The 506,609-nt window shown below is 45.3% G+C and overlaps 1 protein-coding gene across 4 annotated transcripts; it reads left to right on the top strand.

Moving 5' to 3' along the window:
- Positions 1–151,074: 151,074 nt before the first annotated feature.
- On the top strand, positions 151,075–453,980 carry LOC137347340 (NHS-like protein 3). 4 transcript variants are annotated; one of them, XM_068011795.1, is made up of 7 exons: positions 151,075–152,356; positions 384,773–384,934; positions 418,093–418,157; positions 422,843–422,993; positions 428,108–428,233; positions 431,455–435,633; positions 450,735–453,980. In XM_068011795.1, the coding sequence occupies exons 1-7, from the start codon at positions 152,185–152,187 to the stop codon at positions 450,782–450,784; spliced, it is 4,905 nt and encodes a 1,634-aa protein (XP_067867896.1). In that variant the 5' UTR covers positions 151,075–152,184; the 3' UTR covers positions 450,785–453,980. The 4 variants fall into 4 exon arrangements, with proteins under 4 accessions (XP_067867896.1, XP_067867898.1, XP_067867897.1 ...); XM_068011797.1 differs by lacking the exon at positions 151,075–152,356 and adding an exon at positions 252,471–252,618; XM_068011796.1 differs by lacking the exon at positions 151,075–152,356 and adding an exon at positions 329,317–329,651.
- The last annotated feature ends 52,629 nt before the right edge of the window (positions 453,981–506,609 follow it).

Genomic DNA, 506,609 nt, shown 5'->3' with positions numbered 1-506,609 from the left:
GTAGAGCTAATCGTCATTCCCTCCAGGACCGGAGGATAACCACATAGTATGGGCTATACCCCCCACTTGTAGAGTTTTTTTTTTGCATGTACTGCCTATGCCAGAGCCGTTTGTAACTTACAGTTCGGTTGATCCGCCAGTATTGTGTAATATGTCATCGATTATCCCATGATTTCTCACACAATCCATTGCTGAATGGACTTTCTGTAGCAGTGTTTATAACTACAATATTTAAAGTTCTCACACATGTCCCTAAACTCGTCAAACTAAATTCCCCTCCATTATGTCAGAAATTTTGCCAGTGTTCCAAGACCTGTACCAACCCACTTTTCCACAACTTTATCCACTATTGTCTGTTTGTCCTTGTTGTTTGTTACTGTAGATATGCTAAACCTAGTTGCCATATTGACAAAATGCAACAGATAAATACCTTGATCTCTGTCCCACACTTTCAGGTCCATAGCCATCACTTCGTTAAATTCCTGAGTTAATGGAACACACATAACCGGGCGCGGCGCTGTCTTCCGCTATTTAATACATATGTCACATTGAGATGTGATTTGTTCAACAAGAGAGTCGAATTCTTTATCCACAACTCCAGCATCCTTTAGTAGTAGCTTTACCTTCTGCGATGGGCAAATTGTTTGTGCAACTTCCAGATAATCCTCCTCGTTAGCCAGACTCTTGTCTCCAGACATCAATAATACTTCTTGAACTTCTCGGTGAAAAACATGGTTTCCTCAACAGAATACAATAAACGTCCTGATCCAGTGAATTGTAAATTTACTGAAGACAAAAGCTTTGTCATTCTCCATGTCCAATCTCATCTTCACTTTTTTCATCGAAGATTTACTCATCAACAGCAGTATGTCACTCTGAACCACAGTGCTGATGAAATGACGCATTCCTGCTATTTCACATGGGAGGACCACTCGCTTTAAAGAGGAGAATGTATTATCATCTCCAAACCTAAAGCAAGTAGCACTTTCATATTGTCTAACTTTACTTGACCTTGTCCTCACCAATCTGCCTGCCGCAGATGCATTGTCCATGACAGTATTGGTAGGAGTGACCACCGCACAGTCCTTGTGGAGACGAAGTCCCACCTTCACATTGAGGATGCCCTCCAATGTGTTGTGTGGCACCACCACCCTGATAAATGGGATAGATTTCAAACAGATCTAGCTATGCAAAACTGGGCATCCATTAGGTGCTGTGGGCCATCAGCAGCAGCAGAATTGTACTCAACCACAATCTGTAACCTCATGGCCCGGCATATCCCCCACTCTACCATTACCATCAAGCCAGGAGACCAACCCTGGTTCAATGAAGAGTGCAGGAGGGCATGCCAGGAGCAGCACCAGGCATACCTCAAAATGAGGTGTCAACTTGGTGAAGCTACAACACAGGACTATCTGCGTATCAAACTGTGTAAGCAGCATGCGATAGACAGAACTAAGCGATCCCATAACCAACGGATCAGATCTAAGCTCTGCAGTCCTGCCACATTCAGTTGTGAATGGTGGTGGACAATGAAACAACTAACTGGAGGAGGTGGCTCCACAAATATCCCCATCCTCAGTGATGGGGGAGCCCAACACATCAGTGCGAAAGATAAGGCAGAAGCATTTGCACCAATCTTCAGCCAGAAGTGCCAAGTTGATGATCCATCTCGGCCTCCTCCTGAAGTCCCCAGCATTACAGATGCCAGACTTCAGCCAATTCGATTCACTCCACGTGATATTAAGAAACGACTGAAGGCACTGGATACTGCAAAAGCTATGGGCCCTGACAATATTCCGGCAATAGTACTGAAGACCTGTGCTCCAGAACTTGCCGCGCCCCTAGTCAAACTGTTCCAGTACAGCTACAACACTGGCATCTACCCTGCAATGTGGAAAATTGCCCAGGTATGTCCTGTACACAAAAAGCAGGACAAGTCCAACCCGGCCAATTACCGCCCCATCAGCCTACCCTCAATCAGTAAAGTGATGGAAGGTGTCATCAAGCAGCACTTGCTTAGCAATAACCTGTTCAGTGACGCTCAGTTTGGGTTCCGCCAAGACCACTCAGCTCCTGACCTCATTACAGCCTTGGTTCAAACAATGACAAAAGAACTGAACTCAAGAGGTGAGGTGAGAGTGATTGCCCTTGACATCAAGTCAGCATTTGACCGAGTATGGTATCAAGGAGCCCAAGCAAAACTGGAGTCAATGGGATTCAGGGGGAAAACTCTCTGCTGGTTGGAGTCATACCTAGCACAAAGGAAGATGGCTGTAGTTGTTGGACGTCAGTCATCTGAGCTCCAGGACATCACTGCAGGAGTTCCTCAGGGTAGTGTTTAGGCCCAACCATCTTCAGCTGCTTCATCAATGACATTCCTTCAATCATAAGGTTAGAGGTGGGGATGTTCGCTGATGATTGCACAATGTTCAGCACCATTCGCGACTCTTCAGATACTGAAGCAGTCCCTGTAGAAATGCAGCAAGACCTGGACAATATCCAGGCTTGGACTGATAAGTGGCAAGTAACATTCGCGCCACACAAGTTACGGGCAATGACCATCTCCAACAAGAAAGAATCTAACCATCTCCCGTTGACATTCAACGGCATTACCATCGCTGAATCCCCCACTATCAACATCCTAGAGGCTACCATTGACCAGAAACTGAACTGGAGTAGCCATATAAATAATGTGGCTACAAGAGCAGGTCAGAGGCCAGGAATCCTGCGGCAAGTAACTCACCTCCTGACTCCCCAAAGCCTGTCCACCATCTACAAGGTACAAGTCAGGAGTGTGATGGAATACTCTCCACTTGCCTGGATGGGTGCAGCTCCAACAACACTCAAGAAGCTCAACACCATCCAGGACAAAGCAGCATGCTTGATTGGCACCCCATGCACAAACATTCACTCCCTCCACCACTGACGCACAGTGGCAGCAGTGTGTACCATCAATAAGATGCACTGCAGCAACGCATCAAGGCTCCTTAGACAGCACCTTCCAAACCCACGACCTCTACCAACTATAAGGACAAGGGCAGCAAATACATGGGAACACCACCACCTGCAAGTTCCCCTCCAAGTCACACACCATCCTGACTTGGAACTATATCGCCGTTCCTTCACTGCCACTGGGTCAAAATCTTGGAATTCCCTTCCTAACAGCACTGTGGGTGTACCTACCCCAAATGGACTGCAGCGGTTCAAGAAGGCAGCTCACCACTGCCTTCTCAAGGGCAATTAGGGATGGGCAATAAATGCTGGCCTGGCCAGCGATGCCCACATCCCATGAATGAATTAAAAAAGAACTTCTATCTGCCTTGTCAAGGGATTCCAAGTAACAGCTTAGCCAATCGACTCCACACACAGTTGAGGTACAGCCATTATCTAATGTCGCACAATTGAATGAATTGGCAACCAAAATGCTCACGGCCCGACTCAATTTTTCAGTCACCAATATGATATTGTCTTGTCATTCATCATTATCATATTCATCAGCAGAACCGTCCATCTCACGAGTCACTTCAAATACTTGATTCCTGGTTCTAGGACAATTCCTTGCATAGTGATAGATTCATACTGAAAACATTTATTAACCACTCCCCGCGCATCTCTGGGATTCATTCGCCTTTGGCTATCATCCCAACCTTGCCTTCTGTTTTGATCCATAGATCTATCATAAGTACGACCCACTTCAAAAGGTCTTTCAGCAACACTCTCTCTGTATAAACACCCACGACTAGGCCCCCATCACTTTTGAGAGCCGGTAATCATGGAGTCCTCCAATCTCTGCATCACTGCAGAATTTCCAATTTGTGATATGAAGGTAGCTGGAAATGATGGTTTTCCCAAAAATTTCTTTAGGGCTGCAGTCATTTGCTCAAAAATAAAAAGAGTATCTTTACCACAGAATCTAACCCCTGTCAAAACCAAAAGTCTATCTATGAGAGATCTGTGCACAATCTAACAATTTGAATGCAAGCATAGACTCAGGAATTTCTAGACTGATTTTTTTTTTTAAAAGTCTGTTATATAACCGATCAAATTCCATGGCATGTTCTTCCATGGACTGATTGTCCGTCTTTTAAATGTTTCAAAAATCGACCATGCCTCATAGGCTTCCAACAAATCATCTCTTGTGTAAATCTTGTCCATAAATGGTGTTAGAATTGACAATCCCTCTTCAGTATCCAAGTCAGTAATGTTCAGTTCCAAAAATACTTTATTTCTAATCTTGCTTTTTCCTGGTAAAGACTAAGCCAAGGCCATATCTTGCTTCCTCTTGGTTAGGGAAGTGACCAGAGTCCACATTTCCACTTTAATCTTCCATTGCTCATATGGTTCCAATTCCAAAAAGACTGGTGGGTCATCATAGCTTGAGAGCCTGCAGCATGATTCAGTTATTTCACCCTGAAAGCCACCAGGAGCGCTGCTTTGGTTAAAGAAACTGTTTTTTCTTTATATTCCCACCTGAAGAGATCGAAGTTAATCCTCTGCTACCATGTTATACAGGCAGATGTCCATTCACTAAAATGAGGAAGCCAATGACAATCTCTGATCCACAACAGCTTTATTGTCAATTCATAGTTCAGTCCAAACACCAGTTCCCACTCTTTCCTCCTGGACTAACTCTCTGTCCAGAGGCAACTCCTCAATTGGGTAAAAACCCAGCCCTTAAATACAAAACTATAATGAGCATCACCTGCTCTCTATTAACACTGAAATGAGACCTGTTTAATTAAAAGTCTTTTCAATAATTTCAATATTGTCAATGAAGACCCCCACCTGCCAAGAATGAGGCATATTAATTTTTTCACATGAACATTAATTTTAAACTGTTGCTGGAGTGAAGAGATTAGATTAGAGATACAGCACTGAAACAGGCCCTTCGGCCCACCGAGTCTGTGCCGAACATCAACCACCCATTTATACTAATCCTACACTAATCCCATATTCCTACCAAACATCCCCACCTGTCCCTATATATCCCTACCACCTACCTATACTAGTGACAATTTATAATGTCCAATTTACCTATCAACCTGCAAGTCTTTTGGCTTGTGGGAGGAAACCGGAGCACCCGGAGAAAACCCACACAGACACAGGGAGAACTTGCAAACTCCACACAGGCAGTACCCGGAATTGAACCCGGGTCCCTGGAGCTGTGAGGCTGCGGTGCTAACCACTGCGCCACTGTGCCGCCCTTTGTTTAAAGAGATCAGCAGTGGCTGGAAAGCATTTGCATACTACAAGACAGTGCTTGAAAAGACAATGGGAATGCTCACCGATTCAATTAACAGATATTGGTCTGGGCAATGGTGATCCACATCTTGTCGGTGTAAGAGACAGCACTACACCCTGCCCCCCGTCCCCCCATTGAGAGCTTTGGAATCACAAACGTTAGAGTTTGTTTTAAAAAATGAGTCACATGACTAACCTGCTGGCCCAGGTCTGGTTTTGAACTGCTCACAGGACAGCTTGGGTAAGATTGCAGATTGCAACTGAACTTGGAACAAGAGCCTCTCTCCTGTCTGGCCCTCTTTCTTACACTAATTTCTGGAACCACTGAAGTCACTTAAACCTCAAGATAGAAAAGACTCCTACGTCGAAACAGGTCTTAAAGCGTGCACTGGGCCCCAACGAAATGGCAAGACTTACAGGCAACCAAAGACCCTACATCGAGCTCTAAGGATCGTAAATAGAAACCCAGTTATTGCCTCAAACTTTTCCCCTTTATTCCTTCTACTTTTTCTGTCTCTATCTGCATGTGTGTTTATCGCGTATTCATGCTAGCGTGGTCACGTGGCGTTTTCGTAGTCGTTAACTGAATTAGAGTTTAAGATTAATAAACTTCCACCTTTCTTGTTTAAATCTAAGAAAACCTGTCTGATTGATTTCTTTGCTTTACAATTGGAAAACAGTGAAAAAGGATTCACTGAGGGGGAGCTAAAAACACAGTGTTTATAAAATTAAACCCAGTTACGGTTAAAGGGGCGGCACAGTGGCGCAGTGGTTAGCACCGCAGCCTCACAGCTCCAGCGACCCAGGTTCAATTCTGGGTACTGCCTGTGCAGAGTTTGCAAGTTCTCCCTGTGACCGCGTGGGTTTTCGCCGGGTGCTCCGGTTTCCTCCCACAGCCAAAGACTTGCAGGTTGATAGGTAAATTGGCCATTGTAAATTGCCCCTAGTGTAGGTAGGTGGTAGGGAATATGGGATTACTGTATAAATGGGTTTAGTATAAATGGGTGGTTGTTGGTCGGCACAGACTCGGTGGGCCGAAGGGCCTGTTTCAGTGCTGTATCTCTAAATAAAAAATAAATAAATAAAATAAACCAGGCAAAGGCTGAGAGGGAACCCCAGACCCCTTTCTCACCTGGTCGTATCAACTGCTTTATTCCTTTGGGAAATTGTTACTGAATTAGCTGGGTTTTTTTGTTGTGGTGAAACTATTTTCTCAAATTCTAACATACCATTAACAAGCTGCAACTAGAAGGAAAGATACTTTTACACACTGCTGCTTAGTTTTGTTGGAACATGCTATGAACAGTCAAATCCATATTTACTTAAGTGCCAATCTAGTTTCTTTATATTTTTGGACTGGATAGTCTAGTCTCAATTAACATGTGAATTATTGACTGTACTGCTAATTTGTGGGAATATCACAGGCCCTTGGTTTCTTCCCTAACTTAGTCAATGCAGCACAAGTATCAAGCAATAGCCATCTCTGAACATATCGATTCATATAAATGTGGAGGGTAAGGAAATTCAATCCAGATGGATGGATGCAAACTAAATGCTAAAAGAGGCAGTAATTCCTGTTGTGTACAAATTGTGCTTTATGCAAATTTTGTCCACCCAGTTGGATTCCTCATCATTAATTGCTTCTCCTGAACAATATCAAAAACTTACATTTATATAATGCCTTTAACATAGGAAAATATCCCAAGGTGTTTCTCAGGAGCATAATCAGACAAAAATGACATTGAGCCAAAGAAAATATCAGGGCAGGTGACCAAAAGCTTGGTCAATGAAGTAGGTTTTCAGGATGGTGTTAAAAAGGGAGAGAAGTAGAGAGGTGGAGAGGTTTAAGGAGGGAATTCCAGAGCTTGGGGCCTAGACAGCTCAAGCCACAGCCACCAGCGGTGGGGTGAAGGGAGTGAGGGATGTGTAAGAGGCCAGAGTTAGGAGAACACAGAGTTCTTGGAAGGTTGTAGGGTTGAAGGAGGTTACAGAGATGGGAAGAGGAAAAGCTATGGAGTGATTTGAAAGAGTTAAGCTAAATGCCATGTATATTAAATGCTTTCATTGGAACTGATTAGTTTTTGATAAATCTACAATTCCCACTGCAGAATGTCTGTTGGCAACTGTTTTTTGTAGTTTAGTCAGCAAATCTTATCCCACTATCAATTGACATACATGGCACAGAATAATTTGCCACTGAGCTCGCATGAAGCCAGTTGTTTGACAATGGTAGTTTTGTTGTCATTCAAAATTGTTTATGAAATAAAAAATTATAGTGCTCAGATCAGTAAATATATGTTTCACTTTCAAAAGACATAGTGAAGAAAATTGTACTTTATTTTTGTAATTTAACTGATCACCAACATTGACATGTTCACGGAATGTGAAATATATTCAGCTGAGTTGATTGTCCAATGTTGCAGATGCGACTAGGCTATTCTGGTTTTGAAGTCTTATACCATGAGTGTCAGTATGTTAGACCTTCGCTGCCTTATAAAATTCAGATAATTTTTCACTCAGTAATTTGAATCTGTTAAATTGAATTGAAGCTGTGCTGTTATTTGTGCTTAATTTGAATTATGGGCTAGTCCAATTTTTTGAGCATAAAATGACTTTGAATTAGCTGGAGTCAGACTGTACTTTAATGATTTGTCATGGATTTGGTTTCAATTTCCACCTCTATGACTCATTAGCTCTGTAATTGCAGAAGAATATATATTGATTTACTACCAGCTAGGACAACACCCCTCATTAGTTCCCCATTCCGCAAGTTGAGACACGGTGCAGAGCAGCGTTTATTCCTTTTTTCCAAAAATATACTTTATTCATAAAAATTTGTAAAAATACATTACAAAACAATTCAAACAATTTCAATACGGAACATGAGGTGCCTCACTGCCCTTCCCATTTCAGGCTATATTTACAATGCACATTTGCATTACATACAAAAAACACTCTCTGGTTCATACAACCCAAGGGTTTTAACACAGTTTCCAACCTCTCGATATTCCATGGTGGGAGGACCTTACACAGTGGTCTTTCCCCATTGAGCCGTTGCAGTGGCTGCCCCAAGCTTTAGTGCGTCCCTCAGCACATAGTCCTGGACCTTGGAATGTGCCAGTCTGCAACACTTGGTTGTGGACAACTCTTTGCACTGGAAGACCAGCATGTTTTGAGCAGACTGAAGAGCGTCCTTCACTGAGTTGATGGTCTTCCAGCAACAGTTGATGTTTATCTCGGTGTGCGATCCTAGGAACAGCCCATAGAGTACAGAGTCCTGCAGTACGGAGCTGCTCGTGATGAACCTTGACAAAAACTACTGCATCCCTTTCCAGACCGGCTTTGCAAGGGCACATTCCTGAAGGAGATGGACAACGGTCTCTTCCTAAATGCAGCCACCTCAAGGGCAGTGTGAAGAGGCAGTGAGACTCGGGCATGCAGGAAGGATCTGACGGGGAGGGCCCTTCTCACCGCCAGCCAAGCTACCGCTTGGTGCTTGTTTAGAAAGTTCTGGCAATGAGGCATTCTGCCAAATGACTCTGGCAGTCTGCTCAGAGAAGCATCTGACAGGATCCACCATCTCCTTTTCCTGCAGGGCCTCGAGAACGTTACGTGCCTGATGGACTTGCGGTCAAAGGTGTTTTTCTGCACAAACCTTTCCACGAGCAACAGGTGGTACAGGATGGTGCAACAGAATGGAGCATTCCGCGGCAACATGGCAGACCCATCCTTCACAACACCGGGGACAGATAGAACCTCAGCACATAGTGACACTTGGTGTTTGTGTACTGGGGGTGTACGCACAGCTTGATGCAGCTGCACACAAAGGTGGCCATCAGGATGAGGGTGACGTTGGGTATGTTTTACCCTCCTTTATCGAGAGATTTGAACATCGCATCTCTGTGAACACGGTCCATTTTCGATCACCAGATGAAGTGGAAGATGGCTCGGGCCACTGCCATGGTGCAGGAGTGGGGTATGGGCTCCTTTCCAGTGTCCCTGGTGACCATGTGTGCAGGAAGTGTGTCCAGCTGCAGCTACTAGCTGACCACATAGCGCAGTTGGAGCTGCGGATGGACTCATTGTGGAGCACCCGTGATGTTGAGGACGTCGTGGATAGCACATTTAGTGAGGTGGTCACACCACAGGTAATGGCTGCAGAGGCAGAAAATGGAGGAGTGACCACCAGGAATAGTAGTAGGCGCAGGCAGGAAGTGCAGGGGTCCCCTATGGCCATCCCTCTTTCAAACAGATATACCACTTTGGATACTGTTGGGGGGGGATGGCCTCCCGGGGAAAGCAGCAACAGCCAAGTTCATGGCACCACAGATGGCTCTGCTGCTCAGGAGGGGGGTGAAAAAGAGTGGGAAAGCTATACTGATAGGGGATTCAATCGTGAAGGGAACAGACAGGCGTTTCTGGGGCCACAAACGAGACTCCAGGATGGTATGTTGCCTCCCTGGTGCTAGGGTCAAGGATGTCTTGGAGCGGCTGCAGGACATTCTGAAGGGAAAAGGTGAACAGTCAGAGGTCATGGTACACATTAGTACCAACGACATATGTAGAAAGAGGGATGAGGTCCTGCAACAAGAATTTAGGGAGCTATGTAGCAGATTAAAAAGCAGGACCTCAAAGGTTGTAAGCTCTGGATTACTCCCAGTGTCACGTGCTAGTGAGTATAGCAATAGGAGGATAGAGCAGATGAATGCGTGGCTGAGGAGATGGTGCAGGAGGGAGGGCTTTAGTTTCCTGGATCACTGTGTCTGTTTCTGGCAAAGGTGGGACCTGCACAAGTTGGACGGGTTGCACCTGAAGCGGAATGAGACCAACATCGTTGCTGGGAGGTTTGCTAGTGCTGTTGGGTGGGGGAGGGGGGGTTAAATTAATATGGCAGAGGGATGTGATACAGAGTGGAGGTACAGTAGGGAGTGATGCACAGCCAAATATAGAAGAGAAACTAAATCAGTCTGGAAGGCAGAGCAAATATAAACCTGTTAAGGCACAAGCGAATAATGCAAGGCTAGTTTGCATCTATTTTAACGCAAGGAGGCTTACAAGTGAGGCAGATGAATTGAGGGCATTGATTAACACATGGGAATATGATATTATTGCTATCACAGAGACATGGTTGAGGGAGGGGCAGGACTGGCAGCTCAATATTCCAGGGTATAGAATCTTCAGGCATGACAGGGGAGGGAGTAAGAGAGGAGGTGGCATTGCACTGTTGATCAAGGAGTCAATTACTGCAGTAAGGAAGGATTTTATCTTAGAAGGTTCCTCAAATGAGGCCATATGGGTAGAACTTAAAAGCAAAAAGGGGGCAATCACTTGGCTGGGAGTGTACCACAGGCTGCCAAACAGTCAGGGAGTGATAGAGGAGCAGATATGTAGGCATATCTCAGAGAGGTGTAAAAATAATAGGGTAATAATAGTAGGGGATTTCAACTTCCCCAATATCAACTGGGATAGTCTTAGTGCAAAAGGTTTAAAGGGGGCAAAGTTCTTAAAATGCATACAGGAGAGCTTTTTGAGCCAGTACGTAGATAGTCCCATAACAGAAGGGGCAGTACTGGACCTAATCCTAAGGAATGAAGCCGGACGAGTGGTAGAAGTGTCAGTGGGGGAAAATGTCGGGGATAGTGACCATAACTCTGTAAGATTTAAGGTAGTTATGGAAAAGGACAAAGATGGACCAGAAATAAAGGTACTGAATTGGGGGAAGGCCGATTTCAATATGATCAAACAGGAGCTGGCCAAAGTGGACTGGGAGCAGCTACTTGTAGGAAAGTTGACATCAGATCAGTGGGAGTCATTCAAAGAGGAAATAGTGAGAATTCAGAGCCAACATGTACCCGTTAAGGTGAAGGGTAGGACCAACAAGTCCAGGGAACCCTGGGTGTCAAGGGATATAGAGGATTGGATCAGGAAAATAAAGGAGGCTTATGGCAGATTCAGAGTGCTGAAAACAGTGGAGGCACTAGAGGAGTATAGAAAGAGTAGGGGGGTACTTAAAAAAGTAATGAGGAGAGCGAAGAGGGGACGTGAGAAAAGACTGGCGGGCAAGATAAAGGAAAATACTAAGGCATTTGATAGTATAAGGGCTGATAAGTGGCAAGTACATTCACGCCACACAAGTGCCAGGCAATGACCATCTCCAACAAGAGAGAATCTATCCATCTCCCATTGACATTCAACGGCATTACCATCGCTGAATCGCCTACTATCAACATCCTGGAGGTTACCATTGACCAGAAACTGAACAGGAGAAGCCATATAAATATCGTGGCTACAAGAGCAGGTCAGAGGCTGGGAATCCTGAGGCAAGTAACTCACCTCCTGACTCCCCAAAGCCTGTCCACCATCTACAAGGCACAAGTCAGGAGTGTGATGGAATACTCTCCACTTGCCTGGATGGGTGCAGCTGCAACACTCAAGAAGCTCGACACCATCCAGGACAAAGCAGCCCGCTTGATTGGCACCCCATCCACAAACATTCACTTCCTCCACCACTGACGCACAGTGACAGCAGTGTGTACCATATACAAGATGCACTGCAGCAATGCACTAAGGCTCCTTAGACAGCACCTTCCAAACCCGCGACCTCTACCAACTAGAAGGACAAGGGCAGCAAATGCATGGGAACACCACCACCTGCAAGTTCCCCTCCAAGTCACACACCATCCTGACTTGGAACGATATCGCCGTTCCTTCACTGTCGCTGGGTCAAAATCCTGGAACTCCCTTCCTAACAGCACTGTGGGTGTACCTACCCCAAATGGACTGCAGCGGTTCAAGAAGGCAGCTCACCACCACCTTCTCAAGGGCAATTAGGGATGGGCAATAAATGCTGGCCTGGCCAGCGACGCCCACATCCCATGAATGAATAAAAAGAAAATTAAGGGCAAGAGGATAACCAGGGAAAGAGTAGGGCCCATTACGGACCAAAGTGGCAATCTGAGTGTGGAGCCAGAGGATGTAGGTGAGGTTTTAAATGATTACTTTTCATCTGTGTTCACTCTGGAGAAGGATGATGTAGGTGTAGAGATCAGGGGGGGGGGATTGTGATATACTTGAACAAATTAGTATTGAAAGGGAGGAAATATTAGCTGTTTTAGCGGGCTTAAAAGCAGATAAATCCCCAGGCCCAGATGAGATGTATCCCAGGCTGTTATGTGAGGCAAGGGAGGAGATAGTAGGGGCTCTGACACAAATTTACAAATCCTCTCTGGCCACAGGAGAGGTACCAGAGGACTGGAAGACAGCGAATGTGGTACCATTATTCAAGAAGGGTAGCAAGGATAAACCAGGTCATTACAGGCCAGTGAGTCGAACATCAGTGGTTGGGAAAATATTGGAAAAAATTCTGAGGGACAGGGTTAATCTCCACTTGGAGAGGCAGGGATTAATCTGGGATAGTCAGCATGGCTTTGTCAGGGGGAGATCGTGTCTAATTAACTTGATTGAATTTTTCGAGGCAGTGACTAGATGTAGCGATGAGGGTAAAGCAGTTGATGTAGTATACATGGATTTCAGTAAGGCTTTGATAAGGTCCCGCATGGGAGATTGATTAAGAAGGTAAGAGCCCATGGGATCCAGTGCAATTTGGCAAATTGGATCCAAAATTGGCTTAGTGGCAGGAGGCAGAAGGTAATGGTCGAGGGTTGTTTTTGCGAGTGGAAGCCTGTGACTAGTGGTGTTTCATAGGGATCGGTGCTGGGACCCTTGCTGTTTGTAGTGTACATTAATGATTTAGACGTGAATATAGGAGGTATAATCAGTAAGTTCGCAATGACACGAAAATTGGTGGTGTCGTAAATAATGAGGAGGAAAGCCTTAGATTACAGGACGATATTGATGGGCTGGTAAGATGGGCAGAGCAGTGGCAAATGGAATTTAATCCTGAGAAGTGTGAGATGATGCATTGTGAGAGGACTAACAAGGCAAGGGAATATACAATGGATGGTAGGATCCTAGGAAGTACAGAGGGTCAGAGGGACCTTGGTATACTTGTCCATAGATCACTGAAGGCAGCAGCACAGGTAGATAAGGTGGTTCGGAAGGCATATGGGATACTTGCCTTTATTAGCTGAGGCATAGAATATATGAACAGGGAGGTTATGATGGAACTGTATAAAACGCTAGTTAGGCCACAGCTGGAGTACTGTGTACAGTTCTGGTCACCACACTATAGGAAGGATGTGATTGCACTGGAGAGGGTGCAGAGGAGATTCACCAGGATGTTGTTTAACATATTAACATATTGTTAATATATGAACATATTGTTTGCCTTTGCTCCACGACCTTCTGGTCAGCTATTCTGTGGCCTGGGCCAGTTTACACCTTCTCCTTTGTTATCTCTTGCCCCACCCCCTCTTTACTTGCTTATAACCTTTGACATTTCTAATATTTGCCAGTTCTGAAGAAGGGTCACTGACCTGAAATGTTAACTCTGCTTCTCTCTCCACAGATGCTGCCAGACCTGTTGAGTATTTCCAGCATTTCTTGTTTTTATTTCAGATTTCCAGCATCTGCGGTATTTTGCTTTTATTCACCAGGATGTTGTCTGGGCTGGAGCATTTCAGCTATGAAGAGAGACTGAAAAGGCTAGCATTGTTTTCCTTAGAGCAGAGAAGGCTGAGGGATGATTGAGGTGTACAAAATTATGAGGGGCATTGATAGGTTGGATAGGAAGAAACTTTTTCCCTTAGCGGAGGGGTCCATAGCCAGGGGGCATAGATTTAAGGTAAGGTGCAGGAGGTTTAGAGGGGATTTGAGGAAAAATTTTTTTCATCCAGAGGGTGGTTGGAATCTGGAACACACTGCCTGAACAGGTGGTAGAGGCAGGAACCCTCACAACATTTAAGAAGTATTTAGATGAGCACTTGAAACCCCATAGCATACAAGGCTCTGGGCCAAGTGCTGGAAAATGGGATTAGAATAGTTAGGTGCTTGATGGCCAGCAAAGACATGATGGGCCAAAGGGCCTGTTTCTGTGCTGTATAACTCTATGAATCTATGACATACAACAACACCGAGAGCGCCTCGTACCTGATGACCAGGTTCTTACCCTCAATAGAGAGTGACTGTTGTTCCCACATGACCAGTTTCTGTTTCAGCATGGCTCTTCACTCCCAGTTTTTGACACACGCCCCAGCCCTTACAAACCATATCCCCAGCACCTTCAGGTAGTCTGAGCTGATGGTGAAAGGGACAAAGGATCCATCGGCCCAGTTCCCAAAGAATATGGCCTCGCTCTTGACACAATTTACTTTGGCTCCCGAGACCAGTTTGAACTGGTCGCAGATGCTCATCAGCCTGTGAACTGACAGCAGATCCGAACAGAAGACGGCGACATTGTCCATGTACAGTGAGGCTTGGACCTGAGTGCCTTCGCTGCCTGGGATTGTCACCCCTCTTATGCCTGCATCCTTCCTGATGGATTCAGCAAAAAGTTTGATGCAGCAACGAACAAGACAGGGGAGAGAAGACAGTCCTGTCTGACTCCAGATTGGATCGGGAAACTTTCCGATTCCCACCCATTGATTGAGACTGCGCTACTGATGTTTGTGTAGAGCAGTTTGATCCATTTGAAGATTCCCTCCCCAAATCCCATTATAGAGAGCACATCCATCATGTAGGTGTGTGATATCCTGTCAAAAGCCTTCTCCTGGTCCAAGCTGATGAGGCAGGTGTCCACCCTCCTGTCCTGTACATAGGCGATTGTATCCCTGAGTAGCGCGAGACTATCAGAGATCTTCCTGCTGGGTACAGTACAGGTCTGGTCAGGGTGAATCACCAACTCCAGAACAGATTTGACCCAATTGGCAAAGACCTTAGACAGAATTTTGTAGTCCACATTACGTAGTGGGATGGGCTGCCAATTTCTGATTTCCTCACTCTCCCCCTTCTGCTGTAGATGAGGGTGATGATGCCTTTCCTCATGGATTCTGACATGCTGCCAGACAGAAGCATACTCTTGTACACTTCCAGCAAGTCTAGGCCAATCCAGTTCCACAGAGTCGAATACAATGCGACCGGTAAGCCATCGCTTCCGGGGGTTTTACTCATCTCGAAGGACCTGATGGCTTTTGTCAGCTCATCCAGAGTTAGCAATTTGTCCAGACTCTCCTGCATACTGTCATCTAAGACCTCTGCGATAGATGATAGGAAGGACTGGGAGGCCGTGCTGTCGGTCTCATGCACCAAACTCCCACTTTATACTTTGTGCCCTCCAGCAGCACTCAGTGCAGACAAGCAGCACTGAGAGTCCCCTGAATTTAAATTCTGAAAACAATGCTGTGTCAGCTCTGCTAAAGCTCAGATACATAGAAACATAACATAGAAAATAGGAGCAGGAGTAGGCCATTCGGCCCTTCGAGCCTGTTCCGCCATTCATTATGATCATGGCTGATCATCCAACTCAGTAGCCTGTTCCCGTTTTCGCCCCATACTCTTTGATCCCTTTACACCCAAGAGCTATATATAATGCCTTCGTGAAAACATACAATGTTTTAGCCTCAACTGCTTTCTGTGGTAGCGAATTCCACAGGTTCACCACTCTCTGGGTGAAGAAATTTCTCCTCATCTCAGTCCTGAATGGTTTACCCCGTATCCTCAGACTTTGACTCCTGGTTTTGGACTCCCCCCTCCCGCCACCCCCCCATCGGGAACATACTTCCTGCATCTACCCTGTCAAGTCCTGTTAGAATTTTATAGGTTTCTATGAGATTCCCCCCTCACTCTCCTGAACTCTAGCAAATATAATCCTAAACGACTCAATCTCTCCTCGTACATCAGTCCCTCCATCCCAGGAATCAGTCTGGTAAACCTTCGCTGCACTCCCTCTATAGCAAGAACATCCTTCCTCAGATAAGGAGACCAAAACTGCACACAATATTCCAGGTGTGGCCTCACCAAGGCCCTGTATAATTTCAGCAAGACATCCCTGCTCCTGTACTCGAATCCTTTCGCTATGAAGGCCAACATACCATTTGCCTTTTTTACCGCCTGTTACACCTGCATGCTTAACTTCAGCGACGAGTATATGAGAGCACCCAAGTATCGCTGCATATTCCCCTCTCTCAGTTTATAGCCGTTCAGATAATAATCTGCCTTCCTGTTTTTGCTACCAAAGTGGATAACCTCACATTTATCCACATTATACTGCATCTGCCATGCATTAGCCCACTCACTCAACTTGTCCAAAACACCCTGAAGTCTCTCTGCATCCTCCTCACAACTCACCCTCCCACCCAGTTTTGTGTCATCTGCAAAGTTGGAGATATTACATTTAGTTCCCTCATCTAAATCATTAATATATATTGTGAATAGCTGGGGTCCTAGCAACGATCCCTGCGGTAACCCCCTAGTCACTGCCTGCCATTCGGAAAAAGACCCATTTATCCCTACTCTTTGTTTCCTGTCCGCCAACCAATTTTCTATCTATCGCAATACACTACCCCCAATCTCATGCGCTTTAATTTTACACGCGAATCTCTTATGTGGGACTTTGTCGAAAGCCTTCTGAAAGTCCAAATAGGCCACATCCACTGGCTCCCCCTCATCAACTCTACTAGTTACATCCTCGAAGAATTCTAGTAGATTTGTCAAGCATGATTTCCCTTTCGTAAATCCATGCTGACTCTGTCCGATTCTACCACTGTTCTCCAAGTGCTCTGCTATAAAATCTATGATAATGGACTCTAGAATTTTCCCACTACCAACGTCAGGCTGACTGGTTTATAATTCCCTGCTTTCTCTCTACCTCCCTTTTTAAATAGTGGGGTTACATTAGCTACCCTCCAATCTGTAGGAACTGTTCCAGAGTCTATAGAATCTTGGAAGATGACCACCAATGCATCCACTATTTCTAGGGCCACTTCCTTAAGTACTCTGGGATGCAGACCATCAGGCCCTGGGAATTTATTGGCCTTCAATCCCATCAATTTCCCCAACACTCCAGGATGAGAGACTCCAGGATGCCTCCCTGGTGCTCGGGTCAAGGATGTCTCAGAGCGGTTACAGGACATTCTGAAGGGGGAGGGTGAGTAGCTAGTGGTTGTGGTACACATTGGTACAAACGACATAGGTGAAAAAAAGGCAGAATATAGGGAGCTAGGAAGTAAGTTGAAAAGTAGGACCTCAAAGGTAGTGATCTCAGGATTACTACCAGTGCCACGTGCGAGTCAGAGTAGAAATAGCAGGATATATCGGATGAATACGTGGCTGAAGAGATGGTGTGAGGGGGAGGGTATTAGATTCCTGGGGCATTGGGACCGGTTCTGGGGGAGGTGGGACCAGTACAAACTGGACGGGTTACACCTGGGCAGGACCAGGACTGATGTCCTAGGGGGAGTATTTGCGAGAGTGGTTGGGGAGGGTTTAAACTAAAATGGCAGGGGTATGGGAACCTTTGCAAGGAGTCAAAGGAGGGGAGATCAAAGACAAGAACAAAAGACAATAAGGGGAATAAGAAAAGTGATAGGCAGAAAAATCAAGGGCCAGAATCAAACAGGGCCACAGTGAAAAATAGTGGGAAGAGGACAAGTAATGTTAAAAAGACAAACCTTAAGGCTTTGTGCCTTAACCCACAGAGCATTTGCAATAAAGTGGATGAATTAATCGTGCAAATAGATGTAAACGGGAATGATATAGTCGGGATTACGGAGACATAGCTGCAAGGTGACCAGGGATGGGAAATGAACATCCAGGGATATTCAGTATTTAGGAAGGACAGACAAAAAGCAAAAGGCGGTGGAGTTGCATTGCTAGTTCAAGAGGAAATTAACGCAATAGTGAGGAAAGATATTAGATCTGACAATGTGGAATCTGTATGGGTAGAGCTGAGAAACACTAAGGGGCAAAAAACATTAGTGGGGGTTGTATATAGACCCCCAAACTGTAGTGGTGATGTTGGGAATGGCATTAAACGGGAAATTAGAGATGCACGTGATAAAGGAACATCTGTAATTATGGGTGACTTTAATTTGTATATAGATTGGGCAAATCAAATTAGTCATAATACCATAGAGGAGGAATTCTTGGCGTGTATACAGGATGGTTTTCTGGACCAATACGTTGAGGAACCAACTAGAGAACAGGCCATCCTAGACTGGGTATTGTGTAATGAGAGAGGAATAATTGACAATCTAGTGGTGCGAGACCCTTTGGGGACGAGCGACCATAATATGATAGAATTCTTCATCAAGATGGAGAGTGACGTAGTTGATTCTGAGACAAGGGTCCTGAATCTTAGTAAAGGAAACTACGAAGGTATGAGGCGCGAGTTGGCCATGAGGGATTGGGAAACGTTACTTAAAGGGATGACAGTGGATAGGCAATGGCAAACATTTAAAGAGCGTGTGGATGAACTGCAACAATTGTTTATCCCTGTCTGGCGCAAAAGTAAAATGGGAAAGGTAGCCAATCTATGGCTTACAAGGGAAGTTAGAATTAGCATTAGATCCAAGGAAGAGGCATATAAATTTGCCAGGAAAAACAACAGACCTGAGGATTGGGAGCAGTTTAGAATTCAGCAAAGGAGGACCAAGGGATTGATTAAGAAGGGGAAAATAGAGCACGAGAGCAAGCTTGCGGGGAACATAAAAACTGATTGTAAAAGTTTCTATAGGTACGTGAAGAGAAAAAGATTAGTGAAGACAAATGTAGGTCCCATACAGTCAGAAACAGGGGAATTTATTATGGGGAATAAAGAAATGACAGACCAACGAAATGCATACTTTGGTTCTGTCTTCACAAAGGAGGACACAAATATCATACCAGAAATGCTGGGGAACACAGGGTTTAGTGAGAGAAAGGAACTGAAAGAAATCAGTATTAGTAGAGAAATGGTGTTGGGGAAATTGATGAGATTGAAGGCCAATAAATCCCCAGGGCCTGATGGTCTGCATCCAAGAGTACTTAAGGAAGTGGCCCTAGAAATAGTGGATGCATTGGTGGTCATCTTCCAAGATTCTATAGACTCTGGAACAGTTCCTACAGATTGGAGGGTAGCTAATGTAACCCCACTATTTAAAAAGGGAGGTAGAGAGAAAGCAGGGAATTATAGACCAGTCAGCCTGACGTCGGTAGTGGGGAAAATTCCAGAGTGAGGGGGGATCTCATAGAAACCTATAAAATTCGAACAGAACTTGACAGGGTAGATGCAGGAAGTATGTTCCTGATGGTGGGGGAGTCCAGAACCAGGGGTCATAGTTTAAGGATATGGTGTTAACCATTCAGGACTGAGATGAGGCGAAATTTCTTCACCCAGAGAGTGGTGAACCACAGAAAGCAGCTGAGGCTAAAACATTGTATGTTTTCAAGAAGGAGTTAGATATAGCTCTTGGGTCTAAAGGGATCAAAGGGTATGGGGCAAAAGCAGGAACAGGCTACTGAGTTGGATGATCAGCCACGATCATGATGAATGGTGGAGCAGGCTCGAAGGGCCGAATGGCCTACTCCTGCTCCTATTTTAAATGTTTCTGTGTTATACCATTTCTCTACTAATACTGATTTCCTTCAGTTCTTCTCTGTCACTCTGTGTTCCCCAACATTTCTGGTATGATATTTGTGTCCTCCTTTCTGAAGACAGAACCAACGTATGCATTTAGTTGGTCAGCCATTTCTTTGTTCCCCATAATAAATTCCCCTGTTTCTGACTGTATGGGACCTACATTTGTCTTCACTAATCTTTTTCTCTTCACGTACCTATAGAAACTTTTACAGTAAGTTTTTATGTTCCCCGCAAGCTTGCTCTCGTACTCTATTTTCCCCTTCTTAATCAATCCCTTGGTACTCCTTTGCTGAAGCCAATTTAAACCAACTACAGCTACACTCAGAGTGTTAGTATACCCCTTTTTAAAACTGCAAGAAACCTAACTTACCTCTTAACTGAAACAGGAATTTCAATTAATTGCTAGATGTAAACAAAGCAAAACCTAGTCTTGAGAGATTCTTTCTTTTTTTCTTTCTTTGGCCTCCTTATCTCGAGAGACAATGGGTAAGCGCCTGGAGGTGGTCAGTGGTTTGTGAAGCAGCGCCTGGAGTGGCTATAAAGGCCAATTCTAGAGTGACAGACTCTTCCACAGGTGCTGCAGATAAAATTGGTTGTCGGGGCTGTTACACAGTTGAAGGTGATTTAGAGCTTTGGATCAGAAATTGGCTAGCTGAAAGAAGACAGAGGGTGGTGGTTGATGGCAAATGTTCATCCTGGAGTTTAGTTACTAGTGGTGTACCGCAAGGTTCTGTTTTGGGGCCACTGCTGTTTGTCATTTTTATAAATGACCTGGAAGAGGGTGTAGAAGGGTGGGTTAGTAAATTTGCGGATGACACGAAGGTCGGTGGAGTTGTGGATAGTGTCGAAGGGTGTTGTAGGGTACAGAGGGACATAGATAGGCTGCAGAGCTGGGCTGAGAGATGGCAAATGGAGTTTAATGCGGAGAAGTGTGAGGTGATTCATTTTGGAAGGAGTAACAGCAATGCAGAGTACTGGGCTAATGGGAAGATTCTTGGTAGTGTAGATGAGCAGAGAGATCTTGGTGTCCAGGTACATAAATCCCTGAAAGTTGCTACCCAGGTTAATAGGGCTGTTAAGAAGGCATATGGTGTGTTAGCTTTTATTAGTAGGGGGATCGAGTTTCGGAGCCACGAGGTCATGCTGCAGCTGTACAGAACTCTGGTGCGGCTGCACCTGGAGTATTGCATGCAGTTCTGGTCACCGCATTATAGGAAGGATGTGGAAGCTTTGGAAAGGGTGCAGAGGAGATTTACTAGGATGTTGCCCGGTATGGAGGGAAGGTCTTACGAGGAAAGGCTGAGGGACTTGGGGTTGTTTTTGTTAGAGAGAAGGAGGAGGAGAGGTGACTTAATAGAAACATATAAGATAATCAGAGGGTTAGATAGGGTGGATAGTGAGAGTCTTTTTCCTCGGATGATGATGGCAAACACGAGGGGACATATCTTTAAGTTGAGGGGTGAAAGATATAGGACAGATGTCAGAGGTAGTTTCTTTATGCAGAGAGTAGTAGGGGCGTGGAACGCCCTGCCTGCAACAGTAGTAGACTCGCCAACTTTAAGGGCACTTAAGTGGTCATTGGATAGACATATGGATGAAAATGGAATAGTGTAGGTCAGATGGTTTCACAGGTCGGCGCAACATCGAGGGCTGAAGGGCCTGTACTGCGCTGTAATGTTCTAATTCTAATTCTAAAAAAAAAATTCCTTGAACTTCCTTCCTAACAGCACTGTGGGTGTACCTACCTCACATGGACTGCAGTGGTTCAAGAAGGCAGCTCACCACCACCTTCCCAAGGGCAATTAGGGATGGGCAATAAATGTTGGCCTTGCCAGTGACACCTGCATCCCCCAAATGAATAAAAAAATTCTTACTCTCTGTTTCCTGTTAGCTAACCAATCCTCTATCCCTGCTAACCTGTTACCCCCTACACCTGTGTTGTCCAACATATGGCCCGCGGGCCAGGATCCAGCCTGCCAAAGATCTCCATCTCACCCGTGGGTGTATTTCATAGATGAGAACTTTTCCATTGCATTCTTCTTCCAGACCAGCTTTTAAAAAAATATTGCAAGTCAGTTTCACAGCTGACAGCTGCTGCATGAGTGCAGGAACAGCGGTTTCCCAACTTCGGGCAGATTCATAGTTTTCCAACTTTTTTTAAAAAGCCTGCCGGAAAACCCCCTTGTCTGTCCGAAGTTGGGAAATCACTGTTCCTGTTGTCAGCACCTGCCAGCTGTGAAACTGACAGTGAATTTTTAAAAAAACGTACCAACCATAAAGCTGCTATGCTGAGCGCTCCCACTCCCTGCAACTGAGAGAGGGGGAGATAGAGAGGCAGGAGAGACAGAGAGGGGTATGAGAGAGAGGGGAGAGAGAGAGAGGGGGAACAGAGAGGGAGAGAGAGAGGGGGGAGAGAGAGAAGGAGGGGGAGAGAGGGGGGGAGAGAGAGAGAAGGAGGGGGGAGAGAGAGAGGGGGAGAAAAAGAGGGAGGAATGTGCCCCCCAGGTGAAAAGCCCCACATCATGGGCTCTTATTTTGTTTAGTAACCTTTGATGTGGCATCTTGTGAAATGCGTTTTGGAAATCCAAGTACACCACATCCACAGATTCCCCTTTATCCACGTTGCTGGTTACTTCCTCAAAGAGCTCTAATAAATTAGTTAAACACAATTTCTTTTTCACAAAACCATGTTGACTCTGCCTGATTGCACTGAGATTTTCTACATGACCTACTATAACCTCTTTAATAATAGATTCCAGCATTTTTCCTATGACAGATGTTAAGCTAATTGGCTGTAGTTTCCTGCTTTCTGTTTTCCTCCTTTCTTGAATAGCGGAGCTACATTTGCTATTTTCCAATCTGATGGGACCTTTCCAGAATCTAGGGAATTTTGGAAAATCAAAACCAATGCTTCCACTATCTCAGCAGCCACTTTTTTTAAGACCCCAGGATGAAGCCCATCAGCACCTGGGGACTTGTCAGCTTTTAGTTCTAATAATTTTCTCAGTACCCTTTCCCTGGTGATGGTAATTGTTTTAAGTTCCTCAACTCTTGATTCACAATTATTTCTGGGATGTTATTTGTATCCTCTACAGTGAAGACAGATTTTCCATTATTAACTCCCCAGACTCACTCTCTAGAGGACCAACACTCACTTTACTTACTATTTTCCTTTTTAAATACCTGTAGAATCTCTACTATCCATTTTTATATTTCTAGCTAGCTTTCTCTCGTACTCTAATTTCTCTCTCATTATTCTTTTAGTCATTCTTAGCTGTTTTTTATATTCTGTCCAATCTTCTGACCTGCCTCTACTCTTCGCTGTATTGTACACTTTTTCTTTCAATTTAATACTATCTTTAACTTCCTTAGTTAGCCACTTATGGTGTGTCCTTCCCCTGGAGTCTTTCTTTCTCACTGGAATGTATCTTTGCTGACTGTTACAAAATAACTCCTTAAATGTCTGCCACTGCGTCTTTATTGACCTATCCCTTAACCTAATTTCCCAGTTTACTTTAGCCGGCTCTGTCCTCAAACCCTCATAATTACCCTTATTTAAGTTTAAAACACTAGTCTTTAATCCTCAGTCTCAAACTGAATACGAAATTCAATCATGTTCTGATCACTGGTACCTAGGGACGCCTTTACTATGAGGTCATTAATTAATCCTGTCTCGTTACACATTACCAGATCTAGAGTGGCCTGCTCTCTGGTTGTCTCTAGAATGTGCTGATCTAAAAAACTGTCCTGAAAACACTCCATGAACTCATCGTCAAGGTTACCTTTGTCAATCTGATTCATCCAATCTATCTGTTTATTAAAATCACCCATGATTATCGCCGTACCTTTCTCCCAAGCCCCCATTATTTCTTCCTATCTGTGGTTACAGTTAGGAGGCCTATAAACTACTCACACAAGTGACTTCCTACCTTTACTATTTCTTATCTCTACCCAAACTGATTCTACATCATGATTTTTAGAACTAAGGTCACCTTTTTCTTTATTGTTCTAATGTCATTTTAATTAACAGAAGTACCCCTCCAACTTTTCCTAGTTTCCTGTCCTTCCAAAATGTCATGTATCCTTGAATATTCAGGTTCCAGCTTTTGTCATCTTGTAGCCATGTCTCTGTAATGCCTATTAGATTAGATTAGATTAGATTAGAGATACAGCACTGAAACAGGCCCTTCGGCCCACCGAGTCTGTGCCGAACATCAACCACCCATTTATACTAATCCTACACTAATCCCATATTCCTACCAAACATCCCCACCTGTCCCTATATTTCCCGACCACCTACCTATACTAGTGACAATTTATAATGGCCAATTTACCTATCAACCTAGATCATAGATATTTATTTCTATTTGAGCTATCAGTTCATTTGTTTTGTTACGAATGCTGTGCACATTCAAATAAGGAGCCTTAGTTCTGTCTTTTTACTATTTATGCAACCTCTAGCCTTAGCAGCTTGCACACTCTTAATTTTGTACATTCTGTCCCTTCCTGCCACGCTCTGATTATTATTTCCTTTAGTGCTACCTTGCTTTCTTGCCTTGTTCTCTCTCTTTAATTTATCATATCTTTTCTCATTTGATCCCTCGCCCCCAATATTTAGTTTAAAGCTCTCTCAACCACCCTAGTTATACGACTCACCAGAACACCGGTCCCAGCATGGCTCAGGTGAAGACTGTCCCAACGGTACAGTTCCCACTTTCCCCTGTACTGGTGCCAGTGCCCCATGAATCAAAACCCATTTCTCCCACACCAATCACAAAGAGTCCGGGTAACTTTCCCCCCTTCCTGATGAATCACAGTGTCCGTAGCTCGGCCTCCAGCTCATCAACTCTGAGAGGAACGTTTTGGTAGATTACCTCTGCTATGAGGAGGCGATCACCCACCACCTCTTTAACTTTAGAGATGGTGAAGTTTCCTCTGTGCAGCAGAGTACCCAGGCCAGAGAAACGGGAATCATTTCTCCCTGACCAGATCGATGGCCTGTGGGATCACCATTGTGACCATTGCCTGTAAGTGCTAAGGTGCGGTATTCCACACTCTTGCAGAAACAGCAGGTCGGCTTTGACCTTGGCAAGATACCTCAAGGTTGAAACACATCGTGTAGTAGACTTAACGCTACACAAATTAATAGAGGCAATTTTTAGACCCATTAGAACTGTGTGTTGCTTACCACACCAGGTGTCTGTACTAGTCCCAGTCCTTGGGTATGTTCCTGCATACTCATAGTGTTCACAAAATGTTGCACCTGTTGGGCTCAGACAACAGTCCTGGTCACTCACGGGTGAGTTGTTTTGCCAGGTGATGTCAGGGGGGTGTTGTAAGCAGCAAAGTTTGGACTGTCCGCTGCTTGTGGTGTCTTTCCCCTCTGTTCCTCCTCGAGGACGTTGCTGCTCCTAGTTTCTCGGAGCTGGGGTGTTCTGGGCATCTTGCTGCATTCGGCGCTTTGGGGTTGTGGTGCACTGGACCCATCACTGCTTCCAGTGTTTTGGAGTTGGGGGGCTTTGTCTTCCAGCTCCTTTGCATTCTGCCGCTTCTTTTGCTGGTGTTGTCTTTCCTGTCCTTCCTCATCCGATGAGGAAAAGCCGCTGTTCTCTGTGTCAGACATTAGCCTCCTCTTGCCGCTGGTTTGGGTAGTGGCCTGTTCCCTTTTTTTGGGCCATTTTCTTTGTGGTTTTCCTCTTGACCACCTGCTGCTCACCTGGTTGTCCCTCTGCTGGCTCCTCTTCCATTGATTCTGTCCGCTGAGGAGGAGGCCCCGGGCACAGGGCTGGTGTTTGGCAGTTTGCTGCATCACTCTCTTGCTTCCCCCTTGTCCTTCTTAGACAGATTTTCCTTGCTAGGGGAGCTTGGCAGGGGTGGGGTTGCTGGAGTTCACAGCACGTTCCACATTCCTTCCTCCAGCCTTTCCTTGGTTCTCACCGCCTGTTCATAACTGAGGCAGCATTTCAGGCAGGTCTTTTAGAGGTAGCCTGCCCCACCACACTTACTCTGCTTACAGTCCTTTGTCTGCTGGCCTTCCTGTTTGCAGTTCTTGCAGACGACTGTGCTGCAGTTGGCTGCCACATGACCAGATTTACCACAGGTACGACAAACTCTGGGCCACCCCGCATAGACCAAGAAGCCTCGACTTCCCCCGATAGCGAAGCTGGAGGGAGGGTGGAGGAGACCTGCACTGGCGTCAACCTTCAACGTCACCTTGACCTGCTGTTTGCTGATCCAAATCCCAAACGGGTCCTTGGCCTGGGTCCTCTTTCTGGCCACCTCGACCTGCCTGGCAAGGAAAGTGAGCACACCCATGACAGGAACATGGGGGTTGTAGAGGTGGATGGTCACTACCTGGTTCCATTGCAACGGCAGCCTAAACTGCAGCTCTGTCATGAGGATCAACAGTGGCACCTGGTTTCCTCTCTCCTTGAAGCCCTTCGGGAACTTCAAGCATCCCACCACGTTCTTGAATGTCATGTCAAAGTATCCACCGCTGGGGAAGTCCTGTAGGCAGAAGATGCTGGCAGCTTCAAATCCACAGCATTCAAACACGATGCGCTTAATGAAGAAGGTCTGGTCCATGGGTGCACCTCCTTCACAATTTTCCACCACCCTAACGGTGTTACGCACCCACTGACCTGAAGCTTTGGTGTTGGTTATAGCCATTATGTTTGAAGTCTTCCCTGGACATGCAACAAGACCCAAACCAGCAGGAAAAGAACAACCATGGGAGAACTCCAGCACTAAAGGGGCAAAGAGCTGAGAATGGCACTGAAGCCTGGCCCAAAAAAATCCAAAACCCAAATAAACACAACAGCTTCCTGCAGGATCAAGGTCTCTCCCTTGCCAGGGAACTCGTATCAGCATCATTCTGTAAAAATAACATGTGCAGACAAAATATTTTCCCCTTTTTTTCCACCAGGTTTCTCCTTCCTCTTGTAGGTGAGATGACTCCTGTGGTACATTTCCATAGGTGCTGGTCAGCCTCTGATACCTTGTACATGTGGCAATATTTGTGAGTCTGGTTGATATCTTTGGCAGACTGTTCACCTATTGCGGCATCACACATGAACTGATTTCTGCCACACTCCCCAACCCAGGAGCACTGAGGTTAATTGTAACCCTGATGATCCAGAGATCTGGAATTGAAACTGGGACTTTTGTGGCTCAACTGCTCACTGCATGCACCAGGTGATTAACTGCAGATTCTACCTTCACCTAATTATCACAATGAAAATCTGATTGTTCAATTTAAAATGAGTTTTTCCTTATCACTTATTTGAGGCTAAATCTTTCACACACCATATTTTATTCAGCAACTCGTCTCCCCAGGAGTCACTGCAACTCCAGCATAGAGATCTGCTGAGGTCCAGGCTAACTGAGTCCAACACTGTCTTCACCAATATTATAAAAGCAAAATACTGCGGATGCTGGAAATCTGAAATAAAAACAAGAAATGCTGGAACCACTCAACAGGTCTGGCAGCATCTGTGGAAAGAGAAGCAGAGTTAATGTTTCGGGTCAGTGACCCTTCTTCGCCAGTACATTTCCAGGCTGAGGTCATTTAATGGAAATCAGGAAGAAGAAATAAAAACAAGAAATGCTGGAAATACTCAGTAGGTCTGGTAGCATCTGTGGAGAGAGAAACAGAGTTAACAAGGTCAGTTCTGATGAAGGGTCACTGACCTGAAACAAAGAACAAAGAACAAAGAACAAAGATAATTACAGCACAGGAACAGGCCCTTCGGCCCTCCAAGCCTGCGCCGATCCAGATCCTCTCTCTAAACATGTCGCCTATTTTCTAAGGTTCTGTATCTCTTTTCTTCCTGCCCATTCATGTATCTGTCTAGATACATCTTAAAAGACTCCATCGTGCCCGCATCTACCACCTCCACTGGCAATGCGTTCCAGGTGCCCACCACCCTCTGCGTAAAGAACTTTCCACGCATATCCCCCATAAACTTTTCCCCTTTCACTTTGAACTCGTGTCCTCTAGTAATTGAAACCCCCACTCTGGGAAAAAGCCTCTTGCTATCCACCCTGTCTATACCTCTCATGATTTTGTACACCTCAATCAGGTCCCCCCTCAACCTCCGTCTTTCTAATGAAAATAATCCTAATCTGCTCAACCTCTCTTCATAGCTAGCGCCCTCCATACCAGGCAACATCCTGGTGAACCTCCTCTGCACCCTCTCCAAAGCATCCACATCCTTTTGATAATGTGGCGACCAGAACTGTACGCAGTATTCCAAATGTGGCCGAACCAAAGTCCTATACAACTGTAACATGACCTGCCAACTCTTGTACTCAATGCCCCGTCCGATGAAGGAAAGCATGCCGTATGCCTTCTTGACCACTCTATTTACCTGCGTTGCCACCTTCAGGGAACAGTGGACCTGAACACCCAAATCTCTCTGGACATCAATTTTCCCCAGGACTTTTCCATTTACTGTATAGTTCACTCTTGAATTGGATCTTCCAAAATGCATCACCTCGCATTTGCCCGGATTGAACTCCATCTGCCATTTCTCTGCCCAACTCTCCAATCTATCTATATTCTGCTGTATTCTCTGACAGTCCCCTTCACTATCTGCTACTCCACCAATCTTAGTGTCATCTGCAAATTTGCTAATCAGTCCACCTATACTTTCCTCCAAATCATTAATGTATATCACAAACAACAGTGGTCCCAGCACGGATCCCTGTGGAACACCACTGGTCACACGTCTCCATTTTGAGAAACTCCCTTCTACTGCTACTCTCTGTCTCCTGTTGCCCAGCCAGTTCTTTATCCATCTAGCTAGTACACCTTGGACCCCAAGCGCCTTCACTTTCTCCATCAGCCTGCCATGGGGAACCTTATCAAACGCCTTACTGAAGTCCATGTATATGACATCGACAGCCCTTCCCTCATCAATCAACTTTGTCACTTCCTCAAAGAATTCTATTAAGTTGGTAAGACATGACCTTCCCTGCACAAAACCATGTTGCCTATCACTGATGAGCCCATTTTCTTCCAAATGGGAATAGATCCTATCCCTCAGTATCTTCTCCAGCAGCTTCCCTACCACTGACGTCAGGCTCACCGGTCTATAATTACCTGGATTATCCCTGCTACCCTTCTTAAACAAGGGGACAACATTAGCAATTCTCCAGTCCTCCGGGACCTCACCCGTGTTTAAGGATGCTGCAAAGATATCTGTTAAGGCCCCAGCTATTTCCTCTCTCGCTTCCCTCAGTAACCTGGGATAGATCCCATCCGGACCTTGGGACTTGTCCACCTTAATGCCCTTTAGAATACCCAACACTTCCTCCCTCCTTATGCCGACTTGACCTAGAGTAATCAAACATCTGTTCCTAACCTCAACATCCGTCATGTCCCTCTCCTCGGTGAATACCGATGCAAAGTACTCCTTTAGAATCTCACCCATTTTCTCTGAGTCCAAGCATAACATTCCTCCTTTGTCCTTTAGTGGGCCAATCCTTTCTCTAGTTACCCTCTTTCTCCTTATATATGAATAAAAGGCTTTGGGATTTTCCTTAACCCTGTTTGCTAAAGATATTTCATGACCCCTTTTAGCCCTCTTAATTCCTCGTTTCAGATTGGTCCTACATTCCCGATATTCTTTCAAAGCTTCGTCTTTCATCAGCCGCCTAGACCTTATGTATGCTTCCTTTTTCCTCTTAGCTAGTCTCACAATTTCACCTGTCATCCATGGTTCCCTAATCTTGCCATTTCTATCCCTCATTTTCACAGGAACATGTCTCTCCTGCACGCTAATCAACCTCTCTTTAAAAGCCTCCCACATATCACATGTGGATTTACCTTCAAACAGCTGCTCCCAATCTACATTTCCCAGCTCCTGCCGAATTTTGGTGTAGTTGGCCTTCCCCCAATTTAGCACTCTCCCTTTTGGACCACTCTCGTCTTTGTCCATGAGTATTTTAAAGCTTACGGAATGTTAACTCTGCTTCTTTCTCCACAGATGCTGCCAGACCTGCTGAGTATTTCCAGCATTTCTTGTTTTTATTTCATATTTCCAGCATCTGCAGTATTTTGCTATTATTTCAGGAAGAAGAACCCTGTCTGATTTTCCTTTTATTAGCCCAGGAGCCAAATCTATCACCACTCATCCTGCCCAAAATCAACTAACAACATAGAACAGGGATTGAACCTGGGAACATCCTAGTCTATATGGCTCATCTGCTTACAACCTTAACAAGCAGAGTTACTGAGGGAGTCTGTGTTTATAGTGAATATTTACAATGTGACTTAGCCACAGTTTTATCAAATTAAACTAGCTCTATGACAGTTGATTAAATAATTCCTGCTTGAAGCTTCCTGTAACATTTCAAGCTTTTTGATTATTTTTTCATATAACAGTCCTGATATGATTCTTATTAAAATATTAACTTACATTTTGTGAGATTGAAATTCCCCATAGCAGTATAAAATGAGGGGGGATGATGTATATTAAAGTTAGATGATCCAGAATGCCTGAGACAAAGGAGATATGCCAAGAAAAATCACAGCTAATATTCTGGGAGCAAAAGTAGGTGTAACATGAGAAGAAAGAGCAGGCAGCAAGTGTCTGTTTGCAGCACAGATGCAAATAGTTCTCAACATTCCAGACTAGAATATAGTACAATCAGGACAAAAATTCAACATGATAATATCATCTCTAAAAATGGGAAATAGCATCTGGGCGTTACTAGGTTGGAGAAGTTTGCGAGTTTCCAAATGCCTAGTTTAGCATTGGTTTAAACCAAGTTGTCTTATTTTGTTCAAGAATATTCACTTAATCCTGGACTCCTGAATGTTCTCGACATAACTGGAATGTTACAAATTTTAGGTTTGCTCTGTTGACATCTGCAGCTTCAGCCCTTTCCCTGATATACTTCAAAGAGGCTGTTGGTAATCAAATAAGATGTAGAAAAGCCTCTGAATAGTAAACCTGCTGCTCCGACACAGGACACAGGACACAGGACAGCGTCAGATTCATTGGGTAGCAATTAGTCTCGGGAGGACGACGTATCTGCTGCCAGTTACACTACCGCCCACTCTGCCCCGCCCCGCCCCAGAGAGTAAAACCAGCTGGTGAATTCACTATCGCCTGTCTGCTGCAACTGCCTGGGATGAATTTAACCCCTTTGGTGCCCAGCTTGCATTTTTTTGACAATCACCCAAAAACCATTGGTAAACCAGATGGGGTTTACAACAAATAAGTAGTTTAATGGTCATCATTACTGAGACTCGTTTTTTATTCCAGATTTATTAATTGAATTTAAATTCCACCAACTGCTGCAGTGAAATTTGAACTCCTGTCACCAGAGCATGGGTGTGGGCCTCTAGATTACTAGTCCAGTGACATTACCACTGTGCTACCACTCGCCTTACCAGTAGCTGAAAATTGACAGAAAAGAACGCATTGTGTGTTGAGGCACTTGCTAGAATTTGTTGTTTTGTCCTTAATCTTAATAATAGACTATTGATTGAGAGCATAGAAAGAAGATTTCTTTTTCAACCTGTCATCAGTTTGGCTTTTTGGCTCACAGTCTGTCAAAGGCTCCAACAGACTTGCTGGGCCATTGTGAGGGCAGACTGGTGAGTGAAAAGGCAAAGCAGGTTAATCCCTCTCAGTCTGGTCTATGGCCTTTTTATATACATATTGTTGGATTTATTTCCCATCTCAGCATATGTCAGAGAGCTGGCATAGATATGACGGGCTGAATGGCCTCCTACTGTGCTGTAAATATTCTATGATTTCTTTATTGTAACGCAACTGTAGAAAATAATTGGCATTGAAAGACACTAGAAACCTTTCTATTTTCTAGAAAATTGCTTCTGAATTCATCACATTTCTGTGTTAAAATCAGAGCTCATTTCTTGTCACATGCTAGCTTGATGAAGTATCATCAAGATTGATAACTAGACAAGACATCTATTATTTGCTTTAGTCAAGACATTATTGAGTTTCTGCCTTTTTCAAAATGAGTTTAAGTTGATGGGTCCAGTTCAAACGAATTTTCATTCCTTGTAGACTTACACTTAATCTCTTTATATTTAAAGACCCAAAGATTCCTTGGGAGTTCCCCTGGCAGCTGAATGCATAAGAAAATAAGAACTAGGAGCAGTAGACCACATGAAATACGTATGAAAATGGCAGAGGCCTCCTTATGCCAGGGTTTTCCTGGAATTTGCTGGTTGTCTTGTAAGATGTCCCCCTCTGTCTGCCCCATAGAAAGCAAATGATGGCAAGGAGACACAGCTAGGGGTGGAGACTCCCTACACCACCCTGGACTAGGACTCCAGTGGAGACTGGGTACCTGAGTGAGTGGAGGTATATCAGCCTCCACAGTGGCTTAGGGGGCTGAAGGGGACCACAGTTTGGTTGGGAAGACTGGGCAATCCCTCCTCCCCCACAAATGGGCTGGCATGAGAGATTGTGGCTGCCATTGAAAGATGTGCCCGATGTGATGTTTGTGCCCACCTGCCCCACAGTAATAAGATTCTTCCACAATTCCAACAGCATCCACAATTGAGGGTACAGTTCTAACACCATTGCTGGGATTGCATGGCCCATAACATTTCTGGTCTGAAAGTGTTAAGACAGATGAAGTATGTAACATTCTGTGATACTGGGAAAGAAGACTGAATACAAAAAGAATATTTGCCATCTTTCTTCTTTCTGAACCACAATGTCTTGCTTTTCATCAGCTCCATTTTTATAGCAAGCATCTGTGCAGATCAGATGGGCTGAATGGCCTGTGATTGGGAGGCGATGATACAGGATCGGTGAGTCTGGGAGCAGTCATGCACACTGTAAGCAGTTATCAGCATGGAGTGATGCACTGTCAGTGTGTCCAGATAAAGTAGTGAACAAATGGTGTGTCTGAGCAGGTGACTGCAATGCAGTTGCCGATTAGTATTACCTCCAGGCAGGATGTTGGAATGTGGCTTTGAGCTAGCAACATATCCGAGCAGGACACTGGGTGCAGTGAGTTGCGAGCAGTGTGTCCGTGAGGGAACTTATGTGTAAAGTGGTCAATGATTCTTTCAACAGTTAATGATCTTGGTTGTCACATATAGATATGACGATGAGAACATGGCATATGTGTAAATACTGCTATAAAAATAAAAATATTGTTGACAGTTGCCATGTAAATACGATAAAAATAGAACTTCTATTTGGAAGAAAAAAAGCAGGCAGCTCGTTGAGATGTCACATCTTTTTAAAGGAAAAGCCCAACTAATTTGGATTGGACAGTCTGGTTTTTGGCTGCTTGTCAAAAACAATTCTAAAATGTAAACTGGACACCAAAGGGATTAAATTCATCCCAGGCAGGTGCAGCAAACAGGCAATAGTGAATTCACCAGCTGAAGACAATCAATAAACAATCAATGATTTCAAGAGGAAATTAGATAGCAACTTGAAGGAAATAAATTTACAGGGTTATGGGGATCGAGCGGGGGAGTGGGACTGACTGGATTGATCGAGCGGGGGAGTGGGACTGACTGGATTGCTTCATGGAGAGCCAGCATGGACTTGTGGGCTAAATGGCCTCCTTCTGTGCTGTAAATGATTCTATGTTTTACCCTCCACTTGGTTTAATCTCTGGGTGAGTGGGGATGTATCAGGGGGGGTGTTGGGTGCGGTGGGTGTATGAGGGGAGCAAGAAGGGGGGTGGGGTAGTAGGAGGGTGTAAGGGGTGGCTGTGTAAGAGGGGGCGTGAGGGGTGTAAGAAGCGGGGTGGGGGTGTTTTTTAAAAATTTGTTCATTGGATGTAGGCATCGCTGGCTAGGACAGCATTTATTGCCCATCCCTAACGTCGGAAGCAGATACGATAGTGACGTTTAAGAGACATCTTGACAAATACATGAATAGGATGGGAATAGAGGGATACGGTCCCCGGAAGTGCAGAAGGTTTTAGTTTCGGCAGGCATCAAGATCGGCGCAGGCTCGGAGGGCTGAATGGCCTGTTCCTGTGCTGTACTGCTCTTTGTTCTTTGTTCTAATTGCCCTTGAGAAGGTGGTGGTGAGCTGCCTTCTTGAACCGCTGCAGTCCATGTGGGGTAGGTATACCCACAGTGCTGTTAGGAAGGGAATTCCAGGATTTTGACCCAGTGACAGTGAAGGAACGGTGATATAGTTCCAGGTCAGGATGGTGTGTGACTTGGAGGGGAACTTGGAGGTGGTGATGTTCCCATGCATCTGCTGCCCTTGTCCTTCTACGTGGTAGGGGTCACGGGTTTGGAAGGTGCTGTCTAAGGAGCCTTGGTGCGTTGCTGCAGTGAATCTTGTAGATGGTACACACTGCTGCCACTGTGCGTCGGTGGTGGAGGGAGTGAATGTTTGTAGATGGGGTGCCAGTCAAGCGGGTTGCTTTGTCTTGGATGGTGTCAAGCTTCTTGAGTGTTGTTGGAGCTGCACCCATCCAGGCAAGTGGAGAGTATTGCATCACACTCCTGACTTGTGCCTTGTAGATGGTGGACAGGTTTGGGGAGTCGGGAGGTGAGTTACTCGCCACAGGATTCCTAGCCTCTGACCTGCTCTTGTAGCCACAGCATTTATGTGGCTGGTCCAGTTCAGTTCCTGGTCAATGGTAGCCCCCAGGATGTTGATAGTGGGGGATTCAGTGATCGTAATGCCATTGAATGTCAAGGGGAGATGTTTAGATTCTCTCTTGTTGGAGATGGTCATTGCGTGGCACTTGTGTGACGTGAATGTTACTTGCCACTTATCAGCCTGGATATTGTCCAGGTCTTGCTGCATTTCTACATGGACTGCTTCAGTATCTGAGGAGTCACAAATGGTGCTGAACATTGTGCAATCATCAGAGAACATCCCCACTTCTGACCTTATGATAGAGGGAAGATCATTGATGAAGCAGCTGAAGATGGTTGGGCCTAGGACACTACCCTGAGGAACTCCTGCAGTGATGTCCTGGAGCTCAGATGATTGACCTCCAACAACCACAACCATCTTCCTTTGTGCTAGGTATGACTCCAACCAGCGGAGGTTTTGCCCCCCGATTCCCATTGACACCAGTTTTGCTAGGGCTCCTTGATGCCATACTCGGTCAAATGCTGCCTTGATGTCAAGGGCAGTCACTCTCACCTCACCTCTGGAGTTCAGCTCTTTTGTCCATGTTTGAATCAAGGCTGTAATGAGGTCAGGAGCTGAGTGGCCCTGGCGGAACCCAAACTGAGTGTCACTGAGCAGGTTATTGCTAAGCAAGTGCCGCTTGATGGCACTGTCGACGACACCTTCCATCACTTTACTGATGATCGAGAGTAGACCGTGGGGCGGTAATTGGCCGGGTTGGATTTGTCCTGCTTTTTGTGTACAGGACATACCTGGACAATTTTCCACATTGCTGGGTAGGTGCCAGTGTTGCAGCTGTACTGGAACAGCTTGGCTAGAGGCGTGGCAACATCTGGAGCACAGGTCTTCAGTACTATTGCCGGAATGTTGTCCGGGTCCAAAACCTTTGCAGTATCCAGTGCCTTCAGTCGTTTATTGATATCTTGCGGAGTGAATCAAATTGGCTGAAGACTGGTATCTGTGATGCTGAGCACTTCAGGAGGAGGCTTCTGGCTGAAGATTGTTGCAAATGCTTCAGCCTTATCTTTTGCACTGATGTGCTGGGCTCCCCCATCATTGAGGATGGGGATATTTGTGGAGCCACCTCCTCCTGTTAGTTGTTTAATTGTCCACCACCATTCACAACTGGATGTGGCAGGACTGCAGAGCTTAGATCTGATCCGTTGGTTATGGGATCGCTTAGCTCTGTCTATCGCATGCTGCTTACACTGTTTGGCATGCAGCTAGTCCTGTGTTGTAGCTTCACCAGGTTGACACCTCATTTTGAGGTATGCCTGGTGCTGCTCCTGGCATGGCCTCCTGCACTCTTCATTGAACCAGGGTTGGTCTCCTGACTTGATGGTAATGGCAGAGTGGGGGATATGCCGGGCCATGAGGTTACAGATTGTGGTTGAGTACAATTCTGCTGCTGCTGATGGCCCACAGCGCCTCATGGATGCCCAGTTTTGCATTGCTAGATCTGTTCGGAATCTATCCCATTTAGCACGGTTGTAGTGCCACACAACACGATGGAGGATATCCTCAATGTGAAGACGGGACTTTGTCTCCACAAGAACTGTGCGGTGGTCACTCCTACCAATACAGTCATGGACAGATGCATCTGCGGCAGGCAGTTTGGTGAGGATGAGGTCAAGTATGTTTTCCCCTCTTGTTGGTTCCCTCACCAACTGCCGCAGAACCTTTAGGACTCGGCCAGCTTGGTCAGTAGTGGTGTTACTGAGCCACTTTTGGTGATGGACATTGAAGTCTCCCACCCAGAGCACATTCTGCACATTTGCCACCCTCAGTGCTTCCTCCAAGTGGTGTTCAACATGGAGGAGTACTGACTCATCAGCTGAGGGGGGACAGTAGGTGATAAGCAGCAGGAGGTTTCCTTGCCCATGTTTGACCAGATGCCATGTGACTTCATGGGGTCCGGAGTCGACGTTGAGGACTCCCAGGGCAACTCCCTCCCGACTGTATACCACTGTGCTGCCACCTCTGCTGGGTGTGTCCTGCTGGTGGGACAGGACATACCCGGAGATGGTGATGGCAGTGTCTGGGACATTGTCTGTAAGGTTTGATTCCGTGAGTATGACTATGTCAGGCTGTTGCTTGACTAGCTTGTGGGACAGCTCTCCCAACTTTGGCACCTGCTCCCAGATGTTAGTAAGGAGGACAGGGTCGACAGGGCTGGGTTTGCCGTTGTCGTTTCCAGTGCCTAGGTCGATGCCGGGTGGTCCGTCCAGTTTCATTCCTTATTGACTTTGTAGCAGTTTGATACAACTGAGTGGCTTGCTCGGCCATTTCAGAGGGCATTAAGAGTCAACCACATTGCTGTGTGGGCCAGACCAGGTTAGGACAGCAGATTTCCTTCCCTAAAGGACATTAGTGAACCAAATGGGTTTTTATGACAATCAACAATGGTTTCTTGGCCATCGTTAGAGTAGGTTTTAATTCCAGATTTATTAATTGAATGCAATTGAATTTAATTAATTGAATTCAAATTCCACCTTCTGCCATGGTGAGAATCGAACCCATGTCCCCAGAGCAATTCCCTGGGTCTCTGGGTTACTAGTCACAAGAAATAGGAGCAGAAGTAGACCATATGGCCCATCGATCCTGCTCCATCATTCAATGCGATCATGGTTGATCTTGGGCTTCAATTTCACTTTCCTGCCCACTCTCCATATCCCTTGATTCCCTGCGAGACCAAAAATCTATCTATCCCAGCCTTAAATATATTCAACGATGGAGCATTCACAACCCTCTGGGGTAGAGAATTCCAAAGATTCACAACCATTTGAGTGAAGTAATTTCTCCTCATCTCAGTCCTGAATGATTGACCCCTTATCCTGAGACTGTGTCCCCGTGTTCTAGATTCCCCAACCAGTGGGAACAATCTCTCAGCTTCTACCCTATCAAACTCTTTCAGAATCTTGTATGTCTCAATTAGATCGCCTCTCATTCTTCTAAACTCCAGAGAATATAGGCCCAATTTACTCAGCCTCTCATCATAGAACAACCCCTCATCCCAGGGACCAATTTAGTAAATCTTCACTGCACTGCCTCCAGTGCAAGTATATCCTTTCTTAAATGTGGAGACCAAAACTGCACACAGTATTCCAGGTGCGGTCTCACCAGAGCCCCCTGTACAATTTTAGTAAAACTTCTTTATTCCTGTACTCCAATCCCCTTGCAATAAAGGCCAACATGCCATTTGTCTTCCTAATGTAGTCCAGTGACAATACCACGATGCCACTGCCTCCCCCAGGGGGAGGGGGGTGTAGGAGGGTGTAAGGGGTGGGAGTGTAAGGGGGGTTGTGAGGGATGTAGGAGGGGTGTAAGGGGGGTGGGTGGTGTAGGAGGGGTAAAAGAAGGGGGTGTGGTGTAAGGGGGTGTGGTGTAAGGGGGTGTGGTGTAAGGGGGGTGTAAGAGGGGGTGGCGTAAGGGGGGATGTAAGGGGGTGTAGTGTAAGGAGGGTGTAAGGGGAGTATGTAAGGGGGGGTGTAAGGGGGTGAGGTGTAAGGGGGGTCTAAGAAGGTGTGGTGTAAGGGGGGGATGTAAGGGGGTGTGGCCTAAGGGGGGATGTAAGGGGGTGTGGCCTAAGGGGGGGATGTAAGGGGGTGTGGTGTAAGGGGGGAATAAGGGGGGGGGTGTAAGGGGATGTTGTGTAAGGGGGGTCTAAGGGGGTGTGGTGTAAGGGGGGGATGTAAGGGAGGTGTAAGGGCGTGTGGTGTAAGGGGGGTGTAAGGGGGTGTGGTGTAAGTGGGGGTGTAAGGGGAGGTATAAGGGGGTGTGGCGTAAGGGGGGTATAAGGGGGTGTGGTGTAATGGGGGTATAAAGGGGTGTGGTGTAAAGTGGGGTATAAGGGGGTGTGGCATTACGAGGTGTGGTGCAAGGGGGTGTGGTGTAAGAGGGGTGCAAGGGGGTGTGATGTAAGGGGGGTATAAGGGGGTGTGATGTAAGGGGGGTGTAAGGGGGTGTGGTGTAAGGGGGGTGGGGTGTAAGGGGGGTGGGGTGCAAGGGGGTGGGGTGCAAGGGGGTGGGGTGCAAGGGGGTATGGTGCAAGGGGGTATGGTGCAAGGGGGGTATGGTGCAAGGGGGGTATGGTGCAAGGGGGTGTGGTGTAAGGGGGGGTGTAAGGGGGGTGTGGTGTAAGGGAGGTATGGTGTAAGGGGGATATGATGTTAGGGGTGTGTGGTGTATAGGGGTGTGTGGTGTATGGGGGAGTGGTGTATGGGGGAGTGGTGTATGGGGGAGTGGTGTAAGGGGGTGTGATGTAAGGGGGGTATAAGGGGGTGTGGTGTAAGGGGGATGTAAGGGGGTGTGGTGTAAGGGGGTGTGGTGTAAAGGGGGTATAAGGGGGTGTGGCGTTACGGGGTGTGGTGTAAGGGGGTGTGATGTAAGGGGGTGTGGTGTAAGGGGGTGTGGTGTAAAGGGGGTATAAGGGGGTGTGGTGTAAAGGGGGTATAAGGGGGTGTGGTGTAAGGGGGTGTGGTGTAAGGGGGTGTGGTGTAAGGGGGTGTGATGTAAGGGGGTGTGGTGTAAGGGGGGTGTAAGGGGGTGTAAGGGGGTGTGGTGTATAGGGGGTATAAGGGGGTGTGGCGTTACGGGGTATGGTGTAAGGGGGTGTGGTGTAAGGGGGTGTAAGGGGGTGTGATGTAAGGGGGTGTGTAAGGGGGGTTTAAGGGGGTGTGGTGTAAGGGGGTGTAAGGGGGTGTGATGTAAGGGGGTGTGTAAGGGGGGGTTTAAGGGGGTGTGTAAGGGGGGTTTAAGGGGGTGTGGTGTAAGGGGGTGTGTAAGGGGGGTGTAAGGGGGTGTGGTGTAACGGGGTATAAGGGGGGTGTGGTGTAAGGGGGGTGTAAGGGGGTGTGGTTAAGGGGGGTGTGGTGTAAGGGGGAATAAGGGGGTGTGGTGTAAGGGGGGAATAAGGGGGGGGGTGTAAGGGGGGTCTAAGGGGGTGTGGTGTAAGGGGGGGATGTAAGGGAGGTGTAAGGGCGTGTGGTGTAAGGGGGGTGTAAGGGGGTGTGGTGTAAGTGGGGGTGTAAGGGGAGGTATATGGGGGTGTGGCGTAAGGGGGGTATAAGGGGGTGTGGTGTAATGGGGGTATAAAGGGATGTGGTGTAAAGTGGGGTATAAGGGGGTGTGGCGTTACGAGGTGTGGTGTAAGGGGGTGTGGTTTAAGAGGGGTGCAAGGGGGTGTGATATAAGGGGGTGTGTTGTAAGGGGGTGTGATGTAAGGGGGGTATAAAGGGGTGTGGTGTAAAGGGGGTGTAAGGGGGTGTGGTGTAAGGGGGTGGGGTGTAAGGGGGTGTGGTAAGGGGGTATGGTGCAAGGGGGTATGGTGCAAGGGGGTGTGATGTAAGGGGGGTATGATGTAACGGGGATATTGTGTCGGGGTGTGGTGTAAGGGGGTGTGGTGTAAGGGGGGGTGTAAGGTGGTGTAAGGGGGGTGGGGTGTAAGGGGGGTGGGGTGTAAGGGGGGTGGGGTGTAAGGGGGGTGCAAGGGGGTATGGTGCAAGGGGGTATGGTGCAAGGGGGTATGGTGCAAGGGGGTATGGTGCAAGGGGTTATGGTGTAAGGGGGTTATGGTGTAAGGGGGTTATGGTGTAAGGGGGATATGATGTAAGGGGGATATGGTATCAGGGTGTGTGGTGTATGGGGGTGTGGTGTATGGGGGTGTGGTGTATGGGGGTGTGGTGTATGGGGGTGTGGTGTATGGGGGTGTGGTGTAAGGGGGTGTGGTGTAAGGGGGTGTGGTGTAAGGGGGTGTGATGTAAGGGGGGTATAAGGGGGTGTGGTGTAAAGGGGGTATAAGGGGGTGTGGCGTTACGGGGTATGGTGTAAGAGGGTGTGATGTAAGGGGGGTGTAAGGGGGTGTGATGTAAGGGGGGTGTAAGGGGGTGTGGTGTAAGGGGGGGTGTAAGGGGGTGTATAAGGGGGTGTGCCATTACGGGGTTTGGTGTAAGGGAGTGTGGTGTAAGGGGGTGTAAGGGGGTGTGGTGTAAGGTGGGTGTGATGTAAAGGGGGTATAAGGGGTGTGGTGTAAAGGGGGTATAAGGGGGTGTGGCGGTACGGGGTGTGGTGTAAGGGGGTGTGATGTAAAGGGGGTATAAGGGGGTGTGGTGTAAAGGGGGTATAACGGGGTGTGATGTAAGGGGGTGTGATGTAAGGGGGTGTGGTGTAAGGGGGTGTAAGGGTGTGTGATGTAAGGGGGGGTGTAAGGGGGTGTGGTGTAAGGGGGTGTGTAAGGGGGTGTGTAAGGGGGGTTTAAGGGGGTGTGGTGTAAGGGGGTGTGTAAGGGGGGTGTAAGGGGGTGTGGTGTAAGGGGGTATAAGGGGGGTGTGGTGTAAGGGGGGTGTAACGGGGTGTGGTGTACGGGGGTGTGGTCTAAAGGGGGTATAAGGGGGTGTGGTGTAAGGGGGTATAAGGGGGTGTGGTGTAAGGGGGGGTGTAAGGGGGTGTATAAGGGGGTGTGCCATTACGGGGTATGGTGTAAGGGGGGTTGTAAGGGGGTGTGGTGTAAGGGGGGCGTGTAAGGGGGTGTGGTGAAAGGGGGGGCGTAAGGGGGAGTGGCGTAAGGGGTTGTGGTGTAAGGGGAGGTGTAAGGGGGGGTGGTGTAAGTGGGGGTGTAAGGGGAGGTGTAAGGGGGTGTGGTGTCAGGGGGGTGTAAGGGGGTGTGGTGTAAGGGGGGGTGTAAGGGGATGTGATGTAAGGGGGGTGTAAGGGGGTTTCGTGTTAGGGGGGTTTAAGGGGGTGTGATGTAAGGGGGGTGTAAGGGGGTGTGGTGTAAGTGGGGGTGTAAGGGGGTGTGATGTAAGGTGGGTGTAAGGGGGTGTCGTGTTAGGGGGGTGTAAGGGGGTGTGGTGTAAGGGAGGGTGTAAGGGGGTGTGGTGTAAGGGAGGGTGTAAGGAGGTGTGGTGTAAGGGAAGGTGTAAAGGGGGTGTGGTGTAAGGGGGTGTGGTGTAAGTGGGGGGTGTCGCGGGGGTGTCGCGGGGGTGTGGTGTTAGGGGGTGTGGTGTAAGGGAGGGTGTAAGGGGTTGTGGTGTAAGGGGGTGTGGTGTAAGAGAGGATGTAAGGGGGTGTGGTGTAAGGGGGTGTGGTGTAAGGGGGTGTGGTGTAAGTGGGGGGTGTAAGGGGGTGTGGTGTAAGAGGGTGTGGTGTAAGGGAGGGTGTAAGGGGTTGTGGTGTAAGGGGGTGTGGTGTAAGAGAGGATGTAAGGGGGGATGTAAGGGGGGTGTGGTGTAAGGGGGTGGGGTGTAAGGGGGTGTGGTGTAAGGGTGTGTGTAAGGGGGTGTGGTGTTAGGGGTGGTGGAAGGGGGTGTGATGTAAGGGGGTGTGATGTAAGGGGGGGGTGTAAGGGGGTGTGGTGTTAGGGGGGTGGAAGGGGGTGTGATGTAAGGGGGGGGTGGAAGGGGGTGTGATGTAAGGGGGGGGTGGAAGGGGGTGTGATGTAAGGGGGGGGTGGAAGGGGGTGTGATGTAAGGGGGGGGTGGAAGGGGGTGTGATGTAAGGGGGGGGTGGAAGGGGGTGTGGTGTAAGGGGGGGTGTTAGGGGGTGTGATGTAAGAGGGGTTGGAAGGGGGTGTGGTGTAAGGGGTTGGAAGGGGGTGTGGTGTAAGGGTGTGTGTAAGGGGGTGTGGTGTTAGGGGGGGTGTAAGGGGGTGTGATGTAAGGGGGAGTGTAGGGGGGTGTAAGGGGGTGTGATGTAAGGGGGGGGTGTAAGGGGGTGTGGTGTTAGGGGGGTGGAAGGGGGTGTGGTGTTAGGGGTTGGAAGGGGGTGTGGTGTAAGGGGGGGTGTAAGGGGGTGTGGTGTAAGGGGGGGGGTGTAAGGGGGTGTGATGTAAGGGGGGGGTGTAAGGGGGTGTGGTGTTAGGGGGGTGGAAGGGGGTGTGGTGTTAGGGGGTTGGAAGGGGGTGTGATGTAAGGGGGGGTGTAAGGGGGTGTGGTGTTAGGGGGGTGGAAGGGGGTGTGATGTAAGGGGGGGGTGGAAGGGGGTGTGGTGTTAGGGGGTTGGAAGGGGGTGTGGTGTTAGGGGTTGGAAGGGGGTGTGGTGTAAGGGGGGGTGTAAGGGGGTTTGGAAGGGGGTGTGATGTAAGGGTTTGGAAGGGGGTGTGATGTAAGGGTTTGGAAGGGGGTGTGGTGTAAGGGGGTGTAAGGGGGTGTGGTGTAAGGGGGTGTAAGGGGGTGTGGTGTAAGGGGGTGTGGTGTAAGGGGGTGTGTAAGGGGGTGTGGTGTAAGGTGGGTGTAAGGGGGTGTGGTGTAAGGGGGTGTAAGGGGGGGTCTGGTGTATGGGGGGTGGGGTGTAAGGGGGGTGTGGTGTAAGGTGGGGTGTAAGGGGGTGTAAGGAGGGGTCTGGTGTAAGGGGGGTGGGGTGTAAGGGGGGTGTGATGTGTAAGGGGGTGTAAGGAGGGGTCTGGTGTAAGGGGGGTGGGGTGTAAGGGGGTGTAAGGGGGGTGGGGGTGTAAGGGGTGGTCTGGTGTAAGGGGGGTGGGGTGTAAGGGGGGGTGTGGTGTAATGGGGGTGTGGTGTAATGGGGGTGTGGTGTAATGGGGGTGTGGTGTAAGGGGGGGTGGGGTGTAAGGGGGGGGTCTGGTGTAAGGGGGGTGGGGTGTAAGGGCGGTGGGGTGTAAGGGGGTGTGATGTAGCGGGGGTGTCAGGGGGTGTAAGGTGGGGTCTGGTGTAAGGGGGGTGGGGTGTAAGGGGGTGTGATGTAGCGGGGGTGTAATGGGGGTGTGGTGTAAGGGGGGTGTGGTGTAGCGGGGGTGTAATGGGGGTGGGGTGTAAGGGGGGTGTGATGTAAGGGGGGGTCTGGTGTAAGGGGGGTGGGGTGTAAGGGGGTGTGATGTAGTGGGGGTGTAAGGGGGGTGTGGTGTAAGGGGGGGGGTGTAAGGGGGGGTCTGGTGTAAGGGGGTGTCAGGGGGGTGTAACCGGTATCCAATGCGATCCTGTCCATTCTGCGTCACGCTCCGGAGACCAATTTCTACCCAATGAATCTGTGTCCTGTGTCCTGTGTCCTGTGTCGGAGCAGCAGGTTTAACTATTCAGAGGCTTTTCTACATCTTATTTGATTACCAACAGCCTCTTTGAAGTATATCAGGGAAAGGGCAGAAGTTGCAGATCCTGACAAAACAAACCTAAAGAGCCAATTATTTTCAATCAGTTCAACCATACAATACAATTAAGTTTCAAAGTGGCTGATTGTCTTCGATGAGATTCAAGAACTCCTTTGAATTGGGTCAGCAGCCGCTTTCTGTAACTGAATAATGATGTTAAACTGAAAGCAGCACCATTGCAAAGACATAGGTTAGAAAGTAGAAATGTTAGTTTCAAAACTTGTAGCTCTTGCATTGGTTTGGAAAACAAGATACTTAGAGGAATGTTGTGTACATTAAATAAACTAATCAGGAATTGTCCATTAACTTCATGTTCTGGGGAAATAGGGAAATTTTCTGGCACAAAACAACACCATGTCTCAGAAGATTCAGACAGCACATAAATGAAGAGTTCATTAATAAACAATTAAATAACAACACAGATTCCTATTATACCATCCTGGGATTCAAGTGTCAACTAAATTCCTAAGTCTCAAGCAGGCTTTATATTCAAGAGGTAAACCAGTTGGATACTAGGGTAGGAGAAACAATAATTTGGCTATTTGTATGGATTTTATTTTTGTTAATGTTGTTTAATTTTCTTAATCCCTGGCTGAAAGATTTCTCCTGCCAAGGGCCACTCAGAAGCAAATGCTATTTAAACAGGACAGATGCAACAAAATACATGCAAAGAAATATGAAATTCCAAATGTGGATTAGTTCTGATTTGGGGGACTGTGATAAAACTATTGCAGTTCTGTAGGTAGGTGAATCTGTTGAGACTCGGCAGGTTTGCATGTGGCACACAAACAGAAATACAAGGAAGGTGCATCTCTTTAAACTCCAGCTGGCTTACTTTGCTGTTCACAGTTCTTAATCACACTAAGCTTTCATCATTAACATATTGAAAAGTAGTTAGCTGCAAATATGAATAGGATGAATTTAAACTTTTTTCTGTAATTTATTCTCATATTATTTAATATATATGCAGCAGGACATAGTAAAGATCTTACCATAGCTTGTAAGAGCCACACTAGTGCTTCATGCAAGATTCCAAAATGCAAAAATAAAGTATTGGCTGTTGTTAAGAATAGACAGAAGGGAATGAGGTTGACCTCAGAGATAGATTAGTTTACATCACCAGCTGCTAACTGATACTTCACTTCGATGGCACTTCGGTTGGATCATAACTCAAAATAATTTGTGGGCAGTAGTTTCAAATTGAATATCAGACTGAATAAATACATGAATGAATATTATCAGAACTTCTTTTTTGATTGGGACATACCCTTTGGAGAATAGTTAATTTTCGCCAGTTACACAGTGGTTACATTTAAAACAAACTGCAGAGAAGTATTTCTAATTTTTTGATATTCATTCTGGGAATGTGGGCGTCACCGCAAGGCCATCATTTATTACCTTTGACAAGTGTCTTCTTGTGAGATGCCTTCTTGAACCATGGTCATGGGGTGTAGGTACATCCATAGTACTGTAAGGGAGGGAGTTCCAGGATTTTGACCCAGAGGCAGCCAATTACGAGGCCTCTGCATTTGCCGTCCAATTAAGGATGATAGGCGGGTTCCCGAGGTGGAAGGCTGAGGCAGAGGGACTGAAGATGTGGATGGCCAGAGCTGAAGCATGTAGGGGACGGTAAAGGCACCCCAAGATAGAGGGAGGTGCTCTCGGAAGCTGTTGTACAGCATTGTCGAGGGGGAATCCCTCTGAAGGATGGCCTGCAGCAGTGGCTCCGGCCCTCTGATCCACGCAGCTCCGTGATGGGGAGATTTAGAGGAGGCATCAATGAACCTTCAGCTTGCTGCTGGGAGGCCACCTACAGGTACCTGCCAGGCTCCAGCCTCATCAGGGGACCCATCCGACATTGGGAAGATGCCGTTCGCGGCACCCTGCCCCCAAGTAGTCCCTCAAGTGGCCCTATTTATATACTTGCTGCTGCTGAGTGGGTAGCCACTGCTGCTGTGCACCCAGCTCTGGCAAGAACGCTCAGAGGCGGGAATGCACTGGGAGGCGGGAATGCACTGGGAGGCGGGAATGCACTAGGAGGCGGGAATGCACTGGGAGGCGGGAATGCACTGGGAGGCGGGAATGCACTGGGAGGCGGGAATGCACTGGGAGGCGGGAATGCACTGGGAGGCGGGAACGTACTGGGGAGGCGGGAACGTACTGGGGAGGCGGGAACGTACTGGGGAGGCGGGAACGTACTGGGGAGGCGGGAACGTACTGGGGAGGCGGGAACGTACTGGGGAGGCGGGAACGTACTGGGAGGCGGGAACGTACTGGGAGGCGGGAAGGTACTGGGGAGGCGGGAAGGTACTGGGGAGGCGGGAAGGTACTGGGGAGGCGGGAAGGTACTGGGGAGGCGGGAAGGTACTGGGGAGGCGGGAACGTACTTGGGAGGCGGGAACGTACTTGGGAGGCGGGAACGTACTGGGGAGGCGGGAACGTACTGGGGAGGCGGGAACGTACTGGGGAGGCGGGAACGTACTGGGGAGGCGGGAACGCACTGGGGAGGCGGGAACGCACTGGGGAGGCGGGAACGCACTGGGAGGCGGGAACGTACTGGGGAGGCGGGAACGTACTGGGGAGGCGGGAACGTACTGGGGAGGCGGGAACGTACTGGGGAGGCGGGAACGTACTGGGGAGGCGGGAACGCACTGGGGAGGCGGGAACGCACTGGGGAGGCGGGAACGCACTGGGGAGGCGGGAACGCACTGGGGAGGCGGGAACGTACTGGGGAGGCGGGAACGTACTGGGAGGCGGGAACGTACTGGGAGGCGGGAAGATACTGGGAGGCGGGAAGATACTGGGAGGCGGGAAGATACTGGGGAGGCGGGAAGATACTGGGGAGGCGGGAAGGTACTGGGGAGGCGGGAAGGTACTGGGGAGGCGGGAAGGTACTGGGGAGGCGGGAAGGTACTGGGGAGGCGGGAACGTACTGGGGAGATGGGAACGCACTGGGGAAGTGGGAACGCACTGGGAGGAGGGAACGCACTGGGAGGAGGGAACGCACTGGGAGGTGGGAACGCACTGGGGGTTGGGAACGCATTGGGAGGTGGGAACGTATTGGGAGGTGGGAACGCACTGGGAGGTGGGAACGCACTGGGCAGGTGGGAACGCACTGGGCAGGTGGGAACGCACTGGGAGGTGGGAACGCACTGGGAGGTTGGAATGCACTGGGAGGTTGGAATGCACTAGGATTTGGGAATGTACTGGGCAGGTTGGAATGCACTGGGAGGTGGGAATGCACTGGGCAGGTGGGAATGCACTGGGCAGGTGGGAATGCACTGGGCAGGTGGGAATGCACTGGGAGGTGGGAATGTACTGGGCAGGTGGGAATGCACTGGGAGATGGGAAAGCACTGGCAGGTGGGAATGTACTGGGGAGTTGGGAATGCACTGGGAGTTGGGAATGCACTGGGAGTTGGGAATACACTGGGACGTGGGAATGCACTGGGAGGTGGGAATGCACTGGGGAGGTGGGAATATACTGAGATGTGGGAATGTACTGGGGAGGTGGGAGTGCACTGGGAGCTGGAAATGTACTGGGGAGGTGGGAATGTACTGGGGAGATGGGAATGTACTGGGGAGATGGGAATGCACTGGGAGGTGGGAACGCACTGGGAGGTGGGAACGCACTGGGACGTGGGAACGCACTGGGACGTGGGAATTTACTGGAGACGTGGGAATATACTGAGATGTGGGAATATACTGAGATGTGGGAATGCACTGGGAGGTGGGAATGCACTGGGAGGTGGGAATGCACTGGGAGGTGGGATTGTACTGGGAGGTGGGATTGTACTGGGAGGTGGGATTGTACTGGGGGGTGGGAATGCACTGGGAGGTTGGAATGCACTGGGAGGTTGGAATTTACTGGGATGGTTGGAATGCACTGGGAGGTGGGAATGTACTGGGAGGTGGGAACGCACTGGGTGGTGGGAACGCACTGGGAGGTGGGAATGCACTGGTAGGTTGGAATTTACTGGGATGGTGGGAATGCACTGGGAGGTGGGAATGCACTGGGAGGTGGGAATGCACTGGGAGGTGGGAATGTACTGGGAGGTGGGAATGCACTGGGAGGTGGGAAGTTACAGGGGAGGTGGGAATGTACTGGGAGGTGGGAATATACTGGAAGATGGAAAGGTACTGGGAGGTGGGAAGGTACTGGGGAGGTGGGAAGGTACTGGGGAGGTGGGAAGATACTGGGGAGGTGGGAAGATACTGGGGAGGTGGGAAGGTACTGGGGAGGTGGGAAGGTACTGGGGAGGTGGGAAAGTACTGGGGAGGTGGGAAAGTACTGGGGAGGTGGGAAAGTACTGGGGAGGTGGGTATGCACTGGGAGATGGGTATGCACTGGGACGTGGGAATGCACTGGGGAGGTGGGAATGCACTGGGAGGTGGGAATGCACTGGGACGTGGGAATGCACTGGTAGGTGGGAATTTACTGGGGAGGTGGGAATATACTGAGATGTGGGAATGTACTGGGGTGGGAATGCACTGGGAGGTGGGAACGTAGTGGGAGGTGGGAATGTACTACGGAGGTGGGAATGCACTGGGAGGTGGGAATGCACTGGGAGGTGGGAATGTACTGGGAGATGGGAAGGTACTGGGAGGTGGGAATGTACTGGGGAGGTGGGAATGTACTGGAAGGTGGGAATGTACTGGAAGGTGGGAAAGTACTGGGGAGGTGGGAATGCACTGGGAGATCGGAATGCACTGGGAGGTGGGATTGTACTGGGAGGTGGGAATGCACTGGGAGATGGGAATGCACTGGGAGATGGGAATGTACTGCGGAGGTGGGAATGCACTGGGAGGTGGGAAGTTACAGGGGAGGTGGGAAGTTACAGGGGAGGTGGGAAGTTACAGGGGAGGTGGGAATGTACTGGGGAGGTGGGAATGCACTGGGAGATGGAAATGTCCAGGGGAGGTGGGAATGCACTGGGAGGTGGAAATGTACTGGGGAGGTGGGAATGTACTGGGGAGGTGGGTATGCACTGGGAGGTGGGAATGCACTGGGAGGTGGGAACGAACGGGGAGGTGGGAATGTACTGGGGAGGTGGGAATGTACTGGGGAGGTGGGAATGTACTGGGGAGGTGGGTATGCACTGGGAGGTGGGAATGCACTGGGAGGTGGGAACGCACTGGGAGGTGGGAACGCACTGGGAGGTGGGAACGTACTGGGAGGTGGGTATGCACTGGGAGGTGGGAATGCACTGGGAGGTGGGAACGAACGGGGAGGTGGGAATGTACTGGGGAGGTGGGAATGTACTGGGGAGGTGGGAATGTACTGGGGAGGTGGGTATGCACTGGGAGGTGGGAATGCACTGGGAGGTGGGAACGCACTGGGAGGTGGGAACGCACTGGGAGGTGGGAACGCACTGGGAGGTGGGAACGTACTGGGAGGTGGGAATGCACTGGGAGGTGGGAAGTTACAGGGGAGGTGGGAATGTACTGCGGAGGTGGGAAGGTACTGGGAGGTGGGAATGCACTGGGAGGTGGGATTGTACTGGGAGGTGGGAATGCACTGGCAAGGTGGCAATGGACTGGGGATGTGGGAATGTACTGGGAGGTGGAAATGCACTGGGAGGTGGGAATGAACGGGGAGGTGGGAATGTACTGGGGAGGTGGGAATGTACTGGGGAGGTGGGAATGTCCTGGGGAGATGGGAATGTCCTGGGGAGGTGGGAATGTCCTGGGGAGTTGGGAATGTCCTGGGGAGGTGGGAATGTCCTGGGGAGGTGGGAATGCACTGGGAGGTGGGAATGCACTGGGAGGTGGGTATGTACTTCGGAGCCCACTTGAGAGGAAGGTGGGAATACACTGGGAGGTGGGAAAGCACTGGGGAGGTGGGAATGTAGTGGGAGGTGGGAATGTATTGGGGAGGCCACTTGAGAGGGTGGTGGGAGTGCACTGGGAGGTGGGAATGTACTGGGGAGGTGGGAATGTACTGGGGAGGTGGGAATGTACTGGGGAGGTGGGAATGTAGTGGGAGGTGGGAATGTACTGGGGAGGTGGGAATGTACTGGGGAGGTGGGAATGTACTGGGGAGGTGGGAATGTACTGGGGAGGTGGGTATGCACTGGGAGGTGGGAATGCACTGGGAGGTGGGAACGCACTGGGAGGTGGGAACGCACTGGGAGGTGGGAACGCACTGGGAGGTGGGAACGTACTGGGAGGTGGGAATGCACTGGGAGGTGGGAAGTTACAGGGGAGGTGGGAATGTACTGCGGAGGTGGGAAGGTACTGGGAGGTGGGAATGCACTGGGAGGTGGGATTGTACTGGGAGGTGGGAATGCACTGGCAAGGTGGCAATGGACTGGGGATGTGGGAATGTACTGGGAGGTGGAAATGCACTGGGAGGTGGGAATGAACGGGGAGGTGGGAATGTACTGGGGAGGTGGGAATGTACTGGGGAGGTGGGAATGTCCTGGGGAGATGGGAATGTCCTGGGGAGGTGGGAATGTCCTGGGGAGTTGGGAATGTCCTGGGGAGGTGGGAATGTCCTGGGGAGGTGGGAATGCACTGGGAGGTGGGAATGCACTGGGAGGTGGGTATGTACTTCGGAGCCCACTTGAGAGGAAGGTGGGAATACACTGGGAGGTGGGAAAGCACTGGGGAGGTGGGAATGTAGTGGGAGGTGGGAATGTATTGGGGAGGCCACTTGAGAGGGTGGTGGGAGTGCACTGGGAGGTGGGAATGTACTGGGGAGGTGGGAATGTACTGGGGAGGTGGGAATGTACTGGGGAGGTGGGAATGTAGTGGGAGGTGGGAATGTACTGGGGAGGTGGGAATGTACTGGGGAGGTGGGAATGTACTGGGGAGGTGGGAACGTACTGGGAGGTGGGATTGCACTGGTTGGTGGGATTGCACTGGGTGGTGGGAATGCACTGGGAGATGGGAATGCACTGGGACTGGGGAATTTACTGGGGAGGTGGGAATTTACTGGGGAGGTGGGAATATACTGAGATGTGGGAATGTTCTGGGGAGGTGGGAATGTTCTGGGGAGGTGGGAATGCACTGGGAGGTGGGAATGCACTGGGGAGGTGGGAATGTACTGGGGAGGTGGGAATGTACTGGGGAGGTGGGAATGTACTGGAAGGTGGGAAAGTACTGGGGAGGTGGGAATGCACTGGGAGGTGGGATTGTACTGGGAGGTGGGAATGCACTGGGAGGTGGGAATGCACTGGGAGATGGGAATGCACTGGGAGATGGGAATGCACTGGGAGGTGGGAATGCACTGGGAGGTGGGATGTTACAGGGGAGGTGGGATGTTACAGGGGAGGTGGGAAGTTACAGGGGAGGTGGGAATGTACTGGGGAGGTGGGAATGTACTGGGGAGGTGGGAATGCATTGGGAGGTGGGAATGTCCTGGGGAGGAGAGAATGTACTGGGAGGTGGCAATGCACTGGGAGGTAGGAATGCACTGGGCGGTGGGATTGTACTGGGGAGGTGGGAATGTACTGAGAGGTGGAAATGTACTGGGGAGGTGGGAATGTACTGGGGGGTGGGTATGCACTGGGAGGTGGGAATGCACTGGGAGGTGGGAATGCACTGGGAGGTGGGAATGCACTGGGAGGTGGGAATTTACTGGGGAGGTGGGAACGTACTGGGAGGTGGGAACGTACTGGGAGGTGGGAACGTACTGGGAGGTGGGAACGCACTGCGGGGTGGGAAGTTACAGGGGAGGTGGGAAGTTACAGGGGACGTGGGAATTTACAGGGGAGGTGGGAATGTACTGCGGAGGTGGGAATGCACTGGGAGGTGGGAAGGTACTGGGAGGTGGGAAGGTACTGGGGAGGTGGGAAGGTACTGGGGAGGTGGGAAGGTACTGGGGAGGTGGGAATGTACTGGAAGGTGGGAAAGTACTGGGGAGGTGGGAATGCACTGGGAGGTGGGAATGCACTGGGAGGTGGGAATGCACTGGGAGGTGGGATTGTACTGGGAGGTGGGATTGTACTGGGAGGTGGGAATGCACTGGGGATGTGGGAATGGACTGGGGATGTGGGAATGGACTGGCAAGGTGGGAATGTACTGGGGAGATGGGAATGTACTGGGGAGATGGGAATGTACTGGGGAGGTGGGAATGAACGGGGAGGTGGGAATGTACTGGGGAGGTGGGAATGTACTGGGGAGGTGGGAATGTACTGGGGAGGTGGGAATGCACTGGGAGATGGGAATGTCCTGGGGAGGTAGGAATGTACTGGGAGGTGGGATTGTACTGGGAGGTGGGAATGCACTGGGAGGTGGGAATGTACTTCGGAGCCCACTTGAGAGGGAATGGGAATGCACTGGGAGGTGGGAATGTACTGGGGAGGTGGGAATGTACTGGGGAGGTGGGAATGTAGTGGGAGGTGGGAATGTATTGGGGAGGCCACTTGAGAGGGTGGTGGGAATGCACTGGGAGATGGGAATACACTGGGAGGTGGGAAAGCACTGGGGAGGTGGGAATGTAGTGGGAGGTGGGAATGTATTGGGGAGGCCACTTGAGAGGGTGGTGGGAATGCACTGGGAGATGGGAATGCACTGGGAGATGGGAATACACTGGGAGATGGGAATACACTGGGAGGTGGGAATGCACTGGGGAGGTGGGAATGTACTGGGGAGGTGGGAATGTACTGGGGAGGTGGGAATGTACTGGGGAGGTGGGATTGCACTGGGAGGTTGGATTGCACTGGGAGGTGGGATTGCACTGGGAGGTGGGATTGCACTGGGAGGTGGGAATGCACTGGGAGATGGGAATGCACTGGGAGATGGGAATGCACTGGGACATGGGAATGCACTGGGAGGTGGGAATGTACTGGGGAGGTGGGAATATACTGAGATGTGGAAATGTTCTGGGGAGGTGGGAATGTTCTGGGGAGGTGGGAATGTTCTGGGGAGGTGGGAATGCACTGGGAGGTGGGAACGCACTGGGAGGTGGGAACGCACTGGGAGGTGGGAACGTACTGGGAGATGGGAACGCACTGGGAGATGGGAACGCACTGGGAGATGGGAACGCACTGGGACGTGGGAATGCACTGGGTGGTGGGAATTTACTGGGGAGGTGGGAATATACTGAGATGCGGGAATGTACTGGGGTGGGAATGCACTGGGAGGTGGGAATGCACTGGGAGGTGGGAACGTACTGGGAGGTGGGAGTGCACTGGGAGGTGGGAAGTTACAGGGGAGGTGGGAATGGACTGCGGAGGTGGGAATGCACTGGGAGGTGGGAATGTACTGGGAGGTGGGAATGTACTGGGAGGTGGGAAGGTACTGGGGAGGTGGGAAGGTACTGGGGAGGTGGGAATGTACTGGAAGGTGGGAAAGTACTGGGCAGGTGGGAATGCACTGGGAGGTGGGAATGTACTGTGGAGATGGGAATGAACTGGGAGGTGGGAGTGTACTGGTGAGGTGGGAATGTACTGGGCAGGTGGGAATGCACTGGGAGGTGGGAATCTACTGGGGAGGTGGGGATGTACTGGGAAGTGGGTATGTGCTGGGGATGTGGGAATGCGCTGGGAGGTAGGAATGCATGGGAGGTAGGAATGCATGGGAGGTAGGAATGCACTGGGATGTGGAAATGTACTGGGGAGGTGGGAATGTACTGGGGAGGTGGGAATGGACTGGCAAGGTGGGAATGCACTAGGAGATGGGAATGCACTGGGAGGTGGGAATGTACTGGGATGTGGGAATGCACTGGGAGGTGGGAATGCACTGGGAGGTGGGAATGCACTGGGAGGTGGGAAGTTACAGGGGTGGTGGGAAGTTACAGGGGTGGTGGGAATGTACTGGGGTGGTGGGAATGTCCTGGGGAGGTGGGAATGTCCTGGGGAGGTGGGAATGTCCTGGGGAGGTGGGAATGCACTGGGAGGTGGGAATGCACTGGGAGGTGGGAATGTACTGGGAGGTGGAAATGCACTGGGAGGTAGGAACGTACTGGGAGGTGGGAACGTACTGGGGAGGTGGGAACGTACTGGGGAGGTGGGAACGTACTGGGGAGGTGGGAACGTACTGGGGAGGTGGGAACGTACTGGGGAGGTGGGAACGTACTGGGGAGGTGGGTATGCACTGGGAGGTGGGTATGCACTGGGAGGTGGGAATGCACTGGGAGGTGGGAATGCACTGGGAGGTGGGAATGCACTGGGACGGTGGGAATTTACTGCGGAGGTGGGAATGCACTGGGAGGTGGGAATGTACTGGGAGGTGGGAATGTACTGGGAGGTGGGAAGGTACTGGGGAGGTGGGAAGGTACTGGGGAGGTGGGAAGGTATGGGGAGGTGGGAATGTACTGGGGAGGTGGGAATGTACTGGAAGGTGGGAATGTACTGTGGAGATGGGAATGAACTGGGAGGTGGGAGTGTACTGGTGAGGTGGGAATGTACTGGGCAGGTGGGAATGTACTGGGAGGTGGGAATGCACTGGGAGGTGGGAATCTACTGGGGAGGTGGGGATGTACTGGGAAGTGGGTATGTGCTGGGGATGTGGGAATGCGCTGGGAGGTAGGAATGCATGGGAGGTAGGAATGCACTGGGATGTGGAAATGTACTGGGGAGGTGGGAATGTACTGGGGAGGTGGGAATGTACTGGGGAGGTGGGAATGGACTGGCAAGGTGGGAATGCACTAGGAGATGGGAATGCACTGGGAGGTGGGAATGTACTGGGATGTGGGAATGCACTGGGAGGTGGGAATGCACTGGGAGGTGGGAATGCACTGGGAGGTGGGAAGTTACAGGGGTGGTGGGAAGTTACAGGGGTGGTGGGAATGTACTGGGGTGGTGGGAATGTCCTGGGGAGGTGGGAATGCACTGGGAGGTAGGAATGCACTGGGCGGTGGGATTGTACTGGGGAGGTGGGAATGTACTGGGAGGTGGAAATGCACTGGGAGGTGGGAATGCACTGGGAGGTGGAAATGCACTGGGAGGTGGGAATGCACTGGGAGGTGGGAATGCACTGGGAGGTGGGAATGTACTGGGAGGTGGAAATGCACTGGGAGGTAGGAACGTACTGGGAGGTGGGAACGTACTGGGGAGGTGGGAACGTACTGGGGAGGTGGGAACGTACTGGGGAGGTGGGAACGTACTGGGGAGGTGGGAATGTACTGGGGAGGTGGGTATGCACTGGGAGGTGGGAATGCACTGGGAGGTGGGAATGCACTGGGACGTGGGAATGCACTGGGACGGTGGGATTGTATTGGGAGGTGGGAATGCACTGGGGATGTGGGAATGGACTGGGAGGTGGAAATGGACTGGCAAGGTGGGAATGGACTGGGAGATGTGGGAATGCACTGGGAGGTGGAAATGCACTGGGAGGTGGAAATGCACGGGGAGGTGGGAATGTACTGGGGAGGTGGGAATGTCCTGGGGAGGTGGGAATGCACTGGGAGGTAGGAATGCACTGGGCGGTGGGATTGTACTGGGGAGGTGGGAATGTACTGGGAGGTGGAAATGCACTGGGAGGTGGGAATGCACTGGGAGGTGGGAATGCACTGGGAGGTGGGAATGTACTGGGAGGTGGAAATGCACTGGGAGGTAGGAACGTACTGGGGAGGTGGGAACGTACTGGGGAGGTGGGAATGTCCTGGGGAGGTGGGAATGCACTGGGAGGTAGGAATGCACTGGGCGGTGGGATTGTACTGGGGAGGTGGGAATGTACTGGGAGGTGGAAATGCACTGGGAGGTGGGAATGCACTGGGAGGTGGGAATGTACTGGGAGGTGGAAATGCACTGGGAGGTAGGAACGTACTGGGAGGTGGGAACGTACTGGGAGGTGGAAATGCACTGGGAGGTAGGAACGTACTGGGAGGTGGGAACGTACTGGGGAGGTGGGAACGTACTGGGGAGGTGGGAATGTACTGGGAGGTGGAAATGCACTGGGAGGTAGGAACGTACTGGGAGGTGGGAACGTACTGGGGAGGTGGGAACGTACTGGGGAGGTGGGAACGTACTGGGGAGGTGGGAACGTACTGGGGAGGTGGGAATGTACTGGGGAGGTGGGTATGCACTGGGAGGTGGGAATGCACTGGGAGGTGGGAATGCACTGGGACGTGGGAATGCACTGGGACGGTGGGATTGTATTGGGAGGTGGGAATGCACTGGGGATGTGGGAATGGACTGGGAGGTGGGAATGTACTGGGGAGGTGGGAATGCACTGGGGAGGTGGGAATGCACTGGGGAGGTGGGAACGTACTGGGAGGTGGGAACGTACTGGGAGGTGGGAAGTTACAGGGGAGGTGGGAAGGTACTGGGGAGGTGGGAATGCACTGGGGAGGTGGGAATGCACTGGGGAGGTGGGAACGTACTGGGAGGTGGGAACGTACTGGGAGGTGGGAACGTACTGGGAGGTGGGAAGTTACAGGGGAGGTGGAAATGCACTGGGAGGTGGGAATGAACGGGGAGGTGGGAATGTACTGGGGAGGTGGGAATGTCCTGGGGAGTTGGGAATGTCCTGGGGAGGTGGGAATGCACTGGGAGGTGGAAATGCACTGGGAGGTGGGAATGTACTGGGGAGGTGGGAATGTCCTGGGGAGGTGGGAATGTCCTGGGGAGTTGGGAATGTCCTGGGGAGGTGGGAATGCACTGGGAGGTAGGAATGTACTGGGAGGTGGGAATGTACTTCGGAGCCCACTTGAGAGGGAGGTGGGAATACACTGGGAGGTGGGAATGTAGTGGGAGGTGGGAATGTATTGGGGAGGCCACTTGAGAGGGTGGTGGGAATGCACTGGGAGATGGGAATGCACTGGGAGGTGGGAATGTACTGGGGAGGTGGGAATGTACTGGGGAGGTGGGAATGTAGTGGGAGGTGGGAATGTAGTGGGAGGTGGGAATGTAGTGGGAGGTGGGAATGTACTGGGGAGGTGGGAACGTACTGGGAGGTGGGATTGCACTGGGAGGTGGGATTGCACTGGGAAGTGGGAATGCACTGGGAGATGGGAATGCACTGGGAGATGGGAATGCACTGGGATGTGGGAATTTACTGGGGAGGTGGGAATTTACTGGGGAGGTGGGAATTTACTGGGGAGGTGGGAATGTTCTGGGGAGGTGGGAATGTGCTGGGGAGGTGGGAATGTACTGGGGAGGTGGGAATGTACTGGGGAGGTGGGAACGCACTGGGAGTTGGGAACGCACTGGGAGTTGGGAATGCACTGGGACGTGGGAGTTTACTGGGGAGGTGGGAATATACTGAGATACGGGAATGTACTGGGGTGGGAATGTACTGGGAGGTGGGAATGTACTGGGAGGTGGGAGTGCACTGGGAGGTGGGAAGTTACAGGGGAGGTGGGAATGTACTGCGGAGGTGGGAATGCACTGGGCGGTGGGAATGTACTGGGGAGATGGGAAGGTACTGGGGAGGTGGGAAGGTACTGGGGAGGTGGGAATGTACTGGAAGGTGGGAATGTACTGGGAGGTGGGAATGGACTGGGAGGTGGGAATGCACTGGGAGATGGGAATGCACTGGGAGATGGGAATGCACTGGGATGTGGGAATTTACTGGGGAGGTGGGAATTTACTGGGGAGGTGGGAATTTACTGGGGAGGTGGGAATTTACTGGGGAGGTGGGAATGTGCTGGGGAGGTGGGAATGTACTGGGGAGGTGGGAATGTACTGGGGAGGTGGGAACGCACTGGGAGTTGGGAACGCACTGGGAGTTGGGAATGCACTGGGACGTGGGAGTTTACTGGGGAGGTGGGAATATACTGAGATACGGGAATGTACTGGGGTGGGAATGTACTGGGAGGTGGGAATGTACTGGGAGGTGGGAGTGCACTGGGAGGTGGGAAGTTACAGGGGAGGTGGGAATGTACTGCGGAGGTGGGAATGCACTGGGCGGTGGGAATGTACTGGGGAGATGGGAAGGTACTGGGGAGGTGGGAAGGTACTGGGGAGGTGGGAATGTACTGGAAGGTGGGAATGTACTGGGAGGTGGGAATGGACTGGGAGGTGGGAATGGACTGGGGAGGTGGGAATGCACTGGGAGGTGGGAATGCACTGGGAGGTGGGAATGTACTGGGGAGATGGGAATGTACTGGGGAGATGGGAATGTACTGGGGAGGTGGGAATGTACTGGTGAGGTGGGAGTGTACTGGTGAGGTGGGAGTGTACTGGTGAGGTGGGAATGTACTGGGAGGTGGGAATGTACTGGGAGGTGGGAATGTACTGGGAGGTGGGAATGCACTGGGAGGTGGGAATCTACTGGGGAGGTGGGGATGTACTGGAAAGTGGGAATGTGCTGGGGATGTGGGAATGCACTGGGAGGTAGGAATGCATGGGAGGTAGGAATGCACTGGGAGTTGGAAACGTACTGTGGAGGTGGGAATGGACTGGCAAGGTGGGAATGGACTGGGAAGGTGGGAATGGACTGGGGAGGTGGGACTGTACTGGGAGGTGGGAATGCACTGGGGAGGTGGCGATGTACTGGGGAGGTGGGAATGGACTGGCAAGGTGGGAATGGACTGGGGAGTTGGGAATGCACTGGGAGGTGGGAATGCACTGGGCGGTGGGATTGTACTGGGGAGGTGGGAATGTACTGGGAGGTGGAAATGCACTGGGAGGTGGGAATGCACTGGGAGGTGGGAATGCACTGGGAGGTGGGAATGTACTGGGAGGTGGAAATGCACTGGGAGGTAGGAACGTACTGGGAGGTGGGAACGTACTGGGGAGGTGGGAATGTCCTGGGGAGGTGGGAATGCACTGGGAGGTAGGAATGCACTGGGCGGTGGGATTGTACTGGGGAGGTGGGAATGTACTGGGAGGTGGAAATGCACTGGGAGGTGGGAATGCACTGGGAGGTGGGAATGTACTGGGAGGTGGAAATGCACTGGGAGGTAGGAACGTACTGGGAGGTGGGAACGTACTGGGAGGTGGAAATGCACTGGGAGGTAGGAACGTACTGGGAGGTGGGAACGTACTGGGGAGGTGGGAACGTACTGGGGAGGTGGGAATGTACTGGGAGGTGAAAATGCACTGGGAGGTAGGAACGTACTGGGAGGTGGGAACGTACTGGGGAGGTGGGAACGTACTGGGGAGGTGGGAACGTACTGGGGAGGTGGGAACGTACTGGGGAGGTGGGAATGTACTGGGGAGGTGGGTATGCACTGGGAGGTGGGAATGCACTGGGAGATGGGAATGCACTGGGACGTGGGAATGCACTGGGACGGTGGGATTGTATTGGGAGGTGGGAATGCACTGGGGATGTGGGAATGGACTGGGAGGTGGGAATGTACTGGGGAGGTGGGAATGCACTGGGGAGGTGGGAATGCACTGGGGAGGTGGGAACGTACTGGGAGGTGGGAACGTACTGGGAGGTGGGAAGTTACAGGGGAGGTGGGAAGGTACTGGGGAGGTGGGAATGCACTGGGGAGGTGGGAATGCACTGGGGAGGTGGGAACGTACTGGGAGGTGGGAACGTACTGGGAGGTGGGAAGTTACAGGGGAGGTGGAAATGCACTGGGAGGTGGGAATGAACGGGGAGGTGGGAATGTACTGGGGAGGTGGGAATGTCCTGGGGAGTTGGGAATGTCCTGGGGAGGTGGGAATGCACTGGGAGGTGGAAATGCACTGGGAGGTGGGAATGTACTGGGGAGGTGGGAATGTCCTGGGGAGGTGGGAATGTCCTGGGGAGTTGGGAATGTCCTGGGGAGGTGGGAATGCACTGGGAGGTAGGAATGTACTGGGAGGTGGGAATGTACTTCGGAGCCCACTTGAGAGGGAGGTGGGAATACACTGGGAGGTGGGAATGTAGTGGGAGGTGGGAATGTATTGGGGAGGCCACTTGAGAGGGTGGTGGGAATGCACTGGGAGATGGGAATGCACTGGGAGGTGGGAATGTACTGGGGAGGTGGGAATGTACTGGGGAGGTGGGAATGTAGTGGGAGGTGGGAATGTAGTGGGAGGTGGGAATGTACTGGGGAGGTGGGAACGTACTGGGAGGTGGGATTGCACTGGGAGGTGGGATTGCACTGGGAAGTGGGAATGCACTGGGAGATGGGAATGCACTGGGAGATGGGAATGCACTGGGATGTGGGAATTTACTGGGGAGGTGGGAATTTACTGGGGAGGTGGGAATTTACTGGGGAGGTGGGAATGTTCTGGGGAGGTGGGAATGTGCTGGGGAGGTGGGAATGTACTGGGGAGGTGGGAATGTACTGGGGAGGTGGGAACGCACTGGGAGTTGGGAACGCACTGGGAGTTGGGAATGCACTGGGACGTGGGAGTTTACTGGGGAGGTGGGAATATACTGAGATACGGGAATGTACTGGGGTGGGAATGTACTGGGAGGTGGGAATGTACTGGGAGGTGGGAGTGCACTGGGAGGTGGGAAGTTACAGGGGAGGTGGGAATGTACTGCGGAGGTGGGAATGCACTGGGCGGTGGGAATGTACTGGGGAGATGGGAAGGTACTGGGGAGGTGGGAAGGTACTGGGGAGGTGGGAATGTACTGGAAGGTGGGAATGTACTGGGAGGTGGGAATGGACTGGGAGGTGGGAATGCACTGGGAGATGGGAATGCACTGGGAGATGGGAATGCACTGGGATGTGGGAATTTACTGGGGAGGTGGGAATTTACTGGGGAGGTGGGAATTTACTGGGGAGGTGGGAATTTACTGGGGAGGTGGGAATGTGCTGGGGAGGTGGGAATGTACTGGGGAGGTGGGAATGTACTGGGGAGGTGGGAACGCACTGGGAGTTGGGAACGCACTGGGAGTTGGGAATGCACTGGGACGTGGGAGTTTACTGGGGAGGTGGGAATATACTGAGATACGGGAATGTACTGGGGTGGGAATGTACTGGGAGGTGGGAATGTACTGGGAGGTGGGAGTGCACTGGGAGGTGGGAAGTTACAGGGGAGGTGGGAATGTACTGCGGAGGTGGGAATGCACTGGGCGGTGGGAATGTACTGGGGAGATGGGAAGGTACTGGGGAGGTGGGAAGGTACTGGGGAGGTGGGAATGTACTGGAAGGTGGGAATGTACTGGGAGGTGGGAATGGACTGGGAGGTGGGAATGGACTGGGGAGGTGGGAATGCACTGGGAGGTGGGAATGTACTGGGGAGATGGGAATGTACTGGGGAGATGGGAATGTACTGGGGAGGTGGGAATGTACTGGTGAGGTGGGAGTGTACTGGTGAGGTGGGAGTGTACTGGTGAGGTGGGAATGTACTGGGAGGTGGGAATGTACTGGGAGGTGGGAATGCACTGGGAGGTGGGAATCTACTGGGGAGGTGGGGATGTACTGGAAAGTGGGAATGTGCTGGGGATGTGGGAATGCACTGGGAGGTAGGAATGCATGGGAGGTAGGAATGCACTGGGAGTTGGAAACGTACTGTGGAGGTGGGAATGGACTGGCAAGGTGGGAATGGACTGGGAAGGTGGGAATGGACTGGGGAGGTGGGACTGTACTGGGAGGTGGGAATGCACTGGGGAGGTGGCGATGTACTGGGGAGGTGGGAATGGACTGGCAAGGTGGGAATGGACTGGGGAGTTGGGAATGTACTGGGGAGGTGGGAATGGACTGGCAAGGTGGGAATGGACTGGGGAGTTGGGAATGTACTGGGGAGGTGGGAATGGACTGGCAAGGTGGGAATGGACTGGGGAGTTGGGAATGTACTGGGGAGGTGGGAATGGACTGGCAAGGTGGGAATGGACTGGGGAGGTGGGAATGTACTGGCGAGGTGGGAATGGACTGGGGAGGTGGGAATGGACTGGGGAGGTGGGAATGGACTGGGGAGGTGGGAATGGACTGGGGAGGTGGGACTGTACTGGGAGGTGGGAATGCACTGGGGAGGTGGCGATGTACTGGGGAGGTGGGAATGGACTGGCAAGGTGGGAATGGACTGGGGAGTTGGGAATGTACTGGGGAGGTGGGAATGGACTGGCAAGGTGGGAATGTACTGGGGACATATGGACATCCGAATTAGGAGCAGGATTCGGCCACTCGGTCCCTCCAGCCTACTCCGCCATTCAATAAAATCATGTCTGATCTGATTGTAACCTCAAATCCACATTTCCACCTACCCCCAATAACCTTCCACCCCCTTGCTTTTCAAGAATCTATCTACCTCTGCCTTAAAAATATTCAAAGACTCTGCTTCCACTGCCTTTTGAGGACGATAATTCCATAGACTCACGACCCTCTGAGAGGAAAAATTTCTCCTCATCTCTGTCTTAAATGGGCAGCCCCTTATTTTTAAACAGTGACCCCTAGTCCTAGAATAAAAGCAAAATACTGCAGCTGCTGGTAATCTAAAATAAAAACTAAAATGCTGGAAATACTCAGCAGGTCTGGCAGAATCTGTGGAGAGAGAAGCAGAGTTAACGTTTCAGGTCAGTGACCTATCATGATAGTTACTGACCTGAAACATTAACTCAGCTTCTCTCTCCACAGATTCTGCCAGACCTGCTGAGTATTTCCAGCATTTTTTGTTTTTATTACCCATGGATTCTCCCTCAAGGGGAAACATCCTTTCCACATCCACCCTGTCAAGACCCCTCGGAATCTTATATGTTTCAATCAAGTCACCTCTTACTCTTCTAAACTCCAGCAGATACAAGCCTAGCCTGTCCAACCTATCCTCATAAGGCAACCTGCCTATTCCTGGTATTAGTCTAGTAAACCTTCTCTGGACTGCCTCCAATGCATTTACATCCTTCCTTAAATAAGGAGACCAGTACTGTACACAGTACTCCAAATGTGGTCTCACCAATGTCCTGTATAACTGAAGCATAACCTCCTTACTTTTGTATTCAATTGCCCTTGCAATATATGATAACATTCTATGAGCTTTCCTAATTACTTGCTGTACCTGCATACTAGCCTTGTGCGATTCATGCACTTGGACACCCAGATCCCTCTGCATCTCAGAGCTCTGCAATCTCTTACCATTTAGATAATATGCTTCTTTTTTATTCTTCCTGCCAAAATGGACCATTTCACATTTTCCCACATTATACTCCATTTGCCAGAATTTTCCCCACTCATTTCACCTATTTATATCCATTAGCAGCCTCCTTATATTCTCTTTACAGCTTACTTTCCTACCTATCTTTGTGTCATCAGCCAATTTAGCAACCATATCTTTGGTCCCTTCATCTAAGTCATTTATATGAATTGTAAAAAGTTGAAGTCCAACACTGATCCTTGTGGCACACCACTCATTATAATTTGCCAACCAGAATGTGACCCATTTATGTCTACTCTCTGTTTCCTGTTAGCTAGCCAATCTTCTATGCATGCCAATATGTTACCCCCTACACTGTGAGCTTTTATTTTCCGCCATAACCTTTGATGTGGTGCCTTATCAAATGCCTTCTGGAAATCTTAGTATAGTACATCCACCAGTTCTCCTTTATCCACAGCACATGTTACTTCTTCAAAGAACTCCAATAAATTGGTTAAACATGATTTCCCTTTCATAAAACCATGTGACTCTGCCTGATTACCTTGAATTTTTCTAAGTGCCTTGCCATAACGACTTTAATACTAGCTTCTAACATTTTCTTATGACAGATGTTAAGCCAACTGACCTGTAGTTTCCTGCTTTCTGTCTCCCTCCCTTTTTGAATAAAGGAGTTACATTGGCCATTTTCCAATCTAATGGAACCTTCCCTGAATCTAGGGAAGATTGGAAAATCAAAACCAAAGCATCAACCACCTCACTAGCCACTTCTTTAAGACCCTAGGATGAAGTCCATCAGTCCACAGCTCCAACAATTTATTCAGTACCACTTCCCTGGTGATTGTAATTTTCTTGTGTTCCTCCCCCCCATTTCCTGATTTACAGCTATTTCTAGGATGTTACTTGTATCCGCTATGGTGAAGACTGATGCAAAATACCAGTTCAATTCCTCTGCCATCTCCTTATTTTCCCTTATTAATTCCCCAGACTCACTTTTTATAGGACCAACGCTCACTTTGTTAACTCTTTTCTTTTAAAAATATTTATAGAAATACTTACTATCTGTGTTTATATTTCTCGCCAGCTTTCTCTTGTACTCTAATTTTTCCTTCCTTATTAATCTTTTAGACATTGACCTGCCTCCCATCTTTGTGCAATTATAGGCTTTTTCTTTAAGTTTGATACTATCTTTAACTTTTTTAGTTGACCACGGATGATGGGTCCCCCCCCCTTGGAATTCTTCTTTCTCGTTGGAATGTATCTATTGTGTGTATTCTGAAATATCCCCTTAAATGTCTGCCACTGCATCTCTGTCAACCTATCCCTTAACCTACTTTGCCAGTTCACTTTTGCTGGCTCTACTTTTATGCCCTCATAATTGTCCTTACTTAAGGTTAAAATACTAGTCTTAGACCCTCTCTTCTCTCCCTCAAACTGAATGTAAAATTCAATCATATTATGATCGCTGCTGTCCAGAGGCACCTTCATTATGAGGTCATTAATTAATCCTATCTCGTTGCACAATACCAGGTCTAGTATAGCCTGCTCTCTGGTTTGCTCTAGAATATGCTGTTCTAAGAAACTATCCTGAAAACATTCGATGAACTCCTCATCTAGGCTACCTTTGCCCATCTGATTTTTTTCAATCTATATGTAGATTAAAATCTCCCATGAATATCGTCGTACCTTTCTGACAAGCACCCATTATTTCTTCCTTTATACCCCGTCCTACCATGTGGTTACTGTTAGGGGGCCTGTACACCACTCCCATAAGTGACTTCTCGCCTTTATCATTTCTCATTTTGACCCAAACCGCTTCTACATCCTTGTTTCTTGAACTTAGGTCATCCCTCTCTATTGTGCTAATACCATCAATAATTAACAGAGCCGCCCCTCCACCTTTTCCTAGCTTCCTGTCCTTCCTAAATGCCATGTACCCTTCAATATTCAGGTCCCAATCTATGTCATCCTGCAGCCATGTCTCTGTAATGGTTATCAGATTGTACTTATTTATTTCTATTTGCGCCTTCAATTCATCTGTTTTGTTTCGAATGCTATGTGCATTCAGATACAGAACCTTTGGTTTTGACCTTTTATTATTTTTGTAACCTCTAGTCTTGTCTGCTGATTTACTCTTAGATTTGTACTCACTGTCCCTTCCTGTCACGGTCTGATTATCATTTCCCATATTAATACCTTTCTCTCTTGCCTTGTCTCTACTCTTTGATTTACCACATCTTCCCAAATTTGATCCCTTGCCACCACTATTTAGTTTAAAGCCCTCTCTACTTCCCTCATTATGCCATTTGCTAGAACAGCACGGTTCAGGTGTCGACCATCCCAATGGTACTGGCCCACACTTTCCCCAGTACTGCTGCCAGTGCCCCATGATCCGGAACCCACTTCTACCACACTAGTCTTTGAGCCACGCATTCATTTCTCTAATCTTGTTTGCCACATGGTAGGATGGGGTATAAAGGAAGAAATAATGGGTGCTCATTATTATTTGCTCCACTCCAATTTGCACGTGGCTCAGGTAATAATTCAGAGATCACCTTTGAGGTTCTGCTTCTTAATTTGGTGCCTAGTTCCTCATACTGACTATGCAGAACCTCTTTCCTTGTCCTGCCTATGTCATTGGTACCTACATGGTTCATGATGACTGGATCCTTCCCCTCCCACTGTAAGTTCCTCTCCAGCCCTGAACAGATGTCTGAACCCTGGCACCGGGCAGGCAACACAGCCATCTGGACTCTCGCCCTTTGCTGCAGAGAACAGTGTCAATCCCCCTCACTATACTGTCCCCTACTACCACCACATTCCTTTTTGTTTCTCGCAGTTGAATGGTGCCATGGTCAGTCTGGTCATCCATTACAGCACTCACTCTTGTCCATACAAGCTGCAAGAATCTTGAATGCGTTGCTCAATTGCAAGGACTGAGGCTCTTCCACACCCACCTTCTCGATACCCTTACCTGCCTGATGCGCAGTCACATCCTCCTGACCCTGACCACTTTCCAAAACAAATGACCAAAACAGATGACCCTATCCTAAGGGGTATGACTGCCTTCTGCAACAAGGCCAGGTAACTTTCCCCCACCCTGATGCATCGCAGCACGGCCTCCAGCTCAATAACTCTGAGCCGAAGCTCCTCAAGCCGCAGACACTTACTACAGATGTGGTTGCACTGGATTGCCATGGTATCCAGGAGCTCCCACATACTGCAGCCATGAGACATCACCTGTCCTGCCATCTATATTGTGTCAATTTAATTACATTTATTTTCTCTTAATTCATTATAGTTCCCCTCCTTACCGAACCCCTCACTTATGAAACTCCCTTCTTTACACTCTGTGCCTTCCAGCAGCACTCAGCACAGACAAGCAGCACTGAGATTCCCCTGAATTTATACTCTGGGAAGGTGGGAATGTACTGGGGAGGTGGGAATGTGCTGGGGAGGTGGGAATGTGCTGGGGAGGTGGGAATGTGCTGGGGAGGTGGGAATGCGCTGGGGAGGTGGGAATGCACTGGTGAGGTGGGAATGCACTGGTGAGGTGGGAATGCACTGGTGAGGTGGGAATGCACTGGGGAGGTGGGAATGCACTGGGGAGGTGGGAATGCACTGGTGAAGTGGGAATGTACTGGGGAGGTGGGAATGCAATGGTGAGGTGGGAATGTACCAGGGAGGTGGGAATGTACCGGGGAGGTGGGAATGTACCGGGGAGGTGGGAATGTACCGGGGAGTTGGGAATGTACCGGGGAGTTGGGAATGTACCGGGGAGTTGGGAACGTACCGGGGAGGTGGGAATGCACTGGGGAGGTGGGAACGTACTGGGGAGGTGGGAACGTACTGGGGAGGTGGGAACGTACTGGGGAGGTGGGAACGTACCGGGGAGGTGGGTATGTACCGGGGAGGTGGGAATGCACTGGGGAGGTGGGAATGCACTGGGGAGGTGGGAATGCACTGGGGAGGTGGGAATGCACTGGGGAGGTGGGAATGCACTGGGGAGGTGGGAACGTACTGGGGAGGTGGGAACGTACTGGGGAGGTGGGAACGTACTGGGGAGGTGGGAACGTACTGGGGAGGTGGGAACGTACTGGGGAGGTGGGAATGCACTGGGGAGGTGGGAACGTAGTGGGGAGGTGGGAACGTAGTGGGGAGGTGGGAACGTAGTGGGGAGGTGGGAACATACTGGGGAGGTGGGAATGCTGTGGTGAGGTGGGAATGCACTGGGGACCCCACTCTACGCGCGGCTCTTTGAATTTGCTCCTGGTTCCAAACCTGCCTCCGCGGGACTGGGAAGATTCAGCCCAAAGAATTCCTAAAAAGATAGAAACATAGAAACATAGAAAAATAGGAGCAGGAGTTGGCCATTCGGCCCTTTGAACCTGCACCGTCATTCAATGCAATCATGGCTGATCATCCAAACTCAGTACCCTGTTCCTGCTTCTCCCCATATCCCTTGATCCCTTTAGCCCTAAGAACTCTATCCAACTTTTTCTTGAATATATTTAATGATTTGGCCTCCACTGTTTTCTGTGGTAGAGAATTCCACAGGTTTACCACTTTCTGGGTGAAGAAATTACTCCTCATCTCAGTCCTAAATGGCTTACCCCTTATCCTTCGACTGTGACCCCTGGTCCTGGACTCTCCCGCCATCGGGAACATCCAGTCTGTCCAGTCCTGTTAGAATTTTGTAGGTTTCTATGAGATTCCCTCTTATTCTTCTAAACTCTAGTGAATACAAGCCTAATTGATCCAATCTCTCTTCATATATCAGTCCTGCCATCCCAGGAATCAGTTTGGTGAAACTTCCCTGCACTCCCTCCATAGCAAGAACATCCTTCCTCAGATAAGGAGACCAAAACTGCACACAATATTCCAGATGTGGTCTCACCAAGGCCTTGTATAATTGCAGCAAGACATCCTTGCTCCTGTACTCGAATCCTCTCGCTATGAAGGCCAACATACCAATTGCCTTCTTAACTGCCTGCTGCACCTGCATGCTTACTTTCAGCGACTGGTGCACAAGGACACCAGGGTCTTGCTGCACCTCCCCCTTTCCCAATCTATCACCGTTCAGATAATAATCTGTCTTCCTGTTTTTGCCACCAAAGTGGATAATCTCACATTTATCCACATTATACTGCATCTGCCATGTATTTTTCCACTCACTCAACCTGTCCACATCACACTGGAGCTTCTCTGCATCCTCCTCACAGCTCACACTCCCACCCAGCTTTGTGTCATCTGCAAACTTGGATATATTACATTTAATTCCCTCTTCTATATCATTAATATATATTGAGAATAGCTGGGGTCCTAGCACTGATCCCTGCGGTACCCCAACTAGTCACTGCCTGGCACTCGGAAAAAGACCCGTTTATTCCTACTCTTTGTTTCCTGTCTGCCAACCAGTTCTGTATCCATGTCCATACCTTACCCCCAATCCCATGTGCTTTAATTTTGCATGCTAATCTCTTATGTGGGATCTTATCGAAAGCCTTCTGAAAGTCCAAATACACCACATCCACTGGTTCTCCCTTATCTATTCTACTAGTTACATCCTCAAAAAATTCCAGTAGTTTTGTCAAGCCTGATTTCCCTTTCGTAAATCCATGTTGACTTTGTCTGATCCTGTCATTGTTTTCCAAGTGCTCTGCTATTACATCTTTTATAACGGACTCTAGCATTTTCCCCACCAGTGATGTCAAGCTAACTGGTCTATAATTCCCTGTTTTCTCTCTACCTCCCTTTTTAAATAGTGGGGTTACATTAGCTACCCTCCAATCCGTTGGAACTGTTTTAGAGTCTATAGAACTTTGAAAAATGACCGGCAATGCATCTACTATTTCTAGGGCCACTTCCTTAAGTGCTCGGTCATGTAGATAATCAGGCCCTGGGGATTTATCAGTCTTCAATCCCATCAATTTCCCTAACACCATTTCCCTACTATTACTGATTTCATACAGTTCCTCCTTCTCACTAGACCCTATGTTCCCCAACATTTCTGGGAGGTAATTTGTGTCCTCCTTTGTGAAGACAGAACCAAAGTATGTATTTAATTGGTCAGCCATTTCTTTGCTCACCATTATAATTTCCCCTGTTTCTGACTGTAAGGGACCCACATTTGTCTTCACTAATCTTTTTCTCTTCACATATCTATAGAAGCTTTTACAGTCAGTTTTCATGTTCTCTGCAAACTCACTCTCATACTCTATTTTCCCCTTCTTAATCAATCCCTTTTTCCTCCTTTGCTGAATTCTAAACTGCTCCCAATCCTCAGGTTTACTGCTTGTTCTGGCCATTTTATATTTCTCCTCCTTGGATCCAATACTATCCCTAATTTCTTTTGTTAGCCACAGTTGAGCCACCCTTCCTATTTTATTTTTGCGCCAGACAGGAATGGATAATTGTTGTAATTCATCCATGCGCTCTTGAAATGCTAGCCATTGCCTATCCACTGTTAACCCATTAAGTAACGTTCCCCAATCTATCATAGCCAACTTGTGCCTCGTGCCTTCATAGTTTCCTTTATTTAGATTCAGGACCCTAGTCTAGGAATCAACTCTCTCACTGTCCAATTTAATGAAGAATTCTATCATGATCTTGGAAGTAGTCAATGGGGAACAGTGTTACATCCACAAGGTAAAAGCCCATTCAAAAGCTGAGGTCAGGTGGGAAGGAAACAGGAGGGCTGATGAACTGGCAAAAGAGGGAGCTGAAAAGGGTGGTCCCTGGGACCCCTCTGAATCCGGATTGGTGGTGGCCATAATGAGCAGGCAAGAGGCCACATCAGTGCCCCTACCCCCTGATCTTAAGGAGGTTCAACATAAGGATCCAGTTTAGAAAGCTATCATCATGCAAAAACAAGATGGGAAAGAATTGGAAGGACCGAAGCAGGCTAGTGACATCATGGTAAGGAAAGACATGCTATTCAGGGAGACAAGTGGGTGGTGCCCGAAGGATTCTGACCGGAAGTGATGCAATTAACCCACAGAGGCCCTGGCTCAGGGCATCCTGGAAGTAAGGGAACTTGGGAACGTATTAAACAAGTAGGATGGTGGCCAGGGATGTGATCAGATGTAGAGGGTTATGTGAAAGGATGTTTAGTATGCCTGGCGAATAACCCAGATCCCCAGAAAAGGAAGGCGGAATTGGGAGTGATCCGAAGGGTGGAGGGACCCTGGCAGTCAATCCAGATTGATTTTATCGGACCCTTACCCACCACCAAAAGGGGGAATAAGCTCTGCCTGGTATTAGTGAACAATTTCACTAAATGGGTGGAGTACCCGGAAACGGCAAAAGCTGCAGCACAGGACTGAATTCTTTATGGATTTCTAACCCTCTGGCAAGGCCTTTGAGTAAAAGAACCTTAGCAATGTGTAAATATTTTGTCTTGCAAGATTAATCACAGCTGACCAGTGACAACTGGAGAGGCCCATTATATCTTGCAGAATCTTACTCATCATACTGATAGCACTGGGATTGGGGACAGGCAGAGGTTCAGTACATATTAAGTCAGCCACAGCTTTGTGCACTGCTAGGACTCTGGTCAAGGAGGTGTTCTCGAGATGGGGATTGCCTGATACAGTGGAATCGGATCAGGGAAGTCACTTCACCAGACAGGTGATGCAGGAAACTCTAAAATTGCTGGGGATAGAGGGCAAATGGCATGTGTTACATAACTCCCAGTCATCAGGGATAGTGGAACACATGAACAGAACCATTAAAACAGCTCTGCGGAATGAGCTGGATGGACGGTCCCAGCGATGGGATGAAGTACTGCCTCTAGTCTTCATGCCTATCAGAGGACAGAAGTCCAAAGGGACAGGGTATTCTCCCCATGAACTGGTGACTGGGAGGCCCATGTGTACCCCCATCCACCTGTTGATACCCACACTGACGGAACAGCAGGCCCAGGAGGTAACTAAACATAAATTCACCCGAGATCTGTGGAACCAATTGCAATTGTTGCATGAAAGTGTGGCTCATAGTATTGGGATGAAGCATCGGCAGAACAAACTACTGCTGATGCTGGGCAAGTCCCAAGAATGGGACATTGGGGACCAGGTCATGGTAAGAAACTATGCAAGGGTGGGAGTATTTGAACCCTTGTACAAAGGCCCATACCACATTGGGGACAAGGCCAGTCCTATGGTTTATGCCATCCAATTGCCGAAACATGTTAAATGGTTTCACACTAACCAAATGAAGAAAGTGCATCTGCCAACACATGAGATGGGAAAGGCTAGTAGCACACCCCGAAAGGAACCCAGCTCCTCGATAAGCCCATTAGTTTGGGATGAGGATGACAATGATAACGACTCAGAAGGGTCAGAAGAGGACGCCCCTCTGATACCCCATTGGGAGCGACGAGGGCGACGGCGAGGTCGGCAACAATCCAATTGTGGGGCGGATACCCCTCTGACTTTTCAGTCCCATCGAAGTACCCGGAAACGGCAAAAGCTGCAGCACAGGACTGAATTCTTCATGGATTTCTAACCCTCTGGCAAGGCCTTTGAGTAAAAGAGCCTTAGCAACGTGTAAATATTTTGTCTTGCAAGATTAATCACAGCTGACCAGTGACAACTGGAGAGGCCCATTATATCTTGCAGAATCTTACTCATGATACTGATAGCACTGGGATTGGGGACAGGCAGAGGTTCAGTACATATTAATCAAAAAAAAAATTGCTATAGTAACGAAGGCTCAGATGGCATAAAGATCGATGGCAACTACCAGGGCAATATGGACACAACCAGTACGATTGTGGTGAACGTCACCATCGGGCAATGGGAATGTGTCGAGTGTCTGGAGGGAAACAAGATCGAGGTCCCCTCCGTGGATGAATACCCGCTCCTGCTCTCCATGAGAGAGCCCTGCAGCGAGAGTGACTGTAAAGTCCGCTTTAAGTGCGTAAGACCAGGGGGCGGGTTGATCAGAACAGGAGGGGTAACACTGACAATAGTGTCGTTTATCGGCAAGAAAAAGTAAAGGCAAAACACCGTGGATGCAATTAACAGATTTCCCTTGCCCAGCATTAAGCCCTGGACCAGAGAATGGACTAGTGTTGACAAAAACCAATAAAGTTTTGTATGATAATGCACACCATGAGTTGGTACCCGTGGTCCTAAACATCTCCGATTTGGGATTACCCCTGTGGTGCACAAATCTGACTAGAACAATATGTGAAAGATTGGTGAAGAGAGTGATCGCATAGGAAACCCAGGCACAGGGATCCCATGCCAGAGCTACAGAGGGAGACTGGGCCTGGAGACATGTGACTGGGCTGAGACAAGGGTCTTGGGGAAATTCAAGAAGGAGTAAAAGGGGATTAGTGAATGATGTAATAACAGGGTTTAATACCGGGACAGGAGTAGTAAACACCCTAGACAGAGCCAATTTGGACCAAAAGGTTAGGACCCTTGGCACTCAGCTGAAAGAAATTCAAAGGGATGGACCAAAGATCCAAACAGATGGGTTCCGGAATGCCCAAAGACTGACCAATTGGGTTAAATTGTTGGTGCCCACCGTGGAGGATCATGCAAAAACAATCAATAAATTGTCTAGGGAAGTGGAGGAGTCAGGAAAGAGAGCAGCTAAGAACGACGCCTGTTCTGCCTGTGGTAGTTGGGTTGTCGAACTGGTCGGGCAACACCTGAGGCAAATTCACCAAGGAGAGGAACCCCTCTGGATCAGTAATGATCAGGTTAAGAATCTGGTTTCAAAACCCACCAATCTGACCAGTTTCCAACTCAGGGGATTAACGTATGTGTGTATGTTACTAATACTAACTGTATTGAAAAGGGGGGAATGTTACTGGGAATAATACTAGCAATTCCTATTATTACTGTGAATCATGCACCTAAGGATGTATACTGGGTAGAGAAATTGGAGTAATGAGGGAAGGACACCATGTGTGTATCATCACATTCACCCCTATGTGGTCCACTCTAGGAAAGTAATTTTGGGAACGTCATTGAAAGGATGTTGTATGGGGGAATTGATGATAGTGTGTTCACATCCTGTCTATGCCACTGAGGAAGTATTCTATGGTTTTAATGTGACAGTTAACTGCAATATGGAGGCAGTAGCAGTGGTTATGAGTCCAACTCGGTTGGCTTACATGAATAAGGGGAAATATTGTGTGACTACCTCTCAGACATGGTAGGACACAGTGCCCTCTAAAGAATAGTACAGTATGTATTACCCCAACACTTCCCTCGAGGGTAGGCCAGGTGGAACTGGTGGACACACACAGGCGAGAGGTAGTGGTCCTCAATGTCACTGAAAGTTTGAGGGACGATCTGGAATTGTGTGTTAGCCAATTATCATACTCCATACCCCCATTGTCAGAGCATATGACGGAGGTTAGACAAGGACTGGACCGAGTGCATATGATTCCAGCAAAGGAATGGGCAAGTGCAACGGGACATTGAGGAAATACAGCTGACCATCTGGTGGAAGGAGCTGTGGGACTAGGGAATGAATGTGCAAGTTCACCCCAGATCAGAATATTCTCACATGTTCTGATTATGACACAGATTATGACAGAGCGTTGCTCTGCCTCCTCATCATCCTCTGTCAGCTAAAGCAACAAACTAAAAAACGGGAAAAACAAGCATTTAAACGAGAGGTTTTCCAAGAAGGGAATCCTCAGGGGAGGTTGGAGGATCACGAGTTGGAAGGTTTTATCTCAACCTAACTGGACCCTGAAGGGGCCAGATAAGGTTTAAAGGGTGGAGCTCTGTAGGCGATCACCATCCAACCTGTGAACTGTATATAATGTGGTATGTGAGGAAAGTAGTGTGTGCGGCTAAAAGTGGTAAACAAGTCCACAGCAGGGATGTAGGATATGTGATGAGACAATGTGGTGTAACTGAACTGCTGAAGGGGAAGTGGATATATTAACACCTGCGAGGTCTGATGAAGGCATGTCTAATTTGCTGCTAAATTTGCAACAGACGCGCCATGTGGGCTGGTTGCTTGGAGACCAGGGGTCGGCGGAGTGACGTAATACCTTGTTATCAGACAAGGGCTGGAGAACAGAGAACTAGCCAATGTGGTCGAAACTTGAGGGATGAGGCTACCAAAAATAAGCATCTGTCAAAACCGGTGAAAGGTTGACCGACTGTGGCTGACGTAGCGCACCTGCGGCATTAGCAACAGCTGACCAACCAATCACTGTACATCGGGTAGTCAGGTCCAGCCCATCCTGAGCTGATTACACAGGCAGCATGCACGAACCAGGATATAAGAAAGCATGGTCTGAAGTGCTGGCTGGCTAGCTCAGGACTAAGTAGTGTGATCAACTACTTGGAGATTCGGAAGGGGAGGAGTGATCATCTGCTCCATTCCAACTCTCGGATGAACCAAAGTGACCTAGCTTACGTAGATGCGTGAGTATAATCTTTGTTGAAGATAAGATTTTGAAACGCAGAATAAATGTGCTGTGTGTGAACAATAATTTGGTAGCCTTGAATTGTTGATACTCAGAGTAAACCTCTGGACCAGTAGTGGGGATAGACTACACTCTGTTCCTTAGTTCTAGTCCTGCCCATAAGTGGAAACATTCTTTCAGCATCCACCCTGTCAAATCCCCTCAGGATCTTGTGTTTCAATAAGATTACCTCTCATTCTTCTAAACTCCAATGGGTATAGGTCCAACCTGCTCAACCTTTCCTCAAAATCACCCCTTCATTCTTCAATCAGTCGAGCGAAGGCTGAGACACAGATTTGTGATCTCTCAGGGAATCGAGGGATATGGGGTTAGAGCAGGAAGATAGAGTTCAGGTAGAAGATTAACTATGATTGTATTGAACGGTGGAGGATTGGGTTCGAGGGGCCACATGGTCTACTCCTGTTCCTATTTCTTATGTTCTATAAAACAACTGGTGCAGAATCAGTGCAAATTAGTGACATGCAAGGAGAAATACAGGAGCTTTCAGTTGAAATTATTTAATTCTAGTACTTCCATGTAAGTTTTCCCCCTAATGTTCTCCATTTTCTCTGCTCTTCACTCCTGAACTCTTACTGGGCTATGGTTGACAGTTGGCAGCCTTAAGGAGTCGGGGGTAATTTTGAGGATTGCCTCGGGTTCATTAACTACCCAGCTTGGATCACAGTCTGACTCTTGGTCCAGAATTGTATCCCAGCAACAGGCTGGAAGGTGGAGAATAACTCCACCTCGACTCTCTGTCGGACCCCCAGTGGAATTCCATGGCAGGCAGCCAATTAACTGCCTGCTGTCGGCAATGCTGTCCCTTTAAAGGATAAACTCCCGCCTTCAGAGCTGCTGGCCAATGGGAGGGCTGGCAGCTCAGCAGTGCCACCGGGAGCAATGGGCATTGCTGAGCTGCAGGTAGCCTGTGGTGGTGAAAATGGAGGAGATCCTGGGATGAAGATAAGTGGGATTGGGGTTGCTGGAGCTAGGCAGGTGCCAGCGAGGGGTTGGTGAAGGCTGGGGTGGGGAGAGGGAGGGGCTCTTGCTGCAGGGCAGCCACTGCCACCAGGGTACTTAAAGGAATTAAAGCTGGAAAACTTTGACCATTATGAATAAAACACATCGGGCAATGTCTGTATGCACAAGGCTATTGGAGAAGCCATCAGATGTGTAATCATAAGAATTAAAGATAAAGTATCTTGCAGCATAGAAAATAGTTTGGAAAGTATTATTTATAGTTTCAATAACAGAATGGCCATCACTTTTGTGAATTACATTACGTGCAGTTGGATGAAGAACACAACATGCTGGATTTTGAAAATCTCTGGATTGAATTTCTAGCTAATATTTCTTGAGCTGTTATTTTCACCAATTCAATGAGCAACACTGAATATTTTCACTATTACAGAATGTATGAAACCCAAGAGAAAAATAGAAATGAGAAGAAATAAAACAAAATGGAATATAGAGGAAAAATATGTAAAATATGAACAATTATCAACCCAAAAACCACGTAACTGGGTGTGAACTCAGACAGAAGAAAAATACTTAAAACTCTGAATTTATTGTAATATCTGACCGCTAGAGTGCACTGTGAGAGTGTTGGAAATACTTTGCACCAATCAGTAGAGTGAAGGGTTAAAAATTTATGGTGAATTAATCAAAATGCAAATTCATAATTAAAAGGAGCAATCGTTTGAATATCAACATTCCTGGAGCTATGGGGACTATACGGTTTCAAATCCTTTATTTCTGTTCTGCGAGTATCAACATTTTACCATTTTGTTTTTTCACTTCTTTCCATCATTCCACCCACAATGTGCTGGATTTTATTATCACACTGCCACCCATGGTGGTGGGTGCGAGAAATGGCGGGGGTCCTGCTTGTGAGGTTTGCTGCAGCAGGACAGACATTTTGCATATTGACAGCAGCTATTTTTCTCTTTCTCTTCCCCTCATCCCTGCCCCCCTCACCATCACCATCACATGGCAGGGGCAGCATTGGCTATGCCGTTCATGACATCACCTGATGTTGGATCTTTTTAAAAGGCTGCTAGCCCTGCATTTACTCTCCTTAGATTGAATAGCAGCTTACTGCAGCTACTCTTCAGTGATGCCTCCCTCCTGATTCTCGTCCAGGCATCAAGGAAAAGGTGGCAGGTCCTCTTCCCCAGTGATGGCAAGAGGTCCTCCCGCCTAACCAAACAATTTGGACAAAGATTGCAGAAGAGGTTAGTAGCCATGGAATCACCCGTCATAACTGGGTGCAGTGCAAGAAGAGGGTCAATAACCTCCTAAGCTCAGCCAAGGTAAGTTGTGCATTTCCACATAGCTTCTTGTGATCTGCTTGCCCACAAGCATAAAGACGCATGGCTGACACAGCCATTCCAATAATATAAAGGTCATAGCGTAATGATAGCAGATGACCACTGCATCAGTGAGACCAATCTCCCTCATTTCTATCTGAGCCCAATTGAGATCCATGACAGAGTCAATGTTTTTTTTATTCATTCATGTGATGTGGGCGTCACTGACCAGGCCAACATCCCTAATTGCCCTTGAGAAGGTGGTGGTGAGCTGCCTTCTTGAACTGCTGCAGTCCATTTGGGGTAGGTACACCCACAGTGCTGTTAGGAAGGGAGTTCCAGGATTTTGACCCAGCGATAGTGAAGGAACGGCGATATAGTTCCAAGTCAGGATGGTGTGTGACTTGGAGGGGAACTTGTAGGTGGTGGTGTTCCCATGTATTTGCTGCCCTTGTCCTTCTAGTTGGTAGAGGTCGTGGTTTTGGACGGTGCTGTCTAAGGAGCCTTGGTGCATTGCTGCAGTGCATCTTGTAGATGGTACACACTGCTGCCACTGTGCGTCGGTGGTAGAGGGAGTGAATGTTTGTAGATGGGGTGCCAGTCAAGCAGGCTGCTTTGTCCTGGATGGTGTCGAGCTTCTTGAGTGTTGTTGGAGCTGCACCCATCCAAGCAAGTGGAGATTGTTCCATCACACTCCTGACTTGTGCCTTGTAGATGGTGGACAGGCTTTGGGGAGTCAGGAGGTGAGTTACTCGCCTCAGGATTCCTAGCCTCTGACCTGCTCTTGTAGCCACTGTATTTATATGGCTACTACAGTTCACTTTCTGGTCAATGGTAGCCCCTAGGATGTTGATAGTGGGGGATTCAGCGATGGTAATGCCGTTGAATGTCAAGGGGAGATGGTTAGATTCTCTCTTGTTGGAGATGGTCATTGCTTGGCACTTGTGTGGCGCGAATGTTACTTGCCACTTATCAGCCCAAGCCTGGATATTGTCCAGGTCTTGCTGCATTTCTACATGGACTGCTTCAGTATCTGAGGAGTCACGAATGGTGCTGAACATTGTGCAATCATCAGCGAACATCCCCACTTCTAACCTTATGATTGATGGAAGGTCATTGATGAAGCAGCTGAAGATGGTTGGGCCTAGGACACTACCCTGAGGAACTCCTGCAGTGATGTCCTGGAGCTCAGATGATTGACCTCCAACAACCACAACCATCTTCCTTTGTGCTAGGTATGACTCCAACTGGTGGCAAGTTTTCACCCTGATTCCCGTTGACCTCAGTTTTGCTAGGGCTCCTTGATGCCATACTCGGTCAAATGCTGCCTTGATGTCAAGGGCAGTCACTCTCACCTCACCTCTTGAGTTCAGCTCTTTTGTCCATGTTTGAATCAAGGCTGTAATGAGGTCAGGAGCTGAGTGGCCCTGGCGGAACCCAAACTGAGCGTCACTGAGCAGGTTAATGCTCAGCAAGTGCTGCTTGATGGCACTGTTAATGACACCTTCCATCACTTTACTGATGATAGAGAGTAGGCTGATGGGGCGGTAATTGGCCGGTTGGACTTGTCCTGCTTTTTGTGTACAGGACATACCTGGGCAATTTTCCACATTGCAGGGTAGATGCCAGTGTTGTAGCTGTACTGGAAGAGCTAGGCTAGGGGTGCGGCAAGTTCTGGAGCACAGGTCTTCAGTACTATTGCCGGAATATTGTCAGGGCCCATAGCTTTTGCAGTATCCAGTGCCTTCAGTCGTTTCTTGATATCACGCAGAGTGAATCGAATTGGCTGAAGTCTGGCATCTGTGATGCTGGGGACTTCAGGAGGAGGCCGAGATGGATCATCAACTTGGCACTTCTGGCTGAAGATTGTTGCAAATGCTTCAGCCTTATCTTTTGTACTGATGTGCTGGGCTCCCCCATCATTGAGGATGGAGATATTTGTGGAGCCACCTCCTCCAGTTAGTTGTTTAATTGTCCACCTCCATTCACGGCTGGATGTGGCAGGACTGTAGAGCTTAGATCTGATCCGTTGGTTATGGGATCGCTTAGCTCTGTCTATCGCATGCTCCTTACACAGTTTGGCATGCAAGTATTCCTGTGTTGTAGCGTCACCAGGTTGACACCACATTTTGAGGTATGCCTGGTGCTGCTCCTGGCATGCCCTCCTGCACTCTTCATTGAACCAGGGTTGGTCTCCTGACTTGATGATAATGGCAGAGTGGGGGATATGCCGGACCATGAGGTTACAGATTGTGGTCGAGTACAATTCTGCTGCTGCTGATGGCCCACAGCGCCTCATGGATGCCCAGTTTTGCATTGCTAGATCTGTTCAAAATCTATCCCAATTAGCACAGTGATAGTGCCACACAACACGATGGACGGTATCCTCAATGTGAAGGCGGGACTTCGTCTCCACAAGGACTGTGCGGTGGTCACTTCTACCAATACAGTCATGGACAGAAGCATCTGTGGCAGGCAGATCGGTGAGGACGAGGTCAAGTATGTTTTTCCCTCGTGTTGGTTCCCCCACCACCTGCCGCAGACCCAGTCCAGCAGCTATGTCCTTTAGGACTCGGCCAGCTCGGTCAGTAGTGGTGCTACCGAGCCACTCTTGGTGATGGACATTGAAGTCCCCCACCCAGAGTACATTTTGTGCCCACGCCACCCTCTGTGCTTCCTCCAAGTGCTGTTCAACATGGAGGAGTACTGAGTCATCAGCTGAGGGAGGGCGGTAGGTGGTAACCAGTAGGAGGTTACCTTGCCCATGTTTGACCTGATGCCATGAGACTTCATGGGGTCCGGAGTCGTTGTTGAGGACTCCCAGGGCAACTCCCTCCCTACTGTATACCACTGTGCCACCACCTTCGGTGGGTCTGTCCTGCTGTTGGGACAGGACATACCCGGGGATGGTGATGGCAGTATCTGGGACATTGTCTGTAAGGTATGATTCCGTGAGTATGACTATGTCAGGCTGTTGCTTGACTAGTCTGTGGTACAGCTCTCCCAACTTTGGCACAAGCCCCCAGATGTTAGTAAGGAGGACTTTGCAGGGTCGACAGGGCTGGGTTTGCCGTTGTCGTTTCCGGTGCCTAGGTCGATGCCGGGTGGTCCGTCTGGTTTCATTCCTTTTTATTGAATGTGAGAGCAATAACAGCCCCAGGTGAAGAAGAGGGGCCTATGTTCCATTGACATGATGTAGAGACGTTTGGAACTTAACAATAATTGCATCTTTCTTCTTTCAGGAGAAGAGGCTCCACAACAGCAGGGAGAAGGCCAGGACTGGTAGTGGGATGCCTGATCAGCGACATCTGTCTCAGGCCAAATAGGAGGTGCTGGAGTTAGTCGAGAGCCAAGGAGCACATGCCATATCGGATGTTGGGCTCGGGGTCCCAGTTGAAGAGAGTGATAATTGACAAACACAATGAATCAAAATTACATTTTATAGAGAAGCACAATGCTGTCATCATTCCAACATGTGTACCATAACACCTAAATTGTTGTCTTTACATTGTATCTTGAAGGGCTTGCCAATGCTTGGAGACACCGAGGGAACAATAACAACCTCTGAGGATGCGCAACACTTAAAGAATACATCCTCGCATGACACTCCTGCACCTTCCATCAGTGCAGATACTCTCACCTCAGTAGGTATCAGAGTGGGGTCACAAGCTGGTGAGAGCACCATATACACACCAAGCAGCTGGCTGAGGCTGAGACAGCCAAGGCCTCTGACAGTCCGAGGACTGTCTGTGTCCAGGCCCATGATGAGCCTCTGATGTCGATGACACAGGGCATTCTCGAGCTGCAGAGAGAGGTAAGGCAATGTCTAACGAAGGTGCCAAAGGCTACGCACAGCCTTGAGTGAACAATGGAGGAGTCCATCCATGTCATGACTGCAGCCATGTTCCAGGCATATGAGCACATGGCTTCATCCATTGAGAGGTTGGTGACCCTGATGGACAGCCAACTCCACAGGTACGCCATGACCTGAAAACCCTTGCTTTGGCCATGACTTCAAATCAGCAGTGGCAGGGCGAGAGAAGGACCAGGAGCCTGGAGAGTGTTCCTGTTCCTGGTCCTTCTTCGGAGAGTAGGGAGGTTCCAAAGAGCCCTGAGAGGGAGGAGGAGAGGCTCTGCTCCACATCTGGGGTCCCCCTCAGGGTGATTTGAGTGTGGACACCGGTTCCTCAGCCCCTCAGCCAGTGAGTCCAGCTCCAGCAGCCGCGATGCCCGAGGACAGTCCTGCACTGGTGCAGGAGGCCTCCAGATCTCAGGCACCCAGAGGACGACCACCGAAGTCATCCCATGCCAAGGGGCATTCCAATCAGCAGCCTGCCTCCAGTCCAGTGGCCAGCACAGAGATAACACCATGAAGGAGCACCTGCAAACGTATTAAAAAGACACCTTGACACATATGGATATTCACGTGTGAGACAGATATATCATGTTTACTTTAAATGTGTTTTTCTGCCAATCAGACTTTATTGTCTGAAAACCACATTCCACCATGGAGTGATTGTGTCTTTCAATTCTATCATAAGCCTCACAGTATTGCCAATGTGACCACTGGCATCATTAGCATGCCAATATGCCTGATGTTTAATTGCACAAATTATGTCACATGGGCAATGGCGCAGTTTGTTGCTGCCATTTATGCTGGAGAGACGGTTCTTATGGAGTCAGAGGACTTGAGACTACATGCATGATGGTGAGTTTTGTTAAACATTTATTGAAATTCATGGATTGTTGAAATGTGCAATTATTAATCTCTGCCTTGCCTCCCTTGTGCGCTGCTAACCATGTCTGGCCTCCATCACTGCTCTTTATTTTCCATGTGTCTTGGCCTTGTGTGCCCTCTGACCTCTTCATGAGAGGATGTCTCATGCTCCTGTACCTGTTAATTTTGCAAGGCCTCCCCCCACCCTCCCTCCCGTACTGTGATGTGTGGAATGCAGCAGGCTACAGCAATGTGCCCAACCCTGCCTGGTGCATACTGCAGGGCTCCACCAGATCTATCGAGGCAGCAGAACCGCATCTTCAGCATATTGTTGGCCTGCTTGTGTGGATCCGTGGCAGGTGTTCTAACACTCTTCAGCTTCATTGCTGGAGTTCATCACTGGCATCAGAAGCCATGTCATCAGGGGATAGCCCTTATCGCCAAGAATCCAACCCTGAAGGTGAGTGGGAGAAATGAAGAGCATTGGCCCCGGGACTGGAAGTATGTATGAATCATGGCAGCTGTCTGGGAAGCGGGCGCACACTTGTAGGAAGTGCTTCCTGTGGTTGAATACTAGTTGGACATTAATTGAATGAAATCCCTTTCTGCTTATGAGGGCACCTGGTTGGTCTGTGGGAGCCTTAATGGCTACATGTGTGCAGTTAATCACACCTTGGAGCTGTGGAAATCCATCAATGGCTCTCTCGGCCTGACTCTCAGTGTTTGTCCTGTATTGAACATAGTCATCAGCCCTCCTGAACAGAGCATTAGTCACTTCCTTGATGCAGCAGTGTGCTGCGGCTTGAGAGACCCCACCCGTCACTGGTGGATCCCTGCTATGATCCTGAGGCATAAAAGTTTAGGGCCACAGTAATTTTGAGGGCAACAGGCATAGGGTGACCACCAAAACCCATTAGTTACAAATCATCATTTAGCAGTGCGCAGAGATACATGACTGCCTCTCTGGGCATCGGAGTCCTATAGACTCACTGGCGTACCTGGACTCGTCACGTTGGTGGCTGCTGCTGCTTGCGTCCAGAAGCTTCCTCTTGAGCTTCAGTTGCCTCTTGGACCTGCCTCCAGTGGTGATGCCTCATCACAGCAAGGGGATCCAGGAACACAGGGTGAATCATACCCATCTCTGTGCTCCTGGTAACTTCAGCTTTCTTCAAAAAATCAAGTCCACCTATTTGGGCAAAGATATGTTAACTTTGGTTCTGCAGGATTCTGGCATGAGCTGTATAATATGGCTTCATGTTGTTCTCGTAATATTTCAATATGTGCAAGCCATCATATGAATTAGGAGCAGGAGTAGACCACTCGGCCCTTTGAGCCTGTACCGCCGTTCAATAAGTTCATGGCTCAACTGATTACTCTACATCTCCACCTATCCCCAAAACCTTTCACCCTTTTGCTCATCAAGAATCTATCTACCTCTGCCTTAACAATATTCAAAGACTCTGCTTCCACTGCCTTTTGTAAAAGAGAATTCCAAAGACACACGACCCTCTGAAGAAATAATTTCTCCTCATCTCTGTTCTAGATTCTCCCACAAGGGGAAACATCTTTTCCACATCCACCCTGTCAAGACCCCTCAGGATCTTGTATGTTTCAATCAAGTTGCCTCTTACTCTTCCAAACTCTAGCAGATACAAGCCTAGCCTGTCCAACCTTTCCTCATAAGACAACCTGCCCATTCAAGGTATTAGTCTAGTAAACCTTCTCTGAACTGCTTCCAATGCATTTATGTCCTTCCTTAAATAAGGAGATCAGTACAGTACACAGTATTCCAGCTGTGGTTTCACCATTGCTCTGTATAACTGAAGCATAACCTCCCTACTTTTGTATTCAATTCCCCTTGCAATAAATTATAATCTCTTTGCTTTCCCAATTACTTGCTGTACCTGCATACTAACCTTTTACGATTCATGCACTAGGACACCCAGATTCCTCTGCATCTCAGAGCTCTGCAATCTCTTGCCATTTAGATAATATGCTTTTTTATTCATCCTGCCAAAATGGACAATTTCCCACTTTCCCACATTATACTCCATTTGCCAGGACTTTGCCCACTCACTTAACCTATCAATATCCCTGTGTAGCCTCCTTATGTCCTCTGCACAACTTACTTTCCTAACTATCTTTGTGCCATCAGTAAATTTAGCAACCATACCTTTGGTCCCTTCATCCAAGTCATTTATATAAATTGTAAAAAGTCCAGGAGATCCCATATTCCACAGTTGCAACACAACACCTGTCCTGCCATTGTTACTTTTGTTGTTTAGTTAATTGAATTACCTTAGAATAATTTTTATGGATATTACTATTTACTGTGCTTATTACTCAAACCAAAGAAGCTACATCACTCCAAGCAGAAGGGCCGCCCACACATCAACACGAACAGAATTTCTTATCCACAGCTGTTACATAAGTTTCTAAATTCACTTGAAAAAGCCCTTCAAAACACTCCTAGAGGGGATGCAGAGACCAAGTGGGCCCACATCAGAGACACCATCTATGATTCAGCAATGACCACCTTTGGCAAATGTGAGAAGCAGAATGCAGACTGGTTTCAATCTCACTTTGAAGAGCTGGAACCTGTCATAGCCACTAAGTGCATTGCACTGTTGAACTACAAGAAAATCCCCCAGCGAGTTAACATCCGTAGCACTGAGAACCGCCAGAAGCGCCGCGCAAAGAACAGCCAGGCGCTGTGCAAATGATTACTGGCAACACCTATGCAGTCGTATTCAGTTGGCCTCTGACACCGGAAACATCAGAGGAATGTATGATGGCATTAAGAGAGCTTTTGGGCCAACCATTAAGAAGATGCCCCCCACTCAAGTCTAAATCAGGGGACATGATCACTAACCAACGCAAGCAAATGGACCGCTGGGTGGAGCACTACCTAGAACTGTACTCCAGGGAAAATGTTGTCACTGAGACTGCCCTCAATGCAGCCCAGTCTCTGCCAGTCATGGATGAGCTGGACGAACAGCCAACAAAATCGGAACTCAGTGATGCCATTGATTCTCTCGCCAGTGGAAAAGCCCCTGGAAAGGACGGCATTACCCCTGAAATAATCAAGTGTGCCAAGCCTGCTATACTCTCAGCACTCCATGAACTGCTTTGCCTGTGCTGGGATGAGGGAGCAGTACCACAGGACATGCGCGATGCCAGTATCATCACCCTCTATAAGAACAAGGGTGACCGCGGTGACTGCAACAACTACCGTGGAGTCTCCCTGCTCAGCATAGCGGGGAAAGTCTTCACTCGAGTCGTTTTAAACTGACTCCAGGAGCTGGCTGAGTGTGTCTACCCTGAGGAACAGTGTGGTTTTCGAGCAGAGAGATCCACCATTGACATGCTGTTCTCCCTTCGCCAGCTACAGGAGAAATGCCGCGAACAACAGATGCCCCTCTACATTGCTTTCATTGATCTCACCAAAGCCTTTGACCTCGTCAGACGTGGTCTCTTCAGACTACTAGAAAAGATCGGATGTCCACCAAAGCTACGAAGTATTATCACCTCATTCCATGACAATATGAAAGGCACAATTCAGCATAACGGTGCCTCATCAGACCCCTTTCCTATCCTGAGTGGCGTGAAACAGGGCTGCGTTCTCACACCCGCACTGTTTGGGATCTTCTTCTCCCTGCTGCTCTCTCACATGTTCAAGTCTTCAGAAGAAGGAATTTTCCTCCACACAAGATCAGATGGCAGGTCGTTCAACTTTGCCCATCTAAGAGCGAAGACCAAAGTACGGAAAGTCCTCATCAGGGAACTCCGCTTTGCTGACGATGCTGCATTAACATCTCACACTGAAGAGTGTCTGCAGAGACTCATTGACAGGATTGCAGCTGCATGCAATGAATTTGGCCTAACCATCAGCCTCAAGAAAATGAACATCTTGGGACAGGACGTCAGAAATGCTCCATCCATCAATATCGGCGACCACGCTCTGGAAGTAGTTCAAGAGTTCACCTACCTAGGCTCAACTATCACCAGTAACCTGTCTCTCGATGCAGAAATCAACAAGTGCATGGGAAAGGCGTCCGCTGCTATGTCCAGACTGGCCAAGAGAGTGTGGGAAAATGGCACACTGACACGGAACACAAAAGTCCAAGTGTATCAAGCCTGTGTCCTCAGTACCTTGCTCTACGGCAGCGAGGCCTGGACAATGTATGCCAGCCAGGAGTGACGTCTCAATGCATTCCATCTGTGTTGTCTCCGGAGAATCCTTGGCATCAGGTGGCAGGACCGTATCTCCAACGCAGAAGTCCTTGAGGCGGCCAACATCCCCAGCATATATGCCTTACTGAGCCAGCAGCGCTTGAGATGGCTTGGCCATGTGAGCCACATGGAAGATGGCAGGATTCCCAAGGACGCATTGTACAGCGAGCTCGCCACTGGTATCAGACCCATCGGCCGTCCATGCCTGCGCTTTAAAGATGTCTGCAAACGCGACATGACGTCCTGCGACATTGACCACAAGTCGTGGGAGTCAGTTGCCAGCGATCGCCAGAGCTGGCGGACAGCCATAAAGGCGGGGCGAAGAGACTTAGCAGTTGGCAGGAGAAAAGACAGAAACGCAAAGAGAGAGCCAACTGTGTAACAGCCCCAACAACCAATTCTATCTGCAGCACCTGTGGAAGAGTCTGTCACTCTAGAATTGTCCTTTATAGCCACTCCAGGCGCTGCTTCACAAACCACTGACCACCTCCAGGTGCTTACCCATTGTCTCGCGAGACAAGGAGGCCAAAGAAGAAGAAGATTAAATGCTCGTACCACCTACAACTAAGCTATACATTTATTCTTTTAATTATACAAGTATGTGTTTTAGGTATTTATTTTACAGTTTTAGTTCTTTGTATAAATCTTCGCCAACTCCTGTGTCCTAAGCTGGCTATTGACACACTGGCTGCATTTTAAGACTCTGCTGCTGAAGTAGGCGGTGGACGTAAAAAACTGTGGCCCTCACGTCACGGAGCCACCACGATTTCAAACGCGGTGGCTCATTTGCATGGCCGCGGCACCCGTCCCCACGATGCCATGGAGGGGGCGGGCGAGCCATCACCAGCAACGGCATCCGGCACCAATGCACAGGCGCCAGCACCATTTTTAAAGGGCTTGCAGCCCGAAAAGAGCTTTGAAATTTTTAAAGGACCAGTAACTTTAAAGTTAAAAAAATGAATGGACAAGTCTTCCCATGCATTCTCCGCCCTCCCCCCCATCACCACCACCCCCCCCCGCCATAATGGGATATCACAACATTCTTACCCTTCCCCCCCCGAAGACCTGTATTGAAAATTTGACCTTCTCCCACCCAACAATGTTTGGCACCTTTGTCCTTTACCCCTTCCCATCATCCCCCCCCCGACCAATCTGAGCCATTCTAATTCCCCTCCCCTGCTCCCGCACAGAGAAAGAAACCTCCTCCCCCATCCCCATTGGTGTCACGCCACGTTTCCCCGCACATGGATTCGAAGGCATGGCATTGTCAGCGGCCAGAATGAAGATTGCAACGTGCTGGAAGAATTGCTGCAGCCTACATGGTAAGTGTTACGCCCGACTGCTCCTGTCAAAGCCCCCAATCAAACTATATGATTCTGATTGTGGTGGGAGAAACGCACTGATAATTCAATCCCGTCGCTCCACAGATCGCCTAACGTATCACTTAAAGCTTTCCAAATTAAAGAAAGACCCAGCCAAATTGTACCCAGCCATATTAACCCCCGAATGAGGCTAACCAAACCAGGTGTCTTTAAACCAACAAATTAACTCTTTAATTAGAAGAACTAAATTCTTAAATACTATGAAGATATAAACAACATTTAAAATAGAAAAAATTAGAGTCCTTGCAAATTTACAGTCAAATGTTGCTTGAAGTCCTCACAGAATGTTGCTTGAAGTCCTCACAGTAGTCCAATGTGGGAAAAAAGATTCTTCCACAGTAGAATAGTCCATAGTCTAGCTTCAGCAGTAGGTGATGCTTTCCTTCCCCAGTGAATTTCAACAATTAATGACTTGCAAACACTTTCAATGGAATCAAGCTGACTTTAGAGTTTTTGAGGCATAAAAGATTGTCACAGCCTAACTTCCCTTTCTTCAATTTAAATTACCAGAGATCTCTGTTTTGGCTTCACTTTTTTTTAGAATTTTGAGAGCTAAAAATTAATCAGACTAAAATCCTATTCCTTCAGTTTAAATGGTTGAAAGCACTTTTTCAGGTATGCTAAACACCACAGCTATCTGTCTGTGTCCTCTGTCTGTGTGTTCTGTTCGAACAAACTGTCTTCAACTAAAAGCCAGTTCAAAATTGAATTGTAACAAATGTATCACTTGCTATTCACTCCCAGTGGCTGTATCTATGGTAATGAGCCTGGACCCTTTGAATCGCAGTCTCCAAATGGTTGTTTCTAGTGGCAACTGAAAATGCACCTTTCTATAAACTCCTGAGGCTTGCTGGTTCTTAAAGCAATACTGATCCTTTGCAAGCTTTAAAGGCAAACCGCATATTCCCGGAAAAAAAACCTACAGGACCATGCTCCCACACAGAGAAAGAAACCTCCACCCCCATCCCCACAGGTGTCGTGCCACGTTTCCCGCACAGGGATTCGAAGGCGCGACATTGTCAGCCACCAGAATGCAGATTGCAACGTGCTGGAAGAATTGCTGTGGCCTACATAGTAAGTAGCAATTAACATATTTTAATGTGGGTCCAGTCGCCAAGTGGCTGGCAAGATCGGTATGGGGCCTGCTGGTGTCGGGGTCGGTGGTGGGCCTCCGAAATACGATCTTCATTGCCCCCCACCACCATTCCCGGCAACGGAGAGCCTTTAAAATCCAGCCCACTGTCCCTTACATTAAACACTTACCGGCCAATCAACTTACTCGTTTCCTGCAATGTCACAGTTGTATTTTTCACTCAGTTTCTTCAAACCGAGTGCGCACTGGCTCACAGCAGCTGAAATAGTGAAATGCTGTGCTCCGCTACTCCCGACTGTCTCCTGCAGGTCTGCTCTGACTCCCAGGTAGGTTAGGCCGCACTCCGATCCCTAGGCTTTATTTATTAGCTGCTCTGCTACTCCCGACTGTCTCCCACATTCCCCTCCAACTCCCGTGCTGGAATGCCGGCTTCTGATTTTCTCAGAAGCGGCAATGTTTCATGGCGGCACCTCCTTGGCTCTGCGATGGGATCGTAGTTTAAATGTTAAATACTGTTTTGCATGTAATAGTATTTACTTCGCCACGATCCTACCAGCAGTTTGCTATCTTCGGCATGACGTGCGGCACTCATGTGCCGTTACATTCCCATGCTTGAAGAGCTGGGACCACCAAGGCTGGAGTCCTTGGTGCCTGCAAAGGTTAGGTAAGTATGCGTTATTACCTTGTGCAATTATTCCTTCATTGGACATTGCCGCTGAGCTCAATCTGTAGATGTGAAGGGAACGGGGCAACTCTGCAAGTTGATAGGTTTCATTTTTTTGGGGGGTGGGGGTGTGGTCCAGTGCAGGCAACTCATGGTATTGGTGTGGTCGTGACGTTATAGCAGAGCACTTAGAAAAATTCAAGGTAATCATGCAGAGTCAACATGGTTTTGTGAAAGGGAAATCATGTTTAACCAATTTATTGGAGTTCTTTGAAGTAGTAACATGTGCTGTGGATAATGATGTACTGTACTTAGATTTCCAGAAGGCATTTGATAAGGTGACACATCAAAGGTTATTGTGGAAAATAAAACTCATGGTGTAAGGGGTAACATATTGGCATGGATAGAAGATTGGCTAGCTAACAGGAAACAGTAGGCATAAATTGATCATTTTCTGGTTGGCAAGATGTAATGAGCGGTGGTCCACAGGGATCAGTGGATTTGCACTGTGTCAGGAGTGCAAATTCATCCAACAAACCATGAAACTCAAGGAGAGGATTGTTATTGTGATTACTGAGGTGAAGCAGTAGGAAAATCAGCAAAAGGAAGATGGACCATTTCTTACACTGCTTTTGTCACAAGACAATTTAACCCGTGATGGTCTCTGTTTGTGCAACTTCTGCACCTGCTTGTAATATGTGTCTCAAGACAGGGCAGCCAACAAAAGGGCAGTGATCTCCAAATCAGGAGAATTTTATAGGATGAAGCAGATAGTACTTCAGAAGAGTGATGTAAAACAGAAAAGCAGAATGGGACAGGAAGGGACAGAGAAATTTATGGTAGGTAGCCAAGACTAGTTTATTCATTTTGACAGGCTGTGAAACTAGATCCTGGATTCTAAAAAACAGCAACAACAGAATCTCTCATGGATAAAATGTAATTTTCTCACCAAAGCTAGTAGCAAAATTAGATAAACACGATTACAAATAAAGAGCACACTTCAGTTCCTCCAATAAAGCGATTCCCTCAAATTCACTTATGTCCACATCTCAGTCTAATAGTGTCAATTCCAATTCAGTTCTGACAAGATTAGAATTAGAACATGACAGCGCAGTACAGGCCCTTCGGCCCTCGATGTTGCGCCGACCTGTGAAACCATCTGACCTACACTATTCCATTTTCATCCATATGTCTATCCAATGACCACTTAAATGCCCTTAAAGTTGGCGAGTCTACTACTGTTGCAGGCAGGGCGTTCCACGCCCCTACTACTCTCTGAGTAAAGAAACTACCTCTGACATCTGTCCTATATCTATCACCCCTCAGCTTAAAGCTATGTCCCCTTGTGTTTGCCATCACCATCAGAGGAAAAAGACTCTCACTATCCACCCTATCTAACCCTCTGATTATCTTATATGTCTCTATTAAGTCACCTCTCCTCCTCCTTCTCTCCAACGAAAACAACCTCAAGTCCCTCAGCCTTTCCTCGTAAGACCTTCCTTCCATACCAGGCAACATCCTAGTAAATCTCCTCTGCACCCTTTCCATAGCTTCCACATCCTTCCTATAATGCGGTGACCAGAACTGCACGCAATACTCCAGGTGCGGTCTCACCAGAGTTTTGTACAGCTGCAGCATGACCTCGTGGCTCCGAAACTCGATCCCCCTACTAATAAAAGCTAACACACCATATGCCTTCTTAACAGCCCTATTAACCTGGGTAGCAACTTTCAGGGATTTATGTACCTGGACACCAACATCTCTCTGTTCATCTACACTACCAAGAATCTTCCCATTAGCCCAGTACTCTGCATTCCTGTTACTCCTTCCGAAGTGAATCACCTCACACTTTTCCGCATTAAACTCCATTTGCCATCTCTCAGCCCAGCTCTGCAGCCTATCTATGTCCCTCTGTACCCTACAACATCCTTCGGCACTATCCACAACTCCACCGACCTTCGTGTCATCCGCAAATTTACTAACCCACCCTTCTACACCCTCTTCCAGGTCATTTATAAAAATGACAAACAGCAGTGGCCCCAAAACAGATCCTTGCGGTACACCACTAGTAACTAAACTCCAGGATGAACATTTGCCATCAACCACCACCCTCTGTCTTCTTTCAGCTAGCCAATTTCTGATCCAAAGCTCTAAATCACCTTCAACCCCATACTTCCGTATTTTCTGCAATAGCCTACCGTGGGGAACCTTATCAAACGCCTTACTGAAATCCATATACACCACATCCACTGCTTTACCCTCATCCACCTGTTTGGTCACCTTCTCGAAAAACTCAATAAGGTTTGTGAGGCACGACCTACCCTTCATAAAACCGTGCTGACTATCGCTAATGAACCTATTCTTTTCAAGATGATTATAAATCCTGTCTCTTATAACCTTTTCCAACATTTTACCCACAACCGAAGTAAGGCTCACAGGTCTATAATTACCAGGGCTGTCTCTACTCCCCTTCTTGAACAAGGGGACAACATTTGCTATCCTCCAGTCTTCCGGCACTATTCCTGTCGACAATGACGACATAAAGATCAAGGACAAAGGCTCTGCAATCTCCTCCCTGGCTTCCCAGAGAATCCTAGGATAAATCCCATCTGGCCCAGGGGACATCTATTTTCACACTTTCCAAAATTGCTAACACCTCCTCCTTGTGAGCCTCAATCCCATCTAGCCTAGTAGTCTGAATCTCAGTATTCTCCTTGACAACATTTTCTTTCTGTACTGTAAATACTGACGAAAAATATTCATTTAACGCTTCCCCTACCTCCTCTGATTCCACACACAACTTCCCACTACTATCCTTGATTGGCCCTAATCTAACTCTAGTCATTCTTTTATTCCTGATATACCTATAGAAAGCCTTAGGGTTTTCCTTGATCTTATCCGCCAATGACTTCTCGTGTCCTCTCCTTGCTCTTCTTAGCTCTCCCTTTAGATCCTTCCTGGCTAGCTTGTAACTCTCAAGTGCCCTAACTGAGCCTTCACGTCTCATCCTAACATAAGCCTTCTTCTTCCTTTTGACAAGCGCTTCAACTTCTTTAGATAATTAACAAAAAGCTTTTCTGCAAAATATTGAGCAGTTGCTACTGCATGTATTATTCAGTGACAAAATGGTTCATCACTATCTGTAAGATTGTACTCCAGACTAACCAATTTATGCCCAAGCCAAATCTATTACCTGTTAGCAAAGGTGCACTTTTAACGCGATGCAGACAACTTTCAAATGACATTGGCCACTCAGGTTATCTGCCCTCAACTTGGATAGTAAATGATGCACATTGCAGTTACTGATCTTCGTCATACTTGTAAAACTTGTCCTTTAATCCAATTCACAGCAAAAAAAAATCAGTTAATGACTGTTTCTAACATCGTCATTGAAACATCATTAATTTTTACTATGTCTTCCCTGACATTTTTTAAGATTGCAATATAGATTTTGTTAAGGAATTGTAGACAGTTCATCATAGATTAAAGTTTATTCAAGCTATCCATTACATTGTATTACCAACTATTGTACATGGGTTGATAGCATCCTGTTTTTGCCAATATCACTCAGCCCCATTACACCATACTATTGTATTCATGAGGAACTTACAGTACTGACTTGTGGAGATTCCTTGGATTTTCTTGCCTGTTTTTCCCACAATACAAGTTCTGGAACAATGTGATTCTAAATGGATAGCAGCGGAATTGTGACATTTATATAGAAGTAAAAGTCCAGCAACGTTCGACATGTCACTGAGCTTGTGTCCCAGGTGAAAGTAATGCATACCAGAGCGCAGAAACTGAGACATTCCCGAAGTGACTTTTGCCATTTTAAAATGAGTTTACATAAACTTGAGCTTTAAAGTAACCTAGCTACTAGGTTACTTTAAAACATAAGGTTAAAGGCTTGAAGCAGGAGTGTCCAAACTTTTCACGCAGTGGTGAGGGAGGGGTGGGGTGGGGGGGCACATTACAATATTTAACATAGAAGGCCGGCGAGACATTTTCGGAAAGATAAAGACATTAAAAATTTATCTTACTATTAATCAAAACATCAATAAAGGTGCATTTTTGTGAAGAAGCTTTAAATGAGAAAACTAATTTATTGACTTACTTTCTGGTCATTATGTTGAACACTGATTTAACGAGATACCTGGCATTTTTTTGCTTGCAAAGGTAGTTGATGTTTGCCTTCACACTTGTAGCGATGCGGAGTATTCCGGATAGATGTTCATCTGTCAGGAGTGATCTTAATCGCTCTCTCTCTCTCTCTCTCTTTCTGTCTCTTTCTGTCTGTCCTCTCTCTCTCTCTCTGTCTCTCTATCTGTCTCCCTTCTCTCTCTCTCTGTCTCCCCCCACCTCTCTGTGTCCCTCTCCCCTTCTCTCTGAAAGTTGCAGAGAGCGGGAACTCTCCCCAGAGCAGCTTTGTGCTTGGTCCATTCTTTTTAAAAATTCACAGCTGTCAGTTTCACAGCTGACAGGTAATTAGAGCAGAGACAGCGTTTCCAAAACTCAGGACAAGTTCTTGGTTTTTGGCGGGATTTTAAAAAAACATCAGAACCCGCCGGAAAACTCAGAACTTGTCCTGTGTTTCGGAAACACTGTCTCTGCTCTAAGCACCTGTCAGCTGTGAAACTGACAGCTGTGGATTTTTTTAGAGGCCGGACTGGTCTGGGAGAAGAAGACAATGGGAAATTTTCCTCCCTGAAATTACCAATCACGGACCTCAAAATCTTATATCACGGACACTAGTGTTTATGTACAGACACATTGCCGACCTCTACTCCAAGGTTTTAAGTTACAAGGAGAAATTAGAGTCACAGAGTTATACAGCACAGAAACAGGCCCTTGGGCCCATCATATCTGTGCCAGCCATCAAGCACCAAACTATTCTAATCCCATTTTCCAGCACTTGGCCCGTAGCTTTGTATGTTATGGCATTTCAAGTGCTCATCTAAATACTTCTGAAATGTTGTGAAGGTTCCTGCCTCTACCATCCCTTCAGGCAGTTCATTCCAGATTCCAAGCACCCTCTGGGTGTAATTTTCTTTCCTCAAATCCCCTCTAAACCTCCTGCCCCTTACCTTAAATCTATGCCCCCTCCGCTAAAGGAAAAAGTTTATTCCTATCTAACCTATCAATGCCCCTCATAATTTTGTATACCTCAATCATGTCCCCCCTCAGCCTTCTCTGCTCTAAGGAAAACAACCTTAGCCTTTTCAGTCTCTCTTCATAGCTGAAATGCTCCAAGCCCAGGCAACATCCTGGTGAATCTCCTCTGCACCCTCTCCAGTGCAATCTCATCCTTTCTATAGTGTGGTGACCAGAACTGTACACAGTACTCCAGCTGTGGCCTAACTAGCGTTTTATATAGCTCCATCATAACCTCCCTGCTCTTACATGCTATGCCTCGGCTAATAAAGTCAAGTATCCCATATGCCTTCCTAACCACCTTATCTACCTGTGCTGCTGCCTTCAGTGATCTATAGACAAGTACACCAAGGTCCCTCTGACTCTTTGTACTTCATAGGGTCCTACTATCCATTGTATATTCCCTTGCTTTGTTAGTCCTACCAAAGTGCATCACCTCACACTTTTCAGGATTAAATTCCATTTGCCACTGCTCTGCCCATCTTACCAGCCCATCTATATCGTCCTGTAATCTAAGGCTTTCCTCCTCACTATTTACGACACCACCAATTTTCGTGTCATTGTGAACTTACTGATCATGCCTCCTATATTCACGTCTAAATCATTAATGTACACTACAAACAGCAAGGGTCCCAGCGCCGATCCCTGTGGTACACCACTGGTCACAGGCGTCCAATCGCAAAAACAACCCTCGACCATTACCCTCTGCCTCCTGCCACTAAGCCAATTTTGGACCCAATTTGCCAAATTGCCCTGGATCCCATGGGCTGTTATCTTCTTAACCAATCTCCCATGCGGGACCTTATCAAAAGTCTTACTGAAGTCCATGTAGACTACATCAACTGCTTTACCCTCATCTACATATCCAGTCACCGCCTCAAAAAATTCAATCAAGTTAGTTAGACACGATCTCCCCTGACAAAGCCATGTTGACTATCCCTGATTAATCCCTGCCTCTCCAAGTGGAGATTAATCCTGTCCCTCAGAATTTTTTCCTATAGTTTCCCAACCACTGATGCTAGATTCACTGGCCTGTAATCACCTGGTTTATCCCTGCTACCCTTCTTGAATAATGGTACCACATTCGCTGTCCTCCAGTCCTCTGGTACCTCTCCTGTGGCCAGAGAGGATTTGAAAATTTGTGTCTGAACCCTTGCTATCTCCTCCCTTGCCTCACATAACAGCCTGGGATACATCTCATCTGGGCCTGGGGATCTATCCACTTTTAAGCCGGCTAAAACAGCTAATACTTCCTCCCTTTCAATGCTAATATGTTCAAGTATATCACAATCCCCCTCCCTGATCTCTACACCTACATCGTCCTTCTCCATAGTGAACACAGATGAAAAGTAATCATTTAATACCTCACCTATGTCCTCCGGCTCCACACACAGATTGCCACTTTGGTCCCTAATGGGCCCTACATTTCCCTGGTTATCCTCTTGCCCTTAATATACTTATAAAATGCCTTATGATTTTCCATTATCTTGTCCGCCAGTGTTTTTTCATGTCCCCTCTTCGCTCTCCTAATTACTTTTTTAAATACCCCCCTATACTTTCTATACTCCTCTAGGGCCTCCATTGTTTTCAACGCTCTGAATCTGCCATAAGCCTCCTTTTGTTTCCTGATCCAATCCTCTATATCCCTTGACATCCAGGATCCCTGGAATTGTTGGTCCTACCCTTCACCTTAACGGGTACATGTTGGCTCTGAACCCTCACTATTTCCTCTTTGAATGACTCCCACTGGTCTGATGTAGACTTTCCTATAAGTAACTGATCCCAGTCCACTCTGGCCAGATCCTGTTTTATCATATTGAAATCAGCCTTCCCCCAATTCAGTACCTTTATTTCTGGTCCATCTTTGTCCTTTTCCATAACTACCTTAAATCTTACAGAGTTGTGGTCACTATCCCCGAAATGCTCCCCCACTGACACTTCTACCACTTGTCCAGCTTCATTCCCTAGGATTAGGTCCAGTACTGACCCTTCTCTTGTAGGACTTTCTACGTACTGGCTCAAAAAGCTCTCCTGTATGCATTTTTAGAATTCCGCCCCCTTTAAGCCTTTTGCACTAAGACTATCCCAGTTGATATCGGGGAAGTTGAAATCCCCTACTATTATTACCCTATTATTTTTACACCTCTCTGAGATTTGCCTACATATCTGCTCCTCTATCTCTCCCTGACTGTTTGGAGGCCTGTAGTACACTCCCAGCCAAGTGATTGCCCCCTTTTTCTTTTTAAGTTCTACCCATATGTCCTCATTTGAGGAACCTTCTAAGATATCATCCCTCCTTACTGCAGTAATTGACTCCTTGATCAACAGTGCAATACCACCTCCTCTTTTACCCCCTCCCCTGTCTCCCCTGAAGATTCTATACCCTGGAATATTGAGCTGCCAGTCCTGCCCCTCCCTCAACCATGTCTCTGTGATAGCAATAATATCATAATTCCTTGTGCTCATCAACACCCTCAGTTCATCTGCCTCACTAGTAAGACTCCTCACATTAAAATAGATGCAATCCAGCCTTGCATTTTTCACTTGTGCTTTAACAGGTCTATATTTGCTCTGCCTTCCAGACTGACTCAATTTCTCTTCTATATTTGACTGTGCATCACCCACTACTGTACCTCCACTCTGTATCCCATCCCCTGCCAAATTAGTTTAAACCCTCTGCAACAGCACTAGCAAACCCCCCAGCAAGGATGCTGGTCTCGTTCCGGTTCAGGTGTAAACCGTCCAACTTGTACAGGTCCCACCTTTGCCAGAAACAGATCCAGTGATCCAGGAAACTAAAGCCCTCCCTCCTGCACCATCTCTTCAGCCACACATTCATCTGCTCTATCCTCCTATTGCTATCCTCACTAGCATGTCGCACAGGGCGTAATCAAGAGATTACAACCTTTGAGATCCTGCTTTTTAATCTGCTACCTAGCTCCCTAAATTCTTGTTGCAGGACCTCATCCCTCTTTCTACCTATGTCGTTGGTACTAATGTGTATCACGACCTCTAACTGTTCACCCTCCCCCTTCAGAATGTCCTGTAGCCGTTCCGTGACATCCTTGACCCTAGCACCAGGGAGGCAACATACCATCCTGGAGTCACGTTTACAGCCACAGAAATGCCTATCTGTACCCGTTACAATAGAAACCCCTATCACTATTGCTCTTCCACTCCTTTTCCTCCCCTCCTGTGCAGCTGAACCACCCGTGGTGCCACAGACTCGGCTCTTGCTGCATTCCCGAGAAGCTATCTCCCCCAACAGTATCCAAAGTGGGAAATTTGTTCGAAAGGGAGATGGACCCAGGGAACTCCTGCACTACCTGCCTAGTTCTTCTACTCTGCCTGGCGGTCACCCATTCCCTTTCTGCCTCAGCAGTCTTTACCTGTGATGTGACCATCTCCCTGTACGTGCTATCCACGATGATCTCAGTCTCGCGGATGTTCCACAGTGTCTCCAGCCGCTGCTCCAGATCCGGAACGTGGATTTTGAGTAGCTGCAGCTGGAGACACTTCCTGCACACGTGTTCACCCTGAACACAGGAAGTGTCCCTGACTTCCCACATTGCAGAGGAGGAGCACTCCACACTGCCGAGCTGCCCTGCCATGACTTCTTTTCTTTCTTTTTCTTTTGGGCCTCCTTATCTCGAGAGATAATGGATACGCGCCAGGAGGTGGTCAGTGGTTTGTGAAGCAGCGCCTGGAGTGGCTATAAAGGCCAATTCTAGAGTGACAGGCTCTTCCACAGGTGCTGCAGGGAAATTTGTTTGTCGGGGCTGTTGCACAGTTGGCTCTCCCCTTGCGCCTCTGTCTTTTTTCCTGCCAACTACTAAGTCTCTTCGACTCGCCACATTTTAGCCCTGTCTTTATGGCTGCCCGCCAACTCTGGCGAACGCTGGCAACTGACTCCCACGACTTGTGATCAATGTCACAGGATTTCATGTCGCGTTTGCAGACGTCTTTAAAGCGGAGACATGGACGGCCGGTGGGTCTGATACCAGTGGCGGGCTCGCTGTACAATGTGTCTTTGGGGATCCTGCCATCTTCCATGCGGCTCACATGGCCAAGCCATCTCAAGCGCCGCTGACTCAGTAGTGTGTACAAGCTGGGGATGTTGGCCGCCTCGAGGACTTCTGTGTTGGAGATACGGTCCTGCCACCTGATGCCAAGTATTCTCCGGAGGCAGCGAAGATGGAATGAATTGAGACGTCGCTCTTGGCTGGCATACATTGTCCAGGCCTCGCTGCCATAGAGCAAGGTACTGAGGACACAGGCTTGATACACTCGGACTTTTGTGTTCCATGTCAGTGCGCCATTTTCCCACACTCTCTTGGCCAGTCTGGACATAGCAGTGGAAGCCTTACCCATGCGCTTGTTGATTTCTGCATCTAGAGACAGGTTACTGGTGATAGTTGAGCCTAGGTAGGTGAACTCTTGAACCACTTCCAGAGCGTGGTCGCCAATATTGATGGATGGAGCATTTCTGACATCCTGCCCCATGATGTTCGTTTTCTTGAGGCTGATGGTTAGGCCAAATTCATTGCAGACAGCCGCAAACCTGTCGATGAGACTCTGCAGGCACTCTTCAGTGTGAGATGTTAATGCAGCATCGTCAGCAAAGAGGAGTTCCCTGATGAGGACTTTCCGTACTTTGGACTTCGCTCTTAGACGGGCAAGGTTGAACAACCTGCCCCCTGATCTTGTGTGGAGGAAAATTCCTTCTTCAGAGGACTTGAACGCATGTGAAAGCAGCAGGGAGAAGAAAATCCCAAAAGGTGTGGGTGCGAGAACACAGCCCTGTTTCACGCCACTCAGGATAGGAAAGGGCTCTGATGAGGAGCCACCATGTTGAATTGTGCCTTTCATATTGTCATGGAATGAGGTGATGATACTTAGTAGCTTTGGTGGGCATCCGATCTTTTCTAGTAGTCTGAAGAGACCACGTCTGCTGACGAGGTCAAAGGCTTTGGTGAGATCAATGAAAGCAATGTAGAGGGGCATCTGTTGTTCACGGCATTTCTCCTGTATCTGACAAAGGGAGAACAGCATGTCAACGGTCGATCTCTCTGCACGAAAACCACACTGTGCCTCAGGGTAGACACGCTCGGCCAGCTTCTGGAGCCTGTTCAGTGTGACTCGAGCAAAGACTTTCCCCACTATGCTGAGCAGGGAGATTCCACAGTAGTTGTTGCAGTCATCGCGGTCACCTTTGTTTTTATAGAGGGTGATGATATTGGCATCGCGCATGTCCTGGGGTACTGCTCCCTCGTCCCAGCACAGGCATAGCAGTTCATGTAGTGCTGAGAGTATAGCAGGCTTGGCACTCTTGATTATTTCAGGGGTAATGCTGTCCTTCCCAGGGGCTTTTCCGCTGGCTGGAGAATCAATGGCATCACTGAAGTTCCGATTTGGTTGGCTGTATGTCCAGCTCATCCATGACTGGTAGAGCCTGGGCTGCATTGAGGGCAGTCTCAGTGACAGCATTCTCCCTGGAGTACAGTTCTAGGTAGTGCTCAACCCAGCGGTCCATTTGTTTATGTTGGTCAGTGATTATGTCCCCTGATTTAGATTTGAGGGGGGCGATCTTCTTGATGGTTGGCCCAAAAGCTCTCTTCATGCCATCATACATTCCTCTGATGTTTCCGGTGTCTGAGGCCAGCTGAATATGACTGCATAGGTGTTGCCAGTAGTCGTTTGCGCAGCGCCTGGCTGTTCTTTGTGCAGTGCTTCTGGCTGCTTTAAGTGCTGCAGATGTTAAATCGCTGGGGGCTTTCTTGTAGTTCAACAGTGCAATGCGCTTAGCGGCTATGACAGGTTCCAGCTCTTCATTATGAGATTGAAACCAGTCTGCATTTCTCTTTGCACTTTTGCCGTAGGTGGTCAAAGCTGACTCATAGATGGCGTCTCTGATGTGGGCCTACTTGGTCTCAGCATCCCCTGTGGGAGTGTTTTGAAGGGCTGTTACAAGTAAATTTAGAAATTTTTGTAACAGCTGTGGGTGAGAAATTCTGCTCGTGTTGATGCGCGGGTGGCCCTTCTGCTTGGAATGATGCAACTTCTTTGGTCTGAGTCTAACCTTGCTGCACACCAGGGAGTGGTCGGTGTCACAGTCCGCACTGTGGAAGCTGCGTGTGATTTGAACACTGTTTAAGGCGGCTCACCTTGTGACAATGAGTTTTAGCTGGTGCCAACGACGCGATCTTGGGTGCCTCCATGAAACCTGGTGACAGGGTTTATTGTGAAAGAACGAGTTGGTGATGCAGAGGTTATGATAGGTACACAACTCAAGCAGTCTCTGCCCGTTCTCATTCATCCTTCCAATGCCATAGCGCCCAAGGCAGGAGGGCCATGAGTCATGGTCGGCCCCAACCCTGGCATTAAAGTCCCCCAGCAGGAATAGGTGTTCAGTGTTGGGGATGCTGCTAATGATGTTATGGAGTTGCTCGTAGAACTGGTCTTTAGCTTCAGGTGGGGAGCAGAGTGTTGGAGCATAGATGCTGAGTAGGTGTACTGTAGGTGTTCTTCTACTCTGCCTGGCGGTCACCCATTCCCTTTCTGCCTCAGCAGTCTTTACCTGCGATGTGACCACCTCCCTGTACGTGCTATCCACGATGATCTCAGCCTCGCGGATGCTCCACAGTGTCTCCAGCCGCTGCTCCAGATCCGAAACGTGGATTTTGAGTAGCTGCAGCTGGAGACACTTCCTGCACACGTGTTCACCCTGAACACTGGAAGTGTCCCTGACTTCCCACATTGCAGAGGAGGAGCACTCCACGCTGCCGAGCTGCCCTGCCATGACTTACCCTTAATTTATCCCCTTAACGTACCCAACAATGAGATTATATACACTAGGGACCGTGATTCTCTCAAAAAAAACACTACCTACCATATTAAAAAAAACTGTAGACCTTTCCCTTTACTTTTAGTTACTTACCCAGCTATTTAGAGTTATTCCCTAACAGCAGTTACTCACCAACCAATCACCTTGCAGATTTCCTGTGACGTCACTGCTCACTTTGTTTTCAAACTCCGGTGCGTCTGGACTGCTCTCTCCACATGTCCGCTCTCCACATGTCCGCTCTCCACATGTCCGCTCTCCACATGTCCGCTCTCCACAGGTCCGCTCTCCACAGGTCCGCTCCTCTCCGCTCCGCTGCCAGACGATTACACAAACTAGGGTTGTAGACCCTGGAATTTAGAAGATTAGGGGTAATTTGATCAAAGTTTTCAAGATATTAAAAGGAACAGATAGAGTAGATAGAGAGAAACCATTCCCACTGATTGGGAAGTCTAGGACTCAGGCACATAGTCTAAAAATTAGAGCCAGACCTTTCAGGAGTGAAATTTAGAACCGCAGAGCCATATAAAAATTTGGAAACACTTCTTCACATAAAGGGTGGCAGCAGTTTTGAACGGGCTTCTGCAATGGGGAGGCAGTGGCGTAGTGGTATTGTCACTGGACTAATAACCCACACCTGGAATATTGGGTGCAGTTTTGGTCTCCTTATCTGAGGAAGGATGTTCTTGCTATAGAGGGTGTGCAGCAAATGTTGACCAGACTGATTCCTGGGATGGCGGGACTGACATATGAAGAGAGATTGAGTCGGTTAGGATTATATTCGCTGGAGTTCAGAAGAGTGAGGGGGGATCTCATAGAAACCTGTAAAAGTCTAACAGGATTTGACAGGGTAGATGCAGGAAGGATGTTCCCGATGGTGGGAGAGTCCAGAACCAGGGGTCATAGTCTAAGGATACGGGGTAAACCTTTCAGGACTGAGATGAGGAGAAATTTCTTCACCCAGAGAGTGGTGAACCTGTGGAATTCGCTACCACAGAAAGCAGTTGAGGCCAAAACATTGTATGTTTTCAAGAAGGAGTTCGATATAGCTCCTGGGTCTAAAGGGATCAAAGGATATGGGGAGAAAGTGGGAACAGGTCACTGAGTTGGATGATCAGCCACGATCATAGTGAATGGCAGAGCAGGCTTGAAGGGCCGAATGGCCTACTCCTGCTCCTATTTTCTATGTTTCTATGTTTCTATATTGCTCTGGCAACATGGGTTCGAATCCCACCACGGCAGAAAATGGAATTTGAATTCAATTAATAAGTCTGGAAATAAAAGCTAGTCTAATGATGGCCATGAAACCATTGTCGATTGTTGTAAAAACCCATCTGGTTCACTAATGCCCTTTAGGGAAGGAAATCTGCTGTCCTAACCTGGTCTGGCCTATATGTGACTCCAGACCCAGAGCAATGTGGTTGACTCTTAAGTGCCCTCTGAAATAGCCTACCATGCCACTCAGTTCTATCTAACTGCTATGAAGTCAATAAGGAATGAAACCGGACGGACCACCCGGCATTGATCTAGGCACCGAAAATGACAACAGCAAACTCAGCCCTGTCGACTCTGCAAAGTCCTCCTTTCTAACATCTAGGGGCTTATGCCAAAGGTGGGAGAGCTGTCCCACAGACTAGTCAAGTAACAGCCTGACATAATCATATTCACGGAATCATACCTTACAATGTCCCAGACACTGCAATCACCATCCCCAGGTATATGCCAGCAGTATGCCAGCAGAGGTGGTGGCACAGTGGTATACAGTAGGGAGGGAGTTGCCCTGGGAGTCCTCAACATCGACTCCAGACCCCATGAAGTCTCAGGGCAAGGAAACCTCCTGCAGATTACCACTTACTGTCCTCCCTCATCTGATGAATCAGTACTCCTCCATGTTGAACAGCACTTGGAGGAAGCACTGAGGGTGGCAAGGGTGCAGAATGTACTCTGGGTGGGAGACTTCAATGTCTATCACTAAGAGTGGCTCGGTAGCACCGCTGCTGCCTGAGTCCTAAAGGACATAGCTGCTAGGCTGGGTCTGCAGCAGGTGGTGAGGGAACCAACAAGAGGGAAAAATATACTTGACCTCATCCTCACCAATCTGCCTGCCGCAGATGCATCTGTCCCTGACAGTATTGGTCACCATCGCACAGTCCTTGTGGAGACAAAGTCCCGTCTTCACATTGACGATACCGTCCATCGTGTTGTGTGGCACTACCACCCTGATAAATGGGATAGATTTTGAACAGATCTAGCAATACAAAACTGGGCATCCATGAGGTGCTGTGGGCCATCAGCAGCAGTAGAATTGTACTCAACCACAATCTGTAACCTCATGGCCTGGCATATCTACCATTATCATCAAGCCAGGGGCTCAACCCTGATTCAATGAAGAGTGAAGGAGGGCATGCCAGAAGCAGCACCAGGCATCCCTCTAAATGAGGTGTCAATCTGGTGAAGCTGCAAACCAGGACTACTGTGTGCCAAACTGCGTAAGCAGCATGTGATAGACAGAGCTAAGCAATTCCATACCAAACGGATCAGATCTAAGCTCTGCAGTCCTGCCATATCCAGTTGTGAATGGTGGTGGACAATTAAACAACTAATTGGAGGAGGTGGCTCCACAAATATCCCCATCCTCAATGATGGGGAAGCCAAGCACATCAGTGCAAAAGATAAGGCTGAAGCATTTGCAACCATCTTCAGCCAGAAGTGCCGAGTGGACGATCCATCTCGGCCTCCTCCTGAAGGCCCCAGCATCACAGATGCCAGACTTCAGCCAATTCGATTCACTCCGCGTGATATCAGGAAACGACTGAAGGCACTGGATAGAGCCATAGAGTCATAGAATTATACAGAATAGAAACGAGCCCTTTGGCCCATCGGGCCTGTGCCGGCCATCAAGCATCTATCTATACCAATCCCATTTTCCAGCACTTGGCCCGTAGCCTTGTATGCTATGGCATTTCAAGTGCTCATCTAAATACTTCTTAAATGTTGTGAGGGTTCCTGCCTCTACCACCTCTTCAGGCAGTGCGTTCCAGATTCCAACCACCCTCTGGGGGAAATATTTTTTCCTCAAATTCCCTCTAAACCTCCTGCCCCTTCCCTTAAATCTATGCCCCCTGGTTATTGACCCCTCCGCTAAGGGAAAAAGTTTCTTCCTATCTACCCTATCAATGCCCCTCATAATCTTGTACACCTCAATCATGTCCCCCCTCAGCCTTCTCTGCTCTAAGGAAAACAATCCTAGCCTTTTCAGTGTCACTTCATAGCTGAAATGCTCCAGCCCAGGCAACATCCTGATGAATCTCCTCTGCAACCTCTCCAGTGCGATCACATCCTTCCTTTAGTGTGGTGACCAGAACTGTACACACTGCAAAGGCTATTGGCCCTGACAATATTCTGGCAATAGTACTGAAGACCTGTGCTCCAGAACTTGCCGTGCCTCTAGCCAAGCTGTTCCAGTACAGCTACAGCACTGGCATCTACCCTGCAATGTGGAAAATTGCCCAGGTATGTCCTTTACACAAAATGCAGGACAAGTCCAACCCGGCCAATTACCGCTCCATCAGTCTACTCTCAATCATCAGTAAAGTGATGGAAGGGGTTGTCAACTGTGCTATCAAGTGGCACTTGCTTCGCAATAACCTGCTCAGTGATGCTCAGTTTGGGTTCCGCCAGGGCCACTCAGCTCCTGACCACATTACAGCCTTGGTTCAAACATGGACAAAAGAGCTGAACTCAAGAGGTGAGGTGAGAGTGACTGCCCTTGACATCAAGGCAGCGTTTGACCGAGTATGGCATCAAGGAGCCCGAGCAAAACTGAGTTCAATGGAAATCAGGGGGAAAACTCTCTGCTGGTTGAAGTCATACCTAGCGCAAAGGAAGATGGTTGTGGTTGTTGGAGGTCAATCATCTCAGCTCCAGGACATCACTGCAGGTGTTCCTCAGGGTAGTGTCCTAGGCCCAACCATCTTCAGCTGCTTCATCAATGACCTTCCTTCAATCATAAGGTCAGGAGTGGGGATGTTCACTGATGATTGCACAATGTTCAACACCATTCGTGATTCCTCAGATACTGAAGCAGTCCATATAGAAATGCATCAAGACCTGGACAATATCTGGGCTTGGGCTGAAAAGTTGCAAGTAACGTTTGCGCCACACAAGTGCCAAGCAATAGCCTTCTCCAACAAGAGAGAATCTAACCATCTCCCCTTGACATTCAATGGCATTACCATCGATGAATCCCGCACTACCAACATCCTGGAGGTTACCATTGACCAGAAAATGAACTGGAGTAGCCATATAAATACCATGGCTACAAGAGCAGGTCAGAAGCTAGGAATCCTGTGGCAAGTAACTCACCTCCTGACTCCCCAAAACCTGTCCACCATCTACAAGGCACAAGTCAGGAGTGTGATGGAATACTCTCCACTTGCCTGGATGGATGCAGCTCCAACAACGCTCAAGAAGATCGACACCATTCAGGACAAAGCAGATCGCTTGATTGGCACCCCATCCACAAACATTCACTCCCTCCACCACTGGCGCATTATGGCAGCAGTGTGTACCATCTACAAGATGCACTGCAGCATGCACCAAGGCTCCTTCGACAGCACCTTCCAAACTCACAACCTCTACCACCTAGAAGAACAAGGGCAGCAGATGCATAGGAACACCACCACCTGCAAGTTATTCTCCAAGCCACACATCATCCTGACTTGGAACTATATCGCCGTTGAGGCCAAAACATTGTATGTTTTCAAGAAGGAGTTAGATATAGCTCTTGGTTCTAAAGGTATCAAAGGGTATGGGGCGAAAGCAGGAACAGGCTACTGAGTTGGATGATCAGCCATGATCATAACTTATGGCGGAGCAGGCTCGAAGGACTGAATGGCCTACTCCTGCTCCTATTTTCTATGTTTCTATGTTCACTGTCGCTGGGTCAAAATTCCTTCAACTTCCTTCCTACCCACATGGACTGCAACGGTTCAAGAAGGCAGCTCTCCACCACCTTCTTAAGGGCAATTAGGGATGGGCAATAAATGCTGGCCTAGCCAGTGATGCCCACATCCCATAAATGAATTTTTAAAATTCTGCTAAATCTATTGTAAGTTTTAAACCTGAGATTGTTTAACAAAAATCTATCAAAGGTATTAAGGGATATGGGCAAAGGCAGGTATATGGAGTTAGTTGCAGATCAGCCATAATCTCATTGAATGGTGGAACAGGTCCGAGGGATTAAATATTCTCCTCCTGATCCTATGTCTTGCAGACATAGATTTGTCACCTAATTCACATGAAAGACTCAGCATGAAATGGAATGTGATTGTTGAAATGAAAGAAGTGCCAAACCTGGTTCTTAAGTTCCAGAAAGGTATGTTCTGTTTCACTGGCTGTCACTGGACACTTGGAACACAAAGAATAAGCCTATACTTCAGTTATGAAAATTTTTCCCAATTGCTTTTTTCAGAAATATATTGCAAAGCCAATTTTTAAGCCACCCATTGTGTTCATTAGAAAGCTCACAGTGTGCTACAACTTTTTGGCTCTTGTGTGGTTATGCTTGAAATTTACAAATTTTTTTGAAGGTAGCTTATGCACTTCCATCAGCTGCTGAACTACAGGAGTCAAATCAATGAAAAATAAATTGATATTGGGCAGCACTTCATTAAAAATGCAGTTCATATGGTCAATAATACTTAACTGTTTATAGACAACTTTAATATTTCGTTCTTTTTTGTTTTTAATTTTGATTTACATTCTCCAGTTTGTATCGCTTTCCTCTTTTATTTTCTGTTTATCAATGTAGTCATTAAATTTAAGATTCTCATCTCACGTTTTGATTCCTTTATGGTCTCAATCCTCCCTATTTCTCTAGCCCCCTCGGTACTCTGCGTTTCTCTAATTCTGACCTTGTTCACCTTTAACTCTTGCCACATTGGTAGCTGTACTTCCAGCCATTTAGGCCCTAAGCTCTGGAATTCCTTCCCTACAAACTCTCTGCCTCTCCGCCTCCCTCCTCCTCCTTTAAGACCCTCCTTAAAATCCATGTCTTTGACCTAGTTTTTAGTCACCCTAATATTTCCTTCTTCAGTTTGGTATTTATTCTGATGAAGCTTTAGTAAAGCACTTTTAGGGCCTTTCTGCTTAAATGCAAGTTGTTCTTGCATGTTCTGAAGATTTTTGATTCGGGTAGTTCTGTTGAGAATATTGGTCGTAACACAAGTGCTGCCTCCCACTACTTTTGCGATTAGGGCTAATAGATCTTTATAATCTACCATGCTAGGGAGATGGAAGCTTTGCTTCTGTATCGAAAACGAAGGGCAGTTGTGATTATAATGCAGTGCCTTATTAACACAAAGGGCTGAATTTTACAAACTGCCCAATGTTGGGGGTTGTGGTGGAGTGGGTTGGAAAATGCCTTTGGGAGAGGCCGACACGCACCCTGATGCCCTTTGAGCCCAGCCCGATATTGACGGTGGCGGCGAGGCCTCGTGGCGGCCTTCCCGCAGCTCAGCGACAGGGCCGCCATTAACATATTAAAATAAATTTAAATTACATCCCCGCCATCTGTCCAGTGCGGTATTCGTGCCGCTGGCCGGCACTCCCGTGCCTTCAGATCCCCAGCTGGGTAACCGGGGCGTAACACTTGTGGGGAGGGGGGAGCAGGTAAGTTTCTCAGTGGAAATGGGGGAAACGGGGTCAAAGTCATATCATTGGTGTAGGGGATGATGGGAAGAGTCATTGTTTAAAGTTTATGTACTTTGGTTGGGGGGGGGAGGTCAGGTGGGCACGGTAAGTGGGGGGGAAGGGCAAGCAATTAATTTAATTGTTATGGGGGGTGGGAGAGAGAATAAATGTATTGTTATTTTTAATTAAATGTTCCTTTAAATATTTAAATTGAATGGTAGGGCTTATAGCCCTTTAAAAATGGCGTCAGAGCCTGCGCACAGGCAGCTGACGCCATTGCCGAGGACAGACAGCCGGCCCCCTCCACATGATTGGGGCGGCGGCCTCCGACCCGGCTATTTAAATGAACCGCCGCACTTAATATCACAGTCGCTCCACACGTGGCCCGGGTAGTATAAATGTCAGCCCAATGTTTTTGGTTCAGGATCTGAGGCTTCAGAAAAGCCTTAAATCCCACAGTGTCCTAATGCAGAGATCTCAATATTACTAATTCAGTAGCAATTTTTTCCTCCTGGATTCAATGCTGATGTAACCTTGTGCTGTGTTTACTCCCTGAGGTGATATGTGCAAAGCAGCCATGCAAATATCACTCTACACTTAGGGTGTACTGTGTTTGCCAAAGCTTGCAGCTAACAGCTGGGTAATGGCAGTAACATCCAAGAGGCAGATTGCTGATGATTTATAATTTTTAATGTACATTTTGTGTCTAATTTTGAGCGAAACAACTACAGCAGAGGAGTAGTTGAAATTATTGGTTTTTACCCATTGACTTTTCTATAATTATAAAATCCCATACTCTACATGACAACATTTCTCTTTAGTCTGGTCCTGCCTGAACTAGCAGACTGGAGAGAAATACAGTATTAGGGGGGGAAAAAAGGCTTGAAACAGTTTCTTGTGTTTTGACAGAATGTAAACAGCAGGGAATTGATGGGAGGAGTAAAGTGGGCTTGGAAGGTTTGCTGACAGCAGTTTTTGAAGTAAACCCATTTTAGCAAAACTGGTATCATAATATTTGAATAACTAATCCTAAACTTTGGCGTTTAAAACCTGAAGAAACTCAGTCAAAGTTAAAAAAGCAAAAACAGTAATGATCAAATGACAAAATGCCAAACATAGAATCTCTAATTCATATTTTAAATTAATCAACATCATTTCTTTTTGAAATTGCTGTATATGTAAGGGTCACGGAAGCTCTCTATCAACTTGTGGAAGGCAAGGAGCATCCTGCTGATTATTACTACACGTTTCAATTCTCACAATTGTCAGCTCCTGTGACACTAGCAAAAGCTTAGAACCGTAGAAAATGGATGAATTGGAGATTAAAATACAATTGGAGTAATTCAAAGAATGTTAGAACTGGATAACAAGAAACAAATACATTTGCAGAAGAGCTGGAATTGAATATTGATCCTAGTTAGATTTTTCTTCAAGATGGCACTGACTGAAATGTATCACGCGATTATGAAGCTGAAATATCTGAAATAAGATGCTTTGTGTTGGACGTTTTTGCACTTATTATAGCCCACTTTAAATCTGGAGCATGCAAGTTCCATCTAGCTGCCAGGTTGCAGAAGTCATTGTACTAATCCCATTTAATTTTAGATTTAATTTGCATGTGTGCTGCTCTACATTCTGTTCTTGCCAGTAACCCACCTGTTTTTCATGAAACTGCATTCACTGTTCAGCAACTCACTATACAGTTTACTGTGTCCATATTTACAGAATTGAAATAGTTTCATTTGTTATCACTTTTTGCTTGCTGTGGTTTGGTCATTTTTGTGTTTGAATTTACTTTAACAATATGGTACAGTAACACTGCAATGGTTTACCAGCCTTTGCAACCTCCAATATGATGTGCAGGAAGGGCAAACTCATTACGATTCGGAATGTGTCATTGATGTAGGTGAAATAATTGCTGTCCAGGGCCGGCACCTGAAACAGGCCTCTTTGTAAATTGAAATAAGCGGCCCTAATGCCTGTTTGACTGTCCCTCTGGGATACTGGGTTGCTAGCAGGCAATCCACAAGCTAATTGCTTTAAACCTGCTCACCTGAATGTGGCTCTGGGAGCAGCAGGAATGTTCAAACTGCATAGGCTGCAGCAGACACACTCACTCCCCCATCTCCATCCTCCCCCCACCCATCCCCATCCTCCCACTCACCCATCTCCATCCTCCCCCCACCCATCTCCATCCTCCCCCCACCCATCTCCATCCTCCCCCCACCCATCTCCATCCTCTCCCCACCCATCTCCATCCTCCCCCCACCCATCTCCATCTCCATCCTCTCCCCACCCATCTCCATCCTCCCCCCACCCATCTCCATCCTCTCCCCACCCATCTCCATCCTCCCCCCACCCATCTCCATCTCCATCCTCCCCCCACCCATCTCCATCCTCCCCCCACCCATCTCCATCCTCCCCCCACCCATCTCCATCTCCATCCTCCCCCCACCCATCTCCATCCTCCCCCCCACCCATCTCCATCTCCATCTCCATCCTCCCCCCACCCATCTCCATCCTCCCCCCACCCATCTCCATCCTCCCCCCGATATCCATTTCCTCTCAGCCACCACGACCCACCAGAGCTGATTGTTCCTCCACCCCCAAAAAAACCTACCTGAGGGCTGAGGTTACTGCTGATGCTCAGCGACCTGAGCTTTGAATCCTATTAGTCAGTGAGCTTCCTTGCGGACACTTATTAGGTATCCACAATCCAATGATAATCAGGCACAGGGAATGATCCCTGAATTGAGTGCACTCTCATTTCTAGGCCAATGTGTTGTGCTGTCCATTCAGAGTCAGAGCAGTCAATTTATGCAATTTGGGATAGATGTAAAATTTGGGCCGAACAGAAATGGTTTGGGTGGCAAAAGTTAATTTAATGGGTGTAAATTGAAAATAACCACTGCGCCACCCAATTCAACACTTCAGATCAGTGATGCTGCCAGACCTGCTGAGTATTTCCAGCGTCTCTTATTTTTATTTTATGTTATATATAGACAACTGTGTTTTGCACGCTGTTCCGAACCCAATTCGAAAGAGATCACAACAACAAATGTCACAATATTGTACCACGATGTGCATTTTCTCCCTTTGTTCAAAGACTGAATTTTAAAGTTACATTTTCTAAAACAGCATTAGTCAAAATATCTTACTATTTTTCCCAAGTGGTTTAATCAACACACACTTCAGGTAAGGGTCACTGGATAGATATAAAGAGCAGGAACCCTGGAGAGTTTTCCACTCCATGGTAAGGGAGCACTGAGGCCAACTCTACCTCCCAGACAGAGACTGGCTAACACAGTGTGGACTGGAAATCAAGTCGTGAATCTTACTGGCCTGTATAATTTGGTGACTCAGTGCATTTCAATGGCACTGCTTTTGAATGAGCAGACAGAATTGTAATAATTAATATTTTGAACGTCTGCAAATGAAATTCTTGCTGGGAGTACAAGCTTGAAAAATGACCCCAGTATTTTCTAAGCAACAACAACAGCTTTCATTTATATAGTGCTTCTACTGTAATGAAACATCTCCAGGCATTTCCCAGGAACGTTATAAAGCAAAATTTGACACAGAGCCGCAAAAGGTGATACTAGGGCAGATTACCAAAAGCTTGGTCAAAGAAGTAGGTTTTAAGGAGCATCTTAAAGGAAGAAAGAGAGGTAGAGAGGCGGAGAGGTTTAGGGAGTGAATTCCAGAGTTTAGGGCCCAGGCAGCTGAAGGCTAAGGAGCAGCAATTAAAATCGGGGATGCTCACGAGGCCAGAATTAGATGAGTGCAAATATCTCAGAGGGTTGTGGGGCTGCAGGAGATTACAGAGATAGGGAGGGGCGAGGCCATGGAGGGATATGAAAATAAGGATAATAATTTTCAAATCGATACATTGCTTAACTAGGAATTAAGTCTAGAGCTAAAGACATGGATGAGGGTTTCATCAGCAGATGAGCTGAGGCTGGGGTGGAGTCGGGCAATGTCACACAGGTGGAAATAGGTGGTCTTAATGATGCACCAATATACGGGTCGGAAGCTCATCTTGGGATCAAATATGACACCAAGATTGCGAACAGACTGGTTGAGCCTCAGACAGTTGCTGGGGAGAGGGATGGAGTTGGTAACTAGGGAACGGAGTTTGGAGCAGGAGCTAAAGACAATGGCTTCAATCTTCCCAATATTTAGTTGGAGGAAATTTCTGCTCATCCATTACTGGATGTTGAACAACCAGTCTGATAATTCAGAGATAGCAGAGTCATCGAAAGAGGTGGCGGTGAGGTATAGCTGGGTGTCGCCAGCGTGAAGGTGAAAACTAACGATGTGCTTTCGGATGATGTCGCTGAGGGGCAGCATGTAGATGAGAAATAGGAGGAGGCTAATATCTTGGGGGACACCAGAGATTATGGTGTGGGAGCAGGACGAGAAGCCATTGCAGGTGATTCTTTGCCTATGGTTAGATAGATAAGAATGGAACCAGGTGAGAGCAGTTCCACCCGGCTGGACAACAGTGGAAAGGCACTGGAGGAGGTTGGTGTGGTCAACAGTGTCAAAGGCCGTAGATGGGTCAAGAGCGATGAGGAGAGAAAGTTTACCTTTGTCAGTCACATAGGATGACGCTTGAGACTTTGCTAGGAGTTGTTTCGATACTGTGGCTGGGCGGAAATCTGATTGGAGGGATTTTAGAATGTTATGATTTAAACATGGAGTTCCAGAAAAGATGGGCACAGATTTGGGAAGCAACAACACTTTCAAGAACTTGGGAGAGGAAAGGGAGGTTGGAGATGGGGCATTTGTTTGCAAGGATGTTGGGGCCAAGGGTTGTTTCTTTGAGGAAAAGGATGATGACGACAGATCTAAAGAGAGAGGGGCAGTATTGAAGAGAGAACCGTTAACAATATCAGCCAACATGGGGACCAGGTGGGGAAGTTGGGTGATCTGCAGTTTAGTGGAGATAGGGTTGAGGGAGCAGGAGGTGGGTCCAATGGACAAGATGAGCTTGGTGAGGCCATAAGGGGAGAATAGAGAAAGATACAATTTCAGAGCTAGGTCATGGAGGAAACTTTAGAGAAGTATGGCCAGGGAGGCTAGTGAAGAGAGGGACGTGACAGGGGTAGCTGATTGAATGGTCTCAATCTTTGAACTCCATGCACTCTTTGCACTTGTTGGAGGTGAGGGTGGAGGGGACAGGGGAGAGGGGTTTAAGAAGATGGTTTGCAGAGAGAAAAGAAGCCGGGGTTATCTTTGCATTCCAGGATCATCCTGGAATTGTAAGCAATTTTAGCAGACAACAGCAGGACTCAATAGTGTTTTATGTGATCCAGTGTTACAAACGCTAGACTTTGTAGTACAATTAGGTTTTAAAAACTATAGTTTTTCATGCAGTGTAAAATGGAGTCAGAGGAGACATGCGACCTCACATTAAGTCTGCCCAGAGACAAGTCAGGGGTCTTGGTTACCAAGAACACAATGTTATGGCCATGTGATGTGACGTGGGTGGTTCTCATTGTTCAACTCCCCACCTGACCGCAATAAGTGTATTTGTATTAGAGTTTGTGCATTTGTATTAGTGTTTAGACTCTTGGTGTTTAATTTTTCCAATGAACAGATAGCAACAGGTTTTCTTGTAGGTTTTAAAAACAGAAAATTAATTGTTTACTGATCATAGAGAGATACAGCACTGAAACAGACCCTTCGGCCCACCGAGTCTGTGCCGACCAACAACCACCCATTTATACTAATCCTACATTAATCCCATATTCCCTACCACATCCCCACCTTCCCTCAATTCTCCTACCACCTACCTACACTAGGGGCAATTTATAATGGCCAATTTACCTGTCAACCTGCAAGTCTTTGGCTGTGGAAGGAAACTGGAGCACCCGGTGGAAACCCACACAGTCACAAGGAGAACTTGCAAACTCCGCACAGGCAGTACCCAGAACTGAACCCGGGTTTCTGGAGCTGTGAGGCTGCCGTGCTAACCACTGCACCACTGTGCCGCCCCTGATCAATACGCTTTGTCCTGAAATTGTTCGCAACCGCATCCACTCATACGCACACACAAACACAAAGAAACAGATAGAGAAGGGAAGGAGGTACATGGTTTATAGTGGGGGCGGGGCGGGGGGGGGTGGGGGGTGGTGGGAGGTTACAATAAATCTGTTGAATTCTCTTGAGACTCAAGTTCTAGATGGATGTAAGCCTGAGATTGTAGATTTCTCTCTTGATTGAAGGTTCTGTTGAAGATGGTGGGTTACTTCTAGCTCTCACTGCTGTACACTGTAGATGTAGGATTTTTCAGCAAGGCACTGTGCTTTGTGGCTTGGCTGGAACTCAAACTGTTACAAGTAGCTTCACCTACTGGGTCAGTCTCTCTCTCTCTCTGGCTGCTTTTTAAGGTAAAACTGTGTCACTCTCACCTTCTGGTAGGAGACATTCTCCTCGCTTCCCTGTGATGATTGCACAATGGCCCAGGACATGGCTACTTCACACCTCCTTTGTTTCTGAAGAAGACATTCAATTCTGGAATGTTTTTAGGACAGGTGTAAGATACTTCTCATTAACACCTTTTGGCTTTGACGATTTGTCTTTTTTTGTTGCCAGACTGTTTGAGTACACATTTTTCTTCGGCCATTTGGGACCATTGTTCACTTTTTGAAATAAATGTTAATTTTTTAAAGACAAAGTCCATTTGTCATAACTCTTCAGAGTTAGTCCATGATTGTTGTATCATCGCACTTCCGGTGTGTGTGACACCTCCCCCAAAAGGGAAAAAATGAAATTCCTTGGATTTCATTTCTATGTTGTGTTATGACCGAGGCAGGAGGAGTGCATTGTTAATTTAGTCCCACTTCTCCACAGGTCACAACATATTTTAAAAATTCTCCCACTTACCAATATGGTCAATCATATACTTTAATTTTCTCAGAATAGAACAAACTAACCAGGTTTCTTTAGTGAACAACAAAATTAACAGTTTATTATAGAACAGGTAACTAGTAATGAAGTAAAACATAAACACACAGATTAAAACTTTTGAAGTCCCAACATTAAATTTTAGAGTCTCTTTTTTTACCTTAGCATCTCACATTCACGCACACACTCATGTATGTATACCGGTTAACCCAAAAAAAATAAAAAGGGATTTTTATAAATTCAGACAATTGTGGAGGCAGTAGTTAAATGGTTAAAGCTTGTACAACAGGGAACCTTGTCACAAGCAGTAACAGAAATTTGCATACTAAAAGTTTCACCAACAATCACATGGTCCTGGAGATCACCATTGCTGAATTCCCCAGCATCAACATCCTGGGGGTTACCATTTGACCAGAAACTGAACTGGACCAGCTATATAAATACTGTGACTACACAGCAAGTAAGAGGCTAGGAATTCTGAGGTGAGTAACTCACCTCCTGACCCCCCCAAAGCCTGTCCACCATCTACAAGGCACTTACCTGGATGGGTGCAGCTCCAACAAAACTCAAGAAGCTCAACAGCATTCAGGACAAAGCAGCCCGCTTGATCGGCATCCCCAACCACCACCTTCAACATTCACTCCCTCCACCACTGGAGCACTGTGGCAGCAGTGTGTATCATCTACAACATTTGCCGCAGCTACTCGCCAAGCCTCCTTTGACAGCACCTTCCAAACCTCTGCCACCTAGAAGGACAAGGGCTGCAGACACATGGTAACACCACCATCTGCAAGTTCCCCTCCAAGTCACACATCATCCTGACTTAGATATGTATTGCGGTTCATTCACTGTTGCTGGGTCAAAACCTGAAATTCCCTCCTTTACAGCACTGTGGGAGTATCTACACCATATGGACTGCAGCAGTTCAAGAAGGTGGCTCACCATGACCATCTTCTCAAGGGCAATTAGGGATGAACAACAAATGCTGGCCTTGCCAGTGATGCTCACATCCCATGAAGGAATAAAAACAAAAGTGAACGGACATTCTGGAGGGAGATGTGTAGACAGGGGGTGAGAGCCGATCTACTGGCAGAGTCCACAGGGTCAGCAGAGGGAGGGCTGAGTTGGACTGGAAGGAGATTGGCAAGATTATCCCCCAGCGACACATTGGGTGGGAGGGTTGGCAGGAGAGTCAGATGTAGCATTTGGGATTGCTGCTCACAGTGAGCCAGAGTTGAGACCTCGATGAGCCTGTTAGAGGATGCTGAGAGAGGCACAGAGGGAAGCTATAGGCTTACCTAATAAGAAGTGAAGTATGGGACGCAGCAAGAGAGAAAGAAGGGTCGAGGAGTACTGAAGGGTTGGAGTAGGGAATTGGGAGGGCAGAGTACCTGAGAGTGGAGAAGTGAAAAGAGGCATTGTGATAGAAGAGAGGGGTCTAAGCGAGGTAAGAAGAAAAGAAGTAAATAAAGAGAAAAAAGGTGGAAATAGAAGTGATGGGCTCAGGTTTGGAGCAGCAGCCGAAATGTGCACACAAATGGAAACGGAAAACTCAAGTTACATAGGCCTGGTTACGTTGCAGTTATTAGGATAATTAAAGCCGAGCATTTTGGCAGAAAGTGCCAGAACTCCTCAGTACAGGGAACATAACCATGGCTGACATCAGCAGTGAAGAACTTAACTTCTTTACTTTGAGAGAAAGTGGGCTGGATTTTCATTATGGAGGCAGAAAACAGAAGGTGGGTCTGGTTATGGGTCAGAAACCCACCTCTGTTGGGAAACTGATTCAGGTTCAGATTTTCAAATGGGTAAGCCCTTAATTGTATAGATACGGGTTTCCTGTCCACTGAGAGCCAGTGGAAGCAGGAATGGAGGTGGGTCAGATGAAATGTGGGACTTGTATAGACACGTCATGGCAGCCATCACTGAGGCTGTTGGTTGTCCAAAGGGAGCGATCAGCGGCTTGTGCGAAAACCTTCCACTGCACCAGAGGGAAGCGAGATGTCACAGGGGAGGTGGAGGCCTGGCAGTAGTGGCAGGGCAGACCCTTGCTTCATCGATGCCGACCTGGATCTAATGCTTAAGGCCATGCAGGAGAGGAGGGAGGTCCTCTTCCCAGAGGGTGGCAGGAGGAGGCCACCTCGTTGTGCAGCAGGGGCACCTCTCATTTCGGCGTTATCCCCTTTATGCTTCTCTTCCTCCTCCTCTCTCACCTCCTGCTGTTCCTCCCCTGATCAGCTGTCTCTTTCCAAGGCCTCATTGTCCTCAAGATCCTCACCTTTCCAGAGGTCCATGTTATGGAGAATGCAGCAGACCATCACAATGACAGAGACCCTTGCATTAGAGAATTGGAGGGAAACACCCGACCGATACAGGCACCGATTCAGGCATCGGAATCACATCTTCAGAAACCCGATGGCCTGCTCAATGGTTGTCCTGCTGAGCAGGTGGCACTGGTTGTATCGCCTCTGTGCCTCTGTCTGAGACTCCCATAGAAGGGGGAGCAGCCATCTCTTCAAGGGATATCCCTTGACACCTAGGATCCATCCACGCACTTTGGGGGATGGAGTGAAGTGCCAAGGCAGCCTGGACTGGCGGAGGATGAAGGAGTCACGGCAGCTGCCAGGAAAGCGAGCGCACAAATGGAGGAAGCTCTTGTTGTGATCGCAGACCAGTTGGACGGTGTGGGAGTGGAAGCTTTTCCTGTACCTGGGTCTCACTGGCCTGTCACTGGGTTCCTGGATGGGCACAACTGATGACACCCTGTACCTAGGGGAATCCAACGATGGAGGCAAAACCCCATGCCCTCTGTGCCTGCGCAGGCCCATCTGTATCAAAATGGATCTAGTCCCCTGCCCTCCAGAATATGACATCCGTGACCTGCCTGATAGCGTGATGAGCTGCCGACTGCGAGATGCCAACTAGGTCTGCAGCTGATCCCTGGAATAACCTGGCTGCATAGAAATTCAGGGTGACAGAGACCTTTACAGCTGCAGGTAAGAGACTGACATGGGGGGCCACGAGGCTTCAGATCATTGTGGATTAGAGCACACAAGACTCCTATGGCACTGATGCTGTCATTTACAGATAGCTGACTCTTGGTGGTAGACCAGGGTAGCGTCTTCTTCACCTTGCAGTCTCTCACTGTGCTCCTCTGGCCTCCTGCTGTCCAGGAGGTTGCAACTGCTGAAGCTCGACCTGGCTGCTCAGTCCAATGTCAGAGTAGCTTGTTCCCATCTGAACTCCCTCAGCTGGGCTTTGTATGTTCACCAGGCCTTCCCCGCCACCCCCAAATGCCCCTGTGATGCCAGTGGGCTCACGTCCCTCTCCAGATTCCTACCACTTACCACTGAGAAAAGCATGTCTTATAGCTCCAGAAATGGATACACTGGTAGTTTTGCAGTAGCTGAGCTTTATTTTGGACTTCTGCATTATGTTAATCAGCCCTTCCCATGGCCCTCCACATTGTTCACATCTTCTACATCTTCTGGAAAAGGACAAAGATAAAACAGGAGTAGAGGTTCTAAATTGGGGGAAGGCAAATTTTAAGAAACCGAGGTGATCTGGTGAAAGTGGACTGGAAACAGCTACTTGAGGGAAAATCAATGGCAAACCAGTGGGAGGCATTCAAAAGCGAGATTCTACAGGCACAGTGTGGACATGTTCCCAATAAGATAAAGGGTGGTAGGCCAAATCTAGAGCTCCCTGGTTATCTAGAAGCTCACAGGGTAAGTTAAAGCAGAAAAAGAAAGCTTATGACGATCAAAAAAATCTTAATACTTTAGAAAGCCTAGAGGAGTATAGAAAGTGCAGGGGTGAAGTAAAAAAGGAAATTGGAAAAGCAAAGAGAGGACATGAAAAATTATTGGCAGGCAAAATCAAAGAAAACCCAAAGATGTTTTATCAGTACATTAAGAGCAAGAGGATAACTAAGGAAAGGGTAGGGCCTATCAGAGATGTACAAAGGAACTTCTGCGTGGATGCAGAAGATGTGGGCAGGGTTCTTAATGAGTGTTTTGTCTTTGTCTTCACAAAGGAGAGGGATGATGTCGACATTGCCGTTAAAAAGGAGGAGTGTGAAATATTAGATATGATAAGCATAATGAGAGAGGAAGTACTAGAGGGTCTGACATCCTTGAAAGTGGATAAATCACCAGGGCCAGATGGATTGCGTCCCAGATTGTTAAAGGAAGCCAGGGAGGAAATAGCAGATGCACTGAGGATCATCTTCAAATCCTCACTAGATACAGGAGAGGTACCAGATGATTGGAGGTCTGTGAACATTGTACCATTGTTTAAAAAGGGTGCGAGGGATAGGCCAAATAATTACAGGTCGGTCAATCTGACCTTGGTGGTGGGTAAATTGTTAAAATCTATTCTGAGAGACAGGATAAACTGCCACTGAGAAAGGCATGGATTAATCAGGGATAGTCAGCATGGATTTGTTAAGGGAAGGCCATGTCTTACTAATTTAATTGAGTTTTTTGAGGAAGTAACAAGAAGGATTGATGAGGGCCGTGCAGTGGATGTGGTCTACATGGATTTTAGTAAGGCATTTGACAAGGTCATACGTGACAGACTGGTCAGTAAAATGAAAGCCAATGGGATACACGGGAATGTGGCATCTTGGATCCAGAATTGGCTCAGGGACAGGGAGCAAAGGGTAGTAGTCGACGGATGTTTTTGTGAATGGAAAGCTGTTTCCAGTGGTGCTCCACAGAGCTCAGTGTTGGGTCCCTTGTTGTTTGTGGTATATATTAATGATTTGGACTTAAATGTGGGAGGCATGATTGGGGCATTTGCTGATGACACAAAAATTGGTCGTGTAGTTGATAGTGAAGAGGATAGCTGTAGACTCCAGAATGATACCAATGGTTTGGTTGGGCAGAAAAGTGGAAAATGGAATTCAATCCGGAGAAGTGTGAGGTAATGCATTTGGGGAGGGCAAATAAAGCGAGGGAATACACAATAAACAGGAAGATCTTAAGAGGGGTAGAAGTAGTGAGAGACCTTGGAGTGCATGTCCACAGTTCCCTGTAGGTGGCAGGACAGGTAGATAGAGTGGTGAAGAAGGCATATGGAATGCTTTCCTTTATTGGCCGAGGTATAGAATACAAAAGCAGGGATGTAATGCTGGAACTGTATAAAACGCTGGTTAGGCCACAGTTGGAGTATTGTGTACAGTTCTGGTCACCACATTACAGAAAGGACATAATTGCTCTGGAGAGAGTACAGAGGAGATTTACAAGAAAGTTGCCAGGGCTTGAAAGTTTCAGCTATGAGGAAAGATTGGATTGGCTCGGGTTGTTTTCCTTAGAACACAGGAGGCTGGAGTTGACTTAATAGGGATGTACAAAATTATGAGGGGCCTAGATAGAGTAGACAGGAAGGACCTGTTTCCCCTAGCGGAGAGGTCAATTACCAGGGGGCACAGATTTAAGGTGATTGGTAGAGGGATTAGAGGGGACATGAGGAAAAACTTTTTCACCCAGAGGGTGGTGGGTGTCTGGAATTCACTGCCCGGATCGGTGGTGGAGGCAGAAACCCTCAATTCTTTTAAAAGTTACCTGGACCTGCACCTGAAGTGCTGTAACCGGCAAGGCTATAGACCAGGTGCTGGAAGGTGGGATTAGTTTGGGCGGTTAGTTTTTTCAGACACGACGGGCTGAATGGCCTCCTTCTGTACTGTAATTTTTCTACGGTTCTACACCCTGCCGTGCTTCAGACATGATGTTCTTCCTGTGCCCTTCCTTTGAAAATCACAAATTGCTCCTGAAAAGCCTATTAATGAGCTCAACAGGCAATTGATTGGAGGCATGTGGCTTGCTGTTCTTTCCCTCCGGTGTCCTTTTAAAGATTAAGGGCTATGGGGCAAGCAGGAAAGTGGAGTTAAGGCCACAATCACATTAGTCATGATCTCATTGACTAGCAAAGCAGACTTGAGGGGGCCGAATGGCCTACTCCTGCTCCTATTTCTTATGATCTTATGGTTCACATTCCCGAGGGAGCAACACCCGATGCCGACCTGTGAGAACGTGATCTTCAAATCACGTGTGTGCCTACTTCCACTTCCTACAGGCTTTGAAAATTTGGCCCAGTATCTCAAAGGAAATGTTGGTGGATTGTGTCACTTGTTTATCTGTAGCAGCTGTATCTTTACAAGGCACTAGATGGCAGCAAAATAGACAGTGGATGATGTGATGGATGGCTGGCAGTGCCTGAGAACCATATGATATCCTCATATCTCAATGAATGTCTGACATATTCCAGCAAGCTTCATGTTTGTCAGATGACTCTCTGGTCACCACCTTTCCTTATGTACAAAATTGTATAGATATAAAGTGGGGCAAGGCATGGAGGTAGACAATTTTATTTTTATTTGTTCATGGGATGTGGGCGTTGCTGACAAGGCCAGCATTTATTGCCCATCCTTAATTGCCCTTGAGAAGGTGGTGGTGAGCTGCCTTCTTGAACCGCTGCAGTCCATGTGAGGTAGGTACACCCACAGTGCTGTTAGGAAGGGAGTTCCAGGAATTTGACCCGGCGACAGTGAAGGAACAGTGATATAGTTCCCTCAGGATGGTGTGTGACTTGAAGGGGAACTTGCAGGTGGTGGTGTTCCCTTGCGCCTCATAGAGTCATTAGGACAATAAAGGAGGCCATTTGGCCCAACGAGTGCATGCTGGCTCTCTGTAGAGCAATCCAATCAACCCCATTCCCAGGCAATATCCCTGTAACCTTGCAAGTTTATTTCCCTCAAGTGCCCATTCAATTTCTTTTTGAAGATATTCATTGTCTCTGCTTCCACCCCCCTCATAGGCAGTGAGTTCCAGGTCATTACCACTCGCTGTGTAAAAAGGTCATAGAGAGATACAGCACTGAAACAGGCCCTTCAGCCCAACGAGTCTGTGCTGACCATCAACCACCCATTTATACTAATCCTACATTAATCCCATTTTCCCTCTCAAATCCCCACCTTCCCTCAATTATCCTACCACCTACAAACAAATTTTTTTTTTTACAATGGCCAATTTACCTATCAACCCACAAGTCTTTGGCTGTGGGAGGAAACCAGAGCACCCGGAGGAAACCCATGTGGTCACAGGGAGAACTTGCAAACTCCACCCAGGCAGTACCCAGAACCGAACCCGGGTCGCTGGAGCTGTGAGGCTGTGGTGCTCGCCACTGTGCCACTGGGCCACCCTCACAGCCCCGCTGCATCTCTTTCCCAAACCTTAAATCTGTGTCCCCTAGTCCTTGTGCCATCAACTAATAGCAACAGCTCTTCTTTGCCTGTTTTCCTTGATCTCCTAGGTTTTCGAGGTCATGAGTTTGGAAGGTGCTGTCAATAGAGGCTTGGTAAGTTGCTGCAGTGCATCACCTAGCTGGTAGACACTACAGTCATCATCTGCTGGTGGTGGAGGGAGTGAATATTTAGGGTGGTGGATGAGGTGCTGCTCAAGTGAGCTGCTTTGTCTTGGATGGTGTCGAGCCTCTTGGGTGTTGTTGCCTTGGCAAATTACTGGGGTGCATCTTGTGTTTCCTTTGCTGTTGATGAAATTTATTTGACAGTCTGCGCATTATAACAAATAGATGCCAAGTGGACGACTCTAACTCTGCTTCAGAAGCAAGAGCTGAATGGTCTTTTTCTGTACTGGAACATTTACAGTTTTATTTTTCTTTTAAAACAGGGTCAATTTTTTATGCTTTCTGGCTTATATTCTAAAACATTTTGGACAACAAACTTAAAATGAGCAATAAAAGCTCCGATGAAGGGTCACTGACCCAAAACGTTAACTCTGCTTCTCTTTCCACAGATGCTGCCAGACCTGCTGAGTGATTCCAGCATTTCTTGTTTTTATTTTATATTAAAATGAGCAATTCCTGGTTAAAAATAGCAGGTGGCATCTTTTTTCAGATTCTGACCTGCTGGTTACTCAGGGAACTTGCTTGTCTGTGTGAGAACAGTCATAAACCTGTCACCTCAGTTGAAAGCTTCTCTCCTGCCCATGGTCTGTTTTTTTCTGTTTAACTCGATAATTGTATATGTTCTGGCAAGTTTGAGGGCCTGTGCTTTTCTCAAGCCATGAACTGTGATGCTAACAGCTTTAAACTTCATAATTAAAGCCTGTCAGTTTATGTGGACATTTCGAGGCATGTTTATTCTGCTCACACCTCATTTTCAGGCAATTTGAAACATTTCGAAAAACTTTCTATGTCAAAACACTTTGCCTACCCTTTTGTCTTTTTTCACATCTGCAGTTAGTTGTAAGTGTGATCGGCTGGCATTTAAGTAGTGCTTCATTCTGTGGATTGCTGTTGGTGCAGCTGTTGTTGTGGGTGACAGTTCAGGCCTGTGAGCTTTGCTGGAATTGGAACAGATAGACTGGTTGTGTTTTTTTGGATGCTGGTGGAATAATTAGATTGAAAAGACAATGACTATAAGTGAATGAACAGCTATACTAACTTTAATGGTCACAAAGCATTGGTGAGTAGCAAATGGGAATCAAGTGCTGGACTATGGTGAGGCTGTACAAGGGAATTGTCTTGTAAAGTGTTAACTACACTTTCTTATATCACAACATGGGGGAGGCAGTGGCATAGTAGTATGTCACTGGACTAGAAATCCAGAGCCCAGGCTAATGCTCTGGGGACATGGGTTTGAATCCCACCATGGCAGTTGGTGAAATTTGAAATCAATTAATAAATCTGGCACTAAACGCTAGTCTAATGGTGACCATGAAGCCATTGTCAATTGTTGTAAAAATCCTTCTGGTTTACTAATATCCTTTAGGGAAGGAAATCTGCCATCCTTACCTGGTCTGGCCTGCATGTGACTCCAGACCCACAGCAATGTGGTTGACTCTGAAATGGCCTCGCAAGCCACTTAGTTCAAGGGAAATTAGGGATGGGCAATAAATGCTGTCCTAGCCAGTGATGCCCACATCCCATGAATGAATAAAAAAAAAGTACAAGTGGAATACTGTGGTTTCTGGAAATCTGAAATAAAAAGAAAAAATGCTGGAAATACTCAGGTCAGGCAGCATCTACTGTTGCATAACAATGACTGCATTTCCTGGGCCACAAGGCCCAGATTCCCAGGACTTAGGGAGTTGTGTGTGGCCCAGGGAGCACAGTCGTGACATTCCTACACTATGATATTGGATTCATCTGATGGTCATATTCAGAGCAGTAGCACTGAAGCTATCCAGCACCAGTGTTCATGCTTCCACTACTGGACCAGTGAGATACTAGTGCGGAGGATGTGGCCTAATATTCAGGATAATAGTGCTGATAGTTCTGGTAATATGTGGATGATGGTGATTATTTGGGTTAACTGCACATCATCTGAATGATGCTTCTTCTGACCATATCGCTATTGAACCTGCTGCTTCTGATATTCAGGATCATGATACTTAATTTGCTTCTTTTTAAATCTTTTATTATTAATTATATTATTTCTTTGCTTTTATAAAAATTAGGAAGCAATCTGCTCTTGGTGCTGGCGTTTTGTGACGTTAACACAAAAATGTTCAGATGAGGCAAGATTAAGAACAGAAATATAATATCCAAAACAGCTTCACCATGGACATGGTGTTAAGGGAATTATTTTTTCGCTTGTTACCCATTGCATCTCTTAGGAATAATATTTACAGTCAACAGATACTGCTTGTGTGAAAAAAATGGACAGTGACTCAAATATTGTTGGTGAACTCTGAGATCATTTACAATAACAAGAATGTCAACCAAGTTTATCCTTTCCTAATGCTTGGGAAATATTTACCAAATATGTTTCTTTAATGTACCAAATACAAAGATGTTGTATTGCCACATGCACCCCTTTTAGTCTGGAAGTGTTTGTGGGCCAATTGGTGTGAAGCAGAATTATTAAGCTTTCTGCAGTTGCATTACAGAAGAACATACCAATGCAGCCTGTTGTGTGATTGCTTTAAGAGTGATGTCCCTTTAAGAACTCAGTATGCTAATGAGCTAAGTACCAGGATGTAGTCATGTGACTAGAAGTCATAGTCACTATGCAACTGTAACGACCTAGACAAAGGTTCTGCATATAGTTTGCTCTGTATAGTAGGTACTAGTTTACCTGTTAATAAACCTTGTAGAGATCTTCAAGGAACTAGAATTCAAGTACCTCATTGTGTTGTTTAAGATAACACAAAGAAACTCCTGATACAGCCTGTGTTAATGCCTTATTGAATGCAATCAATGGGCAGCACAGAGAACTGCAGTGGCAATGGTCTCAGACCAATAATGATGATATTGTAAGTGATCATTTACATACAAGCAAGAGGAGAGGAAACAAAATGCAAACAGGATTATTCCCAATGGATTCTAAAAGAGCATATCACATCATTACATTTCTAGCATACACATTGAAGCTTTCACACAGACGTTAATGCTGCCACAAGATACTCGATTGTGGAGTACTGTTGAAACTTGACACTATCAAATGCAAGTGTAAAGAGAGCTTTCATTTCATTCGACCTTGGAATTATTTTATAAATTCTCTTGATTGTAAATAAATTTTTTAAAGATAGATAAGTATTTTTAAAGAAACATTAATGTAAATTATCCTTTATTAGCCGAGGTATAGAATACAAGAGCAGGGAGGTTATGCTGAAACTGTATAACTCATTGATTAGACCACAACTTCAGTACTGTGTGCAGTTCTGGTCACCTCATTACAGAAAGGATGTAATTGCACTAGAGAGGGTACAGAGGAGATTTACGAGGACTGGAAAAATGCTGCTATGAGGAAAGATTGGATAGGCTGGGGTTGTTGTCCTCAGAACAGAGAAGGCTGAGGGGAGATCTGATTGAAATGTACAAAATTTTGAGGGGCCTGGATAGAGTGAAGGTGAAGGGTCTATTCACCTTAGTGGAGAGGTCAGTGACAAGGGGGCATAGATTTAAAGTGATTGGTAGAAAAATTATAGAGGGAGATGAGGAAAAACTTTTTCACCCAGAGGGTGGTGATGGTCTGGAACTCAATGCCTGAAAGGGTAGTTGAAGCAGAGACCCTCAACTCATTCAAAAGGAGTCTGGATATGCACCTCAAGTGCAGAAATCTGCAGGGCTATGGACCAAATGCTGGAAGATGGGATTAGAATAGGTGGATTGTTTTACAGCCGGCACAGACATGATGGGCCAAGTGGCCTCTTTCTGTGCCTTAAACTTTCTGTGATTCTAAGTACCTTGCTGGTAATCCAGCTTTGGGCTGGATAGAAAGTAGATGTCATAGTTTTACAGTCTAGGGAGGCTGCTTGATTGCTTCAAACAGGATGCAATTACTGCAGCTGAGTCAAAGGTCGAAGTGTTCAGTTAACCTAGCTTCCGTTTTTCACTTTTTAAGCTTGTGCAGATAAGCAACAAAAACTGTAACTGGACTTGAAAGGTTGTTTAAAAAGTACATTAAGATTGGAGCCACATACCGGAGTTGGTGAACTGAAGATTGTTACCATAGAAGTTAGTGACTGTTTGGTCACGAGTTAAACAGAAACCCATGGAGTTGTGCCCAGACAGGTTGTCCCACACTGTACCAGTATCTGTATTGCTTAAAATAAACACAGCATTGCCCAAAGGCTCAGAAAATATCATTATACATTACCTAGACTCCTGCTTTACAGGTTGAAATACCTGCTGCAAGTTTATCCAGTGAGCAGCTGAGATGCAGAGACCAGGAAGGGCCTCATTGATTAATTATTATAAAATATCCATTCCTATGTACACTGAGCTGTAAGGGAGTACCGCAATCAGCAACCGTGTATTTAGATTTAGGCACTACACTGGTTCAGTGTTGTATTGTGTCTTTAAAATTCTGTAACACCCATAAAGAACATCTCAAGGCTTTCAGCATTAGAAAATATCTAAGCCTGCAAAAAGATTGTGTAGTCTGTTTTAAAATGTCAGCTCGGCACAATTAGTTCCACTCTGAATTACAAGTTTGTAGGTTCAAGTCCCACATTAGGAGTTAACGTTGAGGAGCGATATGTAAATTGGGAATGTTATCACTGGAAAGGAGAAAGTTGAAAGGTCATGTGATTGCATATTGTTAGGATTTTAAAGGGACTGGATAAAGTTAGTAAAGTTGGACCCAGTCCAGAAGATCAGAAGCAGAGAACACAGTCTTTGCTCGAAGGAGGGTAAATGCGAAACTAATCTGCAAAAAGAATGGGGGTAATGTTAATGCTGCCCCTCCCCCTGCACCATTGCTGAGCAGGACAGGGTTGGGAAGGGGTTAAATGGGTAAATTTGTGAAATATGACTCTAAGCTGCTGCGAGTGCTGCTTCCTTGTAACCATGCAGGGATAATATCTGGAGAGAGGGCTTTATCATTAGAATAGAGGTTTTGATGGCCAGCTATTGAGAGCCATTTGAATTTAATACCTGAGGCTTGTGTTTTCCAGGCTTGGGAAAGTGGGCAGCTCCAGGCAGTGGGAGCTGCAGCAGATTAATACTTGTGGGTAGGAGTGTTTCCCCCCCTCAAGCAAACCTGTTACCCCGATCTACATAGCCCTGCGAGCTAATGACCCTCCTTTGCCCCAATCGGCCGTTCGGGCTGCTGCTGTCCAACACCCTGACACCATCGCCCCGATTCCAATTGCCAGGGACCCTCTGCACTTCTAGACCCACTGCCCTGCTCTCAATCCGGCTGCCGGGAGGGAAATAGAATAAAAAAGTTAATGAGGGCTTCTGCATTCCTGGCATTCCAGATTCCCTCTCCATCTCCTTGTAAATATCAGGGCCAATAGTTCAGTGAGCGAGTGCTCAGTCTGTGAAAAAGCCTCTGCTCTTCAATCATCTAAGCAGGCGCTAGAGCAGTAAAGAGGGAGAGTTGCTATGCTTGATGCAGGTTATCTTCTGTTAAATTAAGGTCCCATCTCCTTGTTCATCCCAGTATTTGAGGAAAAGTGGTAAATTCTCCCACTGTTAACGCCAACATGCTTCCTTCAGCAACAAAAACAGATTGACTGCTTCCTAATGTTGAAGTGGTTTAGGGTGCTATATAAATGCAAGTATTTTAATATATGTAAAATCTTGTAAACAGTACACACTTCTTTACATATCATATTGGCTCTGTAACAGGCTCAGGAGGTATCAGCCCTCTGATTCAGGGGTTCACAACTTTTTCACTCTTGAGGCCCACCTCCCAAGTCATAAAATTTCCATGGATTCCAGTAACACAAGTATTTTTATGGTATAAAAATTGTTACACAATTAAACTTAGTTTTTTAATGTGCAACCTGTTATAGAGTCATAGCGTCATAGAGTTATATTCTGTCAACACATGGAGGGATCCTTGATAAGGTCACACACCATGTCACAGTCAATGTCCATCCTGGTTTGGTTATACTCATTGATACTTGGTAACCTGTCTCTGGAACTGAACAAGTGCTGATGAGACCAATGTGTTGACGGCTGAGCCAATTCTCACTTTTCCTCTTCTCCATTATGAATGAGCGGAGCGTGTCTGCTGAGACTGGATGCTGTCTCCTTGCTTCCAGGATCAAGCGGCGGTTTTTGGTTCCTCATGTCCTGTGCGGTGGGGGACTAAAATCACGCTGTGCTGTTGTCGTCTGGGGACTTGGGGCTGGAAGGTAAAACTGTGCCCTGGATACAGTAACCTTCAGGATCAGCATTACATTGACATTAAATTGTCAGAACCCCGGTTGAGAACTCCTGCTCTGATACATCGTGGGAGGCAGTGGCATAGTGGTACTGTCACTGGACTAGTAACCCAGAGACCCAGGGTATTGCTCTGGGGACATGGGTTCGAATCCCACCACAGCAGAAGGTGGAATTTGAATTCAATTAATAAAATCTGGAATTAAAAAGCTAGTCTAATGATGGCCATGAAACCATTGTCGATTGTTGTAAAAACCCATCTGGTTCACGAATGTCCTTTAGGGAAGGAAATCTGCTGTCCTTACCTGGTCTGGCCTACATGTGACTCCAGACCCACAGCAATGTGGTTGACTCATACATGCCCTCTAAAATGGCCGAGCAAGCCACTCAGTTGTATCAAACTGCTACAAAGTCAATAAAGAATGAAACCGGACGGACCACCCGGCATCGACCTAGGCACCGGAAATGACAACGGCAAACCCAGCCCTGTCAACCCTGCAATGTCCTCCTTACTAACACCTGGGGACTTGTGCCAGAGTTGGGAGAGCTGTCCCACAGACTAGTCAAGCAGCAGTCTGACATAGTCATACTCACGGAATCATACCTGACAGACAATGCCCCAGACTCCTCCATCGCCATTCCTGGGTACGTCCTGTCCCACCGGCAGGACAGACCCAGCAGAGATGGTGGTACAGTGGTATAATGTAGGGAAGGAGTTGACCTGGGAGTCCTCAACATTGACTCCGGACGCCATGATGTCTCATGGCGTCAGGTCAAACATGGGCAAGGAAACCTCCTGCTGATTACCACCTACCGCCTTCCCTCAGCTGATGAGTCAGTACTCCTCCATGTTGGACACCACTTGGAGGAAGCACTGAGGGTGGCAAGGGCGCAGAATGTACTCTGGGTGGGAGACTTCAATGTCTATCACCAAGCGTAGCTCGGTAGCACCACTACTGACCGAGCTGGCCGAGTCATGAAGGACATAGCTGATAGACTGTGTCTGTGGCATGTGGTGGGGGAACCAACAAGAGGGAAAAACATACTTGACCTCATCCTCACCAATCTGCCTGCCGCAGATGCATCTGTCCATGACAGTACTGTTGGAGTGAGCACCGCACAGTCCTTGTGGAGACGAAGTCCCGCTTCACATTGAGGATACCGTCCATCGTTTTGTGTGGCACTATCACCGTGCTAAATAGGATAGATTTCGAACAGATCTACCAATGCAAAAGTTGGCATCCATGAGGTGCTGTGGGCCATCAGCAGCAGCAGAATTGTACTCAACCACAATCTGTAACCTCATGGCCCGGCATATCCCCCACTCTACCATTACCATCAAGCCAGGAGACCAACCCTGGTTCAATGAAGAGTGCAGGAGGGCATGCCAGGAGCAGCACCAGGCATACCTCAAAATGAGGTGTCAACCTGGTGAAGCTACAACCCAGGACTACTTGAGCGCCAAAGAGCGTAAGCAGTACGTGATAAACAGAGCTAAGCGATCCCACAACCAACGGATCAGATCTAAGCTCTGCAGTTCTGCCATATCCAATCATGAATGGTGGTGGACAATTACACAACTAACTGGAGGAGGTGGCTCCACAAAACTCCCCATCCTCAATGATGGGGGAGCCCAGCACATCAGTGCGAAAGATAAGACTGAAGCATTTGCAACAATCTTCAGCCAGAAGTGCCGGGTAGATGATCCATTTCGGCCTCCTCCTCCTACAGATGCCAGACTTCAGCCAATTTGATTCACTCTGTGTGATATCAAGAAACAAATGAAGGCACTGGATACTGAAAAGACTATGGGCGCTGACAATATTCCAGCAATAGTATTGAAGGCCGGTGCTCCAGAACTTGCCGTGCCCCTAGCCAAACTGTTCCAGTACAGCTACAACACTGGCATCTACCCTGCAATGTGGAAAATTGCCCAGGTATGTCCTGTACAGAAAAAGCAGGACAAGTCCAACCCGGACAATTTCTGCCCCATCAGTCTACTCTCGATCATCAGTAAAGTGATGGAAGGTGTCATCGACAGTGCCATCAAGCGGCACTTGCTTAGCAGTAACCTGCTCAGTGACGCTCAGTTTGGGTTCCGCCAGGGCCACTTAGCTCCTGACCTCATTACAGCCTTGATTCAAACATGGACAAAAGAGCTGAACTCCAGAGGTGAGGTGAGAGTGTCTGCCCTTGACATCAAGGCAGCATTTGACCGAGTATGGCATCAAGGAGCCCTGGCAAAACTGGTGTCAATGGGAATCAGGGAGAAAACTCTCTGCTGGTTGGAGTCATACCTAGCGCAAAGGAAGATGGTTGTAGTTGTTGGAGGTCAATCATCTGAGCTCCAGAGCATCACTGCAGGAGCTCCTCAGGGTAGTGTCCTCGGCCCAACCATCTTCAGCTGATTCATCAATGATCTTTCCTCGAACATAATATCAGAAGTGGGATGTTCGCAGATGATTGCACAATGTTCAGCACCATTTGCGACTCTTCAGATACTGAAGCAGTCCATGTCAAAATGCAGCAAGACTTGGACAATATCCAGGCTTGGGCTGATAAGTGGCAAGTAACATTCGCGCCACACAAGTGCCAAGCAATGACCATCTGTGCGGAGTTTGCAAGTTCTCCCTGTGACCGTGTGGGTTTCCGCCGGGTGCTCCAGTTTCCTCCCACAGCCAAAGACTTGCAGGTTGATAGGTAAATTGGCCATTATAAATTGCCCCTAGTGTAGGTAGGTGGTAGGAGAATTGAGGGAAGGTGGGGATGTGGTAGGGAATATGGGATTAATATAGGATTAGTATAAATGGGTGGTTGTTGGTTGGCACAGACTCGGTGGGCCTAAGGGTCTGTTTCAGTGCTGTATCTCTAAATAAAACATATAAATAAATAAATAAATATCTCCAACAAGAGAGAATCTAAGCAACTCGCCTTGACATTCAATGGCATTACGATCACTGTATTCCCCACTATCAACATGCTGGGGGCTACCATTGACCAGAAATTGAACTGGAGTAGGCATATAAATACCATGGTGACAAGAGCAGGTCAGAGGCTAGGAATCCTGCGGTGAGTAACTCATCTCCTGACTGCCCAAAGCCTGTCCACCATCTACAAGGCACAAGTCAGGAGTGTGATGGAATACTCTCCACTTGCCTGGATGGGTGCAGCTCCAACAACACTCGCGAGTCGGAGGACTACTTGGATAGTACGTTTAGGGAGGTGGTCACACCGCAGGTTAGGAGCATGCAGGCAGAGAGGGAATGGGTGACTGCCAGGCAGTCTAAGAGAACCAAGCAGGTGGTGCAGGAGTCCCCTGATATGATCTCACTTGCTAATCGGTTTGCCATTTGGATATTGGTGAGGGTGATGGTTCCTTGGGGGAGTGCAGCCAGAGCCAAGTTTGTGGCACCACAGGTGGCTCAGCTGCACAGGAAGGGAGGAAGAAGAGTGGAAGAGCAGTAGTCATTATTCATTAGTTTGGGGAACAGACAGGCATTTCTGCGGCAATGAACATGACTCCAGGATGGTGTTTTGCCTCCCTGGTGCCAGGGTCAAGGATGTTACGGAGCGGATGCAAGACATTCTTTGGGGGAGGGTGAACAGTCAGAGGTCGTGGTCCACATTGGTACCAATGACATAGATAAGAAGGGGAATGAGGTCCTGAAAGCAGATTTTAGGGAACTAGGAGGGAGATTAAAAGCAGGACCTCAAAAGCAGTAATCTCAGGATTACTCCCAGTACCACATGCAAATGAACATAGGAATAGGAGAATTAAACGATTGAACACATGGCTGGAGAACTGGTTTAGGAGGGAGGGTATCAGATTTCTGAGACATTGGGACCGGTTCTGGGGCAGGTGGGACCTGTACAAGATGGACAGGTTGCATCTTAGCAGGACTGGGATGAATATCCTGGCAGGGAGATTTGCTAGTGCTGTTGGGGAGAGCTTAAACTAAATTGTCAGGGGGATGGGAACCTGAGAGGGAGCTCAGATTGGAGGGAAGCAAAACTGGTAACTTTCCATGGGTTTGGGAACCAGGAGCAAGTATCAGAGAGGAATACCATGGAGCACAGAATACTGGGGGAGATAGATGGCATGAGAGTAGGGAATAGTAAATTATTAAGTGGCGTCAGCTGGAGCGGTTCCTGCAGATTGGTAGGTCACAAATGTCACCCCACTATTTAAGAAAGGAAGGATGGGTCAAAATGTCGCTGGGTCAAAATCCTGGAACTCCCTTCCTAACAGCACTGTGGGAGTACCTACCCCAAATGGACTGCAGCGGTTCAAGAAGGCAGCTCACCACCACCTTCTCAAGGGCAATTAGGGATGGGCAATAAATGCTGGCCTGGTCAGTGACGCCCACATCCTATGAATGAATAAAAAAAAAGGAGACAGAAAACAGGGAATTACAGACCTGTTAGTGTTGGGAAAATGCCAGAATCTATTCTAAAGGATGTGATAAATGGACACTTGGATAATAATGATCTGATTGGGTGTGGTCAACATGGATTTATGAATAAGAAATCATGTTTGACAAACATGTTGGAGCTTTTTGAGGATGTTACTAACAGAATTGATAAAGGGGAGTCATTGGAAGTGGTATACATAGATTTTCAAAAGGCCTTTGATAAAGTCCCCCATAGGAGGTTGGTTAGCAAAATTAAAGCACATGGGATAGGAGGCAATATACTGGCATGGATTAATTATTGGTGAACAGGCAGAAAACAGATGTAGGAATAAATGGGTCATTCTCACGTTGGCAGGCTGTGAATTGTGGGGTACCACAGGGATCAGTACTTGGGTCCCAGTTGTTCACAATATATATCAATGATTTGGATGTGGGGACCAAATACAGTATTTCCAAGTTTGCAGATGACACAAAACTAGGTGGGAATGTGTGTTGAGGAAGATGCAAAGGGGCTTCAAGGGGATTTGTGAGTGGGCAAGAACGTGGAAGATGGAATATAATGTGGAAAAATGTGAGGTTATCCACTTTGGTAGGAGGAATAGATGTGCAGAGTATTTCTTAAATGGTAAGAGATTAGAAAGTGCAGATAACAAAGAACAAAGAATAGTACAACACAGGAATAGGCCATTCGGCCCTCCAAGCCTGCGCCGATCTTGATGCCTGTCTAAACTAAAACCTTCTGCACTTCCGGGGACCGTATCCCTCTATTCCCATCCTATTCATGTATTTGTCAAGATGCCTCTTAAACGTCGCTATCATACCTGCTTCCACCACCTCCCCCGGCAGCAAGTTCCAGGCACTCACCACCCTCTGTGTAAAGAACTTGCCTTGCACATCCCCTCTAAACTTTGCCCCTTGCACCTTAAACCTATGTCCCCTAGTAACTGACTCTTCCACCCTGGGAAAAAGATTCTGACTATCCACTCTGTCCATGCCACTCATAACTTTGTAAACCTCTATCATGTCGCCCCTCCACCTCCGTCGTTCCAGTGAAAACAATCCGAGTTTATCCAACCTCTCCTCATAGCTAATGCCCTCCAGACCAGGCAACACCCTGGTAAACCTCTTCTGTACCCTCTCCAAAGCCTCCACGTCCTTCTGGTAGTGTGGCGACCAGAATTGTACGCAATATTCTAAGTGTGGCCTAACTAAGGTTCTGTCCAGCTGCAACATGACTTGCCAATTTTTATACTCTATGCCCCGACCGATGAAGGCAAGCATGCCGTATGCCTTCTTGACTACCTTATCCACCTGCGTTGCCACTTTCAGTGACCTGTGGACCTGTACGCCCAGATCTCTCTGCCTGTCAATACTCCTAAGGGTTCTGCCATTGACTGTATACTTCCCACCTGTATTAGATCTTCCAAAATGCATTACCTCACATTTGTCCGGATTAAACTCCATCTGCCATTTCTCTGCCCAAGTCTCCAACCGATCTATATCCTGCTGTATCCTCTGACAATCCTCATCACTATCCGCAACTCCACCAACCTTTGTGTCGTCTGCAAACTTACCATTGTCTCTCGAGACAAGGAAGCCGAAGAAGAAGAAGGAGACACCAGCATGCATAAAACAATCACACTTTCACCAAGAGCCTGGTCACAATTCTCTGATTTGCAGACATCTTCTTTCTTTGGCCTCCTTGTCTCGAGAGACAATAGGTAAGCGCCTGGAGGTGGTCAGTGGTTTGTGAAGCAGCGCCTGGAGTGGCTATAAAGGCCAATTCGAGAGTGACAGACTCTTCCACAGGTGCTGCAGATACAATTGGTTGTCGGGGCTGTTACACAGTTGGCTCTCCCCTTGCGCTTCTGTCTTTTTTCCTGCCAACTGCTAAGTCTCTTCGACTCGCGACACTTTAGCCCCGCCTTTATGGCTGTCCGCCAGCTCTGGCGATCACTGGCAACTGATTCCCACAACTTGTGGTCATTGTCACAGGACCTCATGTCACGTTTGCAGACATCTTTAAAGCGGAGACATGGACAGCCGGTGGATCTGATACCAGTGACAAGCACGCTGTACAATGCTTCCTTGGGGATCCTGCCAACTTCCATGCGGCTCACATGGCCAAGCCATCTCAAGCGCCGCCGGCTCAATAGGGTGTAGATGCTGGGGATGTTGGCCGCCTTGAGGACTTCTGTGTTGGAGATACGGTCCTGCCACCTGATGCCAAGGATTCTCCAGAGACAGCGAAGATGGAATGAATTGAGACGTCGCTCTTGGCTGACATATGTTGTCCAGGCCTCACTGCCGTAGAGCAAGGTACTGAGGACACAGGCTTGATACACTCGGACTTTTGTGTTCCGTGTCAGTGTGCCATTTTCCCACACTCTCTTGGCCAGTCTGGACATAGCAGCGGACGCCTTTCTCATGCGCTTGTTGATTTCTGCATCGAGAGACAGGTTACTGGTGATAGTTGAGCCGAGGTAGGTGAACTCTTGAACCACTTCCAGAGCGTGGTCGCCGATATTGATGAATGGAACATTTCTGGCGTCCTGTTCCATGATGTTCGTTTTCTTGAGGCTGATGGTTAGGCCAAATTCTTTGCAGGCAGCCGCAATCCTGTCGATGAGTCTCTGCAGACACTATTCCGTGTGGGATGTTAATGCAGCATCGTCAGCAAAGAGGAGTTCCCTGATGAGGACTTTCCGTACTTTGGTCTTCGCTCTTAAATGGGCAAGGTTGAACAACCTGCCACCTGATCTTGTGTGGAGGAAAATTCCTTCTTCTGAAGACTTGAACGCATGTGAGAGCAGCAGTGAGAAGAAGATCCCAAACAGTGTAGGTGCGAGAACACAGCCCTGTTTCACGCCACTCAGGATAGGAAAGGGGTCTGATGAGGCGCCACTATACTGAATTGTGCCTTTCATATTGTCATGGAATGAGGTGATGATACTTCGTAGCTTTGGTGGACATCTGATCTTTGCTAGTAGTCTGAAGAGACCACGTCTGCTGACGAGGTCAAAGGCTTTGGTGAAATCTATGAAAGCAACGTAGAGGGGCATCTGTTGTTCGTGGCATTTCTCCTGTCGCTGGCGAAGGGAGAACAGCATGTCAATGGTGGATCTCTCTGCTCGAAATCCACACTGTGCCTCAGGGTAGACACGCTCAGCCAGCTTCTGGAGTCTGATTAAAACGACTCGAGCGAAGACTTTCCCCATTATGCTGAGCAGGGAGATTCCACAGTAATTGTTGCAGTCATCAACAGCAGTAGAATGGTGTAGACTATCCTCAAATTTACCAGTCCGCATCACTGTAGACTGTATAAATTCTAGCAGAGAGATGGGCCTTCTTGCTAAGTAGGATGACAATAGCCTATCACTGGGCAAAAAGACCAATTTTTTTCTTTGATTCCTGGCTTTTCCAGTCATTACTGCCTTGTGGTGGTTGTCCCAGCATAGAGTTGATGTGGTATCAAGCTAAGAAGTGGAATATTTGATACTGCAGAGGGTTCACTACTGTGATAAGATAGAGGTAGGTAACATTGCAGGCAATCTTTACTTTTTTAAAAGAAATTATATACCTCATTACTATGTGACTCTACTACCAACAACACTAAATGTACATACTTCTTAATTACTGATTAGATCTAGGCTTTGTGTGTAACGTTGACCTAAAGCTCTGCATTGAAACTCTATGAACAATGACTTGTGTTTATTGTACGTTCTGAATAATGCAAGAAAAATTATCCAAAAACATAAGCAACATCCCCCAGGGATTATTTCAGTTAGGAGGGGTAAAATGACAAAAGCTTAATTTCTTGTTAAACTACATCTGAAACTGCGTATAGCTTCATCTAGGAAACATTACTTTTAGTGACAGGTATTGCTTTTCTCCCACTCTACCCCACAGTCAACAATGTCACAGCTAAAGAGAAAAAAAACTTGTACTTATACACGTCAAAAACATTTTGAAGCTTTACTATAGCGAAAACATTCAAAGCGCTGCACATACCATTAACTACTTTGAAGCCAGTGACTGTTGATATGTAGACAAATGCAACACTTTTACACATGACTGGTCCTCAGAATCAGCAGTGAGATGGAATTATTAGTTATTCTGCTTTCAGAGGAAAGACAGGAAATCCATGAAACGCCTCTTTAAATAATGGAAGGAATCTTTAATATGAACTTCTCACAGCAGAATCGTCTCATTTTAGTCTCAACCAAAGGATAGGCACATCTGTCACTAGTGCATGGGGGGTGGGGGGAGGAGGGGGGTGGGGGGACAGGATGGGGGGGGTGGGGGAGGAGGGCGGTGTAGTTCAGCCTCTTTTACTCACAAATCCTGTCAAGATCACAACATTCTGACTCAGGTGAGAATTCTACCAACTGAACCATGTTGGCAATGGTTCAGAAAGTTGATATAGCCACACAAGTTACTCTCAATGTTTATAGATTTTAAAACATGTAGGATATTATACAATTGCCAAAGCTATGACCCATGTTATGACCAGGTGAGAAAGGTGTCTTGGGTAAAGGCCTGCTCAGGTCTGCAAATGAGACCCGACCCGAGCCCAACAGAACCCATCCAACCCCAAGCCCGACCCAGCCCGAGTCCTTCCATTTGGGCGGCACAGTGGCGCAGTGGTTAGCACCGCAGCCTCACAGCTCCAGCGACCCGGGTTCAATTCCTGGTACTGCCTGTGTGGAGTTTGCAAGTTCTCCCTGTGTCTGCGTGGGTTTCCTCCGGGTGCTCCGGTTTCCTCCCACATGCCAAAGACTTGCAGGTTGATAGGTAAATTTGCCATTAGAAATTGCCCCTAGTATAGGTAGGTGGTAGGGAAAATATAGGGACAGGTGGGGATGTGGTAGGAATATGGGATTAGTGTAGGATTAGTATAAATGGGTGGTTGATGGTCGGCACAGACTCGGTGGGCCGAAGGGCCTGTTTCAGTGCTGTATCTCTAAAACTAAAAAACTAAAACATAAAAAACTAAAACATTTTTTCCCATGACTGACCCGACCATCATTTAACCTACCTTTTGTTTTTCACTTTGTTCCTTACTTGCACAAGCTTAAAATAACTGTAACAAAACCACCTTTAAAGTCCAAAAAGTAAATTAACATTAGGGTCACTTACCCGAGGTGGTGAGAGAGCATGTCCGATCCAGCCCGACCCAACCTGACCCGATCCCGAATGCCGGACCTGGAAGTCGTCGGGTCCTGTTGGGTTCGGGTTGGGTCAGGTAGCAGGCCTTTAGTCTCGGGGTCTTTTGTTGCCTTCACCTGGTCTTATTGTAATAGGGTTTTATTTTTATACACACTGTGCTTTGAGCTCCTCCTTTGTGAATTCTTGTTCACCGCTTTCCAATTGTAAGGCAAATGAGTATAAGCAGGCTTTCTTTGGTTTAAAGGAGAAAAGTGACATTTATTAAACCTTAAACTTAAACTCTAGTGCGGTTTACGCCTAAGGATATACGACACGCCCATGCTAGCATGTACACGTGATACACACATGCAGGCAGGGACAGAATAGAGAGGAAAATATAAGGTGAAAGGTTTGAGGCAGTCTCTGAAGGGGGTTTCTGGTTACTGTTTCTGTGGTTCCAGCTCGCTGTTTAAAGGCAGCCAACATCCCCAGCATATTTTTTTTTTCTCCAAAATATACTTTATTCATAAAAATCTGCAAAAATTACATTGCCAAACAGTTTCAAACAGTACCAAAAAATACAAACATTGCAAGGGAGATCAGTTTCCTTCAATACTATCATGAGTTTCTTCACAACCCTTCCATTTCACAATTGTCATGCCAATTACAGTTTTACATTTACAGCAAATGAAAATATCAACGATACAGTTCGAGGGGTTTCCCATGGATCCAGCCCCTCAGTTCAGCTTGGTGGGGGGACCTTACACTGTGGTCTTTCTCCATTGAGCCTTTGCTGCGGCTGCCCCAAGCTTTAGTGCGTCGCTCAGCACGTAGTCCTGGACCTTGGAATGTGCCAGTCTGTAACATTCGGTGGTGGACAACTCTTTGCGCTGGAAGACCAGCAAGTTTCGGGCAGACCAAAGGGCGTCTTTCACCGAATTGATAGTCCTCCAGCAGCAGTTGATGTTTGTCTCGGTGTGCGTCCCTGGGAACAGCCCGTAGAGCACAGACTCCTGTGTTACAGAGCTGCTTGGGATGAACCTCGACAAAAACCACTGCATCTCTTTCCACACCTGCTTTGCAAAGACACATTCCAGGAGGAGGTGGACTGGAAACGAGAAAGGAGACATTTCTGGATCTGGTTCTGGTGAATGAGGTGGACCAAGTATCAGCAGGGGAACATTTAGGAGACAGTGACCATAATATCATAAGATTTTGGTTACCTATGGAAAAGGACAAGGAGCAATCCAGAGTAAAGATAACTCATTGTAGAAGAGCCAATTTCAATGGGGTGAGTACAGATCTGGCCCAGGTAAATTGGAATCAAAGATTGGGAGGCAAAACTATCGCAGAATCACAGAACCATTACAGTGCAGAAGGAGGCCATTCAGCCCATCGTGTCCGCACCGGCTCTCTGAAAGAGCAACTCCCTCAGTTCCATTAATTGAACTGTGGGCTGCCTTTAAAGAAGAGATGGATTGGGTACAGTTGAGGTACATTTCCAAGAGATGAATAAGTAAGACAAACAAAGTCAGAGCTCATTAGATGACATATGAGATCGAGAGTAAGATGAAGCAGAAAAAGGATGCACATGACAGACATCAGGTTGGTAATACAAGTGAGAACCAGGCTGAATATACGAAAGTTCAGAGGGGAAGTGAAAATCGACAATAGAGTATGAGAAGAGACTGGCAGCTAATGGAATCCAAAAGTATTGCTGAAAAAAAAGGCATGCTATTGAGTCTTTTTATCTTGCACTCATCAGGACAGACACAAGAATGCCAAAATCAAAGGGAGCAACAATTTATACAAAGATTTGGATCTAGAGGCCATTATCTGAGAACTTGACTGCATGTCTCAAACTATTCTACACCAATGAGATGTGGAAAAGGATGAGCTGGTTGTGAATGATGCCCCTTCTTCCTGTTGCCGCTCCATGCAGCATTCAGTGGGTGAAGGTGATGGACACGTGAGCTGCTCGCTGATCTTTACCAATATCATGCCCCGATCCACATGTACTTTGTAGCTGCAGGAACAGTCCTAACTTGTGGCTTTCTTTATAATCAGTGTAACTCTGTATGGTAGATTTTGTGGCACAGCCATGGAAACATCAACATGTTATAGCACTGTACTGCTGGCAAGCAGATGCTTTTTATCAGATTGAAGGTCTGCATTCCATCTTAAAACACACTGGGAGTCTCATTGTTGCCATTAATGATAAGTAATTTTACAAATTTGCACTTCACTGATGGATTAGCTCCCACCTGCAGAACATTTTGATCACTCTGTTCATGTCATTTATCTAATAATCCTTCAGCCTTTTATGACAAGTGATCTGTTCCTTGTGTTGGTTTTTAGTATTTTTGTAATATCTTTACCTATTAATACATCTGATTTGGGATCGGGTGTGGATTGTAATCTCAGGACTAAATAATGTACAGGGAATACAGTCTAACTACAATTCTAGACCACATTTTACTTATTTTTTACATTAGGGCAATATATGCAGAATCACTGAGAATTGACTCATGCTAACCATCACGCAACCCTGATTCTATCTGGTTTGATCAACCAGATTCCAACTTATCAACAGTATAATTAAGAATGGCAAAATAATTATCAATAGTTATACTGAGCTGTGTGTTAAAATAAGCAGGAATATGAAGGTTAGAAGGTTAAGGGGTGATTTGATTGGAATTTTCAAGATATTAAGGGAACAGGTAGGGTAGATAGAGACAATGCTGGTTGGGGAGTCTATAACTAAGGCTCATAGACTAAAAATTAGAGCCAGATCTTTCAGGAGTGAAATTAGGAAACATTTCTACACAAAAAGGGTGGTAGAAGTTTGGAACTGTCTTCCACAAATGCCAATTGATGCTGGATCAATTGATCAAATCTGAGATTGATTGATTTTTGTTATCCAAAGGTGTTAAGGGATATGGGACAATGGCAGGAATCTGGAGGTAGGTCACAGATCAGCCCTGATCTCATTGAATGGCAGAACAGGCTCGAGGGGCTGAATGGCCTCCTCCTCTTCCTATGTTCTGAATATCATATGCTGTTGAGCTAGTTGCAAGGATAGGCTAACTGAGCATGTACATACTGTTTTCTTTCTGAGAAGCATAGACCTGTGTTTGCTAAGCTTGTTCTAGTCTCACACACTTCCATTTTCTTCCAGTATGAGAATGCTGATGGGTGTGTTTGTTGTGTGATGTAGGATGTTTATCCCGTGGCTGAGTGTGTTTTCCCCAGAAGTAGTAATACACATGCATTATGTAGTATAAGCCACTTTTTGTTGGCCAGTATTGTCTGGATGCTACATGGCCAGTTTGAGAGCCAATAAAACCTGCATTAGTTGGGCATTGCATTGTATGATGGATGTCAGGCAAACCGCCCCCATCCGCCAAGACTGAGGCACACAAGATTTCACCACATGAACATTAAAACTTAAAATTGCAAACCCCTGACTGGAAAGACATTTGCATAGTAACCAACAGTGTTGGAAAAATGAGGAGCCATTCATTGCTTCCCCAATGCACAGAAGGAGTGGTCAGACCAATTTTGGTCACATGACTGACTGACTGTTGGAGGTTTTGAATTTGAACTTCCAACAGAAGATTTGAACTGAGAAAGCTCCTGGCTCCTGGTTTGAGAACTCTCCTGTCTGCTCTCATCTGGCTCACACCAGCTCCGGAAAGCTTTGCAGACATGAGAACCTCAAAGAGAGAAAAGTCTCCTACGTTGAACAAGGTTTAAGAAGAATACTGTGCCCCAACAAAAAGTAAGAGCTGCCTACAATCAAAGACGTTACAGCTCTCTCTCTCTCTCTTCTGTCTCTTTGGCCTCCTTGTCTCGGGAGACAATGGGTAAGCGCCTGGGGGTGGTCAGTGGTTTGTGAAGACGTGCCTGGAGTGGCTATAAAGACCAATTCTAGAGTGACAGACTCTTCCACTGGCGTTGCAGATAAAATTGGTTGTCAGGGCTGTTACACAGTTGGCCCTCCTCTTGCGCTTCTGTCTTTTTTCCTGCCAACTGCTAAGTCTCTTCGACTTGCCACACTTTAGCCCCGCCTTTATGGCGGCCCGCCAGCTCTGGCGATCACTGGCAACTGACTCCCACGACTTGTGATCAATGTCACAGGACTTCATGTCACGTTTGCAGATGTCTTTAAAGCGGAGACATGGACAGCCGGTGGGTCTGATACCAGTGACGAGCTCGCTGTACAATGTGTCTTTGGGGATCCTGCCATCTTCCATGCAGCTCACATGGCCAAGCCATCTCAAGCGCCGCTGTCTCAGTAGGGTGTATATGCTGGGGATGTTGGCCGCCTCGAGGACTTCTGTGTTGGAGATACGGTCCTGCCACCTGATGCCAACGATTCTCCGGAGGCAGCAAAGATGGAGTGAATTGAGACGTCACTCTTGGCTGACATACGTTGTCCAGGCCTTGCTGCCGTAGAGCAAGGTACTGATAACACAGGCTTGATACACTCGGTCTTTTGTGTTCCGTGTCAGTGCACCATTTTCCCACACTCTCTTGGCCAGTCTGGACATAGCAGTGGAAGCCTTTCCCATGCGCTTGTTTAATTCTGCATCGAGAGACAGGTTACTGGTGATAGTTGAGCCTAGGTAGGTGAACTCTTGAACCACTTCCAGAGCGTGGTCGCTGATATTGATGGATGGAGCATTTCTGGCGTCCTGTCCCATGATGCTCATTTTCTTGAGGCTGATGGTTAGGCCAAATTCTTTGCGGGCAGCCACAATCCTGTCGATGAGTCTCTGCAGACACTTTTCAGTGTGAGATGTTAATGCAGCATCGTCAGCAAAGAGGAGTTCCCTGATGAGGACTTTCCATACTTTGGTCTTCGCTCTTCGATGGGCAAGGTTGAACAACCTGCCACCTGATCTTGTGTGGAGGAAAATTCCTTCTTCTGAAGACTTGAACGCATGAGACAGCAGCAGTGAGAAGAAGATCCTAAACAGTGCAGGTGCGAGAACACAGCCCTGTTTCACGCCACTCAGGATAGGAAAGGGGTCTGATGAGGCGCCGCTATGCTGAATTGTGCCTTTCATATTGTCATGGAATGAGGTGATGATACTTAATAGTTTTGGTGGACACCCAATCTTTTCTAGTAATCTGAAGAGACCACATCTGCTGACGAGGTGAAAGGCTTTGGTGAGATCAATGAAAACAACATAGAGGGGCATCAGTTGTTCGTGGCTTTTCTCCTGTAGGTGGCGAAGGGAGAACAGCATGTCAATGGTGGATCTCTCTGCTCGGAAGCCACACTGTGCCTCAGGGTAGACACGCTCAGCCAGCTTCTGGAGCCTGTTTAAAACGACTCGAGCGAAGGCTTTCCCCACTATGCTGAGCAGGGAGATTCCACGGTAGTTGTTGCAGTCACCGCGGTCACCCTTGTTCTTATAGAGGGTGATGATATTGGCATCGCGCATGTCCTGTGGTACTGCTCCCTCATCCCAGCACAGACAATGCAGTTCATGAAGTGCTGAGAGTATAGCAGGCTTAGCACTCTTGATGATTTCAGGGGTAATGCCGTCCTTCCCAGGGGCTTTTCCCCTGGCTAGAGAATCAATGGCATCACTGAGTTCAGATTTTGTTGGCTGTATGTCCAGCTCATCCATGACTGGCAGAGACTGGTGTAAAGTCAGTAAAGTCTGATAATGTAGCCAACTGCCTGAGGCAGTTTCATACAAAAGGATCACAAATTAGCACTGGTAAAGAAGGCAATTTAACCCATCTGGCTCATCTTTCTAAAGCAACCTACAATCCATTGCAGCATTTAACTGCCCCTTGAATGACTCAGAGTTTTTTGCCTGCACTATCCTATTTGGAAGACCGTTCCAGATATTAATCATTCTCTGCATGTAATATAGGTTGGCACTTTAGTGCATTACTGCAAGAGTGCTGCACTGTTGGAGTTTCCATCTTTTGGATAAGATGTTACACTGAGACTATGTTTGCCCTCTCAGGTGGACATGAAAGATCCCATGGAACTGTTGAAAGAAGAGTTGGGGTCTCCAATATTTATTTCTCAACCAACATCACTAAAACAGATTATCTGCTCATCATCACATTGCTGTTTGTGGGATCTTGCTGTGCACAAATTGGCCACCATGTTTCCTACAACAGTGGTTACACACAAAAGTACTTAATCGGCTGTAAAGACCATTCTGAGGTTGTGAAAGGTGCTATAGAAATGCAAGTTTTTCTTTTCTTTCTAATACAAAATCATTTTTCAGGAGCTTAGCACAGATCACACAACGTAAAGAAACAGTACTAGCGTGTAAAAAGCATTCTGATGTGTTTTGCCCAATAAACTGCATTTGAAATGTAGTGGCTTGTAGGCAATAGTGGCAACTAATTTTCAACATCTCACAAATAGCAATGAGGTGACTGCCGAGATTTTTTAGGTGAGGAAGGAATTTGATGTCACATTTTTGTATTTCTAATTATGCCACCACAGGGACCTCGATGTAATATATGATATTACTACTGAGTTAAGGTAGCTCTTAAGGGGTTATATTTTCAGGAAATTAAGTCTAACTGTTACTTCAGACAGGCTGCGTGAACCAGTGTGCTTCAGACAATGATAGACAATTTGGACATTTCAGTGATCATTTACATCTATTCTGAATGAGATAACACAATTGATTTGAATCTAGCAGGATTGAGTGTTGCTAGAATTGTCTGGTTCTGCTTTCTGGGGTCAGAAAAACTCTGTCTCCATTTTCAGTTGGCAGCTATTAGTGATGATTCTGCTATTACCATTTACACCTCCTCTAAACATATCTTCTGCTTCTTTACTTGTCCCATTACCAAGCCCTTTTGCCTTGCACCATCATCCCTTTTCTCATTTAATCTCTCCTGCCTTCCATCCTATCAAAAATTCTCAAAAAGCTACAGACACAAAGAAGGTACATATAGAAAACAATAACATCTGATGAGAGATCATCCACGTGAAATGTTAACTCTCTTTCTCTCTCCACAGATGCAGACCTGTTGAGTATTTCCAGCATTTTCTATTTTTATTACAGATTTCCAGCACCTGCAGTATTTTGTTATTAATAGCTGTGTCTGGAAAAAAAATTCCTGCTTTTTGACTAGTGCAGGATCTTCAAAATCCATCAGGGAACCATTCATGTGGTCGTGTCCTGAAGCCTCAGACACTCCCTATCTCATAGGAACATTGGAAAAGGAAAGGTCTGTGATAGGAGGAGGCTATTTAGTCCCTTGAGCCTGTTCTGCCATTCAGTGAGATCATGGTTGATCTGCTGGAGAGGTGGGGTGGGTGGTTAGAGGGACAAACTTACTATGGTTGGCTGATATGTCCCTTCATCTATTACACATTCCTCAATAACCATTTGCTCGTTGGTGCTGTTATAACAGCACCCTCTCTAATCTTCTCAAACAATTTTCTGCTTCTCAAATGTCTTTGAAACTTGGTGATTGTAGCCCTTACTTTCTGCCTGCTTCCTCCCCCATGTTCTCCAGGCACTAACATGGGTTTTGCTATTCACAGGTGTGAACCGTCATTTGAGATACAGATGATTACTAATGAAAATATAAATGTAAAGGTTCTGAACTTAGGATTTTGCATTGGATGTTTTTTGTAGGCTGTTACCTTTCTTTCAGATTTTATGTATTTAACTTTATGACCATGTTTGCAGAGCTTTTCTGTCAGATTTTCTTTGCTCCTATAGTACTGCCCTTTGAGACTATAGGAAGGGAATAGAGGGATACGGTCCCCGGAAGTGCAGAAGGTTTTAGTTTAGGCAGGCATCAAGATCGGCGCAGGCTTGGAGGGCCGAATGGCCTGTTCCTGTGCTGTCCTGTTCTTTGTTCTTTGTTCTTTGTTCTTTGTTATAGATCAATGGGCACTGGGTTACCCTTCAGTATCTCACCTAAGTATCTATTTCTCAGGCATAAGCTGAGGTCATAAGTATTGATATGGTAATCATGTTGGAGCTGAGTTTGATCCTATACTAACCCAATATACACTCTCCAGCAAGGGTAACTGGATAGTGACTAGAGGACTGGAGCTGATTTCTCGGTTCTTAACTGTGAGATTCTGACGTCGATTATAGCATACCTCTGGGTGAGTTCCTAAATCTGCACAGATATTTATAAGGACTTTAGCCTTGAGAATCCCAAGTGCTGTGCAACAACTTATTTATTCCTAAAGCTATTTTTGCCCAGGCCTTTTGAATCCCAGATGATGTGATCATTTTATTGGAGACTTTGTTCTCCTGATGCTCTGATGAACTTTGACTAACATTTTTGCATTTTCAATTTTTAAAAAAGTGAAAAAACCTTCTGATGCAGTTTTTTTGTGTTATTTTACAAGTTTTACTGATAACAAACTTCTACTGTTTCTTCACTGAATTCATATTAATTACAGTGTGAAATTTTCACAAAGTGTGTTATAAAGCAGCTGAGCTGCGCTATGGTGATGCCACACAGGTGAAGAGATTTATTGTCTGTGTAGCTAGGTTCCAAATCATAAGAATCACTTTGGTTTCCATTTGAGCCTTGGAGAAGTCTGCTATGTGACATATCTCATACGTGTCTGAACATGAGTAGAAACTGGAGCATTTGCTTGGCAAGATAACTTGTCTGCTGGCCCAGCCTTGAATATGCATATTTATTGTAAAGGTGCCTTAAAGACCTCTACATAAGAAGGATCTGCTTACTTGGCTGTAAAGAACCCTGGCCATTTGGAGTAAAGGTGGTCCAGGCACACTTCAGTGTAAATAGAAAGTGAATTACAACTTCATACAAAGATGAGTAATTCTGTTCACAAATATAATTAAAGGGTTGGACTGACAGATATTTACAGGTGTGTCTAATATACTTCTCACAGCCTTAGGACAGAGCAGTGCTTCCTGCTAATGGTGCATTCTTGGGCGATGCTGTGATTTAGTTTCTTACTGTCTAATCTACTATATCACTTCCATCTTAAATGGTTAAGCAAATAATACATTTTAATTGAACACACATCATCACATGGAGAAACCATTACTCTGCAATTTATTTTAAAATATATTAAATATCAATGAAATATCTTACAAGGCTCCTAACAAAATTGCAGCATGATGCGGAGCTAGCAGTGTACACATCGAGGGGCAGAAGTTTGTTTAAATCAGTTTTCAGGCACATAATGTGTGCATGCTCAATCACATGGGAGGGACTAAGGTCTCAATTGGTCCCCTTCTCATAGAAAGTGACATCTCGAACTCCCAGACACTGGTTTGTAAATGGTCCTGATTCAGGAACAGGACACTTATTACCATATTGTAATGATGCCTGCGTTTGTTTCAGGCAGCCGCCAGGGACACCTAAAAGCAATCCAACCAACAGAGTGTCTGTGTGCTCTGGCACCATTCTGGTGCACAATGTTATGTTATGAAATTGGACTTGATGGCAGTCATTTCGGTCTTGAGAAATGGATGAAACACATGTCAATTTCTACCTGATAGATCTTAAATATTAAAAATATTAGGTTGAGAAATGTCAAGTTGAGAAAGTGGTTAAAAGGAATATGGAATCCTGGGCTCTAAAAATAGAGACGGGGCTGAATTTTGTTGGTGCAGTGGGGGTCCTGATGCTGGCCAGAAAGGTGGGGACAACCCCACCTCAGCCATTTGGGGGACACCCGGCTGCATTTTTCAGTGCCCAAGAAATTAACTGCCTGGCACTTGGGCTTCTGTCCCTTTAAAAGATGGGAGCCTGGCAGCAGCTCTTCAGTTTCAGCAGCACTACCAGGAGCAATGGCCATTGCTAGGACTGCACCCAGCCCCAAGAGCAGCAGGGATGCTCCCCTCGGACCAAGGTAAGTAGGGCTGGGGTCGCCCTGGTGGGGGGATGGGAGCTGTTAGTTGGTAAGGGAAGGTGGTGATGTTGCTGCAGGGGTGGCCATTGCTGCCAAGGGGAGACCTCCATGGACCACAAGAGTGCTTGATCAAGAGGGCACCTTACTCCCCCTGAGCCCACAGGGAGGCTGCCAGGCTTTACCAGGCGGTCTCCCCATGTGGCGGAGGGCCCACTCGCTGCTGGTAGAAATGCCAGCGGCAGCAGGAAGAGACTCTTAATTGGCCATGCAAGGGCCTCAATTGGCCTTTGGATGCGAGGGCCATCTGCCACCTTCCCCGCTGCTGGTAAAATGCCATGGTGCTGGCACCAGCCTGCTCCCGATGGCCCCATTAAATTCCACCCATAGAGTTCAAAAGTATGATCAGTAAGTTCGCAGATGACATGGAAATTGGTGGTGTCGTAAATAGTGAGGAGGAAAGCCTTAGATTACAGGACGATATAGATGGGCTGGTAAGATGGATAGAGCAGTGGCAAATGGAATTTAATCCTGAGAAGTGTGAGGTAATGCATTTTGGGAGGACTAACAAGGCAAGGGAATATACAAGGGATGGTGGGATCCTAGGAAGTACAGAGAGTCAGAGGGACCTTTGTGTACTTGTCCATAGATCACTGAAGGCAGCAGCACTGTTAGATAAGCTAGTTTGGAAGGCATATGGGATACTTGCCTTTATTAGCCGAGGCATAGAATATAAGAACAGGGAGGTTATGATGGAGCTGTATAAAATGCTAGTTAGGCCACAGCTGGAGTACTGTGTACAGTTCTGAGCACCACACGATAGGAAGGATGTGATTGCAGTGGAGAGGGTGCAGAGGAGATTCTCCAGGATGTTGCCTGGGCTGGAGCATTTCAGCTATGAAGAGAGACTGGATAGACTAGGGTTGTTTTCCTTAGAGCAGAGAAGGCTGAGGGGGGAACTGATTGAGGTATACAAAATTATGAGGGGCATTGATAGGTTAGATGGGAAGAAACTTTTTCCCTTAGTGGAGGGGTCAATAACCAGTGGGCATAGATTTAAGGTGAGGGGCAAAAGGTTTAGAGGGGATTTGAGAAATAAAATTTTCACCCAGAGGGTGGTTGGAATCTGGAACGCACTGCCTGAAGAGGTGGTAGAGGCTGGAACCCTCACAACATTTAAGAAGTATTTAGATGAGCACTTGAAATGCCATAGCATACAAGGCTACAGGCCAAGTGCTAGAAAATGGGATGAGAATAGATCGGTGCTTGGTGGCCAGCACAGACACGATGGGCTGAAGGGCCTGTTTCTGTGCTGTATTGCTCTATGATTCTAAGGAGGTTTATGAGCAACCTGAATAAAACATCGGTAAGCCTCAAATGGAATATTGCCTCCGGTCTAGGCAATGAACTTTAGGAAGGATATGAAGGCTTTAGCGAGGGTGCAGAAAAGATTTACAAGAATGGTTCCAGGGATGAGGGACTTCTGTTATGTGAGGTCTGGACAGAGTGGATTGGGAAAAACTGTTCCCATTGGGGGAAGAGTTGAGAACCAGAGGACATGGATTTAAGGTGAACGGCAAATGAACCAATGACGACAGAAGGAAGAACATTTTTATGCAGCAAGTCTTTAGGATCTGGAATGCACTGTCTGAGAGTGTGGAGAAGGCAGGTTCAGTGAGTGTTTAGGATCTGGAACGCACTGTCTGAGAGTGTGGTGGAGGTGGGTTCAGTGAGTGTTTCGGATCTGGAATGCACTGCCTGAGAGTGTGGAGAAGGCAGGTTCAGTGAGTGTTTCGGATCTGGAATGCACTGCCTGAGAGTGTGGAGAAGGCAGGTTCAGTGAGTGTTTAGGATCTGGAACGCACTGTCTGAGAGTGTGGTGGAGGCAGGCTCAGTGCGTGTTTAGGATCTGGAATGCACTGCCTGAGAGTGTGGTGGAGGCAGGTTCAGTGAGTGTTTAGGATCTGGAACGCACTGTCTGAAAGTGTGGTGGAGGTGGGTTCAGTGAGTGTTTAGGATCTGGAATGCACTGTCTGAGAGTGTGGTGGAGGCAGGCTCAGTGCGTGTTTAGGATGTGGAATGCACTGTCTGAGAGTGTGATAGAGGCAGGTTCAGTGAGTGTTTAGGATCTGGAATGCACTGTCTGAGAGTGTGGTGGAGGCAGGTTCAGTGAGTGTTTAGGATCTGGAATGCACTGTCTGAGAGTGTGGTGGAGGCAGGTTCAGTGAGTGTTTAGGATCTGGAATGCACTGTCTGAGAGTGTGGTGGAGGCAGGTTCAGTGAGTGTTTAGGATCTGGAATGCACTGTCTGATAGTGTGGTGGAGGCAGGTTCAGTGAGTGTTTAGGATCTGGAATGCACTGTCTGAGAGTGTGGTGGAGGCAGGTTCAGTGAGTGTTTAGGATCTGGAATGCACTATCTGAGAGTGTGGTGGAGGCAGGTTCAGTGAGTGTTTAGGATCTGGAATGCACTGTCTGAGAGTGTGGTGGAAGCAGGTTCAGTGAGTGTTTCGGATCTGGAATGCACTGTCTGAGAGTGTGGTAGAGGCAGGTTCAGTGAGTGTTTAGGATCTGGAATGCACTGTCTGAGAGTGTGGTGGAGGCAGGTTCAGTGAGTGTTTAGGATCTGGAATGCACTGTCTGAGAGTGTGGTGGAGGCAGGTTCAATCATGTGTTTTAAAAGGGAATTGGATAAGCACCTGTAAAGAATGAAATGCAAGGTTATGGGGAAAGGGGAGGGGAGCGGGACTGGCTAAATTTCTCTTGCAGAGAGCAGGCATGGACTTGATGGGCGGAATGGCCTCCTTCTGTGCTGCAACCATTTTACGATTCTGAAGATTAGATCTCGAGTTGGCCCAGTGGATAAAGGCACAGTCATCATGTGTCGTAGTGAGAGGTACAGAAGAAAAGACTTAGGTTCCATTTCTGGATCTGAACCTCCTTAAATGTTCTGAGCTGTGGCAACATCTCAGGGAACCCCTGGGTTGGCATGGGAAAAACTCAAGCAGTATTCAATCTTGTGATCACTGTCTGGTGATTCTTGCTAGAAGGTGCATGCATGTTTGGGTGTGTCACCCCTCATTGTTATGAGAGAAATGGAAGAAAGAAAATAGTGCAAATATATTCACGTAGTAAAACCCAGAATGTTTGACCATGACCAGTTTTAAGGATGATTTATTTCTTTCTGTTAACCAGCCAATGTGGAGTTACACCTTCAAGCATTAGGCAGTGATAACAAGATTGAACCCTGCTTGAGTTTTTCATGTTAACCCAGGGATTTCCTGAAACGTTGCCCCAAGTCAGAGCAGGTAAGGGATGTGCAGACCCAAAAATGGAAATCCAGCCTTTTGCTCCAACTTGTACCTTTTCCATGATGAGAGTGCCTTTAAATGGAGTTTCCCCCCCAAGGTAAACAAGAAAAGGCAACATCTTTGTGAGAGGATGTTTTTAGTCAAGTTTTTTTTGTTGGAAAATTCTTTTATCTGAAATGACTGTTAGATTAATTGATTTTAATAGAAAGCAAAATCAGGCAGACAATAAGAACGATGTCTGGTCCAACGCTGTCAGTTTCATTGTTAATGTATATGGGGAAAAGGCAGGTATAAGGAGTTAGGTTACAGATCATGATCTCATTGAATGGTGGAACAGGCTGGAGGGGCTGAATGGCCTCCTCCTGTTCCTATGTGCCCACCTGGTGGTTATTATTAAAATTACTTCCATAATGTTCCAGTGGGAGAACCAGGCTTTAGTGACATTTATAAATTGCTGTACATCTGATATGAACTCAAAATTACCACCTATAGGGGACTTTGCAAAGCTTGGCATCTAACTAAGACCTGACTCTTTAATTACACTGACATTTTCATGTTAATGTGCACCAAACCACTAATTGGCACTATAACTGAACCCCTACAGTATACGTGAAACATTTCAGAAATGGCAGGTATTTTAGCTGGGGAGGATTTCAAAGAACCAGATGGAACTAACAATCAGGTGTGGCCCACCTTGATGGAAAGGGACAAGGTGGGGGGTGGAAACAGGAAGAAGTAATGTCACACTTGGTAGTGCACTCATTCAAACTGAACAGTGCATAACTAGTGAAGCTGTATGGACCGAACAGAATCATTCAGAGCACCTGCAAGACTCAAGAATATACATAAATTATACCGGGGAGTTCTGTGAACTGAGCAATGCATTTCATAGGGGAGGTCCACAGATTGAACAGGATATGGGAGTCTTATGGGGCTTAACAGTGGTTTACACAAGGTAGTTTTGCGATAACAGTACAAAGAAAGGGGTTTGCATAGGTTAAGGAAATAAGAGCTGTGTCTGCTACTTATTCATTCTGTGTTAATGTGACAACAGCAGTTTTGTTGAACAGGGCAAAGGTTAACAGTGCTGCTATGGGGAAACTATGTAGGTATGTAGCAGGAACCTTGTACACAGAACTAGCTTGATATAACACTTATCTTCAGTACTGAGTGTTACAATATTTCACTGCTAAAGTCTTGTGTGGTTTGGCAACTCCTGTTTTTATTGTCCTTTCTGTTCAAGAGAAAGAGGGTGGGTAGAAATCTTTATAAGCTTGTAGTGGAGTAGTGTCAGATTTCAAGGCAGTGCTTCTTAGTACTTCCCAGTGAGAGGAGTGGCCGACAGTCCGGGGCTTCTTTTAGTGCCTCTGAAAGGTTAGGTGAAGAGCAGAGAAACTTGTTGGACCTCTCATGCTCCTGTGCCTCAATCCTGCAGCATATCAGGAAAAGAAAAAAAAAACAGTGATATGAAGAATCCTACAATCCTGTAAAATATAGCAGACGTGGTTACTAGCTGCAGGGTGGAGTTAAAACCACCATTCCATTTACAGGATGATGTGGGATTAATGAGTCAGCTGAACTGCATTGACATTCCCTGGTTTTGTTTCATCTGAAGAAGAGCAAAGTAAAACGGATGTGGAGCTGACTTTTCCAGGTATTTTGACATTCTCATCTTCAGCAAGGACAGGAGTTTTTGATGAAGGTTGTGTTTGATCATTGGCCACAGGACACTGGATTGTATTGGATCTTGGGCTATGCTGTATGTGTCTTAATTCAAGGAGCACCATGAGCTGTCAAGCAAGCCATAAATTGTTCAGTGACTGTTAAAATACTTTTTTGGTTAGAACATGTTTAGTGGTTTTGCTGTTTTCCAGGACTGAAGTTAATGCTTCCAGAAAACTTTCCGATGTGGAAACTATTTCAAGTTCTTGGGCTTTAGTTCGTGTGGATTGCTCTTTCTGTTTGTGGTACAGCATACCCAGGAGGGGTTTTGTTTCAAAAGTCAGATAAGCCTTCTGGGACCAGGTAAAGCAGCCTTTTGTGTCACTTGACTAACGTGATGGATGACCTATCTGACTTGGAGGCAACTTTTCAGAGTAAGAAAAAGTCAAAATCGGGCTCCTTACGGAGGGCACTCAGCTGGCTGAGGTTGTCAGGACGCAAGAAAAAGAAATCCAAAAGTGAAGGGGACAAACCAACGTCTAAACAGAGAAAGGATTCACAAGGTTCAGGTGAGTAAATTTCAGTGGTAAACTTTGCTATTCCTTTTCAGCCTATAATTTGAAGGGGTGACAATGACTGGAGTTCCAGGCCATATTTTGACTGTCAAACCAGTGTCAGAAATGTCAATCCACAGAATTTTCTTTTTAGTTGAAACAATTCAAGGTCTTGATGACCTTGTTTGTCCCTGTGAAGCAACAGTGAGCTCTGACCTGGGGAATTGTGACAACCTTTGTTTCTGTTCGCCACTCATTTGCACAGGAGGTCGCTAGTTTGTACTGAGAACTTGGATCTCCTGCACTGTGTGAATTGCTGTTTAATCGCTGAACTGGGAGACCTTGCCCATGTAGAGAATGCATTATGGGGAACCAAATCCTGCCATTATTTGGATATGGTACTGTATTTCTGCAGGGAATCGATCTCTGTTCTGCATCTGCTTCTAATTCAGATTTCTACAAACGATTCATTTCCGTTTACATGGTAGCATGAGCTGTCTCTAGGCAGAATTGGATGAGTGTAGCAATTGATTTGAGGTGACATAGTTATAGGTTATGGGGGCCTGAGCAGTTCAAGCCGGAGGGATGGGGACAGAGGGATGGAGGGATAGAGAATAGGACCTTGAGTCTGTACCATGTTTCTGATGGAATGTATTTTAAACTGGCGCCAACATGAAACCCACCTGTCAGGTGGGTCTGACAGGTACATCAATGCCAGTTGACAATGAGTGGATTTGACTGAGGGTATCACATGACTTCTATTTGACACTGTGAGTAAGATAACAACCACAGAAACACTTTTTATATGACTGTTGAAAGTGAGGCAATTTTGATAAGAACTGCAAATTTAGCAAACTGATTTCCACAGAGTTTTCAGCATCACCTATAGTGACTGCCTTTGAACTGATTTCCAGTGATTTTTATGGGGAAATAGGACATTGGCAATGAAATGGGAAATTCAGGCCATGTGGACAAACAGTTAAAGGAAAGTAATTTGATTAAACTGACACTGACTTAAAGAGTATAGGAAAATCATTTTACACACCGTAGAAAATATCCCACATGATCTCTTAATGCAGGCTTAGGCTGAAGTTTGTATTTTATATCCATTCTGGTGGTTTTCATGTACTGATGGCCTTTAACTTTCAGAGCCTGAAAAGTACATTTGACCAACTTGAACTACAAGTGCTTGTTTATCTGTTTGACAATATTTGTCACGACTGTGTGAAATTGTGTCAACAAAATTAGTGGAATTAAAATTACTTTCGCAAAATTGAAAAATAGTCATCGTCCAACAATAGTCAGCGCTAATTTTCCAACTGCAACATGCTGTTATTCTGAGGGTATCTATATGAAGGATAGAAGACAGTTTTACTGTATATAGTCTGGAGTCAAACAGATTAATTACTGCTTAGCAGCAATGATGATGGGATGTTTAATCCACATCGATTTCCCCTCCCTTTGCAACGTCACCATCGTTATTGAGGTGCTATAGGACATTTTAGCACTTTTATAGCAAGATATATTGCTACTTTGTATTTACCTTTTTTTATTCATTCCTGGGATGTGGACCTTAGACATGTTTATATGCAGTTTATAATACAGCAGCACCTCTGAAGGTTGTGGGCGGCACAGTGGTGCAGTGGTTAGCACTGCAGCCTCACAGCTCCAGCGACCCGGGTTCAATTCTAGGTACTGCCTGTGTGGAGTTTGCAAGTTCTCCCTGTGTCTGTGTGGGTTTTCTCCGGGTGCTCCGGTTTCCTCCCACAGCCAAAAGACTTGCAGGTTGATAGGTAAATTGGCCATTATAAATTGCCCCTAGTATAGGTAGGTGGTAGGGAAATATAGGGACAGGTGGGGATGTGGTAGGAATATGGGATTAGTGTAGGATTAGAATAAATGGGTGGTTAATGGTCGGCACAGACTCGGTGGGCTGAAGGGCCTGTTTCAGTGCTGTATCTCTAAACTAAACTAAACTAAAATCTGACGAAGGGTCACTGACCTGAAACATTAACTCTGCTTCTCTCTCTATAGATGCTGCCAGACCTGCTGAGTATTTCCAGCATTTCTTGTTTTTATTTCATAAAATCATGACACATTAGCCAGCTATGTGCATATTGGTTGCTGCTGTTACTGAGGCTTTGCCATTGTATAACACGGCACTCGATTAAAACATCCCATTGCTGAATAAAGTCAATTGGGCAACTGGAGCAAGTTTACTTAAACTTGCTTTGTATTAGTTTCTCCATTTTGAGCTCTTTGATTTCTCTAATCAGTTTGGTTTATGTCAGCAACACATTGTCTGTACTCCATCTTCTATTATTTTCTTGCTAAATTTTCCTACAGTCTTTGTGTTTTCAAAAGGTTTTGACTCCATGGGCAAATGTTCCACTGTGATGACCCTCCTTGTTACATCACCAAAGTGACCATTATTCATCTATGAGCCTTTTCCAATGACTATTGGATTCTGAGGGGCATTATTGCTAAGCTTGATCTTCTCCTAAGTTGACACCACACTTACAGCAGGGTCTCTGCATAGACTGGGAATAGGAACCCTGACTGATTCCTCTTTCCTTAACCCATGGGTGCAGTTGCACCATGGCTGACATTAACTAATTGAGCATATACCAGGGATCAAAGCTGACTTCCTTCTGTATGGCTCGGCTATTCATTAGCTAAACTCATATAACCAATTGGACCTGTTACATAAGATAACTTTGGCCAGATAATTGGCTGATAGAATTTCAGTTTTGTTCTGTGCTGTCCTGAGGGTGCAGTCTCATGCTGGGGTACAATTCTGGCTGCCTCACAGTACCTCACCTTTCTGGCCACTCTTCAAGTCACACACCATCTTGACTTGGAACTATATTGTCGTTCCTTCACTGTCACAAGGCCAAAATCCTGGAACTCCCTCCCTAAAGCTCTGTGGGTGTAGCTATACCACATGGACTGCAGCGGTTCAAGAAGGTGGCTCACCACCACCTTCTCAAGGGAAATTAGGATGGGCAATAAATGCTGGCCTGGCCAGAGATGCCCACATTCTGGGGATGAAGAAAAAGTGAGCCCAGTTGGTTGATATCCACATGTTGTTTATACAGTGGAGATGTCACCAGCTAATTGCAATCCTCCTCTTTTTGTCATCCTCTCATGGATCTGGGGGGATGGGTGTGTTACTTGATGGAACTGCAAACGATTTCCCCTTTTCAACCCCTTAGCCAAGGGGTTCTAGTTGTGATTGCGTTATTCAGCAGAGACCAGTGATCTCTCTGGTATATATGGATCAGTTCAAGTCATGCTTACCAGATTAGCCATCAGTAAAACCTTTGATGTTCTTCATACAAATTATTTGTAGATGGAAACATAACGATTGAAATGTATTTCAGACACAAGCCTCATCAGCTGACTTCATATTTACATGGTCATTGGATTCTCCAGTTTCAACTCATGTTTTACTTGCATCTGACTTGAATCAACTGGTCTCCTGTATTCCACTCTTCACGTTGCCATGGTGATTATCAGACACTTGCTAAACTCAGAATAAAAGAGTTTCTGATCAGTATGGGGACAGTAGCATAGTCCTCACATTACGTTACTGGGCTAGTAGTGGAGAGGTCTGGATTAATGATCTGGAGATATGAAGTCAAATCCCAACATGGTAACTGGGAAATTGAAATTCAGTTAATAAAAAGTTAGTCTTAGTAATGGTGCCCATGAAACTGCTGTTGTTTGTCGAGGTATTCAAAATCATTAGGGGTCTGGACAGAGTGGATAGGGAAAAACTGTTCCCACCCACAAGACGGCACAGATTTAAGTGATTGGCAAAAGAAGCAATAGCAACATGAGGAAAAACGTTTTCACGCAGCGAATGGTTAAGGTCTGGAATGCACTGCCTGAGAGTGTGGTGCAGTCAGGTTCAATCGAGGCATTCAAAAGGGAATTAGACAGTTATCTGAAAAGGGAGAATGTGCAGGGTTAGGAACATAAGAACATAGGAGCAGGAGTAGGCCATTCAGCCCATCGAGCTGCTCCACCATTCATTGTGATCATGGCTGATCATCCACATCAATGCCTTTTTCCACACTATCCTCATATCCCCTTATGTCATTTAGAAATCTGTCAATCTCTGCTTTCAACATACTCAATGACAGCCCTCTGGGTTAGAGAATTCCAAAGATTCACAACCCTCTGAGTAAAGAAATTTCTCCTTGTCTCTGTCCTAAACGGCTTCCTTCTTATTTTGAAATTGTGTCCCCTGGTTCTAGACTCCCCAATCAGGCGAAACATCTTACCTGCATCTGCCCTGTCTATCCCTTTAAGTATTTTGTAGGTTTCAATGAGATCACCTCGCGTTCTTCGAAACTCTAGAGAATACAGGCCCAGTTTCCCCAGTCTCTCGTCATAGGACAGTCCCGCCATCCCGGGAACAGGTCTGGTGAACCTTTGTTGCACTCCTTTGATGGCAATAATATCCTTCCTAAGGTAAGGGGACCAAAACTGCACACAGTACTCCAGGTTTAGTCTAACCAAGGTTCTATACAACTGAAGCAAGACTTCACTACTCCTGTATTCAAATCCTCTTGCGATAAAGGCTACCATAGAATTAGCCTTCTTAATTGTTTGCTGCACCTGCATGCTAGCTTTCAGTGACTTATTGACAAGGACACCAAGGTCCCTTTGTACATCTACACTTTCTAATCTCTTACCATTTAAGAAATACTCTGCACATCTGTTCCTCCTACCAAAGTGGATAACCTCACATTTTTCCACATAATATTTCACCTATTATGTTCTTGCCCACTCACTAAGTCTGTCCAAACCCCTTGAAGCTGCTTTGCATCTTCCTCATAACACACATTCCCAACTAATTTTGTGTCATCTGTGAACTTGGAAAGCTGGTATAGAAATGGTGGGCCAAATGGCCTCCTTCTGCACTGTAACAATTCTGTAATTCTAATAATATGGGCTGAATTTTCTTCAGTGTCATGGTTGCTGTTTCCAGTGCAGCTTGTGATTATAAATAAACATCCCATGAAGCATGGGGACAGAAGCATAGTTGTTACATTTCTGGGCTAGTAATGGAGAGGCCTGGACTAATGATCTGAAGACATGAGTTTAAATCCCACCATGGTAGCTGGGAAATTAAAATTCAGTTAATTAAATAAATTTAAAATAAAAGCTAGTTTCACTAATGATGTGGGTGTCACTGGTTAGGCCAGCATTTATTGCCCATCCCTAATTGCCCTTGAGAAAGTGGTGGTGAGCTGCCTTCTTAAACTGCTGCAGTCCTTGGGATGTAGGTACACCCACAGTGCTGTTAAAAAGGGAGTTCCAGGATTTTGACCCAGCGACAGTGAAGGAACGGTGATATAGTTCCAAGTCAGGATGGTGTGTGGCTTGGAGGGGAATTTGCAGGTGGTGGTGTTCCCATAAATCTGCTGCCCTTGTCCTTCTGGGTGGTAGGGGTTGCAGGTTTGGAAGGTGCTGTCTAAGGAGCTTTGGTGAGTTGCTGCAGGGCATCTTGTATATGGTACACACTGCTGCCACTGTGCGTCAGTGGTTGAGGCAGTGAATGTTGAATGCCAATCAAGCGGGCTGCTTTGTCCTGGATGGTGTCGAACTTCTTGAGTGTTGTTGGAGTTGCACTCATCCAGGCAAGTGGAGAGTATTCCATCACACTCCTGACTTGTGCCTTGTAGATGGTGGACAGGCTTTGGGGAGTTAGGAGTTGAGTTACCCACTGCAGAATTCCCAGCCTCTGACCTGCTCTTATAGCCTAAGTACTTATATGCCTGGTCCAGATCAGTTTCTGGTCAATGATGACCCCCCAGATGTTGATAGTGGGGGATTCAGCGATGGTAATACTGAATGTCAAGGGGAGATGGTTGGATTCTCTGTTGTTTGAGATGGTCATTGCCTGGCACTTGTGTGGCATGAATGTTATTTGCCACTTATCAGCCCAAGCCTGAATTTTATCCAAGTCTTGCTGCATTTCTGCACGGACTGCTTCAGTATCTGAGGAGTCGCGAATGGCGTTGACCATTGTGCAATCATCAGCGAACATCCCCACTTCTGTTGGAGGGAAGGTCATTGATGAAGCAGCTGAAGATGGTTGGGCCTAGAACACTAACCTGAGGAACTCCTGCAGTGATGTCCTGAGACTGAGATGATTGACTTCCAACAACCACAATCATCTTCCTTTGTGCTAGGTATGACTTCAATCAGTGGAAAGTTATCTTCCTGATTCCCATTGACTCCAATATTGCTAGGGCTCCTTGATGCCATACTCAGTCAAATTTTGCCTTGATGTCAAGGGCTGTTGCTCTCATCTGTTAAAACCTATCTGGTTCACTAATGTCCTTTAAGGAAGGAAACCTGCTGTCCTTACTCTGTGTGGTGTAAATGTGACTCCAAACTCACAAAAATGTGGTTGACTCTTAATCGCCTCGGAAACCACTCAGTTGTATTCAAATAATGCCTCGCTACCACCTTCTGAAGGGCAATTAGGGATGGAATTAATGCTGACATTGCCAGGAACAGCTACATCCCAAAAGTGAAATTTAAAAAGATCTGGTACAATCCTTTCTCAGGCCTGCTGTTGCATTGACTGTTTAACCTAACTGTAACCTGCCCCGTAAAGGCCTGCTATCCGACACAAACCTGACTGGACCCGACGACATGTGTCGGGCTCGGGTCGGGTCGGGTCGCACTTCCGGAAGGCATTTGGGCACGGGTCGGGGCGGGCCGGATTGGACACGCTCTATCACAACCTCAGATAAGTGACTTTAAAGTTAATTTACTTTTTGGACTTTAGAGGTGGTTTTGATACAGTTATTTTAAGCTTGTGCAGGTAAGGAACAAAGTGAAAAATGGTAGGTTAACTGATGGTCGGGTTGGGCGCGGGGAATAATGGAAGGATTCGGGCCGGGTCGGGCTCGGGTTTGGTCTCATTTGCGGATCTGAGCAGGCCTTTACCGTCATGGCTCAGTTGGTAGAATATTTGCCTTTGAGTCAGAAGGTTGTGGGTGCAAGCCCCACTCCAGAAATGTGAGCACAAAATCCAGGCTGATTCTCCAAAGCAGTACTGAGGGAGTGCTGCACTGTCAGACGTGCCGCCTTTTGGATGAGACATTAAACCGAGGCCCTGTCTGCTCTCTCATGTGGATGTAAAAAATACCATAGCACTATTTCAAAGAAGAGCAGGGGTGTTCTCTCTACACCTCCAACCCCAACAAGACGGTTTGAGGGCTCTCCAAGTCTTCCTTGAACAGAGGCCCAACCAGTCCCCATCCACCACCACCCTCCTCCACCTGGCTGAACTTGTTCTCACATTGAACAACTTTTCCTTCAACTCCACTCACTTCCTTCAAGTAAAAGGTGTTGTTATGGGTACCCGCATGGGCCCTAGTTATGCCTGTCTTTTTGTGGGATATGTCGAACATTCCTTGTTTCAGTCCTACTCAGGCCCCTCCCCCAACTCTTTTTCCAGTACATTGATGACTGGATCGGTGCCGTTTCCTGCTCCCGCTCTGAACTGGAAAACTTTATCAACTTTGCTGCTAATTTCCACCCTTCTCTCACCTTTACATGGTCCATCTCTGACACTTCCCTTCCCTTCCTCGACTTCTCTATCTCCATCTCTGGGGATAGGCTGTCTACAAATATCCATTATAAGCCCACCGACTCCCAGAGCTACCTCGACTACACTTCTTCACACCCTGCCTCTTGTAAGGACTCCATTCTCCCAGTTTCTCTGTCTCCGACATATCTGCTCTGATGCTACCTTCCATGACAGCGCTTCTGATATGTCTTCCTTTTTCTTCAACCGAGGATTCCACTGTGGTTGACAAGGCCCTCAACCGTGTCCAGCCCATTTCCCGTGTGGGAACAGATTAAAGATAAGCTAACAGTTTATAAAGAAAACTAACAGGTAGAAACTGACAGGACAGCTGCAGCTAACGGATCAAGGAAGGAGGGGGAAATGTGAAACTTGCTGGTATGAGCAGACTAATTAGGCTCTGACACCAGAAAAATTTCAGAAGTCTGCAGACCAATTTGGAACAAATGGGGGTGGGGGGGGGGGGGGGGAAGGTGGGGGGGGGCATGTTACGGACGAGTATAAAGGAGGCTGGTTTTGGCGCGCAAAGAGCACTTCGTTTTCGGCCCGCAAAGTTTGGTCCGTCTTTTCTCCGAGCTGTAACACAAAGTTTGGTCCATTTTTATAACATGGCTGAGCTGTTTGCTGCAGTGAAGAAAACCTACATCAAGGAGAGGAAGTCAAGCTGTAACAATTACTTACCTCAATAAAGTTTTGAAAGTTACCATCGGACTCTGTCTCTGAAATTGATGAGATCTAACACCGCACCTCTACCCTCACCCCTTCCCCTCCCTCCCAGAACTGCGACAGGGTTCCCTTTGTCCTCACTTTCCATCCCACCAGCCTCCACATCCAGAGGATCATCCTCTGCCATTTCTGCCATCTCCAGTGTGATGCCACCACCAAACGCATCTTCCCCTCCCCTCCCCTGTCAGCATTCTGAAGGGATTGTTCTGTCCACGACACTCTCTCCACTCCTCCATTACCCCCGGCACCTCGCCCTCTTCCCACAGTACCTTCCCATGCAATCGCAGGAGGTGTAATACCTGCCCATTTACCTCCTCTCTCCTCACTATCCAAGGCCCCGAACACTCCTTTCAGGTGAAGCAGCGATTTACTTGTACTTCTTTCAATGTAGTATACTGTATTCGCTGCTCACAATGTGGTCTCCTCTACAATGTCTCAATCAACATCAGTAAAACAGATTATCTGGTCATTGTCACATTGCTGTTTGTGGGATCTTGCTGTGCTAAAATTGGCTGCTGGGTTCCCTACATTACTATAGTGACTACACTTCAAAAGTACTTCCTTGGCTGTAAAGTGTTTTGAGATATCCTGAGGTTGTGAAAGGTGCTATCTTAATGCAAGTTTTTTTTGTAACAGCCAACCGTGCCAGTTTGTACATTGCTGTTGTACATGGACTCCCCTCCTTCCAAACATTGGGGAAGATCTTTGGGTAGAAAATAGTGGAACACTAAAGTTGCTGCTGAGGCTGAGGCAGTGACTCTACCCAACTTCATAAAGTGGGCAGGCTCCACAGCCGATAACACTCCAGCAGATCAACTTTATGTAGAAACAGTCCTACAACATAAAGAAACATTGATTCACTGCCCGCTGTCATGGATATTGCAATCAAACAGTTGCTTTAAAGAAGTGACTGCCAGGCATTTCTGTTACTCAGTGAAACCCCTGGTAATATATCTTTTAAATGAGGAATTCACATTTCCATGGTTACCAAGTGTGTTGTGGGTATTGAAAAGATTAGTGGCAACTGCTGGAGAGTGACTCAGCAGGACAGAGGGAGGAGCAACACATTCCAGAATCATTTCATTTGGCTGATTTGCTTTTTAAATCTCATTCTTTGATCTGGATATTAACAACAAAATAGAATCTGGTGTGCTCAGAGTTCTACCTTTTTTAATGTATATTTAGAGGATGTGATTATTAATTTGGTGCACCACATTTCACATGAACTCCAGGTGTGAGAATATCAGACAGTTTTTTGATTTTTTGATTTAGAGATACAGCACTGAAACAGGCCCTTCAGCCCACCGAGTCTGTGCAGACCATTAACCACCCATTTATACTAATCCTACACTAATCCCATATTCCTACCACATCCTCACCTGTTCCTACTCCCGCCGCATCCTGAGATCCACACTCAGTGCTATGCGCCGCCACATGCACACACTGGACCTCTCTCTCCAGCAGCACCGCCTCACCTTATCTCAAAGCTGTTCTACTCCGCAGTTTCATCTCATCTTACGTCTCATCCGACGCATTAACAAAAAACTTTTTTTCTTCCTTTCAGGTGTTAAGGAACGCAAGCTCCAGCAGCTGATGGGGACTAATGCCCCTCCAGATCCTCCTTCCGCTTCACTTCCCTCTGACCCCACCCCTTCTGATCTGACCCCTTGCCGTGTATTCACTATACCCTCTGACCTCCCCCTCTCTGATGCTGTGTTCTGTACTCAGCAAAGGTCTCAGTTTTACCCCCTTACGTCCCCACCTCAATGAATTTCGCTCTCGGCATGACGTTGAGCTCTTCTTCCGTTGCCTCCACCTCCGGGCTCACCTCTTTGACCAGGAGTCCTCCCCCCCGACCAGCAGACCCATTCACCCGCCTCCAGCATTCTCCCTCGACCTGGACCCCTCCCCCTGGCCTCTTACCCGCTCTTGATCTCTTCATTGAAAACTGCCGGCGAGACATTGGTCATCTCAATTTCTCTGCCCCCTTCACTCACTCTAACCTGTCCCCCTCTGAACTTGAGGCACTCTGTTCTCTCAGGTCTAACCCCGACATGGTCATCAAACCTGCAGACAAGGGTGGTGCTGTTGTCGTATGGCGTACCGACCTCTACCTTGCAGAAGCTCAACGCCAACTCACGGACACTTCTTCCTACCTCCCTCTGGACTATGACCCCACCACCGAACATCAAGCCACCGTCCAAAGGACTGTCACTGACCTCATCTCCTCTGGAGATTTTCCCTCTACAGCTTCCAACCTCATAGTCCCGCAACCCCGGACAGCCCGCTTCTACCTTCTTCCCAAAATCCACAAACGGGACTGTCCTGGCAGACCCATTGTGTCAGCCTGCTCCTGCCCCACTGAACTTATTTCTTCCTATCTTGACGCTATCTTTTCTCTGCTGGTCCAGTCTCTTCCCACCTACATCCGTGACTCTTCTGACGCCCTACATCATTTTGACAATTTCAAGTTTCCTGGTCCCAACTGCCTCCTCTTCACTATGGATGTCCAATCGCTCTACACCTCCATCCCCCACCAGGATGGTTTGAGGGCTCTCCGCTTCTTCCTGGAACAGAGGCCCAACCAGTCCCCATCCACCACCACCCTCCTCCGCCTGGCTGAACTTGTTCTCACATTGAACAACTTCTCCTTCAACTCCACTCACTTCCTTCAAGTAAAAGGTGCTGCTTTGGGTACCTACATGGGTCCTAGTTATGCCTGTCTTTTTGTGGGATATGTCGAGCATTCTTTGTTCCAGTCCTACTCAGGCCCCCTCCCCCAACTCTTTTTCCGGTACATTGATGACTGTATCGGTGCCGTTTCCTGCTCCCGCCCCGAACTGGAAAACTTTATCAACTTTGCTTTCAATTTCCACCCTTCTCTCACCTTTACATGGTCCATCTCTGACACTTCCCTTCCCTTCCTCGACTTCTCTGTCTCCATCTCTGGGGATAGGTTGTCTACTAATATCCATTATAAGCCTACTGACTCCCACAGCTACCTCGACGACACTTCTTCACACCCTACCTCCTGTAAGGACTCCATTCCATTCTCCCAGTTTCTCCGTCTCCGACGCATCTGCTCTGATGATGCTACCTTCCATGACGGTGCTTCTGATATGACCTCCTTTTTCCTCAACCGAGGATTTCCCCCCACTGTGGTTGACAGGGCCCTCAACCGTGTCCGGCCCATTCCCCGCACCTCTACCCTCACCCCTTCCCCTCCCTCCCAGAACCGTGACAGGGTTCCCCTTGTCCTCACTTTTCACCCCATCAGCCTCCATATCCAAAGGATCATCCTCCACCATTTCCGCCACCTCCAGCGTGATGCCACTACCAAATGCATCTTCCCCTCCCTTCCCCTGTCAGCATTCCAAAGGGATCGTTCCCTCCGCGACACCTTGGTCCACTCCTCCATTACCCCCACCACCTCGTCCCCATCCCATGGCGCCTTCCCCTGCAATCGCAGGAGGTGTAATACCTGCCCATTTACCTCCTCTCTCCTCACTATCCCAGGCCCCAAACACTCCTTTCAGGTGAAGCAGCAATTTACTTGTACTTCTTTCAATGTAGTATACTGTATTTGCTGCTCACAATGTGGTCTCCTCTACATTGGGGAGACCAAGCGCAGACTGGGTGACCGCTTTGCGGAACACTTCTGCTCAGTCCGCAAGCAGGACCTGAGCTTCTGGTTGCTTGCCATTTCAACACTCCCCCCTGCTCTCATGCTCACATCTCTGTCCTGGGATTGCTGCAGTGTTCCAGTGAACATCAACGCAAGCTCGAGGAACAGCATCTCATCTACCGATTAGGAACACTACAGCCTGCCGGACTGAACATTGAGTTCAATAATTTCAGAGCATGACAGCCCCCCATTTTACTTTCATTTTTAGTTATTTTTTCTTCCTTGTTTTTACATTCTTTTTTACATTTTTTACAATCTTTTTTTGCATTTATTTCATTTCATCTTAGTTTGTTCAGTTTGCTTACCCACTGTTTTTTTCAGGTTTGCACTTGCTGCTGTTCAATATTCAGTGTATTCACACCTAATCTGTACTAATGCTTTGTCTTTCAACACACCATTAACATATTGTTTGCCTTTGTTCCGTGACCTTTTGGTCAGCTATGTGGCCTGGTCCAATCTAGACCTCCTTTGTTATCTCTTGCCCCACCCCCGCCTCACTTGCTTATAATCTGTGACTTTTCTAATATTTGTCAGTTCCGAAGAAGGGTCACTGACCCGAAACGTTAACTCTGCTTCTCTTTTCACAGATGCTGCCAGACCTGCTGAGTGGTTCCAGCATTTCTTGTTTTTATCTCACCTGTTCCTATATTCCCTACCACCTACCTACACTAGGGGCAATTTATAATGGCCAATTTACCTATCAACCTGCAATTCTTTTTTGGTTGTGGGAGGAAACCAGAGCACCCGGAGGAAACCCACGCAGTCACAGGGAGAACTTGCAAACTCCACACAGGCAGTACCCAGAATTGAACCCGGGTCGCTTGTGCTGTGAGGCTGCGGTGCTAACCACTGCGCCACTGTATTGAGACTTAGGGCTGAATTTTAACCTAAAAAAATGGGCGGCTTTGGGTCGGGTGAAGGGAAGGTTAAAGTCTCAAAAGTTTGTTTCCCAACTCAAACCCATCCATTTCCGCTTGAACTGAGGCTGAAAGGTGGGTGGGTGACCAATCTGATCCAAGAAGGCCAGGTGTAGCTTTAAATATAACAATGAGGTTGCAAGCTTAATTATCATTCAGACTTGAAACTTTAATTTTTAACCGAGCGTCAGGAACCGGCAGCTGCATTGAGGACCTGGTGCATTCAGGATGTTTGTACCTTCACACCCACCTCCTGAATGCAGCTATCTGCCTGAGGAGCCTCTGCAATTCCCACCCCCCCAATTATCGTTACCATGAGGCCTCTGACCTCACTCTCCCACCGCCACCAGCCCCCGATGTCCCCACCACCACCAGACCTCCGATCCAACCCCCCTCTCCCCCACGCCTCCAATCTCCTTCCCCATCATGATGTAACAGACCATCTGCACTGAGATCAGCAGCCCACTTGACGCCCCCCTCGTACCCCCCGTAATCAAACACCCCTTCTACTGCTCCAATGCCCTCTACGATCAATCTCCCCTCAACCCCTCTCTGATTGAAAACCCCCCTCCTCCTGCCCCCAAAGTAGACTTACCTGCTGCTGTGGCCGTCACTGGTTGGTTCCCCACCTGACTGCCAATCAGGCTGGGCCCCTGTGTGGAGAACTGATACGTGAGTGAGAATTTCACAGTGACTGGGGGAATCCTACCAACTTACTCCCTTTGGGAGGTGCTCAAAAGCTGAGCATTACTTGTGTTGGCCCATTTGTAACAGATAGAAAACACGCATTCTTAGGCCAGAATCCTGCAGGTGTGACATTATTCTAATATAAAGAAATTAATATTTTAATAATGTGGTTCATGTTTGATGGTTGGCTCAGGATGTTTCTAATGAAATGGATTCAAAACCTAAATGTGATCATTTAATTTTTAAAAATTCCCTTCAATTTTCTCCACATTACTTATGGTTCCACACTGGTGGGTAGCTTTCCATTACCTCAAGCAAGTGACTATTCTTCTGTGAAAGCCTAAACATCAGCAGCCTGTTTGGCCATGGTGCTACACAGCTTGTGTCCATCTATATGTACAATTCAGCAGGAGTCTGTAGGTACCTCACATCCCTATGAAATCATGGTTAAATATCAGTGGCAAGTACCATTCAAGCAACCTATAGGAAACCTTGCAGTTATTCATTTAGGGACTGTAAACACTGTCTGTCAGCCGAGAAGAATGGGGCCATTGTGCTGGGATTTACTATAAACCACCATCTAAACTATCACCTGTAGATCTGGTCCAAATGTCATTGGCTGGAATGTACCAAGTCTCCTGCTTTGAAATTAACATACTTGAACAATTGTGGTTGGAAAAACTAAGGTCAGGATGACATTATTTGCATGAGTGGGGAGAGGCTGGCATCGAAATACAAAGATCATCACACTTATTTCAATCTACATTTATTAGGCTAAATCAAATTGAAGTAAAAGTAAGCAAAGAATAGCTGAGTTAGGTGTGGCATTGTCAATAAAGCTTGTTTTTTCCCCTCTTTAAAGAGCAGCTGGAATTGTTTATGTGAAGATTGGTGTTGTGCAACCCCCCAGCTGACGTCCTGCTTATATTTCAGCCTTTGCTTCTAAATGGGGTGTTTGATGCACTTCAAAGTTTAGCCCTTCAGTTTTATTTAACACAAAACCAAATTAGTCGGCACCATGACAGGATTACATTTACCTTAAGCTAATGGACAACTCCAGTTCCTCAGTCACTATCTCATAACCAGGCTGGCAAGTGATCAAGATAATAAAATCAAAGTACAGTGGATGCTGAAAATCTGAAATAAAAACAGGAAGTGCTGGAAATATTCAGCAGGTCTGGCAGCATCTGTGGAAAGAGAAACAGAGTTAATGTTTCAAGTCAGTTCTGATGAAAGGTTATCGACTTGAAATGGTGGGAGAAGGTGAGAGTGGAGGAGCCTCAGCCCTTGCAATAGAGCAACAAGTCGAGGTTCTTGCAGCTTGCATGGACAAGAGCGAGGGCTGTAGTGTGGCTGAGCAGACTGACCATGGCAACATGATACAGGAAGCCATTGAAGTGGGGGAAGCAAAAAGGAAAGTAGTGTTAGTAGGGGACAGTATAGTGAGGGGGATTGACACTGTTCTCTGCAGCAAAGAGCGCGAGTCCAGACGGCTGTGTTGCCTGACTGGTAAAGGTCGGCTTGGGTCTGCAAATGAGACCCAACCTGAGCCCGACAGAACCCCATCCAACACTGAGCCCGACCCGGCCCGAGTCCTTCCATTTTTTCGCGCGCCTGACCCGACCCGACCATCAGTTAACTTGCCTTTTGTTTTTCACTTTGTTCCTTTCCTGCACAAGCTTAAAATAACTGTAGCAAAACCACCTTTAAAGTCCAAAAAGTAAATTAACATTAGAGTCACTTACTTGAGGTGCTGATAGTGAGTGTCCGACCTGGCCCGACTAGACCTGAGCCCGAATGGCCGGACCCGGAAGTGCAATCCGACCCGACCCGAACCCAACACGTGTCGTTGGGTCCTGTTGGGTTCGGGTCGGGTAGCAGGCCTTTACTGCCCGGTGCCAAGATTCGGGACATCTGCTCAGGGCTGGAGAGGAAATTACAATGGGAAGGGAAGGATCCAGTTGTTGTGGACCATGTAGGTACCAACGACATATGCAGGACAAGGAAAGAGGTTCTGCATAGTCAGTATGAGGAACTAGGCACCAAATTAAGAAGCAGAACCTCAAAGGTAATAATCTCTGGATTATTACCTGAGCCACGTGAAAATTGGAGTGGAGCAAATAAGATTAGAGAAATGAATGTTTGGCTCAAAGACTGGTGTGGTAGAAGTGGGTTCCAGTTTGTGGGGCACTGGCACCAGTACTGGGGAAAGTGGGGGCTGTACCATGCTGGGACCAGTGTTCTAGCGAGTCGCATAACTAGGGAAGTAGAGAGGGGTGTAAACTAAATAGTGGGGGCAAGGGATCAAATTTGGGAAGATGTGGTAAATCAAAGAGTAGAGACAAGGCAAGAGAGAAAGGTAATTAATATGGGAAAAGATAATCAGACCATGACAGGATGGGACAGTGATTACAAATCTAAGAGTAAATCAGCAGACAAGACTAGAGGTTACAAAAATAGTAAAAGGACAAAAGTAAAGGCTCTGTATCTGAATGCAAGTAGCATTCGAAACAAAACAGATGCGCAAATAGACACAAATAAGTACGATCTGATAGCCATTATAGAGACATGGCTACAGGATGACATCGATTGGGACCTGAATATTGAACGGTACATGACATTTAGGAAGGATGGGAAGCAAGGAAAAGGTGGAGGGGCGGCTCTGTTAATTAATGATGGTTTCGGTACAATAGAGAGGGATGACCTAAGTTCAGGAAACCAAGATGTAGAAGCAGTTTGGGTTGAGATGAGAAATGATAAAGGCACGAATTCACTTGTGAGAGTGGTGTACAGGCCCCCACACAGTAACCACATGGTAGGACAGGGTATAAAGGAAGAAATAATGGGTGCTTGTCAGAAAGGTACGACAATAATCATGGGGATTTTAGAGCCATAGAGAGATATAGCAACGAAACAGACCCTTCGGCCCACCGAGTCCACACCGACCATCAACCACCCATTTATACTAATCCTACATTTATCCCATTTTCCCTGTCACATCCCACCTTCCCTCAACTCTCCTGCCACCTACCTACACTAGGGGCAATTTTTTTTTTTTTACAATGGCCAATTTACCTATCAACCCACAAGTCTTTGACATGTGGGAAGAAACTGGAGCACCCGGAGGAAACCCACGCAGTCACAGGGAACACTTGCAAACTCCACACAGGCAGTACCCAGGACCAAACCCGGGTTGCTGGAGCTGTGAGGCTGCAGTGCTAACCACTGTGCCTCTGTGCCGCCCTTAATCTACATATAGACTGGAAAAATCTGATGGGCTAAGGTAGCCTAGATGAAGAGTTCATCGAATGTTTTCGGGATACTTTCTTAGAACAGCACATTCTGGAGGCAACCAGAGAACAGGCTATACTAGACCTGGTATTGTGCAATGAGATAGGATTAATTAATTACATCACAGTGAAAGCGCCCATAGGCAGCAGCGATCATAATGTGATGGAATTTTACATTTGGTTTGAGCGAGAGAAGAGTGGGTCTAAGACTAGTATTTTAAACTTAATTAAGGGCAATTATGAGGGCATGAAAGCAGAGCTAACAAAAGTGAACTGGCAACATAGGTTAAGGGATAGGTCAATAGAGATGCAGCGGCAGACATTTAAGGGGATATTTCAGAATACACAGAATAGATACATTCCAACGAGAAAGAAAAATTCAAAGGGGAGGACCCACCATCTGTGGTCAACTAAAAAAGTTAAAGATAGTATCAAACTTAAATAAAAAGCATATAATTGCACAAAGATGGGAGGCAGGTCAGAAGACTGGACAGAATAGAAAAAACAGCAAAGAATGACTAAAAGATTAATAAGGAGAGAAAAATTAGAGTATGAGAGAAAGCTGGTGAGAAATATAAAGGCAGATAGTAAGAGTTTCTATAGATATTTTTAAAAGAATAGTTAACAAAGTGAGTGTTGGTCTTATAGAAAGTGAGTCTGGGGAATTAATAATGGATAATAAGGAGATGGCAGATGAATTGAACAGATATTTTGCATCAGTCTTCACTATAGAGGATGCAAGTAACATCCCAGAAATAGCTGCAAATCAGGAAATGGAAGGGAGGGAGGAACTCAAGAAAATTACAATCACCAGGGAAGTGGTACTGAGCAAATTGTTGGAGCTGTGGGCTGACAAGTCCCCGGGTCCCGATGGACTTCATCCTAGGGTCTTAAAAGAAGTGGTTAGTGAGATAGTTAATGCGTTGGTTTTGATTTTCCAAAATTCCCTAGATCCGGGGAAGTTTCTATTAGATTGGAAAATAGCCAATGTAACTCCTTTATTTAAAAAGGGAGGGAAACAGCAAGCAGGAAACTACAGGCCAGTTAGCTTAATGTCTGTCTTGGGGCAAATGTTAGAAGTTATTATTAAAGATGTTATAGCAGGGCACTTAGAAAAATTCAAGGTAATCAGGCAGACTCAACATAGTTTGTGAAAGGGAAATCATGTTTAACTAATTTATTAGAGTTCTTTGAAGAAGTAACATGTTCTGTGGATAAAGGGGAACTGGTGGATGTACTGTACTTAGATTTCCAGAAGGCATTTGATCAGTTGCCACATCAAAGGATATTGCGGAAAATAAAAGGTCATGGTGTAGAGGGTAACATATTGGCATGGGTAGAAGATTGGCTAGCCAACAGGAAACAGAGAGTAGACATAAATGGATCATTTTCTGGTTGGCAAGATGTAACGAGTGGTGTGCCACAGGGATCGGTGCTGGGGCCTTTACTTTTTACAATTTATATAAATGACTTAGATGAAGGTATCGAAGGTATGGTTGCTAAATTTGCTGATGACACAAATATAGGTAGGAAAGTAAGTTGTGAAGAGGACATAAGGAGGCTGCAAACGGATATAGATAGATTAAGTGAGTGGGAAAAGACCTGGCAAATGGAGTATAATGTGGGAAAATGTGAAATTGTCCATTTTGGCAGGAAGAATAAAAAAGAAGTATATTATCTAAATGGTGAGAAATTGCAGAGCTCTGAGATACAGAGGGATCTGGATGTCCAGGTGCATGAATCACAAAAGGTTAGTATGCAGGTACAGCAAGTAATTAGGAAAGCTAATAGAATGTTATCATTTATTGCGAGGGGAATTGAATACAAAAGTAGGTAGGTTATGCTTCAGCTATACAGGACATTAGTGAGACCACATCTGGAGTATTGTGTACAGTATTGGTCTCCTTATTTAAGGAAGGATGTAAATATGTTGGAAGCAGTTCAAAGAAGGTTTACTAGACTAATATTTGGAATGGGCGGGTTGTCTTATGAGGAAAGATTGGACAGGCTAGGCTTGTATCCGCTAGAGTTTAGAAGCGTATGAGGCAACTTGATTGAAACGTACAAGGTTCTGAGGAGTCTTGACAGGATGGATGTGGAAAGGACGTTTCCTCTTGTGGGAGAATCTCGAACTAGGGGTCACTGTTTAAAAATAAGGGGTCGCCCATTTAAGACAGAGATGAGGAGAAATATTTTCTCTCAAAGGGTCATGTGTCTTTGGAATTCTCTTCCTCAAAAGGCAGTGGAAGCAGAGTCTTTGAATATTTTTAAGGCAGAGGTAGATAGATTCTTGATAAGCAAGAGGGTGGAAGGTTATTGGGGGTAGGCGGGAATGTGGAGTTGTGGTTACAATCATATCAGCCATGATCTTATTGAATGGTGGAGCAGGCTTGAGGGGCCGAGGGGCCTACTCCTAATTCGTATTTTCGTAAACTAGTGAAAACCACACTTTTCTCATCATCAGTTTGCTTCAGCTTGCTTTGGTGGTAGTATTTCATTTTGTGTTAGCTGAAAATAATATTTCAGCCAGCTCTACTGCTGACCCAGCACAGGTGACTTGGAAAAGCAAACTTGCTTTTAGGGCAAGTATTTGAAAGCTATCACCTTCCCAGTTCAATCCCACCAAATCTACCTGCTATTGGAAGATTTGGGTCGAGAACAATTTCACAACAACCTGTGCTGCTGCTTTTTGAAGGTCATAATTTATCCCATGTTTCACAATAGTTTTGTTGTGTCTCTTTATAGAATGCTCTTAATGCAAAGTAAGGTCATCTACTTCTACAGGTCAGGAAGAGGGAACTAGAATTAGTCAGAAGTATTTATGATATAACTGTGCGTGACCAGGTTGAGGGAGATTGTGATTTAATATGGGCCAAATTTATGATACAGAAATGCTCCAGTTACCAGTGCTCAGGCCATCACGTGTGAAGGAATAGCAGTCTCAGTTTTTCTCGCCACCTGGAAAGAGCCTGTAGCGTAGAAATTCATGTTACCCTCCCAACTGTAAGTAATGCAGTAACGATCAAAAATGGGCAATCTGGGTTAGCAGCTGATGGATAACAAGAATGATCAAACACATCTCTGCTGAAGGCAGCAGCAGGAGGCTTGATGGATCAAGCATGGTAGTGGGGGGTGGGGGGTGGTGCGGGGAGGAGCACAGCAATCGGGAGGCAAATGGTGGGGCATTGTGTGGTTGGGGCATTGGGGCTGGCTGAGTGCAGCAGCAAAGGAAAGCTGTGATTGGCAGAAAATTTGCTTGGGGGCCTAGGGAAGCATTCCTGCTCCTCGTGGCTGACCAGCAGTGCTATAAATAGAATTTACCTGCTTGATCCAGCCACTGCAGTCTCCATTTTGCTGCTCGGATTCGCAAACCATGAGATATTCTGAATTCCCTATTGGATTTCTTGGTGACTATCTTTTATTGATGGCCTCTAGTTATGCTCTTCCCCATACGACCATACGAGTTAGGAGCAGAAGTAGGTCATTCGGCCCCTCAAGCCTGCTCCGCCATTCAATAAGATGATGGCTGATCTGTTTCTGACTCGAATTCCACACTCCCAACTACCCCTGATAATCTTTGATTCCCTTGTCTAACAAGAATCTATTTACATCTGCCTTAAATCTATCTACTTCCCTATAAGTGGAAACGTTCTCTATCCACTCTTATCAAAACCTTTCATAATTTTAAAGATCTCTATTAGGTCACCCCTCAACGTTCTTTTTTGGAAAAGAAAAGAGACCCAGACTGTTCATTGTCATGGAGCACCCCCCACCTGCCAAGACTGAGGCACATATTATTTCGACACATGAACATTAAAACTTAAAATTATGGCTGAGAAGACAAGAGGCCCTATCACAAGGAATTGCCAAGGCCATGACTGAAAAGACATTTACATGATAGCAGACAGTGTTGGAACAAGGAACCCAGTCCTTACTTCCCCAGTACACAGAAGAAGTGGTCTGACCAGTTTTAGTCATATGGCTAACTGACTGTTGGAGTTTTTTGAATTTGAACTTGCTGAGAGAAACTCAGAAAGCTGTTTGCTCCTGGACTGAGAACACCTCTCTCCTGACCGCTCCCATCTCTTTCTCACGGAACAGAAGACCCACTGAAGACACATGAACTCAAAGAGAGAAAAGTCTCCTACGTGAACAAGGTTTAAGAAGAATACTGGGCCCCAATGAAAAGTAAGAGCTGTCTACAATCAAAGACTCCAAAGCGAGCTGGAAACACAGAAACAATAACAAGAAACCCCCTTCAAAGACTGCCTCAAACCTCTCTACTTTACTTTTCTTCTGCCCTTTTCTGTCTCTATTTGCATATGCGTATCGCGTGTGTATGCTAGCGTGAGCACGTCGTGTATCCGTAGGCATTAACCGAATTAGAGTTCAAGTAAGTTTAATAAATTTCCCTTTCCTTCTTTACACCTAAGAAAACCTGGTGTGCTCATTTCTTTGCCTTATAATTGGAAAGCGGTGAACAAGGATTCACCAAGGGGGAGCTAAAAACATGGTGTGTTTAAAATTAAACCCTGTTATAATAAGACAGTAAAAGACCCCTAGACACCTTTCTCACCTGGTTGCAACATCATCCTTTCCTGATTTGTATACCAACGCATTTCTGGTATCATCCTTGTAAATCTTCAGTGCACCCTCTCCAGTGCCTCTATATCTTTTCTATAATGGCTACCAGAACTGCACGCGGTACTCTAAGTGTGGTCTAATCAAGGTTCAATGCAGGTTTAGCATAACTTCCCTATTTTCAATTCTATTCCTCTAGAAATAAAGCCTAGTGCTTGGCTTGTTGCTTTTATGGCCTTGCTAACCTATGGCACAACTTTTAGTAATTGGTGTATTTGTACTCCGAGATCCCTTTGTTCCTCTACTCCACCTAGACTTGCACCTTCCAAGTAATAAGTGACCTCCCTATTCTTCTTACCAAAATGTACCACCTCACATTTATTTGTGTTGAACCTCTTTTGACAATTATTTGCCATTATAATGAAGTATCCAGCCTCTCACTGGTGGGACACAGACACATCACGGAACCCGCTCCAGAAAGCATACATGATGAGTTGATGTGGCATTTCGCAATCTTTAGCTTCCCCCGATCCTCTCCCACCCAGCATGCAACAAAATCACGTAACACAACTTGAAGGCTCAATGACTGGAATCTGATGGTCGATGAATCAACTGAGAGAAGATGAGCAATATTGCTGTGAGTGGGGCAGTATTGTTAGAGATAGGACAGGGTCATATCTTGGGAACTTTTGATTATTTTTCTAAAGAAAGTATTTCAAAAAAGAGTCACTTTAAATCTTGTTTTAAAACATGGTATATCCATGTGAGTTGTTTTTAAAGGTGCCTGAGATGTTAGGTAGTTAAGTTGCTTATGAACGATCTTTGATGTAGTTTCCTCATACATTATAAGTAATAAACAGTTTGTTAATTAGTCTTGATAATCAATAAACATTTCACACTCAATGTGCTGGAAAGTTTTTGAATCTTCTTTTGGCTGTGGAGAAAGGGCAATGAACAGACTGGAATGCCAGCTTTTAGAAATAAGGTGCTGCACAGATAGATGGATTTCAAAGGTTTTCATCAAGAGGTCAGAAATGCTGGAACATCAGTTAGACGTCATCTTGTTTAGGTCAAGTAAGAATACCCATTGAAAAACAGAATAGCTGATTGATTTGGTATTGGGTCTTATCTCAGCAACTGTTCTTTTTGGCCCATCTTTAAATAGATGACAGAATTAAAAGGCACAGCAGGTCATTTGCCTGTAGAACCTGTTTGAAAGAGAATTCCAATTAGACCCAGTATCCATCGCATTTCCTATCACCCTGCAATTGATTAATGAAGTGGTTGTACAAAAGACTTAAATATCCGTTCTTAAAAAAAGGAGAGTAGCTAAAGTAAGAATTTGTCCCTTAGAGAATGAGACTGGGGAATTAGTAATGGGAAAAAAAAGAAATAGAGATTTTGAACAAGTATTTTATATCTAGCTTCACAGTAGAAGATACAAAAAGCACCCCAAGAATAGTAGAAAATCAAGAGGCAAAAGGGAGGGAGGAACTTATCATGATCATTAGAGAAAGAGTTTTAGGAAAACTAATGGAACTAAAGGCTGACAAGTCCCCTGGACCTGATTGCCTGCATCCTAGGGTCTTAGAGTCATAGTCATTTAGGGCACAGAAGGAGGCCATTCGGCCCATTGAGTCTATGGCGGCTTTCACGGAGCAATCCAGTCAGTCCCGCTCGATCCATGTAGCTCTGCAAGTCTATTTCCATCGAGTGCCCATCCAATTTCCTTTTGAAGTCATTGATTGTCTCTGCTTTCACCACTCTTATGGGCAGCGAGTTCCAGGTTATTACCACTCACTGTGTAAAAAAGTTCTTCCTCATATTCCCCCTGTATCTCTTGCCCAAAACTTTCAATCTGTTATCCCTGGTCTTTGTACCATTTGTTAATGAGAACAGTTTTTCCTTGTCTAATTTATCTAAGCCTATCTTGTACACTTCTATTAAATCTCCCCTCAATCTCCTTTGTTCTAAGGAGAACAAGCCCAGCTTTTCCAACCTAACCTTGTAACTAAAATCCCCCATCCCTGAAATCATTCTGGTAAATCTCCTCTGCACCCTCTCAAGGACCCTCACATCCTTCCTAAAGTGTGGTGACCAGAATTGGACACAATACTCCAGTTGGGGCCTAACCAGAGCTTTATAAAGGTTCTAGGCGGCTGAAGAAAGACGAAGCTTTGGAAGAATATCGGGAATGTAGGACCAATCTGAAATGAGGAATTAAGAGGGCTAAAAGGGGTCATGAAATATCTTTAGCAAACAGGGTTAAGGAAAATCCCAAAGCCTTTTATTCATATATAAGGAGCAAGAGGGTAACTAGAGAAAGGATTGGCCCACTCAAGGACAAAGGAGGAAAATTATGCATGGAGTCAGAGAAAATGGGTGAGATTCTAAACGAGTCCTTTGCACCGGTATTCACCGAGGAGAGGTACATGACGGATGTTGAGGTTAGGGATAGATGTTTGATTACTCTAGGTCAAGTCGGCATAAGGAGGGAGGAAGTGTTGGGTATTCTAAAAGGCATTAAGGTGGACAAGTCCCCAGGTCCGGATGGGATCTATCCCAGGTTACTGAGGGAAGTGAGAGAGGAAATAGCTGGGGCCTTAACAGATATCTTTGCAGCATCCTTAAACACGGGTGAGGTCCCGGAGGACTGGAGAATTGCTAATGTTGTCCCCTTGTTTAAGAAGGGTAGCAGGGCTAATCCAGGTAATTATAGACCGGTGAGCCTGACGTCAGTGGTAGGGAAGCTTCTGGAGAAGATACTGAGGGATAGGATCTATTCCCATTTGGAAGAAAATGGGCTTATCAGTGATAGGCAACATGGTTTTGTGCAGGGAAGGTCATGTCTTACCAACTTAATAGAATTCTTTGAGGAAGTGACAAAGTTGATTGATGAGGGAAGGGCTGTAGATGTCATATACATGGACTTCAGTAAGGCGTTTGATAAGGTTCCCCATGGTAGGCTGATGGAGAAAGTGAAGTTGCATGGGGTCCAGGGTGTACTAGCTAGATGGATAAAGAACTGGCTGGGCAACAGGAGACAGAGAGTAGCAGTGGAAGGGAGTTTCTCAAAATGGAGACGTGTGACCAGTGGTGTTCCACAGGGATCCGTGCTGGGACCACTGTTGTTTGTGATATACATAAATGATTTGGAGGAAAGTATAGGTGGTCTGATTAGCAAGTTTGCAGACGACACTAAGATTGGTGGAGTAGCAGATAGTGAAGGGGACTGTCAGAGAATACAGCAGAATATAGATAGATTGGAGAGTTGGGCAGAGAAATGGCAGATGGAGTTCAATCAGGGCAATGGTGGGCCGAAGGTCCTGTTTCAGTGCTGTATCTCTCAATAAATAAAATAAAATAAATAAATGCGAGGTGATGAATTTTGGAAGATCCAATTCAAGAGTGAACTATACAGTAAATGGAAAAGTCCTGGGGAAAATTGATGTACAGAAAGATTTGGGTGTTCAGGTCCATTGTTCTCTGAAGGTGGCAACGCAGGTCAATAGAGTGGTAAAGAAGGCATACGGCATACTTTCCTTCATTGGATGGGGTATTGAGTACAAGAGTTGGCAGGTCATGTTACGGTTGTATAAGACTTTGGTTCGGCCACATTTGGAATACTGCGTGCAGTTCTGGTCGCCACATTACCAAAAGGATGTAGATGCTTTGGAGAGGGTGCAGAGGAGGTTCACCAGGATGTTGCCTGGTATGGAGGGCGCTAGCTATGAAGTGAGGTTGAGTAGATTAGGATTATTTTCATTAGAAAGACGGAGGTTGAGGGGGGACCTGATTGAGGTGTACAAAAGCATGAGAGGTGTAGACAGGGTGGATAGCAAGAAGCTTTTTCCCCAGAGTGGGGGATTCAATTACTAGGGGACACGAGTTCAAAGTGAGAGGGGAAAAGTTTAGGGGGGATATGCGTGGAAAGTTCTTTACGCAAAGGGTGGTTGGTGCCTGGAACGCATTGCCAGCGGAGGTGGTAGACGCGGGCACGATAGCGTCTTTTAAGATGTATCTAGACAGATACATGAATGGGCAGGAAGTAAAGAGATACAGACCCTTAGAAAATAGACGACAGGTTTAGATAGAGGATCTGGATCGGCGCAGGCTTGGAGGGCCGAAGGGCCTGTTCCTGTGCTGTAATTTTCTTTGTTCTTTGTTCAGCATAACTTCCCTGCTTTTGTACTCAATGCCTCTATTTATGAAGCCCTAGATCCCATATGCTTTACTAACCACTCCCTCAATATGTTCTGCCACCTTCAAAGATCATTGCATATGCACCCCCAAGGGCCCTCTGTTCCTGCACACTCTTTAGAACTATGCCATTAGGTATATATTGCCTCTTCCTAGTCCTTCTGCCAAAATGCATCACCTCACACTTGTCAGTATTAAATTTCATCTTCCACCTATCCACCCATTCTGCTAGCCTATCTATGTCCTGTTGCAGGTGGTTCATATCATCGTCACTGTTCGCCACACTTCCAAGTTTGGTGTCATTGGCAAATTTTGAGATTCTACTCTGTATTCCAAGATCCAAGTCATTTATATATAACAGAAAAGCAGTGGTCCCAGCACTGACCCTTGGGGAACACCACTGTCTACCATCCTGCAGTCTGAAAAGCAACCATTTACTACGACTGTCTGTTTTCCGTCCTTAAGCCAACTTTTTTTATCCAATTGGACACTGACCCTTCTATTCCATGAGTCTCAGTTTTGTTAACCAGCCTTTTATGTGGCACCTTATCAAATGTTTTCTTAAAATCCATATAAATAACATCCACCACATTCCCTTCATCAACCTTCTCTGTTACTTCATCAAAAAATTCAATTAGATTAGTCAATCATGATCTGCCTTTTACAAATCCATGCTGACTATTGTTAATTAACTCAAACCTCTCCAGGTGGCTGTTGATTTTTGTCCCCCTGATTATTGTTTCTAAAATCTTATCCACCACTTCTGATAAACTAACTGGCCTATTGTTGCTAGGACTGTCCTTACACCCTTTCTTGAATAAGGGTGTCGCATTTGCCAATCCCAAACCTCTGGGACCTCCCCCATATGCAGGGAAGATTGAAGATTATGGCAAGCTCTTCTGCTATCTCCACTCCCACTTCCTTTAGCAACCTGGGATGCAACCCATCCGGACCATGTGACTTATCAACCCTAAGCATAGCCAGCCTTTTTAGTCCCTCCTCCCTCTCAATTTTTATCCTATCCATTGCCTCTACTCTCTCCGCTTCTACTGATATTTTGTCAGCCTCCATTTCCTCAGTGAACACTGATGCAAAGTACTCATTAAGTATATTAGCCTTGCCCTGCACCTCTAAGCATATATTACCCTCTCTGTCCCTAATAGGCCCCACTCCACCTCTTGCTACCTGCTCACTTTTTACATGCCGGTGGAAGATTTTTGGGTTCCCTTTTATGTTGACTGCCATTCTATTCTTATACTGTCTCTTTGCCAGTTTTATTTTCCTCTTCATCTCTCCTCTCAACTTATTGTATATGGCCTGGTTCTCACTTGAAGAATTCACCAATTAAAAGAAGTGGCTGCAGAGATAGTAGATGCATTGGTTGTAATCTTCCAAAATTCCCTAGATTCTGGAAAGGTCCCAGTGGATTGGAAAGCCACAAATGTAATATCTCTATTCAAGAAAGTTGGGGTGGGGAGGGGGTGTGACAGAGAGCCAGAAACTATAGACCAGTTAGCCCAATATCTGTCATTGGGAAAATGCTAGAATCCATCATTAAGGATGTAGCAGCAGGACATTTAGAAAATCATAATGAAATCAAGCAGAGTCAACATGGTTTTATGAAAAGGAAGTAGTGTTTGACAAATTTATTAGAGATCTTTGAGGATGTGACAAGCAGGGTGGATAAAGGGGAGCTTGTAGATGTATTTGGATTTTCAAAAGGCATTCGATAAGGTGCCTCATAAAAGGTTACTACACAAGGTAAGAGCTCATGGTGTTGGAGGTAATATATTAGCATGGACAGAGGATTGGCTAACTATCAGGAAACAGAGGGTGGAATTTTATGCTGGCAGCGGGGGTCTCGACGCGGGGGAAACTGCCTCTTCTGTGGAGGGACCACCGAATTTCGTGCCAATCAGGCACATAACTGGACAGCAGAGGGCCTTCCATAGGATTTAGGACCCCGTCGCCAGAGGTAAGAGCTTGCAGAGCTGCTGGCCAATCAGAGGCCGGCAGCTGCAGTGCCACTGCGGAGGCTGTAACTGCACCTACCAGAAGCCGAGGAGCGTCGCTGGACCTAGGCCTCAGTAGGTCAGAGCGGGAAGGGTCTCGCGGGGTTGTGGTCGCAGGGGAGTGAGGGAGTGGGGGAGGGGGCGTCGGCAGCAAGGGCGGGGGGGGTGGCCCTCAGCGGGCACTCCCTTCCCGATGCTGGGTCCGTCACACAGGCACTTTGAACAAGGGACCACCCGCCCCACCCCTGGAGCTGGGATGCCGCCTGCATGGTTTTTTGTGTGGTGCTTCCCATGCGGCGACAGGGCAGCCACACGGCTAAATCTGGCTGCAGCGGGAAAAGGTCTAATTGGGGGTTAATTATCCAGTTAAGGGCCTCAAGTGGTGGCAGGACGGGAAGGCCGTTCACAGGCCTTTGTGCCCTGGACTAAATTTTGGCGGAGCCGGGATGGTGGTGAGGTCCACCCCCTCCAACATCCCACCAATTTTACGCTCTCTGCAGCTCCAGACCCGCCTCGGGGGTTTGGGGGTGGTGGGGGGGAATGGTGGTGGGGGAGAGCATAAAATTCCCCCCAGAGAGTCAGGATAAATGGGTATTTTCAGTTGGAAAACTGTAACTAGTGGTATGCCACAGGGATCAGTGCTGGGGCCTCAACTATTTACAATCTGTATTAATGGCTTGGATGAAGGGACCGAGTATATTGTAGCCAAATTTGTGAATGATACAAAGATAGGTAGAAAAGCAATATGAATAGGTTAAGTGAGTGGGAAAAAGTTTGGCAGATGGAGTATAATGTGGGAAAATGTGAGGTTGTCCACTTTGGCAGGAAGAATAGAAAAGCAGAATATTATTTAAATGGAGAGAGACTGCAGAACACGGTGGTACAGAGGGATCTGGGTGTCTTTGTACATGAATCACAAAAAGTTAGCATGCAGGTACAGCAAGTAATTAGGAAGACAAATGGAATGTTGGCATTTATTGCAAGGGGGATGGTGTACAGAAGTAGGGAAGTCTTGCTACAATTGTACAGGGCATTGGTAAGACTGCATCTAGAGTACTGTGCACAGTTTTGGTCTCCTTACTTAAGGAGGGATATACTTGCATTGGAAGCAGTTCAGAGAATGTTCACTAGACTGATTCCTGGGATGAAGGGGTTGCCTTATGAGGAAAGCTTGAGCAAATTGGGTCTATACTCATTGGAGATTGGAAGAATGAGTGGTGATTTTATTGAAACATATAAGATTCTGAGGGGGCTTGACAGGGTGGATGCTGAGAGGATGTTTCCCCTCGTGGGGGAATCTAAAAGTAGGGGGCACAGTTTCAAAATAAGGGGTCTCCCTTTTACGACAGAGATGAGGAGGAATTTCTTCTCTTAGAGGGTCATTAATCTTTGGAATTCTCTTCCCCAGAGAGCAGTGGGGGCTGGGTCATTGAATATATTCAAGGCTGAGTTAGATAGATTTTGGAACTTCAAGGGAGTCAATGTTATGGGTGGGTTGTGGGGGGCGGGGTGCAGGCAGGAAAGTGGAATTAAGGCCACAATGAAAGCAGTCATGATCTTATTGAATGGCGGAGCAGGGCCGAGGGGCCGAGGGGCCTACTCCTTCTCCTTTAACTTATGTTCTTATGTAGAACACAAGTGGCTGCTATTGTTACATTCTTGGATTCCACTATTGCAGTAAATGTAGGCAGCCTGAGACAACTTCCATCAAAGCAAAATATATAGTGTGCTGGAGTGACTGAGCATAAGAACCTAAGAAGTAGAAGCAGGAGTAGGTCAAATAGCCCCTCGAACCTGCTTCACTGTTCAATAAGATCATGACAGACAGCATTGAACCCGAGCAGCGGCTGGGAATAATTGGACAGCTCTTTCAAAGAGCCAAACAGACATGATGGGCCGAATGGTCTCCTTCTGTGCTCTATGATTCTACAGCAGATTCAAATTTGTAATAGGCTATATTGCTGAATGGGACTATGCTGGAAGCATATTAATTTATAACACAGGAAATGGCCATTCAGCCCATTGTGTCTGTGCTGGATCTGTGCAAGTGGAATCAAAAACTATTCCCACTGTTCTGATCTTTTCCTGTATGGGAGACAAGATGTTTTCACCTTGAACCTCTGCCAGTGACCCTGCCAGAATTTGGGAAGATGAAGGGGAGATGCCTCAGTTGAAATATTCCTGGTGAGCTCCCCTACCACTAAGGCTGCATCATAGCAGCTGCCTGTAGCAGTGGAAGAGAAGGAAACTAATGCACTCCTTTCACTGGCTAACCCCCATCTCCCACCCCCTGCCAGTGGGTTGGTGTACTGAGGACAGACCCTTAACTGAGCTATAGATCTGCAGGGAGGAGGTGGGGGTAGGAGTTGGGGGGGTAGGGGGGAATCTGCACTCGTCCCTGTTGGACAGATGAACTAATTTTTGTCTCCAGCATTTCAGCTTTAATTTCTGCAGTTCCCCTTCACTTTTTCGGATTCTATTAATGTATTTGTTTATCTTTAATCTTAAATTCTGAAGAAGGATTCTGCTCCAAACATTAACCCGTCTTTTCTGACTACAGATGCTGATTGACCTGCTGTGCATTTCCATCATTTCCTGTTCTTGTTTAAAACCTCATCAATGATTGGATTACTGCTAGTCTGTGGTCTATGGTTCAGAGTTTAAAGGAGTTCCCTCTATTATTGGTGCTGAAGCCAGCTCTTGTCTGTTGTTCTATGTGGTGTTCTGTAACCAGCTCTGTTAATTCATGTTGATTGTTGTTGGACTCAGAAAATGAGGGTGCTTTTTTTCTTATGTTGCTGGTTAAGTGTTTTGTGCTGTGCTGCTGAATTGTTATCCTTTTGAAAATCTATTGTTTTTCTTTATGCTATTTTATTTCTTCCACCCCTTCTCTCCATTTGGCCTGAACCATTAATGTTTTCCATCCTGAATTTAATTGGAAATGTTTTGCAATTGGTGCATGTGTGTTTCACAATGTATCTCCCTGGGGGAGGCTATGGGTTAGTTTTATAATTGCAGAGAACTGGCAATCTTCAGGGGAATACTGGCAGAGTTGGAACACACACAGATGGCAGCATCCTCAACATTTAATAGAGTTCTCGTTGGTTAGATTTCAGACATTTGACTGTTGCTACAGGCAACAGTTTTAATGCTTGGAAAATGGCCCATGATTGATAGATTAGAGGTGTGCAAAGAAAACCCGTTGCGAGCCCAAATTCCGGACCTGGAAGTCCGACCCGACAAGAATCTGACACATGTCGTCGGGACCCATTGGGGTTGGGTCGGGTGGCAGGCCTTTACATCAGTATGTGGGTAATGGCCTGCTACCCAACCTGACCCCAACGGGATCCGACAGCCTGGGTCGGGGTCGGGTCGGGCTTCCGGGTCCAGCATTTGGACTTGGGTCGGGTTTCCCTCATCTAAATCATTAATATATATTGTGAATAGCTGGGGTCCTAGCACCGATCCCTGCGATACCCCACTAGTCACTGCCTGCCATTTGGAAAAAGACCCATTTATCCCTACTCTTTGTTTTCCTGTTTGCCAACGAATTTTCTATCCATCGCGATACACGACCCCCAATCCCATGCGCTTTAATTTTACACACAAATCTCTTATGTGGGACTTTGTCAAAAGCTTTCTTAATGATGATGAGCAAATTCAAATCTTTTGATGCTGGAACCTGCTAACAGACACAATTATTTAATGGTTAAATACTGATTTATACCAAAGCAGGATATTTGAGGATGAATAAAAGATCTGGAGATAACGCTAGAACGACATAGTAAACGCAGTATGTATATATCTAGAGAAGTGGGCCTCCAAGTAGATGGAAGTGGTGGGATGATTTTTAGAGCAAAATTATTCAAGTTCAGTGAGAAATGCATACTTTTTAATTGGTGTTGTAATAGATTCAACAATTAGTCATGGTTCCTGATTCTTCTCATTTCAGTTGCAAGGTAAAACAAGCAACATTGAAGCCCTAATAAAACACACAGTCAAGAAATGGCGATTTTCATTTAAGATAAACTGTTGAAGCTCTGGCTCAGAAATATTATCCAGTGATGAGCTGAGCCCGACAGACCAAAAAGCTCCCAGGTTCAATTGACAGACTGTGTTGAGTTAGCTGATCCTGCGCTGGGATGAGAGTAGGTGTTGAGTCTGTTGGATTTATATTAGCAGCATTATCGAGCATTCTAAAGAAAGTCTTATATTCTGATAAAGGTTAACTAAAAACTCTTTGTTATTTACAGTTGCTATGTACACTCTTCACAAGCCACCTAAGCAAGCATCCTTCGTACTGGTATACCTTCTTCTGCTCAAGCCTATCCCATGTGACTGTTACATCATCGCTCATATAGTGGGAGGGGGCTCTCTCACTGTCTTCGGTATTAACCCTTCACATCTTTGTACTACAGTAGGGGCACTACAATTAGTCGGAATAGCCAGGGCCAGGGAGGAGAAAATTAACCAGGGTTCTAGATTGATATATATAAATGATTTGGAGGAAAATGTAGCTGGTCTGATTAGTAAGTTAACGGACGACACAAAGGTTGGTGGAGTTGCGGATAGTGATGAGGATTGTCAGAGGATACAGCAGGATATAGATCGGTTGGAGACTTGGGCGGAGAAATGGCAGATGGAGTTTAATCCAGACAAATGTGAGGTAATGCATTTTGGAAGGTCTAATGCAGGTGGGAGGTATACAGTAAATGGCAGAACCCTTAGGAGTATTGACAGGCAGAGAGATCTGGGCGTACAGGTCCACAGGTCACTGAAAGTGGCAACGCAGGTGGATAAGGTAGTCAAGAAGGCATACGGCATGCTTGCCTTCATCGGTCAGGGCATAGAGTATAAAAATTGGCAAGTCATGTTGCAGCTGTACAGAACCTTAGTTAGGCCACACTTAGAATATTGCGTGCAATTCTGGTCGCCACACTACCAGAAGGACGTGGAGGCTTTGGAGAGGGTACAGAAGAGGTTTACCAGGATGTTGCCTGGTCTGGAGGGCATTAGCTATGAGGAGAGGTTGGAAAAACTCGGATTGTTTTCACTGGAACGACGGAGGTGGAGGGGCGACATGATAGAGGTTTACAAAGTTATGAGCGGCATGGACAGAGTGGATAGTCAGAAGCTTTTTCCCAGGGTGGAAGAGTCAGTTACTAGGGGACATAGATTTAAGGTGCGAGGGGAAAAGTTTAGAGGGGATGTGCGAGGCAAGTTTTTTTACACAGAGGGTGGTGAGTGCCTGGAACTTGCTGCCAGGGGAGGTGGTGGAAGCAGATACGATAGCGACGTTTAAGAGACATCTTGACAAATACATGAATAGGAAGGGAATAGAGGGATATGGGCCCCGGAAGTGCAGAAGGTGTTAATTTCATCAGGCATTAAGATCGGCGCAGGCTTGGAGGGCCGAATGGCCTGTTCCTGTGCTGTACTGTTCTTTGTTCTTTGTTCTTATATCCAGTGACCCCAAAGGCCAAGTAGATGATGGGACAAATTTAAAGCTTTTCCCTCCATTCTTCCTCTAAAAATACAAAAGCAAAATACTGCAGATGGTGAAAATATGGAAAATAACCAAGTGCTGGAAATGCTCAACAGGACAGGTCCGAATGGCAGGCAGTGACTAGTGGGGTACCGCAGGGATCTAGGACTCCAGCTATTCACAATATACATTAATGATTTAGATGAGGGAATTAAATGTAATATCTCCAAATTTGTAGATGACACAAAACTAGGTGGGCGGATGAGTTGTGAGGAGGATACAGAGGGGCTTCAGGGTGTTTTGGACAAGTTGAGTGAGTGGGCAAATGCATGGCAGATGCAGTATAATGTGGATAAATGTGAGGTTATCCACTTTGGTAGCAAAAACAGGAAGGCAGATTATCTGAACGGCTATAAACTGAGAGAGGGGAATATGCAGCGAGACCTGGGTGTTCTCATACACCAGTCGCTAAAGGTAAGCTTGCAGATGCAACAAGCGGTAAAAAAGGCAAATAGTATGTTGGCCTTCATAGCGAGAGCATTCGAGTATAGGAGCAGGGATGTCTTGCTGCAATTATTCAGGGCTTTGGTGAGGCCACACCTGGAATATTGTGTGCAGTTTTGGTCTCCTTATCTGAGGAAGGATGTTCTTACTATAGAGGGAGTGCGGCGAAGGTTTACCAGACTGATTCCTGGGATGGTGGGTCTGACGTATGAGGAGAGAGTGGTGAGCCTGTGTAATTCGCTACCACAGAAAGTAGTTGAGGCCAAAACATTGTATGTTTTCAAGAAGGAGTTAGATCTCGCTCTTGGGGCGAAAGGGATCAAAGGATATGGGGGGAAAGCGGGAACAGGTCACTGAGTTGGATGATCAGCCACGATCATAATGAATGGCAGAGCAGGCTTGAAGGGCCGAATAGCCTACTCCTGCTCCTATTTTCTATGTTTCTATATCAGGCAGCCTTTTGTGGAGAAACAGAGTTAACATTTCAGTTCGATGACCTTTCATCAGAATTGGAGAAAAGTTAACAATGTAACAGGTTTTAAGAGGACCGAGACAGGGAAAGTGTGGAAGGGAGGAAACAACAAAAGGAAAGGTCTGTGATAGGATGGAAGACAGGGGAGAATAAATGGCAAAAGGGATGATTGTGAAGACGTTCTGCAACTCCTGCACTTTTACCTTTCCTTTCGCATCATCCAGCACCCCAAATGCTCCTTCCAGGTGAAACAGCGATTTACTCTTCCAAGTTAGTATACTGTATTTGCTGCTCACGATGTGGTCTCCTCTACATTAGGGAGACCAAACACAGATTGGGTGTTTGCTTTGCAGAACACCTCCATTAATTCTTCAAGTGTGCCCCTGAGCTTCTAGTTGCTTGCCATTTTAACTCTCTGCCCCATTCCCACTCTGACCTCTATGGTCTTGGCCTACTACACTGTTCCAATGAACATACAAATTAGGAGCAGAAGGAGGCCATTTGGCCCTTCTAGCCTGCTCCGCCATTCAATAAGATAACAGCTGATCTGCTCGTGTTTTGAATTCCACACTCCCATCTACCCCTGATCACCTTTGATTCCCTTGTCTAACAAGAATCTATCTACCTCCGCCGTAAAAATATTCAATGACCCCACCTCCACCACCTTCTGAGGCAGAGAGTTCCAAAGTCGCACAAGCCTCTGAGAGAAAAAAATTTCTCCTCATCTCTGTCCTAAACGGGCGACCCCTAATTTTAAAACAGTACCCCTAGTTCTGGACTCCCCCACAAGAGGTAACATCCTTTCCACATCCACCTTGTCAAGACCGTTCAGGATCTTATAAACTTCAATCAAGTCTCCCCACACTCTTACAAACTCCAGTGAAAACAAGTCCAGTCTGTCCAACCTTTCCTCATAAGACAACCTGCTCAGTCCAGGTATCAATCTAGTAAACTTCCTCTGAACCGCCTTTAATGCAGTCACATCCTTCTTTAAATAAGGAGACCAAAACTGCACACGGTATTTGAGATGTGGTCTCACCAATGCCCTGTATAACTGAAGCATAACATTCTTACTTTTATTTTCAATTCCTCTCGTAATAAAAGATAGCATTCAATTAGCCTTCTTTATTATTTGCTTTACCTGTATCCTAACTTTTTGTGACTCATGCACTAGAACACCTAGATCCCTCTGTACCTTGGAATCCTGCAGTCATTCTCCGTTTAAGTAATACTCTGCTTTTTTATTCTTCCTGCCAAAGTGAACAACTTCACATTTTCCCACATTATACTCCATCTGTCAGATTTTTGCCCACTCACTTAACCTACTTCTATCGGTCTGCAAGCTCCTTATATCCTCTTCACAACATACTTTCCTACCTATTTTTGTATCATCTGCAAATTTAGCTACCATGCCATCACTCTCCTCATCTAAGTCATTGATATAAATTGTAAAAAGTTGAGGCCCCAGCGGGTCTCCACTTGTCACATCCTGCCGATGAGAAAAGGACCCATTTCTGCATACTGTTTTCTGCCAGCCAGCCAATCTTTAATCCATGCTAATGTGTTACCCCCGATACCATGAGCTCCTACTTTACGCAATAACCTTTTATGGGGCACCTTGTCAAATGCCTTCTGGAAATCCAAGTACAGTACGTCAATGGCTCCTCTTTATCCACAGCGCATGTTACTCCTTCAAAGGATTCCAACAAATTGGTTAAACATGATCTCCCTTTCACAAAACCATGCTGACTATTCCAGATTACCTTGAGTTTTTCTAAGTGCCTCCTTAATGATCAATTCTAACACCTTCATCTAAGCTCAACACAAGCTCGAGGAACAGCAGCTATTCTTTGAGTTAGGCACTTTACAGCCTTCTACACTCAGTGAGTTCAACAATTTCTGACCATAACCTCTGCCCCCATTTCATTTTGGACAACAGCTGTTGGTGATGATTCTACTCTTGCCATTTACATCTCCTCTGGACTCATCTTTTAATTCTTTACTTATCCATTATCATTCCCTTTTGTGTTGCTCCATCATCACTCTCCTGTCTTCCACCTTATCACAGACTTTTCTTTTCGCTCTTTCCCTCCCTCCCCCATTTCCTTGTCTTTTACTGGCTCAAAACCAGTTACATCTTGAACATTTTCCAGTTCTGTTGAAAGGTCATTGACCTGAAATGTTGGGCTGGACTTTCGGCCCCTGCCGGGGCTTGGATTGGAAATGGGTGGAAGCTAGAAATAGCCCTGCTGCCTGGCGTGCCGATTCCCCGGCTCCATCCACCTCCGGAGGTGGTAAATGGGGTGCCAATGAAGTGGGCTGCTTTGTCCTGCATGGTGTCGGGTTTCTTGAGTTTTGTTGGAGCTGCACCCATCCTGGCAAGTGGAGAATATTCCATCACAATAAACCTAATTGAAGAAAATTAAAGGAGGCTGATTGGTTCCTACAGGCAGTGGGATCCAGTTTAGCTGCCTGGAGGCGGGCACCCAATGGCAGACCTGGAGGCCCGTGTTCCAGGCAGGATGAGAAGCGCTCCCTGGCTGCCTGGGTGCTGGAGCAGCCACAGGCTGCCCTGTAAAGGGAACCCCTACCCTCCACAGTGGTGGCCTGGCTGCTGAATCTATTTTTTAATGAAAGATTTAAAAAGGTTGGAGAGAGGGAGCTTCCATTTTGAAGTGCCCCCTCCCTTACTTGCCTTACATTACATCCTTTTTATTTATTTGTTCATTGGATATGGGTATTGCTGGCTAGGCCAGCATTTATTGCCCCTGCGTAATTGCCCTTGAGAAGGTGGTGGTGAGCTGCAGTTCTTGGGGTGTAAGTACACCCACAGTGCTGATAGGAAGGGAGTTCCAGGATCTTGACCCAGCAACAGTGAAGGAACGGCGATATAGTTCCAAGTCAGGATGGTGTGTGGCTTGGAGGGGAACTTGCAGGTGGTGGTGTTCCCAAGCATCTGCTGCCCTTGTCATTCCAGGTGGTAAAAGTTGTGGGTTTGGAAGGTGCTGTCGAAGGATCCTTGGTGCGTTGCGACAGTGCATCTTGTAGATGGTACACACTGCTGCCATTGTGTGTCGGTGATGGAGGGAGTGAATGTTCGTAGATGGGGTGCCCATCAAGCGGGCTGCTTTGTCCTGGATGGTGTCAAGCTTCTTGAGTGTTGTTGGAGCTGCACCCATCCAGGCAAGTGGAGAGTATTCCATCACACTCCTGACTTGTGCCTTGTAGATGGTGGACAGACTTTGGGGAGTCAGGAGGTGAGTTACTCGCAGCAGGTTTCCTAGCCTCTGACCTGCTCTTGTAGCCATAGCATTTATGTGGTTGGTGCAGTTCAGTTTCTGATCAGTGGTAACTCCCAGGATGTTGATAATGAGGGATGGTAATGCCATTGAATGTCAAGGGTAGATGGTTTAGATTCTCTCTTGTTGGAGATGGTCATTGCCTGGCGCCTATGTGGCGCAAATGTAACTTGTCACTTATCAGCCCAAGCCTGGATATTGTACATGTCATTGCTGCAGATGGACATGGGCTGCTTCAGTATCTGAGGAGTTGCGAATGGTGCTGAACATTGTGCAATCATGAGCAAACATTCCCACTTCTCACCTCATGATGAAGGGAAGGTTATTGATGAAGCAGCTGAAGATGGTTGGGTCTAGGACACAACCTTGAGGAACTCCTGCAGTGATGTCCTGGAGCTACGATGATTGACCTCCAACAACCACAACCATCTTCCTTTGTGCTAGGTATGACTCCAACCAGCGGAGAATTTTCCCCTTGATTCCCATTGACTCCAGTCTTGCTAGAGTTCCTTAATGCCATACTCGGTCAAATGCTGCCTTGATGTCAAGGGCATTCACTCTCACCTCACATCTGGAGGTCAGCTCTTTTGCCCATGTTTGGACTAAGGCTGTAATGAGATTAGGAGCTGAGTGGCCCTGGTGGAACCCAAACTGAGCATCAGTGAGCAGGTTATTGCTGAGCAAGTGCCACTTGTTAGCAATGTCGACGACCCATTCCAGCACCTTACTGATGATCGAGAGTAAACTGATGGGGCAGTAATTGGCCGGGTTGGATTTGTGTACAGGACATACCTGGGCAATTTTCCACATTGCCGGGTAGATGCCAGTGTTGTAGCTGTACTGGAACAGCTTGGCTAGGGGCGCGGCTGGTTCTGGAATACAGGTCTTCAGTACTATTGCCGAATGTTGTCAGGGCCCATCGCCTTTGCAGTATCCAATGCCTTCAACCGAATCTCTATCACGCGGAGTGAATCGGATTGGCTGAAGTCTGGCATCTGTGATGCTGGGGACTTCAGGAGGAGGCCAAAATGGATCATCAACTCGGCACTTCCTGCTGAAGATTGTTGCAAATGTTTCTGCCTTGTCTTTCGCACTGATGTGCTGGGCTCCCCCATCATTGAAGATGGGGATATTTGTGGAGCCTCCTCTTCCAGTTAGTTGTTTAATTGTCCACCACCATTCATGACTGGATGTGGCAGGACTGCAGAGCTTAGATTTGATCCGTTGATAATGGGATCGCTTAGCTCTGTCTATTGCATGCTGCTGCCGCTGTTTGGCACACAGATAGTCCTGTGTTGTAGCTTCACCAGGCTGACACCTCATTTTGAGGTATGCCTGGTGCTGCTCCTGGCATGCCCTCCTGCACTCTTCATTGAACCAGGGTTGGTCCCCCAGCTTCATGGTAATGGTAGAGTGGGGGATATGCCAGGCGGTGAGGTTACAGATTGTGGTTGAATACAATACTGCTCTGCTGATGGCCCACAGTGCCTCATGGATGTCCAGTTTTGAGTTGATAATCTGTTCGAAATCTATCCCATTTAGCACGGTGGTAGTGCCACACAACATGATGGGCACCTTCAATGTGAAAACGGGACTTAGTCTCCACAAGGATTGTGTGGTGGTCACTCCTACCAGTACTGTCATGGACAGATGCATCTGCGACAGGCAAGTTGGTGAGTCATAAAGTCATAGAATTATACAGCACAGAAACAGGCCCTTCGGCCCATCGTGTCTGTGCCCGCCATCAAGCACCTATCTATTCTAATCCCATTTTGCAGCACTTGGCCCGTAGCCTTGTATGCTATGGCTTTTCAAGTGCTCATCGAAATACTTCATAAATGTTGTGAGGGTTCCTGCCTCCAGCACCTCTTCAGGCAGTGCGTTCCAGATTCCAACCACCCTCTGGGTGAAAAAGTTTTTCCTCAAATCCCCTCTAAATCTCCTGCCCCTTACCTTAAATCTATGCCCCCTGGTTATTGACACCTCCACGAAGGGAAAAGGTTTTTTCCTATCTACCCTATCCATGCCCCTCATAATTTTGTATACCTCAATCATGTCCCCCCCTCAGCCTTCTCTGCTCTAAGGAAAACAACCCTAGCCTTTTCAGTCTCTCTTCATAGCTGAAATGCTCCAGCCCAGGCAACATCCTGGTGAATCTCCTCTGCACCCTCTCCAGTGCAATCTCATCCTTTCTATAGTGTGGTGACCAGAACTGTACACAGTACTCCAGCTGTGGCCTAACTAGCATTTTATATGGCTCCATCATAACCTCCCTGTTTTTATATTCTATGCCTCGGTTAATAAAGGCAAGTATTCCATATGCCTTCCTAACCACCTTATCTACCTGTGCTGCTGCCTTCAGTGATCTATGGACAAGTATACCAAGGTCCCTCTGACCTTCTGTATTTCCTAGGGTTCTACCATCCATTGTTTCTTCCCTTGCCTTGTTAGTACTCCCAAAATGCATCACCTCATACTTCTCAGGATTAATTTCCATTTGCCACTGCTCCGCCCATCTTACCAGCCCATTTATATCGTCCTGTAATCTAAGGCTTTCCTCCTCATTATTTACGACACCACCAATTTTCATGTTATCTGCGAACTTACTTATCATACCTCCTATATTCATGTCTAAATCATTAATGTACACCTCAAACAGCAAGGGTCCCAGCATCGATCCCTGCGGTACACCACTGGTGAGGACGAGGTTGAGTATGTTTTTCCCTCTGGTTGGTTCCCTCACCACCTGCTGCTGACCCAGTCTAGCAGCTATGTCCTTTAGGAATCAGCCAGCTCAGTCAGTAGTGGTGCTACTGAGCCACTCTTGGTGATGGACGTTGAAGTCCCCCACCCAGAGTACATTCTGTTCCCTTGCTACCCTCAGTGCTTCTTCTAATTGGTGTTCAACATGGAGAAGCACTGATTCATCAGCCAGGATGGGTGGGCGGGGGGGGGGGGGTGGGCGTTAGATGATGATCAGTCGGAGGTTTCCTTGCCCATGTTTGAGTTCATACAATGAGACTTCATGGGGTCTGAAGTCAATGTTGAGAGCTCCCAGGGCAACTCCCTCCCAACAGTATACCACTGTGCTGCCACCTCTGGTGGGTGTGTCTTGCCAGTGGGACAGGACATACCCAGGGATGGTGATGTCAGGGACATTGTCTGTAAGGTATGATTCCATGAGTATGACTATGTTAGGCCGCTGGTTGACTAGTTTGTGGGACAGCTCTCCCAACTTTGGCACAAGCCCCCAGCGGTTCGTAAGGAGGACTTTGCAGGGTCGACAGAGCGGGTTTGCCATTGCCATTTCTGGTGCCTAAGTCGATGCCAGGTGGTCCAATTCGGTTTCATTCCTTTTCTTAGACTTTGTAGCGGTTTGATACAACTGAATGGCATGCTAATCCACTTCAGAGTGCATTTAACAGTCAACCATGTTGCTGTGGGTCTGGAGTCACATGTAGGCCAGACCAGGTAAGGACAGCAGATTTCCTTCCCTAAAGGACATTAGTGAACCAGATGGGTTTTTACAACAATCAACAATGGTTTCATGGCCATCATTAGACTAGCTTTAAATTCCAGATTTATTAATTGAATTCAAATTTCACCATCTGCTATGGTGGGATTTGAATCTATGTCCCCGGAGCACTAGCCTGGGGCTTTGTGTTACTCGTATAGTGACGTTACCACTGTGCCACCACCTTCCCTTGGCTGATGAATCAGTGTTTCCCCTGCTGTTCCTTTTCAGCTGGAAGGCCTTCCAACTTCAAGAGGCCACCCACTGTCCTTAATTGGTTGGTGAACTATCTCTAGTCCATTAATTGGCCGCCCAGGGAAAATCACAGGAGAGTGACTGTTTTCCCCCTGGGCATGGGTTTGGCACCTGGAAACAGCCCTGACTTCAGTTTCCCACCGCTGGAGGGAAAGTCCAACCTGTTAACTGTTTCTCTCTCCACAGATGCTGCCTGACCTGCTGAGTATTTCCAGCATTTTCTGTTTTTATTTTCTCTTCTAAAGACGTTGACTCCTTCCTGGGGGATGATTCCAATGTGCTCTCTACTATCTTACCCAATCATCTACAATGTTTTCCCTAACCTCTACCATGAAAACAACCATTTAATAATGTAGGCTCCACTTATTCTCTGGCATATGGGGACATATTTTATAATACATCCTCCTGGCATAAAGCTTCATCCACTGAAAGCACATGTTGGGAATTCACGTGTGGAGCTTGGGATCTTACATAGGAATCTGCAGCCTGGCTACATTCCACCGATTTTCCCATTGACGACTTTTGTAAACTGAGCCTCCTGATGAATTCCAAATGTGAAACTTTGCCAAGTTGGCATTAGAGACCAGATTTAACTGCTTTGATTTTTATACAGTCTAAACTTTAGATTTAGAATTCAGGAACAAGATAACAAACAAAATAAGTTGAAACTAATACCCTGTTTGAACCGACAAGAGAATGAAGTCAGTAACACACAGTGATGAGGGAGAGCACCAGAAAACACATTATTTTATTTCCCATTCCCTCCTGTTCTGTTTAATGTGTTCATCTGAAATTCCCCTTTGTACTACTTTAATCAAAAGCTCATTACAGACAAGGAAGACCATTTAGTCCATCTTAGCTAATCCTTCCTAAAGTCCCCCATTGCAGCATCTAATTTGATCTTAAATGATCTTGAAGTTTTAGTTGGGACTACTCATGTGTTGATCTTTCTTGTGTAAAGAGAAACCTCTTGATATCAGTGCTAAATTTGAAATAAAAGCAGAAAATGCTGGAACTACACAGTGGGTCTGGTGGCATCTGAGAGTAGAGAAACAGTGAACAGGCAGGATTTTACCATGGACTTCAGTACCTCAACATGGAGGCATCCTTGGCGAGGTAAGTAAAAAACTAACTATCAGAGGGGCCAAGCAGACAGGCTCTTCCGGATGGTCCATTGGGGCCAAGGGGGCAAACTACCCCGCCCACGGTCCCCTCCTTAGGCCATGGAGCCTCCAGCTATGATGGCCCCCCCAGACGGCTGCTGAGAGGCCACCTCCATGAAGCTGGTGGTCTCCCCATGCGATGGAGAACTGCTTTGCTGCCAAAAAAACACTGGCAGGTCTGAAGAATTAACCTTACATAAGTTGTTAATTCTGTCGCTGGGAAACGTCTCCAGCGTGGCACTGCATTAGGGTGACATCCCAACGCGGTTCCCAGCTATTTTTTCACCCCCCCCCCCACCCCCAATCACTTCCCAGCCCACCACCCTAGGACCAGGAAAATCCTGCCCAATGTTTCAGGTCTGTGACCTGTAAATAGAACAGACTGAATTAGTTTGCACTTATGCACCCCTGTCTCACAATGAAAATTAATCCTATTTTGTCCAGGGGAAGCATCACAATGTTCAAAGGGTTTTCAACCAGGTTCCGTGGAGAGATTTCCATTCTTCCAACAGCCAGGAACAGCTTTCTCCAGAGGGTGTGGTGAGCTGTTGCTTGATCACTGCTCCCGCAGATGCTGCATCTGCTGTTGTGCAAACTCTGCCAATGTGCTTTTAATGTTTCATAAGAATGTGGGTAAAACTCTGCAGTGCAAGTGGTTGTTGGGTATTATACAATAATGTTGATCTCACTTTCTATGTAAACATTGAAAAGGTGTGCTGCTCATGCGCTCTAACTGGTCAAAGCTGCCTCTTTTAGGTTGGTAGCATATTTGCCTCTGAGTCAGAGGATTGTGGATCCAAATCCCACTCCAGGACTTGAGCACAGAAATCTAGGCTGACACCCAAGTGCAGTACTGATGGAGCACTGCACTCTTGGAAGTGCTGTCTTTTGAATGAAACATTAAACTGAGGCCCTGTCTGCCCTTGTAAAAGATCCCATGGTAATATTTCAAATAAGAGCCGGTGAGTTCTCCCCAGTATCCTGGCCAATATTTATCCCTCAATCAACATCACAAAAACAGATTATCCAATCATTATCACATTGCCATTTGTGGGAGCTTGCTGTGCGCAAATTAACTGCCACATTTCCTACATTATAACAGTGACTACACTTCAAAAGTACTTAATTGACTGTAAAGCACTTTGAGACATCCGATAGTCGTGAAAGTCATTCATTTCGGTAGGAGTAACAGTAAAAAGGATTATTACTTGAATGGTAAAAAGTTGCAGCATGCTGCTATGCAGAGGGACCTGGGTGCCCTTGTGCATGAATCGCAGAAGGTTGATCTGCAGGTACAGCAAGTAATTAGGAAGGCAAATGGAATTTTGTCCTTCATTGCTAAAGGGATTGAGTTTAAAAGCAGAGAGGTTATGTTGCAGCTGTATAAGGTACTGGTGAGGCCGCACCTGGAGTACTGTGTGCAGTTTTGGTCTCCTTACTTGAGAAAGGATGTACTGGCACTGGAGAGGGTGCAGAGGAGGTTCACTAGGTTGATTCCGGAGTTGAGGGGGTTGGCTTATGAGGAGAGACTGAGTAGATTGGGATTATATTCATTGGAGTTCAGAAGAATGAGGGGAGATCTTATAGAAACATATAAAATCATGAAGGGAATAGATAAGATACAAGTAGAGAGGATGTTTCCACTGGCAGGTGAAGCTAGGACAAGAGGGCATAGCCTCAAGATTAGAGGGAGCAGATTTAGGACTGAATTAAGAAGGAACTTCTTCACCCAGAGGGTTGTTAATCTATGGAATTCCTTGCCCAGTGAAGTAGTTGATGCTTCTTCAGTAAACGTTTTTAAAGCTAAGGTAGATATCTTTTTGAACAATAAAGGAATTAAGGGATACGGTGAGAGCGCGGGTAAGTGGATCTGAGTCCACGAAAAGATCAGCCATGATCTTATTGAATGGCGGAGCAGGCTCGAGGGGCCGGACAGCCTACTCCTGCTCCTAGTTCTTATGATCTTATGATCTTATGAAAGGCACGATATAAATGCAAGTTTTCTTTCTTTAACTTACTTTCATGCAATTAGAATTTCACATAAAATCAGAATGTGTTGCCTCTCCTTGAGCTGTTAATAAATATCATAGAATCGTATGGCACAGAAGAAAGCCCTTCAGTCCATTCTGGATCTTTGAAAGAGGTATCCAATTCATCCCACTGCCTTATCCTTTTCAATATTTAACCGATTCCAAATTGAAAGTTGTTATTGAATCTGCTTCCACCGCCCTTTCAGGCAGCAGATTCCAGATCACAACAACTTGGTGGTGAAAAGGTTAATTAGTTGGCAGAAATACACTTTTATAATGGGGTGGATTTTGAGATTCAAATGACAATGAGACTTACTTAGACACACCCAAAACCTTTGATTCCTGCACAGCTGCAGTGATTATATAATGCTTTGCCACTGTGTTCTGGAGCTGGACTATAACATGAATACAAAGGGCACCTAGCAACTGGAGGGGGCAGGAAGCCTGATCTAAATTGACACTTTAGAACAAAACAAAAATTTAAATCCTCCCAAACATGTTTTGTTTATTTTTAATATTTTATTCAGTTTCGTTTTGCAGAAACATTCTGCTTGGTCCCAGATATAAGCAAGGTAAGTTTAATATTTGAAAAGTCCTGAGGTCCAGAAAACTTTTCTCTTTCACTGCTCCATCTGCTGCTTTTGTATTCAGCGTCAAACTAGTAAAAGATAATTAAGGGCTGATGCCAGTACATTTTTCTTTACACACAGAATGATCAGCAAACTTTCAGGAGGATTAGTGGAATCATTTAAGAAATGATTGGATATTGAAATGGGGGGAACTTAAGGATCTTTCAGGATGGATGATCAAGGATGAACCAAATGGCCTCCTTCACCCAGAACTAATGTGATCTTGTGTTGTTGGGTCAAAACTCCTGGAACTCCCTCCCTAACAGCACTGTGGGTGTACCTACAACACAAGGATGGCAGCAGTTCAAGAAGGTAGCTCACGACCATCTTCCCAAGGGCAATGAGGGATGGGCAATAAATACAGGCCTTGTCAGTGACACCCACATCCCATGAATGAACTATAACAATAATTACATTGTTTTGGAGAGCCCAAGATAATAAATTGCAAACGTGCCCCAAAAATCCACAGCCATTCTGGTAGCTTCCCTGATAAATTGGACAGGAATTGCCAACAATGGCTGCAAACTTGGCCAGGACCAAAATGTACCTGGTCCTGATGGATGGCTTTTTTGCAGCAACAAGGCCATTGGCATCATGGCGGTAGGGACAGGGCCAGGGAATCTGGAAGGCCTTTGGGTATGATGTACTGATTTCCAAGGGCATCCCAACACTCCTTCCCCAGCCAACCACTTATGTCACTATAAGTAGTTAGATATAGGAAGATGTCCCAGACCCATCCTCACACCCCCAGGATCAAATTCCTACTTCTTGAGGTCCCGTCTTCTCACCCCTTGAACTTTGCAAAGTGGTTGTGTTTTTCGATTACCCCAGGAAGTGGCTGATCTCACAGATTTTTGGGGCTGATCTTATTTAATATTTTTGTTCCATCCCCAGTCGGATCTAAAATTGCAGTGAAATTAGAATTTAGAAAAAGATGTTTGTAAAATAGAACTAAAACACCGATTGTTAATAAACCAGTTGTTTAACATTTTGTGACAGTTTAAAGTGGTTTTGCCGTTGCATCAATGCAAAGTCTGCAGTACTGAACTGATGACACTTCGCATTTTAACAAGTGTCATGAGACCACCTGAATCAGACAACACTTTGGCTTCACATCAGCTGTAGTACAACTACAATCAGGGCAAAGTGAAGCTTAAAACATTTTTAAGTGGTTCACTTTATAAACGTCATTTTTAATACAAGAAATGAGCTGGTGTCGAGTAGTGTTTGCTAGCAATGGGGATAAAACTCAACTTTAGTGGGGATGCAAAATAGAGGGGTGTCCAATGGCCAGCCAATCCACTACTGCCTGTTTTACACCCCACTAAATTTGAATTGTACCCCAGTATTTCTGTGTATGTGGACACATTTGTATTGTTGGCCTTTCCTGATGAGAAAATTGATGCAGATCCACCAGTAACACTTGCAGCTATCAGCTCTGCATTGATCTACTCAGGTACTGGACTTGGACTGGTACCTGTAGGATAACTTTGTGCTGATGAAACTGATTATGATCCTTTTGATTGAATGTTACAGAATCTAGGACCATGGTTTCGTTACCGGACTGTTCCAAGCTCTAGCTGCTGGTTCATTACTGGCTGTAAAGGGAGATGTAACCTCACTGGTACTTAAGTATGCATCAAAGTTTCCAATTACTGCAGTTTTGAACTAGGTAGTTGCAAACTACAATAGTTTATAGAATCACAGAATTGTTACAGCGCAGAAGGAGACCATTTGGCCCATGTCTGAAAGAGCAATTCCCTCAGTTCCATTCCCCCACCTTCTCCCTGTAACCCTGAACATTCTTCATTTTCATATAACTGTCTAATTCCCTTTTGAATGCTTCAATTGAACCTGCCTCCACCACGTTCTCAGGCAGCGCATTCCAGACCTTAACCACTCGCTGCGTGAAAAAGGTTTTTCCTCATGTCACTTTTGCTTCTCTTACCAAATACTTTAAATCTCTGTCCTCTCATTCTTGATCTTTTCACGAGTGGGAACAGTTTCTCTCTATCTACTCTGTCCAGACCCCTCATGATTTTGAATACCTCTATCAAATCACCTCTCAGCCTTCTCTTCTCCAAGGAAAACAGTCCTAACTTCTCCAATCTATCTTCACAACTGAAGTTCCTCATCCTTGGAACCATTCTCATGAATCTTTTCTGTACTCTCTCCAATGCCCTCACATCTTTCCTCAAGTGCAGTGCCCAGAACTGGACACAATACTCCAGCTGAGGCCGAACTAGTGTCTTATACAAGTTCAACATAACCTCCTTGCTCTTGTACTCTATGCCCCTATTAATAAAGCCCAGGATACTGTATGCTTTGTAAAATTGCATGAACTTATCAAAATTATATACTAAATGATTTCAGACTGTCAATGAAAACCACTGGTTTGTGGTTCATAGCATTTATAGCCTAGCTTTAAACTGAAAATCAGATCATGGGAAAAGTAACCATCAGGTTGTGATCAATATTAATGGTCAGAATTTTATCCCCCCCCCAATTAATGTTCACTTACGAGCCTCTTTTCACTGCTGCTGGTGTTTTACTATTGGCAGATAACAATTCACCACATGGGTGAAGATGCCTGATAGTTTCCCTTTATGATACCAGTAAAACACTGCAGGATCTGCTTTTAGTTAAACACAACCAATTTTCAACAAAATAGATCTCACAGAGAAATACCACATCCTGGACGCAACTGCTGTCTCTCTAGGTTGTTTCAGATACTTTTCAGAGAGAAGTGTATCACCTTGGGAAATGCAGCTTTTATGTCAATGGATCTACATTCCCATGAATATGTGGACAAAAGAGGCAAAAAGATTTTCAAGATTACTTTTCCAGCTGTGGGAGAATCCACTCTTACATCAGTATCACCCAATCACTCTTCAAAACCCCTCGCAACTAGCCTCCCTTTACCCTTATAAGTCCCACCTCCAAAGACTTATTCAGTACAAATGCATCGACGTGACAAGGTTGGCTGCCCCTTATCTGGTACCTCAGAATAAACTCCAAACTCTCTGCAACTCTCTAATTCCTTATGTTTTGTTTCTCTTATTAGTTTATCCTCAAGTTTATTGGTAGTCACTAAAACTTCCCGGTCATGAGGATTTCTGCTTCTAGTTCTACTCCAAGACTGCCCTCTAGTCTTCGTTTCATTGTGAAATCTGTTCAAACTACAGCCTTGATGAGCACTTTGATGTCTTACAGAATTACTGCTCGAAGATCTCCCTTGCATTTTATCGGAGGCTCTTTCTCCAGCACGTGATCGCTTCCTTACACAAAAGTCACTTCCAGACCCACTATTAGAACTTGCACTATGCTTTCTTACCCTCCACTCTTTCCCCCCACTCTGCCAGTTGATGGCTCTGGCTTCTTGGCCATCATCTTGAACATTTGACCAATATTTAAACTTGCCTGTAGATATTGCTGACCATACAAAAATAGGTGGGAGGGCATGTTGTGATGAGGACATGGGGAATCTGCAAGGGGATATAGATAGGTTGAATGAGTAGGTAAAAACTTGGCAGATGGAGTTTAATGTAGGAAGGTGTGAGGTCATACACTTTGGTAGGAAGAATTAAAAAGGCAGACTATTATTTAAATGGAGGGAGATTTCAAGAAAATGCAACATAGAGGGATCTGGGTGTTCTTGTGTATGAAACACAAAAGGTTAGAATGCAGCAAGTAATTAAGGCAGCCAACATATTAATTGGGAGCATAAGTAGGCCACTCAGTCCCTTGAGCCTGCTCCGCCATTCAATAAGTTCATAGCTGATCTGATTGTAACCACATTCCCGCCTGCCCCCAATAACCTTTTACTCTGTTCTTTATCAAGAATCTATCTATCTCTGCCTTAAAAATATTCAAAAACTCTGCTTCCACTGCCTTTAGAGGAAGAGAGTTCCAAAGACACATGACCCTCTGAAAAAATTTCTCCTCAACTCTGTCTTAAATGAGCGACCCCTTACTTTTATTCAGTATCCCCCTAGTTCAAGATTATCCCACAAGAGGAAACATTCTTTCCACATCCACCCTGTCAAGACCCCTCAGAATCTTTTATGTTTCAATCAAGTCGCCCCTTACTCTTCTAAACTCCAGCAGATACAAGCCTAGCCTATCCAATCTTTCATTATAAGACAACCCACCCATTCCAGATATTAGTCGGGTAAACTGTTTTTGAACTGCTTCCCATGCATTTACATCCTTCCTTAAATAAGGAAACCAATACTGTACTCTGTACTCCACATGTGGTCTCACCAATGCTCTGTATAGCTGAAGTAACCTCTCTACTTTTGTATTCAATTCCCCTCACAATAAATGATAACATTCTATTAGCTTTCCTAATTACTTGCTGTACCTGCATACTAGCCTTTTGTGATTCATGCACCAGGACACCCAGATCCCTCTGTATCTCTGAGCTCTGCAATCTCTTACCATTTAGATAATATGCTTTTTTAAATTCTTCCTGCTAAAATGGACAATTTCACATTTTCCCACATTATACTCCAATGAGATACCTTCAGTGTTGAGTAAGCTTTTCATGAAAAAGGCACAAATGAAACTTGATATGGAGCATGATCAGGCAATTGTTTTTGGGAAGTCAGTGAATTTGCAGTTTACCCAGTCAGGGCATTATTGTATCCCCTTAACAAAACCTGAAGTTTCTAGTCAGTGTTAGAGAAGTATTGATGGCATCAGGTGTTAAGAATCAGAGAGATAAAAGACAAATTGTCTTAAAGTTACACAGACAATTAGCTCACCCTTCTTGTCAGAGATTAAAAATCCTGCTAAAGGATGCAGGTGTGACTGATTAAGAGTATACGAGGATAATGGAAGAGATCAGTTAAAAGTGTGAAATCTGTAAAAAGTATCAGAGGCCACCATCATGTCATATTGTCAGTCTTCCATTGGCACATCACTTTAACGAGGTTGTTGCCATGGATTTAAAGGTATGGGACAAAGATAATATTTTCATTCTATATTTTATAGACCAAGCCACGAGATCCATTCTTTCTGCAATAATAAATAGTAAGGACAAAAGGGTGAATACAGACAGAATTATGGAGAAATTGATAGGGGCTAGACTTGGGGCACCAGCTAAGTTTCTGACTGATAATGGAGGGGAATTTGCCAATGACAGAGATGTGTGTGAAAACATGAACATTATGGTTATGAATACTGCAGCTGAAAGTCCTTTCAGCAATGGGCTCTGTGAAAGGAATCATGCAGTGGCTGATGAAATGTTACATAACCCGGCCAATTATCGCCCCATCAGTCTACTCTCGATCATCAGTAAAATAATGGAAGGTGTCGTTGACAGTGCTATCAAGCAGCACTTGCTTAGCAATAACCTGCTCACTGACCCTCAGTTTGGGTTCCGCCAGGGCCACTCAGCTCCTGACCTCATTACAGCCTTGATTCAAACATGGACAAAAGAGCTGAACTCCAGAGGTGAGGTGAGAGTGACTGCCCTTGACATCAAGGCAGCTTTTGACTGAGTATGGAATCAAGAAACCCTAGCAAAACTGGAGTCAATGGGAATCAGGGGAAACTCTCCACTGGTTGGAGTCAGACCGAGCACAAAGGAAGATGGTTGTGGTTGTTGGAGGTCAATCATTTCAGTTCCAGGGCATCACTGCAGAAGCCAAAAGCTTCTCTCTCCACAGATGCTGCCAGACGTGCTGAGTATTGCTAGCACTTTTTTTTATTTCAGATTTACAGCATCTGCACTATTTTGCTTTTATTTGAGTATCTACCCATCTTCCCTTGACATTCAATGGCATTACAATCGCTAAACTCCCCCACTATCAACATCTTGGAGGTTACCATTAATCAGAAACTGAACTGGAGTAGCCATATAAATACCGTGGCTACAAGAGTAGGTCAGAGGCTAGGAATCCTGCAGTGAGTAACTCACCTCCTGACTCCCCAAGCCCTGTCCACCATCTACAAGGCACAAATCAGGAGTGTGATGGAATACTCTCCACTTGCCTGGATGGGTGCAGCTCAACAGCATCCAGGACAAAGCAGCCCGCTTGATTGGCACCCCATCTACAAACATTCACTCCCTCCACCAGCAACACACAGTGGCAGCAGTGTGTACCATCTACAAGATGCACTGCAGCAATGCACCAAGGTTCCTTCGACAGCACCTTCCAAACCTGCAACCTCTACCACCTAGAAGGACAATGGCAGAAAATGCATAGGAGCACCACCACCTGCAAGTTCCCCTCCAAGTCACACACCATCCTGACTTGGAACTATATCATTTCTTCACTGTCGCTGGGTCAAAATCCTGGTATTCCCTTCTTAATAGCACAGTGGGTGTACCTACCCCACATGGACTGCAGCAGTTCAAGAAGGCAGCTCACCATCACCTTCTCAAGGGCAATTAGGCATGGGCAATAACCAGTGATGCCCATATCCTATAAATGAATTTTAAAAAAGTTGTGTTCTGTGCTGTTAGCTGAGCACACCTGGGTGATAGTAGGGACAATGATAGGGGAGCTGCTGAGATTCATATAGTTCCTGGTTAAAGAGCAGTGTTAATGGTTTCAGAAGAGGTTGCCTGCATCTTCTTGATTGGGGAAATGTGCTAACAAGGCAGCAGAACATCAGTATACAAACTGGGGGGCGGGATGTGCGGGGAAATATCAAACCTTGTATCGAATCCTGCTGAATAAATAGATACTCCACTTGGCATCAAAAACAACAACAACTTGCATTTATATCGCACCTTTGACATAGTAAAATATCTCAAGGCACTTCTCTGGAATGTTATCAGAGAAAGTTTGACACCGAGCTCCATAAGAAGATATTAAGGCAGGTGGCCCAAAGCTAGGTCAAAGCGGTAGGTTTTCAGGAGCATCTTAAAGGAGGAAAGAGAGAGAGCCGGAGCAGTTTAGGGAGGGAATTCCAAAGCTTAGGGCCCAGAAAGCTTACGGCATGGCCACCAATGGTGGAGCAGTTAAGATCAGGGATATGCAAGAGGCTGGAATTAGAGGAGCACAGATATCTCAGAGAGTTGTGGGACTGGAAGAGGTTATAGAGATAGGGAAGGGTGAAGCCACAGAGGGAGCTGAAAACAAGGATGTGAATTTTAAAATCAAGACGTTGCTTAACTGGGAGCCAATGTAGGTCAGGGAGCACAGGAGTGATGGGTGACATGCTTCCTGATGAACTCACTGAGGGGCAGTATGTAAATGAGAAATAAGAGGGGTCCAAGGATAGATCCTTGGGGGATAGCAGAGGTAATGGTGTGGGAGCAGGAAGTGAAGCCATTGCAGGACATACTTAGGCTCCAATTAGATAGATACAAATGGAACCAGGCGAGAGCAGTCCCACCCAGCTGAATGACAGAGGAGAGGCGATGAAGGAAGATGGTATGATTAACCGTGTCAAAGGCTGCAGCTGGGTGGAGAAAGCTGAGGAGGGAAAATTTACCTTTGTCACAGTCACATAGAATGTAATTTGTGACTTTGATAAGAGCCATTTTGGTACTGTGGCAAGGGTGGAAACCTGATTGGAAGGATCCAAGCGTGGAGTTCTGGGAAAGATGGGCACAGATTTGGGAGGCAACAATAGATTCAAGCACTTTGGAGAAGAGAGGGAGGTTGGAGCTGGAGCTGCACTTTGCAAGGATAGAGGGTCAAGGGTTGGTTTGTTGTGGAGAAAGGTGATAATGTCAGTTTTGGAGGAGAGAGGGACAGAACCTGAGGAGAGAGAACTGTTAACAATATCAGCTAACATGGGAGTCAGGAGGGGAAGTTGGGTGGTCAGCAGTTTAGTGGGAATAGGGTCGAGGGAACAGGAGGTGGGTCTCACGGACAAGATGAGCTTGGAGAGGGCATGAGGGGAGATGGGAGAGAAACTAGAGAACAATGCACATTCAGGGCTAGGGCAAGGTGAACTTTAAAGGAAGTTTATACCCCATGGGAAGGGAGGAAAGCAGCAGCGGCACCTGATCGAATGGTCTCAATTTCAATGACAAAGAAGTCCAGGAGTTCCTTGCACTTGGAGGTGAGACTGGAGCTGAATGGCTAAACCAGTTGTCCACCATATCTGTTCAAGGCTGCATCCCGTGGACTTAAGTGAACGGAGATGAAGGCCATACCGGGGGAACAGCCAGTCTGAGAGAGAGAATAATGGCTGTTGGAGTGAATGTCCATAGATTCCTGAAGGTGGCTGGTCAGGTAGATAAGGTGGTGAGGAAGGCATATGGGATACTTGCCTTTATTAGATGAGGCATAGAATATAAAAGCTGGGTGGTTATGCTGGAACTGTATAAAACACTAGTTTGGCCACAGCTGGAGTGCTGTGTACAGTTCTGGTCACTTCACTATAGGAAAGATGTGATTGCACTAGACAGGGTACAGAGGAGATTTACAAGGATGTTGTTTGGACTGGAGAGTTTTAGTTATGAGGAAAGATTGGATGGGCTAGGGTTGTTTCGTTTGGAATGGAGGAGGCTGAGGGGAGACCTAATTAAAGAGTATAAAATGATGAGGGGTCTAGATAGAGTGGTTGAGGGGGCATAACCAGGGGGCATAGACTTAGGGCAAGAGGTAGGACATTAGAGGGGATTTGAGGTGAAATTATTTCACCCAGTGTGTGGTGGGGATCTGGAACTCACTGCCTAAAAGGGTGGTCGAGGCAAAAACCCTCATAATGTTTAAAAATACTTTCATATGCACTTGAAGTGCCGTACCCTACAAGGCTATGGACCAAGAGCCAGAAAGTGAGATTAGGCCGGATGGCTCCTTGTCATCCAATGGGAACATGATGGGACAAATGACCTGCTTCCATGTTGTAAACTTCTATGTTCTATGATTTTATGGTTTTATTGGGGACTAGGGCAACAAAGGTGGAGGTGATGGTGCAATTGAGGAAATCAGTAGTAGGAGAAATGTCATGGTGAATAGAGGGCCAAAAGCTAGACAGTTGGTATGTTGAAAGTGCAGTTGCAAGTGAATTGGAGGACTTTCTCCAGAGATGAACACAGAAGGCAGTAAGGTTTGGAGGGGGAAGTAGGATGTGGGTGGACAGTGATGCAAGGTAGTGATCAGTGATGGCCTTATCTGTGATTGAAACTATAGCACTAGCAGGACCACAGGGTCAAGGGAGTGACCGCGAATATCGGTTTGGGAGTTTACGTGAGGGAGAGACTAAGGGAAGTTAAAAGGGCAGTGAACTCAGAGGAGAGAGAGAATGTTGAGCTGAGATGAAGGTTGAAATCACTGGGGATGAGAAGTCACTCAGTGTTGAGGCTGAGGGAGGAAAGCAGTGAAAATATCTTGGTGAGAAACTTGGCTTGGTCCTTGGGTGGGTGGTAAAGAACGAGGATTTTAAGCGAGAGGTGAGAGGTGTGGACAAGGTGAGATGCTGAAAGGAGGAGAACATGCCACAGGAGTAGGGGGACAGACCAAGGTGTGATTTGGTGATAAGAGCCACCACCACTGTGACTGGGCAAAGCAAGAGGCGGATGGTATAGCCGGGCAAGGAGGCTTCAGTTTGGTGAAAGGTGTCATCATCCCTCAGCCAGGTTTCTGTCAAGTCCATGATGTTGATGCAATCATCCACAATAAGCTACTGAAAGGAAAGGGCTTTGCTCACAAGAGAATGGGCATTCTGGAAGGTAGGTCCCATGTGTAAGAAACTGGAGCCAGCACTTCGACTTCAACACACAGTTTACTTCTTTCAAAAACCAACAGGCAAGTGTCCGTTTATAAATTAATACTGTTCATTACGGAATTAAACTGCTAGAAATCAAACTTGGTACTTTCCTGGTGTGTATTTCAGTTCTATGCTAAGCAATACATTACCCAGCTGAGAAATCTGGGAGCTCAGGCATTGTATTTTCTCAGTTCAGGCTGAGCTACTTGGCAAATCATTATAAGTTAGTAAAATACTTCTCCTGGGGAAGGCAACAGTTGAAATGGTACTTTCTTGCTTTACTGTAACTGTAGCTCATTCCTTTTTGCCTCCTATTCCTCCACTGTCAAATTACAAATTTGTATAAAATACTGAGTGTAAAGTTCACGTCGGGAACCATCCACTCTTCCAGCTGAATGAGGTATTATAGGAGTGGAAAAATGGTAGGGGAGGGGATGAGTTTAATTCTGATGAGGCTTCGAAAATACAAATTTAAATTACTCATCATTCATCAGCTGAACAGTTCCTGTTGTGTACAAGTTAGAATATTGGATCCACCATCTATCATGTACAGTTTTCAATCTGTTTGCTACTGTTGTAATGTTGTTGTTGTTGTTAATTGACATGGTGTCACAGTTCCAGGATCACTTATATAATTTGCATTAGTTCTCAACCAGTAACTTGATATGCATCATTATTTACTTGATGAAAGGAGCCTCAACACTCAGTTAAAAGAGGTTTGGACATTATGGATGTCTTTGTGATATGAGTTTTATTATGGTAAGTGTACAGACACCAGTCATGGAAAATAAGATAAAATATAGAAAATAAAATGTTTTGCAACTGTCTGCAAATACTATTTGACTGACTCCTCTATCGTCTGCTTTCGTATGGTAGTACCAAATAACAAAACAAATAACAATATATAAATCAGATATCCAGGTCAAAGCTCCTGGTATAACAGCATGGGCATCTTGTCGACTGCTGCAGATTCCCTCTGAGGGTAGTTTGGTGATGTGCTCCAGGATCTGATTAGAAGCTCCACGGTCACATGATGGGGATACTTTAATCTTCCACCTATGGAGAAGGTGGCAGCATCTACCATGACAGGTTCTGAGTTGGTTGGTTGTCCACTGTTTGCGAGGAAGGTTTGATTCTTCAGGATGTACTGTGAGGTCCTCGAGAAGGAATCTATTTGATATGTCCCGTTTTGTCCAAGCATCATGCCATTGGTCATCAAACTGATGGAAGATTGCTGAAAGGCTTTGGCAAAGGTCCAAAATGGGCATTTAGATTTGAGGCAGGTTGGTGGTAGGTCGGATTGACATGTTTTTGCTAATGTGGTGGTTGTATTTTCTGGAGACTGCATATTTGCATTGTAGGTGTGGTGGTGCGATGTTTGGAAACACAGGCTGCCAGGGTGTTGCTGTTGATAAAAGTGTACTGGTGATAATTCTCATTGTAAACTTCAGCTGGACAACAATGAATTTGACATGTGGCTTTGATAGCTATTCTGCTGTAGAGGAACCCAGGACAATCACTACAGCATGGAGGGTTTGAGTGTCTGCTGCCCATGTGGATCCAGCAAGTTTCTGGATCTGGTTGATCCTACTCTTTAGTTTATTTCCCAAGGTTCTGTACTTCAGGGTGTGATTGAGTGTGACTCCTACATAGGAGAGGTTTTTGGCATAATTTACCTCTGTACTGCAAAAGGAGACTTTCAAAGCTTCTCTAAAAGGAGATGATTCTAGAACTGGCTGGTAGTCTGTAAATTAAATGGAGTCATACAGTGCAGAGGAAACTTCAGTGATTTGTACTTCAAATAAACATTAGAAACCTCAGCAAATTCAGGAGATGAGTTTCCAGCACTCCATTTTGTCTTGGGTTCAATATTACTGGAACAAGTTCAAACATGAGTTTGCCTGGAGCTTTTTTGTGCGTGCGTGTGATCAATTGCTTCAGCATTCTTTCCAGAGCTAAAAATAATGTGATTTTGATTTACAACAGGGTGTATGATATATCAAAAAAGAAATTCACATAAAGCAGGATTCCCATGTCAATCACTGAAAAATCTTTGATTTATATTTAATTCTGATTTTCTTATTTTGTAAATGGAATTGTGTATCATGTAAGAGACAGGATAATTCTAAAGAGCATCCAACAATGTTCTGATCATCTGAGTTTCATGAAAGTTCAGGTGAATAGCTCTGTCTGTTATCCAACAGTTAGGAGCTGAGTTTCAGCTTTCATTTAAATTCTGAGGTGGAGTTAAAGGTCTGCTCAGGTCAGAAAAAAAAAGCCCGACGCAAACCCGACAGAACCACATCGGACCCGAGCCTGACCCAACTCAACCCGAGTCCGACCCAACCCGAGTCCGACCCGGCCCGAGTCCGACCCGGCCCGAGTCCGACCCGGCCCGAGTCCGACCCGGCCCGAGTCCGACCCGGTCCGAGTCCGACCAGGCCCGAGTCCGACCCAGCCCGAGTCCGACCCAGCCCGAGTCCGACCCAGCCCGAGTCCGACCCAGTCCGAGTCCGACCCAGTCCGAGTCCGAACCAGTCTGAGCCCGAGCCAACCCGAGTCCGACCCGGCCCGAGTCCGACCCGGTCCGAGTCCGACCCGGCCCGAGTCGGACCCGAGCCCGACCCGACCCGAGCCCGACCCAGCCCGTGCCCGACCCAGCCCGAGCCTGACCCAACCCGAGCCGGACCCAGCCCGAGTCTCTTACCAAATACTTTAAATCTGTGCCCTCTCGTTCTCGATCCTTTCACAAGTGGGAACAATTTCTCTCTATCTACTCTGTCCAGACCCCTCAGGATTTTGAATACCTCTATCAAATCACCTCTCAGCCTTCTCTTCTCCAAGGAAAACTGTCCTAACTTCTCCAGTCTATCTTCACAACTGAAGTTCCTCATCCCTGGAACCATTCTCATGAATCTTTTCTGTACTCTCTCCAATACCCTCACATCTTTCCTATAGTGCAGCCCCCAGAACGGGATGCAGTACTCCAGCTGCAGCCGAACTAGTGTCTTAGACAAATTCAACATAACTTCCTTTCATCAACCTTCTCTGTCAATTCAACAAAATAGTCAATTAGATGAGATCTGCCTTTTACAAATCCGTGCTGGCTCTCCTTAATTAACTCAAACCTCTTCAAGTGCCAGCTAATTGTTTTCTGTTAACTGTCATGGCTTCAGGTCAAACATGGGCAAAGAAACCTCCAGCTGATTACCATCAATCACCCTTCTTCAACTGATGAATCAGTGCTTCTCCATGTTGAACACCACTTGAAAGAAGCACTGAGGGCAGCAAGGGAACAGAATGAACTCTAGGTGGAGGACTTCAATGTCCATCACCAAGAATGGCTCGGCAGCACCACTACTGACCGAGTTGGCTGAGTCCTGAAGGACATACTTGCCAGACTGGGCCTGCAGCAGCTGGTGAGAGAACCAACAAGAGGGAGAAACTTACTTGACCTTGTCCTCACCAATCTACCTGTCTCAGGTGCACCTGTCCCTGACAGTATTGGTAGGAGTGACCACCGCATGGTTTTTGTGGAGAGAAAGTCCCATCTTCACACTCAGGACATTCTTCATCGTGTTGTGGAGCACTACCACCGTGCTAAATGGGAACAGATCTAGCAGCTCAAAGCTGGGCATCCATGAGGCACTGTGGGCCATCAGCAGCAGCAGAATTGTAGTCAACCACAATCTGTAACCTCGTGGCCTGGCATATCCCCTACGCTACCATTACCATCAAGCCAGGGATCAACCCTGGTTCAATGAGGTGTGCAGGAGAGCATGCCAGGAGCAGCACCAGGCATACCTAAAAATGAAGTACCAACCTGGTGAAGATACAACAGTGGACTAAATGCATGCTAAACAGCAGAAACAGCATCCTATAGACAAAGCTAAGTGATCCCACAACCAATGGATCAGATCAAAGTTCTGCAATCCTGCCACATCAAGTCGTTAATGGTGGTGGACAATTAAACAACTAACGGGAGGAGGAGGGTCCATGAACATCCCCATCCTCAATGATGGGGGAGCCCAGCACACCAATGCGAAAGACAAGGCTGAAGCATTTGCATCCATCTTTAGCCAGATGTGGCGAGTGGATGATCCATCTTAGCGTTCTCCTGAGGTTTCCACCGTCACAAATGCCAGTCTTCAACCAATTCAATTCACTCTATCTAATATCAAGAAACAGCTAAAGGCACTGGATACTGTAAAGGTTATAGGCCCTGACAACATCCTGGCTGTAGTGCTGAAGATTTCTGCTCCAGAATTAGCTGCACCCTTAGCCATGCTGTTCCAGTACAGCCAAGACACTGGCATCTGCTCAACAATATGGGAAATTGCCCAGGTATGTCCTGTCCACAAAAAGGAGAAATCCAATCCAGCCGATTACCGCCCTGTCAGTTTGCTCTTGATCATCAGCAAAGTGATGAAAGGGGTCGTCGACAGTGCTATCAAGCGGCACTTACTCAGCAATACCCTGCTCACGAGCACTCAGTTTGGGTTCTGCTAGGGCAACTCTGCTCCAGATCTCATTACAGCCTTGGTTCAAACATGGACAAAAGAGCTGAACTCCAGATGTGTGGTGAGGGTGACTGCCCTTGACATCAAGGCAGCAATTGACTGAGTGTGGCATTAAGGAGCCCTAGCAAAATTGAAGTCAATGGGAATCGGGGGGTAAACTCTCCACTGGCTGGAGTCATACCTAGCACAAAGGAAGATGGTTGTGGTTGTTGGAGGCCAATCATCTCAGCTCCCAGGACACAGCAACAGTTAGACCGCAGATAGAGCACTGTGTACTGTTTTGGTCACTGCATTCAGTTGGAGGAATGATGTAAGCGCAGCAGAGTGGCTACAGAGGAGAGTTACAAGTATGTTTCCAAGCATGGACAATTTTAGTAATGAGGAAAGATTGGCTAGACTGTGGTTGTTTTCTTTGGAATTCAGGAGGCTGAGGGGAGATTTAATTGAGGTGTATAATATTATGAGGGGTCTAGATAGAGTGGATAGGAAGCACCTATTTCCATTAGCAAAAGTAATTGATGGAAGGATTAGAGGGGAGTTGAGGAGAAACATTTTCACCCAGAGGGTGGATGGGGGTCTGGAACTCACTGCCTGAATGTGTGCTAGAGGCAAAAACCCTCCTTATATTTAAAAAATACTTGGGTTTGCATTTGATGTGCTGTAACCTACAGGGCTACGGACCAAGAGTTGACAGGTGGGATTAGGCAGGATAGCTCATTTTCAGCTGGCAGAGATACAATGGGTTGAATGGCCTCCTTCTGTGTCATAAATTTTCTATGTTTTCTATGGCTGCAGGAGTTCCTCAGGGTAGTGTTCTAGGCCCAACTGTCTTCAGCTACTTCATCAATGTCTTTTCCTCCATCATAAGGTCAGAAGTGGGGATGTTCGCTGATGATTGCAACTCCTCAGATACTGAAGCAGTCCATGCACACATTCAGCAAGAACTGGACAATATCCAGGCTTGGGCTGATAAGTGGCAAGTTACATTCGTGTCACACAAGTGCCAGGCAATGACCATCTCCAACTAGAGAGAATCTAACCATCTCCCCTTGACATTCAATGGCATTACCATCACTGAATCCCCCACCATCAACATCCTGGGGGCTACCGTTGACCAGAAACTGAACTGGAGTAGCCAAATAAATAGCGTGGCTACAAGAACAGGTCAGAGGCCTGGAATCCTGCAGTGAGTAATTCACCTCCTGACTCCTTAAAGTCTGTCCACCATCTAAAATGCATAAGTCAGGAGTGTGATGGAATACTTTCCACTTGCCCTGATGAGTGCAGCTTGAGAAGCTTGACACCATCCAGGACAAAGCAGCCCACTTGACTGGCACCCCATCCACAAACATTCACTCCTTCCACCACCGACGCACAGCGGCAGCAGTGTGTACCATCTACAAGATGCACTGCAGCAATGCACCAAGGCTCCTTAGACAGCACCTTCTAAACCCGCAACCTCTACCAACTAGAAGGACAAGGGCAGCAGATGCATTGGAACACCACCACCTGCAAGTTCCCCTCCAAGTCACACACCATCCTGACTTGTAACTATATCACCGTTCCTTCACTGTCGCTGGGTCAAAATCCTGGAACTCATTTTTAACAGCACTGTGGGTGTACCTACCCCACATTGACTGCAGCGATTCAAGATGGCAGCTCACCACCACCTTCTCAAGAGCAATTAGGGATGGGCAATTAGTGCTGGCCTTGTCAGTAATGCCTACATCCCGTGAACGAATAAAAAAAACGTGCTCGCCCAGGCTATGAGAAGCGTCCAGGATTTCTCACTTGGCACAGAATGTGCATTCCATGGGGCTGACAGTCCCTGCGATGTCTTAACTGTTTCTAGTTAATAATCTAGAAAGTAACCAGCTACTCACCCATCTGCTCCTTACCTTGTTGTGATGTTATTATAGCTGCATGTTTGCAGATATTGCTTTTGTTGTTGGTGATTTCGCTGGAGACTCTCTCCCCTGCTTTAACTCCTCTGTTGCTGCACTCAGTCTCCATCCTGATCAATTGCTGTCACTGCTGCCAGTGACTCTCTGGGCTGCCTCTTTCATCCCCACTTTAACTCCTCGGTCGCTATGCTCAGTACCCACCCAGGTCCGCTGCAGACGATGAGCCTCCATTTTTTTTAAGACCTCTATATAGGTCACCCCTCAGCCTGTTCATCCTCTCCTGCTAGGTATATCCCACATTTCTGTGATGGGGAATAAATGCTGACCTTTGCAGCAACGCCCACATTCTGTGAGTGAATAAAAAAAATGGTGTCCCAGTTGAAATCAAGTGTCTCAGAATAAAACAAGAATTGAACTGAGAACTTCCTCCTTGATGTGAATATATCAGAGCATGAGATATATTTACTCACCAACCACTGGGGGCACTCTTATTCTGTCAATGCCTAATTCCTTGATTTGCACAGTGTGAGGGTGAAGAGTGGGTTCTGCATCATTTAACTGTCTAGATCTACGGGCCAAGTTCTGGAAAATGGGATTAGAATAGTTAGGTGCTTGATGGCCGGCACAGACACAATGGACCGAAGGGCCTGTTTCTGTGCTGTATAACTCTATGACTCTATGACTCAATCCTGCAATTTTTTTGACCAATTAAAAACATCACATTTACCAAAAGTAGCTTTCCTACACATTCAGCCCACTAGCTGCAAAACGGATCAACGGATGGTGTTTGTGGCAGATAGTAGGGAACTTTACTTATTGGTTTTATCTGTGGGACAGATATTGGTAAATGCTAGGCTGTTCTGTTATTTTGAGACTTGTGGATAGATGTTGAAAAGTCCTCAACACAAAACAAGGCAACTGAACTTTGCTTGTAAATTGGCAATAATTTTGATTTTCAAAAAATCTAATTTATTAATGAGATTTGCTCTATTCACAAGCATCAAGAAAAACAACATATTGGGGTAGCACGCCATCTTGGCTGGTGGCGCAAAACTGGTAGAATCGGATTGACAACAATAAAACTGATTATCAGGTGCTGCGTATAACGGGCACCCGATTCGTCACTGTCTCGATATTTGTAATAGGAAGAATCTATTCCTTCCGGTTAGCTCGAAATCATCAGGAAAACTTCGAGAAAATGCAAATAATCAAACGCAGCTTTGTTCCTGTATCTTCTGTAAATATTTTCACCTGTTTCCACTTGCTCAAACCTGAGAAAACACCTGCTGACTAAAACCAGTCCTACTTACATTTCAGCAGATTATTTGCAAAAAAATGCTTCCTTTAATGTTTGATGTTCCTTTAGTGGAGGCAATATTCTATCTGGTAATAAGGGCCAACAAAAGGGAGAATGTAGGTTTTGCTTTTCTTCAGGTGTTGCAAGGAGGAGCAGGGCTAAATGCTAAAACTGTCACTGAAAGGTGTGAAACTTTTTAAAATGCTGATGTTCAGAGAGACCTGGGTGTACTCATACAAGGAATGCAGGAAATTAGCATGCAGGTACAGCAAGCAATTAGGAAAGCAAATGGCATTTTTGGCCTTTATTGCAAGGAAATTGGAATACAGAAATAAAGTAGTCTTGCTACAATTGTACAGGGCTTTGGTGAGACTATACCTGGAATACTGTGTACAGTTTTGGTCTCCATATTTAAGGAAGGAAGGATAGACTTGCATTGGAGGCAGTACAGTGAAAGTTCACAAGATTGGTTCTTGAGATGAGAGGGCTGTCTTATGATGAGAGGCTGAGTAAATGGGGCCTATATTCTCTGGAGTTTAGATAAATGAGAGGTGATCTCTTTGAAACATACAAGATTCTGAAGGGGTTTGACAAGGTAGATGCTGAGAGGTTGTTTCCCCTGGCTGGGGAATCTAGGACACGGGGGTAATAAAAGCAAAATACTGCAGATGTTAAAAATCTGAAATAAAACAAGAAATGCTGGAAATACTCAGCAGGTCTGGCAGCGTCTGTGGTTCCAGAACACGGGGACAGTCTCAGGATAGGGGGCTGACAATTTAGGACTGAGATGAGGATAAATTACTTCACTCAAAGGGTTGTGAATCTTTGGAATGTTCTACCCCAGAGGATTGTGGATGCTCCATCGTTGAGTATATTTAAGGCTGGGATAGATAGATTTTTGGACTGTCAAAGAATCAGATATTAGGAGCAAGTGAGAAACTGGAGTTGGAGCCCAAGACTAGCCATGATTGTAATGAATGGCAGAGCAGTCTTGACTGGCCATATAGGAACATAGGAACACAGGAGCAGAAGCAGGCCATTCAGCCCATCGAGCCTGCTCCACCATTCAAGACAATCATGGCTAATCGTCCACTTCAATGCCTTGTTCCCACACCATCCTCATATCCCCTTATGTCATTTGTATTTAGAAATCTGTCAATCTCTGCTTTAAACATACTCAATTAAAGACCTGCTACTCAACCCAAACCCGACGGGACCCGATGATATGTGTCGGGTTTGGGTCGGGTCAGGTTGCACTTCCGGGCTCAGGTCGGGCGAGGTCGGACTCTATCACAGGTAAGTGGCTCCACTGTTAACGTAATTTTTGGACAAGAAAGGTGGTTTTATTACAGTTATTTTAAACTTGAGCAGATCAGCAACAAAGTGAAAAACGGAAGGTAAGTTAACTGATGGTCAAGTCAGGTTGGGTTGGGTGCGGAAAAAAATGGAAGGGCTCAGGCCAGGTCGGGCTCGGGTCAGGTTCTTTTTTGCAGACCCAAGCAGGCCTTTATACTCAATGACTGAGCTTTCACAGCCCTTTGGGGTAGAGAATTCCAAAGAATTACAACCCTCTGAGTAAACAAATTTCTCCTCATCTCAGTCCTAAGTGACTTCCCCCTTATTTTGAAATTGTGTCCTCTGGTTCAAGACTCCCCAACATCTTACCTGCATCTACCCTGTCTATCCCTTTAAGTATTTTGTAGATTTCAATGAGATCACCTCTCTTTCTTTGAAACTCTAGAGAATACAGACACAGTTTCCCCAGTCTCTCTTCATAGGACAGTCCCACCATCCCGGGAATAAGTCTGGTGAACCTTCATTGCACTCCCTTTATGGCAATAATATCCTTCCTAAGGGAAGGGGAACAAAACTGCACACATTACTCCAGGTGTGGTCTAACCAAGGTTCTATACAATTGAAGCAAGACATCACTACTCCTGTACTCAAATCCTCTTGTGATAAAGGCTAACATATCATTAGCTTTCTTAATTGCTTGCTGCACCTGCATGTTAGCTTTCTGTGACTTATTGAAGAGGACACCCATCTCCCTTTGTACGTCTACACTTTCTAATCTCTTGCCATTTAAGAAATACTCTGCATATCAGTTCCTCCTACCAAAGTGGATAACCTCACATTTTTCCACATTATATTTCATTTGCCGCATTCTTGGTCACTCACTCAGTCTGTCCAAATCCCCTTGAAGCCACTTTGCAGCTTCCTCACAACACACATTCCCACTTAGTTTTGTGTCATCCGCGAACTTGGAAATATTACATTTGGTCCCCACATCCAAATCATTGACATATATTATGAACAGCTGGGGCCCAAGCACTGATCCCTGCGGTACACCACTAGTCAGAGCCTGCCAACGCAAGAATGACCTGTTTATTCCTATTCTCTGTCTTCTGCCTGTTAACCAATCCTTAATCCATGCCAGTATATTACCTCCTATGCCATGTGCTTTAATTTTGCTAACCGACCTCCCATGGGGGATGTTATCAAAGGCCTTTTGAAAATCCAAGTATACTACGTCCACCGACAACCCCCCCCCTCCCCGCTTTATCAATTCTGTTAGTAACATACTCAAAAAACTCCAACAGGTTCATCAAACATGATTTCCCATTCATAAATCCATGTTGACTATGCCCAATCAGATCATTATTATCCAAGTATCCATTTATCACATCCTTTCGAATAGGTTCTAGCATTTTCCCAAGGACTCATGTAAGACTAACAGGTCTGTAATTCCCTGTTTTCTCTCTCCCTCCCTTCTTAAATAGGGGGGTGATATTTGCAACCTTCCAATCTGCAGGAACCGCTCCAGAATCTATAGTATTTTGGAAGATGATCACCAATGCATTCACTATCTCCGTAGCTACCTCTTTCAACACTCTGGATGTAGAATATCAGGTCCTGGAGACTTATCAACCTTCAGCCCCATTAATTTATCCAAATACAACCTTCTTCCTCATTCCCCCAGTCCCTTGGATCTCTAGTTCTGGGAGATTTCTTGTATCTTCCTCAGTGAAGACAGATACAAAGTAATCAGTTAGTTTCTCTGCCATTTCTCTATTCCCCATTATAAATTCTCCTGACTCTGCCTGTAATGGACCCACACTTGTCTTAGCCAAACGTTTCCTTTTTACGTACCTGTAGAAGCTTTTACAGTTCATTTTTTTAATTTTTTGCTAGCTCACATTCATATTCTATTCTCCCTTTATCAGTTTTTTGGTCCTCCTTTGCTATATTCTAAAATCCTCCTAATCCTCAGGTTTACTACTATTTCTAGCAACTTTATAGGCCTTTTCTTTTAATCTTATACAATCCTTAACTTCCTTTGTTATCCACAGTTGACTGCCTTTACTGTTGGGGTTTTTGTGCCTTGAAGGAATGTATAGTTGCTGTAAACTATGTAATATTTCTTGAAAGACTATCCATTGCCTATGTACTGTTATACCTTTTAATGTATTTTCCCAATCCACCTCAGCCAATTTGCCCCTCATACCTTCATAATTTCCTTTGTTCAAATTTAACACCCTGGCTTCAGACTGAACTACCTCACTTTCAAACATAATGTCAAATTCTATCATTCTAAAGGTTCTTTTACAACAAGATTATTAATTAGCCCTTTCTCATTACATAATATTAGATCTAAAATAACCTGTTCTCTAGTCAGTTCCTCAACATACTGCTCTAGAAAACTATCCCAAACACACTCCAGAAACTCGTCCTCCACAGCATTCTTGCTCATTAGGTTTACCCAGACTATATGCAGATTAAAATCACCCATGATTACTGTATTACCCACGCTACATGCTTCTCTAATCTCCTGATTAATACCATGCCCCACACTACCACTACTGTTTGGTGGCCTATAAACAACTCCTACCAATGTTTGCTGCTCCTTGCTGTTTCTTAGCTCCACCCACCCAGATTCCACATTTTGTTCTTCCAAACTGAGATCCTCCCTTACTAATGTACTGATCCCATCCCTTATTCTCAGCACTACACCACCTCCTTTTCCTTTTTGCCTGTCCTTCCTAAATGTCGAATATCCTTGAATATTCGGTTCCCAGTCTTGGTCATCCTGTAGCCATGTTTCCGTAATGGCGATTAAATCATACCCATTTACCTCTATTTAGGCCTTTAAATCATCTACCTGGTTGCGAATGCAGTGTCCATTCAGGTAGAGTGCCCTTAACCTTGTCTTCTTGACATTATTCTGCATTCTCAGCCTAGTTAATGCTTGCCTTTGTTTTGCCTGCCTTCTAATGTCACTTGCTACTTTTCTACCTCCTGTTACCAACTTTACCTCCTTCCAATTTGAGCTACCCCTCAGGTTCCCTGGTCTACTCCCACTTCTAATTCTTGTGTTCTTGTGCTCTTGAGCCGATTAAACTCTACACCTAAGTGAAAACTGTTTGGATTGTCTGATTTTAGACATGTTAATGTAAGTTGAGATGAGCTGATCTTCCCAATAGTGCAGCTTGTGGGCTGAGCAGGAAGAGGCACTCACAGTCTCCCGGGTTTAATGAATTCCCACATTAGCCTGTTCTTACAGCTGCAGTGAGGAGAGACTTTTTCGGATTGTTAGACTTTGTTAGTGGCAATATGCAGATGAACATGGTATGTGATATATATCCTGGGGCTAATATTTATCCCTCAACCAACACCTAAAAGTAGATTATCTGGTCATTCTCTCATTGCTATTTATGGGATCCTGCTGTGCATAAATTGGCAGTTGCATCTCCTGCATTACAACAGTACAGCACTCCCTCAGTACTGACCCTCCGACGGTGCAGCACTCCCTCAGTACTGGCCCTCCGACAGGGCAGCACTCCCTCAGTACCGATCCTCCGACAGGGCAGCACTCCCTCAGTACTGACCCTCCGACAGGGCAGCACTCCCTCAGTACTGACCCTCCGACAGGGCAGCACTCCCTCAGTACTGACCCTCTGACAGTGCAGCACTCCCTCAGTACTGACCCTCCAACAGGGCAGCACTCCCTCAGTACTGACCCTCTGACAGTGCAGCACTCCCTCAGTACTGACCCTCTGACAGTGCAGCACTCCCTCAGTACTGACCCTCCGACAGGGCAGCACTCCCTCAGTACTGACCCTCCGACAGGGCAGCACTCCCTCAGTACTGACCCTCTGACAGTGCAGCACTCCCTCAGTACTGACCCTCCAACAGGGCAGCACTCCCTCAGTACTTTTCCTTCAGTATATGCTCATCCAGCTGTCTGTCTGTATCTGTCAACTGTATCTCAAAAGCTAGTTTTTCAGCTAGTTTCAAACATTGATCGGCAACCTTGTATCTCGTGTCCTTGGTCCTGAATGGTTGTATCCTATGGCAACAAGAATGCATCCTTTCACTCAGTCCCTGGAGCTTGCTGCCTTAAAGCAGTACTGATCCTGTTACAGCCTTAAAGGCACACTGCATACTTCCCAGAAAAGAAAAAACTACAGGTCATAACACAACCTACTCTGTCCAGACCCCTCATGATTTTGAACACCTTTCTGAAATCTCCTCGTAATCTTTGCTTCTCCAAGGCAAACAGCCCCAACCTCTCCAATCTATCTATGTAACTGAAGTTCCTCATCCCGGCATAGCAGCAATGCTGCCGCCTGTCCTCAGTGACCTTCCCCCTCAACCCCCTCCCAACGCCCCCCGCCAACTCGCCATGGCCTGTCTGACTGGCCTGGTACCTCCAGACCCAACTTATCTGATTTTGAGGGTGCACAGCCATCAACGTGCCCTCATCCTCCCTGTGCAACCCCACCAATGGCCACTGCAAGCCGTGGTGATGAGGCTACTAGCACTCTGATTGGGCCGGCAGCTCTTGGGGGCAGGCCACTGTCCTTATTAGGGATGACAGCCCTAGCGGCAGACACTTAATTGGCTGCCACTAGCAAAATGTGACCTCGGGTCTCACCACCCGCCAAAGTGGGTCGCCTCCTGCTTTCTGCCCTGGCGGCAGTACCTCTGCCACCTCCACAGAATTCCGGCCAACAAGTTTGAATTTAGTCAATTAAACAGAATAAAGATTAACAATTTCCGGATTGATGTACACTCAAAACCAGCAAACTTGACTGGAGTGCTCCACAAGTAAAATCTGCCACGGTTCATTCAACAACACCTTTCAAACCCATGACCTAGGACAAGGGCAGCAGATGTATTGGAACACCACCACCTGCAAGTTCCCCTCCAAGTCACACACCATCCTGACTTGGAACTATATCACCGTTCCTTCACTGTCGCTGGGTCAAAATCCTGGAACTCCCTTCTTAACAGCACTGTGGGTATACCTACCCCACATGGACTGCAGAGGAGAGCAGGACAAGGGAGAATATGGAGAGAAGTAAAAAAAACAATTATGCAAACAAGGAGGAATTATGACACCATGTGATCTGAGGCTTCAACTCTGGAGAATCTGTGGACTGAATTTTCCTGAGATGGCAGAAGTCCTGACGCAGGGGTCAAAAGCAGGAGGTGACCCCGCTTTGCGGTGGGACCTGGAGCAGCATTTTGCTGATGGCAGCCAATTAAGGAAGGTGGCCCACGGCCAAGAGCTGTTGGCCCAATCAGAGGACTGGCTGAAAATCAGCCTCAGTAGGCTAGCAGTGGCCATTGCTGAGGCTGCAGCTGCAGCGAGAGGGCGCCTCAATGGCTGGGTGCCCTCCAAGATGGGTAAGTGGGTTTGGGGGTGGCCAGGGCAGGCCGGCCAGTGGTACTTTTCCACGGGTGGTCACCATTGGGGGACCCTCCATGGGCTTTGGATTGCCCCTAAAGGAAGAGGTCCCACACCTCCACCTGGAGCCTGCTGGGAGGCTGCCACGTTTCACCCGCAGGTCTCCCATGTGGTGGCGGGCCCTCCCGCTAGACTGGGAGGCAGGAAGTGGCCCTTAATTGGCCTCCCATTGGGCAGCTGATCTGCCAACTTTCCCATTGCTGGCAAATGGTATGACGTCAGGAAAACATCAGGCAACCCCATCGCCCTCCATCCCATTTTTCAGCCTTCCTGCCTCCCAGCCTGTTCCCGAAGGGCCAGGAAAATTCCAACCTGTGTGTTTCCTGTTTGCTGTCCTAAGCCCAAAGCTAAATATTGGATTTTGAGAGTTTTTCTCGGTGGATATATAACTCAAACCATCACATCTATTGAGTATTTGGAAACTTTATACGTTTACTAATAACATTAGAAATCTTGTCTGCTTTGCTTTACTTGGTTTCTTAGACAATTTTTCGTATTTTTATTCCCCTTTGTATTATCTAAATTCAATTTAGTTCTAATTGCAGCAACTAAACTCTCACTCTGTGCTGGTTTTGTGCCGATTACCATGCAGAATCACAAAATTGTAACAATGCAGAAGGAGGCCATTCAGTCCATCATGTCTGCATTGGCTCTGTGAAAGAACAATTTACCTAGTGCCACTCCCTGGCCTTGTCCTCGAATCACATCTTGAGATCTGCTCAATGCTGAAAGAAGGTGACTGGGAGTGGTGGGGGTGGGGATCCAGAAGTATAGGATATTGAATGGGTGAATAAGTTCAAGTTGGTGAAGAGAAAACTTTCGACTGATATCAGGAAGAATCTCTTGACAATGAATAAACAACAGCTGGATTAGAACACTAAGGAGAGTTTTTAAATTCTTTCATGGGATGTGGGCATCGCTGGCAAGGCCAGCATTTGTTGTCCATCCTTAATTGCCCATAACTGAGTGGCTTGCTAGGCCATTTCAGAGGGCAGTTAAGAGACAACCATATTGCTGTGGGTCTGGAGTCACATGTAGGCCAGACCAGGTAAGGACAGATTTCCTTCCCGAAAGACATTAGTGAACCAGATGGGTTTTTAAACAACCAGCAATGATTGTTTCAGGCACCATTACTAAGACTGGCTTTCAATTCCAGATTTTTATGGATTGACTTTATTAATTAATTGACTTTAAGTTCCACCAGCTGCCATGGATTTGACCCCATGTCCCCAGGGTATTAGCCTGGACCTCTGGATTATTTGGGCAGTGACATTATTCCTATTTGGGTGAAAACCCATTGAGTGGCTAGATTGGAAGACTGCAGGTTTTATCTTTTGGGTGGATGAGTTAAAGTGGACTGAATAAACTCCTTTGTCTTTATTTAACTTGTGATCTCTACAGAAAGTTATTCTGGTGCTAGTTAATTGTGGGCATCTTGAGTTCATTTCCACGGTTTTTCAGCTATTGCTGGTTTCGGTACAATCTGCAGGCTTTTCTACTTCCTGTCCTCACATTATGATTTGTTTTTGCCAACTCCCAATCTTAGACCCCGGGGGCCTCATTACCCCCTGTAACTCCTTTTCATGAATAATTTCAGATGGTGTTCTAAACACAATTTGTCCAATAAAACAAAAGGTTATGCAAATTAAAAAAAACAGGTTATGACTCATTGTGGCAAGTTGCATGAAATTTATCTTGACTCCACAAATAGCCAGGCCTGTTTCAGCTGGCTCCATTCTGCAGCTGAGTGGGGCAACTTGAATCAAAGAATATTCCTGATTCATGTACAGCAAGATCTCCAATTACTGAAAGGCATCCTATTTGTAACAGCAGCTACACATCACTGAACCTGACAACAATACAGATATGTCTGATTACCTGGTAACAGCTGGGGAGACAGGAGAGAGTTAGCGAGAAAAAGACAGAGAGAGAGAAACAAGTTACATCTAGAATAAGAGAGATTTTCCAACTCGTAGTCCAGTTATACTAGGTAGATCTTTCTGAAAATTTCCAATGAAACTGTCACCGAATTCCTTGACCATTTCCTCATTGCTGTAACAGTTCTGTGATTCTGTATGGAAGAATGTGTAAGGTTACGAGGAGAAGGCGAGGGAATGGCACCGAGCGAATTGTTCATTCAGAGAGCTGGTATAGACACGATAGGCCAAATGGCCTCCTTCTGTGCTGTAACAATTCTATGATTCTGTGATCAGTAAATGGATTATTAGTTTCCTTAGTCAGAGATTAATACTTTACCCAATTGAAAATTTTCCATTCTTTGAATATTTAATACTTCTCAATGCCTTTACACTTAGGCAGTATTTTATTAAATGAAAGTCTGTTAGTGCTGAAGCAGAGTTAAAGTCCCATTTAAACAAGTTTATTCTGGAGAGAATCTGTCATCTGTTCACCTCCAGTGAGGGGTCTTGACAGGGTGGATGTGGAAAGGATGTTTCCCCTTGTGGGAGAATCTAGAACTAGGGATCACTGTTTAAAAATAAGGGGTCGCCCATTTAAGACAGAGATGAGGAGAAATTTTTTCTCTCAGAGGGTCGTGAGTCTTTGGAATTCTCTTCCTCAAAAGATGGTAGAAGCAGAGTCTTTGGGATGGATTTTACGTTGGGCGGACGGGAGCTGGCCACTGACATAAAAGTCGTTGGCGAACCCGCTTCCGCCTAGCCTGGGGATCCGTCCCGCATTTTACAGATCCCAGGTTTTAATTGTTCCGAGGTGGAACTTCCACCCTCTTCAGGGAGGAAGTCCCGCCTCATTGAGCTGCCGGCCAATCAGCGGGCCAGCAGCTCTTAGTCCCAGCAGCGCCACTGGGAGCGGTGGCCACTGCTGGGACTGCAGCCCAGCCAACGGCAGATGAAGACATGGAATCGGGATTTCAGGTGAGCTTTGGTTGCCTCATCGGTGGGGCCCCGGCGAGGCAAGGGTGGTCGTTGGGGGGGAAGTGGGGACCGTGTTGGGTCCTCGGGGTGATTGGAGCAGTGGGGGTGGCCGTCAATTGGTGGCCTTTCCTGGCTCCAGGACGCCTGCTTGCCACGTGCAAAATCCGAATGGAGGCGGGCGAAGGCCCGTAAGTGGCCGTTAATTGGCAAATTAAGGGCCTTGATTGGCCTTGGGTCGGTGGCCCGTTTTTCACCACCCCCACCCTATGTAAAGTGGGGTGGAGGCTGGAGCGGGCCGGGAAGGCTTCCGGAGACTCCCGCTCCATTTTACGCCACTCCCCCCCCCGCCACTATCCGGCTCGTTGGGGTGGCGAGAAATTCCGGCCTTTGAATATGTTTAAGGCAGAGGTAGATAGATTCTTGATAAGCAAGGGGGTGAAAGGTTAGCAGGGGTAGGTGGTAATGTGGAGAAATCAGTTCCACCATGAACTTATTGAATGGCAGAGCAGATTCAAGGGGCCGAGTGGCCTACTCCTGTTCCTAATTCGTATGTTCGTAGTGCAAATTATGTCGCACTATTACAGCTTTGGGTTTGCCTTTGTTATCTCCTTGGGTTCAGTGGTGTCAGTCACTCTTGTAAGTGGATACCATGTTTGGTATGTGCCAGAGTTGACTCACTTGCCCAATATCTATTTATATGATAGCATAACCCAGGAAATTTGCTAAATATCTCCCTGATCTGTAACAACAACAAAACTTGTATTTATATAGCATCTTTAACATAGCAAAATGATCCAAGGTGCTACACAGGTGCCGCATCAAACAAAATTTAACACTGAGCTACATAAGAAGATATTAGCTCAGGTGACCAAAAGACTGCTCAAAGAGGTAGGTTTTAAGGAGCTTCTTAAAGGAGGAGAGAGACGTAGAGAAGGGGAAAGGTTTAGGGAGGGAATTCCAGAGTTTAGGGCCCAGGAAGCTGAAGGCATGGCCACCAATGGAGCAATTAAAATCAGGGATGTTCAAGATGCCAGAATTGGAGAAGCGCAGAAATCTCGGAGGTTTGTAGGACTGGCGGAGATTAAAGAGTTAGGGAGGGGCAAAGCCATGGAGGGATTTGAAAACAAGGATAAGAATTGTAAAACTGAGGCAATGCCAGACTGAAAGCCAGTGTAGATCAAAGAGCACAGGAGTTGATGGGTGAACTGGATAGTGCATCTTTTACAAGTGCCTTCATGTGTGCTTCTCCAATCTTTCAGCAGGTGATAGTTTACGCTTCAGTTTGAGGAGACCAGGAGAAAACAATTTATTTCCTCTATCCCGCCAAAAACTTTATACTCTTGCCACCAATCCTATTCCCCCTCCTCTGGCCATTGCCTTGGGCCGAACCAGGTGGCTTGTAACCTAGATGCCCTCTTCGATACCAACATGAGCCTCTCACTCCACCTATTGTCCAGCAAAATAGGTAACCTACCTTCACCTCCATAATATCACTCAGCTCTGTCTTTTCCTTATTCCCTTTGTTGCTGAAATCTTCAGCAATACCTTTGTCATTTGCAGACTTGACTATTCCAATGCTCTGCTGGCTGGATCCTCCATTCACTGTGAATATGAGCTGACTGGATGCTTTCCTGCATCAAGCCCTGCCCAACCATTGCTCCTTTGCTTGCTGATCTTCACTGGCTTCCTGTCTCCCAATACCTCCAATTTAAAATTCTCATCCTTCTGTTCAAATCCATTCAGGATCACGCCTGTCCTTATCTCAGTAACTTTCTCCAGCCTAAATACCCTTTGAGGACTCTGTTCTTCCAACTCTGGCCTCTTGTGCATCTGCCACTTCCTTCACTCCACCATTGGCAACTGTCTCAGCCCTAAGCTCTGAAAATCCTTCCTGAATTCGCCACCTCATTTAAACTTACCTCTTTTATCCAGCTTTTAAATAACACTCCTAATCTCTCCTCCTTTGGTTAGGTGTCAATTTTTGTCTGATTTTACTCCTGTGAAGTACCTCAGGATGTTTTTCTGTGTTAAAGGCAGCAATTTACATTTATATAGCATCTTTAATGTAATAAAATGTCCCAAGGTGTTTCACAAGAGCATTATAAAACAAAGTATGACACTAAACTACATAAGGAGATATTAGGTCAGATGACTAAAAGCTTGGTCAAAGAAGTAGGTTTTAACGAGTGTCTTAAAGGAAGAAAGTGAGGTAGAGGTGCTATATAAATGTAAGTTGTTGTTGTTGAGCTTACTGTTCTGAGACAGGTGACAGTAGGGAAGTAGCAGCAGAGGCACAGTTGTCCAAAGTTAGGGAGGGGAAAAATTCCCTACTGAACAATTGGCATATATGGACTTTCTGTGAGCACAGGATCAGAATCGACGAAGATTTCCACAGTCAATTGACCTCTGACATTCACTGCTTGGGTCTTTTCCTGAAGGATAGTCATGTAGGTGGATAAAGGATAACAGCCATCACTCATGGAACAGAATCCAGTGTAAGCCAATGGTGAGATTTTGTGTCTAAATGACTGGACATAGGAAGGTCAGTAACCTCCTGCAATCACTGTAGAATCCATCCATATTGTGCTGTTAGGCCTGATTGTTAACTGAAAATAATAAGTAGGATCAGGAGGAGGCCATTCAGCCCATCAAGGCTTCTCCACCATTCAATAAGATCATGGCTGATCTTCTCACTAACTCCACCTTCCTTCCCAATCCCCATATCCCTTGATTCCGTAGAGTTAAAAAATCTATCGATTTCAGCCTTGAATATATTCAGTGACTGAGTATCCACAGCTCTCTGGGGTAGAGAATACCCAAGATTCACAACCCTCTGAGTGAAGAACTTTCTTCTCATCCCAGACCTAAATGGCTGATCCCTTATCCCCAGACTGTGACCACATTTTCCAGGCTCCCCTGCCAGGGGAAACATCCTCTCAGCATCTACATTGTCAAACCCCCTATGAATTGTATGCAATTTAATGAGATCACCTGTAATTCACTTAAATTCCGGCGAATATAGCCCCAGTCTACTTAATCTCTCCTCATAGGACAACCCTCTCATCCCAATAATGTGCTTTCATGAAGTTAAGCCTCTTTAAAATGGATTGCTCCAACAAGCTGCCAAACTGTTCTGTACAAGACCTCTGCAACCATGCTCTGTAGGGAGTCACTTCCATTGATAATGTTGTTACAGTTGTGTGCATCAGCTATGGCTGCTCATCATGATCCTACATTCACGCATGATCTCTCAGCATTAATCAGTGCTTCCTGATTGTGAGAAATAATTGTTAAATTTAGGTTGTGATTTAGCAGATTAAAGCTACATTAAACCTTACAGTGTCTTGCTACAGTCCCATTAAGAGATGTAATATCAAGAAATCCACTGAAATATTTTTGAATATAATAAAATTGAGACAATTATAGATCACAGCCTGTCTGTATTCTAACCCTTGCACACATCTGCAACAAAATAATCCTAGTTACATATGGGCCATGCAAAGAAGCACCTGTGTTTTAATTTAGGGGCAGTTCCTGATCAAAGATGCTTCCATCATTATATCTAGTTCGCTGTTCCAGTCAAAACTGTGTTTCAGCTCTCTGGTTTTCTGACGCTATTTTTTCTCATTGAGTGATACGCTACACCACTGATCGGTAGTTTGGAGAAGGAAAGTTGAATATAGATTTGATCTTTCTTTGAGGGCTTGTGATTTTAACATTTCATTGTGCTGTGTTGTAACTGAAATTCAGTTCTTTCAAAAAAATCTTTTAATAGGTACTTGTTCACTATGTCCTTCAATGAGGTTAAGCCTCTTGAAAATAGATTACTGCCCTTATCCAGCAGGCTGCCACATTGCTGTGTACAAGACCTTGGCAGCCACTCTCTGCAAGGAGTCATTTCTATACTCTCAGTGCTGTCGTTGATCTGCTGTAATGAGGCAATGCACAAAATCACAAAAACAGCTTGCCTATGAATAGTGCTTTTAATGTAATAAAACTTTCCAAGACATAAAGCTTCCAATGCGATCCAGGAATCATTTAGCTAAATTTATTCACTGATCCACCTATTTATAAATTTTCAGCAGATGTTATTTCTTGAGAATTGCTGAAAATAGAGACATGTTGTCAAAGCTTTTTGTCTTGCACTCATCAGGACAATCGCAAGAATAACCAATGTAAGGGAAAACAACAACTTATACTGCATGAGAAGAGAGTGTTGATTGGTTGGCACGTGAACTCTGATTGGGAGAGTGTTGTCATGGTGAATGCACCAGTTTACAGTGACTGACAATTAACTGCCAAGCTTTGTTTAAAATTTAAACCAGGCAGCTTGACTCTGATTGGTCAAGGAATTGCCCTGAGGAATGAACCAGCAAATGACTATCACTTATTTTGCTCAGCTGAAACAGGCACAATGTGTGTACATGATTTTCTGTCTACAAAGAACAGGGCACTGTGTATTAATGTAGGTAGCTTCCAGTACGCGCAAATGCGCCACATTGCAAGCCCAACTGACAATCTTAAATTGGTTGTCAGTGTAATTCTTGGTCACTGTGTGGGGATAGTCACTGTGTGGGGATGGTCACTGTGTGGGGATAGTCACTGTGTGGGGATAGTCACTGTGTGGGGATGGTCACTGTGTGGGGATGGTCACTGTATGGGGATGGTCACTGTGTGGGGATAGTCACTGTATGGGGATGGTCACTGTGTGGGGATGGTCACTGTGTAGGGATGGTCACTGTGTGGGGATGGTCACTGTGTGGGGATGGTCACTGTGTGGGGATAGTCACTGTGTAGGGATGGTCACTGTGTGGGGATAGTCACTGTGTGGGGATGGTCACTGTGTGGGGATGGTCACTGTGTGGGGATAGTCACTGTGTGGGGATGGTCACTGTGTGGGGATAGTCACTGTGTGGGGATGGTCACTGTGTGGGGATAGTCACTGTGTGGGGATAGTCACTGTGTAGGGATGGTCACTGTGTGGGGATGGTCACTGTGTGGGGATGGTCACTGTGTGGGGATGGTCACTGTGTGGGGATAGTCACTGTGTAGGGATGGTCACTGTGTGGGGATGGTCACTGTGTGGGGATAGTCACTGTGTGGGGATAGTCAATGTGTGGGGATAGTCACTGTGTGGGGATGGTCACTGTGTGGGGATGGTCACTGTGTGGGGATGGTCACTGTGTAGGGATGGTCACTGTGTGGGGATGGTCACTGTATGGGGATGGTCACTGTGTGGGGATAGTCACTGTGTGGGGATGGTCACTGTGTGGGGATGGTCACTGTGTGTGGATGGTCACTGTGTAGGGATGGTCACTGTGTGGGGATGGTCACTGTGTGGGGATAGTCACTGTGTGGGGATGGTCACTGTGTGGGGATAGTCACTGTGTAGGGATGGTCACTGTGTGGGGATGGTCACTGTGTGGGGATGGTCACTGTGTGGGGATAGTTACTGTGTAGGGATGGTCACTGTATGGGGATGGTCACTGTGTGGGGATGGTCACTGTGTGGGGATAGTTACTGTGTAGGGATGGTCACTGTATGGGGATGGTCACTGTGTGGGGATGGTCACTGTGTGGGAATGGTCACTGCATTCCATTTATATCACTGTGACTGACAAATATTCTTTCTGTTGTTGAGAATTTTCAGTCCATGCTAAGAAATGCTGCACCAACATTCGAATTGATTCGAGTGTTAACACAGTTCCAGCTTGTAAACCAGGAATTTGTGAAAGTAAATAGCAGTTACTGCCAGTGTTGGTGACAGATGAGTCTCCTCAATTGATACTCTACAATAATATTTTGGACTATTTCAAAAATATGATCTTAAAACTAATATTACACAATAGAAACTGTCCGCAGATGTTGATTAGAATAAAGCAGCATGTGGTCACCTTTCAGCTTTGGAACTGGATGCTGCTGTTTGCACGCAGGAAAATCCAGATGATTTTTCATGCTAAGTGACCTCCCAGACACTTTACCAGACTTGAAACCAAAGATGTGAAGGATGTGATAAGTGACAAGATAACTCCATTAATTGTTAATGGGGGTAATGACACTCAGTGACAGCTCCAGTGCAGGTTTATCTGGTGGGACAATACTGCCGATTTCAAACAGACTTTGTGAAGCAGTGCAAAGACATTTGGCTGCCCAAATGCCCCTAGTTTGGTGATCGTGCTGTTTGGTGATGTATGCCTATGAATGGAAGAAGTTGAACTATATTTGGTGAGTAAGCTGTCAGTATTAATTAAGTTTGTAAGATACAGCATTTGCATTTTAGATTCTGAAATTTATCTTTGAAGGAGAGTGTCATGTGTGAGAGACGGAGGGGGATTATTTTCAAAAGCATTTTCCCCCCGACTGCTTCCTTAAATGTATTTATACCTGAGAGAAGCCGGTCTGAAAACAAGGTTGGGGAACTCACCTATAGGTCTACATACCTGCAAGGACCAGGTCGAATGACCTACCTGGCAAGTTTTCCTCTAGCCACCTGTCACTGAGGTGAGTAGGGATTGGCATCTTCCTTGTTCTTGGATGCCTTTCCTGTCCCTTGAATCCAGGTGAAAGGCTCAATTGGCTAAGATTTGTACAAAACTCTGCCACACTTTTTAACTTGGATCCAATAGGAAGAAGCGTGACTATTCTCACTGATCTTAGTGACAACTACCCTGAAGGGGAACTGCAGACAGGAAATGGTCTTTTCCAGCCCTGTGGAGACGGGATTGGAGGCAGAGGTCGAGGGGTGGTGGGGTGTGCTGGAAAAATGGTGGGGGAGCCACATCAGGTCATTCCCATTGCTAAGGAACTTTCCCAAGGTTGGGCTGGTAACAAGGTTGGCTGCTCACCCCCATGGATGCAGACAGCCAATTAGGGTGGTTAAAGTCCCAATTAGGGGCAATTTTGTGGGGTTGCTGGAACCCACCAGCTCTTTGGAAGTGTCACCCAAGGGAAGGCTGGAGGCCATTGGAGCCAGAGTCTCCACGTCCCAATGACGGGGCAAAACAGCAATCATGGCCATGTCGGATCCTGCAGACAGGTTTCCCCTCTATCCCGATGTTCCTACTGGCTTTGGGAGTCTTCAGTACAGCTCTTCTCTGTTGATCAGCAAGGGTGCCTTCATATTGAGACACCCTCGTGTTCTCCAGACTGCCTCAGCAGCACCCACCTCTCCTGGTGGGGATGCCAGGGCTCCAGAGCTGCTGGCCCTCTGATTTGGCCAGCAGCATCAGATCGGGAACCCACCCAACCTCGTTAATCGGATGGCGAGGGTTAAGTGGCATTTTGGAGGTTGCCTTCCGGAAGTTTGCGACTCTGGTTGGGCTGATGGCAAGTGTGGTCCCAGGGCCCCCGTTTGGTCCCAATATCGGGGTCCTGAAGCTTGCGGGCAGATCCAGCCCGTAGAATCTAAATAGGTTTTACTGTTCGGGAAACTTTAATGCTCTTTTTCAGACCTGCCACAGCTGGTGTACCTGCTTTCTGTACCTTTCTTGTGTGACTTTCCTTCCTTAATGAATTCTGCATCTATGTTTTTTTTGTTACAGCAGAGGATGCTGCCCTACTGTGGATCAGTCAGTTTATCTAGTGAGTAACTGAGCCATACAATCCTGGAAAGTTCCAGTTTCAGTTCCTACTCTTGAATTCACTGATCACGGTTATTGGAATGGTGGAATGTTTCAATTAACTTCAGTGTCCATGGGGAAAATTAGCCGCACATCCTGGTCCTAGCTGCCATGGAATGTGTAGAAGCAGGTGGGAAGAGGGTTAGTCGTGGCTGGAAAGCCCCATGGCGAAGAGTCTAACACACTCACTGTCAAAGATCATATTACAACAACGGCTATTTCAGCAAGGCAGTGGAAGACAACTGATGCCCTAATCTCTTGGCAAAGAATCAATGGCTTCAGAAGGGAAGAGGAAAGAATTGATGTGAAAAAGGAAAAATAGGCTAAAAAGTTCATATCAGTTGAAAATCAGTATTTGACTGAAAGTGGTATTCCCCCTCCATGAGGGAAAATATAAAGTGTTGATAATCCAATGCAGAGCAGGTTCAATTTGTTTTATGGTTTTTAGCACCACCTTAGCTGCCATTTTGCAGTGTTTGTAAGGTCTTAGTGTTTATACCACAAGGCATAACATTAGTTTACAGTATAAAACAATGCTGCGCCCAGTTACCAGCCAGTGAGAATAGTCCTAACCTTATAGTTAAGTACAACAGATGGTATAATGATAGCTTTCTAAATATGTTTGTAAGATATATCTTTCCATGCCTCAGAAAGTATACTTTTGGAGACGAACTATATCTGCGGGAGAGGAGAGTTTTTAAAGTTATTTCCAACAAGTTATTTGGGTGGCGCAGTGGTTAGCACCACAGCCTCACAGCTCCAGTGACCCGGGTTCAGTTCTGGGTACTGCCTGTGTGGAGTTTGCAAGTTCTCCCTGTGACTGCATGGGTTTCTGCCGGGTGCTCTGGTTCCCTCCCACAGCCAAAGACTTGCAGGTTGATAGGTAAATTGGCCATTGTAAATTGCCCCTAGTGTAGGTAGGTGGTGGGGATATGGTATGGAATTAAATGTAGGATTAGTATAAATGGGTGGTTGTGGGTCGGCACAGACTCGGTGGGCCAAAGGGCCTGTTTCAGTGCTGTATCTCTCTATAACAACAACAAGTTGTGTTAATATAGCATCTTTAATGCAATAAAACGTCCCAAGGTACTTCACAGGAGCATTATAAAACAAAACTTGACACCAAGCCACATTAGGAGATATTAGGCAGATGGTCAAAAGTTTGGTCAAAGAGGTAGGTTGTAAGGAGCATCTTAAAGGAGGCAAGAGAGGTGGAAAGGTTTAGGGAGGGAATTCCAGAGCTTAGGGCTTTGGCAACTGAAGGCACAGCCACCAATGGTAGAAAGATTAAAATCGGGGATACTCAAGAGGCCAGTATTAGAGCAGCAGAGATCTTGGAGGGTTGTGGGGCTGGAGGAGATTACAGACGAGGGAGGGACGAGGCCATGGAGGGATTTAAAAACAAGGATGAGAATTTTAAAATCGCTGTATTGCTTAACCAAGAGCCAGTGTAGGTCAGGGAGCACAGAGGTGATAGGTGAACGCGACTTGGTGCGAGTTAAGACACGGACAGCTGAATTTTGGATGACCTCAAGTTTATGGATGGTAGAATGTGTGAGGCCAGCCAGGAGTTCGCTGGAGTAGTCAAATCTAGAGGTAACAAAGGCATTGATGAGGGTTTAGCAGCAGATGAGCTGAGGCAGGGGTGGAGTTAGGCAATGTTACAAAGGTAGAAATAGGTGGTCTTAGTGAATGGTGCAAATATGTGGTCAGAAGCTTATCCAGGGGTCAAGTATAACACCGAGATTGCGAAAACTCTGGTTCACTCTCAGACAGTTGCCAGGGAGAGGGTTGGAATTGGTAGCTAGGGAACATGGTTTACAGTGAGGACCAAAGACAATGGCTTTGGTGTTCCCAATATTTAATTATTCTAACTTGATTTGAGTAGGATAATTCAGGTCAAAATTATCAAGCCATTAAAATATGCTTTGCAGAACTGAAAAAAAAGTTGAAATGTGGATTTATATTTCCCTCAGGTCTGAATCCTAGTCCCACCCAGCAAATCCCTGCTTAACCATATTTAAGTGTGGGATGGTGCATTTTGGTAGGAAGAATAAAAAGGTCCCATACTCTTTGGAAAAAGAGTCTAAATGGGGGAGAGGAGCAGAGGGATCTGGGGATAGAGATACTTTTTCTCTTTTTTCTTTTGGGCCTCCTTATCTCGAGAGACAATGGTTACGCGCCTGGAGGTGGTCAGTGGTTTGTGAAGCAGCGCCTGGAGTGGCTATAAAGGCCAATTCGAGAGTGACCGGCTCTTCCACAGGTGCTGCAGATAAAATTGGTTGTCGGGGCTGTTACACAATTGGCTCTCCCCTTGCGCCTCTGTCTTTTTTCCTGCCAACTACTAAGTCTCTTCGACACGCCACACTTTAGCCCCGTCTTTATGGCTGCCCGCCAGCTCTGGCGAACGCTGGCAACTGACTCCCACGACTTGTGATCAATGTCACAGGATTTCATGTCGCGTTTGCAGACGTCTTTAAAGCGGAGACGTGGACAGCCGGTGGGTCTGATACCAGTGGCGAGCTCGCTGTACAATGTGTCTTTGGGGATCCTGCCATCTTCCATGCGGCTCACATGGCCAAGCCATCTCAAGCGCCGCTGACTCAGTAGTGTGTACAAGCTGGGGATGTTGGCCGCCTCGAGGACTTCTGTGTTGGAGATACGGTCCTGCCACCTGATGCCAAGTATTCTCCGGAGGCAGCGAAGATGGAATGAATTGAGACGTCGCTCTTGGCTGACATATGTTGTCCAGGCGTCGCTGCCATAGAGCAAGGTACTGAGGACACAGGCCTGATACACGCGGACTTTTGTGTTCCGTGCCAGTGCGCCATTTTCCCACACTCTCTTGGCCAGTCTGGACATAGCAGTGGAAGCCTTACCCATGCGCTTGTTGATTTCTGCATCTAGAGACAGGTTACTGGTGATAGTTGAGCCTAGGTAGGTGAACTCTTGAACCACTTCCAGAGCGTGGTCGCCAATATTGATGGATGGAGCATTTCTGACATCCTGCCCCATGATGTTCGTTTTCTTGAGGCTGATGGTTAGGCCAAATTCATTGCAGGCAGCCGCAAACCTGTCGATGAGACTCTGCAGGCACTCTTCAGTGTGAGATGTTAAAGCAGCATCGTCAGCAAAGAGGAGTTCCCTGATGAGGACTTTCCGTACTTTGGACTTCGCTGTTAGACGGGCAAGGTTGAACAACCAGCCCCCTGATCTTGTGTGGAGGAAAATTCCTTCTTCAGAGGACTTGAACGCATGTGAAAGCAGCAAGGAGAAGAAAATCCCAAAGGTGTGGGTGCGAGAACACAGCCCTGTTTCACGCCACTCAGGATAGGAAAGGGGTCTGATGAGGAGCCACCATGTTGAATTGTGCCTTTCATATTGTCATGGAATGAGGTGATGATATTTAGTAGCTTTGGTGGGCATCCGATCTTTTCTAGTAGTCTGAAGAGACCACGTTTGCTGACGAGGTCAAAGGCTTTGGTGAGATCAATAAAAGCAATGTAGAGGGGCATCTGTTGTTCACGGCATTTCTCCTGTATCTGACAAAGGGAGGACAGCATGTCAACGGTCGATCTCTCTGCACGAAAGCCACACTGTGCCTCAGGGTAGACGCGCTCGGCCAGCTTCTGGAGCCTGTTCAGAGTGACTCGAGCAAAGACTTTCCCCACTATGCTGAGCAGGGAGATTCCACGGTAGTTGTTGCAGTCACCGCGGTCACCTTTGTTTTTATAGAGGGTGATGATATTGGCATCGCGCATGTCCTGAGGTACTGCTCCCTCGTCCCAGCACAGGCATAGCAGTTCATGTAGTGCTGAGAGTATAGCAGGCTTGGCACTCTTGATTATTTCAGGGGTAATGCTGTCCTTCCCAGGGGCTTTTCCGCTGGCGAGAGAATCAATGGCATCACTGAGTTCCGATTTGGTTGGCTGTATGTCCAGCTCATCCATGACTGGTAGAGGCTGGGCTGCATTGAGGGCAGTCTCAGTGACATCATTCTCACTGGAGTACAGTTCTAGGTAGTGCTTAACCCAGCGGTCCATTTGTTTGTGTTGGTCAGTGATTATGTCCCCTGATTTAGATTTGAGGGGGGCGATCTTCTTGATGGTTGGCCCAAGAGCTCTCTTCATGCCATCATACATTCCTCTGATGTTTCCGGTGTCTGAGGCCAGCTGAATATGACTGCATAGGTGTTGCCAGTAGTCGTTTGCGCAGTGCCTGGCTGTTCTTTGTGCAGTGCTTCTGGCTGCTTTAAGTGCTACGGATGTTAACTCGCTGGGGGCTTTCTTGTAGTTCAACAGTGCAATGCGCTTAGCGGCTATGACAGGTTCCAGCTCTTCATTATGAGATTGAAACCAGTCTGCATTTCTCTTCGCACTTTTGCCGTAGGTGGTCAAAGCTGACTCATAGATGGCGTCTCTGATGTGGGCCCACTTGGTCTCAGCATCCCCTGTGGGAGTGTTTTGAAGGGCTGTTACAAGTGAATTTAGAAATTTTTGTAACAGCTGTGGGTGAGAAATTCTGTTCGTGTTGATGCGCGGGTGGCCCTTCTGCTTGGAATGATGCAACTTCTTTGGTCTGAGTCTAACCTTGCTGCACACCAGGGAGTGGTCGGTGTCGCAGTCCGCACTGTGGAAGCTGCGTGTGATTTGGACACTGTTTAAGGCGGCTCGCCTTGTGACGATGAGGTCTAGCTGGTGCCAACAACGCGATCTTGGGTGCCTCCATGAAACTTGGTGACAGGGTTTAGTGTGAAAGAACGAGTTGGTGATGCAGAGGTTATGATAGGTACACAACTCAAGCAGTCTCTGCCCGTTCTCATTCATCCTTCCAACGCCATAGTGCCCAGAGATACACAATCATTAAAAGCAGCGATGCAGGTTAATAAGGCCATAAAAAAGCAAACAAAGCACTGGGATTCATTTCGAGAGGGCTGGAATTGAAAAGCAGAGAAGTTATGTCAAACTTACATAGAACCTTGGTTCGACCACATTTAAAGAACTGTGAAATATTCTGGTCTCTATATTATGAAAAGAATATAAATGCTCTGGAGAAGATGCAAAAAAGGCAAGGATGATAAAAAACTGAAAGATTATAATATCAGGAAAAAGGGAACAGTCTGGGGCTCTTTTTCTAGAAAAGGGAAGGGTGAGGGGATGATCTGATTGAGGTCTTTCAGATTATCATAGGGTTTGATTGGGTAGACATAGAGAGATGTTTCCACTTGATGGACAGACCAAAACTAGAGACCATATGCATGAGAGAGTCACAATAAATCCAATTATGAATTCAGAAGAAACGTCTTTACCCAGAGAGTGGTGAGAATGTGGAGCCGCTAGCATAGTTATACTTAATGGAAGCTGGTAAACACATGAGGGAGAAAGAAATCGAAAGATATGACATAGAAACATAGGAGCAGGAGTAGGCCATTCGGCCCTTTGAGCCTGCACCGTCATTCAATATGATCATGGCTGATCGTCCAAACTCAGTACCCTGTTCCCACTTTCTCCCCATATCCCTTGGTTCCTTTAGCCCTAAGAACTATATCCAACTCTTTCTTGAATATATTTAATGATTTGGCCACAACTGCTTTCTGTGGTAGAGATAGGGCTTGATGAAGAGGGGTGGGGGGAGGCTCAGGTGGATCATAAACACCAGCACAGATCAGTTGGGCCGAATGGCCTCTTTCTGTGCCGTAAATGCTCTGTAATCACGGTTCTATTATGATTAAATGAGACAGAGGAACCGTATCTGCCTCATTACCCAAAGATAAAACCCTGAAGTGACTTTATCAACAAGTATTCATGTAAATAATACCTGCTTTCTATGCCTCGTTTATTCTTTAAAAAGTAGATTTTATTCTGAGTTAATTTTTAAAAGACATTTACTATGTGCTGGGTGACGTTCTGCTCATTACTGCAGGATGAAGCCCTATAAGGACTTAAAAACTGAGCCAACATTTACCCACAGCCAAAGGTCACCCATAGGGGAGTTGTCCATTTCTTTTCCATTGGCGTCAAGCAGGTAATGTAAATTTCTGCAGATGGTGGCCAGGACTCCAGCTGACTTCTTAGCAAATTTCATCTGACAGCAGGACAGGCTGGAGTCCACGTAGGGTGTGCCAGTTCTTCACAAGGATTAATCATAAAAGAACTATTTCACCAGTGCCAGGAGTCAAACCAATGATCCACCTGGTAAAAACCAAACACCCAACTACTCGATCACAGGAACACTTAAAACTATTGTAAAAAATATATGCTGTCTGAAAAAAAAGCTTGTCATCAATCTTTTCAAAAAGTTCATGCCTCTTTAATAACCTGAAACTGAATGATCATTTACAGAAGTATAAAAGCTGAGAGCTCTGTATAATTGTTTTATAGAGAGTAAGTGACTGAGAACATTGTAATGTTTAAAAATGAATCACTGAGTTAAACTAAACTGAACAATTGGCTTGTGAGCTATTTAGTCTGGATGAGAGAAAGTGCTTTATTTTTCATTAAAAGCTTTGGTGCTGATATTTGCTTTAGGTTACTGGAGTGTATACATAGCTGCTTGGGAATGTGGCTGTAAGCTATTGGGATAAGTTTAAATGATCAAAAGCTCCATGCGATGTGATGGGATCTGCACTGTTAGAATGGGATGGATATTATCCATCGAGACAACAAGGCATGTTAATTGTTTGATGATGTTTGGGGATCAGAAGAGGGTATATTTTCTGGCCAGCACTCTCCCTGTATGAAGGCACTAATCATTTGGACAGGAACAGCACCAGACCAGAAAATATTCACAAGTTTTCACCATGAGGTGAGGTGGATGAGGTGGGAATCATGATGGAATACATTGTCCACAGAAGGAATGGGCTTGAATCGGAGTAATGGCTTGTTCTCGACTATTTTTATTAGTGAGCAGTTCCAATAGTAATTCATGGGCATGAGCACCGGAAATTACACCCATATTTTTAATGTGGAATAATAATGGCAACTGTATGAAAATCATCCCGCTCTGCCCACTGATTGGGCTCTTCCCAGCTCCCACCAGATACTGGTTCTACACTAGGGTTGGAATTGTACATCATGCTATTGGCTGGAAGGACCAGCTGGAAAAGATGGTTTGATGAATCAGGCAGGACTGACTCCATGATCAGTGCCAGTGCCAACTGTGGTGAGGGGTAGAAGGAGAAGCGAGATGTGGGAGGATTAGCAACGTAGACCAGATGGAGGAGTTGATTGCCTGTATCTGGGAAGAGGGGTGAAGGGAAGGGATGGAAGTTTATCAGGATGGTAGAAAATGCAAGGATTACCATGCTGAAAGGAGGACTAGAGGATCAGTACGAATGTGGGGGAAAGGAAAGGACCATCATGGACTAGCGGAAGAGTGTGTGTGTGCACGGAAAGGGAGTGGATTGTCAGGATGAATTGAGAGGCAGGAGGGGAAGAGGGCCAGATTGAGCTGGCTGGGGTTGGGAAAGCTCCACTGTGAATTGGAGGGGAGGGGATGGGAGAGACGAGGATAAGGAGAAGGGTTAATTAATAATTTTAAAAGAATGTAATATTCAATAAAAGCCCAAGTTAAGAACCAGGTTTTACAACAGAGAAAACCAACACATTTCCGCAGCTGCTCATAAATTTTTCACAAGAAATCAAGGAAAATGCAATTTTCGCCACAATCTTTCATTTTCTAGTGGCCCCAGTAATGAGAGAAATAAGCCATGCTTAGTACTAACACAGGCATAAAGCAATCCAAATCTAAGAATATTTACATCTGACTGTCTGGTGTTTACTTGGAATGATTTGTAACTAGAGTCCCACATGGTATTACCTACAGCCTCTCGTGCCTACCTGTTCGCTTTGTACCTGAGTTCCCCATACCTTCTTGCTAGGTGCCTGTGACCACCTGCAGTCTGGTGCCCTTCTGGTCCATCTGGTTTTTAACTGGAGCCCCTTCAGCCACGCACCTCTTCGTTTCTTAGTAGCTACAAAATATAATTCCATTACACCATGGCTTGAAAAACATGGTTCTCAGAAAATGCAGTGGTTTGGTTTTGAAGGAGTTAATAGATTATCACTTGGAATATACAGCACAAGCATCCATGTGACCACCTGCAGTCTGGTGCCCTTCTGGTCCATCTGGTTTTTAACTGGAGCCCCTTCAGCCACGCACCTCTTCGTTTCTTAGTAGCTACAAAATATAATTCCATTACACCATGGCTTGAAAAACATGGTTCTCAGAAAATGCAGTGGTTTGGTTTTGAAGGAGTTAATAGATTATCACTTGGAATATACAGCACAAGCATCCATGTGGCATGTGATGATTACATCAGAAGGTTCAGATTACTTCAATCACAATGAACATAAAACAATGTTTCCAGACGATGAGAGGTTTCCGGAACAATCTAACATACCTCTATGTGTATGAAGGATTTCACTTTTTAATCACCTGTCTGGACATGCTCTCATCTTGGCAATAATAGTTCAGAAATGAATCTGTTTTTGGAACTGAAACTGCACCTTTTAAGGTCTTGCAGCTTATTAGTTGAAGGCTGCAGAAAGAATTTTGCATTTTATTTCAAAATCTATTCGCAAAATAACAAATGTGGAAAACTGGTTCTTCTCCTTTCTGTAGCTATACGCTGTTCTGTTCAGTATTAACATCAAAATGTTTTATGCAGCTTCTTACCGATATAAAAGTTTGCATATTTCTCTGGTCGCTGTGGAGGGAGAGGTTAAATTCAAAACTGTGGAAGAGAAAAACAAATTTAAAGCATCAACACGGGATAGAGGACCAAAAAAAGCAGGAAAGAAATCCCTTCTCTCACACTGACACGTCACGATTTAATTAGAGCAGAATTATAACTCCAAAGCATTTTTTAAGTAGAGTGTAAGATTGTTGTAAATTCTCACATTTAAGTTCCAAACTCTCAGCATGCATTCAAATGTTACAATCAGTCAGCTGTATGACCTCATCCTTACAGTTTCTTCCCAAGTGCAGGCCTCCGTGTGCAGTACAACAACAACAACTTATACTTATATAGCACCTTTAATGTAGTAAAATGTTCTAGGGTACTTCACAGGAGCAATATGGAATAAAATATGACACCAAGTCACATAAGTTGAGCAATGATATTGATTCAAATAGGTATATAGATTTTTAGTAATTGATCCATCAATATAAAATTGAGACACAAACATTTATCTAAACATCTTGCAGCCTGAGACATTCTGCACAATTGCCCCAGAGCTGTGCCATAAAACAGCAAGACTTCAACTTCAAATTTGCCCCGAGAACACAGTGCACCATCATTGTGTTCTCTGTAAAGTGTTACAGAGTGACCTGTCTGTGTGGTTTTGATTAGTTCAGGAGAGGCTTTGAACTTAAGGTTGGATCATGAAGAGGGGAGGTAGCCTCCGAGCGACCTTGCTGGAGACGGGCTCTGACCAGCATTGGCTACCGCCCTGCAGCGGCAGGAAGCTAATTAGGAAAATTAAATCCCCACGTGGGCAAATTGGTGACATTGCTGGGATCTTCCTGACGGCAGACGGGGCCCCCCGCTGAGGCTGAAGCCCAGCTGTTGCCTGGAGGTGGCCTCCTGGTGCCAGGCCAGGGGCTAGTGAGGCCTCCTTTAAATCACTACCCCCCCACCACTCCCCAGAGCTGTGGGCATCATAGGACCACAGCTGCATCTGCAGGCCAGCTGTGGAGGGGTTCTCTCTATAATGACTGCCTGGCAGCTGTGGCCTCACATTTTTTACATGATTATAATTCTTCAGAGGGAGCCTCCATCTTGAGGTATCCTCATGTTCTCCTACCTACATTGGCAGCACCCACCTCTCATGGTGGGCTGCTGGCCGTATATCACTCCTATTGGACCTGCTAGCACATTGCTCTGCCTGCCACCCTTAACTGAATGGGGGTATCAGAGGTGGCTTCTTAATTGGCCTCCTTTGGGAAGATCACGACCAATGTCCCACCACTGCCACTTCTGGGTTCCAGACCTGGAATTGAGGCCGATATTGGGGTGCCGATGATCTCGGCAAATGCAGCCCTCCATCTAGTGGCTTTACTGATGGTCATAATTAGGGGTATTCAATCATTCATCTCCCTGAATACCAAATTTGTGACTATTTGCTTGTGAACTCAGCACTGTTAATGGGTTACTTGTGCCTGGTAATGTTTTTGCTCTTTGTGAAGCCATTGTAGATCATTCAACAGTTTGAATTCATAATGTCAATGGAGATCATTAAGAATTGTAAATCCAGAATGTCAGTAGAGGTCATTGAAAAGAGTGAGTACTATTGATAATACTTCTTCTTTGGCCTCCTTATCTCGAGAGACAATGGATACGCGCCTGGAGGTGGTCAGTGGTTTGTGAAGCAGCGCCTGGAGTGGCTATAAAGGCCAATTCTAGAGTGACAGACTCTTCCACAGGTGCTGCAGAGAAATTTGTTTGTCGGGGCTGTTACACAGTTGGCTCTCCCCTTGCGCCTCTGTCTTTTTTCCTGCCAACTACTAAGTCTCTTCGACTCGCCACACTTTAGCCCTGTCTTTATGGCTGCCTGCCAGCTCTGGCGAATGCTGGCAACTGACTCCCACGACTTGTGGTCAATGTCACAGGATTTCATGTCGCGTTTGCAGACGTCTTTAAAGCGGAGACATAGACGGCCGGTGGGTCTGATACCAGTGGCGAGCTCGCTGTACAATGTGTCTTTGGGGATCCTGCCATCTTCCATGCGGCTCACATGGCCAAGCCATCTCAAACGCCGCTGACTCAGTAGTGTGTATAAGCTGGGGATGTTGACCGCCTCGAGGACTTCTGTGTTGGAGTTACGGTCCTGCCACCTGATGCCAAGTATTCTCCGGAGGCAGCGAAGATGGAATGAATTGAGATGTCGCTCTTGGCTGACATACGTTGTCCAGGCCTCGCTGCCATAGAGCAAGGTACTGAGGACACAGGCCTGATACACTCGGACTTTTGTGTTCCGTGTCAGTGCGCCATTTTCCCACACTCTATTGGCCAGTCTGGACATAGCAGTGGAAGCCTTACCCATGCGCTTGTTTAATTCTGCATCGAGAGACAGGTTACTGGTGATAGTTGAGCCTAGGTAGGTGAACTCTTGAACGACTTCCAGAGCGTGGTCGCCAATATTGATGGATGGAGCATTTCTGATGTCCTGCCCCATGATGTTCATTTTCTTGAGGCTGATGGTTAGGCCAAATTCATTGCAGGCAGCCGCAAACCTGTCGATGAGACTCTGCAGGCACTCTTCAGTGTGAGATGTTAAAGCAGCATCGTCAGCAAAGAGGAGTTCCCTGATGAGGACTTTCCGTACTTTGGACTTCGCTCTTAGACGGGCAAGGTTGAACAACCTGCCCCCTGATCTTGTGTGGAGGAAAATTCCTTCTTCAGAGGACTTGAACGCATGTGAAAGCAGCAGGGAGAAGAAAATCCCAAAAAGTGTGGGTGCGAGAACACAGCCCTGTTTCACACCATTCTGGATAGGAAAGGGCTCTGATGAGGAGCCACCATGTTGAATTGTGCCTTTCATATTGTCATGGAATGAGGTGATGATACTTAGTAGCTGAATACAATGCTGAAAATCATAAACTCAACATTTATGGGAGGTCTGCTGCTGCCATTTTAACAGAGGGCAGCAGACTGGCTAGGCAATAAGTGACACAAAAATAAAACCTCATTCTTTAAATGCAGCTGATACAGAAAAGTACCTGGGTGGAGATAACAAAGACTGTAATACAAGCAAGAGGCTCAAATAGCATTGTCAAACTGCAAAGTGAGGTTTGAGAGGATCGCAGCCTGAAATTTAAGATTGTGTTGCATCTTTGCAATGTGCAATTCAAGCCAGCTGTTGTTATAAATACAGCTTACGTTTTATGTTGAAATTTCAATTAAAATTCAACTCATTTCCTGTGAGCTTATGGCCTGCAAATGCCTGCTTTTCCTTGGGGTCAGTGACAGGAATAAGTGTGGGCACCCTTAATAATAAACACTTTGATAGACATTGTTACACAACTTTTCTTCCCTCATTGTATGTCAGGAAAATACTCAGAATCACAATTTTATCATCCATCAGCCTCATCTCAATGTAACCATATAAGGATATTGTGGCTATTAATTACATGATAAAATGTTTCCTCTGTTTTGCTAAGGTGCTTGAACTGCCTCTTGCATTAATAATTATTAATATCATACAGAGTGACTGCTATAAATTGAGCAACAATAAAAGAGACAAAGAACTCTATTAGAATCTGCATTTTTATGATTTAAACATCTTTATTATATATTTTTAATATGATTACTCTGTGACCACATCTATTGACATTACATCTATTATGAAGACGCCACTGGTGAAAGTATGAGTATTGTTGGGGGCTAATCCCAATGATCTGACAGGCTGAGAAAATGCAGCTTTCCAGCCTTCCCTTCAGGAGCATTAACTTGCTCCTTCTGGAATGATTTGTAGAATACTGCACTTTTGTACATGGCATTAGTAACACTGCTGTAATCAACATTAATTTTAAATAGTCGCTTCAGTCAATCTACCTGAGCTACTAATACTGAAGACCCCGCTAATGGAAGTAAATTAAAACAGTGGCTGCGTTAACTAGCCACCTGCCTTAAATAATACATTTGGGTTTTTCTGAAGACTGCCTATTTCATAAAGGCTTTAGCTTATGTTATCAATTAGCTCTCTGCATTTGTACAAACTCCCCTTGTTTTATATTTTGCAATTTGTTAAATAACGTTATCGGCATTAATGAATGAACTATCCTGAAATTGAATTGAATTCAAGTATGTTTCAGGTCCCTGCTATTGTTACCAAAAGTGCCCCAAACTATTATACATGAAAGAATCACTGCTTCCAGGTCCAGCAACCCATTTTCTCTCCGTACCTAATATAAACCCCTAGGTGTTAGACAGATGCCCTCCAGTTATTTAGAGTTCTCTTCAACCTGGTTGCCTGATGATGGTGAAATCCTTCAATTAAAGGCTTTGTTGTTCTCTGCACTTTCCCCAACAAATGCTTTGCTTCAGTGCCCTAAGTTTTCCCTGGTAGATGTTCTAGGCTCTAGGATTAATGCTTCATATTATCTTTAACTTCTTATTCAGACTTCTGAAGTCAGCATTTCACACTTCCTCTCCAATGGATACATCAGGCCCCATATGGAAGAGAACTCTTTCTTCGGTAGATACACAGACACCAACTTACCTGAACTATTCATCTGGACAAACTCCTGGTGCATATATATAAATCTATATACACATATATAACATACATATATATGGCAAAACTTTTCTGTTTTAATTTTTGTCAGTAAAAACATGTACAGGCATTTTAAATATCAAAAATCAGACTGAGCAACAAATCATAATTTTAAACAAATTAATAGTAGAACTTTTTTACAAATTAAAAGCTATATTATACAAAATTGCCCATTTCTGAGGTGTTGTGAAAAACCATGGCGTAATCTACATTTTTATTAAGAATAAAGCAAGAAGGTCATTTGGGAGTAATAAAAGAAAAATACTGCAGATGCTGGAAATCTGAAATAAAACCAGAAAGTGCTGGAAAAACTCAGCAGGTCAGGCAGCATCTGTGGAGAGAGAAACAGAGTTAACGTTTCAGATGTGTGACCTTACATCAGCATTCTAATTAAAATGAACTGGAAACTGATTTGGTTCTAACTAAGTTCCAAATCAGGATGATGTGTGACTTGGAGGGGAACTTGCAGGTGGTGATGTTCCCATGCATTTGCTGCCCTTGTCCTTCTAGTTGGTAGAGGTCGCGGGTTTGGAAGGTGCTGTCGAAGGAACCTTGGTGCATTGCTGCAGTGCATCTTGTAGATGGTACACACTGCTGCCACTGTGTGTCAGTGGTGGAGGGAGTGAAAGTTTGTGCATGGCGTGCCAATCAAGCAGGCTGCTTTGTCCTGGATGTTGTCGAGCTTCTTGAGTGTTGTTGGAGCTGCACCCATCCAGGCAAGTGGAGAGTATTCCATCACACTCCTGACTTGTGCCTTGTAGATGGTGCACAGGCTTTGGGGAGTCAGGAGGTGAGTTACTCGCTGCAGAATTCCTAGCCTCTGACCTGCTCTTATAGCCATGGTATTTATATGGCTACTCCAGTTCAGTTTCTGGTCAATGGTAACCCCCAGGATGTTGATAGTGGGGGATTCAGCGATGGTAATGCCATTGAATGTCAAGGGGAGATGGTTAGATTCTCCCTTGTTGAAGATGGTCATTGCCTGGCACTTGTGTGGCGCAAACATTACCTGCCACTTATCAGCCCAAGCCTGGATATTGTTCAGGTCTTGCTGCATTTCTACACGGACTGCTTCAGTACCTGAGGAGTCACAAATGGTGCTGAACATTGTGCAATCATCACGAACATCCCCACTTCTGACCTTATGATTGAAGGAAGGTCATTGATGAAGCAGCTGAAGATGGTTGGGCCCAGGACACTACCCTGAGGAACACCTGTAGTCTCTGCAGTGGGAATATTGGATGGAACATCATTACCAGGTCACTCTATCAGTATCCAAATGCTGCAGCAACAATGGCACTTGTGCTAGACAGGGATCAAATGACATGATCTGCCCCATCAATCTAGTGCCTATAAAATTAGAAAACTAGCGAGGAAGAGAGTACAGTTACCAAGGATCGAACTTTGGGAGTCTCCAGAGGTAGTGGTTCAGTGGTGGCGTTGGGAAGAGAAGCCATGGCAGGTGATAGGAAAGAATGGAACCAGGCAAGGACAGTCCCACTCAGCTGCGTAAAGAAGTAGGGTGTTTGCAGGAGGATGGTGTGGTCAAAATGTTGTAGACAGGTTCCGAAGAATGAGGAGGAATTTTGCACATGGTTACAATCACACAGGATATCATTTGCTTTACTGGGGTCAAGGACACCAGAGGTGGAGGTAAGTGTGTGATTATGCAATTCGTTAGCTGCAGAATTATTGTGGTGAACAGAGGGTCAAAGGTGAGACAGTTAGGAGTTTGAGAGTGCCGTTGTAAAGTGATTTGGGGAAGAGTTGTTCCAAGTGTGGATGCAGAAGGAAGTGGGGTTGGAAGCAACGCGCTTTCTAATTTTTTTGCAGTGCGCAGGCGATTTGTTTAAATGTATGGCTCCATTAATTTTTTTGTGCAGCTGCACACATGCAGTAACTTAAAGGGGTCGACTGCCTGGGTGGGAACTTTCAGGTTGCTGTGCAGCCACGCGGCCACTTAGCTGAGAGGGAAGATTAGTTGGAAGGGAGACATGAGTGAATAGGATACGAGAAAATGATTAGGGGTGGCCTCATCAGTGATTGAGACCATGTGAGATGGCAAGGCTGATGGAACGCAGAAGAGGAGATCTCAATGAGAAATTCAATGTGAGCTTTGGCTGGACAGTGGAGAATGAAGATTTTAAACGAGAGGCAAGAGGGTGGAACAAGATGAGGTGTTCAAAGGAGAAGAAGGTGTCAGAGGGTAAGATTTGTCAGGGTTAATTAGCATGGTTAATACGGTGAAGAATCAGGCTACATTGGAATCACATTGTAGGCAATTACATCTTCACACTTTTATAATTTATAAGATGTGACTGAAATGTTTTTGTTTGTTGCTGTTCCTGTTTCCTAGAGCGGAAGCAGGAGTAGAGAAATAAATAACCGAGAGAAAGCAAGCGAGAGTGAGAAGTGTCGACAGAAATGTAACTTTTAAAAGAAAACTCATTGGAGCAAATCCTGTATCTACTGCAGTAAACAACACTGTAATATTTCTTCTGTTTATCCCATGATACTCCAGTTTTCAGCAATAAAGGGCTTGTGTTACCAGTAATGGCACTTGGTGGACATGAATGTTTGATAGTCTGTTTACTTTATTACGTCAATTTTCCTTTAAAAATTGAACCAGACTTTGGAAGGAATAGCAGCTACAAGCGGGCGAATTACAAATCTATGACCATCTGAATCACTTGATTGGGTTAGTCTTTAAATTCCCAATGTAATGGATAATTTTACACAGTAAAATCTATGGCAGATTAAAGTGACATATTATACATTTTTGGGACCAATCCGTGCATCTCTAGGAAATGCTGAAACTATTTGATGTGGATTGTCTCACGATTAATTTTGAACTATGTTACCAAAGCAACATACCTGCTGATTATTGTTAATCATGGGAATATCCGCATTCGGGGTAGAATTTTTTTTTTTATTCATTCATGGGATGTGGGCGTCACTGGCCAGGCCTGCATTTATTGCCCATCCCTAATTGCCCTTGAGAAGGTGGTGGTGAGCTGCCTTCTTGAACCGCTGCAGTCCATGTGAGGTAGGTACACCCACAGTGCTGTTAGGAAGGGAGTTCCAGGATTTTGACCCAGCGACAGTGAAGGAACAGTGATATAGTTCCAAGTCAGGATGATGTGTGACTTGGAGGGGAACTTGCAGGTGGTGGTGATCCCATGCATCTGCTGCTCTTGTCCTTCTAATTGGTAGAGGTCGCAGGTTTGGAAGGTGCTGACTAAGGAGCCTTGGTGCATTGCTGCAGTGCATCTTGTAGATGGTACACACTGCTGCTACTGTGCGTCGGTGGTGGAGGGAGTGAATGTTTGTGCATGGTGTGCCAATCAAGCAGGCTGCTTTGTCCTGGATGGTGTTGAGCTTCTTGAGTGTTGTTGCAGCTGCACCCATCCAGGCAAGTGGAGAGTATTCCATCACACTCCTGACTTGTGCCTTGTAGATGATGGACAGGCTTTGGGGAGTCAGGAGGTGAGTTACTCGCCTCAGGATTCCTAGCCTCTGACCTGCTCTTGTAGCCACGTTATTTATATGGCTACTCCAGTTCAGTATCTGGGGGATTCAGCGATGGTAATGCCATTGAATGTCAAGGGGAGATGGTTAGATTCTCTCTTGTTGGAGATGGTCATTGCCTGGCACTTGTGTGGCATGAATGTTACTTGCCACTTATCAGCCCAAGGCTGGACATTGTCCAGGTCTTGCTGCATTTCTACACGGACTGCCTCAGTATCTGAGGAGTCACGAATGGTGCTGCACATTGTGCAATCATCAGCGAACATCCCCACTTCTGACCTTATGATTGAAGGAAGGTCATTGATGAAGCAGCTGAAGATGGTTGGGCCTAGGACACTACCCTGAGGAACTCCTGCAGTGATTTCCTGGAGCTCAGATGATTGACCTCCAACAACCACAACCATCTTCCTTTGCGCTAGGTATGACTCCAGCCAGCGGAAGGTTTTCTCCCTGATTCCCATTGACTCCAGTTTTGCTCGGGCTCCTTGATGCCATACTCGGTCAAATGCTGCCTTGATGTCAAGGGCAGTCACTCTTACCTCACCTCCTTGAGTTCAGCTGTTTTGTCCATGTTTGAACCAAGGCTATAATGAGGTCAGGAGCTGAGTGGCCTTGGCGGAACCCAAACTGAGCGTCACTGAGCAGGTTATTGCTAAGCAAGTGTTAATTAATAATTAACATTTTTTATTTGTTCCCCCAATGTTCTCCTTTCCTGAAGAACTTCAGCTGAGGTACAGCTCCAAGGGTAAGGTGACTAGACTTCCTGTTTGAGTGTAAAAAGTGAATAGTGCCAAGCTATTTGACTGTGAAGGGCATTTCAGACAAATATGATCCTTCTTGACCGGATTTGTAAACAGTAATTTTCTGGCACAGAAGTCCTTGAAGCGGCCAACATCCCCAGCTTATACACACTACTGAGTCAGCGGCGCTTGAGATGGCTTGGCCATGTGAGCCGCATGGAAGATGGCAGGATCCCCAAAGACACATTGTACAGCGAGCTCGCCACTGGTATCAGACCCACCGGCCGTCCATGTCTCCGTTATAAAGACGTCTGCAAACGCGACATGAAATCGTGTGACATTGATCACAAGTCGTGGGAGTCAGTTGCCAGCATTCGCCAGAGCTGGCGGGCAGCCATAAAGACAGGGCTAAATTGTGGCGAGTCGAAGAGACTTAGTAGTTGGCAGGAAAAAAGACAGAGGCGCAAGGGGAGAGCCAACTGTGCAACAGCCCCAACAAACAAATTTCTCTGCAGCACCTGTGGAAGAGCCTGTCACTCCAGAATTGGCCTTTATAGCCACTCCAGGCGCTGCTTCACAAACCACTGACCACCTCCAGGCGCGTATCCATTGTCTCTCGAGATAAGGAGGCCCAAAAGAATTTTCTGGCAGGTGTCACTGGAAAGCAATCAGGAGCAGGAGGCCTGACTGATTTTCCCCTGGTCCCTAGCCCAGAAAGGCTAATTCGAACCTACCTTCGCCCAGTGAGAATGGGACGTGAGATAGTGTTAGGATCAGGTCGGGTTCATATACCAGACTGAGGATGTCCTGTTTTTGCCAGCTGCCATCTTATCATCACCAGCTTTGGAGTAGGTCGAGGCTCCCACTGCAGGCCAGCGAAGGCCAAGTTTAAATGTAAAGGTTGTGACCTGACGATGTCATTGATGCCACAGTGTGATTTTTATGAGGCCACAGGGAGGTCCACCCGGTGTCAAACCCACCAGAGAAACCTGGCAGGGAGGCAGCAGAGCAGTCAGAAGCAGCCAAGCTAAGTTAGAGATTTCATCCTCTGCATGAGCAGGAAGAAATCCTCAGGCCTCCCTTGCCCGACCCTCCTTCTCCCCCCCGTTAACTCCTCCCCGATACTCTGCCCTCATCTGTCTCTCCTCGCTCACCACCTCATCCTTCTCTCCCCTTTCTCTCCCACCCTCCCTGCCCTCCACCCTCATCTCCCCATTCCCCCTCTGTCTTCCCTAACTCTTGCACCTCCATTTCCCTTCCTTCTCCACTTCCTCCTCCCTCCCTCCTCCTTCCTCCCCTTCCTTCTCATCCATTTCCCCTCTCTCCTTTCTGTTTATCTCTCTCCTCTCCCCTCCCTTCCCAACCCTCTCCCCTCTCCACCTCGTCTCTCTCCCCTCATCTCCCCCTCCCTTTCCCCCTTGTCTCTTCCCCCCATCTCTCCTCTCTCGTCTCCTTGTCTCTCCCCCCGCCCCCTTGTCTCTCCCTTCCTCAAGCAGCAGTTTGGGATCCCCCCACCCCAGCATGTAGCTTGGGGCTGTTCCTTATGTCCCTGGGTTCCGCCAAAAGGCTAGTAGCTCGGAAAGGGAATTGACATCATTCCTGCTGCTTCAAATGGGATACAGATGACCTTGAATTAAAATCATTCAGTTTGTCACTGTGACACATTAAGGGTTGGATCTAGTCGCACTGGCAAGGCTCGCAGCGCCAGGCTGAAAAGGCGAGGGGAACCCCGCCTTGGCCTTTCAGAAACCCCCCCTCCAACCCCCAGCGAGATATAATGACACTCAGGCACTTAAGTGCCCAGCGCCAAGGTCCCTGTCCCTTTAAAGATGGGGATCCTGCCTCCAAGAGCTGCTGACCAATCACAGGGCCAGCAGCTCAGTAGTATCGGCAGCACCAGCAGTTGCCACTGCTGGTCCTACAGGAGGTCTGGGACCCAGGCCCAGTGCTGGAGGCTGGCTCGTCAGGGCCCTGGTGATGGGGTTGTTACTGGAGGGCCCTCCTTGGGCCATAGATTGCCCACAGAGGAGGCTCCCACCTCCAAAGCTTGCAGGGAAGTCACCTCGTTTTACTGGGTGACCTCTCCACATGGTGGAGGCAACCCCCCACCCACAGCCCGCTGCTGGTGTAATTCCATCGGTGGAGCGAAGAGGCCATTAAAGTGGCCAATAAGGCCCCCAACTGGCCTCTGGGTGGGCAGGCCGTCTTCGCCCTCTCCTGCCCCCAACTTACTTGTGGTGCAATGGGAAAGTGGCACACCCTCTGACCACCCTCTCCTCCGCCCCCCCCCATCTCCAGTGTGGGGTGCAGGAGCCCATTAAATTCCACACTAACTCTGCTTCACCCTCCAGAGGCTGCCAGATGTGCGGAGTGTTTCTAATATTTTCTCTTTTATTTTCAGATTTCCTGCGTCTTTTGTTTTTATTTAAATATCTTTCATTTGTTCTATTTATTTTTCTGCTTCAATATCTGTGCATCATCGAGCAGCTGTAGGTGAGAACAGTTGACAATGAAAAATGTTTTTAAAAGTTTGAGCAAGTTGGAGATTATTAAAATTGAAGATTGATAATTTCAACTGAATCTGAGAAATGAGTGAGGAAGAAAACTGTAAAAAGGAGGAAGAAAAACAATAGAAAGGAAGCTGTAGGGAGATAAAACAAGGCAGAGGCTGGCAGGAAAAAAATGGAGGGGAGAGAAAGAGAAGAATTGAATTGGACGAATAGGAGGCAGACTGTTTAACAAGTTCTAGGTAATCCCCTCCCTTTATGCTTCCTACTGGCCACTTTCAATCTGATTGATGCAAGCTCTGTGCCTGCTGCAGCTGGATCTAGTTTCTGGCCTTTTGCCAGGTGTCACCCATTCTGCAGCAATGAAGGAGAGTGTGTGGAGCTCTAGGTACAAGCACACGCAGGATGGGGAATACTCACCACACGAAGAAGGTACAGGGCACAAAGACCAGACCTTTGTGGCACTTTGCTATTGGGCGGCCTGACAAGAAGAAAAAAGGCAAGTCTCTGATTTTGTGTGTGTGTTAAAGTAAACAACAGGCTTTCAGATGGAAAGACTTCAATGGGACTTTTTCTATGTGTATCTCTGCGCGCACTGTTGCTCGTTTGTTCTGCTGGGAGGTAATGTACTATGTAACATATCTGGTGTTACTGCAGTTAAAATGCACTTCTTGTTGTTACCCCTCTGAGCTAGCTGCCTTCATGAGCAGTTCTGGATTTGGAGGGGGTGGGTATTCTAGAGATAGAAACCTCCCTTTGGCTTGGGCACTGTCCCTTATGAGGCTATTACTTGTACAGTACCTGCCTCTGTTGTAGTAAAATAAATTCTGAATTTTTTTAAAGTGACAAGACAGGTTTCATTTGGTTTTGAAATGCACTATATCCAAGGTCACACTCCCTGTCCTGCTCCCCCAGGGAGGCTCGCAATAGGTTTTTTCCTGATTGCTGGTGTTGTAATTGGTAGTCTCATGATTTGTGTGCTGACAGTGTTCTGCATTCAACAACTAAGTGGATCAGAGACCCATGTTTAAGAGAAAGATGTTAGTGTGTTTAACAAGATGCTTGACTATCCCTTGGGAGTCTGGAGCTAGGTTTTTACTGTGTATGTAGTAAGGTTGGAATGAAAGGTAGCTTTGTTTTTGACAGGATTAGAAAACCTGCCTGCACTTGCACAGGTGAAAGTCGAAATGCTGTCTATATAAAAGCTAACAGTGAATTTCAGCAACTAGTCATTTGAACAAGTGCTTGAACATTATTTTTTTCTAATGACCATCTGTTCCCATGAGGGCATTGAAGGTAAAGACATGGCTTGAGGTCAGTATTTCCTATCTGCTGTTTTAAGGCTCCTCTGTTTGTCTACATGTTGCAGATAGTGAATCTTCCCCACCTCTTAACTGAGCTTTATTCTGAAGTATTACATAAGCAGGAGTAGACCATTCGGCCCCTCATTCAAGTGATGTGGGCGTCATTGGCAAGGCCAGCATTTATTGCCCATCCCTAATTGCCCTTGACAAACTGAGTGGCTTGCTAGGCCATTTCAGAGAGCAGTTAAGAGTCAACCACATTGCTGTGGGTCTGGAGTCACATGTAGGCCAGACCGGGTAAAGACGGCAGATTTCCTTCCCTAAAGGACATTAGTGAAGCAGATGGATTTTTACAACAATCGACAATGGTTTTATGGTCATCATTAGACTAGTTTTTTAATTCTAGATTTTTTTAATTAATTGAATTCAAATTTCAACATCTGCCATGGTGGGATTCGAACCCATGTCGCCAAGGCTTTATCATGGGCTTCTGAATTACTAGTCGAGTGACATTATCACTACACTGCTGCCACTCCCCCACCTCCCACCCCCCCCCCGCCCCACTAAAATTTAATACAATCGTGGCTGATCCTTGGCCTCAACTCCACTTTCCCCCGCCCCACTCCCATATGCCTTGATTCCCTGAGAGACCAAAAATCTGTATCTCAGACCTGAATAAATTCAATAGAACATAGAACATAGAAAAATACAGCACAGAACAGGCCCTTCGGCCCACGATGTTGTGCCGATCCTTTGTCCTCTGTCAAGGACAATTTAATCTATACCCCATCATTCTCCTTTATCCATATACCTATCTAAAAGCCGTTTGAAAGTCCCTAAAGTTTCTGACTCAACAACTTCCCCAGGCAAGGCATTCCATGCCCCGACCACTCTCTGGGTAAAGAACCTTCCCCTGACATCCCCCTTATATCTCCCACCCTTCACCTTAAATTTATGACCCCTTGTAACGCTTTGCTCCACCCGGGGAAAAAGTTTCTGACTGTCTACCCTATCTATTCCCCTGATCATCTTATAAACCTCTATCATGTCACCCCTCATCCTTCTCCGTTCTAATGAGAAGAGGCCTAGAATGTTCAGCCTTTCCTCGTAAGACTTATTCTCCATTCCAGGCAACATCCTGGTAAATCTCCTCTGCACCCTCTCCAAGGCTTCCACATCCTTCCTAAAATGAGGCGACCAGAACTGCACACAGTACTCCAAATGAGGCCTTACCAAGGTCCTGTACAGCTGCATCATCACCTCACGGCTCTTAAATTCAATCCCTCTGCTAATGAACGCTAACACCCCATATGCCTTCTTCACAGCCCTATCCACTTGAGTTGCAACTTTCAACGATCTATGCACATAGACCCCAAGGTCTCTCTGCTCCTCCATATGCCCAAGAACCCTACCGTTAACCCAGTATTTTGCATTCAATTGTAATTGGCTAATTACTTCAATGATGAAGCATCCACAACCCTCTGGGTAAAAAAATTCCAAAGATTCACAATACTGAGTGAAAGTATTTCTCATCTCAGTCCTTGTCTTTCCTTACACTGGATTTTAAAATCAAATGGTTATTTCAGAGCTTATGCACTATTTATAGATAAACTCTGTTGTGAAGAAAGCATAAAAGCTGCTTTTCTGCTTGTAAATGATGATCAGTTGCCCTGAACTGAGATGATTATGCACTTTATGCTTTTGACTTGGCTTCACCAATGAGTCATTTTGTATATAATGAAAGGTCTGAATGTTTTCAGAGGTTGTTTATGAAACATGAAAATAGTCTGCCGTAACCCGCAGCAGCGTAGAGCTACATGCCTACTGGGTTTATGAACATACGAATTAGGAGCAAGAATATATTTTCTATATGTACAGGAATATTTTAAAGAAAAAAGACACACTTTACCTCGTGTATTTACAAGTTTATAGCTGCTATAGATATTGTCACTTTGGCATTAATTATGGGCCCTGGGAAAAGGGATTTCCTAATGAGAAGCTTTTAGGCTGCAAACATTTCTCTTGGTCTCTAAGTACTGATTTAAGGTGCTCTGGTAGTGTAGCATATCAGTGTATTCATCTGCTTCGTTTTGTGGTGTGATAGGTTTCTGGGTTTTGTCTGTCTTTTCACTCGGATGAACTGTGGAAAGTTACCAATCGCACAAGGATGAGGGAAGCTGTCCAGACTCGTCAACTGCAGCGACTTTCTTGCACTTCCTGTTGTCTTGATTAAAGCCTGGGAGCAGACACCTGCCAGAAGAAATTGCAAAGATTAAATTCATGCAAATATAGTCAACTGATAATTTAAATCTCAACTAGTGCCTCAATGTAACATTGAGCCGAATAGTAGAATATCTTTGGGAATTAGAAAAAGTTGGGATTTCACTAGTCAGCCAATAAGAATGGCAAGTCAAGTGTTCTGCTAATAGTCTGGATGGTATTACCACTTCTCAGAATTATGCAGCTTCAAAGGAGGCTATTTGACCCAACGTACCTGTACTGTTTCTTTAAAAGAGAAGTCTCATTCCCTGCCCTTTCTCCATACCCCTGCAAATGTTTTCCTTTCAAGTATTTATGAAATTCCCTATTGAAAGTTTTAATTGAATCTGTTTCCACCACCCTTTCAGGCATTGTATTCCAAATCATAAAAACTCTTGTCTCTTGTCTTTTAGCCAATTACTTTAAATATGTGTTCTTTGGTTACCGACCCTTCTGCCACTGGAAACAAAGAACGTAGAACAAAATACAGCACAGAAGGAGGCCATTCAGCCCATCATGTCTGCACTGGCTGAGTAAGCTATCTACCCAAACTAATCCCACCTTCCAGCACCTGGTCTATAGCCCTGCAGGTTACAACACTTCAGGTGCAAGTCCAGGTACCTTTTCAAAGAGTTGAGGGTTTCTGCCTCCACCACTGTTCCTAGCAGTGAATTCCAGACACCCACCACCCTCTGGGTGAAAATTTTTTTCCTCATGTCCCCTCTAATCCTTCTACCAATCACCTTAAATCTGTGTCCCCTGGTAATTGACCTCTCCGCTAGGGGAAACCGGTCCTCCCTGCCTACTCTATCCAGGCCTCTCATAATTTTGTACACCTCTATTAAGTCACCCCTCAGCCTCCTCAATTCCAGGAAAAACAACCCTAGCCAATCCAATCTTTCCTCATAGCTGCAACTTTCAGGCTCTGGCAACATTCTTGTAAATCTCCTCTGTACTCTCCAGAGCAATTATGTCCTTCCTGTAATGTGACCAGAACTGTACGCAATACTCCAGCTGTGACCTAACCAAAGCTCTATACAGCTCCGGCATCACAACCCTGCTTTTTTGTATTCTATACCTCGGCCAATTAAGGAAAGCATTCCATATGCCTTCTTCACCTCTCTATCTACCTGTCCTGCCACCTTCAGGGACCTGTGGACATGCACTCCAAGGTCTCTCACTTCTTCTACCCCTCTCAATATCCTCCCGTTTATTGTATATTCTCAATTTATTTGCCCTCCCCAAATGCATCACCTCACACCTATCTGGATTGAATTCCATTTGTCACTTTTCTGCCCAACCAAACCATTGATATCATTCTGGAGTCCATGACTCTCCTCTTCACAATCAACTACACGGCCAATTTTTATGTCATCAAATTTCCCAATCATGCCTCCCACATTTAAGTCCAAATCATTAATATATACCACAAACGGCAAGGGACCCAACACTGAGCCCTGTGGAATGCCACTGGAAACCACTTTTCATTCACAAAAACATCCGTCGACTGCTACCCTTTGTTTCCTGTCCCTGAGCCAATTCTGGATCCAACCTGCCACATTCCCGTGTATCCCATTGGCTTTCATTTTACTGACCAGTGTCCATGTGGGACCTTGTCAAATGCCTTACTAGAATCCATGTCAACCACACCAACTGTACTACCCTGATCAATCCTCCTTGTTACTTCCTCAAAAAACTCAATCAAGTTAGTAAGACATAACCTTCCCTTAATAAATCCATGATGACTATTCCTGATTAATCCATGCCTTTCTAAGTGGCAGTTTATCCTGTCCCTCAGATTAGATTCTAACAATTTACCCACCACCGTGGTCAGACTGACTGGCCTATAACTACCTGGCTTATCCCTCGCACCCTTTTTAAACAATGGTACAATGTTCACAGACTTCCAATCATCTGATACCTCGCCTGTATCTAGTGAGGATTTGAAGATGATCCTCAGTGCATCTGTTATTTTCTCCCTGGATTCCTTTTCATAGCCTGGGATGCAAAACATCCGGTCCTGGCAATTTATCCACTTTCAGGATGTCAGACCCTCTAGTACTTCCTCTCTCATTATGCTTATCTTGTCTAATATTTCACACTCCTCTTTAACTACAATGTCTGCATCAACCCTCTCCTTTGTGAAGACAGAGACAAAAAACTCATTAAGAACCCTGCCCAAATCTTCTGCATCCACGCATAAGTTCCCCTGGACATCTCTGATAGACCCTACCCTTTCCTTAGTTATCCTCTTGCTCTTAATGTACTGATAAAAACATCTTTGGGTTTTCTTTGATTTTACCTGCCAATATTTTTTCATGTCCACTCTTTGCTTTCCTAATTTCCTTTTTTACTTCACCCCTGCACTTTCTATACTCCTAGGCTTTCTAAAGTATTAAGATATTTGTGATCATAAGCTTTTTTTTTGCTTTAACTTACCCTTTAAGCTTCTAGATAACCAGGGAGCTCTAGATTTGGCAGTACCACCCTTTATCTTATTGGGGACATGTCTACACTGTGCCTGTAGTAACTTGCTCTTGAAGGAGAAACTAACTCATTAAGCTGATCCAAAACTCTGCTGCCTGTAACCTAATTCACACCAATTCCTGTTCACTCATCACCCTTGTTGTCACTGACCTACATTAGTTCCCAGTTAAGCAATGCCTTGATTTTACAATTCCCATCTTTGTTTTCGAATCCCTCCATGACAGAATCCCTCCCTATCTTTGTAATCTCCTCCTGCCCCATGACCCTCCGAAATATCTGTGGTGTTTAATTTTGGCCTTTTATAATCAGCGATGCTCAATCACTCTAACATTGGCGGCTTTGCCTTCAGCTGCCTGGGCCCTAAGCTCTGGAATTCCCTCCCTAAACCTGTCTGGCTCTTCACCTCTCTTTCCACCTTTAAGATCTTCCTTTAAACCTACTTCCTTGACCAAGCTTTTGGCTAACTGATCTAATATTGCCGTGTCTAGCACCTTGGGATGCTGTATTACATTAAAGGCGCTATATAAATACAAATTGTTCGCTATTTTGGATACCTCTATTAAATTAACCTTCTCTGCTCTGAGAATAATCCCTGTCTCTCCACATAACTGAAGTCCCACATCCCTGGTGCCATTCTAGTAAATCTCCACTGCATACTCTCTGGCTTTGTATTCCTTCCTAAAGTGCTGTGCCCAAAATTCAACATGATATTGCAGCTGGGCCTAACCAGTGTTTTATAAAGGTTTAGCATAACTTCCTTGCTTTTGAACTCTGCGTCTATTTATAAAGCCAAGTATCCCGTATACTTTAACAACCTTCTCAACGTGTCCTATTGCAGTCAAAGATTTGTTTATGAACGCACCCAAGTTTCTCTGTCCACTTTCAAATCATACCATTTTGTTTATATTGCTTCTCATTCTTCCTACCTGAACTCATAGGGTGTGAATTTCATTGCTATAGCGCCACTGGAGGTGGTGCTACAGAGGGCTAGTGGTGGGATGTGCTGCACTACCAGCCACTTCTGGTGTGGTCCGTGTGGCGCGCTTATGAGGATGCTTGTGCTGGAATGCTGTGACAGAAGACCTGCCCTGACAACACACAACCTAAATGGTTGATGCGGTGCCAGGATACCTAAAGTGGTCCATGCGAATCCAGACCATAAATTCATGCATTACTCTGCAAGCATCAAGCACTGTGTTGCAAGAGGGGCCCTGCAGTTGTGTTCTTTCAAGGGCCAGGCACCCAAGTTGCAGGTAAGATAATTTTGAATAGCTTATGCTACTGCAATGGGCCTGGAAGTACACGGAGTGATTTTGTTGTGGTGAGTTGCTGAATTTGTCAGTGTTGCTGCATCTTCACAAGGAGGGTAGAGGAGAGGGTGACCTGCCCACACACAGGCTGCATCAGGTATGGGGGCAGCGGTACCAGTGCCTCTGGGTCTGCAGGATGATGGGGTAATGGAGCAGAGGCTGTGGAGAGGGCAAGCTCTGTGTGACACCCTCTGCCAGGTTGGAGCTGGACTCCTCCATGCTCCTTGATGGTGATGGGAGGCTGTCTGGCAGGCCAACCAATGCACCCAGCATCTCGGTGTGTATGCCCATCAGCGTTCTCGTGTATGCCACTCCATCACAGTCCTCATCTGAGTCCTCGGCAGTAAAACTTGATTTCAACCTTGCCCTTAGAACTGTCCTTTTTCCCCCTGGCCTGGCTGCAGCCCACTTGTGCCTGGTGACTTGTCACATGTTGCTCCCAACTCTGTACTAGCCTTCAAGCTACAGGCAATGCCAGTATCTGAGCTGGTGGTTGCATGTGTCAGATCAAGTGACACGCCTCTTCATCAATGCTGTTCTGTTGCTTTCTGCCTTCCTCTTTGGGTTGCAATGGTGGGACAGGCAGCAGTTCTTTGGTGTCTGAAAGCAGGAACAGAGAAGGGAAAGGGGTGGAAAGCAAGAGGTACATACCATCTGCAACTTGCTCATCATGCCAGATAGCAGGATGAGGTTGAGGTGGAATTTGAGAAGGGGCATAATGCAGATCATCCTCAATGATCTCAGCGATGCTGGATGCCGAGTTCTGTCACAGTGGCCCATGATGCTAAGAGCTACCTCCTCTCGTGTTCAGGTGATGCAGGCGTCCTTGTCAATTCTGCTTTGCTGCCTTCTATTTTGTGCTACCTTGTCCTGCAAGAGAGAGGGCAGAATATCAGTGGTTCTGTAGTGCTGTGTTTGGGTGTTCCTGCATTGCTGAATAGCTGGAGCTATGTGGGTGTAAGGCTGGCATCAGTGGTAGGTGTGTGGGGATGATGTGGAGTAGCTGAATGGTCAGCATGAGTTCTGAGTGCCAGGAGTGCAATTGGTGAGTGATAGGGTTGTGGTGCATCGAGTAGCATGAGAGATTGGTGGTGCATTGGGTAGGAGATGCCTTGGGAAGATGTATTCTCTGACCTTGACCTCCCACATGACACTGCTGCCAGGTCCAGACTCTAAGAGCTGACCTCCCTGGTCACCTCCCATTCCCTTCTCCGTGCTTCTTGATCCCCCATTGGGACTATGAAGTCTGTCTTCCCGGCCACTTGCACTGCTAACACCTCCAGCACCACATCCTTCACACTGGAACCCCTTCTCTACCCTGGTGTTCCATTCTATGTTTTAAATCCAGCAACATTTCGTGGGGACGGTAACATAGTGGTAATGTACTGGATTAGTAATCTAGAAGCCTGGCCTAATGCTCCTGAGACATGAGTGCAAATTCCACCATAGCTGGAGAGATTTAAATTCAATTAATTAATTAAATCTAGAATAAAATGCTAGTCTTGTTAATAATGATCACAAAACTACTGGATTGTTGTAAAAACCCATCTGGTTCACGAAGGAGGAAATCTGCTGTCCTTACCCAGTCTGGCCTACATGTGACTCCAGACCTGCAGCAATATGATTGACTCTGTCCTCTGAAATGGCCTAGCAAACCACTCAGTTGTAGGTGGCTCACCACCACCTGCTCTGGCATCAGTTAGGGGTGGGCAATAAATGCTTGCCTTGCCAGCAAAGCTCACACCCCAAGAATGAATATTTAAAAAATTACTCAGTACAGCTTCCTTTTAAGAGGGACAGACTGCCTTTAAGAGGAGCAGGCTGGCTGTACCATGTGCTATTAGCACAAAGCTCTTCAGCCCCCGGTTGAGCACAAAGGCAGCCAGCCGTGTGAAGAGGAAACCAGCAGCAAGACAGGTGCTCAGCCCCTTGCTACAATCCTGCTGATTGGAACACCAAATCTGTGTGCCGTTTACCTCCAACAGAACTAATGCAGGCAGGTCGAGAATTACAACCGTCTCACCCAGCGCAGAAAATGGGGCAGATGAATTTTTAGGGCCTTAATGTTTTTGTGTTGGGGAGTGGGGATAGAGAATGAGTCTGGGGACCAGCAGTACTTGGAGAAAATGTGAGGACTTGCAAAATGCTTCATTTCTTTCCAGGTCTTTTTTTTTTTGAAATAAGTGCATATAAAGTTTTAAAAAGAAAATCCACTTTTGGTGGGATCTGTTATTGGCCAGAATGGACAATACTCACCCCCCCTACACCACCACCCCCCCCCCCCCCCCACCCCCCAAGCAATCTTCCCTGTAAGCTGTGCAACCTCACAGCACCATGAAATTCCCCACTTAGGCTGTGCACAAGTCAGCCCCTTTAAGTTATGCAAGTGTGTGCGGTCGTGCAAATAAAATTATAGGGCCTGCGCACTCGATAAAATAAATAGAGGGTATGTTGGTCTCAAGTGAATATGGAAGTTGGTGGATAATTGAGCAGCCTGAAATTTAACGGGTATTTAATCTCACACAATCACAGGATTGTTAGTGCAGAAGGGGGCCATTCGGCCCATCGTGTCTACACTGGCTCTCTGAAAGAGCAATTCCCTCAGTCCCATTCCCCCGTCTTCTCCCCGTAACCCTGCACATTCTTCATTTTCATGTAACTGTCTAATTCCCTTTTCAATGCTTCATTTGAACCTGCCTCCACCATGTTCTCAGGCAGCGCATTCCAGACCTTAACCACTCGCTGTGTGAAAACGTTTTTCCTCATGTCACTTTTGCTTCTCTTACCAAATACTTTAAATCTGTGCCCTCTCGTTCTCGATCTTTTCATGAGTGGGAACAGTTTCTCTCTATCTACTCTGTCCAGACCCCTCCATGATTTTGAATACCTCTATCAAATCACCTCTCAGCCTTCTCTTCTCCAAGGAAAACAGTCCTAACTTCTCCAATCTATCCTCATAACTGAAATTCCTCATCCCTGGAACCATTCTCGTGAATCTTTTCTGTAATCTCTCCAATGCCCTCATGTCTTTCCTAAAGTGCGGTGCCCAGAACTGGACGCAATGCTCCAGCTGAGGCCGAACTAGTGTCTTATACAAGTTCAACATAACCTCCTTGCTCTTGTACTCTATGCCCCTATTAATAAAGCCCAGGATACTGTATGCTTTATTAACCGCTCTCTCAACCTGTCCTGCCACCTTCAACGACTTATGCACATATACATCCAGGTCCCTCTGTTCCTGCACCCCCTTTAGAATTGTACCCATTGTTTTATATTTTCTCTCCATGTTCTTCCTACCAAAATGAATCACTTCACATTTCTCTGCATTGAACTTCATCTGCCACCTGTCTGCCCATTCCACCAACTTGTCTATGTCCTTTCGAAGATCTGCATTATCCCCCTCACAGTTCACCATGCTTGCATATTTTGTATCGTCTGCAAACTTTGAAATTGTGCCCTGTACACCAAGGTCTAGGTCATTAATATATATCAGGAAAAGCAAGGGTCCCAACACTGACCCCTGGGGAACTCCACTACAAACCTTCCTCCATCCTGAAAAACATCCATTAACGACAACTCCAATTCCATATCCATGTTGCTACCGTCCTTTTTATTCCATGAGCTACAAGTTTGCTCACAAGTCTGTTGTGTGGCACTGTATCAAACGCCTTTTGAAAGTCCATGTACACCTCATCAACAGCATTGTCCTCATCAACCCTCTCTGTTACCTCCTCAAAAAAAACTCCAGCAAGTCAGTTCAACATTAATTTTCCCTTAAGAAATCCATGCTGACTTTCCTTAATTAACCTACCTTTGGTTTTGTCCTGAATTATTTTTTCTAGAAGTTTTCCCACCATGGAAGTTAAACTGACTGGCCTGTAGTTGCTGGGCTTATCTTTACACCCTTTTTTGAACAAGGGTGTTATGTTTGCAATTCTCCAGTCCTCTGGCACCACCCCTTAGTCTAAGGAAGACTGAAACATTATGGCCAGTGCCTCTGCAATTTCCACCCTCACTTCTCTCAGTATCCTTGGATGCATCTCATCTGGTCCTGGTGCTTTATCCACTTTAAGTACAGACAGCCTATCTAATACTTCTTTATCAATTTTAAACCCCTCTAGTGTTTGAATTACCTCCTCTTTCAACATTACCTGAGTTGCATCTTCTTCCTTGGTAAAGACAGATGCAAAGTATTCATTTAATACCTCAGCTTTGCCCTCTGCCTCCATGTGTAAATCTGCTTTCTGGTCCCTAATCAGCCCCACTCTTCCTTTTACCACCCTTTTACTATTTATATGTCTATAGAAAACTTTTTGTGATTTCCTTTAATGCTAGCTGCCAGTCTCTTTTCATGCTCTCTCTTTGCTTCTCTTATTTACTTTTTCACTTTTTCTCTGGACCTTGTATATTCAGCCTGGTTCGCGTTAGTATTTTCTACCAGGCATCTGTCATAAGCACACTTTTTCTTCTTTATCGTTTATGTCATCCTGGGAGCTCTGGATTTGTTTGCTCTACTTTTCCCCTTCGAGAGAACAAACCTTGACTGTGCCCGAACTATCTCCTCTTTGAAGGTAGCCCATTGTTCAGCTATTGGTTTTTCTGCCAGCTGTTGACTCCAATTTATTTGCCTCAGCTCCATTCTTACCCCATTGAAGTTGGCCTTCCCCAAGGTACTACTTAAACTTTTTATATAAAGCTTTTTAATCAGTTCTGCTGAAAATCAAGATTCTACAATAAAGTACCGGCAACTTCTTTAAACTTTTATCCCATTGAGAGATTTTCTTGAAGCAATGCTCCTGGAGACAAAACACTGCTATTAATAAGATTCTTGCTGCTTTATATAGGCACAACTTCATTAATGGTGAAGATGGCAGTTATGCAGATGCTGCATTTGCTTTGACTTGGCTCATCCTTCAAATATGCACCCATTAAATGGAGCTTTTACGATTCAGTCATCCTGCTATCCAGTCCTAACTAGTTAGTTAAATCCTGGCAAAGGGTAATTAATTTGCCAAGAAATATTTTGCTTGGCTCCTACATCGGTCTTCAATTATAACTTATACAATGGGAATAATGCATTACTTGGGTGTATATTACCCAGGTTCCCCTCTGTTGCTGCTGCAGAAACGGACATGATCTGATTGGGAAGTTATTGTTTGACAGACTTTTCATTGGTTTTTCACCAGTATTATGATCTCTCATCCAGCTTTGAGTAACAGATTTCCAATATTCATAGATACCTTTCAGCCTGTTGAATATATGGCACCAGGTGTAACCTTGTCAAATTGAGAATACAGACTTGGCATCAAATGTGCATGTACTCCTTCGCATCCATGGACTGAACGTCACTCTAAATATGAACAACTCATTTTAATGCTTTTGTGTTAACCAGTCTGACACAGATGTTGGGTTTGTAAACTGGGTGCATACAGTTAAACTGCACTGTGGCTGGATAAGGTGTATGTTACAAATTCACTATGAACATGAATGGTGATTTACTAAATCCCCTTTAATCAGTTTTCTACTAATTGAGAGGGGCTGATGGGACATTATTGTTTAATAAATTCAAATGCAATATTGGAGGATGTCTAAGATTTTTAAAACCATATTATACTGTAATTGTTACACTTTCTTGGAGCTATTCTTTAAGAGTTGGTGAGGAAATGATAGTACACTGTACTTTTGGAGCTGATGTCAAAACAATGCAGGGTGTACTGTAATTTAATACTTTGAGAATCCCTTAGGTTATCATGTTGAACATGTCTCCAAATGTCTCGATTGTCTACTCACCTGTCTTCAGTGGCAGATATGTTGAGACATGTTGGATTTTATGACTTAATAACATGAAGGAGGCCATTTGGCCCATCGTGCCTCTGCTAGCTCTTTGAAAGCAATCCAAAAAGTCCTTCTCCCCTCTTTCTCCATAGCTCTGCAAATAGATATGTGATGTTTACCATTAGCTCAGCTCTCTGCCTCTATAATGCAGGAAGAATTTTCTACAGGTATGGAGATTAAATTATAAACCCAGTTTTATGAAGTGAATTTGATTTAATTGCAGATAGTGTGCAGAACACTAAGCTGAATTTTCACCACGAAGGTGGGAAATGGGACCCTGGTTTGTTTCTCGGTCAGAAACCCATTTCCAACGGGATACTGATTAAAGTAAAGATTTTCATGTGGGGAAGCCCTTATTTGGGGCCAGGTTTCCAGTCCGATTAGTCAGTAGAGGCGGGAACAGAGGTGGGTCAGATGAAATGTGGGACTGATTTAGACTCCATGTGGCAACTATCACTGAGGCTGCTGACTGTCCTGAGGAAGGGGCGGGGGGGAATCTGCTGATTATGTCAAAACCTTCCGCAGCATCAGAGAGAAGTGAGATGTCACAGGATAGCTGGAGGCTGGAACCCACGGCAGGGCAGCTCTTTGCTTCATTGATCCAGGTCGGCATCAAATGCTGGGGAAGTGGGAAGGCCCTCTTTCTGGAGGGTGACAGGAGGAGGCCACCTCGGCGTGCAGTAGGGGAAATTGTCTGTTCAGTATTATCTTCCTCCGCTGCCAACTCTTCCTCCTCCTCTCGCTCTCTCCTGCTCCTTTTCTGTTGAGCTGTCTCCTTCCAGAGCCTCGCTATCCTCAAGCTCTGCACCTCTCTGGAGGGCCATGTAATGAAGAGCACAGCTGGCCACCACAACGAGTGAACCCTTGCAGGAGGGTATTGGAGGGCAACACCTGACCGGTCCATTCACTGGAATCACATCTTCAGCAGCCCAATGGCCTGCTCAGTGGTTGTATTGCCTCTGGGGCTCGTAGAGGGGGAGTAGCCATCTCTTCAAGGGATATCCCTTGTTCCCTCTGATCCATCCACACACTTTGAGGGTTGGAGTGTAGATCTGAGGCAGCCTCGACTGGTGGAGGACAAAGGAGTCATGGCAGCTGCCAGGAAAGCGAGTGAACACATGGAAGAAGCTCTTGTGGTCACTGAGCAGTTGGATGTTGAGGAAATGGAAGCCCTTCTTGACAATGAATTTGACTGGCTGGTCACTGGGTATCTTGATAGCCACATGGATACAATCGATGATGCGCTGCACCTGGGGGAATCCAGTGATGGCAAAACCCAGTGCCCTCTGTCCCTGCGAGGCTGCGTCTGTCATGAAATGAATGTACTGTCCAGCTAGGGAAAAGAGGGCTGCAGTGGTATGCAGCCACTTGCAAGATGTAACCAAGTTCTGCACTTGATCCTTGGAAGGAGCCAGAAATGAAAAGTTTAAGGCCACAGTGACTTTGGCACTGGCGGACGTGGGAGCAGTACTGCGAGGTATGAGGTCTTCAGTGATGATGGCACAGATGTCTGAACATCTGCCTGGAGAGTCGCAGCCTCCTGAGGCACTGGATCTCGGTCAGCTCCAGGTAGCTCTGTTACCGGCAGTAGATTTTTTTTTTTTCACTTGTGGGATGTGGGTGTCGCTGGCTAGGCCAGCATCTGTTGCCCATCACTAATTGCCCTTGAGAAGGTGGTGGTGAGCTGCCTTCTTGAACCGCTGCAGTCCATGTGGGGTAGGTATACCCACAGTGCTGTTAGGAAGGCAGTTCCAGGATTTTGACCCAGTGACAGTGAAGGAACGATGATATCGTTCCAAGTCAGGATGGTGTGTGACTTGGAGGGGAACTTGCAGGTGGTGATGTTCCCATGCATCTGCTGCCCTTGTCCTTCTAGGTGATAGAGGTTGCGGGTTTAGAAGGTGCTGTCTAAGGAGCCTTGGTGCATTGCTGCAGTGCATCTTGTAGATGGTACACACTGCTGCCACTGTGCGTCGGTGGTGGAGGGAGTGAATGTTTGTAGATGGGGTGCCAATCAAGCGGGCTGCGTTGTCCTGGATGGTATCGAGCTTCTTGAGTGTTGTTCGAGCTGCACCCATCCAGGCAAGTGGAGAGTATTCCATCACACTCCTGACTTGTGCCTTTGTAGCTGGACAGGCTTTGGAGAGAGAGGTGGTGAGTTACTCGTCACAGAATTCTTAGCCTCTGACCTGCTCTGGTAGCCACAGTATTTATGTGGCCGGTCCAGTTCAGTTTCTGGTCAATGGTAAACCCCAGGATGTTGATAGTGGGGGATTCAGCGATGGTAATGCCATTGAACGTCAAGGGGAGATAATTAAATTCTCTCCAGTTTGAGATGGTCATTGCCTGGCACTTGTGTGGCATGATGTTACTTGCTACTTTCAGCCCAAGCCTGGATATTATCCAGGTCTTGCTGCATCAGGCCAGAGCTGCTTCAGTATCTGAGAAGTTGCGAATGGTGCTGAACATTGTGCAATCATCAGCGAACATCCCCACTTCTGACCTTTATGGTGGGAAGGTCATTGTTGAAGCAGTTGAAGATGGTTGGGACTAGGACGCTACCCTGAGGAACTCCTGCAGTGATGTCCTCGAGCTGAGATGATTGACCTCCAACAACCACAACCATCTTCCTTTGCACTAGGCATGACTCCAACCAGTGGAGAGTTCCCCCCCCCTGATTCCCATTGACTCCAGTTCTGCTAGGGCTCCTTGATGCCATACTCGGTCAAATGCTGCCTTGATGTCATGGGCAGTCACTCTCACCTCACCTCTGGAGTTCAGCTCTTTTGTCCATGTTTGGACCAAGGCTGTAATGAGGTCAGAAGCTGAGTGGCCCTGGCGAAAACCAAACTGAGTGTCAGTGAGCAGGTTATTGCTAAGCAAATGCCACTTGACAGCACTGTTGTCAACCCCTTCCATCACTTTACTGATCCAGAGTAGACAGGTGGGGTGGTAATTTGACAGGTTGAATTTTCCCTGCTTTATGTGCACTGGATATACCTGGGCAATTTTCCACATTGCCAAGTAGATGCCCGTGTTGTAGCTGTACTGGAGCAGCTTGGCTAGGGGCACGGCAAGTTCTGGAGCACAGGTCTTCAGTACTACTGCTGGAATGTCGGGGCCCATAGCCTTTGCAGTATCCACTGCCTTCGGCCATTGCTCGATATCACCTGGAGTGAATCGGATTGGCTGAAGACTGGCATCTGTGATGCTGGGACTTCAGGAGGAGCTCGAGATGGATTGTCCACTGGGCACTTCTGGCTGAAGAGTGTTGTAAATGCTTCAGCTGTATCTTTTGCACCAATGTGCTGGGCTCTCCCATCATTGAGGATGGGGATATTTGTGGATCCTCCTCTTGTCAGTTGTTTAATTGCCCACCACCATTCACAACTGGATGTGGCAGGACTGCAGAACTTAGATTTGATCTGTTGGTTGTGGGATAGCTTAGCCCTGTCTATTACATGCTGCTTCCACTGTTTGGCACACAGATAGTCCTGTGTTATAGCTTCACCAGGCTGACACCTCATTTTGAGGTATGCCTGGAGCTGCTCCTGGTATGCCCTCCTGCACTCTTCATTGAACCAGCGTTGATCCCCCGGCTTGATGGTAATGGTAGAGTGGGTGTTATTCCGGGTCATGAGGTTACAGATTGTGGTTGAGTACAATTCTGCTGCTGATGGCCCACAGCACCTCGTGGATGCCCAGTTTTGCATTGCTAGATCTGTTCAAAATCTATCCCATTCAGCATGGTGGTAGTACCACATAACACAATGGTGGGTATCCTCACTGTGAAGATGGGTCTAGATCTTGTGTTGACAGTATGGCATCCATTGTCTTCTGCCCCTCTTTCCTCTCCTGTTCCCTCCTAATGCCCGGGGTTCCACCTTTTTCCTGCAGAGGGTGTTGCCCCTCATCGCCACTGAGCCCAAAGTATGACTGTCGTGCCCCATTGCCACCTGCAGCCTTCCTTTTTGGTCAGGTGGCTGCTCTGTTGTCCTTGGCAGCTTTGCCCCCTGCTGTTCCTCCCTGACCTCTGCCTGAGTGCCCATTCTCCCCGCCACCTGTGCTGTATCAAGGTCACCTCTTTTTCCCAAGTGCTGAGTCCCCCTTTGCCCACTGATCCTCTTATGGGGCTGGAGAGATGCCCTGGGGCAGCCATGACTATCTACCCACTCTGTACCCTCCTCCCTTCAGATCTGTAACAGACAGTTCCTGAAATCCATGTACTCCCTTCAAAATTCCACCATCAACAAGCTTTTAAAAATACTTTTAATTGGCCTTAATGGTGAGGAGAGCAGGAATCCTGTCCCCCGCGCCCCCCCCCCCCCACACCACTCCACCACCCGCCCCCCACCCCCCCCCCACCACCCCTCCGAACCGCTGGTTAACATTACCAGTGCCAGAAACGGAGCCTTGAACCTGACTTGATGGTCGTTTCAGGCACCACCACCCCCCTAACCCTGCTTCCCGTGCCGGGGGTTGGGTAAATATTAGCCCCACATCATCTCCCTAGTGCACTTGTGTAATTTCATTTCAAACTGTTTCATTAATGGTAGGTACTAAGGTGATTTTGCAACAATCCTTCAGAAAAGCACATCGGTTCAAGTTGCACAGATGTGTTTTTCTAAAACTGCATGTTGTACTTGCAGTTATTTGTGTTATGTGATTTATTGTGTACACATGCATCATGATAATGTGACACTCGTTGGAAGGCAATATTTGCAACGTTGCCACTGTCACTGCTGAGGTGGCTGCAAGCACGGCCTGTGAACAATATCATTCAAACATTGTAACTTGTCAAAAGGGTTTATTTCAAAAAGCATCTTTACTTCTCTGCACTTCTATAGCAAAGCTGTTACTGAGTAATTGTTGTTTATATAATACTTGTGGGTGAGCTGAGAGTTTCTGGGAAAAAGTATTACTGCTGCTTTATACACACTGGGCTTTCTCTGATATGGTGATCACCCTCCCAATCTGTCCAGTATTTGATGATTTTGAAGTGAGCTTCTGGAACAATTAGAAATCTTACTGGCAGTTAGAGGTTGATAAAAATACTCTTTGTTCCAGTATTCATTCATCTTGGCCCAAGGATGATCAATAAAACAATGAAGTCCCACAAAAGACATGTCTGTCATTGTGTGGCTCTTAAATAATAGTTAATAAATTATTATTGGGGTGTTGTGCTATGATGTTTGTTATTTTGCAGAATATGTTCTGGCTGGGCCCTCTGCCTACAACAATACCAGGGAGGGCTGATGCAGGCTGAGTATTATTGAACTGATCAATTATTAATGCAAATCATAATCTTTGCTTTGTGTGGCCTGTGAATATTTATCAGTAATCAGTGTTTCAAAGTTCTCCAGACTCCTGTACAGCGATGGGGGGTCGGGGAGGGGTTTGTGAATCTGAATCTAAATTTAGGTATTTTTAAATTCAGAAGTCCAATTGGATTTCTGCTCTTTCTGAAAAGAAGCTTTAGTTTTTTTTTTGTTTTGATCTCGGCTTGTTCTAAAAACTGCTCTCACTTCAGCTGAATCCAAATTGAACCAAACTGGATCAACTCAGTGAAAAAATAAAATAACCCCAGTGCAAAGCTGCACCCTGTTTCAGCTCATGTCTCTGGTGAAACAGCTAATTGAGTTACCGAATGCAATTTAGAAGTTGGGCAGAGCCCGCTCCTGTCCAACTGTTCCTGTCCAAACTTGCCCATCTTGATTGAACATTTTAAGCTACAGTAGAAACAGGAAGATAGGGAGGATCAATGAATGCATGGTGCAGGAGAGAGGACTTCAGATTCTTGGGTCATTGGGACCAGTTCTAGGGCACATGGCACCTGTTCAAAAGGGACAGGTTGCACCTCAATAGGACTGGGACCGACATCCTCACAGGGAGGTTCACTAGTGTGGTTGGGGAGGGTTTAAACTAAATTTGGGGGGTGGGGTGGGTAGGCACCAACATAATGAAGTAGAAAAGAGGAATAAGGTACATAATGTGAGAGTGTTGGATAGTACTAGAGAAGGGACCATATTACATAGGAGCAAACTAAGGGGATACAAGCGCAGGCTTAGAATGCATGTGTGCAAATGCACAAAATTGGTGCATAAGGTTGATGAGCTAGAAGCACAGACAACTATGTGGTAATGTGATGCAGTAACAATAACAGAAATGTGGCTTAAAGATGGTGAGGACTGGGCACTTGATATTCAAGGGCACAAAGTGTTCGGAGAAGGAAAATCGGGAGGTGGGGTGGCAGTACTGATTAGGAAGATATTGTAGTGTTGGAAAGGGAGGATGTCCTTGAAGGGGCAAAGACAATCTATTTGGTTAAAGTTGAGAAGCGAAAAAGGAATGATCACACTACTGGGGGTATTCTATATAGGCACCAAATAGTGAGAAAGTGATAGAGGAGCAAATATTCAGGGAAATCAGGGATGTGCAAGAACTATGAAGTATTGATATTGGGGCATTAATTACTCAAATATCAACTGGGATAATGTTAGAGTAAAGGGTTAGGAGGGGGAGAAATTTCTGAAATGTGTTCAGCACTTCCTTGACCAGGATGTTCTTGGTCTAACTAGGAAGGAGCCATTGCTGCATCTGGTGCTGGGGAATGAGGTGGTCCAAGTATCCTTGGGTGAGCACTTGGGTAAAACTGATCATATCATAAGGTTTAGATTAGCAGTGGAGAATTCCAAGGAACTATCTAAAGTAGAACTTCTAAATTGGAAGAGGGCTAACTTTAATGGGATGAGGAGGGATCTAGCCAGGGTAAAATGGAACCAAAAATTGACAGGAAAAACAGTAACAGAACAATGGGTTATCTTTGAGGCGGTGTTTCAGGTACAGGCTAGTGTTCTGACCAGGTGAGAGGGGTCTAGGGGTCCCCTCTTAACCTTTGCCTGGTTTAACCGTAACGGGGTTTAATTTTAAAACACTGTTTTGAGCTCTCCCTTAGTGAATCCTTGTTCGCTGCTCTCCAATTGTAAGGCAAAGAAATCAAAACAGGTTTCCTTAGATTTAAACAAGAAAGGTAGAAGTTTATTAATCTTAAACTCTAATCCGGTTAATGACTATGAATATGCGACGCGACCACGCTAACATGCATACACGATAAACACACGCAGATAGAGACAGAAAAAGTAGAAGGAATAAAGGGGAAAAGTTTGAGGCAATATCTGATAGGTACAGTCCTTTTAAGTTCAATGTGGAATCTTTGGTTGCCGGTAAGTCTTGCAATTTGTTGGGGCCCAGTTCATGCTTCAACTTGTTCCGATTTAGGAGTCTTTTCTGTCTTGAGGTTTACGTGTCTTCCGTGGGTCCGGTGTCTTGGGGAGAAAGCGAGAGAGCGACAGTCAGGCGAGAGACTTGCTTGTTTCAGTTTCACTCAAAACCTCTGTGGCACAATTCAAAAAAGAAACCCCAGGTTAGTCATGTGACTAGCTGGTTTGACCACTTCTGTTTGTGGATTCTGCCATCTTAGCAATCATCCTGGAATGTGAGCTTCCTCATCTTCAATGTCTGGTGATCACAGTCCATTTGGGTTAAGTGGACCAGGGAATAGTCCTTTGTCTGTCCAAGCACTGTCTGTTAGTATGCAAATGTTTTTCCAGCCAAGTGTCTGATGTTTTTTTTTTTTACAACTTCTTTCTTCACTCCAACAACAGTTCAAAATCAATTTTCAAATGACAAAATTAATATGCCTCATTCTTGGCAGGAGGGGGTCTGCAAGATACTAAGTACATTCCTGCAAGGGTGAAAGGGAAGCAAAGCCAGGGCTCACTGGATGATGAGGGAGAACGAGAAAGCATGATGCATGCCAAGTGAATTCAAGTGAGATAAAAACAAGAAATGCTGGAACCACTCAGCAGGTCTGGCAGCATCTGTGGAAAGAGAAGCACAGTTAACGTTTCGGGTCAGTGACCCTTCTTCGGAACTAGTAAATATTAAAAATGTCAAAGGTTATAAGCAAGTGAGGTTGGGCTGGGGCAAGAGATAACAAAGGAGAAGGTGTAGATTGGACAAGGCCACATAGCTGACCGAAAGGTCATGGAGCAAAGGCAAACAATATGTTAATGGTGTGTTGAAAGACAAAGCATTAGTACAGATAAGGTGTTAACGAACTGAAGATTGAACAGCAGCAAGTACAAACATGAGAAAAAAACAGTGGGTAAGCAAACTGAACAAACTAAGATGAAATGAAATAAACAAAAGAAAAAAAATTGTAAAAAATATAGAAAAGAAAAAATAACTAAAAATAAAAGGAAAATGGGGGGCCCGTCATGCTCTGAAATTATTGAACTCAATGTTCAGTCCGGCAGGCTGTAGTGTGCCTAATCGGAAAATGAGATGCTGTTCCTCAAGCTTGCGTTGATGTTCAGTGGAACACTGCAGCAAGCCCAGGATAGAGATGTGAGCATGAGAGCAGGGGGGAGTGTTGAAATGGCAAGCAACCGGAAGCTCAGGGTCCTGCTTGCGGACTGAGCGGAGGTGTTCCACAAAGCGGTCACCCAGTCTGCATTTGGTCTCCCCAATGTAGAGGAGACCACATTGTGAGCAGCGAATATAGTATACTACATTGAAAGAAGTACAAGTAAATCGCTGCTTCACCTGAAAGGAGTGTTTGGGGCCTGGGATAGTGAGGAGAGAGGAGGTAAATGGGCAGGTATTACACCTCCTGCGATTGCAGGGGAAGGTGCCATGGGGCAGGGATGAGGTGGTGGGGGTAATGGAGGAGTGGACCAGGGTATCGCGGAGGGAACGATCCCTTCGGAATGCTGACAGGGGAAGGGAGGGGAAGATGAGTTTGGTAGTGGCATCACGCTGGAGGTGGCAGAAATGGCGGAGGATGATCCTTTGGGTATGGAGGCTGATGGGGTGGAAAGTGAGGACAAGGGGAACCCTGTCATGGTTTTGGGAGAGAGGGGAAGGGGTGAGGGTAGAGGTGCGGGAAATGGGCTGGACACGGTTGAGGGTGGGATGGGATCTATCCCAGGTTACTGTGGGAAGTGAGAGAGGAAATAGTTGGGGCCTTAACAGATATCTTTGCAGCATCCTTAAACACGGGTGAGGTCCCGGAGGACTGGAGGATTGCTAATGTTGTCCCCTTGCTTAAGAAGGGTAGCAGGGATAATCCAGGTAATTATAGACCGGTGAGCCTGACGTCAGTGGTAGGGAAGCTGCTGGAGAAGATACTGAGGGATAGGATCTATTCCCATCTGGAAGAAAATGGGCTTATCAGTGATAGGCAACATGGTTTTGTGCAGGGAAGGTCATGTCTTACCAACTTAATAGAATTCTTTGAGGAAGTGACAAAGTTGATTGATGAGGGAAGGGCTGTAGATGTCGTATACATGGACTTCAGTAAGGCGTTTGATAAGGTTCCCCATGGTAGGCTGATGGAGAAAGTGAAGGCGCATGGGGTCCAAGGTGTACTAGCTAGATGGATAAAGAACTGGCTGGGCAACAGGAGACAGAGAGTAGCAGTGGAAGGGAGTTTCTCAAAATGGAGACGTGTGACCAGTGGTGTTCCACAGGGATCCGTGCTGGGACCACTGTTGTTTGTGATATACATAAATGATTTGGAGGAAAGTATAGGTGGTCTGATTAGCAAGTTTGCAGACGACACTAAGATTGGTGGAGTAGCAGATAGTGAAGGGGACTGTCAGAGAATACAGCAGAGTATAGATAGACTGGAGAGTTGGGCAGAGAAATGGCAGATGGAGTTCAGTCAGGGCAAATGCGAGGTGATGCATTTTGGAAGATCCAATTCAAGAGTGAACTATACAGTAAATGGAAAAGTCCTGGGGAAAATTGATGTACAGAGAGATTTGGGTGTTCAGGTCCATTGTTCCCTGAAGGTAGCAACGCAGGTCAATAGAGTGTTCAAGAAGGCATACGGCATGCTTTCCTTCATCGGACGGGGTATTGAGTACAAGAGTTGGCAGGTCATGTTACAGTTGTATAAGACTTTGGTTCGGCCACATTTGGAATACTGCGTGCAGTTCTGGTCGCCACATTACCAAAAGGATGTGGATGCTTTGGAGAGGGTGCAGAGGAGGTTCACCAGGATGTTGCCTGGTATGGAGGGCGCTAGCTATGAAGAGAGGTTGAGCAGATTAGGATTATTTTCATTAGAAAGACGGAGGTTGAGGGGGGACCTGATTGAGGTGTACAAAATCATGAGAGGTATAGACAGGGTGGATAGCAAGAAGCTTTTTCCCCAGAGTGGGGGATTCAATTACTAGAGGTCACGAGTTCAAAGTGAGAGGGGAAAGGTTTAGGGGGGATATGCGTGGAAAGTTCTTTACGCAGAGGGTGGTGGGTGCATGGAACGCATTACCAGCGGAGGTGGTAGATGCGGGCACGATAGCGTCTTTTAAGATGTATCTAGACAGATACGTGAATGGGCAGGAAGTAAAGAGATACAGACCCTTAGAAAATAGGCGACAGGTTTAGATAGAGGATCTGGATCGGCGCAGGGTTGGAGGGCCGAAGGGCCTGTTCCTGTGCTGTAATTTTCTTTGTTCTTTGAGGGCCCTGTCAACAACAGTGGGGGGGAGTCCTCGGTTGAGGAAAAAGGAGGTCATATCGGAAGCACCGTCATGGAAGGTGGCATCATCAGAGCAGATGCGTTTTTCTTTTTTCTTTTTTACATTTTTTTACAATTTTTTCTCTTTTGCTTACTTCATTTCATCGTAGTTTGTTCAGTTTGCTTACCCACTTTTTTTCATGTTTGTACTTGCTGCTGTTCAATATTCAGTGTATTAACACCCTATCTGTACTAATGCTTTGTCTTTCAACACACCATTAACATATTGTTTGCCTTTGCTCCATGACCTCTTGGTCAGCTATGTGGCCTTGTCCAATCTACACCACCTCCTTTGTTATCTCTTGCCCCACCCCTGCCTCACTTGCTTATAACCTTTGACATTTCTAATATTTGCTAGTTCCGAAGAAGGGTCACTGACCCGAAACGTTAACTCTGCTTCTCTTTCCACAGATGCTGCCAGACCTGCTGAGTGGTTCCAGCATTTCTTGTTTTTATTTCAGATTTCCAGCATCTGCAGTATTTTCCTTGAATTCAAGTGAGAACCAGGCCAAATACAAGTTGAAAGGGAAAGTGAATAGCAAAATAAAACTGGCAAAGAGAGAATATGTGAATAGAATGCCAGTCACCATAAAAGGGAGCCCAAAAATCTTCGACCAGCATGTAAATACTAAGTGGGTAGTAAGAGGCAGGGTGGAGCCTATTGGGGACAAAGAGGGTGATATATGCTTAGAGGTGCAGGGCAAGGCTAGAATACTTAATGAGTTACTTTGGATCAGTGCTTGCTAAGGAAGAGGACGCTGATAAAATATTAGAAGTGGAGATGGTAGATGTAATGGATGAGGTGAAAATTGATGGGCAGGATGTATTGGAAAGGCTGGCTGTGCTTAGAGTGGATAAGTCGCCTGGATGGTTTGCATCCCAGGTTGCTGAAGGAAGTGGGAGTGGAGTTAGCAGAAGGGCTTGCCATAATCTTCCAATCTTCCCTAGATATGCGGGAAGTTGTCAGAAGATTGGTGAGTGGCAAATGTGGCATTCTTTATTCAAGAAAGGGTGTAAGGACCTTCCTCATAACTACAGACCAGTCAGTTTAACATCAGTGGTGGGTAAGGTTTTAGAAACAATAAACGGGAAAAAATCAACAGGCACGTGGAGAGGTTTGAGTTAATTAAGAATAGTCAGCACAGATTTGTAAAAGGCAGATTGTGCTTGACTGATCTAATTGCTTTCCCTTCATCAAAAAACTCAATGTATTTTAAGAAAGCCTTTGACAAAGTACCACAAAATAGGCTGGTTAACACAACTGAGGTCCATGAGTAGGAGAATCAGTGTTGCCTTGGGATAGAAATCGGCTTAAGGACAGAAAACAGCAAGTTGTGGTAATTGGTTGTTTTCCAGACTGGAGGATGGTAGAATCTGTCTACCTCTGCCTTAAAAATATTCAAAGACTGTTTCCCATGCCTTTTGAGGAAGAGAATTCCAAAGACTCGCAACCCTCAGAAAAAATTTCTCCTCATCTCTGTCTTAATTGGCGACCCCTTATTTTTAAACAGTGACCTTAGAACAAGAACATAGAACAAAGTACAGCACAGAAGGAGGCCATTCAGCCCATGGTGTCCGCACCGGCCAGATAAGCTATCTACCCAGACTGATCCCACCTTCCAGCACCTGGTCCATAGCCCCGCAGGTTACAGCACCTTGGGTGCATGTCCAGGTACCTTTTAAAAGAATTGAGGGTTTCTGCCTCCACCACTGCTCCTAGCAGTGAATTCCAGATACCCACCACCCTCTGGGTGAAACAGTTTCTCATGTCCCCTCTAATATTTCTACTAATCACCTTAAATCTGTGTCGTCTAGTAACTGACCTCCCCGCCAGGGGAAACCGGTCCTTCCTGTCTACTCTATCCAGGCCCCTCATAATCTTGTACACCTCAATTAAATCACCCCTTAGCCTCCTCAATTCCAGGGTAAACAACCCCAACCTATCCAATCTTTCCTCATAGCTGCAACTCTCAAGCCCTGGCAACATTCTTGTAATTCTCCTCCTGTACTCTCTTCAGAGCAATTATGTCATTTCTTGTAATGTGGTGACCAGAACTGTACGCAAAACTCCAGCTGCAGCCTAACCAGCATTTTATACAGTTTCAGCACTACATCCCTGCTTTTGTATTCTATACCTCGGCCAATAAAGGAAAGCATTCCATGTGCCTTCTTCACCACTCTATCTACCTGTCCTGCCACCTTCAGGGACCTGTGGACATGCGTTCCAAGATCTCTCACTTCTTCTACCCCTCTCAATATCCTCCCGTTTATTGTGTATTCCCTCGCTTTATTTGCTCTCCCCAAATGCATCACCTCTCACTTCTCAGGATTGAATTCCACTTGTCACTTTTCTACCCACTCAACCAAACCATTGATATCATTCTGGAGTCCATGACTCTCCTCCTCACAATCAACTACACGGCCAATTTTTGTGTCGTCAAATTTCCCAATCATGCCTCCCACATTTAAGTCCAGATCATTAATATATACCACAAACAGCAAGGGACCCAACACTCAGCCCTGGGGAACGCCACTGGAAACTACTTTCCATTCACAAAAACGTCGTCGACTACTGCCCTTTGTTTCCTGTCACTGAGCCAATTCTGGATCCAACCTGCCACATTCCCCTGTATCCCATGGGCTTTCATTTTACTGACCAGTCTGTTATGCGGGACCTTGTCAAATGCCTTACTAAAATCCATGTAGACCACATCCACTGCACTACCCTCATCAATCCTTCTTGTTACTTCCTCAAAAAACTCAATTAGTTAGTAAGACATAACTTTCCCTTAACAAATCCATGCTGACTATCCCTGATTAATCCGTGCCTTTCTAAGTGACAGAATCTATTCTGAGGGGCAGGATTAACAATTTACCCACCACAGAGGTCAAACTGACCAGCCTATAATTATTTGGCCTATCCTTCGCACCAATTTGAAACAATGGTACAAAGTTCACAGACCTCCAATCATCTGATACCTCGCCTGTATCTAGTGAGGATTTGAAGATGATCCTCAGTGCATCCGCTATTTCCTCCCTCCATTCCTTTAACAATCTGGGATGCCAAATATCCGGTCCTGGGAATTTATCCTTTCAGGAATGTCAGACCCTCAAGCACTTCCTCTCTCATTATGCTTATCTTATCTAATATTTCACACTTTTCTGTAAACATCTTCCCCAAGTCAAAAACAACCCCTGCTGAGTAATTATTTGAAAACGGGTGCCTTCTAGTAACTTTATTTTCAAAGCCAGACCTCTCAGTGACTCTAGTGTAAAAAAAAAATGCAATGGAATCTTTTCAGTTTTCCCAAAATAAACCAATGTCCAGCTCTAAAATACGAGTCATCAAAAAAAAACTTGAAAATATAGAAGCACTCTTAACAACACAAACCTTCAAAGCATCTGATAGTCAGCTTTCTCATGTAGTTCTTTCATGCTGCCACTTTAATGAAAAACCAAGCTATCCTTTAGGATGTGGTAATGTATTTGTTCAGACACTTCCCACACATTTCAGCAGCTTGAGATGGATGCAAGTTATTGGGAACATTTGTAAGTTGGCCTTTGGGGTTCTGTGATCCATTCCTTTGTGGTTCATAGATATCCTTGTTATAAAACTCCTGATGACATATCTAATAAACCTTGCAACTTGCCAGCACTATGCAACTGTAATAGTACTCCACCCAAAAATGATTCAGGATAAGGACACAAGGCTTTATTGTCCTGTAATCAGCTAATAGATTCACACATGTGCCTTTTAAGAAGTGTGTAAGATTTTTAATAGTCTCAGTGATTTTTCCTCGTGTTATAATGTATTGTCATATTTCTAAAGTTTTGATTTTAGTCTGGGTAAAATGGGTTCTAGTGGAGAAGGATCAGTCATGGATATGTTCTGTGGGGCTGTTAATTGTGTGGATGGTGTTGGATTGAGGGACAGTATATCCTGTCCTTTTTCTAGGACCCCTGGCTGTGGATGGATTGTGGGAGATGATGACATCAGGGGAGGTAATCCAGGGTATGGATGGTTGTTAGAAGCAGTTGCAGATTTTTGAGGAATGACTTGGTGTCCAGATTGGATTTAGAAGCCCTGAATGAATCTCCAGGACTGCTTTGGGGCAGGTAAAATGCTGTTGAGGTTGGATTTGACAGTTTTACTGTTGCTCCTGTTTAGGAGGGGAGAATGCTGCAGGAGTTGAGCTGTTGGGTTTGTGATGTGTATTCTCCCCACACAAGCCACTTTTGTTTGGTGAGAAGAAATTGATTTGGGATTCATCTTTTGCATACAAGGGGTGATACAAACATGAAACGTGGCTTGCAAAACCCAAGGTGGCAGGTCAATTATCTTTCCAAGCATTGAATTGTGAGCCGAGTACTCCAACTTGCAGAGTTCAAAGAACAGTACAGCACAGGAACAGGCCATTCGGCCCTCCAAGCCTGCACTGATCTTGATGCCTGCCTAAACTAAAACTTTCTGCACTTCCGGGGCCCATATCCCTCTATTCCCATCCTATTCACATATTTGTCAAGATGCCTCTTCAACGTCATTATCGTATCTGCTTCCACCACCTCCCCCGGCAGCAAGTTCCAGGCACTCCCCACCCTCTGTGTAAAGAACTTGCCTCGCACATCCCCTCTAAACTTTTCCCCTCTCACCTTAAACCTATGTCCCCTGGTAACTGACTCTTCCACCCTGGGAAAATGCTTCTGACTATCCACTCTGTCCATGCCGCTCATAACTTTGTAAACCTCTATCATGTTGCCCCTCCACCTCTGTCGTTCCAGTGAAAACAATCCGGGTTTATCCAACCTCTCCTCATAGCTAATGCCCTCCAGACCAGGCAACATCCTGGTAAACCTCTTCTGTACCCTCTCCAAAGCCTCCACATCCTTCTGGTAGTGTGGCGACCAAAATTGCACGCAATATTCTAAGTGTGGCCTAACTAAGGTTCTGTACAGCTGCAGCATGACTTGCCAATTTTTATACTCTATGCCCCGACCAATGAAGGCAAGCATGCCGTATGCCTTCTTGACTACCTTATCCACCTGCATTGCCACTTTTAGTGACCTGTGGACCTGTACGCCCAGATCTCTCTGCCTGTCAATACTCCTAAGGGTTCTGCCATTTACTGTATACTTCCCACCTGAATTAGATCTTCCAAAATGCATTACCTCACATTTGTCCGGATTAAACTCCATCTGCCATTTCACCGCTCAAGTCTCCAACCGATCTATATCCTGCTGTATCCTCTGACAATCCTCATCATTATCCGCAACTCCACCAACCTTCGTGTCGTCCGCAAACTTACTAATCAGACCAGCTACATTTTCCTCCAAATCATTTATATATACTACAAACAGCAAAGGTCCCAGCACTGATCCCTGCGGAACACCACAAGTCACATCCCTCCATTCAGAAAAGCACCCTTCCACTGCTACCCTCTCTTCTATGACTGAGCCAGTTCTGTATCCATCTTGCCAGCTCACCTCTGATCCCATGTGACTTCACCTTTTGTACCAGTCTGCCATGTGGGACCTTGTCAAAGGCTTTACTGAAGTCCATATAGATAACATCCACTGCCCTTGCTTCATCAATCATCTTTGTCGCTTCCTCAAAAAACTCAATCAAATTTAGTGAGACATGACCTCCCCTTCACAAAACCATGCTGCCTCTCGCTAATAAGTTTGTTTGTTTCCAAATGGGAGTAAATCCTGTCCCGAAGAATCCTCTCTAATAATTTCCCTACCACTGACGTAAGGCTCACGGCCTATAATATCCTGGATTATCCTTGTTACCCTTCTTAAACAAAGGAACAACATTGGCTATTCTCCAGTCCTCTGGGACCTCACCTGTAGCCAATGAGGATGCAAAGATTTCTGTCAAGGCCCCAGCAATTTCTTCCCTTGCCTCCCTTAGTATTCTGGGGTAGATCCCATCAGGCCCTGGGGACTTATCTACCTTAATGTTTTGCAAGACACCCAACGCCACCTCATTTTTGATAATGAGATGACTGAGACTATCTACACTCCCTTCCCTCGGCTCATCATCCACCAAGTCCTTCTCTTTGGTGAATATTGATGCAAAGTACTCATTTAGTAGCTCGCCCATTTCCTCTGGCTTCACACATAGATTCCCTTCTCTGTCCTTGATCGGGCCAACCCTTTCCCTAGTTACCCTCTTGCTCTTTATATATGTATAAAAAGCCTTGGGATTATCCTTGATCCTGTTTGCCAGGATTTGCCAAGTTTTCAACTTGTCTGGTTTGTATTAAATGTCATTATTTGAGTTGAAGTCTGTAGACATCATGCTAAAGCTGTACGGTGCCTTGAAGAGAGTCCACTCCTTATGTAATGTTTGTTATCTTGACGTAAGGTGACCTGTCCAGGGCCTGGAGGCAGTGCAGAAGCCAAAGAGGATCATCTGCAGTGTCAGAAGGAAGAGCAATGAGTAATTACTTGATGTGTTGGGGTTCTTCAACTTTGAAGAGATGTCCCTGTGGGTGCTTTTCATTGGTATATATAACCATGGAATGATAGAATGTACAGGGCAATTAAGACCCGGAATGAAAAGGATTCACTTTAATTGCCAGTTTCTCTGGCCTCTGATGAAACAATATTGTCTTTCCCACAGAACAAAATAGCACACATTGTGTGCAGATGTGTTCCATGGCTTTTACGACACAGTTTAGGAAGATGTATACAAGCAACATGCATTTTGCTAGTTGTTTGGAAGGATTATCTGTGACTGGAAAATATAACAATGTCTAAGACCTTTTTTATCCCAAATTTGTTCCAAGTCCCTCCTCCACTGCAGAAAACAAACCTGAGAAAAGACTTGTTTTTCTGTACTTGTCCCAGATAGTTGGGCTAGTTTGTATTTTGTTATTGGATCTAACTTGCCCAGTAAATGACAAACTGATGAAACTCGACTTCTTGCTTCATAGAGAATGAATTTCATATAAACATCATTGGTTACTACTGTAAATGTGTCATTTTTTTATTTGTCTCGTTTGTGAAATGAAGTTGAGCAACATACGTGCAATCTTGTCCATTCTTCCACACTTGTTTTGCCTATTCCAGGTTGGAGGCCTTGATCTGGAGCAGTGGTAACCTGACAGTTTTGGGAATTTGTTTTAATTGTGGCTACTGCTGCTTTGCAGTGTAATTGCTAATATCTACACTTTCTCTGATTTATCAATTTTTAAAATGTTTGTAGCTTTGTGAAGTTGCTTCCAGGAGGGTGCAGATGATTGGGAAAACTAAGTGTCTGCTGGCTGTTTAAGTGTTGGCTGTGGGTAGGTGAGGGAAGGATGTGACTGGGTACCTGCAGATTCCTAAATGGTGCAGTAAGAGATCATTTACTTGCTTTAAAACTGTCGCATCCTTGTGTCCATTTATCATGTGATGTCTATTTTCCCAGCATACTAAATGCTATGTCAATTTTTTTGACTCATCTCTGTTTAGTTTCAAGAAACAAAAACATAGAAATCTTCTAATTTCCAGTGATCTTAGTATAAAATTGATCACAAGCTCATCTTTTTTAAACTTGATGTTCTCAAGTGTTCCAAAACTTTTTCTGGTGGTTTTGGGAGTGATGACTCCCTATGGTGCACAAATTTGCCAAAAAAAATTCCATGAATCTTGAAAATAGCAATTCTATAGTCTGATTCATTGCACTTTTCATTATGGATCTGGCTGTGTGAAAAATGGTTCCCATATTTTCCTACATTAGTCATTGCATTTCAAAACAGCTAATTATAAATGAAGTGCTTTGAGATGTTTGAGATGTGAGCCACTATTATAAATAAAAGTTTGTTTTCTGCAGTGGAGGAGGGGCTTGGAACAAATTTGGGATAAAAAAGGTCTTAGACCTTGTTATATTTTGGGTTTAAAAACCCGCTATCTTCTGAAGAGAAGATATGCAGGGCTACAGAGAAAGGGCTGGGGAGTGGGACTAGCTGAGTTGCTCTTGCAAAGAGCTGACATGGACCGAATGGCGGCCTTTGCTGTCACCATTTTATGATGGATTGGTTCTTACTGTAGATCAGGCTGGTGAAACTGATTTAGTGTTTACCTTCTATCACTTTCTGTAGCAAAAAGAATTAGTAATAAATTACCAGCCTGACATTTCATATCCTTCTATATGATCTGAACTGGGATAAAGGCCTGTATAAATATTGTGTGACTGCAGTTATCTTGACCTGCCTGATCAGCTTATAATGAATAGGAGTGGGGTGAGGTATAAGTCAGTAGACAAGACACAAAGTGCTACTCACCAACCTTTTGAATGCTGATTGAATTTTGGTAGCTGTTTATGCATGAGACTAGACGAAGCATGTCAGCAGGATATTTTGTGAAGGACTTTACAATACAAGCCAGTCTTGTCATTGTATGACCTGCTGCTGACTTTCAGCAGCAATCACTGGATGGAAGTTAGAGCACCACTGGAAACTGTCGAGTGAGAATTAATGCCTTCAGGAGAGGAGACAACAGGAATAGGGCAGGAAATCAGGCACAGAATTAGGAGTTGTTGCATTGTCTCCGACCTCTCTCTCTCTCTCTCTCTCTCTCTCTCTGTCTCTGTCTCTCAGGACCTCCCCAGAACACCACCTTATTTCCCTCTGTCTTTCCTTCTTATCCTTTAAGTTTCTGAAATTGGAACCTGACCTGCCCAATCACTGCTTCCTGATTGACTTTCTCTACCTTTGTACCTTGACCTAAAGGCCGGCTCGGTTCTACAAGTGAAACCTGACCCGAGCCCAACAGAACCACATCCGACCCGAGCCGAGCCCAACAGAACTACATCCGACCCGACCCGACCCCAAGCCAGAGTCCTTTTCATTTTTCCAGGCCTGATCCATCCCGACCACTGGAATGTTCAGTTAACCTAGCTTCCGTTTTTCACCTTTTTTAAGCTTGTGCAGATAAGCAACAAAAACTGTAACTGGACTTGAAAGGTTGTTTTAAAAAGTACATTAAGATTGGAGCCACGTACTGGAGGTGCTGATAGAGCATATCCAACCCGACCCAAGCCGGAAGAGTGACCTGACCCGAACTCAACACTTCATCGGGTTCGGGTCGGGTAGCCATGCTCTACCTTGACCTGTCCTGTGGGACTTGGCTTGTCTCTCTAGTTTGTCAATTTTAAAATTACTTTTACCTTTTTTAATAAAGGCATTTTTTAATTGTTAATTGCAGAATCTTTAGGAGTTAGCAGCTTTTGTAGCAATTAAAGCTGCTGCTTTTAACTTTAAATGGAACATAAGCACTGTTTAGTGTTGTCAGTTTTAGGAAGTAACATCTAATGAACAGCTGAAACTCGAATCTGACTGACTAGACCCGAGTGATCACCAAAATTCATCACTGATACGTATTGGGGCAAATCCTCAGGTACCAGTTTAATCCTTTAGTATGCAGTGTGAAGATGCACAGAACCAACTTTTTTTTGAAATTGTTTTACTTCTGTCTGCTCCAGTCCCAATTGCAAGAAGCTGCCTGTATGAACATGCGACTGGCAGTCGGGTGAATACTTGCACTCGGTAACTGGTTTGAAATTTTTCCCTTTTCATTTTTCACAGAAAGGACCTAGGCTAGGATAATGGAAATGTAGAAAGCTTAGGGCACAGAAGGAGCCCATTCGCTCCATCGTCCCTGTGCCAGCCGAATAAGCATTATCCAGCTGTTGGTCTGTAGCCCTGTAGGTTCATAGAAACTTACCTGTATAGACAGACAACTGAAGCTACCAGAAGACAACTTGCTAATTTATTTTTTTATTTTAAATTACCCATGAAAGATTTGGACTAATAGGTGCTGACCAGCTGTGCCCAGCATCTCTGTACTCGCTCCCAAGCAGGATTGCTGCCTTTTTAAAATATTGAAATATGGATACACATTGATAAATCACTGATTCACATATATGTGCAGTTGAAGATAGCTCTGTGCACGCATTACTTTTTTCAACTGCATGATGACACCATACCCTGGTTTGCAGATATTTAATTGGTAAATGGGAGGAAAATGGGATACAGTAACCAACATTACGAGCTATCCTGAGCAATCGGGTTAGATTGAATACTGTGCTGATTTATATAGAATGGTCTGTTCCTGTGCTGTACATTTATTTACCTTCTGGTCTAAAATATATTTCATTTCCCATGGTGCGGGAGTGACCGTATAGTAGAACTGTTACCTTTCAACTTCATGGTTTGAAATTTTTGTTTCATGGTCAAAATGATAATTCTGATTTAATCAGAAGTGGTCGATCCTGATGCCAAGTTGGTCACAATCACAACTTTAGTCCTTTTGTAATTTTGTTAATGAGATTTGATTGCCTTCATTGTTCAAGGATTGATGTGTGAAAATTCCTTGAGTACGTTGTGCAGAATAAATGGTTTTACAGAAACTAAATCCTGATTGGGAACACTGTCTTTTGATTCATTTATTTATTTCCCCCAAGCAACCGAGAGGGCTTGTCCCAAAATTTCCATGCAGTTCAGTCATTATTCAGCTCCAACGGACACAACTAATTTGCATGAAGCTCATGGTATAGCAAGGCATATACACACATACACACACACATACACACACATACACACACACACACACACACACACACACACACACACACACACACACACACACACACACACACACACACACACACACACACACACACACATACGAGGCATAATGCAGAAACAGGCCATTTGGCCCAACTAGTCCATGTTGGCATTAACCAGCATACACCAGTGTAAATCCAGAGGATGGCAAATCAGTCAGTGAAGTGCACGTTAGCAAGGCAACAGCTGATTGTTGCCCAAAAAGATCTTCCTGGGAAATTATACTCTTTCCACGATCTCCTTACTGTTTGCCCTATTGTTTCTGTGTTCAAGACCATGCTAATAGTGGAACTTCTTGGTCTTGTAATAGATTGAGATTTCTGCTTGCAGAGTGTTTGGTTCTTGTATAAATAGCAGCATTGAGTGTGGGCTGCAACCAGGACTGTTGAGAAGAGGATACACAAAGGAGTTAGCAGGTCTGTGCTTACAGCAAGGCTTGCATGGGGAATCTGGATTTGTGGATTGGAGATTGGAGAGTCCAGTAGTGTGAATGGGGGCTGTGGTTGCAGACAGGAAGTGCCTCTGTGAACTGGGTGGGGGAAAGGAAGATCTTTGTGGGAGGGAGGGGGTTGGTGGAGGTGGAGAAAAGAGAGTGAATGTTCAGGCACTTTTTGGGCACATTCATTGAGGAAAACCTCACGATATTTATTTTGCCTATAAATTTTTAAATCAAAGATCTTAAATATGAAGTCAAATAATCAAAATTTGTCAGAATGCCCCATTTTAATGAAAAAAAACCAAGCTTTTCCAGAGCAACATGTCTCCAGGCCCTGTTGGAGAAGCACTGCCAGTGAGTGGGCACTGGTGAAGGATAACAATGGGAAATAGTATGTCAAATTCTGAGGCAGTTTCCATGAGGCTTCTTCCACTTTACCACTGTAACTCAGTAGACGTTTGATAGAAAATCTTTTCACGCATGTAAATAGGGTTTTTGACAGGGTTTTTAAAGAGGATGTCAAAGAGCAGCCGCAGGACATGCTTCTGGGGGAGGGTGAACAGCCAGAGGTTGTGTACCTCATTGGTACCAACAACATAGGTAGGAAAAGGGATGAGGTCCTGAAAGCAGATTTTAGGGAGCTAGGAAAGAGATCAAAAAGCAGGAGCTCAAAAGCAGTAATCTCCGGGTTACTGCCAGTGCCACGTGCTAGTGAGCATAGTAATGGGAGGATCGAGCAAATTAACACGTGGCTGGAGAATTGATATAGGAAGGAGGGCATCAGATTTCTGAGGCATTGAAACTGGTTCTGGGGTAGGTGGGACCTGTACATGATGGACAGGTTGCACTTCAGCAGGATTGGGATGAACATCCTCGCAGGGAGATTTGCTAGTGCTGTAGGGGAGGGTTTAAGCTAGATTGACAGGGATGGAAACCTGAGGGGCAGCTCAGATTGGAGGGAAGTAAAAAGTAGTAAGCGAAAATAGAAGACCGAAGCAAAGTCAAGCAACAAATAGGATCAGAATGTGGAATAATGTTAAGACAGTTAAGGGCACTCTATCCGAACGCATGCAGCATTTGCAACAAAGTAGTTGATTTGAAGGATTGTGTTAGATCAAAGTAAATGGCTTATAAAGTTGCCAGAAAAAGTGGTAAGCCTGAGCCTTGGGAACAATTTAGAATCTAGCAAAGGATGACCAAGAAACTGATAAAGGGAAAAGAAATATGAATGCAAGCTAGTGAGAAACATAAAGGCAGACTGTAAAAGCTTCTTTAGGTATGTGAAAAGGAAAAGTTTAGCAAGGACAAATGTGGGTCCATTACAGGCAGAGACTGGAGGATCTTTGGAAGTCTCTACCCCAGACGGCTGTGGAAGCCCATTGAGTCTGTTTAAAGCAGAGGTTGACAGATTTTCTAAATACCAAAGAGATATGGGGATAGTGGGGGGGAAAAAGGCATTGAAGTGGATGATCAGTCATGATCGTATTGAATGGCGGAGCAGGCTCGATGGGCTGAATGGCCTACTCCTCCTATTAGAATTAGAACATTACAGCGCAGTACAGGCCCTTCGGCCCTCGATGTTGCGCCGACCTGTGAAACCATCTGACCTACACTATTCCATTATCATCCATATGTCTATCCAATGACCATTTAAATGCCCTTAAAGTTGGCGAGTCTACTACTGTTGCAGGCAGGGCGTTCCACGCCCCTACTACTCTCTGCGTAAAGAAACTACCTCTAACATCTGTCCTATATCTATCACCCCTCAACTTAAAGCTATGTCCCCTCGTGTTTGCCGTCACCATCCGAGGAAAACGACTCTCACTATCCACCCTATCTAACCCTCTGATTATCTTATATGTCTCTATTAAGTCACCTCCTCCTCCTCCTCCTCCAACGAAAACAACCTCAAGTCCCTCAGCCTTTCCTCGTAAGACCTTCCCTCCATACCAGGCAACATCCTAGTAAATCTCCTCTGCACCCTTTCCAAAGCTTCCACATCCTTCCTATAATGCGGTGACCAGAACTGCATGCAATACTCCAGGTGCGGTCTCACCAGAGTTTTGTACAGCTGCAGCATGACCTCGTGGCTCCGAAACTCGATCCCCCTACTAATAAAAGCTAACACACCGTATGCCTTCTTAACAGCCCTATTAACCTGGGTAGCAACTTTCAGGGATTTATGTACCTTGACACCAAGATCTCTCTGTTCATCTACACTACCAAGAATCTTCCCATTAGCCCAGTACTCTGCATTCCTGTTACTCCTTCCAAAGTGAATCACCTCACACTTTTCCGCATTAAACTCCATTTGCCATCTCTCAGCCCAGCTCTGCAGCCTATCTATGTCCCTCTGTACCCTACAGCATCCTTCGGCACTATCCACAACTCCACCGACCTTCGTGTCATCCGCAAATTTACTAACCCACCCTTCTACACCCTCATCCAGGTCATTTATAAAAATGACAAACAGCAGTGGCCCCAAAACAGATCCTTGCGGTACACCACTAGTAACTAAACTCCAGGATGAACATTTTCCATCAACCACCACCCTCTGTCTTCTTTCAGCTAGCCAATTTCTGATCCAAAGCTCTAAATCACCTTCAACCCCATACTTCCGTATTTTCTGCAATAGCCTACCGTGGGGAACCTTATCAAATGCCTTACTGAAATCCATATACACCACATCCACTGCTTTATCCTCATCCACCTGTTTGGTCACCTTCTCGAAAAACTCTAAGGTTTGTGAGGCACGACCTACCCGTCTCAAAACCGTGCTGACTATCGCTAATGAACTTATTCTTTTCAAGATGATTATAAATCCTGTCTCTTATAACCTTTTCCAACACTTTACCCACAACCGAAGTAAGGCTCACAGGTCTATAATTACCAGGGCTGTCTCTACTCCCCTTCTTGAACAAGGGGACAACATTTGCTATCCTCCAGTCTTCCGGCACTATTCCTGTCGACAATGACGACATAAAGATCAAGGACAAAGGCTCTGTAATCTCCTCCCTGGCTTCCCAGAGAATCCTAGGATAAATCCCATCTGGCCCAGGGGACTTATCTATTTTCACACTTTCCAAAATTGCTAACACCTCCTCCTTGTGAACTTCAATCCCATCTAGCCTAGTATCTGAATCTCAGTATTCTCCTCGACAACATTTTCTTTCTCTACTGTAAATACTGACGAAAAATATTCATTTAATGCTTCCCCTATCTCCTCTAATTCCACACACAACTTCCCACTACTATTCTTGATTGGCCCTATGTTCCTATAATTGAGAATAAGGAAATGGCAGAGCAACTAAACAATTATTTTGTGTTTGTCATCACTGAGGAAGATACAGAAAATCTCCCAGAAATACTAGGGAACTAAGGGACTTGTGAAACTGAGGGACTGAAAGAAATTTAATATTAATAGAGGTAGTACTTGAAATTAACTGGATTGAAGATTGCTAAATCCTCTGGACCAGATGAGCTACATCCCAGAGTATTGAAGGAGGTGGCTATAGAGATGGTGGATGGTTATCTTTCAAAATTCTATAGATTCTGGAAGGGTGGAAAGACCCTATAGACTGGAAAGTAGCAAATGTAACCCCCCCCCCCCCCCCCATTTAAGGGAGGGAGAATGGAGAACTACAGACCTGTTTGTTTGACATCAGTAGTCGGGAAAATGTTAGAATCTATTGTAAAAGGATGTGATAACTAGACATTTAAAAAAAAAAAATGATTGGGCTGAGTCAACATGGATTTATGGAAGGGAAATTATATTTGACAAACCTGTTGGAGTTTTTTGAGGGTGTTACTTGTAGCATAGATAAAGGAGAACCAGTGGGTGTGGTGTATTTGGTGTTTCGGAAGGCTTTTGATAAGGTCCCACACAGGTTAGTAGCCAAAGTTAGAGTGCATGGGATTGGGGGCAATGTAGTGGTATGGACTGAGGATTAGTTAACACAGAAAACAGAGAGTAGGAAAAACAGGTCATTCTCAGGATGGTAGGCTGTTACTAGTGGGGTCCCCCAAGGATCAGTGCTGGGGCCACAGTTGCTCACTATCTATAGAAATGATTTGGATGTGGTGATAATTGTAATATTTCCAAATTTGCTGATAACATAAAACTAGGTGGGAATGTAAGTTGGGAGGAGGATGTAAGGAGGCTTCAAGGTGACTTGGACAAGCTAAGTGTGCAAGAACATTGCAGATGGAATATAATGTGAATAAGTGTGAAGTTATCTACTTTGGTAGAAATAAACAGAGGCAGCATATTTCTTAAATAGTGAGCGGTTGGGAATTGTTGTCCAAAGGGACCTGGGTGTTCTTGTTCAGGAGTCATTAGAAGTAATATGCAGGTGCAGCAATCAATCAGGAAGGCAAATGGTATGTTGGCCTTTATTGCAAGGGGTTTTGAGTACATGTGTAAAAAAATCTTGCAATTGTGTAGAGCCTTGGTGAGACCGCACTTGGAGTATTGTGTACAGTTTTGGTCGTCTCATCTAAGGAAGGATATACTTGCCATAGAGGGAGTGCAACAGAGGTTTACCAGACTAATCCCTGGGATGGTGGGATTGTCTTATGAGGAGAGATTGAAGATTGAGGAAACTCTCCTGCATGTTATGTTTTGATTTTTCTGGAAGTGGGGATTGGGGGGAGGGGGAGCAGGGTGGGATAGTTGGAGCCAGATTTGTATTTTTTTGTTTAATTTTAAACATAAGTTATGAGGTGTTTAGTAAGGTGGGTGAGGATGTAAGGTGTAACTCAGAAAATATTTTTGATGGAATGTGATTGGGGAGAGGGGTACACAAAGTGTGAAAAGAATTAGTTCCAAAGCTAGGCCTTAAAACATCTTGAAGTATTTCAATTTGCTTAGAAATTACTCTTAGAATATTAGCAGACAACATTTTAATGTGCTGCGATGAAATTTCTTTTGCTGTTTTATTGGAGGCATTAAGCTATTTAAAACAAACTATTCAATATCCATTAAATGGAAAAGGAATATCATACGAGCAAAATGTTTGCTAATATTGTAAACAGCCATTTCTCTTAGTCTGTTTTATATCATGTACAGATACTTCAATTAATCAATTCTGGGGGTCAAGAGACTTATGTAGGAAATACTGATGAACATGTATGAAAAATGCATAGATATGTTGTTTATACTCTGAATTATCTCCTTTCTACCACTTTAATCTGCACCTTGCCCCTAAATTAACACCTGAATCTTTCAGATAACATTGACTGCATGCTCGCATGTATGATGTGACAGTGATCTGCAATTTAAATTGGACACCCTAATGTCAGCTAATTCTAATTTGGTTACATTAGCTGGATTAGAATTTAGAGCAAAAGTAGATTATAACTCCTGGTGTAACAAGAGGGTCCATGGGCCCTTTCTATATCTGGACAGTAAAGTTATTTGTTTCTTTCCTTGTATGATATTGGACACTGCAGCATGCCAGGTCCTGCATGGTAAATAAAACGAGTCAATAGTTTATCTGTTATATTCAGGTAGTTGATAGACAGTTGGATTCTGATTTACTTTTTAATTACTGAAGGTTTGAACATGTGAAATTGAAACACAATTTGAAGAGGTTTGTTTTTTAAAACTGCTTCAGCTCATTATGGTGTTAGTTTGTCAAACAGTTTTTGGATTAAACCTGTTTGCTATCACAGTGACACAGACCTGATATTGCACATGAGTCATGGGGTCTACACAAAGCAAAAGGGAATGATGGGCATCTGAGGCCTGAGCTACAATATATTTTACAGATTTTTGCTAATTTAAAGTTCGGGTGGGAAGACATCTTTTATGAAGTAAATAGAACATTACAGTTGAAAATTCAAAATGGTGACAGAAATGGAAAGCTTTTTTGATTTTTAGAATGAATGCAAATTGGATTAGCTCAGGTAGATCTGTTGGATTAAGATTGCTTTACATGAGAAAAATTCCCTAAAATGGATGTTCCCACTTTTCATTCTATCCTGTTATAAATATAGAATATATAAAATAGGAAACTCCTGTGATCTAGGCTTTCAAATCGAGTGTAAATGTGAGATTAGCTAATACTCTCCCAAGGCAGACTGAGAAGCTGGGTTACTAATAGATCACAACACTAATGGAAAGGAGGAAAGATTAAAGCATTAAATCATTTGGAAAAATTGAAAGAACAGCCAAAAGGGGTTTATCATGGATTGTAATCAAGACCTCCTATAAAGTTGGAAAGGCAGTTGGTAGTGTAACCCTTTAGGAACAGAATGTTCTTTATTGTAATGAGGTTTGTGAGGATGCTTGGCTTTAGTACTCCTGAGGGTGAGACAAAGCCAGGGAGTGCAAACACTGCAGTAGGAGCTGGAGGTGGCTGCATGAATAGTCGCTTTTGTTTCTGACTTCCTCCTAAGTAGTACCTGATATCAACTTGCTGTTCCAACAGTTCTACTTTATCAAAGGAGTTCAACTCTCTAATATACTGCTGAAGTGTTAGTGCCTAGCAACTTGATTGGGTGTTGCTTGGCTGCTACCATTATTCATAAAAACAGTGAGCAAATTGTTCTTCAACATTCGAGATTTGGATGGGGTATTGCAGCTTATTTGATGTACTCTTGTTGAGAAACTTCAATTGTAAACAATCAAAAACTGTGTTTTCTGGTGATTCCTTTGCCCAAATATTTGTTGATCTCAGTCTTAAATACTCAAAGATGGAGCATCCACAGCCCTTTGGAGTTGAGAATTCCAAAGATCCACAATCCTTTGAATGAAGAAACGTCTCCTCATCTCAGTCCTCAATATTTGACCCCTTATCCTGAGACCCTCTAGTTTTGATAAGGTGGTACATTAAAGAACTCCAATAAATAATCACTTCTTTAAAAGACTTGGCACAATATTGATTGCAGGCTTTGAGCTAATGCACATTATTTCAGATGGAGTCCTACACTTGGTAAATGATTAACAGATTGCTTCTGTTTCATTTGCCTAAGGTGTCTAAAGCTTTAATCAGAAACTCATAGTTGAAATCTTAGATACAACATCTATACATGTTTCGAGCACACTCTATCTTTACCATCTACGAGATGCACTGCAGCAACTTGCCAAGGATCCTTAGACAGCACATCCCAAAACCACAGGCTAAAGGCCTGCTACCCGACCCGAACCTGACGGGACCCGACGACGTGGCGGGTTTGGGTTGGGTCACACTTCTGGGTCCGGTATTCAGGGCCGGGCCAGATCGGATGTGCTGTATCACCACCTCCAAGTCACATTAAAGTGACTTTAATGTTAATTTACTTTTTGGTCTTTAAAGGTGGTTTTGTTAGTTGTTTTAAGCTTGTGCAGGTAAGGAACAAAGTGAAAAATGGAAGGTAGGTTAACTGGTCGGGTTGGGCGTTATAAAAATTGGGATGACTCTGGTCGGGTCGGGCTTGGGGTCAGATGGGGTTCTGTCTGGCTCAGGTCGGGTCTCATTTGTAGACCCGAGCAGGCCTTTAGGGACCACCACCACCTGCAAGTTCCCCTCCAAGCCACACGCCATCCTGAATTGGAACTATATCACCATTCCTTCACTATTGCTGGGTCAAAATCCTGCAACTCCCTCCCTAACAGCAGTGTGGGTGTACCCCCACCACACGGACTGCAGTGGTTCAAGAAGGTGGCTCACCACCACTTTCTAAAAGGCAATTCGGGATGGCCAATAAATGCTGGCCTTGCCAGCGTTGACACTCTCCCATGAATGAAAGGAGAGATGCAGAAGTGGACATACAGCTAATAAAATAGAGCAAACCTTTATGAACAAACAGCTTAGCTTTAACTGTTTCACACACTCTACTGTGAAGATGGTGGAAGTGGGAAGTGTCAGCAATCTCAAGGGATCAGATGTGTGTTGTTAAGTGAATGCGATACAAGAGAGAGCATGGTAGGGTTAGCTTTTGGACAGCTACCAATATGGTTTTTCTCCAGTCCTGCACATTTCTAAGCTCTTACATTTGGTGTGTTACTTAAATATATAGTAGCAAGCTGTTGAGCTTTTTATGTGATTTGTTGATGTACCAGGGATTGACTGTAAGGTAATTCAGCATCATACACCAATCCACAATTCCTGGAATTGACTCTGAATGCAGCTTTTACAAAAAGTGCAAGTCATAAGCTGCAGCAACAAGCTGAGAGAAAATCCAATTGTTGAACAATGTGGATTGTTTACTAAATTCACTTCAAAAATATGCCTACAGTGTGTAACTGGATCGTTCAGGAGAAAGGAATGGAGAGCTGAGCTGCAGGCTGACAAGGTGACCTTCATCTGTTTATCATTTACTGGCTTAACTTTCTGCTCTCCAGAACACATGCTAAATTGGCTTCTTTTTAAAATCAACTTCAGAACCTCTCTTTCTGTGTGTGAAGGTTTATTCTTGATCTGCTTGTAGGGAATAGAAGCTTTATAACCTTTTTGTTTCTCCTTCAGGTTCCTGAAAATTCAAGTCATAGAGAGTCGGAGGTTTTTTGACCTATTGAGTCCATGTTGGCCGACTGTGGAGTAATCCAGTCTGTCCCATTCCCAGCTCTATCTCTGTAGCTCTGCACAGTTATTTCCCTCAACTGCCCATTGAATTTCCTTTTGAAATCATTGTTTCCACTTCTACCAGCCTCGTAGGCAGCAAATTCCAGGTCATTGCCACTTTCTGTGTTTTTAAAAAAACGTTCTTCCTCACATTTCCCTCCCCACCCCCCGGCATCTCTTGCCCAAAACCGTCAATCTGTGTCCCCCGAGTCCTTATACCATCCGGTAATGGAAACGGCTTTTCTTTATCTACCTTATCTAAAGCTGCCATAATCTTGTACACCTCCTTCAAATCTCTCCTCAATCTCCTTTTACTCCAGGGAAAACAACCCCAGCTTTTCCAACCTAACTTTGTAGCTAAAATCCCCCATCCCTGGAACCATTCTAGTAAATCTCTTCTGCACCCTCTCGAGGACCCTCACATCCTTCCTAAAGTGTGGTGACCGGAACTGGATGCAATACTCTAGTTGTGGCCTAACCAGAGCTTTATAAAGATTCAGCATAACTTCCCTGCTTTTGTACTCTACCTCTATTTATGAAGCCAAAGAACCCATATGCTTTGCTAACCACTCTCTCAATATGTCCTGTCGCCTTCAAAAATCTATGCACATGAACCCCCAGGTCCCTCTGTATCTGCACACTCTTTAGGACTGTGCCATTTGGTCTATATTGCCTCTCCTCTCTCCTACCAAAATGTATCCCCTCACATTTCTCTGTATTAAATTCCATCTGCTACTTGGCTGTCCATTCTGCTGGTCTATCTATGTCCTGTTGCTGTCGATTTGTCCTCACTGTTGCCATGCCTCCAAGTCTAATATCATTGGCAATTTTTGAAATTTTACCCTGTATTCTAATATCCAAGTAATTCATATGTATCAAAAAAAAGCAGTGGTCCTAGGACTAACCCTTGGGGAACACCACTGTCTACCATCCTCCAGTCTGGAAAACGAAATATTTACCATGACTCACTGTTTTCAGTCTTCAAATCAAATTTTTTTTATCCAAGCTGACACTAGACAACATCCACCACTTTCCCTTCATCAATCCTCTCTCTTACTTTGTCAAAAAATTCAATTAGATTAGTCAAGCATGGTCTGCCTTTTACAAATTGATGCTGGCTATCCTGAATTAACTCTAACGTCTCCAAGTGCCTGTTTTTTTTTTTCTCCCTGACTTTGTTAAACCTTGCCCACCATTCATGTTAAACTAACTGGTCTGTCGTTACTTGTTATGGCCTTACACTCTTTCTTGAATAAGGGTGTCACATTTGCCACTCTCCTATCCTCTGGCACCTCCCCCCTATCTAGGGAAGGTTGGAAGTTTATGGCAAACCCTTCTGCTATCTCTACTCCCAATTCCTTTACCAACCCGGGATGCAAGCCTTCTGGAGCAGGCGACTTATCCACTCTAAGCATATCAGCCTTTCCAATACATTCTGCCCATCAATTTTCACCCTATCCATTACCTCTACCATCTCCTCTTCTCTTCTACCATAGTTTTGTCAGCATCCTCTTCCTTTAGTAAACACTGATACAAAGTACTCATTAAGTATTTTAGCCTTGCCCTGCATCTCTAAGCATATATCACCCTCTTTGTCCTTAATAGACCCCACTCTGCCTCTTACTACTCACTTAATATTTACATGCTGGGACAAAAGTTTTGGGTTCCCTTTTATGTTAACTCCATTCTATTCTCTCATTCTCTCTTTGCCAGTCTTATTTTCCCCTTCACCTCCCTTTTCAACTTATTGTATTTAGTCTTGTTTGCACTTGAATAATTTACCTGACATGCATCATACATTTTTTTTGTTTCATCATATTCTGTATCTCCCTCATCATCCAAGGAGCCCTGGCTTTGATTCCCCTACCTTTCACTGTTGTCGGAATGTACCTAGCCTGTACCTGAAACAATATCTCCTTAAAGATCACCCAATGTGCTGTCAGTTTTTCCTGTCAATCTTTTTGGTTCCAGTTTACCCTGGCTAGACTCCACTCTCACCCCATTGAAGTTAGCCCGCTTCCAGTTTAGAAGTTCCAATTCAGATTATCCCTTGCTCTTCTCCATTACTAGTTTAAACCTTGTGATACGATGATCACTCTTACCCAAGTGCTCCCCCACAGACACTTGGTCCACCTCATTTCCCAGCACCAGATCCAGCAATACCTCCTTTCTAGTTGGACTGAGAACATACTGGTCATTTCCTGAATACATTTCAGAAATTCCTCCCCTTCCTTGCACTTTATATTATCACAATTGATATTTAGGTAGTTGAAGTCCCCCAATATCATCACTCTATAGTTTTTGCACATCTCTGATTTCCCTGCAGATTTTCTTCTCTATTTCTTTCTCACTATTAGGAGGCCTATAGAATAACCCTAGTACAGTGATCATACTTTTTTTTGTTTTTCAACTCTGACCAAATGGATTCTGGCCTTGCAGCCTCAAGGACATCCTTTCCAACAATGATAATGTCTTCCCCAATCAATGCTGCCACCCCACCTTCCTTTTTTTTTTTCTTCCCTATCTTTTCTGAACACTTTGTATCCTCAACATATTTAAACCACATTTCCGTTATTGCCACTACGTCATATTCTCATGTGCTTGTAGCTCACCAACCTTATTCACCACACTTTGTGCGTTTGTGTACATGCATTGTAAACCTGTCCTTGTATTCCTTGTAGTCCATTTTAGTCTGTTCCTATATAGTATGGTACTACTTTCTTCTCTAGTACTGTCCAACACACTCACATTATGCACCTTTTATTCCTCTTTTCTACTTCTATGTTCTGGTGCCCATCCACCCCCCTGCCAATTTATTTTAAACCCTCCCCAACCACTAGTGAGCCTCCCAGGAGGACATGGATCCCAGTCCTGTTGAGGTGCAACCCATCCCTTTGGAATAGGTGCCACCTTCCCAGAACTGGTCCCAATGCCCAAACAATTTGAAGTGCACTCTCCTGCACCATGCCTCAAGCCATGCATTGATCCTCCCTATCTTCCTATTTCTACTCTCAGTAGAGCATGGCACTGGGAGTAATCCAGAGATTACTACCTTCGAGGTCCTACTTTATAACTTCCTCCCTAGCTCCTGAAAATCTGACGTAGGACCTCAATACCTGTTCTCTCTCTGTTGGTACGAACATGTACCACAACTTCTGTCTCACACCCTTCCCCCTGTGGAATATTTTGCAGCGTCTCCATGATGTCCTTTACCCTGATGCAGGAAGGCAACACACCATATGGGACTCACGACAGTTACAGAAATGTCTGTCTGTCTCCCAACCTATGGAATCTTCAATAATGACTGCATTTCTACTCTCTACTGCTCCCTCCTGTGCAGTTCCTTACCCATTGGTGCCATGGTCTGGACTGCACTCCTTCAAGGTTTCGTCGTTCCCAGCAGTCTCCAATGCTGAGTACCGGTTTGAGAGAGAGACACATCCTGAGGACTCCTGTACATCCTGCTTCTTCCTACTTTTCTGGATGACACCCATCTACTATCCTGAACTCTCACTGCCTGTGGGGTGACCACCTCCTGGAAAGTACAATCCAGGAAACTCTGCTCCCGGATACTCTGCAGTGAGTATCAGCTGCCCCTCAACCTCGGATATGCTGAGCTTGAGCTCAAGCAGTTGGAGACACTTCCTACACACGTGTTTCCCTCAACACGCATGAAGTGTCCTGAAATTCCCACATGGCACAGGAATTGCAAGCAACTGGTCTTTGCTGCCCATTCATGATTTAAGGAAAAAAACTCTCTTCTATTATCCTAGTTAGTACCTTGTTTAAACTATTAACTTTAATGCCTCTCAACCTGCTCTCTGCTAATACTCTTATTTATTCACTTGCTGTGACACTTGTCCCGATTGATATTTTTAATTTCCCAGCTCCTAATGCCATAATTGAGAAAGAGACAAGGAGAAATTCTCACCAACCACCAACCAATCACTTTTTTTTTTGTTTATTCATTTGTTTCACAGGATGTGGACATTGCTGACAAGGCCATCATTTATTGCCTATCCCTAATTGCCCTTGAGAAGGTGGTGGTGAGCTGCTGCCTTGAACCGCTGCAGTCTGTGGGGTAGGTACACCCACAGTGCTGTTAGGAAGGGAGTTCCAGGATCTTGACCCAGTGACAGTGAAGGAACGGCGATATAGTTCCAAGTCAGGATGGTGTGTGACTTGGAGGGGAACTTGCAGGTGGCGGTGTTCCCATGCATCTACTGCCTTTGTCCTTCTAGATGGTAGAGGTCATCACATTTTTTTTTCTGTTTTTTCGAATCAACTCACTGACACCCACTGACTCTCTGCTGCTTCTGTCTGTGGTCTCATGCACTGTTCTGTCTCTCTGTCTCTCTCGGTAGGAAATCCCAGTGTTTATTGTCTGCACAATGAGCCTGGAGGAATGTTCACAGATGGAGGCCATTCAGCCCATTGTGCTTGTGCCAGCCACTGAATCTGTATAAACACACTGGGACAGGAAGTCATTTTTTTTACTCCAAAGTAATTCCAGAATTCAAAGAATGGAGAATTCAAGAATAGGAATTTGCCAAAGAAAAGGTCATTTGTCAATAATGTATAATTCTTCATTTAGTCCAGAAATCATTCTGTTGTGAGAATCCGATCCTACCCATATGAGTTTGTACTGTGGTGTAATGCCATCATTTACATTTACTTTGGATTTAACTGAACCTTCAGGCTAGGCCTTATCAGAATTGCATATCATAAAAGCCTGCACATCACCATCTAAGTTAGACTGAATTAGCTTGTTTTTATACATTGCATGCAGTGAGACTGGGTGTAACATTTGCATTGTTTAATTTGATATACTTGGAGAAGCACAAGAGGTCAATAGGGACAGTTTCATTATGGTCTTTATCAACTTTTTAGCCAGGTCATTCTAGAGGGATCCACACTGAGGTGTTGGATTCCAAAAGTGAGAGATTTAGTAGTGAGTGAGGAATGAACCTAACTGGAATGAAAGAGGGAATGGTGTCATTAAACCGAGGGATGGTGGGGGGTGTATGGAAAGAGGGCAGTGGGCAGTATTTCCAACCAAAAGGAAATTCTAAGGTCTAGATTCTCAGTCATCAATGGGAAACAAACCATTTCTAAAGTACTTGCTACTTTAATTGGTCCGCTGCCCATTTACAGAGTAAAATCTGTTCAATTTCAAATAATGGCTGCGATAGTTTTAATGAACATAAAAATAGAAAGTGCTGGAAATACTCAGCAGGTCTGACAGCATCTGTGGAGAGAGAAGCAGAGTTAACATTTCAGGTCTGTGACCTTTCATCAGTACTGAGTATTTCCAGCAGTTTGTTTTTATTTCAGATTTCCAGCATCCACAGTATTTTGCTTTTTGTTTTAATGAACATTCTAGTTCAAAACAACCTAGAACAATATTAGAAAATGGGACAGAAACAAACAAAGCATAGAGACAATTTCAAGATTCTGAGCTGCTTGAGATCTGCTAAAATTGCAACTGTGAAGAATGTGGCCATTTGCCACCTTATTCCCCAGGACACTTGCTGTCCAGTCTCTCTCTCTCTCTCTCTCTCTCTCTCTCTCTCTCTCTCTCTCTCTCTCTCTCTCTCTCTCTCACTATTCATTCATGGGATGTGGGCATCGCTGGCCAGGCCAGCATTTTTTGCCAATCCCTAATTGCCCTTGAGAAAGTGATGGTGAGCTGCCTTCTTGAACCGCTGCAGTCCATGTGGGGTAGGTACACCCACAGTGCTGTTAGGAAGGGAGTTCCAGGATTTTGACCCAGCGACAATGAAGGAACGGCGATATAGTCCCAAGTCAGGATAGTGTGGAGCTTGGAGGGGAAGTTGCAGGTGGTGGTGTTCCCATGCATCTGCTGCCCTTGTCCTTCTAGTTGGTAGAGGTCGCAGGTTTGGAAGGTGATGTCCTAAGGAGCCTTGGTGCATTGCTGCAGTGCATCTTGTAGATGGTACACACTAAAGGCCTGCTACCCGACCCGAACCTGATGGGACCCGATGACATGTTGGGTTTGGGCTGGGCCGGACACGCATAGAAAGTGCTCTGCTGGTAAGTATTGAAATTTTAAAAACTTACCTGAGCTGGGAGACCGGGACAAAACTGAGTCTGCATCGTGAGCGAGTGATGTCACTATGATGTCATCATGCATGCACTGAAGCTTCCGAGTCAGAAGGTGAGTAAAGGGATGGTCGTGCTTGGGGCAAAATTAGAGGGACTCTGGCCGGGTCAGGCTCGGGTCTGCTGTGGATCGGTCGGGTTCTTTTTCCCGACCTGAACAGGCCTTTAGTACACACTGCTGCCACAGTGTGTTGGTGGTGGAGGGAGTGAATGTTTGTAGATGGGGTGCCAATCAAGCGGGCTGCTTTGTCCTGGATGGTGTCGAGCTTCTTGAGTGTTGTTGGAGCTGCACCCATCCAGGCAAGTGGAGAGTATTCCATCACACTCCTGACTTGTGCCTTGTAGATGGTGGACAGGCTTTGGGGAGTTAGGAGGTGAGTTACTCACCGAGGATTCCTAGCCTCTGACCTGCTCTTGTAGCCATGGTATTTATATGGCTACTCCAGTTCAGTTTCTGGTCAATGGTAGCCCCTAGGATGTTGATGGGGGGTGATTCTGTGATCGTAATGCCACTGAATGTCATTCAAGGAGAGATGGTTAGATTCTCTCTTGTTGGAGATGGTCATTGCCTGGCACTTGTGTGGCACGGATGTTACTTGCCACTTATCAGCCCAAGCCTGGATATTGTCCAGGTCTTGCTGCATTTCTACACGGACTGCTTCAGTATCTGAGGAATCATGAATGGTGCTGAACATTGTGCAATCATCAGTGAACATCTCCACTTCTGACCTTATGATTGAAGGAAGGTCATTGATGAAGCAGCTGAAGATGGTTGGGCCTAGGACACTACCCTGAGGAACTCCTGCATTGATGTCCTGGAGCTGAGATGATTGACCTCCAACAACTGCAACCATCTTCCTTTGTGCTAAGTATGACTCCAACCAGTGGAGTGTTTTCCCCCTGATTCTCATTAACTCCAGTTTTCCTAGGGCTCCTTGATGCCATATGTGATCAAATGCTGCCTTAATGTCGAGGGCAGTCACTCTCACCTCACCTCTGTAGTTCAGCTTTTTTGTCCATGCTTGAACCAAGGCTGTAATGAGGTCAGGATCTGAGTGGCCCTGGCGGAACCCAAACTGAGCGTCACTGAGCAGGTTATTGCTAAGCAGGTGCTGCTTCATCGCACTGTTGGCGACAACTTCCATCACTTCGGAACATAGGAGCAGGAGTAGGCCATTCAGCCCATCGAGCCTGCTGCCATTCAATACGATCATGGCTGATCATCTACTTCAATGCCTTTTTCCCACACTATCCTCATATCCCCATTCTCATTTGTATTTAAAAATCTGTCAATCTCTGCTTTAAACGTATTCAATGACTAAGCTTCCACAGACTTCTGGGTTAGAGAATTCCAAAGATTCACAACCCTCTGAGTAAAGAAATTTCTTCTTATCTCTGTCCTAAGTGTCTTCCCCCTTATTTTGAAATTGTGTCCCCTGGTTCGAGACTTCCCAATCACAGGAAATATCTTAGCCGCACCCAAGCTGTCTATCCCTTTAAGTATTTTTTCAATGGAACTCTGGAGAATACAGACCCAATTTCCCCAATCTCTCTTCATAGGACAGTCCCGACATTCGGGGAACAAGTCTGGTGAACCTTCCTTGCACTCCCTCTATGGCAATAATATCCTTCCTAAGGTAATAGGTCCAAAACTGCACATGGTACTCCAGGTGCGGTCTAATCAAAGTTCTGTACAATAGAAGCAAGTCTTCACTACTCCTGTACTCAAATCCTCTTGCGATAAAGGCTAACAAACTATTAGCCTTCTTAATTGTTTGCTGCACCTGCATGTTAGCTTTCAGTGACTTATTGACAAAGACACCCAGGTCCCTTTGTACATCACTTTCTAATCTCTTGCCATTTAAGAAATATTCTGCATGTCTGTTCCTCCTACCAAAGTGGATAACCTCACATTTTTCCACATTATGTTCCATCTGCCATGTTCTTGCCCACTCACTAAGTCTTTCCAAATCTCCTTGAAGCCGCTTTGCATCTTCCTCACAACAGACATTCCCACCTAGTTTTGTGTCGTCTGCGATATTGGAAATACTACATTTGGTCCCCACATCCAAATCATTGAGATATATTGTGAACAGCTGGGGCCCAAGCACTGATCACTGTGGTACCCCACTAGTCTGCCAATGTGAGAATGACCTGTTTATTCCTACTGTCTGTTTTCTGCCTGTTAACTAATCCTTAATCCATGCCAGTATATTACCTCCTATCCCATGTGCTTTAATTTTGCTAACCAACCTCCTGTGGGGGACTTTATCAAAGGCCTTTTGAAAATCCAAATATACCATGTCCACAGACTTCCCTTTATCAATTCTGTTGCTAACATCCTCAAAAAACTGATTGAGAGTAGACTGTTGGGGCGGTAATTGGCCGGGTTGGATTTGTCCTGCTTGTTATGTACAGGACATACCTGGGCAATTTTCCACATTGCCGGGTAGATGCCAGTGTTGTAGTTGTACTGGAACAGCTTGGCTAGGGATGAGGCTAGTTCTGGAGCACAGGTCTTCAGTACCATTGCCCGAATATTGTCAGGACCCATAGCCTTTGCCGTATCCAGTGCATTCAGCCATTTCTTGATATCACGCGGATATCTTGAATGAATGGGTAGTTGGGTGAGATACCAGAGATAGTTTAGTTTAGAGATACAGCACTTAAACAGGCCCTTCGGCCCACCGAGTCTGTGCCGACCATGAACCACCCATTTATACTAATCCTACACTAATCCCGTATTCCTATCACATCCCCACCGGTCCCTATATATTTCTTTACCACCTTCCTACCTGTACTAGGGGCAATTTATAATGGCCAATTAACCTGAAACAGGCCTTTCGGCCCACCGAGTCTGTGCCGACCATGAACCACCCATTTATACTAATCCTACACTAATCCCGTATTCCTATCACATCCCCAACTATCCCTATATATTTCCCTACCACCTACCTATACTAGGGACAATTTATAAAGGCCAATTAACCTATCAACCTGCAAGTCTTTGGCATGTGGGAGGAAACCGGAGCACCCGGAGGAAACCCACGCAGACACAGGGAGAACTTGCAAACTCCGCACAGGCAGTACCCGGAATCGAACCCGGGTCCCTGGAGCTGTGAGGCTGCAGTGCTAACCACTGCGCCACTGTGCCGCCCGTGTATCAGTGTGTGTCTGTATTTAATGGACATTTGTGAAACTATGCTCCTGGGTAAGTCAAGGAGAGGGTTAAAAGAAAAACAACTTGCAGAAGGGACGGGGGAAAATGGGGCTCTTTTTAAAACAAAAATAATTACGGAAGTTGAGACAATGTAGGGACATGGTAACATGCACTGACTGCTTGTTTACAGACACTGACGTTGGACCTTAAAATAATTTTAATCCTTTCTGTCAGCATAAACCAAAATGAGTGGGAACTGTCCTGGAAAAACCAGTTATTCTAGCCTGGTTATATTTATAATAATTAGCTTTAAAATAAAACCTAAGATTTGTTTGTTTGCCAGTTCTGTGGTAAGTGATGGATAATAGTGAGCTGATCCTAAATCAGTGAATGGACATTCCTGGAAGACCAGTTACATTCAGTCCTGTAGTGAGTTTTGATGTACATGGAGAGGATTTGATTCACTTCAATGCTGTCATAACTCATTTTAAAAAACTTAATTAATGTCACGTTCTCCATAGGAGCATAAAGAATAGCAGTTGGTTTTGAGTGGGATTCAGTCTTGGAAATGTTGATGTTTTTCTGGAAAAGTACACGGGCTCAATTGTTCCCTCTTGGCATGTGGGTGTGACCAATTCCCGCCGCTTAAACACAGCTTTCTGCTCAGGCACATACCATTTGAAAGTTCTCTGGAAACTGCTATCAGTCGGTGAGTTTGTAGTGAAAGGGTGATCTGATCTAAAGACTGACTCGGGTATAAAATCAAAACCTGACCCAGGCCCGACCTGACAACAGCCGACCCGAACCTGACCAGAGTCCTTTAATTTTTTTAAATGACTGACTTGACCCGAATATAACAAACACATTAATGAAACAGAAAAAGATCATAGATTAAAACGAAAACAGTACGAAACAAAACCATACAGTCCAACCCGAGCCTGAATGCTGGATGCAGAATGCTGACCCAACCCAGTACAAACCCTATACATGTAGTCAGGTCTGGTCAGGTTCGGGTCCAGTCGGCCAGGCTTTAATCTGATCTGTTAATACTGAGAATATACATTGTTGACCCAACACTGAATGATGCAGATTTCACTGAATATATTGTAGAAATGTTGATGTAGGTAATCTTGAATGAATTTGGAAAGTCTCGGTGTGCAACGAATAATCTGAAGTGATTTATGTTACATTTTTGGGTTTTTAATGGTAGATATCTCCTGTAAGTGAATCTTGAGTTTGCTTTTTCTTGTAAGTAATCCCAGGGATGAAGAGAGAGCCTGGTCAATGCATTGCCTTTTTTATTGGAGTAATCAGGTCCCACCACATTATTGATCATATTGACCTGGGAAAGCAGAAAAATATACATTCAGCCATATATATTTATTGAACATTAAGCAGGTGAATGAGCCATACTTGGTGCAAAGGTCTATTTACAGCAATTGCAACCTTTTATTTATTCTCAGTGCTAAAATAACAGATGCTTAACCTGTGATCGTACACAAGATAACATTAACTCTTGAAACAAGTAGTTTTTTGTGTCGCTATAGTCTATTGAACGAGTTGGTGATGCAGAGGTTATGATAGGTACACAACTCAAGCAGTCTCTGTCCATTCTCATTCATCCTTCCAATGCCATAGCGCCCAAGGCAGGAGGGACATGAGTCATGGTCGGCCCCAACCCTGGCATTAAAGTCCCCCAGCAGGAACAGATGTTCGGTATTGGGGATGCTGCTAATGATATTATGGAGTTCCTCGTAGAACTGGTCTTTAGCTTCAGGTGGGGAGCAGAGTGTTGGAGCATAGATGCTGAGTAGGTGTACTGGACCAGAGGTGGTGAGCAGTCGGATGGACAGTATGCGTTCCGAGCCATTTGAGGGAGGCTCTATCATGCTGAGCAAGGAGTTTCTGATGGCGAAGCCCACTCCATGCTGTCTTGGTTCTTCAGGATCCCTACCCTGCCAGAAGAAGGTGTAGTCTTGCTCTGCTAGAGATCCACTCGCAGGGAGGCGAGTCTCCTGAAGTGCTGCAATGTCTACATTGAGTCTACTGAGCTCGTTGTTAATGATGGTGGTCTTCCGAGAATCGTTGATTTGTGTAAGGTCTTCTGACAGGCCAGGACACACAGTTCTGACGTTCCAGCTTGCAAAACGAAGGGCTGGTACCTTCTTTCCTTTTTTCATGCTGTTTGGTGTGGTGTTACAGTCCGCTTTTTGGGCAATGACCCTGAGCTCCAAGCACACATTGAAGCAGGTGGACTGTGGTGGGACAGAACCTTATTGACCGGGGGCTGCCCGGTTTGAGGCGGGCGGTAGCTGTCCAGTGAGGTGCGATGACCTCTCCCACTGACAAAAGCAACCCGTGGCGCCCAATCTCTACGCCAATTGAGCTGGACTTATAACCCATAACACCAACTCGTTCTTTCACACTAAACCCTGTCACCAGGTTTCTTGGAGGCACCCAAGATCACGTCGTTGGCACCAGCTGGACCACATCGTCACAAAGCGAGCCTCCTTTAAACTGTGTTCAAATCACACACAGCTTCCACAGTGCAGACTGCGACACCGACCACTCCCTGGTGTGCAGCAAGGTTAGACTCAAACCAAAGAAGCTGCATCACTCCAAGCAGAAGGGCCACCCGCGCATCAACACAAGCAGAATTTCTTATCCACAGCTGTTAGAAAAATTTCTAAATTCACTTGAAAAAGCCCTTCAAAACACTCCCACAGGGGATGCAGAGACCAAGTGGGCCCACATCAGGGACACCATCTATGAGTCAGCCATGACCACCTATGGCAAATGTGTGAAGCGGAATGCAGACTGGTTTCAATCTCATTTTGAAGAGCTGGAACCTGTCATAGCCGCTAAGCGCATTGCACTGCTGAACTACAAGAAAGCCCCCAGCGAGTTAACATCTGTAGCACTTAAAACAGCCAGAAGCGCTGCACAAAGAACAGCCAGGCGTTGCGCAAACGACTACTGGCAACACCAATACAGTCATATTCAGCTGGCCTCCGACACTGGAAATATCAGAGGAATGTATGATGGCATTAAGAGAGCTTTAGGGCCAACCATCAGGATGATCGCCCCCCTCAAGTCTAAATCAGGGGACACAATCACTGACCAATGCAAGCAAATGGTCCGTTGGGTGGAGCGCGACCTAGAACTGTACTCCAGGGAAAATGTTGTCACTGAGACCGCCCTCAATGCAGCCCAGTCTCTGCCAGTCATGGATGAGCTGGACGTACAGCCAACAAAATCGGAACTCCGTGATGCCATTGATTCTCTAGCCAGTGGAAAAGCCCTTGGGAAGGGCGGCATTACCCCTGAAATAATCAAGAGTGCTAAGCCTGCTATACTCCCAGCACTCTACGAACTGCTTTGCCTGTGCTGGGACGAGGGAGCAGTACCACAGGAAAGGCGCGATGCCAATATCATCACCCTCTATAAAAACAAAGGTGACCGCGGTGACTGCAACAACTACCGTGGAATCTCCCTACTCAGCATAGTGGGGAAAGTCTTCGCTCGAGTCGCTCTAAACAGGCTCCAGGAGCTGGCCGAGCGTGTCTACCCTGAGGCACAGTGTGGCTTTCGAGCAGAGAGATCGACCATTGACATGCTGTTCTCCCTTCGTCAGATACAGGAGAAATGCCGCGAACAACAGATGCCCCTCTACGTTGCTTTCATTGATCTCGCCAAAGCCTTTGACCTCGTCAGCAGACGTGGTCTCTTCAGACTACCAGAAAAGATCGAATGTCCACCAAAGCTACTAAGTATCATCACCTCATTCCATGACAATATGAAAGGCACAATTCAACATGGTGGCTCCTCATCAGAGCCCTTTCCTATCCTGAGTGGCGTGAAACAGGGCTGTGTTCTCGCACCCACAACTTTTTGGGATTTTCTTCTCCCTGCTGCTTTCACATGCGTTCAAGTCCTCTGAAGAAGGAATTTTCCTCCACACAAGATCAGGGGGCAGGTTGTTCAACCCTGCCCGTTGAAGAACGAAGTCCAAAGTACGGAAAGTCCTCATCAGGGAACTCCTCTTTGCTGACGATGCTGCATTCACATCTCACACTGAAGAGTGTCTGCAGAGACTCATTGACAGGTTTGCGGCTGCCTGCAACGAATTTGGCCTAACCATCAGCCTCAAGAAAACTAACATCATGAGACAGGACGTCAGAAACGCTCCATCCATCAATATTGGCCACCACGCTCTGTAAGTGGTTCAAGAGTTCACCTACCTAGGCTCAACTATCACCAGTAACCTGTCTCTCGATGCAGAAATCAACAAGCGCATGGGAAATGCTTCCACTGCTATGTCCAGACTGGCCAAGAGAGTGTGGGAAAATGGCGCACTGACACGGAACACAAAAGTCCAAGTGTATCAAGCCTGTGTCCTCAGTACCTTGCTCTACGGCAGCGAGGCCTGGACAACGTATGTCAGCCAAGAGCAACGTCTCAATTCATTTCATCTTCACTGCCTCCGGAGAATCCTTGGCATTAGGTGGCAGGACCATATCTCCAACACAGTAGTCCTCGAGGCGGTCAACATCCCCAACTTATACACACTACTGAGTCAGCGCCGCTTGCGATGGCTTGGCCATGTGAGCCGCGTGGAAGATGGCAGGATCCCCAAAGACACATTGTGCAGCGAGCTCTCCACTGGTATCAGACCCACCAGCCGTCCATGTCTCCGCTTTAAAGATGTCTGCAAACGCGACATGAAATCCTGTGACATTGATCACAAGTCGTGGGAGTCAGTTGCCAGCGATCGCCAGAGCTGGTGGGCAGCCATAAAGGCGGGGCTAAAGTGTGGCGAGTCGAAGAGACTTGGCAGTTGGCAGGAAAAAAGACAGAAGCGCAAGGGGAGAGCCAACTATGTAACAGCCCTGACAACCAATTTTATCTGCAGCACCTCTGGAAGAGTCTGTCACTCTGGAATTGGCCTTTATAGCCACTCCAGGCGCTGCTTCACAAACCACTGACCACCTCCAGGCGCTTACCCATTGTCTCCCGAGACCAGGAGGCCAAAGAAGAAGATAGCCTATCATGGAGCCGTTTGATTAGTTTCATGCACAGGTGGTCAAATGCAATTCCATAATCAGCTGCAGAACTGTCCATCAAAGTGATTACAAAGAATTGTGGCCCTGCACCCTACACCCCCACACAACTCCGACTCTGATCTAACACGCATTTTCACAGATGTTAATCAGACCTATTGCCTTGAAAAAGATCTTGAGCAGCATGTTGCTTGTTTGGGATCTTCAGTTGAATTGCTTGACCTCTTCTTGGGAAACCCATTCATCAATGCCAGGTACTTTGTACAGCCTGTGGGCAAAATTAAAAAAAAAACAACTTTTATCCAGACAAATATTGGGATGCTGTTGACAGAATTACACCAATAATTCTGCACTCAACAGACAGTATATTAAAGTTCTCTTTATCTGTTTCTCTGATGCTCGCTGATGTTTAACCATATGTGCCACGCTCGGTCTGAGATTGCTTGGAGAGCTTGCAGTCTTGTACTTGCCCAACATCCATATATTGATAACTGGACAGCATTGTGGAGCAGGAATTGTTTTTTCTCCTCCTCCCTGCTTTCCACCATAATTAGTCTGAGATCAGTTTTGTCTGCTGTGCTACTTTGACTGAGATTTAACCAACTCAACAAAGATTAATGGTAGAGCCTGGATCCTTCCTCCTTTGTTTAGCTTCTGCAGTGAATTTTAGGACATTGCATTTTAAGCTACTCTTCAAATTTATTCCATTCTGGATTCAGTCACCTATAATAAATGAGAATTGAAGGAGTTTCATTGTGAAGAATAAATGTGTTCCTCAGGCACACAAAATTTCCACAACTGAGTTCCTGCACCCTTTCGTTCTGAGTCATTAACTGTGTGAAGTCACTGAAAATTGCACACTGACTTTAGGATAAATTCTGAACTAATGTGCCTCACTTACTTTTAGATTTGCTGTTCTACAGTGGAGCATTTTGTCTCCAGCTTTTCTACCAGGCCTGTTCTGCAATCATGATTGACAAAATACTTTTCTAATCAACTTTCCAAAATGAATAGATTGATAATGGACTTGTATTAGTTGTAAAAATATCTTTTCTGGTTTGTTATAAAGTTTATTCTGCAATTTGTTGTGACAGCAGATGTGAATAAATGCACAGTGGGAGAGTAAGCTGATTGTGTTTGAGTTGAGATTTTGGAGTTGGTGAGCCTTTCAGAAAAGGAGCCTTGTCATGTCATTATGTAACTTGTTTTAATATGACTCAGCTAGAATTCAGGTCTTAAACAAAAATCCATTCTAGGTATGTCATAATGAACAACAAATCATGAAATTATTTCATTTTTATAGCATTTCTACATCAGGCCAAGTATATAGTTATAAAATTGACTTGAAACTGGCAAGATAGTTGGGAACTAATTGCTTTTGAGGTCAGTCTTGACAGAATTGCTAGATTTGGTTTGTCCTTTTGTGTAAAAGACAAGCCCGATATATGTTCTTTCCAGACACTCCCTTTTAAGAAAAAATCCTGCCGCAGTCCTGATGGTTAAGATAATATTGTACGCCAAGTGCATCAGAGACGGCTAGAATCCAAGAACTGCAAAGGAGATTTTCATTAGTTTTGAATTAAAAACATATTTGATTGCTCAGAACTTTCAAAGTCACATTTTAAAGAATAGATTTTTTTTTTTTGTCAAATGCCTCCATGGTTTCACCCCTCCTTATCTCTGTAATCTCCTCCAGTCCCACGCTCCTCTATTTCTGGCTTCTCAAGATTCCTGATTTTAAGTGCTCCACCATTAGTGCCTGTGTCTTTAACTGCCGAGGCCCTAAGCTCTGGAATTCCCTCTGTAGATCTTTCCAACTCTACCTCCTTTTTGAGACGCCCCTTAAAACCCACCTCTTTGACCAAGCTTTTGGTCATCTGACCTAGTATCTCCTTATGTGGTTCAGTGTCGAATTTTGTTTGATAATGCTCCTGTGAAGCATCTTGGGATGTTTCTATGTTAAAAGAACAGGAGTAGTATCATGAATAGTCCAGCAACCTCAGTATTAGGAATGCTAGTTGAACAGGCATTGTGTTTCTCATGGGGCTAACTGTAATGAGCTGGAATGGGCGAGTTATGTTGGTTGTGAAAGTTTTCTTCATTCTTTGGGAAGTAATGCAGGTGACAAAGGTTTTGAATGCAGCATGGAAAATATTTCACAATCGAATCGCTGCATTGAGTTGTGCAAGATATGCATGGGGGAGAAAAAAACTTAATTCATAAATCTGGTGCACACAGGGTGCTCTGTTTAACCTACACTTTTTTTTAATTGGCATCCTAAGAGCTTTCTAATTTACATAATGGAAGATCTAATTCATTGGAGACAAAAGACTGACTCTGCTGCAGTGTGGCCTAGGTTCTCGTACAGCGTGGATACCCTGGCTTTGATCTGTCATGTAGTGGAATTTTTTTTTTTAATTGCAGGGAATGATCATTTGCAGCCTTTCAGGGCCATAAACAAGTTTGTTTTTAGTCAGAGTGGGTATGACAAGCAGTTGTTTTGACCAGAAGTTAATAAAAGTCCGATAGGAAAACTGGGTTAAGTCCTTGTTTGTGGATTTACCTTTAGAAATAATTCTGTGTGTCTATTATTGCAATCCTAGGGGGGAATTTGTTGTTCTCCCCCACAGTGGGTTTGAAGGTGGGGAGAACATAAAATCAGGTAGGATGGTGGTGGGGGGAATGGAGGTTCCTGCCTCCACCAAAATTTAGTCCAGGCCTGGAAGTCATGTGAATGACCTTCCTGACCCGCTGCCAATTAAGGCTGTTGACTGGGCAATTAACCCCCAATTAAGGGCCTTTTCCCACCGCAGCTGCAATCGGGGGGGCGGTAGGTGTGGGTTTGGGTCCCTCATTAAAAGGCACTTAATGCCAGAACGCGGGACCTGGCATTGGGATGGGGTGGGGTGTCCCTGAGATCCATTCCCTGCCCTTGCTGCCGACCCCTCCCACCCTGACCTACATGAGGCCTGGGTTCAGCGATGCTCCTTGGCCTCTGGTAGGTGCTCCTCCAGCAGCAGCCATCGCCTCCGCGGTGGTGCTGCAGCTCCAGGCCTCTGGCTGGCAGCTCTCCAAGGACGGGGCTTCCGGTGATACAGTTGTTGCTCCTGTGGAAGGCCTACTGCTGTTCACTTAAGTGCCTGATTGGCACTAGATTTGATGAGCCTTCTGGAGAAGAGGCAATGCGGGGATCTCAGCGTCACCCTTTCTGGATATTGAGACCCCCAGTGGTACTGTTCTACTCTACAGCCACAAACATTAAAAACTGTTCCAAAAGCTAACTTAACTTAAAAGAAGCCTTATATCGTCCAGGCACTGACCAGCCTCCCTGAACTTGGGCCACATCGCTGTCTTCTGCTCGGATCTGCTGTCAGTTCGCAGACAGATGAGCAAATGCAACCAGTTTGAACTGGCCTCGGGAGCCAAAGTAAATTGTGGCAAGAGTGAGGCGATGTTCTTTGGGAACTGGGCTGACTGATCCTTTGTTGCCTTTACCATCAGGTCAGACTACCTGGAGGTGCTGGAGAAATTATTCAGAGGGTTTGGGGCGTGCGCCAAAAACTGGGAGGGGACAAGTAGCCATGGTGAAACAAACTGGTCATGTGGGAGCGGCAATCGCTGTTCAATGTGGGTAAGAATCTGGTCATGAGATGCGAGGCGCTCTCGGTGTTACTGTGCGTGGCGCAGGTCTGGTCCATACCCCACTCCTGCGCCGTTGCAGTCACCTGAGCCATCTTCTGCTTTTATCTGGAGATCCAAGGTCCAGGAATATGGGAATGCACTAAAGCTTGATGCAGCTGCTGCAAAGGCTCATTGGGAAAAGGCCATTGTGTAAGGTTCTCCTGCCATAGTATACCGAGAGGTTGGAAACTGGTTAAAACCCCTCGAGCTGTATGCACCTGAGAATGTTTGTCGTACGTAATGCAAATATACTTTGTAAATACAACCTGGAATGGCAAGGATAGTGAGGCACCTCATGTTCTGTATTGAAAGAAACATCTTTATTGCAATTCATGAAATGTCCAATTTGAATTGTTCTGTAATATATTTTTACAAATGTTATGAATAAAGTATATTTTTGGAACAAAAAAAGTGGGAGGGTCTGGTTGCAAATTGCCATCTGGGATAAATATGCAGGGGGTATAGATTGAGCAAACCACAAAACCACTGTTTGTTTACAGGGCCTGGAAAGCAAATGGAAAATTCTACTCATGATGGTGATTTTTGGACATGGTACAAGTTGCTTCTAAAGTCCACAAAGGGCACATTTTTATCCTATGACTCGTTGAATAAAGAGTTGGAGAATCAAACTAGCAAAACGGTGTCAGAATAACATTACGGATGCTGAGCACACGCTAATGCAACTTTTTTTAGCTGATTCTTTAACCCAATACCATATTCCCCTTTGGTGTAAAATACATCCACATCTTTGAAATTGTCAAAAAACAGAATCATTTCAAAGAACTGTGGGATACAGCTTCCACTTTTGGCATAGTTGGTGATTCAGTGTAAATTGCACCCAATCTTTTTCCCTTCGTATCTGCTCAAAAGCATCTGCATTTTGACAAATGCAAAGTCTGCCATGAGCCAGTGAAATCAGACAGTGATGTTTTTTTTAAAAAACTAACTTTTTAAATAAATTCCTTGATATATTCAAGAGTGGTCACTTGGTTCCGTTTTATTAAAACGGCTGAAAATGGATTTATCACAAATTAAGCTTTTCAAATCAGTGCTACTTAAATTACTGAAAGTAACTTCTAGAAAATATACAGAACTATTTTTGAGTTAATATTGGGGTACAGTTCCACAACTGATTCCTGCCCAACTTGGTAAATTGAAATAGTTGAACTGATGTCGGGGCTGATATCAAGCCAATATTTCTAAATCCCAGGTTATCAGAATTAATATTTTTCCACTTTTATTAAATGACTTAGAAAATGCAACCAGTGAGGTAATGAAATATTTTCCTGTTTTACCTGAATTTACTTGCTCTGATATCTAAGGGGCACTGTTAGTTTCTTTCACCATGTTCTGCTCAGGCTATATCGTGCACTGAGGGAACACCCTTGTGTGAGATACTGCACAGAGGGCTTGTGATCGAGTACTTGTCAGAAAATAATGCATAGAATTTTCCATTTGTAAATTGGCAAGGAGCCTGTTTGAGAGATGGGGGTCTCCATCACTCTACTGAACACCAGCCATGGTAACGACATATACAAATATTCATTATCAAATCAGTGACAGCAAGGTTTTGTTCTTTTAAGTGATAGCTGGTAATTTATTGCCGCTATTAAATTTTTGATTACATTTTTTTGACCCAGCGACAGTGAAGGAACGATGATATAGTTCCATGTCAGGCTTGGAGGGGAACACCATCACCTGCATTTACTGCCCTTGTTCTTCCAGTTGGTAGAGGTCACTAGTTTGGAAGGTGCTGTCTAAGGAGACTTGGTGCATTGTTGCAGCACTGTCGATGACGCCTTCCATCACTTTACTGATGATCGAGAGTAGGCTAATGGGGCAGTAAATGGCCGGTTTGGACTTGTCCTGCTTTTTGTGTACAGGACATAACTGGGCAATTTTCCACATTGCAGGGTCGATGCCGGTGTTGTAGCTGTTCTGGAACACAGGTCTTCAGTACTATTGCCGGAATATTGTCAGGACCCATATCCTTTGCAGTATCCAGTGCCTTCAGTTCCTTGATTATCATGTGGAGTGTATCAAATTGGCTGACGTCTGGCATCTGTAATGCTGGGGACTTCAGGAGGAGGCTGAGATGGATCATCAACTCGGCACTTCTGGCTGAAGATCGTTGCAAATGCTTCAGCCTTATCTTTTGTACTGATGTGCTGGGCTCCCCCATCGTTGAGGATGGGGATATTTGTGGAGCCACTTCCTCCTGTCAGTTGTTTAATTGTGTACCACCATTCCCGGCTGGGTGTGACAGGACTGCAGAGCTTACATCTGATCCGTTGGTTATGGGATTACTTAGCTTTGTCTATCGCATGTTGCTTACGCAGTTTGGCACTCAAGTAGTCCTGGGTTGTAGCTTCACCAGGTTAACACCTCATTTTGACGTATGCCTGGTGCTGCTCCTGGCATGCCCTCCTGCACTCTTCTTTGAACCAGGGTTGGTCTCCTGGCTTGATGGTAACAGTAGAGTGGGGAATATGCTGGCCCATGAGGTTAGATTGTGGTTGAGTACAATTCTGCAGCTGCTGATGACCCACAGCTCCTCATGGATGCCCAGTTTTGCATTGCTAAATCTGTTTGAAATCTATCCCATTTAGCATGGTGGTAGTGCCACACAACACGATGGAGGGTATCCTCAATGTGAAGAGGGGACTTTGCCTCCACAAGGACTCCTACTAATACTGTCATGGACAGATGCATCTGCAGCAGGCAGACTGGTGAGGATGAGGTCAAGTATGATTTTCCCTCTTGGTTCACTCACCACCTGCCGCAGACCCAGTCTATCAGCTATGTCCTTTAGGGCTCGGTCAGTAGTGGTGATACCGAGCCACTCTTGGTGATGGACATTGAAGTCCCCCACCCAGAGTACATTCTGCATCCTTGCCACCCTCTGTGTTCCCTCCAAGTAGTGTTCAACATGGAGGATATTGATTCATCAGCTGAGGGAGTGCAGTAGGTGGTAATCAGCAGGAGGTTTCCTTGTCCATGATTAACCTAATGCCATGAGAATTCATGGGAGTCCGGAGTCGATGTTGAGGAATCCCAGAGCAACTCCTCTCTATTCTGTTGGGTCTCTCCTGCTGGTGGGATGATGTCTGTAAGGTATGATTCAGTGAATATGACTGTCAGGCTGTTGCTTGACTAGTCTGTGGGACAGCACTCCCATCTTTGGCACCAGCCCCCAGATGTTAGACAGTAGGACTTTGCCGTTGTCATTTCTGGTGCCTAGGTGGATGCCAAGTGGTCATTCCTTAGTGTAGCAGTTTGATGCAACTGAGTGGCTTGCTAGGCCAATTCAGAGGGCATTTGAGAGTCAACCACATTGCTGTGTATCTGGAGTTGCATGTAGGCCAGACCAGCTAAGTACAGAAGATTTTCTTCTCTAAAGGACATTAGTCGACCAGATGGAGTTTTGTTTTTTACAACAATCGACAATGGTTTCATGGCCATCAATAGACTAGCTTTTTAATTCCAGATTTATTAATTGAGTTCAAATTCCACCTGGTGGGATTTGAACCCATGTCCCCAGAGCATTATCCTGGGTTACTAGTCCAGTGACAATACCACTACGCTACTGCCTCCCCACTGTGCATTGAAATGGTATATTTAGGTATTTATACTCTGTTAAAGTACAGTGCACAATTGCATTTGAGGCATCTGCCACTGTTTTAGAGATACAGCACTGAAACGGGCCCTTCGGCCCACCGAGTCTGTGCCGACCATCAACCACCCATTTATACTAATCCTACACTAATCCCATATTCCTACCACATCCCCACCTGTCCCTATATTTCCCTACTACCTACCTATACTAGGGGCAATTTATAATGGCCAATTAACCTATCACTGTGTGGCTTTAATGTAGTTGGATGCATTGACGATGTGTTTCGAAAGCTGTGCCTTGAAGCAGCAGTTGGAATGCAACTTAAATAAGGGAATTTTTCACATCAGACCAGCTCCAGATTTTATTTGCTAGATTTATGTGTATTTTGTTATTTTTGAAGCTATCCTACAAACCCTTTTTTTTTTCAGTTCACACAACAATCGTTTTTAGACCCATTTTCAAAAATTGAAGTGCGATCTTAATTTCACAGTTGTTCTGCTCAACCAATGTATAATGCCACAACAATTAATTTTCAACAAACTTGAGTATCAAATCATGCAAAAAAAAAGTCAAATTCCTTGCTTCCTTGAGACTGCTTCTCTTCCACAATTTCCTTCATAAATTATTTTCTATTGATTTGGTGACCTACAATAGTGTGCATTCATATAGCGCCTTTCATGTAGTAAAATGTCCCAAGGCACTTGTTGAGCATTATCAAACCAGATTTGACACTGTACCATGTAAGGAAATATGGGGAAGAAATGACCAAAAGCTTGATCGAAGAGGTAGATTTAAGAGGAGAGACAAGCAGAGCAGTTTAAGGAAGGAATTCCAGAGTTTAGGGCTTAGTCAGGTGTAAACATGGCTGCCAATGGTGGGGCAATGAAAATCTAAGATGCTCCAGGCAAGAATTAAAGGAGTGCAGAAATTTTGGAGTGTTGTAGGGTGGGAGGTGGTTAGAGTTGGGAAGGAGTGAGGCCATGAGAATGGGAATTTTAAAATGGAGGTGTTGTCTGACTCTGAGCCAATGTAGGTCAGCGAGCACAGTGATGATGGGTGAACAGTGCGAGTTAGGACGAGGGCAGCAGAGTTTTGGATGAGTTCAAGTTTATGGAGGGTGGAAAATGCGAGGCAGGGCAAGAGTGTGTTGGAATAGTCCAGTCTTAAGGTAGCAAAGGCATAAATGAAGGTTTTAGTAGCAGATGAGCTGAGTCACGGGTGGAGATGGTGATGTTACAAAGGCAAAAATAGGTGGTCTTGGGAAGGGTGCGGAAATGTGGTCGGCAGCTCATCTTGGTGTTAAATACGACAGCAAGTTGCAAACAGTCTAGTTTAGCCTCACAGTTGCTAGGGAGAGGGGTGGAGTCGGTAGCTAGGGAACAGAGTTTTGAGCGGTGACTGAAGACTGTGGCTTCAGTCTTCCCAATATTTAGTTGAAGGAAATTTCTGCTCATTCATTACTGGATGTCGGACAAGCAATCTGACCATTTTAGAAATAGTGGAGGGGTCGAGAGAGGTGGTGGTGAAGTAGAGCTGGGTGTAATCAGTGTACATGTGAAAACTGGCATTGTGTTTTTGGATGATATCGCTGAGGAGCAGCAGATAGATGAGAAACAGGGGGTCAAGGATAAATCCTTGGAAGACACCAGAGGTAATGGTGCAGGACCAGGACTAAAGGCCATTGCAGGAACAGAACCAGATAAGAGCAGTCCCACCCCGCTGGATGACAGAGAGGCTTTGGGTCAACTGTGTCAAAGGCTGCAGACAGGTCAAGAAGGGTAGGAGGGAATGTTTACCTTTGTCACAGTCACACAGGATGTCATTTGTGACTGATAGCTGTTTTAGTCCTGTGGCAGGGCAGAAACCTGATTGGAGAGATTCAAACATGGAGTTCTGGGAAAGGTGGGAACGGATTTGGGAGATGACAGCACGTTCAAGGACTTGAGATGAACGGGAAGTTGAAGATGTTATGAGAACACAAGAATATAAGAAATAGGAGCAGGAATAGGCCATTCAGCCCCTCAAGCCTGCCCCGCCATTCAATAAGATCATGGCTGATCTGTCCCAGGCCTCAACTCCTCTTTCATGCCTGCTCTGCATAACCCTCGACTCCCCAAGATTTCAAAAATCTATCTACCTTCTCCAATACATTTAGTCACCTAACCTCCACAACTCTCTGAGGCAGAGAATTCCAGAGATTCACCACCCTCAGAGAAGAAATTCCTTTGTATCTCAGTTTTAAATGTGTGCCCCCTTTATTCTGTAACTATGTCCCCTAGTTTGGGATTCCCCCACCAATGGAAACATCTTAACATCTACCCTGTCAAGCCCCCTCAGAATCTTGTACATTTCAATAAGATCACCCCTCATTCTTCTAAACTCCAATGAATAAAGGCCTAACCTGTTTAGCCGTTCTTGATAAGTCAACCCCTTCATCCCAGGAATCAGCCTAGTGAACCTTTTCTGAACTGCCTCCAATGCTAGTATATCCTCCTTTTAAATACGGGGACCAAAACTGTACACAGTACTCCAGGTGTAGCCTCACCAACACCCTGTACAGTTGTAACAAGACTTCCCTATTTTTAAACTCTAACCCCCAGCAATAAAGACTAAAATTCCATTTGCCTTCATAATTACTTGCTGCACCTGCACGCTAACCTTTTGTGTTTCATGTACAAGAACACCCAGATCCCTTTGCACTGCAGTATTTTGTAGTCTTTCTCCATCTAAATAATAATCTGCCTTTTTATTCTTCCTACCAAAGTGGATGACCTCACACTTTCCCACATTGAACTCCATCTGCCAAGTTTTTGTCCACTCACTTAACCTATCTATATCCCTTTGCAGATTCTTTGTGTCCTCATCACAACATGCCTTCCCACCTATTTTTGTATCGTCAGCAAATTTGGATATATTGCACTCTGTCCCTTCCTCCAAGTCATTAATATAAACAGTAAATAGTTGAGGCCCTAGGACCGATCCTTGTGGCATCCCACTAGTTACGGCTTTCCAACCTGAAAAAGACCCATTAATCCCGACTCTCTGCCTTCTGTGTGTTAGCCAATCCTCAATCCATGCCAACACATTACCCCCAATACCCTGAGCTCTTATTTTGTGCAATAACCTTTTATGTGGCACCTTATCGAAAGCCTTCTGAAAATCCAAATGCACTACATCTACCGTTTCCCCTTTATCCACTCTGCTTCTTATATTCTCAAAGATCCCTAACAAATTTGTCAAACATGATTTTCCCTTTCATAAAACCATGTTGACTGTTTGATTGCATTATGTTTTTCTAAATGTCTTGCTATTTCTTCCTTAATAATGGACTCTAGCATTTTCCCAATGACAGATGTTAAGCTAACTGGTCGCCACACTACCAGAAGGACGTGGAGGCTTTGAAGAGGGTACAGAGGAGATTTACCAGGATGTTGCCTGGTCTGGAGGGCATTAGCTATGAGGAGAGGTTGGATAAACTCGGATTGTTTTAACTGGAACGACGGAGGTGGAGGGGTGACATGATAGAGGTTTACAAAGTTATGAGCGGCATGGACAGAGTGGATAGTCAGAAGCTTTTTCCCAGGGTGGAAGAGTCAGTTACTAGGGGACATAGGTTTAAGGTGACAGGGGCAAAGTCTAGAGGGGATGTGCGAGGCAAGTTCTTTACACAAAGGGTGGTGAATGCCTGGAACTTGCTGCTGGGGGAGGTGGTGGAAGCAGGTACGATAGCAACGTTTAAGAGGCATCTCGACAAATACATGAATAGGATGGGAATAGAAGGATACGGTCCCCGGAAGTGCAGAAAGTTTTAGTTTAGACAGGCATCATGATCGGCGCAGGCTTGGAGGGCCGAATGGCCTGTTCCTATGCTGTACTGTTCTTTGTTCTTTTGGTCTATAGTTTCCTGCTTCCTGTCTCCCACCTTTCCTGAATAGGGGCGTCACATTAGTGGTTTTCCAATTCCAATACTGGAATCCAGTGAGTTTTGGTATATTATGACCAATGCATCCACTATCTCTGCAGCCACTTCTTTTAAAACCCTTGGATGCAGGCCATCAGGTTCTGGCGACTTGTCTGCCTTTAGTCCCATCAGTTTGTCTAGCATCTTTTCCCTCGTGATAGAGATTGGTACAAGTTCCTCCCTCCCATTAGCTCCTTGCTCATCTATTATTGTTGGGATGTTTATAGTGTCCTCTACCATGAAGTTCGATGCAAAATATTGGTTTAAATTATCTGCCATTTCCCTGTTATTAATTCCCCAATCTCATCCTCTAAGGGTCCCACACTTATTTTAGCTACTCTCTTTTTTTATATACCCGTAGAAGCTTTTACTGTTTGTTTTTATATTTCTTGCCAATTTACTCTCATAATCAATTTTCTTCCTCTTAGTTTTTTAGCCATCTGCTGCCCGTTCCTTTTTTAAAAAAAAAAAAATTCCCAATCCTCTGGCCTACCACTAGCTTTTGCCATTTTGTACGTCTTTGTTTGCCTTTGTTTTTGATTTGATATTCTCCTTAACTTCCTTAGTTATCCACAAGTGATTCATCATTCTTATTGAGTCCTTCCTTCTGACTGGAATAAATGTTTGCTGAGTGTTATGAAATATCTGCTTAAAAGTCTGCCACTGCTCATCTACTGACTTCCTCTTTAGTCTATTAGCCCGCTTTAGACAACTCTTTCTTCATACCTCTGTAATTGCCCTTGTTTAAGTTGAAGACACTGGTTTGAGACCCAAGTTGCTCACCCTCAAACTGAATTTGAAATTCTACCACGTTATGATCGTTTCCCCCGAGAGGATCCTTAACTACGAGATCTCTTATTAATCCTACCTGGTAGTTTGCAGGGACAGAGGGGCCAAGGTCTTTTGAGGTGGGGGTGGGATGTTAGCAGATTTGAAGGGGAGGGAGACAGGCTTGTGTGGCAGGTAGCAATAACCTCTGTCTCCAGTGATGGTGCAAATCTGTTTTGCTGGGGATGGGGTGGAATAGAGAGTTTATTGCTTCATAACACTCTGTTCTGGTTCTACAGATTTTGATGTGTTGCAATCTATTATAGTTTCTCTTGCACTGAAATTCTCTTCAGTGCGATGACCTTGGCAAAACTATCACATGCATTAAGAACTTGACGACACAAAAGCTCATTTTAGAAAATGCACAGCAGAAGGCTGCAAATAGATGTGATTTGAGTAGTGTAAGGAAATGGCCATGGATCAATTTGTTTTAATAGTTTGCAGACTATGGTAGCAGGTTTTATTTTTTTTAAAATGATGAGTTTATTCAGAGAAACGTTCTGCTTTTACCGAATGCCATTAGCTGATTGGAAATACTGTTTAATAAAGTCTAAATTGAAAATAGAGGAAATTTAGTGCCATAGATTGAAATCCTCTCCATTCTAGTTATGAATAATAACTGTCATTTTCATTTGCTTTCTTTTATGCTGGAATATCACAAAACACTTCACAATTGGGCGGCGCAGTGGTTAGCACCGCAGCCTCACAGCTCCAGGGACCCGGGTTCGATTCTGGGTACTGCCTGTGTGGAGTTTGCAAGTTCTCCCTGTGACTGTGTGGGTTTTCGCCGGGTGCTCCGGTTTCCTCCCACATCCAAAAGACTTGCAGGTGATAGGTAAATTGGCCATTGTAAATTGCCCCTAGTGTAGGTAGGTGATAGGGAATATGGGATTACTGTAGGGTTAGTATAAATGGGTGGTTGTTGGTCGGCACAGACTCGGTGGGCCGAAGGGCCTGTTTCAGTGCTGTATCTCTAAATAAAATAAGTAAATAAATTTGTTTTTGAAGCCCACCAACTTATCTAGGCAACTATTTTAATGCCAGCTGCTCATTCCCTGAGCTGTATTTGACCTATAATGTATTTTTACATAACTTAGTGTTTCAGTTGTAGACTTGGGGCAGGATTTTCCCTGCTGGGTCCTGAACCCAGCTGTCAGGCTCAAATTGGGGTGAGAAGCCTGCACTGTGTGGAAAATGCTCAGAGGGATGGCTTGCTGTCCAATTAAGGAGATGCCCTCCAACTTCTTTAAAGTTTAATTAAAAAATGGCTTTTGCAGCCAGGCCATCACTGCGGGCAGGGGCTGGGGTGGGGAAAACCGTCTACAGGGTGACTTGTGGCAGCTGCAACACCCAAGCAGGCAGTGAGGGCCTTTAAACCTGCCTGGAACACTGGCCACACCCACCCCACCAGTCTGCTGCCAGGAGGCTCCTGCTGCCTGCAGGGACCTGGAGGCCGACTGGAAAATCCTAGTTAGCCTCTGTTAACAGGCCTTAATAGGACATTAATTACTTCAATCAACTACCCTCTGCATACGAGAGGGTAGCCCTGCCACCTCACATCCTGCCTCTGGGAAAATGGTCCGCGGTAGGGTGGAACTAGGGAACTGCCATGCTGGCCAGGGGGCTATTTTTTTTGCCTCTCTGCCTCAGATCCTGGCTCTGGTGGGGGCTTTAAATCAGGCCCTTGGTTTCATCCAAAATTCTAAATAAAACTCAACACCATAGGGTTGGGTGTGACTGTCTCTTGAGGGTAGCTTGATGCCATTGTCTAACTTGATTCAATATTGCTTTTAAAGTTTGCATATTGGATTAACGTCTGTTTAACGTCTGCTTTGCCTGTGCTGGGATGAGGGAGCAGTACCACAGGACATGCGCGATGCCAATATCATCACCCTGTATAAGAACAAGGGTGACCGCGGTGACTGCAACAACTACCGTGGAATCTCCCTGCTCAGCATAGTGGGGAAAGTCTTTGCTCGAGTCGCTTTAAACAGGCTCCAGAAGCTGGCTGAGTGTGTCTACCCTGAGGCACAGTGTGGCTTTCGAGCAGAGAGATCCACCATTGACATGCTGTTCTCCCTTTGCCAGCTACAAGAGAAATGCCGTGAACAACAGATGCCCCTCTGCGTTGCTTTCATTGATCTCACCAAAGCCTTTGACCTCATCAGCAGACGTGATCTCTTCAGTCTACTAGAAAAGATTGGATGCCCACCAAAGCTACTAAGTATCATCACCTCATTCCATGACAATATGAAAGGCACAATTCAACATGGTGGCTCCTCATCAGAGCCCTTTCCTATCCTGAGTGGCGTGAAACAGGGCTGTGTTCTCGCACCCACACTTTTTGGGATTTTCTTCTCCCTGCTGCTTTCACATGCGTTCAAGTCTTCAGAAGAAGGAATTTTCCTCCACACAAGATCAGGGGGCAGGTTGTTCAACCTTGCCCGTCTAAAAGCGAAGACCAAAGTACTGAAAGTCCTCATCAGGGAACTCCTTTTTGCTGACGATGCTGCTTTAACATCTCACACTGAAGAGTGCCTGCAGAGTCTCATCGACAGGTTTGCGGCTGCCTGCAATGAATTTGGTCTCACCATCAGCCTCAAGAAAATGAACATCATGGGGCAGGACATCAGAAATGCCCCATCTATCAATATTGGCGATCACACTCTGGAAGTGGTTCAAGAGTTCACCTACCTAGGCTCAACTATCACCAGTAACCTGTCTCTCGATGAAGAATTAAACAAGCGCATGGGAAAGGCTTCCTCTGCTATGTCCAGACTGGCCAAGAGAGTGTGGGAAAATGGCACACTGACACAGAACACAAAAGTCCGAGTGTATCAAGCCTGTGTCCTCAGTTCCTTGCTCTACGGCAGCGAGGCCTGGACAACGTATGTCAGGCAAGAGCGACGTCTCAATTCATTCCATCTTCACTGCCTCCGGAGAATCCTAGGCATCAGGTGGCAGGACCGTATCTCCAACACAGAAGTCCTCGAGGCAGCCAACATCCCCAGCATATACACCCTACTGAGCCAGCGGCGCCTGAGATGGCTTGGCCATGTGAACCACATGGAAGATGACAGGATCCCCAAAGACTCATTGTACAGCGAGCTCGTCACTGGTACCAGACCCACCGGCCGTCCATGTCTCCACTTTAAAGACGTCAGCAAACGTGACATGAAGTCCTGTGACATTGATCACAAGTCATGGGAGTCAGTTGCCAGCGATCGCCAGAACTGGCGGGCAACCATAAAGACGGGGCTAAAGTGTGGCGAGTTGAAGAGACTTAGCAGTTGGCAGGAAAAAAGACAGAAGCGCAAGGAGAGAGCCAACTGTGTAACAGCCCGACAACCAATCTTATCTGTAGCATCTGTGGAAGAGTCTGTCACTCTAGAATTGGCCTTTATAGCCACTCCAGGCGCTGCTCCACAAACTACTGACCACCTCCAGGCGCTGACCCATTGTCTCTCGAGACAAGGAGGCCAAAGACAGACAGAAATATCTTTTTTTACTGTAAGGAACTGCACTTGATGTTTGAGTTTGATATCTTGCTCAAGTGAAGCCAAAAACTTTTTAGTTAATATGCCTTGGTATTTTTTTAAGGCTTTCAATAATTTAATAAAGAAATAATTGGCTTTTCATTCTTTTAATGGTGGAATGATTACTGAAAATGTGTTGATGTTTGAACCAAGAAAATAAAAACACCATTTATAAAGGCATTAATAAATAACAGGAATTGATTCCAAGCCATGGGAGAGGTGACTGAAACTGGGCTGGAAAAATGGATTTTTGAGAGTTTTCTTTGAAAGAGGACAGGAGTAGAGGTGCAGGAGAAGTAGGGTGAGAGTCGAGTATGCTTGGGTAATTTAAAAGTCCTATTATTGGCAAATGAAGGGAAGAGAACCAAACATTGTGGGGCTTGACATATGGTTGAAGGTCTGAGGGGTTTTAGAGGGACATTAAGACTAGGATAATTTTAAATAGGATGCTTTTGGGAACCAGAAGCAAAATAGTTCAACGAGGACAGTATAAATGCAGTGGAACAGGTTTTGATGTCTCAGAGCATGGGGTTGGCTAAGTTTTGGACAAGTTAGAGCTTTGAGGATGGATGTTGGAGGCTAGCAAGGAGAAATTTGGAGTAATTGAAGGTGATGAGTGGATAAGGTCCATAGTGGTGGGGCAGTTGAGAAAGATTACGGATGGGCAGTTCTGAGGAGGTGAATGTAAGCAAACTTGGTCATGGAAAAGGTGTGTGGTATGAAGCTTGGCTCAGAGTCAAACCTGATGCTAAGGGTTTTGTTCAGCCTATTCAGGTAGCCCGAAAAAGGGAATGTCATCAATGGCAAGGGAGTGGAAGAAAGGCCACGAATGGGGATTGCATAGTTAACTGATAGACTCTGTAGAGGATGAGAAGGGATAATTCACCTTGGTCAGTCACAGAGCATGTTATTTATGACTTTGTCTGGGATCAGGGCTTAAACCAAGTTTAGACTTAGATGAAAGTTTTCTTGTATTTGTGAATGCCCTTTTGTGAAATAATCTTTTCATAATCTAGATTAGGCACGTATTCAGAGCTTGCAGTAAATGCATTAATTGGTACTAAAATGGAAATTTCGATTTGTCAGGCCATAGTGCATTGGATGCACTGGTCAGAGGCTTCGGAGTAGTGGCAATGGGAGCTTTACCTGGAGTTTAAACCAAAATATACCTTTGCTTGGATGGTTGATTAAAATTGGGGGAAAAAATGTCCACTTTTATAACTGTTTTCAACTTTCTCCTTGAGCATGAGTTATTGATAATCAGGATTGGGAATCCTAGGCAAAAGTGAAATACTGTGGGTGCTGGAAATCTGAAATAAAGACATAACACACTGGAACTACTCAGTGGGTCTGGCAGCATCTGTGGAAAGAGAAACTGTTAATGCTTCCCGTCAATGACCTTTTGATCAGTTCATTGGCTTGAAATGTTAACTCTGTTTCTCTCTCCACTGATGGTGCCAGGTTTGCTGAGTATTTCCAGCATTTTCTGTTTTTATTTGGGAATCCTAGATGCGTGTTCTGGTATTTTTCTACAGCAACTCAATAGAGTCTTTCCTGTTTCCTTGGGTGAGATCAGCTAATTCAGGCCTGAGATTAGAACAGGGATGTTTCTGATCAATGGAACTCTATTACAGGAAGTGCATGTTTCCACTGAGCTACTGAAGAAATACACATTAAATCTATTACAACCCAATCTGTTGTTTAGCTAATTTCATGAAAAGGACATGTGAAAATGGGGTGCATTAGCTGGTTAAAGTCTGACTGTTAATTAAATCTGTTGTATTTAGCAAATGGAATATACATAGAAGAAGATTTTAGCTAACAATATGGTAGAAATATTGGCTGGTACAAGATGAGCTTTAGATGGGAAAGGCCACATCTAGAACAATGAACCAGAATGCTGGTAAAACTCCAGTTGCAGGTGGGGTGAAATGTACTAACACTGAAGTCCAATCCCTCTTGTTTTGTTAGCCACATAAAACATTTTTTGCTTGGCAGATTTAATTCCAATTTTATTTTAGAAAAGGGCTGAATTGAATTAAAATCCATGCTCATTTTAAGCCGAATAGCAGTGGAGCTTCTAAAAGGACAATTAGAAAGAAAAGCAATTTGCATTTATATAGAGCCTTTCAAAACCTCAGGATGCACCAAAGCACTCAAATGATTTAAAGGAAATGAAGTTTATGGGTGGCACAGTGGTTAGCACCGCAGCCTCACAGCTCCAGCGACCCAGGTTCAGTTTTGGGTACTGCCTGTGCGGAGTTTGCAAGTTCTCCCTGTGTCTGCGTGGGTTTCCGCCGGGTGCTCCGGTTTCCTCCCACAGCCAAAGACTTTCAGGTTGATAAGTAAATTGGCCATTAAAAATCGCCCCTAGTGTAGGTAGGTGGTAGGAGAATGGTGGGGATGTGGTAGAGAATATGGGATTAATGTAGGATTAGTATAAATGGGTGGTTGTTGGTCGGCACAGACTCGGTGGGCTGAAGGGCCTGTTTCAGTGCTGTATCTCTAAATCAAAAAAATCAAAATCAAGTAAAAAAAAAAAATTTTAAATGTTGGACTTGGAGATTATTTCAACTGAGAGCAAGCTTTTGGTATTGGTGCTACAGTGCACTGTGCCATGACTTAGTGTGATGAAGGTTGTTTCTGTAGCGAGTTCCTAATGTTTTTTAAGTTTGTTAAAGTTTTGGAATTCTTGTACATTTTCTTGTAACTTGGGCAGCTTTGGCTGGAGTAAGTTGCCTTTCCAGCCTTTTGGTCAGGAAGTGTTGTTTGGTCTAGGGAGCCTATTTTTTTAAAAAAAAAGTTTAAGAACTGTTGCTTGAACAACTTCAGACACTGGTGTGTTCATGTTTATATACCTTTTTAATGGTAGTAAAACATCCCAGGGCATTTAACAGGGATGCTTATCAAACATAATTTGACACTGAGCCACATAAAGAGGTACTGGGACATGTGACCAAAAGCTTGGTCAAAGAGGTAGGCTTTTAGGAGCGTCTTAATGGAGATAGGAGCAGAGAGGTTTAGGGAAGGAATTTCAGAGTTCAGGACCTCGGCTGCTGAAGGCACAGCTGCCAATCGTGGAGCGATTTTAAAATTGGGGTTGCAATAGATTTTGGAACAAATAAGTTGGCTAGTTTGCAAGGAATTTTCAGTTTTCTATTTGTGATTTGATAGCTGCAGGAAAGGCAAGTCTTGCATAATTTCTATGATGGACGCTGGTTTGTTCCAACAGAAATGACTTTTTGCAGTAAATGCTGGATTGAAATTTGCACTTGTCTCGAGTCAGCCAAGTGCCAACTGGGACTGGAAAATGATTCATCTGCTTCCACTGACATCTCTGCAGCACCTCTTGCATTTTAATGAGCTCTTTTTAAAAACAACGTTTGGCCTTAGTGACTTTAAAAAAAAATTAACCTTAGCATCTCCTAATCAGCAAATCCCTGCCAGTATGTTTGTTTCATTTGAAGCATTTCTTGTGATTTTAGCTGAGAAGATTTTAAACGTGGATCAATATGTTGGAAAAGAAAGGATACTGTGAATTCCTGCTTCTCATTTTACCATATGTAGTAGTACAAAATGCCAAGTGAGCAAGTATATTGCCTGCAGTGCAGTCAATGTTTATTCAACCAAAGCCAGCAGCTGACCATTTCCAACATCAGCAGTTGGAGGTTCTGTTTGCAATCCACTTTTTTTTTTTGTCCTGTGATGCAGTGGACTCATGCCCACTGATTTGGTTAACTTCATTTAAATTGTAATTAAAGTGTTTTCTTAGTGAGGAGACCTTTATCCTGATTGTACAGTTTAGATTTGAACTAACATTCTAAAGATAAAGGGAATATGGTGCAGTACACTGTACCAGGGTGGTAGGATATGGAGTCTCATGCTTTTAAAGCTGGTTTACGAAGACTTTAAATGTGCTTTACATTCCCCCAGTTCTGATTTACTCCTCCTAAGATGAGTGATCTGTGGACCCTCCATTAAAGGCCTGCTCAGGTCAGGGGGAAAAAACCCAACCCGGCCCGAGTGCCTGCATTTTCTCCCGCTTCCGACCCGACCACCGGAATGTTCACTTTACCTACCTTCCCATTCCGAATCTGCAGGAAGCTGCAGCATGAGTGCGATGAGGTCATAGAGACACTCACTGCACAGACTCCGTTTCCCTCCTTGACATCCCAGACTCCCAGCTCAGGTAGGCTTTTCAACTTTTGATAGAGCAAAATGCAATAATTACTGTGTGTGCCCGACCCAGACCCGACATATGTCGTCTGGTTCGGGTCGGGTAGCAGGCCTTTACCCTCCATAACTACTAGCACCAGGATGAGCAGTAAAGCTTTGTGCTGCTGCTGCTGATAGTGCAGAGAATATGTGGTTTTATCAAGGCTAGAGCTTTTTATCATGTAATGCAACGTGTATTATTCAGCTGTTAATGTGCAACTGTGGATCCCTTTTGAGATTGAAAGATATAATGGTGACTACCTCAGGCGAAGCTGCTGAGTGCACTCAATCAGAGAACAGGCTGGTTTATTTAATGTAAAATGTGAAGGTATTTTCTGGTGGGGAAGGTATATATTACCTATTTGCATGTGACAGGCACATTGCCAAACTTTGTATATCTGAACTTGTATCTCATCATACTTTGATTTTCCTATTACAGTAAAACTATACATCCTGCACATTGAGTAATGCCACAGGATTTGTGCTAAACTGACTGTTCTCTTTTAGATGCAGTGTTTCTCAATTCAGTTACATTGCCACTTCTTACTGTGACTTGAATGTCTAAGACAAATGGTGTGAAGCAAAATTATTAAAGGGGTATTGTCATCGGGATTTCTAGTCTGCAAGTTAAAAGTTAACAAATGTGTGACTCATTTGAGAGTAAACCAATCTAAAGGTCTGTAACAGAAAACTTCAGGAGCAGGATTTTTGTGTATTTTACTAATGCTGGTTTCTCAACAGATTTGCAACTTTCTACTAAACTGGGTCATCCAAATTATTTGCTTTGTATGTGAGCAGGAATTTATGAAAATTCTTGCTAGCTTATGGTCTTTAGAGTGTATTTGAGTAATACACTGTAACAAAATCCTTAATGGACCTTGTCCTGTCATTTACTGTTTCTATACAGGCTCAGTTAACAGGTAAAAGTTGTTCAGTGGGCTTGTCTGTTTTTTTTTGTCTCTGTGAATCTGGGACTTTAAAGGGAAGTTTAAACACAAATATTGAGGTCATCCGTATTATTATTACATTCAATCGTCTCTCCATTTAATCATAAGTGATCGTGCGACTGCTGTTTCTTCAGGCTTTTCATATTTGTATTATTTCTGACTTTATTCACATGAATCCTTTCAATGTTTATGGAGAAAGATCTAAAAAGCAAACCACTAGACTTGTAAAGGAATGGAAACGCAGGACGTACAATCTAATGTTAAGCTATTTTATTAACATTTAAAAGTATATATTCCATTTTTTGTAATTTTAATTACAAGAACTAGCAAGCCTACATTTGCAGTGAAGTGTTAGAAGGATTTTTTTTGTATTAAAACTTAGGATTCTGTGTTTTTAAAAACTGAAAAATTATTTCCGTGGACATTGAGACACCTGCAAATAGTTGAACTTTATGGATGTTTTGAAAGGAAGTTCAGCTAAAGCGGAACTGGTAAACAAGGACTGGAATGCAGGTAATTTCAAGGAAACCAGCAGAGGGTTGACCTCAGAGCCACCCTTTGTTATGACCAGAGACAATTTATGACTGGGCATGTGACCTGTTTCAGGAAGGTTTTAGTTTGGAACTTTTAAAAGCCAGTGAGTTTGGACAAAAAGCAGGCATTTGAAATTTGATTCTGACCTGCCTGGAGATCAGAAGATGACCCAGAAAAAGTATGACCTCCCTGTAAAGGAGTCTTGCATCTTGAGAAGAAACCCTGTATTTCAAATGTGGCAGATTCCTATTGCCTCCTGTCTCTGAAGAATTCCTACATCAAGCTGTACTGTTGCCTCCTGGGTTTAAGAAACCCAGAATATTGGAAGAAATGTTTTACGCTATACAGCTGCTGTAAGACCTCAGATGATCCGTGTTGCTGCACACCTGATGGAAGACCTTATGTGAAGCCTTCTACTGTTGAAGTTCTTTGAATGCTACCCATCACGGACTGTTCAATAACCTTGCCTGGAAAGACTTTTGAGTGGCATTCAGCTATTCAACTTGGGACACTTCACCGAACTGAAGAACTTCCTTTCAGATCATAACAAACTAAGTTTTTTTTTATTCCTTTCATTCCTATGAAAAAGCTGTAAACAATAATCCTTTCTTTTCCTGTTAATGGGTTTTTGGATGTATGTCAGTTGCATGAGGGCTAGGGAAAATAAGGAGCTTTAATATCTCAATTCGTATTTAGATTTACATCATTATTGATTAAGACTTAGCTTTAAAATAGTTAATTTTGTTCTTGATTAAAGAAACCTGGTTGGTGTGCTTTACTCCAGGATCAATAGAATATCTAATTGCTGCTTTGGTAAATGGGAAGATTTATTGATCTGCTGTGATGGAGAAGTGGGACTGAATTAACAGTGCACTCCTCCCGCCTCGGTCGTAACAGAAGATACCATTTGGTTTGACTGTCGGCAATTAATTTCTCAATGAAAATATTTAGCCATTTAATACATTTTCATTGGCTGCATTTGCTTGTTTTGGATTTTTTTTTATAGCTGACAGCCAGTCATGTCTGAATCAGACATTCATCTAAGTGGGAGTTATCCCCAGTAACCTTGCCAGTATGTATCCTTAAAATCAATCTCACTAAAACAGATTTTATGGTCATTAACCCATTGTTTATGGGAGCTTGCCGTATGAAAATTAGCTGCCAAGTTTCCTAAAACAGCGACTGCACTTCATAAAGTACTTCATTGGCTGTAAAGTGCTGTGGCGTGTCCTGAGGTCATGAAAGGCACTATATAAATGCACATCTGTCTTTTCTTTTTAACAACTCTCTGTGTTTGTTCCAAAATAGCTTGGTTCATTCTCTTGAGCCAAAAGTTTGAAAATTAGTTTGAACCATCTGGCTACAGTGTATTAAATTCAGGTGAGATTTTTTTTTTAAACTCTTTGTGACCGGATTTAAAAGTTCAACTGCCAAGATCAACAAAAATGCCTTTTGTCACAACCCACATTTATTTATTTGTGGTCTGTGGGGGAAAAGCTGGCAAGGCCACTTTTATTACCAATCCTTGGTCACAGTGAGAGGTAGTGATGAGCCTGGCCTTGAGTCATGGTGATGTTGGGTCGACAGTTCCAAGATTTGGACCTGGTGACGATGAAGGGTCGGTCGGTGTGGCGGCTGCAGCCCAGGGATGGTGAGTGATTTCAGGATGAACTTTGAGTTGGTGCTCCCACAAAGGAAGGCATGCAGGGAGTGCTGTGGAAATATGCTTGGTGAGTTGCTGCAGTGCATCTACTGATCGTACTTGCTGCAGTGGAGGTGCATTGGTGCTGGAGGGAGAAGATGTAGAGTCCAGTGGCAGAAGTGCTAATCAAGGAAAATGAGGTTCCTTCTGCTATGTAATTTATTCTGTGGTAAGACCCGCTCTATAGTTACTGATTGACATCAGTGCTTACAAAGTACAAGACTAACATTAAAATGGAAGCAGACAGAGTTTGTAAAGGTGAGGAAATGTTTAGAATATAAATGAGGCAGTTGAATAAAATATCATTTTGAAGAACTACATGACAAGCGGTTCAGAAATGTAATTTAATGACAATAAAAAGACAAAGGAAAAAATTAAAATTAAAAGTTGTATTTGAGGCAAGTGCTTCAACCCAAGTCAAAGATACATAGTGTTTCAAAGAAATTTCTCACTAGTACCTCATTAATATTTCTTCAGGTGAGAATTAATTACAACAAATATTCCATTCAGTTATATAAGTGTATAAATGAATGCAATTCTGGATTTTAAATGTGAATTGAAGAAACAACTGCCTTTCTATAGCACTTTTCATGACCTCCGGATGTTTAATGCGATTGACAGCTAATTAAAAACATTTGAAGCATAGTTCCTGTTGCAATGTAGGAAAATGAGACAGTTTGTTTGCACTCAGCAAGATTCCAGACAGTAATAAATGATTAGATTTATTCGTGTAATGTTTGAAACCTATGAAACACACAAATTAGGAACAGGAGTAGGACACTTGGCCACTTGAGCCTGTTCCGCCATTCAATAAGATCATGGCTGATCTGATTGTAACCTCAACTCCACATTCCTGCCTACCCCCAATAACCTTTCACCCCCTTTACTTATCAAGAATCTATCTATCTACCTCTGCCTTAAAAATGTTCAAAGACTCTGCTTCCACCACCTTTTTGAGGAAGAGAATTCCAAAGACACTCGACTGAGAAAACATTTCTCCTCATCTCTGTCTTAAATGGGCGACCCCTTTTAAACAGTGACCCCTCGTTCTAGATTCTCCCACAAGGGGAAACATCTTTTCCACATCCACTCTGTCAAGACCCCTCAGGGTCTTATCTGTTTCAATCAAGTTGCCTCTTACTCTCCTAAACTCTAGCAGATACAAGCCTAGCCTGTCCAACCTTTCCTCGGAAGACAGCCTGCCCATTCCAGGTATTAGTCTAGTAAACCTTCTCTGAACTGCTTCCAACACAATTACATTCTCCCTTAAGTATGGAGACCAATACTGTACACAGTACTCCAGATGTGGGCCGGGATTTCACGTTGGGTGGACGGGAGCATTTCACTGGTCCCCAGGCTCTAATTGCTCCGAGGCAGGACTTCCCGCCTCATTGAGCTGCTGGCCAATCAGCGGGCCGGCAGCTCTTAGTCCAGCAACGCCACCGGGAGCGGTGGCCACTGCTGGACTGCAGCCCAGCCGAAAACCTGGAACCGGGAAGACTGATCTAGGTTTTGGTTGCCTCGCCAGGGTAACCGGTTGGGCCCCGGTGAGGCAAGGGTGGTCGGTTGCGGGGAAGGGGACGGTGCTGGGTATGATTGGGGTAGTGGGGGTGGCCCTCCATCGCAGCCACCTGGTTTTCACAGGCGGCTTTTCCCGGCTCCAGGATGCCCGCTTGTCACGTGTAAAATCCATGTGGAGGCTGCGCCCCGCCCTACGTAAAGGGGGGGCGGAGGCGGGAGCGAGTCGGGAAACCCTCCTGGAGTTAACATTGACTTGAGGGGCGGAAGATTAGTCAGTTTAACATCTTACCTCCCGCATTACTGCAGTGACCTGTCTGTCCAGATTATGTGCTCAAATCATAGAAAGTTTAGGACAGCGAAAGTGGCCACTTGGCCCAACGTGTCTGTGTCGGCCAAAAAAATGTTCCACCCGTTCTAATCCCACCTTCCAGCATTTGGTCTGTAGCCTTGCAGATTACGGCACTTGAGTTGCATATCCAGACTCCTTTTGAATGAGTTGATGGTCTCTGTTTCAATTATCCTTTCAGGCAGTGAGAATCCCTTTAGCAAGGCTTGAACCCATGCCCACCTGACTCGGAGGCTGGAATGCTACTGCTGAGAGAAAACCGCTATTGCACTATTTGTGTCCTCTAATTAGTGTCTAATGTATGAATATGTTTATTTTTTGTCTCTTCCCCTCCCCTGTGCCCCATAAAGCCCACAAAATAGAACAAATCAACTCCATCTCATGCAACTGAATCCTGTTCTGTGCCTGATTTTGTTCATAATTACTGCTGGATTACAACTTTTATTCCATACTGCTCTTTAAGAAGAAATGAACAAACAAAACGGCAGGAAAACTGAAATATATTTAAACAGAAAGGCCCAACCTCCTATACTTTGAAAGCAGTTTGGTCCCTGATGTGCCAATTTTTCACTCCCAAGTTTAGGGTCTCTGCAAAGCAGAAGTAGCTTTACACCAACGCCTAAACAAGTGAAAGAGTCCAACAGCTTGCATTTATGTAGCATCTTTTAACATAGTATATCATCCCGAGACACTTCACAGGAGCATTATCAAACAAAATTTAACGCTGAATCACATGACCAAAGTCTTGGTCAGAGGTAGATATAAAGGAGCATCTTAAAGGAGGAGGAGAGGTTTAGGGAAGGAATTCTGGAGTTGGGGCTCAGGCAGCTGAAGGCACGGCTACCAAGGGTGGATTGATTAAAATTGGAGTTTCTTGAGACCAGAATTAGATGAGCACAGATATGTTGGAGGATTATGTGGTTGCAAGAGATTAGAGAAGGGCTGGATTTTCAAATGCCAGCTGGACCAAGACCGACCGCAGACATGATTCGAAAATCACAGTCCTGGAGATCGTCTCCAGAATGCGATGCCTCTGGGACAGGCCACAATTTTAAATGTGGGGTAAGTGGGAACAGACGGGAACCCGCTTCCCTCCAGTTAAGGAGCCATTAAGCTCCTTCAGGAGCTCACTAAGGGAGGTGGGGGGGGAATTCAGCACTATAATTTTCAATTGGAATTCTGGTGAGCCCATCCAGTCTAGAGCATGATAGTAAACAGCCGTCGGGCTCACAGCGGGCAAAGGGCAAACTTTATTGAAAGGTGAAATGTTATGGGCCCGGGGGGTCTTGCATCAGGCCAAGTACAGGACTTATTTTTATTTTGGAAGCATTGCTTCACCTCTTCTGTTGGCCCTCCAAAGAGCTGTCTGGTCTCATTGGCAAGACAGTGGTAGGCCCCATCATGGCTGCCTCCTGCCTTTGCCGCTCATGCTCTGCAGGCAGCTCCCACCTGCTGCAGATGCTCGGTGCCACTAATAGGCCACTGAGCTCGCCTTCTGTCCAATTAGGGCATTGACATTTAAAGAATGTGTCACATTAGCGATGCAGCTGAGGCGCACGGTCGAGACCCAGTAACCATCCGGGCATTGGGTTCCTGATCCCATTTTGAAAGGTCAGCCCATGGAGTGATGAGGCTATGAAGAGATTTGAACACGAGGATGAGAATTTTAAAATTTAAGATGTTGCTCAACCAGTAGCTAATGCAGGTCAGTGAGCATGGGGGATGGGTGAATGGGAGTTGGAGTAAATTAGGATAATACATCCAGCAGAATTTTGGATGACCACCAGTTTACAGAGGGTAGATTGTGGGAGGCTGGCCAGGAGTGTGTTGGAATAGTCAAGTCTAGAGGTTACAAAGGCATGAATGAGGGTTCCAGCAACTGATGAGCTGAGGAGGGACATTGTTGAGCAATGTTACGGAGATGGAAATGGGTGGTTTTAGTGAAGGGGTGGATATGTGCTCAGAAGCTCATCTCAGGGCCAAATATAACAGCGATGTGTAAACATCTGGTTCAGCATCAGACAGTTGTTCAGGGAGAGGAATGGAGTCAGTAGCTAACACATTGAATTTGGAACGGGGACTGAAGACAATGGCTTCAGTCTTCCCAATATTTAGTTGGAGGAAATTTCTGCTCATCCAGTACTGGATGTCGGACAAGTGGTCTGATCATTTTGAGACAGGGAGGAGTTGAGAGAGGTGGTGAGGTAGAGCTGGGTGTCGTCAACATACATGTGAAAACTAACACTGCTTTTGGATGATGCCACTGAGTGGCAGTATGTAGATGAGAAATAGGAGGGGGCTAAGGATAGATCCTTGGACACCCGAGGTAACGGCGCGGGGGCAGGAAGAGGATCCATTGCAAGTGATACTCTGATTACCATTAGATAAGAATGGAACCAGGTGAAAGCAGTCCCACCCAGCTGGATGACAGTGGAAAGGTTTTGGAGGAGGATCCTGTGGTCATCCATGTCAAAGACGGGGCAAGAAGAATGAAAAAAAATAGGTTATCCTTGTCATAGTCACATGATGTCATTTATAACTTTGATAGCCATTTTGGTACTGTGGCAGGGGTGAAAAATGTGATTGGAGAGATTCAATCATAGAGTTCTAGGAAAGATGGGCACGGATTTGGGAGTCAACAACACACTCAAGGACTTTGGAGTGAAAACGGAGGTTGGAGATGGAGAAATAGTTTGCAAGAATGGAGGGGTAAAGGAGAGCAATCTGGCAACCTGGTAAACATTTGTCTATACTGGTTTATATTTACAAAACATGGATTTAACTCTGTTTTAAAATCTATAGTTTGGGGTACAATCTCTTACGAGCCACCAAATAAAAAAAAAAAAGTGGCTTTTAACATTTGACCAGTTCTAGCTTGTTTGAGAAAATATGCAAACCTTTGGACTGAGAATACTGCCAGGATTAAGAGGGAGAGGACTGTTTATTGCACAGCTAGTAAAGTGCACCTGATAGTCACTGGGTGAACAGACAGTATTGTTGCAAAGTAACTTGGATTGAGGCCAATGGTGTAATCAGGCCTGACATGCCAATACTGCTGTCAGTTTTTTTGGGTGGAGAGATTATTCTAGACAGGGCCATAGTTACTGTTGCTGTGTCTGCATGTTTTTTTTTAAAGCAATGTACAGTTTTGGGAATTATTTTTGGTTGTATTGTAAATTGAGATGAACAGACTTTGAAGAACATTGACATTTATTTTGTTTTATCATGTTTCGCAGCTGCTTCCACATCTCTAGATTTCTCGCCTTCATGTGACTTTTGTTGGGAGTGTAGATGATGTGGGAGGAGTCTGACAAAGAATGAATATTTTGAAGTTCTTCACCTTGCAGCTTCAGTCAGTATTCTATAAGAAAATTACAATGTGAGATATGATGAGGCCTAGTTATTGGCGGGGTAGCTTTGAAACTAAAATGTCTGAAGTAGCATAGGAAGCCACATTTAGTGTAAAGCATTTGACTTTCCCAGTCATCTATCCCCCATTTAATTCCTGATGCTTTTCTGAATCCTGCCTGGTTTATGATTGAACTCACCAAGTCCACCGTTATCTGAAGTCTGCCACACGGCAGTATCAGCAACGCACCCACCTAATTCCTATTGTCTTGGTCTCCAGGCAAACTTGTTGATAGGCTGTTTACCTCTTGGAATCGAATAAATTACCCAATTCAATGCCCTGAAGTGACTATTGGGGTGGCTCCCTGATGTACGGGAAATCTAAATTAGCTGACCCCTGGTTCCAACTGAACCAACACATGGCATTGAGCCTGCCAAGATCAAAGCAATGGTAATTAGGAAAGCTTTATGCACCTAACATCAGCATTAAGGGAGCAGGTTCCTTTCCTGCTCCCCTCTTTTGAGGAATGCTGTGCTGCACCAGTTTTTCTCTTCTGTTAAACCCTTGGTGAAATCAAGACAGCTCACTGAATGCTGCTCTGTTTTTCCCAGGTCTTTGGCACTGTTAAACCTTTCACCCTTTCTTCCTCCTTCTATCTGTCTTCAAAAAACAAACTTTATATTTATTTTGTCTTTGTGTGTATTCTTTACAATCTGAATGCTTAAAGCAAGTTGGTGGTGTTTCTGATGCACTATTCATGATTTTAAACATGTATAATAGAGTGCTGATCACAGAACATCTTCAACATTAGCTGCTGTTATCCTTGGTGATAATTACAGTGGAGTGCATTTATCTTGACTCTTGATGCTGTATTTTGGGAGACTGACACCCCAGCTCCACTCTGCCATTTTCTTTGAGTGGCAGCTATTCTGTTGCATGTTGGGTTCCATCTTTACCGAGAGTACTACAGAAGACAAATAGGACCATCTCCATTATCTTGCTGGAGTCATCTAGACAGAGGAGCTATGCTTGTTTACATTTTGGAATACTATCAGTGGATGGGAGAGGGATCTGCAGTTGGCTGCTTTCCAATAGTACAAAATCATCTCCAAAATAAATAGGTGCTGCACCCACTTCGACCCAGTCGAAATTTGGTTTGTACACATCAGAGTAGAATTACTCTTCAATGTCTGAAAGCTTAACCTTCTGACTTCACATCAGTGGAAATGGCAATGTTTTCAGCATTTTCTAATCCAGACATGTCCAGCAATTGGTGTGAGAGGCAACTTTGGTTTTACATATTAATCTGACATAATCTGATGCCAGGTTAGGTTTTATGTGGAGAAAAAATGAGCAATGTGAACTTCAGAACTTAATTGACACTTTGCTCAAGAATGGCTGATTTTAAAAATGGAGACCTCCAATTCAGTTCTGTGGCCTGAAGTAATATCTAAGTTCCAAAGTTTGAAAGGATAGAGTTCCTTTCATTATATCTGCAACAAAGTTGAATTCTGTGTCTGTGTTTAATGGTCACACAGTAGTGATTTCACTAGTTGGGTAACTGTTTTGTCTGTTCAGATACAAGAACTGAATAAATCTAGAAGCTGGAATCTGTCAGGCCAGCAAATTACTGGTGGAAAACCTGTTAATATTGGTATAATTCCTAATCTTTGGCCATGTGATGGTTTAAATGATTATTCAGTGACCTCATTGCTGTACTGACCTTGTAATTCATTTCCTTCTGGAGTCGATGATTAGAACATTGCATTTCTCCTTTCCAATAAAGCTTTACTTGTAGCATTCCATTCACCCATTGCCTCTGTGCTTGATGACCTACATTGCCTCCCAGTTAAGCAACACTTTGATTTTAAAATTCTCATCTTTGTATTCAGATCCTTCCATGGTCTTGACCCTCCTTGTCTCTAATCTCCTCCAACTCCACAACCCTCTGAGTTCTCTGCACTCCTCTAACACTGGCCTCTTGAGCATCCCTGATTTTAATTGCTTCACCATTGGCAGGTGTGCTTTCAGCTGTCCGGGTCCTTAGCTCTGGAATTCCCTCCCTAAACCTCTCTGCCTCTCTACCTCACTTTTCTCCTTTAAGACGCCTCTTAAAGCCTACCACTTTGACCAAGCTTTTGGCCATCTCCCTTAACGTCTGCTATACGTAGCTCATGTCAAATATTTCTTTATAATGCTCCGAGGAGCACCTTTTGGATATTTATGTTAAGGGCGCTTTGTAAACACTGGTTGATTTATTTCAGATTTCCAACATCCGCTGTATTTTGCTTTTATATAACTGATGCTGGAACAGGGAAATGGCAGATAATTTAAATCAATATTTTGCATCGGTCTTCACGGTGGAGGACACGATAAACATCCCAACAATAATAGATGAGCAAGGAGCTAATGGGAGGGAGGAACTTGTAACAATCTCTATCATGAGGGAAAAGGTGCTGGACAAACTGATGGGACTAAGGGCAGACAAGTCGCCAGGACCTAATGGCCTGCATCCAAGGGTTTTAAAAGAAGTGGCTGCAGAGATAGTGGAGGCATTGGTCATAATATACCAAAACTCACTGGATTCTGGTAGGGTACCAGCGGATTGGAAAACCGCTAATGTGACACCCCTATTTAAGAAAGGAGGGAGACAGAAAGCAGGAAACTATAGACCTGTTAGCTTAAGACCAGTCATTGGGAAAATGCTAGAGTCCATGATTAAGGGAAAAAATAGGACATTTAGAAAAACATAATGCAATCAAACAGTCAACATGGTTTTATGAAAGGGAAATCATGTTTGACAAATTTGTTAGGGATCTTTGAGAATATAAGAAGCAGAGTGGATAAAGGGGAACAGGTAAATGTAGTGTATTTGGATTTTTAGAAGACGTTCACATAAACGGTTATTGCACAAAATAAGAGCTCAGGGTATTGGGGGTAATGTGTTGGCATGGATTGAGGATTGGCTAACACACAGAAGGCAGAGAGTCAGGATCAATGGGTCTTTTTCAGGTTGGAAAGCCGTAACTAGTGGGATGCCACAAGGATCGGTCCTGGGGCCTCAACTATTTACTGTCTATATTAATGACTTGGAGGAAGGGACAGAGTGTAATGTATCCAAATTTGCGGATGATACAAAAATAAGTGGGAAGGCATGTTGTGATGAGGACACAAAGAATCTGCAAAGGGATATAGATAGGTTAAGTGAGTGGACAAAAACTTGGCAAATGGAGTTCAATGTTGGAAAGTGTGAGGTCATCCACTTTGATAGGAAGAATAAAAAGGCAGATTATTATTTAGATGGAGAAAGACTACAAAATACTGCAGTGCGAAGGGATCTGGGTGTTCTTGTACATGAAATACAAAAGGTTAGCATGCAGGTGCAGCAAGTAATTCGGAAGGCAAATGGAATTTTGGCCTTTATTGCTAGGGGGTTAGTGTTTAAAAATAGGGAAGTCTTGTTACAACTGTACAGGGTGTTGGTGAGGCTACACCTGGGAGTACTGTACAGTTTTGGTCCCTGTATTTAAAGAAGGATATTCTAGCATTGGAGGCAGTTCAGAAAAAGTTCACCAGACTGATTCCTGGGATGAAGGGGCTGTATTATCAAGAATGGCTAAACAGGTTAGGCTTTTATTCATTGGAGTTTAAAAGGAGAGGTGATCTTATAGAAACAGGGGCTTGACAGGGTAGGTGTTGAGAAGATGTTTCCACTGGTGGGGAATCTCAAACTAGGGGACATAGTTACAGAATAAAGGGGGCACACATTTAAAACTGAGATACAAAGGAATTTCTTCTCTGAGGGTGGTGAATCTCTGGAATTCTCTGCCTCAGAGTTGTGGAGGCTCGGTCACTAAATGTATTTAAGGAGGAGGTAGATAGATTTTTGAAATCTTGGGGAGTCGAGGGTTATGTGAAGCAGGCCCGAAAGAGGAGTTGAGGCCTGGGACAGATCAGCCATGATTTTATTGAAAAGTGGGGCAGATTTGAGGGGCTGAATGGCCTACTCCTGCTATATCTTATGTTATGTTCTTTTGTTATGTTTCTGGAGTTTGGTGAAGATTCCCTTACTTTACCTGTGGAAAAAGTATGGTGTTTACATTGAAATTACATTAAAATATACAGAAAAGAAAGACTTGCGTCTAAATAGCAACTTTCATGACCTTCAGGCATCCCAAATTGCTTTGCAGCCAATGAGGTTCTTTTGAAGTGTCGTCACTGTTGTTTAATAGGAAACATAGAAGCGTCATTTGGCCCAATTGGCCTAGACGACACAAAGCTGGGTGGGAGGGTGAATGTGAGGAGGATGCAGAGAAGTTCCAGTGTGATTTGGACAGGTTGAGACAGTGGGCAAATACATGACAGATGCAGTATAATGTGGATAAATGCGAGGTTATCCCCGTTTTTGCCACCAAAGTGAAGGCAGATTATTATCTGAATGGTGATAGATTGGGAAAAGGAGGTGCAGCAAGACCTGGGTGTTCTCGGACACCAGTCGCTGAAAGTAAGCATGCAGGTGCAGCAGGCAGTTAAGAAGGCAAATGGTATGTTGGTCTTCATAGCGAGAGGATTCGAGTACAGGAGTAAGGATGTCTTGCTGCAATTATACAGGGCCTTGGTGAGAACACATCTGGAGTATTGTATGCAGTTTTGGTCTCCTTATCTGAGGAAGGATGTTCTTGCTATGGAGGGAGTGCAGCGAAGTTTCACCAGACTGATTCCTGGGATGGCGGGACTGACGTATGAAAAGAGATTGGGTTGATTAGGCTTGTATTCGCTAGAGTTTAGAAGAATGAGAGGGGATCTCATCGAAACCTACAAAATTTGAACAGGACTGGACAGACTAGATGCAGGAAGGATGTTCCCGATGGCGGGGGAGTCCAGGACCAGGGGTCACAATCTAAGGATAAGGGGTAAGCCATTTAGGACTGAGATGAGGAGGGATTTCTTCACCCAGAGAGTGTTGAACCTGTGGAATTCTCTACCACAGAAAGCAGTTGAGGCCAAATTGTTAAATATATTCAAGAACGAGTTAGATATAGTTCTTGGGGCTAATGGGATCAAGGGATACAGGGAGAAAGTGGGAACAGGTTACTGAGTTTGGATGATCAGCCACCATTGTATTGAATGGCGGAGCAGGTTCGAATGACCGAATGTCCTACTCTTATTTTTCTTTGTTTCTGTACCAGAACTAAACTTTTTTTTTTTATTCGTTCATGGGATGTGGGTGTCACTGGCCAGGCCAGCATTTATTGCCCATCCCTAATTGCCCTTGAGAAGGTGGTAGTGAGCTGCCTTCTTGAACCGCTGCAGTCCATGTGGGGTAAGTATACCCACAGTGCTGTTAGGAAGGGAGTTCCAGGATTTTGACCCAGTGACAGTGAAGGAACAGCGATATAGTTCCAAGTCAGGATGGTGTGTGACGTGGAGGGGAACTTGCAGGTGGTGGTGTTCCCATGCATCTGCTGCTCTTGTCTTTCTAGTTGATAGAGGTTGTGGGTTTGGAAGGTGCTGTCTAAGGAGTCTTGGTGCATTGCTGCAGTGCATCTTGCATACAGTACACACTGCTGCCACTGTGCGTTGGTGGTGGAGGGAGTGAATCGCACCCTATCCACAGACAATCAAGTGGGCTGCTTTGTCCTGGATGGTGTCTAACATGTTGGCTATTGGAGCTCCACCCATCCAGGCAAGTGGAGAGTATTCCATCACACTCCTGACTTGTGCTTTGTAGTTGGACAGGCTTTGGGGAGAGAGGTGAGTTACTTGCTGCAGAATTCTTAGCCTCTGACCTGCTCTTGTAGCCACAGTATTTATTTGGCTACTCCAGTTCAGTTTCTGGTCAATGGTAACCTCCAGGATGTTGATAGTGGGGGATTCAGCGATCGTAATGCCATTGAATTTCCAGGGGAGATGATTAGATTCATTCTTGTTTGAGATGGTCATTGCCTGGCACTTGTGTGGTGCAAATGTTACTTGCTACTTATCAGCCCAAGCCTGAATATTGTTCAGGTCTTGCTGCATTTCTACACAGACTGATTCAGTATCTGAGGAGTCGTGAATGGTGCTGAACATTGTGCAATCATCTGCGAACATCCCCACTTCTGACCTTATGATTAAAGGAAGGTCATTGATGAAGCAGCTGAAGATGGTTGGGCCTAGGACACTACCCTGAGGAACTCCTGCAGTGATGTCCTGGAGCTGAGATGATTGACTTCCAACAACCACAACCATCGTCCTTTGTGCTAGGTATGACTCCAACCAGCAGAGGGTTTTCCCCCTGATTCCCGTTGACTCCAGTTTTGCTAGGGCTCCTTGATGCCATACTCGATCAAATGCTGCCTTGATGTGAAGGGCAGTCACTCTCACCTCACCTCTTGAGTTCAGCTCTTTTGTCCACGTTTGAATCAAATCTGTAATGAGGTCAGGAGCTGAGTGTCCCTGGCAGAACCCAAACTGAGCATCACTGAGCAGGTTATTGCTAAACAAGTGCCACTTGATAGCATTGTCAACAACACCTTCCATCACTTTACTGATGATTGAGAGTAGATTGATGGAGTGGTGATTGGCCAGGTTGAATTAGTCCTGCTTTTTGTGTACAGAACATACCTGCGCAATTTTCCACATTGCTGGGTAGATGCCAGTGTTGTAGCTGTACTGGAACAACTTGGCTAGGGGTATGGCAAGTTCTGGAGCACAGGTCTTCAGTAGTATTGTTGGAATGTTGTCAGGGCCCACAACCTTTACAGTATCCAGTGCCTTTAGCCATTGCTTGATATCACGTGGAGTGAATCGAATTGACTGAAAACTGGCATCTGTGATGCTGGGGACCTCAGGAGGAGACCGAGGTGGATCTTCCACTCCGCACTTCTGGCTGAAGATTGTTGCAAATGCTTCAGCCTTATCTTTCACACTGATGTGCTGGCTCCCCCATAATTGAGGGTGGGGATATTTGTGGATCTACCTCCTCCTGTCAGTTGATTAATTGTCCACCACCATTCACAGCTGGATGTGGCAGGACTGCAGAGCTTAGATCTGATCCGTTGGCTGTGGGATTGTTTAGCTCTGTCGATCACATGTTGTTTACGCTGTTTGGCATGAAAGTGGTCCTGGGTTGTTGCTTCACCAGGTTGACACCTCATTTTGAGGTATGCCTTGTGCTGCTCGTGGCATGTCCTCCTGCACTCTTCATTGAACCAGGTTGATCCCCCGGCGTGATGCTAATGGTAGAGTGGGGGATATGCCGGACCATGAGGTTACAGATTGTGGTTGAGTACAATTCTACTGATGGCCCACAGTGCCTCATGGATGCCCAGTTTTGCGTTGCTAGATCTGTTCGAAATCTATCCCATTTAGCACGGTGGTAGTGCCACACAACACAATGGTGTAGACTGGACTTCGCCTCCACAAGGACTGTGCGGTGATCACTCCTACCAGTCCTGTCATGGACCGATGCATCTGTGGCAGGCAGATTGGTGAAGATGAGTTCAAGTATGCTTTCCCCTCTTGGTTCCCTCACCACCTGCCACAGACCCAGTAATGCAGCTCTGTCCTTTAGGGCTCAGTGAGTAGTGGTGCTACCGAGCCAATCTTGGTGATGGACATTGAAGTCCCCAACCCAAAGTACATTCTGCACCCTTGCCACCCTCAGTGCTTCTTCCAAGTGGTCTTCAACATGGAGTACTGATTCATCAGCTGAGGTGGGGTGGGGGGAGTGGTAGATGGTAATCGGGAGGTTTCCTTGCCCATGTTGGACCTGATGCCATGAGATTTCATGGGGCCTGTGTCAATGTTGAGGACTCCCAGGACAACTCCGTCCTGACTGTATACCACCATGCTGCCACCTTTGCTGGGTCTGTCCTGCTGGTGGGATAGGGCATACCCAGGGCTGGTGATAGCGATGTCTGGAATATTGTCTGTAAGGTATGATTCCGTGAGTATGATTATGTCAGGCTGTTGCTTGACTAGTCTGTGGGACAGGTCTCCCAACTTTGGCACAAGCCCCCAGATGTTAGTAAGGAGGATTTTGCAGGGTCGACAGGGCTGGGTTTGCCGTTGTCGTTTCCGGTGCCTAGGTCGATGCCGGGTGGTCCAGCGGTTTCATTCATTATTGACTTTGTAGTGGTTAGATACACCTGAGTGGCTTGCTGTGGGTCTGGAGTCACATGTAGGCCAGACCAGGTATGGACAGCAGATTTCCTCCCCTAAAGGACATGAGTGAACCAGATGGGTTTTTACAACAATAGACAATGGTTTCATGGCCATCATTAGACTAGCTTTTAATTCCAGATTAATTAATTGAATTCAGATTCCACCTTCTGCTGTGGTGGGATTTGAACCCATATCCCCAGAGCAATATCTTGGTCCCAGTGACAATACCACTATGCCACCTCCTCCCCTTGAGTTCTATAAATTATATCACGCTGTAGCTTCCCTGATGAATCTGGTGGTCTCCCCTTGCTAGCATTTTTTAATTAATTCTCAGCATGTTCTGATAATTGTGAATAACAGTAACCTACTTCAGCCAGTAAAATGCAAACTGTTGCAGGAGATCGCCACTATATTTTCTTTCCCAGTAAATGATCCCCTCCTGGCTGTAATTGTGTACTCCTGAAACTGGCCCTCTGTCCAATCTAATTGGGTTCTGTGGCAGGCCCATATTAATTAGGATGGGCGAACTATCGAGCTGTTCTGTGGCATCTCTCCGAAAATAACAAGAAAGGATGGGAGCAGTAAAGGCATAAGTTGCATAGTCCTGCTGTCAACTTCACCTTCAGGGCAAACAGTTTGATGTTTCTTATCGTCCTCAGCCTATGGCAGCATTGACTGAGTAATGGGATGCTGGAATAAGAGAATAGAACAACTGCTCATTTCTCATGTAGGTCCATTGCAACCTTTTTTTGATTAAACCCACCAGGCCTCATACATAAGTGATTTAGACACTGATTTATTGAAATAGCACTGTTTAACTATTTTAATAGAAAATTGAATAGATTGATGAATCACTGTCAGTAGCTCTTATTGAATATGTTGCTGTAGTATAAACACATTTGATCTGTTCAGGTTTAAAACCAACATTAACAGTTCATGTCTATTGGCTGCCAAACCTGATAGAGCAGATTGTGTCCAAGGTTTATATCTTCCAATTTCTCTGGAGCTCTCGGTGAAGATGTAAAAATGCATTTAAATTATGTGGTTAAGGCTCAAAGAATCAGAAGTTGTTAACTCTAATCAATGTTTAATATAAGTCAATCCGAATTTTCTAGGTTGTTTCATTTGTCAGTGAAGTGTAGTTTACTGGGTGTTACTGGGATGTGTGATGTGTTAATTTAGAATTTTCATTTTTTTAATAGCAAGTTGGTCATTTGTTACATATTTTAACAAAAATCTTACCTTTTTTTCTGTGCTATGGTGACCTACTGCTACAGATAGTCAATCAGTATCTTTAAATCCTCCAACAGCCTTTCACGCTCTCATTAGCTACAGCACTGAAATGCCAATTGAATACTGTATTTTTCTCATCACAGATGGTGCCTGACCTGCTGAGAATTTCCAGCAATTTCTGTTTTTAAGTATATTTATTACTTTTGGAATCTAGAGTGCTGTATCATATGATTTAACATCACACAACCAGCCATTATCTTTACAACCTAATGTAATGGATAGGAACATGACTTCTTAAAAAAAAAAATGTTATACATTATAGAACACCTCGCCAAACTTGAGTATTTGGACATTTAAACTTGACTATCCATCTAATTGTTGGTAATGCAATGCCTGGGTAAGTAGCACCATTATTAAAATTACTAAATGATATAACCGGTTCCTGTGGTTGCATTGGTCAAAGTAGAATTGACTTTCTTTCTTTTGGGCCTCCTTAACTCGAGAGACAATGGATAAGCGCCTGGAGGTGGTCAGTGGTTTGTGAAGCAGTGCCTGGAGTGGCTATAAAGGCCAATTCTAGAGTGACAGGTTCTTTCACAGGTGCTGCAGATAAAATTGGTTGTCGGGGCTGTTACACAGTTGGCGCTCTCCTTGCACCTCTGTCTTTTTTCCTGCCAACTACCAAGTCTCTTCGACTCGCCACATTTTAGCCCTGTCTTTATGGCTGCCCGCCAGCTCTGGCGAACGCTGGCAACTGACTCCCACGACTTGTGATCAATGTCACCGGATTTCATGTCGCGTTTGCAGACGTCTTTAAAGCGGAGACATGGATGGCCGGTGGGTCTGATACTAGTGGCGAGCTCGCTGTACAATGTGTCTTTGGGGATCCTGCCATCTTCCATGCGGCTCACATGGCCAAGCCATCTCAAGCGCCGCTGACTCAGTAGGGTGTACAAGCTGGGGATGTTGGCCGCCTCGAGGACTTCTGTGTTGGAGATACGGTCCTGCCACCTGATGCCAAGTATTCTCCGGAGGCAGCGAAGATGGAATGAATTGAGACGTCGCTCTTGGCTGACATATGTTGTCCAGGCCTCGCTGCCATAGAGCAAGGTACTGAGGACACAGGCCTGATACACTCGGACTTTTGTGTTCCGTGTCAGTGCGCCATTTTCCCACACTCTCCTGGCCAGTCTGGACATAGCAGTGGAAGCCTTTCCCATGCTCTTGTTGATTTCTGCATCTGGAGACAGGTTACTGGTGATAGTTGAGCCTAGGTAGGTGAACTCTTGAACCACTTCCAGAGCGTGGTCGCCAATATTGATGGATGGAGCATTTCTGACGTCCTGCCCCATGATCGTTTTCTTGAGGCTGATGGTTAGGCCAAATTCATTGCAGGCAGCCGCAAACCTGTCGATGAGACTCTGCAGGCACTCTTCAGTGTGAGATGTTAAAGCAGCATCGTCAGCAAAGAGGAGTTTCCTGATGAGGACTTTCCGTACTTTGGACTTCGTTCTTCAACGGGCAAGGTTGAACAACCTGCCCCCTGATCTTGTGTGGAGGAAAATTCCTTCTTCAGAGGACTTGAACGCATGTGAAAGCAGCAGGGAGAAGAAAATCCCAAAAAGTGTGGGTGCGAGAACACAGCCCTGTTTCACACCACTCAGGATAGGAAAGGGCTCTGATGAGGAGCCACCATGTTGAATTGTGCCTTTCATATTGTCATGGAATGAGGTGATGATACTTAGTAGCTTTGGTGGGCATCCGATCTTTTCTAGTAGTCTGAAGAGACCACATCTGCTGACGAGGTCAAAGGCTTTGGTGAGATCAATGAAAGCAATGTAGAGGGGCATCTGTTGTTCACAGCATTTCTCCTGTATCTGACGAAGGGAGAACAGCATGTCAACGGTCGATCTCTCTGCACGAAAACCACACTGTGCCTCAGGGTAGACGCGCTCGGCCAGCTTCTGGAGCCTGTTCAGAGCGACTCGAGCAAAGACTTTCCCCACTATGCTGAGCAGGGAGATTCCACGGTAGTTGTTGCAGTCACCGCGGTCACCTTTGTTTTTATAGAGGGTGATGATATTGGCATCGCGCATTTCCTGGGGTACTGCTCCCTCGTCCCAGCACAGGCATAGCAGTTCATGTAGTGCTGAGAGTATAGCAGGCTTGGCACTCTTGATTATTTCAGGGGTAATGCTGTCCTTTAATGGTAAAGAATACTTGTATTCTTAGTTTTGATAATCACCATTTCAATCTATTTAGAATAATGTTGCTGATATAAGTCACCATCAGACCAGTTTCAACATCCATCATTTGTTGAGATTCAGTTTTCCAATCGTTTCACGTATGCAAATTATTTACACCTTTCCTAGATTCTGTAGCTTGCATTGGGTCTGTTTCCTTGCTGGCTTTCCCTTTATTTATTGGACATCCTGCAGCAATTTGAGGTGTTTTCGATTGAGAAAGTTAGAATTAGTTATGACTTTGCTATAGAGGGAAATATGTCAATGAATCACAGCAACTAAATTACTGCTGGTGGAGACTAACTTCAGTGTCTGGTCTCGGCTGTGTATGTAAAAGACCATTTCTGATGCAGCAAAACTCGTTATGCTTCACTGAATTTCATAGCATTTTGTCTATTGGTAGCAATATGGACGGCACTGACTTGATTAAATATTCTGGGAATAAGGGAAACATTGGAAAATGTCTAGCTTGTAGAATTGTAAAATACTCAAACGAGGATGTGTAAAGATCCATTTCCAGTTCTATTGAAATTTAAACTATAGCTTACTGAAAGGATCAGCCTCTCACCAAAAGGTTAAATCTTGTTCTGATCGCTATGCACCGTTGAAGTTGCAAATAACACACAGTTGTGGTCCAGTTGCTGAAGGATTAATCTTGCCTGCTATTGAAACTTTGGAGTTTCTACTGCTCTCGTTCTCCTCCTTCACCCATTGAAACCAATGGGTAAAGCTATAATGGTAATGTCTGTTATTACTTCCTGCACAAGTGGTGCTGTAATCTCGCTGCCTGTTACAACAAACATGTTTAAAAGACAAGCCATTCCTTCCAGTTAACTGAGTAAAGACATGGGGCACTCACTTGTGTCAGGGAGTTTTGAAGGAAAAGCTGATTACCACAGGAAAGTGGAATCCCTCCTGGTCACCTTCATTAATCAGCCATCTCCCAATGTTTCAGGGCCAATACTGAGTAATTTATTTTAAAGATTAATACTCAGACTGGATAGAAGATTAGAAGACACCCCCCCCCCCCTCCCCCCCTTTCCCACTGTTAATTTTGGTTAATACTACCTATTGACAAAGGAGATGAAGTGTTAGGGATATTAAAATAAATCTTTAGGTTAGAAAGGGAATGTGTGTGTTTCAGATTATCGCAACTCACTGTGTTGGAAAAATTTCCCCTCGTCTCCCCCTCTGGTTCTTTTACCAATCCCCTTAACTCAGTGACTTCTGGGTAACTGAATGCTAGCCTTTATATCTAGAGGATTGGAGTATAAAGACACAGAGGTTATGCTGCAGCTGTACAAAACCCTGGTTAGACCCCACTTGGAGTACTGTGAGCAGTTCTGGGCACCACACCTTAGGAAGGATATATTGGCCTTGGAGGGAGTGCAATGTAGGTTTACAAGAATGATACCTGGACTACAGAGGTTAAGTTACGAGGAGAGATTACCCAAATTAGGCCTGTTTTCGCTAGAATTTAGAAGGTTAAGGGGTGATCTGATCGACGTCTTCAAGATATTAACAGGAAAAGACAGGCTAGATAAAGATAAACTAATTCCACTGGTTGGAGATTCTAAAACTAGGGGGCATAGTCTAAAAATTAGGGCCAGACCGTTCAGGAGAGATGTTAGGAAGCACTTCTTCACGCAAAGGGTGGTAGAGGTTTGGAACTCTTTCCCACAAACAGCAGTTGAAGCTAGAACAGTTGTTAATTTGAAATCTGAAATAAATAGATTTTTGTTAAGCAAAGATATTAAGAGATATGGGCCAAAGGTAGGTATATGGAGTTAGGCCGCAGATCAGCCAATGTCTTTGGTGGGACAGGCTCGAGGGGCTGAATGGCCTACTCTTGTTCCTATGTACTGACCTTTTTCCAACTGGAAACCGTTTTTCATTAATTAGGAGAATTTTATATTATAAGTTAGCTAACTAATAGTGTAATAAGGCTTAACATTGCCCGAATGTTTCTTAATGAATACTTTGCGTCCCTCTTCACAAAAGAGGGGGAGGATACAGATATTGTAATTGAGGAGGGATGTGATAAACATAGGGAGAGAGGAAGTATATTAATGGGATTTGCATCCTTGAAAATTGATAAGTCACCAGGGCCAGATGAAATGTACCCGAGGCTGTTAAAAGAAGCAAGAGAGGAAATAGCAGAAGGTCTGACCATCATTTTCCAGTCCTCATTGGATACAGGTGTGATGCCAGAGGATTGGAGAACTGCTAACATTGTACCTCTGTTTAAAAAGGGAGCGAGGGATAGACCGAATAATCACAGGCCAGTCAGACTAACCTCAGTCGTGGGCAAATTATTGGAATCTATTCTGAGAGTCAGGATAAACTGTCACTTAGGCACGATTAATCAAGGATAGTCAGCGTGGATTTGTTAAGGGAAGCTCTTGTTTGACTAACTTGATCGAATTTTTTGAAGAAGTAACAAGGAAGATAGATGAGGGTAGTGCAGTTGATGTGGTCTACATGGATTTTAGCAAGGCTTTTGATGAGGTCCCACATGGCAGACTTGTTTTTAAAAAAAAAAAAAAACAAAATCCCATAGGATCCAGGGAAATGCAGCAAGGTGGATACAAAATTGGCTCAGTGGCAGGAAACAAAGGGTAATTGTTTTTAGGCGTTTTAGCGACTGGAGGGCTGTTTCCAGTGGTCCACAGTGCTCAGTACTGGGTCCATTGCTTTTTGTGGTATATATCAACGATTTGGACATAGATGTAGGGGTCATGATCAAGAAGTTTGCAGACGTCACAAAGATTGGCCGTGTGGTAGACAGCGAGGAAGATAGCTGTAGGCTGCAGGAAGATATTGATGGTCTGGTCAAATGGGCAGAAAGGTGGCAAATGGAATTCAACCCAGAGAGGTGTGAGGTGATATATTTGAGGGGGTCAAACAAGGCAAAGGAATGCATGATTAATGGGAAAATACTGAGAAGTGTAGAGGAAATGAGGGACCTTGGAGTGAATGTCCTAGATCCCTGAAGGTAGCAGGACAGGTCGATAAGTTGGTTAAGAAGGTATATGGGATTCTTTCCTTTATTAGCCAACGTATAGAATATAAAAGCAGGGAGGTTATGCTGAAACTGTATAACTCATTGGTTAGGCCACAACTTGAGTACTGTGTACAGTTCTGGTCAGCTCATTACAGAAAGGATGTGATTGCACTAGAGAGGGTACAGAGGAGATTTATGAGGATGTTGCCAGGACTGGAAAAATGCAGCTATGAGGAAAGATTGGATAGGCTGGGGTTGTTCTCCTTGGAACAGAGAAGGCTGAGGGGAGATCTGATTGAAATGTACAAAATTTTGAGGGGCCTCGATAGAGTGGAGGTGAAGGTCTATTCACCTTTAGCAGAGAGATTGGCTGATCTGCGGCCTAACTCCATATACCTACCTTTGGCCCATATCTCTTTCTTTGCTTAACAAAAATCTACTTAGCAGAGAGGTCAGTGATGAGGGGGCATAGATTTAAAGTGATTGTTAGAAAAATTAGAGGGGAGATGAGGAAAAGCTTTTTAACCCAGAGGGTGGTGGGGGTCTGGAACTCACTGCCTGAAAGGGTAGTTGAGGCAGAAACCCTCAACTCATTCAGAAGGAGTCTGGATATGCACCTCAAGTGCTGTAATCTGCAGGGCTATGGACCAAATGCTGGAAGGTGGGATTAGAATAGGTGGATCGTTTTATGGCTAGAACAGACACGATGGGCCAAATGGCCTCTTTCTGTGCCTTAAACTTTCTATGATTCTATGATTGCTGATTGGTCTAAAGTGTCATTGATTAGTTTGGACTAAACAGGTCCCAAAATAGTTTTCCCCTTTGCTCTCTTCCCCCACCCCCTCCCCTTCACTCTCTTGAAACTGAATTCATTTCTAACCTTTAACAGTTCTGAAGAAGGGTCACTGACCTGAAACGTTAACTTTGCTTCTCTCTCCACAGATGCTGCCAGACCTGCTGAGTATTTCCAGCACTTGTTGTTTTTGTCCCAAAATAGTTTTGTTAACCCTACACATGGCGCGATTCCTAAGGCAGCCATTAAAAAATATGGCGATGAGACTTGACAGCGGCTTGTCAGACAGTTTCTCAATCAAAAGAGGAGTGCATCAGGGATCTGTTTTGTCCCCAAAACTGTTCAACCTGTACACTGAAACCATCTTCAGAGACATAGAACATCTACCAGGTTGCAATATTGGTGGGTTGAACATTGTCATTTGCATATCGCAAGTTGTTACTGCTCTGATTGCAGAGTCAGAAGAGGTCCTAAAGGAAATTGTGAACAAAGTGAAAGCAAGGAGTGGAATATAGATAATGAATGAATGTGAAGAAAACCAAGACAATGGTGATAAACAGAGACCTAACCCCAGAAGTGAAAACTGAAGTAAATGGAGAAGTCCTGGAACAAGTGAAAAGGTTTACATAGCTTGGGCAGCTTATCACAGATGATGGGAGATCTGACTGAGATTCGAAGGAGATTTGAGATAGACAATTTGTCAGAATGAAGGACTTGTTAATATCAAAGAAATTGACCCTGAATCTTAGGAAAAGAATGCTGAGGTGCTACATTTTGTCATCTGTTATATGCCTCAGAAGCATGGACAACAAATAAAGAGACTATTGATGAGCTGAATGCATTCGAGATGTGGACATCTCAAATGATGTTCTGCATATCATAGACAGAATGACTAATGAAGTGCTGGAAATGAGTGGAGAAAAGAAGAAATTAGTGCATAACATCAAAGAGAAAATTATACTTCGGTGACATCATTAGAGCAGAAGGTAGACAGAGACAATTATTGAAGGAAAGATTGATGGTTAATGTAGGAGGGGGAAGCAGAGGAGAAAATGGATGACAGATATAGTGGACTGGATACAGTTGACCTGTGCAGAATGTGTAAGGGCAGCACAGGACAGACAGGTGGAGATCCATAAAGGTCAACAGTCTAGGAAGAGGATGACACCAACAAACAAATGAACTAGGGAGAGGCCAAGAATAACCACTCAAAATCCGATCCAACTGCAATGCACCTCTCCTCTCTGAATCATCAGGGAAGGGAGTATGGTGACTGCTATTGGCTAAGAGTTTCTGTTTTGGGTCAAATTTTGTTTCCAGAAGTGAACTTCTTTGTTCAAGTTTCCATTCATACACATTTGCATATTGTCACATGTAAAATCTTTCATGAACCAGCACAATCATATAGTTATTCAGAATATAATCTTATGAAAAGATTTGCATTAAAAAAAAATCCTTGATCTATTTTTAATTTTGGCAAGCTGGTTCTGTTCAATTAGTACAGCTGAAAATAGATTATCATAAAAATGAGCATTTTAATCAGCATCTAGCCCATCACCTGTGAGCAGCCCGATTTTAAACAAGCTTTTAAATTTGCCAGTTTAAAATTGAGCCCCCTCAAAGGCCCACAAATGGGTGCAATTAATAAATACTTGCAATGGAAATTAATTTCAGTCAAGGGTGTGGCCCATTTTGTAGGTGGGGCTGTCTTCGAGTGCAACTTTGTAAAAATAATACAAAAGATTGCAGACACTTTGTTCTGAGCATAATCTGTGCTTGAAATTCCTCCAATCTTTCCTTTGTTCTGGTTCAACTGATTTCAGGCAAATTGCACTGAAAAACACCAGTGCAATTTAGTGGAAACTCCCACCCAATCATAGAATGGTTACAGCACAAAAGGAGGCTGTTCAGCCCGTCATGTCTGTGCTGGCTCGCTGCGGGAGTGACACACCTAGACCCATTCCCTGCTGCCCTGCAAACTTTTTCTCTTCAGATAATTATCCAGTTCTCTTAAAAGCCACAATTGAATCTGACTCCACCAAACTCTCAGGCAGTGCATTCCGGATCCTAACCACTTGCTGCGTAAAAAATTTTTTTTCCTTTATGTCGCCGTTGCTTCTTCCAATCATCATAATCGGTGTCCTCTGGTTCTGGATCCTTCAGCCAATGGGAGCCGTTTCTTCCTATCCAATATTTCTGAAGAGTACAGACCATTTGTCCACGTATTTTATTCAAGCCAGCTGGCCAAAAATATATTTGACTGAATCCCAGCAAATCCATTCAGTTTGATTTGGTTCATGATAAGCTAATAACCTCCCTGAAAATCCAGGTGTCTTTGATCTGTGATTTAAACATCAGTATCTTTGCTTCATTCCTGAACAGAGAACATTGCAGAACATCTGCAGGACCTGAATCCTTTACCTGCCCTAATGGTTCCTGCTTTATTATTTTTATATTGGTAGAGGTGTGATTAATTGCCTAGCCCTTACTTGTATTTGTCTTCTCCAGCCCCTCCCGGTTTGTGGTGGAATTCTGTTGCATGTTGACTCACGTTGATACAGCTGGCTGCTGAACTCGGCAGGGCAGAGTTCTGTTGTTGGAATTCTGCAGTACTTTGAACCCAACTGAAGCTGGGCTATTTGCTCCTCCCCATTGACTTTAAATATGTTTTGCAATGTGACCCAATGTTGGAATGTGGAACAAAAGCAAGCTGGGTTTGGAATAAACCCCTATGATGATAAAATGCTGTTTATTGTAAACTTGGTCATGGCTGCTGATTGGGTAACCCTCGGGCACGAATGCAATGGGATGTGACTGTTCAGTGGTAGTTTAAAGAGACTTTAGAGAAAGAAAAAGGAAGCATTTGTAAGGGCTGGAAGGCTAGGAACAGATGAAGCACTTGAGGAATATAAAGACAGTAGGAAGGAACTTAAGCAAGGAGTCAGGAGGGCTAAAAGGGGTTATGAGAAGTCATTGGCAAACAGGATTAACGAAAATCCCAAGGCTTTTTATATGTATATAAAGAGCAAGAGGGTAACTAGGGAAAGGGTTGGCCCACTCAAGGACAGAGAAGGGAATCTATGTGGGGAGCCAGAGGAAATGGGCGAGGTGCTAAATGAGTACTTTGCATCAGTATTTACCAAACAGAAGGACTTGGTGGGAGATGAGCCTAGGGAAGGGAGTGCAGATAGTCTCAGTCATCTCATTATCAAAAAGGAGGAGGTGTTGGGTGTCTTGCAAAGCATTAAGGTAGATAAGTCCCCAGGGCCTGATAGGATCTACCCTAGAATACTGAGGGAGGCAAGGGAAGAAATTGCTGGGGCCTTGACAGAAATCTTTGCATCCTCTCTGGCTACAGGTGAGGTCCCAGAGGACTGGAGAATAGCCAATGTTGTTCCTTTGTTTAAGAAGCGTGGTAAGGATAATCCAGGAAATTATAGGCCGGTGAGCCTTACGTCAGTGGTAGGGAAACTATTGGAGAGGATTCTTCGGGACAGGATTTACTCCCATTTGGAAACAAATGAACTTATTAGCAAGAGACAGCATGGTTTTGTGAAGGGGAGGTCATGTCTTACTAATTTGATTGAGTTTTTTGAGGAAGTGACGAAGATGATTGATGAGGGAAGGGCAGTGGATGTTATCTATATGGACTTTAGTAAAGCCTTTGACAAGGTCCCGCATGGCAGACTGGTGCAAAAGGTGAAGTCACACGGGATCAGAGGAGCTGGCAAGATGGATACAGAACTGGCTCAGTCACAGAAGACAGTGGATGGGTGTTTTTCTGAATGGAGGGATGTGACGAGTGGTATTCCACAGGGATCTGTGCTGGGACCTTTGCTGTTTGTAGTATATATAAATTATTTGGAGGAAAATGTAGCTGGTCTGATTAGTAAGTTTGCGGATGACACAAAGGTTGGTGCAGTTGCAGATAATGATGAGGATTGTCAGAGGATACAGCAGGATGTAGATAGGTTGGAGACTTGGACAGAGAAATGGCAGATGGAGTTTCATCCGGACAAATGTGAGGTAATGCATTTTGGAAGGTCTAATGCAGGTGGGAGGTATACAGTAAATGGCAGAACCCTTAGGAGTATTGACAGGCAGAGAGATCTGGGCGTACAGGTCCACAGGTCACTGAAAGTGTCAACGCAGGTGGATAAGGTAGTCAAGAAGGCATATGGCATGCTTGCCTTCATCGGTCGGGGCATAAAGTATAAAAATTGGCAAGTCATGTTGCAGCTGTACAGAACCTTAGTTAGGCCACACTTAGAATATTGCGTGCAATTCTGGTCGCCACACTACCAGAAGGACGTGGAGGCTTTGGAGAGGGTACAGAAGAGGTTTACCAGGATGTTGCCTGGTCTGGAGGGCATTAGCTATGAGGAGAGGTTGGAAAAACATGGATTGTTTTCACTGGAATGACGGAGGTGGAGGGGCGACATGATAGAGGTTTACAAAGTTATGAATGGCATGGACAGAGTGGATAGTCAGAAGCTTTTTCCCAGGGTGGAAGAGTCAGTTACTAGGGGACATAGGTTTAAGGTGCGAGGGGCAAAGTTTAGAGGGGATGTGCGAGGCAAGTTCTTTACACAGAGGGTGGTGAGTGCCTGGAACTTGCTACCAGGGGAGGTGGTGGAAGCAGATATGATAGCAACGTTTAAGAGACATCTTGACAAATATATGAATAGGAAGGGAATAGAGGGATATGGGCCCCGGAAGTGCAGAAGGTGTTAGTTTCGGCAGGCATCAAGATTGGCGCAGGCTTGGAGGGCCGAATGGCCTGTTCCTGTGTTGTACTGTTCTTTGTTCTTTGTTCTTTTGGTCTGTTGTTGAAGATCTAAAGCTAAATTTATAGAACATTTGGCTCCATAGTGCCACTGGTTTCGGTTAATGTTTTGGAGGGTGATTGCACTGATTTGTCTCTTGTGTGTGCCAGATGTACCCACAGTAGGCAGGTGGTTTTCTCAGTCAGCGTCTAACACTGATTTGGAGTGCAACCTGGCGGTTCTGTTTCTTTAAACATGTGCGGCTGCACAAGGGACCCACCTTCCTGCCACCACCGCCAACCCCCCCCCCCCCCCCACCGCCACGCTCTCACCACCCACCAGTGCTATTTCAAGAGATCACCATTCAACTGTCAAGTTGAATGCTTTTGACTTCCTTTTGCCGCTGCAGAGTTAATGGAAGTACTGCGTTGGAGGAGTTGACAGAAGCTCTTTCAGTGAGAAGGGAGTGGTACTGGACCTTTGGAAGGAATTATGAGGCTTTGAAAGGCCTCTGAGCAGAAAACTTGCTCCCAGTCACTGAGGCTTTAGTTTCTCTCCCTCTTGGGCTGCTGCGTGACAGGGAGATGGAGCACGGACAGCAGAGAGGAGAAACTGTTCTCAGAGGGAAGGGGAGACAGGCTCTCCGTCGATCCACCTAGGGTCTTTGAAGCGCATTTCTACCTCCACCTCAGCCAAGAGTAATATCTGAGGTGGCTCCACTTACATAAGAACATAAGAACTGGGAGCAGAAGTAGGCAATTCAGCCCCTAGAGCCTGCTCCGCCATGCAATACAATCATTGGTGATCTCATCTCTGTCTCAACTCCACTTTCCTGCCCGTTCTCCATAACCCTTCAACCCATTACTAATTAAAAATCTGTCTATCTCCTCCTTAAATTTACCCAATGTCCCAGCATCCACTGCACTCTAGGGTAGTGAATTCCACAGACTCACGACCCTTTGAGAGAAGTAATTTCTCCTCATCTGTTTTAAATCTGCTACCCCTTATCCTAAAACTATGACCTCTCATTCTGCATTGCCCCACAAGAGGAAACATCCTCTCTACATCTACTTTGTCAATCCCTTTAATCATCTTATATACCTCAATTAGATCTCCTCTCATTCTTCTAAACTTTAGAGAGTAAAGGCCTAAACTGCTCAATCTCTCTTCATAAGACAAACCCCCCATCTCTGGAATCAATCTAGTGAACCTCCTCTGAACTGCCTCCAATGCAACTACATCCCCCCTCAAATAATGGGACCAAAACTGTACGCAATACTCCAGGTGCAGTCTCACTAATGCCTTGTACAGTTGCAGCAACACTTCCCTACTTTTATACTCTGTTCCTTTAGCAATAAATGCCAAAATTCCATTTGCCTTCCTTATTACCTGCTGTACCTGCATACTAATTTTCTGTGATTCATACACAAGGACACCCAGATCCCTCTGCACTGAAGCACTCTGAAGTTTCTCTCCATTTAGATAATAATTTGCCTTTCTATTCTTCTGACCAAAATGGATAACCTCACGCTTATCCACATTAAACTGCATCTGCCAAATTTTGGCCCATTCACCTAACCTATCCATATTCATTTGTAAATTTCTTATTTCTTTATTGCAACTTACTATCCCACCTATTTTAGTGTCATCTGCAAATTTGGCTATAGTACCTTCTATCCCTGCATCCAAGTCATTAATATATATTGTAAATCGTTGGGCCCGAGGACAGAACCCTGTGGCACCCCACTAGAAACATCTTGCCAACCAGCAAAAGACCCATTTATCCCGATTCTCTGTTTTCTGTTGGTTAGCCAATCCTCTATCCAAGCTAATAAATTGCCCCTAACCCGATGTGATCTTACCCTGTGTATTAACCTTTTGTGTGGCACCTTATCAAATGCCTTCGGGAAGTCCAGATATACTACATCTACAGGATCCCCATTATCCACTTTGCTTGTTACATCTTCGAAGGACTCTAGAAAATTAGTCAAACACAATTTACCCTTCATAAAACCATGCTGACTCTGATGGATTGCGTTTTGATTTTCTAAATGTCCTGTTATTACTTCCTTAATATTGGATTCTAACAATTTCCCAACAACAGATGTTAAACTAACTGGGTCTATAGTTTCCTACTTTCTGCCTCCCTCCCTTTTTGAATAAGGGTGTTGCATTAGCATTTTTCCAATCCACTGGAACCTTTCCCGTATCCAGAGAATTTTGGAATATTATAACCAATGGATCCGCTATCTCTGCTGCCACTTCCTTTAAGACCCTAGGATGTAGGCCATCAGGCCCTGGGGACTTGTCTGCCTTCAATCCCAATATTTTGCTCAGTACTTTTTCCCTAGTGATGATTTTTCTAAGTTCCTCCCTTTTCTATAACCTCTGCATTACCTGTTACTATTGGGATGGTACTAGTGTCCTCCACCATGAAAACTGAGGCAAAATACTGATTTAGTGTCTCTGCCATTTCTGTGTTCCCCTCTATTAACTCCCCAGTCTCATCTTCCAAGGGACCAACATTCACTTTAGCTTCTCTCTTCCCTTTTTTATATACTTATAGAAGCTTTTGCTATCCATTTTTATATTTTGTGCTAGTTTTCTTTCATAATTTACCTTTAAAAATAAAAATTTTATTTTTTTTGTAACCCTTTGTTGATCTTCAAAAGTTTCCCAATCTTCCAGCCTGCCACTGGCCTTTGCAATATGGTATGCCTTAGTTTTTGTCTTTTTGTTATCCTTAACTTCCTTGCTTAGCCATGGATGTTTTTTCCCCCTCTTAGACTCTTTCTCCCTCTCTGGAATATATTTTAGTTGGGAGGAATTGAATATCTCCTTAAACATCTGCCACTGCTCGTCAACTGTCCTACCTTTTAGTCTCCCTGCTCAGTCCACTAGGGCCAAATCTGTCCTCATGCCTATGTAATTACCTTTGTTTAACTCCAGCACGCTAGTGTGGGACTCCAGTTTTTCGCCCTCAAAATTAATTTGAAATTCTAGCATGCTATGATAACTCTTCCCTAGAAGATCCTTAACTATGAGATCATTAATTAATCCCACCTCATTACACAATAGCAAATCTAGAATAGCCTGCTTCCTGTTTGGCCCACAACATATTGCTCCAAAAAACAATCTCTAATACATTCAATGAACTCCCCCTCGAGGCTACCCTTGCCAATTTGATTAATTCAGTCTATATGCATATTAAAATCACCCATAATTATTGATTTAGAGATACAGCACTGAAACAGGCCCTTCGGCCCACCAAGTCTGTGCTGACCATCAACCACCCATTTATACTAATCCTACATTAATCCCATATTCCTACCACGTCCCCACCTACCACCTACTTATACTAGGGGCAATTTATAATGGCCAATTTACCTATCAACTTGCAAGTCTTTGGCTGTGGGAGGAAACCGGAGCACCCGACGAAAACCTACGCGGTCACAGGGAGAACTTGCAAGCTCCGCACAGGCAGTACCCAGAATTGAACCCGGGTCGCTGGATTTGTGAGGCTGCGGTGCTAACCACTACCCCACTGTGCTGCCCTTTATTGCTGTACCTTTCTTACAAATCCCCAGTATTTCCTGGTTTATACTGTGCCCCACTGCGGAACTACTGTTTGAGGACCTATAGATTACTCCCACCAGGGATTTCTTTCCCTTGCTATTTCTTATTTCTACCCAGACTGATTCTACACCTTGATCTCCAGTGCCTATATCATTTCTCTTCCTTTACTAACAAAGCTACACCACCACCTTTTCCTTCCTGCCATGCGGGACCTTATCAAAAGCTTTACTGAAATCCATGTAGACTACATCAACTGCTTTACCCTCATCTACACATCTAGTCACCTCCTCGAAAAATTCAATCAAGTTAGTTAGACACGATCTCCCCCTGACAAAGCCATGCTGACTATCCTTGATTAATCCCTGCCTCTCCAAGTGGAGATTAATCCTGTCCCTCAGAGTTTCTTCCAATATTTTCCCAACCACTCATGTTAAACCCGCTGGCCTGTAATTACCTAGTTTATCCTTACTACCCTTCTTGAATAATGGTACCACATTCGCTGTCCTCCAGTCCTCTGGTACCTCTCCTATTGCCAGAGAGGATTTGAAAATTTGTGTCAGAGCCCCTGCTATCTCCTCCCTTGCCTCACATAACAGCCTGGGATGCATCTCATCTGGGTCTGAGGATTTATCCACTTTTAAGCCCGCTAAAACAGCTAATACTTCCTCACTTTCAATGCTAATATGTTCAAATATATCACAATCCTCCTCCCTGATCTCTACACCTACATCGTCCTTCTCCATAGTGAACACCGATGAAAAGTAATCATTTAAAACCTCACCTATGTCCTCCGGCTCCACACAAAGATTGCCACGTTGGTCCCTAATGGGCCCTGCTCTTTCCCTGGTTATCCTCTTACCCTTAATATACTTTAAAAATGCCTTGGGATTTCCCTTTCATCTTGCCCGCCACTGTTTTTTCATGCCCCCTCTTCACTCTCCTAATTACTTTTTTAAGAGCCACCCTACACTTTCTAAAGTCCTCTAGTGCCTCCACTGTTTTCAGTGCTTGGGATCTGCCGTAAGCCTCTTTTTTTTTTTTCCCTGATCCAATCCTCTATATCCCTTGAGATCCAGGGTTCCCTGGGCCTGTTAGTCCTACCCTTCACCTTAACGGGTACATGTTGGCTCTGAATTCTCACTATTTCCTCTTTGACTCCCACTGGTCTGATGTACACTTTCCTACAAGTAGCTGCTCCCAGTCCACTTTGGCCAGATCCTGTTTGATCATATTGAAATCGGCCTTCCCCCAATTCAGTACCTTTATTTCTGGTCCATCTTTGTCCTTTTCCATAACTACCTTAAATCTTACAGTATGCTCCCCCACTGACACTTCTACCACTTGACAGCCTTCATTCCCTCGGATTAGGTCCAGTACTGCTCCTTCTCTTGTAGGACTTTCTACGGACTGGCTCAAAAAGCTCTCCTTTATGCATTTTAAAAATTCTGCCCCTTTTAAAGCCTTTTGCACTAAGACTATCCCAGTTGATATTGGGGGAAGTTGAAATCCCCTACTATTATTACGCCATTATTTTCACACCTCTGAGATTTGCCTACATATCTGCTCCTCTATCTCTCTCTGACTGTTTGGAGGCCTGTAGTACACTCCCAGCCAAGTGATTGCCTCCTTTTTGTTTTTAAGTTCTACCCTTATGTCCTCATCTGAGGAACCTTCTAATATATCATCCCTCCTTTCTGCAGTGATTGACTCCTTGATCAACAGTGCAATGCCGCCTCCTCTTTTATCCCCTCCCCTGTCGTGCCTGAAGATTCTATACCCTGGAATATTGAGTTGCAAGTCCTGTCCCTCCCTGAACTATGTCTCTGTGATAGCAATAATATCATAATCCCATGTGCTAATTAATGCCCTCAATTCATCTGTCTTACTAGTAAAACTCCTTGCATTGAAATAGATGCAATCCAACCTTGTATTTTTCCCTTGTGCCTTACCAGGTCTATATTTGCTCTGACTTCCAGGCAGACTCACTTTCTGTTCTATATCATCCCCTACTGTATCCCATCCCCCTGCCAAATTTGTTTAAACCCCCCACAACAGAACTAGCAAATCTCCCAGCAAGGATGCTTATCCCATTCCAGTTCAGGTGCAACCCGTCATGGAGATGAATAGGCAGCATGAAGTCTGTGTTCTGTTTGCATCACTTCCATCGGGCACGGGGTAAATACGCATCGTGATCCCTGTGTCTGCTCACAGGCCTTATCGAATTTTTAACCTTGTATTTGCTTCTAGGTTTAGAGGGAGTTTGTCATCGATAGTGGTGATAAACGGTCAAATCTGAGATTGTTTCGTGCTATTGTTTGAAGATTTCAAATATATTTTGTTGATGGAATTTTCCAATGACTTATTCTCCATCCTCCTTAAATAGGTATCGAAGAAGGGGAGGGGGGAGTTACAAATGCCGGCATTTTACAAATGAATACCCCAGCTCAGTGCTGATGCCTGGGGGCAATGTTGGGGAATTAATTAGTGTTCCTGGTGAACAGGTATGTGTAAGGGCAGCACTAATTTGTCTAGTCTGTTCCTTGAAGCATTGATGTTGATGACATTGATTATGATTAGAGATACAGCACTGAAACGGGCCCTTCGGCCCACCGAGTCTGTGCCGAACATCAACCACCCATTTATACTAATCCTACACTAATTCCATATTTCTACCAAACATCCCCACCTGTCCCTATATTTCCCTAACACCTACCTATACTAGTGGCAATTTATAATGGCCAATTTACCTACCAACCTGCAAGTCTTTTGGCTTGTGGGAGGAAACCGGAGCACCCGGAGAAAACCCACGCAGACACAGGGAGAACTTGCAAACTCCACACAGGCTTTCATTTTTCACATGTGGGCTGAACTCTTGTGATGCTAGATATTTTGTATTTATCACCTACTTGAAAGAATTCAAAAACAATTGTAGCAATCATAATCTTGGATTCTTAATCTCATCTTTATAAAGGAATTTCTAGATTTTAAAATTGCATTAATAGCTTCACACATCAGTTGTTCTTTACACATTGGTCCAGATTTTGCTGTTGTAATGACAGCGAAACTGTTAACATTCGCTGTAACTGAGTTCAGGGATATCTGACCATAGATGGACACATCCGAGCCATCAGCTCCTGAAAAATGAAAGGATAGGTTTCAAGTTGAGATCTTTTGTCAGTTTGGTTCAAGCATTTTCTCTTTCAAAATTTCAATACTTGCAAATTTTTAAAATCTGAGCATTTAAAAACCTGTATTGAATCCTAACCACATTGTGGGCAGCAGTGGTTCAAGAAGGCAGCTCATCACCACCTTGAGTGCAATTAGGGATGGACAATAAATGCTGGCCTGGCCAGTGACAGCCATGTGCTGTGAAAAAATAAAGCAAGCTTTCCTAATTCCTCAAAGGTAGTAATCTCTGAAGAAGGGTCACTGACCCGAAACGTTAACTCTGCTTCTCTTTCCACAGATGCTGCCAAACCTGCTGAGTGATTCCAGCATTTCTTATTTTTATTTTAGTAATCTCCTAGTTTACTCCCAGTGCCACATGCTGGTGAGTACAGAAGTAGGACAATACAGCTGATGAATACATGGCTGGAAAGATGTTGTGGGAGGGAGGGCTTGAGATTCCTGGGGCATTGGGACCACTTCTGGGGGAGGTGGGACCTGTACAAGCTGGATAGGTTCAATATCCTTGCAGGGAGTATTGCCGGTGGTGTTGAGGAAGGCTTAAACTAGCTTGGCAAGGGGAACCTCCGAGTAGATTCAGAAGGGAGAAAAGTTGGAAATGGAAGGCAGAAAATTAGTGCGTTTGGAAGGCTGAGGAAACAAAGACAGGAAAATAGACAAGGGAGTATGACCGTGCTCAATGGTCTATATTTCAATGCAAGAAGTATAGGGAATAAAGCAGCTGAGTTGACAGCACAGATTAACACATAGGCATATGATATAGCTTTTACTGAGACATGGCTAAAAGAAGGGCAGGACATGGCAGCTCAACGTTCCTGGTTACGGGGTTTTCTGACAGGTTAGAAAGAGGGATTAACAAAAGGAGGGGGAGGGGTCGCAATATTGATTAAGGAAATAATTATAGGGATGAGGAGGGATGATATGGTAGAAGGGTCATCAAATGAGGCCATATGGGTTCAACTGAACAGCAAAAAAAGGGGGAAATCACACTGAGTATATAATAGACCTCCCAAACAGTCTGAGGACGATAAAAGAACAAATATATGTAGGCAAATGTGAGAAGTGCAGAAACAATAAGGCAGTAACAGTGGGGGATTTCAACGACCTTAACGTTAACTGGGATTGAACTAGTATGAAAGGCACAGAGGAAGCAGAATTCTTAAAATGCATTCAGGAGAACTTGTTTATCCAGTATAGAGACATCACAACAAGGGAGGGGACGGTTCTGGACCTAGTCTCAGGGAATAAAGTTGGGCAGGTGCAAGGGGTTTCAGTTGGGGAGCACTCTGGTGGAAGTAATCGTAATTCAGTTAGATTTAGGGTAGTTATAGAGAAGGAAAAATACAAGGAATAAAAGTTCTCAATTGGGGAAAAAGCTAAATTGAGATGTGCTTTATTTAAAGTGGATTGAAAACAACTGCTTGAAGGTAAATCAGTGCCAGATCAGAGGGAGGCATTCAAGGAAGACACGGTGAGGGTTCAGAGCAAGTATGTCCCCTGAAAGAAAAAGAGTGGGACTAACAAATCCAGAGCTCCCTGGATGTCAAGGTGTCGTCTTCTTTGGCCTCCTTGTCTCGAGAGACAATGGGTAAGTGCCTGGAGGTGGTCAGTGGTTTGTGGAGCAGCGCCTGGAGTGGCTATAAAGGCCAATTCTAGAGTGACAGACTCTTCCACAGGTGCTGCAGATAAAATTGGTTGTTGGGGCTGTTACACAGTTGGCCCTCCCCTTACACTTCTGTCTTTATTCCTGCCAACTGCTAAGTCTCTTCGACTCGCCACATTTTAGCCCCACCTTTATGGCTGCCCGCCAGCTCTGGCGAACGCTGGCAACTGACTCCCACGACTTGTGATCAATGTCACAGGACTTCATGTCGCATTTGCAGACGTCTTTAAATCGGAGACATGGACGGCCGGTGGGTCTGATACCAGTGACGAGCTCGCTGTACAATGCGTACTTGGGGATCCTGCCATTTTCCATGTGGCTCACATGGCCAAGCCATCTCAAGCGCCGCTGGCTCAGTAGGGTGTACAAGCTGGGGATGTTGGCCGCCTCGAGGACTTCTGTGTTGGAGATATGGTCCTGCCACCTGATGCCAAGGATTCTCCGGAGGCAGCGAAGATGGAATGAATTGAGACGTCGCTCTTGGCTGACATACGTTGTCCAGGCCTCACTGCCGTAGAGCAAGGTACTGAGGACACGTGCTTGAAACACTCTGACTTTTGTAAAGGTGTGAAGGAGAAGGTAAAGATAAAAGGGAAGCTTATGACCGATATTGAGGGTTTAATACTTCAGAAAATTTGGGAGTATAAAACATGTAGGGGTGGAATTAAAAAGGAAATTAGGAAAGGAAGAGAGGACATGAAAAAATATTGGCAAGGAAAATCAAGAAAAACCCCAAATTCTTTTTTAGAAATACATAAAGGAAGAGGATAACTAAAAGAGCAGGACTTATTGGGGACCATAAGGGTAACCTGTGTGTGGAGGATCATGGTATGTTTCTTAATTAATACTTTTCGTCTGTTTTCATAAAATGGGACGATACAGACATTGCAATCAGGGAGGAAGTGTGAAATATTAGATGAAATTAGCCAAGTGAAAGAGGAAATATTAAAGGGGTTTAACGTCTGTGAAAGTGGATAAATCCTCAGGCCGAGATGAAATGCATCCTAGATTGTTGAGGAAAGCAAGAGAAGAAAAAGCAGAGGCTCTGATCATCATTTTTCAATCCTCTCTGGCTACAGGCATGGTGCCAGAAAACTGGAGGACCGCTAACATTGTACCATTGTTGAAAAATGGATAGACCGAGTAATTACAGGCCAGTCAGCCTAATCTCAGTGGTGGGAAAATTATTGGAAGAAATTCTGAGGGACAGGATAAATCTTCACTAAGAAAGACATGGATTAATGCAAGACAGTCGGCATGTCTGATTAACATGATTGAACGTTTTGAGGAGATAAGGCGGGTGAATGAGGGTGATGTACTCACAGACCGCATGGATCGGTTGGAGCAGCAACTGGATGCACTTAGGAGCATGCAGGTGGCAGAAAGCGTCATAGACAGGAGTTTTAGAGACGTGGTTACACCCAAGGTGCAGGCAGATAGATGGGTGACCGCTAGAAGGGGCAGGCAGTCAGTGCAGGAATCCCCTGTGGCTATCCCCCTCTCTAACAAGTATACCGTTTTGGATACTGTTGGGGGGGATGGCCTATCAGGGGAAAACAGCAGCAGCCAGAGCAATGGCACCCACAGCTGGCACTGTTGTTCAGCAGGGAGGGACAAAGTGCAGAAGAACAATACTTATAAAAGACTCTATATAGTCGGGCACAGATAGGCGCTTCTGTGGACGTGAAAGAGACTCCAGGATGGTATGTTGCCTCCCTGGTGCCAGGGTCAAGGATGTCTCTGAACGGACAGAGGGCATTCTGAAGGGGGAGGGTGAATAGCCAGAGATTGTGGTACACATCGGTACCAATGACATAGGCAGGAAGAGTGATGAGGTCCTGCAGGGGGAGTTCAGGGAGTTAGGTAGTGTTAAAAAAAAAAAAAAAAAACAGGACCTCTAGGGTTGTAATCTCTGGATTACTCCCTGTGCCATGTGCCAGTGAGGCCAGAAATAGGAAGATAGTGCAGCTAAACATGTGGCTGAACAGCTGGTGTAGAAGGGAGGGTTTCAGATATCTGGACCATTGGGATCTCTTCAGGGACAGATGGGACCTGTACAAGAAGGACAGGTTGCATCTAAACTGGAGGGGCACAAATATCCTGGCTGCGAGGTTTGCTCTCGTCACTTGGGAGGGTTTAAACTAGTGTGGCAGGGGGGTGGGAACCAGAGCAGCAGGACAGCAAGTGAAATAACTGAGGAGGACATAGTAAATAAGGCCAGTAGGACTAAGAGGAAGAGCAGGCAGGGAGATGTTGCTGAGCACAGCGGGACTGGTGGTCTGAAGTGCATTTGTTTCAAAGCGAGAGATATAACAGGTAAGGCAGATGAACTTCGAGCTTGGATTAGTACTTGGAAATATGATGTTGCTATTAGAGACTTGGTTGAGGGAAGAGCAGGATTGGCAGCTAAATGTTCCAGGCTTTAGAAGCTTCAGGCGGGATAGAGGGGGATGTAAAAGAGGTAGGGGAGTTGCATTACTGGTTAAGGAGAATATCACAGCTGTACTGCCGGAGGACACCTCAGAGGGGTCATGCAGCGAGGCAATATGGGTGGAGCTCAGGAATAGTCACTATGTTGGGGGTTTACTACAGGCCTCCCAACAGCCAGCGGGAGGTAGAGGAGCAGATATGTGGACAGATTTTGGAAAGATGTAAAGGTAACAGGGTTGTGGTGGTGGGTGATTTTAACTTCCCCGATATTGACTGGGACTCGCTTAGTGCTAGGGGCTTGGATGGGGCAGAATTTGTGAGGAGCATACAGGAGGGCTTCTTGAAACAGTATGTAGATAGCCCAACTAGGGATGGGGCCATTCTGGACCTGGTATTGGGGAATGAGCCCGGCCAAGTGGTCAAAGCTTCAGTGGGCGAGCATTTCGGGAGCAGCGACCATGATTCCGTAAGTTTTAAGGTACTTGTGGATAAGGATAAGAGTAGTCCTCGGGTGAAGGTGCTAAATTGGGGGAAGGCTAATTATAACAATATTAGGCAGGAACGGAAGAATTTAGATTGGGGGCGGCTATTTGAGGGTAAATCAACATCTGACATGTGGGAGCCTTTCAAACGTCAGCTGATTAGAATCCAGGACCAGCATGTTCCTGTGAGGAAGAAAGACAAGTTTGGCAAGTTTCGGGAAGCTTGGATGACACGGGATATTGTGAGCCTAGTCAAAAAGAAAAAGGAAGCATTTGTAAGGGCTGGAAGGCTAGGAACAGATGAAGCACTTGAGGAATATAAAGACAGTAGGAAGGAACTTAAGCAAGGAGTCAGGAGGGCTAAAAGGGGTCATGAAAAGTCATTGGCAAACAGGATTAAGGAAAATCCCAAGGCTTTTTATATATATATAAAGAGGAAGAGGGTAACCAGGGAAAGGGTTGGCCCACTCAAGGACAGAGATGGGAATCTGTGTGGAGCCAGAGGAAATGGGCGAGGTGCTAAATGAGTACTTTGCATCAGTATTTACCAAACAGAAGGACTTGGTGGGAGATGAGCCTAGGGAAGGGAGTGCAGATAGTCTGTCATTTCATTATCAAAAAGGAGGAGGTGTTGGGTGTCTTTCAAAGCATTAAGGCAGATAAGTTCCCAGGGCCTGATGGGATCTACCCCAGAATACTGAGGGAGGAAAGGGAAGAAATTGCTGGGGCCTTGACAGAAATCTTTGCATCCTCATTGGCTACAGGTGAGGTCCCAGAGGACTGGAGAATAGCCAATGTTGTTCCTTTGTTTAAGAAGGGTGGCAAGAATAATCCAGGAAATTATAGGCCGGTGAGCCTTACGTCAGTGGTAGGGAAACTATTAGAGAGGATTCTTCGGGACAGGATTTACTCCCATTTGGAAACAAATGAACTTATTAGCAAGAGACAGCATGGTTTTGTGAAGGGGAGGTCATGTCTTACTAATTTGATTGAGTTTTTTGAAGAAGTGACAAAGATGATTGATGAAGGAAGGGCAGTGAATGTTATCTATATGGACTTCAATAAAGCCTTTGACAAGGTCCCACATGGCAGACTGGTACAAAAGGTGAAGTTACCCGGGATCAGAGGTGAGCTGGCAAGATGGATACAGAACTGGCTCGGTCATAGAAGACAGAGGGTATCAGTGGATGGGTGCTTTTCTGAATGGAGGGATGTGACTAGTGGTGTTCCGCAGGGATCAGTGCTGGGACCTTTGCTGTTTGTAGTATATATAAATGATTTGGAGGAAAATGTAGCTGGTCTGATTAGTAAGTTTGCGGATGACACAAAGGTTGGTGGAGTTGCAGATAATGATGAGGATTGTCAGAGGATACAGCAGGATATAGATCGGTTGGAGACTTGGGCGGAGAAATGGCAGATGGAGTTTCATCCGGACAAATGTGAGGTAATGCATTTTGGAAGGTCTAATGCAGGTGGGAGGTATACAGTAAATGGCAGAACCCTTAGGAGTATTGACAGGCAGAGAGATCTGGGCGTACAGGTCCACAGGTCACTGAAAGTGTCAACGCAGGTGGATAAGGTAGTCAAGAAGGCATACGGCATGCTTGCCTTCATCGGTCGGGGCATAGAGTATAAAAATTGGCAAGTCATGTTGCAGCTGTACCGAACCTTAGTTAGGCCACACTTAGAATATTGCGTGCAATTCTGGTCGCCACACTACCAGAAGGACGTGGAGGCTTTGGAGAGGGTACAGAGGAGATTTACCAGGATGTTGCCTGGTCTGGTGGGCATTAGCTATGAGGAGAGGTTGGAAAAACATGGATTGTTTTCACTGGAACGACGGAGGTGGAGGGGCGACATGATAGAGGTTTACAAAGTTATGAGCGGCATGGACAGTGTGGATAGTCAGAAGCTTTTTCCCAGGGTGGAAGAGTCAGTTACAAGGGGACATAGGTTTAAGGTGCGAGGGGCAATGTTTAGAGGGGATGTGCGAGGCAAGTTCTTTACACAGAGGGTGGTGAGTGCCTGGAACTTGCTACCAGGGGAGGTGGTGGAAGCAGATACGATAGCGACGTTTAAGAGACATCTTGACAAATACATGAGTAGGAAGGAAATAGAGGGATATGGGCCCCGGAAGCGCAGAAGGTGTTAGTTTCGGCAGGCATCAAGATCGGCGCAGGCTTGGAGGGCCGAATGGCCTGTTCCTGTGCTGTACTGTTCTTTGTTCTTTGTACTCTATATGGACTTAGGCAAGGCTTTTGATAAGGTCCCACATGACAAACTAGTCACGAAAGACAGTATGCAAGTGGGCCATCTTACAGTGCTGACTTGGGGCTGTATTAGAGTGCTAAAATGATAGTTTTGTGACTGAGGGAGTTTGGTGAGGAGGGAGTAGGAACTCCTTTCATTTCCTACCTGTCCTCAAAGAGCGTGAGTGGAGCCAAGAGTTTCCAAAGAGCACAGCTGACTGGTGAGTAAGTCCTGGTGGATATTTTTCAAACTGGATTGGTTTGTAAGTCATTGTTTTTGCAAGACTTAGTTCATTTTTTTTATTATAATAGTCTTCTAAAGTTTTAAATTTAAAGGGTTTAGTCATGGCAGGAGAGCTTAAAGCCGTGGTTTGCTCCTCTTGCTGCATGTGGGAATCCGGGAACATTTCCAGTCCCCGGGACCAGCATGTGTGCAGGAAGTGTGTCCAGCTGCAGCTCCTGGAAGCTCGGGTTTCAGAGCTGGAATGGCGGCTGGAAACACTGTGGAGCATCCGCGAGTCTGAGAGCATTGTGGATAGCACGTATAGAGAGGTGGTCACACCGCAGCTGAAAGGACTTGAGGAAGGAAGGGAATGGGTGACCACCAGGCAGTCCAAGAGAAACAGGCAGGTAGTTCAGGAGTCCCCTGGGGTCCCACTTGCAAATCGGTATTCCATTTTGGAGGCTGATGAGGCTGGTTCCTCCAGGGAGTGCAGACAGAGCCAAGCTTCTGGCACCGCAAGCAGCCTGTCTGCACAGGAAGGGGGAAAGAGAGGAAGAGCAATAGTAATAGGGGATTCTATAGTCAGTGGAACAGATAGGGGCTACTATGGCAGTCAACGTGACTCCAGGATGGTGTGTTGCCTCTCTGGTGCCAGGGTCACTGAACGGCTGCAGGGTAACCTGAAGGGGGAGGGTGATAAGGCAGAGGTCATGGTACATGTTGGTACCAATGACATAGGTAGAAAAAGGGATGAGGTCTTGCATCAAGAATTCAGGGAGTTAGGCAGTAGACTAAAAAGCAGGACCTCTCGGGTTGTAATCTCTGGATTACTCCCAGTGCCACGCGCTATAGAAATAGGAGAATAGCACAGATGAATGCGTGGCTTAAGAGTTGGTGCAGGAAGGGAGGGTTTTAGATTCCTGGACCACTGGGACCTTTTCTGGGGAAGGTGGGACCTGTGCAAGTGGGACGGTCTACATCTGAACCAGAGGGGACTAACATCCTTGCTGGAGGGTTTGCTAGTGCTGTTGGGAGGAGTTTAAACTAATTTGGCAGGGGGAGGGGATGCAGACTCCTAGCAGAATAGGGACACAGCTAAACACAGGAAAGCAAACATGTCAGAGGGAATACAGCGGAAGTAAGTTTCAAGGGAGTAAGACCAGGATGGATGGCCTCTACTTTAATGCCAGGTGTATTACAGGTAAAACTGATGAGTTAAGAGCAAGGATTGACACGTGGAATTGAGATATAGTAGCCATCACGGAGACATGATTGAGGGAGGGACAGGATTGGCAGCTCAATATCCCGGGATATAGAATCTTCAGGTGAGACAGAGGAGGGGGTAAAAGAGGAGGGGGCATTGCAATATTAGTTAAGGAGTCAGTTACTGCAGTAAGGAGAGATGATATCTTGGAGGGGGCATCAGATGAAGCTTTATGGGTAGAGTTTAGGAATAAAAAAGGGACAGCCACATTGCTAGGTGTTTATTATAGACCCTCAGACAGTCAGCGGGAAATTGAGGAGCAAATATGTGCACAATTCGCAGAGGTGTGTAAAGGTAATAATAGGGTAATTATATTAGGTGATTTCAACTTTCCCAACATTAATTGGGATAGTCATCGTGTTAAGGGCTTAGATGGAGTGGAGTTCTTAAAATGTATACAGGAGAACTTTTTAGCTCTATATGTGGAGGATCCAACAAGGGAGGGTGCAGTGCTGGACCCAATTCTGGGGAATGAAGCCGGACAGGTGGTTGATGTGTTGGTGGGGGAGCATTTTGGTGATAGCGACCACAACATGGTACAGTTTAAGCTTGTTATGGAGAAAGAAATAGACAAGTTGCAAAAAAAGGTTTTGGATTGGGGGAGAGCGAATTTTAATAAAATAAGGCAGGATCTGGCCAAGGTAGACTGGAAAGAGTTACTTGTCAGGAAATCAACAGAAGAGTAGTGGGGGGCATTCAAAAAGGAAATGGGGAGGGTACAGGCCCAACGTTACCCCTTTCGGGTAATAAGTAGGAGCAACAAGCCCAGAGAACCATGGATGACCAGAAACATTCAGGGTATGATGAGAAGGAAAAGAGAGGCTTTTAGCAAATACAAGGAGAGCAAATCAACAGAAGCATTGGTAGAAATCAGAAAGTGTAGGATGGAGCTTAAGAGAGCAATTAGGAGAGCAAAGAGGGGATATGAGAAAGCTCTGGCTAGTAAAAGTAGGTAAAATCCCAAGATATTTTTTAAGTATATCAATGGGAAGAGGATAACCAGGGAAAGAGTAGGACCCATTAGGGACCAAGGGGGGAATCTGTGGGTGGAGCCAGAGGACATTGATAGGGTGTTGAATAAATACTTCACATCTGGAGAACAGCTAATGTGGTCCCACTATTTAAGAAAGGTTGTAGAGATAAGCCAGGGAACTACAGACCAGTAAGTCTCACGTCAGTGGTAGGGAAACTATTGGAGAAAATTCTGAAGGAGAGAATCTATCTCCACTTGAAGAGGCAAAATTTGATTAGGAATAGTCAGCATGGCTTTGTCAGAGGGAGGTCATGCCTAACAAATTTGATTGAATTTTTTGAGCATGTGACCAGGTGTGTAGATGAGGGTAGTGCAGTTGATGTAGTTTACATGGATTTCAGCAAAGCCTTTGACAAGGTCCCACATGGGAGACTTATCAAGAAAGCAAATGCACATGGGATACAAGATAACTTGATAAGGTGGATTCAAAATTGGCTTCGCTGTAGGAGACAGAGAGTGATGACAGACAGCTGTTTTAGTGACTGGAAGCCAGTGTCCAGTGGCGTACCACAGGGATCTGTGCTGGGTCCCCTATTGTTTGTCATTTATATAAACGACATAGATGACTATGTGGGGGTAGGATCAGTAAGTTCGCGGATGACACAAAGATTGGCCGAGTGGTTAACAGTGAGGTGGAGTGTCTTAGGTTACAGGAAGATATAGACAGGATGGTCAAATGGGCAGAAAAGTGGCAGATGGAATTTAACCCTGAAAAATGAGGTGATACACTTTGGAAGGAGTAATGTGACCCGGAAGTATTCAATGAATGGCCTGACACTGGGAAGTTCCGAGGAACAAAGGGACCTTGGCGTGTTTATCCATAGATCTCTGAAGGCAGAAGGGCAGGTTAATAGGGTGGTGAAAAAGGCATATGGGACACTTGCCTTTATCAATCGAGGCATAGATTACAAAATCAGGGAGGTCATGTTGGAGTTGTACAGAACTTTGGTGAGGCCACAGCTGGAGTACTGTGTGCAATTCTGGTCGCCACATGATAGGAAGGATGTGATTGCATTGGAGGGGGTGCAGAGTCAATTCACCAGGATATTGCCTGGGATGGAACATTTAAGCTATGAAGAGAGGTTGGATAGGCTTGGGTTGTTTTCGCTGGAACAGAGAAGACTGAGGGGTGACCTGATCGAGATGTACAAGATTATGAGGGACATGGACAGGGTGGATAGGGAGCAGCTGTTCCCCTTAGTTGAAGGGTCAGTTACGAGGGGACACAAGTTTAAGGTGAGGGGCAGGAGGTTTAAGGGGGATTTGAGGAAGAAGTATTTTACCCAGAGGGTGGTGACGGTCTGGAATGCCCTGCCTGGGAGGGTGGTAGATGCAGGTTGCCTCACATCCTTTAAAACGTACCTGGATGAGCACTTGGCACATCATAACATTCAAGGCTATGGGCCAAGTGCTGGCAAATGGGATTAGGTAGACAGGTCAGGTGTCTTTAATGCATCGGTGCAGACTTGATGGGCCGAAGGGCCTCTTCTGCACTGTATTATTCTGTGATTCTGAAAGGAAAAGCCCATGGGATCCAAGGCCAAGTTGTATCCAAAATTGTCTCAGAGGCAAGAAACAAAGTGTAATGATTGTTTTCATGACTGGAAGGCTTTTTCCAGTGGGGTTCCACAGGGTTCAGTACTGGGGCCCTTGCTTTTTGTGGTATGTATCAATGATCTGGACTTGAATGTCGGGGGCATGATTCGGAAATTTGCAGATGATACAAAAATTGGCCGTGTGGTTGATAATGAAGAAGGAAACTGTAGACTGCAGGAAGATGGAAATGGATTAGTCAGGTGGGTGGAACAGTGGCAAATAGAGTTGAATCCAAGAAGTGTGAGGTAATGCATTTGGGAAAGGCTAACAAGGGGATACACAATAAATGGTAGGATGCTGAGAAGTGTAGAGAAACAGTGGGACCTTGAGTACATATCCACAGATCCCTGAAGGCGGCTGGAGAGGTAGATAAGGTGGTCAAGAAGGCAAATGGGATATTTGCCTTTATTAGTTGTGGCAAAGAACATAAGAGCTGGGAGAAACAGTCTGAAGACTAGTTACTCCACAGCTGGAGTACTGCATGCAGTTCTGGTCACCGCACTATAGGAAAGATGTGATTGCACAAGAGAGGGTACAGAGGAGATTTATGGGGAGGTGGTGGTGTAGTGGTAATGTCACTAAACTAGTAATCCAGAGGCCCAGACTAATGCCCTGGGGACGCAGGTTCAAATCCCATGATGGCAGCTGGTGGAATTTAAATTCAATTAATTAAAAAAAAATCTGGAATTGAAAGCTAGTTTCAGTAATGGTGCCATGAAAGCATCATCAATTGTCATAAAAATCCATCTGGCTCAATATCCTTTCAGGAAGGAAATCTGCTGTCCTTACCTGGTCTGCCCTACACGTGACTCCAGACCCACAGCAAAGTGGTTGACTCTTAACTGCCTTCTGAGATGGCTAACAATCACTCAGTTGCCAAGGGCAATTAGGGATGGGCAACAAATGCTGGCTTTGCCACGACAACCACATCCCATGAAACTAAAAAAAAATGTTTCCTGGACTGGAGAATTTTAGTTATGCAGAAAGATTAGATAGGCTAGGGTTGTTTTCTTTCGAACAGAGGAGGCTGAGGGGCGACCTAATTGAAGTGTGTAAAATTGAGGGGTCTAAGTAGAGTGGATAGGGAGACCCTATTCCCCTTAGTTGAGGGTCCCTAACCAGGGGGCATAGATTTAGGGTAAGAGGTTCAAAGGGTATTCAAGGGGAAATTATTTCACCCAGTGGATGGTCGGGATCTGGAATTCACTGCCTGAAAGGGTGGTCGAGGCAGCAACCTCAACATTTTAAAAACTACTTGGATATGCACTTGAAGTGCTGTAACCTACGAGGCTACGGACCAAGAGCTGGAAAGTGGAATTAGGTTGGATGGCTCCTTGTCGGCCAGCATAGACCCAATGGGGGCAAATGGCTGCCTTCTGTTCAGTAAATTTCTCTCATTCTATAACTGTAATTGCAAGAGAATTTTAAGTAATGTTGTGCTGTGCCTTGTAGCAGCTCAGGTGAAGAGTTGATTTAACTTTTAAAACTAGGGTGATTGGATCCATCACTTTGGGTCCATGCCTGGAAATCTTCACTTTATCATCTTTTGATACTTATTCAGTTATGAAATTCCTTTTGGCAAATATATCTGCAGACAAATATTGAAATCACTGAGGAATTCATTCTTGCAGACTGGATTGCCATTAATCTGTGAATGAAACTAAAGCATTGGAAAAGAGCTGCCTTTTTTGCTGGAGAAATGAAGGAATGTCAGTGGTTTTATGCTCCTTCGGTGTGAATGTGAATGTGGAATGAGATCTCTTTAAGTTTGGTTGTTATTTCCATCGGGTTTCAGCTTGGAAGGCTGGATAATTTCATGAGGCTTGTGGATGAATTCCTTTTGGTATTTCATTATCTTTATGAATTATGTAAAATGGTGAAAATACTTCTGAAACATTGGATCCAGGTTTTTTTTTGAGAACTGCATAGTTTACAATTCATGTTGGCCAGACATTTATTTTTATAGACTCAGTCTGTGAGCTCTCTGTGTTGTAATTTTAAAAAAAATAAGCGCAGCATCATCCTTTAAAAGTTACATTATTGATGCATTTGGAGATGAATGGTGTTTAAACAGTATAATTTGTTCCTCAATGATGTAGTCAGTAGCAGAGGAAAATTGTTTAAGCAGTTTTTAATCCGAATAAGATTAAAAGCATTCTTTCTATGGTATATCTCTGGGGAAATGTACAACTCGAGGTTCCCGAGGATGTGCCATTATCTGCTTCCTCTGTCGGGTTAATCACACATGATGCTGTTCTGTGATGACACACTCTCTAGTTGTGTCCCGCATTCTCTAGGGGATTTAAGAATGTAAGTGGTTTGGGCTTTATCAGTGATGCAGCTGTTTAATATGACGGACTTCATTTTGAAGAGTTACTCCTGGCAACCTTGTCATTAGGTTATTTTATTTGTCTAGGAAATCAGAAGAACATGGTAGAAGGACTAATGAGCAGGTCTGATTCTTGGGCTTTTGATGCTGGTTGTTGTACATAGAAATCTGCACTAATGGATTCAGGGAAACTGGTGAATCTCTGTAGTTAGGCTCTGTTTGCAAAAGTGTTGCCATTGAATGTTATTCTGATTCACACGGCTGAAAGTCAGAAACATCCAACTTAAGTGATGTGTGCCTTGATCACATGAGGTTCTAATTATCAAATCCGACACAAGTGTGACTTTTCACCTATTGGTTGAAGTCCTTGCACTGGGAAGAGGCAACATAACTGGACTTGGACTTGGGCTGGGTTGGTTCAAGTGTCTCTCCACACTATTTTTATCTATAATTTCAGGTTCAAAGTTGGGCGACGCTGAGGTTGAAGTGGAGACTGTAAATGGCCTGTTTCTATGCTACGAAATTCTGTGTATTTGGGGCTGTGTTCAGATGTTTTTTGGAGGTTTCTCATGCTACAACGTATTGCCATATGGTTAGTGTCTGGTAGCTAATATTTAGTACTCTATGAAACTCCATAACCCTACACCTTACTTAAAGATTTGTGAAAATACATCCTCAAAGCATTTCAGCAATATTCTTTACTGCAGGTAGTCATTCAGAAGCAAGGCCCTGCAATTATGCCTTTTTTATTCTTTCATTGAATGTGGGCGTCACTGGCAAAGCAAGCATTTGTTGCCCATCCCTACTTACCCTGGACAACTGAGTGGCTTGCTAGGCCATTTTAGAGGGCAGTAAGGAGTCAACTACATTGCTGAGAGTCTGGAGTCACATGTCAGCCAGACTAGGTAAGGATGGCAGATTTCCTTCCCTAAAGGACATTTATGAACCATATGGGGTTTTTACAACAATCAATAGTTTCCAGGCACCAGAACTAGTTTCCAGAAGCCTTACAGGTAAGGCAGATGAACTCAGAACATGGATCGGTACATGGGATTGTGATATTATAGCTATTACGGAAACGTGGTTGAGGGATGGGCAGGACTGGCAGCTCAATTTTGTGGGGTACCAATGCTTCCGACATGACAGAGGTGGAGGTAAGAGAGGAGGGGGAGTTGCACTATTGATTCGGGAGGACATCACGGCAGTACTTAGAGAGGATATCCCGGGGGAATGTCCAGCATGGCCATATGGGTAGAACTTAGAAATATGAAAGGGGTGATCACTTTGGGATTATACTATAGGCCCCCCAATGGTCAGAGGGAAGTGGCCTGACCAGGTGTATCCTCGGATGCTATGGGAAGCAAGGGAGGAGATTGCTGGGACCCTGGCAGAGATTTTTGTATCATCGTTGGCCACGGGTGAGGTACTGGAAGACTGGAGGATAGCTAATGTGCCTTTATTTAAGAAGGGCAGCAGGGATAAGCCAGGGAACTACAGGCCAGTGAGCCTTCCATCAGTGGTGGGAAAGTTATTGGAAGGAATTCTGAGAGACAGGATTTATATGTATTTGGAAAGGCATGGTCTGAGTAGGGATAGTCAGCATGGCTTTGTGCGTGGGAAATCATGTCTCACGAATTTGATTGAGTTTTTTGAGGAGGGAACCATGAGGATTGACGAGGGCAGGGCAATGGACGTTGTCTACATGGACTTTAGCAAGGCCTTTGACAAGGTCCCGCATGGTAGGCTGGTCCAGAAGCTTCGAACACATGGGATCCAGGGTGAGCTAGTAAATTGGATACAAAATTGGCTTGGTGATAGGAGGCAGAGGGTGATAGTGGAGGGTTGTTTTTCAGATTGGAGGCTGGTGACCAGTGTGTGCTGCAGGGATCGGTGCTGGGCCCTCTGTTGTTTGTCATATATATTAATGACTTGGATGTGAATGTAGGGGGCATGATTAGTAAGTTTACAGATGACACCAAAATTGGTGGTATAGTGGACAGTGAAGAAGGTTGTCTGAGGTTACAACAGGATATAAATCAACTGGGAAAGTGGGCAAGGGATTGGCAAATGGAATTTAATGCAGACAAGTGTGAAGTGTTGCATTTTGGGAAGTTAAACCAGGGCAGGACATATACAGTGAATGGCAGGGCCCTGGGGAGTGTTCTTGAGCAGAGAGACCTTGGGGTGCAAGTACATAATTCCCTGAAAGTGGCAACACGGGTAGACAGGGTGGTGAAGAAGGCGTATGGCATGCTTGCCTTCATCGGCTGAGGCATTGAGTACAAGAGTTGGGACGTCATGTTACAGTTGTACATGATGTTGGTTAGGCCGCATTTGGAGTACTGTGTGTAGTTCTGGTCGCCGCACTACAGGAAAGATGTGATTAAGCTAGAGAGGGTGCAGAAAAGATTCACAAGGATATTTCCTGGTTTGGAGGGCTTGAGTTATAAAGAGAGATTGGATCGGCTGGGTCTGTTTTCCCTGGAACGAAGGAGGCTGAGAGAGGACATGATAGAGGTATATAAAATTGAGAGGCATCGATAGGCTATCTACCCTGAGTCTGTTTCCCATGGTAGGGGTGACTAAAACTAGAGGGCATAGATTTAACGTGAAGGGAGGAGGTTTAAATGGGATCAAAGGGGTAAATTTTTCACACAAAGAATAGTGGGTATCTGGAATGAACTGCCAGAGGAGGTAGTGGAGGCGGGAACAGTAGTGACATTTAAGAGGCATCGGGACAGGTACTTGAATGAGCAAGGAATAGAGGGATATGGAATTAATGCAGGCAGGTGGGATTAGTATAAATAGGCATTATGGTCGGCAAGGACACGGTGGGCCGAAGGGCCTGTTTCTATGCTGTACGACTCTATGATCATTACTGAGACTAGCTCCCCATTGTAGATTTTTATTAAACAATTGAATTTAAATTCCACCAACTGCATTGTGGGATTTGGATCAGTGATGGCAGTCCATTAACTGGGGGCTCTGCATTACTAGTTCAGTAACATTACCACTCCGCCATCATCTCCCCCGTTAAATATTGTCATGTGAATACTTGCCTGAAATTCCACTACCCTCTATTTTAGCAAGTGTGTTAACTCAATACTTATTTTAAATACCACAGCATCATCCTTTTAAAGCTATTGTGTAAGTAAAATATAAAATTGTACAATACCTATAGCATACATTTATGCAATGGAAAAATTTCATATTAGTATAGGAGTTTGGCAACAGGCATCAGAAATGATTTCTATCTGTGAAGCCAAACACTGAGCAGACTTCAAGCCTAATTTTACTTGGTGAGAGGTTCAATGTTATGCCACTTTGTGGTATGGAGTGATGGGGTTTTATTCCCCTAAACAGAAAAGAAATGGCCATTCTACCGCCACAAGAGGGATGTCATCTCTTTAATGCTTTTATAAAAGGCGAAAATGCTCATCTTGTCATGTTTACTGCTCATGTTGTAGCTGATGGAGAGCAGACGTGCTGTGTATGAACCTCGTTGTGTAGTGCAATGAGGAACAGCCAGGCAGGACAGCATGCCTTTGCACAAAGACTAAAGAGCAGCTCTACAAGTACAAAAACCTGTCCATAGGAAATGCAACAAAGGCCAACATTTGAATAGTCCTTTTGTTGCAGATGTTACATTTTTGAACTTGGTGCCATAATGGGTTTTCATAATAATCTGTCATTCAGGCTGCTAGCTGTGGAAATTCAGAACCCAGCTAAATTGATTGGCCAGTGCATCATTTAGGGTGGAATTATGGGCTGCAATCCCCAACCAGATGTGATATTTTTCACTGAGGGTTGAATGTGCCTTTAAAGTGGGTGGAGCAGATTTCTCATTCATTCTGTACCTGAGCACTGAGAGTGAGCTACTGCCCAGTCCTTTATCCATTAGAGAAACTAGAGTTATTGCTCGCATCCTTTCTTTTTACAAAGAATTTATTCGAAGCAAATGTTTGCTGGCAGCTTCAGATTTGTACACAGCTCTTGCAGCTTGGCTGCATTTAGTGAGAGAAGTCTGACACTTGAAGTTCATGAAGGAAGGAAGGTCTAATAGCCAGCTGCAACAGTTGAAAAGCGAGCTCTTTAGAAACTCAGTCTGCCTTTTGTGTCTTCGTGTTCTGTCAGCTTGAGAATGATTGTGTTTCTGGGCAAAAATCTGAGTGCACTTCTTGTACTTGTTAAGCAAAAGTGTAAGTAATCTGATTTAAAAAAAAAAAAAGATTTTCCATGTGATTCCAGTCCGCAGTGAAGTACTGCAATTAAAAAGTCTTTTAGTGATGACTTTAATCTCCTAATACTGGGCCAATATAACACTTTTTGTTTCCCTCCTATTTTTGCTTTTCCCCTTTTTTATCTCTCTCTATTTTTTCTCTCTCAGAAAATTGAAAAATTTACAAGTGAAAATCATTATTTCTGGTTCCAATATAAATTCACGTTTTTGTGGCCAATTTACTGATGATTTAGGCCCAAGTTTAACTGAGTTAAAATTCCTCCCTTAGTGTTTGTTGAACGTTTAACTTGCAACAACATTGGGTACACAGCACATTTAATATAATTTCAGCAAATTTTAAATGGCTTCTTTGTTTTATCCAATTTGGCTCTGTTCTACACGACCTGGGATTTAATATCTAATCTTTCCATCTGTCTATTTTCCCTTTCTCTCTCCTTTATTGTTTCAGGGTCACTTACAGTACATGCAAAGTCTATAAATACAGCAGAGCAACGAGCTGTGACCACAGGCTGTGGAATGATCGTCTTTCTATATGGTGTAGGTTTATCATTATAGATTCAAGTTTTCACTTGCTTTTTAGAAGCCATTACTGGAATTTCTGAAGTGCATGCATTTTGCAGTATTTTCTGTAGTTGTTTGCAAAAGATGATGCATTTTTTTTCACATTTGTTGTACTCTTCGGTAATCTGAGCAAATGCACTGTAAAATTTTACTTTTGATGTAAAATTCCTACCATTTATCAGACAGTGCTTCGATGCTTTTTGGTTTACTGAATATCTAGCAAGTGTGTTCTTTTGAGTATCTTCCACACAATATAGGAATAAAATTTGGCTTAATTTGATTCTGGGGAAACCGTAGGCTATGTGTTTGCATGAGTATGTTGTCATAGTGTTTCAGATGAATGGTGAGGCACATGGTCTGCCATTCTTATGTTGTAGGTACAGATTTGTGCCATGGTGACAGTTTTTATAAAGACGTCATGTGCTGCTTCTGACATGGAACTTTTTAAGTTGCCAAAATTGGGATAAAATCTTCCAATTGTTCTATAAGATGTCAGTATATTCTGTGCCCAAATTCGGCCAGCCTGGTATGTTGTCTTTCTCAGTTTTACTTTAATCCAAGAAAGAATTTGTTAGTCGGTCTCAGTACTCCTAGTCCTGTTGTGTTGGATGGTGCCAGTAACTGTACAGATGTAGTGATATCCTTGAGAATATCTACCTTTAGTACCAATCCCCAGAATAAACTGAGTCTGCAACATTCACTTAGAGCTTTTATGATCCGATTGTAGATTCAACAATTTTATTTCCGGTTCCTCCTTGGGATGGGAAATTCAACACTCATGAACCTAATACTGACTCCGGACCCTGATTTTAAAGTATGTGGATCAACTCCGTTGACAAACTTACCAGCAAAGATTTCTCACTGACCAATCCAATATAGAAAACAATGAGGATTTAATTACTTCAGCCATTTGGTCAGGAAAGGACCTGAACTGAACATTTTAGAAATATAAGAATAGATGATTGAGGGAGTTTTTTTTTTTAAAGAAGTGACTATACTGCAAAGATGAAGTGTAACGCAAGTAACATTTTCTCCACACAAGTGCCAGGAAATAAAGAAAGACTTGCCTTTCCACAGCACCTTTCGTGACCACCGGATGTCCCAAAGTGCCTTACAGCTTGAAATAGCTTTGAAGTGCAGTCACTCTTGTAATGTAGGAAATGCAGCAGCCAGTTTGCGCACAGCAAGATCCCACAAACAGCAATGTGATGATGACCAGATAACCTGTTCTTCTGATGTTTATTTGATGGATATATATTGTGGATAGCTCCCCTGCTCCTGTTCGGAGTAGTACCGTGGAATTTAGTATCCACTTGATCACTAGGCAGCTTTCTTGGAGGTCAACAACAGTGCTGTCATTTGGCCACTGACTGTGAAATCCAGGCCATTCTAACACCTTTGACATCAAACACAAGTAAAATTATCTGGTGTTTAATAGAACTGATTGCAAACTGTATTGTTTCTATTGATTGATATCACAGGCAAAATAAAGCAGCTGTAACATCCACTAACCTCCACAACTGTAAGTTCTGGTGATTGTAAAAAGTATTGCACATAGAACTATTGACGTATTCAAGGATGGACAAACTAATTGAAAGTTTGAAAACAAACATTTTAAAGCTGTGATAGACTTATTACCTTCTAGTGAGAGATGCATTTCTTTTTGTTTCCTGACAGTTGCTTCTAAATTGGATGAAGAAAGTAAATGGTCAGTGCACTACAAACCAGCACAATACGAGCATCAGCAGGAGAACGTATTTCTCCCATCCACCCGGCCACCGCATATAGAAGATCTGCACAAAGAAGCTGAAATTGGGCTCAAATCCCTTCAGGAACAAGGTACGGTATACACAGAAAGTTGGCTTCAGACCGTGAGCAATATGACTGGTGCCAGGAGAAAACCAGAACCTGGGAATAATTTTGTGGTGGAACTTGGACCATAAGTGACCAATAAAAATTCTTATGCACTAGGTCCTGTATTTTTAGGAAACTGTCACTGCAAAAAGTCTCCAAATGATTAATAGGCAAGATGCTCACTATTGATGAAAGATTGTTTTATTTTGCATGTAATTGTTTACTCGAAAGAACTGGTCTTCCTGCTGTAATTGAAACTTTGCAGGAGAGCATTGTGTGAAGAATGAACATTCTTTGCCCATCCATTTCTGATAGACAAACACTGTCACATGTTAGCACTGGTACTAACTGAGCTGAGATACCAGCTTGAGAGAACTGAACATTTGCTGTCCTTCAACAATTGGAGTGAACCGTTATGGGGAGAAAGAATTAAGTTGATTCAAAATCTGTAATCTTTGCATTTTTGTTTTTGTACAAACATTGTTTATCATTTGAATGAGTCCATATACAAACTAAATTCAGAGCTGAATAATATAAAAGAAAATGGAAGGATATTGTAGAACTTCAAAAGGACATAGACAAGGTGATGGAACAGGTGGACAAGTGTCAGATGAAGTTCAATGTGGAGAAATGTGAAGTTATTCATTTTGGTAGGAAGAACATGGAGAGACAACATAAAATAAAACGTACAGCTCTAAATGGGGTGCAGGAGCAGAGGGACTTGTGTGTGTATATGTACATAAGTCATTGAAAGTGGCAGGACCGGCTGAGAGAGTGATTGATAAAGCATACAGCATCCTAGGCTTTATTAATAGGGGCATAGAGTACAAGAGCAAGGAAGTTATGTTGAACTTGTATAAGACACTAGTTCAGCCTCAGCTGGAGTATTGCGTCCAATTCTGGGCTCTGTGTAGTGTTTGATCATCAGGGTTTGATTGTATCAGTCTGTCCATTTATCTGTGTTCATTGTGTTTGATTGCTTAAGCCTCCGGGTGGGGCTACAGAGTGAAAGTGAAACTGTGCTAGAAGCATGTACAGAACACATCGCTTGTATCTTCTACAGAACACATTGCTCTGATTGTACTGAAATCCTGTAAGGACCTTTTATAGTTAATGTCTTGTGTTAAATAACCAACTGGTTTATTTACAAGTGTGATATCTGCATTGCTCTGAATTAAATCCGATATTACAAACTAAACCCAGTAACCCAGCGTAAACATAACATGCCGCACTGTAGGAAAGATGCGAAAGCATTGGAGAGAGTGCAGAAAAGATTCAGAAGAATAGTTCCAGGGATGAGGAATTTCAGTTATGAAGATCAGTTGGAGAAGTTGGGACTGTTTTCCTTGGAGAAGAGAAGGCTGAGAGGTGATTTGATAGATGTATTCCAAATCATAAGGGGTCTGGACAGAGTAGAGAGAGAGAAACTGTTCCCACTCGTGAAAGTATCGAGAATGAGAGGGCAGAGATTTAAAGTATTTGGTAAGAGAAGCAAAAGTGACATGAGGAAAAACTTTTTCACACAGCGAGTGGTTAAGGTCTAGAATGCGCTGCCTGAGAACGTGGTGGAGGCAGGTTCAATTGAATCATTCAAAAGGGAATTAGACTTATCTGAAAAGGAAGACTGTTCAGGGTTATGGTGAGAAGGCGGGGGAATGGAACTGAGGGAATTGCTCTTTCAGAGAGCCAGTGCAGACACGATGGGCTGATTAGCTTCCTGTGCTGTACCAATTCTGTGATTCTGTCTACTTGGGAAAGATTTAAGTTTGGAACCTTGGCCTTGTGAATGGAAAATGTTAATGCTTCTACATAATGAGTCAGACTTTTCACGTCTAAATTTTTAGAAATTTAATTGATCACCTGACCGAAGTCTAGTGGGTCGGGGCAAAAACCAAATTGATGAAAACTGCAGGTATGGTATGCCCTGCCCTGTAATTGTGTGATGTTTGAATTTCCTGTGCTGTCCTGTGACCTTTATGCATAGACAGGTCCATTTTGTATTGAATTTATAATCACTTGATAGGTTTTGCTTTCAGGTCATTTCATTAGGAGCCATCTGAGAGTGAGGGCTTTCATCCATTTATTTCCAGTTCAATCTGTCCCACTGGTGGGAATATCATTCTGGATTTTCAATTCCAGTAATGGTTTAGCTTCCAGGTCAGAACCATTTGGCATGGCACCAGATTACCTGAGTAATCTTGTAAGCCTAATGTTTCAGGATGGAGTCCTGACCAATTTAACACAGGAGCTAATCAGTTTCCTATTCTTTTTTAGTAGTGGGTATGTTCTCAGAATGTATATTAAAATGAAATGGATTGTTTACAGTGAGGCTGTCTCTCCAAATTGCAAATGTGCATCATCACACAGCGTTAGAACAGCCAATTAAACAAACTTTCTGATCAACAACTGCAAAGTAGAAGCACAAAGATTATTTACTGCAGTAACCACTTTACATTATTCCTGTTGTGCAAAGATCCATTGATAGAAATTTCCATTTTTGTTGGGTAAATGGTGTAATTAGACATTTTCCACAGGGCTTTTGTACATCGGCCCTTTTTAAAACCCTCAAAATGAATTTTAAAGCACTTTAGCTCATAAACAGCACACTGTCTTTAATGAGAAACAAATGCTTGTTAAACTGATGCTTAAAATATTATCCATTGGACTTACTGGAGCTCCCAAGTGCCAGTTTGTGTTGCTACCTATTGCCCAATCCAAAACCAGACAGGCTGGTGGGGCAATTTATATTTATTTTTTTGTTTAAACTGTAGGTGATGTAAAATGGTTTCACTTGCACAAAGCCCAAGAAGCTTTTTACTAGCTGGTTTTCAATACTTATTGTGACTGACTCTGAGACAGGATTGTCTGATTCAAAACTGGTCACTCTAAACTTAATGGTATATTGGACCGAAAGGGGAGGAGGGGCGGGTGAAAGCCCACCCACTTCTGGTTTTAATTGGGACGGGGTGGGGTGGGCGACAAATCCAGAGGAGGGTCTATTGTTTAAATAGTTTCATGAGGCTGCGGGCCTCAAATTTTCCCATATTTTTAAATGTAACAGCTGTGAGCTGGGTTTCCCAGGGCTTAGAGAGACCCAGCATCTGAAGGGAGGTGGGAACGCCCAGATCCAGAGGGTAAGTGCCTTTCCAGCACTGCTTGTGGGCCTGCAGCAACAGGGGAAGATGGTGACATGGTGGTAATGTCACTGGACCAGTAATCCAGAGGCCCAGGTGAATGCCCTGGGGACATGTGTTCAAATCCCACCACGGCAGCTGGTGGAATTCAAATTCAATTAATGAATAAAAATCTGGAATTGAAAGCTAGTCTCAATTTCATGGCACCGTTCCCATCATCGATTGTCATAAAAACCCATCTGGTATGTCCTTTAGGGAAGTAAATCTACCATCCTTGCCTGGTCTGGCCTACATGTGACTCCAGACCCACAGCAATGTGGTTGACTCCTAACTGCCCTCTGAATGAACCATAGAAAAGTTACAGCACAAAAAGAGGCCATTCAGCCCATTGTGTCTGCACCAGCTAAACAAAAAAAAACAGCCGCACAATCTAATCCCATCTTCCATCACTTGGTCCATAGCCTTGCCGGTTACAGAACTTCAAATGCAGGTCCAGGTACCTTTTTTTAAATGAGTTGAGGGTTTTTTTCCTCCACCACCGATTCGGGCAGTGAATTCCAGACGACCACCACCCTCTGGGTGAAACCGTTTTTCCTCATGTCCCCTTTAATCCTTCTGCCAATCACCTTAAATCTGTGCCCCCGGCAATTGACCTCTGCGCTAGGGGAAACGGGTCCTTCCTGTCTACTCTAACCAGGCCCCTCATAATTTTGTACACCAATTAAGTCACCCCTCAGCCTCCTCTGTTCGAAGAAAAACGACCCTAGCCGATCCAATCTTTCCTCATAACTGCAACTTTCAAGCCCTGGCAACATTCTTGTAAATCTCCTCTGCACTCTCTCCAGAACAATTATGTTCTTCCCGTAATGTGGTGACCAGAACTGTACGTAATACTCCAACTGTGGCCTCACGGGGAGGCAGTGGCGTACTGGTATTGTCACTGGACTAGTAACTCAGAGACCCAGGTATTGCTCTGCGGACATGGGTTTGAATCCCACCACAGCAGAAGGTGGAATTTGAATTCAATTAATAAATCTGGAATTTAAAGCTAGTCTAATGATGGCCATGAAACCATTGTCGATTGTTGTAAAAACCCATCTGGTTCACTAATGTCCTTTAGGGAAGGAAATCTGCTGTCCTTACCTGGTCTGGCCGACATGTGACTCCAGATCCACAGCAATGTGGTTAACTCTTATATGCCTTCGAAATGGCCTAGCAAGCCACTCAGTTCAAGGGCAATTAGGGATGGGCATATAAATGCTGGCCTGGCCAGCAATGCCCACATCCCGTGAATGAATTTAAAAAAAAAATAACCAGCGTTTTATACAATTCCAGCATCACATTCCTGCTTTTGTATTCTATACCTCAGCCAATAAAGGAAAGCATTCTGTATGCCTTCTTCACCACTTTATCTCCCTGTCCTGCCACCTTCAGGGACCTGTGGACATGCACTCCACGGTCTCTCACTTCCTCTGCTCCTCTCAATATCCTCCCGTTTATTATGTATTCACTTGCTTTGTTTTCCCTCCCCAGATGAATTACCTTGCACTTCACTGGATTGAATTCCATTGACCACTTTTCCACCCACTCAACCAAACCATTGGTGTCATTCTGGGGTCTACAGCTATCCTCTTTGCTATCAACTACATGGCCAATTTCTGTGTCATCTGCAAATTTCCCAATCATGCCTCCCACATTTAAGTCCAAATTATTAATATATGCCACAAACAACAAGGGACTCAACACTGAGCCCTGTGGAACGCCACTGGAAACTGTTTTCTGTTGACAAAAACATCCGTCGACCATTACGCTTTGTTTTCTGTCACCGAGCCAATTTTAAAATAGGATCATAGACAGTTTAAAGCACAGAAAGAGGCCATTTGGCCCATCATGTCTGTGCTGGCTGAAAAACGATCCACCTATTCTAATCCCATTTTCCAGCATTTGGTCCGTAGCCCTGCAGATTACGACACTTGAGGTGCATATCCGGACTCCTTTTGAATGAGTTGAGGGTCTCTGCCTCAACTACCCTTTCAGGCAGTGAGTTCCAGACCATCACCACCCTCTGGGTGAAAACATTTTTCCTGATCTCCCCTCTAATTTTCCGACCAATCACTTTAAATCTATGCCCCCTCGTCATTGACCTCAATCGGATCTCCCCTCAGCCTTCTCTGTTCCAAGGAGAACAACCTCAGCCTATCGATTCTTTCCTCATAGCTGCATTTTTCCAGTCCTGGCAACATCCTTGTAAATCTCCTCTGTACCCTCTCTAGTGCAATTACATCCTTTCTGTAATGAGGTGACAAGAACTGCACACAGTACTCAAGTTGTGGCCTAACCAATGAGTTATACAGTTCCAGCATAATCTCCCTGCTCTTATATTCTATACCTCGGCTAATAAAGGAAAGGAATTTGGATCTAACTTGCCACATTCCCCTGTATCCTAAGGGCTTTTACTTTTCTGACCAGTCTGCCATGTGGGGCTTTGTCAAATGCCTTTCTAAAATCCATGTCGACAACAGCCACTGCACAACCCTCATCAATCCTCCTTGTTACTTCCTCAAAAAAGTCAATTAAATTGGTAAGACATGACCTTCCCTGAACAAATCCATGCGACTATCCATGATTAATCTGTGCCTTTCTAAGTGGCAGTTTATCCTGTCTCTCAGAATTGATTCTAATAATTTGCCCATCACTGAGGTCAGACTGACTGGCCTATAATTATTTGACCTATCCCTCGCACCCTTTTTAAACAGTGGTACAACATTCGCAGACCTCCGATCGTCTGATACCTCGCCTGTATCTAATGAGGATTTGAAGATGATCCTCAGAACATCCGCTATTTCCTCCCTGGCTTCCTTTTTAACAACCTGGGATACAATCCATCTGGTCCTGGTGATTTATCCACTTTCAAGGATGTCAGACCCTCTAGTACTTCCTCTCTCATTATGCTTATCATAGCTAATATTTCACACTCCTCTTTAACTACAATGTCTGTATCATCCCTCTCCTTTGTGAAGACAGAGGCAAAAAACCCATTAAGAACCCTGCCCACATCATCTGCTTCCATGGATAAGTTCCCTTGTAGATCTCTGATATACCCTACCCTTTCCTTAGTTGTCCTATTGCTCTTAATGTACTGATGAAACATCTTTAGATTTTCCTTAGTTTAGTTTAGAGATACAGCACTGAAACAGGCCCTTCGGCCCACCGAGTCTGTGCCGACCATCAACCACCCATTTATACTAATCCTACACTAATCCCATATTCCTACCACATCCCCACCTGTCCCTATATTTCCCTACCACCTACCTATACTAGGGGCAATTGTTTATGGCCAATTTACCGACCAACCTGCAAGTCTTTTGGCTTGTGGGAGGAAACCGGAGCACCCGGAGGAAACCCACGTAGACACAGGGAGAATTTGCAAACTCCACACAGGCAGTACCCGGAATTGAACCCGAGTCGCTGGAGCTGTGAGGCTGCAGTGCTAGCCACTGTGCCGCCCCTCGATTTTACTTGCCAATATTTTTCCTCTTATGTCCTCTCTTTATTTTCCTAATTTCCCTTTTACACTTCATCCCTGCACTTTCTGTACTCCTCTCGGCTTTCTAAAGTATTAGGTTTATTTGTGACCTTCATAAGCTTTCTTTTTCTGCTTTATCTTACCCTGTATGCTTCTAGATAACCAGGGGGCTCTAGATTTGGCAGTACTGCCCTTATCTTTGTGGGTACATGTCTACACTGTGCCTGTAGAATCTTGCTTTTGAATGCCTCCCACTGGTTTGCCATTGATTTTCCTTCAAGTAGTTGTTTCCAGTCCACTTTCACCAGATCACCTCTCAGCTTTGTAAAATTTGCCTTCCCCCAATTTAGAACTTTTACTTCTGTTTTATCTTTGTCCTTTTCCATGATTGTGCTAAAACTAACTGTATTATGGTCACTATCTCCAAAATGGTCACCCACTGCTGCTACTTCCACTTGCCCAGCTTCATTCCCTAAGACTAAATTCAGAATTGCGCCCCTCTCATTGGGCTTTTTACGTGCTGGCTAAAGTTCTCTTGAATACAGTTCAAGAATTTTGTGCTCTCTGTGCCCGTCACACTGTTTGTATCCCAGTTGATATTAGGGTAGTTGAAATCCCCAGCTATTATTGCCCTATTGTTTTTGCACTCAGAAATTTGCCTACATATTCTTCTATCTCCCTCTCACTATTTGCGGGTCTATAGTACACTCCTAGTAGTGTGGCAGACCCTTTTTTTTTTATTTCTGAGCTCAACCTATATGGCCTCATTTGATGATTCATTTAGTATATCGTCCCTATTCACAACTGTTATTGATTCTTTAACCAATAATGCTACACCCCCTCCTTTTTTTTTTTATCCCCATCTCTATATTCTACCTGAAAACTATATCCAGGGATGTTAAGCTACCATTTTTGCCCCTGTTTAAGCCAAGTTTCCGTAATAGCAATGATATCGTGTTGCCATGTGTCTATCTGTGCCCTCAGCTCATTGGCTTTAGCTGCTATACTCCTTGCATTTAAATAGATACCTTTAATACTGTCAAATTTCTAAGCTGTACACTTTTTAACCTTTTGCTGCTTCTGTCTTTCAGTTACTCGTTCTGCCTCCTGTTCCCTGCTCTGAATTTATCCTATCTGAAACTGCCCTCTGTTTCCCATTCCCCTGCCAATCTACTTAAACCATCCCCAACAGCACTAGCAAACCTTCCAGCAAGGATATTTGTCCCAGTCCTGTGCAGGTGCAGACTGTCGGCTTGTACAGGTCCCACCTTCCACAGAACCAGTCCCAATGCCCCAGAAATCTGAAGCCCTCCCTCCTGCACCATCTCTCCAGTCACTCATTCTTCTGGTGTATTCTTCTATTTCTATACTCACTAGCACATGGCCATGGGAAAGGGCTGAGCAAGTCACTCAGTTTAAGGGCAATTAGGGATGGACAACAAATGCTGGCCTTGCCAGCGACGCCCACATCCTATGAAATAATTTTTTTTTTAAAAAGTGCGATCTGTTCACCACGGCTCCCGTCTGCTAACCTGCATCTCTCTCTCTCTTCCCATTAGTGGACTCCTGACCTTGCATCCACAATCTCCCACAGTGCCTTCCCTTCCCCTCCCCCGCTAACTACTGAGGAACCACCAGGTTGCCCTGTCCCGTTTCCTCCCCCTCTCCTGATTTGCCACATCTCCTAGCAAATATTGGGGGTAAAGGATTGTCTGGAGATGCATTAAGGTCCTAAAAAAAGGAATAAACTACTTGAGGGGTTTTATGTCATGTCCACCTGGCCCATGGGCTTGTGACCTGTACGTTGCCAACTCTAATTGGATGTGTTCCTGACAGTTTCATCACATGACCATCCGCTCTACTTCCAACCGCCCCACCCGGTCGAATATTCCCCATCTTCAATAATTTTTATAAGAAATAAATGAAAGTGCTCAAAGAAAATGAGAAAACCACCACACAATTTTTTAATGGCCATGAATGACCCTGTGATTTTTACCTGGGTTTTGTGCTTAAAGCAGTGACTAGGTGATTAGTTTAACTCCAGGACAATCCTGGAGGGCTGGCAACCCTCATGACCTCAGCACATTCTTAAACTCAAATTGCATGTACTGCAAATAATATCAGGTGGAAGCATTTTCATTGTCTCTGTCTCTGGCTGGAAAGTCAGGGATGAGTCTGCCTCCACTGGCCCTGGAGGCCACAACAATATTTAACGATTCTCAGGTAATTAAATTTTTAAAAATTCTTACATGGGATGTGGGCGTCGCTGGCCAGGCCAGCATTTATTGCCCATCCCTAATTACCCTTGAGAAGGTGGTGGTGAGCTGCCTTCTTGAAACGCTGCAGTCCATGTGGGGTAGGTACACCCACAGTGCTGTTAGGAAGGGAGTTCCAGGATTTTGACCCAGTGACAGTGAAGGAACGGCGATTATAATTCCAAGTCAGGATGGTGTGTGACTTGGAGGGTAACTTGCAGGTGGTGATGTTCCCATGTATTTGCTGCCCTTGTCCTTCTAGTTGGTAGAGGTCGCGGGTTTGGAAGGTGCTGTCTAAGGAGCCTTGGTGCATTGCTGCAGTGCATCTTGTAGATGGTACACACTGCTGCCACTGCGCGTCGGTGGTGGAGGAAGTGAATATTTGTAGATGGGGTGCCAATCAAGCTGGCTGCTTTGTCCTGGATGGTGTTGAGCTTCTTGAGTGTTGTTGGAGCTGCACCCATCCAGGCAAGTGGAGTGTATTCCATCACACTCCTGACCTGTGCCTTGTAGATGGTGGACAGGCTTTGGGGAGTCAGGAGGTGAGTTACTCACCTCAGGATTCCCAGCCTCTGACCTGCTCTTGTAGCCACGGTATTTATATGGCTACTCCAGTTCAGTTTCTGGTCTATGGTAGCCCCTAGGATGTTGATGGTGGGGGATTCAGCGATGGTAATGCCGTTGAATGTCAAGGGGAGATGGTTAGATTCTCTCTTGTTGGAGATGGTCGTTGCCTGGCACTTCTGTGGCGCGAATGTTACTTGCCACTTATCAGCCCAAGCCTGGATATTGTCCAGGTCTTGCTGCATTTCTACACGGACTGCTTCAGTATCTGAGGAGTCATGAATGGTGCTGAACATTGTGCAATCATCAGCGAACATCCCCACTTCTGCCCTTATGATTGAAGGAAGGTCATTGATGAAGCAGCTGAAGATGGTTGGGCCTAGGACACTACCCTGAGGAACTCCTGCAGTGATGTCCTGGAGCTCAGATGATTGACCTCCAACAACCGCAACCATCTTACTTTGTGCAAGGTATGACTCCAGCCAGCGGAGGGTTTTCCCCCTGATTCCCATTGACCTCAGTTTTGCTAGGGCTCATTGATGCCATACTCGGTCAAATGCTGCCTTGATGTCAAGCGCAGTCACTCTCACCTCACCTCTGGAGTTCAGCTCTTTTGTCCATGTTTGAACCAAGGCTGTAATGAGGTCAGGAGCTGAGTGGCCCTGGTGGAACCCAAACTGAGCGTCCCTGAGCAGGTTGTTGCTGAGCAAGTGCTGCTTGAAGGCACTGTTGATGACACCTTCCATCACTTTACTGATTGAGGGTAGGCTGATGGGGCGGTTGTTGGCCGGGTTGGATTTGTCCTGCTTTTTGTGTACAGGACATACCGGGGCAATTTTCCACATTGCAGGGTAGATGCCAGTGTTGTAGCTGTACTGGAACAGCTTGGCTAGGGTCGAGGCAAGTTCTGGAGCACAGGTCTTCAGTACTATTGCTGGAATATTGTCAGGGCCCATAGCTTTTGCAGTATCCAGTGCCTTCAGTCGTTTCTTAATATCACGTGGAGTGAATCGAATTGGCTGAAGTCTGGCATCTGTGATGCTGGGGACTTCAGGAGGAAGCCGAGATGGATCAACAACTCGGCACTTCTGGCTGAAGATTGTTGCAAATGCTTCAGCCTTATCTTTCACACTGATGTGCTGGGCTCCGCCATCATTGAGGATGGGGATATTTGTGGAGCCACGTCCTCCAGTTAGTTGTTTAATTGTCTACCACCATTCTCGGCTGGATGTGGCAGGACTGCAGAGCTTGGATCTGATCCGTTGGTTCTGGGATCGCTTAGCTATGTCTATCGCATGCTGCTTACGCAGTTTGGCATGCAAGTAGTCCTGGGTTGTAGCTTCACCAGGTTGACACTTCATTTTGAGGTGCTGCTCCTGGCATGCCCTCCTGCACTCTTCATTGAACCAGGGTTGGTCTCCTGGCTTGATGGTAATGGTAGTGTGGGGGATATGCCAGGCCATGAGGTTACAGATTGTGGTTGAGTACAATTCTGCTGCTGATGGCCCACAGCACCTCATGGATGCCCAGTTTTGCATTGTTAGATCTGTTCGAAATCTATCCCATCTAGCACGGTGATGGTGCCACACAACACGATGGACGGTATCCTCAATGTGAAGGCGGGACTTCGTCTCCACAAGGACTGTGCGGTGGTCACTCCTACCAATGCTGTCATGGACAGATGCATCTGCGGCAGGCAGATTGGTGAGGACGAGGTCGAGTATGTTCTCCCTCATGTTGGTTCCCCCACCACCTGCTGCAGACCCAGTCTAGCAGCTCTGTCCTTTAGGACTCGGCCAGCTTGGTCAGTAGTGGTGCTACCGAGCCACTCTTGGTGACGGACATTGAAGTCCCCTACCCAGAGTACATTTTGTGCCGTTGCCACCCTCCGTGCTTCCTCCAAGTGGTGTTCAACATGGAGGAGTACTGACTCATCAGCTGAGGGAGGGCGGTAGGTGGTAATCAGTAGGAGGTTTCCATGCCCATGTTTGACCTGATGCCATGAGAACTCCCTCCCTACTGTATACCACTGTAACACCACCTCTGCTGGGTCTGTCCTGCCGGTGGGACAGGACGTACCCGGGGATGGTGATGGCAGTGTCTGGCACATTGTAAGATATGATTCCGTGAGTATGACTGTCAGGCTGTTGCTTGACTAGTCTGTGGGACAGCTCTCCCAACTTTGGCACAAGCCCCCAGATGTTAGTAAGGAGGACTTTGCAGGGTCAACAGGGCTGGGTTTGCCGTTGTCGTTTCCGGTGCCTAGGTCGATGCCGGATGGTCCGACCGGTTTCATTCCTTTTTATAGAATTTGTAGCGGTTAGGTACAACTGAGTGGCTTGCTAGGCCATTTCAGAGGGCATGTAAGAGTTAACAACATTGCTGTGGGTCTGGAGTCACATGTAGGCCAGACCAGGTAAGGACAGCAGATTTCCTTCCCTAAAGGACATTAATGAACCAGATGGGTTTTTACAACAATCGATGATGGTTTCATGGCCATCACTAGCTTTAATTCCAGATTTATTAATTTAAATTCAAATTCCACCTTCTGCTGTGGTGGGATTCGAACCCATGTCCCCAGAGGAATACTCTGGGTCTCTGGGTTACTAGTCCAGTGTTAATACCACTACGCCACTGCCTACCCTATCACTACCCTACCCTAATTGACGGCAGTCATGGCTTCTGCCCCTCTAAGGCAGGAAGTCCCACCTCCAAGAGCTGCCGACCAATCTGAGCCCTGGCTGGTCTTCAGTCCCAGCATTGTCACCGGGAGCAGTGGCCATAGATGGAACTGCACCCAGTGAGAAGAAGAACCGTGGACACTGGCCTCGGAAGCATGTGAGTGGGCTCGGGGCTCACTGGGGCCAATGGGCCAGGCACTGGCGAGGGTTGGGTGGGGGTTGATCGAGAAGGTGGGGGGGGAGGGGTTGTTCAACAGGGATGGTGGAGGGGGCTCCTGTGCCACAGGCTGGGGCCTCTGTGGAGCACAGGGTGTTCGATCAAGAGGCCCCACCCTCCCAGCCCGCAAGGAGCCTGCCAGGTATTACTGGGTGGCCTCCCTAGGTGGCAAAATGCCCATCTGCCGCTGATGGGCGACAGCCACAGCATCTCCCACCATCCCAATTGATTTTACATTCCCCGCCTGCTCCTGATTTGGGGGGGTGGGTGTGGGGGCGCATTAAATCCTGTCTTCTGTCTGTCTGTACTCGCACATACAAGAAGTTCGACAATAAAAAAAATTATGGACTAAAACTGAACAGTTATAAAAATTTACTTCATCTTTTTAAAATGGATCTTTTTAAAAAGTGAACAATATTTTCCAAAATGGCCACCGATGGTTAAAAGACTTGGCCTTTGTATATTCAAGCTCTGACAGGGACGAAGGAAAATCTTCAAAGCTAAGAGTTGTCAATTGTACCCAACCTGAAATATTCCCAAATTGAATGGGTTCTTTTGCAACAAAGAAGGTGCGAAGTAGCCACATCCTTGGCTACAGGAAAGAAAATACCCCTCTTGCAGCAGAGGTGAGATGTAACACATCTTTACCTTTAAAAGACAGCCTGGAGAGAGAGAGAGAAAGACATCCAAGAAGCTTGTTTCCAGCTAAAGGGACTGAGAAAATCCAGTCAGCCAGAAGCAAAACACCCTGCTGTAGAATTCTCCTATTTCTATACTCACTAGCACATGGCCATGGGAAAGGGCCTAGCAAGTCACTCAGTTTAAGGGCAATTTGAAGATTCTCCTTTGTCCCTGTCATCTACCCTTATACAGCAGTGAATTGGAAGTGATCCACTGTCTTCAACTGAACTTTCAACCAGGAGAGAAATCTACAAACCCCTCAGGCCTGCAACCAATGAGAAATTGACTTCCAAGAGAATTAGACAGGTTTGCCATGACCCCGCCCCAAAACCTACCCCAACTTATCATTGCGTACCCCTTTTCCTCTCTATCTGTCAAGTGTGTGTGCGCGCACGATTGGATGCGGTTGTGACCATTTTGGATTAAGGTGTAGTGATCAAGATGTGATTTTCTGTGTTAAACCTACAAGAAAACCTGTCGCTGTCTGTTTATTTGACACAAAATCTTCTTCTTTGGCCTCCTTATCTCGAGAGACAATGGATAAGCGCCTGGAGGTGGTCAGTGGTTTGTGAAGCAGTGCCTGGAGTGGCTATAAAGGCCAATTCTAGAGTGACAGGCTCTTCCACAGGTGCTGCAGAGAAATTTGTTTGTCAGGGCTGTTACACAGTTGGCTCTCTCCTTGCGCCTCTGTCTTTTTTCCTGCTAACTACTAAGTCTCTTCAACTCGCCACACTTTAGCCCCGTCTTTATGGTTGCCCGCCAGCTCTGGCGAACGCTGGCAACTGACTCCCACGACCTGTGATCAATGTCACAGGATTTCATGTCGCATTTGCAGACGTCTTTAAAGCGGAGACATGGACGGCCGGTGGGTCTGATACCAGTGGCGAGCTCGCTGTACAATGTGTCTTTGGGGATCCTGCCATCTTCCATGCGGCTACAAAGAAGTTAAACCCTAATAACAAAACATTCTTGTTGTGGTCAGGTGGGATTGAACAGTGGGAAACACCCAAACCCCTCGCCACATGGCGTAACATATCGATTTCCCCCTACAGATGCCCACAATTGTTTGGCTCCTTTTTGCACTGTGGATTTGCTCTGAGGTCTGGGAATGGTTCCACAAAATATAGGAGTAAACCGGCTCGGGGCTGTGATGAGTCACTTCTATTTGTGTACTCCGCAACACTCAACCAACATTGTCTCTTCCAGCTCGTGTGTCTCCCAGTCAATATGTAGGTTGCTCCTGGTGTCTATTTGCTGTGGAGCTGCACCCAAACACACCCATAACTGGAAGCATTGAAGTGGTTCTTGACAGGACTGGAGCTGTGAAATGATAGGTCTCGACCAGGCAGACGGAGTTTGTGGGGAATGGAAATAAAACAAATTTTTAACTCATTTTGTATGAGCAGAGGAAGACATTTTTATGTATAAAGTATTCCCACACTACGCTAAACAATTTTGGAACTTCCCTGTATTTGTACATTACTGCTGCCACACCCTTCCCTATGGCTGAACATGTGATAGGGTAAGAATAGAATATGGTTAGCATTAACAGGAAGAGAGGGTATATGAAAAGTAATATTGCTTTGGAGTAATATTCCCTGATTACAATCTTTTTTAAAAAAACCTTTGAGTGGTTTTAAATCACTATTCGGTGGTTATCTTTTCCTAGCAGCCTGAAATATCGTGTTGAAACTAATGGACAAACTGCAGATATTCTGGTCTTAATGTCTGGTAATATTGGTGTATTATTTTCATGCTAGTAACTCTTACTGTGGACTTGGCACCTTTTCAAAAATAGCAAATTAGATGTAAGAGTTTTTTATATTCCGAACTAAGTCTAATTTTCTAGTATTGTCATTGGACTTAAGAATGCAAATTGAGACATTTTATTATGGAACTGATCCGCTGATCTGAATTTGTGAACTAGTTTATGCAGGAACCCAGCAGCACTTGCCCAAGTTGGTTGTGTTGTGGTTTGGTTCAGTGCTGCCATGGGGGTAATGGTGTATTGTGGTACTAGACAAGGGGCAACAAGCATTGTTCATTGCAGTAGTGAACCTGTCTCGAAGATTGTGGTGGAATCCATGAACTATTAAGTCAGGAGGAGAATCGGGATCTAGTTGAACAGTTCACAGCTACATTTCATGTCAATTGGATGATACAGGATATTGAAAAGTCTAGACTGGCTCCAAATACTTGGTGTCTGGCTGTTAAATTGTCACCATCAGAAAATCTTCTGTGGGATTGTTCCAGGCTTCAGTGGACCATTTTGTTGGCGCAGTCAGAGTATTCTGACCAATCAGCACATTGCAGTGTGCTGCATTTTGTGCATCTGTAATTTATTGTGCAGCATGCCCATCGAGCCATGGTGAGGGGCAAGGGGAACTGTTTTCTGGGGGAGATTAACTGCTACCTACACATGGCCTATTGTACGGGCACCAATGTCCAGCCTTTTAGAGCTGAACCCTTGGTGTGCCAAAACCAGTAAATGCATTGTTCTGAAATGTGAAGCCTATAAAACAAAGTGTGAGATCCAATCATACTTTGGACCTACTTGGAAAAAAAATTTGGTCTTTTACAGATCCAGTTATAGTCTTTGCAACACCAACTCTCTTTTTTTTTATTCATGGTGTGAGGAGGTGACATCAACAAAGCTGCAGTTACCACCCTAATTGTCCTGAAAAGGTGGTTGAGTGGAGAGGGTGTTGGGCTGGTGTAGGGCAGGATGATGTGGGGGAGTAAGGAGTGGGGTAGGGGTTGTGTAGGGTTGGGGAGGGGTGGGGCAGGAGCAAGTTGGGGGGCTGCTTTAACCACTTCAGGCTTGTGCTGCTGATAAAGCTAGCATGATGCAGTTAAGTAGAGAATTTTGGAAGCTTGATCGAGTGATAGAAACATAGAAAATAGGAGCAGGAGTAGGCCATTCACCCCTTCGAGCCTGCACCGTCATTCAATATGATCATGGCTGATCGTCCAAACTCAGTAACCTGTTCCCGCTTTCTCCCTGTATCCCTTGATCCCATTAGCCCTAAGAACTATATCTAACTCTTTCTTGAATATATTTCATGATTTGGCCTCAACTGCTTTCTGTGGTAGAGAATTCCACAGGCTCACCACTCTCTGGGTGAAGAAATTCCTCCTCATCTCAGTCCTAAATGGCTTACCCCTTATCCTTAGACTGTGACCCCTGGTCCTGGACTCCCCCGCCATCGGGAACATCCTTCCTGCATCTAGTCTGTCCAGTCCTGTTAGAATTTTGTAGGTTTCGATGAGATCCCCTCTCATTCTTCTAAACTCGAGCGAATACAAGCCTAATCAACCCAATCTCTCTTCATATGTCGGTCCTGCCATCCCAGGAATCAGTCTGGTAAACCTTCGCTGCACTCCCTCCATAGCAAGAACATCCTTCCTCAGATAAGGAGACCAAAACTGCAAACAATACTCCAGCTGTGGTCTCACCAAGGCCCTGTATAATTGCAGCAAGACATCCTTGCTCCTGTACTCGAATCCTCTCGCTATGAAGGCCAACATACCATTTGCCTTCTTAACTGCCTGCTGCACCTGCATGCTTACTTTCAGTGACTGGTGCACAAGGACACCCAGGTCTTGCTGCACCTCCCCCTTTCCCAATCTATCACCGTTCAGATAATCTGCCTTTCTGTTTTTGCCACCAAAGTGGATAATCTCACATTTATCCACATTATACTGCATCTGCCATATATTAGCCCACTCACTCAACTTGTCCAAATCACACTGGAACTTCTCTGCATCCTTCTCACAGTTCACACTCCCACCCAGCTTTGTGTTGTCGAAAACTTGGATATATTACATTTAATTCCCTCATCTATATCAATATATATTGTGAATAGTTGGGGTCCTAGCACTGATCTCTGCGGTACCCCACTAGTCACTGCCTGCCATTTGGAAAAAGACTAGTTTATTCCTACTCTTTGTTTCCTGTCTGCCAACCAGTTCTCTATCCATGTCAGTACTTTCCCCCCAATCCCATGTGCTTTAATTTTACACGCTAATCTCTTATGTGGGACCTTATCGAAAGTCTTCTGAAAGTCCAAATAAACCACATCCAGTGGTAAAGGAACAGCAGTATATTCCCAAATCAGGACACTGTGTAATATGGAGAACTTGGGGGTGATGGTACCTCCCAACATCTTACTGCTTTTGCACTGCTTGGACGTTGCTGTCCTGGGGGTGGTGGTTGTAGTAAGGTTGATGATTGGATGCAGTACGTAAGTAATAGATACTCCAAATAAACCTATACTGGAGGGGGTGGGATTACATTCAGTGCCATGGATTCTGAAAAGGCAGACTGCTCTGTCCTGGATGGTGTTAGTGTTTGAATTTACCTGGATGGGTGCAATTCAATCACGCTCCTGACTGATCACTGGCTAAGTATCTTTCTTCTGCCTTTGTAACCACATTGTTGACGTGGCTAGTCCAGGCAAGCTTCTACCCAATGGTAACACTCGGGATGTTAATGGTGGCAGACACTGGCATTACCAGAGCATATGGAAATTGCCCAGGTGTGTCCTAGCCACTAAAAGCAGCACAAATTGAACCTGGCCAATTACTGACCATCTTCCAATTAACAGCAAATTGATGGAGTGAGTTCATTACAGTGCCATTAATTGACACCTACTTGCCGATGACTTGAGTGCTGATGCTTGCTTTGTGTTCTCTCAGGATCACTTGGATCCAGACTTGATCCCCCCCCCACCCCACCCCTGCCATGCCTACATCCATAGGCCACTTTATTGGATGATGCTGTGCAGTGTACTCCATTGCACACAATCCATCGTCTGTCCCAGTCAGTATCTGAGATTGAGTGTGGGTGGGGTGTGTACTGCCTTGGAATGTTCCACTGGTGGAAGACATCTGATTCTTCAGCCTGATTTGTAAGATTAGAAAGAAGGGATATCGTTGAAAAATATTTTTAAAGATGTAATGCACTTAAATCTTTTTCTTTCAGCCATTCTTGAGTTTTCTCAAAGGAAACTTGTGCAAACCAACACAGTGAGTTGATTTGGTGTAGGTGTGATATTGGTGGGGCGTGGTATGGCTGGGGAGCATTGGGCAATGAATGTTTTTAAAAGGTTGCATCTCAAATTGGATTTGGAATATTTCAGGATTTAAAATCTTCAAAGACAGAAACAGAGGGAACCTGAGTGGCTGGAATAATCCGGAACATTGTCAGGTTACCATGTGTTCATACGAACATACAAACGAGGATTAGATGTAGGCTATTCGGCCCCTCAAGCCTGCTCTGCTATTTTTTGTTAGATCATGGCTGATCTGTTTGTGGACTCAACTCCACTTTCTTGCCTACCCCCGATACCCTTTCACTCTCATGTTTGTCAAGAGCTCCCTTGTTTTGAGTGGCAATAGGACTGTAGCCTTTACAGGGTTAATCCCTAGATATTAGTTGATTCTAGGGAATGGACTCCACAAAGATGTTTTTGTAGCTTGATCCCGGTGTATTGTTACAAACTTGTATTGTATGTGCTGACCTGGATTCTATCTGTGCACTTTTCCTAACTGCAATAACACACTATTACAGTTGGAAAGTAGATTGACAGGATCGAGAAGTTTGCAGACGACAAAGATTGGCTGTGTGGTAGATAGCGAGGAGGATAGCTGTAGGCTGCAGGAAGATATTGGTCTGGTCAGATGGGCAGAAAAGTGGTAAATGGAATTCAACCCAAGAAGTGTGAGGTGATGCATTTGGAGAGGTCAAACAAGGCAAGGGAATACACGATTAATGAAAAAATACTGAGAAGTGTAGAGGAAGTGAGGGACCTTGGAGTGAATGTCCACAGATCCCTGAAGGTAGCAGGACAGGTCGATAAGGTGGTTAAGAAGGCATATGGAATCCTTTTCTTTATTAGCCAACGTATAGAATATAAGAGCAGGGAGGTTATGCTGGAACTGTATAACTCATTGGTTAGGCCACAACTTGAGTACTGTGTGCAGTTCTGGTCACCTCATTACAGAAAGGATGTAATTGCACTAGAGAGGGTAGAGAGGAGATTTACGAGGATGTTGCCAGGACTGGAAAAATGCAGCTATGAGGAAAGATTGGATAGGCTGAGGTTGTTCACCTTGGAACAGAGAAGGCTGAGGGGAGATCGGATTGAAATGTAAAAAATTTTGGGGGGCCTGGATAGAGTGGAGGTGAAGGGTCTATTCACCTTAGCAGAGAGGGGGCATAGATTTAAAGTGATTGTTAGAAAAATTAGAGGGGAGATGAGGAAAACTTTTTCACCCAGAGGGTGGTGGGGTTCTGGAACTCACTGCCTGAAAGGGTAGTTGAGGCAGAGAACCTCAACTCATTCAAAAGGAGTCTGGATATGCACCTCAAGTGCTGTAATCTGCAGGGCTACGGACCAAATGCTAGAAGGCAGGATTAGAATAGGTGGATCATTTTTCAGCCAACACAGACATGATGGGCCAAGTGGCCTCTTTCTGTGCCTTAAACTTTTTATGATTCTTTCTATGAAAACAATTTAAATATAGGTCAGACATTTATTTAAAATAATCCATTCTCCTTGGGTTATGTAGAGGTCTGCATTTAAAAAAAATCTTTTTGTGTTTTAAGCTCAGTTTTGAATTTCCATGATTACCTCAATGCAGTACAATTTCTAAGTTAATTAAATACAATTCTGTGCTGTGCAGGTTCCCAGTCAGCATAATTAAGCTGAACCCTGGTTGATTGAGATCGTCTGTAGGAATTTGATCAATTGTTCTGTGAAAAAAGTCACTAGATTTCATCAAAATCTGGCTTTTATGAATGTTACTCTTGAACAGTACAAAGCAACTTGATTTGATATTGGAATCTGGGGATCATTTCTGTCCAGATTTCACATGATCATCTAAAGATTTAGAATGTGCTAAATTACTAACAAATCAAAAAATGATCTCTAAACTGCAGGTGGTTCAGTTCTCTGTACTTTATATTTTCAGTAGAGATTAATCTGTTGTATTAAAGTATATTTGAGAAGATGGTGACAGTGTTTGTAAACACCATGTTCTGACACAGGAGCATCGGTATACATGCTGATGTAACATTTAAAGATCAGATCCTGATCACTATATTTGGCAAATAGACAGCTTTAAATATTCTGTGGCAAATCATTTACATTATGTGCGGATAATATTTCTTGGAAATCAACTATTCTTCGTTACACAAACCTGCAGCGATTTATCTGGTTTCTCACTTAGTGTGGTTAGTTATGTATAATTAATGGGGAAGTGTTAGCTACCATAAACTCTATCGTTAAGAAAACAAAAATATTCAAAATTAAAGAAAATTGCTACACAGTAGGTGCTGTGTGCACGAGGAGTGAATTTTCCCGTCTGAAATTCCCACTCTGGGTTCAGATGATAATGGTAGAAATGTGGAACTCTCTTCCGCAAATGGCAATTGTTCCAGATCAATTGTTAATTTTAATATTGAGATTGATATCTTTCTTTTGGCTAACAAAAATCTATTGAGGGATATGGGGCAATAGTAAATATATGGCGTTAGGTTGCAGATCAGACATGATCTCATTGAATGGTGGAACAGGCTTGAGGGGCTGAATGGCCTCTTCTTGTTCCTGTGGTGGAATTCTTATTTAAATGAGAGAAGGCAGGAATGGGGATGGGTGGTCGCTTAAACCCGCCCCTTGGGTCAGCATGTTGGTTTCTGATGCAAAACCGGCGCACTGAAAGTTTAAAAGGCTCCATTGAAAGCCAAAGGAGCCAACCTGCCTGAAATCAATCAATGGCCAGTTAAGCCACTTAATGAGCTTGTCAACTCATTTAAGGGCCAGTTATATATTTTCTTTTGTAGGCATGGGATCCACACAGGATCTGAAGCACAACAGGGAGAAGGACGGACAGATAAAGCGGGAAGCCAGTCAGAACAGTGGTATAGCCACAAGAGGCTCCATTAAACAGGGAAGGCTTAGAAAAGGTCCTCATTCACATACAACCAGCTCTACAGAGTCAGGAGAATTATCTGTTGTATCTCGTCACTCTTGACAAGGGCATGTGGGGATGTGATGGGGAGATTGATGGGTTTCTCTGCTATGGGCCTCCTGGGTTCATGAGAGCAGGGTTCAGGAAGACTACACATTCCAATTGAAAAGAAGGAAATGGGATTAATCTACTCAGAGGATCAACTTGCGATCAGGAGCAGAGACACAGAGGTCAAGAATAATAGGTAGGAAGGCAACGAAGGAGATACCCTCAACATATGGTCTACTGCCAAAGGAGAAGCCACTTGGATGTGTCGAAGTGTCCATACGCAGAAGACTGTGCCTGTCCAGGCAGATGGTTGCAGACTTGTGTGCCCTCGTTGAGGGTCATCCAAGGGTTCGGAGGAACCATCACCATGGCCTTCCTGTGGCTATAAAAGTCACTGTGGCTTTGCACTTTTTTTGCAACCGGATCCTTCCAAGCAGCGGCAGCAGACATTGGTGGCCTCTCATAGGCAGCAGCACATCATTGCTTCACGGAGGTAACAGATGCTCTGTTTGAGGGGCAGGGGTTTATATTGAATTCAAGTTGGATAGCAGCACTCGAGCTCCTGGGGCAGTGGATTTTGATTTGCTTCCGTCGTCTGATTCCCTCAGGTGCAGGGGATCATCAATTGCACCCATGTGGCCATCAAGGCACTGACTGACCAGCCAGGGAGATTCCTCAACAGGAAGGGATTCCACTGCTTAAATGTTCAGCTGGTGTGTGACCACAGCAAGTCTTTTATACAGGTGTGTGCACGCTATCCTGGAAGCTGCCGTACAGTGGTTAGCGGCTGGCTGCTCACTTGTCAGTCTGGGCTACTGATGCCCGTGACGGTCGGCCTAATCGTGGAGGTGCCAGGCAGCACCTCCAAAGTCTGCTGCACTGGCATCGCTGCAGGGGGGCAGTCTCAGTCACAGGCCATGACTACAGATGCTTTGTCAGTGGGGCAATAGAGGTGAATAATGATGGAGCCCATGAGGGGCGGTGTAGTGGTTAGCACCGCAGCTTCACCGCTCCAGCGACCCAGGTTCAGTTCTGAGTACTGCCTGTGCGGAGTTTGCAAGTTCTCCCTGTGACCACGTGGGTTTCCTCCGGGTGCTCCGGTTTCCTCCCACAGCCAAAGACTTGCAGGTTGATAGGTAAATTGGCCATTGTAAATTACCCCTAGTGCAGGTCGGTGGTAGGAGTATCAAGGGAATATGGGATTAATGTAGGATTAGTATAAATGGGTGGCACAGACTTGGTGGGCCGAAGGGCCTGTTTTAATGCTGTATCTCTCCGACATCTCTATGATGCCTTCAGCATGTGGCCATTGCAGGTGTCGCAGTGCTTCATGGAGCCATCGGAAATCTGTGGATGGTTTAGTGGATGGCTGATGACTCCTGTGCATTACCCTGCCACAGAGACTGAGACACACTACAGTGGCTGCCATTTGAGCACAAGGGTCATCATTGAGCAGGCCATCAGCCTCCTGAAGATGAGATTCTGGTGCCTTGACTGGTCAGGTGGCACCCTCCAGTAAACTCACTCAAGGGCCTTGCGCATTGTGTTGGTCTGCGTGCTCCATAACATGGCCCTCCAGAGAGGTGTGGACCTTGAGGAGGGAGAAGTGTTGGAATGGCACCACTCCCCAGAGGAGGAGGCTGAAGGAGAACTGGTGAACTGTCACCATGCTTTGTAGGGATGTTGCCGTGGCATGTTCAGGAGGAGGAACGATCATCAGGATGGCAGGATGCCCGGGCCATTCTGATCCAGACATATTTCATCTGAGCGATACTCCGTTTGTGGGACATTTGGAGAGGAGATTCTCCTCCATCTGAGTGAGAGCAAGCATCTGTTAAGACCAGAAGTCAGCAACCTTCCAATGGCACAAACACTGCAAGACTCCAGAACCTCCACCTCCTGACACTGTGCTCCCCAACACACTCCTTTGCTTTGCCAACCCTTATTTTCCATTCCCCTGCCTTTTGCCATGATGAAATGAAGTCTGCCTTAATGTAACGAGCCCAGTGTTTTTTTAAATTACAGTTTAATATCATTTACAACAGAAACACTCACGTGACCCATGAAGTGGCCTGCAATCATGGCCACTCCTATGAGTTGCTCCCCCTGTGGCCGAGGATGAGGTGGAGGTAGGCTGCTCACTTGCGTCAGTCTGGGCTACTGATGCCCATGATGGTCGGCCTCATCGTGGAGGTGCCAGGGAGTGCCCGGGGGGGGGGGGAAAGTCTGTCACAGGCCATAACTACAGATGCTTTGTCTGTCGGAGGGGCAATAGAGGTGAATGATGATGGAGCCCCATGAAGGGTGGCCCCCCCACTCCTCATCTGTCGCTATCTCAGCCCTTTCGTGGCACCCTTGATCGCTAAAGGGAACCACCAGCTGGCATCCACTCAATGCTTTGTGCCATTTGCACCACTGACTGGTCAATGCAGATTACGACATGCATTCTGTGCATGTCAGTCCGCTGTTCCTGCATCCACTGAGTGATGCCACATGTGGCTGTCCATGAGGTCGGCCACCCTCAATAGAGGAGCTCATGTGCTCAAAGCACTGAGACATTGTGGAGCACGTGAGATGAATGGACTCCTCCATTCTCATCCCGTAACTCCGATAAGTGGCGCACATATCACACTGGTTCTCCGGGTCATAGTCATTTAGGGCACAGAAGGAGGCTGTTCAATCCATCAAGTCCATGCTGGCTCTCCCTAGAGCAATCCAGTCGTCCCACTCCCCCACTCGATCCCCGTGGCCCTGCAAGTTTATTCCTTCAAGTGTCCATCCAATTTCCTTTTGAAATCATTATTTACAATCCCACCACCCTCATGGGCAGCAAGTTCCAGGCCATTACCACTTGCTGTATAAAAATAGTTCTTCCTCACATTCCCCCTGCATCTCTTGCCCAAAATCTTCTATCTGTGTTCCCTAGTCCTTGAACCATCAGTTAATTGGAACAGGTAGAGCTGCCTGTTTTGTGACTCCCGAGGCTCTGCATTTCCCCCCCTGCTGAGCAGGGCTCTACCAGTCCTCAGTCCTCCAAGAGGGACTGGCTACAGCCAAATCTACCTCCCCCATGTCCTCCTGTTCTGAACTGATGTGTGCTACACTCTGTGCCACTGTCTCAATGCACAAGGCTCCACTGAGGTGTGAGTATCTGTGCTGGTAGATAGTGCACAAGAAAGATGTCATGGTGTAGGCTCAGAGGTGTTTTTTTCCTCTGACTCCTCCAGAACAGGTTGACAGTATCGTAACTCCACCTCTGCATCTGGCCCTGTTGGCAACTCAACTGAAGGTGGTTGAGAAATTGGCACAATCTGCTTCTGCTGCTCGAAATAACATGACTGCTTGTGCATTGACAGCTGATTGCACAGGGTCGATTGCCATGCATCGCCTGAACCTGGGGATGTGAAGATCTTTTCACTCTATGTTGGACTCCCATTTCTCCACCTCCAACATCCCAGTGGCTTGCCAGTCTGGCCAGATCAAGGACCAGCTCCTCAATGTGTCAGTTGCGTGATCTAGGGAACCCCATCATCCAAGTGTGCCCTCTCGCTCACCCTGGCATTGTTCTGTTCTGCCTGTGAGGTGAAGAAAGATGCCCTTTGTACAATGCCCCTCTCCCTCACCACTTGCAGCTTTTCACTCAGATAGGATGTTGCAGTCATCACTGTAGCTCATTGTCTGATAGCATTCAGATAATGAACTATGCTTTTGGGGGCCTTCAATGTTCAATGCTGCTGAGCACACATTCTCCTCTGGTCAGGAGAAATCTATGTGCCCTCAGGATATCTCTCTGTTGCATTTTGGTGACAGCTCACCAGGAGGCATGTCATCTGGTTCTATCTTTGGACTAAGGTCATTAAAATGTTTCCTGCAATGAACCCAGTTTCTCCTCACCACTCCTCTGCTGCTGACCTCATGAGCCACCTCCAGCCATGCCTTCTTGGTCAACTTTGCAGGTTTCCATTGTTGCTGACAGGGAACATGATGCTTCTCCATGCTGTCACCACCAGAACAACTGGGGGCTTCCCTGGCACCAGGGGCTCTGCCTGCCCACTGCTCAGCTTCACCTTTCATCGGTGCGACAAAAAGCAACCACAGCGATGGCTGCTGCTTTCCCTTAAATTGGGGCCGCTCCTCCCTGTGCCCGCCTTTGCCGACACTAATTGGGCAGCAAACACAACTCTGGACCAATTAACTGCCTTGCCAATTAAAATTGCAACGCGTGCATGTTGCCGACGGGGTGCGGGGTCAGGACCCGGCAATGAACGTGATGTCGGGGTCCCGACCCCAGAATGGAAAACCCGCCCTATGTTACTATTATGAAGCTCTTTGGGTTGATATTATCTGAATCTTTCTAAGGGGATGTCCCTGCAATCACTCCAGGCATTAACTGAATTTCTATAATGCTGTCTGTCACCTTCTCAATAGATTTATAAATGTTTAAGGTGTGAAGGTTATTTTTACCTGTAATTATGTATTTCGGTATTTATTAGATATGTGAGGAAGACATTCCTAAAAGTCTGCCTGAGCTGCTTCTGAATTATCAACGTTTTGCTGCTATAAAATAAATGCAGGAATACGATGTTACCAGCTTAATAATCTGTGTTAAAATGTCAAGATTAAAGCAACAATGCGTTCGTTTGTACGCCATGCAAGTATTGACACAATAGAGTTAAAATCCTAGCCATTGTTTTAAAACGGTTAATTCTTCCTTTCTAACCTCACTGGTTACTTGCTTGCAGCCTTAATTCATGTCTTTTCTGGAACCTTCTCTGCAAAGCTTTTACATGCAGCTGGCAGGCCTGGGAGCTGTGTACCAGGGAGATTTGTATGCCAGATTCCAGCAATGCCAACTGCTGCCCTGCTTATTCAGAATAACAATTCTATATCTTCTCACAGGTGTTCACTGCCCTCTTTTGATGTTTCACTGATGTGACGTGTGCAGGTGATCCATTTGAAATGCAGGACAAAGATAAATAGGGTGTCAGTATCTCCTGATTGATCAGGCTGTGTAAATCTTTCATGGTCTTGGTTTTAAGTTACCTCTTGAAAAAAAATTATTTTTTTGGTTCTTGCAGTAATGTAAATTATTGACCATATTCAGGATATGAAAAGCCTTACTTCAATCAGGTGTTAGTATAATTTAACATAAAACTAAACAGAGAAAGTTTACAAAATGAAGAAACAGCACAGATTCTGCCAATTGGGAGAGGGACAGAAAACAGCAAAAGGTGACCAAGCAGATAGTAAAAGCTACAAAAAGGCAGGATGAAAAGGAACTTGCAAGAGTTATCAAGATCTATACTTTTTACAATTATATTCAGATAAAGAGGGTGGTTGGGAGCAATGTGAGACCCTTGCCAACTTAATGGTGATATTATCAATGAAAGTAAGGAAATGGTAGACATGTTGAATAATTACTTTGCTTATGTTGGGCACCCTAAGGAAACTAATATTAGAGTCGGATTTATACAGCACAAAGAGGCCCTTCGGCCCATTGTATCTGTGCTGGCCATACAGCACCCAACTATTCTAATCCTGTATTCCTGCATTTGGCCCACAGCCTTGTATGCTATGGTGTTTCAAGTGCTCATCTAAATACTTCTTAAATGCTGTGAGGGTTCCTGCCTCCACCACCTCTTCAGGCAGTGCGTTCCAGATTCCAACCACCCTCTGGGTGATAAAATGCTTCCTCAAATCCCTCCTAAACCTCCTGTCCCTTACCCTAAATCTATGTCCCCTGGTTCTTGACCCTTCCGCTAAGGAAAAAAGTTTCCTCCTATCTAACCTATCAATGCCCCTCATAATCTTGTATCCTCAATCATGTCCCCCCCCCCCCCCCCTCAGCCTCCTCTGCTCCAAGGGAAACAACCCTAGCCTATCCAGTCTCTCTTCATAGCTGAAATGCCCCAGCCCAGGCAACATCCCGGTGAATCTCCTCTGCACCCTCTCCACTGCAATTACATCCTTCCTATAGTGTGATGCCCAGAACTGTACACAGTACTCCAACTGTGGCCTAAATAGCATTTTATACAGCTCCATCATAACCTCCCTACTCTTAACTTTATTAGCCGAGGTATAGAATATAAGTATCCCATATGCCTTCCTAACCATCTTTATCTATCTGTGCTTCTGCCTTCAGTGATCTATGGACAAATGCTCCAAGGTCCCTACTTCCTAGGGTCCTACCATCCATTGTATATTCCCTTGCCTTGTTAGTCCTCCCAAAATGCATCACCTCACACTTTTAAGGACTAAATTCCATTTGCCACTGCTCTGCCCATCTTACCAGCCCATCTATATCTCCCTGTAATCTAAGGATTTCTTCCTCACTATTCACAACACCACCAATTTTCGTGTCATATTGAATCAGGGATGGGGACTCACCAAAGTTAATGTTGGCAAAATAAGTAATGAAGAAAATAATGGCACTAATAAGCAACACATCCCTAGGAGCAGATGGTTTCCATCCTCGGGTTTTAAAGGAAGTAGGTGGGAACATTGTAGATGCCCTAACTATAATCTTCCAAAGTTGTCTTGATTTGGAACTGTTCCTTTAAATTGGAAAATTGCACATGTCATTCATTATTTATCAAAGGTGAGAGGGGGAAACCATGGATTATAAGCAGTTAGTCTAACATCTGTTATTGGGAAATTACAAGAATCTATAATTAAGGATAGAGTCACTGAACACCCTGAATATTTTCAGCTGATCAGAGACAGCCAGCATAGATTTGTAAAGGGCAGGTCATTCCTGACGAACCTGATTAAAACATTTTAAAGAGGTGACTGAAATAGTAGACTGGGGAATGTCTATGAATATTGATTATATGGACTTTCAGAAGGTATTTGATAAAGTCCCTCATAAGAGACTGTTCGCTGAAGTTACAGCACATGAAGTGAAGGCAAGTTAGGAAATTGGCTGAGTGGCAGGAGACGGAAAGTCAGGATAATGAGCAGGTACTCGAATTGGGAGAATGTGACTATTGTCGCACAAGGATCTGTGTTGGCCGTTCAACTATTCACTGTGTTCATCAACAACTTAAATGATGGGATAGAAAGTCACATCCAAGTTTGCCGATGACCCAAAGATAGGCAGCTTTGTAAGCAGTGTAGATGGAAGCATAAAATTACAAAGATATTGACAGATCTAAGTGAATGGGCAAAACTGTGGCAAATGGATTTCAATGTAGGCAAATGTGAGGTCATTCATTTTAGACCTAAAAAGAATAGGACTTTCTAAATGGTGAAAGGCTAAAAACAGTAGAGGTCCAAAGAGATTTGGGGGTCCAGGTACATAGATCATTAAAACATTGTGAACAGGTTCAGAAAATAATCAAAAAGACTAATGGAATGTTTTATATCGAGAGGACTAGAAAACAAAGTGGGTCATAGAGTGATACAGCACCAAAACAGGCCCATCGAGTCCATGCCGACCATCAACCACCCATTTATGCTAATCCTACATTAATTCCATTTTCCATCTCACATCCCCACCTTCCCTCAATTCTCCTGCCACCTACCTACACTAGGGGCAATTTTTACAATGGCCAATTTACCTATCAACCCACAAGTCTTTGGCTGTGGGAGGAAACCGGAGCACCTGGAGGAAACCCACGCAGTCACAGGGAGAACTTGCAAACTCCGCACATGCAGTACTCAGAACCGAACCCGGGTTGCTGGAATTGTGAGGCTGCGGTGCTAACCACTGTGGCACTATGCCGTCCAGTGGCGTCGAAGTTATACTAGAGCTATACAAAGCCCTGGTTAACCCACACCTGGCATACTGTGAGCAGCTCTGGGCACCGCACCTTAGGAAAGATGTATTGGCCTTGAAAGGAGTGCAGCATTAATTTATCAGAATGATACCTGGACTCCAATGGGAGCACCATCGAACAAATGCTACTGTCTTCCTTGAAGTCAGCTCCACAAGCATTCAGGCAAAACCTCTACAAAACCAACTTCAAATGACAGGATGCTGTGTCTGGATGGCTGAAAACAGTCTTCCCCGCCAAGTCCTGTTTTCTCAACTCTCAAATGGCCAGCGTTCCAGGAGAGGACAAAGAAAATGCTTCAAAGACACTCTGAAACTCTCTTTGAAGTGTGGCAGCATTGACATTGATGTCTGGGAGGAACTTGCTAACAATTGTTCAAAATGGTGACAACTTGTCCATCAAGCTGCCTCATGCTTCGAGTCCAAATGCCTTAATGAGGCAGAGCAGCAGCAGAGAAGGAAGCAAATGCTGCACTCCGGATCCCATCACCTCGTGGGACGTCCTGCCCCATGTGCCCAAAGATCTGTGGGTCAAGAATCGGCCTGTTCAGTCGCTTGAGGACCCTTGGCAGAAACTAGTGACCTTGTGTAGACGTCATCTTCGAATCGAGGTACAGTCGATGGTGACCTGGGCTCCCAAGATTATATTACAAGGAGACTAGGGTTGTATTCTCTGGAATTTAGAAGGTTAAGGGATTATTTGTTAGAAGTTTTCAACATACTAAGGGGATCTGAGGGCCTAGTTAGAGAGAAACTGTTAGGGAAGTTAGGACTGGGGGGCAGAGTCTAAAGGTTAGAGCCAGGCTTTTCAAAAGTGGAATTAGGAAACATTTCTACACCCAGGGTGGTGGAAGTTTGGAACTGTCTTCCGCAAATGGCAATTGATGTTCAATCGATTAATTTTGAAATCGGATATTGATAGATTAGGGATATGGGGCACAAGCCGGGTATGTGTTTAGGTCAGAGATCTCATTGAATGGTGGAACAGGCACGAGGGGCTAAATGACCTCCTCCTGCCCCTACGCACCTGATGTAGCTACAAATTTCTATACATCTATATTCAGACTCTCCAGGATGCACTTAAAATATGCTTCTGCCTCTTACAAGCCCCATAGAATCTGGCATCATTAATCCAAAGTGAAATCCGGCACAAAGTGTCAATAGTTCAGCCTCTTTTTTAAAAAATTGTTCATAGAATGCGGGCATCACTGGCTAGGCCAGCATTTATTACCCATCCCTAATTGCCCTTGAGAAGGTGGTGGTGAGCCACCTCCTTAAAACATGAGAACATATAAGGAGCAGGAGTAGACCATTCAGCCCCTCAAGTCTGCTCCACCATTCAGTGCGATCATGGCTGATCTTCGGCTTCAACTCTACTTTCCTGCCCACTTCCCATATCCTTTGATTCTCTGTGTGACCAAAAATCTGTTTATCCCAGCCTTTAAATATATTCAACGATGGAACATCCCCAACACTCGGGTAGAGAATTCCAAAGAATCACAACCCTTTGAGTGAAGTAATTTCTCCTCATCTCCGTCCTGAATGATCGACCCCTTATCCTGAAACTGTCCCCGTGTTCTAGATTCCTCAGCCAGGGGAACCATCTCTCAGTATCTACCCTGTCAAGCCCCTTCAGAATTTTGTATGTTTGAATGAAATCACCTCTCATCCTTCTAAACTCCAGAGAGTGTAGGTCCAATTTACTCTGCCTTTCATCATAGGACAACCCACTCATTCCAGGAACCAATCTACTGAACCTTTGTTGTCCTGCCTCCAAGGCAACTGTATCCTCCCTTTTTAAATATGGAGACCAAAATTGCACACCGTACTTGGGTGTGATCTCCCCAAAGCCCTGTACAATTGTAACAAGTTTAGTTTAGTTTTTTTGTTTAGTTTAGACTTCATTATTCTTGTACTCCAATCCCCTTACAATAAAGGACAACATGCCATTTGCCTTCCTAATTGCTTACATGCTAAATTTCCGTGCTCCTTGTGTGAGTACACCCAAGTATCTCTGAATATTAATTATTTTATTTTTATTATTTAGATATACAGCACTGAAACAGGCCCTTCGGCCCATCGAGTCTGTGCCGACCAAGAACCACCCATTTATACTAACCCTACAGTAATCCCATATTCCCTACCACCTACCTACACTAGGGGCAATTTACAATGGCCAATTTACCTATCACCTGCAAGTCTTTGGCATGTGGGAGGAAACCGGAGCACCCGGCGGAAACCCACGCGGTCACAGGGAGAACTTGTAAACTCTGCACAGGCAGTACCCAGAATTGAACCAGGGTCGCTGGAGCTGTGAGGCTGCGGTGCTAACCACTGTGCCGCCCTAACATTAACATCTAAAAGTTTTATGCCTTTAAAAATATTCTGCATTTTTGTTCTTGCTACCGAAGTAAATAACCTCACACTTCCCCACATTATTCATCTGCAACCTTGTTGCCCACTTAACCTGTCTATATCTCTTTGTGTGCTCCTCAAAGTTTACATTCCCACCTAGTTTGGAACTTGGATACATTACTCTCTCTCTCTCTCTCTTCAGCAAAGTCATTAATATAGATTGTAAATAGCTGAAGCCCCAGCACTGATCCTTGCAGCTCTGCCAACTTGAAAATGCTCTGTTTATCCCTACTCTACTTCCTGTCCATTAACTAATCCTCCATCCATGCTATTTATATTATGCTCCTTCCCCCACCCTGCTCCATAAGGCCTTATCTTTCCTATTTACCTTTTTATGTGGGGCCTTAGTGATTACCTTTTGGAAATATAAGTATATTGCATCCGCTGGCTTCCCTTATCTGCCCTACTGGTTAGATCCTCAAAAAAACTTGTCAAATACAATTTCCCTTTCATAAAACCATGCTGACTCTGTCTGATTATACTATGATTTTCTAATTGCATTGTTTAAGACTTCCTTAATAATAGATTCCAGCATTTTCCCAATGACTGACATCAGGCTAAGTGGCCTGTAGTTCCCTGTTTTTTCCCCCTCTCCCTCCTTTCTTGCATAGTGGCATTACATTTGCTAACTTCCGGTCCACTGGGATCTTTCTAGAATCTAGGGAATTTTGGAAAATCATATTTTTGAACTGCTGCAGACCGTGTGGTGTGGGTATGCCCACAGTGCTGTTAGGGAGGGAGGTCCAGGATTTTGACCCAGCGACCGTGATTTCCAAGTCAGGATGATGTGTGGTTTGGAGGGGAACTTGCAGGTGGTGGTGTTCCCATGCATCTGTGGCCTTTGTTCTTCTAGGTGATAGAGGTTGGGGTTTGGAAGGTGCTGTTAAAGGAGCCTTGCTGAGTTGCTGCAGTACATCTTGTAGATGGTAGGGATGCTGATTTTTAGTTCTGGCAGTACAGAAAACTCTGGACTGCTTCCAATGGAAAACCAGCATGTCAATGTAAAGACGACATGCTGCTTACTGAACTGATCTCACTTGCCGATGATGCGAGACTCTGTTTGGTGGTGGGTGGAGTGATGAAAGAAAGAAATGCTTGCATTTATATAGCGCCTTTCATGACCACCAGACATCTCAAAATATCTTACAGCCAATGACATGCTGTTTGAAGTGTAGTCACTATTGTAGGAAATGCAGCAGCCAATTTGTGCACAGCAAGCTCCCATAAACAGCAATGTGATGATGACCAGATCTGTTTCTGTGATGTTGGTTGAGGGATAAATATTGGCCAGGACACTGGGGAGAACTCTCCTGCACCTCTTCATAATAGTGCCATGGGATCTTTTACATCCGCCTGAGGGAGCAGATAGGGCCTCAATTTAATGTCTCATCCAAAGGATGACAGTGCAGCACACATTCTGTACTACACTGGAGAGTCTGGTTTGATTTTTGTTCTCAAGTCCTGGAGTGGGACTTAAACCCACAATCTTGTGACTCAGGTGAGAGAGTCAGCAGCTTACCAAATGAGCCATAGTTGACACATGTATAGGATACATCCTGGAGAGTATAGATATGTTGTTGGAATATGCTGTGACGTACAATTATCCCTAAAGTGTATATGTTAAATACCTGGGGGGGGGGGAAGGGAAGGAAATGATGACATGCAACAATGGTGACTACATTTACAATATTTCTGGTTGCAAGTTCTAGTGTCAGTCTATGTCTTGCTTTGAAGTCTATTGTATGCGCCCTTTCGAATGATGAAAGAAATGGTGCATGTAGACAAAATAAGTTTAGAAATAAATTGCAGACTGTGGTGATGAGAATCTGTTGTATTTGTAACCGTGCGATACTTTGTATATTTCTCTGCTTCAGGAAACTTGGATGGATATTCACATCTCCGAAATGGCCGTGATTGTGGAGACGACAGCAGTCAGCATGTAAGATCATTGGAATTTCTGATTAACTATGAATATTCATGAGTTTTAATGCTAGTGGAGGTAGAAAGCTGTTGTACTCGTCCAACTTTCAGGGACATTAGTGAAAGTAAAATGCACCATTTGATTTTAATCCAATGAGATCTGTTTCCCCTTATTAAACATGACTGAATTCCTATAGAAAATGGGTGAGTTACTTTCACAGAAATACTATAACTTCATTGATAAATAATCTAAGTGTGGACTCATTCAGCATAGTTTACTGGCATGAAGTTTGATCAATTTTAAATTTAAATTCTAAAGTGTAAATGTTAAACACCTTGGGTGGGGGGGTGGGTGCGGTGGGGGGGGGGGGGCAGGGGGGTGTGGGGGACGTGGACGTGTAGGGAAGGATGGCGTGCAAAATTGAACATTTCTATTTCTGTAAGATGTTTAAATCTCTGGCAGCTCCCAAATGGCTCAGCTAGTTACGGTAGAGAGTCGATATCCCATGAAGTAGAGGAAGCCCCTGTTCTGACCTCACTCTAAGCTGAGGGGGTGCATGTGAGGATGCGGATAGCACAGGGCTTGTTTGTGGTGCTTCTATGGTGAATAGCTTGTTGATACTTCCTGTCTTGACTTGCATGAAGAATGGCCTTTATAATAGTAGGTATCGCCATCAGAAACTCCTTGCTCAGCATGATAGAGCCTCCCTCAAATGGCTCGGAACGCATACTGTCCATCCGACTGCTCACCACCTCTGGTCCAGTACACCTACTCAGCATCTATGCTCCAACACTCTGCTCCCCTCCTGAAGCTAAAGACCAGTTCTACGAGCAACTCCATAACATCATTAGCAGCATCTCCAACACCGAACACCTATTCCTGCTGGGGGACTTTAATGCCAGGGTTGGGGCCAACCATGACTCATGGCCGTCCTGCCTTGGGCGCTATGGCGTTGGAAGGATGAATGAGAACGGGCAGAGTTGTGTACCTATCATAACCTCTGCATCACCAACTCGTTCTTTCATACTAAACCCTGTCACCAGGTTTCATGGAGGCACCCAAGATCGCGTCGTTGGCACCAGCTAGACCTCATTGTTACAAGGCGAGCCGCCTTAAACAGTGTTCAAATCACACGCAGCTTCCACAGTGCGGACTGTGACACCGACCACTCTCTGGTGTGCAGTAAGGTTAGACTCAGACCAAAGAAGTTGCATCATTCCAAGCAGAAGGGCCACCCGCGCATCAACACGAGCAGAATTTCTCACCCACAGCTGTTACAAAAATTTCTAAATTCACTTGTAACAGCCCTTCAAAACACTCCCACAGGGGATGCTGAGACCAAGTGGGCCCACATCAGAGACGCCATCTATGAGTCAGCTTTGACCACCTACGGCAAAAGTGCGAAGAGAAATGCAGATTGGTTTCAATCTCATAATGAAGAGCTGGAACCTGTCATAGCCGCTAAGCGCATTGCACTGTTGAACTACAAGAAAGCCCCCAGCGATTTAACATCCGCAGCACTTAAAGCAGCCAGAAGAACTGCACAAAGATCAGCTAGGCGTTGCGCAAACGACTACTGGCAACACCTATGCAGTCATATTCAGCTGGCCTCAGACACCGGAAACATCAGAGGAATGTATGATGGCATGAAGAGAGCTCTTGGGCCAACCATCAAGAAGATCGCCCCCCTCAAATCTAAATCAGGGGACATAATCACTGACCAACACAAACAAATGGACCGCTGGGTTGAGCACTACTGTACTCCAGTGAGAATGTTGTCACTGAGACTGCCCTCAATGCAGCCCAGCCTCTACCAGTCATGGATGAGCTGGACATACAGCCAACCAAATCAGAACTCAGTGATGCCATTGATTCTCTAGCCAGTGGAAAAGCCCCTGGGAAGGACAGCATTACCCCTGAAATAATCAAGAGTGCCAAGCCTGCTCTACACTCAGCACTACATGAACTGCTATGCCTGTGCTGGGACGAGGGAGCAGTACCCCAGGACATGCGCGATGCCAATATCATCACCCTCTATAAAAACAAAGGTGACCGCGATGACTGCAACAACTACCGTGGAATCTCCCTGCTCAGCATAGTGGGGAAAGTCTTTGCTCGAGTCGCTCTGAACAGGCTCCAGAAGCTGGCCGAGCGCGTCTACCCTGAGGCACAGTGTGGCTTTCGTGCAGAGAGATCGACCGTTGACATGCTGTTCTCCCTTCGTCAGATACAGGAGAAATGCCGTGAACAACAGATGCCCCTCTACATTGCTTTCATTGATCTCACCAAAGCCTTTGACCTCGTCAGCAGACGTGGTCTCTTCAGACTACTGGAAAAGATTGGATGCCCACCAAAGCTACTAAGTATCATCACCTCATTCCATGACTATATGAAAGGCACAATTCAACATGGTGGCTCCTCCTCAGAGCCCTTTCCTATCCTGAGTGGCGTGAAACAGGGCTGTGTTCTCGCACCCTCACTTTTTGGGATTTTCTTCTCCCTGCTGCTTTCACATGCGTTCAAGTCCTCTGAAGAAGGAATTTTCCTCCACACAAGATCAGGGGGCAGGTTGTTCAACCTTGCCCGTCTAAGAGCGAAGTCCAAAGTACGGAAAGTCCTCATCAGGGAACTCCTCTTTGCTGACGATGCTGCTTTAACATCTCACACTGAAGAGTGCCTGCAGAGTCTCATCGACAGGTTTGCGTCTGCCTGCAGTGAATTTGGCCTAACCATCAGCCTCAAGAAAACGAACATCATGGGGCAGGATGTCAGAAATGCTCCATCCATCAATATTGGCGACCACGCTCTGGAAGTGGTTCAAGAGTTCACCTACCTAGGCTCAACTATCACCAGTAACCTGTCTCTAGATGCCGAAATCAACAAGCGCATGGGAAAGGCTTCCACTGCTATGTCCAGACTGGCCAATAGAGTGTGGGAAAATGGCGCACTGACACGGAACACAAAAGTCCGAGTGTATCAGGCCTGTGTCCTCAGTACCTTGCTCTATGGCAGCGAGGCCTGGACAACGTATGTCAGCCAAGAGCGACGTCTCAATTCATTCCATCTTCGCTGCCTCCGGAGAATACTTGGCATCAGGTGGCAGGACCGTATCTCCAACACAGAAGTCCTCGAGGCGGCCAACATCCCCAGCTTGTACACACTACTGAGTCAGCGGCGCTTGAGATGGCTTGGCCATGTGAGCCGCATGGAAGATGGCAGGATCCCCAAAGACACATTGTACAGCGAGCTCGCCACTGGTATCGGACCCACCGGCCGTCCATGTCTCCGCTTTAAAGACGTCTGCAAACGCGACATGAAATCCTGTGACATTGATCACAAGTCGTGGGAGTCAGTTGCCAGCGTTCGCCAGAGCTGGCGTGCAGCCATAAAGACGGGGCTAAAATGTGGCGAGTCGAAGAGACTTGGTAGTTGGCAGGAAAAAAGACAGAGGCGCAAGGGGAGAGCCAACTGTGCAACAGCCCCAACAAACAAATTTCTCTGCAGCACCTGTGGAAAAGCCTGTCACTCTAGAATTGGCCTTTATAGCCACTCCAGGCACTGCTTCACAAACCACTGACCACCTCCAGGCGCGTATCCATTGTCTCTCGAGATAAGGAGACCCAAAGAAGTCGTGGATCTGCAGCCTGCAACTTGGAGAGGAGACAATTAGTTATTTGGGGAGGATGCAGGAGGAAGGAATGAATGGGAAAAAAACCTTGTGGTCAGCATGGAAGGTGATAACCTGGTTAAAATCATGTGAGGACCCTGGGTGTGAAGGTGGCTGAGGCAGGAATTTGAGCCAGTGTTTTGGTTGCAGGGCCATTTCACATTGCAGCTCGCCAAAATCTTCGTCTTTTATTTCACAGAAACTTTGCTGCAGAGCTCCAAATATATCTCTCTTTTAAAAATAACTTTCTATAAAAATAACAATTATAAAATGTTAGTCAACACTAGGTTGAAAACTTGTAATTATTCAGTTAAATTAGTTGCCTCCCTTGGGTGTGACAAACTTTGCTTTGCAAATAGCACATTTTCATTTTGTGGGACCAATTTTAATACAATTGATTATGGTTTGTTTATTAGATGATGTCACAGCTATCCCTGGTTTGAATTTTGTTTGTTGTAGCATCTGATCTGCTGATATTTGCTACAAACATGAAATCTGAAGCAAATTAGTATTTCCGAGGGCACATTGCAGGCGTTTTGATATAATCAGGGTCTGTCTGTAATGTGAAGGTTGGATTGTCTGCTCATTGACTATGGGTGGCTGTTGTTTTGTGAACTTATGCCTCCCTTTAAAGAGAAATCAAACAAGCCAACTTGCTACATACTAGTCATGTGTATGGTTTGCAGGAATGATCTGGAAGGTTTCTATCAACAACCTGCTTTTTTCTCTGCTTTCTGGTTTGCATGTTTCAAGGAGCAGGTCACTGAAAAGTGGCAGGGAAGGATTCAGGCTTGAGCCTTTTATTAGGCAATCTCAAGAAATATTTGAAGTTAGGGGCAATAAAGTTGAATTTGGATAGATTTACTATAAAAATATTTGCAGAATGTTGCTCTAAAAGAGTCTTGCCTTATTCTGATCTTCAATATACATTGCTATTGGTAATTATTAGTGGAAACAGTTTGTCTGTTTCCATATTGGATATTTCCTCCAGGTAAATCTTTTGGTGGTTTTGAGACTTATAATTTATTTCCCCTAGTCACAGGATGAAGATGTGCCTCACGTTAACAAGTCTGGATCGTGTGCACCAAGTGATGAAGTTTGGGCGAAAACACGGTCACTTCCACCACCAACTCCTGATGAGATCCGAAGGGATTTGCTGTCGGCCCGATCAGGAGCCATCCCAACTGGTATCTATCACATTGTGTAGGGAAAAACCTCAGCTATGCAAATCATTATTCTTCCTAAATGACAGGGACAGGTTGGGATTTCAATAACTTAAAACAAAACCTTGAATGCTTGCTGAGTCTGACTTTTTATGGAATGGATTCAATACAATTTTCACCTGAAATTGAATTTTAATTTTAAATTTTAAAATGAATTCCTGTTGTAGCTGAGACACTTACTGCTGGATGGAAGAGTTATCATAAACTACCAAATATCAGGTGGCGTAATAAAAGATTGCAAATATAGAGAGACCTTGATTACCTGAACCTTTCGTACAAAGTTTCACCCCTTGTATCTGTTTAAATGTTATAGTTCTAAGGTCTTATTTTATACTTGTAAAATTTCACAACATGCAGTTAAACACCCACATTTCTGTTCTTTTATCACTGATCCACTGTTGACTGTGGAATTCTCTAATGATTGAAAGCAGCAGTGTGTTTATTGGCAGCAGGCATGGTCTGCCATCTACTGGTGCAGCTGAGAACTCCTCCGAATGAGACAAGTAGCTTTGAATGTCAGCTGGTTTTCAGGTTTCATGGCATTTTAGTTGAGAGTTCAGTGCTAAACCAGTTGAGCTGGAGTCACCAATGTTGTTGAACCGCATGAAGATGGAATGCAGAGAACCAACTTTGAGGTGGTGCTGCTCTATCGTGCTACATGATGGCCAAAGGAAGCAACAACAATTTGTATTTATATAGCACCTGTAATGTAATAAAATGTCTCAGGGCATTTCACAGGAGCAATATAAAATGAGATATAACCTCGAGCTATTTGAGATATTGGGGCAGATGACTAAAAGCTTGGTCAAAGAAGTAGGTTTTAAGTAGTGCCTTAAAAGAGGAAAGTGTGGTCGAGGCTGAGCGGTTTAGGATGGCAATTCCGGAGCTTATGGCCCACCATTGGCGGTGCGAATGAAATCGGGGACACTCGAGACCAGAATTAGAGGATCGCAGGTAACTTGGAGATTTGGAGGAGGTTACAGAGATATGGAGGGATGAGAATTTTAAGAAATGTAGGTCAGCGAGCACAGGGGTGACAGGTGAATGGGACTTGGTGTGAGTTAAGACACGGGCAGCAGAGTTTTGGATGACCTCAAGTTTACAGAGTAGAATGTGGGAGACCAGCCAGGAGTGTGTTGGAATAGTCAAGGCTAGAGGTAACAAAGGCATTGACGAGAGTTTCAACAGCAGATGAGCTGAGGGAGGAACTCTGTCAGAAGTGGAAATGGGCAGTCTTAGTGATGGTGCAGATATGTGGTTGGAAGCTCATCTCGGGGTTAAATGTGACACCAAGGTTGCAAACAGTTTGGTTCAGCCTCAGACATTTTGTTGTGGGGCCACAGACAATGGCGTCAGTCTTCCCAATATTTAATTGGAGGAAATTTCTTCTCATTCAGTACTGGATGTTGGACAAGCAGTCTAATAATTTAGGGACAGTGGAGGGGTAGAGAGAGGTAGTGGTGAGGTTGAGCTGGGTGTTGTCAACATACGTGAAAATGCTTCAAGGATGCTTGCAAACATGACATGACGGCCCTAAATGTCAACTATTGCACTGGTGGGTCACCAGCTGGCAAAAGAGGGAAATGGTGACACATCCTGTGGACTTGTATGCAGTACCAAGATGACCAGATGCTACAGCAGCTTGGCAACAGGTGCCAACGTCAAAAACAACTCAATGCCACCTGGCAGCTTCATGTGCAGCACTTGTGGCAGAACCTGCCCCTCAAGGTTTGGCCTTCACAACCATCAACAAAGGTGCACCAAGAGAAGACACCCCACTTAAATGGATTGTTTGCTGCGTGTCCATCATCTTTCGTAGATGGAAGGATGCCAACCACATTTAAGTCCCAATTATGCATACAGAAATCAAAAGTTAGTATCCTACTTCAAATTACTGTCATAATTTTGAGGTTCTGGGAAATATTCTACAGGTTTTTAACACCCAAACAAGCAACTAAACACAACTTCCTGATTTACCTGGTCTCTTTTTAAATGTGTTTCAATCTTTGGAGTCCTGTTCTGTAGTTCTTCACACTGGTTTCTCAATGAAAAACAAAGTAATACTAGTAATCTAATATGGAGCCAAGTATATTTGTTATAAACCGTGTAACACTTCTTTAAATACTAGCCATTGCCTGTCAACCATCAAATCTTTTAGTGTATTTTCTCAATCCACCTTGGTCAACTTGCCCCTCTTACCTTCATAGTTTCAGTTGTTCAGATTTAAGACCCTAGTTTCAGAAGGAACTATATCACTTTCAAACTTAATGTAAAATTGTATCATTGTGGTCACTATTTCCTAATGGCTCCTTTGCAGCAAGGTTATTAATTAGCCCTTTCTCATTGCATAATACTAAATCTAAAATAGCCCAATCCCTAGTTGGTTCTTCAACATACTGCTCCAGAAACCCATTTCGTACACACTCCAGGAATTCATTCTGCACAGCATTAGTGCTAATTAGGTGTATCCAATCTGTATGTAAATTGAAGTCGCCCATTATTACTGTATTGCACATGCTACATGCAGCTCTAATTTCCTGATTTATACCGTGCCCAGCATTACCACTACAGTTTGGTGGCCTATAAACAACTCCCACCGATTTTTGCTGCCCCTTGTTGTTTCTTAGCTCCAACCAAACTGATTCTACATCTTGCTCCTTCGATCTAAGATCACCTCTTATTAATGTACTGATCTCCTCTTACCAACAGCAATACTCCACCTCCTTTACCCCTCTGCCTATCCTTCCAAAATGACGAATATCCCTGAATATTCAGTTCCCAGTCCTGGTCACCCTATGATCACATCTCTGTAATGGCAATTAAATCATAACCATTTACCTTTATTTGCACCTTCAAATCATATACCTTGTTGCAATTACTGTATACATTCAGATGGACTGCCCTTAGCTTTGTCTGAACATTATTCCTCATTCTGATCCTATTTGATGTCTGCCTTCTAATTTTGCTTACTATTTTTCTACTTCCTGTTACCAGTTTTGCTTCCCTCCAGTCTGAGCTCCCTTGCAGGATTCCAAACCCCTGCCAATTTAGTTTAAACTCTCCCCAGTAGCATTCGCAAATCTTCCTGTGAGGATGTTAGTCCCAGTCCTACTAAGGTGCAACCCGTCCATCTTGTACAGGTCCCACCTACCCCAGAACCAGTCTCAATGCCTCAGAAATATGATGCCCTCCCTCCTGCACCAATGCCCCAACTATGTTTTGCGTCAGTATTTACAGTAGAGAAAGAAAATGTTGTCGAGGAGAATACTGAGATTCAGGCTACTAGGCTAGATGGGATTGAGGTTCACCAGGAGGAGGTGTTATCAATTTTGGAAAGTGTGAAAATAGATAAGTCCCCTGGGCCAGATGGGATTTATCCTAGGATTCTCTGGGAAGCCAGGGAGGAGATTGCAGAGCCTTTGTACTTGATCTTTATGTCGTCATTGTCGACAGGAATAGTGCCGGAAGACTGGAGGATAGCAAATGTTGTCCCCTTGTTCAAGAAGGGGAGTAGAGACAGCCCTGGTAATTATAGACCTGTGAGCCTTACTTCGGTTGTGGGTAAAATGTTGGAAAAGGTTATAAGAGACAGGATTTATAATCATCTTGAAAAGAATAAGTTCATTAGCGATAGTCAGCACGGTTTTGTGACGGGTAGGTCGTGCCTCACAAACCTTTATTGAGTTTTTCGAGAAGGTGACCAAACAGGTGGATGAGGGTAAAGCAGTGGATGTGGTGTATATGGATTTCAGTAAGGCGTTTGATAAGGTTCCCCACGGTAGGCTATTGCAGAAAATACGGAAGTATGGGGTTGAAGGTGATTTAGAGCTTTGGATCAGAAATTGGCTAGCTGAAAGAAGACAGAGGGTGGTGATTGATGGCAAATGTTCATCCTGGAGTTTAGTTACTAGTGGTGTACCGCAAGGATCTGTTTTGGGGCCACTGCTGTTTGTCATTTTTATAAATGACCTGGAAGAGGGTGTAGAAGGGTGGGTTAGTAAATTTGCGGATGACACTAAGGTCGGTGGAGTTGTGGATAGTGCCGAAGGATGTTGTAGGGTACAGAGGGACATAGATAGGCTGCAGAGCTGGGCTGAGAGATGGCAAATGGAGTTTAATGCGGAAAAGTGCGAGGTGATTCACTTTGGAAGGAGTAACAGGAATGCAGAGTACTGGGCTAATGGGAAGATTCTTGGTAGTGTAGATGAACAGAGAGATCTTGGTGTCCAGGTGCATAAATCCCTGAAGGTTGCTACCCAGGTTAATAGGGCTGTTAAGAAGGCATATGGTGTGTTAGCTTTTATTAGGAGGGGGACCGAGTTTCGGAGCCACGATGTCATGCTGCAGCTGTACAAAACTCTGGTGAGACCGCACCTGGAGTATTGCATGCAGTTCTGGTCACCGCATTATAGGAAGGATGTGGAAGCTATGGAAAGGGTGCAGAGGAGATTTACTAGGATGATGCCTGGTTTAGAGGGAAGGTCTTACGAGGAAAGGCTGAGGGACTTGAGGTTGTTTTCGTTGGAGAGAAGGAGGAGGAGAGGTGACTTAATAGAGACATATAAGATAATCAGAGGGTTAGATAGGGTGGATAGTGAGAGTCTTTTTCCTCGGATGGTGATGGCAAACACGAGGGGACATAGCTTTACGTTGAGGGGTGATAGATATAGGACAGATGTCAGAGGTAGTTTCTTTACTCAGAGAGTAGTAGGGGCGTGGAACGCCCTGCCTGCAACGGTAGTAGACCCGCCAACTTTAAGGGCATTTAAGTGGTCATTGGATAGACATATGGATGAAAATGGAATAGTGTAGGTCAGATGGTTTCACAGGTCGGCGCAACATCGAGGGCCGAAGGGCCTATACTGCGCTGTAATGTTCTCATTCTAATTCTAATGTGTTCAATCGCTTAATCCTCCTATTTCTATGCTCACTAGCACGTGGCACTGGGATTAATCACTAATACAGATCTTTCCCAGGTTTGGTGGGAAATTAATAAATCAAAAAAGGAATGTTTTAAGTTATTACAAATTCTTTAAAAGTGTGTAGTTTCCTAACTTTTTCCTTTTTTAAAAAAAAAGGAACAACCTTTAAACCTCAAGGACATCAGAAGACCCAATCGTCTTTTAAAGGCCCAAAACTGAAAGCGAAGAGAATACGTAGAACAACAATTATGGGACTTCCACAGCATGTTCAACAGGAGCTAGGTTTGTACGTTGGTTGTTTATTTAGGACTTTCAAACTGTTAGCCAGTTGGACTTTTGTAGATTGCATTTCTTTGGTTTAGACCTTTGAGTCAATGTAATATGAACAGAATCTGGTGTCTTGCAAAGCATTAAGGTAGATAAGTCCCCAGGGCCTGATGGGATCTACGCCAGAATACTGAGGGAGGCAAGGGAAGAAATTGCTGGGGCCTTGACAGAAATCTTTGCATCCTCATTGGCTACAGGTGAGGTCCCAGAGGACTGGAGAATAGCCAATGTTGTTCCTTTGTTTAAGAAGGGTAGCAAGGATAATCCAGGAAATTATAGGCCGGTGAGCCTTACTTCAGTGGTAGGGAAATTATTAGAGAGGATTCTTCGGGACAGGATTTACTCCCATTTGGAAACAAATGGACTTATTAGCAAGAGACAGCATGGTTTTGTGAAGGGGAGGTCGTGTCTCACTAATTTGATTGAGTTTTTTGAGGAAGTGACAAAGATGATTGATGAAGGAAGGGCAATGGATGTTGTCTATATGGACTTCAGTAAAGCCTTTGACAAGGTCCCTCATGGCAGACTGATACAAAAGGTGAAGCCACATGGGATCAGAGGTGAGCTGGCAAGATGGATACAGAACTGGCTCGGTCATAGAAGACAGAGGGTATCAGTGGAAGGGTGCTTTTCTGAATGGAGGGATGTAACTAGTGGTATTCCGCAGGGATCAGTGCTGGGACCTTTGCTGTTTGTAGTATATATAAATGATTTGGAGGAAAATGTAGCTGGTCTGATTAGTAAGTTTGCGGACGACACAAAGGTTGGTGGAGTTGCGGACAGTGATGAGGATGCAGCAGGATACAGCAGGATATAGATCGGTTGGAGACTTGGGCGGAGAAATGGCCGATGGATTTTAATTCGGACAAATGTGAGGTAATGCATTTTGGAAGGTCTAATGCAGGTGGGAGGTATACAGTAAATGGCAGAACCCTTAGGAGTATTGACAGGCAGAGAGATCTGGGCGTACAGGTCCACAGGTCACTGAAAGTGGCAACGCAGGTGGATAAGGTAGTCAAGAAGGCATACGGCATGCTTGCCTTCATCGGTCATAAAGTATAAAAATAGGCAAGTCATGTTGCAGCTGTACAGAACCTTAGTTAGGCCACACTTAGAATATTGCGTGTAATTCTGGTCACCACACTACCAGAAGGACGTGGAGGTTTTGGAGAGGGTACAGAAGAGGTTTACCAGGATGTTGCCTGGTCTGGAGGGCATTAGCTATGAGGAGAGGTTGGATAAACTCTGATTGTTTTCACTGGAATGACGGAGGTGGAGGGGCGACATGATAGAGGTTTACAAAGTTGAGTGGCATGGACAGATTTGATAGTCAGAAGCTTTTTCCCAGGGTGGAAGAGTCAGTTACTAGGGGACATAGGTTTAAGGTGAGAGGGGCAAAGTTTAGAGGGGACGTGAGAGGCAAGTTCTTTACACAGAGGGTAGTGAGTGCCTGGAACTTGCTGCCGGGGGAAGTGGTGGAAGCAGGTACGATGGCAACGTTTAAGAGGCATCTTGACAAATACATGAATAGGATGGGAATAGAGGGATACAGTCCCCGGAAGTGCAGAAGGTTTTAGTTTAGGCAGGCATCAAGATCAGCGCAGGCTTGGAGGGCCAAATAGCCTGTTCCTGTGCTCGACTGTTCTTTGTTCTTTGTTGTTCTTTGTACGTGTGTGGATTAAATTGGTTGTAACAGAAATTAGAACGAATGTTCCCCAATGTCTCCATTTAGCAAATGTACAGCCTGGAGTAGGGTGAGCCTTATTGACTAGGATAGTGTCAGGCTGGGGCATTACCATTGGACTTGGCACTATTGCATTGGGGAGGGAAAATGCACAGTCAGGGTTTCCTGCTCAGTGAATCTCACTCAGTTGCCGTATTTGCCAACATATGTTCACACCTGTAGTGTGGTTAATTGACCTGATGCTGTGGCTAATTTCTATATAACTATCCACAGAACTGCTCAAGATAATGGTTTCTTCTCTTCTGCCCAACACAACCCCCACCCCCCCAAAAGCAGTGACAGAACATCAATTAGCAAAGCAACTGGTTGAGAGTTGAATTTAAACTCAATTTAATGTACACTTAAACTTGGCTGATTAAAACTTTATGCTGGGAACAAAAGCAATAAATAATGATTAATGAGACTCTTACCACTGTTTAAGCAGAAAGAATCTATTAGAAAATTGTAATTTTCAGGAAAAATCACGATTAGTACTGGAATATTTTCACTTTTATAATTGACTTTAGCACTAATAACTACAGAAAGTCTTCAATAATTACTGCTAAAACACTCCTCTAACTGCACCAGCCATACCTGGAAGCCCAAAGATGCGTAGGCTGTGAAAAATCCTATTGGAAACAGACCTGCATTGCAAGAGCAGATTCATGTTATGTAACTTGTGTACTAAGGTGAATTATTACATGGAATATTTTGCAGGGCGGTCCAGTCATGTGTTTGGTAATTGAATAATGTGATGCTTTCTCATATTCTGCCTTAGGGCTTGGTGTGAGGTTTATGTTCATCTTGTGACCAGCTGCAATGAAGTAGCTGCTATATCTGTAGCTCTAAGGATTGTCCTTGAAAGCTCCTTGCAGAAGCTTAAGGTTGTTTTTCCCCTGCTGTGACTTAATGCTGTGCATTAGCATTGACTCACTGATCAGGATTTATTGCAACAGGTTCTGTGCTCCACAAGGCATAGCATCACAGACGCAGGAGGTTCGAGTTGGCAGAGAAGCCCCTTCACCCTTCTCCCTATCAGGCTGCAATCCCACTCAGTTAAGGTGCTAGTGTCCATCTCCTGTCTTAACCACTGTCGAAGAACCATTCAGTGAATGTGAATAGTTCATTATTTTGAATTGTCTAATAGATTGATGTCAATCTTATTTTTGTTAGAATGCTGCTACTGGCACAGTTTACAATGCTGCTGTTTACCATGACTGAAGCAGTATTCTATCCCCTTCATTACCTTTCGCTATGTCAGGTCAATGCGAAAGAGCATGTGGCCGAAAGGCTCAGAGACAAAGTTTTCTATTAGTACAGTATTTATCGGAAATCTGGACAGCTGTGAACAGGACGCTTGGTTTTGCACCACTCGAGGAATAGCCCCTGATTGTCAACAAATCAAATTCTATGTCACTGTTAGGTTTTAATTTTTTTTATTTCTGTTTTAAAGGGTTTGGAAAAGCATCTCATTTATCAAACACCAGTGTGAAAGTGCCTGGTGCGGACAGTGCTGGCGTTGTCTCTGCATCCAGGGGAGATGGAAGTCGTTGCTTCAATAATGTGTCACACTCGAGAGCAAGGGGCTCTTTGCGGTCTGTAAATTTTACTGCCTCATCAGAGGGAGATAATGAATCTATAAGCACTTTAGAAATTAATGACCAACCGAACTGGGAACTGATCGATTTTTCCAAAAGACCAAAATCATTAGCCATTCCAAAATCATCCATACCAAGTGAACTTCTTCAAAGTCCAGTTATGTCCATGTCACCTCAGGCAACTTACTTATCCAAGATCATTCCGAATGCAATATTACCTGCTGCGGTGGATGTTGTGATGATCAACACCAGTCAGAATTGCCTGCGCACCCTGAGCAGGAACAGCTTAATATGTGCACCTTCTCCTGCCTGTTCCCGCTCCAACTCCCTGCAGAATTATGATGGCAAGGATTATGCTTCAAGTGATACGTGGAGTCACTCTCAATCTTCTGAAACCATAGTATCAAACAATTCCACTATATCATCGCAGGGAAATGCACTGAATAATAATTCTGCGGAAAAAGACAGAGAGAAATCGAGAGATGAACATAACTTAACAAATTCTGCTCCAGATCATCGTGCAAACACAAGTAGATGGGTTAGTACATGTTCTGCTCAGAATGCTTCACAAATCACAGAGGATACTCCTGCACACAATGTCTCTAATGGTTACGGTGATCAAGCACTATCTCCTGCACAAAGCACCAATAGTATTGTTGATGTGTCAGATACGCAGAGTGTAACAAGTGAGCGGTCAATCTCAAGAAGCTTGTCAGTCAGGAAAATGAAGAGACCACCAGTTCCTCCAATAAGAATGCATTCCTTACAAGTTGAAGAGCAGAACTCTGAACTCAAAGATCCAAGTTGTGCATCACCTGGAGAAGATGATGTGTTTTCCCATTCACTGGGTGAAATGAATAGCATTCGATTTGAATCTTGTGTGGATTCCCCTGCTGCTGCAAGCCCTCTTGTCAATCATAAATTGGTGACTGCTAAAGATGGAATGGGAGAAATGTCCAAAGGAAGTATCCTTCATTCAACAAATAACTTTCCTGCACAAAATCCAACCTCGCCCATCAAATCTGAGCGAACCATATCCCCATCCAGTGGATACTCCAGTCAGAGCGGAACCCCCACCTTGGTCAGAAATCTCCTGTCTCCTTCGCCTCCTGTTGGAAGATCCAAACCTAGAACGCCTGAACGGTCATCATCACTTCTTTCTCCAGAAATGTCACAGTCGTCATCTTTAGCATCAATATCATCCTCTGTATCTGAACACGTTGATCTATTTATAATCCCTCCACCACCATCATCGCCTGCTCCACCCCCACCCACCATCAAAATTGCAAAATTACCAACATTGCTGCCATATGCTTGGGGAGCAGCAGCAATCCCCCCTCCTCCAGCAGGACCAGCACCATTACCACCCACAAAAAAAAAATCCTTCCTTTTTGCAGCACCAACTGTGGCCCCGCCAGTCACTAAGGCTGCGTCCACTGTGGCCCCGCCAGTCACTAAGGCTGCGTCCACTGTGGCCCTGCCGGTCACTAAGGCTGCGTCCACTGTGGCCCCGCCAGTCACTAAGGCTGCGTCCACTGTGGCCCCGCCGGTCACTAAGGCTGCGTCCACTGTGGCCCCGCCGGTCACTACTACGGCTGTGTCCACTGTGGCCCCGCCGGTCACTACTACGGCTGTGTCCACTGTGGCCCCGCCGGTCACTACTACGGCTGTGTCCACTGTGGCCCCGCCGGTCACTACTACGGTTGCGTCCACTGTGGCCCCGCCGGTCACTACTACGGCTGCGTCCACTGTGGCCCCGCCGGTCACTACTACGGCTGCGTCCACTGTGGCCCCGCCGGTCACTACTACGGCTGCGTCCACTGTGGCCCCGCCGGTCACTACTACGGCTGCGTCCACTGTGGCCCCGCCGGTCACTACTACGGCTGCGTCCACTGTGGCCCCGCCGGTCACTACTACGGCTGCGTCCACTGTGGCCCCGCCGGTCACTACTACGGCTGCGTCCACTGTGGCCCCGCCGGTCACTACTACGGCTGCGTCCACTGTGGCCCCGCCGGTCACTACTACGGCTGCGTCCACTGTGGCCCCGCCGGTCACTACTACGGCTGCGTCCACTGTGGCCCCGCCGGTCACTACTACGGCTGCGTCCACTGTGGCCCCGCCGGTCACTACTACGGCTGCGTCCACTGTGGCCCCGCCGGTCACTACTACGGCTGCGTCCACTGTGGCCCCGCCGGTCACTACTACGGCTGCGTCCACTGTGGCCCCGCCGGTCACTACTACGGCTGCGTCCACTGTGGCCCCGCCGGTCACTACTACGGCTGCGTCCACTGTGGCCCCGCCGGTCACTACTACGGCTGCGTCCACTGTGGCCCCGCCGGTCACTACTACGGCTGCGTCCACTGTGGCCCCGCCGGTCACTACTACGGCTGCGTCCACTGTGGCCCCGCCGGTCACTACTAAGGCTGCGTCCACTGTGGCCCCACCGGTCACTACTAAGGCTGCGTCCACTGTGGCCCCGCTGGTCACTACTAAGGCTGCATCCCCGCCAGCCGCTGGTACTTTCGCTGCAGTTGTACTTGCTTCAGCCTTGGCACCTGTGGCCCAACACGTTACATCTACCTCTGCGGACACGTCTCTCTCGTCCGCTCCTCCCGAGCAAGTGCAGCAGAAATTGATTCCACTTTCAATGAAACTACCTTCTCCTCCACCTTCGCCACCTCCATCCCACCATCCACCACCACCACCCAAAAAAACAACTGGAAAAACACTTCCTCAGTCTTCCTCAACTGTGTTTGAACCCACAAAGCAGGAACTATCAATGCTCAATTGGCCTCCGCCTCCACCTCCTTTGTCCCCATCTGTCTTTCCACCTTCCATGTCCTCTTCCTCCACATCTGAGAAAGTCAATGTTTCACATTCTGGTAAACAAGATGCAGAATTCCTGTTCCCACCCCCACCACCTCCTTCATTACTGGCAGACACGGCACAAGAAAAGAGATCTTCTGCTGAGGATCTGCAGCCATTGTCTCCACCTGCTCCCCCTCCACTCCCCCCAGAGTCAACATTGAAGAACACAATTCCAGAGCAACCTGTGGCTGCAGCATCCTCCTTGCCTTCTCTTCCACTCTCACAACCTGCAGAAACCGAACCGTCATCCGTGCCTCAGTCATCACTTTCATTGGCCTCATCTCCAGCCACATGTACATCTCAGCATCTTCAGGAGAAACCACTTGTCTCAGGAATCCCCCCTACAGTGAGAGAAGATTCTCAGCTTCCAAAAATAATGTCCCAAACACCAAAGGCATCCAATGAGGATTCTGAAAAAGAATTGACTGTTCAGTCTTCACCTAATCAAGATGCTGGTGGTCAAGCAAGTGTACCAGTCGTCACCCCCTCTCTGTTGCAGATGGTGCGGTTACGTTCTGTGCAGATGAGCACTTACGGACCTGGGGTGCCAGACAGCCAGCAACCAGTCAACAAAAACCAACTCGACTTGAAACCACCCACCAAAAGTCATGTGACTGCACCCAGCAAACCTGCTCGTAAGTCACTGTCACTCCGGTTATCATCCTCTTCTGATTCAGAATCTTCAATAAAACCTAACCATTCTCCTCACATAAAGAAACCTGCAACAACAGCAACCACTGATGTTCAGGGACAGACCATACTTAAATCGCCTGATGATGGTGCTCCACACAAATCTCCTGCCTCAACAGCCAGCTTCATTTTTTCAAAAAATGTAAGTTCCAGGAAGCTTGTCTTTGAAACCCCTCGATCTCCTGAGGCAGAAGCAGCAATGAAGAAGAATTTCATGGCTGAGCTGAACTCTGTCTCTGAACGAATAGCTTCAAAGACTGAATCTAAGAATTCAAGCATGCAGAGTAAGGCTGTTTCAGAAGTTCCTTTTGCACAGAAAAAGCCCGGCAGAATTCCACCACCCGTTGCCAAAAAGCCTTTGTTTTTGCCGAATGCTCACAGACTACCCTCCACATCAACTGATGTGAGAGATCTTCGAGAAGCACAGGATAAGTCTGATGCCCTTGAAGCTACAAGTGATGCCAAGGATGAGAAAGGTAATTCTCCGTGTGAGAAGCAACCCAAGTCGGAGAGATTCAACTAATAATTGTAAATTGGGTTTGATTGGGGAGTCTGTGAATTTATATCATGCATATATACCAGGCAGTGAAAGAGCATTCGGGCTTTAGCAGTTGCTGTGCTGTGTTCTAGCATTTACCATATCTTGTTTATAAAAAGCTTTCCTTTTGAAGATTAAAATAAATGCTTTTTAGTTACTCGGCTTCCAGTTTCCTCACCATTCAAAGAGAGTGCAGAAGATGCAGCAATGTGAAAATGTAATCTGTAGGTTATTCGAAAATAGCAGAGACCTTAACTGCAGCAAGCCCATCCTGTGGTCCCAAATGTTTAATCCAGCTGGTTACCTGTCGTAAATGGTGGTGACCGCTGTGTAATATTTGAATGAATGAAAAGGGCCTGTTAGTCTGAAGTAGGGTGGCTTGGAAAAAAAGAATTAATGATTCAGCTTTTTCAAGAAAAAAAATTGGGATTAGGTTGAAATGCCATTAAGTGATTGGGAACATGCACAAGACTTGGGAGCAGGAGTCGGCCAGTTTGCCCTTCGAGCCTGCTCCGCCATTTGATAAGATTATGGCTGATCTGGTTGTGGTCTCAACTTCACTTTCCTTTCTGCCCTCCATAACACTTGACTCACTTGTCTATCAAAAAGATATCTAACTCGGCCTTGAATAAAATAGGAACATAGAAAGGCACTGAGAGTCTTCTTGCAGTGACTGTCTGAGAACAAAAATCAGCAGGAGCGTCTTTCTCAGGGTAATCTGTTGCAAGTTTTGGTGGTCAGTTAGAGTAGAGTTGGTTTAGGATTGGATGCTCATCTTGTCCTAGTAGCCGGTGACCTGTATGGTGAGGAAATTGCAACATTAAAAACTTAAATGCATTTTTATTTTATATTAAGGAAAGCTTTTAATCAAGAACAACTTCCTTCATATAGTACCTTTACGGGAATAAAACGTCCCAAGGCACTTCATAGGAGCATTATAAAACAAAATATGACACTGAGCCATCTAGCGAGATATTAGGGCTGACGAATTAGGAGCAGGAGTAGGCCACTCGGCCTCTTGTGCCATTCAACAAGATCATGGCTGATCTGATTGTACCTTCAACTCCTCATTCCCGCCTACCCCCGATTTAACCTTTCACCCCCTTGCTCATCAAGAATCTATCTACCTCTGCCTTAAAATATTCAAAGACTCTGTTTCCACCGCCTTTTGAGGAAGAGAATTCCAAAGACTCACGACCCTCTGAGAAATAATTTCTCCTCATCTCTGCCTTAAATGAGCTACCCCATCTTTTTAATTCTAGATTCTCCCACAAGGAGAAACATCCTTTCCCCATCCACCCTGTCAAGACCCCTCAGGATCTTATATGATTCAATACAGTCACCTAAATTCCAGTAGATACAAGCCTAGCCTGTCCAATCTTTCCTCATAAGACAGCCCGCCCATTCCAGGTATTAGTCTAGTAAACCTTCTCTGTACTGCCTCCAACACACTTACATCCTTCCTTAAATAAGGAGACCAGCACTGTATAAAATACTTCAGATGTGGTTTCACCAGTGCACTGTATAGCTGAAGCATAACCTCCCTACTTTTGTATTCAATTCCCCTTACAATAAATGATAACATTCTATTAGCTTTCCTAATTACTTGCTGTACCTGCATACTAACCTTTTGCGATTCATGCACCAGAACATTCAGATCCCTCTCCATCTCAGAGCTCTGCAATCTGTCACCATTTAGTTGATATTATGCTTTTTTTATTTTTCCTGCCAAGATGGACAATTTCCCGCTTTCCCACATTATACTCCATTTGCCAGATCTTTGCTCACTCACTTAACCTATCTATATCCCTTTGTAGCCTCCTTATGTTCTCTTCACAAGTTACTTTCCTACCTATCGTTGTGTCATCAAATTTAGCAATCACACCTTCAGTCCCTTCATCTAAGTCATTTATATAAATTGAAAAAGCTGAGGCCCCAGCACAGATCCCTGTCACACACCACTTGTTACATCTTGCCAACCAGAAAATTACCCATTTATGCCTACTCTGTTTCCTGTTAGCTAGCCAATCTTCTATCCATGCCAATGTGTTACCCCCGACAGCATGAGCTTTTATTTTCTGCAATAACATTTGATGTGGCACCTTATTAAATGCCTTCTGGAAAACTAAGTACAATACATTCACTGGTTCCCCTTTATCTACAGCAAGTTACTTCTTCAAAGAAGTCCAATAAATTGGTTAAGCGCGATTTCCCTTTCACAAAACCATATTGAGTCTGCCTGATTACCTTGAATTTTTCTAAATGCTCTGCTATAACGCATTTAATAATAGCTTCTAACATTTTCCCTAAGACAGATGTTAAGCTAACTGGCCTGTAGTTTCCTGCTTTCTGTCTCCCTTTTTGAATAAAGGAGTTACATTAGTTATTTTTCCAATCTAACGGAACTATCCCTGAATCTAGGGAATTTTGGAAAATTCAAACTAACGTATCAACTACCTCACTAGCCACTTCTTTTAACACCCTAGGATGATGTCCATCAGATCCCGAGGACTTGTCAGCCTGCAGCTCCAACAATTTGTTCGGTACCAGGGCGGCACAGTGGCGCAGTGGTTAGCACCGCAGCCTCTCAGCTCCAGCGACCCGGGTTCAATTCTGGGTACTGCCTGTGTGGAGTTTGCAAGTTCTCCCTGCGTCTGCGTGGGTTTTCTCCGGGTGCTCCGGTTTCCTCCCACAAGCCAAAAGACTTGCAGGTTGGTAGGTAAATTGGTCATTATAAATTGCCCCTAGTATAGGTAGGTGGTAGGGAAATATAGAGACAGGTGGGAATGTGGTAGGAATATGGGATTAGTGTAGGATTAGTATATGTGGGTGGTTGATGGTCGGCACAGACTCGGTGGGCCGAAGGGCCTGTTTCAGTGCTGTATCTCTAAACTAAACTACCACTTTCTGGTGATTGTAATTTTCTTGAGTTCCTCCCTTCCATTTCCTGACTTACAGCTAATACTGGGATGTTACTTGTATCCGCTATGGTGAAGACCAATGTAAAATACCCATTTAATTCATCTGCCATCTCATTATCCATTATTAATTCCCCAGACTCATTTTCTATTGGACCAACGCTCAATTTGTTAACTCTTTTTTTTAAATATCTATAGAAACTCTTAATATCCATTTTTATATTTCTAGCTAGATTTCTCTCATACTCTAATTTTTCTCTCATTAATCTTTTAGTCATTCTTTGCTGTTTTTTATATTCTGTCCAATCTTCTGACCTGCCTTCCATCTTTGTGCAATTATATGCGTTTTCTTTAAGTTTGATGCTATCTTTAACTGTTTTCGTGAACCACGGAAGGTGGGTCCCACCCTTGGGATTTTTCTCGTTGGAATGTATCTATTCTGTGTATTCTGAAATATCCCCTTAAATGTCTGCCACTGCATCTCTATTGAACTATCCCTTAACCTGATTTGCCAGTTCACTTTAGCTAGCTCTGCTTTCATGCCCTCATAATTGCCCTTATTTAAGCTTAAAATATTCTTTGACCAAGTGAGGGAGAGAAGTGTGGGTCTGAGGTAGGTTTTAAGAAGGAAAGCAAGGTAGAAAGGCAGAGGTTTTGGGAGGGAATTCCAGAGCTTAGGGCCTCTGCAGCTGAAGGCACGGACACCAATGGTGGTGCAATTAAAATCAAGGATACTCGAACCAGAATTAGATGAGATTAGAGATCACGGTGGTCTGTGGGGTTGGAGGAGGTTACAGCGATAGGGAGGCATGAGACCATGGAAGGATTTGAAAATAAGCACAGGGGTGTTAAGTGAATGGGACTTGGTGCAAGTTTAGATATGGGCAGCAGAGTTGTGGATGACCTCAAATATACAGAGGGTAGAATGTGGGAGATCAACCAGGAGTGCATTGGAATAGACAGGTCTAGAGGTAATGAAGGCATGAATGAGGGTTTCAGCAGCAGATGAACTGAGGTAGGGAGAAAGTTGATGTTAGAGGTGGAAATAGGCAGTCCTCGTGATGGCACGGATATGTGGTCGGAAGCTCATCTTAGGGTCAAATGATACTGAGGTTGCAAACAATTTGGTTCTGCCTTACAGTTGCCAGGGAGAGGGATGGAATTGGTGGCTAGGGAACTGAGTTTGTAGTGGGGACTGAAGGCAATAGCTTCAATCTTCCCAATATTTAATCGGAGGAAATTTTTACTCATCCAGTACTAGATGTTGGACAGTCTGATGATTTAGAATTAGTGGAACGGTTAAATGAGATGGTGCAGTAGAGCTGGATGTTGTTAGTGTACATCACTGTTTTTTCAGATGATGCAGCTTGAAAGTTTTGGGCAAGAGACACAAGTGAATGGTGAGAACCTTTTTGTGCAGCAAGTGGTAATGACTTGGAATTCGTTGCCTACGAGGGTGGTGGAAGCGGAGATGATCAATCATTTCAAAAGGAAATTGGATGGGAACTTGGAAATAAACTTACGAGGCAATGGGATTGATTGGATTACTCTACAGAGAGCCAGCATGGACTCGATGGGTCGAATGGCCTCAATTCTGTGCCCTTATGACTCTGATGTCATCGAGGAGCAGCAGGTTGATGAGAAATAGGAAGGGGTCAAGGAAGGATTCTGTGGGTGATACCACTGTTAATACAGGAGCAGAAAGGAAATCATTGCAGATGATTCTCTGGCTATAATTATATAGGAATGGAATCAGGTGAGAGCGGTCCTACCCAGCTGGATGATGGAGAGGCATTGGAGGAGTATGGTGTGTTAACCATGTCAAAGGCTACAGACAGGTAGAGAAGGATAGTTTACTTTTTTCAGTCACATAGGATGCTCTTAGTTACATGATTTGTTCAGCCCAAGAACATTGCATAGCAGCTGCTAAAAGCTGAGTACTTTGTCACTGCATGGTATATGTGGTGTTACATGAGCAACACACATGGTATGAATTCTCCTGGAGTTTAGGTATTTTCACTTCAGCTAGTCTTGCATATATTAAACTGTTGACTAGACGTTAAGCTGTGTAATTTATCCTTTAGCACAGAGTAGTTGATTTGTTTTATAACTTTTATTGAGGAAATAGGCACCATGAGCTCTTTACCCTCTCACTTCTTAAATATTTTGACATTTTTATCTGTTCCCAATCCCGGAATTGCTAGTAATGCCCTTTTCCCCTTTGCTTATACTAATACAAGTAGAGATCTGTAAGAAGGTTTCCTTCACCTTTTATGCCTGTGGTTTGGTTTGATGCATGTCACAGGCTTTGGGGAATCAGGAGGTGAGTTATTTGATGCAGAATTCCCAGCCTCTGACTTGCTCTTGTAGCCACAGTATTTATGTGGCTGGTCAAGTACAGTTTCTGGTCAATGGTAACCGCCAGGATGATGGTGGGGGATTCAGCAATGGTAATCCCATTGACTGTCAAGGGGAGATGGTTAGATTCTCTCTTGTTGGAGATGGTCATTGCCTGGCACTTAAGTGGCAAGTAACATTTGCACCACACATCAGCCCAAGCTTGGATGTTGTCCAAGTCTTGCTGCATATGGACACTGGTTGTTTCAGTACCTGAAGAGTTGCAAATGGTATGAAACACTGTAGAATCTGTGACCATCCCCACTTCTGACCTTATGATAGAGGGAAGGTCACTGATGAAGCAGCTGAAGATGGTTGGGCCTAGGACACTACCCTGAGGAACTCCTGCAGCAGTGTTCTGGGGCTGAGATAGTTGGCTTCCAACAAACACAAACCTCTTCCTTTGTGATAGATATGACTTCAACCAGTAGAGAGTATTGCCCCTGATTCTCATTGACTTCAATTTTGCTAGGGCTCCTTGATGCCACACTCAGTCAAATGCTGATGTTAAGGGCAGTCGTTCTCACCTCGACTCTGAAATTCAGCGTTTTTTTTCCATGTTTGGACCAAGGTTGTAATGGGGTTTGTAGTTGAGTGGCCCTGGCAGAACCCAAACAGAGCATCGGTGAGCAGGTTGTTTCTGAGTAAGTTCTGGTTGATGGCACTGTCAACAACACCTTCCATCACTTTGCTAATGATTGAAAGTAGACTGATGGGGCAGTAATTGACTGGATTGGATTTGTCCTGCTTTTTGTGGACAAGCTATAACTGGGCAATTTTCCACACAGTTGGGTAGATGCCAATGTTGTAGATGTACTGGAACAGCTAGGCAAGGGCTGCAGATAGCTCTGCAGCACAAGTCTTCAGTAGTGCAGACAGGATGTTGTCAGGGCCCATAGCCTTTGCTGTATCCAGTGCCTTCAACCATTTCTTGATATTGTGTATTGGCTGAAGACGGTCATCTATGATTTGTGAGTCTCAGGAGGCTGAGGTGGATCATCCATTTGGCACTTCTAGCTGAAGATGATTGTAAATGCTTCAGTCTTGTCTTTTTCACTGACAAGCTGTGCACCCCATCACTGATGATGGACCATCTCCTCCAGTTAGTTGTTTAATTGTCCACCACCATTCACGACTGGATGTGGCAGGACTGCAGAGCTTTGATTTGATCAGTTATTTGTGGAATCGCTTAGCTCTGATTATTGCAGCTGTTTGCACTATTTAGCATGTTTATCCGGTGTTGCAGCTTCACCAAGTTGGCACCTCATTTTTGCAATCTTTCTACAATGGAGTTATTCCACCCAAAACGTTAACCTGTCTTTTTGCTCTTCCAATGCTTGCTGTATACTTCTACCATTTGTTGTGTTTTTATTTTGTTTTGTTGAACACCGAATACCAAACACTCTGATGTTTGCAATGCGATTTCATGATTTTAAATTTTATATGAGGAGACCCATCAAGTCTCATTTAATTAGTGTGTTGGCTCATTTGATTTAAAAGTGCAAGCTATTTTAAAATTGCGCATCTGTTTAAATAAATTTCCTGTTAAATTTATGATCAAAAGTGAGACTGACTCTTAACTTTACCCCAGCGTTGGCAGGACTGCATAAGTGATGGATGCAATGCATAATGTAACAGAATTTCACACCTGTTTACCAAGCTCCTTTTAAAACATCGAACTGATCAGTTAGACAGCGCATGCATTCCCAGGCACCTTGTGTAACCTGGAGAATTGAAATGCATCTATTTGAAAATGCATGCCGCATTCTACTGTCGGCTTGGTTTAGTGTGTGTGTGTGTGTACTAGATTTAAGTGTAGATTTGCTAGTGAGAATGTGTGAGACAGTTTAAATTTATAGAAGCATTTTTTTTCTAATTTACCTCCTCCATGAAAGTTTATATCCTGTATGGATTGTGCAGTCTGTCTATCTTTAAGCTGTGCTTAAGGTTGAGTGGCGTGATTGAAGCTGTGGGGATCTGCCAGTTCCTGCTCCTGACATAAAGCTGCCTTCCTCTTGGTGTACTTTGTGGCTGGGGTTAAAATTATTGCAACATGACCTGGATCCCAGCTACTTCTAGTTAATGGAATCAATGATATTGACTGGATTGTTTACAGTCGAACATCCAGATCACATTTTTAATTAAAAGCAAAATACTGCGGATGCTGGAAATGTGAAATAAAAACAAGAAATGCTGGAAATACTCAGCAGGTCTGGCAGCATCTGTGGAGAGAGAAGAAGAGTTAACATTTCGGGTCAGTGACCTTTCTTTGGAACTTTGGTTCCAAAGAAGGGTCACTGACCCGAAACGTTAACTCTTCTTCTCTCTCCACAGATGCTGCCAGACCTGCTGAGTATTTCCAGCATTTCTTGTTTTTATTTCACATTTTTAATTCACTAGTCTGGAACATTTAAACTTGTAAAGACTTTAATATAAGAACAATAGTACATACAATTATTACTACATTGCTAAGCCATGCAGATGAGAATCCTGGATCCATTTCCCAGCCTGGCTTAACTGATATCAATTGGGACACTACAATTGGCCTTTAGTGTCATTGACTGCAGAGGGGCAAAAGAAAAATCAGCTCTGGTCGTTGCTCCTGTTTGTTCAATGACCATTACTTAAAAATGTCATGTGGGGACACAAGGTGGGAACAGAATCCCTTTCAGCTGTGATATCGCCCATGTTGCTGACACTCCGCTGTTTCAGCATTTACAAAAAGGCAAGTTACTGGAAGGTCACTGGTGCCTTTGAAAACTATATCTCAACAAGAGTCCTAAACAAGGGGAGGGTTGGGGTGAGCAATTGCTACCGCAGCTCCACTGGTGAAATGGCTTATAATTTTAGGCCAAAATAATCCAACTGTCTAAGGAGCCTGTTACCATAGAATCATAGAAACTTGCAGCACAGAAGGAGGCCATTCAGCCCATCATGTCTGTGCTGGCCTAATCCCACTTTCTAGCTTTGTTCCTTGCCTTATAGATTACGGCTTTTAAAGTGCATATCCAAGTTTTTATTTTAAATGTGATGAGAATTTCTGCCTCTATCACCCTTTCAGGCAGTGAGTTCCAAACCCCCACACCCTTACTCCAGTACAGTACTGAGGGAGTGCTGCACTGTCTGAGGTCCTGTATTTCAATGAGATGTTAAACTGAGGTCCTATCTGCCCCCTCAGATGGATGTAAAAGAATCCCACGCACTATTTCAGCGAAGAGCAGGGGAGTTCTCCCCGGTGTCCTGGTCAATACTTATCCCTCAATCAACATCACTAAAACAGATTGTCTGGTCATTATCACATTGCTGTTTGTGGGAGCTTGCTGTGCACAAATTGGCTGCCGTGTTTCCTACATTACAACAATGGCTACACTTCAAAAGTACTTAATTGGCTGTGAAGCACTTTCAAACATCTAGTGGTGAAAGGAGCAATATAAAAGCAAATAAAGTGGGGGTGGGGCATTTTATTATATAAAAGTGGATCTATCTTCCTTCTGGGTAAAAACATTTCTTCTCAACTCTCCTCTTATCCTTCTGCCAATTACTTTAAATCTCTGCTCCCTGTTTATTGATCTGTCTGCTAATGGAAATGGGTCCTTCCTATCCACTTTATCTAGACCCTGCAATTTTATACACCTCAACTAAATCTCCCCTCAGCCTCCTCTGTTCCAAAGAAAACAACCCTGGCCAGTCTTTTCCAGACGTAAAATTCTCCAGTCCTGGAAACATCCTTGTAAATCTCCTTTGTGCCCTATTTTAGTTAAAACTTTCCTGAATTACTGTTTTTGTGAGGCAGGCAAGACAACAATTGCTGAGGTGCTCCACCCATTTGTATTAATCATTTGAGAGTCTATTCTGACTGCTAATTTTTCAGTTCAACAACAACACAAATCTACAGCTGGTAGCTTCTCCATGAAGGTATTTGAACCGAAATTGAAAAATAGCTTTATTGACAACACTCTGGTGGCAATTACTATGAACTGTTGCAGCTGTTGTAGCAAATTGCTATAATTTCCTCTCTGAGGGAGGATGATGGCCTTTTAAATATAGGAATAAAATGGAATCTACTCCTAAACATGAGTGTTTAGTATCCGCCTGGGATCCCCACATTATGAACCAAAACCCCTCTTTACTCCAGCTGGGTGAGCGACTGGTTAAATTACAACCGTCCGAGTCGAGTGTTGTTATTTGGTCTTCATTATGATTTTAACATGTAACTGTGTTCAGTTTCTGGTGCCACCTTCCATGACCAGGCCCAGACGGCCAAAAGACCAGTAAGTTAATTTTTTTTATGGTTTCTTTCTGGTTCAGGAGTCGCAGCATGATCACCAATATCTCAGAAGGAAACCTTGGGCCTCTCCTGCTATGGGTACCAACTCCTCTTCCCCCCCACCCCCACTACCCCAGTTCAGCTGCCCCCTTTCCCTGACCACTTGAATGGCATGGATCATTCCTGTGGGTCCCAGTGATGGCTTTCTCTTGCCTCAATGTTCATCTCCATGTCATTCCTGCCAGGTGTCAGACCTGGACTACGGTAATGAAACCTGAGAGTCCAAATTACCTGAGCCTCGTGTTAATGAGTCAGAGCAAGTGACTGCTTGCCATGCTGAACGTATGCTCAGAGTTCAGATAAGATTTTACTACAATTCTACATGTGATGGCGAATACATTTTGGGTGCGTTCCCTCATCTTTGTTATGGGCAAGGCTCACTTTTTTATGTGCCAAATGGCTTTGAAAGTTGGTGTCTTTGGTTTGTCGCTCGCTGAAGAGACTGGTCTTTCACATTGAAATCCACAGCAGCTCTTGGTCAAAGACTGTAACTGTCCATCTATCAGAGCTTTGGCTGGAAGCCATATTGTAAAAGGGAAATGATGGTGTGACACCTTTGACTGCCCCCCTCCTTCTCAAATATTTCTCTGCTGTTTAATTTCAGCATTGAATATTGAACTACTTGTATTTTTATTCTTTCATGGGATGTGGGCGTTGCTGGCAAGGCCAGGCTGCTAGGCCATTTCAGATGGCAGTTAAGAGTCAACCATATTGCTGTGGGTCTGGAGTTGCATGGAGGCCAGACCAGGTAAGGACAGCAGATTTCCTTCCCTAAACGACATTAGTGAACCAGATGAGTTTTTACAACAATCGATTGTTTCATGGCACCATTACCGAGACTAGCTTTCAATTCTAGATTTTTTATTAATTAAATTAATTAATTCCACCAGCTGCTGTGATGGGATTTGAACCCATGTACCCAGGGCATTAGACTGGGCCTTTGGATTACTAGACCAGTGACCACTCCACCACTGTCTCAATTTTCGAAGAAGTTACTGCATTAGTGTTTTGAAGCTGTTATGTAATAATATTTTTTAACTTTTAAATTTATTGTCCAAATTTTTATCTCACTGTAATGATCTTATTGAATGGCAGAGCAGGCTCAAAGGGCCGAGTGGCCTACTCCTGCTCCTAATTCGTATGTTTGTAAAAGTTTTGTTAATCATCCCTTTACCTCTTTCTTTTTCCACTCCTCACTTTCATTCTATACTTCTCCATTTCCACTTTTTTTTAAGTTGTGATTTAAGCTGCAACTTGGCAGCTGAAACTGTTGTTTTTGGAAAGTTTCTGGATTCACCCGTCACATGGGTGGTCATTGAGGTTTAAAACCACTTTTGTTGAAGACTGTATTCCCATAATGTGTGTGAGATTTAATGTGTTGGTGTGCATTCCTGTTTACACTGATTGGATAAACTGCAGTACAGTTTGCTCGGGGTACACTGGGCACCGAGCAGCAAAAAGATACCATTTCAACAACAACTTGCATCTATGATCGTGCATTTAATGTCGGAAAATTTCCCAAGTCACTTCACAATACTCTAGTCAGATTTTTAAAAATGGACACCAGGCCAAAAGAGGGGATATTAGGATTGGTGGCCAAAAGTTTATTGAAGGGTACATTTTAAGGAAGCTTTAAAGGAATACACAGAATTCCGGAGCATAAGGGCCTACACTCTTAACAGGACAGCTGCTGGCGGAGTGAGTGAAGGAAGCAGCAGAATCCACAGGAGCCCAGCGTCAGATAACTGTCAAGTTCTGAGGCAGGTAGGGTGGGAGTTGGAGGGAGGAGAAGTTTGTTGGAGGGCTGAAGGAGGTTGGCGATGAGGAGGGTGAGGTCATGAATGGATTTAAATTTGAGAATGTTATATTGTCAGGCCATGTAGATCAGCAAGGTCAAGACAAGGTCAGGGATGATGGGTGAATAAATTTGGGCAGCTTCTTTTTTTTTCTTTTGGGCCTCCTTATCTCGAGAGACAATGGATACGCGCCTGGAGGTGGTCAGTGGTTTGTGAAGCAGCGCCTGGAGTGGCTATAAAGGCCAATTCTGGAGTGACAGGCTCTTCCACAGGTGCTGCAGAGAAATTTGTTTGTTGGGGCTGTTGCACAGTTGGCTCTCCCCTTGCGCCTCTGTCTTTTTTCCTGCCAACTACTAAGTCTCTTCGACTCGCCACAATTTAGCCCTGTCTTTATGGCTGCCCGCCAGCTCTGGCGAATGCTGGCAACTGACTCCCACGACTTGTGATCAATGTCACACGATTTCATGTCGCGTTTGCAGACGTCTTTATAACGGAGACATGGACGGCCGGTGGGTCTGATACCAGTGGCGAGCTCGCGGTACAATGTGTCTTTGGGGATCCTGCCATCTTCCATGCGGCTCACATGGCCAAGCCATCTCAAGCGCCGCTGACTCAGTAGTGTGTATAAGCTGGGGGTGTTGGCCGCTTCAAGGACTTCTGTGTTGGAGATATAGTCCTGCCACCTGATGCCAAGTATTCTCCGAAGGCAGCGAAGATGGAATGAATTGAGACGTCGCTCTTGGCTGGCATACGTTGTCCAGGCCTCGCTGCCGTAGAGCAAGGTACTGAGGACACAGGCCTGATACACTCGGACTTTTGTGTTCCGTGTCAGTGCGCCATTTTCCCACACTCTCTTGGCCAGTCTGGACATAGCAGTGGAAGCCTTACCCATGCGCTTGTTGATTTCTGCATCTAGAGACAGGTTACTGGTGATAGTTGAGCCTAGGTAGGTGAACTCTTGAACCACTTCCAGAGCGTGGTCGCCAATATTGATGGATGGAGCATTTCTGACATCCTGCCCCATGATGTTCGTTTTCTTGAGGCTGATGGTTAGGCCAAATTCATTGCAGGCAGACGCAAACCTGTCGATGAGACTCTGCAGGCATTCTTCAGTGTGAGATGTTAAAGCAGCATCGTCAGCAAAGAGGAGTTCTCTGATGAGGACTTTCCGTACTTTGGACTTCGCTCTTAGACGGGCAAGGTTGAACAACCTGCCCCCTGATCTTGTGTGGAGGAAAATTCCTTCTTCAGAGGATTTGAACGCATGTGAAAGCAGCAGGGAGAAGAAAATCCCAAAAAGTGTGGGTGCGAGAACACAGCCCTGTTTCACACCACTCAGGATAGGAAAGGGCTCTGATGAGGAGCCACCATGTTGAATTGTGCCTTTCATATTGTCATGGAATGAGGTGATGATACTTAGTAGCTTTGGTGGACATCCGATCTTTTCTAGTAGTCTGAAGAGACCACGTCTGCTGACGAGGTCAAAGGCTTTGGTGAGATCAATGAAAGCAATGTAGAGGGGCATCTGTTGTTCACGGCATTTCTCCTGTATCTGACTAAGGGAGAACAGCATGTCAATAGTCGATCTCTCTGCACGAAAGCCACACTGTGCCTCAGGGTAGACGCGCTCGGCCAGCTTCTGGAGCCTGTTCAGAGCGACTCGAGCAAAGACTTTCCCCACTATGCTGAGCAGGGAGATTCCACGGTAGTTGTTGCAGTCACCGCGGTCACCTTTGTTTTTATAGAGGGTGATGATGTTGGCATCGCGCATGTCCTGGGGTACTGCTCCCTCGTCCCAGCACAGGCATAGCAGTTCATGTAGTGCTGAGAGTATAGCAGGCTTGGCACTCTTGATTATTTCAGGGGTAATGCTGTCCTTCCCAGGGGCTTTTCCGCTGGCTAGGGAATCAATGGCATCACTGAGTTCCGATTTGGTTGGCTGTATGTCCAGCTCATCCATGACTGGTAGAGGCTGGGCTGCATTGAGGGCAGTCTCAGTGACAGCATTCTCCCTGGAGTACAGTTCTAGGTAGTGCTTAACCCAGCGGTCCATTTGTTTGTGTTGGTCAGTGATTATGTCCCCTGATTTAGATTTGAGGGGGGCGATCTTCTTGATGGTTGGCCCAAGAGCTCTCTTCATGCCATCATACATTCCTCTGATGTTTCCGGTGTCTGAGGCCAGCTGAATATGACTGCATAGGTGTTGCCAGTAGTCGTTTGCGCAACGCCTAGCTGTTCTTTGTGCAGTGCTTCTGGCTGCTTTAAGTGCTGCGGATGTTAAATCGCTGGGGGCTTTCTTGTAGTTCAACAGTGCAATGCGCTTAGCGGCTATGACAGGTTCCAGCTCGTCATTATGAGATTGAAACCAGTCTGCATTTCTCTTCGCACTTTTGCCGTAGGTGGTCAAAGCTGACTCATAGATGGCGTCTCTGATGTGGGCCCACTTGGTCTCAGCATCCCCTGTGGGAGTGTTTTGAAGGGCTGTTACAAATTTGGGCAGCAGGATTTAAGAATTTAAATTTGTGGTGGATGGGAGGCCAGCGAGTGAATATCTGAATAATTGAGTCTGGAGGTGAAAAGTCTAGATGAGGGTTTCTCATCTGGGAGAGACATGGGTGATGTTGGAGCAATTTTAAAGCAGTCAGTTGAGGAGGTTTTTTAATTGTACATGTACCACTCTGTATCCATATTATCCCACTAGTGTCTACATGAACATGCAACAACAAAGGTTCATAGAATGACAACTTGTGTAGGACAGATCTTTGAATAAAACTAGCCTAGGACCCTTTGAGTTTTGTGCTTCATTTATCCTGAAATGAATGCTAATCCCTCGTACAGTATATTATATATACTGGTATCACTGGTATCAGACCCACCGGCCGTCCATGTCTCTGCTTTAAAGACATCTGCCAACGTGACATGAAATCCTGTGACATTGATCACAAGTCGTGGGAGTCAGTTGCCAGCATCCGCCAGAGCTGGCGGGCAGCCATAAAGGCGGGGCTAAAGTGTGGCGAGTCGAAGAGACTGAGTAGTTGGTGTTGTTTTAGTGGGGGCTCTCCGTGGGGCACAGGGTTCCCAATCAGGAGGGCTCCCCTCCCCACCTACCCCACCCCAGTCTGCAAGAAGGCTGCCAGGTGGTAATGGACAGGAAAAAAGAAGGAATTTTTAAAAAGATTCCTTTGATCTCTTTTTCTCCTGGACTTTATGCTGGGCGAATGGTAGGAAGGTCTCTCCGTCCACACAGCTTCTTTAAAAAAAAATTGTAGAAACTCTCGCACATTGTTCCGCTGTGCTGAAGATCGAAGTACAATGTGATCAGCTGTGAGGGGAAAGTAAATGGAGAGAATTTTCTCCCATCCTGACCCATTGGGAGGAGACTGTTTTACTCTTCAATCAAACAGCACTGTGCTGGGGTAGGAAAAAGTCAAAAAGGTTCAGTTGTAAATTCCTGTGAACTGCCACAGCTGATTTGAAATATAGACTCTAAATTCCGAATGTTTTTGCATGAAACTAAAGGTTGTGTTTGTGTTTTGACGGTATCAATTATTTTGTGTTGAGCAGCTGTGACCTAAAACTTTTTTTTTCTCCCTAAATGTAGGGAAACTGGAGAGTGGAAATGGACAGCTGGCTCTGTGTAAGGGTGACTGAAGAATTCGGGCATCAATCCTCAGGGTCTTACTGAGCTAAAGGTCAAAATTACCTGCCTCAGAAATCAGGAGCAATCCAAAATGAATAATTCAGAAAAGCCTTTCTGCTGAAAAGTAATGGCCTTGTTTATGCAAAAAAGAATCTACATTTGCCGAGGGTGCTGCACCTTTTAATTTGTACTGTAGCTGAGTTCTATGAAAGCAGAAGAAGGAAAAAGTGTCATTGTGCTAATTTTACAGTTTGAGATTAAAGGCCTGTAGGAGAGGGTGGCGGGAGCAAGTATAATTTCTATTAGTCATTCTGGATTGTGCAATTGTAACGCCATCTTCTGGAAATTGATGCTACAGTGTGGACTGCGACAAGATGATCCTTACCAATGGTGGTTTGAGACTATTTGCCATTGAGGATATATGTTTCCTTGTCTAAAAAAACAATTATAAGTTTAAAAAGAATCAGTAGGAAGCACACTTATTGTATAAAATGTGGGGATTTGGGATTGCTTAATCTGTGAATAACAACCAGCAGACATTTAGAAATTTATTCTCTTCATTAATTTATGCAGAAAGACTATTAATATCTTGAAAGCAAAAAAACAAAATAATAAAGTCCTCTATCAAAAATTAAAAGACCACCTTTCCAATGATCGAGATCAAGAAGTCACTTGCTGTGTTCAGCCAGTGTTTTTTTTCAACTGTAAATCGATTTTAGTAATACCATCTTGCTAAATGAACAGCATCTACATCTATCAAGATACGGGCTGTGATTTGGCTTTCACAAGTTGCTTATCATTTTTTTCCCCCCTCATTCTCCCTTTATTTTGAAGATGATGATGTATCTCTAGCTTGAGTTGCTTCATTATGCAAAGGCAGGATCATCTGGGCATTGATTTCATTTTATGGTTTAACAATGTGTCACTGAACCGAAGCAATGGGCCAAAGCTACAACATCCAATTTTCCTTTCGGTCAAAATGGTTCGTCTTCTATCGAGCAACCTGACTTGAGCTGGCTAAATGTAATCTGATTGGGGAACCTAAGGGCCCTATTATACTAGCAGTTCACTAGGTAATGAAGCTGTGCAACCTGAATACCATCAGCCAACTGGAGTCAGGCCCAAGGGTGACCATTGAATTGAAGGTGCTTTATAATCATCACTGGATTATCATGCCAATTTCATCCCATGAGTTCTATATTTCGTTAAGGACAACAGAACAGAGGACTCAAAGCTAAATTTATCCTAGGGAATAGCTAAGCAAGGGGCTTTGTTTGATGTTTATAATATGAAAAATTTGAACCATAAGTTGACTAGTTCTTGATGTTACTTGCCAAGTCTAAATAATCAGGAGATGGAACTCCCTGAAATCTGTAAGCCTATCACATGCAATTTAAAATAATTAATACATAAAGCTCACTTCTCCAACCCTTCATGAACAGATTTTCCATTCCACTTCCACTGATTTATTTGTACAACATTCTGACATCCTTCACTCTTAAGTTTAATTGAGTTTCGTTGGGGTGAATTGTGTGCCAGCTTTATTCCACTAGTCTTGTGTGAGAGCATTGAATTGCCTTTGTTTGTTCAAATGGTGTTGGGATAATCTGGTAATTTTTCTTTCAGCCATTGCAAAGCTCTCTGCAGGCACTCCCATAACATGCATCATCTACTCGGTGTAAACAAGTTGTTCTTAAAAAATCTTGTTCCCAGCAAGTGACTTAAATATAATATTGTCAGCAATCGTCTTCCTGTACATGACCTCTTTAATTCTATTCACCTTTATTTTAATTAAGCATCTAGTAAAGAGCCTTCCTGCTATAATATGTGCACTGACTTAACGAGCTCCTTTCCAATGTGGGTGTGTTCGTCCTAAACTATCATAGGTGAGGAGAAAAGGGGAAACATTCAATATAGATATTGCTGTTTGCTCAGCTGTTCATTTACAAACACACACTGGCCAGGATCGGAATGGAAGCTTTTTATTCTGTCTTTAAATTTGCCTGCTTGAAGCTCTGCATTCTTTAAAGTTTGCACTTCTCTCTTTCTCCCACCTTCACCCCCACCACCGGCCCCCAGTCTATGGGAGAAACACACTGTTCTACCGTTCTCTGCTACTGTAAAGCAGGCAACTAAGAACTCAGCCATGACATGTCTTAAAGGAACCTTTTAGCCTAATCTCAAGGGTGCTCACTTGATAGATTTCCATGATCTCTCTAAAAGCAGATGTCAAAGTCTGGTGATGCCACCTGGAAAGTCACATATTTAAAATGATCCTCAAGCCCTGTTCCAGCAGATGTAGTGGCTGGTTCTGTTGGTGAGTCAATAGCTTCACATATTAAACGTTGAGGAATGAATAGTATGAATTTGATTTAATCTTTCAATGAGCATTACTAGCAACTGTCCTGTTTGTTTGGATTTCAGAAAAACTTGCACCGGTCCTCTTTAAACAGTGGTAGCACTGTTCTGTAGATTCTCCGACGTATAAATCCTTTAGTTTATTGATATTTATCCACTTGCTGACAGATTGAAGCACAGATGATCTGTGATGTGCCTACCCAATGTAAAATGCAATTGTGTACTGTTTTCCGTTCTGACTGCAAATCAGTGTTGATTGGAGAAACAAAGTATTCATTGTTTAGATTTTAACACTCAATGCAATGGAAGGTTGCTCACTGCCAAATTTCACCTGGAAATGTGTAAGTACTTTTCTGTAGAACAGACCTTTTAATAATTTTCTGTTTGATTCAGCAATTGATCGGTCATTAAATGGGTGTGGTGCATTGCAGGGAAAATGATAAGTTTATCAGGTTAATAAATGATAGCTATGTATTGTAAAATTATTTGCTCATCGCGGGTGACTGTTTTTGCATAAAGTGTTTTGGAGTTAGCACAGCTTTATATTTCAGCACTAGAGAGAATCAAAGAACCTGATTTTTATTTCTGGCTCTTAAATGGGCCTCACTGGCTGGCAGCATCAGTTATTTTTATTAAAGATTTCTTGAAAAAGCACACTTGCAAGGAAACAAATGCAGTCTAACAAGGCAATAATGACTGGCATCAATTATTTAAATTTATTTTTTTCCTTTTATCTAAAGGCCTATTTACAAGGCAGAAGTGGAGTAAGGCTAAATAGCTGAAAGCCAAATTATTGCCTCCTATTTCCAAACTGTTATAGGCCAAAAGGTCAATTTGAGGTTTGTTTTTGGGGGTGGGGGGGGGGGGGGGGGGGAAGCAGAGGTGGGGGGGAAACAAAGTGACAACAGATGCATTTGGTCCACATTATTGTTATATATTAGAGATTTAATTCCATAATCTCTCAGGGTGCACTTTGAAGTTCAAACTTACTTCCACAATCCTAAATCTATGCTGCATTAAATATTTCAAAGATATTCTATCACTCTCCTGAATTGTTAATTGTTAGTTTCCTGTACAAGAACCCAGTCTCTTTTTACTGGACATCTTTCTGGGGCCTTGCCACATGAGCTCCTTACTGTATAGGACACTACTGAGGCAGTGCATGTTCTTATGAATTGTGAAAAATTCCTAAGTTCCCAACGCCATAAGTGCCAGTAAATAATAATGATTCTTTGCAATGGAAGAACGCGCAGTATTCATCGAGTCTCCAGATTTTGAATCTTTGTACTAATGGGGCTTCCCAGTTTCCTGCTGTAACCGGGCACATAGGAAGGGTTCCACGGGTGTATATTACAATATAAATGTTAAAAAATCATTTACTATTCTTTGTTTCACTCTCTGCACTGGCCAAGAGTTGTAATTGCAGTTTTGATCTTGGATTAAACTTCCTAGATAGGGATGAGTGAGCTGGCTTGTGAATCAACAACCAAATTGCAAATTCAAGGGACAACACTTGTGTGTGCACCTGAGCAGCAGCATGAACTGTATCCCATTGCTTTGACAAACCAATGGGTGATAATGTCATTCATGAAGCCAAACCAAAGGAATTGTATTGTTTAAACAAGAGGTTCTCCTGAACACCACAATCATGATGTTCAGGGCCCTTTGAACTGTAAGTCAAAGCTGCTGTTGATTGGACCACGTAAAGTATGTTAATATTTGTTATATAAAAACAAGAATTTTAATGAGCTTAATGTTTGTTCCTTGTAGGTAACCATGCTATTATGATTTGGTTTAAATGGAGACGTGGCCCAGCTCCCTCATTCCTTATACTGAAATATGTATCTGTACTGCCAATTTTATGAATCTTAACTGCAGTGTGAATGCAAAGGAATAGATATACTGCACATTGTATGTTTGACATTGCATTTTAATTGCAGCCTAGTTGGCCATTAAATGGGCTATGGCCTTAATATGAACTTAATCACTTAAGGGTATAAACTATGATTTTCAAAGTTTTTTTAGGAAAATATTACTAGTGCAATGACATATATTTCTTTACTGTTAATAAATTAGCAAATGAATTTCCAACCTGTCTCACTTTAATGTGTCTATCTTGAGCATTTAAGATTGAAATAAAGCAATGGACTGCTCGGCTTGACCATGGAAATGGTCCTTGTAAAAAAAAAAGGAAATTTATAAAATCATGTTAGTTAAATGACATGAATCCTTGAACTGATTAACATTCTTGTCAGTTTAACTCTCAAATTAATTAGAAGGAATTGTCATTGGAATTTAAAAATAGATCAGCTTCTGCATAGTTTCATAACTTTTCTGGGTTTCTATTTGAAAATTATATTTCCTAGCAGCTTTTGGAAGTCCACAAATGGGTGGAGAAATCTATTCAATACTGGACAGACAGTCTAGAAAGATTACCCTCTTTTTTTTTTTTTTGTCCATGTAAGAGATGACAGTCAAATATGAAACTAATGCCTCTGAATGCCAGGCCTCTGCACATCGTGTAGCTTTGTGGTATTAATTCACCCTTCTGTATTGAGTTGTCCTCAGTATTTTCAGGCAAGCAAGAGGAAAACTGGCCGCCTGCTGTTCCAGCTCCTGGTTAAAAGTGTCAATATAAGGACCTTGGGTCAGGACTGGGTTAGGCTTGGCCCTGATGGCTCTACAGTCGGGTAATCCACCTGATGCTCCATGTCTACAGTCACACCTGAAGAATAGCCACTAGATGAAATATTACAGGGCTACTCTCACTTGTGGAACCATATCAAGAGTCTTCAGGAGACGAATGATAAAATGGAGAAAAAATTGAAATCAACTAGGTAGGAAGCTCAATTTCCTTGCAAACAAATGCTATAGGAATGGGAAAATAAAGACTTGCATTTCTAGAGCACCTTTCACAACCTCAGGATCTCCCAAAGCCCTCTGCAGCCATTGAAGTACTTTTGAAGTGCAGTCTCTGTTGTAATGTAGGAAACACGGCAACTATATTGTGCACAGCAAGTTCCCACAAACAGCAATGTGATGATGACTCGATAACCTGTTCAGCAATGTTGTTTGAGGGATAAATATTGGCCAGGACACTGGGATAACATCCCAGCTCTTCAAAATAATGCCATTAGATTTTTTTTTTACCTCCACTTGAGAAGGTAAATATGGCCTTAATTTATTTAATATCTCATCTGACAGACTGCACCTCCTGCAGTACAGCACTTCCTTTGTACCGCACTGGAGTGTTAGCCTAGATCTTGTACTCAACTCTCTGGAGTGGGGCTCGAGCCCATGTGAAGCACCAAATATGGCTCATGGGAAGAACCACTCATTTTCAAATTTGGCCTGAGCTGAATTGATTTTTTTTCAGCTGGGGTAGTGATAAGGATGCTACAATTATTCAATAACTCTGGACACTGAATGGGAAAGCTTAGCTAGTGTTACTGCTCCTGATCATTCTTGGTAAGCAGCCAGGGTGTAGTCTAAGGAGGAACTGATTAGGTTCAGTTGTGATGCTATCAAAATCAAATGATAATTGGACATGGTCTAGTTTTGACATATGTTGGCATGTTGGAGGATTTCCTGCCTATTTCTACATGGTAACTAATCTTCCACTAGAAGAGCTGAGTTTACTGATGAGAAAGAGCAATTGGTTGTAAAACGGAGGGATTTTTAATAAATTGTCTGTTTGTTCCTAGGATGTAGGTGATGCTGACGAGGCCACATGTATTACTTATTTCTGGTTGACCCATGAAGGCCCGTCAGGGAACTACTAGAATCTGTCATTAAGGGTAGAATAGCTGAGCTTATTAGAGAGAGCCAAACTGACTTTGCAAAAGTGACATGAGGAAAAGCTTTTTCACACAGCGAGTGGGTAAGTTCTGGAATGCACTGCCTGAGTGTGGTGGAGGCAGGTTCAATTGAAGTATTCAAAAGGGAATTAGTTATATGAAAAGGAAGAATGTGCAGTGTTATGGGGAGAAGACAGGGGAATGAGACTGAGGGAATTGCTCTTTCAGAGAGCCAGTGTGGACACGATGGGCCGAATGGCCGCCTCCTGCACTGTAACAAATCTGTGATTCTGTGACTTTAAGGGTAAACCCCCTCTGACTAATCTAGTTGAGTGTTTTGGGTCATACATTAGGTGGATGATGGTGTCTATGGATGTTATCTATATGGATTTCCATAGGTAGGGAATTGGTTAGGAGGTACAAGACAGAGAGCAAGGATAAAGTGTATGTACACTGGTTGGCCAGATGTGACACGTGGTGTTCCCCAGGGATCAGTTCTGGGGCCTCAACTTTTCTCTATATTAATGACTTTGATGAAGGTGACACTAAGGAGGAATAGTACGTAGTGCAGATGGGAGCCGAAAGTTGCAAAGGACTTGGACAGAATAATGAGTGGGCACAACTATTGTTATGAACATTGGACTTTGAACATCATGTTTTTAAAAACTCTAATTTTTAAAAATTAAAGATGGCGTCTGAGAAGTAAGGTGACCTCACATCCATTCTGCTTAAGAACAAGACAGAAATCTTGGTTACCAGGGCAATAGAGAACACAGATCAAAGATTTTGTTTGAAAAACAGATTGCAGGGGTAACACCAAAAGAACAATGGGTTAACCCTCCAGACTTTTGGATTGTAAACTAGGCGTCAGTGATTTTGAGGATGCAAATGTAATAGGCAGCAGTTAATACCTGGGAACAAAGGAAGGCCCAGCTGGCTCTGTGAAACCTGACTTCTGGACTTTGTATATTGGAAAAGCTATTGACTTTTGAGTCCAGATAAATTTAACAGATTTGATTGAAACATATAAGATTGTGAGGGGTCTTGACAGTGTGCATGTGGAAAGTATGTTTTCCCCTAACGGGAGATTCTCGAACTAGGGGTCACTGTTTAAAAATAATGGGGTCACCCATTTAAGACAGAGATGAGGAGAAATTCTTTCTCAGAGGGTCATGAGTCTTTGGAGCTCTCTTCCTTAAAAAGGTGGTGGAAGCAGAGTCTTTGAATATTTTTAAGGCAGAGGTAGATAGATTCTTGATAAGCAAGGGGGTGGAAGGTTATCAGGGGTAGGTGGAAATGTGGAGTAATCAGTTCAGCCATGAACTTATTGAATGGCAGAGCAGGCTCGAAGGGCTGAGTGGCCTACTCCTGCTCCTAATTCATATGTTCGTAAATTTTTGAAGGCAGACGGGCTGTACAGAAGTGGTGGGTCGAAGGGCCCGTTTCTATGCTGTACGACTCTGACTCTAAGACCAGCAGTGGCAGCCTCAGCAGACTAAGAAAGGAACATAACTAGCGGTGGATGCCGAGAGAGAGAGAACACTTGCTCTCAGAGAATACCAAATCAATGAAAGGCTGTGAAGACTTGAACCTATTTTGAAAGTTGAAGTTTGCAGAGAAGTAAAAGACCAGCAGAATCACCAGGAATCACTTTATTCACAGACAGTCAGGTCGACATTGCTCGTAGAAGTGAGTGAAGAGAATATTGGCAGTGAGAAAGGTCTGTACTTTTAACTGCAAACATTTCACCATCAAAGAGGACTGTGTCATGTATAAGTGTGGTTGAGATTTCTAAGTGTTTTTAATAAGTAAAGAAAATACCTTTTCTTTGTAAGTAGCTGATACCCCAAATTACAAAGTCCTATTTAGTTCATGGGGATTTCTTTTCATTTGGTTGTTATAATATAAGTCTTAAAACTTGAAATCTTGTGTAATTCTTTAACTTATTTTTAATGTTAACTGTCTCACTGAGCTCGTATAACTATGGTAAATGGAGTTCAGCGTGAGGTCACCCACTTTGGACCCAAAGTCAGTTGAGATTTTAGAACAATCCAACAGCTTGCATATCTTTTTCTAGTGCTGGCCCACAATTTACCACATTTTATTGAATTCAAGTTCACAGCTTTTCGGAGGATTTGAATTTCTGAATTCTGGGTTGCTAGTCGAGTACCATAACTATTAACTACCTTGTACAGTGCAAGATATATTAGGAAAGGTGGAAAATCCTTTAAACAGTTTATTTTTTGGTGGAAAGGGAATGGTAATTCCAGTCAAAACTTTGATGTGTTGTTTTCAGTAATAACTAAAGGCTCCTGGCTTTATTCTTCCATCTATAGCATCCCACAACAGTCTGCATATTTTTAAAACTCAATATGATAAGCCCAGTTCAGTGTTGGATACCACCATGGTTCAGAAGAGAAAAACAGGAGCTGAAATAAACTCCTTGAGTATTGACCTGACCCAACAACATGTAAGTGGCTGCGTCATTCATACACAGTGGTGTGAACCAACAGTTCAAGAAAGATCACATCCTGTGATTTGGTTTCTGTTTATATCATAAATAGGAAACTTTTCACTTATACTTTTGGAAAACAGAGGACTGAGTGACCACCTCATGGAGGCGTTTGAGCTTATGAAGGGGTTTGATGGGTTAGCCGCAGACGGGATGCCTCCACTTGTGGGGTGTTGGAACCAGAGGCCGCGATATAATCTTTAATAAAATAGTCACCAATAAATCCAATAGGGAAATCAGGAGAAACTACCCAGACAGTGGTGAGAATGTGGAACTTGCTACCACAAGGAGTAGTTTTTTTATTTGTTCATGGGATGTGGGCGTCGCTGGCAAGGCCAGTATTTATTGCACACCCCTAATTGCCCTTAAGAAGGTGGTGGCCTTGAACCACTGCAGTCCTTGGGTGTAGGTACATCCACAGTGTGAAAGTTAAGGTGAATAGTAAAGATGCATGTAAGGGGAAGTTAGATGAGCACATGAGGGAGAAAGGAATAGAAGTAAAGCCTGGCTCAGGTATAAAATTAACGCCTGACTTGACCACAGCCAGTCTAAACCCGACCTGGGCCTGAGTCCTTTAATTTTTTTTGCTCCTGACCCGAATATTGTTCATCCGGTCCGCCAGCAGGCTATTCCTGCAGATGGAGTTGTGGGGAATCGTGGGTAAGCCTGATCCCGTGAGTTCCCGGAGGCAGCACGGATCATCCTGACTCAATCCGAGCCTGAATGCTGGACTCGGAATATAGACCCAACCCGAACCCGACACGTGTTGTCGGGTCTCGTTGGGTTTGGGTCGGGCAGCCATGCGCTAATGGTAAACACTTTGACATGAGGTAAGTTCTAATTCATACCATCTCCTCTAGGGGGCAGTGCTGCCAGTTTTATGAGCGATTCGATGAATGTCAGACTGAGCAGAGGTTTGTTTAATCGCTGACCTGTCAGTAAAACTTAATTTAAATATCATAAGTTAAAAGTTTAGTAACAAGTAAGCAGGTACTGAGAAATAGCGACAGTTATGGCACATTAGCAGAAAAGAGAGGTGGATAAAGCTGGTTACAGCTAATCTCAATCTGCTCAATTACATATTTTTCAAAATTATCAATTAGTGCACCTGGTTTTGTTGGTCTTATGCCTGTTTGTTGAAATATTCTCTATTGTTTCTTATCTCCTGAATTCTGTTCTGATGTGTATCAACCTTACCCTACACCCATTTCCAGTGTGTTTTTTTTCTAATAAGTTGAGTTGCTCCTTCTCATTCATATGCTAAGACTCTGAAATCAAATGATGAAAATGGAATCTTTTCTGGATGTCTGTGTTTGGATTCTAAAAAGAAATTCTACCATCTTTGCTCTGAAAAATATTTGTTCCAGTAAAATCCCTCCAAGCCAATGAAATATTCTCATGGCATTCCACTTCCTGCTGTTTGTGGTGAGTTGTGTAACATTCCTCAGGTCTTGGCTTTGTCCCAAAATGGAGCTGTTGCTTCTTCCACCCTGTATACAACGTACGGCACAGAATAGGCCATTCGGCCCAACTGCTCCATGCTGGTAATGCTCCACATGAACCTCCTCGCATTCTCTTTCACCTCACCCTATCAGCACATCCTAATATTCCGTTCTCCCTCATGTGTTTATCCAGCTTCCTCTTAAATGTATCAATGTTATTCACCTTAAGCGCTGCCTGTGGTAGAGTTCCATGTTCTCACCACTCCATGTAAAGAAGTTTTTCTAGTATTCCACTTGGATTTATTAGTGACTGTTATCCACTCTTCCTCGGAGGAAGATATATGTGCATAGAAAATCTGGACTATTCCATGAAGAGAGAGATGAAGTGCTTTTCTGACTTGTGTCACAAACCGTTATTATAAACACATTTCATCCCATCTGCAGGTGTATCTGAAATTCCTTTGTTTAAGAAAAAGGGTATTTCCATCTGGTACTGTGTATGGATCTTTACAACGCTCAGGGCTGTGGATTAATTAAAGTGGACTTGCAAAATAGGCATTTTTCTGAATGGCCTTGATCTTTTTCTGGTACATAAACATCCACCTTTGTGATCTCTCAACAGAAGGGAGAAAAACAGATTTTCTATTTTAGTTAATATTTAACACTCAAATCCAACACTCGTAGAAGGTTTGAAACTATCTTCCATTGTTCACACTTAGTGTACAACAAAGGAGGACAAATAGAGTAGAAAATGTCTATTAGAATAAACTAAAACAATGATTGGTCTGTATAGGAACAGTATACAACAGAATATGCTTACAAAGAACATAGAACATTACAGCGTAGTACAGGCCCTTCGGCCCTCGATGTTGCGCCGACCTGTGAAACCATCTGACCTACACTATTCCATTTTCATCCATATGTCTATCCAATGACCACTTAAATGCCCTTAAAGTTGGCGAGTCTACTACTGTTGCAGGCAGGGCGTTCCACGCCCCTACTACTCTCTGTGTAAAGAAACTACCTCTGACATCTGTCCTATATCTATCACCCCTCAACTTAAAGCTATGTCCCCTCGTGTTTGCCATCACCATCCGAGGAAAAAGACTCTCACTATCCACCCTATCTAACCCTCTGATTATCTTATGTCTCTATTAAGTCACCTCTCCTCCTCCTTCTCTCCAACGAAAACAACCTCAAGTCCCTCAGCCTTTCCTCGTAAGACCTTCCCTCTATACCAGGCAACATCCTAGTAAATCTCCTCTGCACCCTTTCCAAAGCTTCCACATCCTTCCTATAATGCGGTGACCAGAACTGCACGCAATACTCCAGGTGCGGCCGCACCAGAGTTTTGTACAGCTGCAGCATGACCTCGTGGCTCCGAAACTCGATCCCCCTACTAATAAAAGCTAACACACCATATGCCTTCTTAACAGCCCTATAAACCTGGGTGGCAACTTTCAGGGATTTATGTACCTGGACACCAAGATCTCTCTGTTCATCTACACTACCAAGAATCTTCCCATTAGCCCAGTACTCTGCATTCCTGTTACTCCTTCCAAAGTGAATCACCTCACACTTTTCTGCATTAAACTCCATTTGCCATCTCTCAGCCCAGCTCTGCAGCCTATCTATGTCCCTCTGTAACCTACAACATCCTTCGGCACTATCCACAACTCCACCGACCTTCGTGTCATCCGCAAATTTACTAACCCACCCTTCTACACCCTCATCCAGGTCATTTATAAAAATGACAAACAGCAGTGGCCCCAAAACAGATCCTTGCTGTACACCACTAGTAACTAAACTCCAGGATGAACATTTGCCATCAACCACCACCCTCTGTCTTCTTTCAGCTAGCCAATTTCTGATCCAAAGCACTAAATCACCTTCAATCCCATACTTCCGTATTTTCTGCAATAGCCTACCATGGGGAACCTTATCAAACACCTTGCTGAAATCCATTTACAACACATCCACTGCTTTACCCTCATCCACCTGTTTGGTCACCTTCTCGAAAAACTCAATAAGGTTTGTGAGGCACGACCTACCCTTCACAAAACCGTGCTGACTATCGCAAATGAACTTATTCTTTTCAAGATGATTATAAATCCTATCTCTTATAACCTTTTCCAACATTTTACCCACAACCAAAGTAAGGCTCACAGGTCTATAATTACCAGGGCTGTCTCTACTCCCCTTCTTGAACAAGGGGACAACATTTGCTATCCTCCAGTTTTACGGCACTATTCCTGTCGACAATGACGGCATAAAGATCAAGGACAAAGGCTCTGCAATCTCCTCCCTGGCTTCCCAGAGAATCCTGGGATAAATCCCATCTGGCCCAGGGGACTTATCTATTTTCACACTTTCCAAAATTGCTAACACCTCCTCCTTGTGAACCTCAATCCCATCTAGCCTAGTAGTCTGTATCTCAATATTCTCCTCGACAACATTTTCTTTCTCTACTGTAAATACTGACAAAAAATATTCGTTTAACGCTTCCCCTATCTCCTCTGATTCCACACACAACTTCCCACTACTATCCTTGATTGGCCCTAATCTAACTCTAGTCATTCTTTTATTCCTGATATACCTATAGAAAGCCTTAGAGTTTTCTTTGATCCTATCCGCCAATGACTTCTCGTGTCCTCTCCTCGCTCTTCTAAGCTCTTCCTTTAGATCCTTCCTGGCTAGCTTGTAACTCTCAAGCGCCCTAACTGAGCCTTCACGTCTCATCCTAACATAAGCCTTCTTCCTCTTGACAAGCGCTTCAACTTCTTTAGTAAACCACGGCTCCCTCGCTCGACAACTTCCTCCCTGCCTGACAGGTACATACTTATCAAGGACACGCAGTAGCTGCTCCTTGAATAAGCTCCACATTTCGATTGTGCCCATCCCCTGCAGTTTCCTTCCCCATCCTACACATCCTAAATCTTGCCTAATCGCATCATAATTTCCTTTCCCCCAGCTATAATTCTTGCCCTGCGGTATATACCTGTCCCTGCCCATCGCTAAGGTAAACCTAACCGAATTGTGATCACTATCGCCAAAGTGCTCACCTACATCTAAATCTAACACCTGGCCAGGTTCATTACCCAGTACCAAATCCAATGTGGCATCACCCCTGGTTGGCCTGTCTACCTACTGTGTCAGAAAACCCTCCTGCACACACTGGACAAAAACAGACCCATCTAAAGTACTCGAACTATAGTATTTCCAGTCAATATTTGGAAAGTTAAAGTCCCCCATAACAACTACCCTGTTACTCTCGCTCCTGTCGAGAATCATCTTCGCTATCCTTTCCTCTACATCTCTGGAACTATTCGGAGGTCTATAGAAAACTCCCAACAGGGTGACCTCTCCTCTCCTGTTTCTAACCTTGGCCCATACTACCTCAGTAGACGAGTCCTCAAACGTCCTTTCTGTCGCTGTAATGCTCTCCCTGATTAACAATGCCACACCCCCCCCTCTTTTACCATCTTGTCTGTTCTTAACTGAAACATCTATATCCCGGAACCTGCAACATCCATTCCTGTCCCTGCTCTACCCAGGTCTCCGAAATGGCCGCAACACCGAGATCCCAGGTACCAAAACGCAAAACACTCTTCCTGATATTCTTTACAAGAGAAAAACATTTCAGTCCTAACAGATTCTATATCATTCATTTTAGTCACCAGTGGAATTATCTTAATTTGTTCCATGATACACCAGGGTTTATCCCAGGTTGTGAACATACTATATTTTGTTTAACTGGTAACAATTGCAGCATGAAAAGTGACTGACAATGCTGGACGAGGTTTGAAATTTGATTTACTTCTCCCACTGAAAAGGCAGCAACTGCTTACAATAAGCTCATGTGCTTTTTGCAGCGGCGACAGGGAGAGCGAGGTGGCAGCTGGGTAAGTCCTATATATTTGGGCAGCGGCTGAACCCGCGACACGACACCTGTAGTGTCTCCCACCCGCCCTCCTCCTCTAACCAAAAAAAAAGGACTCGGTGGTGTGCAGATAAGGTAAGGCATTTTCTATTTATTTTTTTTCGTGTGATTGGTAAAAACTTTTCGTTCCTTTTTCGTTTATCTAAGTTAAGACTAAGTTAAGCTTAAGATTAAAAATGGCAGGAGATCTCAGACCCGTGTTATGCTCCACTTGCTCAATGTGGGAGCTCAGGGACACGGCTGATGTCCCTGTTTCCTTCACGTGCTGGAAGTGTGTCCCGCTGCAGCTCTTGTTCGACCGCATGATGGCTCTGGAGCTGCGGGTGGACTCACTTTGGAGCATCCACGATGCTGAGGAGGTTGTGGATAGCACGTTTAGCGAATTGGTCACACCGCAGATTAGGATTGCTGAGGGAGAAAGGAAATGGGTGACCAAAAGGCAGAGAAAGAGCAGGAAGGCAGCGCAGGTGTCCCCTGAGGTCATCTCCCTCCAAAACAGGTATACCGTTTTGGATACTGTTGAGGGAGATGGCTCACCAGGGGAAGGCAGCAGTAGCCAGGTTCATGGCACCGTGGCTGGCTCTGCTGTTCAGAAGGGCGGGAAAAAGAGTGGAAGGGCTATAGTCATAGGGGATTCGATTGTAAGGGGAGTAGATAGGCGGTTCTGTGGTCGAAAACGAGACTCCCGAATGGTATGTTGCCTCCCAGGTGCACGGGTCAGGGATGTCTCAGATCGGCTGCAGAACATTCTGAAAGGGGAGGGTGAACAGCCAGTTGTCGTTGTGCACATAGGCACCAATGATATAGGTAAAAAACGGGATGAGGTCCTACAAGCAGAATTTAGGGAGTTAGGAGCCAAGTTAAAAAGTAGGACCTCAGAGGTAGTAATCTCAGGATTGCTACCAGTGCCACGTGATAGTCAGAGTAGAAATGAAAGAATAGTCAGGATGAATGCGTGGCTTGAGAGATGGTGCAGGAGGGAGGGGTTCAGATTTTTGGGACATTGGGACCGGTTCTGGAGGAGGTGGGACTATTACAAATTAGATGTTCTACACCTGGGCCAGACTGGAACCAATGTCCTTGGGGGTGCTTTTGCTAACGCTGTTGGGGAGGGTTTAAACTAATGTGGCAGGGGGATGGGAACCAAATGAGGTCAGTGGACAGTAAGGAGGTAGTAACTAAAGCCTGTAATGAACTGGATAATGAAGTCAGCGTGACTAAGGGAAAGAGTAGACAGGGAGCAGATGATGAAAGCAAAGGGACTGGTGGTCTGAGGTGTATTTGTTTTAATGCAAGAAGTGGAGTAGGTAAGGCAGATGAACTTAGGGCTTGGATTAGTACCTGGGAGTATGATGTTATTGCTATTACTGAGAATTGGTTGAGGGAAGGGTATGATTGGCCACTAAATATCCCAGGATATCGATGCTTCAGGCGGGATAGAGAGGGAGGTAAAAGTGGTGGAGGAGTTGCATTAGTGGTCAAAGAGGACATCACAGCTGTGCTGAAGGAAGGCACTATGGAGGACTTGAGCAGTGAGGCAATATGGGCAGAACTCAGAAATAGGAAGGGTGCGGTAACAATGTTGGGGCTGTACTACAGGCCTCCCAACAGCGAGCGTGAGATAGAGGTACAAATATGTAAACAGATTATGGAAAGATGTAGGAGCAACAGGGTGGTGGTGATAGGAGATTTTAATTTTCCCAACATTGACTGGGATTCACTTAGTGTGAGAGGTCTAGATGGAGCAGAATTTGTAAGGAGCATCCAGGAGGGTTTTCTAGAGCAGTATGTAAATAGTCCAACTCGGGAAGGGGCCATACTGGACCTGGTGTTGGGGAATGAGCCCGGCCAGGTTGTTGAAGTTTCAGTAGGGGACTACTTTGGGAATAGTGATCACAATTCCGTAAGCTTTAAAATACTCATGGACAAAGACGAGAGTGGTCCCAAAGGAAGAGTGCTAAATTGGGGGAAGGCCAACTACACCAAAATTCGGCAGGAGCTGGGAAATGTAGATTGGGAGCAGCTGTTTGAAGGTAAATCCACATTTGATATGTGGGAGGCTTTTAAAGAGAGGTTGATTAGCGTGCAGGAGAGACATGTTCCTGTGAAAATGAGGGATAGAAATGGCAAGATTAGGGAACCATGGATGACAGGTGAAAGTATGAGACTAGCTAAGAGGAAAAAGGAAGCATACATAAGGTCCAGGAGGCTGAAGAAAGACGAAGCTTTGAAAGAATATCGGGAATATAGGATCAATCTGAAACGAGGAATTAAGAGGGCTAAAAGGGGTTATGAAATATCTTTGGCAAACAGGGTTAAGGAAAATCCCAAAGCCTTTTATTCATATATAAGGAGCAAGAAGGTAACTAGAGAAAGGATTGGCCCACTCAAGGACAAAGGAGGAAAGTTATGCGTGGAGTCAGAGAAAATGGGTGAGATTCTAAACGAGTACTTTGCATCGGTATTCACCGAGGATGGGGACATGACGGATGTTGAGGTTAGGGACAGATGTTTGATTACTCTAGGTCAAGTCGGCATAAGGAGGGAGGAAGTGTTGGGTATTCTAAAAGGCATTAAGGTGGACAAGTCCCCAGGTCCGGATGGGGTCTATCCCAGGTTACTGAGGGAAGTGAGAGAGGAAATAGCTGGGGCCTTAACAGATATCTTTGCAGCATCCTTAAACACGGGTGAGGTCCCGGAGGACTGGAGAATTGCTAATGTTGTCCCCTTGTTTAAGAAGGGTAGCAGGGATAATCCAGGTAATTATAGACCGGTGAGCCTGACGTCAGTGGTAGGGAAGCTGCTGGAGAAGATACTGAGGGATAGGATCTATTCCTATTTGGAAGAAAATGGGCTTATCAGTGATAGGCAACATGGTTTTGTGCAGGGAAGGTCATGTCTTACCAACTTAATAGAATTCTTTGAGGAAGTGACAAAGTTGATTGATGAGGGAAGGGCTGTAGATGTCATATACATGGACTTCAGTAAGGCGTTTGATAAGGTTCCCCATGGTAGACTGATGGAGAAAGTGAAATCGCATGGGGTCCAGGGTGTACTAGCTAGATGGATAAAGAACTGGCTGGGCAACAGGAGACAGAGAGTAGCAGTGGAAGGGAGTTTCTCAAAATGGAGACGTGTGACCAGTGGTGTTCCACAGGGATCCGTGCTGGGACCACTATTGTTTGTGATATACATAAATGATTTGGAGGAAAGTATAGGTGGTCTGATTAGCAAGTTTGCAGACGACACTAAGATTGGTGGAGTAGCAGATAGTGAAGGGGAATGTCAGAGAATACAGCAGAATATAGATAGACTGGAGAGTTGGGCAGAGAAATGGCAGATGGAGTTCAATCCGGGCAAATGCGAGGTGATGCATTTTGGAAGATCCAATTCAAGAGTGAACTATACAGTAAATGGAAAAGTCCTGGGGAAAATTGATGTACAGAGAGATTTGGGTGTTCAGGTCCATTGTTCCCTGAAGGTGGCAACGCAGGTCAATAGAGTGTTCAAGAAGGCATACGGCATGCTTTCCTTCATCGGACGGGGTATTGAGTACAAGAGTTGGCAGGTCATGTTACAGTTGTATAGGACTTTGGTTCGGCCACATTTGGAATACTGCGTGCAGTTCTGGTCGCCACACTACCAAAAGGATGTGGATGCTTTGGAGAGGGTGCAGAGGAGGTTCACCAGGATGTTGCCTGGTATGGAGGGCACTAGCTATGAAGAGAGGTTGAGTAGATTAGGATTATTTTCATTAGAAAGACGGAGGTTGAGGGGGGACCTGATTGAGGTGTACAAAATCATGAGAGGTATAGACAGGGTGGATAGCAAGAAGCTTTTTCCCCAGAGTGGGGGATTCAATTACTAGGGGTCACGAGTTCAAAGTGAGAGGGGAAAAGTTTAGGGGGGATATGCGTGGAAAGTTCTTTATGCAGAGGGTGGTGGGTGCCTGGAACGCATTGCCAGCAGAGGTGGTAGATGCGGGCACGATAGCGTTGTTTCAGATGTATCTAGACAGATACATGAATCGGCAGGAAGCAAAGCGATACAGACCCTTAGAAAATAGGCGACAGGTTTAGATAGAGGATCTGGATCGGCGCAGGCTTGGAGGGCCGAAGGGCCTGTTCCTGTGCTGTAATTTTCTTTGTTGTTCTTTGTATATTCTCGGTCAGTTTGACTAATGGATTCATCGCGGAACAAGCAGAGTTTTGCTTCACTGCTTTTCTTAAAATTTGAATTTCTGCTCAGTGCCTATTTCAGTGAGCTCGAGGGCTCATTGATTATTGGGATGTGGAGGAAATAAGAGTTAGTTGACAATAAATAAAGGCCACATTTTAAGGAAGCAGGATCACGTTGAAGAAGCGTTGTCTGGGGAATTTGCAAGCAGGCTGAATTTCTGGAACATTCCAGGCCGTACTTCCCTGTGCCACCAGATTCGCTGCTGTGGCATCCTTTATGCTGTTTGGGAATGTACAGTTGCCTTGGTTTTAGGAATAATATTTAAAACAAAGACTTGCATTTCTGTAGCACCTTTTACAATTGCAGGATGTCTCAAAGTGCTTTACAACTAATTAAGAATTTTTTGAATTGTAGTCACTGTTATAATGTAGAAATATAGCAGCTAGTTTATACACAGCAAGCTCTCTCAAACTGCAATAACCAGTTAATCTCTCTTTAGTGATGTTGTTTGGGGGATAACGGTTGGCCAGGACACCAGGGAGAACTTCCCCAGCTCCTCTTCAAATTAGTGTCATGGGATATTTTATGTCAACCTGAGACGGCAGATGGAGCCTTGGTTTAATGTCTCATCTGAAAGATGGCATTTCCAACACTGCAGCACTCCATAAGAACACAAGAAATAGGAGCAGGAGTGTGCTATACGGCCCCTCAAACCTGCTCTGCAATTAAATAAGGACATGGCCTATCTGATATTGGCCTCAACTTTCCTGTCTGTTTCCCCATAACCCTCGGCTCCCCTATCGTTCAAAACTCTGAATATATTCAGGGCTGAGTTTTTTTTTAAAGGAGATACAGCACTGAAACAGGCCCTTTGGCCCACCGAGTCTGTGCCGACCATCAACCACCCATTTATACTAATCTTGGACTAATTCCATATTCTGACCACATCCCCACCTGTCCCTATATTTCCCTACCACCGACCTACACTAGGGGCAATTTATAATGGCCAATTTACCTATCAACCTGCAAGTCTTTGGCATGTGGGAGGAAACCGGAACACCCGGAGGAAACCCACGCAGACACAGGGAGAACTTGCAAACTCCACACAGGCAGTACCCAGAATTGAACCCGGGTCACTGGAGCTGTGAGGCTGCGGTGCTAACCACTGCGCCACTGTTCCAGCCTCCACTGCTCTCTGGGGTAGAGACGTCCAAAGATTAATAACCCTCAAGAGAAGAAATCCCTCTTCATCTCAGTCCTGAATGATTGGCGCCTTGTCCTGAGACTGTGCTCTCATGTTCTAGATTCCCCAGCCAGAGGAAACAACCTCTCCGTGTCTCCCCTGTCAAGGCCCTTCAGAATCTTGTATGTTTCAATGTGATCACCTCTCGTTCTTCTAAACTCCAGAAAGTATCCACTCAATTTACTCAGCCTTTCATAATAGGATAACCCTCTCATCCCAGGATCCTAGTGAACCTTTATTGTACCACTTCCAATGCAAGTATATCCTTTCTTAAATCTTCTTCTTTGGCCTCCTTGTCTCGAGAGACAATGGGTAAGCGCCTGGAGGTGGTCAGTGGTTTGTGGAGCAGCGCCTGGAGTGACTATAAAGGCCAATTCCAGAGTGACAGACTCTTCCACAGGTGCTGCAGATACAATTGGTTGTCGGGGCTGTTACACAGTTGGCTCTCTCCTTGCGCTTCTGTCTTTTTTCCTGCCAACTGATGAGTCTCTTCGACTCGCCACACTTTAGCCCCGCCTTTATGGCTGTCCGCCAGCTCTGGCGATCACTGGCAACTGACTCCCACGACTTGTGATCAATGTCACAGGACTTCATGTCACTTTTGCAGACGTCTTTAAATCGGAGACAAGGACGGCCGGTGGGTCTGATACCAGTGAAGAGCTCGCTGTACAATGTGTCCTTGGGGATCCTGCCATCTTCCATGCGGCTCACATGGCCAAGCTATCTCAGGTTCCGCTGGCTCAGTAGTGAGTATATGCTGGGGATGTTGGCCGCCTCGAGGACGTCTGTGTTGGAGATACGGTCCTGCCACCTGATGCCAAGGATTCTCCGGAGGCATCGAAGATGGAATGAATTGAGACGTCACTCTTGGCTGACATGCATTGTCCAGGCCTCGCTGCCGTAGAGCAAGGTACTGAGGGCACAGGCTTGATACATTCGGACTTTTGTGTTCCGTGTCAGTGCGCCATTTTCCCACACCCTCTTGGCCAGTCTGGACATAGCAGCGGATGCCGTTCCCATGCGCTTGTTGATTCCTGCATCAAGAGACAGGTTACTGGTGATAGTTGAGCCTAGGTAGGTGAACTCTTGAACCACTTCGAGTGTGGTCGCCGATATTAATGGATGGAGCATTTCTGACGTCCTGTCCCATGATGATCGTTTTCTTGAGGCTGATGGTTAGGCCAAATTCATTGCAGGCAGCCGCAATCCTGTCGATGAGTCTCTGCAGACACTCTTCTGTGTGGGATGTTAATGCAGCATCGTCAGCAAAGAGGAGTTCCCTGATGAGGACATTCCGTACTTTGGTCTTCGCTCTTAGACAGGCAAGGTTGAACAACCTGCCACCTGATCTTGTGTGGAGGAAAATTCCTTCTTCTGAAGACTTGAACGCATGTGAGAGCAGCAGGGAGAAGAAGATCCCAAACAGTGTGGGTGCGAGAACACAGCCCTGTTTCACGCCACTCAGGATAGGAAAGGGCTCTGATGAGGAGCCACCATGTTGAATTGTGCCTTTCATATTGTCATGGAATGAGGTGATGATACTTAGTAGCTTTGGACATCCGATCTTTGCTAGTATTCTGAAGAGACCACGTCTGCTGACGAAGTCAAGAGCTTTGGTGAGATCTATGAAAGCAATGTAGAGGGGCATCTGTTGTTCAAGGCATTTCTCCTGTAACTGGTGAAGGGAGAATAGCATGTCAATGGTGGATCTCTCTGCTCAAAAGCCTCGGGGTAGACACGCTCAGCCAGCTTCTGGAGCCTGTTTAAAACGACTCGAGTGAAGACTTTCCCCACTATGCTGAGCAGGGAGATTCCATGGTAGTTGTTGCAATCACCGCAGTCACCCTTGTTCTTATAGAGAGTGATGATATTGGCATCGCGCATGTCCTGTGGTACCGCTCCCTTATCTCAGCACAGGCAAAGCAGTTCATGGAGTACTAAGAGTATTGCGGGCTTGGCACTCTTGATTATTTCAGGGGTAATGCTGTCCTTCCCAGGGCTTTTCCACTGGCTAGAGAATCAATGGCATCATTGAGATCCGATTTTGTTGGCTGTTCGTCCAGCTCATCCATGACTGGTAGAAACTGGGCTGCACTGAGGGCGGTATCAGTGACAACATTTTCCCTGGAGTACAGTTCTAGGTAATGCTCAACCCAGCGATCCATTTGTTTGCATTGGTCAGTGATTGTGTCCCCTGATTTAGATTTGAGGGGGGCGATCTTCCTGATTGGCCCAAAAGCTCTCTTAATGTCATCATACATTCCTCTGATGTTTCTGGTGTCAGAGGCCAGCTGAATATGACTGTATAGATGTTGTCAGTAATCATTTGCACAACGCCTGGAAGGCGCTGGCCAGGGACTTGAAAGGCAACCCGAGTGCCCATGAGGCGGGAGTCAAGGCTCAGGGCCTCAATCCGGCCTCAGTCGCCCTTCTGCCGTCACTGCTGGGAGCTGGGAAAGAAGTTCCACCGCGAGCTGGATAGCGACCACGAGCGCAGAGTCTTCCTGGAGGAAGCTGACATCGAGGAGGCTGTGCAGGCTGTGGGCTGGCCCACTCGCCAGGGTCGCGACCCCTGCCGGACGCCTCCCCGCTTCCCCCGCTACACCCCCTACCCCCTCCTACCTTGTACCCCTGCCCCCTCCCCCGGCATCCCCCACACCACCTTCTCCACACCCCCCCCCCACACCCCGTCCCCTCTTCCCTCTCCCTCCATGAAATATCACAGCTTACTTGTTCGCTCCTATCCCTGAGCAGGGGCTCTAACAACCCCACTGCCTTGTGGGCGTCTCGGGAGAGACCAAGGCTAAGGGAGTAAACCTTAATAGAAAATCCAGAGCGGAACCCCGAAGGCGGTCATGTGTCACCTTTTGGCATGTTTCCGGCAGTTCCTGCAGCCAAGCCAGTTCCTTTGGACCCCACCAGGAAGGCCGAGAGGGGGATTTTGACGCTTGGGCAACTCACAACCTCCATCCATCTGCCCAGGCATGCGCCGTGGACAGGTCACTCCATAGTCGCCTCACAGTGACCAAAACAACACGGAAGGCAGCAGTTACGGGTTATAAGTCCAGCTCAATTGGCGTAGAGATTGGGTGCCACGGGTTGCTTTTGTCGGTGGGAGAGGTCATCGCAATTCATTGGACAGCTACCACCCGCCTCAAACCGGTCAGTAAGGTTCTGTCCCGCCACAGTCCACCTGCTTCAATGGGTGCTTGGAGCTCAGGGTCATTGTCCGACAAGTGGACTGTAACACCGCACCAAACAGCACGACAAAAAAAGGAAAGAAGGTACCAGCCCTTCGTTTTGCAAGCTGGAACGTCAGAACTATGTGTCCTGGCCTGTCAGAAGTCCTTACAAATCAACAATTCTCGGAAGACCGCCATCATTAATAACGAGCTCAGTAGACTCAATGTGGACATTGCAGCATTTCAGGAGACACACCTCCCTGCGAGCTGATCTCTAAGAGAGCAAGACTGCACCTTCTTCTGGCAGGGTAGGGATCCTGAAGAACCAAGACAGCATAGAGTGGACTTCGCCATCAGAAACGCCTTGCTCAGTATGATAGTCACCTTCAAATGGCTCGGAACGCATAATGTCCATCCGACTGCTCACCGCCTCTGGTCCAGTACACCTACTCAGCATCTATGCTCCAACACTCTGCTCCCCACCTGAAGTTAAAGACCAGTTCTACGAGGAACTCCATAACATCATTAGTAGCATCCCCAACACCGAACACCTGTTCCTGCTGGGGGACTTTAATGCCAGGGTTGGGGCCGACCATGACTCATGGCCCTCCTGCCTTGGGTGCTATGGCGTTGGAAGGATGAATGAGAACAGGCAGAGACTGCTTGAGTTGTGTACCTATCATAACCTCTGCATCACCAACTCATTCTTTCACACTAAACCCTGTCACCAGGTTTCATGGAGGTGCCCAAGGTCACTTTGTTGGCACCAGCTGGACCTCATCGTCACAAGGCGAGCCTCTATAAACAGTGTCCAAATCACACGCAGCTTCACAGTGCGGACTGTGACACCGACCACTCCCTGGTGTGCAGCAAGGTTAGACTCAAACCAAAGAAGCAACATCACTCCAAGCAGAAGGGCTGCCCGCGCATCAACACGAACAGAATTTCTTATCCACAGCTGTTACATAAGTTTCTAAATTAACTTGAAAAAGCCCTTCAAAATACTCCTGCAGCGGACGCAGAGACCAAGTGGGCCCACATCAGAGACACCATCTATGACTCAGCAATGACCACCTATGGCAAATGTGAGAAGCAGAATGCAGACTGGTTTCAATCTCACTTTGAAGAGCTGGAACCTGTCATAGCAGCTAGGCGCATTGAACTGTTGAACTACAAGAAAGCCCCCAGCAGGTTAACATCCGTTGCACTTAAAGTTGCCAGAAGCGCTGCACAAAGAACAGCCAGGCGCTGTGCAAATGACTACTGGCAACACCTATCTTAAATATGGAGACCAAAAGTGCATACAGTCCTCCAGGTGCGGTCTCACCAAAGCCCCCTGTACAATTGCAGCAAGACTTCTTTATTCCTGTACTCCAATCCCCTTGCAATAAAGGCCAACATGCCATTTGTCTTCCTAATGGCTTGCTGTAGCTGCATGCTAACTTTCTGTGTTCCTTGTACGAGTCCACCAAAATCTCTCTGAGCATCAACATTTAAAAGTTTCAAGCCTTTTTTAAAAAAAAATATTTTGCATTTCTATTCTTACTGACAATGTGAGTAATCTCTTATCCATGCTAATATATTGCCCCAACACCATGACCTCTTATGTGTAATAACCTTTTATGTGGCACCTTATCAAATGCCTTTTGGAAATCTTCAGCATTGCACTGGACTATCAGCCTAAAGTTCAAGACACTGGAGTGGGATTTGAACTCACAACCTTCTGACTTAGAGGCAAGAGAGTGACCAACTGAGCAACAGCTGACAAAATTGTTGTAGTTTATCAATCTGACTATGAAATTTACAGAAGGTTTCCTAACAAGATGTAAGGACTAGATCAAGGTTACAATGAAGTAACCCATCAGTTCCAGAAAGTTAGGCAGTTTCCAAAAGGAGTTTGTTAGCAGAAGCTGATTCAATAAATGCTCCTTTTATCGAAAGATGGTTTAAACCTCAAAAGCCTTTATCATTCAAGGTTAATTAACTAAAAACAATGATTCGAACATTGTGTTAGACCAGGTGAAAAGGAAAGTAGAAACAGAAATTTGTGAGTTTCCCAGAGGCACTTGTGAGCTATTCAGAGTCCAAAGTCATGCTTCCTGACACCATTCAGTTAAAACATGAAGTGACTTTTCATAACTGTGGAGAGCTTTGTGGTTTATCACATTGAAGTGTTCCTGAACATAAACCCATTTCAAAATGCAAATCCTGGGTAGCCATCATTGAATTCTTTCAACAACTGCTCTTCATTGTTAGTGGCCATGAGTCAGTAACTGAAGCTAAACTATGATTTGTGAAACAGATTATGGAATTCCCTCAAGTGAGCACTGCCTTCAATAAAAAGTGTTCCACAATTTGCAGTAGTACAAATCAGCATAGGGATAGTCCTAGGTATATTTGAGTGATGTGATCTGAAAATATTGTGTGGCTTAATAGTAATGAAGTAATGAATGTGTTAATTAGTTTGTCCAAATTCCTGTGTCTGCTGTTTTAGTGGGGTTTTTGACCCTTTTAAAATAAATGCATTAACAGATTTGTTATTAATCTAGCACAACACAATTTTTAACCTGTGTCTGCTAAATAGTCTGGTTCCAATCACAATATCAGTAGACCTCTGAACCATCAGGATATGAACATCTTTGTACAAATTCAGGGGATGCAGCTTAGATTCTGCATTGACCTGTGGGCTATGTGCTGTATTGTGCTACAATAACTTATAAATAAAATACAACCTTGAAATTCTGATATATCTTTGAGGTTCTGTTACTGGGAATAGCATCACTGATATATTGGGGGTTAATACAGGAAATGTGCTCATCCAAGTCTAGTTTAACAATACTAAGAGATGAAGCAGTTGCTGATTTTAGCATCTATTGTCATTCTCTGGTATTTACAGATCTTCATTTACTCTTTCCACCACCCCCTCCCCCACCCCCCTGCCAAAATGCACCTGGATCTAACCTCAGAACACCACTTCCCTATTGCATCATTGTGACGCCTTCTTATTGCCTCATTTGTGCTAATGTTGACCCAAAGAATCAAGTTTTGGTGAATTTAAATTCATCCAAATGCTAAACCTTCGCATAATATTCTAACGTTGTGAAACAGTCGGCATAACACCACCAAAAAATCAACTTGTGAAGATGTGAAGCCTAGTATTTTAATACATTCCATGGTATAGATTGATTCTGGGTACCTGTAAGTATAGACATGGGAGATGGCATTCATTTCAAGGGTACATTTAACTCCACCAAGCAAGCTACCAATGGATTCTTCTGAATTTGCTTTGGGTTTTGGGACACCAAGTTTTTTTTTATTCGTTCATGGGATGTGGGTGTCACTGGCCAGGCCAGCATTTATTGCCCAACCTTAATTGCCCTTGAGAAGATAGTGGTGAGCTGCCTTCTTGAACCACTGCAGTCCATGGGTGTAGGTACACCCACAGTGCTGTTAGAATCATAGAATATTTAAGGCACAGAAAGAGGCCACTTGGCCCATCGTGTCTGTGCCGGCCGAAAAACAATCCACCTATTCTAATCCCACCAGTTAGGAAGGGAGTTCCAGGATTTTGACCCAGCGACAGTGAAGGAACGGCGATATAGTTCCAAGTCAGGATGGTGTGTGACTTGGAGGGGAACTTGCAGGTGGTGGTGTTCCCATGTGACTGTTGCCCTTATCCTCATAGGTGGTAGAGATTGTGGGTTTGGAAGGTGCTGTCTAAGGAGCCTTGGTGCGTTGCTGCAGTGCATTTTGTAGATGGTACACACTGCTGCCACTGTGCGTCAGTGGTGGAAGGAGTGAATGTTTGTGGATGGGGTACTAATCAAGAAGGCTGCTTTGTCCTGAATGATGTTGAGCTTCTTGAGTGTTGTTGGAGTTCCATCCAGGCAAGTGGAGAGGATTCCATCACACTCCTGCCTTGTGCCTTGTAGATGGTGGATAGGCTTTGGGGAGTCAGGAGGTGAGTTGCTCGCCGCAGGATTCCTAGCCTCTGACATGCTCTTGTAGCCACGGTATTTATATGGCTACTCCAGTTCAGTTCCTGGTCAATGGTAGCCCTTAGGATGTTGATAGAGAGTGTGGGAAAATGGCGCACTGACACAGAACACAAAAGTCCAAGTGCATCAAGCCTGTGTCCTCAGTACCTTGCTCTACGGCAGCGAGGCCTGGACAACGTACGTCAGCCAAGAGCGACGTCTCAATTCATTCCATCTTCGCTGCCTCTGGAGAATCCTTGGCATCAGGTGGCAGGACCGTATCTCCAACACAGACGTCCTTGAGGCGGCCAACATCCCCAGCATATACGCCCTACTGAGCCAGCGGCACGTGAGATGGCTTGGCCATGTGGGCCACATGGAAGATGGCAGGATCCCCAAGGACACATTGTACAGCGAGCTCGTCACTGGTATCAGACCCACCGGCCGTCCTTGTCTCCACTTTAAAGACGTCTGCAAATGCGACATGAAGTCCTGTGACATTGATCAGAAGTCGTGGGAGTCAGTTGCCAGCGATCGCCAGAGCTGGCGGGCAACCATAACGGTGGGGCTAAAGCGTGGCGAGTCGAAGAGACTTAGCAGTTGGCAGGAAAAAAGACAGAAGCGCAAGGAGAGAGCCAACTGTGTAACAGCCCCGACAACCAATTGTATCTGCAGCACCTGTGGAAGAGTCTGTCACTCTCGAATTGGCCTTTATAGCCACTCCAGGCGCTGTCTCACAAACCACTGACCACCTCTAGGCGCTTACCCAGTGTCTCTCGAGACAAGGAGGCCAAAGAGAGAAAGAGAATGCCATTGAGTGTCAAGGGGAGATGGTTAGATTCTCTTGTTGGAGATGGGCATTGCCTGGTACTTGTGTGGCGCGAATATTACTTGCCACTTATCAGCCCAAGCCTGGATATTGTCCAGGTCTTGCTGCATTTCTACACAGACTGCTTCAGTATCTGAGGAGTCGCAAATGGTGCTGAACATTATGCAATCCCCAGCGAACATCCCCACTTCTGACTTTGTAATTGAAGGAAGGTCATTGATGAAGCAGCTGAAGATGGTTGGGCCCAGGACACTACCCTGAAGAATTCCTGCAGTGATGTCCTGGAACTGAGATTATTGACCTCCAACAACCACAACCATCTTCCTTTCTGCTCGGTATGACTCCAACCAGCAGAGAGTTTTTCCCCTGATTCCAATGATTCCAGTTTAGTTAGGGCTCCTTGATGCCATACTCAGTCAAATGTTGCCTTGATGTCAAGGGCAGTCACTCTCACCTCACCTCTGGAGTTCAGCTCTTCTGTCCATGTTTGAACCAAGGCTGATGAGGTCAGGAGCTGAGTGGCCCTGGCGGAACCCAAACTGAGCATCACTGAACAGGTTATTGCTAAGCAAGTGCCGCTCGATAGCACTGTTGATGACACCTTCCATCACTTTACTGATGATTGAAAGTAGACTGATGGGGCAGTAATTGGTTGGGTTGGATTAGTCCTGCTTTTTGTGTACAGGACATAGCTGGGCAATTTTCCACATTGCCAGGTAAATGCCAGTGTTATAGCTCTACAGGAATAGCTTGACTAGGGGCACAGGTCTTCAGTACTATTGCTGGAATATTGTCAGGGCCCATAGCTTTTGCAGTATCCAGTGCCTTCAGTCGTTTCTTGATATCACGCGGAGTGAATCGAATTGGCTGAAGTCTGACATCTGTGATGCTGGGGACTTCAGGAGACCAAGTTACACTGGTTCTTCCAAATCCTGGTGATCTGAATTCATGTTGCAATAGAGCTTGTGCATTACATAACAACAACTTGCATTTATATAGTGCTTTTAACATAGAAAAATGACTTGCGGCACTCCTTCCCCATGTAAAAGGGTATTTGTTCATCCTGTAGCACACCATCTCACTCATCCAATTGACAACATTTGAAAGGAGGCAAGTTGCAGCTGACGGGGAATTGGGTCCATTTACAGAAATTGCTTCTTGTGGCAAGGAGAAGTTCTGTTGGAAGAGAACCACATTGTGATGGATCATTCATTAATTGTATTCCCTCTACAATGTTAGAAAGCATATATGGGAGGGAGATTTCAATACACCACAGGAACTTTTACATAAATAAGATTTCACTTGTCCAAATAAACATTATCTAACACACCATTTAGAAAGTGTAACCTTCTACTGCCCCCTCTTATTTAGGCAGGAGAGGAGGGGCAGAAGTAGAAGATTACATTTTCTATTATTAAAGAAACAATTATTCAATAGCTCCGAGTTCCTCCTCCTGAAAGGGCATGGTCTGTCCTCGCAAAGACTGAGGATTGTACATACTCACCTCACGCTATATACCTCATTCCTAGTATTGACACGACATTGAATCATTCAATGTGGTAGAAGAAACAGAAGTTAGACAAGGAGGAGGATGTGGTTTGTGGTAATGGAAAAAAAAATCTCTTAATAACCATGTAATGCTTGAATGATGGTGGGGGAACTCCTAGTATTTAAGAAGTGTAAAGTTAATGCACTGACTATACACCCACATCTCAGTAGAAAATAAGAAAAGAACAAGCTTTTCTCAATGGAATAGCTTTCCTGATGGGGTCATGCCCACATCATATATTATGATTCAGCAGTTAATTTTAACCCTTTGGCAAGACCTTTGACACAGAGTAAGTAAAGATTATAGTAAGATCACATAATTCAGATTATTCAAAGATTACAGAGAATCAAGAGATGTTCAATTCTTCATGGGAATCTAAATATCTCAATGAAACATAGAAACATAGAAAATAGGAGCAGGAGTAGGCCATTCGGCCCTTCGGGCCTGCTCCGCCATTCAAAATACATCATGGCTGATCGTCTAATTCAGTACCCTGTTCCTGCTTTCTCCCCATATCCCTTGATCCCTTTGGCATTAAGAAATATATCTCCTTTTTGAGTATGTTTAATGACGGCCTCCACTACCTCCTGCGGTAGAGAATTCCACAGGTTCACCACCCTCTGAGTGAAGAAATTTCTCCTCATCTCGGTTCTAAATGGCATACCTCGTATCCTGAGACTGTGACCCCTGGTTCTGGACTCCCCAACCATCGGGAACATCCTCCCTGCATCTAAACTGTCTAGTCCTGTTAGAATTTTATAGGTTTCTATGAGATCCCCTCTCATTCTTCTAAACTCTAGTGAATATATGCCAAGTTGACCCAATCTCTCCTCATACGTCAATCCTGCCATCCCAGGAATCAGCCCAGTAAATCTTCTTTGCACTCCCTCTATGGCAAGAACATCCTTCCTCAGATAAGGAGACTAAACTGCATGCAATACTCCAGATGTGGTCTCACCAAGGCCCTGTATAACTGCAGTAAGACATCCTTGCTCCTGTACGCAAATCCTCATACATTGAAGGCCAACATACCATTCGCCTTTCTAACTTCTTGCTGCACCTGAATGCTTGCTTTCAGTGACTGGTGTACAAGGACACCCAGGTCTCGTTGCACCTCCCCCTTTCCCAATCTATCACCATTCAGACAATAATCTGCCTGTCTGTTTTTTCAACCAAAGTGGATAACCTCACATTTATCCACGTTAAACTGCATCTGCCAGGCATTTGCCCACTCACCCAACTTGTCCAAATCACATTAGAGCCTCTTTGCATCCTCCTCAAAAACAGCTCCCATTCCTCACCAGCTTTGTGTCATCTGCAAACTTGGAAATGTTACATTTAGTTCCCTCACCCAAGTCATTAATATATATTGTGAATAGCTGGGGCCCAAGCACTGATCCCTGTGGTACCCCACTAGTCACTGCCTGTCACCTGGAAAAAGACCGGTTTATTCCTACTCTGTTTCCTGTCTGTCAACCAATTCTCAATCCACGTCAGTATATTACCCCCAATCCCATGTGCTTTAATTTTGCACACATACCTCTTATGTGGGATCTTATCAAAAGACTTCTGAAAATCCAAATACACCACATCCACTTGTTCTCCCTTATCTATTCTACTAGTTACATCCTCAAAAACTCCAGTAGATTTGTTAAGCATGATTTCAACTTCGTAAACACATGGTGACTTTGTCCAATCTTGTTTATGCTTTTCTGGTGTTCTGCTATCACATCCTTTATAATAGACTCCAGCATTTTTCCCACTACTGATGTAAGGCTCACTGGTCTGTAATTCCCTGTTTTTTCTCTCCCTACTTTTTTAAATAGTGGGGTTATATTTGCCACCCTCCAATCTGTAGGAACTGCTCCAGAGTCTATAGAATTTTGGAAGATGATCACCAATGCATCCACTATTTCCAGGGCCACTTCCTTTAATACACTGGGGTGTAGATTATCAGGCCCTGGGGATTTGTCAGCCTTTAACCCCCATTAATTTCCCTAGCACTATTTTTTTTTTTACTAATACTGACTTCCTTCAGTTCCTACCTCTCATTGGACCCTTGGTTCCCTAACATTTTTGGGAGGTTATTTGTGTCCTCCTTTGTGAAGACAGAACCAAAGTATGTGTTTAATTGTTCTGCCATTTCTTTGTTCCCCATTATAATTTCCCCCGTTTCTGACTGTAAGGGACCTACATTTGTCTTCACTCATCTTTTTCTCTTCATATATTTATAGAAGTTTTTACAGTCAGTTTTTATGTTCCCTGCAAGTTTACTCTCATACTCTATTTTCCCCTGCTTAATCAACTACTTTCTCCTCCATTACTGAATTCTAAATTGCTCCCAATCCTCAGACTTGCTGCTTTTTCCGGCAATTTTATATGCCTCCTCTTTGGATCTAATACTATCCCTAATTTCTTTTGTAAGCCACGGTTGAGCCACCTTGCTGGTTTTATTTTTGTGCCAGACAGGAATGAATAATTGTTGTAATTCATGCACATGTTCTTTAAATATTATCCAATGCCTATCCGCCATCAACCCTTTTAGTAAGGTTGCCCAATCTACCATAGCCAACTCGCGTCTCATACCTTCGTAGTTTACTTTATTTAGATTCAGGACCTTAGTTTTGGATTCAACTACTTCATTCTCCATCTTAATGAAGAATTCTATCATGTTATGGTTGCTCCTCCCCAAGGGACCCCACACATCAAGATTGTTAATTATTCCTTTCTCATTGCACAATATCCAGTCTAGGATAGCCTGTTTTCTAGTTGGTTCCTCAACGTATTGGTCTAACAAACCGTCACATACACGCTCCAGGAAATTTTCCTCCACAGTATTATTGCTAATTTGGTTTGACCAATCTATATGTAGATTAAATTCACCCATGATTACAGTTGTCCCCTTATTGCATGTATCTCTAATTTCCTGTTTAATGCCATCCCTTACATCTGCACTACTGTCTGGGGCCTATAGACAACCCCCACCAACGTTTTCTGCCCCTTGGTGTTTCTTAGCTCCACCTATACAGATTCCACATCATGATTTTCCGAGCCAATATCCTTTCTCACTATTGCATTGATTTCCTCCTTTACTAACAATGCTACCCCTCCTCCTTTCCCTTTTTGCCTGCCCTTCCTAAATATTAAATACCCTTGGATACTCAGTTCCCATCCTTGGTCACCCTGCAGCTCCGTAATCGCTACTATATCATAACCATTTATATCTATTTGTGCTGTTAATTCATCTACCTTATTGCGAATGCTCCACGCTTTAAGACACAATGCTTTTAGACTTGTCTTTTTAATATTTAGTCATCTTAGCTTTATTTTGCACCATGGCCCCATTTGTTTCTTGCCCTTGATTTCTCTGCCTTCCACTTTTGCTTCTTACCTATCTGTTTTTCATTTCTATCCTGTTTCTCCCTCCTCTGTCACCCTGCTCAGATTCCCATCCTCCTGCCATTCTAGTTTAAACCCTCACTGACAGCACTAGCAAACACCCACCCACCCACCCCCCCCACCCCCCGCCCTGAGGAAATTGGTCCCGGTCCTGCCCAGATGCAACCCATCCAGCTTGTACAGGTCCCACCTTCCCCAGAACCGGTCCCAATGTCCCAGGAATCTGAATCCCTCCCCCCTAGTATTCATCTGCTATATCCTGCTATTTCTGCTCTCACTAGCATGTGGCACTGGTAGTAATCCTGAGATTACTACCTTTGAGGTCTTGCCTTTTAATTTATGTCCTAACTCCCTTTATTCAGCTTGTAGGACCTCATCCCTTTTTTTTACCTATGTCGTTGGTACCAATATGTACCACGACAACTGGCTGCTCGCCCTCCCCATTCAGGATGCCCTGCAGCCGCTCAGAGACATCCTTGACCCGAGCACCAGGGAGGCAACATACCATCCTGGAGTCTCTTTTGCGGCCGCAGAAACACCTGTCTGTTCCCCTTACGATTGAATCCCCTATCACTATAGCCCTGCCACTCTTCTTCCTTCCCTCCTGTGCAGCAGAGCCACCCATGGTGCCATGAACTTGGCTGTTGCTGCTTTCCCTTGAGCCATCTCGCCCAACAATATCCAAAGCGGTATATCTGTTAGAGAGGGAGATGGCCACAGGGGACTCCTGCACTAAGGGTACACCAGTGGTGAGATAAAGCCCATCTCTAAACAGTCACAAACATTTAATATTCTGAGAGTAAGTTTGATGCATTGCAGGCGAGGGCATAAAGGGTGGGATGGTAAAATAAATAATTGATCTTGTCCTTAAACTGGCTTTGATAAGATAGTAAATCCTTTTATACTGCATTTCACTGACGTCATGACCTGTGTGATCAGGTTGTAAAAGTGTTCTTTGGTTATCTCACCTATATGTCTATCCTTAAGTCCCATTGCAGGGGGGATCACAAATTAATGTCAGTGTGGCTGAATTTGAGGTGTTTTTTGATCTGTGTTTATTCATTTTGAGGAGGGGCTCACCTTTGCTGTGTGCATTTTAAGTGCTTTACTGCCCATAACCTACTTCAAACCAAAGGGGCCTTGCTCTTGGACAACAGCATGTTCCTGTGAGGAAGAAAGACAAGATTGGCAAGTTTCGGGAAGTTTAGTTTTAATTTAGAGATACAGCACTGAAACAGGCCCTTCGGCCCACCGAGTCTATGCCGACCATCAACCACCCATTTATACTAATCCTACACTAATCCCATATTCCTACCACATCCCCACCTGTCCCTATATTTCCCTACCACCTACCTATACTAGGGGCAATTGCGAATGGCCAATTTACCTATCAACCTGCAAGTCTTTGGCTTGTGGGAGGAAACCGGAGCACCCGGAGGAAACCTACGCAGACACAGGGAGAACTTGCAAACTCCACACAGGCAGTACCCAGAATTGAACCCGGGTCGCTGGAGCTGTGAGGCTGTGATGCTAACCACTGCGCCACTGTGCTTGGATAACACGGGATATTGTGAGACTAGTCAAAAAGAAAAAGGAAGCATTTGTAAGAGCTGGAAGGCTAGGAACAGATGAAGCACTTGAGGAATATAAAGACTGTAGGAAGGAACTTAAGCAAGGAGTTAGGAAGGCTAAAAAGGGTCATGAAAAGTCATTGGCAAACAGGATTAAGGAAAATCCCAAGGCTTTTTATACATATATAAAGAGCAAGAGGGTAACCAGGGAAACGGTTGGCCCACTCAAGGACAGAGATGGGAATGTATGCGTGGAGCCAGAGGAAATGGGCGAGGTGCAAAATGAGTACTTTGCATCAGTATTCACCAAGGAGAAGGACTTGGTGGATGATGAGCCTAGGGAAGGGAGTTCAGATAGTCTCGGTCATCTCATTATCAAAAAGGAGGAGGTGTTGGGTGTCTTGCAAAGCATTAAGGTAGGTAAGTCCCCAGGGCCTGATGGGATCTACCCTAGAATACTGAGGGAGGAAAGGGAAGAAATTGCTGGGGCCTTGACAGAAATCTTTGCATCCTCATTGGCTACAGGTGAGGTCCCAGAGGACTGGAGAATAGCCAATGTTGTTCCTTTGTTTAAGAAGGGTGGTAAGGATAATTCAGGAAATTATAGGCCGGTGAGCCATACGTCAGTGGTAGTGAAACTATTGGAGAGTATTCTTCGGGACAAGATTTACTCCCATTTGGAAACAAACAAACTTATTAGCGAGAGACAGCGTGGTTTTGTGAAGGGGAGGTCGTGTCTTACTAATTTGATTGAGTTTTTTGAGGAAGTGACGAAGATGATTGATGAAGGAAGGGCAGTGGATGTTGTCTACATGGACTTTAGTAAAGCCTTTGACAAGGTCCCGCATGGCAGACTGGTGCAAAAGGTGAAGTCACACGGGATCAGAGGTGAGCTGGCAAGATGGATACAGAACTGGCTCAGTCACAGAAGACAGAGGGTAACAGTGGATGGGTGTTTTTCTGAATGGAGGGATGTAACTAGTGCTGTTCCACAGGGATCAGCGCTGGGACCTTTGCTGTTTGTCGTATATATAAATGATTTGGAGGAAAATGTAGCTGGTTTGATTAGTAAGTTAACGGATGACACAAAGGTTGGTGGAGTTGTGGACAGTGATGAGGATTGTCAGAGGATACAGCAGGATATAGATCGGTTGGAGACTTGGGCGGAGAAATGGCAGATGGAGTTTAATCCAGACAAATGTGAGGTAATGCATTTTGGAAGGTCTAATGCAGGTGGGAGGTATACAGTAAATGGCAGAACCCTTAGGAGTATTGACAGGCAGAGAGATCTGGGCGTACAGGTCCACAGGTCACTGAAAGTGGCAACGCAGGTGGATAAGGTAGTCAAGAAGGCATACGGCATGCTTGCCTTCATCAGTTGGGGCATAGAGTATAAAAATTGGCAAGTCATGTTGCAGCTGTACAGAACCTTAGTTCGGCCACACTTAGAATATTGCGTGCAATTCTGGTCGCCACACTACCAGAAGGACGTGGAGGCTTTGGAGAGGGTACAGAGGAGGTTTACCAGGATGTTTCCTGGTCTGGAGGGCATTAGCTATGAGGAGAGGTTGGAAAAACTTGGATTGTTTTCACTGGAATGACGGAGGTGGAGGGGCGACATGATCGAGGTTTACAAAGTTATGAGCGGCATGGACAGAGTGGATAGTCAGAAGCTTTTTCCCAGGGTGGAAGAGTCAGTTACTGGGGGACATAGATTTAAGGTGCGAGGGGCAAAGTTTAGAGGGGATGTGCGAGGCAAGTTTTTTACACACAGGGTGGTGAGTGCCTGGAACTTGCTGCCAGGGGAGGTGGTGGAAGCAGATACGATAGCGACGTTTAAGAGGCATCTTGACAAATATATGAATAGGAAGGGAATAGAGGGATATGGGCCCCGGAAGTGCAGAAGGTGTTAGTTTCGGCAGGCATCAAGATTGGCGCAGGCTTGGAGGGCCGAATGGCCTGTTCCTGTGCTGTACTGTTCTTTGTTCTTTGTTCTTTGATTGACTAGTGAGTGGGAGATCTGGTGAGGCAGCAGCTCTTAAAGCTCCTTGCCTCTCAATCCGAGGGCTTTTTTAATTTGCCCCAAACATGTTGGATCTCACTGAAATAATGTCTGAATGTGGGAATAACCTCCATTTTATTGAGAATTCCTTGGAGGTGCAGCAAAGAAGGGTGGCCCTGTTAAGAGCCAAAGCTCTGATAAAACCTAAGGTCTATGTTGCTTGAATGGCAATGACAGGAAAAAAAATCAGTGGGATCTAGCAGCAAAAGAGAACGAAATGTTGTGGTATTGGAAGGAGTGCAAAGGTAAGTCTTTGCCCACATTGCACCTATTGGAGAAGAACTGTGAGCTACACCACAATCAATGAGGTCACATTCCAAACATAAAGACAACATTTGCCCCTTTTACGATACACTTGTTGTGGTCACACATATTGCTTGCACATTTATGCAATCTTCAAAGGTGTTCTGACCACAAACACTGGAACCACAAACTAAATGCATGCTACATTCCAATGTAAGCTCTCAAGGAGTAATGTGGACTGGTGACAGGAGTGTTTATCTCTGTTCTGGCCCAATTTCTGATGGATGGTTCTCTTGTGTGTATTTCCAGATGAGAGTAGATCACAGCCATGGAGAGGGAATGTACGCCAGTGGAGAGCAGCTTGTTTGAAGAGCTGTTGAGATTTGAGGAGATATGGAGAAAAGATAACAATTATTGGCATCAAGTCTTTGAAAGTATCAGGGTGTTGGGTTTACATAGGATATTGTCATATATCCCTTTATATGGAGGTATTTTCCGAGATTACCATACTTCCTTTATCTCTAATGCACGTTTGAGGACTTCTAGTTAATATTCTTTATTAAATCAAGCCAATGTGATAATAAAATAAAATCCTTCCATGCAATGTATATGAGACATAGGTACCAATTATAATCATTATCATTTTAAATACCTTTTTCAAGGCAAATCACATACCAGGGACTCTTAAGGAGATCAAAAGCATATCTGTCTTGACTGCTTACACTGGCCTCAACAAGGCCAGATCGGCAAGTCCGCAAGGACCTCCAGTGTCAATCTTTTTATATGTTTTTAATTACATCCTCCTAATGTAATGCAATACATTAATGTATTGTAAGTATACCTGGTTAATCTCCCTTCAATATGCTGGTGCAATAACATCTGCTTATTTACTAAGGAAAAACCATGCAGCAGTTATGGCCTTTTCCCAGTACATTGATAATGCAAGCCTATTCATAACAGGTTACCTCCTTGCAGTCACTTGATAGATTTCAATTGTTACATTTCTTAACTTTTTCCTATTGATTGATAATGAGGTAAATGACTCTACAGTTCCATGGCTGGCTTTTCTTCCCATTTCAGAGTGAGTGTTAATATGTGGAGATATGTATTTATAAAGCTTGCTATGGTTAGTCTACCTGGTACATCTATGCTGACAGAAAGGAAGGGAGTTTGGAGATTTGCTGCCATTGATCTTTTACTACACTCATTGTTAGCCTTATTTACTCTGTGATCAATATCCATTGCACAACAATAATCTGGAACACAATACTTCTACTGTTAATTGGATTTTTACCCCGAACCAATTTTAAAACATCTTCCTCTTTTCATCCCAAAATAACAGGTGAAACAGGTGGGGGAGCATTATTTGATATAATAGAAATTAACTTTCAGAAAGCTTTTGGCAAGGTACCACACAGGATAGTATTAGAGAACATTAAGGAGTATTGAGTTAGGGGGAGGGTAACAAATTAAATGGAAAAACTGGTTAGAAGGGAAGAAACAGAATAGGAATTAAGGGAATTTTCTCAGACTGGTTGGAAGTATGTTGTGGTGTGCCACAATATTCTGGTCCATTCACTGTGTACAGCAATGGTTTGGATATAGAGTTAGAGTGCCTGGCATCTAAAATTAGCAGATTGTGCTAAAATAGGAGGCACAGTACATAAATTTACAGACCAAAGGAAACTAAGGGGATATTGATGAGGTGGTGAAAAGGCAAAAATATAGTGGAATGAATTCAATGATGTGAAGTTTTGATAGGAAATTTTGGTAGAAAAAGTGGTCATTCTACTTTGGGGGAAAGCTAGACTATATGCAAGAGAAGAAAGACTTATTCATTCAGTTTACCAAGATATTAAAAGCAGCACCTCAAGTGAATAAGGCCATTTAAAAAATAAATTGAATATTGGGTTTTATGGCAAGAAGTAGTCATGCCCAAGCAAGGAGAAATTATGAACTATAAAATGAACTAATGAATTGAACTCAAAATGGACACCTTTTGCTGCAAAACAACATTGAGTAAGAGGTCAGGTGACCTTTTCTTTACTGTGAATGGTAACTGCTGGAGCCCTGAACCAATCGTCAGGTCTGGTCAAGTGATGAAGAAAGTATTAGAAATGTAAATGACCCATTCAATGTTGATGGCTACCCCTCTTCAACAAGTTGGGCTAACAATGACTGTGGAGACACGGAGACTCCAGATTCAAACATAATGGGTATGAAAAAACATCACTTTATCAAGCTGGCATAGAGATGAGCAACTTCAAAACCCATTGTCTAACAATGGCCACACCATCAAGTACCATCTATGAAAACACATTGGCAAAGAAACTTGGGTCACCTGACAGAAACCTAGTTTCTGATAAGGAGTGAAGAAAGCCAGAAGGAAAAGAGACCATCCCAGCAAGAAGGACCTTGCCAGATTACCATCTTGAAACTATCTAGGGGCAGAGACAAAATGTGACCTTGAAACTCCCTACCTGAGAAATTGTAACAGCATTATTTTTTCGCTTTGAACGGTGACTGAGATTTAACCAAAGGAGTCTGCAACAAAGCATCTGTCCACCTGAAACATTCCAAAATTTGATGTCAGTGAACCAGGAAAAAGGAATAACAGGCCTGCATTGTTTTGTAAATCTTCCTCCTGAGGAAACAAAGTTTCGCAATGAACTCTTTTTTTAAAATCATCAAACCTAAATGCATGCTATATTTTAGTCTCTATCTTTTCTTGTCTGTGTGCTTGGATGTGTGTGCGAGTGGGTGAAGTTGCAAATATTTTCAGGTATTGTTTAATAAACATTTATCTTCCTTTAAACCTACGAGAAAACCTGTCATTTGTTTGTTTATTGACCATTAAAATGCTCAAGGGTTAAAATACAATTCGCATAAAAACACACTGGCCAGAATTTTATGCCACCCCAGCGAGCTGGATGGTGGCTTGGGGATGGGGGGGGGGGGTGGCGTAAAATGGAGCGGGAGGCTCCGGGAGGCCTTCTCAACCCACTCCTGCCTCCGCCCCACTTTACGTTGGGGGGGTGGGGGGGGGAACGAGAAATGGACTGCCCGCCTCAGGCCAATCAAGGCCCTTAGGTTGCCAATTAACAGCCCCTTAAGGGCCTTCGCCTGCCTCCACGGAGATTTTGCCCATGGCAAGCGGGCGTCCTGGAGCCGGGAAAGGCCATCTGGTGGAAGGCGGCGGCTTCACAGGGTGGCCAATTGAGGGCCGCCCCCCCTCCCCTTCCCCAACCATCCCCAGGACCCAAGATGCCACCCCCCCCTTGCCCCAAGTAACCACCCTTGCCTTGCCAGGGCCCGACTGATTACCCCCGGCGAGGCAACCCAAACTTACCTGCACTCCTGGCTCCATGTCCTCGGCTGGGCTGCAGTCCCCGCATTGGCCACCGCTTCCAGTGGCGCTGCTGGGACTAAGAGCTGCCGGCCCGATGATTGGCCAGCAGCTCAATGAGGCAGGACTTCCTCCCTCAAGCAGGTGGAAGCCCCGCCTCAGAACAATTAAAGCCCGGGGACCCGTAAAATGCAGGACGGATCCCCGGGCTAGGTGGAAGCGGGTTCACCACCGACTTTTACGTCAGTGGCCAGCTCCCATCCGCCCGACATAAAATCCAGCCCCCTGTCTTCGGTCAGTTGAGAGGTGAAAAGTAGAAATCATCCCAATCATTTCCCACCTGTCCATAACAAAGTATAGAATATAAAAATTGAGACATAATAGTGAATCTATATAAAACCTTAGACCACAGTTGGAGACTTTGTGCAGTTTTGGGCTCCACATTATAGGAAGGATGATGAGCTAACAGAGAGGGTACAGTGCAGATTCACCAGCATGCTGACTGGTAACAGGAAATCCAAATCCAATAAAAAGATTTGACAACTGCTGCTGTTTTCATTCATAGAGAGGAGATTACAGAATGCTTTTGAAAATGGTATTTAAAATTATCATCGAAACAATGTTCCCAACGATTGAGAAATCTAGAACCAGGGTCATAGATATAAGATTAAGATATAGGACAGGGCAGGAAGAATTGTTTTTACATAAGTCGTGAAGTTATGAAAATCCATGATTGGAGTTAATGATTGAAACAGAGATCAGATCAACATTGTAAAATACATTAGATAGGTGATTCAAGGAAAGGTAAATAAAGGGATATAAGAACAGAACAGGCACATGGAATTAGGAATACTGCCGGACTAGCACTATCCCTGACTGATAGGGCTGAATGGCCTGTTTCCATTATAACTGGTACGTATAAGGTGGGATCACCTGGGAACAGCCAGGGCCCTATATGGGACGTGTCATACCGCAGCATAATTCCCAAAATCCTGAAATATTTAGATGGTATGTTTTGAGGAGGGAACATCTTGAGGAGAATCATAGAATGGTTACAAAACAGATGGAGCCCATTTGGCCCGTTGAGACTGTGCTAGATCTCTGCAACAGTAACTCACCTAGTCCCATTCCCCTGCCCTTTCCCCATTGCCCTGCATATTTTTCTCTTCAGATCATTATCCAATTCTCTTTTGAAGGCCTCAATTGAATCAGCCTCCACCACACTCTCAGGAATTGCATTCCAAACCCTAACCACCAGCTGCATAAAACAGTTTTTCCCCTTGCTGCTTTTGCTTCTTTTGCCAATCACCTTAAATTGGTGATCTTTGGTTCTGGTTCCTTCTGCCAATGGGAACAGTTTCTCCCTATCTATTCTGTCCAGACCCCTCATGATTTTGAACGCTTCTATCAAATTTCTTCTTAATCTTCTCTTCTCCAGGTAGACCCAGCTTCTCCAATCTATGCACGTAACTGAAGTTTCTTATCCCTGAAACCATTGTCATGAATCTTTTCTGCACTATCTCTAATGCCTTAATATTCTTCCTAAAGAGTAGTGCCCAGAACTGGACACACTACTCCAGTTGAGGCCGAACCAGTATTTTATACAGGTTTATTATAACTTCCTTTTTCTTGTACTCTATGCCCCTATTTATAAAACACAAGTTTATTAACCTACTGTTTGCGACAGTTGTACAGGGCACTAATGAGATTACATCTGGAGCACTGTGTACAGTTTTGGTCTCCTTACTTAAGAAAGGATATAATTGCATTAGAAGCAGTTCAGAGAAGGTTCACTCGACCGATTCCAGGAGTTATCTTATAAGGAAAGGTTGGACAGGTTGGGCCTGTAACAATTAGAGTTTAGAAGGAGAGGTCATCTTATTGAAACATAAGATCCTGAGGGAACTTGACAGGGTGGATGCAGAGAGGATGTTTCCCCTTGTGGGAGAGACTAGAACTGGGAGTCACTGTTTAAAAATAAGGGGTCACCCATTTAAGGCAGAAATGAGGAGAATTTTTTTCTCTGAGGGTCGTTAATCTGTGGAATTTTTTTCTGCAGAGAGCAGTGGAGGTAGGGTCATTGAATATTCTTAAGGCTGTGTTAGATAGATTCTTGATTGACAAAGGGAGTCAAAGAGTTTAAGGGTAGACCGGAAATTAGAGTTGAGCCCACAATCAGATCAGCCATGGTCTTATCAAATGGCAGAGCAGGCTTGAGGGGCCGAATGGCCTACTCATGCTCCTAATTCATCTGTTTGTATGTGTGTAACTGCTTTCTCAACCGGCCCTGCCACCTTCAATGATTTGTGCACGTATACCCCAAGGTCCCTCAGCTCCTGCATTCCCTTTAGAATTGTACCCTTTAATTTTATATTGACTCTTCTCATTCTTCCTACCAAAACAAATCATTTCACATTTTTCTGCATTAAATTTCATCTGCCACATGTCTACCCATTCCACCAGCCTGTCTGTCGTATTGAAGTTTATTACTATCCTCCACACAATTCACAATACTTCCAAGTTTTGTGTCACCTGCACATTTTGAAATTGTGCCCTGTACACCCAGGTCTAAGTCTTTCATAGATATTAAAAAAGCAGGGGTCCTAACACCATACCCTGGGGAACCCCATTTTATACCTTTCTCCAGTCTGAAAAACAACCATTAACAATTACTGTCTGTTTCCTGTCACTCAGCCAGTTTCATATCCATGTTGATACTGTCCCTTTTATTCTATGGGCTCTATCTTTGCTGTCAAGCCTGTTGTGTTGCACTTTATCAAATGCCTTTTGGAAGTCCATGTACACCACATCAACCTCATTCTCCCTCTCGATTACCTCATTAAAAAAAAAGCAAATTAGTTAAACACCATTTTCCCATAACAAATCCATGCTGGCTTTCCTTAATTAATCCACGTTTGTCCAAGTGACTTAATTTTATCCCAAATTTCTAAAAGCTTTCTCACCACAGAGATTAAACTGACTAGCCTGTAGTTGCTGGGCTTGTCCTTTTTTGAACAAGAGTGTAACATTCACAATTCTCCAGTCCTCTGGCACCACCCCTGTATCTACAGAGGATTAGAAGATTATGGCCAGTGCTTCTGCAATTTCCACCTTTACTTCCCTTGGTATCCTCTGCTGCATCTCATCTGGACCTGGTGACTTATTAACTTTAAGTACAGCCAGCCTTTCTAAATCCTCCTGTTCATCAATTTTTCAATATTTAGTTCATCCAGTGTCTCAACTACCTCCTCTTTCACTATGACTTGGGCAGCATCTTCTTCCTTGGTAAAGACAGATGCAAAGTCTCCATTTAGTACCTCAGCCTCCATGTGGAAATCCTCTTTTCATCTCCAATTGGCTCGACTCCTCCTTTTACCACACTTTTATTATTTCTATGCCGATAGAAGACTTTTAAATTCCCTTTTATGTTAGTTGCCAACCTCTTCTCATACTCTCTCTTTGCAAGTAGATATGACAGCTGAAACACTAAACAGTAGCTCAGGCTTCTAGACCTAGGTTTTCTACAGTTGTATAAGGTATTGGTGAGACCACATCTGGAGTACTGTGTACAGTTTTGGTCTCCTTATTTGAGAAAGGATATAAATGCGTTAGAGGTAATGCAGAGAAGGTTCACTCAAGTAATATCTGGGATGAGAGGGTTATCTTATGAGGAAAGGTTGGACAAGTTGGGTCTATATCCTTTGGAGTTTAGAAGAATGAAGGGTGATCTTATTGAAACATCTAAGATCCTGAGGGGACTTGACAGGGTGGATGCTGAAAGGACATTTCCCCTTGTAGGAGAGACTGGAACAGCGGACACAGTTTAAAAACAAGGGGTCACCCATTTAAGACAGGAGGAGAATTTTTTTCTGAGGGTTGTGAGTCTTTGGAACTCTTCCCCAGAGAGTGGTGGAGGCATGGTCATTGAATAGTTTTAAGATAAATTCTTGACAAACAAGGGAGTCAAAGGGTATCGGAGGTAAGCAGGAAAGTGGAGTTTAGGCCACAATCAGATCAGCCATAATCTTATTAAATGGCGGAGCAGGCTCTAGGGGCCGAATGGCCTACGCCTGTTCCTAATTCGTATGTTCCTATGTTCCGCAGCAATGGACAAGGGATTCGATCCACCTTCAGAAAGATGGTGATTTTATGACCAGAAACCTTCATAATATCTTTGAAGTCAGCATCGAGCTCCCTGCAGGGCTTGTCAGTGAATGTGCATCTACTGTCTCGCTGCAGCAATGTATACAGGACCTTGTAAACTGCAGTGCACCACGGAACAAGTGGTAACTTCAGGGATGTCTGCATTGAATCCCGGAGAACATGAATACTGTGACTGGGGCAATTTTGCCCTTGGTTTCAAACAAGGATCGGTTGCAGGTATAATTGATTGTCTTGGTGATGGTGACTTCTCTTTTTAACATCACCTCATCATTCAGGGGCTGACTGTCTGACACTTTGTCAGAAAGCTCTATTGAGTATAATTTCTGTAGGGGATGGTTTGTCTTTGCATACTAATAGCATACTATGAAAGGATCTGCACTGGATAGCACTCAGCTACATTACTTTTATTTTCGACATGTTTATTGAAGACATCTTCCTTTAGTCCATTCCCAGATCTTTTCTCCCTTTCAAAATAAATTTTATCTGACTTTAAATAAATCTTTCAGATATTTCCAATGTCAGCTTCTGTCAGGGGTATCTTGCAGAATGAACTGCACTAAGTGCAGAAATAGCAAATAGAGTACTTTTTAAAAGAAAGAAAATCCCCACTTACATCTCAAACTTTACAAAATATTCACAGGAAACATTAAACATTTCAAGGATGTCATAAACCTCTTAAAACTCCCCCTCCAGCTATAGGGAATTTTTCAGTGAGTAAGCTCTTTTCAGTAATAAAAACGAAAAATGTTGAAAATACTCAGCAGGTCTGGCAGCATCTGTGGAGAGAGAAACAGAGTTAATGTTTCTGATGAAAGGTCATCGATGTGAAACATTGGGCTGAATTTTATCAGTGGGCCACGCTCTGCGACGGGGCGGTGTGAGAGCAGCTGCCTTCTGACATGGAAGTGCCACCACACAGCCCTCGTGATATTACATGGGGGCTGATTTAAATAGAATGGGTGGAGTAGCTGCCCCCGATAATGTAGAGGTGGAGGCAGCTGCATCCCCAGCAACAGCGTCGGGCGCCACTGCACAGGCCCTGGAGTAGGGCTTTAAGCCCTTGGCAAAGATTTAAATTTTTAAAGTTACAGTAAACCTCATTTTTTAAAAGACATAGTTAAGAGATGGAGACCTTTCTCCAACCCCCACCCAACCAATGGCCTTTTCATTGCCCGATAGTAAGAAAATTTACTTTATTCTTGACCCGAACTTTCCCCCCCCCCAAACTTTTAACATTTTCCCTTCAACCCCTTCCCAGCATCCCACAGCCAGTAAAAAGTGTTTTCCTCGCTCTCCCAGCCCTCACGCCCTGAAAATGTTATTCCTCCCCCCCCTCCCCACTAGGTTCTGGAACTCTGTAGAGAGTTTCTAAGGCGCGCGAGATGCATTCAGCGGCCCTAAAATCGGCATGGGACGGCTGGCGCCTGCAGGTAAGTTAATTTACATCTTATTCATTTAAATATTTAGATGAAGGCCCCGCCACTGAGGCTGCATCGAGGCCCCCCGCCGCCAGTAATATGTGGCGGGCCCTTCTCAATGTCGGGGGTCGAGGCGGGCTCTCCCTGCTGAATTTTATGGGCCTCCCCGCCGTGACCCACGGCCTCGAAGGGCTGGTAAAATCCAGCTCACTAACTCTATTTCTCTCTCCATAGATGCTGCTTGACCTGCTGAGTATTTCCAGCATTTTCAGATTTCCAGCAACCACAATATTTTGCATTTGTAATGTTTCAGGTTGATGATCTTTCATCAGAACTGACATTGTTTTTTCAGTATTTGTTGTCCAGTCAGCTGCAGGGTTAGACTGACTGGACATTCAGAAGCTCAGTTTGGATGAAGAAAAACCTTCAGCTCAATTTGATATCATCCTTCCACATTAGCTAAACAAGAATATAGTGTAATGTCATCGGACGGGGTATTGAGTACAAGAGTCGGCAGGTCATGTTACAGTTGTATAAGACTTTGGTTCAGCCACATTTGGAATACTGCGTGCAGTTCTGGTCGCCACATTACCAAAAGGATGTGGATGCTTTGGAGAGGGTGCAGAGGAGGTTCACCAGGATGTTGCCTGGTATGGAGGGCGCTAGCTATGAAGAGAGGTTGAGTAGATTAGGATTATTTTCATTAGAAAGACGGAGGTTGAGGGGGGGACCTGATTGAGGTGTACAAAATCATGAGAGGTATAGACAGGGTGGATAGCAGGAAGCATTTTCCCAGAGTGGGGGATTCAATTACTAGGGGACACGAGTTCAAAGTGAGAGGGGAAAAGTTTAGGGGGGATATGCGTGGAAAGTTCTTTATGCAGAGGGTGGTGGGTGCCTGGAACGCGTTGCCAGCGGATGTGGTAGATGTGGGCACGATAGCGTCTTTTAAGATGTATCTAGACAGATACATGAATGGGCAGGAAGTAAAGAGATACAGACCCTTAGAAAATAGGCGACAGGTTTAGATAGAGGATCTGGATCGGTGCAAGCTTGGAGGGCCGAAGGGCCTGTTCCTGTGCTGTAATTTTCTTTGTTCTTTGTTCCTATTTGACAATGCAGAGCTGCCTCAGTATTGCACTGAGATATCCTCTATATTATTCACTCAACACTGAACATTCTCCCAGTAATAACACTAATAACAATAGTGATAAGAACATCTAAATAATGTGATTAATTGGGAGTCCCTGCCCTTCCAAACGTCCAGTCAGCGGCTAAGTTTTAAAATTCCTCACCATAGACATTTCTAAGCTTTGTTGTGAAAATGCAGTGGATGCAGATATCCACTGGACTCATAATGTTCATCGACACCAGGTTCTAGAACATGCATTTCCACCAATATGTATGTCTGGTTCAGTATTTTACCTAAAGTTACCTTTTGTTTAAACAGCTCATAGGCAGCCACATTATACTTACTGTGATCACTATTGAGTGTCAGCTGTAGCTCAGTGGGTAGGACTTTCATCTCAGTCAGAATCTCTACCCATTGTAGAGACTTGAGCCTTGAATCTAGGCTGGCACTCCATACGACCATCCAAATTAGGAGCAGAAGTAGGCCATTCAGCCCATTGAATCTGTTCCGTCATTTATTAAGATCATGGCTGATCTGTTTCTGTCTCGGATTCCACACTCCCATCTGCCTCCGATAACCTTTGATTCCCTTGCCGAACAAGAATCTATCTACCTCCGTTTTAAAAATATTCAATGACCCCCGTCTCCAGCACCTTGAGGCAGGGAGTTGCAAAGTCGCACAACTCTCTGAGAAAAAAATTTCTCTTCGTCTCTGTCCTAAAAGGCCGAACCCTAATTTTCAAAGAGCGCAGTAAGGAGGGAGTTGTGCATGTTGGAGGTGCTTTCTTTCGATGAGATGCTAATTTGAGGCTCCATTTCTCCTCTCAGGTGGACCTAAATGATTCCAACATCACAAAAACAGATTTTCCAGTCATTATCACATTGCCATTTGTGGGAGCTTGCTGTGCGCAAATTGGCTGCTGTGGTTTCCTTCTTTACAGTAGTAATCACATTTCAAAAGTACTTCATTGGCTGTAACATGCTATGGGACATGCTGAGGTCGTGAAAGGAGCTATATAAATGCAAGTCTTTCTTTCATGTAGAATCATAAAGCTGAATTATGTGGACAGGGCAGAGGTCCTGCCACCAGGGTCAAAAGAGGGAGGTGTTCCTGCTTTGGCAGGTGGCAGGACCTGGGTGGCATTTTGCCAGCAGCAGCCACTTTCCAATTAAGGACAGCGGCCTGCCCCCAAGAGCTGCTGGCCCAATAAGAAGGCTTGCAGCTCAGCAGCCTCAGCAGTGCCACTGGTCCTGGTGGTCATTGCTGAGGCTGCAACTGTAGGGAGCATGTGCCTCAATGGTGGGGGAGGTTGGGGCCAGGCAGGGAGGCTCTGGGTGTATGGGGTGGTCCTGTGCTAATGGCAGAGACTTGGGTGCAGGGCGGCCATTGCCACTGGGTGGCCCGTCCTTGGGCCATGGAGTGCCCATAAAAGAGGGCTTAACCCCTGGAACCCACAGGTAGGCTGCCAGGTGGGACGTGCTAGGTGGGCTCCCCATGTGGTGGCAGGCCCTCCCAATGCAGGCAAAATGCCCGCAGAGGTGGGAAGTGACCCACCTTTACTGCTGCTGGCAATATAATATGGCAGCAGGAAAACATCAGGCTCCCCTCCAAACGCCTTCCCCCACCATTTTGCTGCCCTCTTGCCTGCCAGCCTGTCCCCAAAGGGCCTGGAAAATTCCAGCCATAGAATCAATTACAGCATTGAAGGAGGCCATTTGGCCCAATGTGCCTGTGCTGGTTGTTAGAAAGAACAGTCATGCTTAGTCCCTGTTTCTTGTCTGTAATCCTGTCAGTTTCCCAGCCTCAAGTATGTGTTCAATTTGCTTTTAAAATTATTTATGGGGTATCAGCTTCCATCACCTTTTCCGTCGAAAGTTCCAGATCCCGACAACTCTCTGAGTGAATTTTTTTTCCCCATCTCCCGTCTCGATCTTTTGCCAATATTTTAATTCTCTGACATTTGCTTGTTGATCTACTTGCCAGAGGCAACTGCTTTTCTCCACTGACTCTATCAAAACCTCTCATCATCTTGAAAACCTCTGATTGGTCTTAACTTTCTCTGTTCCAAGGAGTTCTAACAGTCCTAACATTTTCAACCTCTCCTTATAACTGAGACCCCTCAAGCCAAGTAACATCCTTGTAAAGCCCCTCTGTACCCATCTAAGGCCTTTATATCTTTCCTGTCTGTTTCCCAGGATTGCCCACAATACTGCAAGTGAGGTCTTACCATTGTTTTATAAAGTTTTAGCACGATCCCTTTTCTTTTATATTCTATGCCTCTATTTATAAAGCCAAGAAATTCATAATCATGTTTTATCACCTTATTAATTTGCCCTGCCACCTTTCAGGATTTATGTGTATTGACACCAAGGTCTCTCTGCTCATCTACACTGTTCACAATTACACCATTTACAGTATGCTGTCTTCCCATATTCACTTCACACTTCTCCAAATTGAACTCCATCTGCCCATTTCACCATCTTGTTGATGTCATCCTGAAGCCTGGAACTATCCACATCATTATCTATCACTTTGCCAATTTTGAATCAGCTGTAAACTTTATAACACTGCTCCCGAAACTGAGTCTAGGTTTTTTTTGTAAAAATTGAAAAGAGTAGTGGACTCAAAACTGACCCTTGGGGAACATCACTGCGAATCACGTCCCAGTCTGGAAAACATCCATTCACCACCACTCCTTGTTTCCTAAACCTAAACCAATTTCATATCCATACCACCACTTTCTCCTTAATTCCATGGACTTCCAGTCAGTCTTAAATGGAGAATCAATGCATGTTTTCTTATTGAGATGCTCTAAATATATATAGGCATAAGTACTAAATAATAGGCAGATTATGCACATAGTTGTTTATGATAGAGTCATAGAGTTTGACAGCACAGAAACAGGCCCTTCGGCCCAACGCACCTGCACCAACCATCAAGCACCCGTCCTAACCAATACCATTTCTCCGCACTTGGCCCGTAGCCTTGTATGCTATGGCGTTTCAAGTGCTCATCCAAATACTTGTTGAATGTCGTGAGTGTTCCTGCCTCTACCACCCCTTCAGACAGTGTGTTCCAGATTCCAACCACCCTCTGGGTGAAAAAATTCTTCCTCGACTCCTCTCTAAACCTCCTGCCCGTTACCTTAAATTTATGCCCCCTAGTTATTGACCTCTCCGCTAAGGGAAAAGGTTTCTTCCTATCTATCCTATACAGTGCCCCTCATAATTTCGTATACCTCAATCAGGTCCCCCCTCAGCCTTCTCCGCTCCAAGGAAGACAACCCCAGCCTATCCAGTCTCTCTTCATAGTTGAAATGCTCCAGCCCAGGCAACATCCTGGTGAATCTCCTCTGCACTCTATCCACTGCAATCACATCCTTCCTATAGTGTGGTGACCAGAACTGTACACAGTACTCCAGCTGTGGCCTAACTAGCGTTTTATACAGCTCCATCATAACCTCCCTGCTCTTGTAGTCTATGCCTCGGCCAATAAAGGCAAGTATCCCGTATGCTTTCCTAACCACCTTATCTACCTGTGCTGGTGCCTTCAGTGATCTATGGACAAGCACACCAAGGTCCCTCTGACCCTCTGTACTCCCTAGGGCCCTAACATCCATTGTATAATCCCTTGCCTTGTTAGTCCTCCCAAAATGCATCACCTCTCACTTCTCAGGATTAAACTCCATTTGCCACTGCTCCGCCCATCTCACCAGCCCATCTATATCGTCCTGTAATCTAAGGCTTTCCTCCTCACTATTCACGACACCACCAATTTCCGTGTCATCTGCGATCTTACTGATTATACCTCCTATGTTTAGGTCTAAATCATTAATGTACACTACAAATAACAAGGGTCCCAGCACTGATCCCTGTGGTACACCACTGGTTACAGGCTTCCACTCGCAAAAACAACCCTCAACCATCACCCTCTGCCTCCTGCCACTAAGCCAATTTTGGATCCAATTTGCCAAATTGCCCTGGATCCCATGGGCTCTTACCTTCTTAATCAATCTCCCATGCGGGACCTTATCAAAAACTTTACTGAAGTCCATATAAACTACATCAACTGCTTTACCCTCATCTACACATCTAGTCACCTCCTCTAAAAATTCAATCAAGTTAGTTAGACACGATCTCCCCCTGACAAAGCCATGCTGACTATGCCTGATTAGTCCCTGCCTCTCCAAGTGGAGATTAATCCTGTGTCTCAGAATTTTTTCCAATAATTTCCCTACCACTGATTTTAGATTCACCGGCCTATAATTACCTAGTTTATCCCTGTTACCCTTCTTGAATAATGGTACCACATTTGCTGTCCTCCAATCCTCTGGTACCTCTCCTGTGGCCAGAGAGGATTTGAAAATTTGTGTCAGAGCTCCTGCTATCTCCTCCCTTGCCTCACATAACAGCCTGGGATACATCTCATCTGGGCCTAGGGATTTATCCACCTTTAAGCCTGCTAATACAGCTAATACTTCCTCCTTTTCAATGTTAATTTGATCAAGTATATCACAATCCCCTTCCCTGATCACTACACCTACATTGTCCCTCTCCATAGTGAACACAGATGAAAAGTAATTGTTCAAAACTTCACCTATGTCCTCTGGCTCCACACACAGATTGCCTCTTTGATCCCTCATAAGCCCCACTTTTCCCTGGTTACCCTCTTGCCCTTAACATACTTATAAAACGCCTTGTGATTTTCCTTTATCTTGTCTCCCAGTGATTTTTCATGCCCCCTCTTCGCTCCCCTAATTACTTTTTTAAGTACTCCCCTACACTTTCTATACTCCTCTAGTGCCTCCGCTGTTTTCAACCCTCTGAATCTGCCATAAGCCTCCTTTTTTTTCCTTATCCAATCCTCTATATCCCTTGACATCCAGGGTTCACTTGACCTGCTGGTCCTACTCTTCACCTTTACAGGAACATGCTGCACCTGAACCCTCACAATTTCCCTTCCAAATGACTCCCACTGATCTGATGTAGACTTTCCTATAAGAAGCTGCTCCCAGTCCACTCTGGCCAGATCCTGTTTTATCATATTGAAATCTGCCTTCCCCCAATTCAGTACTTTTATTTCCAGTCCGTCTATGTCCTTTTCCATAACAACCTTAAATCTTACACAGTTATGGTCACTATCCCCGAAATGCTCCCCCACTGACACTTCTACCACTTGTCCGGCTTCATTCCCTAGGATTAAGTCCAGTACTGCCCCTCCTCTTATATGACTCTCTACATGCTTCCACCCCCTTTAAGCTTTTTGCATTAATACTATCCCCTCTAACACAGGAGAAGTTGAAATCCCCTACTATTATTACCCTATTATTATTGCACTTCTCTGAGATTTGCCTACATATCTGCTCCTCTATCACTGCCTGACTGATTGGAGGCCTGTAGTATACTCCCAGCCAAGTGATTGCCCTCTTTTTGTTTTTAAGTTCTACGCATATGGCCTCATTAGAGGAACCTTCTAAGATATCATCTCTCCTTACTGCAGTAATTGACTCTTTAATCAACAGTTCAATGCCACCTCTTCTTTTACACCCTCCCCTATCACGTCTGAAGATTCTATACCCTGGGATATTGAGCTGCCAGTCCTGCCCTTCCCTCAACCATGTCTCAATGATAGCAATAATATCATAATCGGATGTGCTAATCAACACCCTTAATTTATCTGCCTTCCTAGTAAGACTCCTTGCATTAAAATAGATACAATCCAGCCTTGCATTATTTGCCTGAGCCTTAACAGGTCTACATTTACTCTGCCCTCCAGACTGACTTAGCTTCACATTTATATTTGCATGTGCAGCACCCCCTACTGTACCTCCACTCTGTATCCCATCCCCCTGCCAAATTAGTTTAACCACCACCCCCCCGCCCCCAACAGCAGTAGCAAACCTCCCAGCAAGGATGTCGATCCAGTTTCGGTTCAGGTGCAACCTGTCCATCTTTTACAGGTCCCACCTTCGCCAGAAACAGGCCCAGTGATCCAGGAAACTAAAGCCCTCCCTCCTGCACCATCTCCCCAACCATGCATTCATCTGCTCTAACCTCCTATTAATATACTCACTAGCCCGTGGCACCGGAAGAAACCCAGAGATTACAAACTTTGAGGTCCTACTTTTTAATCTGCTGCCTAGCTCCCTAAATTCTTTTTGCAGGACCTCATCCCTCTTTCTACCTATGTCATTGGTACCAACGTGGACCACAGCCTCCGGCTGTGCATCCTCACCCTCCAGAATGCTTTGCAGCCTTTCTGTGACATCCTTGACCCTAGCACCAGGGAGGCAACATACCATCCTGGAATCACGTCTGTGACCACAGAAACACCTATCTGTTCCTCTAACCATAGAAACCCCCACCACTATTGCCCTCTTGTCCCTTTTTCTCCATCCCAGCACAGCTGAGTCAGCCTTGACATTCCGGTCATGATTCTCGGTGCATTCTCCAGAGGAACCCTCTCCCCCATCAGTACTCAGAACTGAATACCAGTTAGAAAGTGGGATGTCCTCTGGGGACTTCTGCACTACCTGCCCTGACTTCTTTGTCCATCCAGCAGCCACCCAGTCACCTCCCGACTCTGCTTGCCTAGGCACCGGCTTGACTACCTCCTGAAACGTGCCATCCACGTAGTCCTCCACCTCACGGATGCGCCACAGTGACTCCAGCTGCCATTCGAGCTCCGAAACCCAAAGCTCAAGCTTCTGCAACCAGAGACACTTTCTGCAGACATGTTCGCCAAGGTCACATGGCACGTCCACGACTTCCCACATTGCACAGGAGGTACATTGCGCTTGGCCAAGCTGCCCTGTCATTACTTACTTTGATAAGAAGGTGTTTATTTATTGAGGACAAAAGAAGAGTTTGGATTCCTTTATTCACCAGCAATAGCCACTTGAATTTTGCTTAATAACTTCTATCTGCACAGAAGTATTTGATATTAATCTTGTGATTGAAATTTCTAAATGACAATTTGATATTTAAGAAAAGAGACATGGGTGGCACAGTGGCGCAGTGGTTAGCACCGCAGCCTCACAGCTCCAGGGACCTGGGTTCAATTCCGGGTACTGCCTGTGTGGAGTTTGCAAGTTCTCCCTGTGTCTGCGTGGGTTTTCTCCGGGTGCTCCGGTTTCCTCCCACAGCCAAAAGACTTGCAGGTTGATAGGTAAATTGGCCATTATAAATTGCCCCTAGTATAGGTAGGTGGTAGGGGAAAATAGGGACAGGTGAGGATGTGGTAGGAATATGGGATTAGTGTAGGATTAGTATAAATGGGTGGTTAATGGTCGGCACAGACTTGGTGGGCCGAAGGGCCTGTTTCAGTGCTGTATCTCTAAATCTAAATCTAATAACTAATGAATACTAAATGGAACCAAGGTAGGCAAATAGAGTTAAGGTCATGATCTAATTGAATGGTGTAACAAACTCGAAGGGCTGAATGGCCTCCCCATGATCCTAGAAATGTGTAAAGAGAAAGTTGGTTCCATTAATAAGTGGATATTTCAGTAACTGGAAATGGCTTTTTTTAAATTTAAAATTTTGATATTTCCAAAATAGTCTCTTCAGCCTATGCCAGTTATGTATTAGGACATTTTGGGATATAATTTCTAAAATTCAAGAACAGGAATGAACGGATGTGTAAGGGGATTTTTTAAATTGAATACTGCCCATGTCCTAAAGAGAATGATGATCCCCTCCTCTGTTTAACAACAATCCCAATTCACAGATGGAAGCAGAACCGTTATCTTCTCAAATCTACCTGCGCTGTAGCTGAGAATTTAAGTGTTGGAGCCAAAGCTGAAACAGTAAAGAATAATGCTGCCAGTTAACCAGGACTTCAAATCTCTCCTAATAACCTTGTGTCCTTCAATAGAAGCTGTACAAGAGCAGAGTAAAGGTCTGCTCAGGTCAGGAAAAAAAAACCCAACCCAAACCCGACAGAACCACAGCAGACCCGAGCCCGACTCAGCCCGAGTCCCTCCATTTTGTCCTGTGCCCAACCCGACCACCAGAATGTTCACTTTACCTACCTTCCGACGTCAAATCTGCATGAAGCTGCAGCATGAGCGCAATGATGTCATAGAGACGTGCACTGCGCAGACTCAGAGTTTCCCTCCTTGACGTCCCAGACTCCCAGCTCAGGTAGGCTTTTCAACTTTTGACACTTGCCAGCAGAGCAAAATGCAATAATTACTGTGTTTGTCCCACCCTGACCTGACCCGACCCGGACCCATCCCAAGCCCGACCCAGAAGAGCGACTTCATCTGACCCAAACCCAGCACATGTTGTTGGGCCCCGTTGGGTTCGGGTTGGGTAGCAGGCCTTTAGAGCAAGGCTCGTCATGTCATGGAGTCGTAGGCCGGAATTTTATGAGCCCTCCAGTGTTGGGGGTCGTGGCGGGTGGGCCTGGAAAATTCTTCTGCAAGAGGCCCGCTACGACCTCCGACTCAGAGAAGGCCCTGCCTCATTTTACCAGCGGCGGCAAGGCCTCGGTGCGGAACCCCCTGCTGCCAAGCGGGGAGTCCTTCATTTAAATATTAAAATGAATTAAAATAAATGCAACACAACTCACCATGACCCATTGGCCGACCCACGCCGATATTCTGGCCACAACTCCCACGCCTTTGGAACTGCGTTCAGAATTCCGAGTCGTGACACTGGTGGGGAGGGGGAAGGAGTGAGAATTTCAGGGCAGGAGGGGTGGGGAGTGGGGAAAACCACTCCAATTGGGTGTAGGGATGGTGGGATGGGGTTGGGGGTCAAAGGTGCTGAAGTTGGAGGTTGAAAGTTCGTAATTTTACAAATTGGTTTTCCTGGGGGATGGCTTATTTTATTAATTGATAACAGTGGGGGGGGGGGTGTTGGAAAGGGGATTGAAAGTATCTCTGAAACGTTATTTGTCATTTCTGGGCACCAGCACCCTTCAAAACCTGATTATACCTGAAGGGCTTGAAGCCCTTTAAAAATGTCGCCGATGCCTGTGCAGTGGCACCGGACACCGTTGCCGGGGACAGACGGCACCTCCTTTATGTCATCAGGGGCAGCCGCTCCACCTCCGCCATTTAAATGAGCCTCCGTGCAAAATATCGCGTGGGCTCAGCGACAGTGCATCCGCACCTGAAGCCTGCCGAGATCAGGGCACGCCGCCACACAAAAATTTCCAGCCATAGAGTCATAACAGCACAGAAGGAGGCCAAGTGGCCCATCGAGTCCCATTCCCCTGCTCGATCCCCGTAGCCCTGGAAGTTTATTTCCCTCAAGTACCCATCCAACTTCCTTTTGAAATCGTTTATCATCTGGACACAATACTCTGGCTGTGGCATAACCAGATCTTTATAAAGGTTCAGCATAACCTCCCTAATTTATACTCAATGCCTCTATTTATGAAGCCCAAGATCCCATATGCTTTGCTAGCCACTCCCTCAATATGTCCTGCCAACTTTAAAGATCGATGCATATGAACTCTCAGTCCCTCTATTCCTGCACACTCT

Source organism: Heterodontus francisci, chromosome 31 (assembly GCF_036365525.1).
Source record: "Heterodontus francisci isolate sHetFra1 chromosome 31, sHetFra1.hap1, whole genome shotgun sequence".
NCBI classification, from domain to species: domain Eukaryota; kingdom Metazoa; phylum Chordata; class Chondrichthyes; order Heterodontiformes; family Heterodontidae; genus Heterodontus; species Heterodontus francisci.
The sequence above is the reverse complement of the archived record's forward strand: the minus strand, read 5'-3'. Positions and strand labels throughout refer to the sequence as shown.

Bases quoted from the DNA above. Each gene is read 5' to 3' on its own strand.
- LOC137347340 (XM_068011795.1), top strand. From the start codon at position 152,185: ATGGATGACCTATCTGACTTGGAGGCAACTTTTCAGAGTAAGAAAAAG. The intron at 152,357-384,772 runs GTGAGTAAATTT...GTTTCCTGACAG, and splicing joins AAAGGATTCACAAGGTTCAG to TTGCTTCTAAATTGGATGAA. The intron at 422,994-428,107 runs GTATCTATCACA...TTAAAAAAAAAG, and splicing joins ATCAGGAGCCATCCCAACTG to GAACAACCTTTAAACCTCAA.